This window comes from Pogoniulus pusillus, chromosome 22 (assembly GCF_015220805.1).
Source record: "Pogoniulus pusillus isolate bPogPus1 chromosome 22, bPogPus1.pri, whole genome shotgun sequence".
NCBI lineage: Eukaryota > Metazoa > Chordata > Aves > Piciformes > Lybiidae > Pogoniulus > Pogoniulus pusillus.
This window is the reverse complement of record NC_087285.1, coordinates 18,760,765-19,220,116: the sequence shown is the minus strand read 5'-3', so window position 1 is coordinate 19,220,116 and position 459,352 is coordinate 18,760,765. Positions and strand designations below refer to the sequence as shown.

Sequence of the window (459,352 nt, the reverse complement as noted above, 5' to 3'; positions counted from 1 at the left end):
AGAGCTTAGGGCCAGCTCCAACAACTTCTCCTCTCCTGCCTACCCACCTCACCCTGCCCACGATTGCTGAGCTTCCTCTTTGGCTGGCTCTGTCCTTCCTTTATTGTGCAGGACCACTGCCAGCTTTCTGCATCCTCTTTGCCATCCCCTCCCACGGCTGCAGCTGGCAGGGCCGATAGGGCTCCTCCAGCCCCAGACTCTGCCCTTCCTTTTCCCTGCAGGACCACCGCCAGCTTTCTGCATCCTCTTTGCCATCCCCTCGGGCGGCTGCAGCCCACAGGATCGATAGGACTCCCTCAGCCTCTCAGGCTCTGCCCTTCCTTTTCCCTGCAGGACCACCGCCAGCTTTCTGCATCCTCTTTGCCATCCCCTCGGGCGGCTGCAGCCCACAGGATCGATAGGACTCTCTCAGCCTCTCAGGCTCTGCCCTTCCTTTTCCCTGCAGGACCACCGCCAGCTTTCTGCATCCTCTTTGCCATCCCCTTCGGGCGGCTGCAGCCGGCAGGGCTCCCCCAGCCTCTCAGGCTGTGCGGGGCTCTGCAGCACGGCTGTGCCGAAGGCACCTTGGTCCGCTAGCCCCCAGGTTAATCATTAGAGGCCAACCGTAAAAGGGTGGCTGATGGAAAGTTCAGGCCGTGGCGGCTGGGGAGCGGGGAGGGCCTGCCATAAACATTTATGGCCCCAATGAATCCCTCGCTCTAACCTTGACACTATTTACCAAGCAGGAGGCCTCGGGAGGTCACGGTGCTGCCCAGTCATCGCTGTGGGTGCTGGCCAAGGAGCCCAGCAGAGGGGCACACCCAGGGGTCTGCGTGGCATGAAGGGGCAGGTGATGGACTTGGGCATTTCATTAGGGCACTGCCAGCCACAAGGTGCAGCCAGGAAAGCCAGGGCATGGAGATGGACATCATAGAATCACAGAACCAACCAGGTTGGAAGAGACCTCCAAGATCATCCAGGCCAACCTAGCACCCAGCCCTGTCCAGTCAACCAGACCATGGCACTAAGTGCCTCAGCCAGGCTTTGCTTCAACACCTCCAGGGTTGGTGACTCCACCACCTCCCTGGGCAACCCATTCCAATGGCAATCACTCTCTCTGACAACAACTTCCTCCTCACATCCAGCCTAGACCTCCCCTGGCACAACTTGAGACTGTGTCCCCTTCTTCTGTTGCTGGTTGCCTGGCAGAGGAGACCAACCCCACCTGGCTACAGCCTCCCTGCAGGGAGTTGTAGACAGAAATGAGCTCTGCCCTGAGCCTTCTCTGCTGCAGGCTGCACACCCCCAGCTCAGCCTCTCCTCACAGGGCTGTGCTCCAGGCCCCTCACCACCTTTGTTGCCCTTCTCTGAACACATTACCTTGGGCTGGGTTCTGCACAGCTGTGAGCTCTTCCTACCTTTCAGGGGCCCTGTTGCATTCCCTGAATCTCTCCTGTAATCCCAGGATCCTCGAGGCCATCCCTTGGCAGCTGCCATCACTGTTGCATTGCAGAGGATGGAGCTGAGGTGGTGGGCATCAAAGCTGGTAGTGGCAAGGGGAAAACAAGGGCAAAAGGTGCCAGGGCAGTGACACAGCCAAAGGACATGACACCTAGGCCCTGATGGCAGCCAGGGACCAGCAGTGCATCGCTGCCTGCACCACAGCCTGGCCGGAGGAGCAGTGCCAACCTTCCCATGTCCCTGGAGCCAGGTACCCCTTCCCTTCCTGCTGCTCTGCCCACCCGGACTGCCCTGCTCCCCTCCTGCAGAGCCCAGCGCCTTCTTCCAGGCTGTTCCAGGTCCCCTGGGCACGGCGGTGGTGGGCAGGGATGAGTAGCCGGGGACGGGGCAGGAGGTGACAGCAGCGGTCCGGTGGTGACACCTGCTGGGGCTGCGGCACATGGCAGGGCAGGGGGGTGCGGAGCGCCCCAACCAGAGCAGCAGCCGCCAACAGCAGGGCCAGGGTGTGCGGGGCGCGGACAGCGACTGCCGCAGCCCGTCTCCAGCCCCCTCCCCGGAGTACCAGCCTGCAGCCCCGGGAGCCCCCCGCATCCACCCTAGGCTCGGCTGGGGGGGGTTCTGTGCCTCAAAAGTAACCCCTCTTGTTGCCACTCAGTGGTGGGGTTACAGCTCGGTGCCCACCGCCCAGCCAGCGCCAGGGGGTGCCTCCCTGACACCTACAAGGCCTCCTGGGGAAAGGGCTGCCCTGGGGCGAACCAGGTCTGGGGGGGTGGGGGTGACATCAAACCCTCTTCAAAGCCCTGGAGATGCCGGCGGCATGCGGGGCAGTGCCCGGGGGTAGCCAGCATCCCGCAGACGAGAGATGGCTGCTCTGGAGGACAGGAGCGCGGCGAGAGCAGGACAAAGCGGTGGCAGGCGGTCTGGGACACGGCAGGGACGGAGCATCACTCGTTTCCATGCTCAGAAGTTGGTAGCTATTTATTGCACTTGAACACCAAGAATAAAACTCGACACTCGCCCTCCCTCCCGCACCCACCCCGTGACCGCTTTCCCCCACACACTCCCACCCCACCCCCCACCGCCCTCCCCAGACAGAGCATCCGATTTGAGCAGTGATCATTCTGTTCACAGCCACAGGTTCCCAAAGAGAGAAACAAAACCGAACCCAACAAAGGAAAAGGAAACAAACCCAAATCCATCCATCCCCACCCCCACCTCCCCTCCTCCAGCAAAGCTCCCGCTGAGTCCAGCACGGTCCCCACTGCTCCACAGCTCCAAAAGAGAAGAGAAAGGCTCCAGCTGCAACCCTACGGCTGGACAGACAACAGCTGGACCTCCCTGGGGCCTGGCTTAGTTCTATTATTCATTATAATATATAATTATTAATTTTAAACATATCTTTTTTTTTTTTTTTGCAATCATCTTAAATAAATATTCCCTGTAATAATGTTTTTAATATATAATATATAAGAGAGAGGTCTCTTTCTTTCTTTGTTTCCTTAAATCACTGCTAACATCTTTTCCCTGCTTGTCCAAAAAGAAAAAAAAAAGAACAGAAAAAAAAGATACAAAAGCCCTAAAATTGTGCAACAGTTAGGAAAAAAATAAAGGGACAATAACCCAAAGAAGGAAGGAGCAGCTCCATACCTTTCCACAACCACCTCTCATACTCCCTGTCAACCTTCAGGCCAAGGGGCCAGCAGCCAGCTGGTGGCATTTGGCAGATGGATGACAGAAGGGACACCAGCCCCTCTTCTGATGTTCCCACAGCCTGTTCACGTCTGGGCTCCCCTGGCTGGTGCAGATAGGCTGGGACCTGCTCCTTTGGAAGTGAGGAAGGACCAGATCTCTGCCCTGCTGGCAGGAGGATGGTTGGTGCATCAAGAGAGTGGCCAGATCTCTGCCCTGCTAGCAGGAGGATGGTTGGTACATCAAGAGAGTGGCCAGATCTCTGTCCTGCTGGCAGGAGGATGGTTGGTGCATCAAGAGTGGCCAGATCTCTGCCCTGCTAGCAGGAGGATGGTTGGTGCATCAAGAGTGGCCAGATCTCTGCCCTGCTAGCAGGAGGATGGTTGGTACATCAAGAGTAGCCAGATCTCTGCCCTGCTGGCAGGAGGATGGTTGGTACATCAAGAGTGGCCAGATCTCTGCCCTGCTGGCAGGAGGATGGTTGGTGCATCAAGAGAGTGGCCAGATCTCTGCCCTGCTAGCAGGAGGATGGTTGGTGCATCAAGAGTGGCCAGATCTCTGCCCTGCTAGCAGGAGGATGGTTGGTACATCAAGAGTGGCCAGATCTCTGCCCTGCTAGCAGGAGGATGGTTGGTACATCAAGAGTGGCCAGATCTCTGCCCTGCTAGCAGGAGGATGGTTGGTACATCAAGAGTGGCCAGATCTCTGCCCTGCTAGCAGGAGGATGGCTGGTGCATCAAGAGTGGCCAGATCTCTGCCCTACTAGCAGGAGGATGGTTGGTGCATCAAGAGTGGCCAGATCTCTGCCCTACTAGCAGGAGGATGGCTGGTGCATCAAGAGTGGCCAGATCTCTGCCCTACTAGCAGGAGGATGGCTGGTGCATCAAGAGTGGCCAGATCTCTGCCCTGCTGGCAGGAGGATGGTTGGTACATCAAGAGTGGCCAGATCTCTGCCCTGCTAGCAGGAGGATGGTTGGTACATCAAGAGTGGCCAGATCTCTGCCCTGCTGGCAGGAGGATGGTTGGTGCATCAAGAGTGGCCAGATCTCTGCCCTGCTAGCAGGAGGATGGCTGGTGCATCAAGAGTGGCCAGATCTCTGCCCTGCTAGCAGGAGGATGGTTGGTGCATCAAGAGTGGCCAGATCTCTGCCCTGCTGGCAGGAGGATGGTTGGTGCATCAAGAGAGTGGCCAGATCTCTGCCCTGCTGGCAGGAGGATGGTTGGTGCATCAAGAGAGTGGCCAGATCTCTGCCCTGCTGGCAGGAGGATGGTTGGTGCATCAAGAGAGTGGTGCACACCACAAGATGTGCCCTGTGGTGGGGAAGAAGCTCATGTGACGATCAGGGAAGAGGGTTATGGAATCTTCTGCTGATAGACATCTCTTGGTCCACATGGCTGCGTGGCTGCCTCCTCAAACACGATGCTACTGTCTTCTGGTTCCCCCCGCAGTGGGTCCTGCCACAGGATGGAGCAGATGGCTTCTGCTGCCTGCTCCAACCTTCAGGGCTCCATGAGAGCACAAACACATGCAGGGCAAAGGGAGGGGAGGCAGATTTGGGGTCAGGTGGGGGGTTGGTGCCTGGCAGAGGAGGCATTTACTCAGGGTAAGGGGAAAGACAGCAGTCCCAGATGTGCCTGGCTGGGATAAGGAATGGAGTGCCCACTCCTCCAGCAAACAGTAGAGGACCAGGAGTGGCCTCTTCTTCCAGAGCAGACACACCAGCAAGACCTGAGACACGATGATGTTGCAGCTGGACTCTGATGGCCAGGAAAAGAGGGGACTCCCTTCCTGAGAGTGGAGCTGGGAGCCTGAGATCATCACAGCAAGATCTTCTACTCAGATACCTCTGTGGGCTGTGAGAGGTGGAAGAGATGCTCAGTTCAGATGATTTCTGAGTTTGAGCTGACCCAGATGGCCAGGTGAGTCAGGCTCTACACTAGCAAATGAAGTGTGCCACAGCCTGATCTCCAGCCTTGAGGCCAATGGCCAGTGGTCCATGGTGATAAACTCCATCCCGACAAGGTAGCCTTGTCCATATTGCATATTGGGAATGTGTCCTGGACCTTGTAATATCCAGAACCACGGTGGAATTGTTGGGGCAATGCCAGCTAGTACATGCCAGGGCTGCTGCCAACAGCTTTAAAAGTGCAGGTGTACTGCAGCACCTCTGGCTCTGTGAGAAGGGTGGTGACAGTTGATGGTTACTTTTCCCATTTTCCTGCAAGTTTAGGAAGAATTAGGAAATGTGAAGGAAGACAGAGACAGAAGCTGTTCACCATGGCTAGCAGAAGAAAGGGTAGTGGTACATCAGTGTTTGCTCAGAGACGTTCTGGGGATACAGGAACCTGCTCTAGGAGAGCAGAGCAAAGTGGGGAAGAGAAACCAGGCAGGACAGACCCCTAAAGTGCAGGTGCTTAACGCTGCCAGCATGGGCAGCTTGGGAAGTTGGGTCTTCCTTGGTCAGGCTTCAGCTTGACTGGAAGACTAGAAGAAGGTGAGACCCCAGACTCTGCTTCCCTTAGAAAGGATTTGGAGCATTTGAGGTGTTGCAAGGACACCCAGTTACTGCCAGAGGAACCTGTCCCTGGAGAGACAACCATAGGGAAACCTCAAGGAAGAAAAGCCACCCCTAAGAAGACACCTCAGAGCCTTTCTGGAAACCAAGACATTCTTACCTAGCAGAGACTTCCCAAAGTGGGCTCTCAGTGAAATGAGGTTGCATCCTACTCCCAGCATCTTATCCATCACCCCTGACAAACCCCACTGTACTCCCTGTCCCAGTCCTTTCTCCAGTAGAGGCTGCTGCAGCAGCTTCACCCTCACAGCCCAGCTGAAGTCCGCAGCTATCAGCAGCTCCAAAAGCAGGATGAAATGATGTCTGCCACACAGCCCCCGTGCAGAGCCCTGCCATGACCTTCTCCTTCCTCATCCGTCTCATACCATTACCCAGAAGCACTCCTGACACCCAGAGTGCCTGGGTGGGTGAGACACTCGCTGTGGCTGGCTTCAGAGCCAGCTCTGGAGAGGGAGAGAGAGAAAACTGTGAAAAAGCTGAGTCCTTCCTTCAAAAAACAAAAAACACTTCAGCACACTATGTGACTACAGCAATTAAAAGAGATCTGTAAAAACACCCAAACTCTACCTTAAAAAGCTAATCCTGTCCTTGCACAGATTTCCCTGCTTTGGGGGCATCTCCTGCAAGTCAGAGCAGCCCCACAACCAAACAGCACAGGCGCACCAAGGCCGTGAGGATGTGTGCTCTTGCACCTGTGGAACCCCTGCGTGATCTGCCCTCAATAAAAAAGGCACCTCCTACCCACACCCCCAGCAACCACCGCACCGCCAGCGCAGCGGGACGCACCCAAAGACCTCTTAGGGGCCGTTCCTGCCCCAGCAGTTTGGATTTCTTCCCCTCCATCCAGTGGGAAAATATTTTTGCAGTCTGCAAGGACGGGGCTGTGTTTCACACAGCAGCCATCCCTGCCTCAACAGAGAGAGAGAGAGAGAGCAAAGCATCAAAAACCACAGGAAAGGCAAAATACACGCTCAGAATTTACATGGAGAAAACATTCCCCACCCCCCACTCCCACCTCCCCATCCCCCCCTTTTTTTTTTCTCCCTTCTTTTTTCTATTTTTTTTTTCCCTTTTTCAATGTCCAAAACAAGCGAGTCGTAGGGGTGGGGTTGGGTTTTTTTCCTGTTGTTCATTCCTTTGTTTTTCAGCACACGCACCAGTCTAGAAAGTTAAACGCCATGCAGATGAAGAGAGTGCAGCTAGAAAGTCCCCCGGGGGCAGCAGCGTTGCAGGAGTCTCACATCAACGAGCAAAGAGGCTCCAGGTAGAAAAAAAAGAAGAGAACAAGAAACACGAGAATTGCCAGAAAAGTACCCACCCTCGGACCAGCAAAAAGTCACCTTCCTGGCTATGTTTTACATCCCGAGAGCCACCACTCGGGCTTGCCCTGCAGGAAGACCCGTGGGGTGCAAGAAGGTGCCCTGGGGAGATGGGTGCCCCTGGGAGGTAAGAGCCCCAGGGAGCCGGATGCCTTCGCCCATGCAGTGCCGCGGGTCGGGCCGGGACGAGCTGCTGCAGCTTGGAGCGAGGAGCTGGCAGCCGCAGGACCCCTGCTCGTAGCATGGTGGCTGTGCAACCCCTTTCCGAATGTAAACGCGGTGAAGAACGGCAAGCCCTGAAAGTCCCCCTCCTTTCCCCTCCCTACACAGCTGGATGTTCCTAGTTATGACATAAAGATCCATTTCAGCAAATGCTCAAAACGAAGTTACAAAATACACGGAGGAGGCGGGCGGGAGGCGGCGGTGGTTTTTTTTTCCCCTTAGAAAAAGGCATGCGCTCGGAGTGGAAGCCAGCCAGGGGCTCGTTTGCTGCCTTCGAAGCACGACCAAGATTCTGCAGTTTGGTTACTTTGTAAAGCTTGCATTCCTTGTCGTCGCTGGAAGGATGGAGCTTTGCACCCCAACTCGGTGGCCAGTTCGTTTGCCCCTATCTCAGCCTTGGCGAAGGAGGTGGGGGTGGGGGAGCGCCGGGTGATGCATGCGAAGGGTGGTTTGGTGGTGGCAAGGTGCTGGGGGGAAAGGATCCTGGGTGGGGAGGAGCACGTGGGAGTGATGCTACCGACATGGCAAGGCTGGGAGAGCCCCAGCTCCCGGCTGTGCCGATGTGGTACTGGGAAGCAGTCGCCTTTCTTCTCCTCTCTTCTCTCTTGTCCCAGCTTCACCAGTCCCTGCTCCGAGGGGAGAAGGGAGGGAGAGCACCCTGTCCCAAGGCCAACCCTGGGAAGGAGCCAGCCTACACTTTTGGGAAGGGAAAATAAACAGAGAGCCTTTACTTACCCCTCCGAACACTGCCCTCCTTGCTTGGGGGTGGGGGTGGGAAATGGACTTTGCAAAGATTTTAAATTGTAGTTCCCTGGCTGAGGCTGCTGAGAAATGGGAGCTTAGGTCAGGTGCAGGAGGGAGCCACGGCAGCAGATGGGGACCTCGATAGCAGCAAAGCAAAATCCACTGGCACGTAGAGAGAATGTGGCACAGAGCAGCAACAAACTGCCCCCCTGCCCTCCTCTTCCTTGGAGGGGGGGCTCCCAGCAGAGGTGGCGATGAAGGCAGATGATGAGTCTGAGCTCAATTCAGAAGATGTGCCAGGTAGTGGGGGGGTCCCATCAAAGCCATGCAGTCGAGAAGGGGGCCTTTACCCTGGCACATGTCATCTCACCAGCCAAATGCTTGGGTTTAGGTTCACAGGTTCTTTTCTTGGTTCATGCAGAGGAATAGGGCCCAGCACCATGGCCCCAGCGGGGTAGGGGTGCTTGATGGGATGCTTGCAGGGCGCTGGTGGGGCTGTTGCGTGTGTGCGGTGAGAAGCGAGGGGTTATTCCAGCGGGATCCAAGCAGCAGAGCCAGCAGCCAAAGTCCCGTAGGTGAAGATGTCGGAGGGGGTCTCCCCTTGGTAGTTACTCAGTGACAAACTCGGCACGGGCGGGACCGCGCTTCAGCTGCGGAACACAGGCAGAGAGAGAGTTTGCTTCACCCATCCCTCCAGCAGAGCACCTAACAGCGATGGGGCTGCCTCCTCCTCGCTGCGGATGCTCGGGGCAGGATCCCAGACTCTTTGGAGCCAGCAGCGTGCCCTCCCTGCCCGCCCTGCCCCATTCCCGGAGCCTCACAGGGCTTACTGCGGTAGGACAGAGGGCGCGCCGGATCTGTGGAAGTGGACGATTTGCCATTTGCCATCCCGGCGGTGCCAGATGCGAGTCTCCTCCGACTGGGCGGTGCGGGGGATGCCTCCCGCGTCCACGTACTGCGTGATGCGGATGTAGGCGATGCAGGCGGACTCGTCCCCCATCAGGTGGATGTGGGGGTTCAGGATCGTCGTGTGCACGGGCTTGCTGTTCCGGGACCACACTGGAGAGAGGACAAGTGCAAGGGAAGGAGTTTGAGTGGCTCTTGCCCACAGCAGCAGCAGCAGCGATGTGAGGTGCTTGGGTTAGGGGTAAAGAAAGTGCTTCTTGGCTTGGGTTCGGGATGGGTCCACCTAGAAAGCAGCTAACCAAACAACTCCTCTGCACACTGCCCAGCTCCAGCTGACCTAACAAGCTCGACTGACGTCCTGCTGGGATCTCACAGACCAGTCAGACATGCTGCCAAAGCCACCTTTACTACCCTCCTCTCTCCAGCAAGCTGATAGAGGACAAGAGACAGCCTAGTGCATGGGAGATGGGAAGGGTCCCTCAGGAACCAAGGGAGTTACTTACAGTTTTCAAAGTAGAATCGGTGGAAATCCAGCCCTTCCACGAGGTTGCCCAGAGCCTCAGGCTCGAAGGCAGTCATCCCAGGGTCACACATCTTCCTGGGGAGGCAGGGGGAGAAAAGGGAGAGGTTATCTCACTGCTTCTGGCACAAAAGCCTGCAAAACCCAAACAGCTTATGCCTGGGACAAATCTCTCACCTTGAGACAGCTCCCTCACCCTGAGACTGAGGAGCCTCCACACCAGCAAGTAATTCAAGCAGAAATGGGACCTCATTCCTGCACTGTGTGTGAAGCCCACCCCACCTCACTTCCAGCCCACCGACTGCAGCCCAGTGAGTCAGGGTGAATTCTCCATCAGTCACCATCTCCAATTAAACCTCCCAGAACACTGCCACTTTCTTTGTAAGGGAGAAAACCAGCAGGGGAAAACTCACATCATCTGCTCTGTGTCAAAACATCTCTGCTGCGACTCTCTGAGGCAGAGATGAAGACCTGCACTTGCTCAGACAGCTCTAATTAAATAAGCCTTGGACTCAGAAGGAGTGTGCCCTGAGGAGCATCAGCTCTGCAAGTAGAAAGCAGCTGAGCTTCCAAGGAGCCTGCAGCAATCTGGATATAACGGATACTATGGATGCAGTGCTCCACCATAAATCACATCTACAGTTATTCATCTTCCTGCAAACCAGAAATTTGGCTCACCCATGAGAATGGCACTGGAGAAATGTGGTCAGATTAGTGTCAGAGAAACACCAGGTTCGGAAACTGACAGTGTAGAATCATAGAGTGGTAGGAGTTGGAAGAGCTCTCCAGATGTCATGGAGTCCAAACCCCCTGCCAGAGCAGGATCAGCTAGGGCAGGTCACACAGGAACAAATCCAGGTGGGTCTTGAAAGTCTCCAGAGAAGGAGACTCCAGCACCTCTCTGGGCAGCCTGTTCCAGCACTCCATCACCCTTACAGTCAAGAAGATTTTCCTCATCTTGAGGTGGATCTTCCTGTGTTCCAGTTTGCATCTATTGCTCCATGTCCTATCACAGGACACCACTGAAAAGAGCCTGGCCCCTTTTCTTGACACCTACCCTTCAGATGTTTATAAACAGTAAAATCTCCTCTCAGTCTTCTCTTTTCCAGGCTAAACAGGCCCAAGGATCTCAGTCTTTTGTCTTCAGACAGACGGTCCAGTCCCTTAATTATCCTCATAGCCCTCTGTTGAACACTCTCCAGTATATCCCTGTCCTTCCTGAACTGGGGACCCCAGAACTGGACACAATACTCCACGTGTGGTCTCATCAAGGCAGGCTGGAGAAGGAGGAGAACCTGCACCTGCTTCTCTTGGGTGGTCTCCATGCCACACCAGCACATCAACCTGGTTACCCTGCCCTGGGCAGCAGGTAAACCTCCTGGGATGTGTTGTTACAGTGAGGGGACCTGCTCCAAGAGGCTGAACCCCCACCCTAGCCCAAATTCATGCTGGGCACACTCACGTGTAGGACTCAAAGTCGCCATTGCTGATTGCTTCGATCAGCTGCTCTGTGACTTTGATGATTTCCTGCTTCCGTACTGTTGGTTTAAAGAGAAACAGGAAACAAAAGGAGAAAGCAAACCAGAAGTGCTGATGTTGTAATATCAGTGAGATATTTTCTCATTAGAAACAGCCCACAGGACACTGTGGGACAGTGGAAACTGCCCAGGGAAAAAGCAGGAGAGCGACTTGGAAGAGCTTTGAGAAAGGGCTCTTCACACCAGAGATGAAAGACCTCCATAGTCAGGGCAAAACTGAAACCCCTGCTTTTCCCTAAAGAGCCAAAGGGTGAGCTCTCAAGTGGTGAGCTGCTCCCAGCCCAGTTGGCATAGACTGGTCTCAGCTGCAAAGCCTTGCCAAGCTTCTGTCCCATGAACTCACAGCAGGAGCCAGCCAGGGCAGGCTGGACCAAGGGTGTTCTCACCCCACTCTGAGACGGAAGGAGAGGGTCTAAGGTGGGATGAGGACAGGTGAGTGGTGTGGGGAGCCATGGTGAGGAACACAAAGTATACAGCAGCATGTGGCTGCTGCTGGCTCAGCCAGAATGAGCTCGGGCTGTAAGAATGGGCTCAGCCCCCAGGATGCAGGAGGAGCTGTCAGAGGTAACCCCGCGTTATTAACTAGGCTCTGCTTCTAATGCAAACAGACGTCATGCCGGGCTTCATTATCTTTGGGGAAGGAGAGAGGGCACGTTCCTGTCAGGAAGGAGGACAGGGACCTCCAGCACTGCCTGCACCTCCCCCTGCCGCCGCGGCTGCTCCCGGGGAGCCCAGCCCCAGGGGCACAAGTGTGCCATGAGCTTTCAGGTCAGGCCAAAGTCCATTTCGCTTCGTGCCGAGGTGGCTTCGGCGAGAGACTTTGCAAATTAGCGCCGAGGAACGACTGCTGGGGTTATTCTTAGCCAGCCGGCTGCGGCAGGCGGGTGGGCGGCAGGCAGCCCGGGATTTCCCCTGCAGGCTTTCCCCCAAGGGACACTGAAGTCGGAGGAGCGGGCAGCCGGGCTGCTACCCCTGCACATTTCTGCCATTGCCGTGCCTGCTTTCAGAGAGCAACCTTGGTTTTCAGCAGTGCCCCCTCCTTGCCAGCCATGTCCTGGCTGCTCGTGGCAGCCAAAGCATCTAAGGAGATAAAGCAGCTTCTGAAGGCCCCCAAGGCAGCTCAGTGGTTGTGGACTTCCAGTATCTCCTTAGGGATAGCCAGACTTAAGACCCCAGGGCAGCCCTCCAAAACAGCCTTCTCCCGCCAGTACCTTTGGTGTCTTCATCCTCGATAGTGGTGTTGGTGCTCTCCGACGATTCCTGAGCAAAGAACAGAGAGGAGAAAGGCGGTGGTGAGAAGGGTCTTCACCCCACACCAGATGGAGCTAGTGTGTTCGACAGCCCCCCGAGTCCGACCCCGCAGCGCTCGACCGTGCCAACAGACAGCAACCAAGGAAAACACCAGCAGGTCCAACCCGTCCTCAACCACAGCTCTAGGGCAGCGCTGGCTGAGCCCTCCCTGACCTCCGCTGCTTGTAGCCAAGGGCACAAGAGCTGAGCTGCGGAGGGTCTCGTAGGAACGGCGCTGCCTTTTCCTACCGACGCCTGTGGGGACAGAGACGGGGGCAGGTGCAGGGGGTCTGGTGGGATCCTAGGAGCGTTGCCGGAGGGGCAGGGAGAGGGGCTGTGCAGAGGTGGAAGACACCATGTTGACTGTACAATAAAGAGAGAGATGTACAAATTAAACAGCGAGGAGGAGCTGGGATGAGAAAGAGGGGACTGTGCAGGAGTGAGAGACCACACTGACCGCAGAGTAGGGAGAGAAATGTACAAGAAAACAGAGTGCTTCCAAGACCCACAAGGACCACCGAAGGCTGAGACACAGCTCTCTCAAGAAACAGCTGAGCACTAACACAGGTTTTTTTTGGGGGGGAGGGGGGTACTGACCCCCCATCTCTCTGCAGGAGCCCCATCAAGGCAACTCTGCTAGCGGAGCTAGAGCAATGGCTCTGCTAGCTCTTCCCAGCAGAGCCTTGCTTGTGTATTACCCATAATACCCCGATGTAGGTTGGCAAGGTGTCCCATGACCATACAGTCCCCGCAGAGGCATGGAAGGTGTTTCTCCAAGGCTCCTTGCACCGATGCAGCCTGCAGACCTGAGTCAGGAGAACTGGGAGAAACGGCATGAGAACCCATCAGCAAGAACCAGGGCTGGCTTCCCACCAGCTGGTGGCCAGCAAATGCCTGCACCAACCCTGTTAATGGGGTTTGTGGGTGATACGGCTTCGAGGACGCTCCCTCCAACCCCAGTGTCCCTTCTTCCCTACCCCGAGGTAACTTCCAAAAACGGGGGAAGCTGGAACATGTGGAGAAGCCCAGCAACATCGGCATTGAGGAAGACGAAGGACACTCACCATTAACTGAACGCTGGAACTGGACTTTCTTTTCTGGAAAAACAAGGAGAAGAGATGGAACAGGAAGAGACACAGAGTGAGAAAGGCAGAGAGCGGCACGTGAGAGACAGCAGCTCCTGAGCCACCCTTCATGGTCCTCACGGCGGGGCAGCCTGGTGCTCCTGCAGGGGCATGCCGCTGGCTGCGGTGCTGCTGGTGCCATGCCAGCTCCCTCCCCGCTTTCCTGCCGGCGCCTTTCTCTCCTGACCTGCCACAGCCTCTGCTGTTGCTTATCCCGAGGACCTGGCTCGTGCAAAAGGGAGTCCTCTAGGAGTCAGTGGCCACTCTGGTGGCTTTTTGATGAGGCAAAGAAGCTCACAGGGACAGGAGTGGGACACTGAAAAACTAAGGCAGTTCTACCATCTGCCCAGCCCTGTGCCCGCTGCATGTCTGACTGACATTTACGGACTCTGGAGCTGCCCATGCTGCTGACTGCTGTGGAGATGCCCAGTCAGCTTTGGACCCAGACCAGCACTAAGCTGCCTGGTTTAAATCCAGCCTGGCTGTTGCTACTTGACCGCTCGAGGCAGGCACACCGTGTGGGAAGCTGTCCTGAGCTCAGCTGCAGTACTTTAAGATCAGGGCAAGTCTCCTCCAAAGAGAAGACATTTCACATGCATGTATTGATCTCCATCCTTCACCACTCCCACCGGCTGTTAAGGCTTTGGGGTTGCATGACTCCAGAGCCACATTCCTGCTTGCAATCCCAAACGACTTCTGGACTTTCCTTCCTTGCTGTGCTCTGCTCCCAGTCTCCATCTTTGATCTAGACACGGGGACGTGCATGCTGGCCTCATGCCCTTTCTCTACCTCCAGCTGCCAGGGGATGAAGACAGTGGGTGACAGGGAACACCCATGTGCAGCAATCAGGGGCTGCAGTGCCAAATAACGAAGTGTTTTGCCAGCAGCATTAACGAGGCACCAACTCTGCCTGCCCTGATGAGAGAAAAGCAGCACATACAGGGCAAATCTCTTGGAGAAGTCCATGGATTCACCTCCAAGGGAGGGCAGATGGACTGCAGGGTAAAGTCTGCCCTTATCTATTGTCTCTCACTGCTCTTTCACATCCTGACAGTTCCCTCCAGCATCATCCCTGAGTTCTCTCCAGTGCTGGTGCAGCTCAACCCTTCCTTCTGTAGGTCCTACATTAACCCTCACCCCTCCTTTGCTGAAACCACAGAAGCCCTACGGGCAGGGTGAGCTGCAGCCTTTCGGAAGGAACCTCGTGGGAAATGGAGCTGTTGGAGCTGGGCTGTCTGCAGGAAGGGCTGACAGCTTCTGCTAGCCAAGGACAAGAGACGGGGCAGTAAACTGCAGAAGTTTCAGACGCAACAGAATGCAACACAAAGCAGTGACCGCGTCGAGTCTGGACATACAGTAACAGGATGCGACAGGGGGCAGCGAGCTCACTAATTTAGGACGGGACAGGATGTGACATGGGGCAGCGACTTCATCAGTTTACAACGTGACGAGATGTGACACTACACAGGGCAGTGAAGGTACCATAGCTGCCGGGACCTCAGAGCAGTGCTCGAGGGGGATTTTGGGTCCGTGAATGTTTTCAGTAGGGGAGAAGCCTCCTCTAGAGGGTGAGCTGTGAGGCCTCTGAGCCTGGGCTAGCACCTGCCCAGTGCTGAAGGGCCGTGAAGGCAGGCTGGAGGGCAGCATCAGCTACCTGTGTGGCTTTGGGCAGGATGGCATTGCGTGAGGGAAGGAGATGTGTATATGTGTGTGTGCCTGGGATGTACCTGCTCCCCCTCTAAACGGGGACCCAGGTCTTCTGACAACAAACCACACCATGTGGCTTGACTTACAGCCCTTCTCTGAGCAGGTAGGACCATTTCCTTCCCATTTTCCCATCCACCCAAGGCAGGTTTCCAGGTTCCTGCCTCACTTGTCCAGCAAGTGGAAAGAGATGAATGCTGTCCAGCAATGCCCTGGCACCTGCCAGATGCCCACAGTGGCCACTGAATCTTCTCCTGGAGCACACAGCCCCCTCGTGCTCCCATGAGGGGCTTATGCTGCAAATCTCTCTGGGCTGAGCAGTGGAATGAGAGGTGGGAACAGTAATGCTGATGGTGGCCAACACAAGCAACCCGTTGGGAATGAGCCTTCCTTCACTTTGTTTTCTCCTCCTCTACCTTCCTGGCCATCAAGCCAGGCTGTTTTACCTCCACTTGTTGGAAAGAGGGTAACAGAGAAGCTCATTTTTCAGAGCCTGTACACCACTTCATGAGCTGAGTGTTGGCTGTTAGACTGCAGTCAGGATGAAGCCTCACTTGCTGCTCCACAGTCACCAGAAATGGGCTGAGAACTGGAGACACAAACCAGCCTCTGATCCCATTTTGAAACCAAACCCTCTTTGCTGAGTTTCAGGGATGGGCCAGAAGGCTCTTTACCCAAATTAGGCAATTGACCACCACAGCAAGTGCCTCTCTTCCCAGAATAATGCCTGCACTTCAAGTTCAAAGAGCATAGCCAGCAAGTTGGGATGACAAATGTTTCTCTACCACCACACCATCCCTGCAGTGCTAGAGATGGAATTCAAGGCCATCCCCTTCCATTGGAACATCATCTGTGGAACATCAGAACTGTGCCTGATGAAGCTTCTCCATCCTCCAATCTCTCCTTCTACAGCTCAAAAATGCAGCTTCTAACTGTTCTTACATGTGCTCCACCAGGTCAGACCAAGTCACCTCTACCTGGGGTGTCACTTTTCAGGTGACTCCCAGAAGCATCTGGGACCTCAGAGCAGCAGAGGACAGGCCAGCAGTAGCTGGCCAATGGGTTGCTGTGACTCTCATGGGACCTGTGCCTTCTGTGCCAGCACTGTTGTCCCAAACTAGCAATCCTGTCCTAGAAGCCACATGACACCATGGCCCAAAGTGATGCCCTCTCACAGCAACATAGGCCATCAGCTTCCCATTGCAGAGGAACACTGCATGGCCAGAATGGTCTTCTGGGGAGCTGAGCCCAGATCTGGAGGGTAGTGCATGGTCTCAAACCTGGCAGGCTTGGCATGTCCCACTTGCTGGGTCTGAAAGCAGTGGGAAAAAGACAAGCCATCCCCAGACCTCTGGCTCTGCTGACCATTTGGGCTGAGGAGGGAAGAAGCCAGCTGAGGGCTCTGCTCCTCCAAAACCCTCACTCACAGCGCAGCAGCTGGGTCCGTACAAAGGACCAGAGGAAGAGGAGAGGGCATGCTGCAGTCAGACTCCCAAAGCTCTGCCTGCCGCCTTGCATCTTGCCCTGTGATGGGGGATGGGACGACATCAGCTCTCCCCTGCTGAGAGATCGCTGGTACTCATGACAGGAAACAGGTAAGGAGAGAAAGACACTCACATGGGCCACTCCTTCCTGCAGAAGGAGTTCGACAGAGCTCACTAACCAGATCTCCACATCACCAGAAGAAGCTCCTTGCCAGCAAGATTTTGCTTCCTCCAGGAGGCACTTTGCCCTGGAGAAGAGCTGTAGCCCTACCTCAGAGAGGCAGGTGAACCTGAGGGCTCTGAAGCCTGAGAAACAAGCTCCTCCAAGCACTGGCTTGATTTCAGAGCATCATCAAACCATTTGCTCTGATAAACATCGCCAAGTTTGCTTGCTCTGTCTGCACTAGGCACAGAGGGTCAGCAGTGCTGTCAATAGGGTTAAAGACACCCATGTGCCACCCAGAAGCACACCAGCCCTTGGGGATGAGGTGGAACAGGAGTTGGGGGATGAGCCCAGCTCCACCAGCTGCAGAGGGGAGGGTGCTGTGGTGAGCGGGAGATCATAGAATCATAGAATCAGCCAGGTTGGAAGAGACCTCCAAGATCAGCCAGTCCAACCTAGCACCCAGCCCTGGCCAAGCAACCAGACCATGGCACTAAGTGCCTCAGCCAGGCTTGTCTTGAAGACCTCCAGGGATGGTGACTCCACCACCTCCCTGGGCAGCCCATTCCAATGGGAAATCACCCTCTCTGGGAAGAACTTCCTCCTAACATCCAGCCTATACCTACCCCGGCACAATGCAGCCATCCACCTCACCAGTCGTCTGCTGCCAGGCTGAACCTGTGGTTTTGAGCTGCAAAGTTGCCATCTCCTGTCCCTTGTCCCCTTCTCCCGGTCCAGCCTCTCCCCCTCGCCGGCGGCGAGCACATTTTGCAGGCAACGAAACAACAGCAAATTCCCTCTGCACGCCCCTCCAGCGCCACCCTGCAAAGCCTCCTGGGCATTGCCTGTGCTGGCAGGAACAGAACCAGTGGCACGGGAACACACCAGGACAGCCATGCCAACATCTGCCCTTTAAAGCTCAGGGTGTCACAGAGACTGCCAGCATGGCACGGAGATCCTCACTGCCAGCTCCAGCAGTGGAGGAGCAGGTGGGAGAGGGCGGCAGGAGGGGACTTACCTTCACGCCGTCATTCTTCTTGTTGCCACCACTTTTGCCTCCTGGAGAGAGGAGGAAGGAGATTAGGAGAGCCAGGCAGGGCATCAAGACCAGGAGGCCGAGGATCAGCAGCATGGTGCCAGGTGGTGGAGCGGCAGGACCCCGCGGGACCAGCCGGTGGGTTTTGTCCTCTCTTCGGCAACCCCTGGTGCAATCCCCCGGAGCTCAGAGGTGATCTCGACGGCACCGTCCCGCCCTGCCCCAGAGGCTCTCGGCCAGGGGCGTGACCGTCTCCCACAGTCACGCCAAGTCCTCCGGGCGCTCGGCGGGGGCCGGCGGGGCTGGCCGGCGGCAGGCGGGCTGCAGCCCGGGGGTGTCGGCGAGCGAGCGCGGCGCAGGACGCTGGAATGGGCTGCCCGCCTGCCGCCCTCTAATTTTAGCCCCATGCTGCCGGGATCATGTGCTGCCTGCCCCGCCGGCCCAACAGCTGCAGCCCGCATTCTGACAATGATGAAAAGCAGCCTTCCCCCCCTGCCCACCTACCGCTGCCGGCCCTGCTCCGGCCCCGCCGGCTGCCCCGGGCTCCCCCCGCGCCCTCCGAGCTAGCTGGGTGGCATCTGCGGTGCGCAGCCACATGTTGCGCACTGGCCACGGCGTGCTGCCGGGCTTGGGGCGACTGGGGAGCCCCTGGGCTGTGCGTGGGACGCTTTCGAGTGGTGCTTGAGAATTTCCTGCTCTTTGATGCTTCGTGTCCCGGCGCGGGGCCGACACCGGATCCCCCCCAGCTGTTGGACTCCTCCAGCCCCGCCGCACGCTGCCCACAAGTGCTAAATGTGGCAGCGCGTCCCCACCCCGCCACGACAAATGCAGATGCCAGCCATGAACAAAGCCCTCTCCCCCAGCACTCAGCTGGGCCAGCAGCCTCATCTCCTCCCTGCCCACTGGCTGCACCTGGTTCCTGGTGCCTCTGTAAAGCACTCCACACCACCCATCTAACAGCAAACACCTGCCACCAGCCCTCTCAGACGGCACACCAGGCTTGTCTGGCTTGTCCCAACACTGTAGCATCTCCGCCAGGGCTGTCCCCAGCGCTGTGGAGGGCTGGAGGTGACAGTGAGCAGATGAGCTCTGCAGTCACCTGTTCCTTTTTGGTTCCATGCCTGGGAATCACCAGGAACCTCCTGATCCCTGCCTGTGAAATGCCAGCTGCAGTGCTTGCCCTCGGGCAGGACCCGAGGGAGATCCTGCTGCCATCTGGCTGCAGTGGCACCCAGGGACTTTTCCTGTACTTTCCCAGTGCAGAGGATGCTCTCTCTGAGCCACAGATATCTCCAAGAGGACCTAAACCCAGCTGCCTTGAGACCTGGCTGCCCCCAGCACCCACTCCAGCTCCTTACTCCAGCTCAATCCAAATGCTTGGGCACATACAACCCCCCAAAACCTAAACCTCTGGCAGCGGCTGTGCCTCAGCCAAACAACCTTTTGTCTTGCATCCCAAGTCAGCAGCCAGCCTGGAAGGCGCCAGGTGACCTGACCTGGACCACCATCAAATGCCATGCATCCCGAGGCTGCAACCTCAGCCCTGCTGTGACACCCAAGACAAAGCCACTTCTCCAGGGACCCTTTGGCTTTGCCCTGGGCACTCTGTAAGGCAAGGTGATGAACCCTGAAGATGGCACCTACCGGAGAAGTTCCTGGTGGCCAGCATGGTGGTGAGGATGGCTCCCTGAAAGACAGAGAAGGCAGAAGGAAAGGGTGTTCTGGGCCCAGCCCCCACACCCCTGCTGCTCCCCTCACCTGGGGGGAGGGAAGCCCTGCTCATCACCTGTCCCTTGGCCACCTCACTGGAAGGAAGCTGGCCCACGGGCTGATATTCTCCTCCCGCCATCAAAAGCAGCCCTCTGTACCTGACTCCACATCCCCAGCACCAGGGCATTGGGTTGCCTTCTCCAAAACTGCCTCCCCTCCAAGATTAAAGAGATTAAATATCCCCCGGGGTGCATTTGGGTCTTATTCTACCCTGCCCTGGTTGTGGCAGGACTCCACTGACCTGGGCCAGCAGCTGGCAGCCAGGGGAGGCACCAGGAGCGGAACTGGGTTTAACTGCAATTAAAGCTATGCCAGCTCAGAGCAGCAGGGCAGGGATTGTTGATGGCAACCACTCAAAGACCATCACCACAACACAACCCTGCTCAAAACGCTTCCCCTTCTCCAGCTGACTCTGCTAACTAGTTGCTTAGCGTATAATGAGATTGCTTTGGACTATTTGCTTACAGTAATGGATTACTGTTTTGAAGTGCCTGCCTGAACTAATTTGATTACTTGTCTAGCTGAAAAGTAATAATAGTTCACAGCCAGCTTCTTTTCTTGGTAATCTTGTTAGCAGCCTGCAGCTGCACTGCTCTGTGCCACATCGGCTCCAGGCCTGGAGTGCTGATGGCACTGCCCGTGGCACAGATTGGCCCTGTCTCACCCTGTGTCTCCAGCTCTGGAAGAGACATGGTGATTTCCAGAGCCCCTTCGCAGCGCCGTGCTGCTGCCTGAGGCTGAGCAGCTGCCGGGAGGGGAATGCTTCAGGGAGATGCTGCAGATCCATAGGGAAGCCTGGGGAGATGGTGATTTCAGGGGCGGGCCAGGCTGCAGTGTACAGCAGCATTTGAGAAGGGAAAGCTCCTTGGGGCTGCTGGTGTGGGTGTGCCAGAGCTTTTTGCCTGACTCTGGATCCTTTGTTCCTTAGCTGCACAGTGGCTAGGTCACTACGCAAAGGGGTCTCCTCTGTGCTGCTCGGATCCACGTCTTGTCCCTCAGAGGAGCTTCCATGACACTGGCTTTAGTGGGAAAGTCCTCACCTCAGTGACCAGAGCAGCTTTGTGACTCAGTGCTTTCCTTCACTGTGGCTTTCCTCTCAGCTTTTGTGAACCCCAGCTAGATGCAGCCACCAACCCACTCCATCTCTTCTCCCTTTTTCACACCAAGGACCCCCACACATCCATCACCCTCATAGCGCTGGCCCAGAGACACTACCCTGTCCATTCCCCCATGGGGCACAAAGCCACCGAGGACCTGATCATGTATTTTGCAGCCAGCTTGGAGAACATGAAGGTTACCTTCAGCTTCCTCCGGGCGTTGAACTTCTTCAGACAGTCCACAGTCTCCTGCCTGTGCATGCATGATGCCACGGTGGCACGGTGCTGGGAGGGGAGAGACCTGGTTCAGAGCAAGCACCGAGCTGGAAGGGGCTCTCACTCTCACATGCACACACACGTGTGCAACTTCCTATGGACAAGGTGTGGCCAGAGCTGCTCACTGCAGCAGATAAAACTTTCATAGGCAGTAGGAGATCAAAGCTCTGGAGTCAGCAGGAGCTGTTCTGGCAGTGGGGGAGTTTGCAGGGAGAACTGTCTGCCCCCCGGCCATGTTAACCCCTCTACTGATCAGCCATGTTTAGCAGCAAGCTCAGGGCTTGGACACGGTGTGGGGTCCCAGGGCTGACTTCTCTTGCTTTTAGGAGCTGAGTCAGAGTGAGAAACAGTAGCCAGAGCAGTGGGGTGCAGTGAGGAGGGAGGGGATGTCTGCTGGGGTGCATGGATGGATAAACATGAGCCTATTCCCACCAGCCCTGCAGAAAGTTCCCCTCCAGCACAGTGTGACAGCAAGAAACCAGATGTGTGTCCCTCCCATCACCAGCTCCCCCGGGACAGGCTGTTTGCATTCACACTCCAGACTTTTCTCTGCTGTGAAGCCTCAGGGAAAAGGCTGCTCTGAGAGCACTGAGAGGAACCATGCCAGGAAACCATCTTCCCAGGATGGAGAAAAGAGCCAGACAGCATGTCTGATAGTGCATGCTCCCCAGTGAGATGTTCCTGCCTAGGAAACCTCCACGTCTCTAGGCCTTTGACCCCAACTGATGAGAGCCACCAAACTCACTGATATCCAGGGGTGCTTCAGAGCCTCTGCTGCTGTGATGCGCTTGGATGGGTTTATGGTCAGCATCTTGTTGATGAGGTCTTTTGCTTCAGGAGTGACTGTGTCCCACTCTGGGGAGGGGAACTGCCAAAGCAAAGGGATTGGGGTGAGAGATGCTAGGGAGCAATAGCAGGAGCAGAAGCCTCTTTGCACTTGAGGTGGTTCTCCTGTAACATTGTGCTTCTGCTCATGGAGAGACAGCAGCAGCTGGGAAGAGCTGCCAGCTGGAAAACTGGAGAGCAGAGGTGGAGTTGGAAAGGTGGAAGGCCCAGGACAAGAGCTGTCTGTCTTGGAGGCATGCTAGTGTGTGTGCAGCTGGGCACAGTAGCTTGGGCAGCACTCTGTGACCACAGCAGAGGAAAGAAACTTGCTCCTGTCTGTCTGAATTTGTCATGGTTGCTCTTCTGCAATAGACTGCAATGTGGGGACAGCAGAAGAGAGGAGAAAACAGAGAGCAAGACAAACACACTCACATCATAAGCTCCAGCTTTGATCTGCTGGTAGAGTCGGTGCTGGTCTTCATCCCAAAAGGGTGGGTACCCCACCAGCAGGATGTAGAGGATGACACCTGCCCGGGAGAGGAGATGTAGGATCAGTGGGAGAGAGTTCACTGCTGGAGGTATGGGCAGATCCAGCTTGGGCACTGGCCCAACTCAAGCAGAGAAACCGAGAGATTAGGGCAACAAGAAGATCTGCTCCTAAAACCCAGGAGGCTCATTGGTGGGTCCAGCTTTGTGCTGACACATTCAGCAGCTGGAGAGATATGTGCCACTGGCAGCCACCATGAACAGCCTCAAGACAGGCATCCTAGCAGGGCTGAGTGATGCCTCCCCTGCCACCACGAGCGGGAGAAGTGTCCTCTGTGACTGCAGCTGCATGGAAATATTGCCTGACTCCACTAGCTCTGCAGGGCAGAAGAGGCAGCATCTCCTCTGCCTAGGAGCTTTGAGTGCATACCAAGGAGGCTGATCCTTCAGAGGATGTTGCTGGGTTGGGAAAGAGGATGTTGCTGTGGAAACAACCCAGGGCAATGTGCCACCTCTTGGGTAAATCCTCCACCTTGACCCCCCCCAAGATGTGCCTAACAACTGCAGCTCGGGACACAGAATCATGGAATGGTTTGTGTTGGAAGGGATCTTCATGATCCTTAGAGGACCATGGACTGCAAGGACTTCCCTCTGTTCTTGCCCTTGTGTTGCTGATCTTGGCTCTGGGGCTTTCTAGCAGCTCTGCATCATGCTCCTCCCTGATGTTTCAGTTGCCCTGGAAGATCATCTGGTTTCAACCTCCTCGTCATGGCCAGGGACACTTTCCACTAAACCAGGTCACCCAAAGGCCCATCCAACCTGGCCTTGAACACTTATGGGGGGGGGGGGGGTTGCATGCTGGATGGACAGCCTGCCTCATCCCACACAGCCCCCTCACAGCAGGTCAGCCCCAGCCTGACTTACCACAAGCCCACAGGTCCACGGCTTTGCCATAGGGATCCTTCCGGAGCACCTCAGGGGAGAGGTATCCTGGGGTGCCAGCGAAACCTGGGACAGACAGCCCATCACACCACCAGCTAGGAGCCCCCAGCCCCACACAGCTCACTGCCAGCTGCTGCTTGCCTGGCACCATGAGAGCTGAGAGCTCTGGCACCCTCCCTCCAGAAAGCTCCTGAGAGCTGAGCAGTGCCCAGCTTTCTACAGGGTGCTTGTACAAGGCTGAAGGGCCCTGACATGCATCTCCATCACTGGGGAGAAGCTTTCCTCACCCAGGGTCTGCCCCTGTTGCCAGCTTGTCCATCTCACCAGGGCATCTCGCTGACTCACCCAACCCCTGAGGAGCTGTTCTCCTGTGCCCTGGATCAATACTGGCCTGTTTCCAGAGGCACAGATGGAGTCATCGACTTCCTCATCCACTGTGCCTCCTAAGCTGGTGCTGCCAGGGTGCTCTCAGAATGCAGGGTTCAGGTTCTGGGGATGTGTGCCCCTCTTTGACACCCCTCCCCCCCCATAGCCAAACACGAGAGATGGAGGCCAGTCCTACTCACCAAACCACGCTTGCTGGTCCCCCTCCACCTCGATGGCAAGGCCAAAGTCAGCCAGCTTGACAGCAGCACCCTTCAGCTTGGATGCCAGCAGCAGGTTCTCTGGCTGTGGGAGGAAACAGGGGTTGGAGAGAAGCAGAAGTCCCTGGGGGTTCTGCTGTGTGTATGTGAGGCTTCCCAGCACAGCACAGAGCAAGGGCAGGGCTCTGGATGTGCTCCCCAGCTGCTCTGCACTGCTGTGTGTCCTGGTGTCTTCAGATTCTCAGAGGACCATCGCCTGCAAGGACCTCCCTATCCTCCTGCCCTTCTGTTGTTTCACTCTTGAGCTGATCTCTGCTCTGTGGCTTTCCAGAAGCGCTACACAGTGTTCCTCCCTGCTGTTTCAGTTTCCCTGGAGAAGGCTGAGCATTGCTCTGCAGGGTTTTGCATAACAGATGGGGTCCCCATATCCTCCCACAGGCCATTTCCCTGCAGCTCCTACCTTCAGATCCCGGTGGACCACTCCCATCTGGTGGCAGTGCAGGACGGCCTCCAGGATCTGCTGGATGCAGTGGCTGTGGGAGGGAGCAGAAAGCTCACAAAAGTGCCTGGCAAGGCAGAATTTCCTTAGACACTTCTGCTCGGCTGCACTTCACCCTCCTGCCCATCTCCACGTCCTGCTTCCCACCAGCAGCCCTGCAGCAGCAGCACTGCTCAGCATTCCTCTTCACCCAAACCCAGATGCTCATGGAGAGCAGCTGTGACCCAGTGAGATGCCACCAGAGCTGCACTGAACTTGTGATGAGCAGAAGCACAAAGACTATGGCTGACCCCACGGGGTGCCCACAGAAACAACGCCAGGGACCCGGAGACTGGCAGTGGAAATGCAATGCCAGCAGAGATTTGTCTTCCAGCAGATATGCTCCTGTGGGATGCAGAGCCAACCTTTGCTTCAGCCCCGTGTCCCAGGCCTCCTGGAACGTGGGTGGCCCCTGCTGGGTCTGTTCTCTTTAGATCTGGTTCATTAAGCCCCAGCTCTGCCGTGTGCATGAGAAAGGAAGGGAAAAAGACTGAGGCGATGATCACTTCTGCTCCAGACCAGCTGTGTGCAGGGCAGAAGGGCTCTATTTACATCTATTTTGTTGTATTTGTATGACACTAATAAGTGGATGGGTTGCAAGTGGCCTCAGTCCAGACAGTCCATTAAAGGGGATTGTTTTCTGCTAGAAATAAGGGCTATTTCCACACAGACAGAGGTAGCTCAGAGCTCACCACCCCCTTGGACATTTTCATGGGCAAAGCCAGAAGCACAGGGATATCTGGAAGCTTAAGAGGCCCAAATCATGTCCTCTCAATAAAAAAAGAGCTGCAAGAACCAAAAAAGAGGCTTGAATGGTTCCCCAGCCCCCTGCCTCTGCTGCAGGCTACCTGGAAAGTGCCAGCGGGAGCGTGGGAAGGGGCAGAGCTCCAGCACATCCTCCCACCCAGCCTGTCTTGAGTGCTCCTCCTTAGAGCTTTCAAGTGGTAAATGCCAGAGGAATGCTTGCAAATGACTCTAATGCAGCTTTGAGGGGAAAGGGTGAGGACTGTGGGGTGCCTGTGCCATCAAACTCCTGGCTGGGGCACCACTCTGAGGCTGTACCAACCTCAGGACTGCTGATGCCCACAGCCTGGGGAAGCCTGATGTCCTCAGGCCAGGGAGCTGTTTCCCTCAGCCCAGCAAGCCCTTGCTCCCTTCCAGGGAGGTGGGATACTGACTGTGCCATCGGCCTGGGGAAGGAGGATGTTGCAGGTGAGGGGTGGCAGCTGCCTGGTTGGATACACTTGTTGGCTCAGGAGCTGAGTGTATTGAAAAGAGCTTTTTGCTTTTCCTCCTGCAGCACACCTCTGGTTTATGGTTACGTGCTGCAGAGAGGATGTGAAACACTTCCCAGCATGGAAGCAGCTCAGGCTGCAGAAAGCCAGACGTGTAGGAGCCAAGGAGGGAGCAACTCACAGGAGAAAGGTACAATTGCTGTCCCCTCCGTGCCCTGGTGTTTGTCTGTGCTCACCTAGCATCCGCTTCGCTGTAGTACTCCCTGGCCACAATGTCCTCAAACAGCTCCCCACCGGTGACCCTGCAAAAAACCCGGAGGGAATCAGGCCTGGCCACGTCAGCACAGAGCTGGGCTGATTTACAGCATGCTCAGCCTCAGCAAACCCCTCCCAAAACGCCACTGCATCATGCACAGGGGGAGCGTTGAGGGTGCAAGGCAGGGACCTGTCCTCTGCCAGCCTTGAGGGACCCAAGTTTGGTTCAAACCCAGCCTGCAGGAGGGGCTTGGAGGTGAGGGAAGGCTTGGGGGGAGCTGTGGGAATGCAGGGTGCACCACGCTGGGGTGGAGGCAGACAGCTGCTGGAGGATTAGGAGATGGATTTAAGCATTACTCACAGGTCAAATATCAGGTAGTGGTGGCCCTCTTCAGAGATGCTGTCATGCAGCCTCACTGCGGCAGAGACAGAAGGGTTATGGAGTATGCCTGACTCCCACTCTGCTTCCCCCTGGAGCTGGGAAGGACTGCTCCTTCTCCCTCCATCTCTTGCTATTGCCACTGCTTGTCTGGGGGTTCTCCACTCAGCAGGAGACCCCAGTCATGGCCTCAGCCTCAGGCAGTGGCTCAAGGCTCAAAGGTCACATCCAAAACAGGGACTGCCTGCAGCTGGTGCCTGGCTGAGGTCCCACGCAGCTGCTGGGCTATCTTGGGCACCGGGCAGGCTGCAGGCAGGGGTGCCCCCAGGCCTCCATCCCATCAGGAAAGGTGCCCAGGCAAAAAGAGAGCTCAGCCAGGGCACTGGGCTGCCAGCCCTGGCACCAGCCAGGATTGTTTTACTTTCTGCCAGTGACCTTCCTTTTCTCCTTGGGACGGCTCAGGTTGGGGATATTTGGGAATCACCATGGGATGAGCCTCCTTCAGAGGAAGTGTTCTCCCCATCTCCTCCCATGGGGCTGGCAGCTCATCCTGTTCATCATGCCGAGGGGCACCCTCTCCCCTTGGGCATCTCTTGCCAGGTACAGACCTGCCACCCTTGCAGCTGGGTTCTGGACATTCAGGCTTAGAGTCCTGCTGACAGCTCAGGTACATAAACAGGTAGGTTATACAAATAAAGGCTGGTCTAGCACCCTCTGGCTCCCACATCACCTTTTGCTGGGACTGTAAACATTTAACCCTTCCTCTCTGCTCATCTGGTTTCAGCCCAACCAAAGTTTCAACGTCATTGAGATCTTTGAGAGCCAGGGAGGAAAAGGAAACGTTCAGGTAAAGGTTTTTATCAGCATTTTCACTCCTAGCCCTTTTTGCTGCAGCTAAATCAGCTGAGAAACATCCTCCAGACTTCAGTCTAAGCCAGAGGAGATAACAAGCCCCAACACTGAGTGCAGACACTGCTTTGCATGGCTCTTATCTGCCAGGCCAGCAAAAGCCACATTGCTGGTCCTAACCCTCCATCCAGGCCCCATGGACAGACTCAGCCTCTGCTAAGAGCAAGCTGCCAGCAGCATCACCTCATCACCTCACGCCAGCCAGACTGGGGGCAGGAGGTCCACTGAGCTAGATGGCATCTTTCCTCTTGATCTCCCTTGTGGTCTTGTCTCTCAACATCTTGTCAACTTACTCCCTGGTTATCCTTCCTTGCTAGAGGTCTCCATAGATATCCCCTGCATTCCAGCACTGGTGAAACTCCTTGTTTTTCTCTGACACATAATCCCAGTTGTTCTGCCTTCCTCTGCTGGAAGAAACACATTTCCTCCCATTTCATCTCACACGAGAGGGATTAAGGCACAGTTGTACCTGGGATCCTGCAGAAACCAAATGTTCAAAGGGGGATTAGGTGAGCTGGGTGAGGATAGGGCCAGCCTAACTGTAAGCAGATGGTCTGGATACATCCTCAGCTTGGGGAAGTCCCAGTGTCTGTGGCTGCCAGGAGCTGAGAAGGTGTAAGAAGGAGCAGCCTAAATATAGCCTGGTCCTGTGAGTATGTGTTACTGACCACAGTCAGAAAAGAGCCACGACAGCCAAACCAGTGCTGAGAGCCAAGGCAGGAGTGGGACACAGCTTTGGGACTCAGGGTCAGAAGGCAGTGGGCGCCTGGAGTTAAAACTCCATGTGTGGAGGTAGCCAAAGTTTCACCAGTGAAGGAAGATTTCCCTGCATAGGCAGGCAGCTATGGGAAGCAGCAGCTCTCCTTAATATATCACCTAGTGCCTTGGATCTGCTGTTGGGTCCTGGGGGCCTGAACTTGCCCTCAACCACCTGTGCATGGCTTTCTTTGCAAGGTACCATGCGAAGCACAGGTTGGCTCCTTCAGGACCATGGCTGCAGCATGGCACTTCCATGGAATATGGAGGGAATGAGTGAGAAGACAGCAAAGTCCCTCAGCAGCTGAGCTGCTTCTCCCAGAAATGGGCAGAGAGGCTTATTCTGCCTCTTCTTCTCCATGGCCCTGGCAGCCATGGGGCCTCTTCCTCTCCTTAGGGCTGATCTGCAGCAGCTCAGCTCCATCCAGCTCCCGGCTGGGTAATTATCCGGATGGTGCTGCAGGAAGGGAAGCTGCGAGCCCAAGTTTCCAGGCAGCAGTAGCAGTTGGGGGGGGTGGGTGAGGGTGTGAGGTGTGGGGTGTGGAGAGAGCCTCCTGGGTATAAATAGCAGCGAGGTTGGGCTCGTTAGCATCTCATGGCGTTAACCCTTTCCCAGCCCTCACAGCAGGGTAGCTCTGAGCAGCCACCTCTGCAGGTCATGGCCAAACAGTGAGGCACAAGAAGGCTGAGGTGTTTCTGTAGTTGGAGACCCTGCCAGCCCCACAGGCAGGTGAGGGGGAGGGAAGGGAAGAAGACACGGGCAGGGAAAAGCTGGGAGCTCCAGCAATGTGGCCCAGCTGCTCTCCTGCAAGTCCTCCCTGGGGGGGGGGATTCCCCCCACGTTTAGCATTTCTTGCTATTCACACCTTGTACAGGGCACTTCCTTCTGGTCTTAGCTATCCTCACACCTCTGTGATGCAGAGGGAGTGCCCTGGCTGATGCTCTGACCAGGGGAGGTTGAACACCCGCCCAGGATCCCAACAGGGCAGCTGCCATGTAGGGCATTGGTCCTGCCGGAGCAGAGGCAGAAGGAAGGACAGTGCCCAGATCCTGCTGGGTCCAGCACCCCGGCAATGCAGGGCAGACCTGCCACACCTCTGCGAGCCTGAGACGGATGGAAGCTGACAGGCTTCTTCCAAAATTAAATATTTATGGGTTGGGACTGCGTGGCTGGTCCCAGTGGCCAGGTCTGGCTCCCCGGATCTGCTGCAGCGGTTCCCGGGGAAGGACAGATCCAGACCCTGGGAGCAGTGAGGGGGCCAGGGAGGAGCTCTGCCAAAGGAGAAACCTCTCAGCTGCGGGATGCGAGAGTTGCAGAGCTGCTGTCCTAACCCCAGAAGCTGCAGGATGCCACTGGAACTGGCACACCTCGGGGAGCAGCAGAGGGGAGGGAGAGTTCAAGCCCTCTGCCGCAGCTGGATCATCCCGGGGGCTCTACAGCCAGCACCAGAATCGCTTTCCAGGCTGGGGTTTGGGTTTGTTCGGGTTTTTTTTTACCGCAGTTTTTTCCCCTCCCCTCTCCTCTCTCTCTCCTCCTGGCCTATTTTTGTCTTTTGCAGGGGCTCAGGAGTTTTCCTGAAACAGCTTTTCCGAAGGAGGCTACTTTCAGATGGACGCTCGGTGGGAAAGTCTTCGCTTCCCCCCCGCCATCGCTCCTCCTACACGCCCTGCGCTGCTGCTGCTGCTGCTCCGAGCTGCAGCCACTTTTTGGAGCATGCAGAGGAACACAGCACCCGGAGAGGGGGGGAGGTGGGGGGGAGAGGAGTAAAAATAGCCCTTGCAGTCTACTGGGGCCCGGCTTTTCCCTCAGGGAGCTACGGCCAACCGGGTTAAGCAGGACCTACTTCAACCCCACCCCTTGCTGGATGGAGACCTTTCTTCGTATGACCCCGTTTCAAGATGCTGCCTCCTGGGAGGAAGAGGAGGGGTGGCTGTGCTGAGCTGCACTGAGCCCCCTCCTCTATCTAAGAGGTGGTGACGGACGTGTGAGGGAAGGACAAACAGCTCATGCTGCCGCGGAGAGGGCTGAATCGGTGAGGGGGCACCCCCAGCCCCAGCGGACAGCTGAAACAGAGCATGTGGCACCAGCAGATCTGCCCAGTTGCTCTCCTGGCATGCGAATGGGGAGCAGGGGAAGCTTACCAATGTTGGGGTGCTTCAGGAGGCGGCAGATACGGGCTTCTCGTTCCAGCTTCTGGTGATCTGAAAGAGCCAACAGCTCTAAATTAGGGTCTGGGGACAGGCATAAATCACTCTCGGCTCCTGCTGTGCTCTCTCAGAGGAGCTGCCAGCAAGGGAAACCTGAGGGCATGGAGCAGCTGGCAAGGAGCAAACCTGTCTTTTCTTTTTTTCTGCTGAATAATAACAGGGCTGGGGCCAGATGGATGGGATCCTAGCGTGGATGCAGCCCCCAGGCACCGATGTCATGAGCAGTCCCGGGCTTTGAGTGATCCCTCATCCTCCTCTCTCCTTTCTGTTTGGTGAATGAATCTCCATCACTGCCCACAAAAAAAAAAAAAAGCCCGGAGCTGCCAGCAGCACCCTGCTCCGTTTTCTGCTATTCAGCCAAGCACAGGCAATTAGCAAGGACATTTCTGGCCCCACATGGTGTAATCTGAACAGTCAAAGATAGAACTAACCAGCAAGAGGTGTCAAGATGAAAAGGGGCTATCTGCTGCGCCCCCAGGCCCCCACCCCCTCACCCCCAGCCGTTCCACACCGGGACTTTGCACTCCTACATCACAAAATCCTGGCTCTGAACATTTGCTTTGCTCCAGTGCCCATCCCCAAACAGGAAGCACAGGTCCCTCTGCCCGGCTTTTGCCAGGCGATGTGAGACAACGTAGCTCTGGGCAAAGCCAGCTGAGCTGAGCCAAAAAAACCTCCGCCCCGGGGGAGCCTGGAATAAATTTTCAGATCGTTTTGTTTCTTTTTCCCTGCCTCTGCACTTTTCTGCCTCTTTATATACCTGACCCAGCCACCTCACATGGAGGTGCCTTGTCTGGAGGCACCTCGTGCTAGCAGGAGCCCAGCAGCCGGGAGAAGCCAGGATATAATCAGGGCTGCTTGTCTCTCAGCACCGTGGCTGTTACCTTGCAGGTTCACACCCCGGAGTCTCGCTCTGCATCAAAGCAAACCTGAGTGTCTCCGACCGCTGAGACGTGAAGGTGACGCAGCCTCTTTTCTGTGGGGGTTGGAACCTTCACCAGGGCTCAGTAATCTTCCAGCCACTGACTGTGGGGCTCAGCTCAGGGTGCCTGTGCTGGGATCTGGGACAGCCTAAGTGGCCTCATTCAGCTCCCCATGGTGTTTTCTCCCATGGGGGACAACCTCACCAGGCTGGGACGAGGCAAGAAGGAGAGGTTTGGGTTTAGGCTGTTGCTTTTCACTACCAAAATCCATTGTGAAGTGAAGGACAGGGATGGGACGGGATGACAATATGACCAGTGGGGCAAACACTTCTCTGTGGAACAGAGGAGCTGCTTTCTGTCCCCTCTTTTTCCCCTGCCTGACAGTCATCTTGGGTGAGTCACTAATAGTCACCCTCCTCCTCCTCAGTTTCCCTGTCTACAGTCTGAAGGCTGAGGCCAAAGATCCCATGGGAAGCCCAGCATTGTTGGTGTCCAGTAAAGCTCCTTTACTTGCTTAGAAGAGGCCAGAGACCACAGGGAAGGGCAGTGAATGCAACCGCAGGCATGGAGAACACCTCAGCACTTCGTGCTGCTAACCAGCCAAGCCTTTGGCTGCACAGGGGCGAGTGTGGCCACTGGTGGTGGGCAGGAGGCTACCCCATCTCTTCTGCACCACAAGTCACCTGGCTTGACTCCATCTTGATGGCTGAGCTGTGGCAACAGCAGCACCGTGCAGACCCCCAAACCTCTGCCCCCCTCTTTGTGCCCTCACAATCTGTCGCCACCAAAATGACTGTCAAGGCAAATCCCAGCACAGGTGGCTCGGCGAGGAGCACTGACTGGGAAGTTGGTGGGATTGATAGCTGCAAACAGCACAAGGAGGGGGTGGGAGAGCAGCACAAAACAGGCAAAATGGGAAAATGTATCAAAGGGACAGCAGGATGTCCTCCAGGCAGCAGCACCCTGCTGAGCTTGGGGAAGCAGATGCCTCTGGTCAGAGTATACTCCCACTCCCGTGGCATGTCCAACACTGTGAAGTGGTGCTGGGGACAACAGCCATGTCCACAGCCCCTCTTCTATTCCACTAATCCAGCTGCTGCCTGGACCCAACCCCCTTTTCTCCTCCAAAAGAATTCCAGTTTCTCTCCTATTAGCTCCTTGTGTTGGTAGCCAATAGGATGTCTGAAGGGCTCTTCTCACCTTCCTCCCAACCACCCTCTTCTCTGCACCTTCACCTGTGACACAGCCTGTGGTACACATTCCCATGGAATAGTGTCTCCTTGTGCCCCCTTTGGGATTATTCCCAGCCTGGGCCAGCATCATCCTCCCCTCCAGAAATGGGACTTTCAAGCCCCTTAGCAAAAGCAGTTGGTGATTTCAGCTGGCAGAGCAGGGAAACAACCCCCAGTTCTCTTCAGGGGACAGACAGACAGAGAGATGCTACACGGATAGCACAAACCCTGGAAGAGGATGGAGAGAGGCAAACTGCAGGAGCAGGTGAGCAGAGGCAGGAGGGAGCAGAGGGAAAGCAGCTCGGTCTGCTCCTCCAAGCAGCCCTGCAAACTGGGAGGCGTTTGCTGCCCACCCCGCTGCCAGCTGGGGAGCGCGGGTGGGATCCCAGTGCCAAGGCCAGCACCACATATCCTGCCCACAGCCCGGCCAGTTGCCCAGAGCTTGGAGCAGCTTCTGGCCTCAAAGGAAGGGAATAGTCTGCACCCCCAAACAGGAGCAGGGGATGGTGATGGGGGAGTTGGGAGGCTCAGCATCTGTGCTGTGCTGCTTTGGCAGCTCGGCAGGAAGGAGATTGCAAAGCACAGTTTAATTTGAGGTCAAAAAGGAGTTTGTCACCTTTTCCTTCATTACAGCTTTGCCTTTGGATGTGAGCAACGGCATCGGGGAGAAGAACCAAGGGAAGGAGTTATTTAAACCCTCCCAGCAGGGTGCTCACTTCTAGCACTCATCCTGCACTCCTGAATGCACCCAGCCAGGAAACAGCTGGTGGCATGGCAACTACTGTCCCATCCTCTCCATCCTCCTCATCGAAGCTCCTCTGCCAGATGCCTGAGGGCAAAAGTGTCCTTGCCTCAGGGCAAGAGCTAGTTGAAGCTTTTCTGTGCTGGCTCAGCTCAGTCTTGCCTGCAGGAGCAGCCTGGACAGACCTGCCAGTGCCTCTTCCAGCAGCAAAGTAGCCAACATGCTCCAGCAGAGCAATTAATTAGATAGCAGCGAGGGCTGAGAGCCTATCTCCAGGTAGAAATGAAATCAAAACCCCACTTGAAGGACCTTCCCCTTTCACTGATGTAGGTGCAAGGGTAAAGAAACCTGCAACCTCTGAAAGCAGGGATGGGGAGGTCAGTGGGAACCCTCTCAGGGAAGGTGGTTCTCCCAAATTAACTGTGCTACCCAGAGCCTGAGGCTGGCAGCAGGGCTGTAACCATCATTTTGCTGCACGAGGGTGGCTGAGGAGTCTCAGGGAGATAAATGGGTGCTATGGCTCCCCAGACAGGAGGAGAATGGGTGCAATGAGCATCCATCTCTCCTCCACACATTCACCCCTTCCAGCGAGGAGCTCAGCACGTACCACAGCAGAAACATGGTGGAATAAGAGGGGTCCCTCATCACGCATTAAACATCCCCACCTCACTGCACAGCAAAGGCATCATCCAGAGGAGGTAAAAGAATCCTCCCTGCTCCACAAACTCTGTTTGCCTCTTGCCTACCACAAAATAATCCCAGCACCTACCTCGAGCAGAGAGCTTCTTGGTGTTGATGATCTTGGCTGCATACTCTTGTCCTGCCAACACCTTCACGCATCTCCGAACGATGGAGAAAGCACCCCTGGAGAGACAAGAAGCCAGAGGGATGGGTATGGGCAAGGTCACAAGCTCAGCCCTGATGTGCTGGTGGGGCAAGGGAAAGCACGGGGATGGGGGTGGGTGCTGGCTGAGGAAGGAGCTTGGAGAAACACCGAGGCCTCTTATTTAGCTTCCCTGCCCTGTTGTCCTTGGGGAATGAATGCAAGATTCTCTCCCCAGTGCTACCCTGAGACACCCATGTGCCTCCTCCCCTCCCACTCCTCTACCCCACAAGAGAAGGAGCAGTGATTTCCTAGGGGTATGGGCTCCCAAAGGACACCAGGATGCCACACAGTGCTTGACCACTTCTCTTGAGTCCCTGTGTGTGGTTTTGCATGCTCTAGACCTTGCAATCACAGCAGTGCTTTGCAGAGGTGGGTATAAGCAGCACCCATGGGTGCAGGTGAGTGGTGCAAGGTCTCCCCAGCTGCAAAACTGTCACACAGACAGGGACAGCCCAGAGGACCTAAACAGCAAGGTGATGAGGGGACAGGAACACCTACCTGATGAGGAATGGCTGAGAGAGCTGAGGTCATTTAGCCTGGAGAAGAGCAGGCTAAGGGGGACCTCGCTAATGCTTATCACTATCTAAAGGGTAAATGCCAAGAGGATGGAGCCAGACTCTTCTCAGTGGTGCCCAGTGACCAGACAAGGGGCAATGGACACAAAGTGGAACAGAGGAGGTTCCATGTAAATGTAAGATAAGCATTCTCCACTTTGAGGGTGGCAGAGGAGAACAGGCTGCTCATAGAGGTTGTGGAGTCTCCATCTCTGGAGGCATTCAAAACCCACTTGGACATGTTCCTGTGTGATTTGCTCTGGGTTATTCAGCTCTGGCAGGAGAGGCTGGATTACATGACCCTCAGAGGTCTCTTCTACCCCCTGCCATGCTGGGATCCCATATGATTCTGTGCCCCTGCAGGCAAGGACCGCTGGAGCCGAGCTGGACAGCAACTGCTGCTGCTGCAGCTTGCACACGTGTGAGTCAATGTGCAAGGGTCTCCTGGGGCCTGGCAGGCAAACGAGCACGAGTGCTTGGAATGCTCCAAAGAAACAAATCTCTTTGCCCTCATAGCCCACACCCCCAGCCCTGCCAGCTCACGGCACCGAGAGCTTGCCGGTGTGACACCAGAAGCTGCGGCGCTGCACGCAACGCACACGCACACTCCAGCCCCTGCTGAGCACAACCTTTGTCCCAGGTTCCTTTGCCTGCCAAACCCCTCCACCGCCGCAATAGCAACTATCAAAAGCAAACCCACCTCCCACCCCACCTTCCCCTCGCTCCCCATCGCCCAGCTCCTGCTCCCTGCCGAGGAGTGAAAGGCCGCAGGCTGGCGAGCGGCGGCGGATAATTGATTCTAGCGGAGGGGGCGGGTGGAGACGGGCAATTTGGGTGTGCATGTGATCTTTAGGAGAACAGGAGAGCGGCGGGGTGCAGAAGGCTGGGGCTGGAGCCCCAGCAGAGCCGGCAGCCCACGCACCCAGCCGAGCATCGCTGGTGGCACGTGCCAGGCAGGAGCCGAGGCAGCAGCGTCCCGGAGCGTCCCTGGCTCCCTGTCCTGCCGCTTGAACCCTGCCTGCTGGGAGAGCTGAGCTGTTAGCTGTGCTCTAGAGAAGGATGCGTTGAAAAGGGAGTAGGAGCAAAAACGCTGTCAAGTGGGAGAAGCCTGAGCCATCACCAACCCCAGAGCGCAGCCCTCCCCATCCTGCTGCCCTCCCCATAGAGTCAATCATAGAATCATAGAATCAGCCAGGTTGGAAGAGACCTCCAAGCTCATCCAGTCCAACCTAGCACCCAGCTCTATCCAGTCAACCAGACCATGGCACTAAGTGCCTCATCATAGAATCATAGAATCAACCAAGTTGGAAGAGACCTCCAAGATCATCCAGTCCAACCTAGCACCCAGCCCTAGCCAGTCAACCAGACCATGACACCAAGTGCCTCATCCACTCTTTTCTTGAACACCTCCAGGGACAGTGACTCCACCACCTCCCTGGGCAGCCCATTCCAATGGCAAATACTTGTGGGAATCCAATGGAAGAGAAAATAATAATAACCAGTGCATAAGCATTTGACCTTCATTCCCACAGCTTCAGGATGCCTCCCATGGGAGAGGAAAGATTGTGGGACACCTGGCCCAGGGGCAAAACAAGACATGGTGTATGTCAAAGACTGGGCTGCACTCGCCTAGATTATGCTAATGTGTTGTTTGTATGATGGGATAAAAGCAGTCATCACGAGGGTGACAGGGGCCTTTTTGGTCCTCTGTCCTGCATGGGTCCTACACTTGCACCAGCCTGGGATAAAGAGTACCTGCTGCCATCCAAAGTGTGTGGTTGCATCTGTCAGATTCCTGGCAGCAACACACACTATCCAAGATGTGGGGGTTCCTGGGAGTCCCCAGGAGCCTCCTTTTCCTGTTGTTTACCCCAAGACAGGTGTGTTGCTTTCGCAGTGCCAGGAGAGCCTGCAGCAGCAAGCATGGCAAGCAGCAAAGCCTCTGCACCCACTGCCCAAGCCACAGGCTTTCACTGCAGGACGTAGGTATCCCAGACTGCCTGCAGCCTGGGGGCTCCTAGCCACTCCTAGTCTCAGTGCCCACAGCCACTTGTCATCTGAATGGCAGGGAAGGGCTGAGATGTGGAAAGCAGGATGCAGTGGCTGGAGATGGGTTGTGCCCCACTGGCAGAGCTCAGGGTTTCACACCCCTGGGGCCTTTGGCTCCTCTGGCCCTCTTTAACAGAACTGAAATGTCTGTTTGTGAAGCACAAGCGAGGCTCCAGGAGCTTGCAGTTTGGGGAGACAACACTTTAGGTATTGGGTGTGAATGCAGGACACCCCTGGGTACCGCACACCTGCCAAAGCACCGTCCCAGTCCCAGAGAGGGGATCTTTGCTGGCTGAGACACCTACCACAACCACCACCACGTTGGGTGTTTCACAGCAGCTGGGCTCTTCTCCCTGTGCCAGACTGCTCCCGTGCTTCCCAACCCCAAGTGGGATCTTCCCAGCCTGGGTGAAAAAAATCCTCTCTTGGTTCCATCTAAACCCCCATCTCCTTCCCTGCAAACCAGAGGCTCATGGGGCACTGTGGGTAGTGCAGGGGTGCCAGGCAGAGAGCCCCTTCCCTCTAGGTGTAAGAGACCAAGGGAAAAAGATATGTCCTGTTCCCTGGCCATGGGCAGTGGTGTGGGTCCCTGCCCTCCCAGGGCATTGGCTCTTTGGATGGGACCAAACCCAAAGCCACCTCTGCCTGGCCATTCATCCTAGACAAGCCAGCAAGTCCCATATTTAGCTGCAGATGGATGCATCACCTGCAGGGCCATAGGGGAGGACACGTCCATGTCCCTCTCAACAACTGCCATCTCGGGGTAATGCTGGCCCAGCAGAGATACCTCCATCTCCAACCAGCTGTTGGGTCCTAGACCTTCATCCCCTCTCCTTTGGTCCCTCAGGCCAGGTGTGACCCCCAAGCCCTGTCCCCACGGCCTTCCCCCACCAGCCCAAGCCACGGCTTTGCAACCAGGATGTTCTGCTTCTCCTTTTTTCACACCTTCCCTGCCAGCACCCGGCTGTGCTGCTGCCACCCTCCCTCTCTTCAACACCTCCTCCTCCTCCGAGGCTTTTTATCTCCTTTCTAGAGAGAGGAGTGTGGGCTGGGGATTTTTTGTTCCTCCATATCTTCCCCCCCTCCCCCTTTTAATAAAGCCCTCTCTCTCCTGCAGCTCCGGGTGTGGAGGGGCTGCTCCTACCGCTCCGCACGGCTAATTGCCTCCAGCCTCTCCCTCAACCTGCCGCGGGGGTGGATTCAGAGCCACCAATGGAGCTGCATTTCATGTTTGTCCTACTCGGGGGGCCGTGGGCAGGATCCTCTCCCCGTCCCCCACGACGCTGCCCCCCACCTTCACCCCGTGTTGGATCTGGGGGGGGATCAGAACAGCCCTTCACTTGCTCAGCTTTGGCAGGGCTGCCACGGGAGCAGGTTTTTCCCAGTGCTGTGTCCCCTGCACAGAACAGATGCCCTCTCCATGTGTGGGAGGTGCAGGGCTGCACCAAAAGCCTATCTCCCTCTGGGCAGGCTCTGTAGACCTCCCTCCTCATCTCTGTCCCCTCGCAAAGCCCCATCGTGGTGCTAGCATGAAGTGTGTGGTGTTGTAAATCCCCAGCTTGCCTTGGCATCAGGGTGGGTGACAGCCAAGGAGACAGCAAAGGAGCCTAGTGACTGCAGCAGCTTGGCACCCAGCAACCCCCCCCTCCTGCCAGCTAGGCTCAGGGCCACCCCATGGTCCCCCAGCAGTCTGTCTCAGTCACCTGGGGACAGCAAACTCAAGACGGACCCTTTCTGCTCTGAGCCCCTGCAGGATGCTGCTCCCCTTTGGTGTCTGGGTGGAGGAGAGCCATGCATCCCACCCTGCCTCAACTCCATCCCAGCCAGCACTGGGAGCACCTCACCAGAGGAGGAATTCCAGCTGCCTCCCGCTGCAAGCAGCTGCTGCAGCAGAGCAGACATGCAGCACTTTGCCCTGATTTCCCTCACTGAGCCCAAGAAGCAAAAATTTCCCCATGGGAAACCGCTGATTTTTGAATGTGCCAGGATTAGCTGAAAAACATCCTGGTGGAAAATCCCCAACCAGCTCCACGGTGCCTTGATAGCCTGGAGAAGCCTCTAACTGGGAAACACACCTCAGTGCAGTGGTGGTCCCCGTGCCCTGGAGGGGAAAGCCGTGGGACGCTCTGAGCTGGGCATGCTGCCCTATGTCACCCCAGGAGGTCTGGTGGGGCAGGGTGCAATGCTCACAAGGGGCTGGCAAACACTGCACCAGCTTTGCTCCTTTGCTTGTGACCATGTTAAAATGCATCTGTCAGGCAGATTTTCCTCCATGCTGCCAGGCAGTGTGGGCAGCCCCTACATCTGCAGGCTCAAACCCTCCGTGTCAGCACCCACCTAGTAAAGTGTGGCACACCAAATGCCTCCTGCAGTCCTCCTGCTCCTCCCCCACCACACCTGGCTTGCAAGGTCCCTTCCAGAGCCCTGCAGCCATGTCTGCCCAGCCAGGGCCCAGCAGCCGCCCCATAGGGGCACAGCAGTCGCTGCCCTCTCTGCCCATCCCCTGCCCACCTCCTGCCATGACCACCAAGCCTCAGAGCCCAGAAAAGCCAGGAAACCTCTGGAAAAAGCAGGTCCTGGATCCCACCTTGCTACTAGCACCCTCGGGGGTTGCCCATCCTTCTGCCCACAGTACCAGCTGAGACTGTCCCACCTGCAGGGACCTGCTCCACTGCCACCTGCCATCCCAGCTTCAAAGGGGCTGGGTGCCCGCTCACCTCCAAGGAGCTACACTTTATAGCAGCACCGCGGCCCCCTCGTTTAGCTGGGGACTGTGAACAGCGCTCAGCCTGGCACCAAGTCCTTTTCTCTTTCAGCCTCTCGGTTTCTCCATCTTTGTCCTCTCCCTTCTCCCTCGCCCCCGTTTCAAACGCCCACACGCGTGCGGGAGCACATTCAGGTGTAGGCTGCCCTGCGATGCGGGGATGCACCAAGCACCCATGGCCAGGAACGGACCCAGCCGAAGGATAGGCACCAGCCCCCTGGCACAGGCACCCCGAGCCCATCAGCACACCGCTGAGCTGCTGTGAGGGGAACGCACGCCCCACATTTACACACCAGCGCCGAAAAGAGGCACAGAACCCAAAACACAGGCACACGCCTGCTCACTTCGGCGTCTGCTTTCAGCCACACGCTCGGCGAGACACAGAGCATCCCTCCACTCTGCCTGGAGAACCTGGAATCTCCTGCTCCACCCTAGGGTGCTAAGTGCCCCCGGGGTCGCCCCGCTGCACGCAGGCAGTTCTGTTTGCACACGCACACACAGCCCGACCCAGGCACACGCCGTGGCACTCGCACCCGCGGAGCTGAGCCCTGCTTGGGAGGAGAGCCAAGTCAAGCAGGGCTGCGACCCACCCGAGGGGCGCAGGGGTGGGAGATATCCCGACTCTGTCCAAGAGCTGCCAGGATCCTCCGGGGGCTGCCGTGCAGGGTAGCTCTCCTGCAGGAGCAGCCAAATCCCGGTGAATCCACACGGAGAATTTCCCCAAGGGAATGTGAGGGGTGCCCCCTGCTTTGGCTTTCCTCCTCGGCTATCCCATCCCTCCTCCCGGCTGGAGAAGTTCCCGGGGAGCTGACAGCATCCTCTTTCGGGAGCTGCTTTGCCATCAGAGGGGAGGCTGCCCCCTCCCTAGGCAGCTCCAGCAGCTCCCTGGAGAGACCCAAGTCCCTGCGTGAGCGCCCACCAGCAGCCGCTCGAACTCTGGATGGGAGGGAGCGTGCGGAGATGGGGCTGGCAGCCTCCATTCTAACCCAAGTCCCCGCCACTGCTTCCTGTGCATCTCCGGCGGTTCCCAGCTCCAATGAGGCTCCTTCCCAGTCAGAGCATAACCCCGCTTCGAGCAGCCCAGCCCCGTCTCCAACCCCATCCCCGTCTCCAACTTACTTGCCCAGTTCCTCAAAGAGCTGGTACTCCTCGGTGAAGCGATTGCAGGTGATGGTGGCCATTCTGAGGGGCTAGAAATGCTCCCTCCCCAGTGCAGAGTTTGGGACAAGCAGCTCTCCTCTCGCTCCCTCCCTCTCCGTGTGCTCCCGGGGCTCTCTCCTCGCCGAGGTAAATAAGGGAATATGTTTGATTGACAAGCCTGGAGATAATGATGAGGGCAATTTGTCTTCTCAGCTTCACAAGCCTTCGTCAGCATCCCCGTCCCCATGGCGACCACCGCTGCCAGGAACGCCCTGTTTCTGTTGCCGGGGCAACTGCTTCCCAAACCTATCGCCTGCCCATGGGGACCAGGGACCTGCTGGGGACCTGGCCCCAGGGCTGCCTGGGGGTCAGCCGATTGCTGCAGGAAGGGGGCAACTCTAAAATACAAATCTTAATGGCAAATTGAAGGAGGTGGCAGGAGTACAATAATTGGGGCAAAAAGGGTTTCCATGGAAACCGTGGTTTCCATGTTGCAGGAGGATGCTGTCACCCTGGCAACTGCTTCCCACCCCCCCCCCCCCCCAAAAAAATACAGTCCCTGACAGTGTCCACAGTAGCACCCCTATGGAGCCGGGGGGGGGGGGGGGGGGGGGGGCTGGGATGGGGAAACAGACTGGGCCAGGTTGGAGCAGATGGAGCAGAAGTGTGTCAAGAGAAACTGGAAAGAGAGAAGAGAAGCAGGTCCCCAGACGGGCCTGTCATCAGCTGAGCTCCCCCGGGGTGGGGCTGGTCCCATCACTCTGCAGAGGATGGGAGGGTTGGCCACTCCCCACGCACACTTTGCCTGCTGGCTCTCCCCACAGGCTGTGGGTCTCTCGGAGAAGCAGGTCCCGAAAGTCCCTCCACCATGAAGTGCCCAGCTTGGCCTGAAGCCCAGCTAGAGGGGAAGCAGAAAGGCTGTGTCCTGGGCTGCTGTTCCCCTGTGGTGCCCAAGCTGGGACAGAAAGGGGGTGCATTTCAGAGTAGGGTTAAGAGGAAGTTCTGCTCCCCTGCTCCTTGGGCTTTTGGCTGCTGAGTTGCCTCTCCACTGCGTTTAACTCAAAAAGGCACAAGAAAGGGCAATTAAAGTGGAGTAATGAAGTCCAAGACCTTAGTGGTTTCCTTATAAGCCCACCTTGCTGCCAGGACCCCTAGGGCACCAATCACCTTCTTCTCCACCTTCCCACCTTCTGACCTCCCCAGCAGATCTTTCTTCCAAGCTTTTGCCCCATGACTGGATGATTTTGCAGCAGGAGCCCTCACTGCACCAGCAGAATGAGTTCCCACCTCCAGCTGAGGAAGCATTGCCTTTGGCAGCTGATATGGATTGAGCTCCCTTACAGGCTGCCATGGAAGGGTTAAAAGGAAAAGAAAAGGCTCTAACTAGACAAAAATAGGGAGAAATCTTTGAGAAGAGAAAGAGAAGGAGGAGCGGAGAGAGGGAGAGAAGAAAGGAGGTGGAAGTGGAGGAGGACAGCAAGTGGCGGAGTGAGGAAGAAGAGGGGGAGGAGAAAGGTCTAATGGCTTTTACATTAATTGCACCATTACCCACCTGCATCCCCACCTTGCAGCCAGCCTCCTGCTCCCATGTGGCCCAGCTGGAGGGAGCCTTGTGGCCCTGGGACTAGATTCCCACCCTTTACCACGGGGATGGGCCACGGTCCCCAGGGGCTGGTGACTTCTACAACCACCCTGGCCACGACACCATGCCAGCAGAGCACACCAGGCACCCTCACTTGGGGCGAGAGAGATGCACATGTGTGACCTGTGCCCTGGGGATATGAAGGTCCCCATCCCACTCCCACGTGAAGTTGGGCTTCATTTGTCACTCCCAGGGCCATACTGGAGGTGGGGGCTGCTGCGGGGGCCAATGCAGCCAGATGCTGGGAGGGAGCACTCCAGGTTTTTGCTGCCAGCCTGCAGCAGCCCATCGGAGCCTAAGGGTGAGAGAGGAAGAGCCCCCCCAAGCCGGAGCCCCACGGCTGCATGCCCCTGCCTCGCCCCTGCCTCGCTCCTGCTTGCACTAACGTGTCCCTGTGGGCGCCGCAATGTGACCTGCCCACCCCTCCCGCACCCACCCCCACGCTGGCACACGTGCTCAGCCCCACACGCGTGACTCGATGTGCTCCCAGAGCTAGGAGGAGGGATCCGTTTGTTACTTCCACCTAGGGTTCCCAGTGCACTCCTGACCCCATGCCCCAGACACCTCACCTGGGGCAGAGGGTGATGGCAAAGCCCCCTACAGGGACCCTGCATCTCTCCCCAGGTTTCCCGTGCTTGGCAGAGACTCAGCTCTCCAGGAAGGGTTTCTCCCTTCCTGCTCTCTTCTCTGTTCAGTCTTTCCCTCGCTGAGGATGAGGGGGTGTCAGGCTTCTGGGCGCTGAACACACTCTGCTTTGCCGATGGTGTTCTCCCAAGTGGGAACTGCTGGATGGTTCCACTTCCCTGTGCCCAGGGACAACCCAAGGGGACCAGCAGCTTTGAGTAGGACCTTCCCCCGTCGGGCTGGGGACTCTGCCGGGAAAAGGAGCCATCCCAGCCTTCTCCCAGGGGGCTGAGGATCCTCTTTGGTTGTTCCCAGCCACCCCGAGGTTTGCTCCTGCAGGGCTTCGGAGAGCCAAGCTTCTATGGCGCTGCCGTGCTCAGCTCTGGCCACCTGATGGAGACCTTCAGCCCCAGCAGCTCCTCTCCATCAGCCGCCTGCCTCTCCAGAAATGCCTCCCGCTCTGCCTACAGAGATTTCATTTCTACATCCCACTTTGGGACTGCCCCAGGATGGCACTCCAGGTCCTGTACCAAACCCAAACGGTACCGGACAGGCAGCCTGCCCCACGGGGCTCGGGGAGGATCAGTGTGCTCCTGAGTGGGCTACAGCAGGTCCACCTTCTCCCAGGGTACATGGGCTTCAGGGAGTCTGCAGCACACAGAGCCATCAGGCTGTGAATTACATATTGCAGAGATCCCAAAATTACTGGGACAGTTTCACACACAAGCTGGGGTCTGGGGGCTGCTCAGTTGCTGTCCACTGGGGAGCTGAATTCGGGGTTATTTTTAGCTGAAGTTTATAAATACCACAGTGAGGGAAGCTGATTTACATTGTGGGTTGTGTTTGCAAACGTGTCCTGGCCCTGCAGGCCCCAGAGCATGCTCCTGCAACCACATGCAGCTGCTTCTGGCTGCAACAGAGTGTCCCCAGGTCCACCTGACATCACAGTGTCCCCAGAGCCACCCTCGCTCCGACACCAGGGTCCGTGGGCAAGACTTCTCCTGTGGATGTGGCCATGGGTACTTGGGAGCCCATAGAAAGTGCCATGTGGCTCCCTGGGACCATCATGTATGGGTGGGGAGAAACCACTGCAAAATCACATGTCCTTGAACTTCTGGAAGGGAGAAGTTGACTGCTTGGCATGAGTTACATCCCCTGGTGCAGAGCACCCTCTCCCCAGTAACCAGGGTGAACTGTCACACTCCCACCACGGTAGTTTGCTGAGATGTCCTTCACCTTTCCTGCTGCTGGGCTTCTTCTCTTTCCTTTCTCAGGTGGAAGACACCTGTGGGGCTGGAGAGGCTCCAAAGTACCTGAATCCTGCCCAACCACTCCCATCCCCATCGCCATCCCATCTCTGTCATGACCTCATTGCTGTCTACAACTACCTGAAGGGAGGCTGGAGCCAGGTGTGGTTGGGCTCTTCTGCCAGGCAACCAGCAACAGAACCAGGGGACACAGTCCCAAGTTGTGCCACGGGAGGTCTAGGCTGGATGTTAGGAGGAAGTTGTTGACAGAGAGAGTGATTGGCATTGGAATGGGCTGCTCAGGGAGGTGGTGGAATCACTGTCCCTGGAGGTGTTGAAGCAAAGCCTGGATGAGGCACTTAGTGCCATGGTCTGGTTGATTGGCCAGGGCTGGGTGATAGGTTGGACTGGGTGAGCTTGGAGGTCTCTTCCAACCTGGTTGATTCTATGACTCTATGATCCCTGTCTCCATCTGTATCCTATTCCAGCTCCATCCCCATGCCTATAATCATCCTCCTCCCCAGCCTCATCTCTCTCTTTGTCTCCATCACATCCCAACTCTCTCCATCCCTATCCCATCCCCATTCTGACTGCAGCCATCAGGGTGGAGGCAGCTAGCCTATGCCAGCAGAGCAGAGGCAGACACTACTCCTCCACCCCACCCTGCTCTCTCCTCCCAGTCCAAAGCCTCAATGGCCTCAGACATATCCCCCTGCTCCGCCCCAATCTTGCACTCAGCTCCCGCCCAGGGTCTGGAGTAGCTTTGAGCTTGCCCAGCTCTTTGAAGGGTTATTGGGAAGGAGGGGAGCACTTGGCTTGTCGATGCAAATGCATCTCCTGGTGCAGCATCTGGGCTGGACAGGGAGCTGCAGGGCCTGAGCATCTCCCCAGCTGCTTTAACCCCTCAGCAGCCAGGGCGCACAGGCACTTCCAAGTGTGAAAACAGGATTCTGGCACATTGCTGTGTTTTATCCCCACAGAGACCACGAATGAACAATGGTGAGATGGGGACTTGCATGGCAGCCACCACTTGCCCCTTCCCAACCCAGTATTCAGACAGAGCAGGACCAGAAACCGTGGTGATGGATAACTGCTGTCCTCAGGCTTGGAGGCCATGAGCTCTCCAAGCACCCAGAGGTGCTCCTACCTACATTTCCTCTTTGTTATCAGGGCCTAAAACTTTTCCTCAACCATTCAGTGTTGTAAAAATTCAGAATGCATCATTTTTAATTACAAACCCCAGAAGGACATGGACCCAGCACCATGGCTGGGCTGAACTGCATTGCCCAGCCACTGGAAATGAAGCAAGAACCAGGTGAAGGCTTCTCATTAGGAAAAGCAAAGGGAGAAAAACTGAACATCTTTGCATGGAAATTTCCATTTTTGAAAGGGGGGGGGAGGGGGGAAATACAAGAAAGACTAAAGTTGGATGTGTTTATATAAATATGGTGAGCTTTGCCACCGCCCCAAGGCTGGCCCCACTCTCCCACTTCCTCTGGCACTGGTTCTCCCTTTTGCCATGGCTTGTGCCAGAGCCCCCCACAGCCATCATAGAACCACAGAATCAGTCAGGGTTGGAAGGGACCACAAGGATCATCTAGCCCCAACCTCCCTGCAATACCCAGGGACACCCTATCCTAGATCAGGTTGGCCAGAGTCTCATCCAGCCTGGCCTTAAACACCTCCAGGGATGGGGTCTCAACCACCTCCCTGGGCAACCCATTCCAGGCTCTCATGGTGAGGAACATACTCCTCACCCTCTACCCCTCTTCCCTGGCTCAGCCTCCAGGAGCCCCTTTCAGCAAAGTGTTGCTTTATATTGAGCAACCAGTTGGCTTTATCAAATGGCAGCTGATGCCACTGCTGACAGACACACATGTGGCACAGGTGCCAGAGGACTGGGCTGGCCTGCTTTATTGAATGGCAGCTGATGCCACTGCTGACAGGCACGCAGGTGGCACAGGTGCCAGAGGACTGGGCTGGCCTGCTTTATTGAATGGCAGCTGATGCCACTGCTGACAGGCACGCAGGTGGCACAGGTGCCAGAGGACTGGGCTGGCCTGCTTTATTGAATGGCAGCTGATGCCACTGCTGACAGGCACTCAGGTGGCACAGGTGCCAGAGTACCACCGTTTTATCAAATGGCAGCTGATGCCACTGCTGACAGGCACGCAGCTGGCAGAGGTGCCAGAGGAGCAGACTGGCCCATTGAGGTAGCTCAAGGATGGTCAGCATTCTCCCAGGGCTCACCTTGACCGGGATGATGCCTGGGGACTGCCCCCTATGGAGCGATGCGCTAAGGAAGCTTGGGAGAGAGATGAGGCTGCAGGAGGAGCTGAGCCCTCCTCGATGTCACCACAGGGGATGTGCCTGTAGGGATGTGGGGAGCCGGTGGGATGGGGCTGCAACGTGAGTGCAACGAGGAGCTAGGACCAGCACACAGGCTGCCACGCTCAGGCTTTGCAAAACTCCTTCCCAGCTCTGCGAGAGGAGGCCTCCTCTCTGCTGCTTCGCTGTCAGCTTCTGTGTTGCTTTTGGCTTGCTGGTTTTTTTTTTTTTCCCTCTTTTTGCTTTGTTTCTGTAGAAAATCCCAATTCCCCCAAATAATCCATCTCAGAGTAAAGGGGAAGGAAGAAAAAAAAAAAAGACAAACGTGTCACTGCATTCTTTTCCCATCCCTCTCACACACACACACACAGAGAGGGCTTGAAAGCACAGCGCAAGGTATGCGGCGTGCACGCTGCCAATTGTCACATCTTTCAATGACAGGTTTTAAATGAATGCTGTTTTGCAAGGGAGAGTAGGGGGAGAAAAGAAAGGGGAAGGGGGGGGGAAGGAAGGGGGAAAAAAAAGAGAGAAGAAAAAAAAAAAAAAAGGAGAAGGGAAAAAAAAAGGAAAAAAAAAAGCAAGCCCACACTGCTCATCCAAGAGCTGTCAAGTCCTAACGGGCCTCATTTTCCAGAGACAAAAATAACTATTTTCAAAATTCACAGCAGGGCCTTCGCCTACACACGCTGCACCAAGAGAAACCTGTGGGGAGAGCTGTAAAACACATTGTGTCAGTGGAAATGCACCCTGCATCCAAAACGCTCCGGCGGCTCTTCGCCCCTCCTTCCCGCTCGCCAGCTCTCCCCTCCCGCCGCACGGACGCTCTCGCTTCGCACCCCGCCGAAGGCTCGGCGCTGCCAGGCCGCCCCCCAGCCATCACCCGAGGATGTGGTGGGCAGGTGTTTCCCTTCCTACGTGTACCCATCTGCAGCGAGAGGCAGGTGGGAGATGGCCCTGTCCCGTCCCCGCCGTGGCTTTGAAGTCCTGCAGCTACAGAGGGGCACATCAGTCTGCAGTGATCTTCTTGAGATCGTCCAGGGTCAGCAGCAGAGGATGTTAGGAACCTGAAGGGAGGCTGTAGCCAGGTGGGGTTGGGCTCTTCTCTCAGGCAACCAGCAACAGAACAAGGGGACACAGTCCCAAGTTGTGCCAGGGGAGGTTTGTGCTGGATGTTAGGAGGAAGTTCTGAGAGAGTGATTGGCATTGGAATGGGCTGCCCAGGGAGGTGGTGGAGTCACCATCCCTGGAGGTGTTGAAACCAAGCCTGGATGAGGCACTTAGTGCCATGGTCTGGTTGACTGGTTAGGGCTGGGTGTTAGGTTGGGCTGGGTGATCTTGGAGGTCTCCTCCAACCTACTTGATTCTATGATTCTATGATAAGTTCTTTACCATGAGGGTAGTAGAACACTGGAACAGGTTGGGCCCCGTTCCTGGAGGTATTCAAGGAGAGGCTTAACAGGGCTCTTCATAACCTGATCTAGTTGAGGATGCCCCTGATGACTGCAGACAGGATTGGACTGGATGACCTTCGGAGGTCCCTTCCAACCCAGACCATTCTGTGTGGGGACAGGAACAGGTCCAGCACTGGGAAGGGGCAGCAGCAGGTGTTTGGTTGGATGTGTAGGACATCTATGCCCACAGCCATGCACATGTCAGGTCTAGACAGGGAGAACTGTGGATGAAAGAGTCTTTGGAGTGGCTGACCCACATGAAGTCCATTAGAGTATGGGGCAAGCCTGCATCCCAAATGTGGAGCCATGGAGAACCACCTGTTACAGAGTGACAGAAGCACAGAGTGGTAGAGGTTGGAAGAGACCTCTGGAGATCATCTAATCCAACCTCCCTGCTAAAGCAGCTTCACCTACAGTAGGTTGCACAGGATTGTGCCCAGGCAGGTTTTGAACACTCCCAGGGAAGGAGACTCCACAACCTCTCTGGGCAGCCAGTTCCAAGTGCTCTGTCACCCTCAAAGTACAGAAGCTTTTCCTTATGTTTTCCCTTATGTTTTTCCTTATGTTCTCTGAATGCATCCAACCACGCCTCCATAGGCCATAGATCCTCACTGGGGCTGCTTCCAGCCCTGGCAAGCCAGTAAGAGAGGAAAAGCCACCACCCCACGTGAGTTCCCTGTAGCAGCAAGGCTGGGTCCAACCTTGGTGATCTCATGTTTGCCACCCATGCCCAGGAATCCATCCTTCCACAAAGAAATGTAACAGGGAAGAGCTGTGGTCTTGGGTTTGGGGGAGGTCCTCAAGTTCCCAGAGCAGCAACAAAGAAGGAGCAGCAGGCAGAAAGTCAGGAGCATTAATGTGGAATGGAACAGCAAGGAACAACCTGCAGACAGAGCTGCCAAGGCTGTCCCTCTGCATCCCTACCCTGGGGTCCTGTGCTTCCTCCTGCCATTTAATGGGCAACACTTAGAGCTTGTGATTGCCTGCAGAGTCCTTGAGAAAAGGGTCCCTTTCTTTGGAAGGAGCTGTGAACAGGTCAGCTGAGCTCAGCAGACTTCTACACCACTGCCGAGCCACATAGCTGAACCTGCATCATCCTTCCTCACCCATTGAGACCACCTCCCTGTGGCCACCGGTCCAGGCAGAGCGGAGAGGTGGTTTTGGGTGAACCCTGGAGCAAGTTCAAAGCAAAAGGTTGCTGGCCACCTTCCTGTCTGCCCCTTTTCCCTAGGCCCCACACCACGGCACTGCTGTCTGGAGCTCCACCCTGGTCAAGCTGGGTCAGTGCTGGGAGAGTCCCATCAGATGCGGTTGGACATGAGCCTGGTGTTCAGCTTGCGGAAGAAGGAGCGCAGCTTGCAGATCTTACACTTCTTCTTCTTGTTCCTGCTCTTCAGGGGTTCCTCAATGCCTTCCCACTCCTCCACATCATCCTCACTGGCCCAGGGTCCCCAGGCACCACCGTTGAAGTCCGGGTGAGCCCGGGGGTTCTCTGCAGGGTACCTCACGGGGATGGCCGTGCGGTTGTAGTGCACCAACCTCATCAAGAGGGTTCTGACCACATCTGGCCGCTGGTCCGAGAGGTCATAGCGCTCATAGGGATCGGCAGTGATGTTGAAAAGCCACACAGACTTCTTCAGGCCGTCAGTGAGACGTTCCAGGTTCCACCAGCTCCCCGGGAAGTTGGTCAGGGTCTGTGGAGGGATCCAGTCACTGTACCCTGGGTCACCAGTGAGGAGCTTCCACTCCCCAACCCTGATAGAGGCTTGCACGGCTGTGTTCCAGATGCCAAAGCCATCCTCCAAGGAGCCATACTTGGCATGGTTGTACAGGGGGTCGATGTTGTGCAGGATTTCTCTTCGTGGTGACTCCTTGCCCTCGCTGATGGCAGGCCACACATTGTAGCCATCCAAGCCAGGGACGCTGCTCAGGTTGCCCCTGGCCAGGCTGACAAGAGTTGGGTACCAGTCCGTGATGTGAACCAGTGCCCAGCTGGTCCGGCGCTTGCGCTTGATCAGGGGACTGTGAACAAACCCGATGCCACGGACTCCCCCTTCCCAGTATGTCCCTTTGCGGCCCCGCAGCGGCCAGTTGCTTCCCCCAGAGAAGGTCTGGCCCCCATTGTCAGTGGAGAACACGATGACACTGTTGTCATAATAACCATACTTCTTGAGGGCCCAGGTGATGTTCTTCACTGCCTCGTCCATGCAGGTCACCATGGCGGCGTACTTGCGGCGAGCGACGTTGCCCATGGAGCGGTAGCGGTAGATGTACTCCTTGGGCGACTGCAGAGGCGTGTGAACAGCTTGGAAGGCCACATAGATGAAGATGGGCTCCTTGGGGCTGTGGGATGCCAGGATCTTGCTGACACGCTGGGCGTAGAGGACCGTGGAGTACTTCCCACTCTGATCCCAGGCCACGTCCTCCCCTTCGTGCAGGTCGTAGCCACAGACGCCCGGCCCGTCGCAGTTGTCGTAGGTGTAGTAGTCCACGTTGCCTGTCAAGGAGCCCAGGAAGGTGTCGAAGCCCCGGCGGGTGGGCAGGCATTCCTTCTTGTAGAAGCCAAGGTGCCACTTGCCCACCATGTGTGTGGAGTAGCCAGCTTCCTGCAGCTTCTGGGGCAAGGTGACCTGGTCGAGGGGCAGGCAGTTGGGCTGCCGAGGACGGATGATGGAGTGCTGCAGACCCGTGTGGATCTGGTACCTGCCAAGAAAGAGCCAGGAGGAATCAGTGGTGATGGGGAGCAGCACTGGGTGGGGATGTGACAGCTCTTTATGTGCTGGAAGCCACAAATGCATGCAGATCTCTGTCACTCAAGCCTGTGGAGCAAGCTCCATGCCAGAGACAGACAGTTTCTCATCCATCCAAAAGTACCAAAAGCAGATGCAAAAGAAAGAAAAAGAGGGAGCTCAGCAGACATCCCAAAAGCACACTGGGCTGCTCTCCCAGAATGCCAGCAGCAGCTGACCCTGCTGCTGCCAATCCAAGGCAGCTGTCTGGGGTCTGCCAGGGCTGGGCAGCAGGAGCAAAGATTTCATCCTGATCCCCAGGAGTTTGCAGTGTCCCACCTGGGTGCCTTCTGCTGATTTGCAAACCCTGCAGATGCTTGGGATCCATCTAGACCACCAGGTGAGAAAAGAGGCCCCTGCCCAGATACCAATGGGCTCCACCACCCCTAGACACTAGGTGACCAGATCCACAGAAATACCCATGGGTTTCACTCCCCAGCAGATGATCTGATGTGATCAACCTCTTTCCATGAGTGCTGACCTCCCAGTCCTGCTCCAGGGAAAGCCACATCTGGCCCAGCAGGCAAAAGGGTCCAAGGTCAGGGGTGGTCTGGATGTACCTCCATGACCCAGCACCCACCATGCCCAGGCTAGCACAGCACTGAACACACAAGTGGGAAAAGCATTGTCCAAGGGTCCAAAGCACTTGCAGGTGCAGCAGAGAATGATCCTTCAACCCTACAGCCCAGCAGCAATACTTCAGGGCCCAATGTGATGGGATGTGACCCCCAGCATGGGGTGGACACAGCTGCTTTCTGGTGCTCAGTGACCTCTTGGCCCACAGACCAACCTCTCCCAAAGGGACATCTGTTACCCAATAGCATCTACGTTTTTGGCCTTACCATGTGCTGATATTTAGCTGATGTGAAAGTCAACCATTTACTTGGGAACCCTTCTAGAGAAAGCCAGCAAGATGCCTTTCTCTGGAGGATCTCCATCACAGAATCATAGAATCAACCAGGTTGGAAGAGACCTCCAAGCTCATCCAGTCCAACCTAGCACCCAGCCCTAGCCAATCAACTAGACCATGGCACTAAGTGTCCCATCCAGTCTTTTCTTGAACACCTCATCTGTCTAGCAGCCACCTGAGCTAAAGAAGGGATGTGAAGGGGGACATGAGTGGGGTGTGGGCAGGTGCTGGCTTACCTGCCAGTTATCAGCTGGCTGCGGGATGGAGTGCAGATGGGCTGGATGTAGTAGTTCTCCAGCTTAACGCCCTCGGCTGCCAGCCTGTCCAGCGTTGGCGTCTGGATATCTGAGCCGTGATAGCCGACGTCGTGGTAGCCCTGGTCGTCGGTCAGAATGAAGATGATGTGGGGTGGCCTGGAGAAGGTGGGAGGCAGCGATTTCTCCATGGGGTCTGTGGCCACATCAGCCACCAAACTGGGCTTCATCCAGTCCCAGGATAAGTAACCAAAGCTGAGCAGGCTGACGAGCGAGAAGCCGGTGAGGGCATAGACAGCCATCCCGGAGCACGCCGCGCTGCCCGCCGACACACAGCTACCGCCCCGGCATCACCTGGCGGCCACCCAGACACGTCTCTCCCTCCTCCGAGCCGGTCCCTCAGCCTAGGGAATGGTCCCCGGCAGCCCTGCAGCCGGACCTGTGGGAGCAGCTCCCATGAAGGCACCACTCGAGCACACAAAGAGCTCAATCCGCCGGGGCTGGGTTGTCTTCAGTCAAAAGAAAATAACCCCCGCGCCGCTCCAATCAAACCCATCTGCGGGGCAGGACGAGTCGACGGCAGCCCCAGAAAGCGTCCCCAGCTCTGCAAACACTCCCTGGCTTCTCGGCGTGTCCTCGATGTTCTTTCTTTATGCAGAACCCCGCGAAAGCCTCGCTGGAGAAAGCAGCTGCCTCCTCCTCCCCTTCCAGCCGGGAGCCCTGTCCCAGCGGCTCGCTCGGGACACGAGGATCTTTTCCTCCAACTCCTGCAGAAGAGGGTGCTCAAGTTCAAGCCCAGGGGTGCTGATCTCTCTTCCTTGCTCTTCGGAGAGGAGCAGTCCGTTTTCTCTTCCCACCCTTTGCTCCAAGGCAGAGAAGTCCAAACATCTGCCCGGGACGTGGGCTAAGCCGCCAGGTTTATGGGGAGCCGCAGGCTCAGCCCCTCCCAGCTCGGCAGCGCCAGGAAAAAGGGGAAAAAAAAACAGAAAGAAAAGAAACAAACCGGGAAGCCTCCACAGGGTCCTAAGCGTGGTGTTCCCTGAGCTGCCAAAGCTGCCCCCTCCCCAGCTTGCCCCGAGATGTGGCACACGTGGGCCGAGGCCCTGCTGGGATGTTTGGCTGTAGCCTCTGCAGCATCCAACTGGGGGGAGGGCATTCGGGAGAGCTGGGTGGCCAGGAGGGATTGCTTGGGCCAGCTGCTGGGCTGCCAGAATCTCTTCCCTCAAAATCCAGGACAAGGGGAAACTGCAAAAGTTTGTTGCGACACCTCCAGAGCTGAATAAAATCGGCCCAGGGGCACCCAGAGAGGCACAGAGCTGGGGCTGGGCACTGGACACGTTTTCCAGGTAGGGAAACTGAGGCAGGGAGGGGCCATTTGTACTGGCCATGGCCACTGCCAGCCAGGGGCAAGGTCTAGGAACCTCTGCCAGTGGGGGTCACTGGTCTGAGTTTGGGGTACTGAGACAAGGGCAGCTTTTGGAAGAGAAGCCAAATGCTCCTTACCTAGGGCCAGCACTGGTCAGACATCAGGAAACCACCACACCTGGCATGCACCTCAGCCCCCGCGCTTTCCCAGGGGCAAGACTTGGCACAGGAGGGGGGATTTTTGGTAGCACAGACCCATGCAGGCTCACCCGCCCCTGGCAGCAGCAGGAGCTGCGCTGTGTGACAGTTTGGGCACGGGGCCATCCCTTGCAGCCTACCTGAGGGGTCTCCTGGCTGGTCTCCTCGGCTTGCTTGCACACCCTGCCTGCCTTTAGGACCGCGGGGCCGCAGCAGCAGGGGCTCACTGAGGGGGGGGCTCTGGGAGGGCTCAGGCAGGGGCTGGCTTAGAAGAGCAGCTGAGCCAGATGGCTCCTGGCCCCCCGCTCTGGGCCCCCCGCCTTGTCCCCAACTCCAGGCTTCCTTCTGCCAGGTCCCTCCAAGTGCCCTCTCCTGGATTCCCCCACACTGTCTAACCCAGGCGCTGCCTGGACGGGTGAGCTTCTCCCTCCTGGCTTCAGACACAGGCAGAGGGGACAAGGACGGGAGCAGGCAGAGACCTCGTTTAGCTGAGGCTCAGGGGGTTTGCAGCGCGCAGGGAGGGGTGTGGGGGGGACAGGAGTAGGAGGCAGGGATGGATTAGCTGTTTTCTGCCCCTTTCCTTGCTGGCAGAACCCCCCTGGCTCGCTGGAAGGAGCTCAGCAGGGCTGGGTCGAGCCCTTCAGCGAGGTTTGATTAATCCCTGGGGTTCCATCACTCATTTTTTCCACTGGCTTTTCTGCTCTCTTCCCCTTCCCACCACCCCCCTGGCCTCCTGCACGGCTGCCTCTTCTCCTCAGCACCTTTAGTTGAACACTTCCCTCCTCTTTGAAATATCTGGACCCAACTGAAGGGAAATAGAGGTAGGAGTGGTTTGGGACACCTAACTCTCAGGTCCTGTCTGCTCCTCCACTGTTCCTGCTGGACTCTTGCATCCTGGGGAGACTTCTTTAGATCATCCCTTGAGCAGCCTGAGTCTGTGGGACTCCCTGAGCATCCCAACCTGAGGACCTGTACACACAGCTCCATGCACACCTTAGACTGGAGACAGAGCTGTCACCTGGGGTTAAAATCACAGCTCTATGTTTTGGATGAATATTAGAGACTAGAGAGGAAACTGGAGATGTCAGGACTGAGAAGCACCAGAGAAAGTGTGTTTAAGGCAGCACAGACCACTGATAAACTGCATCTTGGTTGGGGCTGCAGGATTAAACAGGGAGAACAGTAGTGGAAGAGGGCAGAAGGGCTGGAGCAGGGCTGGAACCTCCCTTCGAGGAGCAAGAGTAGAGCCCAGCACTTCCAGGCTATGTGGATTTGCTGCTGCAACAGCTTCTGCAGCCACACGGAGGGTCACATCCTGCTCACACCTTTGGCAAAGGTGGAACAGACTGAGAGAGTTGCCCTGACTTTTCATTTGCTGTCAATGCCAGAGATTAGAGGGCTGAAAGGAGGGAAAGAGCCAACAGCAGAGACATGGGCACATGGAAAGGGGACCTTCTGTGGCCAGCCAGGGCAGCTAGCTCAGGAAAAATGAGTGGTAGGTCCAAGCTAGTCCCTGATCTGAGGAGGAAATAGCAGGGTTAACTCTGCTCAGGGAGCTTTCCCAAGAGCCAAAGGGTGAATAAATAGTGAATTTGTTGGAAGTGACCCTGCTCAAAAGGTTCAGGGACAGCTGGCTGGGTCCCAGCAGCACATGGACACCTCCCAGGCACAGTCTGGGCTCTCCAAGAAATGGTAAAAAGGTGAAGAGCAGTGAAGGATGCAAGGAAGCTGCTCTAGATTGCTTGAGAAATGAAGTGCAGCAGGACCCTCAAATGAGCCTCGTTGAAATGGTCTGATGGGGAGGCAGGAGAGGGAAGCAGTGGGACAGGAGGAGGAGAGAGAGGAAGAAATGACAGCTCTGGAATTTGGAGGTCAGGACGATTTCAGCTGGCTGCAGGGCTGTGCTGAGGGTGATTAATGCATCACAAGGTCTAGGGATGGAAAAAGTGCTCAGGGCCTGCTGCCCCCACCACCAACCGCTCTTAATTCAAGGCAGTCACTCGTCCAGCCTCACTCAAAGATGCCTGAAGAGCCAGGAACTTCCTTGGAGAGCTCCAGAGCATTGCACAATGGGGAGGTTTCCCCTGGCAGCTAGCCTGGCTGTGGATGCTGAGCCAGCCAGCAGACCCTGCCTGCTTCACTCCTGCCTCTGCCCAAGCCATGGAAGACAGCCCTGCTCCTCCCCATCGCACCAGCTGCTGCAACAAAAGATACTGAACCTCCCTCCCACCATGACCTGTGGTGATAGGAAGCCCCACCAAGTGAGCTGGGTGCTGGTCGTGGGGCCAGCAGTGGCTCCATGGGCAGAGTTAAGACTCACCCCATTCCACCTCACCTTCCCCAACCCACAGCATCACCCACTCACACCTTAAACAACCCTCCCCAACCCACAGCATCACCCACTCACACCTTAAACAACCTTTCCCAACCCACAGCATCACTCACTCACACCTTAACCAACCCTCCCCAACCCACACATCACCCACTCACACCTTAGCCAAACTTTCCCAACCCACAGCATCACCCATTCACACCTTAACCAACCCTCCCCAACCCACAGCATCACCCACTCACACCTTAAACAACCTTTCCCAACCCACACATCACCCACTCACACCTTAAACAACCTTTCCCAACCCACAGCATCACCCACTCACACCTTAACCAACCCTCCCCAACCCACAGCATCACCCACTCACACCTTAACCAACCCTCCCCAACCCACACATCACCCACTCACACTTTAACTGACCTTTCCCAAACCACACATCACCCACTCACACCTCAACCAACCCTCCCCAACCCACAGCATCACCCACTCACACCTTAAACAACCTTTCCCAACCCACAGCATCACCCACTCACACCTTAACCAACCCTCCCCAACCCACACATCACCCACTCACACTTTAACTGACCTTTCCCAATCCACAGCATCACCCACTCACACCTCAACCAACCCTCCCCAACTCACAGCATCACCCACTCACACCTTAACCAACCCTCCCCAACCCACAGCATCACCCACTCACACTTTAACTGACCTTCCCCAACCCACAGCATCACCCACCCACTCCCCAACCCAGCAGTTCCACGCACCTGCAGACCCTTTCCAGCTGAGACCGAGCCCCCCACGCTGATAAATCCCACAGCAGCTGGCATAAAGCCACCAGCCAAAGCCTGATACCTTCCTTTTTGGTGCTTGCCATGACCTGCAAGGCAGCAAACCCTGTCCAGTGCCCAGGCCAGGTCCTTCCATGTCCCCACAGCTGGCACAACTCCTCGCATTTGCACAGCTGGTTCTCTAACCAAATATTTCAATATTGCCTCCTTTTTTTCCCCCTCTTTGTCTATTAATTTTATGTGGCCTGGGGCAAGAATGAAAATAATCACAGCCCTTCCTGCTTGCTTCTCTCCCCCCTCCCCAGCTCCGTCCGCACTTGCGTTTTGGCTCCGAAAGCGCTTGCTGCAAGCGAGGTTATGCAAACAGGCTCCACGTATTTCTCAGTGCCTGGGATCTGCCATGAGGGCCACACAGCAAAGTTTAAAACTTAAAGCCTCAAATCTTTGGGTTTTTTTCCCCATTTTTTTATTTTTCCCCCCTCTTCTCCCCCCCTCCCCCTCTCCCCCTCTCTCCCCCTAACCTTTAATACCTTTTTCTTTATTTTTTAACCCTTCCTGGGGCTGCAGCCCCCTCAGCCCTCAATACTGCCTTTCTCTCCCCATCAATGGGGCATTATGGAATGAGGAATTATTGAAAGCAGAACTCCCAGGCTTTACAATGGGAGCTCTGTGCAAGGCAAATATTGCACAATCTGTTTGCACGCCGCCGCCGGCAGCTTCGCTGCCCTTCCCCCTTCGGCAGCCCCCGCTCACGCCTCGGCCTCCGGCCTGCTGAAACAGGACCTTACAAATAAGAAATATGAAAGCTTTTTAATAAGTCCCCTCTCTCCTTCTTCAGAGCAAGACAGTCGACCTAACAGGGCATCAGGGAGCTGAGCAAGGCCTCGAAAAAACACAGCTCGTTGCTCTCGCCTCTTAGATGTTTAAGGGTTTCCGCTCTCCCCGGCCAGCTTGTGATGCAGTTACTTTTTTATTGGCACGATGAAAGAGCCCAGGCAAGTCTGGAAAAGAAGGGAGCAGCCCAGGGAATGCAGAGAGCTTGTTATTTTGTCTAGAAGAGGAGGGGGGAAAGGGCTAAGACGAAAGGGTTGGCCAGGCAACCCACAGGGAAGGAAGGAGCTGGAGGCATCGCCAGTTCCAAGCCTGGCAGAATGGATGAATTGTTTGGGTTGGAAAAGACCTTTAAGGTCATCAAGGCCAAGTGTGAACTCAGCACTGCTAAATCGTGTTGCTGAGCATCACATCTACACATCCTCTAAGTATCTCCAGGGAGGATGGGGCTGGAGGTTAAAGTCTCTCCATTGATGTTGGGTGCCTCCAGTCAAACACTGGCACAGGTTGCCCAGGGAGGTTGTGGATGCTCCCTCCCTGGAGGTGTTCAAGGTCAGGTTGGATGAGTCCTTGAGCAACCTGTTCTAATGGGAGGTGTCCCTGCCTATTGTGGGGGGGTTGGAACTGGGTGAGCTTTGAAGTCCCAACTTAAACCATAGTATGATTCTGTGATCCTGGCCACTATGGCCTTGGCTCCTATCCTGGTCTTGCCCTTGCCATGAGTGCTTTTTGCCTACCTGGTGTCTTATCCTGCAGGGATATTCCCAGGGACTGTCTTTCCTCCCCAGTGCACATACTTTTAGCCAGCAACACCAGGACCCACCTCCTCTCCACCAAGCCCTAAAATCACATTTTCCCACTCCAGCACCTCATTTTTGCCACTCTTGACCTCTGCATCTCTCTGCCTCTGGCTGTATGGACCCTGTGGATAGAAACCAATTTTCCAGCAGCAACCACTGCAGGGAAACCTCAACCAGATCACAGGGATGGGCCTTGCTTTGGGAAAGCTCAGAGGTTTTTGAATACACTACAATTTTCTCTTAGGAAACTGGTGCCAGGGAGGAGAAAACAGTAACTCTGCACTGGTTTCTGCTTATGCAACTCTCATCATTGCTAGAGGAACACGAAGCATTGCAGCAGCAGCCATGACATGGGATGCCAAAGCCATGGTGGGCAGCATGTTCTGGGGACAGAGAAGGCAGCATCAGCTGTCCCTCCCTCTGACAAGGGCTCAGCAGCACTGGTGGATGCTGTTCTTGGAACCAAATGGTCTTTTCTTTTCAATGAGCTGCCTGCATTCAATGCAGTTTGCACAGTTGAAGATCATCATTGTCATCAAAATGCACTCAGAAGCCGTAGCACAGTATCAGAGCCTTTCCTAATATAAACCATCACCTCTAGCAACACATGTTGGGCTTGGCCAGGCTTCACTCCCCACCAAAACACTGCTGCTCCCCTGCCTGCTCTCCTGGTGGCCCAGCAATCACAAAGAACCAGAATAAAAGCCCTAAGCAGGAACACTTCATCCCTTGGGCTAAGGAGTTTTTCTTCTGGGTTTGGTCACTGATGATACCTCTCAGTGATTCTTCATATCCTGCCTTGAAACAACTTTTACACCTTGCTGCTCACGTTTGTTTTCTTCCTTCCCCTTCATTCAGGAGACTTCAGTCCATCATCTCCTCTTCCTTCATACAATATTCCTCCCCTTGCCTTTCCCCACCTCCCGGGAAACTGCAGCTCGACGCCTTCTCCTCTCTCTAACGACTGGCGTGCTTGCTTTGAAGAGCTGGAGAAGAGCCCATGGGTTTGGCACTGCTCCTTTCTTCCCATGCCTTATGGCAAGCTTTCCACATCGCCTGGGTGCTCTCCCTCCTCGTCCTGCCCTCCTTTCCCGAGCCCAATATCCAGCCCCCCTCTGGAATGGAGGCTTCCCAGCAGAGTCCTGGGGCTCGCGTGGTGGCTGGAGAGTTCTCAGTTGATGTGAACCAGGGATGTGCTGGGACACGGTTTCAGGGTGCAGAGAGGACAGTAGGGGAAACAACTCGAGGCTGACTTGTAGGCAGGATGGGCTGGAGGCGAGGAACTTATCTGCATGTGGTAGGTAGAGCTTGACAGAAAGCTAGAGAGCATGCCGGGTGGGTGGGTGCATTTCTGTCTGCTTCCATCAGGCTCTCATGGCTCAAGCTCCTGGGATGGACACTACTCTGCCCCCAACACACAGAGACACCTCCCAGGAGGACAGCTCTCTGCTAAAAAAACAACATATACACGAAAAAAGCAGCAGTCCCCTGGCCTCCAAAGGCTCTCTTTGAAGCAGAGAAGGTCCCAAGGTGGAGGAAGGAAGGATTTAAGCTGTTTTCTGGCAGCGCTGCCCTGTGACCCTGACATTGGCTTCTTCAGCCTATTGATTTTGGACAACCCCACCTTCATTCCTGACACCATTTATCACCAGATACACAGAAACTCCCTGAACCTCGAATTATGCAAGATGCTGGCATCACCTCCAGCCTCATCCAGGCTTGAGAAGAAAGAATAATTCTTCCTAGCTCTCCTATGGCAAAGCCCCTCCAGCCCACAGCCACACCGGGCTGCACCCAGCCCTTGGTAGAGCCCCTGGGCAGGCAAGGGCTGTTCCAGGGAAGGACACTCTTTTCCTGGGAACTACTACAGCAGATAGGTACCCAGGGACTGGGCACACTCCTGGGTCCAGGGAAGCAGCTCTAGGCCCTCCACCTCCTCCTAACACCCTAGCAGGGTCCTGGCTCCCCTCCACAGCCACAGCGCAGCTGGAGACCAGCTCCCCAGGGCTGGGCAGCCTCCCGGCTCCTGTCTGCCCTTAGCTTCCACCTCCCCTTTCAGGTGCAACCTCTTCAAAGGCAGCCAGTGGGTTTTGGCTGGCAGGAGATGCGAGGGCTGGGGTGCGGGATGTCTGCCCAGAGCTCTACCCATCACCCCGAGCCAAGGTATGGAGAAGGAGGAGGATGAAGCCCAGCACTCCCCAGCTTGGCTCAGCTGCCTGCCCCAGACAAGGAGCCCTTTCTCATCAAGGGAGTTTGCATCAGGGTACAGCAGGATGGCCTGGGCACCCACTCCTGCTCCTGGCCTGAGCTCCTGAATGTTTTAGAGTCCCACTTCAGTGCAAGGCAAACACACCTGCCCATGCCAGCCATGCTCACACCTGCAAACAGCCTCCTGTGTACCCAGGATGTGTTTCCCCAGCACCCCGGGGGCTGGCATGGAGGGGCTGCTTCTCTCTCAGCATCAAGGCTTGTTTTCCACCCTGCCAGGAGAGGAAAGCAGGAAGTTCAAGAGGGGCAGTTCAAAGGGTTTTGCATCAAGGCTGACCATAATTGAGCTGCTGGAGCAGGAAGAGGGCAGGGAGTGCAGAACCGGGTGCCTGTGGCTGTCCACTGCCCACCCCTTGCCCACAGGCAGTGGCAAGTCCTGGGCATGGGTGCTGGCAGCACCCTCTCCAGCCATCTCAAAAGGTTTCTGTTCTGTTGAGTGCTGGATGGAGAGCAGCTCAGAACAGGAAAAGAGCCCCATTAGGCATTGCATTACTTAAAACAAAAGGGATCAATAATCCAGCAGGAGAAATGGGAGCTCTGCCTCGCCGAGGATGCCAGGAGCACAAATTGCCTTCTTGTAAGAGAAAGGCTTCATTTCCATAGAACATGACAGATTAAAGCACAAGTGGGTGGGTCCACTCTATTATTCATCAGCTTTCTCCGCTGGCAGCAGAGGCTGTGCTGCCTCCTTTCACATTTCTTCGAAGGCTCAGGGTGCCCACAGACAGGATGGAAAGCAGGATATGAAGGGATGGAGCTCTGAACACTCAGCACTCAAGGTCTCCCCTGCCCTGGGCTTGTAACTCACCATCCTTGTTGCTGCTATTGCTTCCCAAGATGAGTCAAGCCAGAGAGTCCTTGTTTAAACCCAGAGACTTGTTTGATTTCTGGACTGAAAACAGAAGAGATGTCAAGGATGACCATGCTGCTGCATCAGTGGTGCCCAAAGCCTACCAGGTGGTTTTCCTTTCCTAGCTGTGCAATGAGCTCACTCAGCACAAAAATCGAGGATTAAAACTCTGGGGCTTGGCTCCTTCCCTCCCAGATGGGAAACAAACCAAAACAATAATAACAAAACCCAGTTTCTGTCAGCTGAATTTACTGGGGAAATGGAAAACTCCAGGAACAATTCTTTGAGGGCAGCAGCATGCTGCATCTGCAGCTAAACTCTGCAGGGTGAGATCAATCTGTGGAAATAACTTCATTTCAAAACAGAGGGATCTGGAGCAGCCTTATCCCAGAGCTGTGGGTCAGGGTGAGCTGTGGGTCAGGGTGAGCTGTGTTTACTGCAGTGCAGGCAGCTGCCCACCAGCCACCAGCAAACCCACCCAGACTGAGCAAAGAAATTCACTTAACCCCAACAGAAAGCACCAAACCCAGTGCTGGGGAGTGAGGTGTATGTGTGTCTGTGTGTTTCCCTGCAAGGAAAGACAGACACCAAGCAGGAAAAATGTGGGGAAAGGGTCAGAAGGGGCTGAAAGGAAAGTCCTGGGTGGTGCTGGGAGCTGGAGCTGAGCCATGGCACCTGTGCCATGCTCTGTAGGTGCTGGGTCTGGAGCGCCAGCCCCGGATTTCAAACCCATCCCTTAGCATGGAGGGTTTTGTGTTCTCAGTTGCAGGCATAACTTACAGGGTGGTTGTTGGGAGGTTGTTGGAGTACCTATATCAATACTGCAGAGGGTGATTCATGATTATCTGCAGTAATCCAGAAGCTATACAAAATTGCTAATAATAGGGCTTGGAAACCGACATTTTAGTCAAGATAAAACCCGAGTGGAACAAAATCCAACACTGCTTTGCTTGCACTATAAATGGAAAGGTGTAACCCATATTCAGCTCCCCTAAACACCCAGCTGAACAAAAGCAGGGGATACAGCTCAGCCCCAGCATCCAAGTCAAAGCAGGGCTGGGATCCCACTTCGGGAGAGGCTGATGCTTTAGCAGCCTGAAAGCGACTGCCAGTGCCCCAGGGTGCCACGGGACTGAGTTAAATCCGGGATGCCGGGGGGGAATTTGGGAAGGGGGAAGCATGAACGGGGATTATGCAGCTACCCTGGCAATATGTGATGGGCTGCTGGCTGGCAATTGCAGAGCTGCCAGGGCCGAGCCTGCAGCTGCAGGGATGTGGGGCCCGGCAGGGTTAATGGTCCTAGCTAGTGCTGCTGTGCAATCCAGTGCACAGTTACTAGGGAACCAGAGCCCAGGGCTGCAATGATAACATGGGAATGGCTGCAGAGGTTAATGCTGGTCCAGCTCTTCAGCATCGCGTCTCTGAGATGCATCAGGTCATGGCTCTACACACAGGCAAACAGCATGAGGAAGAGGGGCGGGAGGATGCCAGGCAGAGCTGAAGAGCCTGGTCAGGTCTATGCAGTCGTGCCCTGCAGCCCAGGATCAATGTGTGGGCAGGGAGGGCACAGAGCCTTCCCCAGCCTCAGGTCCCCAAAACTTCCTCTGCTTTTGCAGTTCCCACACTCCTCCTGCCTCCAAATGCCTGCTTACCCTGTTGGGAAATCTCTTCTCACCCCGCCTGACTTGTACTGTTTCATCTGCCTACGGCTCGGATAAGCTGATGAAATGTGCTGAAGGCACCAAACGGAGCCTGTTCCCTCCAGCCGCTCCCCGCCGCCGGCTCATCCCGCCCGGCCCCGCCGCATCCCAGCCCTCCAGAATCTCTGCTGCCATTAACGCTGCAGCAGAGCAGGGCATTCAGACAGCCAAAGTCAACAGGAAATTCGCAGGGATTTTTGTGGTACTGAGGGCAACTCACCGACTGGAGCCCCAGGCAGATTTACTGTCACAGTTTTCACCCAGGGCTGTAAAATTCAGCTCGTTGCAAGCTGGTCGTTAACATCAGCTTGAGGCTTTTCACGGGGCTGGCCTGGGAAGCAGCAGCAAACGCTTCTGTGTGTTGCTGTGGGACTGCAGGTAAGCGTGGGGTCTGCTGCTCCCCACCAAACCCCACCGACCCCCTCTGCTTTGGTGTAACCAGCTAACCAGCCCCCCTGCCATCTTCGCTGCCCTGACTGTGGGAGGAGATATTTTCTCCCTCGGTCCTTCAGGAGCTCTTCAGAGGGGAGGGAAGATGAGGTTTAACCCCACGGCAGCTCCAGGGAGTCTGGGGGAGAAGGAATCTTTCTTAATTCTTTCCCTACCAAAACATGAGGCATTTCATACTGACCACTTAAATGAAACCAGACTGTTTGGTACAAGCAATTACTCATAGGCAGCATCTAATTACTTCTAGTATTTAAAGAGAAAATAGAAGAATTCCTTGGAGGATAAATTCAGTCAAGAAGCTGCAGCAGCAAGAACAGCCCAGCATCCTCCTTCACATCACAGCTGGAGCCCAGCACCTCATGGTGCACCCATGGAATCATTCCTTTGTCCCTTCATCCTTCTATCAATCTCAGGGAGCAAGGGGATAAACACAGATCCCAATATGCCACTGCCATACATGCACTGGTACAGGCAGGCACTCCTGTGATAGGATGAGAGGGAAACCAAAGCCATGCTCCGTGGGAAACCAGCACCCAGCTCTGCTGCCAGGCAGCCTATCCTTCCCAGGGAGTCCTGGCCAGCTCCCACCCAACAGCCTGCTCTCAGCAGCAGATAAGATCAGAGGCTGGCAGAGCCACCCTCCTGTCTGCTGCACTGCAAGGCTCTTCCCATCCCAGCCACAGATGAAGTTTCAAGGGGGCTGGCTGGAGCTCACGTCCGGAGATGCCGTCAAGCCCACACCCACTGCTGCAGCCTCCTGGGACATGTGGAGGATGAGAGTCCGCTTTGGAAACCTCCCAGAGCACTTTAATCTTCTGTCTTGGACAGTGCCTCAAGCGGCTGCTCAGAAACGTCCCCCTAGAAGCAGAGCTGCAAAGATCATCCTGCAAGAAGCCCTCTGCTCCATGCCTATGTGGCACCATAGTGGGGGTGCTGCAGCCTGAGAGGCAGGCAGGAGAAGGAAGGGAAAGCAGAGACCACTGCTTTTCCCCAGGGAAGGACATAGGGCTTGGGATCTGCAATAGGTTCCCCATGGGGCCCAAAGACACTTGTCTGAGTCCATGGGCATGGAGGAGACTGCAGCCCGTGTGGTGTGATGTATCCAGGCCCACCACCTGCCTGTTCTTTGGAGACACCCTGGGCAGCTGCAGCGTAGAGCAGGAGCATCTTCCCTGCATCCCAGGTAGCAGAGATGCTCCTGGAGCAGCACTGGCAGCAGCACTGAGCTGCCTCCATCCCAGCCTTGTCTGAGTTTAGGGGCTCCTCCACCAACCCCTGGCCCTAAGCTCTGGCACCTTTGGAGGAGCAGGAGGTGCAAGGCCAGCTGGCCATGCAGCTCCCCAGCAAGCACAAAGGGCAGTTATGGAGCAGCTTTCCATTCTTCCCAACATCCTGGCAAGTGTGGGTTTCACATCAGACCACCCTCAAGGAGCAAAGGCAAGGTTTCTTTCCCTGCCTGCTACAGCAGTTTTGGGGAGTTCCCTTCTCCTTTGGCAACAGGAATGGTTTGCTGATGCCAACACTGATGCTAGCAAAAGCCAAGTCCCCATCTCAGCAGCAAGATCACATTTCCAGCCAGTGCTCTCTCTCCCATCTAGGACTTCAGCAACAGCTTTCCAGACGCTTCTGGTTGCCCAGCCCAGCTTAGTGTCCAAAGGGTGACTGCTCTCCTCTGCAGGCCAGGGACATCTCTGGGTTTGTCCAGGACCACCACAGCACAGGATGGGACTTTATCACCCTCTTGTGGCTTACAAGGGCTGGCAGGCTTGATGTGGCTTTGAGATGGCCACATCCAGGACACTCATGAGCCAGGGAACACAAGGGAGTGGTTTTCATCCTATTTCTTGCCCCAGCATCCCTACCTTGGCCTTTTGCTCCCAGGGGTTTCAGGGACACTGTTCATCTGCTGGAGGATTGTGTCTCCCAGTTCTCCTGCCCTGAGTCATGCATTTCGAGTGCAGTTTCTTGCCCACCTTGTGCAACACCAGCCAAGGAAGAGCTTCCCTCACGTGGGACACCCCTGCTCAATCCACGCTCACAACAAGCCACAGGAAAGCATCTGTGAGTCACTCAGGTTGGGTTGCTTCAAGGCACTCCCTCCTCCCCCGTTTAGGTGGCTGGAAATCTCCTACCCAGTTCCCAGCCTGCCCAAAGCTCAGCTAGGAAATGAAGCCACCCCAGCCTCAGAGACAGAGGGAGATTCAATCAGATTTATCTGAAAGCCATTTCAAGTATGTCCAGGATTCCTAATGAACCCTGGACAAGCCCCAGAGGCTAAAACCAGTGCAAGGCTTTTTTGGATGATGGTTTGGGAGGATTTTTTTTCTGTTTCCAAGAGAAACATGTATCTGTGCTGGAATGGCTCTGTACATTTTTTTTTTGGCAGAAAAGCCAAATTAAATCCCTTCACTGCAATCACCCTCGAGCAAGATAAGACAAAAATCTGTTTGCAATTCCTGTGCAGTGTTGTCATCCGCAGATGAACGGACATCTTTGGCCATGCTGGGCCAAAGCAGGGAGGACAGGGGCTAGCACTGCTCCAGGAGTTCACTTCTGCTGCCCATATTTCACAGAATCATCCAGGTTGGAACAGCCCCCTTGGATCACCAAGTCCAATCTATACCCTTACTCTACAAGATTCACTTTAAACCATAGCCCCAAGCACCACATTCAAATGACCCTTAAACACATCCAGGGTGGGTGACTCCACCACCTCCCTGGGCAGCTCATTCCAGTCCCTGACCACTCTCTCCAGGAAAAACTTTTCCCTAATGTCCAATTCCAGCAGTGTGCCCAGGTGGCTAAGAGAGCCAATGGCATCCTGGCCTGGATCAGGAGCAGTGTGGCCAGAAGGACAAGGGAGGTTATTCTGCTCCTGTACTCAGCACTGGTCAGACCACACCTTGAGTGCTGTGTCCAGTTCTGGGCTCCTCAATTCAAGAGAGATGCTGAGGTGCTGGAGGGTGTCCAGAGAAGGGCAACAAAGCTGGTGAGGGGCCTGGAGCACAGCCCTGTGAGGAGAGGCTGAGGCAGCTGGGGGTGTGCAGCCTGCAGAAGAGGAGGCTCAGGGAGACCTCATTGCTGTCTACAGCTCCCTGAAGGGAGGCTGTAGCCAGGTGGGGTTGGGCTCTTCTCTCAGGCAACCAGCAATAGAATAAGGGGACACAGTCTCAAGCTGTGCCAGGGGAGGTCTAGGCTGGATGTTAGGAGGAAGTTGTTGTCAGAGAGAGTGATTGGCATTGGAATGGGCTGCCCAGGGAGGTGGTGGAGTTGCTGTCCCTGGAGGTCTTCAAGCAAAGCCTGGATGAGGCACTTAGTGCCATGGTCTGGTTGATTGGCTAGGGCTGGGTGCTAGGTTGGCCTGGATGAGCTTGGAGGTCTCTTCCAACCTGGTTGATTCTATGATTCTACAATCTAAACCTCCCCAGCCTCAGCTTGAGGCCATTCCTCCTTGTTCTGTCTCCAGTTACCTGTGAGAAGAGACCAGCAGCAGCCTCTCCACAATGTCCTTCAAGGTAGTTGAATTCAGAATTTGTGCAGGTCCAAGCCTGGTCTTCTCTAATGTGAATTCTACAAGTGTATGGGGGTGTGTATGGTTCCTGAGTGCAAACTGAGCTTTTCTGGTACAGCAAAGTCACACTGATCTCAAGAATGTGGCTGGAACCAGCATGGGGCTGCAACCCACCCAATCAGAGGTAGAGAGCTCCACAGTTCACCTGGGAGGCCCAGGAGGTGGCAGGTTTGGATGTCAGAAGCACAAGCTTTCCACCCTGCCTTCTTTCTTGTCTGGGAGGGAGCAGGAAAAGTGGTCAGATAAGGGCTCAAGGGTGGTTCACCAAACGCCCACTCAGAGAAGAACCTCCTCATGCTGGGAGGAGTAAGGCATCAGCCACTGCTCTGCCTGAGCTGGCTCCCACACCAGGCATGTGTTGCTATCACCTGACAGCAAAATCCCCCATCATGTTATGGAAAGCCACCTCGAAATGGACCTAGAGAGAGGGATGTCACCATAGGAACCAGCAGGCATCTGCCTGCACTGGGTGAACCACCTCCCCTGCTGCGGCTGTTGGGGCTGCAGCCAGCCAGGCTAGCTTGGTAGTCACACTCTGGGAGGATGAGTGTGCTGTAAGCAGCACCATCGCCCTGGTCTTGGCTGCTCCTGCCAAAAGCATCAAGAAGGGTTGGCACCACCATGGCACAAGGCAAGGCTTGTGCTGGATGTCCTCTCGTGAGTCTCCCCTGCCTTCCAACAGATCCCTGCCAAACAAGGGCAGACATTTGCAGGGCCTCATGTCCCTTGTGGGCTCTACCCTCAACCTGCAGCAGCTCGGGCAGGGGGTGCAGGTGATGAGAAAGCCATGCTCTGCATGAGCCTCCCCTCTCTGAGGCCAAGGCACCTCAGCAAGAGGCTCTCCATGCCTGCCCAGAGCACTAATGCATCTGGCATCTGGCCACCCCCTCCCCTAACCACTGTGGCTTTTTCCATCTTCATGAGCAAGGGAAGCAATCACCGTAATGAACGTCTCTGAAGCTCTCACCACGCACTCAGGATGTGCTAAATGAAATAAACACACATCAAGAGCCCATTAATGCTGCTCTCCTCGTGCCCAGCAGCCACGCTGAGGTGTGAGGGGGGCAAGGAAGGGATGCTAATGTACAAAGCAGGAGCTCTCTTTTTCTTCCCCTGCTTTCAGACTGCTGCATCTTAACTGGCAGAGTGGTAGAAGGCAGGAGAGGGCAGTGGGATATGGTTCTGCACAATGATGCTCCTCACAGGGTACCCTGCCCTGGGTGATCCATTCTGCCAACCATCCTGTCTCAAGTGAGGCTTCCTCTCTTTCCCAGGCACCACAATGCACAGAGGGAGCAAACTGGTGGGTTGTGGCTAGTGGTCACAGTCAGGGACTCTGAGGCAGAGTTGCCCAGGCCAGGGGCAAACATTGGGGTCTGGTGGGAGTACAAGCAGGAGTCAGATCACCCAGGGCCAAGATAAAGGATACAGCCATACTAGCTGAAAAAGAAAAGGCTGTTCCTCCAGTTCTGGACCCCTCAATTCAAGAGAGATGCTGAGGTACTGGAAGGTGTCCACAGGAGGGCGCCAAAGCTGGTGAGGGGCCTGGAGCACAGCCCTGTGAGGAGAGGCTGAGGGAGCTGGGGGTGTGCAGCCTGCAGAAGAGGAGGCTCAGGGCAGAGCTCATTGCTGTCTGCAGCTACCTGAAGGGAGGTTGTAGCCAGGTGGGGTTGGTCTCTTCTGCCAGGCAACCAGCAACAGAACAAGGGGACACAGTCTCAAGTTGTGCCAGGGGAGGTCTGGGCTGGATGTTAGGAGGAAGTTGTTGGCAGAGAGAGTGATTGGCATTGGAATGGGCTGCCCAGGGAGGTGGTGGAGTCACCATCCCTGGAGGTGTTGAAGCAAAGCCTGGCTGAGGCACTTAGTGCCATGGTCTGGTTGATTGGCTAGGGCTGGGTGCTAGGTTGGACTGGCTGAGCTTGGAGGTCTCTTCCAACCTGGTTGGTTCTATGATTCCTCTCTGAGGCTCACGTTGGGCCATTTACCTGGGAGAAAGAGTTTTGCTCTGGTCAGAACTGAGATGACAAAGCCGAGGATGCTGGAAAAGCACAAACCACGGCGTAGGTCCACATCACTCCCTGCCTCTGCCTGCTCCTCCTCCCCCTCCTTTTCCCTGTCACACAGCTTTTGACTCAAGTTAAAGCAGCAAAGGACGCCTGATGGGGGGAAAATAATAGCCTGGACCTCTGGCTTCGGGAAGGCAAACGCAGCCCCTTCCCCTCTCCTCCCAGGTAGAGCTGCTGCGATCTGGATAAACAGAGCCGAGCTGTTGTGACTGTTGGTGTTGGCCGTGCTGTGCCGGGAGGCTGCCAGGGCTTTTGATGGGGATAGGCTTACAAACCAGAGCAAGAGCCTGGGGGAAAGCTGGGGGCTGATTAATAATAACAGCCCTTCTGCTCTCTACATCCATGTGTGTTAGATCTGCTCCTTAAAAAAAAATAAAAACTAAGAATACTAATAAAAAGATAAATAAAATGGCTTCATGCTGCTAGCTTGGCAGTGCCAGAGCTGAAGAGCTGCCATGCCAGCAGACACACAAGCAGTCTGAGGTACACTTCCAATCTAGACTGTTAAAATTAAGCATATTGCAACCAAATTTTAATGTCACGTCTTCTGCTCGCTGGAGCTCTCAAATCTGTTCTTTCAGCTACTGCAATGACAAGGCTGCTTTATATTCTCCAGGCTTAGAGAGGACTATTTTCCCCTCAATTAATTAGCTGGAAGCTAGCAGGGCTGGGTCACTCCAAGTGTTGGTGATGGAGCTGTTTGATTCTGTGTGTATATATATATTTGTTAATCTTTCTTACTTTTTCATGTCTGAGCTGCTCCTTCTCATCTGGCAGCAGGCTGCCAGTGAGTGACTCACTGTTAATCGATGGCTGCCTGATTAGTTTAGGTGAGATGATCTGATCACCCCAAGCAAAGCCCCAGCAGCAAATGGCCACACCACAGGGAGCTCTCTCGGCTTTGTCTCCATGGATCCATCCCGGCTGTGAAGCAAAGGAAGAGGCAAGCACAGGGACACACCCTGGCTTTGCAGAATCATAGAATCATAGAATCAACCAGGTTGGAAGAGACCTCCAACATCATCCAGGCCAACCTAGCATCCAGTCCTAGACAATCAACCAGACCATGGCACTAAGTGCCTCAGCCAGGCTTGGCTTCAACACCTCCAGGGACGGTGACTCCACCACCTCCCTGGGCAGCCCATTCCAATGTCAATCACTCTCTCTGACAACAACTTCCTCCTAACATCCAGCCTAGACCTGCCCTGGCACAGCTTGAGACTGTGTCCCCTTGTTCTGTTGCTGGGTGCCTGGCAGCAGAGCCCAACCCCAGCTGGCTACAGCCTCCCTTCAGGTAGTTGCAGACAGCAATGAGCTCTGCCCTGAGCCTCCTCTTCTGCAGGCTGCACACCCCCAGCTCCCTCAGCCTCTCCTCACAGGGCTGTGCTCCAGGCCCCTCACCAGCTTTGGCGCCCTCCTGTGGACACCTTCCAGTACCTCAACATCTCTCTTGAATTGAGGAGCCCAGAAGGGCCAGGGGCTAAGCTGGAGGTGGCAAGGAGGGCTCTGCTGCAGAAGGTTCTTTCAATCCTGTTCCCCCACCTCGTGTGGAAACCCTAGAAACAATGCATTGGAGCTGAGTTTAGTTTCTAACCCCCATGTCCCCACGGGCAGTGCAGGCCAGATGTTTCAGAGCTGCCTGCTGAGTTTACCCCTGGTAAAGCACCGTGGGCTCCGTTTTGCCTCATCAAATGGGACTTGTTAATCATTTAACAGGACTTGAACACCCAGGTCCTGGAGGGCACCTGCCACCAGGCTAGCAGGGACACCGAGATGATCCAGAATTGCAAGCTGAAAGCTGCCCGAGCCAGGCCAAGCCTAAGTGGGGTCGGGTACATAAAACAATGCCATGATTCAGCTGAGATTGCCATAACCCATCTTGTTTCATCAGGATGCTGTGGCATTTAAAATGGCATTTCCTCCCATCTGCTGTGCATTAGCAGACAAAGAAAAAAGGAGGAGGGGGAGAGAGAACAGTGAAACAAAAGAGGGGAGGGAAAAAAATATCGGGATTCCTGAGTCAGTCTGTTCCCAAAGGAGCTCCATGTCCTTGCAGAGCCTGAGCCCAACCGTGGGGCAGAGGGCAGAGCCTGGCTATGGCAAATTCTGCCCCAGTGCTGCTCAGGATGTGTTCGGTTCCCCAGGAGAGTGCTGAGAGATACTGATACCAGAGGGGACTCAAAGCCTGCAGAGCAGCACCTGGCAAGCCTCCTTTCTGCACACTCAGACCTGCCAAACCAGGGCCACCACTCAACAAATGCCCCCAAGCCAACCACTGTAGTGGCTTGCTTTTTCCTTGGTCATTTCCTCTTCTTCATCTCTCCTCATGTTTCCCCTTCCACCCTCCCTCTCTCCCTTCCTCTTTTCCTTCCTCCCTTCCTTTCACACTCCATTCTTTTCTACCTCTATTCCTTCCTTCCTTCCTTCCTTCCTTCCTTCCTTCCTTCCTTCCTTCCTTCCTTCCTTCCTTCCTTCCTTCCTTCCTTCCTTCCTTCCTTCCTTCCTTCCTTTCCTTCCTTCCTTCCTTCCTTTTACCCTCCCTACCTCCTTCCCCCCCTCATCTTCCCTTGGAAATGAGAACCCCTTCCCTTCACTGCTCCACATCTCCTCTTTCTGTTTCTCCTCCCTGTACCTCAATACTTTTCTCTCCATCTATCTCCTGTACTCCCCTTGCCCTGACCCATCCCCGCCTGCTCCCTGCTCCACTCAGCTCAGGTGGCATCCCTGAGGAGCTTTCCAGGAGGCAGAGAGCTCAAAAGCCTCTTGGCAGGGCATTCAGAGCTCAGCTCAGCTTCTGAACTGGACCATGAAGATGATCTCCCTAAACACGGTTTGCACTTTCAGTCTATGGTCTCACTCATGAGACACACTGGAGTTACTAGCTGGGGGCAACAAGGGTCCTGTCCCTATCCACCCCTCCCACCCCTTGGCTGGGGTGGAAGGAGCCAAGTGCCTGCAGTTCACACTCTGGCTGGTACAGGTGGCCACGAAATGGGTCAGGTCAGGAGCTGCACCAGCTGAGGAACAGGCAGAATGCTTTTTTCTGTTGTCTCTGCTCCACCACCACAGTGCAAAGACCAACAGTCAGAGGCAGCAAATTCCTTGGGCAAACCACCCTGGGATCTTCCTGTATCTACACCCCACAGGTGCTGTGTACCACTCTGCCATCCCTATGGATCACAAAGTTCATCCTACAACCCCAAACAGGCACCAAACAAGAGGGTCAGACCACAACGGGAGGTGTGTCTCCTGCTGCCACACTGCACTACATGCCAGAAGCTTATAGGTGGACAAGACTCGATGATCCTAGAGGTCTTTTCCAACCTGGTTAATTCTGTGCTTGTGTGACACGTACATCAAAGTGAAGTGTGCAGGGCAGCAGAGCGTCCCTGCAAGCCCAAGGGTCCAGCAGATACGCCTTGAGTCTGTCAGCTCCCATCGGCCAGGATGGAGGCAGGACAGTGCTCTCCAACCTCAAGCACGCTCCCTGAACCCGGGCTTGGCCCAGACACAAGCAGTCATTCAGCACGGAATAGGTGTGGACAAGTCTAACCCCAAGCCACAAGCAAAGCAGATGTGAGAGCGGCGGCGAGCAAAGCTCTGGGCTCGGAGGGCTGCGGGCAGGGCCGGGGCTCTGCGGCTGTCAGCAGCGCAGGCTGAGCTGTCCACTCAATTACAGCTGCTCCATCCCGGCTGGATCTGAAACAGCTTCCTCCAATCTTTCCCTGACTCAGTATCTTGGCCAGGAGGTCACATACCCGAGAGGTTAGCTTTTGAAATCCACCAGGGACGTTTCACCTTCCTAAAATAACGAGAGTGGGCGAAACGCTGTTCAGCCTCCCTGCAGGGAACATGTACACAGACACACACACACAAACCCCTCCTTAACAAGTGCGTGCTGTTGGGTCTCATCTGGCTTCGGGCTGGGAGAGATTTTCCTAGCTATAATCACGCAGCTGTTTGCTGACTGAAAAGCTCTATTTATTCTTTGGCATGTTTGCTAACTGCCTCGGATGCCTCCACTACCTGTAATTGTGGTGCAGCACAGGCAGGATGGTGGGTTTTTTTTGACTCAGAAGTCTTCATTCAAGTGGGTTGTGTCATTCCCAGGCCCCGTGCTGTGGTGTGCTACAGGTATTCATGGTGCGAGGGAATGAAGCTTTGGACTCAAATGAACCTGAACTGTAGCAGATCTCTGAAGAGACACTTGGAGAGAGGGGGTGGGGGGGGAATTGAAGTAATTTTTTCAAACCACCTTGTCCCTGGGCACTCAGGACTTGAACATTCTCTGTTTCTCTTAAGAGCAGTCTCTACTGACTGTGTTTCTTCCCATCTATGTTCTTCCCTTCCATGTTTCATTGAAATTGGTCAAACTCGGAGAGGAGAAGAGAGGGGAGAGGAGGGGCGAGGAGGAGAGGAGGGGATGGGAAGGGAGGGGAAGGGAGGGAAGGGAAGAAGAGGGGAGGGGAAGGGAGGGAAAGGGAGAGGAGGGGAGTTCAGAAAGGAGAGGAAAGGAGAGGTTCGGAGAGGTTCGGAGAGGAGAGGAGAGGAGAGGAGAGGAGAGGAGAGGAGAGGAGAGGAAAGGAGAGGTTCAGAGAGGAGAGGAAAGGAGAGGAAATGAGAGGTTCAGAGAGGAAAGGAGAGGTTCAGAGAGGAGAGGAAAGGAGAGGAAATGAGAGGTTCAGAGAGGAGAGGTTTGGAGAGGAAAGAAGTTCGAAGAGGAGACTTTGGAGAGGTTCAGAGAGGAGAGGTTTGGAGAGAAGAGATTCAGAGAGGTTCAGAGAGGAGAGGGATCTTTTCTTCTCCAGGCTGAACAACCCCAACTCTCAGCCTTTCCTCACAGCAGAGGTGTTCCAACCCCCTGATCATTTCTGTGCCCAGCCCTCGCACCTCAGGTCGTCTCCAAGCAGCAGCAGCAGCCGTGCTGGGACAGGATCCCAGGCCAGCCACCCCGGTACGGCGTGTGCCGTGGACACGTTTACACCAAGCATCAATAATGGTTTGTGCAGGGGGGGGAGGTCAGTCCCAGAAAAGGCCTGGCCAGGTCTGCATTTCATTTATTGGAGCTGTAAAACTGCCACCTGGCCGCTGGCTTTACAGCTTTGGATGATGCTGGTGTCAAAGAGATTTGGTGCAAGAGCCAGCTGGAGCGGGGCCAGTTTTATATTTAATCCTGCCTCTAAACACAAATAAAGGTTCTGTATTTGGAGTGAGCGACAGGCACAGCATGGACATTACTAAACCTTCCAAAAATAGACCTCTGCCAAAACGAAGCAAGCCAGATTTTCCTGGAAAGTGTCAGCACAGGGCTGGGGAACAGAACCAGGGCAGACCCTCTCCTGCTTGGCCCCCTGCCAACAGCTGCTCTGTGTCAGGAGCTCCTTCTTCCCTCTCACTGTTTGCTTGTTTTAGGCCCAAAATATCTTCCTTATACCTAGACTAGATCCTCCCTCTCCTAGTTTAAACCCATCAGCCCTTATCCTGCCAGAGCAGGCCATGCTAAAATCCATCCCCAGCTTTCTTACAGGCCCCCTACTGAAAGCCTGCAGTGAAGTCTCCTCCGAGGCAGGCTGAACACCCCCCAGTCTCTCCTCCTGCCTTCACAGCAGAGGTGTTGCAGCTCTCAGATCATCTTCATGGCCTCCCCCAGCCCCACTCCAACTGGTCTATGTCTTTCCTCTGCTGAGGACCCAGCACCGCAGGTAGGGGTCTCAGTAGAGAGGAGCAAAGGGGCAGGATCCCCTCTCGACCTGCTGCTCAGGCTGCTGGGGGTGCAGCTTAGGGCACAGTGGACTCCTGGGCTGTAAGTGCACATTTTCAGCTCGTCTCCAGCTTTTCACCCACCAGCATCCCCAAGCCCTCCCCAGCAGGGCCACCCCAGCCTGAGCAGCCGGTGAAGGAATGGCTGAGGGGACTGGGCTTGCTCAGGCCGAGGGGTGGGGGTCGGTGTCTTCTCCCAGGCAGCCAGCAACAGAACAAGGGGACACCAGGGAGGTAGTGGAGTCGCCGTCCCTGGAGGTGTTGAAGCAAAGCCTGGCTGGGGCACTTAGTGCCATGGTCTGGTTGACTGGATAGAGCTGGGTGCTAGGTTGGGCTGGCTGAGCTTGGAGCTCTCTTCCGACCTGGCTGATGCTGTGCCTCTATGACACCAGTCCCGAGGACTCAGCTCCGCAGTGCTGCTGGAGCACACAGCCGGAAACGAGAGTGGATGTCCCTGCGGCAGTCTCGCTGCCGCCTGCTGCCGCCGGTCCGCCGACTGGCTCCCGCTGCCCAGCCCCGCTGCCACCGGTCCGCGGCCTGGCTCCCGCTGCCCAGCCCCGCTGCCACCGGTCCGCGGCCTGGCTCCCGCTGCCCAGCCCCGCTGCCGCCCGCTGCCGCCATCCGCGGCCTGGCTCCCGCTGCCCAGCCCCGCTGCCGCCCGCTGCCGCCATCCGCGGGCTGGCTCCCGCTGCCCAGCCCCGCTGCCGCCTGCTGCCACCGGTCCGCGGCCTGGCTCCCGCTGCCCAGCCCCGCTGCCGCCCGCTGCCGCCATCCGCGGGCTGGCTCCCGCTGCCCAGCCCCGCTGCCGCCCGCTGCCGCCGTTCGCGGGCTGGCTCCGGGTCCCGCTGCCGCCGTTCGCGGGCTGGCTCCGGGTCCCGCTGCCGCCGTTCGCGGGCTGGCTCCGGGTCCCGCTGCCGCCGTTCGCGGGCTGGCTCCGGGTCCCGCCGCCGCCAGCGCAGCCCCGGCCCTGCCCCGCGGCGCGCACCACAGTTCCCGGCGGGCCGTGCGGCGGAAGCGGACGTGAGGCGCGGCGCGCAGCACGCGGAGGTGCGCGGAGCGGGGCCGCGCCATGGCGGCGGACGGCCGCGGGGGCCGGGAGCTGCTCGCCCTCATCCACCAGCACCTGCTCCGCGGCGGCTTCGCCCGGGCGGCCCGAGAGCTGCAGGCGCAGACCGGGCAGGTAACGGGCAGCATGGCCCGGGCAGGGGGGAGGCAGCGAGGCCGCGGGAGGGGGGGCCGGGGGCCGGACGCGGAGTCTGGGCCCTCTGAGTCCCGCACCGGGCCCGCCTTGGCCTCACGGATCCGCGCCTGGTGCCCGCGGGCAGGCGCGGCCACGAGCCGGCTGGGAAGAAGGGCTGAAACCGGCATGCCACCGGCTAAAGCCGCCCCGCAGCGTGGTGCTCCCGCGGCGTGTGCTGCTGCGGGTGAGGTGCTGGCGGGCAGGGGGGGCCTGGGTGCGGCGGGGAGGGGACCGCGACCCCTTTTTCTTGGGAGCTGCCGGAGGGGTCTCTGTGATCTCTGCTTTTGGCAGGTGGTCGCAGCCTGACCTGTGTTCCCTCTGCTTTGACAGAAATTGCTCCCTTCCCTCTCGGCCTCTCTCGAGGACATCTTTACTCACTGGGAAAAGTAAGTGGAAGGAGGACGTGACCGTCCGGTAGATTCCCGGCGGTGTTAGCATCCCGGCGGCACGGCACGGGCGATTTTGCTTGCTGGGATTTCCCGTCGTCAGAGCGTTTCCGATGATAACTGGTGCTCGGCAGACTTTACTCCTTGCCCCTGGTTGCTGTTCCTTCCAGCTGTTCAAGAGTACTTTGGTTTAAAGTTTCCTGAGCTTGGAGCTAAGCTGTGACTTTGAGCAGCTAACGCTGCTCTTGCCGGTTGGGGTTTCAAATCTGGGGTGTTGAGGGGCTCAGAGTCAGGCTTTGCTGGCAGTGAGCTTCTCCCCACCTCCTGTTTCACTTTCCTTTTAAAGCCACGTGCTTCCCCAGAGTATTGACCCAGGCACAGAGGAGCTGAGTCGCTGCTGTAATGCCAAGGCTCTTCCAGGGGCCTAAACCTTGGCACAGATCATGTTTCTTCTGACTCGGAGGAAGTCTTGGATTCAGCCTGTTCTTTCAAGCCTCGACGTGTTCCCACGTGGCAGTTCCACTGAGTACCCCAGGTGGAGGTCTGCAGTGTGGAGCCTTCCCCCTGTGTGGGGTGTGGTGACCTCGGCAGCCACCCTCTGCACCACGCACTCTGGTTTGCTGCTGGAGCGCTGCGCTGCGGAGAGGCCTGGTGTTGGGTAGTCAATGCTGGGCTTCTCCACCTGTGCTGAGGAGTGCTGGAGTGGAGATGCTCCTCAGCGTGGCAGTGCCAGCAGCCTCGGAAAGGAGGCGTTTGCTTCAGAAATGTCTTCTGCTAGAGCCCCTCCTGCCTTGGTGCTGCTCTGGTTCTTGCTGTTGTGCGAAGAGCATTTTCTTTCTTCAGTGGCAGAGAGACTGGGTCTTGCTGAGGATGCAGCAGTGCAGAAGCAGGCTTGCACTTCTTCCCTCTAACCATTTATTGCTCTCTCGAGTATTGATGGTGACCTTTCCCTCTGCAGGTTGTCCCAGATGCTACAGCAAACCCTTCCAGACGCTAGCTTCTAGAGCTTGGCAGGCAACAGGGCACTCTCATACCCATTTAATTCCTTTTCCTCTGGTGTCACACTCGTGTTGTGGTCCCACCTCACCAGTATGCCTTTTATTCTTGGTGCCCCTGATTTGGGATCCCAGTGAGCAGTAATTTAGATTGTCCTGCCTGGCTGAAGTGCTGTCCCTGGGTGAGCTGTGGTTCTTGCATCTGGTCACTTCACTGCCTGTCAGCCTGAAAATGTCTGTCTCTTGACTGCACTGTGGCTGTTGCTCATCAAACTGAGGCCATCCTTGGTGCTCTCCTTCAGAAACTCTTACAAGGTGAACCTAGCAGTTAAGATTTCCAGTTAATTATCCATATCCTCTCTCCAGGGCTATATTTAACCTCTGGTAGGGATGGAAGTGTGCCTGGAGGCAGGGGGAAGCTCAGCCAGCTCAGCCTCAGGAGCGGGCAGAGCCCTTCAATGCCGGCAGGTGTGGGCACCACCCAGGCAGTAACTCTGAGCCCCTGGTCACTCCTGACAGATTCTTTCAGCGATCTCTGTTGTGCTGTCAGCTGCTGCTGAATCAGGAAGGCGTTGGAGTGTCACTGCTGCCTGTGTGACTTGCCCTTTTATTTCCCTGAAGGAATTCTTACAGTAGTTAACAGCACTTGGTAACAGCAGATGTGCCTTCTGCTTAGCCTTCCCTTAGGGCTGCACTTCCACTCACAAGAAGCATGCTTTCTGCTGGTCAAATCATTAAACCTCGTTTCTGATTTAAGTGAACAAATGCAAGAAGCTGAACTGTCAGAAAAACAAGGATTTCTTTTTCTTTTGCTCTGACAATTGTGGGTGTCTCAGGGCTTTTACCAACTTAGCACTGCATTTGTGAATCACACAGGCATGTGCCCAGCCACTGTTAGCATCGTAAGAAAGCAAATCCATTGCCTGTGTTTTCATTTCAAAGTTAAAGATAACTTTCAGCCACCTCATCTCTTCTGTTACAAATAGGATTCAGAGCCTGGAGACATTTTTCTCCAGCTTCGTGTTTTAACTCTGCTAAAGAGCAGTGTTTAATGCTCATCTGATTTGTGGCTTCTTCCTCCTCTTCATTAAACACATCTGTAAAGTCCAGCCCCTTCCTTTCCTAAACCTCTCTTCGCCCTGCTTTCTCTATCCTTTTGGCCTCTAAGCCCACACTCAAGTGGCTTTAGCAGCCTTTAGACTCATTTTTCCTGGCCCTTGTGGAATAACAAAACCTGTCAGGATCACTGACCTAACCCTGAGACTGCATTTATTGTCTGCCTGTCTGTGTGTAGCTGTCCTCTCGAGCAAGTCTGTTCTGTAGGATGTCTTTGCCCTATTGTGAGTGTCAGCCTGGTTGTGTTATGTGTTTATTTCTCTGCTAAAGTGAGAAAGAGCCTGCCTAGGACACAAAAACTGTTTGGTATCTTCTCTGAGTATTGCAGGGATATGTTTTTTGCCTTGAGGGTGGTGGAACACAGGAACAGGTTGCCCAGGGAGGTAGCTGAAGCCTCATCCCTGGAGATATTCAAGATGAGGCTCCACAGGGCTCTGGGCAGCCTGATCTAGCTGTGGATATCCCTGCTGCCTGCAGAGGGGGTTAGACTGGCTGACCTTTGGAGGTCCCTTCCAACCCAGACCATTCTACGTTGCTCTGTGCAATTGCATGAGGGACTGGACATACCCCTTGCAGGTCAGAGAAATATTTCTCCCACCTCCTTAGGAGCTGTAGAGGAATGACTGTGCCTGAAGGCTGGAGCTTGACCTGAGAGCAGATGGCTAATTCCTGTACAAGTTATTTAATATCTACTGTGTTTCCCCCCCCATTTTGATGCAAATTCTGTTCCCTCAGAACGCCCTCAAATACCAGGAGAAGAAAGGTGAGTGAGGAGGAGGAGGCAACCATCCCAGAAAAGATCAGAGTTCCTGATCCCGTGAGCAGCTCTGAGAGCTCTGAGAAGGAAGATGATGAGAAAGAGAAGGCGAAAGCTGCCAAGGGTAGGAGCCTTTCATCTCCCTGGTGTTGACAGAGTAGGACTGGAGGTTGTGTAGGAACAGCCCAACTTGTTTGGCTAGAGAAGCTGCCTGTACAATGCTGGCTATTCCCTTGTGCTCTTACAAAAAATAGGACAACTAATTTAGCACCCTCTTCTCATGTGGAGCTTCAGAGGAGCACAGATGTCTGCTAGAGCTAGAAAAAGCCTGTTATGATTCACTGGGAAGGGATGGGTGCTGTCACTTGGATGAAGACTTGGGAACCCAGCACTGCCCACTCTTGAGCAGCTTCTAGTTGGTCACAGGTGTCTGTTGGACCAGCAAGGACAGGTCTGGTTCATGTATGAAGGAAGGACTTGGTAGTTGGTCTGGAGAGCCAGTGGCCTCTGTCCAAGGCAGGGGTAGATCCCTGGTGCAGCCCATGTGGGAGGCATTGGCTTGCACAGTCTAACAAAAAATTGTGTGTCTGATGAATTTGGGCTCGGTCTCACCTGCTTTAGACCTTGGAAACATGCAGATCTTGGCAGGTTCCTTGTCTTGGTGGTAGGGAGAAGGATAGAGTGGAGGAGCAGAGCACTGGCTTGTGGCAAGGACAGCAGTGGTGCTGTTGGAGCAGGTGTGGGAATGTGCCTTGCCTGCTGTGGCCTTGCTGCAGACCAGAGGCCGTGTGCTGACATGATTTCTCCATGGTTCTCCTGTGTAGCCACCAGCCTGCCCCTGGCCACAAACTCAGGAGTGAACGCAGCAAGCAGTGAAGATGAGGACTCCTCATCCGAGGAGGAGACAGCTGCCGGGAAAGGGGCAGTAACGGTAAGGTGATTCCTCCTTTGGCTTTGAAGGCTGACAGTCCTTGGAGGCCAGGACTGTCCCAGGCTCCTTGGCATGGGTAGCATTGTGGGCATTGACCCTCTCATGCTGGCATAAGCTTTCCCTTTGATATCTGTCCCCCAGGTGCTTCCCTAAAGAGGTGTATGGCTTGCCCAGCTGCCAGATAGCCGTTTCAGATACACTGTGTTGAATTTAGCCCCTCATCTCTCTATAAGCTTCTAATTTCTTTTGTTTCCTGTAGGTGACGCCAGCTGTGGTGAGTGGCAAGGCTGCCAACTCCCTGCATTCTCCTAGCAAAGCTGCTGCCCCAGCAGGCAGAGCGGTAGGGCCCTCTGCTGCAAACAGAACTGTGCTCTTGCAGAAGCAGCAGCCCAATGCATCAGCTGCATCTGTAGCTCCAGCCGAGGCTGGGCAGAAGCTGCCTGGTCCTGGGAAGTCCAACCATGCCACAATAGCTACAGCCAAAGTAGATCAAAGCAAAGCACCAGTAACTACCAAAGCATCAGGAAGCTCCAGCAGTAGCAGCAGCTCCTCTTCGTCAGAGAGTGAGGAGGAAAAAGAGACTCCAACGGCAAAAGCCCCAGCCCCCAAAGTGGGTAAGGAGCTTGTGGGGTGTGATGAATGCATGTGTACCCCAGCTTTGCTGCAGATCAGGTCTGAGCCGTGCCTTCAGCGTGTTCCTGTCGGCTCCCTTGCTGGAGAGCTCAGAGCCACGCTTGTTCCTTGGGGAGGCTGTGAGAACACTGTGAAGCAGCCAGCTCCGGAGCTCTGTGGGATGAATCCAGTCTGCTTGCTCCCGTTTCCAGCAGCAGATTCTGTGCTGAGATGTGTGTCTGGCAGCACCCAGCACTCCAGGGTTGGAGATCACAGCGTAGCTGATCTGGAGGAGATGCAGCACTGATACTGCAGATGCTTTCAGCCCTTTGGAAAGGCACTGCAGCATCTTCTCTTTATTCCCAATTGCAGAGTGATTTGGTTTGGATTTTTAAGTCTGTAGGGAAATCTTGTACTGCTTTGAAGTGTGTGTGTTGGAAGGGGTGAGAGGGTGAGGAATAAATCATAGAAGCTCTCCTGGCTCATTTCCAGAGGAGGTCCAGCCAGGCTGCATTCCCCTGCAGAGAGGTGTGTGAGGCAGTTCCCGTGAGGGGCAGAGAGTTGCCAGAAAGGATTTCTAATATCTGCCTCTTCTCATGAGAGTGCTGTCTGTAGGCCAAAGTTTGTCTGCACAAGTTATTCCCAGCAGGCTTCTGATGCTTTCAGCAGGACTAGGTCCTCTTTCTGTAAATCCCTGTAGCCATCTCTGCAGCTTGTTTTGTTTTCTTGACTTCAAAAGCTGCATTAGCATCATGTTCTGGGAGCCCAGAGCAGGCAGCAGCTGTGACGTCTCCTCTCGTGTTTCAGAGCTGAAGCAAGCAGCTGGGACTGCAAAGAGCAGCAGTGAGGAATCAAGTGATGAAACGTCCTCTGAAGAGGAGCTTGCAGCTCCATTAGTCCAGGTAAAGTCCTTGTCTCTAGGAAATCCCTTCCTTTGAAAGAGGAGAAATGCTCCAGTGCTGTGTTCTGATACCACCTTCTTGGGTGCATGAGATCCCTGAACTCAGAGAAACACTCTGCATGCCCTTGCTGCATCAAAAATTCCATCCCAATTCTTCCTACTACCTGAAGTTTAAGGAGATCCTTTGATCTATAGGAAGTAACTGGTGTGCAGCTCCAGGGGCTGTAGTCAGGCAGTCCACAGAGAAAGTGGACTTCAGATGCTACATAGCCCATGGGCCAGAACAAGCCTGTCCTGGCCACAGCTGGCAAGGTAGCTTTTTTTAGAATAGATTCGGTGCAGTCACAGCCCTCAGCTGGTTTCTGAGATGTTGCCTGATTCTCCTATTCCCTTTTGTTTCCCCTGTCCCCAGGCAAAACCAGCTGTGAAAACAGCACAGGTTAATGCATCACCTGTGAAAAGTGACCCTGCAGCTGCAGGACCCCTCAAGAAGAATGCAGTGAGACAAACAGTGCTGGCACCAAACCAAGCCAAACCCACACCCACCACGGTTCCTGGGCCTGCAAAGCCTGATGACACCTCAGAGAGCAGCGACTCATCTGACAGTGAAGATGAGGCACCTCCATCCTTACCCCAAGTACGTCTGTCCAAGACTCCATCTCTCCTTGCAAACCTCTCCAGGGCCCAAAATTGCAGTGGAGAGGGAATTTTGTGCGTGCATGGAGTGTAGAGCAAAGCCATGCTGGGATAGGGGAGGAAAGAGGCATTGGGAGTGTTTTTAAGGCACCTCAGTGTCTTTGCTCTGAGCTTCAATCAAACCATGCTGGTTTTCTTGTAAAAATAATACCCATCAGTACTTCTAAGTCCAAAAAAAAACCCAAACCCAGCAGTTCTTTTCCCACCTGAAGAGGCAAATAGTTGTGGCTGACTTTGCCTCTCAGCTCTAATTTGCAATCAGTAGTGTCTAATTTGTCAAACCAGTGCAGTTTGGCTTCCCTGCTGTGGAGAGTGCAGAGTGCTGCGAGGTACCTCGCAGGAGAGTACTGGTGGTGTCAGCAGGCTGATGAAGGACATCTGGTCTTGCTCTCTCACCTTGGGAGACCAGCCCCACAGCTAAATGAAAGGGTTCCTTGTGTCCTGCCAGCTGCTGATCTTCTTTCAGTGTTTGCCTTTCCCAGGAGACTCTGGAATCTCTTTACAGCACTGCTGTAGGATTTGCCTTGTTTCATGCTGTTCTTGTCTCACCCAGATAAAGCCCTCCCAGGCCATCCCCTCCCCGGTGAAACCTGCACCAGCAGCAGCGCTCTCCAGTAAAGCAGCCCCAGCTAAAACACTTCCACCCTCCGAAGGGAAGCCAGCACCAAAAGCAGCAGTGCCAAAGCAGGCCAAGACCACAATGGGAAGGGCTGCTGGTGCCACAAAGGCTGCTGAAAGTACGAAGCCAGCAGAGAGCTCCAGCTCCTCGAGCAGCGAAGAGGAGAATCCCCCTGTGCCCATCAGCCAGAAGGTAGGAGATGCCTCACTCAACTCAGTGCCGAGGGCTGGGTTAAGCAGGATGATTGCTCAGCCCTTCGGTGCTACTGCTTATCTCCTTGAAACACTAGCAGCCTGTAGTGTCTCGTAGCTTGGTCCCTCAGGGAGATCAATCTCTCCTTGGAAAGAAGTGCAGCCTAACTCTTCTCACCCACCCAAACCAGATGAGGTGGGGAGGAAGCTATTTGATACCAGCTCCTTCACTCCGCTTGTGTCTTGCCCCTCTGATGTGGGCTTTGTGTGCAGGATCACAGATAGCTTAGTCTTGGTCTGCTGTCTACAACTACCTGAAGGGAGGCTGTAGCCAGGTGGGGTTGGTCTCTTCTGCCAGGCAACCAGCAACAGAACAAGGGGACACAGTCTCAAGTTGTGCCAGGGCAAGTCTAGGCTGGATGTTGTTAGGAAGTTGTTGTCAGAGAGAGTGATTGGCATTGGAATGGGCTGCCCAGGGAGGTGGTGGAGTCGCCGTCCCTGGAGGTGTTGAAGCAAAGCCTGGCTGAGGCACTTAGTACCATGGTGTAGTTGATTGTCTAGGAGTGGTTGCTAGGTTGGCCTGGATGATCTTGGAGGTCTCTTCCAACCTGGTTGATTCTTGGCTTTCCTCTCTTGAAGATTTGTGTAGACCTCTTTTGAGAGAAGGACAATGAACTCACACTGGACTCATATTTAGGTGGCTGATATTGCAGGGAAGCAAATCCCTTCTTAAGAGTGTCCCAGACACCCTCTGCATTGATTCTGAGCTACAGGTCCCTTTGGAAGGAGCCCTGAAAGCAGCATTTTGGAGATGGCAACTATTTTCTGCAAGGGAGGAAGGGAAGCTGGGGGTAGAGACTCACGTGTCCTTGCAAGGAGACTTTGTCAACACGTCCTTTCTCTATTGACAGGCAGAAGCTAGAGAGACTCTGCATTTTTGTCTTTATAGCCTTGGTCTGCTAAGGTGGGTGGAGGGGGACGCATCTCCAACAGTTGTCTCTGTGCTGCTCTCTTCCTGCGTGATTATATGTGGAGATTCAGCTCTTCTGAGAGCTGTGCCATGGGGTCCCACTCTAAAAGCATCGAGACTGTTCTAGCCGAGTTGGAGGTGAAGGACATGCTGGGCTGAGTTTGTTTCCTGCCAGTGTTCATCGGCAGCTGGCAGCAACAGGTCTCCAGCTATTTAACTACTTCAGCATCCTCCCTGTTGCAAGCTAGCAGTTACCCCTCAGCAGCCACAGTCAGCAAGGAAGAGCTTGTCAGCCAGGGAGCTCTATTTTTGCCAGACAGGCTGTTTCTTCCCCTGTTAGTAGCCTACAGGCAGAGACCACGAGCAAAGTCTGAAGATAAACCATGAGGCTTAGCTGTGTCCACAGTCCTGTCCTCCCAGTCAAACTCTTCTTAGCTCATCCTCACCATCTGCTGCTTGGGCATATGCTAACCACTGACTTACTGTATCCTGCAACTTCCTCTGGCTTCTGTGCAAGATCCAAACAGATAAGAGAGCGTTGGAAGCTGCTTCATCTTTCCCTGTGGGGGTGGATCAGCACAATTAAAATGAACATCATGCCTAAATTGAACTGCTTAATTGGTATGTTTACCCCTGAAGACTTGGGAATATTTAGTCAAAGAAGCTGACAAGGTGTTTGCATGGTTTTGGTGAGAAGGATGGTGATCAGGGTCAGCCTGACTTGACCTTAAAGATGCTGCGAGCTGCTTTTCTTCTGGAAGTGCTAATTCTGTTCTGTTTCCTCTTTCCCTGGACATTTTTGGGATAAAGATGGCACTTGTGCCCACTATGGACAGCCTTTGGCTTCTCCTTCCCAGGACTAGGTGTTAAATGTATGTGTCTGGTGGGAGCCTGCATCTTCCTTGGGCATACCAGGAGCAGCCATGCAGGCTGAACTGTCAGAAGTTGTGCCTACAAGTTCTCGTCTTGGACAGCAGTTCCTGTGGGGAAAGGCCACGTCTCCCAAAAGAGGGAGGGTCTCTTTCCCTGCCTGCTTCCCTGCTGTGTCATGATGCAGCTGAGAGACTGATCTCAGCCCTGGTACATTGGCAGTGCCACCACCGAGCAGAGGCAGCCATGGAGTATGCTGGGCAATGGTTCCAACGTGCTGGGCACACGTGGCTCAGCTTCCCCTCCTGTCGTGCAGCGCTGCATGATGCCAAGGGACCCAGCAAGGTGGCAGATGGATGGCAGGAGCTGAGTCACCACTTTGCTGAGCTGCAGGCAGCTCCTGCCTCGGGGGCTGGAGAGGAGCAGGAAAAATTATTTCCCTCCTCTCGTGAGTTACTTTAGTACCTGCTACTCTTCAGGTTGGCAGGAGCTCTCTGCCTTGCCTGCCCTGCTTCCTGAATGTCACTCAGCTATGCTGCTGGCCCTTGCATTGCCCTGCTCCCTGGCTGTCACTTGGCTGTGCTGCTGGCCCTTGCATTGCTCTGCTCCCTGGCTGTCACTTGGCCATACTGCTGGCCCTTGCATTGCCCTGCTCCCTGGCTGTCACTTGGCCGTGCTGCTGGCCCTTGCATTGCCCTGCTCCCTGGCTGTCACTTGGCCGTGCTGCTGGCCCTTGCATTGCCCTGCTCCCTGGCTGTCACTTGGCCGTGCTGCTGGCCCTTGCATTGCCCTGCTCCCTGGCTGTCACTTGGCCGTGCTGCTGGCCCTTGCATTGCCCTGCTCCCTGGCTGTCACTTGGCCGTGCTGCTGGCCCTTGCATTGCCCTGCTCCCTGGCTGTCACTTGACCGTGCTGCTGGCCCTTGCATTGCCCTGCTCCCTGGCTGTCACTTGGCCGTGCTGCTGGCCCTTGCATTGCCCTGCTCCCTGGCTGTCACTTGGCCGTGCTGCTGGCCCTTGCATTGCCCTGCTCCCTGGCTGTCACTTGGCCGTGCTGCTGGCCCTTGCATTGCCCTGCTCCCTGGCTGTCACTTGGCTGTGCTGCTGGCCCTTGCATTGCTCTGCTCCCTGGCTGTCACTTGGCCGTGCTGCTGGCCCTTGCATTGCCCTGCTCCCTGGCTGTCACTTGGCCGTGCTGCTGCCCCTTGCTTTGCCCCCACTTAGCCATGCTGCTGGCCCTTGCATTGCCCTGCTCCCTGGCTATCCCTCAGCCATGCTGCTGGCCTGATCCCACCTGGGGCCATGCTGCAAGAGGCAATGTCTGTCAGCCATATGGCAGTTGCTGAGGTGAGGTGGATGGAAGGACCTTGGCCTCCTCCCAGGAAGATTTGAAGAGTCCTGATGCTGTGTTTTGCTTATGGTGGTTTCTTCATGGAAGCTGTTAGGTTCTTTGTGTCAGGATGCTTCTTTATGGCAGCTCTTTGTCATCTTGCAAAGTTAGGAAATGAAGTACCTTTGTACCATGCATCTGAGCAAGGGAAGAAGCCAGTCCCATTGCTGTGAAAGTCTTAAAAGTGAGTGAGTGGAGTCTGATCTTGGTGGGCTCCTCCCTTGCACAGCTGTGCTTGGGGCCAGAGTGAGAGGAGCTAGCACGTTCCAGTAGAGAATGTGTGAGTTCCTGTGTCTACTTCCAGTAGTTCTTTCTGTTCAGCACTGCAAATCTGGCCTCTCTCCTGGAGATTGTGACTCACTGGTATCAGAACAAAACAGAGAAGTGAGGTTTGCAGTCCCCCCCTCCTTGAGAGCTTGTGGAGGTTTCTGTTTCTCTAAGCAGAGTCAAAATGTGCTTGGCTTGTTCAGAGAGCTGCTCTGTAATGGGGTAAACATGCAGATGCTGTTGTCTGTTTAGTGTTTGGCTTCGAGATGACAAACACTGCCCCAGTGGCAGCCCTCGGTGGGGCTGTGCCAGGAAGCACAGTAAGATCCCTCCTCCCGAGAGGCTGTGCTCTCAGCTGCTGCCCAGGAGCAGCCCCTGGGTCACCTGGCACTGATGAAGTTCTCCTGCTCGTCTGGCATGGGCTGAAGAGGGTATCACCAAGTTAACAGCAGGGCAGGGTTGGCAGAAGAGGGCTGGCAGGGGCTGTGCAGCCACACAAGAGTCCCTCTCACCTTCCTGTGGGAGGAGACAGAGCTCTGCAGTCAGCTGCCATCCCGTGCGGGCTGGATGGGGTCTGCCTGCCCTGGCAGGCATGGTGTACTCTGGCAGAGCAGCCCGGAGATGAGCCATGAGTGGAGTAAACTGAGTGGGTGCAGAGCCTGGAGAACGTCTGCGGGTGGTGGAGTTAGCAGATCCCTGGGCAGGCTCTCCCTCTGCTGCCATTAGCCTTCAGCAGCCTGCAGGAGGGCTGTCTGCAGCCCTCGGGCCTGGCAGGAGGGAGAGCCTCTCACCTGGCAGCTGTGCATCTGCTGCTGTCATACCTGTGGCTTCCCAGTGCTGACAGTAGCTGCCCGGGGCCTGTCCTGAGACATCAGAGCATCGGTGGGTGCTGTAAAAAGGCAGCCAAGTGAGCAGCAGGGGTTTTGTTACCTAGAGATTCCTAAATTCTTAGAGCTGTTTGTGGGTCAGTTTCCACAGTGGGTCCTGCTCTGGCTCTACCTACTCTCTGTGTTCCCCAGTGCTTGTGAGCAGAGAGCAGAGCTTTTCTGCAGCTCTAGGATGCAGCTACTCTGATACTGTCTGACTCTTGCAGGTGTTTTGGCACAAAGCTTCCCAGCTGGGAGGAGGTCACACTTTAGTGAGAGGCTTCCTCGACAAGGGGGTCTGGGAGCTGCAGTGTTTCTCCTGCTCAGCCAGTGTCTTGGCCTCAGTAAGGAGCTGCTGCTGAGTGCTGTTAGCCCTGTGTGCTCAGGCTTCCTGCCAAAGGCACATAGCTAAATGCAGTGGTTTGTGCTCAGCAGCTCCATCCAGGCAGCAACTGAAGCCCCTTCCAAGGATGGAGTGTTGGTAACAGCTGTGTTAGGGGAAAACAAAACCCAGCCTGAGCTGAAACTGCACTTCAACTCCTAAACAACACCTGTACTGATACCACCTTCCTGGGCCTGTGTTTCTTTCTTATTAAGAGATTAACAGAACAGCCTGGGCCTCTTTCCAGCCCGAGCCAGGCTGCTAAAACTGGGCCACCTGAAAAAGCAGTGGGAAGCACCTTGAAAACCCAGGCCTCAGAAAGTGAGAGCAGTGACTCTTCTGACAGTGAGGAGGAAACTTTGGTGGCACAAACACAGCCTCCACAACCTGGTAAGTCTTCTGGCAATGCCCACATCCCTCACCTGCAGTCTCATGGGTTTGCTTCTCTCCCCTGCACACAGAGCAGTTCAAGCCTGTAGTAACAGCTCCTGCTCTGGACAGCCGAGGAGAGCAACTTTCTCATGGTGCAAAATCTCTGATGCTTTTCCTGCAGTAAAAGCCAATTCTGTGCCCCAGCCAGCAAATGTGAAGAAGGCTCTGGCTCCAACACCAGCTCCAACACCAGCTCCAGCCCCTCCAGCTGTGGCCAGCAGTGATGATTCCAGTGAGGAGTCAGATTCAGAGGAGGAAATAGTTCCCCCTTCTCAGGTAAGGATCTGCCGACCTGCTGGCTGTGATCCTGTTCATCCTGCGTGCTCAGGAGGTCTCAAGGCTTGCAAGGTGGTAGTTGGGCAGGTGAAGGGTGCAGGGAGAAGCCCTTCCCTTGGCTGGATCAGGTTTTCGTGGCAGAGCCCCTGGCTCTTTCTGAGCCCAGCTCTTGTGCACGTCTCAGCTACAGCAAGCTTGCAGCATGAGAGAGCTGTGGAAGGTGTGAATGTTTTGGTAGATGCATGAACCCAGAGCTCCTCTGGGTCTCTGCCCTTTTTGCCCTGCTCCGGGGAGTTAGACTAGCAAAGCAGCCAGGTCCTTGCAGGCAGGGTCTTTCCCTCAGCTGAGCGACTCCAAGACAGTCCTCCTTAGTTCTTCCCAAAACCCTTGGGCATGGAATGCAGCTGGAGCAATCTGGACTCACCCTCTCAAGCCTTGGAAGGCTGAAAGGCTCTGCCCTTAAGGGTAGCACAGTGGTCCTGCTGTTTTTCAGCTGGAAGAGCCAAACTCCTGTGCAAGGAAAGTGACCTTACCTCTCTGACCTGAGGCTCTTCATGTCACAGCTCTTCATGTCTCCATGCCAGTTCCATGGGCCTGTGGCTGAGCTCCCTAGGACCTGAGCTGTCCTGGCATGAAGCTGCCTTGAACATCTTTGCATGTCTGTTGCAGTTTGAGCCTGAAAAAGAAATGAAGCATTGACCAAGGAACATGGCTACTGTTCCACTCCTACATGGTGGGGGCTTGGCTGGTGCTCCTAGCCTGGGGCTTCTTGTCCCACACACGTCCCCTGCCTGGCCAGCACCTTTGCTGGCAGGTTCTGTGCACTCAAGGAAACCCTTGCCTGTGTTGGCCTGGTGCTGTGGGCAGTGTGAGGGCTGTCTCCCTGCAGCTGTGGGCAGGCAGGCAGCCCCTTGTAGCCCTTGTTGGAGCGTGTTTATAGCCCCAGGGCTGTAAAACAACCCAGCTGCTGTAACCTGAGCTGCGTGCAAGGCGGCCGAGAGCTCACGTTGGATCGGCAGCTCTCTGCACGATGGAGCTTTGCCTTCCTTTCTGAAGGCCAGATGTTGTGCAAGGGAAATGTCAGCTCACAAAGGCCCAGCTTGTCAGGAGAACTGGAGAGGGGAGGCTGCTCACGTAGTCTTGTTTGTAACACAAACCAGGAGGCTGAGCACTCCTTCATCGCCTCTGCTCCCTCTTCTGCTGGCATTTGTGTTCAGGACCTGATGTCAGTGTCAAGCTCTTCTATTTTTAACCTCTCTTACCTTTAGTTTCAAATGTGAACCAACAGAATTGCTTCTTGTAAATTTGCTTCCAAGTCTGTGGCTTGCTTGTGGGCCCAAAGGCAGATTTGCCCTCTGGTTGCCTTTCCCTTTCTCTCTGTCACCAGTTAACCCTCCAGGTGTGATTGTTTTGGGGTGTAGGAGACATCCTGGAAGCCAAGAGCCAGCTTTGCAAAGTAGGGTAATCAGCTGTAGCCTTGCCAGTGCTGCCATGGATAAGGATCTCACAGCCTGCAGGCACATCACATCTTGCCTGCCTGCCCTCAGGATGGGTGCCTTTGGGGCTTTAGACACTCCCATGGTGCTGGCCCTCACTTCTTTGCTCACTCTTTGCCAAAGGCTCTGCCCAGAGCCTCACAGGAGATACATCTGGCCTGTAAAGGTGAAAAAAGGTAATAAATAGGAGGCTTGGTGCTGTGCTGCAAAGGATGAAAGGGCTCAGGAGTTAGTGGTGGCTTGATTTGTGCTCCTGTTTTTTTTTTCCTTCCAAGTTGTGTTCTGTCCTGATTTTCTTTCTCATCTCTGTTAGAGTCAGTCCCAGCAGAACGTCAAAACAAACAAGGTTTTGAGCACAGTGGCTGCCAAGGATAATGCCACACTGCCCCTAGGGAAGGGGCCAAAAGCTCCTGCTGTGCCCACAGTCAGCAGAGGCTCTGAGAGCTCGAGCAGCAATGCCTTGGAGCAGCATGTGCTGGCCAAAGAGGTAATGATGGTTGAGGCTGAAGTGAGGAACTTTCCCCCCTGGGGAGAGTCTGCTTGAGGCTGGGGCTGTGTCCCCAGCTGAGGGACTGTGTTCATTGAGGGGGACTGTTCTATTTTACTGTGCTTTTGGCTTTTTCCCACTGTTAAGCAACCATGAGGCAGAGTTGCCCTGGTGCTTTTGTTGTCCCTGCCTCCCAGCTGGCTGAGTAATTTCTCCCTCCTTTTATGAAAGCAATGCCCTGTGCAGTCAGGACTTTGCTGCTTTCTCTGTGGGCTGGGGCAGATGGGCTCTATGTACCCTGCTTGAGAGGATTTAGGGCTACCTTTGAGACAGCTGAAGGAGGCTGAGGTGCTCCAAGCCCATCTGCTCTGGGCTGCTGTTTATAGTTCATGGGCACGGCCAGTTACTGCAGGTGCTTTTGTCTTTCTCTCCTAGGCCTCCACTGCTCCTTGTCTAAAGCAAACGGTTCCTGTGGGAAAAGCTTCTCCAGCCAGCACTGCCACCCCGCAGGCTGCTTCACTCCTGGGAGCTGCCACTGCCAAGTCAAGGAAGCCAGGCCTGCAGCCAGTGCAGGCTGCCCAGCTGAGCCAGGCCGTGCCACTCACCCAGGCAGCAGGCACCTCAGACAGCAGCAGTTCCTCAGACAGCGATGAGGAGACACCCAAACAGCCTCCCAAACCTGGTCAGTGTCCTAGGAGATATTCTCAATCCTGCTGGCCAGGCCACGGTGGGGACAGTGTTTTGTTACCCCGTGGGAGGTGCCACCTTCACATAGTGGTTGAAGTGGGGGCCCCTCCTCTTCAGCTTGGCACAGCACTCCCCCTTCTTTGGAGGCAAAGGCTTTTTGGTGGCAGTAACTTGTGCGGGGACTGTGAGCTCAGCTGCAGGCAGCAGCGGTGGCTTTAATGGGATGAACTCTGCTCCTCCAGCAGGCACACCGCAGAAACCAGGAGGGATCCAGCCAGCCCAGAGCACCTCCTCAGAGTCCAGTGAAGATGAGGAGCAGGCAGCATCACAGGTAATGTTCCTGAGCAGGGCTGAGATCTCCTGGGATCTTGCAGCTGGCTCCTCATTAGGACAGAGAGAGGACTGAGAATTCTCAGACACAGTGAACAGGATGCTGAAGGGTTCTGGCAGCACAGGAGTTGGGGTTCTCCGGTGCAGTGCTGTGAGCAGGGCCTTTTGATGGGGACAGGGAGGGGACTCTGAATCTGGAATTCTTTCCTAGGCAACCTGACCTTGGGTCAAAGGCTCTCAGTGCCTTCCCCAGAGGAAGGGGTGAGAGGAGGTGGTGCCCAGCAAGGGTTAAACCAGGGAAATAGTTGTGCAGTACCAACAGCAGCAGGATTTTGTTTCCCCCCTTTTATTTGTAACTTAACCCGTGTCCAAGCCATTAAATTCCCTTTGTCAGTAACGTGCAGGGCGTGCAGCACATCTGCAATGCATTAGCTGTTCGTGGGTGCCTGCTAATGGCCAGGAGCCTCCCCCAAGCCTGCTTTACTGGGCGAGAACAAAGAGGAGAGAACCTCTTGCCATCATCTCTTGTTGCTGTCAGCTCAGCCCGTGGCTGTCAGTGCTGCCCCAGTCGCCCGGCAGCTCTGGCCTCGCTGTGCGGATCACTGCGTGGGTGGCCAAAGGTGGGCTCTGAACTCAGAGTATGGGGGCAAGAGCAGCACAGACAGATCTGCATGTCTGGTGTGTGGGAGGCTGCCCTGCTGTGACTCCTCACTGTGTCTGTGCCGTTTCAGTCCCTCCTCACAGGCTATGTGGGCCTCTGCAAGCCTCCAGCAGCACCCCAGGCACCAAAGACGGTTCCCCCCAAGCCGGCAGGCAAAGTGAGGCAAGGGAAAGCATCAGGCACTGCTGCCAACTCCCTCACCAAACCCTCCCTGAAGGCAGCCCCAGCCGACAGCTCCAGCAGTGACAGCAGCGACTCCGATGTGGATGTCGACCAGGTGGCTGCAAACCACAAAGCAGGTGGGTCTGCTTTGGCAAAGTGGAGAAGCTGCTTGGCCCAGGGGCTGAGCGGTGCTGGCACGGGAGGGTGGCACCGGCTGGGTCCCCGTTCCCGATGTGCCTCCGCTGCGTAGCCCTGCGGCGCGGCGCGCTGCTGCCGCCTGCTGGCTTCCTCTGGCCATGACCTGGCTCCTCCAGCGCCCTTCTTGTGCTGCCTGGCTTGTGAGCTTCTGTGCCTCTTCCGAGTTCTGCTTTAACTGCAGTAATTAACGCAGCTAATGGGAGCAGGAAGGGCTCTGCCTGAAGCTGGTGCACGCTGTGCTGTGGTAGCAATGGCTTCTACAGAAGGTTTAAGCTCTAGCTGTAGAATGTCTGCCACACAGTTGTTGGTATTCCAGCCTTCACTTGGTCTTTTCTGGGCTCTCTAAGTGTGTGTGGAGGGGAGATGAGGGGAAGCAAGTGGGGAGACTTGTGGAGAAAGAAATTTCCTCCCATTTGCTTCTCACCCTGGTTTGTTGGTGAATTGTAAAACTTGGAACTGGAAGCTGCTTCTGCTCTGGTGTGACTCTGGCGTCTTCAGATGAGTCGTGGTGTGCTCTGGAGATTCAGATGGGTCTTCTGGCCTCTTGGGCACATCATTGAGTTGTGCATCATGAAACTGAAGAGGTCAGAAACATATATAGGCTCAGGAAGGCTGAGAGGCTGAGGGATAGGCTCAGGAAGGCCCAGGTGCTGAGGGATAGGCTATCCATGATGGTGTGGGTGTTTCTTGGGGAGTCCCTGAGTTGCTGGGTGATGTCCTGGGGAAGAACTACTCTAGCTACTCTCGCCCTGCTTGTGTTCCATTTCACTCTAGCCAAACAGCAAAGCTGTTGTGACTGAGGCATCTTTGTCTGCTCTGCTGTAGCTGGCTGGCCAGCAGGTGTTCCTTCTAGGGGAAGAACTGGATGCCTCCTCTCCAAATAGGTTTTTCCATCTTCCAGTAACTGTGGTTTATGTAATGCATGCTCCCTGAGTTGTCTTCTCTCTCTTGTCCTGTTTGTGCAGAAAACAACCCTTCTCTAGGGCAAGAAACCACAGGAACCTCCAAAAAAGGGAAAGTGGCAGGAAAAACAGAGCCAGGTCCTACCAGCCTCAAACCTTCCCAACTCAAGAAAGCTCTGGCTGTGAAAGAGAATGATGTTGGGGCAAAGGGGGTGCAAGTGACCCCAGCATCACACACACCACTGCCCATCCCACGGACAGAGTCCTACTCTGGGACTGAAACTGAGCTCAGCACTGCTGCCAAAGTTCCTGCAGTGCAAACACTGGAAGGGTTGGAAGGGAAGAAGAAGAAGAAAAAGGAGAAAAAAGAAAAGAAGGAAAAGAAGAAACCTCCCTCCACAGCAGACAAGGCTGTGAAAACGTCTAAGAGCAAAGACAAAGAGAACAAGAAGCAGAAGACATCTCGGAAGAGGAAGCTGGCAGGGGAGGATGGGGCTGCAGTGCAGCCCAAGGAGAAGAAGCGGAAAGGACAAGCTGATGAAGTACCAAAAAAGAAAAAGAAGAAAGCAGCTGGTAACCTGGAGAAGCTGCCAGACAGCAAGGAAAAGAAAAAAGCAGCTAAAAGTAAGTGTGGCTGATCTGGGGCTGCGTTTGCAGCGGGCTCCTGCAGCTGGTGCACAGGCAGCCTCTGCTGTGGGGACTTGTAAGGAGTACCCACGTCCCTGGTAGCTTCTTGCTTGGCTGTTTCCTTCTTGGCCCACCCAGAGCCTCTATCAGTTTTTTAACAGCCTCACTTGAGTGTCTTCTGCAGTCTCAGTGCCAGGCCCTGTTGCAAGCTGGGCTTTCTAGCCCCTCTGTCCTGCATTAATGCATTGCTCCTTGCTGCTTGCAGAGCAAGCTGGTGTCTCCCTCTGCATCTTCTGTGGCATAATGTGCCTCTCCAGAGCTTTGTCCTTTCCTGGCCTTTTTCCTGGCTGGAAGCAGCTGTCTAGCTGAGGGCTGGCAAAGGGTTGAGGTGAGTTTGCATGGAACCTCCTGAGGCCTCTTTGCTCCCTTGGCTTGGTCTGCCTGCCTGTGCTGGGTTTGGCAGAGCTCTCGCTAGTTGTGAGCCGTAAGGCTGTGGGCTGCCCGCAGCAGAGCAGTGCAAAGCAGCTCTGCCAACCCAGCCAGCTTCCCTGGCTCCTCTGTGGCAAACACAACCCATGCTGGCAGAGAGCTGAGGTGAAATGTGGCTGAGGATGGCAGGCAGAAGGTCCCTGACGTGCTGTGGGCATGGCAGAGGAAGCCCAGCATCCACATATGCACACCTTCGAGTTAGAGCATCCTGAGCATTGCCTCTTGCTGCCAGCCTCTCTGAACGAGGTCAGCCTTGAAATCTGTGCTGTCATCTGCTCTGGCAGCCACTGCCATCCCCGTGGGGCAGCGGTGCCCTGGCCTGACCCTGTCTGTGCTGCAGTATACTGAGCAGCTCATTCCAATGGTGCAACCCAGGGTTGTTACTGCTGCTTTCAAACCTCTGGAGAAAGAGGAGGATGGTAGCAGCCTCCTGCTTCTTACCCCTGCCCCTTGTATCTGCCTGCCTCTGCAATGCTTTGTTGGCTGCCCTCGTGCCGAGGCAGCTTTTGCTCTCTGCAGTGCAAGCTGCACTTGCAGACTGGAGCTGTTCTGTGCTTTCTTGCTTTGCAAAAGAAGAAGGGAGTTGGAATGTCTGGGCCAGATCTGCTGGGGGTTCTGTTCTGCAGAGATGCAGCCCTTCATTTTGGAGGAGACAGGCTTGTCTGCCAGCCCTTGTGTGGGCTGCTGCACAGGGATGATGCTGAGCTGAGCCTTGTGTCCATCCTGCGTTGGTAGCTCCCCTTGCTCTGTTTTCTGGCATGTGCCTGGCTGCTTCAGTGCTGAAGCAGTTCCTCAGTGGGTGGGCAGCAGGATGTGGAAAGAAGGGGATCCTGTGTAATTCTGCCCACATGTGTGATGGGATCAAACCACTCTTGCACAGAGGTACTGGAGAAGCAGCCCTGGGTGCAGCTGTCTTATATTAGGGCTCTCTCTCTCTTGCTGATCTGGAAAGCCTGCTCAGCTTTGGATGTGGTGAAAAGCTTACTGGAGATGCCTCTGCCCCTCAACACTCCCATCTCAGAATCCCTCTCTTAGTTGACTTTCCTTTTCCCTCTCCCAGAAAAAAAGGCTGAAAAGGAAAAGAAGAAGAGCAAAAAGATGTCTTCAGAAAGGGAGCCTGCAGCTGATGGCTCTGCTGATGTTCCCAAGAAGAAGAAGGTATGTGGGATCCCTTGGGATGGGGCACCATGGGGAGGGCTGTTCTGAGCTCTGGTTGTGGTACTCATCCCTGCAGCATGCCAGACTGGAGAGGAACTGGCCTTGCTGGCACTACAGAGGAGGCTGTGGTTAGTTGTGGCTGGTTTTGAGACGCCCCTGACCATTGCTTGGTTGGGGTTGGGCTGACTTGAGGATGACTTTGTTCCTTTATCGCTCTCTGGAGAGATCCTTTTCCCTACAAGGGTCAAACCCAAGGTCTCTTGTGGCAGCAGAGAACTTGTCTGAGGAGCAAATACTCTCTTCTTCAGCTGTGTCTTCAAGTTGTTTTCACCAGAAACAAGCTCCTGAGGGTTTGGTAGGCTGCTGCATCCCATCCCATGCGCCAGAATGGGGGACAGAGGGAAGGCTACAGGGACATGAACATCCTATAGAGATGACAGCCAAGAAACTTGTGGCTTTAGTGGGTCCCTCGTGTTTGTGGGGCAGATGATACTGATTTATTTTTCACCCTTTTGTTTTCAGAAGAAGAAAACAGCTGAGCCTGAAGGATTGTGAGAAGGTACATGGCCTGTGGGGACTGTCAGTTGGTACCTCTGAGCGGCGGTAACCTTGGCCAAATTCCATCCTCCTGGGTCCACCTCGGGAAGACAGTGAACCTTCTGAGTGCCCACTGAGTCAGCCTGGCCTTAGTTTAGAGGTCCAGGGAGTGGAGTGGTGTAAGGACAGTCATGCAGCAGTGTCTTGGCTCCTCTGGATGTGTTTGACCTCAACTCTTTAGCTGCTGAGAACTGGATGTCCAGCCTGGATGTTGCTGTCCTCTTGTCATCAGCAGAGATAAGCGGCCTCTGGCAGTGTCTCTCTGTCCCTGCTGACCACAGGGAGCTTGGTGTGGATTAGGTGGTGATGTTGTAGTCACCTGGAAGTGGACCAGATGCTCCTGCCCTGGCTCTGCTGGGCTGTAAGGCTGTTCTCCTCCTCCCCACCCCTAACTCTTTTAACTCCTCTCCCCAAAGGTACCGCGTCCCTGTGATTAAGGATTTATGGGTGAAGATCAAACAGAAGAGAGGAAAGGAAAGCTTGGCAGGAGGATTTCAACTCTCAGTTTTGTTTTTAATTCATAGTTCTAACTGTGACTTTCAGAGCAGAGCAGTGTAACTTCCTGCCTCCTCCTGCCCTGCTGTGGTCCAGAGACGGTTTCTTTGTTGCCCCTCCTGACAGCTCGCTTGTTGCACAAGTACTCAGCTGAACTGAAGGAGGCAGGCTGACCAGAGAATAGCCAGCTTGTATAAACTACTTTCCTCCTAGTCAACACCCACCCATCTCTTTTCTCCTCACAGAGCTATATTTTTCAGAGATACATTGACCTTTCCTGTTGTATTTTCCTCCCCCCTCCTGTGATTCGTGGTGTCAGTCTTTTTTGCTACTACAGAAGAGAGCTCTCTGGGTTTCCTTTTTATTCTAACACTGATAGCAGTGATTTTTTCATGTTCCTGGAGTTGCACTGAACAGCTGTGTCCAGTAGCTGTTCCCAGCCAGGGTGGCATCATGTCTTGTGGGTTTGGGTTTTTTTTTATGAAATACAGAATAAATAAAGGAAGGGTTAAATTGGCCTTCAGCTGCTTCCAAGGGAAGGGAGGTGACCCAGGGCAGGGAGGCAGAGCAGACCTCAGCCATCTCAGGAAAGTGTTGCAGGTGGGAGAGCAGTGTCCAGCCTCTACCTACCTTCACAGGCACTGCTTCAAGCCCTGGAGAAGAATGAACTGCTTCTGTCTGCTCCCTGAGGACAAGCAGATGCTGCTGCTTTGAACTGCATGTTTCAGTGGGAGGTTGTGTTTTCTTCTCCTTACTGCAGTGTTGTGTAGGGGCAGGTGCTGAGAGCAGATCTGTGCATTGTAGAATCAGCCAGGTTGGAAGAGACCTTCAAGCTCAGCCAGTCCAACCTAGCACCCAGCCCTGTCCAGTCAACCAGACCATGGCACTAAGTGCCTCAGCCAGGCTTGGCTTCAACACCTCCAGGGATGGAAACTCCACCACCTCCCTGGGCAGCCCATTCCAATGCCAATCACTCTCTCTGTGAAGAACTTCCTCCTAACATCCAGCCTAGACCTCCCCAGGCACAACTTGAGACTGTGTCCCCTTGTTCTGTTGCTGGCTGCCTGGCAGGAGACCAACCCCACCTGGCTACAGCCTCCCTGCAGGGAGTTGTAGACAGCAATGAGCTCTGCCCTGAGCTTCCTCTTCTGCAGGCTGCACACCCCCAGCTCCCTCAGCCTCTCCTCACAGGGCTGGGCTCCAGGCCCCTCCCCAGCCTTGCTGCCCTTCTCTAGACACCTTCCAGCACCTCAACATCTCTCTTGAATTGAGGAGCCCAGAACTGGACACAGCACTCAAGGTGTGGCCTGACCAGTGCTGAGTCCAGGGGCAGAATAACCTCCCTTGCCTACTGGCCACACTGTTCCTGATACAGGCCAGGATGCCATTTGCAGTCCTGAGCACACTACTGGCTCATGTCCAGCTATTATCTACCAGCACCCCCAGGTCTCTCTCTGCCTGGCTGCTCTCAGCCACTCTGTCCTCAGCCTGTAGCACTTCTTGTGGTTGTTGTGACCAAAGTGCAGAACCCTGCACTTGGCCTTGTTCAATCTCATCCCATTGGCCTCTGTCCACCCATCCAGCCTGTCCAGGTCCCTCTGCAACGCTCTCCTACCCTCCAACAGAGCAACACCTGCTCCTAGCTTGATGTCATCTGCAAACTTACTGATGCTGGACTCAATCCACTGGTCCAGATCATCAATAAAGATATTTAACTTGATCAGGCCCAGCACTGATCCCTGGGGGACACCACTGGTGACAGCTGCCAGCTGGATGTGGCACCGTTCACCACCTCTCTCTGGGCCCAGCCCTCCAGCCAGTTCATGAATCTGTCCAAGCCATGAGCTGCCAGCTGTGCCAGGAGCTTGTGGCAGGCAGTGTCAAAGGCCTTGTTGAAGTCCAGCAGACTTCATCCTGGTCAGACCACTCTGCATCTTGTCCTGGATTTCTGCCTGGTCTTCTCAGTGTATTCCCAGGATTTAGGAGGTGAGGGAAAAGGGATGGGATCCCCTCACACTCTATTCCACACTGTGCAGCATGGCTCTGCTGCAGATTGTAGAGCTCTCTCACAGCTGTTCTTGTAGCCCAGAGATGGCTCTTGGCACCCACAACTCACTTAAAAGTTGACTTAGCCTCTCAGGCTATGCTGGGGTGAAGGGAGACCCCCAAGGTGCAGGGGAGATTGGGCAAGTGATGGGCAAAGAATATGGATGGACCTGAAGAGGGGACACAGGCATCCAAGTGCCCTTCAGAAATTTCTTTTTCCCACTGATTTATTTTTAACCTCCAACAGCTGCAGCCTCTTTGCCAGTACTGCCCTGCTGGAGTTGCTTACAAGGCTTTATTCAGAAGTTTATTTGAGATCAGTAGCTTGTGAGGTCGTTTATAAAGGAACTACTAGATAGATTCAGAACTAGAACCCTTCTGCCCACTGCTTTCCACTACTGCAGTTGCTCTCCAGCCTAAAGGCAGAAGCTGAAGGTGAATGTCCCATCGTCAAAACTCAGCACTCCACAATAAACCACTCAACTCCACTCATCTAATGGAGCTTCTACCTGTGTCAATTAAGAAGGTGGTGGAGGTTGTTTTGCTGCTTTTAATGTTGATTGAGCATAAGAAAGCACAAGCAGCTCATTCTTCAGCCTGGGGGCTGCCGAGGGGCAAAAGGGACAGGAGCTGTGGGACTGACGCTGATTCAATCACTTCCCAACCTGCCTTACCCACCCTCTGAGGAAACACTTCTTCTCTAGCACTGGTCCTGGTGGCAGGTCAGCCCTGTCTGGTGCCCTGCAGCAGGGTTGCAGGTGATGCCTGGAGGGGCAGGGGTTCACAGGGGTGCCTGCTGTTAGTTGCCTCGGGAAAGCAGTGTGAGAGCGGAAATGAAAGAGCAATTGGAATAAACCAGGTGAGCTGGGATGCTGGAGGAGAAGCCTTGGCTGGCATCTTCTACTCAACTGTGGAGGAAAGAGAGGAAGGAGTCAGTAAGGCAGCTCAGCATTTCCCAAAGCCCAGGCTGCTTGTGGTATGTTTACACCACAACCTCTGATCAGCAGCGCTTTGGTGCTGCCCTGGCCTTTAGGAGTGGATTTCTACATACCCTGGCCCCACCACTTCCTCTGCCCTAGTCCCCAGGGCTTTCCTCTTCCCTATCCCGTTTGAAATCTCACCTTTTTCTGCCCCCAGCTTGAGCATGTCCACTCCAGAGAACATCAACTCATCTGGCTCCGTGGTAGCAGCAGGAACATCTGCAGAGGGAGAGCAGGATGTGGGTGATGGATGCTTGAGGCTGCCCTGTTGTTTCCCCACCCCTCTAAGGACAGCAGGGGAGAGCCTGCACCCACCCATAGGTTTAGGGGCAAGAGGAGCTTGGTGAAAACCTTGACTGCAGGTACCCAAGGGCAGGGCTGTGTTTTTTATGGTCCTCCAGCCTTAATATGATGACACCAGAGAGGTGTGAGGATGCTCTCTACAGCTTGGTCACCCTCCTCCCTCTGGCATCTCTCCTTCACCCTACTGGCAAACAAAACAAGGAGGGGCAGGATTCTCTCCTCAGCCCCCTGTTTGGTGACATACCAGGGCAGTCCAGCTTTTCCCGAGTGGCAGTGCCCTCAACCTTGGTGCCATTTTTGTAGCAGCACCAGCAGTAGCCCGTGGCACCGTGGCACTGCTTGGGCAGGTAGTCGCCGTTCTCATCGCACTGTGGGCGGAAGCGGCCCGGCTGGGTGCCCCCAAAACTGGCCTCTGCCTGGCACTTAGTTTGCACTAGGGCAATAAAAACAAAGGGGAGACACCGTGAGCCCTCTGCCCAGGCAGCCTCGGCAGGAGCTTTTCATCCACAAGCAGTTCAACTTAAAAGGCGACCGAGCCCCACCCCACAGGGCCCTTCCTAAATCGCTCAGGCCAGCCAAGGACGGAAGATGCAGCATGGGGCTCCAGCTTGTCAGACCTGGGCTCATCCCAAATGCCCTGCAGGCAGTGGGGTAGTGACTCTGATGGCCTAAAGGCCACCAAAGAGATTCGTGACCTGGCAGGGGATGGAGGGTTCAAAATCCCCGTGCTGGCACCTCCTGAAGGGCCAGTCCCAACCCTCCCCAGCTTGGCAGCCCTGTCCTCTTGATACCTTTTGCTGCTGGGACTGCCTTGGGCTCCTCTGGCTTAGGGTTCTTGGCCATTTCAAACAGCAGCCACTTGTGCATCCAGGATTCAAAGGACTGCAACCAAAGGAACCAGCATGTTAACTGGCATGTAAGGGTGTGTGTACCACAAGGAAGTGGTGATGCAGGCTCCAATTCAGGCCAAGGAAGCTTGTGAGAACCACCACCTTCCCTGGAGTGGGAGTAACCCAAGCCTGACTCACACAGGACTTTGGTTTTCCAGGTGAGGACACCCTAGTCCCTTCCTGGAAGAGGAAAAGCAGGACCAGAGCAGGCACTGACCTTCCAGTCTGCATCCTTCATGGTGGTTTTCAGGCTGTTCAGGTTGTCTAGCAGGCTGTCCTTCAGCACCGGGAACATCTTTGTGGGGTCTGCTTGCTGGAGAGTGACAACCATGGTGAGACAGCATAAAAGGAGGGGTGGGGGGCATTAAGCTCTGCTTTTATCAGCCAGATGGACATTGAAGGAGGCCAACACCCCAAGAGGCCCCCCAGAACCAGCCAAGAGACAGCAAGCTGGAAGCAGAGGGTCCCTTCAGCTCCTGCAGGGTAGGTGTAGGTCAGTGGGGGTGCAGGGAACCTTACCAGCAGCAGGTGCTTCACTTGGTCCTCGGTTTTGTTGCTGGGGGGACCCATGTACTTGGGAGAAAGGCAAAGGGGCAGTGTGAGTACGAGGGCTGGCACCAAGCCCCAGTGGCAGCAGCCAGTGGCAAGCAGTGGTGGGCATTCTTACCAGTCTGTCTGCCATGGGGGCGACAGGCAGGACCTTCATGGCCAGAGGTGTGTTCATCACAGCCATTTTCATCTTTGCTGGCTTGGTACCTGCCAAGGAGAGAATGGCATGAATCACAGAATTAACCAGAGACCTCTAGGACCGAGTCCAAATGCCACCTAACCCTTCTCATTAAATAAACCCTGGCACTAAGTGCCTCATCCAGCCTCCTTTTAAACATCTCAGGGATGAGGACTCCACCACCTCCCCAGGCAGCCCATTCCAATGCCAATCACTCTTTCCATGAAGAATTTCTTCCTAATGTCCAGCCTAAACCTGCCCTGGTACAGTTTGAGGCTGTGTCCTCTTGTTCTGTCAGTGGGTGCCTGGCAGAAGAGCCCAACCCCACCTGGCTACAGCCTCCCTGCAGGCAGCTGCAGACAGCAATGAGCTCTGCCCTGAGCCTCCTCTTCTGCAGGCTGCACACCCCCAGCTCCCTCAGCCTCTCCTCACAGGGCTGTGCTCCTGCTCCCTCCCCAGCCTTTCTGCCCTTCTCTGGACACGTCTTTCTTAAATGTACGAGTCCAGAACTGGGCACAGTACTCAAGGCGTGGCCTGACCAGCGCTGAAGCACCAGGTTGGGTGGTGCAGACGGGACCCACCCCCTCTGCCCGCCCCCCTCCATCACTCTGGTGCCCGCGGGGGCACTGACCGACAGGCAGTTTCCTCTGCAGCGCCTCCAGCTGCAGCGCCTGGGAGGCCTTGGTCAGCTTGCTGATCTCCCCATTCTGCTGGTAGACGAAGTAGACGGTGACAGCTTGGCCGACGATCAGCAGGGCCACCAGGACGGAGAGCGCGGAGAGGGCAGCTTTGCGGCCAACCGCAGACCTGCACGACACGCAGGAGGAGCTCAGCCTCCAGCAGCAGCTGATGTCCTTGCAGCCTGTCCTTTCCGCCCCAAAAAACCCCTCCTGCAGACCACGGCACTCCCTCCTGTGCCACCCTCACACACCCCCTGCCTCTCCCGGGGGAGTTCGCAGCCAGACGAATGCAAATTCCAGCCCCCACCCCCCCGCCCAGCCTGGAGAAGTGAAACCCTCAGCGTGAAGGTCCCTCCTCAGCACTGGGGAACTGAAACCCTCTGGGTGGGCAAAGAGGTGGGGGCGATGCATGGGAGAAGCACCCGAGGAGCCTGTGGGCACACGGGTGCTGTAGGCTGGGTGCTGCCAAGGGATTTTCGGGGCATGATGGACGATGAATCCGTTGGAGGCGCTGCTGGTCCTGGGTGGGGCAGAGGGCACATGCCAGGGGATGCTGGATGGTGCTGAATTGTTCGAGGGTCGTGCAAAAAGCAGAGGTGCACAGGCAGCGCACGGGCAGGCTGGCGGCGTGTCACAGTGCCACCGTCGCCTTCAGGTGCCAAGAGAAGGCAAAACCAAGCACCGTGCGGTCACCCTCCGTGCTGCTGAGGCCTCCCCGGGCCACATCCTGCCTTGTCGGGGTGCAGCAGTGCCCTAGAGTGGCACCGCCTGCCTCCGCTGCCCGCCAAGGTGGGGAACCCACGGGCGCAGCCCTGCGGCGGCTGCAGCCGGCACAGCGCGGAGCGGGCGCCCGCTGCCCGCAGTCTGCCCGGCGACTGATGATGTCACAGCTGCAGCGCTTGCGATTGGCTGGGCGGCGCTGGCAGGGGGCACAAGGGGCCGGGACACGGGCGCGGGCTGGCACATGGTGGGTGGTGGCTCCACAAAGGTGGTCCCTGCCTGCCCCACCACCATACCCTGAGCCTGCCAGCGCCGTGGCCATGCAGTTCCCTGCCTGCCCCACAGACCTGCTGTGACCCAGCTGCGCCTCAGCCATACTGCGAACCTGCCCACACCACCACCACATGTCCCCACCCGACCAAGAGGTAGAGTGACACCCTCGGCCACAAAGCCACCCTGTAAGCCCCCATCTCACAGCCACCCCCCCTGTCCCTGCCTGCCCCACAGCCACGTCCCCAGCCCCTTCCACCCCACAGCCCCCGCGGCTCCACGGTGTGACCTCCTGTCTCCTGCTCCAGAGCCACTCCATGCCACTTTGGCCCAACTGTATCCTCTTCCACCTCATGGCCATACGGTGTCCCCTGTTGCCCTTTGCATCCCCTTCCACCCTCCTGGCCACGCAATGCCCCCTCTTGCCTCACGTCCTCATCGCTCCCACTTTGCCCTCTGCATGCCCCCTTGGCCCCAGCCCCAGCAGCAGCACCTCTGGGTGTCTCTGACACTGGCAGCGTCGGAGATGAGGTCTCTCTGCTCATCGGCCATGGCTCCGCTCTCAGCACCCCGCTCAGCAGTGAGCCTCCCGAGTCCCACCGCTGGAAATACCCACCCCAGCTCCCCACCCTGCCCTGCCGCCCCGGGGCGGAGAGGGGCCACAAACGGAATATCCCCGTTGGCTGCTGGCACTGCATCAGCTGTTGCCAGGCAGAGCTCTGCTGAGCAGGTCTCCAGACATAACACAGGCTCTGGCCATGAGCACCGTGGGCGCTTCCTGGGGTATCATTTCTAACCCCCCCACCCACGGGCAGGTCATGACTCCAAGCCCAGGGACACCCAGTGCCTGGGGGCTTTAGTGCCCCCGGGAGGACGGGAGGTGGGATATGGGGTACAGGGAGGGAAAAGTGGGAGGTAGAAGTGTGATTGGGAATGGTGGGAGGCAATGTGAGGAAGGTGGGATGCAGAGGTGGGATTCCACGGGAAGGGCTTCTCACACCAAAGGCTGGGCAGGACCCACTGTGAGGTCGTGTCCTCAGGGTGCACCCTCACCTCATTCACCTTCACTGCCAGGAAAAAGCAAAGTCCCCCTTGAGGCTCACTTCGGACTCCCCGTGGGTGGGGGTCCTTGGCCAGCACCTCTCAGACTGAGGGCATAAGGACTACAGGACCACCAAGTGTTTTCAAGCCCCCTTGCAGCATCTCCCTGGCCCTGCCTGCAGTGCACTGGGGAGAGGGGGCAGGACCTGAACCTCTAAAGCCAAGAGAGGAGAAGCAGTCCCTCAAGGTTGGCAGCCCCCAAAGCACCCGTGGGAGTGGGGCAGTGTGGACCCTCAGCCCACTCCATGGCCCCACTAGCAATGGGTGGGTGAGAGCAGACCCCCACAGTGCTGATTCTAGGTGATGTTTCCCAAGGACAAGACAGGGCTAATACATCCCCAGTGCCAGCTCTGTGCCATGGGGCTTGTCATGCCCAGCACTAAGACATGTCCAAGAGCAGGCCCAGCTGTGACCATTGTCCATCCAAAAGTGAAACTCGAGTGAGATTACAAGCAACCCGCCCAGGCATCACCTCACCAAGCACAGCCCAAGGGACAGAAAGTGGCAAGGCTGGGGCAAGCATGGACAGGTTTCTTCTTCAGCAGCTTCATCTCTTGTCCCAGGTCAGTCTCAGAGTCATCCCACCAGCAGGGAGGGATACTCCAGCAATGATCCTGAAGCACCTCCGAGGAGCAGGCAGGAGCCCCTGGCAGATGCTGCTCCTGAAGAAGCAGCAGGTGCTGGTGGGATGCTGCTCCAGCTTCTCAGGTGGGAAATCAGAGGCCCTGGCACAGGGGAAGGGCATTGGTACTCAGAGTCCAGTCCTGTCCCCAGCCTGCTGCCACCCAGCCCTGGGGACCCAGGGTTGCAGAGATCCCTCTCCAAGGGCGTCCCTCAGCCTTGCCCCAGGCCACTTGCATCCCCAGCTCCTGTCTCTGCCTCTACTCCACCCCAGAGGCTGTTCTCAGGACAGAACTAAGCTGCTGCTTTGTAGGTGATGTTGCGTTAAAAACCCATCCAGGATGCTAAAAAAAACAGAAAATAAGGGGGAAAAAAGAGCATAAAAGCCTTCCAAAAAATATTCAGCTCTCATTCACTCTCAGACCATGGCAGGCACTTGGAGGGCTTGGGTGGACCCTGGTGCCACAAGCCCCCTGCCCTGGGATCAGGCTCTAGGCACATTCTGTGATCATCCCCAGCCCTAAGGGGAACTAAGTCTGAATAGAAACTCAGGGAGTGAAGTCTGCAGTGTCTTCACTGAGCCCAGCTCTGCAAGCCACAAACTCAAACAATGAACTTGGGGGGGGGTAGGGGGATGGAGAGCCCCACTCGACCCTCAGGTGCAGGCTGAGCTCCTTGAGCCTCCAAACCCAGCTGGCAGCTACCAGCATCAGCAGAGCCTTTGCTCTACACACAGACATTTCCACTGACTTACAATCAGAGAAGCATCTGGGATGGAAAAGACATTTAAGATCATCAAATCCTTCTGTTCTTCACACACTCAGCCCCTCCATACCTCCTCTGCACAGGGCTGTGGCATCTGGGCAGTTTTAAGTCTGGAAATGGATGGTCCTGGGGAGATGCAGAGCTTTTTTTACAGAGCACCTTTCAGCCTGCCTTATCCCTTTCCTATCTTCTACAGCCTGAGGCTGGCCCCTGGACACAGCACAGGCTCAGCACCACCCTGTCACCCCCAAGGCTCTGTATTTTGTGCTGCCCATGAAAAGCCTGACAAGCACCATTACCAGAGGCTGGGAAACCATCTGTCTGCTGGGGGGGAAAGAAACCATCTGGAACAAGGAGCAGCCTCAAGACTCAGCTCAGACCTGCCCATTCCCGGGGGGACTTCAACCTAAGGCAGCAGATCAATTATCTGAGGCAGGGAGATGGAAATCAACCTGTGGGCATTCACGTGAAGCCCTTCATCACCAGCCCAGCCTCTGCCTCACAGTCCCAGCACAGCCTGACATCTGGTGAACAAACGCCCGTGAGGCGATGCCCTTGGCTGCACAGAATCAGACCTGGACAGACCCAAGAGCTCACCAGCAAACACAGACTCATCTCTGGGGACTTTATAGGTCTGGAGATGTGCTGCAGCCCCAAGAGGAGCCCCATGCCCACAGTGGAATGAACACCCCGGCCAGGGAAACACAAGGTAGGAGTCATACATGTCACCCACCCGACCATCACTCAGCTGCAGGAGGGTTGCAGGTCATGCCGTTAATTGCTGTATCTCCTAGGACAAGCCAGCTGGGCAAGGTCAGGAATTGGCAAGAGCCAAGGAAGCCATCCATGTCACTTAGCCAGGACAGCCTTTCCCTCCAGCCACCCCTGGGATGTGTGTGGGCAGCCTGCTCTGTGCATGGACTTGCCTGCCTCTCGTTTCAATTCCTGCTTCAGCATTTCCCCCCTTGGGGGCCATCCTACTGACGCAGGGAACAGCCTCAATGATATCACAGCAGGCCCTGCTAAAAAGTCTGGCCCCACCTTCCTTATTAGGTCCCTTTTAAGTACTGAAAGGCCACAGTAAAGTCTCCCTGAAGCCTTCTCTTCTCCAGGATGAACAACCTCGACTCTCTCAGCCTGTCCACATGGCAGAGGGCTCGCAGCCCTCCCTTATTTTTGTGGTCTCCTCTGGACCCATTCCATTAGGATTCTGCCTCTCCTGTGCTGTGGACTCCAGAGCTGGATACAGTTCCAGCACTTGGTTTTATGTTCCTCTAGAGCTTTCCCCACTCTGTGAAGCAGCCAAATGAATGTCACTCAGGACACAGTAACACACACCAGAGCAGCAACAGGTGTGAAGAGGATATAGAATACTGACCAAGGCTGCTGGTCACATACACCTTCACCTCCCACTCCTATGCCCTCTTCCCTCCCCAGCTCAGCCTTGGGCCACTTCTGGTTTCACATTTTCAGTTCCTTCTCAACAGAGAACACTGTAGATACAGCAGAACAGTGATTTGAGCTGCAAATAATACAATAAGGGAAGGTTATGCTCCAGCTTTTCATGGCCACCTGTGAAGTTACAAACAAACAGTGGACCATGGCTGCATGGAGTGAAATCCTGGCTTAGGAATACATCCAGGCAGATCTTTCCACAGAAAGGGGAAGTCATGCATGAAACAAAAGTTTGCAGGAAGCCCAGCAGCACTTTGCTTGCTTGCAGCCCAGCTTTCTTCTCCACAGCAAGGACACATCCAACAGATGGTGACTCACTTTGAAACCACAAGTGTCCAAGTAGCTTTCACTTGAAGACCAAGACACACCATAGCTTCAGATAACAGCTTGGTCTCATCTACAGTGGAGCTAATCCCATTTTAATATGCTCAGTGACTTAAAATACAGGAGCAACACACCCTGGATCCAAGCTAGGCTGAATAACTGCGCAACTGAGGCTGTGTTGAGAGCAGAGTGCCTCCTGCACCATCAGCAGCCAAAGCAGCCTTCGCCATGAGGGCAGGGTGGCTTGGGAGTGGTGCAGGTGAAAAGGATCTCCCATGAAGCACTTTCAGATGCAAGGGTGTGGGGAAAAGCCTATGTAAAAGCCATGAGGTTCTCAAACCTCAGGCTCCTTGTCCAAGAGCCCAGGACAAACAGACCACCACCTTCCAGCTCCACTTTACAGTTCATCACACCCAGGACTATGCCTATTTGCCATGCAAAGAATACAGCTTTCTCACCCAGTCCTGGCAAATAATCATCCCTTACACCTGCCCACAAGCACTCCTGGACAAACACTTCACCAGCTCCAAACGAGCTCACTCAACTGCAACTGACAAGGCAATGCACAATCTATAGCAGGAGCTCCCACCCACCACACTGCTTGGGAGATCACAGCAGAGACCCATGACAAAAGAGGCACCACTGCATGAGGGCTGGCATCACCACTGCACAGGAAGAACAGTGACATCATCTCTCTCTCATGGTAGAAGTCACAGTTGTTTCAACCACCAGTGTGTAGAACCCCAACACCATGTGCATGCTGAATTTCCATCTCTTAAACCACACTTCTCAGCTATTGTACTGCTCACAGATCTTCTGATCTAAAGAACTTAAGATGAAGGTGGTAAAACACAGGCACAAGCTGCCCAGAGCAGGCAGATCCCATCAGGTTGGACAGAGCTCTGAGAAACCTGATCTAGTTGAAGATGTTCTTGCTCACTGCCAAGGGGGGTTGGACCAGATGGCCTTTGAAGGTCCCTTCCAACCCCAAACCAGTCTGTAATTCTAAAACTCTGCTGCAGTAGGTTCCTATGTATATTCAAATCCCTTCTGCTGCAGCAGGACTCACAACCACCCCAACCCAAAGCCATTCATGGACGTGACTAAATGGAAGCTGCTCAGCTCCTGAGCACACCTGTGCAAGAAAAGAGGCAGCTGGGAAGGGGTTTAAAAGACAGCTTTAATAACAACAGGTGCAGCCTTCTTCACAGACGACGGCCACGGCGGCCACCCTTCCTGCGAGTGCTGTCAGAGGGTATGGGGGTGACATCCTCTGCAGGGAGAACACAAAACACACCATTACCTTCCAGAGGTACCCCAAGAAACCAACTGGGCACAGCCACCAACCCCAGTAGTCACTCCAGCGTCCAGCAGCCACCCCTTCTCACTCAGTCATGCACAGGCAGGGAGAGACACCCCAAGGGAGTGCAGACACTTGCAAACCACTCACCACAGGTTGGGCACCCAGGGATTTCCTGCTTAGGAAGCCAAAATCCCCATCTCCCACTCCCCTGAAACTCAGCAGTCACAGCACTTCCACAGAAATGGGGTGCTGGCAGTAACTTCCAGAGCAGCCAGCACTGCTGCTCCTCCTGACTCAGCAGGGTTTGAGCTGTCCCTCGAGCAGCTGGAGGAGCTCCATTAGCACGGAGCTACAGGAGCCCACCACAGCACTTTGTCAGTGACCCAACAGCTCTACACAAAGGCTGTTAAGTCAGAGAAGCATCAGCACCCTGCCGTGCAGCTGGGTTTGTCCTGCAGACACACTTGGTGTCTCCAGCCTGCTCACACCACCACCTCCTGCTGAATCCTCACTTTGAGGATCTGCTTAATTAAATCCTACCTTCAGTGCCATCTGGCAGAGGCCAAGGATAACACTCCAGAGGTAAATCATCACACCATAAGGCACATGTCTACAGAGCTCCTCTTATTAAATAATCTCTCAAAACAAGTTTTTGGTTGGTGTTTTGTTTTTTTAAGCAGCTAAGGTCTGCACTGACAGCACATCACAGAGGCCCAGCCATGGCTTTCCCCAGCACTCACCAATGCGGCCAATCTTCATTCCAGATCGGGCCAGAGCCCTCAGGGCTGACTGGGCACCAGGTCCAGGAGTCTTGGTCCTGAGGAGAAAAGTCAGAACCAACAATCCCATAAGTGAAGATGTACACAGATCACAAACAATTGACAACACTAAAAAAAAAATTCAGCTCCCCCACCTCAAAACATCCAGATACCAGAATTTAGCCTCCTCCTGTCCTCAGCCTCCCCTTCCTTCTGTGACCAGACCCAACCCACCCATCATCAGCCATCAGCCAGGCACTGTACAAATTCCACAACACCTCCCCATCCACCACTTTGTTAGGGAGAGCACAGCCCAATTCCAGTCAACAGATGACATCCTTGCAGAATGAGCTCTAGGGGCTCAGTTGAGATGACATCAGCTGGTAACCACACTGAGTGGCACCCTGCAGGTCAAGCCTACAGCAAAGCCCACAGGGCGTATCCACCTTCCCAACAGAGGCAGTGGTGCAATATGGCAGGGTTCTGAGACCACCCACACCCCCTCTGGGAACACTACCCCTCCAACCTACCGATTTCCACCGGTGGCACGCAGCTTGATGTGCAGGGCAGTGATGCCCAGCTCCTTGCACCTCTGGGCAACATCCTGGGCTGCCAGCATAGCCGCATAGGGAGAAGACTCATCTCTGTCTGCCTTCACCTTCATGCCACCAGTCACACGGCAGATGGTTTCCCTACACAAGAAGGCACTCAAAGTCTTTCCTCCCCACAAATCAGCTTTTGGATTCAGACTGAACCCACTATTTTGAACGTTACAGACTAAGCTGCAACCCAGCACCTTGAGGACAACACTTGCCAGAGCAGCACACCAAGCCATCCAGGCTGCACTCACACACACACAGCATCAGCAGGAACTCGAGGACATCACAGAATCAACAAGGTTGGAAGAGACCTCCAAGATCATCCAGGCCAACCTAGCACCCAGCCCTGTCCAGTCAACCAGACCATGGCACTAAGTGCCTCAGCCAGGCTTTGCTTGAACTCCTCCAGGGACAGAAACTCCACCACCTCCCTGGGCAGCCCATTCCAATGCCAATCACTCTCTCTGACAACAGCTTCCTCCTAATATCCACCCTAGACCTCTCCTGGTACAGCTTGAGACTGTGTCCTTTGTTCTGTTGCTGCTTGCCTGGCAGAAGAGACCGGCCCCACCTGGCTACCTCCCTTCAGGTACTTGCAGACAGCAATGAGCTCTGCCCTGAGCCTCCTCTTCTGCAGGCTGCACACCCCCAGCTCCCTCAGCCTCTCCTCACAGGGCTGGGCTCCAGGCCTCTCCCCAGCCTTGCTGCCCTTCTCTGGACACCTTCCAGCACCTCAATACTTCTCTTGAGTTGAGGAGCCCAGAACTGGACACAGCACTCAAGGTGTGGCCTGACCAGTGCTGAGCACAGGGGCAGAAGAACCTCCCGTGTCCTGCTGGCCACACTGTTCCTGAGCCAGGCCAGGATGCCATTGGCTCTGCTGCCCACCTGGGCACACTGCTGCCTCATGTTCAGCTACTATCTACTAGTACCACCAGGTCCCTTTCTTCCTGGCTGCTCTCCAGCCACTCTGTCCCCAGCCCGTAGCCCACTTGGGTGGAACCTTTGTTCTGGAAGCCAAAGGAGCACTGCAGGGAGGTGGCTGCTGTTCCATACTTACTTGCCAGAAAGATCAGTCACATGGACAAAAGTGTCATTGAAGGAAGCGAAGATATGGCAAACGCCAAACACATTTTCTCCTTCAGCAACCTGAGGTCCCAAGCTGATGACCTGCTCTTCCTTCTTCTCCTTGCCCTTACGAGGTGCCATTTCTAAGCAGCAAAAAGAAAGAAGTGATGCTGGCTTTCTCAGCCTCCTCTTGTTATGCTTTATGCAACCTTTTTCCAAGCAAGACATCATAGGATCAGCCAGGTTGGAAGAGACCTCCAGGATCATCCAGCCCAAGCAATCACCCAGACTTGCCCAATCAACTGGATCATGGCATTAAGTGCCTCATCAGGTCTTTGTTTGAAATTAGCAACATTGATGATGACCTCTTTTTTTGGTTGCCCTTTTTAGGTCAAATTTTGGTGCCACATGATGCATTTCAGAATGTTTATCCGTTATACCTGCACAGTTCTTCAGCCAGATCTCCTTCTCACTAAAGTATTTTTCTTATACTGAAGATCAATAATAGAATGAACCCTGCTTAATAATAACTGTTGTAATATTGGAGACTGGATGAGGTACTTGGTACCACGGTTTAGTTGATTGGAAGGGTTGGGTGATAGGTTGGACTCGATGATCCTGGAGGTCTTTTCCAACCTCGTTGATTGTGTGTGTGTGACCCTTAGAACTTACAGCTGTAAAAATGCAGATGGTAATGTCAGGACACGAGGGGACTTGTCATAAGCCCCAGCAGAGCATGAGGAAATCTCTTCCCTTAGCAATCAGCAATGGCAAGAGCTTCCCACTGCTCATTTACATGGCTTTATGGAAAGAAAATCTCCAACCAAACAGTTAATAATGATCCAGATGCTGTCATGAAGCTCTGACTCTGCACCTTTCATGTTAGCAGCTTGGGCTCCTCCATGTTACTGGTTTCTTACCCACGTCCCTGGAATCAGCCTAGGGTTATCTGCTGCCTCTGAAGCCTGCACCCCGAGTTCTGGAAGGAAGCAGCGGCCACACCGCTTGGTTCAGTGGCTGGGAAACCTGCGCCTACCCCTGAGCACGGGAGGATGGTTCCCCATTGCCCTCCCCTGTCAACTACCAGCTACAACGGGCGTCCGACGCCAGAGAAAAGTCTCATGACTTCACTAAAGAGATCAGCCCAAGCACGACCTACTTTCACCCACAGCAAACAGCTCCGAGCACCGACTGCCCTCTGACAAGAGACACATCGGACACAGGCAGCTAAGGGCTCCACAGCCATTTCTGCTCCCAGCTAGAGCCCATAAAGCCCTGCAATAGAAACACGAGCGAGCGACCGCTGAGCCCTGGGAGCCGTAACGACGACACTGACCGCAGAAAACCGATTCCGGCTGTTCTTAAATGGCACCGGACACAGGCCCGAGCGTCCAGGGGCCAGCGAGCAGGAGCAGGCTCGCACCGCCGCCGGGCCCTAAGCCCGAGCACGGAGCCGCGGCCCTACCCCCGGCCCGGCCTCTCCGCTCCTCCAGGTCGGGCCACCCTTCACCCTCTACGAAACCCGCTGGGCCTTCCTCGGGCGTTCGGCTACGCCAGTGCCCGGCTCGCCCGCGGCCTAGCGCCCCGCTCCGCCGGGCGCGCCTCTCCCGGGCCGGGAGCGCTGCCCCGCGAAGCCCCGGGCCCGAAAGGGTGGGAGACAAGCGGGAAGGCCGGGGGAAGCGGCGGGCGGGCGGATGGCGACGGATGGCACCGGGGTCCCACGCTCACCTATGCGTCTGCTCCGGCGGCTGCTGCTGGAAAGGAAGTGGCAGGGTCAAGGGGCGGAGGTCGCCGCCGCTCACCCGGAAGAGATGCTCAGCAGCGGCCGCGGGGCAGGCGGTGTCTTCCCGGCCGCAGCCGCGGGGCTTTGCCCCAGTCCTGCTTTCGGCTTCGATCCCGCCGCGCCGGGCGCCGCCCTGAAACCGTGAGCGGCGCTGCCGGGGGCAAACCCAGCTGACCTCCCCAAGATGGCAGGTCCCGGCCTCCCGGCTCCCTCCTCGAGATGGCGGCGGCCGCCGCTTGCCGCGGGTCCCGCCCCAGGGCGGTGCCGGGGCGGCGGGGCCGGGGCGGTCCTGACAGCGCCGTGCTAGGAGAGCTTTGCGACGCGGGCTGGGCACGGTGTAAAAAGCAGCTGGAGGACAGTCAGTGCAATGGCAGCACACGGCCTGCCTCCTCCCGCCGCGCACCCGCGGTCAGCGCCGCTGGGGCTCAGCTGGAGCCCGGTCAGGGCGCAGGCCTTTCCCCCTCCCTCTGCCGTCGGGTGTCAGATCGGCTGAGCACGGCGAGCGCCTGTGGGCGTCCGGGCAGCTGCTTCTTCCTGCCGTGAGCTCAGGCAGGAGACCTAACGGTGAGGAGATGTGTGTGAATTGACGTATAAGGGGATGCATAGAGTGGTTTGAACACGGAGGTGTTCAAGGAAAGACTGGATGAGGCACTTAGTGCCATGGTCTAGTCGATTGGATAGGTTGGACTGGATGATCTTGGAGGTCTCTTCCAAGCTGGTTGCTTCTGTGTGGAATTCTGGATTATTTTCTCTAGAATTGGCTGAGGGAGCTGGGGTTGTTTGGTGTAGAGACTCAGGAGAGACCTTGTCCTTTGAAAGGAGGTTTGAGTGAGATGAGGATTGGTCTCTTCCAGGTAACAAGCAATAGGACATGAGGAAATGGCCTCAGGTTGTGCCAAAGGTGGTTTAAGTTGGATACTAGGAAAAATTTCTTCACTGAAAGGGTTGCCAAGCCCTGGACCAGGAGGCACAGAGAAGTGGTGGAGTCACCACCCCTGAAGGAATTGTAAAGATCTGCAGATACGGTGCTTAGAGACATGGCTTAGTGGTAAACTTGGCTATGCTGGGTTAACAGTTGGACGTGGTGATGCTAACCCAAACAAGTCTGTGATTCTCTTTAGGAGCTAATGGGAGAGCTTTCAGTGCAGGCAAATGTCTGCTGGGAACTCGGGCAGCTGATGTGAATGGTGTAGACTTTGCAGCTGTGAGCAATGGTGCAGGGCCTGCCTCCCAGCACAACTGCTGGGGGAGGTCTGTTCCTCCCCTACAGCAGACAGAATGCAGATTTGTAACGTTTCACATTTAGATGGTCCAGCAAGCAAATATTTTCTGCTTCCAAGTGACTTCAGAAGTGTTCAGAAGGGGAGAGATGGCAAACATCAAAGACCTTTGGGAAAAAAGGCAGGTAGAACTTGATTTTATAGCACTTGTGATATGCTTCCTGGGCCAGATCCTGCCCTCCTTGCCAATGCCTAGCCGCCTGGCTTGGCTCTCCAGGGAAGCAGAGAGCACTGAGCCATGTGGGACTGGGTCATGAGTGACAGAGCAGGAGCCCACCCGTGGGTGCCTGCATGGGGGAGGTTGATTTGCCTTCAGATTTGCACCCAGGAGCTGCATTAAGAGAAGGAGAAGGGGATGTAGCAGGGAGGTTCCTTGTATTGGTCCCACCAGTGAGGCTGCACAGACCAAAGGCCTGAAGACCTATCTGCAGGGAGGGTCCAGCAGCTCTGCTTGACTGACGCTACCTGCTGCTGGCCATGGAGAACTTCTGACCCCCTTCTTGTGCACATCAGCTCTGCAACTCTGGAGTGCTGCCTCTTGTTTGGGGAAGTATCCACATGCCCAGCAAGACTGACATCTTTGAGGATACCTTTTTCCTTTCTCTGGTCGAGCGTCCCAGGTCCTTCCAAGATGCAAATCTCTCAGCCGCCACCAGGGAGAAGAGATTTGCTCTGTAAGGCTCCCTGCTCCCTCCTCTGCTGGGCTCGCCTCCCAGGAAAGCTCTCTGTGCTCACGGGTGCCTCTGTAGCGCCTGGCTCGACCTTGTGGGCCACTGCGTCAGGGATCCTCCTGCTTGAATACTGAGATGCTTTTAACATACACGTTGGCGAGACTACTGTAATTCCAGCCGGGGGCTCCGGTGGCACCAGCCATGGCCTGATTTGATGGAAGGGGAGCAGGAATGGGCTAACAGCAGGTGAGTGCTGCAGAGGTCAGCCTGTGGCATGCCACATATGCCATGCTGGCTGTGGGTCACCCACCTGAGAAGGAGCTGTGGGAACAGTGAAGGGTGTGTGGGCAGCCTCAGCCAGGCAGGGTGGGTTTCTCCCCAAGGAGCCACGAATGTAGAGCAGACTGTGACAGTCCTCCTTGAGGCTTGCCTAGGGATGTTTGCCTGGAACAGACGCAAGCCACAAGCAAGGCAAAGGGCAAACCTCCACTTAAGGGGTAACAGGCTAAAATAACAACCCAGCAGTTCAAAATTCAGTGTTCCTTCAGCCCCAAAGCAGCCAGGAGGCAGGCTGCTCCCAGCCCCTCTAGGCTGTCTGTGGGATGGGGCTTTTTCCACTTGCCAAGATTAATTATTTCATTTTGCCTTGCACCAGTCCTGGTGTGTCTACAAGGAAACTGCCTGCCCTGCATAATGTTCCTGGAGCTCAGATGCCAGCTCCAGCCAGGCTGTCCAAGCTGCTGAGTATAGTGCTGAGGATGTTTCCAGGCTGGAATGGAGGAGAGGTACTCAGTGGGGCCGAAAGGATTGTGTCCACCAGCCTGTCTGGGAAGGATGCTTAGGCCGTGGTGGGGTCAGTGCCAGAGATGATGTGTATTTGCTTTGAGAAATCCCCCAGATTTAGTTCCTTAATGGGTAATTAACATTCCAGCTGCTCCTCGGTAATAGCCTCTCCAGCCCATGGGAAACCCACAGACACGGTGACGCTGCAGACGGATTTCATAACTCAGGCAGTGACTAAACAGAAAGGGAGCTGGAGAGCCAAGGCAAATGGAAACGCTGCTCTTGACCTCTCCTCCTGCCCGGACTTTGGCCCTGCTGTAAACTGGTCCTGGCTGAGAGGAGTCAGGGGAAGAGAGTGGCCTGACCTGTGAAAGCCCTGGCTCCAGACTTCCCGCAGGCAGGAATTTTTGGCGCTCAAGTGTCACTGTTTCCATGGTTGCATCTCGTTCCCACGAGCCACCGGACCAGTGGCCTTACTGGTGGCCTTGAAACAGAGACTGGAGCTGGAAGAGGCCAAAGCTCTTCCCAGGAAGCTGAACCCCTGCTGTCTGCAGAGCTGAGGCTCTGGTTGGGCACCTCAAACAGCTCCAGGCCCCTCAAAGTGGGTTCTTTAATAGTCCTGTCAAAAAGACGTTCAGGACCTCAAATGCAGCCATTCACAGGTGTGGGGAGGGGGGAGGCAAGCTTTTCCATTCACTTTTCAGGTCATTTGTCGTTTCAGAAAGGCAGTTTGTGCACACACAGACATATAAAATGATGTGTCAGAAACAGGGCTAAGAAGATAAAAAAAGAAATCTCCGACGCTGAAGTTAAAGCACTTAAGGATTTGGCAGAGACTTCAAGAGGCAGTTTCTGGTCGTAATGAAGTCGGTGGAAGTGCTTCCATGGACTTCAAGGGGACTATAATTTGGCTGTAACTCAGTAGGGAGCTGGAAGTGTTGATTAATAAATTGGAGACAATGCAGAGGAAAGCCACTGAACTTCTTTCCAGCAGATGTGCTGAAGAGGAGCCTGTAAGCTAAAGCAGGAAAGGAACTGGTTTCCTTTGTGTTTGCAAACAGAAGACAGGCCAAGAAACCCAAAAAGCTACCTGATCCTCATGTAAAATGGCAGGGCTGGTGTTAATAAACAGCACTTCCTTTCCCAGCAGCCTTCTGTTTCCAGTGAGTAGGTCATTCTGCTAAAAAAAACCAGAATGTATTCGCAAATGCCAGACCCAGCATTCAACAAATTCCTTCTTTCTCAGAAGTAATTATGCAGTGGAAAACTACTGCTGGAGATTGCCGATTCTGCACATTGTCCCCTCAGAGTTTGGTTCGTGGGCCTTTGATTACTCATTGTTGGCTTTTAGCTCAATGCTTGTGTGCATGAATCTCCTCTGCTAGAACTCTGACAGAGGTTAGCCCAAGCCTCGGAAAGTTGTTCCCGCTGGAGAGTGGTTTTCAGGCTGAGTTTGCAAATCGTTTAAGGCTGAAAAAAAAAAAATATGTATCCCTTTAATACCTTTTACAGGAGTGCACAGTTGAAAATAAACGAACAAAACTTGCTATGTTGTGCCTTTTTGTTTTCTGAGCTTTCAGGTAACCTTGGTGTGTGTAAGCAATGTCTTCAGAGAAAAGGCTTGCGAGGGAAGTGGAATGTTTTAAGATTAAGAAGTCTTTGACCTCAGTGGATGCTTCAGCCTGTTAGGAAATCATAGAATCAGAATCAACCAGGTTGGAAGAGACCTCCAACATCATCCAGTCCAACCTATCACCCAGCCCTATCCAGTCAACCAGACCATGGCACTAAGTGCCTTATCCAGGCTTTTCTTGAAGACCTCCAGGGACAGCAACTCCACCACCTCCCTGGGCAGCCCATTCCAATGCCAGTCACTCTCTCTGTGAAGAACTTCCTCCTAACATCCAGCCTATACCTACCCCGGCACAACTTGAGACTGTGTCCCCTTGTTCTATTGCTGGTTGCCTGGGAGAAGAGGCCACCCCGCACCTGGCTACAATGTCCCTTCAGGTAGTTGTAGACAGTAGTAAGATCACCCCTGAGCCTCCTCTTCTCCAGGCTAAGCAACCCCAGCTCCCTCAGCCTCTCCTCAATTTGCAGCCATAATCGTCTGCGATTCTTTGTGTCTCCATCCCTACGATTTCCTTTCCTTTTGGTTTATCTGCCTATTTCCGTTGACTGAAATTGCTTCCTTGCCTCCCGTTATGTCAGGAGCCCTCCCAGAGCAATACTTCCTAAACCAAGCCCTCCAGACAGACCTTCAGCCACATCTCATCCCCGCAGGCTGGACATGAGAAGTGTTAGGGTCGTTTTCGTGCGCCGCATCCCTTCTGGCGCAGGCAGTGGGGTGGTGGGATTACCGTGGGCATCCTCCTGCTGGCCCGCAGCGTGTCCGCGCACGCCGGCGAGCCCGCGGCAGCCTCCGCGGGGAGGAGCGGGGCAGCTGAGCCGTGCTAAGCTCGTTTATCCCCTCTCTGAGGAATGAAAGGAATTTTGTGTATGTGTGCATGCAGGTCGGGGGTGGGGGCAGCCAGCCCGTGACTCAGATCTGTACCTTGAGCTTGTTTTGGAGTCAAGAATGGAAAAGCTGAAACAACGCGATGTCCCAGCGCTCCGGAATCACAGCCGGGGGCTGCAGCTGGGGTAGAGGATGGGGACAGTCTCAGGCTTAAGTGGCTTCGCGATCTGCCACGGAACACACACACACGCACTGGGAGAGACAGAAGGGCTCTTTGTAGGAGATAGCAGCCTGACACCCAGTTATACCAACATCGCTGCCTGGGCTGTGTCCTGAGGGACCTGGGCTGTATCGTGCGACCCCGGGGAGCAGCCGTGGGAGCTGCGACCGGCTGAGAGCATGGCCGGTACCGTCACACGCGGTCCAGGCCCGGGAGATGGAAAGAGCCCTCCCGTTAGAGCTCAACGCGGGGCTCACCATCATTCCCGGTGCCTCGACACGTAGGGGCTGGACGCAGCTCTCGGAGCTGCGGAGCGGAGGAAAGGCGGCCGCGGTCGGGGGCAGGTCCTCTGTGTGCAGCCGGGGCAGCCCTCCCAGCCCGGAGCCCGGTGTGTCCGCCACCCAGGCGGGGAGCCCGGCGGGGCCGGCCCGGGCGGGGGGCGGTGCCTGGCGGGGCGGCGGGCGGGACGCGCCGAGCGGGGCCGGGCCCAGCGGAGCCGAGCGGAGCCCAGCCGAGCCGGGCGGAGCGGGCGGCGGCGGCCTGGCGGAGCGGCGCGGTGCGGACCCAGCCGGGCAGGCAGGCAGGTAGGTAGGTAGGGATCGAGCGGAGCGAGGCAGCGGCAGCGCAGACAAAGGGCGGCCGGTAGCGCGGGCCGGGACCCGTCGGGCCTTGCCCCGCTGCCGGGCCGGGCTGGGGCGGGGGGAGCCGGGCCCCGCCGCCCTTCTCCCCGCGGCAGCGCCGGGCACAGCGGCTCCCTTCGCAGTGCACTCGGTGCCCCTTGGGCGGAGCTGGCCGGGCCTGCCCGTGGGTCCGGCGGGGCCTGCCCGGGACCGGCCGAGTCAGGGGTCCGGCGCAGAGCCCACCGAGCCCTGAGTAGCTCCTTCGGGCCTCAGGTTCCTCCCCCGCCCCTCTGTCCTGCTGCCCGTCCCCACTCCGGTGCTCAGCGTGCGGAGAAGAAGCCGTGCGGGGTACCTGGGGGCGCCTGCACCCCAGGGGTGCCGTTCTGCCCTCGGTGTCCGTGCAGCAGGCCAGGACCGTGGCTGAAAGAGTCGAGGCCGAGCTGCGGTGCAGGCACCGGGATGTGGGGTGCGAGGCTTTAAGCAGCCCCACTCCGGAGGAATGTGAGCAGCGTTAGTCAGAAATAATAAAGGACCGGGACAGACGAAGGCTAGAGCAGGTCTGGTGATGCATGTGTTTTGGGCAGCATGGCTTGGTCAGCCGGGCTGCAGGCTCTGTAAACATCAGCCCCTCTGGAAGGAGCCCTGGCGTTGACCTAGCCGCTGGTGAGCTCCTGGCCCTCTCCTGCATCGCTGTATTTAGGATTTCCTCCAGGTCTTTTGTTTCTGGCCTCCACTGCTGTCCGCTGCAGCCGGGGACAGCCTGTGATGCCCAGTGGTGCAGAAGCCGCACCAGCTTGGCCACCTTTCAGCGTCTCCTGCAAGGCTTTGCTTCCCAGCACTGCTGTTGCATCCCAGCCTGGGGCTCTCCCTTCCCGCAGTCCCGTCCAGCTGCAGCTGCAGCACAGTGTGCAGCCGGTGGTCTTCCTGCTACTGGTGCTTGCAGGGCTGGGAAGCTGGTGCCTTGCAATGCCCCTTTGTCACCGACAGCCTTGAAGCAGCGGCTCTTCCTGCAGCAAAGCAGCATCTGTATTACTTTAACCTCAGGAGTGTTCCTTCCTGGGGCTGGGCTGGTGCAGATGGGGAGGTGAGCAGCCCTGTGCCTGCTCCGCTCATCTGGGCACGGGGACCTGGGCTGAGGAAGTTGTCATTTTCCAAATAAAACAACCAGGACGAATTCCATAGGAAATAAGTTTCTTGTTTCTAAGTGAACTTGCCATGGGTGGAGAAGAAGGAAATTAAACAATAGAAGAAACGTGCAAGGTTTTATACAGCAGGGGGGAGAAAAAACAACCTTGGTGGCCTGTGGTGGGATGGCTGAGCATCTTCCCTTTGCCCATGTCAGTGCTCCGCTTCAGCAGGGAGGTGAAGGTGAAGGTATGTTCCTGTTGCCTGACAGTCCTCCATGCCCGAGGCAGCTGAGCATGGGTGCAGGGAAGCCAAGACCATCCTGCTGGTCTCCAGGCCACTCAGCAGTGTCACTTCACTCAGCAAGGTGTGTGCCATGCCACTGCTGGCTCCAGCCCCCACATTTCTTCTTCCTGCCTGGAGCCACTGGCACGGGGCATGGGTTCTAACAGCAGAGCTCATCCATGTGAAGCCTTTCCTGCTTCCTGTACCTTTGGGAAGCTGATAGGTCCAGTCTGATTGTTTGGATGGGAATGGAAAACCCATCCTGGCCAAACAGACCTTTTTTTACAGGTTGTTTTGGGCTTTTTCCCCCTTCCCTTCCTGCACGGCGCTGTCAGTAGTGGAACAGGACCTATCTGGTGCTCTGTTGGTGGTAATTTAAACAAAAGAAAAAAGATGCCTCACAAGTCAAACCCTAGGCTGGAACGAAGCAGGAATGATTAATATCTTCTCAGTAATATGTCATGGTGAGGTATGGCACAGCTGAGTGTGTCCCTGCTGCAGAGTGTCACAGCACTGCCTGCCTCTCTCCATCTGCAGGCTTTTTGAACCACGTTTGATTTTTAGGGACATCTCTGTGTGCCTGGGTTGGGGAGGCAGAGCCTTGTTCCTGCTGAGCATCCCACCTTGGGGACTTCTGGTTGAGTGCTGGAGATGGAGCTGCTCTCTTGGCTGTTCATGCTTTGGGGCTTTGCTTAAAAGAGGTTTTGTGGGATTTTACCTCCCAGGTATATCTTACTGAGTTGATGTTTCAGTGTTCAGCTGTCGAGGCAGAGCCTGCTGCACTGAGGTTAGGGCGCAAGGCAGAGAGAGAAGCAAGATAATAAGCTCTTATGCCTTGTGATTGCTTCATGGCCATGGTGGGCTGGGATTCCCAATCCATCTTGTTGACACTTCCAGCTCTGCTCCTGAAAGCACTTCAGGTCTGCCCTTGGCTTCCTTCCATGTTTTCGGTCGAGATGGTGACATTGCTTTGTTCATTTGTACAACGTGCCATCATCTGTGTGCTGCTGGCTTTGGAACCTGAGGCAAGGGAAGGAGGGCCCAAGTGGAGGGAAAGTGTGATGCCTCTTTTCTCAGACACCACTTGACAAACCTCAAGGGCTGAGGTCACTCAGTCCTCAAGTATCTATGGGAGGTGGTGCCCCCACACCCGCCCTCTGTGCTTGTCCCCAGGTGCTGAGGAGCAAGGCAGCCTTCGTGCAGGGATCCCCAGCAGGACTCCAAGAGTGACACAGCAGGGATGTGGCAGAGGGTGGCCTGTAGTTTATGATTCATGTTGTTTTCCTGCAAAAGCCACCAGCTGGAATGGCAGAGCCTGCAGAAGATGAATCAGTACTGAGCTGCACATCCCGCAGGTGCCTGCTGGCCGGGCAGTGAAGGGGCTGGCGTTGGCTTGGTTGTGCTGTCCTCTCCAAAAGCAGCAGGACCTTCCTCTAGCCCTCTGCCTGGGAAGGGGCTGAGATCCTTGGTGCTACCTTCAAGTGCCACAGGCTGTCTCGGTGGGGTTTAGGAAGGTCAGCAGATTGCTAAATGTGGGGTATCCCAGGAGGAGCTGCAGAACTGCCTTGATGTTTTTGTGAGGGGCTTGCCCACGTTCAGGGCTTCTGCTGGGGGAGGTGCAGGTTTTCTTGGAGAGAACAAAAGTCTCTCCCGGGGGCTCTGCCTTGTTGTCCTCCTGCTGCCAGGGAGTCCAAAACATCTTGGAATTCTCATTGCTGACGCAAAGCAGGGAAGACAAAGTGTTTTCTGTCTCTGGGCTTGGGCATGCTGAGGATTCAGAGTACAGTGGGGGATGTCCCTCCCGGCTCCCTCTGCCACACAGGCGGATGTGTCTCGCCTGATGTTCCCAGGGGATGCCAGCCCCAGTGTGTCCCTGCTCCTTGGGGTAGCCTGCTTCTCTCTTGGCTCTGCCTCTCATGTCTTGGCCTCGGGAAAATCCAGCCATTTGTCAGCATCTCCTCGAGTATCTCCCTTCCTTCCTGACCACTCTGCTTCTTCGCAGCCATGTACAGCCCTGCAGCCCCAGGGCTAGAGCCTGAAGCAGTGTTACCGGCTTGAAAACAAAGGATGTGTCAAAAAGTGTCATTGGCAGGACCCTGAAATACAGCTGTAGAATGCTACCAATGCCTGAAGTTTACACATACAGCTCAGGTCAGTCTGTATCTCCTGCAGCAGCAGCCCAGATTCAGCCCTTGGCTGTCCTTGGTGCTCCTGGCCTCCTGGATTTATGTTGGAGAGTGGGGCTGAGGCCAGGAGGGAGGGAGGTTGTGCGTGGTACCCATCCTGAGTATTCATTGCCTGATGGTTGGATGGGGACGTGGAGCCTACAGGGGTGGGGGATGTCCCCAGGTGCTGAAGCTAGGAGAGGTGTGGTCCCCGGAGCCAGCTTGCTGGTGGGATGGGAGGCAGCACATTACTGGTGGGTTGTTAGATCTTACCAACTGGTGGTGGGGGGGGGCAGGCAACACAGCATTGGCATGGAGCTGCTGATGTGGCATCAGAGTTTAGTTTCTCAAGTATGCTTTGGAGCCCCTGCAGAGGAGGAGAGGACAGGGCTGATGCTGCAGCATGGAAGCAGGTATGCTACAAGCAACAGGCTTCCTGTGGCCATGCTGCTGGGTTTGTGCAACCTCAGGCACTGATCTTGGTTAGGCTTGGGTTAACCTCAGACACGAAGAGAGCTCTGGTACCAGCAGCCTCAACGCTGCACTTGGCAGGGGCCTCGCTGGGCTTTACCAGCTTGGAGGGTGGAAACCAAACACATCTTGCCAGTGTCTCCTGACCTCTGTGCCTGTTCCTGCTGTGTTTCACCAGAGCACTGCAGCCTCTGGTACTTTTTAAGGGTGGCAAAGTTTGCCTGCCGAGGTAATGTCTTTTATTAGCCTAAGTAAGACCTTTAGGAAAAAACAGATGTGCTCTTGGGCCCAAGGAATGCCTGCGTGCCCGGAATGTGTCAGTTTCTCCAACTGTGGCCATTGGTCTAATAAAAGATCTGACCTCCACCTGGCCTGGCTGTGACCTTGGAGCAGGCTGGCCCCAGGAGCACCCTGCCTGCGTGTCAGTGTGCGCTGCCCAGCCTTTCCCGAAGGAGCTGCCAGCCCCAGAGCTGTCACCAGGGCACGCCTGTGCCCGCAGCAGGCACATACCTGGCTTCTAATCCATACTGTCTGCCATCATGGGTGCTGTGTGCTCCTGGCAAGGGCTGTCCTGGCAGACAGTGGGGGTTGACTGTGCCTCAGCAAAGTATGAAGGCATCAGGGAGGATGGATGCAGTCCAGTGGAAGCACCCTCAGGAGCTCGTGGAAGGGAGGGAGCAGCTCGTGAATGGAATTCTCCTGAGCGTGGGTGCCAGGGGTTGATTCTTCTCCACGAGCTGTGATTTTATGGATGCTGCTTTGCAGAAGTGCTGGTCTGGTTCCTGGTTAGCACTTGGCAGGGCAGCCTGCACTCCTCAGAACAGCTGGTGGTTTTTCTGTGGTGGGATGGTGCTGCTCTCCTACCCACTTCAAATTCCCTGTAATGGGAAGCTGTCAAGAAGCTGGAGCAGCTGGCCAGTCCCGGGGGGGGTCACAGTGCAGCTGTGGCCAAGGCCCATGGGGCAGAATTGCTGCTGCCTCGCAGCTCTCTGTGATCCAGCATCACCCTGATGCTCGTGGCAGGGCCAGCATCTCTGCAGGGAAAATCTGGCCAGGCAAAGTGTTGGAAGGAGCAAAAAGTGGCACCCCAGGGGCTTTCAGGCAGGATTTTGGTTTTGGTAGGAGTCCTGGGACGACCTGCTGGTGACAGCAGAGGCTGCTGCTCCAGTGAAATACAAACGAATCACGTGAGATTGTTTTCCCTTTGTCCTTTTTAGGTTTAAAATACTTGGAATTCAGGCCTCAGCTTATCCAGAAAGGCTCTCTGCTGCTTGGAGAGCCACAGGAATGGCCACGGCACATTTCAAAGCAGGAAAACCCAATTCATTTGAGTGGATTTCCCTCCCCCCCCGCCCCCTGCGAACCCACTTAAAATTCATGGAGAGTTTTTGTCAGTAAGAACCTGTTTCAATTAACAGACAAAAGAAACTCTCCTCGTTAAGTGCCTCTTTCAATTAAGGTTTGGGAGAATTCCCCCAGCTCTGCTTCCGAGGCTGTTCCCAAGGATTCAAGGGCAAAAAAATACCCGGGAAGAGGAGCAACCCTCGAAGGGCTCCAGCTGGTGTTTTTTTGGGGGGGAGTGGGGAGTAGCCTGAACCATAACCTTTGGTGTTGAGGTGTTTGGTTGGGACAGAGGCAGGGAGCATCGGTGCCAAAGGGTGGGCTACCCAGCTTGGCATCCCTGGAGCACAGGAAAGCTAATGACTGCTGCTAATTACTGGCCTAGTTTATAGAGGAGGCCGATTTCATGTGGGTGTTGGGAGGTGAGGCTGAGCTCAGAGGAGCTCTTTTCCACAGCAGGGTGCTGAGGCTGAGGTGGATGGCAGCCATCAGTGCCAAAGGATCAGAAATGGAGTGACCTCCTCGGTGGGTTCCTCCACTAGCAGGGGAGCTGTGGCATCTTGGGGCTGGGAGTTGGTGGAGGCAGAGCTTGGGGGAGTAGAGTTAAACCATGCTGGTCTTAACAACCCCCAGCAACAAAGCTGGTGAGAGGCTTGGAACACAAGGCCTATGAGGAGAGGCTGGGGTTATTTAGCCTGCAGAAGAGGAGGCTCAGGGCAGAGCTCATTGCTGTCTATAACTACCTGAAGGGAGGCTGTAGCCAGGTGGGGTTGGGCTCTTCTGCCAGGCAACCAGCAACAGAACAAGGGGACACAGTCTCAAGTTGTGCCAGGGGAGGTCTAGGCTGGATGTTGTTAGGAAGTTGTTGTCAGAGAGAGTGATTGGCATTGGAATAGGCTGCCCAGGGAGGTGGTGGAGTCACCATCCCTGGAGGTGTTGAAGCAAAGCCTGGCTGAGGCACTTAGTGCCATGGTCTGGTTGACTGGACAGAGCTGGGTGCTAGGTTGGACTGGCTGAGCTTGGAGGTCTCTTCCAACCTGCTTAATTCTGTGATTCTAGGGTTCACTGGACAGGCTTGCCAACTACTCTGCCATGGGAAAAAAGTTTTCATCCTAGGTTTCCAGAAACCTCATTCAGTTCTTTGAGGGGGTTTGTGTTTTGTTTTAAAATCTGTTTGGGTTTTTTTTCTCCCCTAAAAATTCAACAAATATTTGCTGTTGTCCTTTAATTTTGCACCTTCTGGCAGCAAGGAAAGACGAGTGTCCTGAGGAGGGTGGTGCTGGGACTGTCCCCCAGCCAGCAGCAGGGTTTTGTTCTCCCTGGCATGTTGTAACTACTGTTTGCAAAGCGCTTAAGCAGCCTGTGTAATCTACCGCTAAGACGCTCCTGAGCTGGCTTTATGAACCCTCCGTGCGCTGCGGGACGAGCTCCCTTCTGCTCCTCTTGCATCCCTCTCCCATGGCCAGGCACCCCTGTTTTGGCAGCCTGGCAGCTGGATGTCTGTAAAGCTCCTCCCTCCATCCATGTCTCTTTGGGCCCATCCTAAAGGCTGGGAGTCCGTGGGGACCACTTGGAAAATCCCCCAGTCCACAGAACTGTATCATAGAATCATAGAATCAACCAGGTTGGAAGAGACCTCCAAGATCATCCAGCCCAACCTACCCCCCAGCCCTATCCAGTCAACCAGACCATGGCACTAAGTGCCCCATCCAGGCTTTTCTTGAAGACCTCCAGGGACAGCAACTCCACCACCTCCCTGGGCAGCCCATTCCAATGCCAATCACTCTCTCTGGGAAGAACTTCCTCCTAACATCCAGCCTACACCTACCCCAGCACAACTTGAGACTGTGTCCTCTTGTTCTATTGCTGGTTTCCTGGCAGAAGAGGCCACCCCCCACCTGGCTACAATGTCCCTTCAGGTAGTTGTAGACAGCAAATGTAGAATGATGTTGAGTGGGACAGTGATGCCTTCCATGTTGCTCAAGGCCCTGTCCAGCCTGGCCTTGGACACTTTCAGACATCCACAGCTTCATGGGCAACCTGTGTCAGTCTCTCACCACCCTCACTGTAAAGAATTTGTTCCTAATCTCCAGTCTAAATTTCTCCTCTTTCAGCCCAAAGCCATTGCTCCTCTTGCCATCACAACAAGCCCTTGCAAAAAGTCCTTCCCCAGCTTGCTTGCAGCTTCCTTTCAGGTACTGGGAGGCTTCTCTAAGGTCTCCCTTCTCCAGGCTAAACAGCCCCAACTTTTACAGCCTGTCCCTGAAGGTGTTCCAGCCCTCTGATCATCTTTGTGGCTCTCCCCTGGACCTGTGCCAACAGTTTGATGTCTTTTGACATAAAAGCAGTTGAAGCTTCTATGCTGTGTTTTGGCTTTGTCCTGTCTGGTGCATGGCTTTGATCCCTGCTGGAGGAGCACCTCAGAGGTGAGATGTGCCAGGAGCTGTGCACCATCACACCACAGAACCACAGAATGTTAGGGGCTAGAAGTGACCTTGAAAGATCATCTAGTCCAACTCCCATGCCAGAGCAGGGTCATTTTTTCTTTTTTCCTTTTATTTTAACAGTCCTTTAAAAAAAAATTATCCCTGTTCTCCCCCATCTCCCTCCTTTCCTCTCCATCTTGTGTTTTCCCCCATCTTCCTCCTTTTCGTTCCATTGCCTTCATAGAGTCATAGGTTGGTTAAGGTTGGAAGAGACCTCAAAGCTCATTCAGTTCCAACCCCCCACCATAGGCAGGGACACCTCTAGAACAGACCACTAGAACAGGTTGCTCAAGGCCTCATCCAGCCTGGCCTTGAACACCTCCAGGGAGAGAGCATCCACAACCTCCCTGGGCAATCTGTTCCTTTCCATCTCTTTCCTTTCCTCTCCATATTTCTCTTTTTCCCCATCTCCCTCCTTTCCTCTCTATCTTCTTCCTTTCAGCACCACCTCCTCTTTCCCACCCCACACTGCATTTTCCCCCAAACCAGGAGCACCTGGGTGCTGTTGGAGTCTCCTCCTACCCCAGGTGTGGCCACTTTGCCCTCCCTGCCCACTCCCTTATTTAATGAGCCCCAGGGAAAGCAGAAGCCCCAAGCTTGCCCAACTGGGCAGAGGGATCCTCCTCTCATCACCACTGGTGAGTGCCCATGGTGCACACTGGGTGAATGGTGGAGGGGATCTAAGGGCCGGGGGGCCTGGTGGCCCCCCGGTTAGGCAGGATGGACAGTTGATAGTCACTCCAACATCACCCATGGGTGCTGGTTGGGCCTCCTTACTTAGTCTGAGCTCCTCTATGTTTAGCTGCTTCTTTCTGCTCCCTCATGATGAGCTGAAGTACTTGGTGGAACTGGAAGCTTGTGGAGGAGTGGTATTGTGTTGTCATAGAATTGTTTTGGTTGTACCACCATGCACTGAAGCAAAAGAGTTCATCTCCTTCTGATGGTGCCTTCTTTTGGCTAGTGAATCCAGCCCTGGCCAGAGAGGCAGGTGATGGGGACAGGGACAGGTGGTGGTCCTTTGCACATTGAGATGGTGCTTCCCCTACACCAGTACTTCCATCTCTTTGCTGGTATTTCCAGCAGCAGTTGCAGTGGCTGCCATTTGGAGCTGATAAAGGCAGCAGTGCAGAGGCAGCTGTTTAAAGGCAGGCTTTTCACCCAGTTACCTTTCTGCTTTCAGAGCAAGCTCCTCTGCCCTAAGCTCACAGTTGTATCTTGAATAATATGGTGGCATTAATCTCCTCTCTAAGGACGTGCTTAGCTCAGTGGTTTTAGATCTGCAGCCCTCTTAAATATTACCAACAGAGTGAAAAGGATTCCCTCTAGAGGGAACTTAAACCTATTAATAATATTTTGGCTGCTTTTTGTGCATTTCTTACAGGAATTCAGGGTTCCTGGGGCTGCAGGGCACCACGCTGAGGATGCTGGTGCAGGTGCATGAGGTGTGAGAGAGATAGCAGTCACGGTGAGCACTGCCACCCTGCTAGGGACCAGCCTGCCTGAATTTAGACCTTCCAAGTAGCCTTTTGCCATCAAACAACTGAGTGGCAAAGCAGATTCATCAGTGTGGTCAGGCAGTGATTGGATGTGTTGGGAAGGAAGTGTTGAAGCAAGCAGAACCAACTGCAAATTGCTGGGCACTACAGTTTAGCATCCTGCCCCTAAATCCTCCTCTATCCAGGCTTAACCTCCAGGGCTGGCTTAGGTGGAGGTGACACGGTGGTAAGAAGGTGAAAACTCAGCAGCCAGCATGGTAGAGCTCTCTCCAGAGCCATGAGGAGCAGGGGTGCCCACCTGAAAGATGCTGCCAGGAGAGGAGTGGGAAGATCCATCAGGATGACCCATGTGGCCCTGCCTCTGTGGGCCAAACACTAGGGGTCTGTGAGATACTAAAATCAGGGGCTGGGGTCCTTGCACATGTGAGGTCTTGAAGTCTGTTCTCTCTGAAGGTGGATACTTGGTCCCTGCCTTGCAGCCCCTTCCAAAGCAAAGCAAGGGAGGTGCATGAGCAATTTCTTGCTGTCACACCCATGGTTTCGAGCTTACCTCCCATCCCTGGGCTGCAGGGTTGGGGCAATTGATTTACCTGACAGCCAGGACTTATGAACTGCCTCAGCTTGCACCTGCAGCTAGACCTGTTGGGCCCCCCCCCCCCAACAAATCCAACCCTGCTGTGGTGGTCTGCTGAGACAGCCCACCCTTCCCTCTACTCTGGCTCTGCTTGCATTTCCTTGCTTACGTTTAATCCTCCCATTGTATCCCTGCAAAACCCCACCAGAGGTTAAGGGAAGAGTGCTGCAAGCCACTGAGAGATGTTTTCATGCCCTCCAGTGCCCCTCTTCTTTTCCAGGGTAAGGTGGTGCTGCAAGGAGCATTTGTGAGCCAGCAACTCTGATCAAGGGGAAATCGCTGTCCCCTGACCACACTGAAGGGGGGGGTTGAGAAAAGCTTTTCATTTTTCCCTTCCTCCTGCAGCTGTCTTAGGTTTGAAGTGCTGATGGTGAAGGGCCCCTCTTAGGCTCCCTGCTTGCCCGAGGCTTGAATCAGCTCCACAGGGTGCTCCGGGGCTCCCAGCTGTGCTGGGGAAGCCGCTTGGATGCTGATTGTGTTTGTCAGGTCGGATGGATTAAGAGTGCTGTGGCTAAGCTTCCTCACCCAGCCTCCTCTCCAGCAGAGCCTGGGCCACTGCTTTGCTCGGAAAGTTCCCAGAAAAGAGCATTTTCTGAGGCTCTTTCTTCTGTGGTCCTTGACGTGTGGCAGTGGCTGAGCACCCGACTGTGCGATGGGAGCCTGCCAGCACTGTACAGCGTTCCTGGAACCCTGAGGGCTGCCTGTGGGACTTGGGTTGACATTTCCAGCTGGTGCCTTTTAAATAACCACCACAGTTTTAAAAGGCACCTGAGCAGCTTCTAAAAATCAGGTTAAAAGGAAGTTTGACTTTGGTTGTCACCTTGCCAGCTCCTGTGGTTGGGTTTTTTTTTTTTACCATCCAGTTTCCCTTTTTGCTTTACAAAAGCTCTCAAGAACTTGTTTTGTGCTTTCTGGACCTAAACCTGCTTCCTTCTGCACCCTGAAGCTTTTGGCTCTCCCACTGCTGCCAGGGATGATAGAATCATTAAATATTTCAGTTGCAAAAGACCTCTAAGATCATTGAGTCCAACTGTTAACCTGAGACCACCATGTCCATTAAATCATGTCCTGCAGTGCTGTGTTCATGTGTTATTTGAACACCTCCAGGGATAGTAACTCTATCACTTCCCTGGGCAGCCTGTTCCAGTGTCTGACCACTCTTTCCATAAGGAATTTTTTCCTAATGTCCAATCTAAACGTCCCCTGGCATGCTTTTTAGGCCATTTCCTCTCACTGTGTCACCTGATGTTAGGGAGAAGAGGCCAACCCCCTCCTCACTGCAACCTTTCAGGGAGCTGTAGAGAGCAGTGAGGTCTCCTCCCCTCCAGCTGCTGTTTCTCCAAACTAAACCACCCCAGCTCTCTCAGCTGCTCCTCACCAGACCTGTTCTCCAGTCCCTTCACCAGCTTTGCTGCCCTTCTTTGGGCCTGCTCCAGCAACTTTAAAGTCCCTCCTGCAGTGAGTGGCCCAAAACTGAACACAGTATTCAAGGTGCTGAGTACAGCTGCACAACCACTCCCCTGCTCTTGCTGGCCACACCATTGCTGAGAGAGGCCAGGATGCTGCTGGCCTGCTTGGCCACCTGAGCACGCTGCTGGCTCCCGTGTGCAGCTCAGCAGCCACTCATGTGGGGAAAACCCTGAGCTGGAGCATCCCCACCCCACGGCATCGCTCCGAGCTCCCCAGCATCCTCCCTGCGAAGCATTGCTCTGGCAGCGAACCTGCAGAGCAAGATTCCTGCCTGCTTCCTGCCTCGCTGGCGGGTTCCCGGGGCGGGACACTGCCTGTCCCGGCTCCTGGCTCACACCTGGCTGCTCCAGGCGTCCAGTCCTGGCCTCCTCCTCGGGCAGGTGTTGTCTTTGTGCTCCAACGTGGCAGCCTCCCGGGGAGAGTCAGCCAGTGTCTGCCTGGAGATGCTGTCTGCGAAGCCTGGTGGTTAAGTACTGTAATTAAAAGCTTGTAGGAGAGAGTGGGACTAAGAAAGCCCCCTTGGAAATGGCAGCGATGTAGGTGTGGGGCTCTGTTCCCACCCGATCTGAGGATGGACACGATCCTGGCACTTGGCATCAAACCCCCTGGCTGTCGCCTGCCTGCCCATCTCCATGGGATTGAGGCTGCCAGCGCCCACTGCTCCCAAAAGATGAACAGAGCAGGAGTGGGATGGCATGGCCAGGGTGCTTGGTAATGTGGTCCTGGCTCTCTACATCCCTAGGGATCATACCCAGGCAGGAGGACATTCCTCTACATGGGGGCACATCCCTAAAATCCCCATCCCCATGTGCTTTTCACAGAAACATCCAGGCTGGCAAAGCCCCTCAGGATCACCAAGTCCAACCCAGAACCCTACTCAAGAAGGTTCACCTTAAACCATATCCCTGGGCACCACATCCAAACAACCCTTAAGCACATCCAGGGTGGGTGACTCCACCACCTCCCTGGGCAGCTCATTCCAGTACCTGACCACTCTCTCTGTGAAAAGCTTTTCCCTAAGGTCCAAATTTCCTTTCAGACCTGCCCCAAAACCCCAGTGGGGGTCTTCTCTTGGGGATGCTGAAGGTTTAGCCCAGCTGGAGGGGAGGAGGGAGAGAAGTGGGGCAGGGCACACCTCAGAGGCTGGAGAAGTGAAGGTGCCTGGAGCTCATCCCTGTACACAAAGCTAAATGACAAGCAAATAAACACAGGTGCCCTACCATGCCCACCACAGCCACGCTGGCAGGGCTGGGAAGCGGGGCCTGGAGCGGGGCTCAGTGCTGGGAAGGGCAGGGATGACAGGATTACCCTGTCAAGCCCCAGCCTGTAATCCACGGTGCTGCTCTGCCAGCCACCTCTAATCCCGTTATGTGCCCGGCTGGTGTCTGCAGGGTGGGTGCTTGGCTGCGGTGCCGGCAGGTGTCAGGGAGCTCTTCCCAGGCAGGAGCAAACTTGCTCTGGTGGCAAGTTTGAGGACAGTGTTTAGGACTGAGGACAGTAAGATCCACTGTGTCAGCACTTTTATTTTACCCTTAAACATCCTGCCCCCATGAGTGTCCCACCCCGGGCACCTTGACATCCCATCAAGCAGTGCCTACCCTTTGTTTTTGCTTTATTTTTGTAACGAGACCTTTCACAGGAAAGGGAAGACTCTTCCCAAGGTCTCTGCAGCTCCACATGGGAGCCCCCACGTGTGTGTCTTGCTGACCTTGGCTGGCAGCTCCTGGCTCTGCTTCGTGCTGGCTGTCTGCCCACCTTCCTCCCTGCCAGCTGGGACAGGCAATGGGGAACTCAGCCCCCCCCCACTGTGTCCCTGTTCTCCTCTCCACAGCCTGGCTTCCGCTGGGCAAACAGGAGAAACAGGACTGCTTCTCCACCTACTTGATGCAACAGGAGCTCGTGGCAGGGTTGGGAGCTCCCTGTTGCTGCTGCCATGCCCTGGGCACACACAGCAGCTGGGATCCCATGGTATGTGCGCTGCACTCCCACCCCATCGCCAGCACTGTTGGGAGCTTGTGGCACTCTCCTGGCGAGCCCTGGCATGCTGACAGCCTCTCCGAGGGATCTGGCAGGAATAAAAGCTTTGCTGTTGGTACCGATGCCAACCGTCCCTACTCATGCCACCTCTCTCTTGCAGGGCACCGAGCGGAGCTGGGGGACTGGGGCGCCCTGGGGAGCTGCCATGCCCGTGTGCCCGCTGCGAGCCGTGCCGAGGCCGCCTGCCGCCCCCTCGCCCTGCTGAGGCCATGGGGCTGTTGCTGCCACTGCTGCCACCACCACGGGGACTTGGGCTCGGCAAGGAGACTCTCGGTGCGTCTGCCATGGTGACATGAAGTGGACAACGAGGGACGCCGGACTGCTGGAGGGGAGACAGCCTGCAGAGGCAGCCTGGCTAGACTTTTAATTTATTAGTAGTATTCAACTTGATTTGACCTATTCTTGCTTGGTTGCTTGCTTGCTTCTTCCCCTCCCCGGGTCTCTCGAGGGGAGGGGGCGGGCAGGGGAGAAGGGGCCCCACCTCGCCCCACGGATGCAAGGATGACTGTGCTGGCCAGGGCCCGGCGAGGTATCCGGCAGCTCTCCCCACAGGTGGTGTTGCTTCTGCTCTTTGCCTTCTGCCTGCTCAGTGTTTTCATCTCTGCATATTATTTATATGGGTGGAAAAGAGGCTTGGAGCCCTCCGGAGACGTGGTGGGGCCGGACTGCGACGAGCCCAAGGTCTCCCCTTCCCGCTTGCTGCCGCTGAAGACTCTGAAGGTGGCCGACTCCTCTCGCACGGACCCCTTGGTGCTGGTCTTTGTGGAGAGTCTCTACTCCCAGCTGGGCCAGGAGATTGTGGCCATTCTGGAGTCGAGCCGCTTCAAATACAGGACAGAGATCGCCCCGGGGAAGGGGGACATGCCCACGCTGACCGACAAGGATCGAGGCCGCTTCGCGCTCATCATCTACGAGAACATCCTCAAGTACGTCAACCTGGACGCCTGGAACCGGGAGCTGCTGGACAAGTACTGCGTGGAGTACGGCGTGGGCATCATCGGCTTCTTCAAGGTAAGCCGAGACCCCCTGGGCAGGCTGGGTGTGAGGAGAGGGCTCCAAGGTCCTGCTGCCCTGCGGAGATTCTGCCCTCTGCTGGCTTTCTACCGACTGCCTGAGTTTCTGTGGAGCTGGTCCATAGCCTGGTGTGGGGCACAGGCTGCTAGCAGAGGGCACCATCTTAGCTTTGCCTGTGTGCAGCTCTGGGAGCATTTGGGGGTAAAAACACCTCTGGGAGGCCATCCACTTGCTTTTAGTATCCAGTTTCCCAGCAGTGACCCTTGCTAGGGTTCACCAAATTGTGATCAGGTGTTTTACTTGGCAGCCTCCTCCCCTTCTCCTGCACAGGGCTTGCAGCTCCAGTGCTCTTTGTGTGTTGAATGAGAACGTTCAAGGGGCCAAGGGCACCCCATGCTTGGGAGAGGAAGGAGGGAGACCTAGATCTCTGGGGGTGGTGAGCCACCTCCCCTCTTGCCATGGTGCCCCTGGAGAGCCTCCATGTGCACAGCCAGCGTGGGTGCTGGTCCCCAGTGTCCTGTCTCCTCCAGCCTCCCTCTCTCCCGCGCAGGCCAACGAGAACAGCCTGCTGAGCGCCCAGCTGAAGGGCTTCCCCCTCTTTCTGCACTCCAACCTGGCGCTGAAGGACTGCAGCATCAACCCCAAGTCCCCCCTGCTGTACATCACACGCCCCAGCGAGGTGGAGAAGGGTGTGCTGCCTGGCGAGGACTGGACTGTCTTCCAGTCCAACCACTCCACCTACGAGCCAGTCCTCCTGGCCAAGACCAAGTCAGCCGAGTCCATCCCGCACATGAGCGTGGACGCGGCGCTGCACACCACTGTGATGCAGGACCTGGGCCTCCACGATGGCATCCAGAGAGTGCTTTTTGGCAACAACCTCAACTTCTGGCTGCACAAGCTTGTCTTCGTGGACTCTGTCTCCTTCCTGACGGGCAAGAGGCTCTCCCTGCCCCTCGACCGCTACATCTTGGTGGACATCGATGACATCTTTGTGGGCAAAGAGGGCACACGCATGAAGGTGGAAGATGTCAAGGTGAGGCTGTGACCTGCTGGCTGAGTGGACAGGGGATGTGTAGGGCTGGGCCTGCTCTGGAATGCTCCAGCGATGAACTTTCCTGTCCCGGAGCATCCTCTGGCCAGCTGGGAGCTCCTCAGTGAAGTTCTCAGGGCCACAGGTCCTTGGCCTGGTGTGGCAGCTGTCCCTGTGGCTGCGTGCTGACAATACCTTGCTTTGTCTCCTCCTCTCCCAGGCGCTGTTTGACACGCAGAAGGAGCTGCGCACCCACATCCCCAACTTCACCTTCAACCTGGGATACTCAGGGAAATTCTTCCACACGGGTGAGGAGGGAGAGGGAATTGCTTTACGTGTCAGTGCCATGTGGCTGGGGCACAAAACAGTGCTCAAAGACACTGAATTTGGGGCTGCAGAGGGTCCTTGGGCACTCTACTCTGCTGTCCCCATCAACTGGTCACCAAGAGGGACCCTTCCTCCCTCTGTCCCAGCTAGTCAGGCACGGCTCTGCGTGCCTGGTGGTGACAGTGAGCATCACACCCATAGGTACCGATGCTGAGGATGAAGGTGATGACCTGCTGCTGTCCTACGTGAAGGAGTTCTGGTGGTTCCCCCACATGTGGAGCCACATGCAGCCTCATCTCTTTCACAACCAGTCGGTTCTCGCTGAGCAGATGACCTTAAACAAGAAATTTGCCGTTGTGAGTAAGATGCTGCCTGTGGGGGTGCTTATGGTGGGGGAAGAGAGGGGAAACGAGATGAAGGCACTTCCCAGGGACCTGGGTGATGGTCTCTGCTAGCTGGGATGCAGAGGTCCCACCGTGGATTGCGTGCTCAGCCTGATGTGGTTTGATGCTGTGGTGGGGACAGTGATGCTGGATCCTGGAGTGGTGTCCATGTGCTGCCACGCTCTGGCTGTTGAAAGCTCCCTCTGCAGGCCTGGTTTGTAGAGGCAGGCTCTGACCTTAAGCTGGGTGATAGCATTTACGTGTCCCTGATAAAACCAGCACTGAGGCCAGACCACTGCTGCCCGGGATGGGCAGCTGTCCAGCTCGCAGTTCCCAGCCTGGTTTGCAGCTACTGATACAAAGCAATTTACAGTTCTGCACAGATAGTTCTCCTTCTTCTCCACAGAAGAGCTTTGCTGCTGTTCTCTTGGTGACAGCAGAAGTGGCAGGGGTGAGGATGGTCCATGTGAAGCAGAGCACCCAGCACATCTGCCTCTGGGCTCCCTCATATGGAGATCTCCCTGATTAGAGGGGGATATGTGGGCACTGGCCCACACTGGCCTGGTTGCTCTCCAGAGGCATGAATGGACAAACTGTGGTTAGGAATGGGCAGTCCCTTGGAGAGAGCTTGGATTTACCTGGAATGTTGTGGGTCGCTCACTGCCCACCCTCTCTGCAGGAGCATGGCATCCCCACTGACATGGGCTACGCTGTGGCCCCTCACCACTCGGGTGTCTACCCTGTGCATGTGCAGCTGTACGAGGCTTGGAAGCAGGTCTGGTCAATCAAAGTGACGAGCACAGAGGAGTATCCCCACCTGAAACCTGCTCGCTATCGCCGTGGCTTCATCCACAATGGCATCATGGTAGGTGGCCAGGTTTGATCTCAGGGGCTTCTTTGCTCTTGCCTCCTCCAGTGGCATCCTGGCCTGGATCAGGAACAGTGTGGCCAGCAGGACAAGGGAGGTTATTCTGCCCCTGTACTCAGCACTGGTCAGGCTACACCTTGAGTGCTGTGCCCAGTTCTGGGCCACTCAATTCAAGAGAGATGCTGAGGTACTAGAGTGTGTCCAGAGAAGGGTGACGAAGCTGGTGAGGGGCCTGGAGCACAACCCTGTGAGGAGGGACTGAGGGAGCCGGGGGTGTGCAGCCTGCAGAAGAGGAGGCTCAGGGCAGAGCTCATTGCTGTCTTCAACTACCTGAAGGGAGGTTGTAGCCAGGTGGGGTTGGACTCTTCTGCCAGGCAACCAGCAACAGAACAAGAGGACACAGTCTCAAGTTGTGCCAGGGGAGGTCTAGGCTGGCTGTTAGGAGGAAGTTGTTGGCAGAGAGAGTGATTGGCATTGGAATGGGCTGCCCAGGGTGGTGGTGGAGTCACCGTCCCTGGAGGTGTTGAAGCAAAGCCTGGATGGGGCACTCAGCACCATGGTCTAGTTAACTGGCTAGGGCTGGGTGCTAGGTTGGCCTGGATGATCTTGGAGATCTCTTCCAACCTGGTTGATTCTATGATTCCACCAAACCCCAGAGCCTCAATGAGTGGTTGTGGGCAGCAGTGCCCTCAGCTCATCCTGCCCAGAGGAAGCTTGTGTAAGGACAGTTTTTGCCTTCTCCATCTGTCTACCTGCATCCCTTGTGGGTAGCGGGATTCAAGCAAAGGGTGATGAGGGGCAGTGAAGCTGGTCCTGACCACTGAGGGGTTGAGGACTCCCTTTTAGTTTGAGAGAAGGGGGCATAGACTGAGGGAGTTGGGGCTGCTCAGTCTGGAGAGGAGAAGGCTCCCAGATGACCTTATTGTGACCTTTTGTTATCTTAAGGGGCCCTACAAGAAAGCTGGGGAGGGACTCTTTAGGATCTCAGGTAGGACTGAGGGGCATGGAACAAAGCTGGAAATGGGTCGATTCAGACTGGATGTTAGGAAGAAGTTCTTCAGCACTGGAATGGGTTGCCCGGGGAGGTGGTAGAATCCCCATCCCTGGAGGTGTTTAAGGCCAGGCTGGATGGGGTTCTGAGCAACCTGATCTGGTGTGAGGTGTCCCTGTCCATGGCAGGGGGGTTGGAACTAGATGATCCTGGTGGTCACTTCCAACCCTGCCCCTATGATAGCCGTGGGTGCTCCATCCATGCCTGTCTCCTGGTGCAGGTACTCCCCCGGCAAACCTGTGGCCTCTTCACACACACCATTTTCTACAACGAGTACCCAGGTGGCTCCAGTGAGCTGGACAAGATCATCAACGGGGGTGAACTGTTCCTGACCGTGCTCCTCAACCCCGTGAGTACAGCTGACTGGCTGCCCAGGCACGAATGGGCATCTCTTACAGAGCTGTCCCCCAGCACTGCTGTGGGAGATGGCTTTGATCTCCTCAGCCAAGCTGGGAGCCCTTTAGATGGTACAGGTGCTGGGTGAGGCTCTGCTAACCCCTGCTCTGCCCTCTCCTCTCCAGATCAGCATCTTCATGACCCATCTGTCCAATTACGGCAACGACCGCCTGGGCTTGTACACCTTCAAGCACCTGGTCCGATTCCTCAACTCCTGGACCAACTTGAAGCTCCAGACATTGCCACCCATGCAGCTGGCACAGAAGTACTTCCAGATCTTCTCTGAGGAGAAGGACCCGCTGTGGCAGGTACCCTTTGAGCATGCAGTGGAGGGGACAGAGGGTGTTTCACCTCTTTGTGGTTCTGTGAGTGGTGCCCCACAGACCTGCAGATAAGCCTGGTCTTTGCCGAGCAGCGTGGCCTCCCTGCGTGTCTGCTTTGGCTGGAGGGGGCTGAGCGGTGCTGCATGGTCCCAGCCAGGCTGTCCTGTCTGTTCCAGGATCCCTGTGAAGACAAACGGCACAAGGACATTTGGTCCAAAGAGAAGACCTGTGATCGATTCCCGAAGCTTCTCATCATCGGGCCTCAGAAAACAGGTGCTTTCCTTCACCCTTGTGCCATGTACCTCTCACAAAGCTTGCCAGGTCCACCTGACACCCACAAAAGGGCCTTCCTGCCCTGAAGCAGAGCTTAGAGGGAGGTTTGGCCTGAGTCACCTCTTGCTCTCTGTCTGTCTGAAGGAACGACTGCCCTTTACCTCTTCCTGGGGATGCACCCAGACCTGAGCAGCAACTACCCCAGCTCAGAGACCTTTGAGGAGATACAGTTCTTCAATGGACACAACTATCACAAGGGCATCGACTGGTAGGTCTCCCCGTCCTGGGAACTTAGCTGGGAGCACCAATTCCTCTGGGAACAGAAGCAGCAGTGCCGTGGGCTTTCCCATCAGCCTTGCAGTCACCAGGCACTTGGCAGAGGGCATCTGGGTGCTGCAAGGTGGGACGAGATCCCACACAGGCCTTCAGGCCATCACAGCACTGTGGTTTATTCCTGAGATGTTGCACTGCCCTTGGGAGAAGCCAGGCTTGTGTGCATCTGCCACCCTCTGTTTCTGGGGTCTGCTTGGGGAATCTGGTGTGGCCTGGTGCTCTGCAGTGGCTGGAGGGGATTGTGGAGCCCCAGGCAGCATGTCAGACCTGCAGGGATCCTGCAGGCTTAGTGCTTGGTACAGAAGGATGTGCCACTTGTGGGGAGGGGTGCTGGGGACACCTTGTGCTGCCTGCTGCCTGCCTCACACTGTGCCTCTGCCAGGTACATGGAGTTCTTCCCCATCCCCTCCAACACCACCTCAGACTTCTACTTTGAGAAAAGTGCCAACTACTTTGACTCCGAGGTGGCTCCCCGGCGAGCTGCAGCCCTGCTCTCCAAGGCCAAAGTCATCACCATCCTCATCAACCCTGCAGATCGAGCCTACTCCTGGTACCAGGTGAGCTGCCCACCTCTGCCTCTCCCCTGGCTTGAGCAGCCCCATGGTGTGGTGAGTGGAGGGCTTCCCCCTGTCAGCCTAGCCTGGGAGGTGGGCTGGCTGTGGACGGCAGGAGGACATAGTGCGAGGGCCTGGGAGCCAGCAAGCCTTGTGGGCAGCCCAGGGTTTGAGTTGCCTCAGGACCAAACCTGCCTTGCTCCTGCCTGACAGCACCAGCGAGCTCACGACGACCCAGTGGCCCTGAAATACACCTTCCACGAGGTGATCACCGCGGGAGCCGAGGCTGCGCCCAAGCTCCGCGCCCTGCAGAACCGCTGCCTGGTGCCAGGCTGGTATGCCACCCACATCGAGCGCTGGCTCAACAGCTACCATGCCAACCAGGTAGGTCCCTGCACTCCAGCAAGCCCTCACCTGGACAAGGGTGTGAGGGGAATGGAGCTTGGGTTCAGCTGTGTTTGGGAGCTGCTTTTCTTAACACCTTGAAAACCATGGAGGGAAGAGTGAAAAGGACTTGGAGAAGGGGTGAAGGGGAGATACTGTGCAAGAAGGAAACCTTTGTAGTGTGAAGTTGGTGATGGGACAAGGGGCAGTGGTTTCAAAGTAGAGAGGAGGAGATTTGGATTGGATGTTAGCAACAAGTTCTTTACCAGGAGGGTGATGGAACATTGGAACAGATTGCCCAGGGAGGTAGTTGAGGCTTCATCCCTGAAGGTATTCAAGGTGAGGCTCGACAGGGTTCTGGGCACCCTGATCTAGCTGAGGGTGCCCCTGATGACTGCAGAAGGGGTTGGATTGGATGACCTTTGGAGGTGTCTTCCAACCCAGACCATTCTGTGGATGATACATGAAGATGTCCTTGTGCCAGTCCTCTGACAAAGCAGGGTTGAAAGGGAGCTGTGGGGTGGAGGACTGGGGGTGGCTCTGCAGGGTCACTCACTGCTCACCAGCCACTCTTGACCACAGACTCCAGCAGGGCTGCCCTGTCTGGTGTCACTGTGGCATTGAAGACAGACGTAGTAGGCAAAGCTGCCCATGGTTTGAGCTGCCTGCAGAGGAATGGGGGTTGGATACCAGCCCTGACCTGCCCAGCAGAGTGCTGCTGTGGTGCCTGGGTTCAGTCCCTGAATGATTCTTCTACCGCTGTTTAACCTCACACAGTCTGTTGGTTGTCTGCTGCTGGGGTGGTTGCTGTCATGTGCAGTCCTGGCTGGCTGTGGGTTGGATGGCCATGAGCTGCAGCTCTGATGTTGTCCTGGATGGATCCTGGTCCTGGCTTTTAACTTTCTTACTCCTAGTGTAAATAAACCCTGGAGCACATTGGCTTTCAAAAAGGGGACCCTGTGTGGGGTAGTGGCAGATTCGTCTCCAAGATGGCCAAAATTTCTGTGGAGGTGACATTGTTCCCCAGGAGAGCAATTCTGGGAGCCAGCAGCACCTCACTGCCCTGCCTTGCTCCTTGCAGATCCTGGTGCTGGATGGCAAGCTGCTCCGAACAGAGCCTGCCAAAGTGATGGAGACGGTCCAGAAGTTCCTCGGCGTGACCAACTTCATTGATTATCACAAGACCCTGGCGTGAGTCTTTCCCTCAGCTTCTCCTTCCTGCAACCTGCTGCTGCCCACAGAGACACCCAGTGCTGTCCCGGGGCAGTCCCCAGCCCTGAGGCTGACCACAGAGCTGGTCTGAATGAGTGTTTTTGCCCTGAGGCCAGAAAAGCAGCTCCTCATTGCTGTGACCTGCACTGGGGTAGCTCCAACCACCACCCTGCTTTGCTGTGCTTGTCCAGACACCATGGTGGGTACAGTGGTGTCACTCAGACAGCCCAGGAGCAGCTCTGAGCTCCTGGAGTGGAGTTCAGGGCTGTGCTCATGTTGCATGTGACAATGTGTTCAAGGCCAGGCTGGATGAGGCCTTGAGCAACCTGTTCTAGTGGGAAGTGTCCCTGTCTATGGTGGGGGGTTGGAACTTGATGAGCTTTGAGGTCCCTTCCAACCTAAACCATTCTGTGGTGTTGAGCCCTGGCATCCCAGCTCCTCACACTGCAGAGCAGCTCTTGCTCCTGGCCACGTGGCACCTCTGTGAGTGTCACCTTCCTCTGGGCCTTCCAGAGATCAAAGCCCACTGTGGGCAGCAGGAAGCTCCAGAGCTCCTACAAAAATAACAGTTTACCTCTGTGGCAGGGCTTGCCCACAAACCTGGCTTCTCTGAGTCTGCAGCTGGGTGCCACAGGGCTCAAGAGGGTATCCAAGACTGAAGGTGCCACAGAAAATAATAATTAAACCCAGACTGGGTCTCTTGCCCCTTCAGCAGGGCTGCTGGCTGGGCAGCTGAACCTGTTGTACCAGGGGGGTCGATTATGAGGTGCTAGCTGGGATGTGGGTTAACAAGAGGTGGAAAAGTGCCCCTGTGCAGGGCTGGGCAGCAGTGGGCCCCGTTGGGCAGGGTGGAGGGATGAAAGAGGTGAAGCAGAGCTCTCGCTTCACAGGTTTGATCCAAAGAAAGGATTCTGGTGTCAGCTTCTGGATGGAGGGAAAACGAAATGCTTGGGAAAGAGCAAAGGGAGGAAGTACCCTGAGATGGACTCAGATGTGAGTATGCAGGAAGCCTGCTGGGGGGGTGGTGGGCTGGGGGTCGGTGCCCCTGACCCTGCTGTCTGTTCTCTCCGCCAGTCACGCGCCTTCCTGCGGGACTACTACAGGGACCACAACATCGACCTCTCCAAGCTGCTCTACAAAATGGGCCAGACGCTGCCCACCTGGCTGCGGGAGGAGCTGCAGAGCACCAGGTAGCTGCTGCCTGCTGCCCACCCAGCAATACCTGAGCGAGGGGGCACCCCTGCACCCGGCAGGACCTTCCTCAGCAATACCTTGGCCGTGGCCTTGGAGGAGGACCCCCAGGAGCGGTGCTGGAGGCTGCCTGGAGTGGCAGCCTGACTGCGGTCCCTGCGCTGCCGCCTCCTGCCTGCCCTTCCTCTTTTGGTTTACTCTTTCCTTTTGTGTTTCTGGGGTGAGGAGTTAAAAAGGCAAGGTCCCTTCCTGTCCTGCCCCAGTGTGGGGAAGTGGCACAAATTCCCCTTCTCTCTGCCCAAAATGGGCTCCAACTACCCTAGACCTGAAGGCAGCGTCAGAGCTGTCCTTCACCTCCTGGTCTGAGGGTGGAGGAGCCGCTCTGGGAACGCTGGGGGTGACTTTGCTGAGCTGGAGCAGAGGAATGGAGGCTGATGGAGACCAAAAGCACGGAGGGACTCTGACCTACTCCTGCCATCACCCCCATGGCAGGAAGCCAGAAAGTTTTTCACTTGGAAAAGCTACAGACGAGATGGATTGTTCTTTCGGAGGCTTGGGCACTATTTCTTTTGTCACCTCCATTCATCTCCAAACTCCTCGGCCTCTTCCTCCCCCTCCACTGGCAGCTTGGTGGGACTGCAGCCGAGCAGGAGAAGGGGCCGGTGTGCTGGCCCCAGCGTGCTGGCCGCAGCATGCTCCTGTCCCCCCGAAGCCACCCTGCAATCTTGTACACACGTGGTGTTTCCTGTGGTAAAGCCAAGTGGTGCCCCGTGTCCCCTGGCACAGAGGAGAGCCGGCCCTTGGGGACAGGGTGAAGATTGGGATAATGGCAGTCAGAAGGATGCTGAGAACTTCAAACCTCTTGACTATTAAAAACAAAAGTATTTTAATACCGTTGGGGTGTGGGAGGTGGGGAGGGTTCATTTGGTTCCCATTTTGCAGGGGGTTGTGTTTTTTTTCTTCAGTGCCAGAATTTGTACCTAAACTCCAAGGGTGTTGCCTGGTCCCTTTGGTGATATGGACGCAGGTCAGTGGGGAGCTGGGGGACAGTTGCCCAGCTGGAGCTGTGTCTTTACACCAGTGGTGCTGTGTGGAGAGCCCCAGCTCTGCCTCTCCCACCCTGTTTTGCTGCTGGGGCTGGCAGGTGGGATGGTGCATCCACCACAGGTTTACAGGGATAAGGGCCCAAATTTCCTCTTGGCTGGAGCTGCTCCACAAGGTGTGGGGTGGCAGCAGTGGCTGCTGGGGTGGACATGGCACTCGGGGTGCTGCCCTCTCTTCCAGAGCTGTCTGGGCAGCAGGGCAGGGCAAGGCAACATGGCTTTTGCTGTGGATGGTGGAGGGGAGCCTCCCCTGCTTCTCGCCTGGTTATTTTTGAGGAACCTCTCTGGCCATGTGTGGGGTCGGGGGGCCTGTAGCTCCCCTCTGCCCCTCCATGGAATTTGTTAGGAGGCTCCCAGGTGCTGCTGTAGGGTCCTGTTGAGCCAACTGCTAATAAACTGGGGGGCTCTGGTTTTACTTGATGATTCTTGGCTGTTTCCTCTCCTGACTGGTACAATCCAGTCACAGAATCACAGGGGCTTAGGGGTTGGAAGGGACCTCTAGAGATTATCAAGTTCAACCCCCCCGTGGAAAAGCAGGGTCATCTACAGCAGGTCCCACAGAAGTGCATCCAGGTGGGTTTGGAAAGTCTCCAGAGGAGGAGACTCCACAACCTTTCTGGGCTGCCTGTTCCAGTGCCCTGTCACTCTCACCCTAAAGAAGTGTCTCCTCATGGTGAGGTGCTCTAGCTTGTACCTGCTGTTCCTTGTCCTAGCACTGGGCACTGAAAAGAGCCTGGTACCTTCACCCACGCCTCAGATACTGATAGATGTTGATAAGTTCCTCTCTCAGCCTTCTCTTCTCCAGACTAAACAGCCCCAGGTCTCTCAGTCCTCCCCCCTGGGGGATGCTATATGCCTTTGACGGATTTGGGGTCCGATTTGGGAGGGGGGGTGAGGGGAGGAGGGTGGGGAGGGGATGTGTGGGAGCAGCCTTCCATTCGCGAGGTGGCAGCAGTTGTCTAGCGCTGGCTGCAGCGGCGCTGCGCACAGCCTGGCGCTCCCAGCACGGGGCCCGCAGCCGTCTGGGACCGCGTCCAGCCGCGGGGCAGGGATTTGGAGGGGCCAGGGGGATCCCCACTTACTTTGTCCCCCCTGCTCCATGAGCCAGTGGCTGCCTGCCAGAGCCTGCCCGTCTGTCTGCTGCCTCCCCACCGCCGTCCGCAGCCTGGCCCCTGCGAAGCGCTGGAGGAAACGAAGCCGGAGCCTAATGAATCCCAGCCGGGGCTGTTTGAAGCTGTCCGAGTGACAAACGATGTGCGGTGCTGCGGCGCTGCCGTGGCCGCCAGCCCGGGGGCGGGGGCTGCCTGCCCGCACCCCTGCAGCTGCCTGCCCGCACCCCTGCAGCTGCCTGCCTGGACAAGGAGGCTTTTAATCTCGGCCCACGGCGAAGCAAAGCCAGGCCGTGCACCTTATGCTGTTATGCCTTGGTTCCCTTCCCGCTGTCTCCCAGCCCAGGAGAGAGCCGTGGGGCTCTGTGCGGAGCTGCCCCCCTCAGGCTGCACCATCCCCGTCCAGCCCCGCTGAAGTGCCACCCTCCCAGCGTGGCCCTGGGGCTGCCCTAAGTGGGACCGGCTGCTGCCCAGCTTGGCAGTGAGTTAATTGCTTGTTAATAAATGAGCCCAGGAGCACAGCTCAGCCCTGTATGGTGACCCCAGAGTGACCAGGAGGATGAGGAGGGCTCTGCCCTCTCCCAGCTGCAGAAGAGCCGCGGGGGAGGGAGGCTCCATCCCCCTGACACATGACCTGCCTTGGCACCGATGCTGTTTTCTAGCTTCTGTGTCTGCTGAAAATGTGCAAACTGGGCACAATCCATGCTGACCTGGGCAAGGGCCAGGGGCTGGGTGGCCCACAAAGCCCCAGAGGCAGTGGAGTCCTGGCCAGCATACCTGCCTTGGGGCTCAAATCCTCCATGCTGGGGCCCCTCTGTGGCCTGGGGCTGCCAGGGCTTGTCCCAATTGCAGCTTCATTCTGCAGTCTGCTACCAAAGACTTTAAGGCAGTCCTTGCCCAGCTCTGAACTGGGGGCTGCCTGGGGTAGAAGGTTTGGGGTAACCTCTTGCAGGTCCTGGATATCACAGGGCTGAGTCCAAGCTCCTTGGCTGCTCCAGGGTCTTTGCAGCCCCTGCCCATGAATAGGATCATGGTGACCATGGTGAGAGCTGTCTTCCTGCCCACATGGGGCACTCCATCATCTGGTGAGCAGTGGGGGAGGTAGGATAAGGAAAGAAACTTCTTGAGTGACTTGAAAGCCATAGAATCAACCAGGCTGGAAGAGCCCTCCAAGATCATCTAGTCCAACCTATGACCCATCTCCTGTTGGCTTTCCCAAATGGGCAGAGGTGAGGGTGCCTGGCAGCTTTCCAGTGGGATTGGTTCCTTTTCTAAGCATTTCATGCTGTGTCCAGTCATTTCAATCAAAAAAATGCCTAGACCACGGTTTTATGCTGGAGGAATCTGACTGTGACCCTCTCCACCAGCTAACCACCACCTACTGCTGCTCCTTCAAAGAGGTACATGCAAAGGGCCAAGGCCAGCAAACAGTAACCTGCCCAAGAGCTGGGCTCTGGAAACCTAGAGTCAGGAAGAAACTGCTCTTCAGAAGGAGAAGCAAGGGTGGATTTGCACCCTATAAATAACAGAGATGGCGGAGAAGCCCCTCACCCCACCCCTGCCCCCCCAAGAAAAGCATCTCCAGACCAGATGGCTGGAGGTTAAAACCAGATGACGCAAATATTTCACACCACAGCAGGACTGTGAAAGCAATGATGCCTTTGCCTTCTTTTGTAGCCTTTTCTGCCAGGCTGGGGACCCCCTCCCGGGGGAATTTGTCCTGGAGGTGGTGTGCGGCCAGGGCGGTGGCAGAGTGGCTGCTGTGGTCAGGCTTCTGCTGTTGATGGTGGGACCCTCGTGGAGGATCTGCCAGGGGGCAGCCAAAAGCCTCCTTAGCCCCTGTGCTATGTCACCCAGCAGTCCTCTGTGCTGGGAGGGGACAGCAGCTTTGACAGCCCCACTGGAGAGCTATGCCCCTCTGCATGACCCGTGCAGCTGCCGGACATGGCCTCGGCACCTTTCCAGCCCTAGAGATGACTTCATCCTCATCGTGGGACCTGGGACTGGAGTGGGGACGGTGCCTGGGTGGGGAGGCAACAGCACAAGTCACCAAGTCCTTGAATGAGAGCCATGACAAACATTTCTGCCAGTGCCCCTCCTGATCTTGAAGCGATGTACTTGCACTTTGTGATGCAATGATCTGATGTTCTGGTGCCTGTATCTGGGCTACCTGTCCATCTGCCCCTGGCTTAGTGATCTTGAAGTGATGTACTTGCACTTTGTGATACAATGATGTGATGTTCTGGTGCCTGTATCTGGGCTACCTGTCCATCTGCCCCTGGCTTAGTGATCTTGAAGTGATGTACTTTGTGATACAATGACATGATATCCTGGTGCCTGTATCTGGGCTACCTGTCCATCTGCCCCTGGATTACAGAGCCCATAGACATCTTCTGGTAGGAGTTGTACTTTTCCCTGTAAAGATTTACAGGTCATGTTTTGGAAGACCCAAATGCAGAGACCACCACCTAAACACCAGAGAACATTTATGTGTAAGGCTATTTACAACGCCCAGGACTGTAAATACGAATGGCTCATTTAAATGTCAAAGCCTAAATCAGAAAACGCTGGAGACGTAAGAGAGACTCCAAATGCCAAAGGACAGATGACAAAAAGATGTTCCTAGCATCCGGGGAAATTGTTTTATAACCAATTTCCTTTAATCTCAGCTTTCCGGTGGCTGCACTTAACCCGGTTCTGTCAGGGGCTTTTGTTTTAAAGAGGAGATGTGGGGATGGGCAGCTCAGGGCTGTAACCCCATGGGGAGCTCTCCTGGGAGCTGGACCCCCCTCATCCCCATGAAGCTGCTCGGCTGATGCCCCCCTTAGCATCCCCCTCATCCCAGACCCATGTCTTGTGCTGTTTGTTATCAAAACCAGGTGTTGGATTGGCTCCAAGTCTGGGGTGGGGGGAGCTGGAGCCACTTCCCGGGGGTCTTGGGGAGGGAAGCAGCAGGGCTGTCCCACTCAGAGGGGCTATGGGGCAATGAACTAGGGGGGGCAGCTCCAGCTTCCCTGGGAATGGGACTGAGAGGGGAGTGATGGCTTTCTTGCTGCTGGGGTCAGCACTGAAGGGGTGTCCCAGTGTCTCCTGGCTCCCGATGTGAGGGCTGCCGGCTGGCAAAGCCAGAACCAGGAGGGTTTGGCATGAGTGGGAAAATACAGGGGCTGGCAAGTCTGGTTTCATAATGCAGGGGACAGCTGGGAGGCAGGTGGAGCGAGGCCAGGGCAGGAGGCTCAGGGCAGCTTTCAGATGAGGAAGGGCTGCAAGGTGATGCTGAGTGCTGGAGAAAAGCAGAAGCAGACATTAAGGCAAGGAGGGTGGGGGCTGAGGGAGGCTCTCCCCTGGCAAGGGAGGAAGATGTCTTCAAATATTCTCTCCTGTCTGCCTCAGTGCTGGGACCCACAGGACGGTTCTCCAAGCCCCAATGTCTTCAGCAGCAGTGGCTGTCCTTGGGGATCACTTTGGTGCTGGTAGGGGATCCCATCAGCCAGGGTGGGCTGGGAGCAAGCCTGGCAACACGAAGGTGAGTGCAGTTCATAGAATCACAGAACATTAGAGGTTGGAAGGGACCTCCAGGGATCACGGAGTCCAACTCCCCTGTCCAAACAGGATACCCTAGGTTAGTCTGCACAGGAATGCATCCAAGAGGGCTTTGAAAGCCTTCAGAGAAGGAGACTGCACAACCTGTCTGGGCAGCCTGTGGCAGTGCTCTGTCACCCTGACTGTGAAGAAGTTTCTCCTCATGTTGAGGTGAAACCTTCTCTGTTCAGGTTTGTCCATGGGTGGGTGCATGGAGGCATTCATGACAGGGGTTGTGGTGGGAAGAGGCTGAGAGGGGAGCACAGCGATCTGGACTTCAGGCTGCCACTGGGGTCTCTTCCCTGGGCCACCCACATCCAGATGGATATTTACACAGGGTGGGAGAGGAGCATCCAGCCCCACACAGCCGTGTCTCCCCCTGCACACCCCCCAGGAGCCATGCAGACCTGGCACGAATCGAACGCCTCGGAGGGAGCCAGAGTAAATATTTTATGGTAAATTACTAAAGGCTAATAATTATAAAAATCTGTATTTGTGACCCAGAGCCAGGGGAAGATTTCCAAGCAGCTGGTGACCACATGGGTCCTGGTCCCTCCCTCGCTCCCCGCCTGGGCTGCTGGAACCTCCCCGCTCACAGGGAGCAGCCTGATGGTAGGGAGTGGGGGGGTGGGGGGTGGTGGTGTTGGGGGTTGGTGTCCTTCCCTGGCTCCAGAGTTTGGCTTGCCTGGAGGGGGGGAGGGTGGTCTGTGAAGCCTCTGAAAGGGCTAGAGGCAAGAGCTCCCACAGCAGCATGGGAGGGGATGACGGGAAGGGGCTCGGCTTCCCACCCACACAGCCCTCCTCTGCGAGAACTTGGGGTTCTCTTATTGCTGAGGGACTAGGAGACAGTGCTGAAGCTGGGAGGAGGTGAAGAAGGGAGGAAGAGAAGGGATGGCTCTGGCTGGCTGTGGAGTGTGCTGCTTTTACCCATGTGATGACTTAGAGGTCATTTCTGGGGTGCTGCCAGCCCTCCTCAGCCAGCGGGAACCAGCTCTGCCCATTGTCAGGGCTGGTGGGATGGGGTGGTCCCCAGAGAGATGCCTCAGATCTGGCCACATGCCCGGGGCGGGACGAGGCGTGTGCCAGGCGAGTGTCCCCATCCCTGCCTCAACGGGGACTGCAGCACAGGGAGGGGACCTGGCAGAGGATGTGAGAAGCTCTTGCTCTTTCTTTTTCTTCTTTCTCCTCCTGCGAGCAATAGCAGGGATGAGTGCAAAGAGAGCTTGGGCACGCACCCCTCTGGCATCTGGTGTGACCTGCCCCCATCATGGGTCTCCACAGCCCCTCTCCATCACCCTGCCCACTGCCTTGGCCCTGTCTCCCTTCAGAGCAGTTGGAAAGAGGGGAGATTTGAGTGACCTGACCACATTCACTGCTTCTCTCCTCCTCCCCCAGCCTTTTTTCCACCCTCCCTGGCCTGATTCAGGGGAAAAAAATCGGCTGGATTTCAGATCAGCACCAGGGCTCGGCTTCTCCGGGATGATGACTCAGTCAGCCGATGGCAGCAGCATCCAGGGCTCTGGCCCCGCTTGGCCCCGCTCCCGCCCGGCAGGGCTTCAGCAACAATGGTGCTGGCCTTGAGTGAGCTGGCGCAGAGCGATGAACTCCCCCCACACCGGTGAGGCTGGGCTCAAGCAGAAAGTGGGGTCAAGCAGGGAGGGAGAAGGTGGGAGGAAGCAAAGTGGAGGACTCTTCACTTGTCCCCAGCTAGGGGGCTTGGAAGGGTTTGAGGAACCCCTTCCTGCGCCAGGGGTGAAGGGGTGGGTGGTTGCCGCGACTGGGTGGATGTCACCAGCCCTGGATCTCCACAGGTGGGTGTGGGCATCCTGCCTTCATCCTCTCCGTGCCGAGCGGGGAGAGCACTCAACCCCTCCCTACCGACGGCTCCGAGAGGTGCCAGGGATGTCTTGTCTCACCCAAAAAATGCGGGCAGGATATGGCTCGGAGTCCCCTGGGACCATTAACCCCCAGCTCAGCCCTTCCTCCGTGTCAGCGAGCAGCGCGCAGGCAGCGGCAGCCCTTGGCTGAGCACGGCGCTTGGCTGCCGCCGACCAACAGGAAACGGGAGATGGATTTCTCGGCGAACTGGGCTTTCCATAAACAGTCTGAGGGGCCGACCCGCGACGGCGGGAGCAGAGCAGAGCCGGGGCTGGGCTTTACAGCTGTTGATCGCATTCTTCTGCTCTCCTTTCCCCGCCGGCGCCGCAGCTCAGGGTTCCTCTTCTCCCGCGTGAAAACCGGGGCTGAGCCCAGCACCACCGGGCAGGCTGCTGCCATTCCCAACTTGATGCGCCCGGGATGCTCCCGATGGAGCAGGATCGGGGCAGGCAGCATTCCATGAGTCCTATGACCCCTCAGCCTGGGTGTGCGGTGCAAGAGTCCCTCCAAATCCTTTTCAAACCCTGAACCCAGTTGCTGCTGGGCTGCCTTTGCTTCGGAGCACATAACCGAGCTCCTAAGTGCTGCCCAGGCCAGCTGTCAGCTGCCCAGACCTCATCAGCACACAACCCTCCAATTTCTTGGCAATCAGGGCTTAAGAAAATACAAGTTGACCCTGAGAGGTGAGAGAGGACTGGGGGGGAAGGCAACGCTGGGCTCTCCGCCTGCTTCTCATTAGCAGCAGCTTGTTCAGCACCATCCCTGCTCCCCCGTCCCGCCCTGGCGAGCTCAGTGGCTCCAGTGCTTCCCATGATGGTTTGCCCCTCTCAAACAGCCATGAGAAGAGAGATTCAGCCGTAGAGAATCCCTCCATCCTTCTGTCCATCCCTCTGTATAGGTGCTCTATACCCATGCACCCTCTGTGACCCATTCCAGCAGCGCTGGGCACTGCTCCCGACTCAAGTGGCAGTGCTGGGGGGCGACCCCATCCCTGTCCTCGTGCATGTCCTGCCCCCTGGGACAGCGGGGAGGGTGTTTTAGGGTGGTGGAGGTCAGTGTGGAGCCGATGGCGTGGGCCCCCGTTTGTGGAGGCAAACAAAGGGGCTTTCTTTTGGTGTGGGCTCGGGGCAGTGCAGCCCGTCTGGAAGCAAAGCTGTCTGCGTCAGAGGCAGACGGCGGCAGGACGGGGGAGTTCTTCCAGAGGGCAGGAAAAGCAGTGGAGGCAGGGCTATGCCGGAGCCCCGGGGAGCTGCTGCTGCTGGGAGCTTTGCAGGGGGAGGCTCCAGGACCCTCCTGTCTCCAGCTCCATGTGGCACAAATCATAGAATCGTAGAATGGTTTAGGTAGGAAGAGACCTCAAAGCTCAGCCAGTTCCATCTCCTGCCATAGGCAGGGACACCTCCCATTAGAACAGGTCACTCAAGGACTCATCCAACCTGGCCTTGAACACCTCCAGGGAGGTTGTGGAGCACAGAATCACCCAATGTGATCTTTGATGACATTGGGTGATTCTGTGCTCCACAACCTCCCTGGGCAACCTGTGCCAGTGTCTCACCACTCTCACTGGAAAGAATATCTTCCTAACACCCAGTTTGAACCTCCCCTCTCCCAATTTAAACCCATTCCTCCTCATCCTGTCATTACAAGACCTTACCCATAGCCCTTCCCCAGCCTTCCTGTAGGCTCCCTTCCAATCCACTGGCAGAAGGATGGTGGCTGCCTGAGGCCCATGCATGTGGCCACTGTTCTCATGCCATGATGCCACTGTGATGCCAGTAGTGCTGCCACTCAACCCCACAAGCCAAGCAACTCCTAATTTGCAAAATGCTCTTTTTTTTCACACCCTGTTTTTGCTCTGAAAGGCACGAAAATGCCCCACAGAAAAGTGAGAGCAGGCACACGGACTGATGTTAAAGCAAAGAGTGAGAGAGACCTGGCGTCAAACCAATTTTGACAGGTCAGTGCCGATGGCAAGTGCCAGCTCCTGACTCCTCCCTCCCATGTCAGGTAGAGCCAGAACCTGCCCACAGGAGCCAGCGCTGTGCCCCTCCAAAACACAAGCAGCTCTGTGCAGCCCTGCAGGCGCTGCTGGCGCGGCCACCGCGCGTGTTCTGGCACCGAACTGCACATCCTACTTCCACGTGATGGATGTGCCAGAGAAACGCCTGCAGAGAGGGGCTGGGGTCGGCAGCTCGGCTGGCAGGGAAGGGAGGTGGGATGCTCGGCTCTGGGGCTGGCCAGGGAGAAAACGCTGCCTGGAAACGGGCTCCGCTGGGCTGGGGCTGGGTTTGGAAGCAAAGCTGGTATGTGGGTGTGTTAGTGCATGAGGATGTTGGGCCAGGGAGTGTGTTGAAACAGAAGGGTTTGATTTTTTTTCCTTCGTTTGAAATGGTATTTCTGATCTCTTGGAATATGAAATGAAAGCAAATGTTACCTAAGGGGGGGATGGGGGGAGGGAAGAGAAAAAAAAAAACCCCACTGATAACCATTTCTTCCCACCCTGAAACCCCCACCCTTTTTATTTTTTTGCAGTCACATTCTGTGCTTGCTTGTTTATTTTTCAGCCTGAGTATGAAGATGTGCCTCAGAGGCTCACACGTCCCTGTGCTGTGGCTCTGCTGGCCCCAGGCTGGGGGATGTCCTTTGGGAAGCTATGCTGCAGGGATGCTCCCAGCCAGAGATGTGCCAGCGTGTGAGGTGACAGCTGTCACATCACCCAGTGCTTGAAGGAATGAAGAAATCTCATGCATGTAGCTCAGGGACCAGGTGTTACACGAGTGCAACCGAACCTGATCCTGCAGCTCAAGCATGGGGACTGCAAGCTGGTGTTCCCAGCCCTCCATCCCAGTCCTCAGAAGGAGCAAGGATGGATAGCACAGGAGCAGGTGGGATGCTCCAAGGGGGATTCTTGCCAACCTGGCATGAAAACAGGGGGTTGAGTTGGGAAGCTCCTTCAGGATTCACTTTTGCATCAGAAGAGCAGCTTGTCCACGGGCCGGCTCTCCTGGGGAAGGGTGGGGAGGATGCTTCCAGCCCTGCTGGACTTTTGGGACTCCATGCTCACTTCTGCATGGGTATGAGTGTTGGAGCTGCTAAGCCATCTGTGGATCTCTGGGCTCTGCCTGGTCCTTAAGCAGTAACCAAGATAGATTTGGATCCACATCCCTATTCCCACAAAATTTGTGCCCGAGATTCCCACTTTCTGGTAGTATATGGTTTCATTTGTTTACTGTGAGGTGTCAGAGCCTGCTGGGTGGCATGACTGGAGCTGTCCCAGCTGTATCTGCTGCTGCCCCACACCAGCCACCACATTCCCTTCCTTCCAGCCATCCAGTCTCATGATGCAAAGGGCACCCAGGGGCACAGATAATGACCCCACCCCCCCACCCTACGTGGGCACTGGGCCAGTCTGCTCCAGGCATTGCCTCATCTCCACAACTTCCCAGCTCCTTGCCAGCCCCGGGAGCGCCCCGAGGCTCAGACCCCGCTGATTAGAGACGTTTAACATTCCTCCCAACGCCAAAGGGATATTTTATCAGGGCTTTTTTTTTCCTGCAGACTATTTTCTTTTCATGAAAACATTAAATGGCCTGAGAGATAAGGAGCAAATTTATAGCAGTTCACACCGAAGCAGCCAAGACACTGGCAAGGAAAAAATGCCTTCCCTCCTGCTACCCGCCTTCCCTCGCACGCTCCCCGCCCCGGCCGCTTCCTCTCATTCTCTCCAAATTCTCCTGGCTCCCACGACAAGCTCAGCCTCCTCATCCTGGCTCTTCCTGCCCCCACGGCAGAGTTTGCCACAAGGTCACCCCCAGAGCCAGAAGCTGCACGAGGAAGTGCCAGCACAGCCTGGCTCACCATGCCCCCGAGGGATGCTGGTGAGGATTGAATCATAGAATCAACCAGGTTGGAAGAGACCTCCAAGATCATTCAGCCCAACCAATCACCCAGCCCTAGCCAATCATGCAGACCATGGCACTAAGTGCCTCAGCCAGGCTTTGCTTGAACACCTCCAGGGATGGTGACTCCACCACCTCCCTGGGCAGCCCATTCCAATGCCAATCACTCTCTCTGCCAAGAATTCCTCCTAACATTCAGCCTAGACCTCCCCTGGCACAATCTGAGACTGTGTCCCCTTGTTCTGTTGCTGGTTGCCTGGCAGAAGAGACCAACCCCACCTGGCTACAGCCTCCCTTCAGGTAGTTGTAGACAGCAATGAGGTCTGCCCTGAGCCTCCTCTTCTCCAGGCTAAGCAACCCCAGCTCCCTCAGCCTCTCCTCACAGGGCAATGCCTGCATCCTGGGGCAATGCAGCCTTGTGCCTAGAGGAGATGCAGCCTGCATCCATCCTCACACCAGGGCTGCTGGATCCCGAATGTCTGAAGCATGCCTCACCTTCAGGTCTAAAACTGGGTTGATGGGTCTGGGTGAGACCTGCAAACCCTCCCTCTCCCTCCCCCAATAAAGCATCCCTTGTTCTGTCTCTGCTGCTGGGATCTGCTCCACAACCCAGTCCCGGGGCTCACAGAGCTGCAATGTTTCACTTACCAAAATCTGCAATAAATTTCCCCCGGTGGCCCCCAATCAGCTGGCCTCTGGTGCTGCAGGTTTATGAGCTCTGAAGAGCCATAAAGGCCTTTCACTGGCTGTGGTTTTTATTTCACATCAGAGCAGGACTGGATAAATGCTGCACAAAGCACCCATTTACCCTGCACCCCGCGCAGCATGGGCCAGGATGGTCAAGGACAGGCTGAGCTGCAGCCCCACTGGATGCACAACATCTCCCTTCACCTTGGCCAAGCTGGACTGATGCTTGCCTCCACTGGTTGGCCAAGAATATGAAGGCTGAGGAAGAGGAACACACTTCAGGAGCCTTAGTGGGTGCCCAGGTAGAGGGTGAGCTCGTCTGACGAGCCCTGGTGCTGAGAGGTCCACACTGTTTCTGGGAGATTGAACATGGTCAGTCTGAAACCCCACCTGGAGGTTTGCCACCAGCTGTTATCCTCTCTTTGGTCAGGACACACCTTGAGTGCTGTGTCCAGTTCTGGGCTTCTCAATGCAAGAGAGATGTTGAGATACTGGAATGTGTCCAGAGAAGGGTGATGAAGCTGGTGAGGGGCCTGGAGCACAGCCCTGTGAGGAGAGGCTGAGGGAGCTGGGGGTGTGCAGCCTGCAGAAGAGGAGGCTCAGGGCAGAGCTCATTGCTGTCTACAACTACCTGAAGGGAGGCTGTAGCCAGGTGGGGTTGGTCTCTTCTGCCAGGCAACCAGCAACAGAACAAGTGGACACAGTCTCAAGTTGTGCCAGGGTAGGTCTAGGCTGGATGTTGTTGGCAGAGAGAGTGATTGGCATTGGAATGGGCTGCCCAGGGAGGTGGTGGAGTTGCCATCCCTGGAGGCATTCAAGCAAAGCCTGTCTGGGGCACTTAGTGCCATGGTCTCTTCCAACCTTGGTGATACTGTGATACTGTGATACTGTGATGGTCTGGTTGATAGGCGAGGGCTGGGTGCTAGGTTGGGCTGAATGATCTTGGAGGTCTCTTTCAACGTGGTTGTGTCTATGGTTCCTGACCAGAAAGTCAAAGTTAATACCTGTTCTATGGGCATAAAGGAGGGGTGCAATGCCAGGGACCTCAGCTGGCTGGGATGTGAAGGTGCCTCCTTGCTGCTTGCACAAGTGGTACCACCACATTCTGCAGGCACCACGGTCTGTCCTCAGGTGCCTTGAAGGGGAAGTAATAAACATCATGAGGGCATCCAACATGGATATTTTCCAGCCCTTCCTTCCCCACACCTTGCCTGCTTGCTGCTCTCAGAGATGCAGACAGGGAGAGGACACTGCCAGCCCTCTCTAGCTCCTCTCTGTCAGTGATATTCACAGCTCTGGGGGGTCATGGGGTTCTGACACATCTCTGGGATGGGAAGGCTGTCTGGGATCTCAAATCCTCAGGGATGGCAGGTCCAGTTTCACTTCATGGGCAAAGTCCCCAGAACTGGGACACCCCTTTCTTGGCCTTGGGCTGGGGCTGGGGGTTTGGCTGCGCTTTTGAGGGGGACAGAATCCTGCAGAGGGGTGACCCTGGTGCAACCAAGCAGTTTTCCAGGCTGCAACGTAGGGTTCTCCCCAGCTGGAGAGGGGTGTCAGGGCAGAGGGGCCGCTTGCTGCCAGCTCCAGCCCCCCAGGGCAGACACCATGCCCCCGAGCCGAGCACGGGGCCGTGCTCCCAGCCGCTGGAGTGCTTGAAGAATATAGGTGGTTAATGCCTTCAGCATGTATGAAATATCCCATATGCTGGGAAACAAAAGGGGCTCTGTGCTATTAAAGTTTCATTTCCCCACTCCCCTCCTCCCGCCCCTCTCCCCCCCGTTCACCCTGCGCTGCGCCGTGCGGCTGGAGGAGAGCAGAGGAGGAGACCGGGGCGCTGCTGGCCCCCAGCTCCCGGCCGGGACCCCGGCGCCTGGGCACTGCAGGAGGACCATGGACTTGACCCCCCTGGAGCACAGGGAGAGCAGAGAGCTTTGCTTCCTTAAAGGGAGAAAGAGAAGGGGATAGAGGTGAGTACGAGCATCTCTGGGCTTACTGGTGTTATCTGGGCTCTGTGACTGTCCCAGTGGGATGCCAGACGGGGACAGCTCTCCGTGCCTGCAGGGACAGAGCAGTGCCACAGGACATGAGCCTCTGGCATGGGTATTGGCAGACTCCAGGTCCGAGGGACCTCCTCTGGTAAAGTGCAGGGTAGAGGTGGGCTTCCCGGGACTCCTGGCATGTTTTTATCGTGTTTTCCTCTCTTGGCTCCTTGGTCCCGCCAGGGATGTGGTGCCTCTCTGCCAGCATACAGCCTGCCCATGGCTGGCATGGGCTGGGATTTGGAGTGGGGAACAGCCCTTTTCCTCAGGAGCCCCCGGGAGCTTCTGGGAATAGGATGAGCTGCCATGGGGCTGTGCTGGAGAGTGGGGGAAAAAGGAGAGCAGTGCTGGGCAGGGGGCCCTCGGGGCAGCAGAGCCAGCCCTATGTCCTGGTGTGGGACCCAAACACCCCACTGTGTTCCCTTGAAGGGACAAACCTTCCTCCTGGATCTGCAGGGGCTGGGTCCAGCAGCTCCCAAGTGCTCCGAAGGCTTCCAGTGCTGGTCCCGTGGGCTCCCGAAGGGGTTAAGAAAGGAGAGGAAAAGCGAAGAAAGAAAACAGAGGGTTGAGAGAGAGCGACTCGGTCAGGGGCTGTTTGCACTGGCTTGGATGTGTCCTCGGCGTGTTTATTCCTACCGCACAAGCGCTTTTGCCAGAGGGAGAGGCAGGCTGCTGAGCACACACGCAGACACACAGACACACACGCAGAGGCACAGACACGGGCACACGGACGCACACACACACGCTTGCTTCTGTCGCTCATGCATGCACAGCCCCATCCTAAAATGCTGCTCAGATGCATCCTTCCCCCTTCCACCTCCTGCCCCATTCCCTCTGCGCTGCAAATCACTCAGGGACTCCTCCGAGTAGGGATGGTTGATGGCTGCGTCCTGCCCTTGAGGACCCTGCGCTCCTGCCTTGCCTGCCTGCACCCTGCAGCCTTGGGTGAGCCGGATGGGAGCAAACTTTGTGTCCCAAGGCCACCAGCCTGCTGTGCTGCTGGAGCCAAGGCCTGGGAATGGGCATGTGCTGAGGTTTGGCTGCTTTCCTGGGCTGGAAAGAAAACAGACCCCTCCCCGGGATGCTCTTTGTTTCCCATGGACGGATCCGAGTGCTGCCCGTGGGGCTCGGTCAGGCCAGACCCTGCACTTGGATGCACTCACTCCCTGTCTTCTCTTTGCACTACTGAAAGGTCCCTTACCCTGGTCCTGCTGGTCCCCGGGCTTTGAGCATCCATCTCTCCTCTAAGGTCCCTTCCTATCTCTTTGGAATCAGAGCTGGGGAGCAAGGGACTGCCCAGACTGGCCAGGGCTGCGGGTGTGGGAGCTGGCAAGCAGCTGCTCCCTCTCTTTTAGTAGCCCAGTCCCGTTCTCAATCTGCCTCCTCGAGGCTTTAGGGCTTCAGGAATGGTCACAGCAGGAGGGTGGAGGCAGAGGACAGGGCTGCTGGGGCTTGGCAAACCTCTACAGAGCCACCGACCTTGCATATATGCGTGGGCAGGTTGTGTACACCGATCCCTGCAGCCCCAGGTCGTGGCCCCTCTTTTGTCGGTCTTGGTGGGGGGGAGTTGGGGAAGCTGCCACAGCAGCAAACTTGGCTATGAAGTCAGGCAGTGGCTCACACTGCCCCGGGAAGCTCAGCAGCCCCTGGACCCCGGGAGGGCTGAGATGTTCTGGCTGTCAGTCTTGGCCAGCCCTGAATAGGCAGAGGTTGCTCAAACTGGCTTTTCGAGCCCCTGGGGGTTTTTGTGCTCAGCTAATGGGTCGTGGTTTCTGTTTGCTGAGGCTGTGATCCCCAGGGCTGATGTGGATGAGGGATGAGCCCCAACGCCACTACAGGGTCAGCCCCAGCCCCTTTGTGGGAGGCTTCTCTGCCCTCCCCACCCAGGAAGGTTTTTGGCACAGCCAACAGCAAGCAGCTTGACAGCCGTGGGGTGACCATGCTCACCTCCAGGAGCGGGGGTTTGTTTGGCATCACCCCTCAGCAAATGCTCCGTGGTATCACTCGGGAAAGGCACGAAAGCACAGGGGTGCCAGCCCTCCCTCTGCATCTGCTGTTGGAGCTCCGTGGGGACATGTGGGTGTGGGATCTGCTGTGCCAGTGAGCCTGTGGCTGCGCAGCCGGGGCCGTGCCCGTGGGGTGGATAACAAAGGTGAGGTGCCCAGGGCAGGCAGGGATGTGTGGAGAAGGGGAGCCAGGAGCTGCCAGCACCCAGCTCGCCAAGCCAGCTCACTGTGGTGTGACTTGGGTCTGCTTTGCAGCCCGGAGCTTGGTTGCCTTTTCCCTTGAGCCTCTCTGATTTTGCATTTCGTTTGAGCTTTGGAAAGGCTGAGCTGCATTTTCTTCCCTGCCTTCATGCAGCAATCTGTCACGGCTCCAGCTGACTGCCTGTGTCTCCAAGCAGCAGTGGCCAGGGGCCCTGGGCACAGCCCCCCCGCCTTGGTGGCACCTTCGACTTGTACTGGTCTGCACCTGGTGAGACCTGAGGTCTGCAGCACTCAGCAAATCTGGTGCTGTGCTCCCCAGAACTCCACTGAGAAGGGCTGGAGGCAGCTGTGACAGCCAGGCAGGGGCTGTCTGCAGGCTCAGGGAGGCAACGGCCGAAGCCGATGGGAAAGTCCAAGATAAACAAAAGGCTGGGACCTGCCCCGTGCAGGGCTGTACCATGCAGCCAGGGTGTGGGCAGCTTCTGGGATGGTCCATATGGGACCCTCAGGCCAGCTGGCCCCGTTAGGGATGACGGTGTGGGATAGACTGACATCTGAATCTATCTAGGAGGGCTGAGCAAGGTCAATTTCGAATCATAGAATCATAGAATCAACCAGGTTGGAAGAGACCTCCAAGATCATCGAGTCCAACCTATCACCCAGCCCTAGCCAGTCAACTAGACCATGGCACTGAGTGCTTCATCCAGTCTTTTCTTGAAGACCCCCAGGCACGGTGCCTCCACCACCTCCCTGGGCAGCCCATTCCAATGCCAATCACTCTCTCTGTGAAGAACTTCTTCCTAACATCCAGCCTATACCTACCCTGGCACAACTTGAGACTGTGTCCCCTTGTCCTATTGCTGGTTACCTGGGAGAAGAGGCCAACCCCCACCTGGCTACAATGCCCCTTCAGGTAGTTGTAGACAGTAATGAGATCACCCCTGAGCCTCCTCTTCTCCAGGCTAAACAGGCCCAGTTCCCTCAACCTCTCCTCATAGGATTTGTGTTCCAGGCCCCTCACCAGCTTCGTTGCAATTTCACTCAGCTGAAGTGCTCAGGCTGCTGTTCGATGGATGGAACATCAGAGTTTGCTGGAGCTCACCCCAGCCTGAGGCTTGGAGGTCGTTTGAATGGTGGGAGGAAGGGAGAGAGTTTGCTGAGTGCTGCAACCAAACAAAAAGCGCCGCTGGGGAGCCAGGGCAGCGGAGGGGGTGCGAACACCCGCTGGGGCTTGATATGTGACACTGCACGCAGCAGTGGAAAGGGATGCAGAGCAGCCCCTGCAGCCGCGTCCAGACCTCGCTTTCAGCGTGGGGAGGAGCAGAGAGCGGATGTGGCCCAGCTGTCTGAGATGCCACTGTCCGCTCCTCACTGCTTAGTCAGGACAACTCCTCCGGTGTCCCCCCAGCCCCCACGCTGTCTCCGGGTGTTTCTGCTGCTGTTTCTCCCCGCCAGTGATTGGCGGGGCATGGGGGTAGCTGACTGTGGGCACCTGCATGCCAGGACCAGCAGCTCCATGTCCCCACAGGCAGGCTGGGGCACTGGGGATCGTGGGGGGTGCACGGGAGCAGGCGCTCAGGAATGTTGTTTTTTCCATCCCAGTTTCCATCCAGGTACTAAATCAGTGCTGCAAAAGGCTTTTGTTTTCCCCAGCATGCTGCCGGCTGCGCTGCCTGCCAGCCTCTGCTTTGCTTGCCTGAGCTCTGGTGCAGCCACCCCTGCCCACACACCCAGAGCTCGCTCTGCAGACAGTCTGGCCTGGCCTGGTGAGACTGGGGACCTCTGATGCCGAAGGAGATGACCTGCCACCTCTTCTTTCATCCTGGCAGCGATTTCCAGGGAAGCAATCACATCCCATCCTGGTTTTCTTGCACCCCTTCCCTGGATATTGGACCCCTGCAAAGACCCCTGCTCCTTTGGTGAGGGTCTTTCTCCACCCATCCCTCACTGCCCAGCCACATCCCTGCTGCTGCCATTCCCTCTCTGCTAGGAGTGGTCCCCATCTGCCATGAAAGGATGTCAAGGTGGCACGGGGTGACACCCAGCTGGCCCCAGCCCTGCAAGGTTTTGGGGTGTAGCAGCAGGGTCCTCATGCAGAGAGGGTCACTGCAGGCAGCTCTGCCATGCCTCACCCCAGCACGTGGCTCAGCAGCACATCCTGATCAGGTGTACCCTGGGAGCCAGGGAGGGATATTGGATTGCAGCAGATGGGAGAGTGTCCGAGCACAGGGTGGTCCAGGCACAGCTCCAAGTGCCTGGGTGACAGCTACACCGCAAAGACATCTCCTGTATCAGCTGTGAAGGCAGCAGTCCATTAAAGAAACACAGAGCCCTCCAGGGACGTGGGGCTGCCCCTTGGAGATGCAGCCGAGCCAGGCTCCTTGCCCCATGTGATGCCACGGGGTGGAAAGTGCCATGTTGAGAAGGTGCTACGGAGGAAAGGTGCCACTGAATGCCCCCAAGGGGACATTCAGCTGCTGGCATGGCAAAGGTGTGAAGATCCCCAGATTTATACATTGTGGCTGGGCTATTTTGGAAAGGGATGGAGCTGGTCTTGTGACTGGAGCTGGGGACTGCAAGTCTGGACAGCAGGGTCCTGCCTGAGTGACAGCGACCTGCTGCCCGACCTCGGGAAACCGGAGAGCTCCTACTGTGCTGGGGACAGTTTCCAGGCCCCTTCCCGGCCCCGGCCCGGCTTGCTTAACGACGATGAAAACCGAGCGTGGGGCAGTGATGCGTCTGGGGGCAACACGGGAAACCAGGGATGGAACCCCGGCTTGGGTACCAATCCCACCCTTGGTTTGTGGCATCCCGGTGGCCAGGCCACCTGCAATCCCCACTGCTGTCCTGGAGGTCCACCCCTGCAGGTGCCACCTCCTGCCCCTGCACTGTGGCTGGGATAGAAGCAGTCCAGGCCACCATTGTCTGCTGGGCATGCAGCAGGAGCAGAGAGAGATGAAGACTCTCTTCAGGTCCTGACTCCCCTGGCCTAGGCAGCCTGAATGCCAGCAACGCCTGCCAAAAATATTTGTGTGGGAGGTGGAAAGTTAACTTTAGTTTTCTTTTCCTCAACGGTGGGGGGGTGGCAGGGTGTGAGAAAGGCAAGGCAGTGGGGGAGGGCTGTGCATTACCCGCCAGCGAGTGGGCAGGCAAAGACAGCTGAGCAAAAGGTCTCCCTGCTGCCAGATTTCAGCACTTTTGCATTTAATTAGTTTTGTATTTGTACTATTATTATTTGTTATTATTCTTCCCTCCTCTGACATGATTTTGCAGCTTCTTGTTGAGACTTGCTGCTGCTGTGGAGCACAAGGTACTGCCCCGAGGTGACCGTGGCCAGGCAATGGTTTGCTGGGGTTGTGTAAGCTGGGCACTGGTACCTGACTCGAGCATCTCTTACTCCCCCAGTTTAGTGCTGCACTTCTGGACTCATCCCAAAAAACGGCTCTCAGGCCTCACTCTTCCTGCAGGGGTCTGCATGGGCAGGGTGTTTACCTCAGCCTGTTTGTGTGGAGGTGGCTGGCAGCGCTGCCTCTCCCAGCTGGAAAGATGCACCCGGGGCACATACACCCGTCCTACCCAGGCAGGCTTCGAGCAGGCAGGATCAGCCCTGCAGCTGTCGCCGGAGCTGCTCGTTACCCAGGAGCATTCCTTCCCTGAGCTGTTGCAGAGCCCCAGAGCCTTGTCCCAGGGGGAAGGCGGCTTCTCCACCGGCTCCTCCACCGGCAGCTCTGCCGCCGCGGTGCCGGGCTCAGGCGGGCCTCCCGGGAGGCAGCAGAGGCGTGACTCGGTGTTTCGGCGGCGGGGGCGGCCCCGTGTCCTCGGGGAACGCCGCTGCTTGGGTCTCGCCGAGGAGGGGTTTGCCTGGGGAACGCCGGGATCGTGGGCGCCCATCCTCAGGAGATGCCCATCTGCAGAAAGCGCTCCCGAAGGGGAAGGAGCGGGCTCTGGGAGACGGCTTTCAGGGCGGTGCAGGCTCACCCAGCCGAGGCAGATAGGATGCAGGACGGGTGAGAGTCGTGCTGCCTGAGAAACTTTCTCCCCGCTGACGGGGCCGGGCGTTGGGAGCAGGGAGAGGACAGAATCGCTCTGAGAGGATCTCTGCCGACCCGCGCCGGGCTTGAGGCTATTTTCAGCAACTTTCTCTTCATCCTCATTTGAGATAAGCCAGCACCTTCCCCCTGCCAGCGCTTGCCAGGTTTCTAAGGCAAGATGTGGGTGGCTTCCTGCAAGCACTGGGGCTCTGAATTACGTAAAGAGCAGGGGGAGATTCCATTTTCAGAGGGAAACGTTGAATTTTTTTCCCCCCAGGATCTCTTTGTAAATCCCTGTTGAATAACTGCAGCAGAGCAAGGCAGGAGGAAGGATTTCAGAAAGGACAGAAGAGTTCCTTTGAGCACTCTCAAAAAACAAATGCATTTTGTTTGGCAGCAAGGCTTTCTCTGATTGTTCTCAAACCTGCCTTCACTTCCAAAATAACCTTGCTAAGGACAGGGGAAGCTTTGCAGCAAAGCTGTGCAAGCCCCAGATGAAGCTGCAGAGTCTGTCACTGCCTGAGCTCAACCTGGAACATTGCCTCATTTCACTGAAAAGCCTTTGCAATAACTCAGGAAGAGTTTTGGGTCGAGCAGGAACTTCTTTTCCTCCTTGGCCAGCTGTTGGGTTGGGGAATCCATCACAGTTCCTGTGTCATGAGCTCCTTTTCTCCCAGCAGCAGGGTTGCCCAGTGGGGTCCAGCCTTGCAACAAGCAGGGCTGGGTGACACTGAATGGGACTGAGTGACAGTGGGACTGTGTGACACCGAATGGAACTGGGTGACAGCAGAGTTGGGCGATGCTGAGTGGGGTTGGGTGATGGTGAATGGGGTTGGGTGGCACTGAGCAGAGCTGATTGACACTGAATGGGACTGAGTGACAGTGGGACTGGGTGACACTGAATGGAACTGGGTCACAGCAGAGTTGGGTGATGCTGAGTGGAGTTGGGTGATGGTGAATGGGGTTGGGTGGCACTGAGCAGAGCTGATTGACACTGAATGGGACTGAGTGACAGTGGGACTGGGTGACACTGAATGGAACTGGGTCACAGCAGAGTTGGGTGATGCTGAGCGGAGTTGGGTGATGGTGAATGGGGTTGGGTGGCACTGAGCAGAGCTGATTGACACTGAATGGGACTGAGTGACAGTGGGACTGGGTGACACTGAATGGAACTGGGTCACAGCAGAGTTGGGTGATGCTGAGTGAGGGTGGGTGATGCTGAGCAGCTGCAGAGGATTCATGGCACAGGAACTCCCCTGTGTGCTCTACGCCATGTCCTGCCCCGGAGGCACTGACATAACCTGTCCTGGTTGACATCTCACCCTTGCTGTGGCCCTGTGCTGTCACCTGGCAGGATTTGTGCTCAGCAGAGGGGAGCAAGTCTGTCTGTGCTTGTCCTGGTGCCCTGTGATTCACTCAGTGGTTAAGCACAGCCTTGTTAGCTGGATTCTGGGAATCTTGGATGGAGAAGGGAGCCTGTGATCCTGCTAAGCCTGAGCAAACCCTGGCCAAGTGGAACAGGCTTCCACCTCCTGAGCAGCAGCTGCTGCAAACTGGGGTGTCTATAGTAAAAGGATCTGGGCACTGGGATCTGGGCCACAGTCCCTAATGTGGAGGCGGATGGGTGAGGGTACCTGGGATGGTGAGTCTGGGTTGGGGGTGGCTGATAAAGGTGAGGAACTTCCAAATTAGCAATTAGGGATGTTTTGCATTTCAGGGAGTTCAACCCTCATGGAGCCAGCCTGTGGCTGGAGCCTGGGCTGAGAATACAATACTGGGAGCCACTCTACTGGCTTGTCCAGAAGGACTCAGAGCATGCACAAGCATCCTCATGCACAAGCATTCTCATGCATAAGTATCCTCAGAGTTCCCTTTCCCTTTCCACAGCTCTGCAGGCATCGCTTCTCTGCCCACCTGGGCAAGACGAATTCCTGCAAGATCCTCTTCAGTGACTTGTGTCCTCCAAGCAAATCCCTCCAGCTGAGGCTCTGGAACCTGCCTGCTACTGTAGCATCAAGCCTGGTCCTGCCTGCAAGAAGAGTGAAGCTGGGCTGCTGGCCTGTGACCACCTTCCTTCTAAGACACCGGCTGTGCTTCCAGGGATGCTGCTGGGGAGGAGCCAGATGCTCAGCCACACAAACTGGGTTTGAAAGGCTGTGGAGTGCCAGTGTAGGCAAGTGGCAAAGATGATGAAGGCAAGGCTTCAGCAACCTTGTCTGCAAACCCAGCCCAGCTACCCCATGCCTGGTGACTCTGCACAAACCCCCTGTGTCTGTGGGATGGATCAAAGGGACACTGAGGGGGACACCAGCTGTTGGCAGGAGATAGGGAGCAGAGGAGGGCAGAGGTGCCATCAGCTCCCAGATGCTCCTGCCTCTGAGACAGTCAAGCAGGAGGGACAGATGGGGCCACCAGAAGGGAAAGAAAATGGGAGCTGCCAGCAGCCTGAGGGGCTCAATGGGGACACAAGAGGACCCTCCCTGGATGATGATGGCAGCCTGGCCTTGGTGTCTGAGCCTGCAGCCCCCCAGAAAAGCCCCAAGCCTGCCCTAGAGCCACCCCCCACAGCATTCAGTCTCATGGCTAACCCCAGCCAGGAGTGGAAAGTGGTGAAGATCCAACGGGTCCTCATTGACCCCACCAGCGAGCCTAGGAAAGCAGGTAAGAGAAAATCCCTTTGGCCACTGTCCCCCACCCCAAAAAGTGCTGCTCTGCTTCTGGGGCTGGGACTGCTGCTGCCCTGCTCGGTGGTGGGAAAGCCTGGCTCTTCCCAGGGTAGAACCTCAGCTGGGTTAGAGGTCCCAGGCTCCCGGCCGAGCTGCTGGGACTTTTTTAGCTTGAGATGATCTCTCTGGCCCTAAAAATAAGGAGGAATCTGTGGCTTCTCTCAGGAAGGGAGTGGGAAGGCAGAGAGTGCATTCTCACAGTGTTCCAAGTGCTGAGCTGAACCCCAAGTGTGGCACAAGTGAGATAGCTTCCTGGCCCTCATCCTAGCCTTGGGGCTCCGTGGGACCCTGCTAAAAAGGGGGCGTGGGGAGCATGATCTGGGCCAGTTTCTGGGGTGCCACCTGTGACAGGGGCCACTGCTCCCAAGTTGGCCAGAGCAGGGATGAGCAAGCTCCTGTTGTGTGGCTCGGGGCCATCTTTCTTATAGCCCCTGCTTTAAAACCTCAGCGCTTTGTTTCAGGCTGGTTGGTTCCCGCAGCGCTCTCTGCCATCGCCTCACTCCCCAGCCCTCTGCTGCCGTGACACTAACACAGGCACATAGCTGGGGTCGCCACAGACCTCCCCACCCAGGGGAGATGCTCCCGCAGGATCAGACCCATCCTCTTACAGGCATCAGATGCATTCTCAAACTCTGCTTCCACCCTTTCTATTTTGCTCCTGCCCAGCTGTTAGCTCAGCTGCCATGTGCCGCGGAGGCAAGAGGGTCACTGTCCCCCGCGGGAGGGCATCATCGGAGGCTGCCACTCTGCTCAGAGCCTGCTTTGTCCAAAGCAGCCCTCAGGGTGGGGAGGGAAGGGACCGGCTAAGGATGCTCAGAACGAACCTGGTATCAGGAGTCTGTCCCCCTCCCTCCCCTCCTTTTTGAAGTGTCTTGTGTCTTCGAAGCCAGCGGCTCCCGGGAAGGGATGAGGGCTGGGAAGATCAGCCAAGCTCCTTGGCTCACTGCTGCCCCAGCAGCTTTCCCGGCCACACGGGAGTCATGTTTCAGAGCTCAGCACACAAACCAGATGGATCCAAATAGTCTTCCCATTCCTCACTCTGCTCCGGGATGGCAGATCTGCGACGGAGAAAGGTCAGGCCTGATTCTGTCCAGGCTCAGCATTTTCCTAGCCCGTGCAGCCATCCAGCACTTTTGCTGCCAGCCTGGAATTTTAAAGTAACTCAACAGGTTTGCTGGAAACACTTTGTCTGTCCCGTTTCCTCCCCCTCCAAGTGAGATCACCACCAGCCACTGCCTGTGGGACCAGTCAGACTTTCCAGAGCCTCCAGGCAGGATGCCACTGAGGGTCCTGAGCGCTGGAAGCATGGCCAGGACCTTGCGAAAACCCTTTAGAGATGGTTCAGAGCAGAGACAGTGGGAGAGGAGGGAGGGGAGGGCAGGTCCCCGTTCAGATCGCATCAGCAACGGCAGGCTGTTTGTAGGAGCATCCCCAGGAGGTGTCAGGGATTTGCTCCTCTTCTCCTTGTAGCTGACATGGGATAATACCCCCCCTCTTCCACACAGCTCTTGTGAATGAAGAGGGTGCATCCATCTGCACCAAAAAGCACGCCTTAGGAGCTGGGAGCAAAGCAAATGCACTCCCCCACCTCCCAAGCAGTGCAAACCTACCCAGGCAGGTCCCGGGTGCCCCTTTGGTCCCCGTCCAGCAGCCCAAGGCCAGGCTGGCTGCTCTCAAATATCCTGCACAGCGGCCCCGGCTGGTTGGCACCACTCAGGGCAGGCTGGGGAGTGAGCCCCGGGTAGAGGCTGGGAGCTGCAGGAGGCAGGACTGGTTTCTCTGTCTGGTGTGCAAATAAACGGAAGGTTTCGCTCCCTGGGGGCTGCGGAGCCAGTGCAAGCCTCCCTCAAAAACCAGAAAAGCACCAAAACAGAAAGTAAAGGGCAGGAAGAAAGGAAATTAGAAAGGCAAAAAAAATAAGGCCAAGAGCTCATCTGCGGTGTGGACAGGCATGGGAAGAGGCTGAGGCTGGTCCTGCTCACAGCCGTGCCCGGGAGCTTGGCAGCCCCAGCTGAAGCAGCATGGTGGAGGTGGGAGGTGATGCTGGCTCCTGCAGGAATCCTCTCACCCAGCGCTGTGGTCCCCTTGTCACTAGGAGCAGGTGCCCGTGTCAGGGGGCTTTTAGTGCTCTCCCTAGGGAATGCTGCCCCATCCCAAGCATCCCAGCTCTTTAGGCACTGAGGAAACTGGCAGCGAGGGGAGGCTCTGCTCTCTCAGGGGTGTCTGAAAGCTGAGGTGCTGCAGGTCCCTAGCTGCACTGGGAGGATAAAAAGGGGGAAAGGACTGGGGTAAGAGGAGTGGCCAGGGCTGGGGCTAGGGGATGTGCAGAGCTAGACAAGGCATATGGAGAAGGGGGATACCCCAAGCTGGAGTAAAGGGATGGAGCTGGGCTGAGTAAGGGGATAAAGAGATGTGCAGGGCTGGAGAAGGGGGATACTCCCAGGCTGGAATAAAGGGATGGAGCTGGGCTGAGTAAGGGGATAAAGAGATGCACAGAGTTGTGCAGGGAAATACCCAAGATGGGACAGTGGGATGTCACAGGCTAGGAAAGGAAGATGAGATAAGAGGATGTGAAGGGCTGGGCAAGCGGATGTCCAGGACTAGGAAAAGGGGATGCCCCGGCATGGGATAATGGGGGCGTCGTGGGCAGGAGTAAGAGGGTCACTCAGCATCAGATCAGGAGATGCACAAGATTGGGCAAGGGGATGCACCGGGCTGGGCAAAAGGATGTCTCGACTGCTCTCATCTCGGCAGCCGCAGCCGGGTTGGGAACCGGCAGGGCAGGGCCACCGTGGCCAGCCGGGACGCCGGGGCGGCTGCCGGTGCCGCCGGGGAAGGGTGACCCGACCCGTCCGGTAGGGCAGGCGGTACTGGCAGGGGCAGGGCCAGCGGGACCCATCACACCCCCCCCAGCCCCGGCCTCTTCCCGCTGCTCCCCCCCACTCCCCCTCCCTCCGGGCCCGTTCCGAGGGCGGAGCTGCAGCAACTTTCCTGCCCGCTGCCTCCTCCCCGGTGCAGTCGGGCTGCGAGGGGCGGCGGCGGCACCGGCACCGGCACCGCGGGTAGGGCCGGGGCTGGGGAGGCGGCGGCTGCCCCTGGGCTGGGCTGGGGGTGCCGGGGCAGGGACCGGGAGACCGTGGGGTGCCAGCGCAAAAGCGGGAGTGGGTGGGAACGCAGAATGGGGGTGCCGGGGGTGGTGGGATTGAGGGATGTCCAGGGGTGCCAGAGGGCTGGCAGAGCGGGGGAGGCAGCAAGAGGGTGCACAGCGGGCAAGGGGATGCATGGCTGTCAGGAGGTGCTCGCCCAGCAGCCCCCGTGAGGTGCTGATGGGGGGTGAAGGGCAGGAGAGTGGAGTCGCAGACAGCCTTTGGGGAGAGGAGAGCTGAGTGGGGTTTCAGTTTATAAATGAGAGGAGTGGGTGTCGGTTCCCTCTGCCCACACCCAGGGGTCCGGCATGGCGTATGGGGGGGGACCTGAGATTCCCCCGTAGGTCTCTGCTCCCAGCTCTGCAAAGCGTCTTCCCAGGCAATGTCCCCTGTTCCCCTCTGACGAGGACTTGATCTCTCCTGGCTGTGCCACCCCGTGCAAGGGACACGAGGTCTGTCCCTCCGGCTTGGCAGGCAGCGGGATGGATCCCTTACGGGTTGTGCAAGTGACAGGCAAAGGCCTCGTTTCATCCCACTCCCCTCCCCGCTCCGTCCATCCGACAGGGACGAGCCGAGCCAGGTGACCTTCTCTGGCCAGACCAGCACTTCTGGCTTGTGGCACCAGCCTGGCAGGGCTGCTACTGGGTCCTGACAGCACAGGATGTATCCTGGCAAGTCCAAGCATGAGCAGGCATAGGGAAACCGGGACTCACCTGCGAGGCAGGATGTGGTCCCCGTGGTTCCTGGCCAGGGGATGGGCTGGCTTAGCTGTGGTCGGGGTGGAAGGGTGTCAGGAGAGCTGCCTAACTCCTGCCTCCTTTTGCAACGCTCAAAGTTTAATTTTATCCAGCTAGATAAAGGTGCTGCCTCTGTATCTGCAGTAGCAGCAGCCTCTTCTTCCTCAGTGTACACGCCTGCAGGGCTGGGGCTGCTCTTTGCATCCCCTCAGCTCCCCACTCAGGGAAGCAGGGCTGGGCAGGGGCATCCACCCTCCATTACAATTTAACAACCCCCCCAGCCTCTTCTGCTCCCACTGGGTGGGAGATGAGTGCCCCAGGGCTTGCTGCTCAGAGACCGCGGGGCCATCTGGGGCAGGATTTGGGTGCTGAGCACCGGGCAAAGCAGGGGCACAGCTGTGAGCCAGGAGGAGGCAAACATCTCCAAATCCAGCAAAGCCCTTGCAAACAGAGCCCAGGGGAAACTTGCAAGCGCATCGAATTTTCTCGCTCTGCCACATTTTGTCACTGGCAAAGGCGCCAGTGAGGAGAGGCCCAGCATGGTGTGCCCTGCCAGGCAGCAGAGCTTGCTCCCACCACAAGCCCACCACTTCAGCCAGAGTGTTTTGGGCCAGCATGGGTAAAAACTTCCTGGAGGTTTTATATCTGGGGCATAGGAGGGTTGAGAACTGGGAATGAGGCAGAAAAGAATCCCTGCATTTGAATCATATCTGTTTCTAGCCTGCCCCACTGCCTGTCTGTGCCACCTTCCTTGTTTTCCTAGCAGCAGATTATTTGGGATAACTCTGGGAGCAGGAGGGGAGCACAGGCTTTAAATGTGTGCAAGTTAGCAGGCACTGCACAGAGAAAAAACCCTGCACAGCTGTAGCTGAGGCAGAAGGCCAGCTGGGTTCTCTGCCAAAAAACCTGCTTGCATGTCCTTGGTGTCCAAAGCCCTCAGTGTTTGGGTGAAAACGTTGGATTCCCCTTCCCCAGCACTGCCAGCCTGGAGCTCTGCACTCAGGTGTGTGGCAGGGAGGTGACACGGTGGCGTGTGTCCCTCTGGAGAGATGGGAGTTGTTCTTGGTTTAAGGCTGGGTTTTCCCAGTGGGATTTTGTCAGCAGAGGCACCGTGTGGGGGTTGACTCTCTGCAGCCCACGAAATGATCAGGAAGGGCGAGAGCTGCCTGTGGGTTATGGATGGCAGCTGCTGTGTTGTGTGAAGGTGGATTTGGGGGTTCTGATCCATACTCTGCCTGATGCTGGGCAGCCCTGGGAGCAGAGGGTAGCCCAGTGGGACATTCTGTGCACCCTGAGCTGCAGCATTGGGCTGGTTGATTATCCAAAGCAGAGGCAGTTTAGGGATAGAGCCCCAGCTGAAGATTTTGGAGCCACCTGTGAGCCTTCAATCCAAGATTTCACATGGCCTGTTGCATCCCTCTGGCCCCACCTGCCCCCTGGTACCTCTTAGCTCCTCCATACAAGGGCTTGCCACCACACCCAGTGCTCGCAGCCAGCCACACCTGCAAGGTGACCACTTCCAAGTCGCTGGCTTCCTCTTCTGACACTGCAGCCACGTCGAGTCCAGCAACTTCCACACAGAGCTGCTCAGCTTGGAGAGCCCTGGGGTGCCATCCCTCTCTGCAATATGGGGCCAAATTCTCATCTCATTCCAGCCCTTGGAGTCCATATCAGGGCAAGCAGGGTCTGATACATCCTTCATCATCATTTGGGGCTGGATGGTGACTCCAGCCTTTGCTGGCTGCACTTCAGACACTCTGCAGTAGCACTGGTGGTGGTGGTGGAGGAACTCATCCTTTGCACGGAAAGCTGAGCTGGAAGGAATTTCTTTTTTCCCCATCTGGCCAGGAGGGGAGAACAAGAAAAATGTCTTTCATCACCCTTGTCATCCTCACTCTGAAGGAAAGAGTGCAGTACGTGCTGCAGGAAGGATGACTGATGGCTTAGTAAGAAGCTGTTAAGCCCTGCACTTGGGGGAGGTGGTTGGAAGTCACCCCTGGAGCCGTGGGAGACTTAGGGAGCAAATGCCTACATAAAGATGCAGATAGAGGTCTGTAGGTCCCTCTGGCTGGAGCTGAAGTGCTTTGCATCGAAACAGCACTCAGAGGCTGTTGGCAGTTTCAGTAGGTCCACCACTGAGAGGCATGAGGAGCATCTCCCTGGACCACAGGGCCGGGGGCTGCGGAGGAACCCCTGGTGCGGGGGTATAGCAGTGGAGAGAGTTGGCAGAGCTGTATTCATTGTTCTTGGAAGAAGCTGGGACGTTTGGAGAGGAGAGACGTTTCCTTCCCGAAGGGCAGTGTGTGGTGTGGGGAGGGAGGAAGGAAGAGTGGAAGAGCAGGAGGAGAGCTGACTACCCTCCAGCCTTTGGACCGCACTCCCGCTAATGGGCGGAAGCTGGTGGCCAGTGCAGGGTGAGCCTCCGGCGCCTTCAGCCAGGCAGAGGTTTTCTTTCACCTCCTGTGATGCTTAGGCTGCCTTCAGCCCTGCACCCCTCCTCTTCCTCCCTGGCACCTGGACATCTGCAGCGCAACCAGCTCCCTCCCATCTGCCTGGGACTGTGGGGAAGCACACAGTTAGACCCTACCCCAGGCTTCCAGGCTGGTGAGGCATGGCAGACAAGGAGGAAGGGATGTTTCCTGAGGTGAAGAGGAATGAGGGGTGCAGAGGGCATCTCAGATGACAGGGTCCTTCCAGTCAGCACAGCAGGTGGCTAAAGGCTCATCCTGTGGCTCAGGCAGGAGGGGAGAGGGGAAGAAGATGGTCCAAACTCTTCATCTGGGGATGGGATAGTACCCTGGGGTTGAACAATGAGCCACATTTGGAATGGTGCCTGCAGAGCCAGGTTGCAGGGCTGCAGTGTCCATCTGTCCATTCGTCTGTCAGCTGGGCTGGGTGTGGCCATGCAAGCAGGGCAGTGCACAGAGCTGTTCTCTGCAGTTTCCTCTGGCCTGCCAGAGGCTTTGGTGTGCTTCATCCATGCATAAACACTGGATTTGAGGAGCAATTCTTACCCCCAGCATCCCTGTTAACATCCTGAGGGATTCATTTCCAGCAGGCTCAGGTGGGCTGGTAGAGGAGTGTAGAGGATGGGAGGCTGCAAGGTGCTGCTGGGAGTAGATGCCAAGTTGGGCATTCCAGGTGGGGAATTCACACCCAGCAGCATGCTCTGTCCTGGAGCGATGTCTGTGCCTGGAGCAGCATCAAGGGATGGAGATGCCTGGGGCAAAACCCCGGTGCTGGTCCCAGCTACGCAGGAGCACATCCGGTGGCTAGTCCAAGCAGGAATGAGCTGGCCAAGAGCTGAGTCATCCCTTCAGCGCGGAGATCTCCCAGGGCCCCTCAGCTGCTGTTAAAAGGCAGTAGCAAGAGCGAGAGGCTGCGAAATGGCTCCATCGAGAGCTTGGCTTCTTAGGCGGCCTCAGCCTCCGAGGCAGCGGCGACGCTGGGCTCGGAGCACGAAACTCGCAGACATCTGGAGCCTGTGGCTTGTTTCTCAACAGCTCCTGGGACGTATTTCTCCTCCGCTTCGGAGATAAAGGCGGCGGGGGTGACCCGGTGGAGCGGGAGCAGCGGTGCTGGCTGCCCTCCAGCCAGCCCGGCCAGAGGAAACCGCGGCCCCGCTCTGTGCCCCCGCCAAGGCAAATAGGAATGGGCGTCGAACAATGCCGGGCGCGAACCGCGGGAGGTGCTGGCCGCCCGCATCGCCACTGCGGACGGGGTCCTGGCTTCCAGGAGAGGCTGTCCACTGGCATCTCTGCCACCTTTCCCCCTGACCATCCCAAACTCTCCTATCGGTCAGCCCAAAGGTTGACCTCTTACTTCTTCCTCCTCCTTCTCCTCTCCAGCTCTTGCAAGGACATGGTGGTCCTTGGTGGTGCTAGGACCCGGACGGGGACTTGTGTGCTGAGGGAGGTGGGAGGGATGAAGGGCGAGGAAGAGAAGATGCCCAACTTGCAACAGCTCTCCTGCTTTGCCGTGGGCTCACTGGAAGGCTGTGGCTTAGTCATTCATCCCTTCCTTTGCTGGTAGGCTGAGCCACTGCTGAAAATATCCTGGAAGGCTCCCAAGCGGCACAGAAGGCAAGAAAATGAGAAACACATGAAGGAAGGGAAGAAGGGAAGGGAAGGGGAGCGGGTGCCAGCGACACCCGGGGGAGCAGAGCTTGGAGTAGGCAGACCTGGCCACCCACCTCCCTGCTGGAGCTGCAGCAGGGACACCCCACCACAGCCATCCCAGCAGCACCTTTGGGGAACTGATGGTACCCTTGCTGGGTGCTGGGGTGATGCTGATGCTCTGCAGCAGTCTGTCCCTGAGAAGTGGCCTCGGTGGGGTGCAGGACGTTGGCTTTCCTGCAGGCACTTCCAGGTGAGCTGGTAGGAAATGTCTCACCCTTGAGAAAACCCCTTCCCGGCAGCTCCACACCCTCCCGGCCCTGCCCTGCCCTGACCTTTTTGGGCAGCACACGAGAAGCTCAGCAAGACTCCAGCTGCTCGCCACGGGACTTTCACTGGACTTGTAGCATTTTGCTTTTAGCACTTGAGTGGTCTCCGAAGGCATGAGCTTGGCTGCTTGCTGTGGGCTGTGTCTGTGTCAGGCAGGTCAGGATCTGCACAGCTTCTGTCGGCTGCTGCCATCTCGTGTTGCTCCATAAATCAGTCTCCAGATGGGGCCAGCCACCGGCCTTGCCAGGAGGTTTCCTGCCCGCTTGGAGCTGAGTGTGTTGGGATCTGGGGCGAGGGGCAAGTGGTGACCCCTTCCCTACTCACTACCTCTTCAAGATGGGGGCAAACCTTTGTGAGCTACAACCAGAGACCCTTGGAGAAATTCCTTTCCCACATGGTCACCTTGGTGGGTGCAAAGATCCCAGCTGAAATACAGGGCAGAGTGGGAAAAAAAGTCCTGGGTGTTTGCTGGGCTTTGTCATCTGCCTCCCTGGGGCGCAGAGCTGCAGTTTAGCATCTCGGTGGAGGCTCTGCTCATCTCCCTTGGACTGCAACATCCCCTGTGCAGCCCAGTCCTGGAGCATCTCTCTTGTCTTCCCCCAGCAGCCAGAGAAGGGGATGGACGGTTGGGGGACACCTGGTGGAATGCTGGCAGTCCCACATCCCCTCTGAGCCCTCCTGACCGCACTTTCCCCTCTGCCCAGGTCTCTCCCGCAGTGCCAGCCTCTCAGAGAAGGAGCTGAAGGAGGCAAAGGCACGGAGCCAGAGGATCGCAGCGCAGCTCACCACGGCACCCGGCCCCAGCTCCAAGGGCGTCCTGCTCTTCAACCGCCGCAAGCAGCGTGTGGATGGCCTCACGGGGGCTGGGCGTGGCGGGGGGCAGCCGCTGAGCCCCGCACCGAGGCCTCCGCCCGCAGCCATGGAGGAGAGTGAGAGGCAGGGCATGAAGCCAGAGCCTGGCCAGCCCAGCACCCCAGGAGAGGGACTACGGGTGGGCACCTCCCCTTGCCAGGAGCTGCCCGCAGAAGCCCAACAAGTCCCATTGAGCGTCTACCTGAAGGAGAACATGGCATTGGCTGCCACCAATGGTGTGCAGGAGCAGGCAGCCAGCAGGATGGAGAGTGGGGTGGGGAGGCCTGAGGATGCAGCAGCCCCTACTGGGTCGAGCATGACAACTCTTGTCCTGACACAGAGCCCCAAGGAGGGAAAGGCCAGTGAAGTGCCTGGAGATGTGCCCAGTGAGGTGCCCAATGCACCAGCAGGGACGGTCACAGGGGCAGCTTCGCCAGCCAGCCAGCAACAGAACGGGGCACAGAACCGGCAGTACTATGAGGTCCATCTCACCCTGGCCAAGCCCAAGCCCGTGAAGAACCGAACAGCCAGACCCTTTGGAACCCAGACATCCCCTGCCAGCAGCCAGCCTGCAGAGGGACCCCCTGCCACTGAGATGCCCCCACCACCCACCTATGCGGAGACCCTGAGCAGCCCCCCACCACTCACCCGTGTCCGCTCACCCCCTGCCTACTCAGCCTTGTACCCTCCCTGGGAACAGAAGGTGCTGCCAGGTGCCCCCCTGGGCTATGGAGTGAGTGGGCCAAACCCTCTGCCCAAAACAGGGATCCTGGAAGAGTCAGCTGCTCGGAGAGCCAGCAAGAAGCCCATGTTCACCTTCGTTGAGAAGCCGAAGCTGGGCCCCAACCCCGATCTGCTGGACCTGGTACAGAGTGCAGACAGCAGGAAGAAGCAGAAGGAGCAGGGGGAGCCCAGTGTTGAGGATGAGCCCTTTGCCCTCGGGGCTGAAGCTGCCAACTTTGTCCCCAACAGCATGGCCAGGAGTGGGCAGCATCTTCCAGTGGCTGATGACGCTCCAGCTTGGTCCTCTTGCCTCAAGTCCCCCACCATCAAGCCCAAACCAAAGCCACAGCCCAGCCACAACCTCACTGAAGCCAGAGGGAAGGGAGCTGAGCTCTTCGCCCGGCGGCAGTCCAGGATGGAGAAGTTTGTTATCGAAGCTCCCTCTCAGCCCGAGCTGCTGCGGTCCCCATCACCCACAATGTCCCTGCCTCCCTCCTGGAAGTATGATGTCAACGCTTGCCTTTCACCCATGGTCTCCAGACACCCCTCTAAGAGTCCCTCTAGGCCCTCCAAAACCCCCCCAGCATCTCTGTATGGTGGCAATCTGATGGAGAATGAAGTCTCACAGAAGGAGCTGGAGATCTCCAAGCACCAGCCTTACCAGCTCCAGTCTTCGCTCTTCATCCTCTCCCCATCCAAGAGGCCAGCTAGGTCCATGCCCCAGGAGGTGCCTCCACCCAGACCCTCTCTTACTGATGCCTACACCTGCACCCAGCAAACCTCCTGTCCGACCTCTCCGTTACCTCCTTCCCCAGTCTGGCATCCCTCCACCATGCCCAGTGCTGGCCAGACCACCTCCAACCCCTTTCCCGGAGCGGATGGGGCCCTGCCCCTGAATCACAGCAGCCCTGCCAACCCAGGAGCCCCGGCCGAGGTGCTGCTGGCCTCCCCGTGCCGCCTGCTGCCCCCCCCGAGCCAAGGCAGGCTTCCAGGCACCTCGGCCCTCCTACTCCACCAGGAACGCCGGCATCGAGCCACAGGTGTGGAAACCTTCCTTTTACTACAAGTAGTGATGGCAGGGAGAAAACCACGGAGGCTTCAGGCTTCCCTCTACTGGCCGAGTCCTCCCTACCTGCTCGTGGGTGTGCCGATGGGCCAACCAACCAGAAAAAAGGGGGGAAAACTAAAGGAAACAGGACAAAAGAAGTAGCTGGGAGACTGCAGTGCTGGGACAGTGGGTGAGATGGGCACTGCCGAGCCCCTGGTACAGTGGGAGCCAGGGGGTGCCAGGGAGGTGGCAGGAGTTGTGCAGATCCCGTGGGATCCCAAAAATCTGCTGTGAGCCTGTCCCATGGGATCATCGGTGCTCTCTCTCTTCTCTCACCTGAAAGCTCTATGGAACATCGCCTCTCTGGCTCCATCCTTTCCTTGCCTCCTGCTTTTCCAGCTCTCATAGCCAGCAGCTACCAGCTCTGCCTGCTCACCTGCAGCCCCTCTGTCCTGCTGGCTCCTACTGGTCTCCTACCAAAGCAAACCCAGAGGGAATCCCCCATTCTGCCTCACTGTGCCTGCTCCTGACTCCTTTGCTGCTTCCTTGGGATCCATCTTTACCTGCTTCCACGCTACAGAGGAAGAACCACAACCCTGGGGGACAGCAGAGCCCCACAGTGCAGGGACTGAGGACACCACAGGGCCCTCCCTCTTGCCACACTCGGTGCCAGAGCTGGAGACACGCAGCACTGCTCGGCATGGCCGGGAGCAAGGGATGTGCCGGGCAGAGGGGGGCTGGCACTAGCAGGGTTGCTGGGTGGTGCTCAGCCTGATGCTCGTGGTCCAGCCATGCCTCAGCCCAGCCCTCGCTCCCCACAGTAGCAAACTGCCTTTCAACTGTGCTTTCATTTCTCCTGCCTCTGTCTGGTTTCCCCCTCTCTTTCTGAATACACTCTCTGCACCGCCAGACCTGACTTTTCTCTTTCCTGCTGGCTGCTGGGCGACGGCCCCCCGGGGGGCGGGGGAGTGGTGCAGGTGGATCTCTGTGCATCACCCACAGCAAGGCTTTAGGAAGCTGTAGGCCATGAGAACTCCCGGGTCATTTTTTTGGGCACAGATGACTAACGGGAGGATGAGTCTTCCCCTGTCCCTCCGCTTTGTCCCCTGCATCCCCGGCACTAACCGGCTCTCTGTCCTCCTCCAGGAAAGGCGGCCGTCCCTTCCCGCCTCGCCCACCTGGACCCCTCGGCTGGCACACCGCCCGGGCAGCCTGGATGGCTGGGCCAGCCCAGCCTCCGTGCCCGAGCTGGACGAGGGACCCCCCATGTCACCTCCGTGGAGCGAGAGGTCCCTGTCCCCGCTGCGGCAGGACACGGACCCCCGGGCCAGCCGGCAGCTGCAGGCTCGGCTCGCCAGGAACATCATCAACGCTGCCCGCAGGAAGAGCTCCGAGCCCGGCGCCGCGGGGCCGGAGGGCTCCCGGCCCTTCATCCCCATCCTCACCGGCCCCCCAAGCCTGCCCCAGTCCCCCCGGCCAACAAGGCTGGAGGGCTCCAGAGCCTTGGCACTGCAGGCTGCCAGCAGCATGCCCGGGGGCCTGGGCACCCCCTCAGCCATACACAAAAGCCCCCTGCGATCGCCCCGGGCAGACGCCCCCCAGTTTTGTACCTCCCCTGGGATGCCTCGAGCTGCCTGGGCAGAGGGTCGCCGCCTCCTGGTGCAACCCGGCGTGTCCTCCTGCCCCGTGCCCAGGCTGTCCCCCAGCCCCAAGAGTCCCCTGCCATCCCCCGTGGTGGGCGGGCGGTCCCCGGCCAAGCGCTGCACCTCCCGGTCCCCGACGGACTCGGACGTCTCCCTCGACTCCGAAGACTCGGGGACCAAGAGCCCCGGAATCCACAGCTTCAACCTCTGCCCCCGGGGCTGGACCGGCAGCCTGCACCTGAAGCCGGGGGGGCTGCCCTCGGGGGCCTCCTGCACCTCCTAGACCGGCCAGCCCCAGCCAGGTCACCCTCTTCCCGGTGATGCCACCTGCTGATCCCACACCGGGAACACCCCAACCCTGGAGGCTGAGGTCCCCACAAAAAACTGGCGTCCACACTCCTCAGCGGAGCTGCCGCAGCTCCTCGGCGTGCCAAGCGGTGTCAGGTGCCTCCTGCCCGCCCTCCATCCCATGGCCCAATCTATTTTTACCACCCTAACCTTTTGGGGCAGGACTGCCTGGTCAGCAGGTAGGGCGGGCAGTGGGCTGTGCCCAGCCCCCATCATGACTCTCCCTCTGCAGCTCTCGCCCACCAGCTGGCCCCACGCCCTGTGCCTCACAGCCAGGATGGGGCTGGGCTCCGGGGTGCCCTGTGATGGTCCTGTCCCCAGTGGCAAGCTGTAAGCCCAGGATGCCACTGCAGTTCTGCTTTCCTGGAGTGGCACAGGCAGCACCGCTGCCCACGGGGGTCACACGATGGGCAGCACGGCAGACACTCTCTCCCAGCCTCCGAGTCTGCCTGGTTTCAATTTAAACCAGACCGGGGGGAGGGGGGAAGGTTTTTTTTTCACTCCTGCCCCTCCCCCAGTTCTTCATTGCTTGCTTTTTTTTTTTTTTTCTTTAAAACTTGTGACCCTTTCTCAAAGGAGTTGCCCCAAATCCTTCCCTGGTGACCAAGAAGAGTTATTTATTGCCACGTTAAGGGGACTGTTCAAGGGTGTCCTCCCACCCTGGCCCAGGCAGAGTGACAGCCTCATTATGTACCCTGCCGCTGTCCCCATCCCTGACCCAGTCCTGCGGGATGGAAGGTGCTGTGGCAGCCAGGGCAGGGGAGCCGAAGGGAATGCCACAGGTTGCAGAGGGTCTGAAGGATGTGTTGGTGTAGAAGACAATGCTGAGAGTCTTGGGGACGAGCTGGTGTCCCCACAGGAAGCCCTGCAAGAGGGTAGAGGGACGGGCAGAGGCCACTTGAGGGCAGCAATACCAGAGAGAGGTTTGGCAGCGGTGATAGGAAGAGGAAGGGGTCAGGATGGAAACAGCTACGTGGCAGAGCCTGGGAGAGCAAAGAGAGCCAAGGATCCCCAGAGCACTGGGTCCCCTCACCCGTGGGTGAGCAGAAGCCAGCTGGGGTGCCAGGAGATGGTGCAGCAGTGATTGCAGCCACCCACCCAGGGGACACCTCTTTAGTACCAGCGAGACCAGGACTGAGAAAAGAGGATGTGTTCGGGCTGCCAGGGCTCTGGCACGTTTCCCCTTCAAGGAACCCTTGCCACCCCATTCCTTTCCCCAGGACACGTTGTCGTAGCCAGCCCATCCCTGTTCCCACCCTGCAGCTGCTCTTCCCAGGGCACAGACCCCCACCCCTGCCCCACCTGCCACCACAACCCTGCACCACACAGATGTACATCAGAAATAAACTGCCGTTATCCCACCTGCCTGGCTCCGACCCATCCCCGAGGTGGCACACAGTGACCTCCTGCCAGTGCTGCACAGTCCCCAAGTGGCAGCCCTGCTCTGTGCCAGAGTGCAGCATCCCAGACGCCAAGTGTTAGCCCTGCTCCGTGTTGGGATGATGACATCCTGGACCCCAGGGATCATGCCTGTTAGATGCTGGGGTGACAGCATCTCAGTCCCCAGGGGTCAGCCCTGCTCCGTGCCGGGCGATAATATTCCGATCGCCGAGGGCCAGCCCTGCTCCGCGCTGAGGTGACAGCATCCCAGTCCCCAAGTGCCAGTCCCGCTCCGTGCCGGGGTGACGACAGCTCGGTCCCCAAGGGTCAGCCCTGCTCCACCCCCTTTCTCAGACAGAAATAACTGCTGTCCCTCACCAGGGCTTTGACATCTGGGCTGGAGCTCAGCACGGGTCAGGGCGAGCAGCAGGGAGCCCGGGGGTGCCGCGGAGGGCCAGCTGGAGCCACGAAGCACTGGTGGCCGCAGCTTGGCTTCAGCCTTATGCCTGGCACAGCAGGAGAGCATCCTTAGTCCCCAGCATCTGGGGCGTCCACTGGCCAGGTAGGGTAGATGGGATCTCACACTGGGTCAGAGGGTGGGTGGGTGCATGGGGCTTAAAAACATCACCACTGTGGGGGCCAAGGTCTGGTCTCCTCAGAGGGGGGGGTCAAAGGGAGGACAGGGCATGGACTTACTGTGTGGATGAGCTCAGAGCTGCCAGAGCTGCATGCCAGGGCACCACGGCCCTGAGGGACCTTCTGCTCTCCAGAGCTCTGAGGGGAAGGTGCACAGCACTAGCCCAAGCTGAGGGATGTGAGATGTGCCAAACCTTGCACTTGCTGAACTGAACGGGAGTGTGCTGCTGCGGGTGGCAGCTCAAGGGGCTTAGACCAGGGCTGGTCCCCAGCCGCCTCTTCATGATGAAGCTGAAAGCTAAGGAGCAACCCAGCCTGACAAGTGGGGACGGGGACCCCACATCCCACCTCACTGCTGGCTGAGCTTGCAGGGCTCCTCAGCAGGGTCAGGGTTGCAGTCCCTGCACCCTTGGGGCCAGCAGCTGAAAATAGCTCTGTTGAGGCGGAGGTGCTGGCTGGGGGGGGCAGCAGAGCCTTGGCTTGCCTGGCAGCCTGTGGGCAGCGGGTGCTGCTGTGAGGGGCCTGTGGACACGAGGACCTTGGCTCACTACAGGCAAGGACAGAACTGGGGGCATTTTCTACCCTACAGAAAGTCAGAGGAAAGACAATGAGCAGGGGCTGAGGGGTAGCATGCGTTGGGCCTTTCCCTACTCCTGTTGAAGGGAATGGAAAGTGGCTCTGGGGGTGATGCTGACCAGAGAAGGTGTTCAGAGGTGATGCTGTCTGGAGGAGATGCCCAGGGTTGCTGCTGGCGAGTGGAGGCCTTCAGGGATAATGCTGTTTGGAGGAGATGCTCAGTCAAAGCCTGGCCTCTGCTCATGGCACACCTAGGATTGACAAGTCCTCATGCTTGGCCTTACCCCAGGGCTACCTCTCTCTTCCAGCTGGGCAGGATCTGTTCCTCTCCCCCAGAGCTGCCCCAGGAGCACAGCAGCAAGTGATGGCCATCATGAAACCGGGCCCTGAAGATGGTAAGGGGGTCTGGGATGCCACTGGTCCCGGGGCAGTGCTGTCCACCCTGCCTAAGGGCCAGACTGCTTTGGTTGAAGCCACTGGGCTGACTCCCCAGAGCCTCTGTGTCAGTGTTTTTGGTCCCCTTTTGCACTACAGCCCCAAGAGGCAGCATTTGCATGTTGAAGGCTGTAGTGGGCCATGCCTGGGGGGCAGGAGAGGCTGCTTGAGCCTCCAGAGCTGAGATTCTTCTCCAACCACAGCTCACACCAAGGTCCTTAGTGCAGCTCCTGGTGTGGGCACATGGCCCACCCACACGACAAAGACCCTGTCAGGGGGACACGATGTCCTTGTGCTGGGCATGGGCATCTCCAGCACTGCAGCAGCCTCAGGTATGGCTGTGTTCTCCCCTGGCCTCCCCAGTGCCCCACTTGGACCTGGGCAAGAAGATGAGCGTCCCACAGGACCTGATGATCGAGGAGCTCTCCCTGCACGACAACCGCGGCTCCCAGCTCTTCCAGCAGCGCCAGAGGCGGATGCAGCGCTTCATCTTTGAGCACCCCAGAGGGTACAAGCAGGTGGGTCTGTGGCACAGCCCTGCCTCTCCGAGCAGGACAGCCCTTCCCTGGCTCTCCGAGCCTATGCAAGGAAGCGATTCTTGGCATAGCTCCAGGTCTCTGGGCACAGTGGTCACATTCAGCTGCTCATCGTGGCAAGATGAAGGGACAGGAGAGGTGGTTTGGTGGGATGGGCATAGAGATGGGGCAAGCATCAGCTTCAGCAACCATTGAAGAGCAAAGAGATGGCACCAGCCTCCCTCTGCACCCACTAACCCCTCTCCTCACTTCCTGCAGCTGCCAGGAGCAAGTGGCTCACAACACAGTGGGAAAGGTGACCCAACAGCAAATGAGTGGCCGGTGAGTAGGTGAAGGAAGCTGTGAGGTGCTCTGAACAGCCTCCCAGCTCACAGGAGCTGCCAGTGCCCACTGACTCTCCCCTCCACAGGCAGGGGAGGACCAGCCAAGTTTCCACTCTGAGCTCCATGTGGCAGCATCACCCCAGGGCGGCCCCCCTGAAGTGCCCAAGAAGACAGAGAAAGTCTTGCAAATGAGCAAAATCCTCAACCCTGATGCTCTGGCACCAGGTAAAAGCCTCCTACACCCCAGAGCCGGCAACCTCTGTGATGTGGGGCTGGGGGCAGCAAGCTGCTGCCTGCTGAGGTGTCCTCCCCACCCCCCCACCCCCCCTGGTTCCCACATACATAAATACCTACCACATATTTATGCTATACACTCAGAGTCCTGCCTCAGCAGCAGGGCCTCCGTGGCCACACAAAGCTGGGCTGCTCCCGACCATGTTGTCCCTGCCCAGCTGAGGCCGCAGCAGCCCATGCCATCTCTCCACCCCCTCCTCCCCCAGGCTACTCGAGCCCACTCAGAGAAATCCCCCCGGAGAAGTTCAACGTCACTGCCATCCCCAAGGGCTACCGCTCCCCGTGGCAGGGGCTCCTCGGGGGCATGGCCAACGCTGTGCACTTCGAGAACCAGACACCCGTGAGACCCTATCCGTGGGACTTCAGGAGCTTCAACAGGTAATGCTGCCCACGGAGCAGGCACTGTCCACCTTGGCCAAGCCCTACTTGTACTCTCCAGGAGCTCCTCTGCAAAGGTCCCTTCCTCCAGCAGCAAACCAGAGTTCCTCTCAGCTCCAGCACCCAGGCTGGGCATCCTTAAGCAGCTTGATCTTACTGGGTAGCCCGAGAGATGACATTTGGGAGGACTAATTCTCATGCCCATGGTCCAAAGAAGGACTCGCTGGTGTTACCAGCTGGGCTTAGCTCTGGGCTGGGTGAAGGAATGCCACAGGCACTGCCAAGTCTCTCTCCTACATTTCTTTAAGGTATCTGCTGGAAGTGGAGGGAGTGCAAGGTTAATCTTCCCACAAGGTGCTAAGAGGTCACCAGATTCCTTCCAAACACCTGTTTGAGATTGACGTCTCCAGGCCAGGGAGTTTCTGGTGGCTCAGCCTGGCAAGTTCTAAGCCCTGTGGCAGCTTCTAGTAAGGCACAGCTGCTGTGCCTCCTCACACCTTCGGATTATGTTGGGGTCAAGGTTGGCAGCAGAGACCACTGAGGAAATTTGCCTTTCTGGAAAGGTGGGGATCCAGAAGATGAAGAGCTGGTAGCAGTAAAGCAGCAGCAGCCCAAGGTAGAATTAACAACTGCCCACCACCTGCAGACCAGGGTCCTAGCTCTTCTCACTGAAAGCCTCTTTCATGAAGGCACAACACCCTTGGTGGCCCAGGTCCAGTTCAGTAAGCAAGCTCCTACCAGAACTCCCTGCCTGGACAAGCACTGCTCCCCATCAGCCCATTTGCCATGGTGCTGAGCCTCTGCAGACAGCAGCTTCCCCAAGCCTGTGCCAGGGTTGGATTTGCACAGGACTACAACCCCTCCACATGAGAATGGCATCCAGAAGGGCAGAGGGCAGCCTGACCACCAGCAGAGCTGAGAGGTTACTATCACCATCTCCTTGCTGCTCTTCTTCTCTTAGCCCTGGAGCTTTGCCACGGGGCCTGGCAAGGTGCACAGCAAAAGGCTGCTGCATTCTGAGCTCCCCACTCTTGTGTTACCCCTCCCACACCGGTGAAAGTGTAAGAGCACTCTGGTCTGCACTGGAGTGGGGCTGGGAGAGTGAGAGGAAGCACTAGAGTGAACAGAAGGGACAAGAACCCACAGGCTATTCCCTCAAGGTCTCCTTCCCCGTTACTCAGCCATCGTGAGCTGTCCTGGAGCAGTAAGAGTTGAGGAGGTGCCACAGCAGGAGAACAAGGAGCTGCTGCAGACACTTGGCTCTTTTCTTCCACCATTTAGCCATGTTCCTGCCTCAGTTTTTATTTATGGCCAGGGACTGAAGCAAGGGCATGTTTCTGAATAATGCTCTACCCTGTACCACTTCTCCCCTCTCACAGGCTGCCTTTCTATTTAAAGTCCTGAACTGTTATTTAATACAGATGGATGCTAATTTAGCACCAAGCCTCTTGCCACCTCCTCTAATTCTTCACTGAGGCATGAAGATTCAGAGACTCAATCTGCTTTTCACTGGGCTTTCTGTGTTCTTCCAAGCTGCTGGCTTTTAAATTGCTTCTCAGTTCATGTAGTACTGCAGAAAAAGAAGCTTTTGGGAACAAACTGGTTAGCAAACAGCCAGTGGTCTTGCCTAAAGCCAGGTGAACCCCAACACAGCTCACATGCAGCACAGGGCAAGTTCACCATCCCAATAGCAGCTGTGTTAAAGCTGGGGACAAATCAATGTGCAGGCTGCTGTACAAAGCCTTGACCACCATGTTCAAGTGAGCTGCCTTAAGAGAGTCAAATCCCAGCTTTGGAAAGGATTCTTTTCCCAGAAAGGAGACAGCTTCTGGAACAAGAAGCCTCTGTCCTTCACCTTTCCCCCCCATATTTCTCCCTGTTGCAAAACTGTGCCACGTCTCTCGTGTTTGAGCAGCGCTTCCCAACGCGAACATTCCCAGCTACGCCTCATTGAGAGCTCGGCCCCCACACGCTGCTCCAAACCCAACATTCTTGGCTTTTCAGGGGCTGGCACTCTTCTTTTCCAGTCCCTTTCCACATTTCCCCAGGAAGAGATGACAGCTCTTGCCCCTACACTGCTCCTCTTGTTAGTAATAGTTCCAGAGAAGCTGTCCCAAAAGGCTGACTGGAGCCAGAGCTGAAAGACTTTTGCCTGCACATGTGCTGGAGCCATCAGCAGGCAGCACCATCAGCTCCAGCCCTCTGCAGAACACATTAGCCATGGGCAAGTCACTTTCTAAAGACCAGGAAGTTTGTCACCACCACCTGCTCTCTCAGTCTAACCCTCTTCATGCCCAGCACATCCGTGCTGCTGTGGGCAAAGCCCATCAGAACAGGTTATGAGAAGGGGAACACTCCCTGTCTCCCCTGCACAGCCACTGACGCTCAGGCACTGAACCCAAACTCTGCAGGCTTGCCAGAGCTTCAGTCAAGAGCTGCTCTGTTCAAGAACCTCACTGGGCTTGCCGAGGCCCTGATGGCATCCTGGTGAGGACAAAGAGGGTTGTAATTTCCTACAGGCATTGCTAGGTGGCTGCTGGGCTCAGAGTTAGTAAACCCAGGGCTTTTTCCCATCACCTTCACACAAACACACACACACATAACTTCTCCTTGTGCTAAACCTGCCTCTCCTGCTGCAGGACTGCTGCCCCCTTCGACAGCGCACTGGTCAGTGACCTGTTCTCCATGCCTGCCCTGGAGCTGGATAACCTGAGTGCTCTGGAGGTGATTTCCCACAGACCCAACTTCAACAGAGTGGCACAGGGCTGGGTGCGGATCCTGCCGGAGAGCGAGGAGCTGTAGCGCTCAGGCTCCCTGCCCCGGCAGCTGCTTCTCTTGCTAGACTCCAACACGCTGTGCATGGGAGGGGAGAGGGGAGGAAGTGTTCTTCATGAAAGCTAAGCTGGTGGTCTCAAGTCATCATTCTCTTCAATGGGATTTGAACAAGCTCAAGTCTGGGACCATTTTGAACTCCCCTCATACCAGCAGTTGTCCCAAGGGCACTTAGTGCTAAGCTGTCCAGCCAGGTTCTCGCTGTTAACACGAGCAGATCCCTGTAAGCTCCACCCAGCCTGTTCTCTTCTCTGTCTCATGGAAAATGGCAGCACCACCAGCTGCAACACACCGAGGTCTCCTGCTGCTTCTTTGCTGACACATAAGCCCTGCTCCGACAGCTGGTGTCTCTGCAGAGAAATTCCATCTTCAGGACAACTCTGCATCTGTCATTCCGGTCCGGGCAGCGGGAGGAGGTGATAATTGAAGAGCAGCCACAAAACAAGTACTGAGGGCACTGGCATGTTCAAAGCAGTTAACTTGAGCTTGGCTGGACAACAAAACCAGAGAAGGAACTGGGAACCTGCCTGTTTACCAGTGTAGCACAACCAGGATACAGAGGAATGCTGGGAGTTGGAAACTTGTGTCTCGTTTTCCATAAGCTACAGGCAGTTGGCAGCTGCCACATCTCTTTCCTGCTGCTCCTGCATGCCTTGCTAAAGCACCTCAGCCCTGGGACTGACTTATGTTAGGCTGCTTCAGCCAGCTGGTCAGCAAGGACCAGGCCCTGCTCAGACCTGCTGCAGTCTGGGAACTCTGGTAGCCTCAGCATCAGCAGAAAGGAGCAGCAGTGCAGCCATGACTCCAGAGCAAGCCCAGGCTGCTCCTCCGCTAGTGAGGATTCAACTGCACCAACGCTGCCAGCAGTGACACAGAGGGACACAGCTAACAGCAGGCTGTAGGACAGGCACCAGAACATCTGCTAACTGCTAGCAAAACTCCAGCTTCACCCAGGCTTTCTGCAAAGGCTTTTGTCAGATTCTTAACATCACCCTCATTTAATCTTGCAAAAGCAGGAGTGTTAGGAGAAAAGTTTGTTTTTCCAGTGCTGTGCTTAAACTGGGGAAGTAAATTGTGTGGTAAAAAGGCAGTTAAGGGTAGCCTGGCTTGTGAAGTGACTTTGTGATGGTGTGCAGGCATGCACAGAGCAAAGCTCACACCGAGATTCTGCTGTCACACCACTGAGGCAGGGACCTTCCATTGCTCTCTTCCCACTGACTTAAGAGAAAAGGAAATGGAAACAAATCTGTTCCTCCTTAAATGTTAGAACTTTATGAGTGCTGCCCTGTTCCAAACCCATCTCTCCCCTCTTTGTCTGTCAGAACTTGTGCACTCCTGTGGCCTGGCTGGAAACAATAAATTGCAACCATGCAAAGTCTGTGTTCATTTGAGATTGGTCTGCACAACACTCTCAGGCTCCAAGGGGGAGCCAGAACAGTGGCAAATGCTGCAGCCCTCCCTCCATGCACCAGTAGGCTTCTGCCCACCCTCCAGCATGGCTCTTACCCAACAAAAGCTAAACCAACAGCAGCTCTTTCTCCAAAGACAGCCTGTCAGGCATACCCTGGTGCTATGGGTGCTGTGCTACCTCCAGTAGTCTGGCAGGGCCAGCAGTGCCTGTGGCATGGCACAGGTTAGCACATAAAAGTGAACTTGCTGTCTTTGCCTAAAGTCACCTTGGCTTTGGCAGCAGCCCAATAAAATCCAAGTCCTTGGTTGCTGTGCTCCAGGAAGTAGCAGGGTCTAAGCAAAGTGTTGAAAAAGTCAAGACATTTTAATGTGGTTTGTTTTTTTTAACACAAGCAAAAGAAGCTTCAGAACAGGTCCCCATCATGTTTTGCTTTACAGAATGATATTCACAGATCCACTGCATGAAAGGAGCTGACACAGATAAAGTTAAAGTCCTCCAGCCACATGAACACACCACCTTGCCCAACAGCAGGTGCCAGGGCAAACACTACAGATGGAGCACAGAGTTTCATGTCTTACCCAGGTTTCATGTCTTACCTAAGCAGGATGAAATGGGATCCACCCCTGTATGCACAGGCCTCTGAAGTCCTAGTCATGGTCCAAATACACCCTAGACAAGCTGGCAGCTGTCCCATGTCCTCCCCCCTGCATCCTCATGGGCACTGCTACAACAGGCAACTGCTGACCTGTCTCTCAATGCCACACCTGCACTACCTCTCCTAACACTTATCTTGCTCAGGACATGCAGGATTACAAGTGAAAGCATCCAAAAAGCTTCTGTAGGTTTCTTTTAAAGGAAGAAGTGAGGAAAAAAAGAGGAAAGACAATTCTGTGGCTAGAGTAAGGCAAAGCCATGGGATTGGCACATCTGCCGAGGTGTTTTTCTAGCTCTGATTCAGTCTTGATTTAGAACTTCACGAGAATAAAAAGCCAGCAGTTACCTGACAGTCTCTGGAAACATTTAAGCAATCACAGAACCACAGAATGGTTTGGGTTGGAAGAGACCTCTAAGGGTCATTTATCCAACCCCCTCTGCAGTAAGCAGGGACACCCTCAACTAGATCAGGTTGCCCAGAGCCCTGTCAGTGGTGTTCAGACTGAGGGTATGAAATGGGCTTGAAAAGGGCTTTTGGGTTTGTTTGTTTTTTTCTCCAATAGTTTATTTCAAAAGTGTGCAAACAGGATACAGGGACAGCTCTGTAATCCTGGTACACAATCCACAATTCCCCCCCTGCCCCAGCCCTTCTATCTGCCCCCTACCCCCCAAACCCAACTCTAAACAAAAGATCTGGGATGTATCCACTACTACAGGATCAGCCAGTGGAGACACAGAGCTGGGCTGGCCCAGCCTCTGCAAGCAGGGAGGAGTAAGGCTTCTCTAGCTCAACATATGCTGCTACCGTGGCAACTAGAAAATAACATTTACTTTCAGGAGGAGGAGGAGGAGGAGACAGGAGGTGCTAGGGGCTGCTGTGCTTCCCTGCGTGGGCACCCATCCGCTGGGGATCTTGAGAGGGGTAGTGGATGGGCCCTGGGGCTCTCATGAAGGGAGGAGGGGGCCCCATGGCGTGGAACATGTGCGGCCCGAAACCTGCAGGAGCAAAGGTGGCAGCTTCAGACAGTGCAACACAACCATCAGTGCAGCTCAAACCTTATCCACAGAGAAGAGCTGGCTCACAACTGTGTACAGCTCCTGGGGTTCTTCAAGTGCCCCAAACTCCTTCCCTGCTTTCCAGCACAGCTGGAAGCAACCCTTACCCAACACACAACCACAGAATGGGTTGGGTTGGAAGGGACCTTACAGACCACCTAGTTCCAACCCCCCTGCAGACCATCCAGCTCCTTAAAGACCACCTAGTTCCAACCCCCCTTGCAAACCATCTAGCTCCTTACAGACCACCTAGTTCCAACCCCCCTGCAGACCATCCAGTTCCTTACAGACCACCTAGTTCCAACCCCCTTGCAGACCATCCAGTTCCTTACAGACCACCTAGTTCCAACCCCATTGCAGGGACACCTCCCACTGGACCAGCTTGCTCAAGGACTCATCTATCCTTGCCTTGAACACCTTCAGGTTAGAAACATCCACAACCTCCTTGGGCAACCTGTTCCAGTGTCTCACCACCCACACTTAGTAACATCCAGTCTAAATCTGCCTTCCTTGCTTCACTCCATTCCCTCTCATCCTGTCACAACAAGCCCTCATGAAGTAATTTCCCAGCTTTCTCCTAGGCCCCCTTCAGGTACTGGAAGGCTTCTACAAGATCTCCCTGGAGCCCTCTTTTCTCCAGACTAAGGAGCTGGTGTGGAGGCTGGATAGTTGTCTGTAAGGCCAATCTAACTGCTTTCTGCCCAATGGGGGAGAGAAGCTAAACACCCACAAGATGTCTGTCATCCTCTAAGAAAAAAGTCTCTGGGTGGATATAATAGACACAGCCAAAGGCTCAACCAGCAGCACTTCCATAGCCAGCAAAAGCACCAAGTGAATCTCAGTATCAGGGACCTCTGACACGCCTGAGGATTTGCAAGTGAACACACAGCACAACAGACAGCCCTGCAGAACTGTGCTGACAGCTCAGCTTGGATCTGTACCATCAGGGATGAGAAAAATCAACTCAGGGCATTTGTCAGCCCTACAGGACAGTCAAGGGAGGACTACATCATCCTAAGACACCCCCAGCTGAAGGGGAACCACAAATACCTGGAGGTGGTGGTGGAGCAATGCCAGGAGGAGGTGGCAAGGCAATGTTAACCACGGCAGGAGGGCCATTCGGAGGTAGATTGAAGTAATTTGCAGAAGCCTCCTCTTCTGCAGCAGGAGGAGGTGGGAGAGCTGCAGGAAAAGCACACGGTGGTTATGGAAAATCTCTCCATCAAGGTATGCAGAGGTATTTGCCCTCCTTCCACAAAGACAAAGTGCTGCCACTACTGCACAAATGAACCAAAAGTGAGAAGCAGGACTGCAATGAAACTCCAGAACTGTCAGATTTTAATTCATCCAAACCCAGTTTTGCTCTGTCCATCACACAACACTCATCAACCAAGCTTTGCAAAGCGTGAGGTGCCAGTAATCTCAGACCTAAGTAGCTAACTCAGCCTTCACTCATCACATAAAGAGCTTTCTTCTCATCAAGAGTCTGCTTCTAGACACAGCCTGCCTCCCATTCCAGCTGGCTTTGCTGCAAACCTTCTGGAAGTGACTGCTCTGCCTCCACCCTCCTGACAGCTGTCACTGCTCTGAGGTTTAACACCAGCCTTTCTCCTGGAAGCTGGTCAGCATGAAGTATGTGACAGGTGAAAACAACTCCCTTACCTCCAGGAAGTCCTGGAACTGGCTCCAGCTTTATCCCTGATTCTGTAGTCCCTTCCTTGTCCTTTTCTTTTCCTCTTGCTGCTTGGGACCTGAAAACCAGACAGATGCTTGAGAATCAGACGAGATAATGCAGGCTATGTAGACATTCACAGCACAACAATTTCACTTTATCTAGTCCAGAGCCACTGCTTCAGGTCAAAGAGAAAAAAGCCTCACAGAACATCAGACACAGCTGGCATAAAGTGTGCAAAAGGGGATTACAGAAGATGGGTTAGAAATGAAAATTCATGACTCTTTACACAGTCTGTGTCATATCCAACTCAGATCACAGAATGGTTTAAGTTGGAAGGGAGCTCAGAGATCATCCAGTTCCAACTCCCTGCCATAGGCAGGGGCACTTCCCACTAGAACAGGTCGCTCAAGGCTTCATCCAACCTGGCCTTGCCTTGAACACCTCCAGGGAGGTTGTGGAGCACAGAATCTTTGAACACATTCAGTGATTCTGTGCTCCACAACCTCCCTGGGCAACCTGTGCCAGTGTCTCACCACCCTCACTGCAAAGAACTTCTTCCTAACACCCAGTTCAAATCTCCCCTCTGCCAGTTTAAACCCATTACTCCTCATCCTGTCATTACAAGACTTTGTCAATAGTCCCTCCCCAGCCTTCCTATAGCCCCCTTCAGATACTGGAAGGCCACTCCAAGGTCTCCTTGAAGCCTTCTTTTCTCCAGGCTCGGTGTCGGCAGGTCCAGCTACAGAGGGGATGTGTTCATAGAATCATGGAATGGTTTAGGTTGGAAGGGACCTCAAAGCTCATCCAATTCCAACTCCCTGCCATAGGCAGGGACACCTCCCACTAGAACAGGTTGCTTGAGGCCTCATCCAACCTGACCTTGAACACCTCCAGGGAGGTTGTGGAGCACAGAATCACCAAATGCCATCTTTGGTGACATTCAGTGATTCTGTAATCCACAACCTCCCTGGGCAACCTGTGCCAGTGTCTCACCACCCTCACTTGTAAAGAACTTCTTCCTAACATCTAGCTTAAACCTCCCCTCTGCCAGTTTAAACTCCTCATCCAGTCATTACAAGATCCCACTGCTCAAAGCAAACCAGCGTGTAAAACCACCCTAAACACTTTACCACATCAGTACCTACTCCTGCCTAACACCCAACCCTGCGCACCGAGGCTGCATGAACTGAGAGGAGAACCTCAGGAGAGCAGCCTCAAGGCATCCTCTTCCTGCACTCACCTTCCCCACTTGACGTTGAGCCTGCGGCCGTTGACAATGAGCTTGTTGAAGGACTTCTCAGCAGCCACCTCCGCCGCCTGCCGCGTGGCGAACTGGATGAAGGCACACTGCTGCCTCTGCACCACCGTGATGGTCCGGATCTCCCCAAACTGGTAGAAGTGATTTCTGGGCAGGGGGAATACAAACATTACGCTGAAAACATCTGGGCACACTGCTGGCTCGTGTTCAGCTATTATCTGTCAGTACCCCCAGGTCCCTTTCTTTCTGGCTGCTCTCCAGTCACTCTGGCCCCAGCCTGTAGTGCTGCTTGGGGTTGTTGCAGTCAAAGTGTAGAACACTGCACTTGGCCATGTTAAATCTCATCCCATTGGGCTCTGTCCAGCCATCCAGCCTGTCCAGGTCCCTCTGCAGGGCTCTACCCTCCAACAGATCAACACCTGCTCCTAGCTTGGTGTCATCTGCAAACTCACTGCTGCTGGACTCAGTCCCCTCATCCAGATCATCAGTAAAGATACTGAACAGGACTGGGCCCAGCACTGATCCCTGGGGCACGCCACTAGTGGCAGCTGCCAACTGGATGTGGCACCATTCACCACCACCCTCTGGGCCCAGCCCTCCAGCCAGTTCTTGATCCAGCACAGAGTGAATCTGTCCAAGCCACGAGCTGCCAGCTGTGCCAGGAGCTTGTTGTGGCAGATGGTGTCAAAGGCTTCGCTGAAGTCCAGGTAGACTACATCCACAGCCTGCCCTAAGTTCAGCAGGCAGGTAACCTGATCTTAAAAGGAGCTCACGTTGGTCAGGCAGGACCTGCCCTTCCTAAACCCATGCTGGCTGGGCCTGAACCCTTGGCCATCCTGTAGGTGCTTTGTGAGGGCACTCAAGATGACCTGTTCCATACACTCATAGAAGGGTCTGGGTTGGAAGGCACCACCAAAGCTCATCCAGTCCAACCCCCTCTGCAGTCAGCACGGACATCCTCAGCTAGATCAGGCTGCTCAGAGTCCTGATGAGCCTCACCTTGGGTATTTCCAGTGGGAGAAGTCCCTGCCTATGGCAGGAGGTTGGAACTGGATGACCTTTGAAGTCTCTTCCAACCTAAACCATTCTCTGATTCTGTCTCCAGGGATGGGGCCTCAAACACCTCCCTGAGCAATCTGTTTCAGTGTTCCACCACCCTCCTGGTAAAGAACTTGTTCCTAACATCCAATTTAAATCTGCTCTTCTGTAGTTTGAAGTCACTGCCCCTTGTCCTGTCACTGCAGGCCCTTGTAAACAGTCCCTCTGCAGCCTTCTTGCTGGCTCCCTTCAAGTACTGGAAGATTGTTACTAAGCTTCCCTGGAGGCCCCTCTTTTCCAGACTGAACAACCCAACTCCCTCAGCCTGTCTTGGCAGCAGAGGTGTTCCAACCCCCTGATCATTTTCGTGGCCCTAACAGTATCCTGAACAGCTCAGGAAGATAGCTCATCTTTAAAAAGAGGCATTTTAATCAAAGCCTTTGAAATGTGCCTGTTTATCTGTTCTCTAACAAGCTGGCACTCCTCTGCACTTGCCCACCAACCTGTTCCCCATTAAGAAAACCAAAAGGCAGATTTACATCTTTCTTCCCTTGCAAGAGAGATTTCCTCACTTGAAGATGAGCAGAGATCACAGAGTGAAAGACAAAAGCAGGGCCAACACAAATTCACCAACCCACCTGAGATCTGACTCAGTGATGGTATCCCCCAGCCCTCCAACGTAGAGTGTGGTGATAGTCTTGTCATCAGGGGGGTCTAGGCGAGGCATGGTTGATGCTCTTTTCAGAAGCTTATCAGCCACAGGATCATTGATGCCATAGTAACGATCTTTGATGTTCTGATCAGCCAGAGGATCATCAGGGTCCGTAGGTTTCTCGTGTCTGAAGTGCAGCAAACAAAGTGTTTCATGCCATCAGTCACAACTGCAGATGGTTAAGTGACACTGTCTTCTGCCTCTGGTCACTTATGTGCCTAATCCTGCTCACACAAACATGCCAAAATGGGACAAAAAGCCTGGAGAATTTAAATTGCAGCCAGGACTGCCTCAAGTCTGAATGAATGGCACTTCTGACAGCTCAGCACTCGGCACTACAAATTACAAGAGCTGGATTTCAAAGGCCTCTTGTTCAAACACAAAGATCTCTGACTGAGAGAACTGAGGCCACAAAGGGTAAAAATGAACTATGCAAGAGAAGAGCTGCAGCCACTGCTTCAGCAAAACAACTCCAGAACCACACAGTGGATCCATCACAGAAGAATCTGCCCCAACAAAGATGCATTCATCAGCACTGCCACACTGACCTCTGCCACAGGGCTGTGTCCCCTGTACACTGCAGCATTTTCTGCCTCTCAAACCCCGAGGGAAGCTGTCTCTGAGTGTGGTGAGCAGATGAACTAAGCTATGTCTGTACCTGTAGGGACACTCTTCTCCTCTCTTGCACTCTCCTTTCACCCAGAAGGAACAGATGTGAGGACGGTTACGTTTATAGTAAGGAGTGGTCCGAGCCAGCTTCAGCAGCATGTCACTGGTAGAAGTAGCTTTTCCTAGTGCCCCAACTGGTCTGGTGCCATCAGAGTTGGATATCTAAGCAGTAGTTGAAACATAAAGAATGATGTAAGCATCACCACTGAAAACTAGTGCACAGAACCAAAGCTAGCAGAAGATTTTACACAGAATCACAGAATGTCAGGGGCTGGAAGGGACCTCAAAAGCTCATCCAGTCCAACCCTCTGCCAGAGCACGGTCACCTATATGAGCTCACACAGGAACACATCCAGGAAGGTTTTGAGTATCTCCAAGAGGAAGACTTCACAACCCCCCTGGGCAGCCTGTTCCAGGGCTGTGTCACCCTTATAGGGAAAAAAATCCTCCACATATTTCTATGAAACTTCCTATGCCTCAGCTTCCACCACTGTCCCTTGTCCTGTCGCTGGGCATCACCCAGCAGAGCCTGGCTCCAGCCTCCTGGCACTCACCCTGCACATGTTTACAAACATGAATGAGGTCACCTCTCAGTTTCCTCCTCTCCAAGCTAAAGAGTCCCAGTCCCTCAGCCTTTGCTCATAAAGATGCTCCTCCACTTCCTTCAGCATCTTTGTGGCTCTGTGCTGGATTCTTTCAAGCAGTTCCCTGAAGCCCTTCTTGAACTGAGGAGCCTAAAAATGGACACAATATTCCAGATGCAGCCTCACCAGGGCAGAATAGAGGGGGAGGTTAACCTCTCTTGACCTATTAACCACAGATCTTCTGATACACTCCAGAATGGCTTTGGCCTTCTTGCCTCTTAAGATAAGCTGGGTCATTCCTCCCCACTCTGCAGCCACACCTGGACAACAAGACTGTTCTCACCTCTCGTTCCATGTTCTGGGTGTAGTACTCTTTATTGACATCAGACTTAGGCATCTCATCCTTAAGGGAGAGTCCTGCATCCCGGACTTGAATAGGCAAACCTAAAATGAATCAAAAAGGAGACAAAAAACTAACAAACCTGTAGGAAGCCCAAGCTGAAAGAGCAGAAACAGTTATTGCATTAGCCAGAGTTAACTACTCTACTGCTCTGCTACACCACACTGTCCTGAACCTGAAGCTCAGGAGAAGTGTGACCATCAAGATCTGTTCTTCTAAAAGACAGCCCAGAGACAACCATGCCAAGCACATCCACGCAGGAAAAGACATTCCACCAACTTCCACTGCAGAGGCAAGCAGATCAGCTTCTTTACTGAATTCCCATCTTTTGGTACACACCATATTCCAGGTCAAGCAGACAGGTCTGACAGACATTCTTCAGCTTGCTGCAGGTCTGGCACACTTCTGTCTTCTTGAAGCGCATGCGGACCCCGGGGCACCAGCGGAACACGGTGAAAGGCCTGGCACAGATCTGGAAAACACCACCCTGACACTGGTACCACTGCCACACACTAGTGGAGCTACCATTCTGGTTCTTGCAAGGAAACTTGAAGTCCAAACAGGTCTAACCTCTTCAAATCATAGAACGGTTTAAGTTGGATGGGACCTCAAAGATCATCCAGTTCCACCCTCCCGACATAGGCAGGGACACCTCCCACTAGAATGGGTTGCTCAAGGCCTCATCCAACCTGGCCTTGGACACCTCCAGGGAGGTTGTGGATCACAGAATTACTGAATGTGATCAAAGTGATCAGTGATTCTGTGATCCACAACCTCCCTGGGCAACCTGTGCCAGTGTCTCACCACCCTCAATGGAAAAGACTTCTTCCTAACATCCAGTTTGAATCTCCCCTCTGCCAGTTCAAACCCACTCCTCCTCATCCTGTCATTACAAGACCTCATCAATAGTCCTTCCCCAGCCCTCCTACAGTCCCCTTCAGATCCTGGAAGGCCACTCCAAGATCTCCTCGAAGCCTTCTCTTCTCCAGGCTGCACAGCCCCAACTCTCTCAGCCTGTCCTCACAGCAGAGCTGCTGCAGCCCTCTGAGAATCTTTGTGACCTCCTGTGGACTCATATAATAAACACAACTATAAGGTGATAAACACAACTATAAGGTGAAGACCACCTTAGTGCTTAGTGATCTCAAAGATCTTTTCCAACCCAGTTAATTCTGTGATACTACATTTCCAAGCTCAAGGGTGACCTAAAAATCTATGTAGCTGCATAAACATTTGTTAACCCAGATACATACTTTCCTGGAGCTGACAGGCTTTTCAACATTAAAGGGCATTTTTTCCTAGATGCATGCCAATGTAGACCTTTTTTTCTTCAAAAGACAGCAACCTACCTTGCATTCTTTCCCATATTTCTCTTTGGTCTGAAACACAAATGAAAAACAGTCAAAGAAAATTGGAAATATCATCATCAGTTCAACGTAGAATACTCAGCAAATCACAGTGGGATTTACCTAATTGTGCTGCATTTAGACTCACCCAGCCCTGGGTTTTGGGCTTAGGTACTGGCAAGGTCAGGGGGACCAAAAGAATCCTTAAACTTTTGGTTTTGGTTTAGAAGCACTCCTTAATAATAGACTATTTAAAGTCCTACCCCATGCATGGTGCATGGTGAGAATTAAATGGAATGCTGTGAGTTACTTTAAAGCAAAACTGATGTTAAATGAGTGCCTGAAAAGAAGTTATCATCATTTTGTTCTCCTTTTGGACTGATCTGTTCTCAAAACACACACCTAACACCACAGTATCACCTACCAATGATGGCTGGAATCAAATCCTGTTGTGCAGAACCAAGTAATTTAAGAGTTCATGTCCACCTCAGCATCCCCTCCTGCAGTCAGGTTTATTTTAACCCCTGAAACCAAACAGTTCTAGGGCCAGCCCTGAGAAAGGTCTGACGGTCCAACAGGCACATACCATTCGAATATATGGGTTCTCTCCAAGGCATGTCTGGCACAGAATAGGGAAGTCCTGAATTGAGTCAAAAAGAGAGAACATCAGCAATCTGAAGCATCTGAATCACACTCTGAACTGACATTACTGAGCTAAACTAATGTTCGAAGGACACAAAAAGACTCATTCAAAAAGAGACCAGGAGAGATGCAAACCAGGACCCAAAGCTCACCCTATGAAAGTGCCATGAGCTATTCCAGTCTGAAGTGACACATGGAACAAACAAACACAACGCCTATTCTGCAGATCTCAACTCTTCGGCAATCGGACTGCAGCAGATGACATCCCTCAGTACATTCTCTCTCGCCATCTACTGTTTGCACTGGGCCCACCGAGGAAAGGCCTCAGCTCCAAGCAAGGCGCTCACAGGCAGGAGCTGGGCCCAGCTACCAGGAGACCTCTCTAGTTGCCGGGAGCCCTTCCCAGCTACCAGACACTCTAAGGCCAGGCAGGGAGACGACGCGGCGGGGGGCTACTCAGCGCAGCATCCTCTCTTTTCCAGCCACACGGAGGGCCCGGGTAGCCGCGGCAGGCCCTTCCCTGCCCTAAGGACTGCAGGGGCGCAGCTTCCCAGGAGGTCCCGACGCTGCCGCCAGGGCCACCTCCCCGCGCACCCTCCGCCCTGCGAGCTTGCTCCCCGCTCCGCCATGCGCAGCACAGGGCCCGCCCGGCCCGAGCTCACCGCGTCCTCCCAGTTCTGCCGGTTGTACGTGTTGGAGCCCAGCGACGTCGACATGGCGGCAGAGGCCTCCGCTCCGCTGCCCGCGGCCGCCGCGCAGGGCCGCTCCGCCTCGGGCCGGAAGTGACGACGCTCCCGCTAGCGACGCGCGCGGTGACAGCGGCAGCGGCGCCATGACGTCACAGCTCGCCGCGAGGCCACACGAACCATAGAGAGCGACCATAGAGAGCGGCCATGGAGAGCGGGGCGGGGGAGAGCGAGGGGAGCAGGGGGCTGCGGCGGGGGAAAGGGCACTGTGCACAACGGGAGGTGCTGAGGGGTTTGGGCTTTCATATAATCAATTCAAGAGAGATGCTGGGGTGCTGGAAGGTGTCAAGGGCGATGAAGCTGGGGAGGGGCCTGGAACCCAGCCCTGTGAGGAGAGGTTGAGGGAGCTGGGGGTGTGCAGCCTGCAGAAGAGGAGGCTCAGGGCAGAGCTCATTGCTGTCTACAACTACCTGAAGGGAGGCTGTAGCCAGGTGGGGGTTGGGCTCTTCTGCCAGGCAACCAGCAGCAGAACAAGGGGACACAGTCTCAAGCTGTGCCAGGGCAGGTCTAGGCTGGATGTTAGGAGGAAGTTGTTGGCAGAGAGAGTGATTGGCATTGGAATGGGCTGCCCAGGGAGGTGGAGGAGTCACCATCCCTGGAGGTGTTCAAGCAAAGCCTGGATGAGGCACTCAGTGCCATGGTCTGGTTGATTGGACAGGGATGGGGGCTAGATTGGACTGGATGAGCTTGGAGATCTCTTCCAATCTGGCTGATTCTATGATTGTATGGATAGCAGCATAAAAACATGGAGCAGAGATGCTGAGAGCCACGTTTGCTTTATTGAAGGTCACTACACAACGCCAAGCAGTAAGGCAACAGTCAGGGGCAAGCACCCCAGGGAGCAGGGAGAGAGGACAGAGCAGGGACACGCCGACACCTTTCCTATCACCTACAAGCACCTAGGGGAGGGAAAGAACAACTCACCATGCTAGAGAGATGGCTCAGAACACCATAAATGTCACTGGCTGCCTTGTTTTCAGTGAGAGACAGCAGGCTCAGCACAGGGGACAGCCACCAGTGCCTCCCTGGAAGGCTGCCATCTCAGTGTGCTGCCTATTTTGGCTACCGAAGAGAAGTCACGACCAGAGGTTATGTGCTGTGTTATCTGGACAGGTGAAGCTGCAGCAGGCACTAGCACTAGACATTAACTATGAACTACAAGTCTCAAACTCATGCTGTACATCTGTGTGTAACCTACGTGAGGTTGTAAACGTGATGCCTCACCGCTTGGAGACCTGCTGCTGGACTGGGCTTAAGGCGCGTGCTCCCTGGGGCACGCCACAGCAGGTTTCTCATGGTTTTGAGTGCTGCACTATCACCTACCCCCAAGAACAGAGCAGGCAGCCCTATGTCATCTGCTCCTGCAGAAGATTTGCAACTCCAGGCTAGCAGAACCATGGCACAAGTGTCTTTGAGCAGCACAGCCATGGCTGACTGGGGTTCAAACCTCCCCCAGCACAGCAAAGCCCATCAGAAACGTTTAATAAATGTCAGTGTCTGAACTAGGAATGCTCTGCAGGAAGAGTGATCTCACCTGCTTGCACTCAGCTATGTGGTAATTCAGTATCCTAGATACACTGCTTTTAATCACTGATTTCAGCTTGGACTACAGGTGAATTACACCCTGGACAGACCACCATATGGTACACTGCATGCCAGTCACCATGTAGCTGTCCTTCCACCTTTACAGCCCCACCCTACCTAGAAAAAGAGTATGAACTCAAAACAGCCTCTACAGCTCAATGTATACCAGATCTAACTTTAACTTTCCAGGTTTCACATGCTGATCACTACCCCTAATAGCACAGATTGAGCTGGAGACCGCAAGGCAGCCTCTCCAGAGCATCCCTGCCCCAGGCGAGAGCTGTAGCAGAGCCTGAATTCCCAGCTCACAGCGCATCAAGCAGCCACCTTCTCCTGAAACACGGTGGGCTCTGCTGCCAGTCCAACCCAGGAAGGCTACAGTACACTATGTTTGGAGTTTAAAGGCAAACTGACCGTTTCCTGTGTGAGAACAGACCTGTCACCTTCGCTAAGCAAGCTGCATCTGCCAGTGTGGCAGGGCTGTACATCCCGACCACCTGCAGCTGACATATCCTATGAGGAAGCAAAAGACCAAGAGGAAGCATCGTGCTGCTGCCAGCAGCCTGCCCACAACGCAGCAGCCGTGGCTACCTCCCAGAATGCTTGTTCTGGAAGGGCACAGCTCTGTGCGAAAAGGAAGCTGTTCGTTGCTGAGTGTGTCACATCAGGTTTGTGGGTTGGCAGGAAGCAAAACCAGTCTGGACTCTTTTCTGGCAGCAAACCCAAATTCAGGCATGTGTGGTACAGATCTGGAGAAAGGGAGCCCTTTCTGCGTGCCAGAAGGCGTGCTGCAAGTTAAACTAGCCTGTGGCGGGGTGGGGAAGCAGAGCAGTAGTTAGTGGGCACTAGGACAAAGAGAGAGAACAAACCATCCTAAAGCAGGGCACCCTCAGCCGCCTCTGGCAGCCCGTGGCACACACCCACACATCACAAAGGAGCTCTGGCAGGACGTTCCAGCAGGTGCTCTCTTCACTGTGCCAGTCCATCCCGCAGCCAGCCCTGGGAGGGCGCAAGCGTCGGCAGCGTTTACGGGAGCACCGGACCAAGGCTGAGCTCCACGTGATGGGTGAGCCAGATGACCTCAGAGGTGTGGTCGCTTTCCTCGCTGGGCCGGATCGGGGCAGCCAGGTTTTTAAACTCGTGCTTCATCTTGAAGCTCACGGTCACTTCACCCTCTTCTTTCTGGGGGGTGACCTTGATGAACACTCCTACCTTGTTGGCTTTTCGGAAGGCAATAACACTGCAAAGCACCAAAGAAAGGAAGGTTGGGTCAGCCAAGTTCTCAAACAATTGTTCTGAGAGGTTTAGAATCACAGAATTGTTTTGATTGGGCAAAGGACCTCCAAGATCATCAAGTCCAACAATTGAGCTATTTGTTCCAACACCACATAACAGGGATGCTCGGTTTATGGCTGAATACGCCCTGCTAGAACAAGCTGCCCTGGTTTGTAGCTCACTCTCTGCTGCCCTTTTTGTGAGGGATTCATAGCCCCTCCTGCCTCACCACCAGAACATGGACACCACCCTTTCTCTATGTTGACAGCTGCTGGCACATCCCTCTAACAGAACATGCCTGCTTTGGCCACAGGCATTATGTATCCAGCAGTGCAGCAGAGAAGGGCCACATTTTACAGCTGCGGTTGCTCTCTAAAAGGCTGCAGAACATACTTAATTTTGAAGGATGGAGGTAACTCTGTCACACATCTACTGTGTAGTTCTCACCACTACTGGGAGCCTCTTGCATGCAAAAGAAAGGATTGCACAGAGTATTCCTGGACAGAATGAGTGCCACCACCTATAACTCAGCTACTCTAACAGCACACTTGCCTCAGGGGGAACAAGCATCTCCTGAATAGTCCAAACCACAAACAGCAAAGAGATTTGCTTTGTTGATCTCTGACTACCCCCAAAAACACCTCACACACCCTCCCAATAAAACCTGAAAAAAACCTCCACAACATGGTGAAGGAGAGAGAAGAGTAAGTTACTTGGTTGAAGTGCCAAGATTTTAAAGGGTAAGATCCCCACAGGACAGACAAAACTCACTCAGGGTCATCCTGGAAGTCTTGAGGCTCTGCCAGCTCATCGTATTCTGCTGCAGCATCTTTGCCAGCCAGAATAAGCTCCTTGGGAGGAACTGCCACCTGAAGCAGAGCATGAAGAGGAGAAGCCTTTCAGCAGTGATTGTCACCTACACTGGGAGTGCCCTCCTAATGAAGGGCTGCTTTACTATGGTTGAACAGAGAACTGATTACTCCTGGGCTTTCCTCCACTCTGGTAGCAGTTGGTGGAAGTGAGTACTTAACCCTTGGCTTCTGGCTCTCAATCAATTCTGAATTTCAAGACCCTTTCTGTCCTGATGCTGATGTTGGTGACAGTTATTTAAGCTCCAAGGAGGAACACTCAACAAAGCCAGCAGGGAATGAAGGACATATGAGAAGTGTGACATGTGGAAGGATAAAGGGGAGTGGGAAGCCTTGGAAAAGGCCTGGGCTCACATCACAGGAGGGTACAGCACCTTGGCAGTGCTGTTGATGTTGTCTGGGTCTCCTTCCTCGCACTCCAGCAGCGTGACATGTGTGACGTTCTCCACTGGGTTGGTCAGAGTCAGAAGGACTTGGCTCTCCTGGGGAGATTCAAGACTCACAGTTCAAGAAGCAGTTAATCTAAAATTCATCATTACTGTTAGCAACTTCATCTTCTGTCACCGTTCATCACCTTCAAAAAGTGCAGTGCATCCCCTCAAGGGATGAAGAGCAAACAGCCCAAGTCCCTAGCGAAGGTGCCAATGCCACACAGCACTTCTTCCTTAACACAGGAAATACAAATCTTTGGAATCTAGCCAAGATCTCAACTCCACACCTTTTATTGCTCAGATCCTGGCATCTGCTTGTGATGCCAGATGTCACACTGTGTGGTAATCTCCTCCTACATGCAGTGTTATTCCAACCACACCCTCAAACCCTGCACCCTCTCCAAAGGGAATAAGTGAAGCCCTTGGGGAACAACCTAGGTCACCTTACAAAAAAGGGTCCCACATGCACACCTCCCAGCTGTGTCTCACCCCAAGACATGTCTGAAGGAGACTACTGACCTTCATGTAGCGCAGGTTGGGAATAGACATGATTCTCACTTCAGGGATATAGTTACTACAACAAAAAAGAAAGCAAATGACCACAATAGATTGTGTTGCTGTGTGACCTGCCTCCTGAAGTAGAGGGATCTTTTCACAGACGTCCAGCTAACTTGTTCAATGCTATTGAACTTGTTCAGCTTACAGGAAACAGAACAATGAAATGCCCTTTTTCCACAGAAGCCACTTCTGTGGGCCTGGCACAGCATGCAGAGTCTTTTCAAACTGCTGAAATCTTCAGCAAGCTTCCTAGATGATGAGGAAGCAAATCCAGTACAGATAAGGTGAATGTATTAGAAGGGTGATTACACCATCCTTAGAGAGGACAAGAGGTCATATCAAGAGCACAGAAGAAATGAAAACAAAAGGCATTAACTAAGCACCAGCCAAGTCCTCCCCAACCCCACCTCTTACTTACACAGCAACCAGCTGGATCTTGAATTTGATAGATGTTGGATTGAATTCTGGTTTGCTCAGGTTATGCTCACATTTCTAAGGACAAAAGATGTTCTAGTCAGCACCCAAAGACAGTGTGCAGTCACACACACCAATGAATCAGAGCTGCAGGCACCCTGCCACTAACCACAGCACTACTGGCCTCTAACACTGCAGACAAAAGTGCCACATCCAGCACCAGGAATCTAGTAAAAGCCCTGAGCTATGCCAGCTTACTGGGGAGGAACATCACTGGGGACATCTCAGAATGGAGGCAACAGCCCAGGACATCTCTCCCCCAGCCCCTGACCAAAGAAGGGCCATGGGGTGGTAAACTATCTCTCCTGCTCTCTTTCTCCATTCTCTGTCTGTCTGTCTTTCTTTCTTTCTCTGTTTTGTTTACTCCATCCTCCCTCTCCTTAATAAATAGTCCCATGTTGATATATGACCTAATTTGTTCTTAATTTCACCCACAGGAGCATTTAAAAAGAACTGCCCCTCCTTCCCAACTTCCAGACCCAGTCACTCATGCTGAAGCAGAACATCCTCCGTTCCAGTTTGTATCCATTGCTCCTTGTCCTATCACTGGGCATCAGTGAAAACAGACTGCCAGTCTCCTAACTGGTAGATGGACTGATGGATGGACTGACTGCCCATCTTCAAGACACCCACACTTAAGGTATATGTCAACACTGATCAGATCCCCTCTCAGCTTTCTCTTCTCCAGGTTGAACAACCCCTAGGTCTCCCACCTTTCCCTCCTAAGTGAGCTGTGCTATTCCCTTCATCATCCTCGTAGCCCCCTGCTGGATTCTCTCCAGTGGCTCTCTGTCTCTCTGGAACTGGGGAGCCCAGAGGTGGACACAACACTGCAGCTCTCCTGCCTTTGATTACCTACCCGGCAGCGCAGGGAGCGTTTGATCAGGAGGTGCTTGTGACGTGGGTAGAGCTGGGAGGCGCAGATGGGCTGGAAGTCAGGCTGCAGCAGGCGCTGGCGCAGCGTCGTCACTGCCCACACAACAGAAAGCAAGACAAAGGGATGTCTCTGGCACTGAAACTCCAGCTAGACTGGAATATGTGCTGGCCTAAGTACAGTGCCCACAATCTCTGAGAAACTCTGTTCATCTGCATGCAATAATTCAGAAGCCACTGGCAAGTATGATTGCTTCTGGCAGCGAAGGAACGGAAGGTAGGAGCTGTATAAAGGGCTGCCCTGACTGGGCACTGTAACAGGAGAGCAACACCAGTGCCAGCCCTGGAGAAATAAGGGACCCTGATCTCTGTTCAAAGCTCAGCTGGGGTGGAAACAGAATTTTGCAATCATCTACAAAATAAGTTCTGTTCCCTCCAAGGGCAAATCTGTTTTCACAGCTTTGTTACCCTCTCAGCTGGGTGCTGCACAAGTACAATGTGCAGCTTCTCAGCAAGCAGCCTGCAGAACTGAATTAGTGCATACATAGTTCCCGAGGCAAGGAACTCCAGCAGCCAACTTCCCATGGGCTTCTCCCAAAAAAATGGCTCCTCACTGCTCCCAGTGTCTAAGAGGCAGTGAGCCACCTGGCAGCTTTCGCCTCACTGTGGGGAACCAAGAAAGATGTCGTCTTTACCAGCATCACTCTCACACAATGCTGCCAGTCTCCTGAGGAAAGGAAACCATGATGATCTAAGCCTTTCCATAAACCACTCATGAATTAATTAGTATCAGCAGGATATCAGCCTGCAGGACTACCAAGAACATCTGCCCTACATAGAGTCACCTCAGCAGCAAACCCACATCACTTCCTGTGCCTGCTGGTTTATCCCATTTGCTCCCAAGCTTCTCTGACCAATTTACAGCATTGGCTGATTAAATCATGAGCCAGCTAAGTAACTGGCAAGTGTATGTAAGCTGTTCCAAACTGATGTCAAAGGAATGCACAATCATTATTTAACAGGTCAGGTTTGGTTCAAATTCCCCAGCAGCTCAGCCACTTCCTTATTTCCTGCTATTATCTGATAAAGGGCTTCAGCTCTTTTCTCCCTTCAAAACCTGACATTTCACATGCAGAGAAATTGAGGTCATCAGGAAAATGAAACACATCTGGCTCTGAGCTTTCCATGTGCAACATGAAGCTGAGGTTGCATTCAAAAATCACCATTTAAAAGTCACAAAATTTCCATCATTTCTATCCCAGCCTAAAAATTACTCAACTCTCAGGTCATTAGGAACCCCACAGACAAGTTTCTGGGCACTGCTCAACTCTGTAAAATGTAAGGGCAAAAAGTGACAGAATATGAAGGAGTTACCTTCTGTCAGATTGATTGGTCTTGTGTAGTAATCCTCAGGAAGAGGTTCCACTTCTTCCACTGCATCAGCTGGCTCAATCTTGATCTCCTTCTGGTCCTCTCCTTCTTTCAGACTGAAACAATGTGAGGATCAACTTGGTTACAAAATACAGCACATGTGCTCTAACAGAGAGCAACAGCAGGAGCTGCATTACAACACAGAAGAGCTGAGCTCACAACAGTCACACTGCACAAGGATGTGGCAGTTTCTATTAGCAAAAAGCAAAACATCTGGAGCTGCTGCACGGAGATGCCCAAGGACCTGACAACTCTCTGAAACTCCAAAGAAGAAAGCTCCTTTCACTGCTATCTGCTACTATGTTCATCATCTTTTTGAAGCCGCTTTTTTCTCTCTTGCCTACATCTCCTACCCTTCCCACAAAGGTAATCCCAAGCCCAAGACTCACGAGAGTCCAGTGAGGGCACTGATGGGTGCTCCGGGTCTCTGCCGCTGAAGCCTGGTTCCAAGGCCGTATTTGTCCTACAAGGGAAAAAACAACTGTCAGCTTCAGGTCTGCTTCCTGCCAGGACAAAGAGACTTACTGTAAACTCATCCTTTGAGATGCATGACAAGCATAGGGAGACAAGCAAAAGAAAACAAAAAGGGAGAGGTCTTCAGTGCTTCCCAAGATTACTTTTTTCTGCTCAAACTGTTAGTAAGAAGCAAACAACTATCACTGCACTGCAGATGGGGAGAGACAGATGGATGTGGCTACCACTTGTAAAGCTTCTGCTCTTCCCTTAAATCACCAGCCTGCACTACTGACACATGACTTTGATCTTCTCTTCAGAGCAACTGAACGTCAAGTAGTGCAGAATGAGAGCACTCAGCTGCCAAAAGAAATGGGTCACCATGGGGATGAATCCACCTGAAATGCTCTGCAGCACTGCTCAAAGCAGCTGGAAGCTTCAGCATCCTACAAGCCTGGCTCCCCACAGGTCTGTCTCACCAGGCACCACCAACTGACAGGAAGAGGTGAACTATACACAGGGTGCTTGGAGGCTGAAATCTTCCTTCTGGTCTAGTTGATTGGATAGAGCTGGGTGATAGATTGGACTGGATGATCTTGCAGGGCTCTTCCAACCTGGTTGATTCAATGATTCTGTGACTCAATACCTGAATTCTCACCAAAGGAGAAATCTAAGCATCGTTCTTCCCTGGTGATGTTTCAAGTATAGGCAGAGTAATGTTAGTGCCATTTGCCTCAGGAAGACAGATGGCTGTGTCTCAGCTAAGCCTGGTGACAAAAGTGCTTTTCAAATGCCAAGGACATTGCCTTGATTGTAAACTAATAAAACCCAGGTCTTTTTTGTAACAAACAGTACCCTCTAACTAGTGAGCTTTCACCTGCGCTTGTTCTAGGCACGTCTGAGTCAGAGACCCTGAGGCAGGGCAGAGAGTAGCATCTCTTACTCCCTTTCAATCGGTACCATGAGAGCTTTAAACACCAGCAGAAACTGTGAAAATGACTTACCACTACGTGTATAGTGTGTTGCTGTGGAGAGCCCCCAAAATAGCAGCAGGTAGCAACGGAGACAAAAAATGCAGCCATAAGACACAAGCAAGGGCACAGAGCAAGCACAGTTAATCGAGAAGTAGCAAGCATGTGCAGGGTCATCCAGCTAAACAGAGTAAGCACTTCCCTGCCAGTGACAAGAAACAAGTCATTCAGGCCACAAACAAGTCCTAAGGTTTGTTTCAGTTGGGATTTCATGCAGGAGAAGTGCCAGACAATGCTGATCCAAGTGTTACCGAGCTGTGGGATGCAGCTGTGCTCAGAGACGGCTACCACTGGTATGGTGGTGTCATGGTTTGACACAGCTACCTTTAAGACATGTAAAAGCTGAGGACCTCCAGGAGGTCCAGAGTGTCCAGGAGTGGACAGGAAACAGTAATCTTTTGTTATTTCACCCCCATGCTGCCTGCATCTCCAATATAAACCTGGCTGCACAGCTAGTTTCTTCCCCTTCTCCTCTCCTTGCTCCCTTTTTGGCAAAACTCCCTTATCTCCAGTTTGGCATGGGGGAGGTTTCAGCCTTGAGCAGCCAGCTAGCAGCCTAGGCAAAGCAAAAGTTCAGTTGCATCATTTTGAGCCTGGTATGGGGGGCAAAGAGGCAGGCACGGGGTGAGCCATGTGAGGCCTGCATTTGTGGCCTGGTTTGGTGAAGCTTTGGCTTAATAGGCTCCTGTGTTAAACCCAGACTCTGGATTTTGTGTATTTGATATGCTTTGCACTGTAGCATGCAGCTTATGAACAGCACTTCCATGAAACTTTCCAGTTCTATCCAATCCTTCTGAGGAGTGTTTTTCTTGACCTACTTTGAGAAGGGTTAAGAAAAGCCTGTCTTCCTCCTTAAAATGAAGACAGCTGGCTGCAGCTGCAATGCATTTCACTGTGTGCTAGTTTGAGCCTAGCTGGAATATTTTGGTGAGAAGAATTAGATGCTAGGCTGTGAAAAGGAAACAATGGTGATGCCTGCTGCACTCATAGGCTTGCTGAGATGGATAAGAACAAGAACACAAACATAGATAACAGTTTGCTCTTTGGCTTTGGGCTGCACTTCTCTCTCTAACCTGCCACCTGTCTAATCCTTCTGCTCCCTAACCCCCCTGGCTGACTCTCTAAACTCACCTTGAATGTAAGGCAAAGTCTGGGATAAGGTAGAGGGGTGGAGAGGAGGTGGAAAGGTGGTTGAGAGCCCCTCCTGGGGATTCTGGTTTCTGGGAGGGGAGTTGTGTTTCTGTATTACCTTTTTAACTTGTCTATTCCTGTCTCTAGCTGTCTAGATTGCAAATATCTGCTTGGATATTGTGCTAAGCTGTAAATAGAAAGCTTCAATTCTTTAATTTGCAGCTGCTGAGTCTAGTCTGGGTGATTTTCTTAAGTTGGGGGGGGCAGGTAACACCCAAACCATGACACACTGCTGGGTAACACCCTCTTTTGCCTGGCAACTGCAAACCCTCCTGGCACTATCAGAGAGGCAATCCACAGTAATGGGTGTAAAGCTACTTGTCTCTAAAGCAACTCCTGTGCCCTAACACATCGTTTTCAATTAAAACAAAACCAGAGCCAAGCAGTCCTACTGTGCTACCAACTGTCTGACAGGAGGCTGTTGTGCACCACTGCTCCTGCTCTGAGAGCAGAGCACTCCCAGCTCACCGAGAAGGCCAGGGGCATGTAGTTGCGGCGTCGCACCAGCTTCTTCCGGTCCCGCTCGATCTTCTCCTTCTGAGCCAGCTGCTGGTAGTACTCAACCAGTTTGTTGATCTGGAGGGGTGACATGGGACAGTTACCCAGTGAGTGTGGAACAAATCACAGATATGCTCAGGTTGGGAAGGACCCTCAGGATCACCAAGTCCAGATGCTAACCCTACTCTACAAGGTTCACTCCTAAAGCATATCCCCAAGCACCACTTGCAAACACACCCAGGGTTAGTGACTCAACCACCTCCCTGGGCAGCTCATGCCAATGCCTGACCACTATTTCATGAAAAAAAATTCCCTGATGTCCAGTCTAAAACTACCCTGTGGCACTTTGAGGCTGTTCCCTCTTATTCTATCACTAATTACCTGTAAGAAGAGACCAGAACAAACCTCTCCACAATATCCTTCCAGGTAGCTGTAGAGAGTGATGAGGTCTCCCCTCAGCCTCCTCTTTTTCAAACGAAATGCCAGACCTGCTGCAGTGTTGGTCTGTGAACAAGCTGCAGCTCCTGCCACTTGTTTCCCTCTGTCCTAGCACTAGCTGTAGTTTGAAAGATATAAAGAATCCTACAGAGGAGGCTCAGGGGTGACCTGAAGGGAGGCTGTAGCCAGGTGGGGGTTGGTCTCTTCTCCCAGGCAACCACCAACAGAACAAGGAGACACAGTCTCAAGCTGTGCCAGGGGAGGTCTAGGTTGGATGTTAGGAGGAAGTTGTTGGCAGAGAGAGTGATTGGCATTGGAATGGGCTGCCCAGGGAGGTGGTGGAGGCACCATCCCTGGAGGTGTTGAAGCAAAGCCTGGATGGGGCACTTAGTGCCATGGTCTGGTTGACTGGATATGGCTGGGTGCTAGGTTGGACTGGATGAGCTTGGAGGTCTCTTCCAACCTGGCTGATTCTATGATTCTCTGGGTTTGACCTTGCCCTGTGGGTGACAAACCACTCCTCCTTTGGGAGTGATGTCTATCAGACAGCAAGGTCAAATTCTCACTTTGCAGTCAGACAACTGAGACCTTTTTTCATGCCCCTGCTGTGACTGGACAGACTACGTCATGTGGCCAAACCTGAGCAATTTGGATTAGTGGAGCAAACAGCATCCTTCCCCCAACTCTCAAGGCTTGGTCACATTTAGTGTAGAGCCCTAACTGGTGATGGGGAGGGGTAGTAAAGGTGCAGCTCTGTTTTCCAGATCCTAGACACATTCTTGGTTGGAAAACAGTTTCTGTTCACATACATACACAACATACTCATTGGTGTGGTTTTAAGAGCACCATTAGATATGTTGGCAAGTGAGTCTCTTCTGAAAAGGAGACTTTATACTGCCACATCCACGAGAGAGCCTCTAAGAAGCCTTCCTTCCACTGAGTTCAGTCAAGGTGCAGACTAGGAACTGGAACTGGTATCTGAAGGGTTATACAGACACAGAAAAAGTGACTGAAAGGGCCTAGTGCCTCTAACAGCTCTTTCTAGCTGACATATCTCAACACAGCTTCCCCTTTCACTCACCCTCTGCGTGTGAGGATTCTCTGGCTCCTGCCAGCCACCACTAGCTGCATGAGAAAGAGAAAAAACAGAAGTCCTCAGCAGAAGATTTCCAGATATGACACAGAAATCAAATCTGACACCCAGCTATCTGGGGTTTATTCATGAAACAGAACATTCTCTGGGTTTGCAATCCTGTAAGTTCACACATACACACCCCCTGGAAGCTTTTCAGTCAGATTTGGGCTGAAGGTTGCTTCAGCAGCTTTTAGGTTGTGTTTTTAAACAACTGCTGTTTGAGATACTCAGGATAGCACCTAGGAGTCACTTTAGCAGCTCTCAGTCTTCAGTCAGACCAACACTGGAAGTCAGAGGATGTGCTTGCTTTTCTTAGCCCCCATTTCTGGAGCTCAGCAGACATTTTCTTATGCACCAAGAAACAGAACAAAGCTTTGTTCCAGTGCTGTCACGAAGAGAAAAGCCAAGTACAAACACTGAGCAGCAACTCTGGAGTAAGCCCAAGGGAACAAAAGTGATGGAAAATAAATAAGGAGTTTTTGCTGTCAGACTCAGGGACTTCAAAGCTTCTAAAGGTACACAAACAAGATCTCAGCACACCAAGCCCCTTGCTTGGCAGCTTTCTCACCAGTCAGGTAATGTGAGCATGGAAGTGGGTCACACTTCCCACTAACTCAGCTCAGCGATTCAGAGGCTTCAGCAACAAACATTTAGGTGTGAATTTCCAAGCATGAGTCAAAACCTAGGCAGATATTACACAGACTGCGTGGCCAGGAGCTGATCTGCCACCTTCAAAACACAAACTGGGTTCCTGCTGCTCTTTGGTTTTCTCTCTTGGCCTGTCACTTACCAACAGACTTGTCTGCCATGCCCACATCCCGCGAAGTCCAGCGGCAAAATCCACAGGCCAAGTAATAAGCTTTCTTCATGGTAGTCTTGGCTGGGTCATCAGGGAGTGGAGCAGGAATGCTCGTGGCCCGGGTGGAAAGGGTGTGCATGCAGCAGGGGCAGTCAAAGCAGTTTGCACACCTGTAGAGAGGAAGGTCTGTGAGGCAGCACTCTGACAAGGGTCTCAGGACAAGGAAAAGGCTCCCAAACCAAGCAACCAGGATTAAACTTAACAGAGCTGCTTATCTTCTGCACCAGCACTAGGGAAAAGGGGCATTCAGTTTTGGGCTCCCCAGTTTAAGTGGGACAGGGATCTGCTCGAGAGAGTCCAGCAGAGGGCTATGAGGATGGTTATGGGCCTGGAACACTGTTTGATGAGGAGAGGCTGAGGGACATGGGACTGTTTAGTCTGGAGAAGACCGAGAGGGGATCTAATACATGTTTATAAATATCTGAGGGCTGGGGGTCAGGAGGGGGGGACAGGCTCTGCTCACTTGCTCCCTGGACAAGGAGCAATGGATGGAAGCTGCAGCACAGGAGGTTCCAGCTCAGCACAAGGCAGAACTTCTTTCCTGTAAAGGTCCCAGAGCACTGGCACAGGCTCCCCAGAGAGGCTGTGGAGTCTCCTTCTCTGGAGCCTTTCAAGGCCTGTCTGGATGCATTCCTGTGTGATCTGAGCTAGATTGTATGGTCCTGCTCTGGCAGGCAGGATTGGACTCAGTGATCTCTTTGCGTCCCTTCCAAACCCTGACATCCTGTGAGCCTGTGATCATGTAAAGAGGCATCAACAGGAACAGGAGGGGTTCAGAGTCAACATAAAAGTGGCAACAATGAGAAACTGGGTGATACTAAGCTCTTTGTATTATGAGAGCACTAAAGCATGAAGAGACATCATGGAGACACTCTCCAAACCAGACTAAAAGGTAACAAGAACTGAGGGAGTTGGAGCCGTTCAGTCTGGAGAGGAAGTGACCTTATTGTGGCCTTTCAGTATCTTAAAGGGGCCTACAAGAAAGCTGGGGAGGGACTTTTTAGGATGTCAAGTAGTGATAGGACTGGAGGGAATAGAAGAAAGTTAGAAATGGGTAGATTCAGACTGGATGTTAGGAAGAACCATGAGGGAATCCTGTGGGAGGTGGTGGAAGCGCCATCCCTGGAGGTGTTTAAGGCCAGGCTGGATGAGGCTGTAGACAGCCTGATCTAGTGTGAGGTGTCCCAGCCCATGGCAGGGGGATGGAATCAGGTCATCTTTGTGGTCCCTTCCAAGCCTGACTGATTCTCTGATTCTAAGAAGTGATGTCATTTTTTAAAGAGTTTCACAAGTGCATGGTCAGGTAACCACTGAGGAAGGAGCTCTTGATGAACAAAGCCAAAGCAACCTTACCTATTCTTCTTGAGCTTGGCTTCAGCTGAAGGCATGTTTTCCAAGCAGCTGGGGCAGTAGTGAGAGTCCACCTGATGAAGAAGACAGTCACATCACACTTCATGGCACGCCTTTGTGTAGACAGCATGCTGGCAGCAGCCTGAAACTCTGCTACACCATTTGACAAGGCTTTGTGTCAGCCAGCAGAGAGGTGAGGTCAGGGAAGATTTGAGACACCTCTGCGTATCTGAAATTTTAGCCTATTTCAACCAGATTTCAAGTTTTGATAACCTAGGTCAGAAGGTTTATTTAATCAGGACACATTAAACTACTCTGCCTAGTAAATCAGGGAAGGAGAGCTGAGTGTTGAGCTTTTCTAGCTACCAGAATGCAATTCTTCAGCTTGAACAGCAGGAAATGGTTCCAAGCTGCAGTAGCAGAGGTTTAGGCTGGATGTCAGGAAATACTTTGTCACTGAAAGGGTTCTCAAACATTGGAATGGTCTGCCCAAGGCACTGCTGGAGTCACCATCCCTGGAGGTATAGAATCATAGAATCAAGCAGGTTGGAAGAGACCTCCAAGATCATCCAGTCCAACCTAGCACCCAGCCCTATCCAGTCAACCAGACTATGGCACTAAGTGCCTCATCCAGGCTTTGCTTGAACATCTTCAGGGATGGTGACTCCACCACCTCCCTGAGCAGCCCATTCCAATGCCAATCACTCTCTCTGGCAAGAACTTCCTCCTATTTCAGTAGTGTGTGGACCTGGTGCCTAGGGACATGGTTGTGTTGATCCTTCAGTGCTGGCTGGATCTTCGAGGCCTCTTCCCACTGCATCTATTCTGTGATTTATGTTTATAGTTGTTCTGCCCCTGTAGCTATGCTGGTTAGATACATGTCTCAGAAAATGCTTTGCATCTGTCTGCTGTCACAAGCTGTTGCAGTCAGTTAAAACACCAGAACCAGCAGCAGCCCCAGGCCCAAGGCTTGTCCATGTTCCCCTCCGCACTGAAGCAGCGTCCCTGGAAAGCCCACACACGCCAGCAGACTGATGACAATCTACAGCTTAAGGCTCCAGCTCACCCATGGGCAAATAAACTCAAATGCTCCCAGCCCTCAAAAGAGCTACGTTCCCGAGCCTTGTCAGGACACGAGGGCTTCGTTACTTTGCTGCCACCACATCCAGCAAAGCTCGGCAAGCCCCGGGGGGCACCCAAGAGCTGCTCTTCCACAGTGAGACAGCACCAGCCCAAGCCTGGGAACGATGAAGGCGCTCCCGGCCCTGCTCAGTCTTATCCCGAGGTCAGACCCCACGGAGAGATGAGGGTCAGTGGGTGGCGGTCCCCCTCCCCGGCCGGGCCCGATCGGGAAGTGTGTGTGTCAGGGTGCTCTTGCTCGCCCCGGTCACGCCCACAGAGCAGCGAGACGGCCCTACAGCCTCGGCCGAGCCCCACGGAAAGCTGACACGGAGCTCGCCTCTTCTCGGGTGGGAGCCCTCCCGGGCCCCACGTACAGACGGCTCCCAGCCGGGCCCTAGGCAGGTGGGAAGGGCACCTCCCCCCGCGGAGAAGCCGCCCGCGGCAGTCCCCGCCCCAGTGCGGGAGCCTCAGCCAATGATGCGCGGCCTCCGCCGACGGACAGCCGTGTGCGGCCAATCTGACACAAGGCACCGCCCCTTTCCTCACGCACTGTCAATCACCGCCTCGTGGAAGCACCACTGTGCCCACCCCGTAGCCAGGACACCAGCCAATAGCAAGGCACACAGCGAGTAAGAGGCACAAGAACCACCCAATCGCTGCGCGCAGACAAGACCACGTCCCGCCCCATCCCCCCGGTCGGCGGGCGCGGCGCGGCCGGGCCGCCGTTACCTCGTGTGAGACGCACTCCAGGGAGCGGAGCTCGCTGCAGTAGCGGCAGAAGTACAGCTGCGACAGCGGGGCCCGCATCTCCTTCTCGCCGCGCACCAAGTACAGCACTCGCTCCGACTGCAGCAACGACGCCATCTTGGCAGGGGGACGGCCGCTACCGGGCCGTGACGTCAGACGTCACGGCCAAACGTCACCGCTCCGCCTCGCCCACGTGGCCGTGGAGGTCGGGGCGGGTGCCGCTGCGGGGCGATTGCCGCCCCCGGGGGAGCGCCGTGGTGGCGGCGGCGGCGCGGGGGAGTGTTCTGCCTGTGTGTGCAGCAGAGCTCCCTACCCGCACTGCTGCGGCATCCAGGCTGCTGCTGGCCGCGCTTCATCCGCTCCCCTCCCCGGGGCTTCCACTGGGCTGCTGCGAGACCATGCCGCGCTCGCTGCGGCGGGGAATCGGAGACTAGTTTGGGTAGGTCATCTGTGCCAGCTCCCCTCACTGAGCAGTGAGAAGGTTGCTCAGAGCCCCGTTCGGCCTGACCTGACAATGCTTGTAGGTATGGCGCACCTCTCTGGGCAGCCTCTGCCAGCATCTCGCCACCCTCAGTGTGGGTGAAGGAACGGCATTTAGTGTGCCAGCCTAGCCTACGGAACGGCATTTGTGTGCCAGCCTAGCCCACGGAACGGCATTTGTGTGCCAGCCTAGCCCACGGTGGGGTCTTGGCTGCATGCTCATCGCTGAGGGCTGGGAGGGGAAGCAGGGTTTGAGCTGCCAAGCCTGGCTGTTTCACACAGCTCAGAGCTGTTAGAGACTCCCGGCATGGTGGCAGTTGGGAACTGGAGATCCATCTAGTCCAAACCCCTGCAGCAGGTTGCCCAGGGTCATGTCCGTGCAGGTTTGGAATCTCCCAAGAGGGAAGCACATAATAAAGGTTGTTTTTAACTCGTGTTTGGGGCACCAGTGAAAGTAGTCTAACCTCATCCTCATGACACCTGCCCTTTAGATACTCCTAAGCGTTGAGAACATTCCCTCTCAGTCTGCTCCAGGCTGAAGAGCCCCAGGACTCAGCCTTGGAAGAGGGACGCTCTGGTCTCAGCATTTTCATACCCTCCAACGGACTCTCTCCAGTAGTTCCCTGTTTCTTTTAAGCTGGGAAGCCCAGAACCAGACCCAGTACTGCAGATGTGGCCTCACTAAGGCAGAGTAGAGGGGAAAGAAGAACCTGCTGGCCTCACACTCTTAATGTGCCCCAAGATAGCACTGGCTGTGGGCACAAGAGCACACTGCTGGCTCATACTCAACTTGCTGCCCACCAGGCCTGCCAGCTTCTCTACAGAGCAGCAGGTTAGGGTTAGGGTTAGGGTGCTTCTCATATTTTATTTTCCTCAGCCTCAGTTCACACTTGTTTTGCTGCCCATGTGGCCTTCTGAACCCCCAAGCTGTCAGACTTCTTCATACCCCACAGAAGGTTTCTTTTTAGTCTTAGCATCACTGAGGCACAACCAATCAAGCAGGTTGGAAGAGACCTCCAAGATCATCCAGGCCAACCTAGCACCCAGCCCTAGCCAACCAACTAAGTGCCCCATCCAGGCTTTGCTTCAACACCTCCAGGGATGGCAACTCCACCACCTCCCTGGGCAGCCCATTCCAATGCCAATCACTCTCTCTGCCAACAGCTTCCTCCTAACATCCAGCCTAGACCTCCCCTGGCACAACTTGAGACTGTGTCCCCTTGTTCTGCTGCTGGTTGCTGGGGGGAAGAGACCAACCCCCACCTGGCTACAGCCTCCCTGCAGGTGTAGACAGCAATGAGCTCTGCCCTGAGCCTCCTCTTCTGCAGGCTGCACACTCCCAGCTCCCTCAAGCCTCTCTTCACAGGGCTGTGCTCCAGCCCCTCATGACAAAAGCAAACTTCTCTGTCTCGTAGGATCAGCAGAAGAGGGTGAGGTCAGTGGATGTTGTGCTGCTGTGTGTGCCCAGAGGACAGAGATTGCATCAGCAAACCACCTCCGGTTTGCTTCTGGGCTCTTCACCCGTCATGGTCATGGCCTGGCCTGTGATGTCACTCCCCTGTCCTCATGCCTGTCCCTGAGCAACATCTGGTGTCAGCCCCTGGCTTCCACTCTGTGAGGCTGCAGTGGATACCTGTCCACAGAGATCTGCCACCGCTTAGGATAAAACCCCACGTGTGTTTTTTATCCAGGAGCAGCAGCTGGAGGGGAATGCACTGTTGGGATATCTGTGCAGGAGAGGGGAGCTGTGTGCCTGGGAAGTGCCTGGAAGCCAGGAAGGTCTGAGAGCAGATGGTAGTGGCTTCCACCACTGGGAACACAGTAGCTTTTCCCAGGAAAGGTGATGGCGAAGGGTGTAATGCATGGGTCCCAATACAGGTGACACTGGGCTTATGTCCCATCAGGAGCATCAGAGCATCTCACGTTGCTTCCCAGGGCCAGCCAGGAATTGTAGCTGCTGGCTTAGCCCTTCAGCATCACCAGCAGAGTGGAATATTCCACTGGGCAGCAAAAAGATTGTTCCCAGCCAGCAGGCTGAGGTCTGCCACCTCCTCAAGGACGATCTCTGCCCCTGGGTCTGTAAATCAGCCCTGCCAAAGACCCTGGGGAGTGCTGCCCAGTGCCTTGCTGCTGGGAGGCTCTGCCTGGGTTTGCTTTTCCCTTTTGCCCAGGGCCTCGGAGGCAAGTGGGTGCCTGTGAGGCAGGAGGCAAGCGGGGCAGAGGAACCACCCTTTATGAAGCTATTTTGCTGTGAAACAAAGTGGCACCTCCCTGGCTCTTCAGACCGTCGTGTTTGGCTCCAGGTGGTCTCCCGCGGTGAGATCCCATCGCGGGATGGGAGGGATGAGCCGGGGCATGCTTTCGATTTATGGTACAGAACAAAGGTCCTGCCCTGCCTTGCCTCCCTCTCGGCAGCCTCCCTCCCTTTCTTTCCCTGATCTCTCTTCCACTCCTCTCTTTTCCGTCCCCCCTCCCCTGCCGCCCCCCGCGGGACGGGACGGGGCGGGCGGAGCCGGGCGGAGGTTCCCTCCCCCGGCGGGGATCCTGCCGCTGCCTTTTGCCGAGCCGGAGCTGGAGCCGGACAGCAGCTCAGGTAGGAGGAGGGCATGGGAGGGCAGGGAGGGCGGGCAGGCAGGCTGGGCAGGCAGGTTGGCAGCCGCCGGCTGCTCTCCCCCGCAGCAGAGGCTTGTGTCACTCCTGCCCCGGGGCTGCAGGAGCCTGGGGCGGCTGCGGACGGCACAGGGAAGCTCAGTACGGTGCTCTCTCGTAACCCGGCTGCTCCAACCCGACGGAGGGCGGCTGAGGGACTATTGGGGTGGTGATGATAGCCCCGCAGCTCCGAGCCCAGCTGCTAATGAGGCCGTTAACACCGTGACTCAGCACCAGGGAGCGAGGGGTGTAGGAAGTACGAGGGTCCCCCGAAACGAAATGGGCTCCGGCTGCCCTGCTCCTGCGGTTTCTCCACCGAATGACTTGCTCGAGGGTGACCGGCAGGGCGGCTGGTTGTGACTTGGCTTTATCAGCCGCTTTAACGACGGTAGCAGTTACCGGGGAAGTTTTACCTTGGACTTTCATCCAGCCGCATCAAAGCTGTGCTATAAAACCTGGGCCGTCTCAGAGGAGCCTTTACCGAATCCCTTTGCCCTCACAGGTCAAGGTTGAACATGACTGCAGAGTTCTCCCTGGACAGGGCAGCTGAGTGCGTGGAGCATCAGGGGAGCTTCTGACTGTGGGAGGGATGGAGAGGGCTGCCCCATCATCTCTCTGCCTTCCCCTTGCAGGATGGACCTTCCGGACCCTGCAGGCCCTGCTGCCCTCCCCAAGCATATTCTAGATGTCTGGGTCATCGTCTTGATCATCCTGGCCACCATCCTTATTATGACAGCGCTGGTGCTGTGCCCAGCCACTGCTGTCATCATCTACCGGGTACGGACTCACCCCACACGCAATGGCATTGTGTGAGGCTTCGAGGGACGGCCAGCTTGCTGGGCAGGGTGCCACAGCCATGGGACCTACAGCCTGATGGGGCAGCCTGAGAGCTGGGAAGAGATGGGCAGGAGCCAGGGTGGGCCAGCACCCAGACATCTGCCCCCGTGCTCTGCTCTCACTGCGTGAACCTGCTGCCTCCTCTGTACCCACTGAGTTCATGGGGATGGCTGGGGGGATGGTGACCTGGGCACCAGCGGGCACATGTGTGACTTTGAGGATGTGCCCAACCAGGAGCAACTTGCTGATCTTGCCTTCTCTGGCGACCCTGCCTCCTACCTGGCAAGCAGCAAGGTGTGGAAATACCTGGCAGAGTTATTTCTTTGGAGCTGCAGCTATTGGGGTGGTTGGGAAGGAAGGGTCAGTGCAAGACTGGCACTGGCTGTGCATTTAGAGACTCAGCTGAAAACATTGGTGACAGAGCCTGTCCTGGCTGCATGGTAGCTGTGCAGCTGGCACTGGCTTCTCTACCAGATACCTGCTGAAACTGTAGAAAAACCTTACAGGGTGCTTGGTTCCTCTGGGTCCTGCAGGGCAGATGAGCATGGGCAGGCCCTGCCAATCTGCCTGCCCACGTGCTGGCTTCGCTCAGTGCTCCTGCTGATGGCCAGGGCTTCTGGCACACCTGCTCCCTTGTGGCAGGGGGATATGTGTACTCCTTGCCTGGGCAGGCAAAGCAGAAAGTTTTCTTGGGTTTCATGCCCAAGGAACCGTGTAAGCTCTTACTTTGCTCCTTGCTATGAAATAAATTGACTTTGATCTACACGTGGGTGTGTTGTACATCTCTGTTCACACTACAGATAACGTACAGGTGCCTGTGTGCAGGATCTGAGATACTTTGCAGCCTTTCCAGAAACCCTCCCCATGCTGACCTTCTGCACCACCTTGGTTCAGTGTCCCAAAGGTTGTTGCCTGGCCACTGAGCCTGGTTGCCACAGCCTCACAGGAGGCACACTGCCAGCCTGGCTCTGTGCTCCAAGGGTACAACCCCAAATCTGGCAGTGATAGCAGCAGTGCCCATCAGCAAGTGATCAGGAAGGCTCCCCAGGGACTTCCTGACAGCAGTGACTGCTGCTTTTCTCCTGCTTGGGCAACCTCTTTGCTCCCCTCCTGCCAGCTTTGTGCCGGGCTCTGGCATGTGGCAGGAGTCCTGTGGCCAAAACGGTGTCCCAGTGACTCACGGTGAGCAAGATCACGAATAATGAGGTGAATCAGGCTGGGATGTGGGGAAAGGCTACGGTGACGCTGGTGGGAATTGTTTAAATCCCATTTTCTCTGCTGGAAAGAGCAAACAGCTTCATGCTGTTGGAAAACTCGTGTGCCATCCTTGTGCAGCTCCATCCGCGACAGTTGGCAAGGAGTTTCCATCGAGGCTGGAGGGGCAGGCAATTCCCAGGGCAAGTGGGACCTTGGGAGAACGTTTTCGTCCCCGGGGAAGGAGCACAGCACGGGGCAGCAGCCCCGGAGAGCGGAAACGCCTGTGCCGGAGCTGCGGGCTGCGGTTGTGCCGGCGAGGGAGCAGACACGTATCCCTCGCCTGGCCCAGAAACACAGCTCTGCTTCGAGCTTCTCTCTCTCTCTCTCTCTCTCTCTCTCTCTCTCTCTCTCTCTCTCTCTCAGGTTTCAGAATTTGAGGCAAATAACGACGTGGCGGCAGCTGGAGGAGATTATGGCTTGTGCTGGGTGGGAGCAGCCCCAGCTCTGCTTCAACCCCCGTGCTCCACCCCAGTATCCCTTCCCTGGGGGACTCTGTTGGGTGTGGAGATGGTCAAAAAGGTTTTGGCACGGAGGAGTAGAGCTGAGCAACTTTGCTGTGAAAGGAATAGAGAAGAAACAACAAAATCTGGAGTCGTTCGAGTTCTCACCTCCCCGTGCCCCGGTCAAGAAGGCATGCGAGAGGTTTCCTTTCATGGTAGGAGTTTTCTGGGAAGTTTCAAGCCCATGGCAAACAATTCCCGGAAAGGCATTGCAAAGCCCTTGGAAAGCCAGGTTCGCTCATGGCAACAACGAGCTGCACGGAGCAACACGGCAGTGAGGGAAGAGCAGGGAGAAGCCAGGACATTTCTCAAACATGGAAACGGGGAGGGGGATTCATTCGGCCTGATGCGCACTGCTGGAGTCGGAAATTCCTTCTCCAGGACTGAGCAAGATAAGCAAATCCCTCCCCCCCCCACAACGGCTTCTGTGCTTAAACAGTGCTGGAGGTCGGAGGCAGTGTTTGCTGAGACAGAGCTGCCTTTTCCTGCCCGCCGGGGATGACGCTGCGGCAGGCAGGCGTGATGTGGGTGCCGAGGTGATTCAGCATCCTCCGGGAGCTTTCCCTGTCGGCACTGGTGGGTACTGGAGCACGGTGGGAGCCGGCTGCAGGGCTGCATGGAGCATGCTGGCTCTCAGCTTGCCTCCAGGCAGCGTTGAAAGTCCGTCGGGGCTGCAACCACCCAGCTTGGCTGCCTTGTCCCTGCTGGATGGAGCATCGCAGACCCCCGTAGCTCATCGGGTAGGCTGTGGGGAGCCCCAGCAGCAATCCTGCAGCCGGAGGTGACCCCCAGAATCTTGGGCACTCCAAGGAAAGCCAGCTTCACCTGCAGCAACTGCTGGTACAGGACCCGTGAACGAGCCCCATGGCCCCAAAGAGAAGTTTATGGGGTCCCAAACCCGGCTGCAGTGAAGTCTTCAGGTGCACATCACAAACACCATGGCTGGTGGGTTCAGTCTTCCCCAGCCTCGGGGGAAAGCAAATTCCTACAGGGTCAGAGCACTCAGGAAGCTCCTCCAGCCAGAGGGGAGCACTGGCAGCAGCCAGCAGTCACCTGTGACCCATCCCTTGCTCAGCAGCAGTGGGCACTGTGTGCTCCTGTCCCCTTCACACGGGAGGCAATGGCGGCACACCTTTGCCTGGGGCAAGAAGGGATGTGGATGCCAGAGGGGGCAGTGCTCACAGCTGTAGCCAGGGTGTCCAAGGGCGCTCAGGGAGGGGCTGTCCCCTTTCCAGAGAGCACTAGGCGCCATGCCCAGTGGGGAGGCTGCCAGGGCAGTGCCTGAAGGAGCACATGGCCTGAGGCAGGGCAGTGAGTGCTGGGACAGATGTGGAGGCAGGCATGGTGGCAAGCCTTGTGCTGGAGGAGCTGAGGCCTCTCGCCCAGCAGAGCGTTTTGCTTGTGCCTCCCATGGCACACCTAGTGCAAAAGCTCAGAGGCTGCCCCAGAATCGATGTGGTGCCAGGCTGCCAGAGGGAAAGCAGCAGAGGCAATGCTGCCTGTCGCTGCCCAAGCCCTTCACTGCTGCCCCTGGCACACCACTGCCACTGTCCCCAGCACTCTGCAGGGAAGAAGCTCCTCACTTGTCTCTGGGACAAGCCCAGCCAGCAGCATTAGGTAGTTCCCAAGACTGGTTTCACATCCCCTGTGTAAACCATAGCCCTGTGGTGTGGGTGAGGCCTCTGCAGCCCCTTGCCCATGGCTTGAGGACAGTTGAGGAGGCTGGTGGCAGTGGTAGTGTGGTGGCCAAGGATCTGGAAGTGCCTGGCCTTCTGCCTCCAAACTCTTGCCAAACATCTGCAGCAGGCAGGGGCCAGCTTCAGCCCAGCTCTGGTGGAAAAACAACATACAAGGTTCATGCAAGGGTCAGTGCATGCAGCGTGCCTGCCATTTGGGGTGGGGGACCCTGATCTGGCAGAGGGTGGAGCAACATTGCTTTGCTGCAGCCCCCAGCACCCTCAGCTGTCCCATGCAGCCTCTGGCATGGCACAGCATGGCACAGACACCAAGTGTCATGCCCAGGGTCCCCTGGAAGCTCAGTGGAAGATATGGAATTCATCAACTGTGGTTCAGTAAATCTTCCCCTGTTCCCTACTTCCACTGAGTCTGATTTGGCACCAAGGCCCAAGGAGGGAAACTTGGAGAAATAAGTCCCTCGTTTCTGTTTTGGTTCTAGGCAAACACAGTTCAGGAGTGGGTCAGCCTTTCCCTGGGTATAGCAGGGATCAGGGACATATGGAAGGATGGAAGGGACACAACAACTCTGTGCCATCACTACATGATGTACTGCTCCTCTTGGTCCCCAAGCTTCTGTTGACCACAAGAAACCCACCAAAGTTCCACAGAAGCAATTAGAAGATATAATTAGAAGTGGCTGGGAATTAGTGGGGCAGGGAGCACAGCCTGAAGCAGCTCCCAGGCTCTGTTCCAGGATGTGGCTCAAACCCTGGCTGGGGTCAGCAGCCTGAGCTGGGTAGAGGGCACAGCACTGTGCTGGGGGGCATGGTACTGTGCTGGGCATGCACCAGTCTCTTTCAGCTGCAGGATGCAATTAGGTGCAAGCAGTGTTGCGGGCCAGAAGCTGCAGCCTCGTGGTTCCAAATCTCTCCAGAGCCTGGGAAGCAGGTGGGAAGAGCTGAGTCCCTGGTTTTGACTCTGACAGGCTCCCTAGTTTTGTCAAAGAGCCTCCTTGTTCCACTTTGACCACATCGGTGAGGGGTGACAAGAGCATCCCTGCTGCCAGCACAGCTGCCTGGCACATTGTCTTGGACTCTGGGCAGTCCCCAAGCAGCAGCTGTCATCTCAGAGGGGCTTGCCTGGACCTGGAAGGGCACCCCACACTCTTTGGGGAGCCATGCCAGGGTAAGAGTAAGCCACTTTTCCAGTAGCAGTGCAGTTTGAAAGTTCTGGGAAGTGCTGCCTGGGGTGGAGAGCCCTACAGCTCCTCTGCTCCATAGGCTCTCCAGGTGCCTTTGGGGACACATCCGACCCCCAGCCCTCCCAGTCTAGCTGAGGCTGCACTGAGAGGCTGACATCAGCCTTTCCCAGGACACAGTGTTCCTGCTGCAAGGGACACGAAATGGAAGATTGCTCCCAGCCTCCCCCAAGCCCATGGCTACATTCCCTTCCCTTGGCAACATCTCCAGCAGCAGCTCGGTGACAGCTCCTGGCAGGGCTGGTCCTGCTTTCTAGCAAAGCCAAACCTCATGGTCCCCTTGGGGCTCACCTATTGGCACCCTGTCCTGCCCTCTGCCTTCAGCCAGCCCCCAGCCTAAACCACAGCCCCCTCCACCTCCCCTCCAGCCAGTGAATTCTCCTATCAAATAATTTTTTTGCAGGATTTCAGGGAATTTACACCTCAGCAGGGATATTTCCCTTGGAGCCAGCCCAGGGTAAATATTTGCATTCCCGGGGTATGCAAACAGGGCCCTGGAAACTCCTGCCCCTGGGGACACCGAGGGCTAAGGCTGTGCTCTGTTCTTGGCCACAGTAGGGTCACCAGGGGGCTAAAGCCTCCGGGCTGCTCCAGGGCTGCTTCTAGGAGCACCCTCATTTTTGGGGTTGCCAAGGGGAGAAGCTCGATCGACCTTTCCCCAGCCCCGAGCAGCGCAGCCCTGGGAGGGAGGACACCGGAGCCCGGGGATGCTGCGGGGGTGTGGATGTCGCTTCAGCTGAGTGCCCCGAGCAGGGAGGGGGACACTGCCTAGCTCCTCTCCTGCCCTGCGGGCTTCAATCCCCAGCTCCTGTAACACGTTGCATAAAGCCCCCGGCACATGCGGCTGCCCCGTGTGTTTGCGGGTGTCCCATGCCGCCATCGGGACAAGGTGTCAGGGTGGTCCTGCCAACCTCCTCCTCTCCCGGCCACCCCTCCCTCCCCCCGGGCTACCGGGTCCGCCCCAGGGCACAGACGGTTAACGCAGCCCTCGGCCCGTCCTCCCCCCGGCCATTGGCTCCCCCCAGCTCAGCCCAGCAGCTATTTCTCGGCTCTCGGGCTCGGAGGTGGCAGAAGGCGACAGGGAGAGGGGGGTGCGTGTCCGCCTCTGCTGTCCCCCGGGGGTGTGAGGAGGGTGCCCCGCACCCCACACTCCATCCCGACCATGGGGGGCTGGTCCGGCAGCGCCTGGATTTTGCCCCTTTTTTTGGCTGGGCTCGTCCAGCCCGGGCAGAGCGAGGAGAGGGAGAAGGTAAGAGCACGGGGGAGACACCCCAAGGGTGCTGCGGGGTGGGGAGAAGGGGCTGTGTGGCAGCCTGCTGACCCGCCTGTCCCCAAGGCTTCCTGCAGAGCGTTCAGGTGCAGGATCTGGGCACGGTGGCCTTGTGACCCCCCCCAACCCCCCCCTCCCCCGTCCCGGTGCCCGAATCGCGGGAGGATTTTGCTGAGGTAGTTTTTGCAAAGGGGGAATTGGATGTCCTGGGGTTGGGGACAAAGTCTTGTCCAACCCCCGGCCCGGGGCAGATCGCGGGGCTTGTGTTCTACGCGCGGTGTCCGGGGGGGTGCGCCCATGTTCGGAGGGTGCAGGGACCGCTGTGTACCCACGCACCGGCAGGCTGAGGGCAGGGGGCTGCTGTCCTCCTCTCGGTGGAGCCTTGTGTCAGGATTCGGCCAGCTGCACGGAGTCTGAGCTCCCCAGGCAGAGCCTCTGGGACTTTATCTCTTGCCAGCTCCCAAAAATAGTCCCTCAGTGGCACTTGGGTAAGCCTGGATCCCTCGACGCGGCTGGGAGATGGGCGCCCCAGATTTAACCCCTGCGCTACTGCAAGCAGAAGGTGCTCCACTTCAGCCCGGCCCTTCCCTGCTCGCTTTTGATCCAGCCCTCACCCTTGCCTTGCCCTGGCTTTGGCAGCTCCTGGGTACTCTCTGTGTCCCTGTCCCAGAAGGGTGCACGCAGGGCTGGTGGGGTCCCGCTCCCCCGTAGCCCCAGGGAGGCTGGGGCTGGTCTCCCCCCTGCACTGTCACCCCAGCTCAGGCTATTTTCCAACCTTTCCCTGCCTTCCCGCCTGACCCTGCCCGGGTAAACATCCCCGCAGTGGCCGCCAGCCTCGCTGCCCGGGCGTGCACACACCAGCCTGTCCCACCACTGCGACCTTGGCATGTTGGAGCCTGGATGCTGCCAGCAGCAATCAGCGCTGGCAGCTGCCACCTCAACCAGCGCCAGGCGTGGACCTGCCGCTCCAGCGGGCATGGGTGTCCGCAGGGTAGCTGGCAGCCCCAGCCCACTCCCATGGGATGCTCCTTGCCCCACAGGTGAAATGCTACGACTCGGTGGAGGGCACTATCTACGACTACGGGGCCCTGAGCCTCGACGGAGATGAGTATATCCCCTTCAGGAAGTATGAGGGGAAGATGGTGCTCTTTGTCAACGTGGCCACATACTGAGGCCTCACCCTGCAGTATGTTGGTAAGTGTTCCATGGGGCACGGGCACCCCAGTGACAGGACAGGCAGCTGAGGAGGAGGCAGCTCACCCAGGCATGCAGACCCTGGCAGGTGTCCACGGTACATCCTGTCCCAGGCAGCTGGAGGAAGGGGTGGCTATGCCTGCCCTGCAGGACCTGGTATGGTCAGAGATGCACTGAAAGGGTGGGTGCAGGAGTGAGGAGAATCTTGGCCCTCTGCTAATCTATCCCTGGCTCTGCTTGCCTGCAGAACTGAATGCACTACAAACTGAGCTGGGGCCCTATGGGCTCGTTGTCCTGGGCTTCCCCTCCAACCAATTCGGGAAGCAGGAACCCGGCCAGAACTCAGAGATCCTCCCTGCGCTCAAGTGAGTACTGTGGCAGGGCTGAAGGCACCTGTGGGCACCAGCCAGGCACTGTCTGCATAGGCTGCTGCTGCCTGTGACCCCTCTCTCAGCCTGAGGCTGTGGTCCCCATAAGCGGATAAGGTCCCCTCCCTCTGTGCAGCACAGAGAGCTGCCCGTTTTGTGACACCCTGCTCATGCTGCCCATTGTGACACTGCTCCTGCTGCCCGTTTTGTGACACCCTGCTCATGCTGCCCGATGTAAGACCCTGCTCATGCTGCCAGTTTTGTGACACCCTGCTCATGTTGCCCATTTTGTGACACTGCTCCCGCTGCCTGTTTTGTGACACCCTGCTCATGCTGGCTGTTTTGTGACACCCTGCTCACGCTGCCCGTTGTGACACTGCTCCTGCTGCCCGTTTTGTGACACCCTGCTCACACTGCCCTTACAGGTACGTCCGGCCAGGGGGTGGCTTCGTCCCCAACTTCCAGCTTTTCCAGAAAGGGGATGTGAACGGGGTCAAAGAACAGAAGGTCTTCACCTTCCTGAAGGTATGTGGCATGACGAGGAGGGAGGAGAGGGCAGCACCCAGCTTGTGTCTTTTGGGGGTGCAAGGCAGTGACGCATTCATTCCCCGCAGAACTCCTGTCCCCCAGTGGCGGAGAATTTTGGGCACCCTAAGAACCTCTTCTGGGAGCCTCTGCGGAACCATGACATCAAGTGGAACTTCGAGAAGTTCCTGGTGGGCCCTGACGGCGTGCCTGTCATGCGCTGGTACCACCGCGCCAACATCGCTGTCGTGAAGAACGACATCATCACCTACATGAGGCAGCAGCAGCACCACCTGCCGCCGCCACCGCCGCCGCAGCAGCAGGAGGAGGAGGAAGGCCAGTAGAGGCTGCTGGCATTCCCCCATCCTGTCCCCTCCCTGCCTTCTCCCCAGCCGGCACGCCGCTCCTCCATCACTTCCATCTCTGCCACACTTCAGCCAGGATGTTGGGCTGGGCAGCCTGGTGGCAGAGACCTCAGCGATGGCAGGAGGGTGTTTCCCAGTAACGCCATGTCCCACCTCCACCCCCTGGCAGTGACATCTCCTCCTGGCCCTCAGCTCACCTCCCCTGCTCTGCCACCCCATCTTGCCGGGCAGTGGGGGGATGCAGGGGCTGGCTGCCCCCGGAGCAGAAGCCCACGTCTTCATGAAGGCTTGGCCTGAAAGCCCCTGGCATAGGGCGGGCCTGGCCTGATCCCGCTGGGCACGGAGCAGCTCTTCAGTGCATTCAAGCTGCCCGTGGTACTGGCACAGAGACGTGCTCCTCTCCTGGCTGGGGGCAGCTGGTCCCTCACCCCCCCACCAGAGAAACACCAAATAAAGGCTCTGCAACTGTGCAGCCCTGCTTCTTGGCCAGGAGTGGGGGGAAAAGAGTGGGGCACAGCAGCCAGCCTGGGGGTACCAGCAGGAAGGGAGGGCTGGATCCCAGGTCAGGAAACTCCAACCTGTAAACATGTTTATCATCACAGCCCAGCGTTCGGGGAGAGGATAGGGAGCCAAAAGAGGCTGGGAATGGAGAGCAGGGACTAGCCCCCAGTGAGGAGCATGCTGGGCACTGTGCCTCTTGCTGCTGTCATGCATGTGACAGTCACACCCGCAGCAACAGAGCTCCTTTGTTGGTTGGGGTTGGGCCTTTTTTCTCTTCTGTTATTTTCCCTCTTCAGACTTGCTTTGCTGGAGCAAGATCTGCTCTGTGCAATCTGAAAGAACTGGCTCCAAGGCCACTGCTGCAGGGAAAGAAGGAGGAGGAATGGGGCAGCAGGGGTTTCCCTGCCCTGGCAAAGGTAAGGGGGGCAGAAGAGGGGAGGGAAGGGACTGGGACCAGCTCCCAAGGGGAGAGATGGGGGACATGCACTTGGGGCAATAGATCCTGGGCTCCCCCTGTGCTGGCTTCGACCTTGCAGCTAAAACTGAGCACATGGGGACTGGCAGCCCCCCGGATCCTCACACAGAAGCTGCCCCAGGGGAAGCAGCATTCGGGATGAAACCAGAGAGACTCAGCTACACTTCAGTCCTTAAATAAATACAAAGACACCAACCCCCCCAGCCCGGGCCATGGCTGTGGCAGGCACCTGCCTGTGAGCACAGGATCTCCCTCTGCTGGGAGAGTCCCCACTGTCACCTGCACCTCCAGGAGCTCAACTGAAGCCCCTGGACCGGGCAGCTCCTGGCATGCTCCTGGGAAGCACCAGCTTCTCTTCCCTGAAGACTGGGCTCAGCTCTACAGCAATGCCAGGCCTGATGCCTCATGGGGAAGAGGATGGCCACAAAGACTCATCCTGTGTTGGTTGCCACCACAATGGCACCTTCAGTCCTTCCTTCACACTTTCCTCATGGGGATGCACTGCTGAGCTGCTCCAGGCCATGGCTGTGGCCACATCCACCGCATGTCCATGGACAGGGCCAGGCAGCCAGAGGAAGCTCCTAGATACATACACGGGGGCACACACACACACCCTACTCCTCCTCTGCTGGGATCGCAGTGCAGCCGGTCCTTGGCGTTAGGGCAGTCCGGGACCTGCCTGTTCTGAGACACAAAAAGGGTAGCATGGGGTAAGCATGGCTCTGTGTGCCCAAACCCCACAGGAGAGAAGCCAGCCCTAGGATGGGCACTATCCTTGAGCACTGACTGTGGGCTCTTGGAACTCAGGCTCACGTCTGTCTTCAGACGCTGCATAGATAGTGGTGGAGGGACCAACCCCATGGCAGAATCATCCCCTTGGTTGGGCAGAGGTGGGGACTGAGGGGAAACGGTTGCTGCCTGGCAAGCTGTGCCCCCATCCTTCCCTGAAGTGGTTAGCCCAGGGTCTCAGGGTGAAGGACAGGGGCACTCCCTTCACCGAGGGTCTGATCCTTACCCAAGTCCTTGGGGACCGGCTTCACCCCGGGCACTGCCTGGGCATTCTGGCTGCGAGCCATGGCACAGGGCGGGCGCCAGGGATACTCAGGCTGCAGGAGACGGAACAGAAACGGCAAATTACCAGGGATGTGATTCACGAGGCTGCACTCCGCCTGTGACCGCCAAGGGAGGAGAGGGAGGAGAGGCAGGACATGGGCTGAGCACTCATGTGACGTCAGGACATGTGTGCTCAGCCACCCGCAGCGACTCGGTGGCTCAGCAGCAAGCCCCGGACCTGCTTGCATGGGATGCTTTGCTCCTGCTCGTTCTGGCCTAGGTAAGACACTCACCGGGGGAAAATGGTGGAAGTTCTGTCCGGGCTGGTGCTCGCCTGGCATCGCTGGCGGGTAGCGGATCTGCTGCCACTCCTCAAAGCCATGGTACATGGGGTGAGCGACAGGGGGACTGTACTGGTACTGGTACACGGGGCAGGCAGGGCCCAGCGGCCCTGGCAGCGGCTCGGGGTGCAGCCTCTCTCCAGAAGCCTGCGAGGAGCCAAGAGAGATGTTGGAGAGATGCCTAAGGGCAGCCCACCACCAGCATCGCTCACCACCTGGCCTGGAGCTGCCCCTCTAGTGGCATAAGAGACTGGGGCCAGGTCTGCAGCCCTCAGCCCCTTCACCCAAATAGGGTTTCTTCCCCATTCCCACCTGTTTGTGCTGTTTCAGCAGCTTCTTCAGCTTCTCCTTCTCTTCCTTCTCCCTCTGGCAGTCATCCTTAGAGGCTCGCAGCTGGGAGCAAGGGGGTTAGTGCAGAGCCCACCCTGCCACCCCCTTGCCTGTGAGAAAAGGGCTGCTGCAATGCTCTGCAGGAATGCCCGAGTCATCCCCCTCCATCAGAACCCCAGGAGAAGGACAGAAGGAAGAGACAAGTCGAAGTGGATGCCCTGGCAGGGACAAGCAGCAGTAAAACCACCTATCCTGTTCCCTCACAGCCCCTGCTCTGAGATGGGCATGGGGGCTGTGACACTGGGACAAACACCTTTGACACACTTGGAATGGACTTGGGGCTCCCAGAGGCACCTGGCACTGCTCACCTGGTTGTTGGAGAGGACCAACTGCTTCTGCAGCTTTTCCAGCTGCTGTTTCAGTTCTTCCTTCTCCTCATTCATCCTTTCCCTGTCACTCCGCTCCCGCTGGAAGTCCTCCTCAAAAATTTTCACCTGGCAGGAGGGAAGGATGTGGATGAGCCTGGCTCAGGACAGACACCTCCCCCAAGCACCTCACATCACTGTGTTGCCATCCTTGACCCTACTAGCCATACCAAGCCCCAGGACCATAGGTCTGCATGATATGCCCATGGCTTCAGCTTCCAGCTGAAGGCTGGGAGGATGCTGAGCCTCCACTCTCCACCACCACAGCACTAGCAACCCCCTGTCAAGGCTGCTGGGCTGCTCCTGGCCACAACGAGCTCTTTGCTCGAGAGGTTCAGGACATGTAGCTCCCTCTCTGCCTCCAGTGGTTCTGTGTCCTGTCTTACCTGCTGCTTGAGCAACTCATTCTGGGTTAGCAGCTCCTGCTGCGGCATCTTCCCCACTGGCTCCATGGCACTGGCAAAGATAGGTGGTGGAGAGGCCTGGACATTCAGGGCCTCCTCTAGTGCCTAGAGAGGAAAAGGAGGAACAGAGAAGAGGTCAGAGCAAGGTACTGTGCCCATGACATCTCTGAAGGATCGTGGGTGTGTGCCCAGCACAGGAATCCATTATAACTGGGCAAGGACAAGAGGGACTATAGGGCCCTTCTTCTCTTGGGAGCCTGGAGGTGTGTGGATGACACCACCAAGGCAGGGAGTTGGGTAAGTGGGGCTTGATCTGGGTTAGTTTTGGATTTAAGAGAGGAAAAGAGGCTGAACAGCAGGAAAGACATTTTCAGGGAGGAGCTGTGCCCTGGCCCTCACCTTGTTCAGCCTCTGGATCTCCTTTTCCTGGTATTCCCGTTGCCTGGTGACTGGAGCCAGCTGCTCCTGCAGGAACCGCATCCTCTGCTGCAGGTCCCTCACCTCCATGGCCAGCCTCTCCTTCTCTGCCTGCAGAACCCAGAGGGGAGATCAGGCAGGGCAGGGCAACAGGGCCAGCAGCTCTCCAGCAGCCTTCCCAAGGGACTCACCTCCTCTGTCTCGATCCGGGACTTGGCCAGGAGCAGCTTGCGGTCAAAGTCTCGCTGCTTCTGCTCCCGCTCCGCCTCCAGCTCGCTCAGTGCCCTGCGGGCCTCTGCCAGCTCCTGGTGCAGGTCTGTGAGCTGCAGGGGGGGAGCAGGGATGTTGGCTGCCCCGAAGGACACGCACTGGAGAGCAAGGAGGCACAGGCAGCCCCAAAGCCCTCCCCTGCAAGTCCACACAGCCAGCCCCCAGCAGAGATGTGTTTCCCAAGCCCCCAGCTGTAAGCACCCAGCCCTACCTTCTGCTCATACTTCTGCTTCATGGCTCGGAAGTGCTGATCCCACTGCTTATTCACCTCCAGCAGCTGTGAAGAGAGGGATGGCTGAATGGGAGCCCAAGCCTTGCCCCAAGCCAGCTGTGGCAGTCCCCAGCAGCCTCCCGTCATGAAAGCACCTTGAGAACCAGCTGGATGGAGATCCTGGCTCCAGCAGTGCTTCCCTGCAGCTCTGCAGCCCTGTCCCAGTCTCCCCGTACCCCTGCTGCCCACTCCCCACCTCCTTGGCAGAGCCTCCCTCCCAGCCTGGTCCTCACCTCCCTGCGCTGGTGCTCCAGGATCTTCACCTTCTTCTCCTTGGCCTCCAGCTCTCCTCTGCCCGGCGCCTTCTCCACCGTGGCCCCGCTCTGCTGGACGCGCACGGGGGGGACCCTCAGGGCTTTTGTGGAGGCTGTGCCCAAGGCTGGCTAAACTCGAGCCAGTGTCCCCTCCCACGGCCTCCCCCATCCCCTCAAAACCCTGAGACGTCCTGCTGGTCATACTGGGACAAACTGGGGGCTTGATTAAAACGAGGCCACCTTTGCTGATGTGTCAGCGGGCTCCCTGCCTCCTTCCCAGCCCTCTCCAAGGGTGATGCTGCCTCCTCACCTGCTGCTGCTCGGCAGCTTCCCTCTTCCCATTGTCCTGGTTGCTCAGTGTCACCATCCTCCGGAGCTCCTGGTTCTCACACCTGCAGGCAGGGAGGGACAGGTCAGTGGGAAGAAGCACTCAGGGCAGCCCCATCCCTATCCACAATGCCTACCCTCACCTGAGCTTCTCCAGTGCCTGGTTCCTCTGCTCCAGGTCTCGCTCCAGCTTAGTTCTCAGCTCCTTGTTCTCACTGTGCAGTGTCTCACATAGGGTCTGGGTAGCAAACACAGGCAGCATGAAGGCCATGGTCAGTCCCTGGAGCCTGCCTGGCCACCCATACCCCACCAAGCCCTGGCATGAAGGCAGGTGTTCACACTGGGTTAGAAAGGAGGGGCTTGAAGGTGAAAACCCTGACAAAGAGCCTGGGCAGCCTTTGCTCACCTGCAGGAACGATGTCCTCTGCTCGTTCCTGTGCACCTTGGAGGCCAGGCGCTTGAGCTCGGAGGCCATGTAGCCCATGCGCACGAAGACCTGGTCCTTGCTGGCCTCCTTGGCACAGCCACTCAGCGTATTCTCCAGCTGCTGCAGCTGGGGCAGCAAGTTGGCATCCTCGCTTGATGGCTGCTCCAAGTCCTGGGGAAGAGAGAGGGGATGAAGTGTGGTCAGAGCTCCATGGGTTGTCAGAGCCCTTCTCATCACTGTCATGTGGCATATGGAGGCACCAGCAACCCCGTCTGTCTGCAGCTGGTTTTTGGCCCTGTGCCCAGGCATGGCCAGGCCACCTGTACTTGGGAGCCCATGTCCTTGGAGGGCAGCCCACACATAGTCCCCTTTCCCCACCTTGGCCAGGCGACAACAGCAGTCCATGCTGGGACACTTGTGGCACCGCTCCAAGGCCTCCAGCCCCAGTGAGGCAAGCAGAGGAGCAGCCACGGAGCTGTGTGGCTCCCTCCTGCCTGCAGCCAGGCCAGATCAGGTCCCTTCACTGGCGGCAGGGGCTCTGCTGCATGAGCGCTGTCCTGGGGACCATAGGTGGGGCTGCCTGGGAACACCTGGGTGTGGTTTGTCCCCTGTACTGTCAGCTACCCTGACACAGATCCCCTGGCCCTGTCTCTGCTTGCCACCGGGCACACCACTGCCTGTCTACACACCCTTTCATGCCCCAGTCCCACCACCACCACACCAAGAGCTCGACTCTCCACCCACACCCCACGGGCACAGGGTCCACTCACCACTCTCCCACTCTCTTGCAGAAACCCCTGAGCTTCCACAGCCACAACCTCGAACTCCGAAGAGGACCCCTGCAAGGGAAGGCAGCCAGGTCAGTGATTCCCTAGGGGACTGGCAGCCCAGGATGCTCACCACATGGGACAAGGACCACCAGGACAGGAGCACAGCAGAGAAGCTGACTCCTCCTTTCAGATTTATCCCATTTCTAGAGGCTAAAGCCTTCCTCCTTTTGCTTTAATTAGACAGAGGGTCTCTCCCCCCAGCCACACCAGCACCAGCTCTCACGTTCACCAGACTCACACTTGGAGGTGATTTCCGTGCTTCTGTGTCTGGCTGGGCGCTGCCCGGGGCAGTTCGTGTGGAGCTGGGATCAGGGCCAACAGCTGCAGAGAGGGGAGAGGACACTGCCATGAGCCTTTTGCAGAGAGGGACCTCTTCCTGCCTGGCATGGGGGGTGCACAGCAGACCCTCGGCAAAGTTGGGGACTGATGGATCATTTCTATCCCAGCCATGGGGAGGGTTAGGGTTAGGGTTAGGGTTAGAACTTTCCTCCAGGAGACAGGAGGATGGCAGTGGTTTGATACACTTCAGAGATCACAGGGCTGCAAGAAACCCTCATCAAAGTCTCCTTCACATCTTCTCCTTTCCCCTGAGCTCGGGAATCTGAGCCATGAGGTTATCTCTCCCCGGTGAGCCTCACACCTCCTACCTCCAGTTTCCACTAGGTCTTCCAAAGATGATGCTATCAACATTTTGTTGTCCTTCACGAGGTCTTCCGCCTTCTGCCGCAGCTTGGATGCCTCCACTTGGGACTCCTCTAGCAACTCTCCTGTCGTGGGCAACAGAAAGATGCTCACTCTCCTTCCCAACTGCCTGCCCTGCAGCAGCCCTTCGCATCAACATCGAGCTCTCTTGCTTGAGTGATGTGCCCAGCACTGTCCTTCATGCAGAGACAACTTTTCTTGGCCAAATCCAACAGCAGAGCTGCACCAGCAGCTCACTGGCTGCAGAGTGCCCCAGGCTGACACACAGCTGACTGGTTTCAGGAGGCAGAAGGGCAGCTCTGCTTCTCTCAGAGTTCTCCTCTGCTCCCCAGAGGAGACAAATTCAAGCCTAGGTGGTGCACCTGGGGTCCAGCTTGCCTGCTCTGGGGTCTGGCACTGGCAACGCAATTGTCTCCCCAACCTGAGTGACTTCTGTCACACCAGTGGGTCTTGGTCATGGGCAGTGGCATGGAGACATGGGAATCACAAGGCAGGTGGAAATTTGGCTGCAGAAGCAGGACTCGAAAGTGGAAGCTGGGCCACGAGACCAAAAGCAAAACCAGGGGTGGGTGGGGAAGGCAGCCAAGGAGGAGAAAGGAGGTGACACGACTCGGCTGAGCATTTCAGGGCTGGCATGGCCCTGCTGCTGCAACGAGCACCCAACACTGAGGGCTTTGAGAAGCACCTGAGAAAAGCTCGTGATCTGACAGGGGTTGCAGGAGGGCTTTCATCTAAAGTAGGACAGATCCTCGCACCTGCAATGTGCCAGTGCAGGACTGCAAGGAGCTGATCTTGCTCAATCACTTTCTTTGTTTTGGCTCTTTTATCCTCTCTTCTGTGCAGCCATTTATCCCACATAAAGCACCCCAGAAGTTCAGCAAAAGCTTTGCTTCCTCTGCGAAAAAGCTCAGACATCCTGCCTGACCCTCCAGGACAAGGAGACCTTTGCCACCGCCCCAGTGCCAGGACCCCACAGCTTCTCCTATCTCCCCTTCTAAACAGAGCAAGAAACAGCCAAGCTCGGCTGGCACAGTCTGAGCCGTCCCACGGGCAGCCCTCGTCCTCCAGCCAGGCAGCAGTTACCGATAGACTTGATCCCCTGCATCTTCTCCTTCAGCCGGGTGTTCTCCTCCACCAGCCGCTCGAAGGCCGTGGGGCCGTTCTCCTCCGACCCCCCGCCGGGGTCGTAGATGCGGTAAGGTCCTCTCCCTTCCATGCCCGAGGTTCAGTCGCCTGCCTCACAGCCAGGCATCCCTGCAAGGCAACGGAGCACAGCGTCACCTTCCTCTGGCTGCTGTGGTCCCCTGGTGCCGGCCGTGTCGGGGTCCAGCACGGACAGCACTGCCTCGCTGCTCGGCAGCTGGCAAAGAAGTGTCCCAGGTGAAGGCACTTCCCCCTCCAGCCCTGCGTGGAGCGAACGTGCTGCCATGACTCACGGCCATGAGAAGTGTCATGCGAGGAAGCATCACCACTGCCCTCACTCGGGGCTGGCTCTTACCTCTGTGGGGTGTGGGAGGTCCCCCAGGCCACCTGCTGCTGCATCTCACTTGGGATGGAGACCCATCCTAGGAGCATCCACCCACACCAGCACAGACCTGGGCACTGGCACTGGGGGAACCTGGAGATTTTGGGGGACAGGTAGGGCTGTGGGGGGCTTTGGAGGAGGGCCTGTGTTTGCAGCTCTAAAAGCTTTAAGGTACAGCTGGTGAGTGCTCTGGACAGCACCAAGAGGAACAAGCCCCAGCAGCCAGCCACAGACCTGTTCTGCCCTTTGGTTCAGCCACAAACCCAGCTGCAACCAGCATGGCTTCCCAAAGCAGGGCACCAGGAACAGCCGAGCACATGCCAGGCCAGGAGCAAAGTACAAGAGGAGGAAGCACCTGCACACGGTGTGCCGCTGAGGTTTCAACTCCCTGCACATGTGGGTGGCTTGAAGCCTCCTCCTCCTCCACAAGGTCAGACCTGGGGAGGGCTGGGCAGGATCCTGACTCCAGGTCTCACCATCTCCTGGGGGTGACAAACCAGCTGCTGGCAATGACAGTACAGCTCATCAACAATGTCCTCCCCAGTGCCAGCGCTGTATAAAGTGGAACAGCACAGCAGCTGAAACAGCCTCAAGGGCTGATGCCAGCTGGAGCTGAGGTGATGCCTGAAGGCACCACAGGAGGAACCGTGGGCACCCTCCTGCGTTCTTCCACCCAGCTGAGGCAGATGGTGCGCAGGAGTGGGGGCTGAAGAAGGGCATTTCTGAAAGGGGAAAGGGGAGGGCCTGTACCCGAAACTGTCTCGACCTCAGACTAATGCTCAGGGCAGGAGCTGGGCTGATCACCCATTTAGATGACCTGCCCGGCAGGGAGCGGCAGGGACTTTCCAGATGACAACTGCCACCTGGCAGCATCCGCAACCCCGGCGGCAATTAACGCCTGCCGCGGCAGCAGGTAATTAGGCACGGCCTCGGCAGCAGTGTGCTTTCGGGAGATGGATCTGTTGGTAGGTCTCTCTGTCCTCCTGCTCTGCAGGTGCCCTCAAGCCTCTCGTTGCCTGTGGCAATCCTGTCCCTAGCAGTTGGGGATGGCGATGGCCAGAATCTGCCCAGCAGTGCTGTGGGGAGCAGCAGCTATTTCTGGAGCCATAGCAGCTGGCAGGAAGCTGCAGAAGAACCAGGACAGTTTCTGTGCCATGGGGCCCAGTGCCAGGAAGCATCATCACAGACAGTACAAAATCCATTCCAGCCACATGATGGAGAGAAGTTCAGAAGCAGATATGCTGGTGGGCAGGATGGAGCCCAGCATGGCCTGGGGACCCAGTGGCACCTTCACTGCAGGGAAGTGCATTGCCTATGGCCACATTACCTGCCTGGCTCAGGCTGGCAGATGGGGACAGTGTTATCAGCAGGCTGGGGACCCAAGCCTGTTCCTTACTGGTGTCCAGTCACCACATGCTGCTCCAAATCTGGAGCCGGAGGAGCTGGATGGCAGTGATCTTGCAGTGAGCACCCTGTGGGGTATCCACATCCTCCACTGACATAAACCCAGGTGTGGGTTGGGGAACGTTAGGGCAAGCTGCCCTTGCATGTGGCATCCTTTCCCCAGGTGTCTTTGCAGCAGCCTGAAGTACCAGCCCCCACTTTCCTGCCCTTCAGACCCCAAACTGGGGAGGTTTTCATGTTGACCCACAGCACACGGGGGAGGTCCCCTGCCCTTTGAACCCCAGTCAGCTGCACTGACCAGCTTAACGACCAGAAGAGCTCACTCAGAGATCACATATTCTTCCAGCTGGATGGAGCCACGGAAAGCCTCAGCTGTTCCTTGCTCTCAAGGTTTTGTCAAGCATTTTTCTACTCAAGGTCAGCACCCCCCAGGGAGATGGTTGCAGAGAGGCCACAGAAGCTTTCAAACAGCAGCAGGGGAGAGGAACTGAACTGTGTCAGATGATGGAAGCACAGACTAGCCATGAATTCATCAGCAAACAAGACCCAGCAACAAGGGAGGGTTTCCGCAGCATCCGAGCCCACCGCTGGGGCCAGGGTGGGTTTACCTGGGGTGAAGGAACAGCCCCATTTCTGCATGAAGCCATGGGACTCAGCTGTCACCTCGGTGACAAGACCCTGGACCAGCTTACTCTTTGGTCCTGCTTTAATATTTTTTTTCTTAAAGAGTTCTGAAAGGTGAAATTTGCAGTGGAAAAGAAAAGCCTCATGCTTCAATAAAAAACACTGAGGGAGAAGAGAGGACTACAGACCAGCACCTAACGATGCTTAGGAACACAACCCAAACCCAGCTACCACAAACTCCAGAAGAAACCACTGAACCACCAGAAAACACTTCTCCTTTTACCAGTCAAGAGCTCCTGAGCTAATCTGACAGTCTTTCACAGCCCTGGGGGTGGAGGAGCAGCCGTGGATTGTGGCTGCAGCTCACCAGCTCCGTGCCCAGTCACAGCAGCAGCCAGCCACTGTGGTTGTCCGTGGGTGTTGGGGGTTATCAAGACATTTAGGTGGTAAATTTTTATGACAACTCAGCAAAAGGAAAGAATGAGAGAGTGAGAGAATGCCAGGCAAAGACAATAGCAGGGTGATATTTGAACAGCTGTGCTGAGGCTTGGGAGACAGCTAGCACTGCGGAGCCATGGCCAAGCTGTTTCTTGCTGTCACCTAGGAAGGATCACAGCCACCAGCACCACAGCCAGGGCTGCACTGGCCACAGGAAACAAGTTCTGCTTTAAAAATCACCGAACAGCTGAAAACATAAAGGCAGGAGATATAAATCCTGCAGAGTGAGTGGGCTGGCACCGCTGGAGGTTTGCCTTGGGCAGCAAACCCCAGGGTGGAGACCAGCCTTTTGAAGCCACGGGCTTGGCAACCCAGCGATTCCCACCCTGCGATCCATGGAGGCCCAGCCCTTAGGAGAATGGGGTTTTCCTTACCCCTGCATGCAACATTCCCAGGAACTCTCCTCCCTGCCAGGATCACACAAGGCAAAAGCAAATCCCTGTGGACTGCCTGCATCACTTTCTCATGAGTGGGGCTGCCAGACCCAAGCATCCCTCAGAGGAACCACAAAAGCTACTCAGACAGAAACTATGGAGGGAATTCTTTTTTGTTTGACCATTTTCCTGGAAATCAGCAAAATGCCACAGCCCCCAGCCCTGTTCCTTTTCCTCTCCAAAGCTCCAGCAGCGCCTCAGACCAGGGTCAACCATTCCCAGGCTGCTGGACTGGTCTCATTTGCAATGAAGCAGAGGAGCTGGCTCTAGGAGGAAGCAACAGGGCTTCTGGGCACTGCAGTCTGCTGGGCTAGGAACAATAAAAGAAGGGGAAAGTAGGTATGGCAAGGCTTGGGTCTCAAAGGGTAAAGTCTGAACCTTCACTCAAAGCATTTTTCTTCCCAGTTGGCTAGCTGCAAAGAGAGAGCAGGGAAGGCAGGAGCCCAATCTGAAACACAACAGATGTTACAGATGCCCTCTGGCTAGAAAACCCACCCTTGCCTGAGAAACCCACCCTTTGCAGAGGCTTCACAAAGCAAGTTGCTTCCCAGGAGGTTGCTCACAAGGAAAACAAAGACTTCCCCATTCCTAACCTGGTTTACAAACACAGGTGACCGCCACATGCAGCTGCAGAGCTCCTCAGTACAGGTCCAAGCTCCAGTGCAGGCAGGATAGGCAGCTAGACTCGGTGCTGTTTTACACAAGACCCTGTCTTCAGCTGCAAAAACATCTTGCTTCATGCTGCCTGCTCTTTTTCTTCTCAGCAGCGTCATGGCTGCTCATCACAGCACTCAAAAGCAGAACAAGGCACAGCCACCCCTTCCTCTTCAGCTCCAACACAATCTGGGCTACTCCTGTCCAATCTGGTGCACCTCACCTGTGAAACAACCAAGCAGCAGAAGGCAGTGGCACTGCAGAGCTATAGCAGCAAAGCTACCTGACACCCAAAGCCTGACCCTCGTTTTAAAACAAAATCTGTGCTGCCACAAGAGTAGATGGTTCAGCTTCCTCCACCCACGGGTGTTTTGCACCGACTGCTGGCAAGCCCTGTGCTAAATACGCCTTGGCGTAGGTCAGGCCGAAAGGGCACCGTGGGATTTCTTGCAGAGCCAGGAATGATGCCAAAGGCTGCAAAAAGCTTCTCCTCTTCTTGTTTACTTCACCTCACCACAGTGACAGCTCTCAAGGGCACGCCTGGCTGGAGCCTGCCTCCAGAACTTGCCCCAGTGCCCAGAGTCCAGTCTCCTGGCTCCTGCACACATTGTTCCAGTGCTATCAATGAAGTCTGCACCCCAAAAGAGCTTGTGGCAGCAGAACAGCTCTTACTCATCCAAAGCTGATGGAGACAAGCTGAAAATGAAAGGCTGCATTCGATTCCCTCATCCAGGGATCAAGCAGTGCCCAGGGGAACAGGGCAGCTGGATCTCAGAAAGACTGCAGGTCCCCACCAAGTCCCTCCTGTAGCTCTTCTCACCCAACAGCAGGGCTGACAGGCAGCAACTTTCCCCCGCTCTGCTCTCAGTGGGGGGCCTTAGCCTGGAATTGAGAGGGGAGACAGGGGGACAAGCTGTGCACCACCTCCTCTAAAGCTGCCATCCCTGCTCTGGCTATCCCAGCCTCTGGATCCGCAGCAGATGCGGCCGCGCACCGCTGGACCGGCAGCGGAACGGGGAGGGAAAACTCAAAGGAGCGAATCAGGCATCGACTGGAAGCTCCTCGGAGCGCAGCCCTCAGGGTGGGATCCACAACCCACCACTGCCCGAGGGGATCCGCAAGCCCCGAAACCGTGCAAGGGCTGTTGCGTGGGCTCGGGGAAACGCCAGGGTTGTGTAAGGCTGAACAAGCGGAGGAGCAAGCCCGAGGGCTCGGCCCGGGCTATGGCAGCCGTACGGAGCTGCCCAAGGGACCCCCGCGGGCGAAGAGGAGACTCCCCCCACACGCACCTTCGTGCTCTTCTCCCTGAGCATCGCTCCCGGGCAGCACAGGCTCCCCTGCCACCGGCTGCCCCTGCGGGAGCGGCAAGGGGAAGCGGCAGCCTCTGCCTTGCCCCAAGAGAGGTGAACGGAGGCACCGCGACTATCGCGACCCGCCTGCGACGCACGGGCCGGCCACGGGGCAGATCCCCAGCAGGCAGCGCAGCTCCGACCCCTCAGCAGGTTTTCACTCCCTAAAGGCGGCCAGACACCGCCACGCAGCCCCGAGCCCCGCCAGCCCCTCCCCGCCACCAGCACCTCGCTCTGGGGCGGCGCGACGCGCTGCGAGCCCGGAGCCCCAGGCAGGGCCCTTCTCCTCAGGGCAGCAGAGCCCCCTACCGCTCCGAGCTCACCTGCACGCAGCCCCGGGCTGGGTCACACACCGATACCGTTCCCGGTACCGCTCCGCCGCCAGCACGGGAGGAAGCGGGGCGAGGGGTGGTTCCGCCCCCGGGAAATTCCCAGGCTGACAGACAGGCGCCGCAGCCAATCGGCGCGGGGCAGAGGATATAAAGCGAGAGGGCGCGTTGGGGGGCTGGTGTTTGTGATGGCGGAGTGGCGGCGGCCGTAGGCTGCCGTCCCCTGAGGGCTCCGTGGGGCAGCGATGCTGTCTCGATACAACGGAACCCTGTGGGGCGGCAGGAGCTGGCCTGCCGCCCGCCTTAGCGAGGGTTTCTGCTGGCTGCGGAGCTGCCGCGGCGGCTTCGGCTTATCGAGAGACAAAATGGCGGGGCCGAGGGCAGAGCAGGGCCTGGCCGCGGCGCCTCGCTGCCGTGGGGCGGAGGAGTCCCCGCAGCCCCGTGCTGGTGCGGCGCAGCCCGCTTGGGGTGTGCAGGAGTGGCTGAGGGGGAGCTCTGCTGAGATGAGCCTGCCTCCTGGGCTGCTGGTAGTGCCAGGCTCTCCCCTTGGCCCTGGGTGCCCAGGGAAGGAGGCTTGTGAACTGCCACGGGCCCGCTGAGCCTCACTGGGTCCTTCCTAAGCAGCTCGGCCAGGGAGGTTTCCCCACTCGAGTCTGTTTCTCCTGATGTTACGCAAGGAAATTTCCCTCCCTCCTCCCAGCGGAAGCATTTATTATCGGGGATCTTTCTCTCGGTGTTGCTGCTCTGGTCGTTGTGTGGTGCTGAGCAACAGAAACCAGCCAGAGCAGTGAGAAAGCAGTAAGCACCTGGTTTCGCTTAGCTCCATAGCTGCCTGCTTTTCCTTCTTGCCTTGGCTTTGCCACGAGGAGGTGGGTTTGTTGTATATACAGCCAAGAGGCCAGAAGCAAAGAGCCTGCTGTGAGCCGACCTGACGCTTGCTCTCTGCCTGTGCTCCAGACACTACAGGTGGCTGCTGCTGGGCTCTTGCAGGTGTCCTTCAGTGGCCACTGTGCTGTTTGCAGCTGTCCCAGTCCTGGCTTTCTGCTTATCTCTGGGCTGTTTCACAGCTCCTCAGAGGTTTGATGTTTTAGGGTCGTAAATATGAAACACCCCCCCCCAAGACTCCCCCACCAACTTCTTTCCCTGACTGCCCTTTGCTGCAACTAGGACCTGGCAACCCGGCTGGGGTATGAGAGCTCGGCAGCTGCTGGGCACCGAGTGTGCTCTTTGACTGTGCTCATGTCTGAGATCTCAGCTGGAGCCGGGGCAGCAAGACCCCAGCCATGCACGGGCAGCATCCTCCCTTCAGTTCCCCACCCTGGAGGCTCTTCTGTGAACCCTTGGCAAACCTGGCTTCAGAGCTGAGTGCAGTCCAGCCACGCACAGCATCCTCCCTTTAGTTCCCTACCCTGGAGGCTCTTCCGTGAACCCTTGGCAAACCTGGCTTCAGAGCTGAGTGCAGTCCAGCCACGCACAGCATCCTCCCTTTAGTTCCCCACCCTGGAGGCTCTTCTGTAACCCCTTGGCAAACCTGGCTTCAGAGCTGAGCGCAGTCCAGCCACGCACAGCATCCTCCCTTTAGTTCCCTACCCTGGAGGCTCTTCTGTAACCCCTTGGCAAACCTGGCTTCAGAGCTGAGTGCAGTCCAGCCACGCACAGCATCCTCCCTTTAGTTCCCTACCCTGGAGGCTCTTCTGTAACCCCTTGGCAAACCTGGCTTCAGAGCTGAGTGCAGTCCAGCCACGCACAGCATCCTCCCTTTAGTTCCCCACCCTGGAGGCTCTTCTGTAACCCCTTGGCAAACCTGGCTTCAGAGCTGAGTGCAGTCCAGCCACGCACAGCATCCTCCCTTTAGTTCCCCACCCTGGAGGCTCTTCTGTAACCCCTTGGCAAACCTGGCTTCAGAGCTGAGTGCAGTCCTGCAGAAGCAGAAAGTGCCCTGTGTCTCAGCCTGCAGAAGAACTAGCCAACCCCTGCTCTGTTTCCGTGAGGAGAGGAGGAGGGTGGCGAGGTCCTGCTTCGCAGAGCTCTGAGGAGCTGCCTGCCTTCCCCTCGCTCCATCTCGGGCACTGCAAGAAGCATTGCACTACTCACCTGGCTGGCTCCTGGAAGGGCTTGGGGAGGGAGTTGAGAGCTCTTTGAGCGGGGCGCTCTCCGGTTGTGATCCTCAAAGGCAGGAAGGGTGGCCCAGCTGAGCTTTTAGGCATGGAGAAGGGGAATTCCCCATGATGGAGGCCTCAGACAGCCTCTATGTGGTTTTGATAAAGAGCCAGGCACTGCTTAAAGGGCTCTCCTGTGCCGTTCCTTCCAGGGGCTGCCCTGTCAGGTATTAGTCAGCAGAGGAGGGTGGGCTGTCATAGAGGTAGTGACTCACTTTTGGACAACTGGAGAGCCTGGTTACATCATTCTCCTTGCCTGCCTTCTGAGCATCTTTCCTAGGTTTGCAAACATGTCGAGCTTCTCCCCAGGCAAGCTGCTGCACCTTGTGAGCGGTGTCGTTGTCCCCCAGGCGTTTCCACCCCATTCTCAGCTGCCTCTGGAGTCAGAACAGGTTGCACCTTCCTCAGATAGCAGGGGAGAGCTGTCTCTGCTGGTGGAGCTGGACAGGAGGTGGTATGCCAGGGTTGCAGGCAATCCTTGGAAACCATCCACCGAGGCAACTGATGTTCAGAACCACGGCTGGAGTAAACACTGAGGATCTCAGGGTTTCTGTTTTACAGAGGCTGACTCCAGCTGCCCAGTTCTTTGCCAGCAGCCTCAAAGAAGGGTTTGTGGACCTGGCAGGGCTGTTTGGTCTGCACTCACCATGTGTGAACTGTGCAGCCCAAAAAGCATCTTGCTGTAGTCCTGCTGATTTGGGTGATAGGAGCAGGGGTGCTTGGCAAGAGGGCTGAAGAGTCATGGGCCATGGAGCTTGTCTGCAGCTTAGGTACCCACGAAGGTGGTCAGTTGGTGATGTGCTCTCACCCAGTGCCTCCTCACCTCTCTAGCCATGTGCTCGTTGTGTTTCTACCTGAGATCACCAGCTTGAGCTGGCCCAAATGCCAATAAAAAAAGGCTATGAAAAGCAAAGACTTTTGTTCCTGTTGGTGCTTCTTCATTCCTTCAGTCCCACCGTGCTCCCAGGGGAGAAGGCTCTCCTGATGGCAGCTGTGATTCATGAGCCTGCGTGGCTGTGGGGGTGTAGTCATAGCTGACACCCTTACATCCCAGGGTTTTGGGGGTTTTGGCATGTTGGGTTGTGTTCAGCACCTTCAGCAGAGGCTTGTTCACGTGTAGGCAGCCTGACTGTTTCTGCGTTTGTGGCCATGCTGTGGGAAATGAGGTGAGAAGGAGCACAGGCCATGGGTGGGGGTGGCAGAACTCTCCTGCCCTCTGCTCCTGCCTTTTGGTTCAGGACTGGCTTCCTTTGGGTTGGCCCCACTCAGGGGGAAACAGGGTGGGCCTTGTGTGTGCCCAGCAGTGTGAATCCTGAGTGGAAGTGGCCCAGCATCCCAAAGCACCCAATAAATCCACCTACCCTCAGTGCTGCTTTTGGACCCTACCTGCGTGGTGATGGGGCTGTCACAGGTCACCACGCTGGGCACCTGGCAGCAGAGGGGCAACTGCGGAGCAGAAGGCAGGTGCAGTCTGTTTGGCACAGCACTCTGGTTTGGCACAGCACCCCAGTGCCACCTGTGGGCTCAGCTCCCCAGCTGGGTGCGAGGAGCTGCTGGTGGGTGCCTCTTGGCATCGGCAGTATTGCTGCATGTTGGTACTGCTGGGGGCTGCCGCTTGTGCCACGCTGGTTGGATGGGTCGTGGTGCTCCAACAGCCAAGGGAAGCTGAGGGCTGACAATGACGCTGTGAGAGTCGGGAGGAAGCTCTGGCCACAGGAGGGGATTTCCAGAACATTGTGATCTGCTGCCTATGCAAATCAGGAACTCGAATTAACCTGGCAGGGTGGGAGGGCTCTGGGATGGAGGGCAGGAAAGGATCCTGGAGAGTGGGCTGCTGAGAGAGGGAAGAAGGGAGTGTGGAAGGCATTGGGGCAGGAGAGGGGTCAGACTAAGGAGGGAGGGACTGGGGAGCAATTTTACTCCCCTAGCCCTCCAGCATCACCCTGCTTTTGCAGGTAGTTAGCCTCCCCGTGGCTTTCCAGGGATGCTGCATTTGCTTTGCTGGGTTTAGCCTCGCTGAAGGAGAGCTGCTTTCTCTCTCTGCTTGTGGCCTGAGGCAAGGTTCAGCATCAGCACTTAGCAGAATACCACCTCCTGCTTTCCTCCACGCCTCACCATCCTTCCTTTCCTTCACAGCCAGCAGTGGGTGGGTCATGGTGGGACCTGATGCAGAGGATATGCTAAGAGCTGGGAGCTGGGGCTGTGAGTGCTCAAAGAGTTTCCTTGTGCACTTTGAGTTATTCAGAGCCCAAATTTGCAAGATCCACAACAGGCACAGAGGGGATTTTCCCCTCTTCCTCTCTTGCCGAGCCATGTTTCATCCTGATGCAATGCCTACCATCAGCAGTCATCATATCCTGGAAAGCCAGCTCCAGGGATGAAAGTGTGGGATCAGCAGCCACACAAACTCAGCCATTTCCCTGGCCTCAGGTCACGATGGGGAAGAGGCTGCCCAGTGAATGCCACATGGATGTGGGGGCAAGGCTGCTTCTTCCTTCTTTGGCTTGAGAAGAGGAAGAGTTGAAGACTCACAGGATACATCTGTTTGGAAGAGACCTCAAAGATCAGCTCACTGCTAGCTCCCGAGGCTCAAGGCTGTGTGGTTCACCGTTCCCTGGAGAGCACGGGGGTTGGAACTGGCTCTGCGACACTGCAGCACTGGGGCAAGGACAGACCAAGGTCTTGTGTGTCCCTGTACGAGATGTGGCTTCTCCCAGTAGTAGTAAAGAGGATCTGCAGTGGCCGCCAGGGGTGACTCAGAGGGAGAGGTCTGACCCTCTGCACAACAACCGAGGGCTCCTGGGGTTTTCTGGATGTCGCAACCTGTGAAATCTGGCGGTGGCTTTGCCTGGAAGCCAGACCTTGCCTGCAGGACTGCTGTCAGTGTGCACAGCAGCCGTGTGCCAGGTGCTGCTCTGTAAATCCCAGATCCCAGCAGCAGCTCCAAAGGCTGAAGCACCAGTGGCTGGCACACACCTGCCTCCAACCCTTATCCTGCTCACAGCCTTGCTAATTATTTCCCTTTTGGTTTTAAATGCCCATTGTGTTATCCTCCCATTTCCTTTCCTAGCCTTGAACTGCTGGTTGAAGGCATGATTTGCCACCGATTGCCCTCGGAGTGAGCTGCCTGAAGCCAGCAGATGGAGAGGAGGTGTTCCTGGAGAGCAGAGCTACCAAGTGCATTTTCTCTGGAGACCAGGATGCTACAGGCATAAAGCTGCTTTGTCTGAAGGGGCTGCAGGCTGCCCACATAGAGAGGGTTTCATGAGCAAAACAAGTCCCCACTTGGGGAATTCTTATTTCATCTGTTGTCAGTTAGCACAAATTGCTACTCAGGGATTTGGGCTTTAAACAAAGCAAGTGTTCTTCCTTCCCCAGCCTTGGCTTGGGCCAAGCATATTCTTTCTCCTTCCTAGACTCAGTGTTCCTTGTTTCACTGCAGGTTGCACTCACTCTGTCCCAAATCCTTTGGCAGGGTGACAGGTCACGTGTGACCTTCTGGCTGCCACCTCTCTGTGCTTCGCACTGGGTTTCTCCCTCTCCTCTGTGCTTCTCCATGTCCTGGGGTCCAAAGCCTGCTTTAGTGCTGCTGATCCCAGGTTCTTCCCGGTTCACTTGGAGTCCACCTAAAGCAACAGCCCTGCCTTGCACTTCCTTCTTCTTCCTCCTGGCTGCTTTTAACCAGAGTATCTCATTTCTCTGGCTTGGTGCAGAGTGCTCAGGCTCTCCAACACAGAAAGGCAGCAGGAGTTCAATTCCCTTGGCAGTGGGAAATGCATTGCCTGTGATGCATGGCACCAGACAGGAGCAAGTCCCCAGACAGGAACTGGCTGCAAATTCATCAAGCTCTGCAAGAAAGCATCAAGATGAGAAGGGGGGGGGGAAGCAGGAAATCAGGCCACACCTGGAATACTGTGTTGAGTTTTGGTTCCTGCTCTGCAGAAAAGATTTGAACAAGCTGGAGAGAGTCCAGAGAAGGGCTAGAAAGATGATACAAGGGCTAGGAAGCTATTGTGTGAGGGAAGGCTGAGGGAGCTGAATTTATTCAGCCTTGAGAAAAGAAGGCTTAGGGGAGACTTTTTGCCATGTTCCAGTACGTAAAGGCTGGCTACAAAGAAGACAGTAACTCCCTTTTTGCAAGGACCCACATGGAAAAGATGAGGGGCACTGAGTACAAGTTACTCTTGAGAAGATTCTGGTTGGATACAACAGGAAAGGTTTTAGCTATGAGAACAATCAGCCATTGGAATAATGCCCTGAGTGTGCAGTGAGTCCCAGAGATTGTGCTTGTACTTCCCAAAATGCTGTCAGCCTCCTGACATTGCCTCCAGTATCTTTTCCTTATTGTAGGAGCAGCTGGCAGCAGGTGCTAGGGAAATTCCTGGCCTTGGGACTGATGTGCTGGGTTCATTTGGGCTTCCTGCCAGTGGCATTACCCTAGGCTGGGGTATGAGTGGTCTCACCTGCAATCCTGTGCTGCTCCAAGGCAGCCAGGCTGTGGGTGGTGGAGTCATGGGTCACAGATTATAGCAGTCGTGGTACAGCCAGAAAATTCCCTGGTGTATTTATGCCTGTGCCCAGGGAATTCACCCCTCTGCATACCCCAGGAGCATCTATTTTGGCAACAAGAGGAGGCAGGATGACGGCTCATGCACAGCCCTTGCTAAGCCCAAGCAGATTTGCCTGCTGTTCTGGAAGAGCAGAGCTCTGTGCCCCGAGTCTGTCTCTCCCTGGTGTGCCAGCTTGTCTCCTGAGCCCCAAAACTTCAGTGGACATCGCAGCCATGGCTCTGAGAGCTCCGTTTCCAGAGGCAGGGATGTGGCTAGCTCTGCTCCCCTCAGTCACTGTGCCGTGCCTGGCTCTCCAACAGCCTCACTGCAGCAAAGCTGAGAGCTGCAGGAAGGGATGGGCAGACGAAGGCTGGGGTTGCATCCTCTCTTCAAAACATCTGCATCTGCTCCAAGTCTTTGCAGCAGGTCCCTGATCAAGCAGGTGAGCCACTGGCTGCTGCCAGCTGGGGATCAGTTCAACCCTCCAGATGCTGCCTGCACAAGGATGCTCATTCCTCCACAGAGGAGCCATATCTCTATGGGAGAGGGTGAAAAAGCTTCAGCCAGGCTCTCTTCCCCCCAAGAAAGGTGATTTTATTAGAAGGGGATGTTTTACAGGAAGGCATCAAGGGAATTTTCAGTGGGATAACACCCAGCCGAGTTGTTTAAGCTTCCCTGGTTTGTCTCTACATGTTTCTGCTTCTCAGCCTCAGCTGAAGTGTTATGATAATATTGTGGTGTTACTCCTAAGGCTGCTTTGATATTTTGAAGGTGAAGCTTTCCTCACCCAGCTGTTCTGAGGAGCACTCAAGAGGCTCAGGACTTTTTGTTCTGACTTGGAAACAATTGAAAGTGCTGGAATTTCCCACTTTTGGAAATTCCAGTTCTTTTCTCCTGGGCGCTAGGGGAAAGAAGTGCAAGCATAAAGTGGTGTTTTTTTGGGGGGGTGGAGGTGGTGTAGCTTCGATGGCATCTGCCTTTTGTCTGCTCCTTCAGCAGCTTGAAAGCACAGGAAACCACGTGTGAAGACGGATGGGTGCCACTGAGTCTGATGTGTATCTCTGGTTTGTAAAAGCATCATCCAAGCACCATCCACACAAGGGCACAAACCCCGCTGGGGCTTTTTGGAGGCATGAAGTGAAGCTCCCTGTGAAATCCCTGCCCTGATGTCAGCCTCATAAACGTTTTCCACTCTTTTCTCTGGGATTCTGCAGTGTTGCTCACAAGGGCCTGAGGTCTCTCTGGAATGTGTCCAGAGAAGGGCCCCGTTTACTCTGCTCTCATCAGACCCCACCTGGAGTCCTGTGTGCAGTCCTGGAGCCCCCAGCACAAGAAGGACATGGAACTGTTAAGTGAGTCCAGAGGAGGACATGAAGATGCTCAGAGGGCTGCAGCAGCTCTGCTCTGAGGACAGGCTGAGAGAGTTGGGGCTCTGCAGCCTGGAGAAGAGAAGGCTTCCAGGAGACCTTCCAGTAGCCTTTCAGTGTCTGAAGGGGGCTACAGGAGGGCTGGGGAGGGACTACTGACAAGGTCTTGTCATGACAGGATGAGGAATGAGTTTAAACTGGAAGAAGAGAGATTCAAACTGGATGTTAGGAAGAAGTTCTTTGCAGTGAGGGTGGTGAGGCACTGGCACAGGTTGCCCAGGGAGGTGGTGGAAGCCCCAGCCCTGGAGGTTTTGAAAGGCCAGGCTGGATGTGGCTCTGAGCAACCTCATCTAGTGGAAAGTGTCCCTGCTCATGGCAGGGGGGGTTGGAACTGGATGATCCTTGAGGTCCCTTCCAACCCTGACAATTCTGTGATTCTGTCTCCAGGGTTCTCCCCAGGGCTGGGGCAGGGCTGCTGCCCACCTTGACAGGAGGGAGCAAGGAGACATTGAGACTCCCCAGCACAGGTTCAGTCCCACCCAGCTCTGCCCCAGCGAAGCGACCGCTCTGGTCCCAGGGTCAGCAACAGTAAGGCTTTATTGACGAGATTCAGAACTGCCTTTTCCATCTGGGTAACATCCTGGGCTAGTGGCTTGAGTAGGAATCACTTTGCACAGTCTCCCTACCCAGATCCCTCTGCTCCCCTCCCCGCTTGCAGTGGTGGTGCCGCAAAGTGAGCATCGTCCTCCGCAGGGGACCCAGCGGCCCCTGAAGCCCCCGAAGCTGCAGTGACATCAAGGCGGTGGCTGCGTGCGTGCTGGCTCAGACGCCAAGAAGAGGCTCCCGTGGCCACCTAGTCCTCACCCCCGCACAGCGCCAGCAGAGCCTTGCGGTAGTCGCCGGAGGTGTCCTTCTGCAAGAGAGAGACCCACGTCAGAGCAGCTGCCCTGGGAAAGCCCAGCTCAAAGCGCTGGGGACAGGGAACACCTAAATCCGTGCCCCAGCCACCCCACAGGGGTCTGTGCAGCAGGGGAGGGCCAACCTCAGGACATTCAACAAGGCCAAGTGTAAGGTCCTGCACTTGGGTCGGTGCAGTCCCAAGCACAACTCCAGGCTGGGTGGGGAATGGCTGAGAGCAGCCCTGAGGAAAAGGACCTGGGGGTCTGGGTTGATGAAAAGCTCAACAGGAGCCTGCAGTGTGAGTGCAGCCCAGACACAACCCTGTGCTGGGCTGCAGCAAGAGCAGTGTGGGCAGCAGGGTGAGGGAGGGGATTCTGCCCCTTGGCTCTGCTCTCCTCAGACCCACCTGGAGTCCTGTGGGCAGTTCTGGATTCCCCAACATAAAAAGGACATAGAATTGTTGGAGTGAGTCCAGAGGAGGCCATGAAGATGCTCAGAGGGCTGCAGCAGCTCTGCTCTGAGGACAGGCTATGAGAGCTGGGGCTCTGCAGCCTGAAGAGAAGACTTTGAGGAGACCTTATAGTAGCCTTCCAGTATCTGAAGGGGGCTACAGGAGGGCTGGGGAGTGACTATTGACAAGGTCTTGTAATGACAGGATGAGGAGGAATGGGTTTGAACTGGCAGAGGGGAGATATTAGGAAAAGGTTCTTGACAGTGAGGGTGGTGAGACACTGGCACAGGTTGCCCAGGGAGGTTGTGGAGCACAGAAGCACCCAATGTGATCTTTGATCACATTGGGTGCTTCTGTGCTCCACACCCTCCCTAGAGGTGTTCAAGGCCAGGTTGAATGAGGCCTCAAGCAACCTGTTCTAGTGGGAGGTGTCCCTGCCTGTGGCAGGGAGTTGGAACTGGATGAGCTCTGAGGGTCCCTTCCAACCTAAACCATTGTGTGATTCTATGAACACATCCCCTCTGTGGCTGGACCTGCCAGCACCGAGCCCCAGGTGATGCTCAGCCTGTGTCACTCGTGACTGAAGCTCCCAGAGGGCTCCCAGAGGGCTCAGGGGCAGGGCTCAGTCAGGTGAGGTGACAAGGACGTGGCTGCCCTGTGTCCCCTCACCTCAATCATGTGGTGCAGTGACTTGTCAAAGAGGTCCACGAACTCGCCCCGGATGTTCCACAGGTCGATTTCGCTCCGGGAGATCATGATCCGGGTGAGAGTCCTCTCATCTGTGCCGGCACCCTGCAAAGGGGAGCTTGAACAAATAACCCTGGGGGAACCTGGGGCTCAGGGACCTTCCTGGCGACTTCAGCAGAGACTAAGCTGAGGATCAGATCTACAGAAGTGACCTGAGAAGTGGAACACTCCTGCTATGAGGAAAGCCTGAGAGGGTTGGGGTTGTTCAGCCTGGCTCCAAGGAGAACCTTATTGCAGCCTTACAGCACCTAAAGAGGCTTGTAAGAAAGATAAGGATGGTCTTTTTATTAGGGCCCTTTGTAAAAGCTAATGGCTTTAAACTAAAATAGGGGAAATTTAGGCTAGCTATAAGGAGAAGTATTTTATGGTGAGGGTGATGAAATACTGGCACAAGTTGCCTAATTACACAGATTGGTGGTAGATGCCCCAAGCCTGAAAACATTCATGGTCAGGCTGGATGGGACTCTGAGGAACCTGATCTAATTGAAGATCTTCTTGTTCACTGCAGGGGATCGCATTAGATGATCTTTAAATATCCCTTCCAACACAAACCAGTCTATGACCTGTCCTTGGAGATGTGCTGGGCTTGCTGCTGGCGAGACACAAGCCTGCCATGTCTCCTGCTAACAGCACACAGCTGCCATGCTATTGCTCTGAGCTCTGCCCTGGCCCTGGGGAGAGCCAGAGGACAAAGCCCATCACTGCTGTGAGGCTGAATCAGGGCATCCCAAAGGGTGTCTGCCTGGCATAGCCCCCTCCCACAGCTCAGCCCCAGGAGAACACATCTGTACCTTCATGGACTTGTAGAGCTTGTCAGCAAAAAAGGCTGGCTTGTTCTTCACACTCCGCACTGCAACACACAGAGGGGAGAGAAAGTGGGCACCTGCTTGGTGGCACCCGTGGGACACATGGCAGCAAGGGGTTGTGCCACCTGCCAGATCGACTGCCAACCCTCCTTGGTACAAGTGTGCAGGCTTGTCCCCATTGATTGCCCTATAAATGCTCTGACCCCATGCCACACTGGGAGCCTCTGTGGCCCAAAGGCAGCAGGAGTTTGCCATCACAGTGCATTGGCAGAGGGAGGCAGAGTGTCTGCTTGCCCTCGGGGGAGCCCTGCCCCAAGGGAGCGCCCTCTGGGCACCGACCGATGGCCAGGAAGGCATCCTTCTCATCCCCTGACATCCGCTTCCTAATGGCGTGCTCCACGTCGTGGTTGGTCATTCTGATGAACTCCTGAAACACTGCGGGTGGAGGAGAGGAAAAGGTCACCACTGAGATCCCCCACCCCAGCCCCAGGAGACTCAAGCCTCAACCACAGAATCACAGGACCACAGAATGGTCCAGGCCAGAAGGGACCTCTAGAGGTCATCTAGATCAGCCGCTCTGCAGTCAGCAGGGACATCCCCACTAGACCACATCACTCAGGGCCAAATCAAGCCTCACCTTGAATATCTCCAGGGAAGGGGACACAACCACCTCCCTGGGCAACCTGTTCCAGTGCTCCACCACCCTCACAGTAAAGAACTTGTTCCTAACATCCAAGGATGGAGTCTCCAACCATGGAGATTTCTGGACCAGATAGGACCAGAGCTAGCTTGGGCAACCTCAACAAGCCACCCCAAATGGAAGACCAAGCCATCTCCTCCCACTGCGCCCCTGAGGGGTCAGCCTCAGCCCTGGAGAGACCCTAATCTCCTGGTGTCCAGGAGTCCCCCCCAGGCACAGTCAGAGCACTCGGTGTGGCCCAGCAGCGATGGAGGAGTGGCCCTACCTCTGCGCAGGTGTGAGTAGCTGCGGGTGCAGAGGATGCTGAGGAAGCGAGTCTCCAGGGAGTCACTGGAGTCGTTGCTGGAGACATCAGCAAGTTTCTGGAAGAGCAACCACGAGTGAAGAGGGAGGCAGGGGCATAGCAGAGAGGGACAAAAGAAGCAATTCTTCCTGGGACAGCCAGCCTTGAGCACCTTCTTACAGAGACAGTGGCCTCTGATGAGCAAGAAAATAGGTTTGGGGGCATTTATTTCCATTCCCCCCCCAAAAAAAACCCCAAACATCTTCTGTGCATGGAGGGAAGGTTATAGAATCATAGAATCATAGAATCAGCCAGGTTGGAAGAGACCTCCAAGCTCATCCAGGCCAGCCTAGCACCCAGCCCTGTCCAATCAACCAGACCATGGCACTTAGTGCCTCATCCAGGCTTTGCTTGAACACCTCCAGGGACAGCGACTCCACCACTTCCCTGGGCAGCCCATTCCAATGCCAATCACTCTCTCTGTCAACAACTTCCTCCTTACATCCAGCCAAGATAGAATCATAGAATGGTCTAGGTTGGGATGGACTTTAAGGATCATCCAGCTCCAACCCCCTGCCATAGGCAGGGACACCTCCCACTAGAGTAAGTTGCTCAAGGCCTCATCCAACATGGCCTTGAACACCTCTAGGGAGGAAGCAGCCACAGCCTCCCTGGACAACCTGTTCCAGTGTCTCACCACCCTCACTGTAAAGAACTTCCTCCTAACATCTAGTCTAAACCTCCCCTCTGCCAGTTTAAACCCATTAGCCCTCGTCCTGTCATTACAAGACAGATGCACAGCTGCAGGCTCACACATCACCTCTGAGAAAAGAGGTTCTCCAGCTTGTGTGAAATGTTGCTTTGCAATGCTCATGCTTCAGTTTTATGCTATCCTTTGGGAAGAAGGTTTTGGGGGTGACCACTATTGAACAGGGAGCTCAGAGCTGCCAGACACAGGAGCCACTCACTCTCCACCTTGGCCCACAGCAGTGGTGCTCACGGGTGAGATGTCTGCCACCTCTGCTGTGGGGCTTGGTGGGAAGGCTGTGCTCATCCCAGCCATTAGGTTATGGCAGCCAAGTTACTCCTTCCCCAGTTCCCACTTTGGAAGCCAGCCCTAAGTCCCATGCTGCCAGGAACACAAGATGTGCATGCAGGCAGCAGGCAGGACTGGGTCCCAACCCTCCTCAAAGCAGGCAGGTGGCTCTCTGCTGCCCAGCACTGTAGGGAGGTGCTGTCTTGCAGCTTCCACCAGTCCCCTTGCCACCCACCCTGATGCAAGGAGCTGGGAGCCCTGAGCAAGCAGGGCCCATGTGGCCTCATTTTAGGGCTGCTATAGCCAGCCCCAGCACTGCACTCAAGGACCACAGCATCCCCTCAAAACATACAGAAGGCTGAGGAGTAAAAGGGCAGCCACTCACCAGGGTCTCTGCAACAACCTGGTAGAGAGAAAGAGAGAGACAGGAGACAACAGGGTCAGAAAGTGCTGACCTTTATCCTTCCCTGATGAAGTAAGGGAAGTCTAGCAAAAATCCCTTAAAATGACCTGTCCCCAGCTCCCCTGGGAGGGAGCCCCATCTTAGGACCTGTCTGCTTCTCCAGTTTGGCCTCTATGCCACTACTTGGGGTGGGGAGGTGGCCTTGGCCAAGCAAAGCGAGCCCCCCAACCCCTGGGGCTTGGGTACCAGCCTGTTGCTCCCTGGGGAGCATCCCTGCCTGGCCTCAGGCTGGCTCATGCCAAGCCTGCAGCAGGAGGAGGGGAAGGGCAGCTCTGCTGACAAAACGCAGCCAGGCCAGCTGCCACCTGGCTGGCTCGTCCCTGTGCTTGTCGCCCCTGGCTCTCTCTTTCTCTGCAGCAGGTGGAGGTGAGCAGCAGCGCAGGGGCAGGGTGCGGGCAGCGCAGCATCTGCTCCCTCTGCCGGCAGCTGCCCTGCGGCAGAGCTGCGCCGCTGCACCCATGCGCTGGAGCACCGCGGGACAGCCAAGGCAGAGCTGGGGCTTGGCTCTGCACCGAGCTCCGCAGCCCCTTTCAGGAAAGGCTGGGCCTGAAGGAGCGAGAAGCCCAAGTGTACAGCCTGAGGGTCACATATCTGCTGGGACCGGGAGCTGAGCCAAGCCATGGGGCCCCAGCAGCTCCCTGCACCATTTCTGGCTGCTCAGGCTTCCAGTCCTGGTTCACCACAGCCCAGGAAAGGTGAGGCAGTGGTTTGAGGGCTGGCATCCTGGCATGCTGAAAAGCAGCTTAGGCTTCAAGGCTGCCTCGTTCACAGCACAGAGAGGTGGGCAGCTCCTGCAGAGCAGCCCAAAGCAGCCTTTGAAGCTCAAGTGCCAGGCTTCAGCATTAGTGTGTTGCTACTGCACCCCAAAGCAGGAGCTCTGCACAACTGGTGCAGTTCCCTGTTGGAGCTCCCTGAGGATGGGCCTAGAGCTCCCCCATGCCCACGCAGAGCAGCAAGGCCCAGGACACTGGAAATCAGGCTGGGGAGCTCTACCTCCAAAGGTGTCACTTCTGGCATCACTCCCTGCAGCTTCCAGAGACCCTGCCCCAGCAGCATTTGCTTCCCTGAAGGTGGCTTTTCCAGGCCAGGGGACCCAACGTCCTCGTTTGTTTCTTTGCTGCAGAAGCTCCAGCAGCACTGCCAGCATGGTTCTTACCTTGGCATCCTCATGTGCCTGTGTGAGGTTCTCTGGTCCTTCGTCACGGTTGCCCTGTGGTTCAAGACAAAAAAACCCATGGAGCTGGGGAGGGGACATCTCCCAGGAGAGCCACAAGAGAAAGGGTGGCAGACAGAGTCCAGCAGTGCTGCCCAGCCAGGTGGTAGTGCTGTCTTCTCCATGGACACCATCCTGACATCCTGTGATCTGCTGGAGGGGATCCAGCAGAGGGCTACGAGGATTAGGGGACTGGAGCACTGCCTGATGAGGAGAGGCTAAGGGACCTGGGGCTGTCTAGGCTGGAGAAGAGAAGCCTGAGAGGGGATCTAATAAATGTTTATAAGTATCTGAGGGCTGGGGGTCGGGGGGGGGGACGGGACAGGCTCTGCTCACTGCTCCCTGGGATAGGGCAAGGAGCAATGGATGGAAGCTGCAGCACAGGAGGTTCCAGCTCAACACAAGGGGGAACTTCTTGACTGTAAGGGTCCCAGAGCACTGGCACAGGCTCCCCAGAGAGGTTGTGGAGTCTCCTTCTCTGGAGCCTTTCAAGGCCTGTCTGGATGTGTTCCTGTGTGACCTGAGCTAGATTGTCTGGTCCTGCTCTGGCAGGGAGGTTGGACTCAATGATCTCTTTGTGTCCTTTCCAATCCCTGACATCCTGTGAGCCTGTGATCCTCACAAGCCACCCCTGCAGCCTGTGGCAGAGAGGGGACAATCCCCATCAAGAAAGCCAACCTTACCAGAGCCAGGGAGACCAGAATCCTCTTGAAATGTCCTGATGTGTCAGAGGTGAGATCATCTTCCAGGCTCTTGTGGTAGGCTGTGGAGAGAGAGGATGGCTGAGCCCTGCTCCCTGCCTGCAGCTCTGCTTCCCACCCAGCAGTGCCTGTTCTGCCCATGATCCCCGTGGGGCCTGTGGATGATGCTGACTATCCTCCAGCATTTGCATGGCTGAAGTGGATGGCTCCATCTGTCATTTTGAGGCTTGGGGAGGATGGGACCACCCCAGCAGCTCTAATGCCCTGGGCACAAGCACAGCCTCTTGCTCCAGGTGCTCCTGAGGAAAGGGGATCATTGCAAAAGAGCTCTCAGGGAGGAGATGCTGGCAGAACTGGAGCATGTCACCGTGACAGGGAGAGAGGCAGGGGGTGACCAGCCACAGCCCCATCTGCTCAAAACCACAGTCTCTGTGGGGTAGAAGAGGCTAAGGATTTAACCTGGAGCTTGCACCTTGTTCCCTAGGCAGGAGGAGGCATGGATGGATGAGAAAGAGAAGTGATGGGTCTGGGAATGTAAGAAATCACAGGAGGTATTTGAGGACTCTTGCCAGCCTTATCCCAGGTTCCCACACCTCTTTAATCAGGGGTTGGACCTGAAGAAGAGCTGCTCTTGCCTAGAAGGGCTGATAGACCTTTGCAGCACCAAGCTATGGACCTAACTCTGAGACAGAAATGTACCCTGAGATCTGGAAAGGGCTTTATTCAGTGTGAAACACGGTCTGTGCCTGGGACCTGGGTGCTCCCCACCTCCCCCCGTGGCCATACCTTCCTGGTATGCCTCGTTGATAGCCTTGATCTCCTGGTTGTTCCGTGTGGCCAGGATTTCAATGAGCACTTTCTCGTCTGTGCCAGCCCCCTGGAAGAGAGTGGCATGGTGGGGTGCTGCAGGTGCCAGTGGCAGCATCACCCCTCCAGTGCCAGGCAAGCAGGGGCTACTCTAGCCACAGGGCTACCACATGTCAAAAGTCCATGTCTAGCAGTGCCCCCAGGGGCCGGTAGGAACCAGCATGAAAGAGTCCATATATGCTGCTAGCAAGGTTCCAGCTGGTGTGACTGGTGGATGGTGCTGCATGCCACAGGGCTGCCACTGCTGTGCCTCTCCCGTGGCTGCCTGGGCCTGGCAGGGCACTGCTTCCACTGGGAAGTAGGAGATGCTCTGCAAAGCAGTGGGAGGACTCCTTGAGAGGTTTCTTTTATGAGCTGGATAGAGTGTGCTGGGCTGCAAAGAGACCAAACTGGACTCCCAGCAGGTATTGAGTGCAAACCAGGTCTTTGTTCTGGTGCTTTCTGCTCTGCTTTCCTTCAGCACAGAAGAGGAGAGCCTGGGGGCACGTGAAGCTGGGGTGCACTCACAGACCCAGGCCACCAGTAGCATTGGTACAACCACAGTCAAAACCACCTTGTCCTCCCATGCTGAAGCCAGTGCCATCAGTGTGGCAATTACCTCCACAGCCTTCCTCAGCTGCTTGGCATCGTACTGCGCCGGGGTCAGCATCAGCCCGAGGATCAGCTTGGCCAGGCTGCCTGACAGCTCGGATTTCAGGTCTGCCAGCAGGTCCTGCAAAAGTGAGGCTTCAGTCCCCAGATCACAGAATCATAAACAAAAAAGAGACCTCCAAGCTCATCCAGTCCAACCTAGCACCCAGCCCTGTCCAATCAACCAGACCATGGCACTAAGTGCCCCAGCCAGGCTTTGCTTCAACACCTCCAGGGATGGTGACTCCACCACCTCCCTGGGCAGCCCATTCCAATGCCAATCACTCTCTCTGCCAACAACTTCCTCCTAACATCCAGCCAATGCCTCCCCTGGCACAACTTGAGACTGTGTCCCCTTATTCTGTTGCTGGGTGCCTGGGAGAAGAGCCCAACCCCACCTGGCTACAGCCTCCCTTCAGGTAGCTGTAGACAGCAATGAGCTCTGCCCTGAGCCTCCTCTTCTGCAGGCTGCACACCCCCAGCTCCCTCAGCCTCTCCTCACAGGGCTGTGCTCCAGGCCCCTCACCAGCCTTGCTGCCTTTCTCTGGACACCTTCCAGTGCCTCTTGAATTGAGGGACCCAGAACTGGACGCAGCACTCAAGGTGTGGCCTGGCCAGTACTGCAGTACTGAGCACAGGGGCAGAATGACCTCCCTGGTCCTGCTGGCCACACTGCTCCTGATACAGGCCTGATACAGTTCCTGATGCTCCTGCAGGGATGGACCAGCTGAGGCTACACCAGGGACAAGTCAAGGGAGGAGAGGGTGGAGGTGGAGGACACCTGGGAATACCTTTGGTGTGGCTTAAGGTCAGATTTTGTGAGGTGGCTCTGAGGAGATCCTCTGTGCAGGACACCCCCCCCCTTGAGATGGTGTCAACAGCAAGAGGCTGTTGGCAGCTTGGTCTTCCTTGGGGAAGCCATGCCAAAGCAAATTGGGGTGCCCTGGCTGCCCACTGCCCCCTGGGTAGGATTTCTTTCATCCAGGGGCAGATCTCTGTGCGGGAAGGGGAAGAAGGAGGGAGCAGGGTGGGAGGAGGGGGCTGGCAGTACCCGGCCATAGTGAGCCTTGTAAGCCTTTAGGATCTGCTGCCTCTGGGCGTTGCTCCTCTGTGTTAGCACCTCGATGATGGCTCCTTCGTCAGTGCCTGCAATGACAGCAGTGATACTGGGGGGAGCCAGGGGGACCAGCAGAGCCACGCTGGCTGACCACAGGCACATCGCCACTCCTGTGAACTGAGGAGGTGGGGAAGGCAGAGCTCAGACAGCCCCAAACCCACTTCTCTATTTCCTTCATGCAGCCCTGCATGGGCCAGGGTGAGTTTTCTCCCCCAGGAGCTGTTGAGGAGCAGCAGGAAGGGGTTGGGTGCATGGCCCCTGCTTACCCAGGCCCTTCATCGCCTTCCTCAGCACTTGTGCATCCCCATCATCATTGAAGCTTCCTGCAGGCTGCACAGTTCCTCGAAGCTGTGGATGCAGAGAGGTTTGGGTTCACCCTTGAGCTGGGTGGGATGGAGAGAGTGAGGGAGAGGATGGAGAGAGCGAAGGAGAGAGAGTGGAAGTGCCACCTGGCAAGCTGAGGCCAAAGCAGGTCGTGTATTAGTGCAAGCACCTGGGGCTGAGTGAGGATGTCACTGCCACTGTCTCCCCTTCCATCAAGGGCAAACCACAGCCAGGCCAACAGAGAGCAAGGAGAAGACAGCGACAGAGAAGAGCCCTTGGAGTCTGGGTGTCCTGCTGGGTGTTCCCCCTGCCTGCCTGTGCTCTGGGACAGCTCAGCCAGGGCTGGCTGCATCAGCTAGGAGCCAGAAGAGCAGAATCAGAATCACAGAATTAACCAGGTTGGAAAAGACCTCTGAGATCATCGAGTCCAACCTATCACCTAACACCTTCTAATTAACTGAACCATGGCACTAAGTGTCTCACTCAGTCACCTTTTAAACACTCCCAGAGATGGTGACTCCACCACCTCCCCGGGCAGCCCATTCCAATGCCTCTGTGAAGAACTCCTTCCTGATACCCAGCTTAGACCTGCCCTGCTTGCGGCTCTCTGATCTCATCTGAGAACTGCAGATGCTGGAAGGGTGCCCACTCCTACCCTGTAACTGCCCTCCTGCTCCTTACAGCTCCTTACACATCCTCATCCTCCCCAAGCACGTAAGGCTCAGGGTTTCTTTTCCACACACCTCAGAGCACCCTTTTGAGGGTGCCTCCAGCTGCATGCAGGGTGTCAGCTGCCCACACCACAGCTCTGCCCCTGCATTGGGGTGGGCTGTCCTGAGGAGCAGGAGGTCTCTGGTGGGCACTGGAGCCAGGGCTGCAGGTGATGCATTGCACAAACATGCAGGGTCTGCTGCCTCGAGGGAGGGAGGCTGAGACAGAGGGGGTTAGTGGAGCCCTTGGGATTACATCTGCCAACCTCATGCTCCAAAACCAGAGAAAGGCATCAAGAGAAGCTGCAGAGCAAGAGGCAGAGCGAAGGTGCAGGACTGGCTGTGCTCTGTGCTGGACCCCCCACAGCAGAAAGGAGCAGGTGGGGGGGTCCCAAGCTGTCAGGCAGCAGAAGGGGGCACACTGGGGGGTGCTGACCTCTACTTTGGCCACCGCACTAAGTTCCCACATCCGATAGGCCACCTGCGCCGCCTCGGGGAAGAACTCACCTGCAGCACTGCAACGGGAGGGCAAGGACAGGGGAGAGTGAGCTGGGGCAGCCCCATGCCCCACCAGCAGCCACCCCCCAACCCCACCCTGCCCTTCCATGAGAGGTTTTGTGTACCCTCCAGGTGCCAGGCACAGGGGTGGGTGGGCAGGAGCCAGGTACTAGCTGTGGGGCTGGTGGGGGGGTGATAAATCCCAACTGCCTTCACCAGAACATCCTCCCTCCAGGTGCTTGTCTCTGCTCTGTGTGGCTGCTACATGCCAAAAAGGTACCATGGCATCACAGTTGGCCATGCAGAGGGACCTGTACCAAACCACTGTCCCTGTGGGTGCTGCTGGTCCAGATGATCCCCCAGGCTCTGACCCAGAGGTTTGCACCCAGCACCAAGGGCAAAGGAACAAACAGGGTGCCAGCTGCTCTTACTCATCATCCCCTCCACACAGCTTCAACAAAGCCTTCTTGTACTCCCCAGAGGTGTCCTCCTGGAAAGACAGATGGAGACAGAGAACAGGGAAGGTCAAGGTAGTGCCATGTGGAGAGGTCTCTCCCTGAGCCTCATCCTCAGAGCTGGACACACTGCACAGGATGGCTGGGGAAGGGACTGAAGCCTCCCATGGGTGGCATCAGAAGGGAGGCAGCACGAGCAGCTGGGTGACTGGGGACTCCCAGTGCTCACCTTTATCATGTTGTAGAGAGACTTCTCATACTTGGTCCTGAACACCTCGCGGATGTCCAGCATGTCGATCTCGCTGCGGGACACCATGATGCGGATCAGGGTGTTGTCCCTTGTGCCCAGCCCCTGCAGTGGAGAAGCCCCCACATCAATCCTCGGGTGGCCAAGCAACAACCCTGCTCAGCACACCACATTTGGAAGCCTCTATCGAGTTTCTACCCAACCCTAAGTCTGAAGAAGTAACTCCTTTGGAGGGAAGAGCAGACCACCCAGGTCGCCTTGGTCCTATCTTCGTGGACATGCATCCCCATGCACCCCGTGGCAAGGGGACCCCTCCTCAGGAACCCTCTGGAGTAGGAGGAGTGATCTACTTACCTTCATGGCCTTGTAGAGTCTGTCAGCAAAATACTCTGCTGTGCTTCTGATGCACTTCACTGTGGGGAAATTGAAGCTTGGTGAGGGATGCTGGCACTCGGCTTCGCCAGTGCTTCCAGCCTCTGGGCACCCACACCCCTTGGCTACCACATTCAGCATCCCTACTCACCCTAAAGGAGCCTCCCTAAGCTCCCTGAAACTCAGCAGAGCCACAACCCCAACCCCACTGGCTCTTGCCTTGAGCCCTTCCACCCCAGCAAGGCCAGATGGGTGTTTGCACAGCACTCCCCATGCAGGGGCTGACTTACCCACAGCCAGCATCAGCTTCTCAAAGTCACCAGAGAGCTCTCCTCGGATGCTCCTCTCAATTGGCTTCCCAGAAATCTTCATGTACTCATCAAAGACTGTGGGACAAGAGTGAGATGATGCCTGGAGAAGCTGCCAAGATACTTTCAAGCCCAACTCTGAGCTTGCAGGAGATGCTCACCCAGGCGGAGGTGCTGCTTGCTTCGCCGGCCGAGGATGTAGATGAATTGGGCCTCGTCTGTACCCCATTTCAGCTCACCAGCTTCCAGCAGGTCCTTGTGGGATGAAGAAGACAGCAGAGCCAAAGTCAGGGTGCTGCTCATGTGGGGCTCTGCCCAAGCACAGGTGCCCAGGGCACCTGCCCTCATTTTACAAGCCTAAGTCTAGTTTGGATGGTTCCAGGGCCACCAACCTGTCCCTGCCTGGATGCCACCCATCCCAGCGACCTGCCAAGCCTCACCTTAGCATCCTGCTCCACCAGATCCTCGCTCACCACATCATCTTCCTCCCTGCTGCCCTGTGGGACAGAGAGTCACTCAGTCCTGCAGGGCACAGGCTCCCACCACCTAAGGATGCTGGAGAGATGGACATACCTGAAGCAGAACGACGAGCATCTTCTTGAAGTGGCCTGATGTGTCTCCAACGATGTCAGCCTCCAGGTCTCTCTCATAGGCTGGTGGAAGAAAGCAAAGTCAGGGCCCAGAGGCTGTGATCTCCTCAGCTCTGCCCTCTACCCTGTCCTAAGGGGGCACAGGGCAGCCCCTGCCCTTCCCTGACGCTCACCATCTTTGTAGGCAGCCACCAGGTCATGGATCTCCTGGTTGGTGCGAGAGGCGAGGATCTCGATGAGGCACTTCTCATCCGTGCCGATGCCCTGTGGGCAGAGACACAGCCCCGTGAGCAGCAGGGCCAGGTGTTCTCAGAAGGAGCCTATGGGGGGTGCCTACCCCTTACCGAGATGGCATCTTTGATCTCTTTGGCGTCACCATAAGGCGGAGGCCGCATCAGGCTGACGATCAGCCGCTCGAACTTCCCGGTCAGCTCGTACTTCAGGTCTGCAATCAGGTCCTGGCCCAGGAGGAGAGAGAGGCTGGGAACCCTCTGCTCCACAGCATCTCTGAGTGGGTCCAGGGAGCCACAGGTCCCTGCATGGACTGGTTGGTGGCAGCCACAACCACCTGCATCTGCAGTGGGGCTATGCACCAGGGAGTGTTTCTGCCATTACCTTTCCATAGAGGGATTTGTAGGCTTGGCAGATCTCCACTCGCTGCTTGTTGCTTCTGGATGTGATGAGGTCAAGGATGGCTTCCTTGTCACTGCCTGAAGGAACAGCCACATTTAGCCCCAGGGCTGGGTCTCACCCTCTATGGCAGGACTCATCGCAGCCATCCTGCCATGGCCAAAGTTGCTTCTGACTCACGGCTGGGAGGCCAAAGACAGCTCCAGGGAGGAAAGGGGGAGCCAGGAGAGGTCCTGGCATGCTGCTAAAGCATGAGAGGGGAGGGAATGCAAGATGCCCAGCCATGCAAGGGTCAACCAAAGGAACAGGGGACATCAGAGTGGCCCCGTGGTGACAGTCCAGAGGAGCATCCATACCAAATCCCTTCATGGCATTGTACAAAGCCTCTGCATCCTGGTTGGCATCAAAGTTTGGGTAATCCTTCACCGACCCCCTGTAGACCTAGAGAAAGGAGGGGAGAAGGTGAAAGGGGAAGGAGCAGTCCCCAGTGAGATGAGGGAAGGAGAAATCGAAATTGAGCGGGAGTGAGGCAAGATCTGCTCCTGGTTGGGCTGCCCAGAGGCAAAACTCAGTGTCAAACATAAACACCCTTGATTGTTTCCTTTCCTGTTTGCTGTCCTTGCCATGCAGACTGTGTTCCAGGGCACTGGAGTACACAGCATTCCCTCTTGGATCTCACTGGCAGTGCTCTGTTTGCAGCTTGTTTAAGCTGGATACAACTCTCCCTGCTGTACTAGCAAGAGCTGATGAAGAGAGGTTCCCAGCTTCATCTGGGGGTGTTGAGAAGGAAAAGCCCATGGGAGGACTGGAGGAAAAGCCCTTCCCTCCCATGGGGGGACTGGACACTGTGAACACAGGGGACAGCATGGGAAGGACCAGGATGATCCTCCTGCAATGCAGCCAGGCTGAAAATTGTGAGGAGTGGACTGGGAGCAAGGAAGGAAGCAATTTTCCTGCTGCCTGTTGTGAGCAGGGATACCCTCCGGATGCTGAGGATGTCCAAGCTCTGCATGGCTTCCAAGCAGGGAGACATTTACAGGCACACCATGGGCTGCTAGACAGAAAGCAAGGAGAAGTGCCAGAGCTGCCCACAGCTTGTTAGCCCCAGCCTGTGCTCCTGCAGGGCCTAGGCTGGTCCAAGGGGCTGGAGCAGAGATCCTGGATACAGGGGAAGACCTTCCTGAGAGCCCAAGAAATCTTGGAATTTGGTGTGATCCACTTCTGTCTGCTTCTTTGCACCTGTGAGCTGCACAACAGGGAGTGCAGGAGCAACGCCCCCAGCAGAGACCTCAGGAAAAAGCAGAGACCATTCTTCCCCTGCCCAGAGGAATTCACCCTGGGGCAGCCTGAGGCCGAACTGAGCACGGTCAGCACAAACCCGAGGTGGAAGCAGATGTGAAACCAGCCCGGCCCCACGGTAAGGAACGGGGCTGCATTCCTGCCAGAGGCACAGAGTGGGAAGGGCTGAAGGGCAGCAGGTCCTTAGCAGCCTCACTGGGGAGCCAGGCTGAGCTGGGGCTCTGGCTGTGTCAGCACCCTGGGCAACTCCGAGCTCCCTTGGCTCTGCTGGCACCATGTGCCAGGCGAGGGAGTGATCACTCAGGGGCTTGTTTAAGATCCCCAGGAAGCTGGACAAAGGTCTGGGGCTGTTGCCAACGTGGGCATCTAAAGGCAACACTTCACGAGGGATGATGGGCATCAGCAGCCCTGATCCAGCAAGTACCTCCAGGAATGAGCCCATGGGGATGGACACGAGGCAGCCCCATACCCACTGCTCCCCTGGGTCCTGCCCCAGTGCCACGGGGCACAACGGCTCTGCTGTGCATCTCAGGCAGCACCTCAAGAAGTCAGTACTCCTGTTCTCCAGAGACAAACCAGCCCAGCCTTGCCACAGCCCACAGGCCCTCTGAGGAGGAGCTGCTGGCACTGGCGTCCCACGTGGCGGGGACCAGGTCGGGCAAGAGGAGACTCTGCCCTTCGAGGGAGCCAGGCAGGCAGAGGGGCAGATCGTATTGCAGGTGATTCATCGGGAGCCCTGGATTTAGCCCTGCTTCCCGGCAGCTCCCAGACCCTCCTGGCTCAGGACAAGCTGCTGCCCACACACGTGCATTGCAGAGATGTAAACAAGAAGCTGCAAGGCAAAGGAGGTAACAGGAGGGGACACAGAGTGACAGGGGGGATGACCAGATGGGCCTGGTTAAATAGGGAGGGGGAGAGGGAAAGTGAGGCAGGAGCTTAGAGCTGTGCAATGCCCTACGCTCCCCGTGCTTTAGTGGGAATAAACCCCAGGGAGGTGCACAAACATCGCTCGAGAGGGAAACAGCATCCTGCCTGCTGCACCCTCCTCATAACCCTCACGTCCCTTTCCATCCCCCACTTCAGCTGCTGGGCCCTCTCCCTCCCCTCCTCCAGCCTCTGAGTCATCCCAGCCCGCCCGGGACCTCCCAGCTAAAAATAAGCCATGCTGGGGCCAGGAGGGTGGAAGCAGAATTCCTATCGTGGCTTTGCTGTCTCCCACCGCATGGCTGCTCAGGGGCCAGGACGGCTGCAGGGGTGATGCTCACCCGCGCTGTGTCTCAGTTTCCCCACCCGGAGGCAGCCGCCTCCTTGGCTGGGCAGGAAGCTGTGGGTAATGGGGCTTGAGGCAGCCACTGCTTGGTTTCTCTAGGGAATGGAAAGCAGAGCCTGGCTCCAGGCAGCGCAGAAGGGAGGTTTGGCCTTGGACTCCTCCCCCGCCTGGCACAGTGCAGGCAGGCTGTACCCAGCAGCCACAGCTGCCCTCCCAGGCAGGTTGTCCGCCCACGCCAGGATGTTTTCCTGGCTGCAGGGGAGCACCTGCTCACCCAGCTGCCACACCACACCAGCCCTGGCTCAGAGCCTGCAGAAATCCAGAGCAAAGTGGGGCTGCCTGCCTTGCAGCACGCTCAGGAGGGATTTCTCTTCAGCCAAGGCTCAAATCCCCACTGCAATGTCTTGTCTCTTTCTCTTCCCACAGCCCTGCTTCTCTCCTCCATCCCAGTGTGAGCCCAAAAGAGTTTTTGCTCCTGGGTGCCCCTGCTCTCACAGCTCCCCACTTGAGCACTTGCCCCATCCAGACAGCACTGGCTGGAGAGGCAGAATGTAAACAGGCTCCTATGAACATCACTTGCTGCATGATGCAGATGCTGCCCTGGCCCTGGGGTCTGTGCTGCAGCATCCCCAGTGCCCATGCACACCATGTGTGGGTCACCCTTACCTTTCCTTGGGGTGCCATGGCTTCCCAAGCTGCAAATCACCAGGGCGAGAGCAAGGTGGAGCTGCAGGAGGGAACAGAAAAGCCCTTGTGAGCCAAAACTACCTCACTGCAGGCTGCATTAGTAGAGGGTGGCTTTGTTCCCTCCCTTAGGTGCCACTGCCAGTCACCACTGCAGGGACAGGGCAGCTATGGGGGTACACAGGGAGAGGAGCTTTGCCAGCCACTCTGCTGTCACCAAATTTCTTTGGTGTCTGGCACCAGTGAAGATGAGCCCTTGCACAGCTTCCTGCCATTGCTGAGAGAAACCAGGAGGGGAAGAAAATGCTGAATACCTGGAAATGGGCTGAGCACCCCTCTGCAGACCTGACCCCCCTTCTGCACCCTGCAGTGCTCCCTGCAGCCCCCAAGCCCTGGCACCATCCCAGCTCCAGCTGCTGCTGGGGACGCTCAGTTGCTGCACGGTGCTGGGGCTGGGCAGTTCCGGTGAAGTTGCAGCAGTTTTGATCTGAGTTTCTGTACCACCACCAGCCCCGCGTAGCAGCAGAGCTCAGGAAGCCTAGCTGGGCTTCCAGGGTAACTGGCAGGTTGGTTTCTAACACCAGCACCACTTAGAGCTGCAGCCCTCTGCAGCCTGGGCTCTCCCTACCCACCCAGAGAAAGTCCCTAGTCACTGCTGTTAGGTCTGAGAAAGCTGAAGGGGGAGGGAGGGAGGGAGGGAGGGAGAGAGAACAGCTGGAAAATGGAGCCTGGCCATGAATGAAACCGCTGAGCGTCAGCTGAGCTCCAGCCCTGAGGCCTCCCCCTCGCCAGCTCTCGCCCTGCCTTGCAGACACGTTGCAGGAAAGCTCAGGACACAGTGGGGCCGTCCTGGGGGGATTTCTACCCCACGGTTTCACATCACGTGGAGCGAGTAGGAGAGCTCCCATGAACTTCCTTGGCTGTGCCCTGAACGCCTGTGAGAGCACCCACGGAGGGGAGACCCAGCCCCCACAGCCGAAGGTGTGGCTGGGTCACCCCGCTCGGGTGCAGGAAGCCTTCTGCAGTCGCAGGCAGCGGTGCTGTGGGGAGGAAGTTTTGCAGATCTGCCCTTGCCTCCTCTTCTCTTTTCAGCTGGGGAGGCTGCAAGCTTTGGCCACCCTTCCCTGTGGCTGGCAGAGAGTCCCTGCATGCCCTGTGTGCAGTGGGGCTGCACTGCGGCCGGGCGCTGGGTGGGTGCCAGGGGATCCCAGCCCCCAGCCCACACAGCCTCTGAATGCCACTCAGGAGCCCGTACACAAAGCTGTAAGAAGAAAGCCCTGCATGGCACAGCCATTCTGCCTCTCTCCATGCATGCAGCAGCTGGGCTGAGGCTGCTCAACTCATCTCAGCAGTGACCAGCCACACCCAGCTCCCAGCCTGTCGCTGCAATGCCCCATCCCTGTCCCTCGTTGCTGCTGACACCTCCAAGGAGGCTGGGGGAGCAGCCCTCTCTCTTGCCTTGTCAGCAGACGACCCAGGAAGGGTAACTGGACAGATACCACATCTGTGGGGCAAGAGATGAAACCTGGAGGCTGCATGGGAGTGTACCTGCCCCTCCCAGAATGATGGAGAGGTTTGGGTTGTGGAGGTCCCTGGACGAAAAGGGCCATTAGAAATCCTAAACGACGTTCACAGTCCATCCTCTCTGCAGAACAACCTGCCCTTGCCAAAAAGTCCCCGTCCCCTCAGCAGTGTGCACCCCAATAGCCTCTCCACATCCCCACCAGGGTTTTGGGCACTGAGCTTCACCCCAGGAGCCCAGCAGCTATTTTTGCAGCCTGCTGCCAAGGCTCCCGGAGACCAAGACACACCCAGTGCCCCACCACTGAATGGAAAGGGAGCTCTGCGGAGTTAAAAGAGAGGCACCCGTCCTCCCTACGGGCTCAGGCACTTCGGGGCCATCTCTTGCCCCGAAAGGGTACCCCAGCACCAAAAAGCCTCCCTGCTCTTCTAGAGCTCCATGCCTTGGGGGTGCCATACGCTGCCATTCGCCTGTGCCAAACTCCGCGGGTACCAAACCGCGGGGGGATTCTGTGCAGCACGCCCGGCTGGGATGCCTGCTCGGAGGGAAGGCTGCTCGGAGGGAAGGCTGCTCGCAGGGCGCCGCAGCGCAGGACAAAGCCGCATCCCGGCCGCGACACACCCATGAGCCCCGCGACGGCGCCAGCGCTCACCCCGAAAAAGCACCCCCGGGCGGTGCAGCTCTCGGTCAAAAGGGAGAGCTGTGCATAAGAGGGAATGGTTGTTGGGGGGGGAAGAAAACAGAGAAAAAGAAAGCAAGGATCCCCCCTGCAGCCACCCCTTGGAGGCAGCCTCTGCTCGCACAGCTCGCCGCCAGGCCAGGTTCGCAATGGCACCGCGGGGGCTTTGCCCACCGGCATCGTCCCCTCGCCCACCAGCACCGTCCCCTTGTTCCTCCTCCCCCCCGCCCAGCGCACACTCACGGCAGCAGCGAGGCCAGTGCGGGGCGCGGGGGCAGGCGGCCGGCGGCGCGCTCGGTGCGGTGCTTGTGGCCGAGCGCTCGTCCTTGGCGTGCAGCTGTTTCCTCCCGGCCAGACGTCACCGCTCCAGCCTCCAGTCCCCGCCCGCCCTGCCCGGGCCCCGCTCCCGCCCGAGCCGCCCTGCCGCTCGCCTCGGCCCCCCGCCTTTGGGTGCTCGTGGGGAAGGGGCACCCAGAGGCACCCACGGATGACTTTGGTCCCAGTCAGCAGAAACCTCCCCCCGGCGTGTGCCGCCAGCAGCGGTGACACGGTGCCAGGAGGTGACGGTGGTGACACTTTGGCTGGTGAAATGTCACCCTGGTTTCCTGTGTGAGCGCTGGGGTGCAGGGTACCCCCACTGGCTCCAGGGCTGGCCCTGCCACCTGCCCTGCGCCTCTGCCTGCACCAAAGCAGCCCCTGCCCTGCTCACAGTTAGGAAATGCCTGTCCTCGACGCTGCAAGAGCCAAGGAGGGGGTTCTCAGGATCTGCTGGAAGGAGAAGATGCTGACCTGGAGCTCTGCAAGGAGAAGCTGTGGGGCAGGAGTGGAGCTGGTACACGATGCTGGGGGGCAGCAGCTTTGTGCTTTGCTCTTTGCTCTCAGCCTTCCCTGTCATGCTGCAGACAGTGATGGGAAGGCCTTGCAGCACAACCGTGGTTGCAGATGCAGGCTGAATGTCTCCTGGCAGGCTGTACCTACCTGCAGTGTCCTGAGGCCATTTCCTTTCCTGCCTCACCTAGGTTAACCCTGCTGCTTCTTTACCACCACCACAGAAGCTGCAGAAGGGCTGGAGGAGCTGCCAAAGCTCACCAGGAGCCATGGGCAGATAAACCCCCTTGAGAATACTGAAGGCTGCTGGCATGTAATCTTTCAGGAGTCCAAGCCCTGATGGTATCCACCAGCAAGAGCATCCCTCTGGGGCTGCAAGACAGCTGAGTTGCTCAGCCTGGCCTCTCCTGGGAGATGGCAGTCCTGGACAGCAAGGACCCCAGGCTAGGTGTGACATGCCCAATGGCTGGCATGGAGCCATAAGGCTGTGCCCCCCTCCCCCTCTGTGCCAGTCCTTTCAGAGGGACTGGAGGCACTCCAGGAGGTGGTGACCCTCACGGCCAGCCAGCACTGGCTTCTCCTTTGTGCCCTGTTGTTCCCTTGGGCTGGCGTTGGTGTCTGGAGACCCTGTTCATGTGAGAGGGTGTGGGTGACAAGCACAGCTTTGTTCACCCTGTGCTGCAGGGCAGGACAACAGCCCTGCCTTCCTCCTGGTGTCTCTGCCTGTGGCATGGGGTGCTGAGCCCCCTGCCACAGAGCTGCCAGCACAGCAGCTCACAGAGGGCATGGAGGACCTGGAGCTGCCCCATAGAGCCAGGCCAGGGTTGTTCTCTGGTTAGAGCATACACCTGTGCTTCAGGTGCTGTGGATCTTCCCTTGGTTTGTTCCTGCAAGTCTGATATCCCCTTCCTCTGCTCCGTACAAGCTAGAAGCTGCACTGAACTACAGGGGACCCTGAGAGGTTTCTGTTCCCCACTACTCTAACCAGACTCAGCCTGAGCATTATCTATAACACCATCAGCTCTTAACCTCGGAACACCAGGTGCCAGCACCTCCTCAGAGCCCAGACTCGGCTACCACCTGCTCTGTAGCACTGAAACCAGCCGAGCCACACTGTAGCTTCCCCTGGGGGCACTCACATACCTTACTGGCCTCACCTGAGGCCCCAACCCATAGAGCCCTTGGCCTCTATTTAAGCCCAGCCCTGGACTCAGCCCAGCCCTTTCTTGCACTTTATGGGTTGCTCTCTGGGAGGGAGGCAGTGTCAGGTTGTTTCTGGTGACCATTTCATTCCCTGTGGAGGAACATCCAGATTTTGTTGTATTATTCTAACCTCCCAGACAAGATAGGAGCTGAGGAGCCTTGAGACTGAGAGCTACAGCCCCAGCTCTGTTCCCAGGTCAGTGGTTGATGGTGCTGCTCCCTGCTCTGTTACAAGCTGTGCTTGGAATGCTTCTCTTCATCTAGTGTTGCTGCCTCTGTAGTAAGGCTATGACAAGGTGTGAGCAGCAGCTGGGGTCGTGGTGTCCAAGTACTGGGGAAGTGCAGGCAGCCTCAGGCTTTGCCTCTTGGAGCTCTAGCTGGATGTGCTGATGCAAGCATCCCATGGAGCTGTGCCTGTGCTCCTTTGCTGCTGCACTCAGACCTTGGGCTTCCTCTCCTCCCTCTGTGGTGGAACAGAGATGATCCAGGACAACTCAGCCCGGCTGCATCCACAGCTGTAAGAACATGCATCTCTGCAGCTTGACTTGGCTGTGTTTCTGCTCCTCTCTACTTGGATTTCCTTCAAAACCTGCTCCACAGGTTGAGATGAGGGTCCTGATGTGAGGCTTCCCCCTTCCACCTGCATGGGCACCTTTGCAATGTGAATTAGACTCCCTCAGTAATGCCTCTGAGCTCATTAGCATGGCAGGCTCGTGTGTATGGCTTGGAAAGTGGTGTGGGAAAAATATTTCCACACAGATTTCCCATTGTGCAGCCCAGAGCAGTGGTCAGCAGGGGGAGGGCCAGGGTGCTCCCAAAGGGGATTTAAGGGGAGACTGTAACTGGGGCTGCCTGGTGCTTTCCCTCCCCTTTGCTCACAGCTGCAGCAGTTTGCCCAAAGGATGGCCCAAGTAAGTAGTTTATTTGCAGAAGGAGGGAAAACCATCAGGGTGAGGTGCCCTGCGTGGGGCTGGTGGGGTGCAGGTGTGTGGGTGGGTGTGGGAAGGCAGCCCCAGCTGGCTTGGCCTTGGCCAGCAGCTCCCCAGCCCCCAGAGGGCAGAGCAGTGGTCCCAAAGATTTGAGTGCCCTGTGTCACAAGGGCTTGCAGCATCCTGTCCTGTGGTTGGGATGCTGGGCGCTGCTCCGGGGTGGTCTCTCTCCCCTCTGGGCTCACCTGGTGGCCCTTGTGATCCACAGAACTGCTGGGACGTGCTGGTGGGCAGGGTTTCCTGCTGGGTTCCCGGCCCTGGAAGCAGCAGCAGATGGGATCTGAAGCATGCAGCAGGGACTTTGCTTTGCTGTGAGGTAGCCTGGAGGTTCTGGCAGCACCAGGCAGATGTGGAGGCATTGCAGCCCCCTGTCTTGCAGTCCTGTGGCAGGATGGCACAATGCGTACAACTCTCAGGCTTGCCATACCAAGCAGAAACACCACAGAATCTGGGGGTTCTCCTGGGCTGGCTTCCCCATCAGTGACCCAAGTCACAGCATTACCATGCATGGTGGTGGCCCAGGTGACCCAGCCTGAGTTGTGCCACTGACCCACAGTTTTAGGTGCCATGTGAGCATCTTCAGCTGAGCAGATTGGGTCCTTCTTGGTGCAGCTCAAAGCCATTGACTGCTCTAGGAGCAGGACACCTCCCCTGCCTCTTTCTCTGGCCCAGTTTCTGCATTTCAGTGGTGACCTTGGCTGTGCTGGGTTAATGATTGGATGAGATGACCTTAAAAGTCTATTCCAACCTGAACGTTGCAGTAGTGTCAGTGTCAAAGCTGGGACAGTGCTGGCTTTGTGTCCCTGCTGGGAAGCTGCTTCTGAGCTGGCAGAAGGAGGTGCAGGTGTCAATGTCTCCTCTCACCATAGCATGGATTAGAGCCCAGTAAGCTCCAGTCATGCATTGCTCCACTTCTTCCTGGGAATGAGGGTGCAGTGCAGTCCCTTTAGCCTTGTTTTGCTCCAAAGTGGGTGAGTTTAACAGGCAGCACCTGTGGAGTCCAGAAGGCACCCTGCAGGTGGCAGGAGCTGCAAGGGAAGGGGTCGAACTGGATTCGGGTCACAGCCCCACGGTGGTGTCCAGGGGGCAGCATCCTGCTCACAACTGCTGCTCTCCTCTCCCACAGGCACCGTGCTGGGGCTGCCTGCCGCCTGGGTTGAAGAAGCTTTCCCGCAGGAAGCAGCTCCCTGCTGGCTCACAGGGCTCCAGCCTCCGCCGCTGCCTCTCCACCGTGGACCTCATCGCTTTGGGAGTGGGCAGCACGCTGGGGGCTGGTGTCTACGTCCTGGCAGGAGAAGTGGCTAAGACCAGCTCTGGCCCAAGCATTGTCCTTTCTTTCCTGATTGCAGCCCTAGTGTCTGCTCTGGCAGGGCTGTGCTACGCCGAGCTCGGTGCCCGCGTTCCCCTGGCCGGGTCTGCCTATCTCTACAGCTACGTGGCAGTGGGCGAGCTGTGGGCCTTCACTGCTGGGTGGAACCTGCTGCTGTCCTATGTCATTGGTATAAGGCCCTCTTGATCCCTCCACCTGTGCTTGGTGGCTCTGCTGTTAGTCACAGACCCCACAGGGCCACCATTGCTGCCATCTCTCCGCAGGTACCGCCAGTGTCGCCCGAGCCTGGAGCGCTACCTTTGAGCAGCTCCTTGGCAAGAAGATGGGCATGTTTTTGGGTGCTCACCCAGCCATGAGCTCAGTGGGGCTGGCAGAACATATGGATGCCTTTGCTGCTGGCCTGGTGGTCCTGCTGGCAGGTAGGATGCCTCCTTCATGCCATCCACTATCATGTAGGATGAAGTCCTCAGCTCGCTGTGAGCCCTTTGGGACATGGTTTCATGGCCATGGTGTTCTTAGGCTGATGGTTGCACTTGATCATCTTAGAGGTCTTTCCCAACTGAAACAATTCTATGCTAACCCCTCTGAGGCTTTGCCATTTCCCTGAGCAAAGAATGGGGAATGGAAGGGGAAGCTATGGAAATCTGCAGACATTCCTGGCTGTGCCTCTTGCCTCCCTTTTCCACCTTCCCCAGTAATATCTACCCTGGGCCTAGTGTCAGGAAGAGGACTCGGCCAGTTTTGCTCTTTTCATCCCCAGGGCTTCTTGCCTTTGGAGTGAAGGAGTCCACCAGAGTCAACAAAGCCTTCACAGCTCTCAACATGCTTGTCCTGCTTTTTGTCACAGTGAGTGGCATCATCAAAGGCGACCTGAGCAACTGGAAGCTCAGAAAGGACGACCTGCCACGGGCAGCCACCCATGAGGCTGGGTATGAGGGGCTCTGCTCTTGGCTGTGCTGCCTTCAAAGGGGGATGGGGATGCTGGGTCCTTCCCCTGGTGCTTTATCCTATTTATCACTGCCCTGTGGGCAGTGTGTCAGAGCCAAAGTCGGAAGCCCTGCTGGGTTGATCCTGGAGGATTGTGCAGGTCAAATGGACTGTTCAGCCTGGGACCCCTTTGCACTGACCTCTGTGCACTGCCTGACTCTTCCTCCTTCTCTGTCTCCCCCCAGGAACCAGTCCACATCCAACAACATGACCAGTGCCTTTGGGGTGGGAGGCTTCATGCCCTATGGTTTCACAGGGACCTTGGCTGGAGCCTCTGCCTGCTTCTATGCCTTCGTTGGGTTTGACTGCATTGCTACCACAGGTAAGGAGGCTGATGGGACCCTTGTCTCCACACTGTGAGGCTGTGGCAGTGATTCTTCCCACAGGGAACTGGTGTAGGGCTGAACTGGGAATGGGCACAATACTGACCCCATAACCCTGGTGCCCAGGAGGCCTAGTGGTGCTTGGTAGAATGCCTCTGTGTCCCCTCTTGTGGGGGAATATGGAACACTAAATGGGCATCTATTTTTACAGCTCAGTTTGTCCTCCACAGGGGAAGAAGTGAAGGACCCACAGAGATCCATACCCATAGGCATTGTCCTCTCCCTCCTCATCTGCTTCCTGGTGTATTTTGGGGTGTCTGCAGCCCTCACTCTGATGATGCCCTACTACCTCCTGGACACCACAAGCCCACTCCCAGCAGCTTTTGAATACGTTGGCTGGACCAGTGCAAAGCATGCTGTGGTTGTGGGCTCACTGTGTGCCCTCACTACCAGGTGAGAGGAGTCCTTTGATGGCAGTTTTCTGGCTCAGAGCAAGGTTGCACCAGAACTTATCCCCAGCTGCTTCCTTCTGACTGCTCTGCTCAGTCAAAATACCTCAGCCCTTCCTTACAAACCCTGTTCCTCTCACCCTGTCCCTTCCTGGTCAGGGAGAGCCACCAACCCCCTTGGCATGCTGCTTTTAGCCCAAAGTGGGAGAAAGTGGTCAGGAGTTTGGTGGCAGGCTGGAGTGTCTTGGAGTACACAGGGCTCCTGGTGGCCTGTGGGCATCATTTTCCTACTGCTGTCCCTCCTCTGATGGTGAAGGAGGTGATGGCCTTCTCTGTGTGCTCGTGAGAAGGTCACAGACCATAAAGAGTGGGAGTTCCCTTAGCACCCAAGGAGGAGCAGAAGGCAGGATGGCACCTCCCGGATACTTGACTCCATCTTACCGCCTCTGCAGCCTCCTGGGCTCCATGTTCCCCATGCCCCGGATCCTGTATGCCATGGCTCGAGATGGGCTCCTCTTCAAACCTCTGGCCCAAGTCAGTCGCCGTCAGTGCCCCGTGGTGGCAACACTGGTGTCTGGAGGAGTGGCAGGTGGGTGAGCAGCTGGGTTACCCCTTAACTTTGAGCAGTTGGGTTACCCCTTAACCTTGAGCAGGGCTTGGTGGATGTCCCCTTTCAGCATGGATGTCCTCCTTCAGCAGGACAACACAGACCTCCTAGCTGGGGTTGTTTAGCCTGGAGAAGAGGCTCAGAGGTGATCTCATTGCTGTCTACAACTACCTGAAGGGAGGTTGTAGCCAGGTGGTGTTGGGCTCTTCTGCCAGGCAACCAGCAACAGAACAAGGGGGGACAGTCTCAAGTTGTGCCAGGGGAGGTCCAGGCTGGATGTTAGGAGGAAGTTGTTGTCAGAGAGAGTGATTGGCATTGGAATGGGCTGCCCAGGGAGGTGGTGGAGTCACTGTCCCTGGAGGTGTTGAAGCAAAGCCTGGATGAGGCACTTAGTGCCATGGTCCGGTTGACTGGCTAGGGCTGGGGGATAGGCTGGACTTGGATGATCTTGGAGGTCTCTTCCAGCCTGGCTGATTCTATGCTCAAGCAGTATCTCCCCATGCAAAGGGAGGTCTCCTTGCTGTGGCCTGTTCCCTTCTGGGCACCAGTTCAGCCTCTCTGAGGTGGCAGAAAGCTTTGCACCTATGGCTGAAGCATCACTGATCTGCTTGACCCCTGTTGTAACAGGCATCAGGGGACCTGAGTGGGAAGAGGTGGAGAGCATGGCTGAGATGGGCACAGCAGCAGTGCCACTCTGCTGGCAGGCTGTGAAAGGGCTTCTTGTCCCTGCAGCTCTGCTGGCCCTCCTCTTGGACCTGCAAGCCCTGGTTGAGACCATGTCCATCGGCACGCTGCTGGCCTATTCGCTGGTGGCTGCCTGTGTGCTGCTGCTCAGGTGAGGCTGCTGGGGGCAGGGGCTGGGGCTCACCCAGCTTCTGGTGCTGGCAGTGCCCAGGGCAAAGCTTTGGTGCATACTCACATGCCTTGGCACCCTATATCTGCCTCCAGGTACCGGCCTGCATCCAGCATTCAGGACACTCCTGCAGGGAAGGTCTCAGCTATGCAGCTCTGGTGGGACCTTCTCGTTCATCCACCCCAGCATCCCACCCTATGTTCCTCTGCTCTGGTGGGCTGGGCTCTGATAGCTGTGGGTACGCAGGGGAGTGGTGGATGGGCTTTGTGGAGAGCTGGTGGGGGGAAGCCATGAGGACATTCTTACCGCAGCCTGGGCTGGCAGGTTCCTGCTCGCTGAAACCACCCAGCAATGAGATGCAGCCAGGCACTGCCTGGCTCCCTCCTGCCCTCTCCCGACTGCTGCACGGCTGGCTGCCCAGCGGGACCTCGGCAAACATCCTGCTCTCTCCACTTCCCAAACTGGAGAGAAAAGTTAACCCCACCATGACCAGCCACCCAGCCCTGTCCCCTGTTTGTCCCTCCTGTTATGGCAGCTTTAGATGCTGCACCCCAGGAGAGGAACAGGCTCAGCACCACCCTGACAGGCTGCTGTGGTCCCCCCACAGCTGCTCTGCTCAGTGCCATGAGTTGGGTGAGTGCTGCTGGACTCTCCTGCCTCCAGGCCAGAGGTGCATGGTGCATCACTGCCCTGGCTCTGGCCCTCCTGGGGATCCTGGTGGCAGCTCTGCTCATCTGGAGGCAGCCTCAGAGCCGGGAGAGAGCATCCTTCATGGTGAGCACATGGCTTGGCTCTTGGGGAACATCCCCATGGGGAAAGGACCCGGGAGATGGAGAGACAGCAGGCACCACAGCCCCATGAAGACAGGTTTAGGTGGCACTGGGGGGGTGCTCCATCTTTGAGCCAGGCTGACCTCTTCTTCATCCACCTTCAGCAAAGCTCTGTTGGAGGCACTGAGCACCTCATGGGGTTTTCTGTAGGTACTGCCTGGTTCCCCCCACCCCATCTCACACCCAGAGAATTAAAGATTAAAAAGAGAGTGTATCACCTTTGGAAAAGAGGGGAGGTGTCCCAGGAGAAGTTCAAGGAGGTTGCTAGGTCTTGTAGAGGAAAAATTAGAGAGGCAAAAGCCCACTTGGAGCTCAGGCTGGCCACAGCTGCCAAGGAAAATAAAAAGTGTTTCTTTAAATATATGAATAGCAAGAGAAGGGCCAAGGACAACCTCCAGTCCTTGTTAGATAGAGAGGGGAATAGAGTGACAAAGGATGAGGAAAAGGCAGAGGTGCTTAACACCTTCTTTGCCTCTATCTTCACTAGTGGGACAGGTTGTCTCCAGGACAGCTGGACTCCTGAAGTGGTGGATGGAGTCAAGGACCAGTACAGTCCCCCTCTAATCCATGAGGAAGCAGTAAGGGATCTGCTAAGTCACTTGGATCCTCACAAGTCCATGGGACCGGATGGGATCCACCCTAGGGTGCTGAGAGAGCTGGCAGCTGAGCTGGCCAAGCCACTCTCCATCATTTATCAGCAGTCCTGGCTCACTGGAGAGGTCCCTGAAGACTGGAAGCTGGCCAATGTGATTCCCATACACAAGAAGGGTCGTAAGGAGGAGCCAGAAAACTACAGACCTGTGAGCCTGACCTCAGTGCCAGGCAAGGTGATGGAACAGGTCATCTTGGGTGCCATCACAAAGCACCTACAGGATAGCCAAGGGATCAGGCCCAGCCAGCATGGGTTTAGGAAGGGCAGGTCCTGCCTCACCAACCTGATCTCCTTTTATGATCAGGTTACCTGCCTGGTGAATGTGGGGAAGGCTGTGGATGTAGTCTACTTGGACTTCAGCAAAGCCTTTGACACTGTCTGCCACAAGAAGCTCCTAGCCAAGCTGGCAGCTCATGGTTTGGACAGATTCACTCTGTGCTGGATCAAGAACTGGCTGGATGGCAGAGCCCAGAGAGTGGTGGTGAATGGTGCCACGTCCAGTTGGCAGCCAGTCACAAGTGGTGTTCCCCAAGGATCAGTGCTGGGCCCAGTCCTGTTCAATATCTTTATTGATGATCTGGACGAGGGCATTGAGTCCAGCATCAGTAAGTTTGCAGATGACACCAAGCTAGGAGCAGGTGTTGATCTGTTGGAAGGTAGGAGAGCCCTGCAGAGGGACCTGGACAGGCTGGATGGGTGGGCAGAGGCCAATGGGATGAGATTTAACAAGGCCAAGTGCAGGGTTCTGCACTTCGGCCACAATAACCCCAAGCAGCGCTATAGGCTGGGGACTGAGTGGCTGGAGAGCAGCCAGGAGGAAAGGGACCTGGGGGTACTGATAGATAGTAAGCTGAAGATGAGCCAGCAGTGTGCCCAGGTGGCCAAGAGAGCCAATGGCATCCTGGCCTGCATCAGGAACAGTGTGGGCAGTAGGACAAGGGAGGTTATTCTTCCCCTGTACTCAGCACTGGTCAGGCCACACCTTGAGTACTGTGTCCAGTTCTGGGCCCCTCAATTCAAGAAAGATGTTGAGGTGCTGGAACATGTCCAGAGAAGGGCAACAAAGCTGGTGAGGGGCCTGGAACACAAATCCTATGAGGAGAGGTTGAGGGAACTGGGCCTGTTTAGCCTGGAGAAGAGGAGGCTCAGGGGTGATCTTATTACTGTCTACAACTACCTGAAGGGACATTGTAGCCAGGTGGGGGTTGGCCTCTTCTCCCAGGTAACCAGCAATAGAACAAGGGGACACAGTCTCAAGTTGTGCCAGGGTAGGTATAGGCTGGATGTTAGGAAGAAGTTTTTCACAGAGAGAGTGATTTCCCATTGGAATGGGCTGCCCAGGGAGGTGGTGGAGGCACCGTCCCTGGGGGTCTTCAAGAAAAGACTGGATGAGGCACTCAGTGCCATGGTCTAGTTGACTGGCTAGGGCTGGGTGATAGGTTGGACTCGATGATCTTGGAGGTCTCTTCCAACCTGGTTGATTCTATGATTCTATGAGCCTGGAATCTCCTGCACCATCCTGCACCAGAGCACCTTCTGCAGCCCTGGCTGAGCCCAGAGCCTGCTGCATGAATCACAGCTGCTTTTCAGTGAAAAGATACCTGATCCTGACACCCCAGCTTCTGCTAGTGGTTCCCTGCCTTCTCCTCAGACCCTACAGAACCTCCAGTCAGCCAAACCACCCTCCACAAGCATCCCCCTCCAGCACAGGCTCAGATCTCTGATTGTCAGCAGTCAGCCAGAGCAGCAGAGCACCGAATTAGATCCCCCTGTGATCCCCCTGCTTGTGGGCCACAGTGCCACCAGGCAAAGGCATGGCCTCATTCCCCTGTGCTTGGTCCCCGTAGGTTCCCTGCCTGCCCTTCCTGCCGCTCCTCAGCATCACCACCAACAGCATCCTGATGGCTCGGCTCAGTGCTGCTGCCTGGCTGTGGTACCTGCTCTGGATGGCCACCGGTAAGCCTGGCAACTCTCGAGGCCCCAGAGCTGGCAGCAACCTCTTGGGGTGAAGCAGAGGTGGTTTGAGAGCCTGTGGTGCTCATGCTGGCTGCAGAATGGTGGTGGGTGGATGGAGAAGGTGCTGAAATTTAGTGTCAGAAGGTGATGGAGCACCAAAGGAGAGGGAATCTTCTGGCTAGGAGGGGAGAGGAGCCCTCTTACCTGGTTCTGCCCATTCCCAGGCTTCCTCATTTACTTTGGCTATGGGATCCGGCACAGTGCTGAGAACCACCGCGAAGAGGCAGCCCCTCAGGAGCTGCTGGGAAGCCCAGCCAGGGAGGTGGCCCCACAGCCCCCCAGGGCTGTGAGGTGCCTACCTGCTCCGGGGCAATGAAAGGTGACACGCTGGCCCCTGAGTGCTGGGCTACCTCCACCCTGTGCCTGGCCAGCAAGAGGGCCTCTTGGGCTGAAGGTCCCATCTCATGGAAGAGCAGAGTCCTGCCATGAGCCCCGGGAGCTGTTTTGTCCTGAGCCTGGTGAAACCTTCCTGAGCCACCTCAGCCTGCGAGGCAGTCCTCTGCTGGAGGAGTTTTGTTCACGGAGGGTAAAGCAGACAACTGTTTTTACTGCTGTGAGGTTGGGTTTTTTTGCCTTTGAATCCTTCCCCTGCAGGCCCCCAACCTCCCTTTGTTTCCTTGCCCACCCTATCCCTCAGCCACTCATGGCAGAGTGGAGGCTTCTTGTGCTGTTCTGACCCTCCATGCTACCTCAGCACCCTGAGGCAGGCAGGGCTGAGCTGCCTGTGCCCCCATAAGTGCCAAGGCAGTGCCTGGGCTGGGGTTTTTCCTCCTTACCAGTGGCAAGTCCTTTCCTGGAGTAACTTATTCCTCTTCCTTGGTTCCCATCACTCCCCTTTCCAGGATGGGCACATTCCTATGGGTCCCATGCATGATGTGCCTGTAGGGGACTGAGATGCCTGACTTTGCCAGCCTCATCTCCCTTTGCCCAGCCATCCTGACACCTTCAGCCATAGGTAGGCAGGGTCTGCAGGAGCAGCCACTTGCCCCCTGCTGCAGATCCTGGCATATCACTGAAGGTTGCTGTACAAAGCTGGATGCTGCCACATCAGCTGTCCCCAGAGCTGCGAGGCTGCACATGGAGCAGTGGGTGCCTTAGAGGGACACTGGCCTAATCATCAGACACCCTCATTGCCCTCGCTGGCCACCCCATGCTGGTGCTTGGGTGAGGGCTGGACCCTGCCTCTGTGGTGCCTTCCTGGCTGCCTGCTTCAGCTGATAGGTTCCTGATTGATAAGGATCGGCACAAAGGACGGAAGTGGCTGCTGCTGTGGCCCTGCCAGCTTGGTGGGGCTGGGAGAGATGGGGATCTGCCCTGGGCTGGGAGCACATTGAAATGAATGAAAGAGGGGAAGGAGCAAAGGAAAAGGGAACCGGCAGCGGGGGCCTCCTCCGGGGCAGCCTTCTTGTGGCTTCGTGGAGCCTGCTCCCACCCTTCCCTGTCTCCCCACCTGCCCCTCGGTGCAAGGCACATGGCACTGCTGTGAGGTGTCCCCACACTGCTCCCCAGAGTCACTGAGATGAGACTGTTGCTGCTGCTCACCAACTTGTAATTGTTACAGCCAGTAGCACCTTGGCTTGGTGCACACACACACAGAGCCCCAGTCCTGGGGAGGGGACACGCTGGTGGCAGCCCCCAGAGCAGTGACCATGGCTCCATGCTCATGCACCCTGTGGAAAGTGCTTGTGTGCATCCAGCCCTGCCCTGCAGCTCTGCTGGTAGCATCTTCCCTGATGGGCTTGTGACCTGCTAGGAGCCACTGCTGAAGACTGGTTTTCCTCAGGGGGATGCTCTGCTTCCTGACTGTGCCCCTCTGCCCAGCTCTGGGGGTGGGGGGAATATGGGGCTGGTGGTAGTGCTGCTGAGGGGCAGCAGGCACAAGGAGGACTTGTGTGTCTGTGTGGCAGTGAGTGGGGACAGAGCTGGGCTGCAGGAGCAGTCCCTGGGAGCTGTTTGCTGAAGATGGAGGAAGCAGTGGAGAGAGGAAGGCATGGGTGGGGTCCCTGCTGTCCCCCTCCCCGGGAGGGGAGGCGAGTCCCTGCCTTCACTAGCAATGGCAGGAATGGGGGGGCATTGGCCTGAGCAGGAGGCTAGGCCCTGAAATGGGACAGGTTGATGTGGTCTGTAGCCAGGGTAGCACTGGAGGTGGCAGAGGTACCCAGTGGCACCCATCCCTCCTGCCCTTTGCTGCTGCTGCTGCCCTGTGAAAGCCTCAGGACTGGGCTTGGCCACTTGCTCCCCAGGGTTGGTCCCCAGGCAGTGAGGGACCTTACACCACCATGTCCCCAGTGTCCTTCCCCCGTTCCTGGTGCTCATCCCCCTCCCAGTGACCACCTTCTCTTCTCGCCTCACACCCCCAGGCAGCACTGCTGCTGGTCATGCTCCTAGCCAAGTGCTGAGTTGGATCCAGCCTAATGCACGTCTGAATGTCCTGGCCAACCCCTTTTACTCCTGGAAAGCCTCCCCACAACCTCCCACCAGAGGAGGGGGTGCAGGGATGGCACAGGAGTGTGCCCGGGGTGGTCCCCCTGCAGCCCGCACGGGCTGGGGAAGGGCAGGGGCAAGAGTCCTGTGAAATGCTCCATCACCCCGGGTTGGGTGGGGCAGCTCCGAGGGCTCATCCATCTCGGGGGCCTACCCCAGCCGCGGGGGCACTGGTGGGACCAGTGCCAGGCTCACACCCCCGGAGGAAAGCCTCGAGAGCCCCTGGCAGCAGCGGTGCCGTCGGCGCGGCGCTACGTGGCGATGAGGGGCACCTCGCCGGCAGCCACGGCGAAGGGAGCTCCGTCCCCGCCGTTGAGCACTCGGTACAGCAGCTCCTCCTTCTCCCGCTGAGCCTGCTCCCGCAGCTGGGCCTCCTTCTCCAGCGCCCCGCGGGCAGCCAGCAGCTCCTCCGACAGCTGCCTGCAGGAGAAGCGCTGCAGCTGCTGGGCAGAGCACCCCTTCAGCCCCTGCTGTGCCCCAAAAAGCACCCAGGGGCACCACAGGCTGTGAGGTATTCCCCACTGCCACCTCTCCCCCCCGTCAGAGATGCCACCTGCGGGACCAGCACTTACCTTGCCATAACCAAGTGGTTCTGGGTGCGAACGTGCAGGTCCTCGTTCTCCTGCTGGAGAGTCTTCACCTTCTCCTCCAGCAGAAGGTTCCTCTCTGCCTGGAAGAGGGGCATGAGGGTGAGGAGGAAGCTGGAAAGCAACTCTGAGCCACTCTACCACCCTATCCTGGAAGGAACCCTGGCTTGGTAGGAGCATGGTGGCAATGCATCCACGTCCTCCCTCTTCTTCAAGAGAGGAACAGGGCTCTGACCACCCCTGCTTCAGCTGCAGCTTCTGGACAGGACACAGGTGGGGAGAAGAGGCCTTAAGTTGCTCCAGAGGAGGTTTACGTTGGACATTCTCCACCAAAAGGTCTAGGCTGGATGTTAGGAGGAAGTTGTTGGCAGAGAGAGTGATTGGCATTGGAATGGGCTGCCCAGGGAGGTGGTAGAGGCACCATCCTTGGAGGTGTTGAAGCAAAGCCTGGCTGGGGCACTTAGTGCCATGGTCTGGTTGATTGGCTAGGGCTGGGTGCTAGGTTGGACTGGATGACCTTGGAGCTCTCTTCCAACCTGCTTGATTCTATGATTGTATGAACAGGGTTGTCAAGCAGTGGAACAGGCTGCCCAGGGAAGTGGTGGAGTCCCCATCCCTGGAGGGATTAAAAGATGTGTAGATGTGGTGCTGAGGGACATGGCTTGGTGGTGGACTTAGCAGTGTTAGGTTTTAACACTGGATGTGATGATCTTGAAAGTCTCTTCTAACCTAAATGATCCTGTGATGAGATGGAGAGAGGAAAGCCTACCTGTGACCTGCTTTCAACTCACCACAGCCTCCAGGTTCAGCAGCTTCTTGTCCAGGCCGTGGATGTGCTCATTCTTCATCTCAATGACAAAGTGCAGGCTCTCCAGCTCCTGCTCCCAGAAGGGGCTGGGGCTCCCATGCTCCTGTGGGCCACAGGGGAGGCAGCAGCTGCAGCAGGATGGGCACCTGGGGCACTTGCCGTGCTGTTTGCCCATTCCCTGTGTTCAAGGGACACCAATGGCCCATGCCCACCTCCCACCAGGGAAGGAGCTTTGCTCCCTGCTTCAGCTGGCCTGTGCCTATCCCCACCCCCTGGCTTCAGCCCCTCTTCAGCTCTCAGGGTCCCTCAGAGACCCTGGCTTTGGGACAGCACCCCAGGGGTAGGTCTCCTCCCTGACACCCATCTCTGCACCTTGATGTGCTTCTTGTAGTCTGTGCTCAAGAGCGACTCCTCCACCCGCTTCATCCTCTCCTGGAAGGCCTTCAGCTGCGATTTCAGTGCCTGGATCGTCTCCTAGGACAGCCAAAGAGGAAGCAGGAAGGGACATGTCTGGGACTCCTTCCTGAGCAGAGGCACTGCTGAGCTACAGCACCCCCAAAATGCCAGGGATGGAGGAGCCTGTCTGGCCCTCAGTAACAGCAGGGACTGAGATGTCCACTGAGGAGCTTGGGGCACGATGGTGGAACTGGCAGAGGCTCCTCAAGCTATCCACAAGCACCCATGGCCTAGGGAATTCTCTGCAGGTACCTGTAAGGCTGCCTGGGACCTGTGGTGGGACTCTGCCAACAGCAGCTTCTCCTCTTCATGTGCTCTCTGGAGCTCTGCAGCAAGGGACACGAGCTGAGCGTCGCTGGTGTGTGGACACCAGGGACAGCAAACCCCACCTGAGCGCCACAGTGCAGTGGAGCAGCGAGGCAGCACCCCCGTGGCTCCACAAGAAGCCAGAGGGCACCAGCAGGGAATGGGCAGAGGGGCTGCAGGAGCTCCTGTCCTGGCACGCACCTTGCAGGGTCTCTGTGTGCTCTCTCCTCAGGGCATCAAACTGCTCCTGCAGCTGCAGGTCTCTTCCCTTTTCCACCTGGGAAGCAGGCAGATAACAAATCCTACATGTCTGAACCAGTGAAAGGGATGCTCTGGCCCTCCCCACCCCCCATGACTCAGCGCCAGACCCACACCTCTTTGGGCTTCCTTAAACCCTTCTGCCTCCTGAGAACGGGAGAGCCCAGCCCAGCATGTGGCAGGTTCACTGCCTGGGAGATCCTGGCTGCAGCACACTCACTGCCCTCCCTGCTTCGTGACCCACCTGCGTGTTAACATCCTGAGCAACTCTCCTGGTGCCCGCTCGGCTGGCATCCCGCAGCTGCTCCTCCTGACCTTGAAGGAGTCTCCCAGCCTGTGCCAGCTCCTCTCCCTCCTTCCCATGCTCAGGCGTCAGGGTGGCATTGGCTGCAACGCAAACACAGCTGACACCAGGCGGACCGTGTCCTGCTCGGGTGTCCTCACAAGGGACCTACCAGTGTGGTGGCCTGGGTTCAGCCCCGGTCCTCCTCCTACTGGACACACACCTCCTTCTCCTCCCTCCTCCCCACGCCCCCATCTTGCTGATGTAAATTAACACTAATTGGGATGCTGCTGGCAGGCTCAGAGAGGACACAGCTCGTTAGGTCTCCTGCCCTGCGGACGACCTGTTTGCCTGAGAGGATGGGGTGCCATCATCTCTGGGGTGCCACCGTGCCTGCCTGCCTGCACCAGTGCCACGTGGAGGCTGCAGCCACCATCCTCATCCTCCCCAGCCCCAGCTGGTTACGCTGGGGTCTGTCCCGCTGCTTTCTGAACGCCACCCTGAGGAAGCAGAGCGCGGGGCAGACGTGCATGTTCTCACCCTTCTCTGTCTTCAAGGCCGTGAGCTCCTGGGAAGTTGGTCCCCTCTGCTGCTGGGATTTTAGCTGTCTCTGGCAGAGAGAAAGGGGGCTGGAGCGGGGGGACACAAAAGGGGGCAGATGGCTGCAGGCAGAGGGCACCCTGCAGCCAGGCACTCTGCACTGAGCACGCTTCAGTCCTGCTAAAAGCAGGCCCCCTGACCCCCCGCCCTGTGCCAGCACTGAGCACCCATGGCTGCACACACACTGTCTGGCAGGCAGCCCTGAGCTCGTTTCCCACTTTGCCACAGGACACTGCCAGCCCTGGAAGACCTGGAGAATGCTCACAAGCCCCCCAACAGGATACTGGTGCAAAAGAGGCACCAGTAGCAGAACCTTTGGTGGAGGAGAGCAGACAGCACTGAGCAGGGGTCTGGGTACGTCCCTTTCCTACCACCCTCCTCCTGCCCTGTCCATGGGAGGCTCAGGGTCAGCCTTGTCCCTGGCACCTTGCAGCACCCCAAACACACCTCTTGTCTGGTGCTTCGACCCAGCTTGTGCTGGGGCAGGAGGGGGAACACTAGAAATATCCACAGAGCAGAGGCAGTGCTGACCCCATGCCGGGCTGGCAGCAGGTGAGGGCTGGTGACAGGGCAAGCAATGACCACAGGAGAGCAGGAATGTGCTGCTCAGCCCCGCATGCTCCTGCTGCTGCAGGGCTGATATAACCCAGAGCCAGGAGCTGCCTCCAGCAACACAGCTCTGTGGGATGCCTTCCAGCCCTGCATGGGTTTAATTTAGCCACTTGGAGGGGAGGAAGGAAAAAAAACAACGCTAGGGATATATTTTTATCTGTTGCTGAAAGATAGAAGCAAATCTCAGCTGCTTTCACAGCTCAGCCTCCCTGGCACAGGGCAAATCTTGCCCCTGATGCCCACCATCCGATTGTGCTTTGGGCATGAGTATGGGTCCACTGAGGGCAGGGAATCCACCTGCTGACACGTTGCTGCTCTGCAGCCACCCATAAAAGTTTGGGTCCCTAACAAACCCATGCCCATGTCCTGCGGGGAGCCAGGGACCCTGCGGTGCCAGCTGCACCCCGGCCTGGCTCAGCTGCCTGGCCAAATGCAGAGCAGATTAGAGATCCTGGCTTGGGAAAAGAGTGAGGCAAAGCAAACAGGCCTCCCTGCCTCCACCTCCCCGACAGCCCCCCTCCTGGAGCTGGAGTGCAGCACAGTTGCCAGCGAGCAGAGAACTCGGAGCCTCTGGAAGCCACCAGGGCTTTATCTTCCCTTCTATGGCGCGAGCGGCCGCGATGCTCAGCCCGACCCAGGGCCAGCAGCCACCAGACAGTTGGGGCTTGCAGGGTTTGTTCTCCTCACCCACACGGCTCTCCCTGCAGAACTGGGGTGCTCTGGGATGTGGCCAAGCCCCAGCAGCCCTGCCTGCAAAGCGTCCCCGGGGGCTCCCCGGCCTGCCCCCTGCACCCATTTGGTGCTATTTAATGTACCCCGTGTCCCACGCTGGGTTTGGAGTCTGGGGTGGGATGGGTGGATGGAGGAGACAAGTTGCTGCTCTGCGAGCCAAGGGGCATCACAGGAGCCTCGGAAGTTCCTCCTGCTGTGGTTTTACTCCAATGAAGTGAAGGGCTGTGTGTGAGACCATTCTGACATCCAAGCCCCCGAGGGATTTGAATGAGCTGAACCATGCTGGGAGCAGGATGCTGCTATCTTCTCCAGGAGTGGCCCCCAAACCTCACTTGCTCAAACTGTTACATGTGTCACTCTGTCACTTAGGCAGTGCCTAAGGACAGAGAGCCCAGGGCTGGTCACCCCAACACCATGGGCAATGCCTCCAGCATGGATCCAGGGCACTTCCATTTCTTCTCCATGCTCCAAACCCAGGAGGATGGAGCCGACCAAGGAGAATGATTGGAGACAACTGTGCTGAACTCCAGAATGGCTGGAGGGAGGAAAGTTATGACAGCATCAGCAGACAAACCTAAATACCTGCCCTGAGGCAATGAACCAGGCACCTGTGCTACCTCTGCAGCAATTAAAATACTACCTGGAGTTCATTTTACTCCTAAGGACTCAATTGTCCTCTGGGATGAGAGCTCCACTGCCAAAGCCAGGGTGAAAGGCAGAGTGTGGCTGAAACCTAATTAAAATACAGAGGCATTTTCTGCTGCCCCTTCCAGAGGAGGATGTGGCACCCATGCCTCTGGTATCACCTAGAGCATTTTAGAGAGCTGAGACAGGAGCCTCTATCAGGAGCAGTGTTACCAGCAGGACAAGGGAGGTTATTCTGCCCCTGTGCTCAGCACTGCTCAGGCCACACCTTGAGTGCTGTGTCCAGTTCTGGGCTCCTCAATTCAAGAGAGATGTTGAGGTGCTGGAAGGTGTCCAGAGGAGGGCAGCAAGGCTGGGGAGGGGCCTGGAGCACAGCCCTGTGAGGAGAAGCTGAGGGAGCTGGGGGTGTGCAGCCTGCAGAAGAGAAGGCTCAGGGCAGAGCTCATTGCTGTCTACAACTACCTGAAGGGAGGTTGTAACCAGGTGGGGTTGGGCTCTTCTGCCAGGCAACCAGCAACAGAACAAAGGAACACAGACTCAAGTTGTGCCAGGGGAGGTCTGGGCTGGATGTTAGGAGGAAGTTGTTGTCAGAGAGAGTGATTGGCATTGGAATGGGCTGCCCAGAGAGGTGGTGGAGTCACCATGCTTGGAGGTGTTGAAGCAAAGCCTGGATTAGGCACTTAGTGCCATGGTCTGGTTGATTGGCCAGGGCTGGGTGCTAGGTTGGCCTGGATGATCTTGGAGGTCTCTTCCAACCTGCTTGATTCTGGTATCTGCTGTGTGTGGAAGGAGCACTCTGGGAGTGGTTCCAGCTGGAACAGCTTTGGCCCAGGAAAGAAGCAGATGAAACATCCTGCAGGTGCAGCCATCAGCAATGCTGCTTATGGAATGGTTTAGGTTGGGAAAGACCCTTTAAGATCATCCAGTTCAACCATTATCCTTTAAGGTCTTAGCGTGGAAACCTCTGGCTTCAGCTTTGGGGAAGCTCATGCCAAAAAAAACCCTCACCTTCTAGCTTAAAAAAAAAACCCTTAATGTATGCACATCCTCACAACGAAATGTTTCTAATGGTCTGGAGCAAAGCTGTTTATGGATGGATTAAGTAGGATTTCCAGCAGAACCCGAGGCATCCCAAAAGGTGCCAGCAGTGGGGAGTGCTTGCCGAGGCATTCAGCACGGTGCAGGCAGCTGCAGGCAGCTGTGGCAGCTGCAGCCTCTGCTTCAGCTTGCAGCATGAGGTGGGGGTTTGGCCATGAGGTGGGGCTTTGGACCGTATTTTTCTTCCTCTTTTCCTGTTTGACAAGTACGTTGAGCAACTAAACCGTGCAACCTTACCCTCCGCAAACCAAATCACAAAGAGGCAGGAAACGAGCAGTTAAATCCCCACTCCGCTCCTGGGGAAGAGGTTTTGCTTTGTGGCTGCGGAGATGGGGGGCCAGAATTGGACCCACGACCCTAAAACCTTCCCGGGACCTGCAGCAGATGCTCAGTGCTGCCAGAGCAATGCTGGCTCTGCTCTGTGGGACTTGTCTCCAGCTCTGCTGCCGGTTTTCCTCTGGCAATGGTTGTGCTGCAAGATGACTCTCACCTCTTGTACAGCCAGACCTGTGCCACAGAAACCTCAAACCCTTCATGCCCTTGGCAACCCTGAGTTTTGCAGCCTGCCCTTTCCCTTGCTCCTGCTGCTACATATAGTTTCTATAGCTCCAAAATAAACTCACCCCAGCCCTGGAGGGTGGCCAAGCCTCAGTCCTGATCTTTTGGGAAGGAGTCTTGGCCTCTCTCACGCTGACAACACAATTAAAGGGTGAGCAGTGACCACAAATGGCCAAGTGTGGGTGGATGGAGCTGGAGGGGAAGGGACCCCCAGGGACAATGCCTGCAGCATCGGGCCAGGCTCTGGCCATAGCACCTCTGCCCATGCCTCCTTATCACCCTGCTGCCTGCAAGCCACCTCCCCCAGGGCACGGAGCAGTGCCTGGTGTGCCATCTATACACCTCACTCAGCCTGGCACAGGCTCCCCAAGGTCACCTACAACTTCAGACTGGCCCCAGAAGCCTCCATAGCCCTTAGCTCTGTGACAGTCCCTGGCCCTATAATGTGGACCTGGGGTCTGTTTGGGCTTTCCTCTGAGATTTGAGGGCTCCCCCATCACCAGGGAACCCCAAAGGACCAGCCCTACAAGTCCACCCATCAGCAGCCAGGGCAGATGTCTCCCATCCCACCTTCTGGTACCCTGGACACAAGTCAGCAGGAGCAGCCCGATGCCCACCCTTACCCCTCTTTGCCATAAAGGGGACTTTCAGGGCTGCTTTTGGGATCGAGTTTAGTCACAGCAGCAGGGCTGGTTGGAGGGTGGGGGGGACACAAACCGTGGTGAGCAGCATGGTAGGGCTGAGAAGAGCTCAAGAGCGGGCAAGCAGAGGAAGGGAGGTGCCAGGGGGTAGATGACTGACTTCAGTTTCCGTGTTTCAGCTAACTGCCTCTGTCGGCACCTGAGGCCCGGGGGCTGCTCTGGCCCCCTGTCCCAGGTCCCTTCTTGCAAGCTCGCAGAGCCCTGAACCAGCCCAGAAATGTCAGATCCTAAGACACAGGGTAGGTTTTTTTCCTGTGGTACCGAGGAGCAGCCAAGCCTGCAAGGGCTGTAAATAAAGGCACTTGCTGGCTCCGGGGCTGAGCCTGCTCCCCCCACACATGCCAGCCCTGAGGCTGTGCTTCAGCCGCCTGGTGCTGGGCGGCCGAGCTCTCGCAGCTGCCTCCGCCAAGGGCCACCCGTGTAGGGGCACAAGCCAGCACCGTGGGGCCTCTCTGCCTTGCCTCCCTGCTACCCTCCAGCCACCACAACCCCCTTGACACCAGTGTGCCCAGCACACTCGACTCCACAAACAATTCCAGAGGCCACGGCAGGGTGATAAGGCGGCAGGAGCACGTCGGAAAATAACAGTAATCAGCAGCAGATAATTTCTAGCCCTCAAGCCGCGGAAGGGCTCTTCGGCGCGGAGCAGCGCGCCAGGATTTGCTGGGGACTCGCTGTTCCCCCGCGGAAGTGTCACCTTCTGCACTGGGGGGACCCAACTTCTAGGACAAGGGAGGATGCTGTGCGAGGATGGCAGAGGTCTAGCCGGGGGAACCCAGTCCTGTCCTACAAGGGAACGGCATTTGCAGCAGGCATTGTCACCCCAGATACTGCACCCCGTTTTGTATAGGGACCCCCCATGGTGTGCGGAGAGAACCTAGAGGGGTGCAGGAGGGTGGAGGAGGGCAGGTGGCTCCCAAATTCTACTTTGCCTGGTGCTATCTTCCCCACCGTACCAGCGGCGTCCCAGGCAGCGGGGAACAGCCACGCTTCCCAGCCTCACTGCTCTGGGGAGTGCGGGTGGCGAGGGAGACCCACAGCGGGTGCCCCCAGCACGCCTACTCCATGGCGTGAACCCCAACTCCAGGCAAACCCCGACCCCACACGAATCGCGACTCCCCCCCCACGCCAAGCCCAGCCCAAGCCCAGCCCAAACCCAGCCCAAGCCCAGCCCAGCAAGCCCCCGCAGCCGTTACCTTGCCGCCGGTGGGGCAGCAGCGCAGGGCGCTGCCGGTGCAGCCCATGGGAGCCCAGCCGGAGCCCGCTCAGCCGCGGGGCGCGGAGCGCTGCATCCTCCGGAGGGACGGGACGGGACGGGACGGGACGAGCTGCCTCAGCTGGCCGGCAGGGGAAAAAAATATTTGAAAAAAAATAATTAAAGAAAAAAAGTTCCCGCAGCTGCTCGCAGGCAGCGCCGGGAGAGGGTGCTCTGCACCCCCGCGCCGCGGGCAGGGCCCCCGGCCGCAGCCCGCCCGCCCCCGGGGCCGGCCCTCAGCCTCTGGAGGGGGTGCTCCGGAGCTGAGGCCCTTCCACCCCACGATATCCCCGCCCTGGGTGCAGGCTGCTTCCCCCCAAGCAGGGTAGCGGGACCCTAGGGTAGCTCAGTGCGTTCTAGGATTTTATGACGCCCCCCGCCCAGGGAATGTTCTTTCCCTGGGGGGGGACAGACAGAGGATGCTCCAGTCCTGGGTCGGGGGAAAGTGGAAGACGGACCCCTGCACTAAGGTTGGGGTACAGCTGGAGCAGAGCCTCGGTGGGGGGTGCTTCCAGTGGTGAACTCACCCTAGCCCCCCTGGGAGAAGAGATGTGAGGGCTGAGAGCAAGATCCATCCCAGCTTTTCCCATCATCCCATGAAGTCTCAGCTTGCGCTGGGGTAGCTGTGTACAGGCAGTGGCTGTGGAGTGTTTTCCTCCGGCAGCAGCTCTGCTCTGGGGGTAGCTACCCTTGCTGGAGGGGGCTTTCAGCGTGGTCCATACTGCCTGGGGGACTGCAACTCCCAGCAGCTCCCCTCTTAAGCATGCCAAACATCCAAACTGCTGAGCCTGGAGGCGGGGGAGCCTTTTTCCAAGACGAAAGCCTGCGCTTTACAAATGGGTCTCAAAGAGGCAGGGAAACACGTGTATTTGAGAGCGCCCCGTCTGAAAACCGTGGCGGAAAGGCAGGCTCCTCCCAGCAGTGCTCTGCCTTTAATGCTGTTTGCAAGCGCCGAGAGACAGCAAACTTCTCTAAATGAACGCGAATCCTGAGCTGACAAACCAGCCTCTGCCACCCAGCCCTGCCCAAAACACTGCTTCAACCCCATCACGAGGCTGTGCCCCGTATAGGACACACTGCCAGGTTTTGCCAACAGCTTTTCTATCCTGACAGCTTCCAAACATCCCCTGGGGGAAGTCCACGCAGCCCGCGGCTTGGGGGCTGCCAGCTCGCTGGTGTTTTGCCACCACTGGCACTGTCTGCCTGCTTGCTAAGGGAGCAGAGCTACATCGTCGCCCCATGGAGGTGTTTTTCTTTCCTGCCCTGCTAACCCTGGAACCAAAGGGGGATTGTGAAACACTACTCGGCTAGGAGGGTGGGGAGGAAAAGGGGCAGGCCCGTGGCTGCCCCAGGTCTCCCCGGAGACTGGCGGGACCAGTTGCCTGCATCTAGGTGCTGCTTAACTTGGGTTGACATTTTGTGAGTCACAGCAGCTTCCTGGCTGCTCAGGAGCCACTGAGAGCGTCTCTGTTCTTATCGTGCACTTCATACGCGAGGCAAATCTCCTTCCCAGCCTGAGAGTACTTATTTGGGCTGAGTAGATCGTTCGTAGGATAAAAAGCTCTGTTAGTGCAAGGTGCTGGTCTCCACCTTCGCCAGGGTTAATTCAAAATCCTGGTCCAGACCCTGGAGACTGAAGGGGCAAGCACAAAAGCACAATGCCTATTTCTAGACAGAATTTGCATCGTTGGGGCTGTGGTTATGAACAGAAACAACTGCGTGGGCAGCTGAGGAGGAGCCCGTCCAGCTGCCGTCACGTCTTGCTGGTGCACGGAGGTCCAGCAGTTCACGTCTGCTTGTGGCAGTTTCTGGGTTTAACTGTGGGGCACAGAGGGGGTGCATGAGGACGTCCCTGTGCCACAGAGCTGGCCCTGGGTAGAGTTTCTCTTGATAAGGTGGAGAAAAAGCAGGCTTCAGGCTGAAGCATCACGCCAGAAAGGCAGAGCTGGGACTGGGGGGCCAGGCTAGCCCCAGCAGCCTGCTCCCCAGCTCCACACTCTGTGCCGTGGCCGCTACAACTCTGCTCTTCTACAAATCACTGACTTGGAGCACTTTACTTCTTTCAGCCTGCCAGAAGGCCTGCCTGTGCTGCCCCCCAAAGCCTCTCCTTTTAGCTGGATTTTAGCAATTTCTCTGTTTCTGCAGTCTTCTTGTGTGGGCTGTGTGGGATGTGTCCCAGCTGGAGAGATCTGCCATCTCAAGCCTGGCTTCATCTTCCTCTGCCCCAATACACTAACAACTTGCTCTCTGTGCAGGGCAGCACTTCAACAGGCAGAAACTTCTCTGCCCAGCTGCTTTCAAGCAATGCAGGGACTTACATCATGGTATACGAGTGGGATTCATGGCTGCTGCAAGTCATCCTCCTCTCTATAACCGTGGAAGCCTGGAGAATATGCAGGGCTGTGCTGCCAGAAGCTGCTCTCAGAGAGCTGGTGAGAAAAGGAACCGTGGCAGTGAGGGGATTTTTGCCCGTGGAGAGACAGGAAGGCAGAGACACTGTGGGGCAGACCCACCTGGGACAGCTTCAGCACATGCTGACCTTTGCCCCTATGTCTTTTTTGGGGTTATCACAATCTCTCTCCAGGAATGAGAGTGCCTGGAGACATCTCAAAAAGTTTTGCCTAGCAAAGTGAGCCCGGGGAGGTTTATCTCAGGCTCAGCCTCGTTGCCCTAAATGGGATAACAGCTGGCTGAATGGTGAGTTAATTTGTACCGATGGTCATTTAAAGTGTTTGCCAAAGCTTGTGGATAAGAGAAGTATTTATGCAAGCTGTTAAAGTGTCTCAGCTCTGTCTCCAGTTCCAGCTGGTAAGGACTGGGCAGGACAAGGGTGGGTACAAGGCATGGGTTATCCATCTGGGATCCAGCCCTACATGTTCTATGTGCAGGGTGGTCCTGTGAGCACAGATGGGGTCATTCATAATATTTTTTCCCCTTTTGTTTTCAGAAATTCAGTCAAAAGGAGGGGGAGGGGAAATGTTGCCAGAAAGCTTTTGGACAGTGAGCTGGCCTGGTGGGTCTAGGCAGTGGGGAGAGTGAATGACTGACTTAATGAAGTCATTAATGCTGTCACCCGTTTGTGCTGGCAGCTCTGCTTCAATGCAAGTCGAAGACATTAGGCAGATCTGCTGAGATCTTGTTGACTTGGGCTTTGCATGGGTGAGGTAGCTCAGCAAACTTTGAACTGCAGAGGATCTTGCCTGTGTTGGAGCCCCAGAAAAACGGCTGCAGAGTCCTTTGGTGGTGACTCTTAGGTCACACATTGCTTCTGCCTTGAGGTAGAGCAGCAATTTCTCTTAAGTCCTGCCCCTGCTTGTGTATCACTAAGCAAAAAAAGATGTGGATTAACCTGTCCTCAGAGTCCTTTATTCTTTGTTTTTTCCCATGGCAAAATGGAATGGTGAAAGGATGGGAATGGGAGAATGAGAGAGTGAAACCTTCACCCGTGCTAGTGGTGAGAAGTAGCTGAGGGCTCAAGACAAGGGGCTCTGCTCCCAACATGATGATGCTCTGGCCATGTCTGTGACCCTCCCCACATATCCCTGTCCCCTGGCTGCCTCCAGGGCCGCAAAGTGGAAACTAATCCCTGGGGGGATAACTTTCTGCCCCACTCCTGGGTGGGGTGGGGGGAGCAGGACTATTTATTCCTCAGCATTAAGCCTTTGCGGTGGATCAGCAATGCAGTTGTCACTGCGGGCATGGGGTGGGCAGCAGCATCCGTCACGGCCTCTGCCTGCTCCTGTGCCCTGCACGCAGGCTCTGGCTGGCCTTGCTGCTAAATAAGGATGAAAGGCTAAAAATAGAGCTGAGGCAGGGGTTTGGACAGGCCAGGAAAGCCTTCCCAGGGCCAGCAGCAATATGGGAAGGCTGGCCAGCATGCAAGAAGAGCTGAGCTGCCTGTGGGGAAAGATCCTACAAGTGTCTCCTACTCATGCTGTGATTTCTTTTGCTCAGCTGGCTCTGTCCCTTCCAGCTTTCCAAAGGGAAAAATTCTCTTCACCAACGTGTATGGGAAAAGTCATGCTCCTGTGCTGTCTGTGGTGGTGGGGCCATTCCAGCACGATTTGGGGCTCAAGGCATCTCTGGCTGGAAAAGGAGCACCTGAAGGGGGAAGGGTGGAAGAAGGAGGTGTTAAATCAGAAATTTTGGGTAGGTAGATGGTGGCTAGTGGGGTGCTGTGGCAAACTGTCCACATTGCATGGCTACGCAATGCCAGGATGTCCCCCACCCCCTGCAGCACATCAGGTTTGGGGCTCAGATTCTTTCTGCTCCTTTTGTGAGGTTGAGGGATGGTCCTGGGTGCCAGACCGAGGTGGATACTGTGCAAAGGGGTGCAAGATGTCTCGGTCAATGGGTGAGGTGCAGCTGTGTGTGTGGGGGTGGGGGTCACTGGGGAGACAATCTGGTCTCACCCAGCGAATCTGGGTGGTGTGGCTGCCTCTCGCTGTCAGCAGAGAGTGAATTGCTGCGTGCCTGGGGAAGCGCCGCTTCCCGTCCCAGCATCCCTGCGATTCCAGTCCTGTGCTTGACGGCAAAACCGGGGAGGAGAGAAGGAATATTAAAAAGAGGCAGGGGAAGAAATCTGTGAGGGGAGGGAGGGGAATCGGGCCTGGGCCGGAGCTCGCAGGCTGCACTCGCACCCTCCCAGCCTCGCCGCCAGTCCCGGGGCTGCGTTCCGGACCAGCCCCGCTCCGCACCCGGCGCTGCCTCTCCGCCCGCCCCCGTCGGCCTCGTCTCTCGCTTTTCTCCTCCCCCTCGGTGCGCTTCCCCTCCGGCCGCCCCGGCGCTGTGCCTAGCTCCGGCTGCTCCGTCCGCAGCGATGGTGGGAGCGGGGCTGGCGCTGGCGCTCTGCGCGCTGCAGCTCTGCCCGGCCGTGCTCGCAGCCTCCGGCCCGCAGCTGCTGCTGGAGCGGAGCCGCTCCCGGAGCCTGCGCAAGGTGAGACCCTCTCCCCGAGCCCCTCCACCCTGCTCCGCCTTGGGCCTGGGGGGCGCTGCCTGAGGGGCTCTGGGAGCTCGGCGGAGGGAGGCTTTCAGGGTGGGAAAGCTGTCGCCATCCTGCTGGGTTCTGCAAGGGGCAGAAGTGTTTTCTGACGCAGAAGGGTCTGGGTGCGTGGCTGCGGCCGGGTGGGGGTCACTGGGGTCTCACAGACCCGGCTGCGGGTTGGAATTCAGCCTCGGAGCAGGAGGGAACCGCATTTTGGCAAACCTTGCTGAACCAGACAGCCTGGCGGCCTCCCCTCCTCTGGCTGAGCTTTCCCCGTAGGCTCCCAGCAGCCAGCCCTAGCCCTGCTCATCCCTCCTGCTCCTCAGCCCTTTCCAGCTCCGGCGGCTGCCTCCTGGTTCCCACGCAGCGCTGGGCTGGGCTGATGGGCACAGGCTGATGAAGATACGTGACTCTCACGGGGTGCGGGGGAAAGAGCTCGGTCACTATTTTCCGGGAAGGTTGATGCTCACGGAATGATCAAATCACAGAATTGTTTGGGTTGGGAGATACCTCTGAGATTGTCGAGGGCAGCTGTTAACCTAAGGACACCCTGGCCGGCGGTCTTATGCCCCGAAGTGCCACGTCCACATGCTTCCTCGACACCTACAGGGTCGGTGACTGGTACCTGCCTGGGCAACCTGTTCCAATGCCTGACCACTCTTTCAGTGCAGAAATCCTTCCTGATATCGAATCTAAACCTCCCTGCTAACAGTTCCACACCATTTGCTCTTGTTTGAGCACCTGGTACTGGGTGAGAAGAGTCTGACCCCCAGTCTCCTTTCAGGGAGCTGTAGAGAGCAATGAGGTCTTGCTTCAGCCTCCTCTTCTCCAGCCTAAATCCCAGTTCCCTCAGTTGCTCCTCATAAGGCTTCTCCAGGCCCCTCACCAGCTTTGCCCTTCTCTGGACATACTCCAGCAACTCAGGGTCCTTCATGTAGTGAGTGACCCAAAGCTGAAGGGGTGGGGAGGCAGGAGGGAGGCTCTGCAGGAAGCACAGGGGCTGTGGCACGGCCATGTGGACCCCCACGCTGGCGTGTAGCTGCCGTGGAGCCTCTTTGCCTGCAGACTCACTGGTGAGGAGCTCCCAGCTCTTGCTAAATGTCAGGGTGCAGCCCGCCCCTTGCCCTGGCTTGCCCTGAGCCCCACGTCCTGCCTCGGGCTGCTCGCAGCTGGTGAGTGGGATGGCAGGACAGGCTGCGGTGCCCCCTGGCACCAGGTAATACAGCTTCCACCGGTTCTGGGGCTGCTGAGCAGGCCAGGAGAGCCTGTGGCACGGGGACATGGGCTTCCTTGGCCAGACCTGTTCAGGGTGCACGGCCAAGGTGTCCTCCTGCCAGGAAGAGACTTGCAATTAGGCTGGAACCTGCTTGGGGAGGAAGCTGGGGCTTGGCGCTCACCGCTGCTTTGCAGCAGGTTCAGAGGTGGGTATTGCAGGCAAGTGCCCACATCCCCCTGCCTTTGCACTTGGGATGGGCTAGTCCATGGCTTTGCTGATGGTGGCTGGGGAAGCTGGTGGGACTCGGAATAGGCAGGGAAACTAAGCCAGTGTGGTTCTCAGCCCAGACGTGAATGCTGGCACCCCTTGTGTGTGGCTGTTAGGTACCCCACGAGACAGCACTGCTTCCCTGGCTCCTTTTTGCTGAACCAGCTCAGGACCAGGCCCCTGGGGATTTATCAGGTGGTGGGGAAGCTTGGCTCATGTGAAATGCAATGAGTGAGTGCAGTTCCTCCTCCTGCATGAGACCAGGTGGCTGGATGGTGAATGAGGCCTTGCAGCAGCCAGGCTGGTCCTGGCCAGTCTGGAAGACTGAGGCAGCCCCACAGCTGTGCCAGGACACAACATCCCTTGGGCTAGAGCAGCCACTGCCACCCTGCCCTAGTCCTTGCTTTGCTCTCATACACCTTGATGGGTGCCATTGGTGCTGGTGTGAAGGATCCTTCTTGCCTTGGTTCAGAGGCTGAGCTGAGGCAAGTTTGGAACTTGCAGCCTGGGAACCTTCTTTAGATGTAAAGTACTTGCATGGCAGGGCTGATGGAGAGTTTCTGTGGTGCCCTGAGGCTCAGAAAGCTGTCAGTGTTTGCAAGGAGGATGAAAGTCGTTTTCTGGCTGTGCTTGTGAGCAGATTTTGGGGTGAGAGTCCAACACTGGGGAAACCTGCAAACCCAGGGCAAGGCTTGCCCTGGCTCTCACTGCTCCCATCCCTTGATGCTGCAGGTTGGTGGCTTTGCCTGGGAGAACTGTGGTGACAAAAAGAACCCCGTGGTGCTGCAGAGCCTCTCTGTGGCACCTGACCCCATCAGCATTCCAGGGAGCCTGCGCATCAGTGCAGCTGTCAGCAGCAGCAAGACCATGGCCTCACCTCTGAAGGTATGAGCTGGAGGTGCCTCTGTGGGATAAGGGAGAGCAGCACCTCTCGAAACCACCAGCAGCTGGGAATTGCACAGCAGTGGGGATGGGAATGAGCAGCCTTTGGGGGAATGAGTCACAGAGCAGTGCAGGGCTCAGCACACTCACTTCTGTGAGCCACAATGGGGTTTTGGGCACAGGGAGACCTGTGGTGGGAGCAGACAGCCCAGTGGGAAGCTTCTAACGTCGACCCAGTGGGAGAAACCACCTGATGTGTGTCATGTCCTGTGGATGTAATGGCTTGGAGAAGGAACTGAAACCCCAAGTGTCCCGAGTGCTCCCAGCAGTCACTGCAGCACTCATTTTTCAGTGGCCAGACCCAGCTGGTCCCTCCAAGGACATGCCACAGCACTTCTGTGGGTGTCCTGGCTTGGCCTGGCTGCCCTGTGCCACTTTTTGGGGACATCTTGCAATGAGACAGATTGTGTCTCTCTGCCCAAGGTGCAGGGGCTGTCTTGAGCACTGCCATGGTTCCTGTTTGAGGCTGGGGCTTTGAGGATAGGGGAAGGAGCAGATGTGTGGGGTGCTGGGTGGTGTTTGCTCAAGGGGCCAAGCTGAGGTTGAAGGAAGAGAAAGCTGCAGACAGAGAGGAAGCAAGAGCAGGAGGGGGAGGTGGGATGGCATGTGGTGGCCCCATGGATACCCCAAGGAACTGCACAGGCAGAGGGAGATGGCTGGGAGGAGAAGCAGGACAGTGTGGAGGAGCTGTGGGTACCTGTGCTGGCCGTACTGGTGCCAACCACTTTCCTTCCAGGTGGTGCTGGTGGTGGAGAAAGCACTGGGTGACCTCTGGATCCAGCTGCCCTGCATCGACCAGCTGGGCAGCTGCACCTACAATGATGTCTGCACCATCCTCGACAACCTCATCCCACCTGGCACCACCTGCCCAGAGCCCCTGCTCACCTATGGCATCCCCTGCCACTGTCCTTTCAAAGCGGTATGCCTGGAACCCCCAGCGGGGCTGATGCCAGCAGCACTGCTGCGTGCCTCCATGCCCCTCAGTGTGAGGCTGGAGGCTTCTGCCTACAAGTTCCCTTTCTCCACAGGGCTCCTACTCCCTGCCAGCCAGCGACTTTGACCTGCCTGAGGTGGAGCTGCCCTCCTGGATGACCAACGGCAACTACCGTGTGCGGGCGGCTGTCAGCAATGGTGGGGAGGAGCTGGCCTGTGTCAAGCTGGCCTTCTCCTTGCAGTCCCAGTGAGAGGTGGGGGGACTCTCCCTCCTCTCCCCAACACCTTGGTCCCCTGTTCTATTCCCTCCAACTCTACCCCATCCCATTCCTGTGAGGTACATCCCTCCAGCCCCTCAACTCCAGCTTGGTGCTCCCCTTCCCCTGCTACACAGAGGAAGGCTGCTCTGCCTGCCCTGCTGCCACCAGATCCCATCAGCAGCCTTTCAGAGTGACCTGGGGGAAGTTAACTTTTACACAGTCTTTCTTGTTTTGTTTTGTTTTAGTTAACCCAATGAGGGAAATTTTAGATACAAACATTCCAGGGAAAAGCATGATTTCTTGGAGCAGTCCGTGGGGAGGAGGCAGCATTGGGGAGGTATGGGGCAGGCTGGAGGGATGCAGGATTAGGTGCTGAGAGTGTCACTGCTTACTCCTCACCACCTCTGGCCAGAACATGAGGCTGTTCCTGCAGAAATGTCCCCAAAATGGCCACAAGAGCCCTGTCTCAGCTACCAGCAGTTCTGGGTCTGTCTTTGGGACATCCCTGTACTGCACATGGGAGCAGCTTGGTCACTTGAGGCACTGGTGGGGACACTTCCCCGTGCCCTTCCCGTGACAAACATCACAGGTACAACAGGGCCATAACCACCCACACCTCTGTTGGACATTCCCATTTGTGAGGCACCAAGTGGCTGCTGCTGCTCCCAGCAGCAGTAGAGGTGCTGCTGGCTGTGCTGTCTCCAGGGGAACATGGCTGTGATGGGTATCTGGGGCACATCCTGACTGAGGACAAGTCCCACTCATCTCATTTTGGCACTGGGGCAGGATGCTGCACTGGGATTCACATTTCCCTGGGCGCAGGCAGCTGCAGCATCCTGGACCTGCGATGGACTGGGAGGTGACCATGAAGACCAGCAGCCTGGGTCCTGTTTAGGGGCCCTGCAGCCCATCTCCTGGTTGTGGCTGGGGGCTGAGGCATGGGCAGGCAGCAACTTTCCTGCCTGCTGCTCTGGGCTAGATCTGTGCCAGATCTCTGCAGAGCAGGTGGAGAAAACCCACCGTCCACCTGCCTCCCTCACTGTCCCTGCCTCCTGGCATTATTTAGCCCCTCCATAGGGCTGATCTTCCTCCAAGCACTTTTAAACGCCTTAACTACTGCTGGGCTGCCCCAGTGGGAGGTCCTCTGCCAGGCAGATGTGCTCCCACTGCTTTTCTGTGACTTTGCCTTGCTCTGTTCACCTTGCTGCTGGGTCTGGCGCGGGTTTGTTTAGCTTGGAGCAATTCTAACTCCGTCGCCTGGCTCCCTGCCGCTGTGCAGCGCCCGTGTGAGGGTGGCATCCCCCTCTCAGGCAGGGAGTGCAGGTTCTTAATAAATCTTTTTACCAGGAAGTGAGGCTGGTGCCTGTTGGGGCTGGGGAGTGAACTCAGGGTGGCTCTTGTTTCCCTTGAAATAAGAGAGATGTGGAATTTGATCCCGAGGGATGTGGTTGAGCTTGAGAAGCAGGTCTGTGTGAGGCTCGACAAGGTCAAGTGCAAGGTCCTGCACCTGGGTTGAGGTCAGTGCCCAGTTCTGATGCGGGCTGGGAGAGGAGGAGGTTGGAAGGAGCCCTCTGGAGAAGGACTCGGGGATACTGGTGGTTGGAAAGATGGGTGTGAGGCAGTAGTGTATGTTCACAGTCCCAGAAGCCAGCTGTATCCTGGCCTGCACCAGCAGGTTGAGGGAGGGAATTCTGCCTCCCTGGTGAGAGCCTGCCTGCGTTGTCTCCTCAGCACAGGGTGGGCATGGACCTGTTGGAGTGGATCCAGAGGAGACCACAGAAACGACCTGAGGGCTGGAGCACCTCTGCTGTGAAGAAAGGCTGAGGGCATTGGCATTGTTCAGCCTGGAGAAGAGGGCTCTGGGAAGGCTTCACTGAAGCCTTTCGTTGGTTAGAGTGGCCTATAGGAAGGATGGGGACAAGGTTTTTATCCGGGCCTGTTGAGACAGGCAAGGGGTGATGGTTTTAAACTAAAAGAGGGAGTTTGACTAGAGAGAAGGATGACACTTTCCATAGTGAGAGTGGGTATATGCTGTTCCAGGTTGCCCAGATTGGTGCTGGAGAGCCCATCCCTGGAAACATCGAAGATCGGGATGGGCAAGGCTCTGAGCAGCCTGATTTGGCCGAAGATGCCTCTGCCTAGTGCAGGGAGGTTGCACTAGAAGGGCTTCAAAGGTCCCTTCTCGCCCAAACCGCTCTGCCTCTCGTGGCAGCAGGACCGCCCAAGCGCTGTGCCGAGGCGCACTGCGCTGCACTGCCCTGTCCCGTCCGCCAGGCGGCGCCCCGCGGCTGGCCGTGCCGCTGCGTGTGCGCAGGCGCGGGCGCGGCGGTCAGCTGAGCGGGCGGTCACGTGAGGCGCGGCCGGCAGCAGCGGGCCCGGCGGGGGCCGAGCGCCGCGGGGCGAGGCGAGGTGCGGGGCCGGGCGGGGCCAGCGGGGCCGGCAGCGCCGGGCAGGGGCCGGGAGGGAGCTGTCAGCTGGCTGTCAGTGCGCGGAGCGGCGCAGGGATGCGCGGCGGTGCTGGCAGCCCGCACGGGGTGCCCGGGAAGGCGGCGGGAGGGACAGCGGTCTGCGTGGGCGCGGCGGAGTCCTCGGCAGCCCGCGGGGATGCTCCTCAGGCATGGGTGCTCAGGGGTGCAGGGGCGTGCTGATGTCCTCACGGGCATGGAGAGGAGCATGGGGTGCCCCTGTGTGTGTCCGTGTGTGGTGACGTGCTCAGTGCGTGGGCACAGCGGGTACTGGCAGCTCGGAGGGTGCTCGGGGGTTCCTGGGGACGCTGGCATCAGGCATAGCTGCTCAGGGGTATAGGAGCATGCTGGCAGCTCGCATGGGTGCTCAGGGAAGCTTGAGGGTGGCGGCAGGCCATGTGTGTGTGGACACTTGGAACCTGAGTGGGTGCGGTGAGTGCTGGCAGCTGGCAGGGGTGCCCGGAGATCCCTGCAGGGTGCTGGCAGCCTGTGGCAGGGCCTTAGGGTGGGTGCCCGGAGCCCTCACGAATGTATAGGTGTGCCTAGCCCAACATGGGTACCCAGGGGTGCGGGCTGGTGGTGCCCAGTAGGGATGCTGGCAGCCCATGGGGCTCCCCTCGGAGTGTCTGGGGGTGCTGTGCAGCGGCGAGGAGCACAGCCCCACGGTGTGGAGTGTTGGTAAGGGGGTGTGGGGCAGTGTGGCACTGTGAGCAGGGCGAGTTGGACGGTGCAAGGAGCCTCACACTCTGTGGGGTGCTGTGTGGGAGTACAGGGTGGGTGGGAAGTGGAGCAGCCCCGGTGGGGACTGAGGCAGGGCTGGGGAGGTTTGTGCCTCACAGCTTTGCTGCAGGGACCAGGCCATGCTGCGAAGTGCTGGAAAGGTGAGTCTGGGGCCAGGAGAGCCCTGAGGACCAGGGAGCAGAGGGCTGGTGCAGTGGGGGCACAGCTGGTGTGGCCATCGTGTCTGGGAGGTGTTGTGCTGGCATGAGCACTGCAGCCTGGGGAAGGGGCTTGCCCTTCGTGGGGCAGGGAAGCAGGGCAAGGCAGAAGTGGGATCTGGCAGTGCTGTCTCTCCCTTGCATCACTCCGAGCTGGGTTACAGGCAGCCCTTTGGAAGTAAGGGTCTGGCTGTGCAGGGCAGGAAGCAGCAGCAGAGAATTTTGCTGTGCAGCTCACTTTTTTGGAAGGTTTCCTGTTGCCTGCTGTGCACACAGCTGCTGCTCAGCTAGGGAGAGCTGCCAGGGTCAGCAGCAAGTTGTGTCTTGCTTTCTTGCTGCTGACATGTGGCGTGGGGCTGTCACTCCTCCCAGCTTCCCGAGGCTCGCCGCGATGAAACTGCTTCTGTGCATAGGGTGAAACAAAACCAAAAGGCACATGAAAGTGGCTGAGGAGTTGGGTTTGAAGTGGAAACCAAACGTGGCTGTCTCTGCTCTTTGTATTGACGAGGAAACGCTAGAGTGAGGCTTTGTTTCAGTTTGAAGTATTCATTATGTGGATGAGACAAGTTTTGCAGCCTCTTGCGGGTGCGGGGGAGCTGAGTGCTCGCTCCCTGCTGCTATGCAGCCTTTAATCTAGACACAAAGAAGGCAAGTCACGATGGATCCGTTTCCCTGGCTCTTCAAAGCAAAAAGCAGCCTGGCCTGCTTGGGGGAAAAAAAAACCAGTAAATCCCAGGGAGCAGTCAGGCAGAGTGATGTAATTGTGTTGTGCATCATCTGAAGGGTGTTGCTCTTGGCTACGACAGATAACACACAGGCTGGCCCTGGGGAGGGGTATCCGTGCCTGGCCCAACCCTGGCACCCCCTCTGCCCGCTGTCCTTGCCCCAGACCAGCCTTCCACGCTTCCCAAAGCCTCCCAAGGCTCCCCCATGCCCCTCAGGCCTGGCACTGATGACAAATGGCTTCTAACGCTTCCCTTGTGTAAACTCAGGCTGCTGCTTTGCCTCCTCCCTGCCTCACCGGATGGCTCTGGCCGTGGTGAAGCCGGTTCAGGGCATGATTATGTGGCCTGGCTTCGAGGGAGGGGAGGAGGCTGGGCAGGAGTGATGCTTGTGCTGCCTTCACCTCTGGCATGTTTGCCTTCCAGCTGGGCATGCTGCTGCTTTGGCAGCTGGGATTGCAGGAGCCAGAGCAGCCCTGTTCTGCTGCCGGTGTTGCGTGGTGCTGCAGGAACTAAAGCAGCGCTGTGGGCTGGGTAACTGCTCCCAGACAGTTGCCTATGGAGCAAGCATCCAGGGTTGAGCAAAGTCTTGCTTCTGTTCTGCTTGCAAGGCTGGGCCATCCTGGCCATGGCAGCTCTTGGCTTGTTTTGGCACATGGCAGCCAGGTTTGGAGAGAGTAGTGCTGGTGTTTGGAGGGAATGCCTGGGGGCTCTAGGGATGGACTGGGGCCTGAGTAGCCTGGGCTGAGCTTTCTCTGCTCAGCCAAATGTTTAGGTCTGTGCCAAACCCACATCCTGTGGGCACTTGTGTGACCTGTTGGGAGCCTTAGGAGCTGCCTGGCAGGAAATGAGCCCATTTGTGGTGGTGACATTTCTCTGCTGCTCAGCCTCAGCACAGCTCCTCACCGGCACTGTTGGCAACTGTGGCTGCTGGGGCAGGGGTGATGCTTGCAGCATGACACCCCAGAGGAGCCTTGGGACAGGGGTGATGATTGCAGCATGATGCCCCAGAGGAGCCTTAGGACAGGGGTGATGATTGCAGCATGACACCCCAGAGGAGCCTTGGGGCAGAGGCTGAGTCTCCAGGCTATATGGCAGGAACCTGATAGATAATTTTCCTGTCTCTCATGCTCCTTCCTGGTGGGAACTTGGGGTGCTGGGTGAGGCCAAGGGGATGGAGAAAGCAAAAGTGCTTTGGGAGCTGTGCCAAAGCAACAGGAGCTCTTCAGGGCACATGTGGGAATTGTTCAACATCTTTGTTGGTGACATGGACAGAGGCATTGGGTGCACCTTCAGCAAGTCTGCTGCCAACAGCAAGCTGAGTGGTGCAGCAGACAGGCTGGAGGGCAGGGATCCATCCAGAGAGACCTGGACAGGCTGGAGAGGTGGGCACAAGCCAACCTCATGAGGTTCAACAAGACCAAGTGCAAGGTCCTGCATCTGGGATGGGGCAATCCCAAGCACAAATCCAGGCTGGGCAGTGAGTGGCTGGAGAGCAGCCCTGAGGAGAGGGACTTGGGGGTGCTGGTGGAGGAGAAGCTCAACAGGAGCCAGCAGTGTGCACTTGCAGCCCAGAAAGCCAAGCAGAGCCTGGGCTGCAGCAGGAGAACTGTGGCCAGCAGGGCCAAGGAGGTGATTTTCCCCCTCTGCTCTGCTCTGCTGAGACCCTACCTGGAGTCCTGCATCCAGTTCTGGAGCTCCTGTGACAAGAGGGCTGTGGAGATGCTGGAGTGTGTCCAGAGCAGGGCCAGGAGGATGCTGAGAGGGCTGCAGCAGCTCTGCTGTGAGCACAGACTGAAAGAGTTGGGGCTGTGCAGGCTGGAGCAGAGGAGGCTCCCAGGTGACCTTCTTGTGGCCTTCCAGGATCTGAAGGGGACCTACAAAAAAGCTGGAGAGGGACTTTTAAGGCTCTCAGGGAGTGGCAGGACTGGGGGGAATGGAGCAAAGCTGGAGATGGGGAGGTTCAGGCTGGACATGAGGAGGAAGTTGTTGAGCATGAGAGTGGTGAGAGGCTGGAATGGGTTGCCCAGGGAGGTGGTTGAGGCCCCATGGCTGGAGGTGTTTAAGGCCAGGCTGGCTGAGGCTGTGGGCAGCCTGCTCTAGGGTAGGGTGTCCCTGGGCATGGCAGGGGGTTTGGAACTGTCTGATCCTTGCGGTCCCTTCCAACCCTGACTGATTCCATTCTATGAATGAAAGCATCTGGTGCCTTTCCAGACAAAGGCAGGAGGCTTGTGTCCTTGGTGAGGGCTTGTGCCAGTGCTGCTGGCTTGCAGGGCCCTGCTGGGCTTTTCAGTGGAGCAAAGAGCTCCAGGTTGTGCAGGTGCCTCAGCCTGGGAAGCTTTATAAGTCCTGTATGTGCTCCCACAGGTGGGAAAGCTTTGGGGTGGGTGGTTTGCTGTCAGCACTTGGGCTGTGCTGCTGCCTGGTGGAACATCATCAGTCAGGTTTTTTATTCTTTTAAAGAAAAAGTCTGCAGTTAAAGGTAGGAAAAAAAAAAAGAGGGAAAAAAGGGAAACTTTCCCTTTCCTGCAGCAAGAACAAGCTGTTCCTGTGCAGCAAACTCTGCAGTTGCTCTTTCTTGGCCTGCTTCTCTTGATAGCCCCAGAATGAGGACACACTGCCAGCATGTCCCTCCTCACCCCTCTGTATGTGCCATAGCTGCCATCCTTCACGCAGGGGTGCACAAGTCCCCTTCTTGACATGAAATGGGACACATCCAGGCTCTGCTGCAGGATTCTGAGCCCATCCTTGCCTGCAGGTTGTGCTTTTCAGCCCAGTTGGCAACTCAGCACCATGCAGCTGCTCACTCATTCCTCCCCCTCTGCTCCAGTGGGGTGGGGAGGAGAGTTGGGTAAAAAGTACAGACTTGTGGGTTGAGATAAGAACAGCTTAGTAATTGAAATAAAGCATAATAATCTCAAGGTCAGGTTGGATGAGGCATTGAGCAACCTGATGGAGTTGAAGATGTCCTTGCTCGCTGCAGGGGAGTTGGACTAGATGACCTTTAATGGTCGTTTCCAACCCAAACCATTCTGTACTTCAATAATAATAATAATAGTTATAATGAAATGAGAGATAAAGAGAGAGGGGAAATAGACTCCAAGAAAGACAAGGGGTGAGTAATGAACTTGCTCACCACCCGCTGGCCAATGCCCAGCCGCTCCAAAGCAGGGATTGGCCCCTCCCGGCCAACTCCCCCTCAGTTCGTTTGCCGAGCATGGTTCTGTGGTATGGAACATCCCTTTGGCTGCCTGGGGTCAGCTGTCCTGGCCGTGCTTCCTCCCAGCTTCTTGTGCACCTGCTTGCTGGCAGGGCATGGGGATCTGTAAAAGGCTTCACTCGGGATCAGCACAGTTGGCAACTGCTAAAGCATCCCTGTGTTATCAGCGCTGCTCTCACACTGAATCTGAAACACAGCACTGAAACAGCCACTGGGAAGAAAGTTAACTCTATCCTGGCTGAAACCAGGGTGTGCCTGAAACAGGGGCAGGAGCCTGCAGGGAGAGCCAGCGAGAGCTGCCATGCACCTTTGACCTTAGGACATGCCTGCTCCATGATTGCTTGGGCGGGAGCCTGCTGCTGTATAAAAGCTCCGGAGGAGACCTTGCTGTGGCACTGCAAGCTGCTCTGTCTGGCATGATGGCTGATCCCAAGGAGCCTGAGAAGGGGGCTGTGGAGCTGGGCACCCCTAATGCAGTTCCTCCCACAGGGACCATGTCCACTCGGCGCCTCCGCAGCGAGGACTACAATGACTACAGCTCCACCGACGTCACGCCGGAGGGCAGCCCGCCCGGGGGCATCAATGGTTTTGGCCATCCTGAGGCCTATCAGCGCTTTGGGGAGACCAATGGCACAACGTGAGTGCTGGCCCAGCACCTGGGGAGGGTGGAGAGGGTCGTGGTGGCTCCCTGCTGCCTGCCAGCTCTGCTGTCAGATGGTGGTTTTATGGGAGAATCCCTCTGGGGGCTCCTGAGGGCAGAGCTCTTGTCCTGCTGGCATCACAGCTGCCCCAGTGTTGCTGTTTGCCCTCCAGGAAAGCTGGGCTCACTGGCAGTGGGCAATGTTTGATGCTTTTCCCAGTGTTCCCCTGCTTCAGCCTGGGTTGATGAGGAGCTCTGGCGAGCAAAATATATGTCTGGCTGCAGAGGATACCTGGGCATGGTGCAGCTGTGACCTAGGGTTTGCTCCAGCCTTGCTCACCCAGAGGCCCAGAGCATTCTCTGTGTGCCCAAGGGAGACTGGTCTCTTTATCTCAGAGATCTTCTTGTGCAGCAGCCACTTGGTGCTGAGCTGTGCTGGTGCTGGGTTTTGTTTCAAAGCCAGCTTTGGCAAATGCTCACTCCAAATCTGCTTATGGAGTGTTTGCCTCCTCTTTACCTCCTTCCTTGGTCCCATTGGGCTGAGCTGAGTTCAGGAGACAGCATCCTGGATCAACACGTGCCACTCAGAGCTGCTGGACGCTGAGCAGGATAGGCCAAGGGTGCATGGTCTTGAGTGCAGGCATCTGCTGATGGTCATCTCTGTGTCTTCTCTCCTTCAGATGGTACCAGACCCTGATCCACCTCCTGAAAGGGAATATTGGCACAGGGCTGCTGGGGCTGCCTCTGGCCGTGAAGAACGCTGGCATCCTGGTAAGGCAAAGTGACCTCAGGGCACTGGGCAGCTTGCAGGGCCAGTGTTAGGGCTGGACTCCCCACCAGAACGCCTCTGGTGCTGAGCAGCTTGTGAGCTTTGCACCCTGGCCTCTCTGGCTTGCTTCGTTTGCTGCTCAGACCGTTCCTGCTGCTCCTGCACTGTGCTGCACGAGTTTCCTCTGCTGGGGTCGGGCAGGGTGCTGAGCCCACGGCTCTGCACCCAGCTGGCTATTACCTCCCTGGCCTCTGGGTGGCATCTCCTGTGAGGTTCAGCACGGGCTCGGCTTTGGTTTGTCCCAGCCTGTCTGTGCTGAGCATGGTGTGTGCCTCTTGAGCGTCCCGTGACCATGGCAGGTGTGGAGTGAGCCCCACTGGTTACTAGTTAAGGCTGATGGTGGGAGATGGTGGCCTGCCTCTTTCTGCAGAGTTTTGCCTGGGCTGGCCCAGCCTCCCAGCTCTGGCTGTGTGGGGATCAGTGAATGTGATGCAACCCATGGCCACTGTCACCTCCCTCCCTGCTTCCACCTCCTCTGTGCCGTGCCCCAGCAACTGCTGCCCCTGTGAGAAGTGGGGATGCTCTGCTCCACATTTCCTCACTCCCACAGCTCAGGGTGAAAAAGAACAATAACTCAAACAAAACTCCCTTCCTCTGGCCAGGCCACAGCAGCCTCTTTGTCACTGTCTTGGTTTAAAAGAGCTAGACAGGTATTTATTTTGCCCCTGAAGGGGAAAACTAAAATGCAGAGCTAAAATACAGAATTGTATTAAAAGAAAAAGTATACAGAAACCAGAACACATCAATCCATAATACAGAATACATAAATCCACACTTACCTACTACATAGCCACCAAAAAACCTACCTTTGCCCTCACCCATGGCTTCATGCTCAGGTCTTAGTGCTCTTTCCCCCTGTTTTAGGCCCCAGCTGGCCAAGATTGTTTATGAAGAAATTATTCAGGCCTCTCAAGGCCACAGTGAAACCTCAGATCTATGTCTTGACTGATAAGAACTCACACCTGCCCAGCAGGAGAGAGGAGAGGAAAGAGGCTGAGCTAGCAGTACAGTTTATTTAGAAAGGGATAGCAGGATTATGGGATGGAATAAACCATTGTCCTCTTTTGTCCATCCTTAGGCCCTGCTGGGCCTCCTGGAGGTCTTCCACTCAGTGGTAGGTGTTTTTTTTATGTTAAAGCACCCAGCCTCAACCTGTGGCAGTCACCTGGCTGATAGGGATGTGCAAGACAGTGTGAAAAATGATCCTGGAAGTGCTTTGCTACACCCAGACTGCTCCAGCTTGCTGCTTCTGCGCCATTCCTGCCAAGCTGGCATCTCTCTCTGAGGTTACTCTGTCCTGGGGGGCTGGTTCCTGGGAGCAGCACCCGACCTCTGCTTCAGCAGTGTTCCCATGAAGTTTTGTCTGGAGGTAGACCTCACAGTGCAGCTCAGCCTTTGGCCATCAGAGTGCATCCTTCCCCCTCTCTCTTCCCCTGCAGCTGGGTCCTCTGAGCCTGTTGGTGATGGGAGTCGTGGCCGTGCACTGCATGAGCATCCTGGTGAAGTGTGCCCATCACTTCTGCAACAGGTAAGGAGCAACTCCCCTCTTGGGCACTGCTGCTCCCATGGCTCTTCTGTCCCTCCCAACAAGCCCTGTGGTTTCTCTGGAGCCTCCTAGCAGCAGGTTGCCTGTGTGGAAGCTTCTGGGCTTTTTCACAGGGACTGTTTTCCCATCAAAGTCATCGTTTGCAGGCAGGGCTGATGTCATGTCACAGCATCACAGATCACAGGCTCACAGGATGTTAGGGGTTGGAAGGGACCCAAAGAGATCATCAAGTCCAACCCCCCTGCCAGAGCAAGACCAGACAACCTAGCTCATGTCACACGGGAACACATCCAGACAGGCCTTGAAAGTCTCAGGAGAAGGAGATTCCACAACTACTCTGGGGCAGCCTGTGCCAGTGCTCTGGGACCCTTATGGTCAATAAGTTCCCCCTTGTGTTGAGGTGGAACCTCCTGTGCTGCAGCTTCCACCCATTGCTCCTTGTCCTATCCCAGGGAGTAGTGAGCAGAGCCTTCCCCACCTCCTGACCCCCAGCCCTCAGATAGTTATAGACATTTATTAAATCCCCTCTCAGACTTCTCTTCTCCAGACCAAACAGCCCCAGGTCCCTCAGCCTCTCCTCATCAGGCAGTGCTCCAGTCCCCTGATCATCCTTGTAGCCTTCTGCTGGACTCTTTCGAGCAGATCCCTGTCTCTCTTAACCTGGGGAGCCCAAAACTGAACTATCTCTTCTTTCTTTCCTCTCTGGACAGGTTCCAGAAGCAGTTTCTGGACTATGGGAGTGCTGTGGTGTACGGGTTGGAGGCCACTCCTGTGTCGTGGCTGCGGACGCATGCCGCCTGGGGCAGGTACCTGCACCCTGCTCCCAGCAGGGCATCTGTCTTTAAGCCCTGCAGCCAGGACAGAAGAGCTGCCTGGTCTCTGAGCTGTGTCAGCAGATGAGCACAAGTGACATAAAGTGTTCTTTGGCTCGCTTGCCCCAAGTGCTCAGTGCTCCCCCGGGGGATAAATGTTGGTGTCTTTGACCCATTCCTGTCCCCAGTCAGATGTGGCTTATACTAAAGGAGTGGAAGAAGTAAGTTTTGGGTTAATAGCATGTACAGAAGTGCTGGCCCATCTCATTAGACACCAGGCATATCTAGTGGCTTCTCCCAAGGATGCTCCCAGCCCTGTGGATGGCCCACATCACACAGATCGTTGCACACCAGCTGCTGGGAGCATCCACCCATCCCTGTCTCCAGGGAGCATTGTTCTGGAGATGCTAAACTCAAGGAGGAGACTTTTCTCCCGAGGTTGGTCCTGACCTTAAGAAGGGGATGGGAGCAGGGGACACTGGGGACCCAAAGGTCTGTGAGGCTGGGTGGGAGATATGGTCCTCAAGCAGAAGTGTGCTGAGCTGCACACCTCAGCCCCCGGGGAGAGCAGCAGTGCTGCAGTGTTGGAGTGCAGCCCCAAGCAGCTCAGGCTCGCTCGTTTGTGTGGCCTGCCTAACAAAGAGGCTGTTCCCTTCCCTAGGCATGTGGTGGCACTTTTCCTGATCGTCACTCAGCTGGGCTTCTGCTGCGTCTACTTCGTCTTTCTGGCTGACAATCTGAGACAGGTGAGGCTGCACTCCCTCTTTGGCGAGCAGGGGGAAGGCAGGCTGGGCTGTAGAGGTGTTTGGGCTGTCCTTAGCTGCTGTGTCACAGTTAAAGGTCTGCTTTCCAGAGCTGGTGTTGTTCAGGAAGGAGCCACTCCTCTGCCTGGGTATTTTGGGGGTTTGGTTTTCCTGTTTTTGTCTGAGAGTCCCTGTGGGTTTGCTTCAGGTGAAGAGGTGCTGGAGCTCTCTATCACCCAGGAGGAGCAGGGGCTGTGCCTAGGGATGGAAGGCATGAGAAAAGTGCCAGCTGAGGGTCTCTGCCTTTGGTGTCATGCCCACCTTGGTTAGTAGGTTTGTTGATACTCTGTGTAGATGGTAATGTATGATGGGTACTGAGACCTGCCATGAACCTTCTTCCTTTCTTGGACCTGTTTACATTCCAGTTTCTTGCCTCATCTCATGGCTCTGGAGCTTAATTACATCTTTAGGGAAAGAGTTTCCTTCTGCCAGGTGTTGGGAGGAAATAAACAGAAACTCTGAACTGCTCATCTGGCTCCTGTGCTGTAAGAAACAGAATAACAAGTCCCTGCTCCCAGCCTCCACCTTGCAGGCACTGCTCAGTCTTGCTTCCCTGTGTGCTCCTGCCCTGCTCTTGCATCCAGTCTCAAACCCCTCCAGGGATGGTGACTCCACCACCTCCCCAGGCAGTCCATTCCATTGCCAATCACTCTTTCCATGAAGAACTTCTTCCTAATGTCCAGCCTAAACCTGCCCTGGCACAGCTTGAGGCTGTGTCCTCTTGTACTGTCACTGGGTGCCTAGGAGAAGCAAAGGAAGGCTTGAGGAACCCCAACAGACAGTTCTGGCAGCTACAGATCTTGGCAGCTCAGCCCAGGTGGCTCACAATATTACCCCCTCAGCTCATCTTCCAACACAGCTTAATCAACACAAAACAAAGCACCACAGGTTATCAGGCAGTTCTGAAGCTATCCCTTGCTAGGAACAAAGGTGGGAGAAGCTACAACACTTGAGCTGAGACAGCAAAACCTGCCTGAGCCCAGGCTTGCTGAGCACATGACCCTGGCAGCTGAGTGTGCCAAGGGCAGAGGTTGGTTTGTGCTGCCCACGTGGCCAGTGCAGAAGAAAGAGATATTAAATGTGACCTCCTCAGAGGGCTCTTGTCCCACCACCACACACTCAACATTACACCCAAAGACATCTGGTAGCTACTGCTGGCTCTCAGCTTTGCTTCCTTCATGGGCAATCAGCCTTTCCTTGAGGTCTTTCATCCCAAAAGCACTCTAGGCCTCATGCTCCCTTAGGAACCACCCCTGAAGCTGATGAGCCCCAGGGAAGAGCTGATGAAGGGCACAGCCATGGTGGTAGCAACCAGACCATTGCTGCAAGAGCAGGGCAGGAGCACACAGGGGAACAAGAGTGAGCAGTGCCTGCAAGGTGGAGGCTGGGAGCAGGGACTTGTTATTCTGTTTCTTACAGCACAGGAGCCAGCTGAGCAGTTCAGAGTTTCACTTAATTAGAAGGGTTAGGTGATAGGTTGGACTCTATGACCTCAGAGGTCATTTCCATCCTGGTCAATTGTGTGACTCTGTGGTTCTGCAGGTGGTAGCTGCAGCAAACGGGACCAACAACGACTGCAGCCCCAACAGGACAGTGGTCATGACCCCCACCATGGACTCTCGGCTGTACATGCTTTCCCTCCTGCCCTTTGTGGTGCTGCTGAGCTTCATCCAGAACCTCAAGGTCCTCTCCATCTTCTCCATGCTGGCCAATGTGGCCATGTTGGTCAGCCTCATTGTCGTCTACCAGTACATCGTCAGGGTACGGATCCCCTCTGCCCTTCCTGCGATGTCCCTGGTTTTGGGAGGCAGAGGGAGCTGAGCAGGGAGGTCTTTGCACATTGTGCTTGCCCTCTGCTCAGCTGGACTTGTCCTGCTGTGTTGGGCTGCAACAGGGAGCAGGCCAAGTCCTCCCCATCCTTCCTACAGCTGAGCTCTGTGTGGCCTTTGTTTTGCAGGACATTCCTGATCCCCGTGACCTCCCTCTAGCAGCAGCCTGGAAGACCTACCCACTGTTTTTTGGCACAGCCATCTTTGCTTTCGAAGGCATCGGGGTGGTAAGGCTCAGTGTGTGGCAGTGGGGAGGCTGCTCAGGGGGCCCAGCCCCTGCTGAGGCTTGCTGAGCACCTGCTCTGCTCTGCAGCTGTACTTGCAGAGCAGCAGGAGCCCGAGTTGTGGAGGATGCTGTTAGCTTTAGCCTTCAGGCTGTCTCCTGCTGCTTCCACCTGAGGCTCGAGGAGCACACTCTTCCAAACCTCAGGAGGTTGGCTGCTGCTTGGAAGGTGGCTGTATCTGGTAGTAGATTGGGCTCTGCTGAGAGTGCCACTGGCAGCTGCCTTGGGCTCTGCTGCCTTGGGCAGATGAGGAATCATGGAATCACAGAACATTGCGGGTTGGCATGGACCTCTGAAGATCATCCAGTCCAACCCCCCCTGCCAGAGTAGGGTCACCTAGAGTAGGTCACACAGGAAGACACCCAGGTGGGTTTTGAGTGTCTCCAGAGAAGGAGACTCCATAACCTCTCTGGGCAGCCTGCTCCAGTGTTTTGTCACCTTCACAGTGAAGAAGTTTTTCTCTACGTTCCTGTGCAACCTCCTCTGCTCCAGCTTGCACCCATTGCCCCCTGTCCTACCACTGGGCATCAATGAGAGGAGCCTATCTCTATCCTATCTCCTATAAGGAGAGACTGAGGGAGTTGGGGCTGTTCAGTCTGGAGAGGAGAAGGCTCCCAGGTGACCTTATTGTGGCCTTTCAGTATCTGAAGGGGGCTACAAGAAAGCTGGGGAGGGACTCTTTAGGATGTCAGGTAGTGATAGGGCTGGGGGGAATGGAACAAAGCTGGAAATGGGGAGATTCAGAGTGGGTGTTGGGAGGAAGTTGTTGAGCATGAGAGTGGTGAGAGGCTGGAATGGGTTGCCCAGGGAGGTGGTTGAGGCCCCATGTCTGGAGGTGTTTAAGGCCAGGCTGGATGGGACTCTGGCCAGGCTGATCTAGGATAGGGTGTCCCTGAGCATGGCAGGGGGGTTGGAACTGGACGATCCTTGCTGTCTCTTCCAGCCCTGACTGATTCTGTGGTTCTGTGATCCTCCTGACTTTGCCCTTCCCATCTTTATAAACATCATCCTGAGTCTCTTTACCAGGATGGATCTTGGAGCTGCTCAAATAGGAGGCCAAAAAGCATGACACCAAAAACTGTCATCCATCCCTTCCCACTCTGCTGTGGAGGCACTGAGATCTCCTTTTAGCCAGCCTACTGTGGGGCTGGATCTGCTTGTGCCTCTCACAGGAGATGCTATAAATAGACCCATCTGTGTCTGTGGAAAAAACCTGGGTGGGTGGGTGGAGACCTTAATGGCTCCTTAAAATGTGAATTGTTTCCTGGAGCTCCCTTCAAAGGAGGAAAAAATGTTTTTGTCTCTTAATATAAGCTGGCTGTGTAAACACCAAGCTGGAGAAGGCCAAATCCATGACAGGAGTGTTTACTGGGTGCTGTGCCCAGGGCAGAGGGCTCTTGCTGGCAGTTCTTTTCCTTGCATGACTTGGAGGCAGAGAAGCAAATAAAAAAGCATTTCTGGTCCTGCCTTCTCATCAGCTTTGCCACTCTGACTCTTCTTGAAACCTTTCTCACTCAATGACAGCCATAAAAATGTTTGCTGAAGCTCTATATCTGACAGCAAGTGTTAGTGGTGTAGAGGTGAAGGTCCTGCTCCTGTCCTTCCTCTTTTTTATTGCCCTGCCTGGTTGAAATTTGGCCAGATAAGTTTGGGAGGAGAGCAGAAAGCATCTTGGTCTTTGCAGGATCTGCTGGAGAAAGTGTAACAGGGCAGGCCTATCCTACTGGGCATGGCTGTGCTGTTTTGGGGTGCAGAGTGTAATGCAACCAAGGTATGGCATGGATGACATCACCCCAAGAGAGCAGGCACTGCTGAGCACAGCTGCTGCCAAGGGGAGGGAGTAGGTCCCTTCATTAGGGCAAGTGACTCTCCCACAGACTTGCTGTGCTGAGCTTTAGGGTCTCAAATGGGAGCAGAGAAATCAGATTGCAGTGCAGCAGCAGCTTTCTCAGCTGGGCTCTCTGGGCTCCATGTGTGACCATCCCACCCCCTGGCACAGAGAGCTGTGCTTGGCCATGGGGTTGCCTCTCCTGCCTTCTGGGGCTGAGGGTTATAGAGGAACGAGGGCAGCTTGCTGCTCTTGTCATCGTCCTCATCTTCCTCTTCTCCCAGGTGCTGCCACTGGAAAACAAGATGAAGAACCCTCGGCAGTTCCCTGCCATCCTCTACGTGGGCATGGCCATTGTCACCATCCTGTACATCACCCTGGGGGTCCTGGGGTACCTGCGCTTCGGGGAGGACATTCAGGCCAGCATAACACTCAACCTGCCCAACTGCTGGTGAGTCCCCATGGGGAGCACAGGGTCTAGGTGGGGAGGAAGGAGAGTCACAGCCAGGGAGGCAGGTGAGAAACAGAATGGTTCTGAAGAGCTCCAACTCTTGTAGCCTGTGCTCATAGCAGAGCTGCTATGTCATTACAAGGACTTGAGATAGTCACTCCCCAGCCTTCAGATACAGGAGAGGGGGCAATGGAGGACATTGCTTCTGAGGGGAACTTAACCTGGGTAAGCTTGGAGAGTGATCAACCATGCTTTAGCCAAATTGTCCAAAGGAGCTTGTCAGAGCCTGTCTCAGCTTGGTCTTGGCTGCTTTCTTGGAGTTTCTGGTGGTCCAGGCCTGGGTGGGTGCAGCTCCTGCCTTGTTCTTGGAGCCTTTCTGTGTCAGTCTCAGCTTTGTTTGGTCTGAAGGATGACAACATCCACTGAGAAGAGGGCAGTTGGATTTCTGGGCTGCAGAATTTCAAATGCATGTTTCTAGGAGTATCCTACAACACTGTCCAAGAGCTTTCTGAAGGATACTGCAGGATTCTACAGACAGGGAGAGGAGCCATAACCCTTTGGAAGCAGCACCTGAGGAAGCCCAGGCAGGCAGCAGGAGGTGGGCAGGGTGTGCTGTGCACACAAAGCGCTTGGGTGTTTGTGCATGTTCCTTCTGGCAGAGGGTTTGGTGGAGGCTGCAAATGTTGGGCTTGGAAAAGACTTACCTGAAGTAAGGGCTGAGATTCTTGAGCTGCAGCCTTGACTGCTGTATTTCCTGTGCACTAAGCTGCAGATGATGGGTGAAGACTTGCTCTCAAATTAGCGTTTGGCTCAGCTTGTTTTGCCTGGGGATTTTCTCCCCAGTGGTAAAAGGGATTGGGCTGTAGAAGCTGGTTGTAAAAGCTGTGGATGAGAAGTCATGGAGCTTGCCTGCAGCGTGGTAGACAAGGGGAGGATTCTAGCAGAGGTGCTGCATCCTTCCTTGGCTATAGCCAGTGCCTGGAGGTCACTGGAAGGTGTTGGGGAATCGTTGAGTTGCAGGATGAGTGAGGACTTCCCAGCCTCGTTGCTCCATAACCACAGCTTCCTCAGTGCCAGGAGCTAACCATGGCCTCTGAAATGCTGCAGTGCTCTGAAGAAATCCCTCCTCACATCCTCAGGAGGGTTGCTTCACCCCAGCATCTGCAGAGTGAAGAAATGCTATAGTGAGGGGCAGGATATTTGGTTGCCTGTTGCATCTGGCTGGGAGCAGATGGTGACAGTTTATGGTCAGAGGAGTGCAAGCCACTTCTTGCAGCTAGCTGGGATGACCTGGCCTGGCTCTTTGGGTTAAGCAGGTGGTTGCTTTATTTGGTAGAGCAGTTCCTCTTCAGGGTACTGTGTCCAGTTCTGGGCTCATCAATTCACAAGAGATGTTGAGGTACTGGAACATGTCCAGAGAAGGGTGATGAAGCTGGTGAGGGGCCTGGAGCACAGCCCTATGAGGAGAGGCTGATGGAGCTGGGGGTGTGCAGCCTGGAGAAGAGGAGGCTCAGGACAGAGCTCATTGCTGTCTACAACTACCTGAAGGGAGGCTGGAGCCAGGTGGGGTTGGGCTCTTCTGCCAGGCAACCAGCAACAGAACAAGGGGACACAGTCTCAAGTTGTGGCAGGGGAGGTTTAAGCTGGATGTTAGGAGGAAGTTGTTGGCAGAGAGAGTGATTGGCATTGGAATGGGCTGCCCAGGGAGGTGGTGGAGTCACCATCCCTGGAGGTGTTGAAGCAAAGCCTGGCTGAGGCACTTAGTGCCATGGTCTGGTTGACTGGATAGGACTGGGTGAGAGGTTGGCCTGGATGAGCTTGAAGGTCTCTCCCAACTTGGTTGATTCTATGACCAAGTTTGGACCTTCACCTGTTTGACTTCTTGGTGTTTGGAATGCCCTTTGAGAGCGTTGCCCTCATACCTGACCTGTGCAAGATTGGTAGCCAGCCTTCTTCTGTATCTTTTTTTAGTCATGGATTGCCCTGCTAGCACTTTATGGCTTTACAGCATCACTTAACTGAAAATACAGTGATAAGATGTGCAGGCCTTGGGCTAAGTGGCTCAAGGCTACCAGGTGCTCAACATGTAGAACTGCCTGGCTGCACTCTGGGCTCTGGCAGCTTTCTCTTCAGTTTGCCTGTGGAACCACAGGAGAAATTAGCTTGGAGAGCTCATCAGAAAATCACCCAAGCTGACCCCACTTGCTCAAAGCAGGACCAATGTATATTTTGAGTATCAATAAGGAGGGAGGTTCCACACCTCTTCAGCTTAACTGGAGCTTAACTATGCTTTTTGGGTACTTCTGTTGCTCCTGCTTCTCCTGCATTGAGCTCTTCCTCTTGCTCCTAGCCTGGCTGGCAAGAAGGACTTCCTGCACTCCTATGTTAGAAGGAAGTTGTTGGCAGAGAGAGTGATTTGCATTGGAATGGGCTGCCCAGGGAGGTGATGGAGGCACAATCCCTGGAGGTGTTCAAGAAAAGCCTGGATGAGGCACTTGGTGCCATGGTCTGGTTGACTGGATGGGGCTGGGGGATAGATTGGCCTGGATGATCTTGGAAGTCTCTTCCAACCTGGTTGATTCTATGATTCTATGATTCTGTGAACTCACTGACAAGTCAGCTGGAGTCCACACTGGGGTCCCAGCCAGCCCAGCACAGTGAGGATGCCCTGGCTATCTGCCAGCCCAGGAGCTCAGCTGTTGCTGTTATCAGAATGTCCCCAGGCACAGCAGGGTCAGGTGATAAGCAGCAGAGCAACACAGTGAGCAGAGTAAGCAAAAAGCAGCCTCTAGTGTAGGGTGAGAGGAGCAAGCCCCATGGCAAGCAGAGGAGCCTGCTCATTAACAGCTCAGCAGCAGTAACAGCCATAAATTCCATCTGCCACTTTCCCCTCCTTATCTTGACCCTCTTCTTGTGCCAAACAGGACTATCATGGCTGAACCTCAGCTGGCAGCCACTCACTCACTCCCCCCTGGAGGGATGGGGAAGAGAATTACAAGAGTAAAAGTGAGCAAACTCGTGGGTTGAGGTAAAGAGTTTAACAGGTAAAGCAGCATGGGCAGGCAGGTGCTCTGCCACTTCCAGTGGTGGTCTGGGAAGGCAAATGCTGTAACCCTTTCTTCCCCCAGCTTTATATCCCTTTGTCAGTTAGGGTCAGCTGTCCCAGCTGTGTCTCCTCTCAGCTTGTTCACCCTCAGCCTGCTCACTGGTGGGGAGAGGAGCAGAAAAAGCCTTGGTTTTGTGTACGCACTGCTCAGCAGTAGGGCAGAGTTAACTCCACACAACCAGCACGAGCTCATCAGCCTCTCTGAGGTATTCTTCATCTTCACTAGGGTGGAAAAAAGGAGAATTTATTTTCTTCCTTCAGCTCTGAGGCTGGATTTTGTTAGTAAGGATCAGGGTGAGGAGCCTCTGGGATGTCTCATTTGCAGGCTGTGGGCAGTAGCAGTGCTGCTGGGTGTGTAGGTGTTGGCTGGTGGAGGACAGTCATGAAGAAAGCCATGCTCTGTCACTGCAGAGCTGCATAGTCCAGCAGGGTCAGGTGAGAAGGTGGTACAGATCCCTGCATAGGGAGAAAGGTACCTGGAGGACTTGTTGCTTTGCACAGCCAAGGGCAGTGTGGCACACGTGGACAGATCTAGAAATGCAGGTAGTTGCTTTAACTTGTGAAGAAACAAGTGAGGCTCCTGGTCCTGTGGCCAAGGACACCTCACCTTTCCCTGTGCCTTTGAGTGGGTTAGCAGCAGGGCAGTGGTTTGTTGATCTGGGGTTTGGTCTTCATTGTTGGTTGGTTTCTCTTTCCCCATAGCTCTCAATCTGTCTGCTCACAACTTCTCCCAGGGGGAAGGAGCACTTGAGAGGCTGCTGGTCCAGCTCCTGGCCTGATCATTCCCAGTGCAAAGCCAGAATTAAAGCCCTTGATTAGGTAGGGGGGGAGCATGTGTTGCCATGGCTTGCAGGTTGCATTGTCTGCTTGCTCAGGGGGAGATCTCTGTGGGCTGAATGCATCACCTCTGATTTTGCAGGAGAGTGTTCAGGGGGGCAGACCATTGGCACATGAAGGTCCTTCTTAGAATCCTAGAATGGTCTGGGTTGGAAGGGACCTCCAAAGGTCATCTAGTCCACCCCCTGTGCAGTAAGCAAGGGCATCCTCAACTAGATCAGGTTACCCAGAGCCCAGCTGAGCCTCATGGGATCAAGGAGCTGCCCAGGGAGGTGGTGGAGTCACCCACCCTGGATGTGTTTAAAGGTCATTTGGATGTGGTGCTTAGGGATATGGTTTAAGGTGAATCTTGTAGAGCAGGGTTCTAGGTTGGACTTGGTGATCCTGAGGGGCTTTGCCAGCCTGCATGGTTCTGTAATTCTGTGATAGAATGGTAAGGGTTGAAAGGGACCTCCAAAGGTCACCAAATCCAACTTCAACCATAGAATCATCAAGGCTGGAAAAGATCTCCAGGGCCCTCAAGTCCAACCATCAGCCCACACCACCATGTCCCCAAGTGCCACATCCACATGCTTCTTGAACACCCTCAGGGATGGTGACTCCACCATGGCCATTAACCCATGTCCTGCAATGCTATGCCTACATGATATTTGAACACCTCCAGGGACAGTGACTCCACCACCTTGCTGGGCACCTTATAGCCATGCCTGACTCTCCCCCTTCCCAGGAAGCTCCTGTGCTGCACCCTAGGAAGAGAGTCTCTCGGTGCTCTTGGCAGAGTGTTCCCTTTCTGCGTTCTGCCCTGGATGTTGCAGGGCCATGGGTCACAGCATGTCTCACTGGATCCCTCCTTCTTGTTTGCAGGCTGTACCAAGCTGTTAAGCTGCTCTTCTCCTTTGGGATCTTCTTCACCTATGCTGTGCAGTTCTACGTGCCCGCTGAGATCATCATCCCTCCCCTTGTCGCCCGCGTCTCAGAGCGCTGGGGCTGGGTTGTCAACCTGCTCCTCAGGCTGGCCCTGGTCAGCATCACCTGTAAGTAGCATGCAGCTCATCTGAGTTCTACAAGGATGTGGCACCTCCTTCCTGCTGGGGGCTGGTGGTGCCTTCAGCCCTCGCCTTGCTGCCTCTGGCCATGCTGCAAAAGCTCTCACAGCAAGGAGTCTCCCAGACCTCGCTAATGCAAGCCTCTAAGCAGAAGCTGCAGTGGTCCTCTGCCTCCTCTTCTCACTGGAGGAGTAGTAAACTTCCCACAGCATCTGGAGGTGGCAGATCCCTGTGGAGCCTCATGTCTGGGATACTCCTGATGGCACTTCTAGGAGCCCATTGAGTCCTACATCAGGCTTTGCAAGGAACACTCTCAATACCTTGCCCAGCCCGGGGCAGCCCAGGCTGGAGCTGTTTCACACAGGCAGTTTGCAGCCAGGCTCCTTGTGCCTGTGTGATGGGGACATGGCTGCAGAGAGGTCTCTGACTGCAGGGGAAGCAATATGTTCAGTTTTGGGCTCCCCAGTTCAAGAGAGACAGAGATCTGCTCGAGAGAGTCCAGCAGAGGACTATGAGGATAGTTAGGGGACTGGAACACTGCCTGATGAGGAGAGGCTGAGGGGCCTAGGGCTGCTTAGTCTGGAGAATACTGAGAAGGGATCTAATAAATGTTTATCAATATCTGAGGGCTGGGGGTCAAGAAGGGGGGACAGGCTCTGTTCACTTGATGCCTGGGGTAGGACAAGGAGCAACGGATGGAAGCTGCAGCACAGGAGGTTCCAGCTCAACACAAGGGGGAACTTCTTGACTGTTAGGCTCCTAGAGCCCTGGCACAGGCTGCCCAGAGAGGTTGTGGAGTCTCCTTCTCTGGACCCTTTCAAGGCCTGTCTGGATGTGTTCCTGTGTGACCTGAACTAGGCTGTCTGGTCCTGCTCTGGTAGGGAGGTTGTACTCAATGATCTCTTTGGGCCCCTTCCAACCCCTAACATCCTGTGAGCCTGTGATCCTTGTACACATGCAGGGATTGCAGTGCGTGGCACAGCAGAAGCCAGCTGACAGTGCTGCAGGACCCATAACCAAAGGCTCAGTGTGCCTGTGGCAGTCTGCTGGGGTGTGAAGTGTACTGCAGGGCAGGTCTTGCTGGAAAGGTGTGGAGCAGATCATAGAATCATAGAATCAACCAGGTTGGAAGAGACCTCCAAGATCATCCAGTCCAACCTAGCACCCAGCCCTGTCCAGTCAACCAGACCATGGCACTAAGTGCCTCATCCAGTCTTTTCTTGAAGACCCCCAGGGACGGTGCCTCCACCACCTCCCTGGGCAGCCCATTCCAATGGGAAATCACTCTGTGAAGAACTTCTTCCTAACATCCAGCCTATACCTACCCTGGCACAACTTGAGACTGTGTCCCCTTGTTCTATTGATGGTTACCTGGGAGAAGAGGCCACCCCCCACCTGGCTACAGTGCCCCAGGTGCAGAAGTATCAGATTTTGGCTGGCTTTGAGTCCCAAACGTTAAATCTTTGCTGTTGTCAGCACAGCTGAGATGCTTGACTGAGTTCCTGGGTGTCAGCTGCTGCAAAAGAGCTTTGCTCCATGGCTTGATGCTGCTGATGCACCAGAGTTGAGTATCAGGGACCTGTGTCCCAGCTGGCTTTGGTTTGGACAGCAGTGTGTCACTAACTCGAGGGAGTGGAGCTGACAGAGCAGGGTGCTGCTGGTTTCTGGACCCTCACTTGTGCTGGGCCAGAAGTGCTGCATGAGCAGACATGCACCAAGCTCCATCTCCCCTGTGCAGAGTTCCTGAGGCACACTCTTCTCCGATGCCTGCAGCTGGAGGCACAGGGCAGGGATGACATGCTGTCATGCTCCACCTTGTGCTCTGACCACCCTGGTGCTGCGGCTGGGCTCAGAGCCTTCAGATGGGGTGGGAGCCTCTTCTGGAGGACATTGGGATGTGCTTGACCAGAGAAGTTAATGCTAGGAGTGATGGGAGGGTTTTAAGCACCATCTGTGGCTCTAGCTTCCCATCTGGGGGTTGGGAGGCAACAGTAAGTGTTGGTAGAAGGATGCAGGTTCCTTTGTGCCTCCTCCCCTTCCCTGTAAGAGATTGCTTTGGCTGTTGGCAAAGATAAAAGCAATTAGAGGGGGGGCTGTATGAATATTCATCAGGTGATTGTGTGGCCGCAGAACAAGCCCACATCATGGCTTCGACTGCCAAAGAGAGGATGCAGTTAAGTGGCTTTCAAGCTTAGACTTCAAAACCAGCACACTTGAGAGCCCTTTGGATCATGCCTGTGATTGTTGCCCTTCGAGGCTGAGGCCTGCAGCTGGTGCTTCACTTCTGCCTGGTTTGGAAGGAGGAGAGTTAATAACTGTGTTTACTTTGAGTCTGCAGAGTGGTGTGGGGGGGGCTGAGGATGCTGTCTGTGGTCGGCTGCTCTGCTACAGGCTTCTGCATCAGGGATGCTGCCTGAAGCAGAGATCTGACAGAGCACTCACTTGGCTCTGAGCAGGGCTGAGCACTGGGGGAAACTTCATCCAGGTCAGCTCAGCAGGCACCTTTGCTACCGTTCCCCGTGGTGGAGGGATGGTTTGTGTCTAGGTGAGAGCAGAGCTGGAGTGGTGGCAATGTGCAGGAGCATCTCTTGTTTGTGTCCTGGCCTGCTGTCAGTCTCTCCTGCAGTGCCGTGGGTGATCTTTGGCTCAGGGAGGCTCCCACAGTCTCTTTTTGCCTCTAGCTGATTGCCAGAGAGCAAACAAATCCCTCCAGGGAGGATCCTCGAGGTGTCCCTTCCCACTGAGGCTGTATCTGCCACAGTCCTTGGTGTCTCCTATTTCTAAGCAGAGCTTTCAAAGCAATGAACCAGTTTGTTTCTCTTGGTCACTCTGGTTAAGCACTGCATCTGCTATACTTGCAGAGGATGCTCTTCTGCTGTGCAAAGCTCTCCTTGCCTACTCCTCAGGCTTTCTTTGAGCAAACAGCAGCAGCCAGAGTCTTGAGTGCTGAGGGTGCCGTGGGTGGGGAGCTTGCTTGGTGTATGAGTGTTGCAAGGGGCACTGCTCCCACTTGTGAAACGGGACCTTAATGGTCCTTTGTTTCAGACCTCCTGACCAGATGGCAGCACTGTGGTGCCCTGAGAGGAGCCTAGAGGTGGTGATGGCTGTGGGCTGTTTGGAAGGTGAAGGCACCATCCCTTCATCCTCCCCTGGCTCCAAGCAGAAGTATGCTGGAGTTTGCTCTGCTGGGCACGAGTTGGCAGAAATCTCTCAGGGGATTTTTCTTGGCTGCAGTTTTTACCTAGCAAATGTTCTCCCCGGGGCTGTGCTGCAGGTGCTCAGCTGCTGGAGCAGCTCTAAAGGCAGGCAAACCACAGGGATTTCTTTGGGATGGGGGGAGTTGGCTTTCTCCTCCCATCTCCTGCTTTTATGGGGTTTCTGAGGCTTTAAGGCTGCCCAGGTGTGGGGGGCAGGGGTGCTGGCTCTCAGGAAGGGGGGCTGGGGATGCCAGCAGCTGCTTCTTTGCCAGCAGCAGCTGTTTCCTGAGGAACCCAACCTGCTTGGCTCTGGAGCTTGCTGTGGTGGTGCCCAGGGTGACAGAAAGGGTTTGGTCAATCACAGAATCACAGAATATTAGAGGTTGAAAGGGACCTCCAGAGACCATAGAGCCCAACTGCCTTGCCAAGGCAGGACCACCCAGGGCAGTTCACACAGGAATGCACTTGGGCAGGTTTTGAAAGCCTCCAGAGGTGGAGACTCCACAACTTCTTTGGGCAGCCTATGCCAGTGCTCCAGTGTGACAGAGGAGTTGCTTGTTTTGGGGGGAGCTGCTGGCAAAGCAAGGGGCCACTTCTTCAGAGTTCTCCATAGAATCATAGTGTGATAGAATGGTCTAGGTTGGAAGGCACTTCAAGGATCATCCAATTCGACCCCCTGCCGTAAGCAGGGACACCTCCCACTAGAACAGGTTGCTCAAGGCCTCATCCAACCTGGCCTTGAACACCTCCAGGGAGGGAGCTCTTGTGCCAGGGAAAAGGGCAGAGGTGTGCTTCAAGCAGGTGATGTGGCTGTGGTGGGGATGGCAGGAGGGACTGTGCTGTGTGTACTCTAGGTTGGACTTGATGATCTCAGAGGTCTTTTCCAACCTGGTTAATTCTGTGATTCTGTTGCTTGAAGGTGTCCAGAGAAGGGCAACAAGGCTGGTGAGGGGCCTGGAGCACAGCCCTGTGAGGAGAGGCTGAGAGGGCTGGGGGTGTGCAGCCTGCAGAAGAGGAGGCTCAGGGCAGACCTCATTGCTGTCTGCAGCTACCTGAAGAGGGAGGCTGTAGCCAGGTGGGGTTGGACTCTTTTCCCTGGCAACCAGCAGCAGATCAAGGGGACAAAGCCTCAAGCTGCACCAGGGCAGGTATAAGCTGGACGCTAGGAAGAAGTTCTTCACAGCAAGAATGATTGGCATTGGAATGGGCTGCCCAGGGAGGTGGTGGAGTCACTATCTCTGGAGGTGTTTCAGAGGAGACTGGGTGCAAGAGCAGGGCAGGAGCACACAGGGGAACAAGACTGAGCAGTGCCTGCAAGGTGGAGGCTGGGAGCAGGGACTTGTTATTCTGTTTCTTACAGCACAGGAGCCAGCTGAGCAGTTCACTTAATGCCATGGTTTAGTTAATTAGAAGGGTTAGGTGATAGGTTGGACTTGATCTTAGAGGTCTTTTCCAATCTGGTTAATTGTGTGCTGATGTGATTCTGTGTTTCTGTGACTGTGATTGTGTGGTTCTGTGATTGTGTGTTTTTGTGATATTGTGATTGTGTGACTCTGGAACACAAACCCTACGAGGAGAGGCTGAGGGAGCTGGAATTGTTTAGCCTGGAGAAGAGGAGGCTCAGGAGTGATCTCATTGCTGTCTATAACTACCTGAAGGGACATTGTAGCCAGTTGGGGGGTGGCCTCTTCTCCCAGGCAATCAACAACAGAACAAGGGGACACAGTCTCAAGTTGTGCCAGGGCAGGTCTAGGCTGGATGCTAGGAGGAAGTTGTTGTCAGAGAGAGTGATTGGCATTGGAATGGGCTGCCCAGGGAGGTGGTGGAGTTGCTGTCACTGGAGGTATTCAAGCCAAGCCTGGCTGAGGCACTTAGTGCCATGGTCTAGTGACTGGCTAGGGCTGGGGGATAGGTTGGACTGGATGATGTTGGAGGTCTCTTCCAACCTGGTTGATTCTATGATTCTGTGACTCACAGAACGTGAGTGTGTGGTTGTGTGCTGGTGCTTGTGTGTGTGAGCAGGCGGTGCTGAGGCTGTGTGTGCCCTCCCCAGGTGTGCTGGCCATCCTGATCCCACGCCTGGACCTCGTCATCTCGCTGGTGGGCTCCGTCAGCAGCAGTGCCCTGGCTCTCATCTTCCCCCCGCTGCTGGAGATCGCCACCTACTACGCAGAGGGGATGCACCCCCTGCTCATCGCCAAGGACGTCGCCATCAGCCTCTTCGGCTTCCTGGGCTTCGTGGTGGGCACCTACGAGGCGCTGGCAGAGCTGATAGCTCCTGCTGCCACCGTTGTGAACACCACCATGGTCATGGTGCAGTGATGGTCCCACTGCCCTGCCAGCCCCTCTGGATGCTGGGCTGGGGGCACGAGGAACCCAGGTGCTGCTGACCCCCTGGGAATGGTCCTTCCTCTCTTGGGAAATGTGGGTTTGGTCTGTGAGAAGATGGGGCTGCCACCATCACGGCTGCCAGTCTGCAGCAGGGTGCTGTACTAGGCTCCAGCTGGGAAGGTGGGGGGTCTGGGCTGGGGCAGTGCCTTCCCTAGGGGGCATTAGGGGCAGGTGATAGAGCAGAGCAGCCCCCTTGGCACCTCTGTAGATAGTCACTTGGAGAAGGGAGGAATCCTGGGGATGTAAACTTTGATTTTACTTGTTTTAAATCCCAACCTTTTTGTGTTTCCCCTGCCCCTTCAGTCAGGGTGGGGAGCAGGGACTGCTCTTTTTGTGCCAGTTTGTAATTTTTTTCTCCCCCTCAGCACTTTATTTTTACAGCAACGGAGAAACCTCAGCTCAGGTTGGAGAGTGTGGAGCTGCCTCCTCACCCCAGCCTTGCGGGGAGTGCTGGCAGAGCCCAAGGTGTGGAGCATCGTGGGGCCCAGCAGCTCTCCTGTGGTGGGATCCCCAACCATGAGCATTGTCTCCTGCCGTCCTCTGGCTCGGTTTCCAACCACCTGGGGGCTGAGCAGAGTCTGGAGCTAGGCACTTGCATGGTATCTCCCTGGCTTGGGGGGGGTTTGCTGAGCCCTGGCCCAGGCTTTTAGTGACACTTCACTTTCCCTTTCCAACGCACACAGCTGACCTGTGGCTTTTGGCAAGCATTAGAGAGCTGAGGCACTCGGGGAGCAGCTGGCCCCTGCTATAGCAAGGCTCTGAGCTGCTCTCCTTGGGCTGGCAGCCCTGTCTGCCAGGATGGGGTGTCCCTGGGGGTTCCTATGTGCTGCCCACCTGCCACAAACATGCATCACCTTGTTTACAGTGCCCGAGCTGGCCCCGGTGCACTCAGTCTGCTTCTGCAGGCCAGTACTGAATGTCAAACCACACACAAACCCCACAAGGTCTTTAGTTTTGTTTTTGCTTTTCTCTCTTCTGGTCCTGCTCCCTCTGCATCCTCTGCCTCTGCCCCAGCTTCTCTCCCCTGGTAGAGTGCAGCTCTCAGGCTCTTCTCTCTGTGCTCATGTTGCTGCTTGCATTGTGGCTGGTGCATGCCTGGGGAGGGGTTGGTCCCACTACACTGTTGCTTTCCTTTTTCTCAGTGAGCCCAGCTTCCTTCCCAGAGAGTTTCCCTGCCTTTCTGCTGCATTTCTTTATTTTTGAGACAAGGGAGCAAATGCATCCTTCATGGGATGCCTTTTCCTAGCTGTGTGAAAAGGTCTGGGCTGAGCCAGCACTCTATGACCCTGTGTCTGGGACAGACCCCTCCCTGCGAACGCAGCCTCTCGCAGATGCTGGCAGTGTGGTGGCTTCCTTCCTACAGCCTTTGCTGATACAGCTGTGTCTTTCTGGGCAAAGGCTGCTGCTGGTGGTGGGGAAGGAGTTTGAGCAAAGCACTGGTGGGCTACATTCCCATCTGTGGTGGAGGATGAGTGAGGCTTGGGGTTGTTTGGTGTCTGACCCACCTCTGAGAGAAGACTCTGCAGAGTGGTGTCCATGCACTGCCTCCTTAGTCTGTTGTGTTTCCTGTGTCCTGCTGTTTATCCTCTTTGCTGGCTCTGCTTTGGGTGCCCTATGCCAGTGTGTGGACCCCTGGTCAGGTACAGGATAGGTCTGTGGTACCTCACTGCTCCTTTCCAGCCCCTCACCTGCTTGCTGCATTTCTTGGGGCTCACTTGGTCTCCTCTAAGTCTGTGCTGTGCTCTGGCATCACTTGGTCATGAGCATAGCAAAGCTTTAAGTCAAATCCTCCTTCTGGAGGACATTGTAGGGAGGCAACCTTTTCACTCTCTACAAGAACCTGAAAGGAGGTTGTAGCAAGGTGGTGTTGGTCTCTTCTCCCTAGTTGTAAGTGATAGGGCCAGAGGAAATGGCTTCAAGTTGCACCAGAGGAGGTTTAGGTTGGATATTAGAAGACACTTCTTTACTGAAAAGGTTCTCAAACACTCAAATAAGCTCTTCAGGGAGGTGGTTGAGTCCCCATCCCTGGAGATGTTTAAAGGATACAGAGATGCAGTGCTGAGTGCCATGGTTTAGCACCAGCCTTGGAAGAGTTAGAGAATGGTTGGACTTGATGATCTTAAAGATCTTTTCCCACTGAAACGATTCTGTGGGTCTGTGACAGAGAGCAAGCACCCAGGGCTGGAAGAAAGCTCCAGGGCATGCTATGGGTGGGAGAAGTGCAATATTCATGTCCATTGCTGTGTACTCACCCTGGCTGGGCCCTGGGATTGGGTCTGAGTGCAGAAACCTCATGCTTGGCAGAGGAGGGCATGCTGCGAAGAGCAGGGGACATCTGAGGCTTGCCCTCAGCTCTGTGGGTTCTGGCTGGCCACGTTCTGGGGGACAGCTGTGTGCCAGGGCACGGCCCCAACCCAGCACTGGGCAGCTTCGGGTTCGCTGCTGGGGCTCTTAGCATCCCAACTCACTTTGCAGTCAGTGGTGAAGACCTCATTGCACAGAGAGAGACTGGGATGTCACGGCAGCATGCAGTGGTTCCTGCAGTTCACCTCTTTTGTTAGGGTGAGCAGGGGGTGTCTGGAGGTGGGGCCAGAGGTGCCGCTGGGGCAGGCAAGCAGGAAGGGCTCTGTCGAGGACCTGACCTAGGAGGTGATGGGTGTGGGAACTTGACACTTGTGTATCATAGGCTGCTGTGTGACCCAGGAAATTGTCCATGTAAATAGAGGAATGATTTTAACGTTCATGTCTTGTGCCTATGGCTATCGTCAGCGAACGGCGCGTGGGAAGAGCTGGCGCTGGCCCTCAGTCATGGATCTTACTGTAATCAATAAACAGCATCTATTTTTTACCTGAAAAGCCTCTAGGCTATGATGAGGCTGGGGGGTGTCTCTCCCACCAGGCAGGTGAAAAACTACCTGGCAAGGGCCTGGGCCAGGTGTGGAGCTGGTCTGTGGGGTCTCCAAGGGGGACTCTGCTGTGCTGTGCTGGGTGAGGCAGTGATGAGGCATTAATCAGTGGTCCTGCTACAGCTTTGGGGGCTCACCTGTCTTGGTTGGTTTTGCTCTTTTTGCAAGTGCCAGCCAAGGACAAGGGCTCAGGCAGGAGGGGGACATCTCTTGGGGAGATGGAGCCCAGTAGGTAGCTGGGGCCAAACGTGGTGCTTTTCTCACCCCTTCAGCAGCACAGGAGACCTCCCCTTCTGCTGAGGGTTTCAAATCAAGGAGTTTCAGCTTTGCTACTCTGAAGATTACCTTTTCTTCATCTGAATGCATTGTGCAAGTAAGTTTTGTGTCTTTCTGGGCTTGTCTCTCTCTGCCCCACCAAAGTTGTGCCTTGGCTTCTTAACTGCGTCCTGGGACCCAGCAGCTTGATTTATGCCTGGAGTGGAGCTACAGCTCAGACCGAAGTGCCTGGCATGTGCCAGTGGCAGCAGCGTGATGGATGCTGAGCTCTGCTGATCTGGGATCAAGGGAGCAAAAGCCAGCCCAAGCTGGAGCTGACTGGGCACCACGCCAACATCACTGCAGCTCTGCTTGTCACACTGCTGAATAATTCATGCCACTGCGGTGTGTCATGAGCAGGGCTGGCTGGGAAATCAGGGCTATCAAAAAGTGAAGCTCCTGAACTCTCTCAGAAAAACCTCTTTTTTGTATGCAGACTGCTGGAGAGTGTGGTCTATGGAGAGGGATCCGAGGCCACCTGCACCCCGAGGCAGGGGGAGCAGCTAAACACAGGCTGCATCTGCTGCTGCTTGAGGTGCTTCTGGCCAGAGAAAGTCACCATGGCTGTACCATCCTTTCTTCCAAGGCTGGGCACTGCAGCACTGTACCTGGTCTATGAGATGGATTTGCTGAGGATGCCCCTTTCTAGCTCTTACTTCACAAAGCACCATCTCATAGAATCATAGAACAGGCTGGGTCAGAAGTGACCTCCAAAGGTCATCCAGACCAACACTCTCTGCAGTCAGCAGGGTTCCTCAACTAGATCAGGTTGCCCAGAGCCCTGTGGAGCCTCACCTTTAATAGCTCCAGGGATGAGGCCTCCTTGGCACTCTGTTCCAGTGTTCCACTGCCCTCATGGTAAAGAACCTGTTCCTAACATCCATGTTTCTTTAAAACGTCTAGGGATGGTGACTCCAACACTTCCCTGGACATCCCACTCCGATGCCTTCACCCTTCTCTGCCCCGTGGCTGCCAGCTAAGGTAGCCCTAGGGAGTTAAAAGTCAACAAGTCTAAAGGAAAATGTCATCATCAGCTGTTAGTTACACCGCTTGGGACACGGGGAAGAACAATCTGGGTTCACCTTTACTGCAGGAAGCAGTGCACACTGCTGAGAAACTGAAGCACTTCTGCAGCGAGGGCCAGCAACAGCCTGGCCACCCCTGGGAAACCTGCCCTGAACCAGCTGCAGGCTGGCACACCACTTGTGCCAGGGCTCACGGCATCCCACGCTGCTAGGAGTGCCAGGGAGAGAGGGCACAAGCTGGAGCTTAGGAGCAGAAGGCAGTGACAGTGAACCTCATCTTCTCCTTTGGCCGTAAGGAAATGCTGCTCCTCCAGCAAGCCTGGGGATGGCGACCTGCCCCTCAGGGCGACCTGCCCCTGGGGATGGCGACCTGCCCCTCAGGGCGACCTGCCCCTGGGGATGGCGACCTGCTCCTCGCGGCCACCTCCCCCTCGCGGCCACCCGCTCCTCGCGGCCACCTGCCCCTCGCGGCCACCTGCTCCTCGCGGCCACCTGCCCCTCGCGGCCACCTGCCCCTCGCGGCCACCTGCCCCTCGCGGCCACCTGCCCCTCGCGGCCACCTGCCCCTCACAACGACCTGCCCCTCACGGCGACCTGCCCCTCACAACGACCTGCCCCTCACGGCGACCTGCCCCTCACGGCGACCTGCCCCTCACGGCGACCTGCCCCTCACGGCGACCTGCTCCTCACGGCGACCTGCCCCTCACGGCGACCTGCCCCTCACAACGACCTGCCCCTCACAACGACCTGCTCCTCACAACGACCTGCCCCTCACGGCGACCTGCCCCTCACGGCGACCTGCCCCTCACAACGACCTGCCCCTCACAGCGACCTGCCCCTCACAGCGACCTGCTCCTCACAACGACCTGCCCCTCACAACGACCTGCCCCTCACAGCGACCTGCCCCTCACAACGACCTGCTCCTCACAACGACCTGCCCCTCACAGCGACCTGCCCCTCACAACGACCTGCCCCTCACGGCGACCTGCCCCTCACGGCGACCTGCCCCTCACGGCGACTTGCCCCTCACGGCGACCTGCCCCTCACGGCGACCTGCCCCTCACGGCGACCTGCTCCTCACGGCGACTTGCCCCTCACGGCGACCTGCCCCTCACGGCGACTTGCCCCTCACGGCCACCTGCCCCTCACGGCCACCTGCCCCTCACAACTTCTGCCCCTCACAACTTCTGCCCCTCACGGCCACCTGCCCCTCACAATACCCTGTTAGCACGCAGAGGGGGTCAGCCTGCTGTGGGGACCTATCTATGCGTAGCTCCAGGGAACTGCAGAGCTCCCAGCAGATTGGTGGGGACAAGGGCAGCCAAACGCTCCCTCCCCGGCTTTAATTTGGGATGAGCCCCAGTTGGGGACAAGGGCAGCCAAACGCTCCCTCCTCGGCTTTAATTGGGGATGAGCTGCAGGTGTGGAGGATGTGGCTGCGCCAGGTGGTGCTCATCCCGCAGCATCACCTCTCCATGTTCAGGCAGGAGCGATCCTGCTCTACCTTTCTCAGCCCTTCTGCACGTCGAGCCCCCCTGGAGCCAGCAGGTAGGATGCTGGGGTGTCTCTGGGATGTTTTGGGGAGTGGGGTGGGTCTGTGGCTTGGGACACAGAGCTGGTGGCAGGATAAATGTTACACGGTTGGAGTGGGTGCTCGCAGCAGTATGCTGTGTGCTGCTCTGATGGGTTTTTCTTCTCCTGCTGCTCCTGCCCAGAGGCAATCCCTATCCTGGTGCCTGGCGGAGCTGCCACTGTGCTCTGTCTATAAAGTGGTTTAGGGTTGCAGGGTAACTGAGGCTAGCAGGGACCTTGGAGGTTTTATCCTCCAACGTTCTCCAGCCTGAAGCAACTCTTGGAATTACAAAAACCTCTTTTTACTCTCACACCTGCCTCAGGATCTCTCTTGTGTTCCTTTACACAACCATCTGATATCATAGAACCATAGATAACTCCTGAGCTTAGAAATGCTGTGCCAAAATTAGCAAGCGGGGATTGTGCTCTTTTAGGGTGAGAATGTTGAGAGGGATTTATGAGGAGAACCCAAAGAGGGACAATATTCAGTCCTAATCCAGGCAGGGGCTGGTTTCTGCTGAGCAGAGCTGGATCTCAAAGAAGGAAGTTGTTTTCTCTTGCAGACCTCAGGGTAATTCATCCAGCCATGGGGCTGGCTGCAGATTGTATCTGGGTTGTCTGATGAGAATGTCCCTGTGCATCCCAAATCCAATCCCCCTTCCCCAGTTTTGATGCCACAGAGGGTGTGGATAGCACCTTCCCTCTCGTCTGTTGGTGGTCTCAGGGCAATCCCTGGCTAGCCAATCTCTGCCACAGACAGCAGGAGCTCAGTGTTTGCCCAATTCTGAGCTGGGGAGTTACATCTGTTCAGAGAACATCTACTACAGGAGTGTCCTTCACCTGTCACGTGGGGCTGGCCCTGAGGGATCACAGAATCATGGAGTGGTCTGGAGGGGATCTTTAAAGGTCACCTAGTCCAACCCCCCTGCAGTGAACAAGAGCATCTTCAGCCAGACTGAAATTAACTCAGGATTCCCTTTGGGGGTGAAGGTTACAAAGCTGAGGGCTGCTGGAGCAGGCTGGGTCCAGTGAGGCACTGCCCATGACTAGGCTGGTCCTCTCTCCTTGGACACTGTTGGGGTCACTTGGTCTATGCAGCACTTTGCCCCCTGGTCCTCCCTTTGCCATCTCGGTGGTGACAGCTAGTGACATCAGGGCTCTCAGAGCATTGTGAGCTCAGGTGATGTCATTAGCTGTTGCTGTGGAAACTCTCAGATGAGTCCCAGAGAGCTCTCCAGTTGGCAGAAAGCCCTTCCAGAGGAGGCTGCCTGGCATGTAGGGGTGAGTGACAGTGGCACCAAGCCTGGGCTCTGGTGAAAAAGGGTCTGCCGAAGTGCAAGAGAGCTTTGGGGGGCAGCACAGGCAGCACTGTGGGGAGCTGGGGGCCTGCTGTGTGCTGGAGGAGCAGCAAACAACTCTGATGCCAGACTGATGCTTGGGCAGGGCCATGGGGCTGCAGGCAGTGTCTGTGGGTGCTGGAGCAGGCTGCTGTGTCCCAGAGAGCCTGTGCTGAGCATTTTGGGAACCTCTCTGCACATATGCTTAAGTCAAGTGTGCTTTCCAGGTTAACCAGGTGATAGTCATCTCCACAGGAGCTGTGGGTTTCCTTTCAGAGATGAGATGAGTTTCTGTGTTCCCAGGTGTGTTTGATTTGGGCTGGGAATCAAAGAAGGGCTTGGATTTGGGTCCTTTGCTTCCAAGCTGGCAGATATGAGAGGCTTGTGCCTTCTCAAAGCAAGGCAAGCCTCTGTGGGTCTGCTTCCTTCCTCTGGCCCTTAGAGGGTCCTCAAAGATGTGCTGAATTTGCTGTCTCTGTACTTATCTGGAGATTCAAGAGACTGTTGAGGTGCTGGAGGGTCCAAAATAAGCTGTTCCTCCCTGGGCTGCCCTTAGCTGGAGCTAGGCAGGGGTATCCTATCTACAAGGGGACCCTTGAGTTACTGAAAAATCATAATAGTAAAAAAATCCAAACTCTTTTAATAGTTTCCAAAAATCAATGACAAAAAAAAGTTACATCAGCCAACCAACCAAAGGAAACCTCTCAGGAAGGAACACTACACTTCTGAGCACAAGGTCACGCAGGCCAACCCACTCTCCCTAGCCTCAGTGCCCCGTCTCGGGTGCATGCCACGCAGTGCTGGCCAGTCTTTGTGGGACACTCTGGGGAGCCCCAGCTGGGTGGCAGGACCACGTTCCACTGTGCTCACCACGGGGCCATGTCAGCGACACGTCTGCACTCGCATTCTTGGCACAGGGCCTCCCTCAGAGCCACAAGCACAGCCCAGCTGGGCAGGGGTCCTGCTTTGCTGCTAGCTGTGCTGGTTTGAGTCTGTGGGTGGTTGTTGGTGTGCTGAAGCTTGTTGCTTTGTTGTTCCTTGGTTTTTTTTCTATAGAAATGAGCTTCTTTTTTTTTTTCCCCTTGGATTTCTGTCAGCCAAGTTAGGGACATGCTGGTGGGACCAGCTGCATTCCCTCATCTCCCTGCCTGCATGGGGAAGCAGACACGGAAGGGGGTTTGCACCAGCTGATCCATTCCACTGGGCAAACTGTTGGCTTGATGCAAGCCCTCAGAGCCAGAGCAGGGGCAGGGAGCCTCTGGAGCCCACCTGGGGCGCTCCCAGGCTGTGCATTGCTGGTCCTTTCACACTTTCACCAGCGTGCTTGCAGTGCTTGCCTTGCTTCTCCTCCTTTTCCTCCCTGTGACCAGAGAGCCCGGGGTGGGAGAAGGCAGCCTGCTGCAGTGCTGCACAGTCTCCGAGGAAGTCCCCTTGGCAAAGAGGCAGATGTGTCATTGGCATCCCACGAGCATCCTCTGTGTCCTGGCAGCGGCTGGAGCATTTCCCCTCCATCTGCAGCAAGAACACCATGGAGGGAAGTGGGGGGAAAGATCCAGCCGAATTACAACCCAGCTGTGCAGGAGGAGATGCTGGAAGCTGTGGCAGGGCGAACACATAAGCCTCCCTTCGATGGCACTGCCAGCCCCCTGCACACCCTTCTGGAGATGTGCTTCTCGTCTCGACAGCGAGTCCCCCCGTTAAAACATCACCTCCTCGCAGCTCCCATAGTCACTCTCCACCATGTCAGAGCCCTCGTAGTTGGGGGGTGGAAGGGGCTGGGCTCGGATGCTGGGCTGGTGGCCCAGCTCACAATCTGCATAGGAGGGCTGGGCCACGCTCAGACGCATGCTGACCCGCTTGTACCCGGGGTCAGGCTGGTAGGGGATACCCTCGCCCTGCACCAGCTGGGCTGGGTAGTAGCTGATGGCCGTGTATTCGTTCTGGCACTGGGAAGCTCCCATGTCCAGTGGCAAGAAGTCCTCCAGGTTCTGGTTGCTGTAGCGGGGGGGGATGGGCGCCCGCTTGTTGCTCTGGTCCAGGGGGAAGGGGAAGCCCCCGTAAAGGGCCACTGGCTCTGCGTCCGTCGGCGGAGGGGGCGGTGGGGGCAAAGGAGGGTGGGAGGAGGATGCAGGGGGGCTTTGGATGATCTCATAGTGGGAGTATTCCTGGACGTCTGATGACAGGTACCGGGGAGGCCAGTAGGTTGTTTCTGCTGGGTAGACTGGAATAAAACAGAGCTGTGTTAGGTGCAGTTCAGGCTGCTGCTTTTCCTCGCCCTCCCACCTATTGTTTCTCTGAGCCTGCAGCAGATGTAGCAGACCAGGGAAGGAAGGAGATGTGTGGACAGGGGAGTTGTCTTTGCCGCTTTGGGAACTGAGGAGAGCTGAGGGTACCCCTGGCTCTGCTGAGGCAGTGTTTCCACTGGCCTTCAGACATCCACTACTCTAGCACCCAAAGCACACGCTGCATCCCACTATTTGATTGCAAGTTTCTTTGTGATGAAGGAACAAGGGCAGAGCAAGCAAGCTGCTGAATCTCTCCCTTTCCCCGCATTTACTCTGCTGGAGTCCCTTCTGCCAGTGCACTTTGGTAACAAACTCATGCATGGAGAGAAAGCAGCAATCTTGCTCTCTGGAGCCATGCAAGACATTTCCCTGGGGGTGTGATCCCTCTGCCTGGGAGCATTGATGCAAAGGCCTCCACTAAAACTCACAGTGACTTTTAGGACCTTCATCTTTTCCCCCTTAGCCTCACTGTACTCTTCTACAAGGTCTTTTGACCCAGGATGTGTTGGACTCCAGGCTATGTATTAATGACTGGTCAGGTATAAGACTGAAAAGGTTAAAGCAGAAAACTGGGATGTACTGGTGAGCAGGGAGGGAGGAGCCAATAAAAGACCTGCAGCAGGGCTTGGGCACCATCTGCCCTTGCTTAGCTCGGCTTTGGGCAGCACTGTTGGCCCTTTGTGTCTGTAAACCCACAAGGGGAAGAGTGATGTGTAAGAGCAAGAAAAAGCTGTGACTACTGACCCATCTCCTCCCTGGCCCAAGTGCACTTGATGAAGGATTCGTTGTCAGAGTTGGAGGGGGGTGCAGCGGGGGGCAGGTTGGGTGCCACGCTGCACACGATGGTGCCCCTGTGCTTTGGGGCATTGGCTGAATTGAAGGTAACGAACTCGGGGGTGCTGGTGGGTTTGCGCTGCTCCGGCGTGGCCCGGTCCAGGTTGTTGTGTGCTGTGTCACTAAGGATGTTGAGCTCGATGGGTGGCACGGCTTGGGTGCCTACACCCACGCTCTTGGAGAACTCACTCTTGGAGAGCAGGTCGGGGTCCTCCCTGGCCACGGGCTTGTGAGCCTTGGCCCGGTGGCGGTAGCGCTTGCGGATGAGCACAAAGGCCACGACCAGGATGGCCACCCCCAGCACGCCGGCAACGATCTCCGCTATCTCCTCGGGGCCCAGCGCCCACTGCGTGGGCACGATGGCAGGGGTGATGATGGGCTGTGTGCAGTAGTGCCCCTGGTAGTCTGAAGGGCAGATGCAGCGGATGGAGCCCTGGCTGCTCACGCAGCGCCCGTCATTTCGGCAAGGGTTTTCTTGGCACTCCTCAGCCAGCTTCTCACACCTGTGAGGAGGGAAGGATGGGAACAACCACCATCAGCCTGGGGTTGCAGCTAAAGCTGCAGCATCCTAGTCAAGGCTCTGACTTAGAATCATAGAATGGTTTAGATTGGAAAGGACCTTAAAGATCATCTAGTTCAAACCCACCTGCCGTGGGCAGGGACAACTTCCACCAGACCAGGTTGCTCAAGACCCTGTTCAACCTGGCCCAGTATCTGCTGCTGGAGCAGGTTGCTCAAAGTTTCATCCAGCCACGGCCGAAAGCTTTGTGACACAATTTCAGGCCGTTTCCTGAATAGCTGATACCACCTGATATTAGGGAGAAGAGCCTGACCCCCACTTCACTGCAGCCTCCTTTCAGGTAGTTGTAGAGAGACAGAGTGTCTCAAAATCAGGTTGAGTTGGATGAATTGTGGCTGTGAGCTGGGACAGAAATTCCCCTGGGCAGAAACAGCCACTTTAGCACCCAGCTACTGAAGGAAGAGGCAGTTGACACAGTGTCCTCTCAGCCTTGGGGCATCCTCCTACCACCTAGGGCAGCGCTGCTCGAGTGCCTCCAGCACAGCCAAGCTCAGCTCTCACTGCGGGCTGGAGCAGCCTGTGGGAAGAAACTCTCACCTCGCAAGGAGAAGCTTTGAAGCTTCACCAAGCTCCTCCCTGGGAGGAGATGGGCACGGAGGAGCAGTGTCCACACGATGGCAGAGCTCTTTCTGTCCTAGTCTGCTCAGCTCTGCCTTCCCACGCTTCCCTGCCCCAGTGCTCAGGGATGTGCGACTTGCAACAAAGTCCAGAGCGCCTGGAACTGGTGAGCTCCGGGAATGTGCAGTGCCCGCTGGTAGAGAGCCTGTTTTCAGCCCACCTGAAGCCTTCCCGGACCTTACCTTTCGCCCAGATACCAGTCAGGGCAGTGGCAGGAGTAGCCGGCGGCAGAGAGGGTGCAGGTTCCCCCGTGGAGACAGGGCTTGGAGTCGCAGGGACTGTCCCCCAGCTCACAGTGCTCACCAGAAAATAGCCCGGGGCAGATACAGGTGTAGCCTGCAGAGGCGAGAGAGTGCCATGAAGAGACTGTATCCATATGGAAAAACCAGCAAGAACAGGCAGGAGCAGTGCCTGGTGCTGATGGCGCCTGAGACGGCTGAGTCTGGCCACCTAATCACAGGTACTTGCTGCTTCAGAGGTGCTGTGGAGCACTCATGGGAGGCAATGCAGTGGCAGTAGAGAGCTATTTAAGCAACAAATCAAGCCTGTCCTCTATTGATACGGACAGACCCTTCTCCTGCCAGGGATGCACTCAAGGCACAGCTTTATTGCAGGGAGAAGCTGGGGGACAAATTTGGGTTCAAGGAAGAGGAGCCTGGCTGGCTGATTCACAGTTTCTGACTCTGCTAAACGCAGTCGTCTGTAACTTACTGTTCTCTGAAGCCTTTGGTCCTGCAGGTTCTTGTGGTATGAGGCTCCTGTCTCAACACGTCGGGTTTCTCTTGCCTGGGGGATGTGTCTGCTCGCAGCCAGTGAGAAACCTGACCTGGCTGGGGACTCGGAGGGGCTGCAGCTGTTTGTGTTTGTGGCCACTGCTTAGCGTAGCCCTAAGCGTGGGAACGTCCCTGGCTGTACTGGGCTAGTCACACATCTGGTGGTGCCATGCGGGAAGTTCAGAGCTTCTACCTCGCAGCACGCCTGAGAAGTGTTTGCTGCTCATCCACAAGGGGAACGTCTCTGTTGCAGAGCAGAGGGGGAAGCAAGGCAGACCTGTTTCTACACGTGTGCCAGTGGCTGCGCTGCAGCCGTGTGCCGAGTCTCCTGCAGCAGGTGCCGGGCATTGCCTGCGGGGCTGAGTGTGCCCAGGCACAGTGTTCCTGGCTGTGGGAAGTTTACACGTGTGTGCAGCTGAGGTCCCTGGCGCGGTGGCTGGTCTGGCTCTGACCCTTTCTGTGCCGCACATATGGGTTCCCAGGCAGCCACGTCGCTTTCCTGGGCTCGCCGGCACAGACCTGCCTGTGCCTGTGCAGGTAATCCCATGCCTGAGAGCCCTGGGCAGAGCTTTGCATAAACTGACATTGCATGCCCGTGGTCTTCAGAGTGGAGCTGAAGGAAGCCCAGGACAGCCTCACAAACTAAAAGTCCCTTGAGCAGCCCTTTCCCTGCAGCAGTGTCTGGTGCGTTTCTGCTTGGGGCTATGTCCCAAAAGCTCTTTCTTGGGCAGCTGGGCCCTTTGCAGGAGAAGGTGATAATCATCTTGGAAGGAAACTGTGGGAAAGGCCCTGCATGATTAGTAGATTATTAATGAGGGAGTGATTTTTTTCCTCCTCCCCCTCCTGCTTTAAGCTCTCTGTAAAGCAAGCAGGTGATGCTTTGACTTAGAGCAGAGATGAGTTTTCACTCCATGGGCTTTGAGCCCCTTCCAGCCTAGCCAGAGGGTCTGAGGGGTAAGGCTGAAGCAGGAGTGCCAGCTAGGCTAACTGTAAGGGACAGATGTCAAACAAGTTCACCTGACTAGGCAGCTGCTGAGATGCTGGGCTGGGAATCTTGTTCCCAGAGGCTGCGGGCAGGGCAGGAGGAGGTGTGCTCTCTCCTCTGTCCTCGCTTGCTCGCCCAGGCAGGGTGTGAGTTTTGGCAATGGCCCCAAAGAGCAGAGCTGCAGGAGGAGCTTCAGTCCCACACAGCAGCCTGGAAAGCACCTCTCTGCCCCAGGGAAGGGTCAAAGTGCAGATAGGAACTGTTCGGATAGATGGGATGTTAGGCTGACCTGTGAGAGGATGGCTGTGGGGCAATGACACAAGAGTGGACGCCTCTGGGAGCAGTTCCTTCCTCAGGGTCACTGCAAAGCAGCCCTGTGCCTGTGAGACAGCTTGCTGTGGGAAGACCCTCTGAGGGGAGGAATGGGGCAGTGGTGAGTGTCTTGGGCAAAGCCTGGTGTCAAACCTCTTTTGAGCATGTGCACTTCATGTTAGCATGAGACTTTTGGATCTGAGCTTATGGTTTTCCCATATTCTTTCCCATAGCCCTGAGGAGTCACTGACTGCAGTGGGAATAGACCAGATTTTGGCATGTTTCTGCCCAGATACCATCACTACCTGATCCTCTCTTGCTTGATTCTAACCTTGATAATGGCTCCTTAAGCAAAGAGGATGTAGCAGGGTGGGTGGAATTTCTATTTGCATTTGAGTTTTTGGCAGTGCTGTGCTCTTCTAGGTCTTGCACACTCCTTAGAAAACACCCTCCTGCCCTCCAGGCCATGGTCTCCTAGTGAGAGCTAGGATGATGATCTCACACCCCTTAGCTGTTGCTGCACTGAGTCAGCTCTCAGTTGTGATCCCTCAAAATGGGGGACCCCTGAATCTCCTCTGGAGGAGCTCCTCAGTATAGGGATGAATGAAAAGGTTGCATCTTCCCCTCCCCTCCCTGCTTATTCCTCTCCCATTGCTCGGGGTGGGATGTTCACATACCTCCTCCATGAGTTTCGGAGCACATCCCATTGTTGAGGCAGGGGTTGCTGCTGCAGGCACCGGTGGGGGAGCAGCACTGCTTTATCCCCACCTCCTCCACGACTTCCTTTGATTGCCCTTTCCCGGGCAGGAGAATCACTTCTCTGCCGTTGATTGCAACCACATCCAGGCATCCTCTGAACCCCCAGGTGACTCTCTGGGACTGGAGTGGCTGTCGGAGGCCACCAAAAAGCAGGTCTCGTCTACCCTGGGAGACATTACAGGTCCGTGGCAGTTGCAGAGAGGCATTTCCGAGGCCGTCGACGAGCAGGCGGACAGAAGTGTTCTTCACCTCCAGGAAGATTGAGTGCCACTCACCATCACTCACAGAACGTGAGGAGGAGAGGTTCCCGGTGTAGCTACCCTTGCAGCTGTACCCAAGCTGAGGGACTCCATTAACCATCTGCAAAACATGGCCCAGAACTCATGGTTAGCTGTGACACAGGTGGCTGCTGTTCACAGAGGCTTTCAGCACTTCTGATGCTTGTTCCCCTCCTTGCCTAAGCACTGAGAGTTGATATAAGTCCCAGCTTTCAGACTGCAGAAGTTATCAGGTAGGCAAATGCAGCCCCTTTCACCCACGTTTAGCTATAAAGGGCTCAGTTAAAGCCTGTTGAAGTGACTGCAGCCCCCCTTAGTTTGCAGTGCACCTTCATACCTCTGGCACAGTTTCACCAGTGGTTATTCCCTGCAACCTTTGACTAGTGTATGGAGGGAAGTTCATCTTTCCATTAACAGGGTGCAGGGCTATACTCCTGATGTGATCATACTGCTAATGCTGCTCATATTCTCTCCTCCCTTCTTGAGCCTAATCAGAGCCCTGGTATTCAGACTATACACAACTCCATCACCAGTCACAGATGGACTCTTGCTCTGGGCAACATGGCCTTTATTCTGTTTTCACTGTCTCATTAGTGGTGGAGAAAGTGCTGGAGAAGTTGCCCCTTTGGCATGGGTGAGGGCGCTGAAAGGACCTTGTTGAGAAGGACTACTGGCAGCTTTCTCTGGAGGAGGCAAGGAGAAATTGGGAGGCAGAGAAAGGAGTTACTGTTGTACCCAGCTCCTAAGCAGCACACTGGAAAACCAGGCCAAAGATGCTGATAGGTGTTGCAATCTGATCCTTGGTCTCCAGTAGATGGGAGGGAGACAAGACAGTGAGCTGCTAAAAGTGAACCATACCAGTGTCTCCTGTGTTGAGCTGGGATGTCAGAAATTCCTATTTGTGACCCAGGATTCTTACTTAAAACTCACATGGAGGGAGGAGAAAGGATTAAATCCCTTTCACCTTTTCCTCCTCAGTGCTTTGTTTGTAAAACCTCACTCACAAAAGCCAAGAGCCTATGGAGAAGGAGAAAAGAGATGGAACAAAACATTCATGGGAAACCCGCAGAGCTTGCCATACAACATCAGGTTTAGGCTGGAGGTTGGGAAGAAGTTATTGCCAGAGAGAGTGATTGGCATTGGAATGGGCTGCCTGGGGAGGTGGTGGAGTCCCCATTCCTGTAGGTGTTTAAGAGGAGGATGATGAATGGGGCACTTAGTGCCATGGTTTAGGTAATGAGAAGAGTTAGGTGATAGGTTGGACTCGATGATCTCAGAGGTCTTTTTCAACCTGGTTCATTCTGTGATTCTGTGCTGGACTCTTGCTGAACCTCCCCAGAGCTGGGGCAGAAGGCTAGAGACCCTTCTCGAGCAGCTCAGTTTGTCCCATCAGCTCCTTACAATGCAGCTTCATGTCATTCTTGGAGATAGGTACAGGACATACGGATGATGTGTCTCTGCTCTTACTCATTTGGAGCTATGTCTGTGGCAGCAGGAGCTTGCAATATATACTATAAGCAGGTCCCTGGGCGTTGGCTGCTGTGCAGCTTTCTCTGTGTGGGTCTTTTCCAAAAGTGGAAAAAAAGTATTACAAAACAGGAAAATAGGGTGGTGAAAGGATGAGAGAATTCATGGGCAGGTTTCAGTGTGTAGACCTCAATGCCATTAGTCTGAGGGACAGATCTCTGTAAGCTGAGAAGTATGTCCTGTGATCTTGGTCTCCCCTTAGTCCAAATTTAATTGATGAAGAATATACAAGCCCCCTATTCTTTGGTAATCTGCTGCTTTCCTTCTGCTGGCAGTGTGAAAAAGGGAGATGATCTTTGAGTACTGTGTTGATTCAGTGTGTAACCAAGGGAAAGAGAGAGATCAGACAAATGATCCTGGCTCTGCAGGTGCCTGAAACACTGAAGCCACCCAAAGAAAGTGGTTGAAAAGAGGAAGAGGTTGAGAAATGCAGCATTTAAGACTGGTGCTTTGTCTGTTCTGTCCATGACTGTGAAGGACCTTTAGTTTGAGGTCTATTTGATGAGATGTGTGGCCTGACTGGCATATGTGGTGCAGGCTGCTGATATTCCACCTGTGCCCTCCTCATCTCCATATCCTGTTATCCCAATCATAATGTGGTCTGGCAAACAATTTGTGTGCTCAGTGGGAGCCTGACTCCACTCCTGAAGTCTGGGGGGGGAAGTCCTCCCTTTGCTACAGTGGAAGCAGCCTGGTCTGTGGAGAATTCCACCAGGGGAATTCTTCACCCTGAGAGGTGTGGTGAGAGAGATGGAGAAGCAGGCCATAAGGAAAGAAGTTGATGCAGACACATGATATAGGTGAAAGCTGCCTTCACACCAGAGACAAGCACATGCACCCACAGATGTAAAAACCAGCTTAGGAGGTGTGGCTGCAGCAGCTGCCAGGCTCTGCTTGGCTCTTGCTTTTGGTCTTCCCAAGACTGGATTTTAGCTCCATGAATTACTAAGGGTACACATTATTGCATCTTCTTTCTGCCCTTCCCTGAAAGACTGAGTTGTTTGGGTTGTCTCACACCAGAAAGCAATCCCTGTGCATCCCAACACATACCTCCAGCGTGGCATGGTCAGTCCCGTTGGCATGGAACACGACCGCATGCAGCTGGTGAGTCTTCAGGCGGAAGTGCATGTGCCAGGAGCCCGTCTGTGAGTGCTGGTACCAAATGTAGCTGTGGCCCCCGAACCTCACAGCTGTTCCTGGGAGGAAAGGGAGCAAAAGGTCTTTGTCACACGCTGAGACTATGACCTGTACCAAGCCTTGCCACTTTTCCCAGGCTGTCACCATGGCTGTCCAGTAACAGTTCTACCCGTGGCAACCCATGTAGTGCCACTCTACACCTCCCATAGCTGCCTGTGAGGAGCTCCCAGTGTTTCTTATTTGTACCCAGCTGTAAACCAACCCTTCAAAAGCAGCCTGGCTTGTTCTGTCCTTCAAGATCCCCTCAGTGTGGTCTACAAAATCCTTGCATTTGTTCATTCTTAATAAGTTTTTATATAAAACAGTGTTATTCTCCTACTATTCCTGCCGGAGTGATGCTAACCTGCACCCCTGCTCCTTCCATTCATTTCAAGTGTGCTGGAGTGAACAAATGTGGTTTATTTGGCCTTTGTCACATTTAGCAGTTGATCTGTTGAGTCTAAGATCAACTCGAGCTCAGAGACTGGAATTCTGTCCACTGAGTTTCATTACCTGCTAGGTAGAAGTGACTTTTCCCAAGGAGATGGATAGATGTTGCTGCTATTTACTGCTACAGGAGATTAATGAAAACAAAAAAGACTTTGTGAAGCTTCCAAGCTCTTCAGAATGTGGATTTGGCTTTGAAATCTCAAGCAGAGTTGGTTGGTTGTTGGGTAACCTAATTCTATGGAAATTCCAGGTGCTTTAGAGTGTGCTGAAGGCAAACACAATATGCCCAGGTTTGTAGGGTGGGACATGTACCTTAAGAGGAAAGGCTGAGAGCCCTGGGGCTGTTTAAGCTGGAGAGGAGAAGACTGAGAGGGCCTCTAATCAATGTCTATCAATATCTGAGGGCTGAGGGTCAGGAAGTAAGGGACAGGGACAGCCTCTGCTCACTTGTGCCCTAAGATAGGACAAGGGGCAATGGATGGAAACCACAGCACAGGAAGTTCCACCTCAACATGAGCAAGAACCTCATACTGTAAGAGTCACAGAGCACTGGAACAGGCTCCCCAGGAAGGCAGCCCCACCTGGATGTGTTCCTGAGTGACCTGCACTAGCTTCTCTGGTCCTGCTCTGGCAGGGGAGGTTGTACTCTTTGATCTCCAGAGGTCGCTTCCAACCCCTTGCATCCTGTGCTCCTGTGACACTACAAGGGAGGATTGCTCACCATTGCAAGAACAGATTTGCTCCAGGCTGTGCCGCGGGGTGAGGACGCTGAGCCGGGCAGTGCTGTAAGTAGACATCATGCCCGGATCCATCCGGATGGTCTCCTTGCAGACGCGGTGGGCACAGTCTGCCCCGTGGCAGGGCACGTGAATCGCTTTCTTCATCCGGAGGCCGACCAGCTGGTCCATCTCCCCGGCTGATACAGCGATCTTACTGGCGAGGACCCGAGGCTCATACAAGGAGCCGTGTGGCTCTCCCACAGCCAGGAGCAAATCCACTCCGTCAGAGGCGGCTGCAGGCTGCAGGCTGGCCATGTGGATGTTCTGGCGCCGGGTGACGAGGATGTTTCCCAGGAATCTCTGCAAGTTCCGCCAGTGATCTCCCACAAACTCCTCAGGAGAGAGGTGGCGGAAGTGTAGCACCACTGCCTTGTCCAAGGCCTCCTGCGTGAAGCACCACACGTGGACGTTGACGTTGGTGGTGGCTGTGAAGGTGCCGTCGCTGACTGTCACGTTCAGAAGGTAATGGCCATGGGGAAGCTTGTCCCCAGCAATGATCTTCCCATCTGCAGCTCCAATGGAAAAAAGCCCCTCCTGGGGCATTTCTGCCACCAAAGTGTACAACAGTGTGTCATGGGGGTCTCGGTCTGTGGCGTGGATCTTGCCCAGAACACCACCTCGGAAGGCTTCCTCGTTGGTGGTGATGAAGATTTCCAGGGGAAGGGCTGAGGGCGCATACTGGCTCTGCTCAGTCACTTGGATATTTATGAATGCAGAAGAGGACAGGGGAGGGATGCCACTGTCAGAGACCTGTCAAGGAAAACAGAAGGATCCATTATTGCCAAGTGCTAACTTACTGCCACCTCACCTGACTAGATGGGCTGAGGAGGTCTTGCAGAGGGGAGTGCCTCATGATAGAATCAACCAGGTTGGAAGAGACCTCCAAGATCATCCAGGCCAACCTAGCACCCAGCCCTGTCCAACCAACCAGACCATGGCACTAAATGCCTCAGACAGGTGTTTTTTGGGTGTTTTTGTTTTTTTTTAAACACCTCCTGGGATGACAACTCCACCACCTCCCTGGGCAGCCTATTCCAATGCCAATCACTCTCTCTGCCAGCAACTTCCTCCTAACATCCAGCCTAGACCTCCTCCGGCACAACTTGAGACTGTGTCCCCTTGTTCTGTTGCTGGTTACCTGGTAGAAGAGACCACCCCCACCTGGCTACAGCTTCCCTTCAGGTAGTTGCAGACAGCAATGAGGTCTGCCCTGAGCCTCCTCTTCTGCAGGCTGCACACTCCCAGCTCCCTCAGCCTCTCCTCACAGGGCTGTGTTCCAGGCCCCTCACCAGCTTTGTCACCCTTCTCTGGATACGTTCCAGTACTTCAGCATCTCTTGAATGGAGGAGCCCAGAACTTGTGTGTAGCAATGTGTGTAAGCTGTCAGGGAGTGGGTTAGGAATAAAGAAAGAATGGAGAAAGGGATGTCAGCCTTTGCCTGGAGATGGCTCCAGATGTGCTTTCTGGCATGCAGTTCACATCTACATAAACTACAGCACAGGAAGTTCCACCTCAAGATGAAGAAGAAATTTATGGCAAGAGTCATGGAGAACCAGAACAGGCTCCCCAGAGAGGTTGTGGAGTCTCCTTCTCTGCAGACTTTCAAGACCTGTCTGGATGCATTCCTGTGTGACCTGTGCTAGATTTTATGTTCCTGCTCTGGCAGGGGGGTTGGACTTGATCTCTTTGGGTCCCTTCCAACCCCTAACATGGACTGGATAGCCTTTTGAGGTCCTTTCCAACCCCAAACTTCCTGTGATGGAGACTGTTTGAAACCTTCTGTCAGCAATGGTGTTGTGCTCATCAGCAGCTGAGGCACACGTAGGTGGCTCTGGCTTCCTTGAGGTTTAAGCATTTCCAGAGATGGTGTCAGTCTTTGAGGTTCTATGTCTAACTGAGCCTACACAGTTCTAAAGCAGCTGCATGCATCAAACCATTTGCTCACCTTCCTGGCTGTTGGAGCCTGTGTCCCACCTCTGACAATGTCTATAAGTCGAGGAGCCTCAGAACAGCAAAATGTGAATAATCAGCTCACAGGATGAGTTTCTCCCTAATCTTAGGCAGTTAGTGGTTGTGGTTTTTAATTCAATAGTACCTGACTTTGAGAACAAGGAGCATTAACACAGCAGAAGGTGCTTTGTGTGGTATTATCCTGTTGTTTGTAAAGGACTATCCCTGCTGATAACGCTGAATATTAATGAATTCACTCTGCAACAACAGCAATCCTCTGTGAAGAGAACTTCAACCACTTCTTAAGTGACAAGGATGCTTGCAGAAAGCTTTTAGGACCAGGTCTCAGTTTAAACTGGAAGTCACCAGAATGATGCTGGGAAAAGCATCTGCCTGAGGAAAATGCTGATGGAATATTTCTGACTGTATTATCTGATTTTACCAGTGCAGAAGCTCATCCCCAGCTTCTTGTGGGCAGATTGTGTGGAGAAATGAGCTCTGGAGATGGCTCCAGGCTGCACAGTTTGTGCCTGAATTGGATTTCTCTGAAGGCAGGTGTGTTTCCATCCAGCTGCACCATCCTAATCTCTTTTTTGTTGCTACTTAACATCCCTGGGGAATTGCAGGGATAACAGGACAGTAAGGGAGGCTTTACCTGGACTTGTAATAGGTACTGTTCCTTCATTCTTCTATTCAGCACAGATGATGTCACCAACAGGCCCTTTTGAGTGACATCAAAAGCATTTCCATCGTTGCCCTGGGTGATCTGGAATGAATAGGGTGGTCCATTTTCTGGGGAGTCTCTGTCACTCATAATTAACTCCAGGACACTTGTACCCACGGGAGCATTCTCCTGAAACAGGGAAAAATGATAGTGGAGAAATGTGAGCAAAGAGGAACCACAGTGCCCCTAGAGCTGCTCGGTCAGGAACAGGGAAACAAACCCCACAGTCCTTGTGCATCTCCAGTGCACACAGACTGAGACCCCTGCCAGCAATGGCAGAGATCCAGCAGTGCAAGGGAGTCCCTGTCATGGCATTACATATAGGGCAGCTAAGTGCAGGTGGCTGAGCTGGTGCCTTTGCTCTCCCCTCGGGTCATACCATCAGATTGAAATGTGTTTTGTCTGTTTCTTTCTGAGGACACAGAAAGTTGATGTTTTGACTTGATGATCTTGAGGCCTTTTCCAGCCTTAAAGATTTGGGGATTCTGTGTTTTGAATCCAAGCAACAGGTGGGCTGCATCCAGTAGATACAGTGAGGCTTGTCCACGTGCATGGTCTGCCCTTTAACTGTGAGGGAGAAAGGGGCTGCAAGTAAGGCTTGGAGAATGTGAAAAGCTCTGTGTTCTCTGTGTGAAAGGACAGGCAGTGCCTGGAGCTGTTGGAAAGGGCAAATGACATCTGTTGGTACAACAAATGGTTCTTGGGCTGCATCAGGAGAAGTGTGGCCAGCAGGTCAAGAGAGGTGATTCTCCCCCTCTGCTGTGCTCTGGTGAGACTCCACCTGGAGTACTGCATCCAGTTCTGGAGCCCCCATTACAAAAGGGCCATGAGGATGCTCAGAGGGCTGCAGCATCTCTGGTGTGAGCACAGACTGAAAGAGTTGGGGCTGTGCAGGCTGGAGAAGAGGAGGCTCCCAGGTGACCTTCTTGTGGCCTTCCAGGATCTGAAGGGAGCCTCCAAAAAAAGCTGGGGAGGGACTTTCTGGACTATCAGGGAATGACAGGACTGGGGGGAATGGAGCAACCTGGAAGTGGGTAGGTTCAGGCAGGACATGAGGAGGAAGTTTTTGAGCATGAGAGTGGTGAGAGGCTGGAACGGGTTGCCCAGGGAGGTGGTTGAGGCCCCATGCCTGGAGGTGTTTAAGGCCAGGCTGGTTGAGGCTGTGGGCAGCCTGCTCTAGGGTAGGGTGTCCCTGGGCATGGCAGGGGAGTTGGAACTGGCTGCTCCTTGTGGTCCCTTCCAACCCTGACTGATTCTATGATTCTAGCATCTGTCCCTGCAGATGCTACCAGTTGTTTGTGGAAGTGAGCACAAAACAGCCACATGCTTCATCTCTGCCTCACCCCTCTGCTCCAGCAGCAGCCCATGCATGAGTACCTTAGTTCCCTGAGGTGGACTGGGAGAACAACCCAGCTACTGGCTTACCTGCACCACCACACTGTAGTTGAGCTGGAAGAAGCGAGGAGGGTTGTCATTGACATCAGACACACGGACACTCACAGCAACGTCACTGAACTGAGGAGGGTGGCCGTTGTCTGTGGCTCGGATGGTCAGGGAGTAGCTGGGGATCTGGAGGATTTAGAGTGCATGATTACTTGGAGGAATGGTGGCTTTTTCATATTGATGTGTGACTCAGATGCAGCCTGTTGAAGTGTCTGAGGCCATGCTGTGCACCTTACCAATAGCTTTGCCCTTGGCTAGGCCTCCATCCAGAAAGCACATTGCTAAAAATCCAACCTCTCAAAAGCTGTAGAGAAGGCAAACAACTTGGCAAAGATGGATGAGGCTAAGGTGGGCAGACATCTGCCAATAGTGCCTTGAGCTGCTACTGTCAAATTGTATGACCTTTCCATCTCCTCCCCATGCCTGTTTTCTATAATGCTCTGATACAGAGAAGCAGAAAATAGCTATTCCAGTTTAGGGCAGGCTCTCACCCAGCTTGAAGCACTAGTGGAGCAGACCAAAGCCCAGAGCTATGACCACTGAAGGTTCTATTGCCTTCTCTAAAGCTCAGCCTTCTTGCAGCATCACCTGCAAGTCTAGAAAATGAATGACTGAGCCTTGCCTTCTGCTTACAGTATTCTGAGTTGATCATTCAAAAACCAAGAGGTAGCTGAATCTACTGCACTCCCTCAGTCTTTTGGGGCACATCTTTCACCCTTCCTGATCCCATTTTCTTGAACTCACCTCCTCCCTGTCCAGATGCTTGGCAATGCTGATGTGCCCACTTCTGGGCTGAATGGCGAAGTGTCCCAGGGGGTTCCCTCCCACGATGGAATATGTGATCTGGTTGTTCATTGCTCCATCCAAGTCATCAGCTGACACCTGTTAGGAGGGGAAAAAGGCTAGGACCCTGGGCTCAAGAAGGCCTTGCCTTGGAGAAACAGGGGCATGATCTTTTTGTCATTTAAGGGCATTGGTTTGAGCTTGCCTCAAATGAGGAAGAGGAATGAAAGTGGTTTACCTAAGTGTCATTCATTAGTTTTTTCAAAGCTACAACAATGACTTTGTCCTTGATCCTTTCCTGATTCACCACTCCTGTAACAAGCTGAACAGGGAACTCCACATGGAAACACCTCAGGCTCTGCTATTCCACCCAGAGAAGCCTCTGTTCTTCCCAGGTTACAGGGATATGGTCTTCTGCAGGCATTTTAGCCCTCTTGAGAGGTCTCTAAAGCTCCTGAGCCCTCCTCAATTATCTCAGACTTTCACTTAGAGCTATCTTATCAGGCAAGGTGTTCTCCTTGTCTATGGAGTGCCAGGACTTCTGTTAATCATTGTCTTTTAGAGCCTTAAATCTTAGATGTTGAACATCAGAAATCCACTGGGGTAGTTGTGTCCCAGGAAAGGTGCAAAAGAAGAGTAAATAATGCACAGCACAAGTAAAAGAACAGATAAGTCCAAGCTGGCTTGTCCCACAATCATACCGTGAGGATGATTTCTCCAACTGCAGCATCCTCCCGGATATCGACGAAGTAAGGGTCTTGGATGAACTCTGGTGCGTGGTCGTTGATGTCAGTTATGTTGATCACAACCATGGTCACATCGCTGAGAGAAGCTGAGCCTTTCCTTGTGCCCTCAATGGATAAGTAATACTCATGGCTGGCTTCAAAGTCCAAGCTCCCGTTTATGTATAAGGCTCCTGCAGTGGCAGATGGACAGAGAAGAACAGGAGATGCTTTGAATAAATGGTGAGTGAGGTTTCTTGAAATACTGGAGATATACCGAGATGACTGCCAGCTGAAAGTCTGCTGTTGGCCTAACTTTGACCTTCTCTGGTTAAATCAGGACATCAAAGGTCATGGCATCACATAAACCAAACTATAACTGAACTGATTCTGCCATAACCTGCTCAATTTGGTATCAAGTCTTTGGAGAAGTGACAAACTTTCACTCTGGAAGGTCTCCAGGATTCTCAACTGGAAGAGATCTGAAACAATAGGATGAGAGTCTAACAGTGCTATTGAAAGCTGAGGCCAAGGGGGTTGGAACTAGATGATCTTTGAGGTCCCTTCCATCCTAAACCATTCTATGATTCTATCACTGAAGTGCATCATATGTAGTATGGAAAGGTGTAAGATGTAGACACAGAACTGTACAGGAGAAGAAGGTGCACGGCAAGATGCTGTGATTTGTACTTGAGGCTTGGCATGCAACACAGAAAGAAGAATGAGGTTGTTCATCTCAAAAAATGGGTGAGGAACAGAGACTGAAGACATAAATGAAAGTGGAAAGGTAAAAAAAAACAGGAGAGGGAGAGAATATGACTATGTACTTCAATGCTTTGCTGGGTTCAGCACTGAAACTGTCTCAGAATGATTCCCTGGAGATGATGTTGTTCTGTATCTTTTAAGATGTGCAAACTATTAAGAAGATTGGTATAGAAAAACTGGGAAGAGCCTTGGATCAGAGAAGCTGAGGAAGGCACCATGCATGAGGATGTTACAGCTAAGGGCAGAAGGCTATTGATGATGCAGCCAAGGGTTTATTTCAGGGAGTTAACGTTGGCCTTGGGATAAGAACTCTTATCAGATGGCTGAGCAAACAGAGCAGTGGCTCAACACCTTCAGGACTAACAAAGAAGTATTATCTGCACTCACTGAGTGCTACCTAAGAAAGGTGCCTGCTGCCCTGGGCTGCAGGTTCCTTGTGGGATCAGGATGGAGAGAGTTCTTAAATTAAACCTCCTCCTTCTCCTCCTGCATTTTGAGGTAAAAAAATATGCTCATCCTATTCTCCATGTATTCCTTATTCCCATGAAGCTGTTTCAGATCCCAGAACAGGAATCTTATAGCAGGAATCTTTCCATTAATTTGGATAACTCCTTAAGTGACTGGGTTGGCAATATTTAGGGTAGAAGAGGAGACTTTACTCCCTGTCCTTGTGCTGGCTAAGGAGAGTGGAGAGGAAGTGCAGGCCAAATGGAGACCCAGAGAAGATACATCCAAGGTCAGCCTTTGATGTTGGGTCATCCTAGAGGCATCTGGGCAGAGGTTGCCTTACCTGTGTTTGAGTTGAGCTGAAATTTCCCGTGGTCATTGCCGTTGACAATTTCATACTTGATCTCTGTGTTTTCTGCGTTGTCCCTTGTCAAGGCTGACAAGTTGAGGACCTCTGTGCCCACTGCCACGTCTTCTTTTACCATGGCCACGTATTCAGGGGCCAAGAAAACAGGCAGATACTCGTTCAGATCCACAACAGAGACAGTGACAGTGCCAAGAGTGGAGAGGGGCTGTGGGCTGCCTCGGTCGGTAGCGCAGACTGTCAGCTCAAAGGCTGAGTGCTGGGAGTCCTTCAGAGGCTTCTCCAGGCGGATCACTCCTGTGGTTTCTTCAATTGAAAAGTGTCCATTGGCAGAGTCAGGCAGAGAATAGACCACCTCAGCATTGAGACCTGGGAGGATAAAGAACAGCATTCATTCATGGCTAGGGATGCTGCTGGCTCCTGTGGGAGCTACCCGAAGTGATCCTGCCTTGGCGGGGAGGTTGGACTCGATAATCTCTGGAAGTGCCTTTCAACCTCTAAGGTTCTGTGATTCATTCTATGGTTGTGTTTATTGCTTTATTTATCATCTATTAGGCCTTTGTGTGCTTAATGACCTTAACTTCCTGGGGAAAATGGAGGCTATGTGAACACCAAATGTGCCCCTGCCCATCTGTAGCCTGACACCTAGCCACTCTCGCCATCATCCATCAGTATTACCACCTTCTTGGGTAACCCATTCCAAGCTCTCACCACTCTCACGCTCAACAACTTCCTCCTCATGGCCAGTTTGAATCTCCCCACCTCCAGCTTTGCTCCATTCCCCCCAGTCCTGTCACTCCTTGATAGCCTAAAAAGTCCCTCCCCAGCTTTTTTGTAGGCCTTGTCAGATTCTGGAAGGCCACAAGAAGGTCACCTGGGAGCCTCCTCTTCTGCAGACTGAACAGCCCCAACTCTTTCAGTCTGTCCTCACAGCAGAGCTGCTGCAGCCCTCTGAGCATCCTCATGGTCCTGCTCGAGACATGCTCCAGCATCTCCTTTTTTTTTTTTTAATTTGTTTTTTTGCCTTAGTATGCTCATTCTCAGTCTCCATCTTTGGTAAAGTTGCTGTCCAGTTTGCATCCCAGATGAGCTATGATGCACAACTCACACTGTGTGTCACAGTTACAGTTCCTGAGTATGTCCTCAAAGTCTAACTTTACATGTTCCTACAGATATTATATTTCCTACATGTGGTGGGTTGAGAACTTTCTCCTCCTCCCCACTATTGAAATTTACCAGACTAGCTCAGACAGCTTGGAAGTGAGATGAAGCTCTATTTACAGCAAAACAAAATTTACAAGCATGTGTACACAATATATTTGCAAGTATTTACAAAATAGAAAGTAATACAGAAATCCAAACTCCCTTCTGGACAAAGGAAACTGCCCAGAAGGGGCTCAAAGCTACCCTCTTTCTCTCCCTCTGCTTTCCCAGATGGACAAACAAAACAACCAGCAAGGCTTACCTTGTTTTCTGTTAGCCAAGATTAATGGAAAAGATAGAGCAGAGTGAGAAGTAAGCAAATAGCTCCGGTGTCCCAAACTGGAGTGGGACAATTGTTGACATTTTGACTTTTTGTTCCTCTCAGCAAACCAATGAATGATGTAGACTTCATCATTCTGGGCCCCTCAATTTAAGAAAGATGTTGAGGTGCTTGAATGTGTCCAGAGAAGGGCACTGAGGCTGGTGAGGGGCCTGAAGCACAGCCCTGTGTGGAGAGGCTGAGGGAGCTGGGGGTGTGCAGCCTGCAGAAGAGGAGGCTCAAGGCAGACCTCATTGCTGTCTGCAACTAACTGAAAGGAGACTGTAGCCAGGTGGGGTTGGTTTCTTCTGCCAGACATTCAGCAACAGCACAAGAGGGCACATCCTCAAACGGTGCCAGGATAAGTTTAGGCAGGAGGTTAGGAAGAAGTTCTTCACAGAAACAGGGATTGGCATTGGAATAGGCTGCCCAGGGAGTTGGTGGAGTCACCATCCCTGGAAGTGGCTGGATGAGGTACTTAGTGCCATGGTTTAGTTAATTAGAAGGGTGAGGTGATAGGTTGGACTCAATGATCTCAGAGATCTTTTTCAACCTGGTTAATTCTTTGATTCTGTGATTATTTTCTCTTTACAACCCCTGATCTGATTTCTCTCATTACTAGAATCATAGAATCAACCAGGTTGGAAGAGACCTCCAAGATCATCCAGTCCAACCTATCCCCCAGCCCTAGCCAGTCAACCAGACCATGGCACTAAGTGCTTCATCCAGTCTTTTCTTGAACACGTCCAGGGACAGTGCCTGCACCCTGGGCAGCCCATTCCAATGGGAAATCACTCTCTCTGTGAAGAACTTCCTCCTAACATCCAGCCTATACTTCCCCTGGCACAACTATATTCCAGTTAGCCTCAGACTAGCACACTACAGGATCTCCAAACTGCTAATGCTCGCTAGTCAAGAGCATGCCACGGACGAGATCCAGTCACATCTTTGCCAAGATGCAATCACCTATGCCCATAGCTGTAGCCCTTTCCTAGGTTTCAAAGGTTTCTGTTCAGGTGAAAGATGAACTCTGTGGAAAAGCAAATCCCATTCTGACTCACCTTCATCCAGGTCCCTGGCAGCAACCACGGCAATGGGTGTCTTTGTTGTGGTGTTGTCAAAAACAGCCACAGCACAGTGACTGGGGAAGAACCTTGGTGCATTGTCGTTGGTGTCCTCTACGATGAGTGTTATATCTGCCTGGCAGGAACGGCCTCCACCATCAGTTGCTTTGGCAACAAGGTGATACGTAGGTTTCTGCTCACGGTCCAGAGGTGCAGATGTGGTCAGTTCCCCTGTTGGGAAGAACAAGAGATGGTTTTGCGTCCTGTAACTGCGGCTGCAGCCCTGGAGAGCTCAGAAAGGTTCAAGTGTGAACCATCCTGGCAGAAACGTGGGAGGCAACAGGCAGAGTTTGAACAGTGTTTGTAATCCAGCTAATAGTGGTGGTGTGTCCAGACCACATTGCTGGGGACTACTCTTGGATTGCTGCCAGCCAATGCCCTGGCAGGGCTTGGCATGGGGAGTCCTGAAGTCGAGCTCCACTTCACACCAGGGTTGGTGTCTCAGAATAAATGTGCTTATAAATAAATTGTGCTTCTAAACACCTTTGCAAACCCTTCTGCACCAAGCTTTCTGCAGTGTAACAAACCCCAAGTGATCTCTGGAGTGACCACTATGGTCTTTGGCAAGGATACTGTTCAAGACCTGATGAGATGGTTTTTTAGGATTTGGAACTCTACTCTGGCTCAAGCCAAATACTTGCTGATCTGTCTCCTTGAGATCTGACTGTAGGCTATAGTGTCTGCCCTACCTTTGAGTGCTGTGAATGCCAGTGCCTGTGAAGGTAGCCAAAGGGAAGGTGCAGAGCTTGTTCTTCACTTGCACCACAGTGCAATAAACCTGTTTGCCATTCCCTCCTTGCTCAGGAGTGCTGGAATGAATCGCCCTGTTGTTTGCTCAGGAGGTGGCAGGTGTTGAACCATGCTGGGGCTGGCATTTCTCAGGAGAGGGTGAGGAAGAGTCTAGGAGCACCCCACTGCCCGGCTCTCACCTGTGTGTGGGCCCAGCCGGAACTCCTCTGCGCCAGGGCCGTGCAGGCTGTAGGTTATCTGCGCGTTGCTGCCAATGTCAGGGTCAGTTGCTGAGAGTTTCAAAATGAAAACACCTGGCACAGCATCTTCAGAGACTCTCCCAGTGTAGAATATCTGCCAAGGAGAGAAGGTGTCATTGAGAGAAGCTGTCTCTGAAATACCTTCATCCCTTGTGGGGAGGAAGGGACTAGCAGAAGCTTCTCAGAGGAGGATAAACTGTGTGGTTTATAGGGGAACACAATGTGCGTCACACTGCCGGCTGCTGGGGTGTGGACTGGGGCCAGTGAGCTCATTTCACACAAGCCTTTGAATCTTCTTTGGGAAGCAACCACCAGTGCTCTTTCTCACCATGGGTAATGTCCATACCAGCGATCAGTTCTCTATGGTAAAAAACCTCCCGATGGGAATCTCTCAGCTTAGCAGGATATAAAACTCAGTAATTTACATGCTCCTACCCAGGAGGCTTCCTGGCATTGTTTATCTCCAAAAATTATCCTTCATAATGCTTAGGCACTCACTTACTGGTGGCAAACATGCTTGGAGGCTAGATTTAATGTTCTTGCTTGACATGCAGCTTAATTAAAATTGCTAAGCATAATCAAAGCAAGAGGATCGTGTGAGAAGAATTACAGCAAACCAAGCCCTCTTAGCACGCTCTTTCTGTTCTTTTTGCCTTGCTGTTGTGTTCTCTCCTTCCTAGCTGCTCCCCTCATGCCCTCCATGTCCCAAGACAAATGTCTTACCTGACCACACTCAGGGCTGTTATCATTGATATCCAGAACGAAAATTTCCACTTCAGTGGTAGCCTGAAACTTCCCATCAGAAGCCATAACTTTGAGGAGATATTTCTCAGTTTCTTCTCTGTCCAGAGGCTTCTTGGAAGAAATTGTCCATTCACCCTCAATTTGGTCAACTGTGAACTGTCCCAGGACATCTCCTTCTGGAAGGGGTGAGGAGACAAGGAGAAAAAAGATATTTAGTGAGTACTGAAAATCAGAAGCTGTAAGGATAGAGGTGTGGCAACTGCTAGTCCCCTAGGAGAGCTGCAGGACGTGCAGTGGTGATGCTGAGAGGTCTTTGGTGTTGCATCAGGCAGGTGAGGAGCATTTGCTCTGCCTCACTGCACAGCTGAGAACTACCCTGCCTGCTTCTGCAGGTGCTATCTGCATATTCCACTGGAAGAAGGAAACAACTGACTGCAGAAACATCTTGGTAATGTTCTGCAGATATGCATATTCATTGCCTCAAAACCCACATTGTCTCACCTCTCAAGTGTGGCAGCCTTTCTTGGTTCTTGCTCCTAAAGGGATCTGAGTGCTGCAGATACCCTGCAGACATTGGTTGGATCTTACTGTCACAGTACTATGTGTAGCTTTAGTTCCTTTTAACCTTGTGCTAGTTTGAGCCTAGTTGGGATATTTTAGTGAGAGGAATTAGATTATAAGATGTGAAAAGGAAATGTGTTTAATACATAGGTGCACTTTCTGGGGGATGCTCTTTGGTTCTTTAAGAGCCAGGCGGTGAGACACAAGTAAATCCAGACTAGACAGGCACTCAGGTCCACCAAATTAATGCTGCTTTTGCTGATATTACACAAAATAGCTTTTAAATGAGGTGGATGCTGCCCCTGGACAATCCTTTTCTTCTGGCAAGGAGCTAGTGTCCTCTGTTGAACCTATGCCATTGGGAAGGAGGGAGCACATTAAGTAACATGAGGCTTGTTTGTGTTAGACTCTGAAAGGCTCCCCACACCTGAGTAAACTAAAATCAGTCTCTTTTTATTTCACTTGCACTACAATGAGACCTCTAGGAGCCCTTCTTCTAACTCTGGGAGTTTCCAGCTCGTGCTCAGATTTAGTTCCTGTGTGTCTGAAATCAAGGTGAACACTGTGAAACTCAGCTCTGTGTTCACCTCATTTCTTTGACTGCACTGCTGTGCTGCAATTGCCTGTTCCCGGGTTGGGTTTGTCCTGTGCTAATGCTCCTTGTTAACGCTCTGCAAGACAAGGTGTCGGGTCAGGAGCTGAGATGCCACTGCGTTCTTGCTCGCTGAAGATTGAAGGTCAGGGGAAAGCTCACCAGTTATGTAGCATGTGACCCGCCGGTTCTGCTCCGAGATGTCTGCATCGATGGTGCTCAGGGTGACCACAACCTGCCCTGGCTCTGCGTTCTCAATCACCGACCCTTTGTAGAAATCTGAGGTGAACTCGGGGGCGTTATCGTTCTCGTCAGAGACCGTGACCTCCACCAGGGTTCGGGATGAGAGCTGGACCTTCCTGCCGTGGTCGGTGGCCACCACGTAAAAGCGATAGGTCTCCTGAACCTCGCAGTCCAGCTCTTGCAGCGTGGTGATCCACCCGCTCTCGCCGTCGATGGTAAAGAGTCCTCGCAGGTTGCCAGATTCTGCTTCCAGGCTGTAGGTCACCTGTCCGTCGCTTCCCGTGTCCTGGTCGTTAGCTGTCACTTGAATGACTGTGGTTCCCGAGGGCATGTTCTCCATGACAAAAGCTTTGTAGGGATCTGCCTCGAAGACAGGCCTGTTGTCATTGACGTCCTGCACTTGAATGTTCACAGAGACCAGAGAGACCAGCTCAGTCTCCTGATGTGAGCAGAGAGCCATAACATCAATCTGGTACCACTTGGTGGTCTCATGATCCATGGCCTTTTTGATTTTCAAAGCCCCTGTTTGTTTGTCCAATGTGAACACCTCATCCTTGTTGCTTTCTGCAGTGGTTCCCTTCACTAGGCTGTATATGATGGGGTCCTCTGCAAAAGCCTTGACTGACCCAATTTCTGATCCCTCTGGAAGGTCCTCAGATGCAGAAAATGTATAGAGGGGCTCGGAAAACCTTGGCAGTGTCACCTCCCTGGGGACGATCTGTAGATTCACTGGGACAAGGGAGTTCCAGTGAGGGGGTCTGCCATCTTCAGCTTTCACCTTAAAGTTAAAGGCTCTGTTTTCTAAACCAATGAGGCTCTCCTTGACTTTTACAACCCCAGTGGCAGCATTAATCTCCACAAGGTCTTCTGCTGCATCTTCCACAGAGTCAACTGAGTAAATGACGTCTGCATTTGCACCTTCATCAGCATCATATGCCAGTACCTGAATGACAGGGGAGCCTTTGCTGACATTGGACTGGATGGACAGGGTGTATTCAGAGGCTTTGAAGAGAGGGGGGTTGTCATTCTCATCTGTGAGGATTATCTTGACGGTGCAGAATGCCACCTTCCCACCCCCATCCTTGGCCATGACTTTGATGGCAATGACCCTCTCTGTTGAATTTTCCCTGTCCAGTTTTTGCAGGGTGGCAATGCGACCGTTGCTGTCTATGGAGAACTTCTCATGGGCAAGTTTGTTTATGATGGTGTAGTCTATGGTGCCATATGGGCCACCGTCTGGGTCTATAGCCAACAGCTCAATCACTTTGGTGCCTATCTCAGCGTTTTCTGCCAGCTCTGCCTCGTACACATTCTGCTGAAAAGAGGGGCTGTATTTGTTGGCATTCGTGGTGTTGATGTACACAGGCACCGTGCTCTTGAAGACTCCATCTGAAGCGGAGACTCGGAGATTGTAAGATGGCTCCAGGTCCTTTTTGCAGCGGTTGAACATGGAAATGATCCCAGAAGTGCTGTTGATGGTGAAGTGCCTGTTGTCATTGCCCGAGAGGATCACGTATTCCAGGCGGGTGGTGTCTCCGCTGTCAGGGTCCAGGGCCTGCACTTTGATCACGATGTGCCCACACGTAGCCATTTCGCTCACCTTGGCTTCGTACTGAAGCTGGCTGAACTCGGGGGGGTTGTCGTTGATGTCTGTCACATCGACAATGACCAGGGCATCGCTGCTAAGGGGAGGCATCCCGTGATCTGCAGCTCTCACTTTCACGCGAAACTGCTGATTTCTTTCGTAGTCAAGTGCCTGAGCTGTTGTTATTTGCCCTGTGCTGGCATCGATGTTAAAGAACTTGGCAGCATCTGAACCATCATCCAGGATCTGATAGGAGACCACTTTGTTTCTGCCTGAATCCTTATCAGAAGCAAAGAGCTGGACAACAGGGGTTTGTGCTGGCAAGCTCTCTGAGACAGACGCTGTGTAGATCATCTCAGAAAACACAGGGGGGTTGTCATTAATGTCCTCTACCTCCACCTCTACTCTGGCTTCTGAAAAGGCTCCCAGTGCTGTGTCTGTGGCTCTGACAGTGAACATGTGCTTTGTCTCTAGCTCGTAGTCCAGCTGCCCTGTCACGGTCAGGACACCTGTTTTGAAGTCGGTGCTGAACAGTTTCAGGGAGTCTTCTTCCACAATGTTGTAGATGAGGCGCAAGCCTTCAGGGCTGCGGGCCTGTATGTGGAGGACAGATGTGTATGGGGGGATGTTTTCTGGCACCTTCACACGGTAGTACAAACTCTGGAACAGAGGGTTGGATTTGTTCCTCACACTGATCACAACCTCCTCCTCAGCGCGGAGGGGAGGGTCGCCTTTGTCCTTGGCAATGACTCGGAGGTTGTATTTGTTTGAAGCTTGGTAATCGAGAGGCATCTTCAGCGAGATGTCTCCTAGGTAGGGGTCAATCCAAAAGTATTTGTAGTCCTCTGCAAAGGAGTAGGTGATGGCTCCGTTGTCCCCTAAGTCTTTGTCTGTTGCTGATACCTGGAAGAGTACATCACCCGGCTCTGTGCCGTCCTGCACTGAGGTGTAATATGGCAGGTTCTCAAACTGGGGAGGATTGTCGTTGATATCTTCTACGAAGACCTTGACTGTGGCTTGGGACACTCTTGGTGGTTTCCTATTGTCCTTCACCTCCACAGCTACTTCGTGAGTGTCTTGTGCTTCCCGGTCAAATTTCACACCCTTGGTCTGGAGCACTCCAGAGGCCTGGATCATTTTGAACCTTTCCTTCCCATTCAGAAGTGAATAGAAAAGTGGTTCATTGAGCTGATATCCCTTGACCCCAAGAATGGCAAGAGTCTTCTCATCTGTGTTCTCCTCCATCACAGTTGCTGTGTATACATCTTGATCAAATTTTAAGCTAGTACCTTGTGCTTGAGTTAAAGTTAGCTTAACCAGAGCAGTAGTTTTGTACAAGCCATCACCAGCTCTGACTGTGAGCTCACGATGGCTTCCTAAGCCAGTGGTGTTAAGAATGGAGATGAGACCTGTCAGTGGGTGAATATAGAAAGCATTATCAACGTTCCCTTCCACAATGCTGTAGGTCACCTCTGAATCTGCATCTTTGGCCTGCACAGACAAAAGCTCCATTCCTGGGTGGGCAGGCAGCAAGACAGAAAGTTCATAAGTGTCTTTGACAAAGATTGGAGGTGAATCATTCACATCTTTAACACGGATTGTGACCTTGGCTGGCTTGGATGCAAACAAGCTAGGACTTCCACTGTCATGCACATGCACACTGAAGTGGAAAACCGGTGTGAGCTCATAGTCTATATCAGCACGACTGGTCAGCGTCCCTGTGCTGGCATCCACAGTGAAATATTTCAGTGCCTCTGGTTCCAAAATCTCATAGACCAACAGAGCATTGGAGTCCTGATCAGCATCTGTTGCATGGGTCACAAGGGGAGTGTTGCTTTCATCCAGAACCATGCTTTGTGGTGGAGCATTCTCCATGATCCAGCCAACGAAGGAAGGCTTAACGAAGATGGGCACATTGTCATTCTCATCTATGACATAGACAAGTACCACCGTGTCCGTAAATGCCCCAGCCATGGTGGTGCCACGGACTTTCAACTGGTAAAAAGATACCTGCTCAAAATCTAAGCTCTTCTGAGTGGAAATAAGGCCTGACTGGTAGTTCATGGAGAACACTCCATCTCCGTTTCCATCTTTGATTTCGTAGCTGACTGGTGACAAGCTTGTGGCTGAAACCCGAATCAAAGGAGAGCCTGCAGCTGTGGATTCACTGATCTCTGTGATGTACTCAGCCTCTGGAAATCTTGGAGGGGTTCGATCAGAGGCTCTAACACAGATGTGTACTGTAGCAGAGTCTTTAAGCTGGGGGAAGCCTTGATCTTCTGCCTTTACAATCAGAGTAAATCGCTCCTGCCTGGCTGGGTCCAGCTTCTGGGCAACTGTAATGATTCCAGAATATGGGTCGATGTTAAAGAAACCTTCCCCATTACCTGCAAGAAGAGAAATTACAAAGTGAAGAATGCAGACAACCCTGTTGGCTTTGGTTTTCTGAAGCTCTTTTCCATAGGTGTTCCTGATTTCAGGAACCTAATTAACATCTGTTTTGGTTTTTGTTTTGTTTAGTTGTGTTTTTTTTTCCACTGGGAGAAGACAATCTTCATTAATTTCTAAATGATTTTCACCCTAAGAACAATGAACCCATTGAGATCTAGGAGCTAACTTTGAAATCAATCAAAATGTAAATGAGAGATAAATGCCCTTCTAATTTGAGTGTATTTAGTGGTGGCAGAGCATGTGCTTGGAGCTTTTGCCTCGTGTGCAGAACAGGGTAACACAGACTGTACTAGTTCCTTCAAGCCCTGTCATGCTTATAATTACCAATACTTCAGAAGCAATTAAATTCCTCAGTCCTTGGTCTAAATTGCAGTAAGAAAGATGGAGCAAAGGATGGTTTGTCTCCTGCTAAGAATTTACCTGCTGAATAGGCAGTGTGGCAGAGCCATAAATATTTAACCTTTAGGGTGAATGATAGAACCTTTGCCCACTGAGCTTGTACAACCCAAATCTGCCATCAAACACTGCCAAGAGGGTGCTCACCATTCCTCAAGGATGTATTTCTTGGCAGAAATGGTGTAAAGGATGATGCCTGATGTGGAAATTTGGGTTCTTTAGCCTAACAACTGAACAGGGATCCCTCCCTCACTTCCCATGGACAAGAATCATAGAATCGATAGAAGAGAGATTCTAATTGCTGTCTACAACTACCTTAAGGGAGGTTGTAGACAGGTGGAGTTGGTCTTTTCTCTTAGGCAACCAGCAACAGAACAAGGGGACACAGTCTCAAGTTGTGCTAGGGGAGGTCTAGGCTGGATGTTAGGAGGAAGATATTGGCAGAGAGAGTGACAGGCATTGGAATGGGCTGCCCAGGGAGGTGGTGGAGTCACCATCCCTGGAGGCATTCAAGTGAAGCCTGGCTGGGGCACTTAGTGCCATGATCTAGTGATTGGACAGGGCTGGGTGCTAGGTTGGCCTGGATGATGTTGGAGGTCTCTTCCAACCTGGTTGATTCTATAATTCATCTAGGCACATTTTTTCTTAGACCAGTGATTCTGCATTGAACTGTCTTCCTAAGGAAGGATCCTAATATCCCATAGCATGGAAATGACCTGCTCATGCTGGATAGGAAGGAAATCACATTTTACAACCATGCAGTCACTGATCCATTGTCTGGCCACCAGCTAGAGCTTGGAAATGCAGGCATGTTCATGGCCTAAACTGTCTTCTTGCATGGTTCTCACCTGCCTGAAGAGAGTAGTGGATTGCAGCGTTGGCTCCTTGGTCCTGATCGAGAGCTCTGACTTGTATAACCTCTGTGCCTAGCGCTGCTGAGTCCAGCACTTCTGCCTCATAATGGATGCTGCTGAACTGTGGGGGGTGAAGGTTGCAGTTCTCCACATGAATGATGACTCGAACAAAGTTCCTCTTGATGGGGACCTCCTGGTCTCGTACCTGAATGGTGGAGGAAGAGCAGGTACAGTGGTACAGTCATGTCATACCAGCCTTAGTAGTAGCTCATGAGGAGCTCTTACAGCAGGTGTGTACACCTCTTACAACAGGTGTCATTTTCTAGGTGATACTGAACCCCTTGGTGGGAATGAGCCTGCAAGCTTCCACACTAAAGTTCAGCCTTGAACCCGAAAAGGAACACTACTAATCACTCACTGTTCTTTCTTGTATCAGAATCTAGTGGCCATCTCATGAAATTAACAGGAAGTGTGCTCAGCACATGGTTAGAGGAAAGCAGGCTGTAACCCAGCTTTATTCAGGGTGCTTATATAGGAAAGCTTAACACCCTGCTTTCCTCTTCCCTTTTGCTCTAGAAAAGTCCTTCCTCAAAGCCTGGAACCAGTTTTCATTTCTCCAGTGACCCATATATCCCAGTCAAGCTGATGGACTCAGCCTAGTTTGGTTAGGACTCACCATCACTGTGAGGGTGTGCAGAGGCATGGGCTGGGAACTGAATCCTTCAGCTGTTGTGAGGACCCCACTGCTTGGGTCCAGCTGGAAAAGTCTTGTGCTTTTGGGGTCCACGCTGCCATGGATGGTGTAGATGAGCCCCTTGCCTTTGTCCTTGTCTGTTGCACTGACTCGAAGGATTTCACTCCCCGAGGGGGTATCTTCAGGAATCCTCACATCGTAGTGGCTCTCCAGGAACTGGGGACGGTGTTGGTTGATGTCAATCACGTGAATGAACGCCTGCAGAGGAGACAGCAGAGACATGAGAGCAAGCTACCTAATGCAGCTCTGTACAATCTCAGCTCCCACTCCCTCCTGAGTGTAGCTGTGCCCCAAGCCTTGTAGCTGTCACAGCTTTCCAGCTCTCAGGGCTTTGCCATCCGTGGTGACTGTGAGCCCTTTTGTCCTCCTGCCCAAGGAATTCCTGCTGTGCCTTCCCTGAGTGATTTTCAGTTTGCTTCCTTTCATTTCTCTCATCCCTCCCGTCTGGCAAACCATTCAGAGTGAACGTGCCTGTGCCTGGCACACGAGGAAACTGTCACAGCCTGCCATGAAGAGCAGCATTTGCTCAGCCCTGGTGCCAACTTTGCTGGCTGTGCCTCCACACCAGCCCTCATTAATTACACACCAGAAGGCTGACAAAGGGGAGATGTTTGGTAAAGGAAGGGAGAGGTTGGTTGTGTCAAAAGCTGCATGTATGCAGAGAAGGTATGCAGAGGCAAAGCTAAAAACGCCCTTTTGAGGCGAATGTTCCCTTCTGCATTTAGCAGCAACCCCCTGTGAATGGCCTGACTGCAAAGCCACCAGGCTTCTTCTCTTTGGTCTTCTACCATGCTTGTCCTCACCATCCTACTGATGCGTTCACTGCATCCTAGGAAGTCCCAACCAAGTGTGATAATTTGCTTCCTTTAGCAGACTCGACCATGCCAGGGGTGCTTTGCACGAGCAGGTTTTCTGACATCTGCTAGGGGCCTCCAGTGCCAAGATAAACGTAGGGATGAGATGCAAGGTGGCAGGGAATGCACAGCAGGCAAGGTGGGGCTTTGTTTGTTTATTTGGAACTATACTTGAAGCTAGTTGACATAGTGTTTCACGGGAATGGTGGAGTTCCTCACTCATCAGCCCCTGCAAACCTCCGCTGTCAATTTCCCACGATAAGCGTCACCCATGGGTGACTCACATCCTATGTCTTGCTGTGCAGCAAGGGATGGATTCCTTGGCTGCTGCTGCTTATGTGTGGAGAAAATGGTTGGTGGAAGATTAAGCCCTGAATATCCCACTTGGGGGTAGATCAGCTGCTTTACCTGGGGCTTGGGTACATCGAAGTGCCTCCTGCCATCAGCACTTGCTTTCCTTGTGGCCTCCCAAGGACACAGCATCTCTGCATCTTCCCCACTCATCCTCTGGACCTCAGTGCTGATGTGTTAGCAATGCTCCACGCACCTGGAGCAGCACAGGGCAGGCCTCACTTCTTGCAGATGCATCTTTTGCTGGCTTTACATAAGTTAACGAGTCCAAGGCACATCCCTTGTCATAGTCCCATGAACCTCAGCCTGATCTGACTGCATTTTCACAGTGTGGTAGGGGTTGAAAGGGACCTTTGGAGATCATAAAGCCCAACCCCCCTGCCAAGGCAGTCACTTAAAGCAGGTCACACATCCAGGTGGGTTTTGAATGTCTCCAGAGATGGAGACTCCAGCACCTCTCAGGGCAGCCTGTTCCAGCGCTCTGTCACCCTTAAAGTTCCTTCTCATGTTTAGATGGAACTATTTCTGTTCAAGTTTGTGCCCAATGCTGGCAGCACCAGCTTAGGTCAATTAGTTTCCCTTATGTCCTAGCATACTGTCCCAACCACGCTGTAAATCAGCCCGAGGTCTGAGAGCGTGAGCTACCACTCCAGCTTGGCTGGTGGAATAATTGTGTCCTTCTGTGCTGGCTCTGGTCCACAGGAAAGGCCTTTGTAGGTTGGACTGGATGATCTTGGAGGCCTCTTTGAACCTGGTTGATCCTATGATTTCCTAGACCTTTGTGTTTCCAATAACATTAAAACAACCCCAAACCAACAACTTAGCTTGGTACTTAGGCAAGACTTGTGTCATTGTGTAAGGTGAGATCACAGTGAAAGCAGAATTCTGTGGCTGACAGCTGATCCAGAGCTCAGGGGAGTCAGAAGAAGGATTACCTTTGGCATAGGTGCTCACTCCAGGTGGGGTCTTCACTACAGATAAAAACCCTTACCTGGGTTTTGATGGTAGTGGACCCGTCAGTCACTTCTACTGTCAGGTTATAGCTTGATTTCTTCCTTGCATCAAGGGCTCTTGCAATGACCATGCTGCCTGTACTCTTCTCAATGTCAAAGTCCATGTCATCATCACCACCTGGGATGAGGGAGAGAGCAGAGAAGAAAATGAGAGGGCAGTTACAATTAGATTTCTGTCTGGTGCAAGCTATAGGTGGTGGCAACCTCTGCAGGAGAAGAGATTCTAGGAGTGGCCTGGAGATCTAAAGGAGGAGCATCTCTCTTCCAGACACCAAATATGAGCTGCACAAGATGCACATTCCTAGCCCCATATAAGTGACAAGGCAGGCAATGTGCTTTGAATGGGGTTGTGTAGACATTTGCTTTAGCTGTGCTTCTTTGGCTACATTTAGACTGGGGGCAATGGCATAAGTGAAGTTTCTCCAAATTTGGAAACTCCATGCAAAATGTGACAGATGGCTATAGGAGAGAGGGAGGATGTGGAGAAGCTGGACAAAGGTAGTCACAGATGGAGACAAAGGAGTGCAAAAGGGGAGGTGAGGGGAATTGGAGAAGATGAAAGGATGCACATATGTGTATGCTGGCCTGGCCAGATCTGCAACAGGCACATATGAACATTGATTTCTTTGCAGAAGGCCTCCAGCTATGCTGCATCACAGGCTTAGCATGGATCAGGGACCTGCAGGGTTGAGCAATGCTCTTGCTGGCTTCTAATCCAAGGTCATGCTGTGGGCACATCAGTGATGGTCTTCATTGCCATGGTTGACTGCCTGTGAGCTACCTGAAAGAGCCCAGCACTTGAACAGTTTGGGAGGCAGACGGTGCTTGCAGGGGGAGCAGAGCCTGTTGCCTCCAGCCCAGATGGCCAGGTAGTGCCAGGAACCCCAGGCCTGAGCAGCTCAGCAGCAGAAGAATGTCCCTCATGCTGGTGCTGCTCAGCCCTGGCATCACAACTGCTTCCTCATGCCTTACTTGGTGGTGCCCATTTAGTTCTCTGTTGCAGTGAAGCATTACTGTGCTGCTCTGACATATGGAGAGGAACAAGTTGTGTTCTGTGCTTTATCCCAGGCCTCAACTACTCCCTTCCTGGCTGCTGGTTGCTCTGGATTTTGTTTTGTTCTTTTACCAGTTGGAAAAGTCTTGGCTGGTTGATAGATTATACATACTCCCTTGTGGGAGAAATGCAGTGGTTGCCAGCAATAGGACTAGCATGTTCCCGCTGGGAAGCAATCAGAAAGAAGCAGATAAAGAGGAAAATGGAGACTCATGCATGCCTTTCCCTGAGAAAAGAGAGAAGAGTTCCCTTGGCAGGAGGGAGCACTGAAAAGAGATGAGGAAAGATGCTGCTTTGTCAGTGTTTTTGCAGGCACCATCATGTCCAGTGACAGAGCCTTGGTGGGCTGGGGAAAGTAAGGTTTTGAATAAGGTGCTGAAGACTTCTGGATCTCTGTATTGCTCACTTGGTTGCCAGTTATTGTGATGTTTTGCTTCCCTAGCAGTGATAATGAAATCCTCCTGCTCTCTTCCACCAAGAGAGCCCTGAGTACAGTAGGGACTGGCAAAGGTGAGGCTGAGCATGCAGACAAGCACTCAGGAGGCAAATGCTGGGAGTTACCAGAGGAATGCACCCTTGATTCTACAGACTGAAGAGACATTACTAGTGCCAGAATAGCCTTGCACTGGTATTGTCTGCTCCTGGCAGCTTTGATTCTCTTGTTCCTTAATTGTATTTATACACCATTGTCCTTGCCCTAACATCATGATGGGAAAAATGATTCTCTTGCCCTATTAAGGCTTTGTCTGATGAGAGCAAGCCCTGCAGGCAGTGTCAGGGAAAGGCTGCACAAGGCAGATTGGGGCACCACTCCAAAACACCAAATTACTTGGTCGCATTTGGCCCTGTTTGCAGGACCAGTTCTGCACACGCGCTGCCTGGCAAGTCCCCTGGAGTGACGTCCCACGTCCCCTCTGCCCTGGCACTGTGCATCTTAGAGGAGGCCCAAGAGCTTCTTTATGTCTAAGACACCGCTGGGATGCTGCGAGGTGCAACACGGAGCTCCATCACCTAGGTCAGGCCAACTCTTTGAGGAATCCTTCCCTATCAGCTCCCTGTTGAGACGATGGGCTCAGCAGGAAGGGAGAGGTGGGGTGTGTCTGCACGACTCCACCAGGCACCTGGATCTTTGCAGGCTGTTTTACCACAGCCAGCAGTGTCACTCACTTCCCAGGAGGAGCTGGGACTGGCATGCCCTGCCTTTCACGTGACGTTGGAGAACACCTCAGCCATTGGCAAGTCCCAGAATGTCATTAGAAAAGTGTTTTAGATAATTGCACTTGGCACCAGAGCCCTTGGATGTGGAGCTTTGTGTACAATTGTTTAAGCCTTTTGGTGTCTGTGAGAAAGCTGCCCCTGTAGCTCACCTCCACCTAAAGCAAACAACTTCATTAGCTCAGGCATGCGAGCGCTGAAAGCCAAGGGAGCTGGGGCAAACCCTGCCAGACACCACTGCCCGGCTTTAATTTCTGTGTCTCACCTGTGATATTAAACCACACTTGGCTGGGGCCCATTTCAATGCTGATCACTCCCACCATGTGGTTTACAGGATCGGTTTCCATCACAGCAAAGTTGAAGTGGGGTTCATCGAAAGCTAACGGCTCTGAGGAAGGACCGGGCCGGGAGACCCAGCTGATGTGGAGCCGCACGTGGGAGGACAGTGGGGGGCTGCCTCCATCTGTTGCCTTCACCTGCCAGGAAATGCACATGCAGTCAGGGTTTAGCCCGTGGGATCCTCATGGCCAGCTGCATCTCTCACCCACCAGGAGTTGCAGGTCTGAGCGTACCCAGAGTCTCTCAAAACAAATCTTGACCCATGGCTCTGTGCTCTGGCTGCTTCCGAGGTACAGCCACACAACCCGGATGCCTCTTGCCCATCAAGAAAATCTGACAGGCTCAACCCACAGCAGAGATTTGAATTGCAAGCCTTGTAGGACAGACCAGGGTGCAGGAGAGCTTTAAACACATATTCAAGCCCCATGGCCTGGCCAGGCTGTCAAATGGAGGCACCACTGAAACCCAAAGACTGTTCAGGTTCGAGTCCACATCCATATGTGTCTGTGGATCGGTGACTGCTGAGCATGGGCTGGCCAGTTCATTTGAAATCTGCCTTCCATTTTTAATAGCTTCTCTATTTATCAGCATTCCCTCCCAGTTTCTCTCTCTGCAACTCAAGTCTTACTCAAGCTCTCCTCCCACCACTGCATAATCTCCATCTTTTTCCTTCTACCTATTCTACTCCTGCAGATTTCCTCTCTTCCCTTCTCCATCCACCTCTTCCAATTGGCTCGCCCTGTTTCCTCCTCCTCTCACCGTCAGTATGTTGTATTCAGAAGCAGGAAAAGCTTTCCTGGAGAACACCATGCCAGTTGTGGGGTTGATGGTGAAAATGCCCTCCTCCTCCTCCTCGATGGTGTAGGTGATCTGGCTGTTCTGCCCTTGGTCACGGTCTGAAGCAATCAGCCTGTAGACCGGCAGTGGTGTCTCTGAGGCTTCTCTCTCGGGGAGCTGCACCATGAAGAGCTTGTGGGGGAAACTGGGAGGACTGTCATTGGCATCCAGGACTTGTATCACGACTCTGCTGGTGGACTTAAGGGCTGGCTCTCCATTGTCAGAAACAGCCACCTGCCAGTAAGCAAAGGGAGAAGGTGACATAACTTAGGCCACGACCATCCAACCTTTATCCTGGTGGGCAATGCCTAAACCAGGATTTTGCATGGATCTGCGTTTGCATCTCAGCATTTTCTGAGACATTGCTTCTCTCTGCAGGGTGAAGCCTGGTAGCTGCAGCTGGCACCATGCAAGACTTTTGCATCTGCAGAGAGACACAGCTACAGGGCTCCTGCTTACAGCTGCTCTGGGCAATGGGTCAGATAAAATCATAGAATCAACCAGGTTGGAAGAGACCTCCAAGCTCATCCAGTCCAACCTAGCACCCAGCCCTAGCCAATCAACCAGACCATGGCACCAAGTGCCTCATCCAGGCTTTTCTTGAACACCACCAGGGATGGTGCCTCCACCACCTCCCTGGGCAGCCCATTCCAATGCCAATCACTCTCTCTGTGAAGAACTTCCTCCTAACATCCAGCCTATACTTTCTCCAGCACAACTTGAGACTGTGTCCCCTTGTTCTGTTGCTGGTTGCCTGGCAGAAGAGCCCAACCCCACCTGGCTACATCCTCCCTTCAGGTAGTTGTAGACAGCAATGAGCTCTGCCCTGAGCCTCCTCTGCTGCAGGCTGCACACCCCCAGCTCCCTCAGCCTCTCCTCACAGGGCTGTGCTCCAGGCCTCTCACCAGCTTTGTTGCCCTTCTCTGGACACATTCCAGTATCTCAACATCTCTCTTGAATTGAGGAGCCCAGAATTGGACACAGTACTCAAGGTGTGGCCTGTCCAGTGCTGAGCACAAGGGAAGAATAACCTTCCTTGAGGTTACTAGGGACCCTATTGGTCATTAGGGACCGCACAACTGATCCCACACAACATTGGACTGCAGTGGTTCAGCAAGCAGTCACCCATCCTCACTGTGCTGTGCCTCTGCATGCTCCCAGCACATCACATTGCAGAGAGAAATGTGTCCCACTAACAGACAGAAGCACCTCAAGATTGCTCTGATGTAGACACTCATGGGCAGGGAGGATGTGGGCTGGTGATACAAAGCTGCCCAGCAATGTCTGATACAATGAGAGAAATGACAGTGCATTTCTCTGGCTTACTCTTTCCCCCCATAATTTATTATCCATTCTGCACAAGGACAGTTCCAGTCCTCTTTTTGCATTCCCACAGCTTCCAAACCAGGCCTTTTGCTCCAGTCTCCTGTGAGGAAACAATGAACCCCGCAGTACTGCTGCAGCTGTCTCTTAGGGCAACACACATCAGTTAATTAAGTTTCCCAGCAGTTGGGAGCTGATGGGATGAGATTCTTTCACTGTGCTCCAACTTGCAAGGAAAGCTCTTTGAGGACTTAATACACTTGTAGGTAAATAAAGCTAATTACAATCATCATTACCCACCTCTAGGATATGTTCAGCCTTGTATTCTCGATCCAGCTGCCGTGAAGTTGTAGAAATCAGGCCTGCCAAGAAAGAAACCCTTTGAGCTCCAAGACTCAGCATCCAAGTAAATGAAGGGCTGACCAAATCCCTGTGTGCCCCACATCAGCCTTCCTGGCCTGTGCCAGGTTCTCTTTGTGATCAGAGAAGACAGATACCCACAAAGGGCAAGTTGTCTACTTCCAGGGGGAATGCCTGTGCCAAGGAGCTGCTTTTTGCTCCTCTGGTTACAGAGACCACGAAGGAGGGGGAACACCAACCAGATACCTACCGACCAGATACCCACCTCAGTTAAGAGTTGTCAAGATATTTGGTGAGAAAGGCTCCAGGACAGTGCAAACAAAACTATTCTTATGCCTTGAAGTGAGAAACATTCTGCATGTGCTGACACAAGCCTGCTAACAAGTCTTGACTCCTATTTTCCCTGCACTCTTTGTAATTTACAGTGTTCTGACAAAAGTTTGTCTTCTGTCTTGGGAATTTTTTTTCTGTTCTGCTGCTAGAACAAATGCATTCAGGCTGCAAATAAGGTACACAGCTGAAAATAATGTTGGTATATTGTTTGAGGCTTGCTGGGAGAGAAGATGAGTCCTCTAACAATTGTAAGACTTGAGGGATTTCTTAAAGACTATCACTGGTTTAACCACAGGGAATAGGTTGGATGCAGGAGGGGTGAGTTGTGGCTATAATAGACTGGACTTTAAAGAAAATCATCATAATTGCCTCTTTTTAACCTGTCAGTGACTAAGCTGAGTAGATGTATGTGTGGAAAGAACAGATCTGAGGCTTGTATTTCCATGTCTGGTTTGATCATGGTCCTTTCCACCTCAAAATTAGGAGGAACTTCTTTATTGCAATGCTGATGGAACACTGGAACAGGCTGTCCAGAGAGGTTGTGGAGTCTCTTTCTTCAGAGACTTTCAAGTCTCATCTGGATGTGTTCCTTAGTGCCTGCCCTAGGCAATCCTGCTTGGGCAGGCAAGTTGGACTAGATGATCTCTGGAGGTCCTTTCCAACCCCTACCCCATTCTGTGATTCTTATTGAGCACCTTGGCTCTTCACCTCTGGGGAAATGCAGCTCTAGCCCATTTTCACAACTGCTTCCCAGATGGTGGGAATTGTATATATGATGTATGATTTTCTGTCAGTCATCACTTGGAACAGGCTGCCCAGGGAGGTGGTGGAGTCATCATCACTGGAGTTATTTAAAAGAATTCTGGATGTGGTGCTCAGGGACATGGCTTAGTGGCAGTGGTTTAGCAGCAGCTGTGGTATTCTGAGCTCTGGGTGAGAGGTTTGAGTTGATGACCTCAAAGATTTCTTCCAACCTCAACAGTTCTATGATTCCATAAGTCATAAAATCATAGAATCAACCAGGTTGGAAGAGACCTCCAAGATCATCCAGTCCAACCTAGCACCCAGCCCTATCCAATCAACCAGACCATGGCACACTGCTGGCTCATATTCCGCTACTATCTACCAGCACCCCCAGGTCCCTCTCTGCCTGGCTGCTCTGCAGCCACTCTGTCCCCAGCCTGTAGCATTGCTTGGGATTGTTGTGGCCAAAGTGTTGAACCCTGCACTTGGCCTTGTTAAATCTCATCCCATTGGCCTCTGCCCACCCATCCAGCCTGTCAGGGTCCCTCTGCAGGGCTCTCCTACCCTCCAACAGATCAGCACCTGCTCCTAGCTTGGTGTCATCTGCAGGCTTACTGATGCTGGACCCCAGGACCAGATGATCAATAAAGATACTGAGCACATGCCAGTGTCTGCCACACGCAAGTGTTTTTGTCCATTCCCTGCACCTCCTGCTTTCAGTGTTTGCCATCAATCACCATGTTTATTCCTCGTGAGGCTAAGTCCTGCTTCCTCACACAAAGCAAAAGCAGGGAGAATTTTCCTGAGCACTGCAGGCTGGGGAATGGTTTGCATGGGAGGCAGTGTGTGTGTTCACAGCCCTGTGTGCACGTGCACTCGTGCATCCTGAAAGACTTGTAAATCCGAGCTGCGTGAACCCATCTCAACTCTCGTTTCTGGTCAGAAGCCAGGGAGTTTTAATTACTAGCTTTGTTTTCAGTTGTATCATACTTTGGTGCATTGCTGTCTGAGCATGATAGGCAGGAGAAAATTAGAAATGGCTGCAGGAAAGGCTGGGCAGCTGGAGGAGGGGTGAGGAGCAGCTGCTTGGAACGGGGCTGCTGCAAACATTTCCACTTGTTCTCCTTGGATTATTCATTTTTGGCACCAGCTGCTGCACTAAACATTTATTTGATGCCTTTAAATCATAAATCAACACTCCTTAATGTGTTCTGACAAGATGATCTGAAAGACTCTGTTTGCATGTATGTCATGGATATTAATTTTTTTTCCCTCCCTAATCTTCCCTTTGACATCTTGGCAGGTGAATACGACTCAGCAGTGGCCTGAGAGGACACTGGCTGAGGAACTTTTGACCCTTCTCTAGGCTCACAAGAGGCTGTAGAGCTCCAAACCTCTTAATATGGATGGAGATGCTCTTTTAATGGCAACCTAAAGCAGGGAGAGTAAATTCAATGAGATCTCTGATGCTCCTGTCCATGCTGCAAACAGGCTGGAGAGGACAGAGGAGCAAAGCCTATGATCTCTGATTCTCCTGTCCATGCTGCAAACAGGCTGGAGAGGACAGAAGCAAAGCCTGTGATCTCTGATGCTCCTGTCCACATTGCAGACTGGCTGGAAAGGACAGAGGAGCAAAGCCTATGATCTCTGATTCTCCTGTCCATGCTGCAAACAGGCTGGAGAGGACAGAAGCAAAGCCTGTGATCTCTGATGCTCCTTTCCACATTGCAGACTGGCTGGAAAGGACAGAGGAGCAAAGCCTATGATCTCTGATTCTCCTGTCCATGCTGCAAACAGGCTGGAGAGGACAGAAGCAAAGCCTGTGATCTCTGATGCTCCTTTCCACATTGCAGACAGGCTGGAGAGGACAGAGGAGCAAAGCCTATGATCTCTGATGCTCCTGTCCATATTGCAGACAGGCTGGAGAGGACAGAGGAGCAAAACCTATGACTCCAGCTGCCTCAGGGGATGGTTCAGAATTTTGAGCTAACAAGCCCACAGGACACATAGTTAAACATTGACAAGGGAGCCACCCAGTACCTGTGTGCAGACTGGGGATGTTTCCAGTCTAGTGGGTTGCAAAATACAGTTGCAACAGACTGACATCTTGTTTGCACTTGGTGCATGCCAGCTAATGGAAAGTAACTTAAACCACTCTGAAGTGATTATTTGGATTTGCCTGGCCACACCTTGAAATTCTTTCATGATTTGATGATTTAAAAAAATGAAATAAACCAGGACTGTAGCTGAGCTTTCTAGAGCTGGAGAAGGCTTGTGGTGAAGGTAGATGAACTGGAACTTAATGGGAACTTAATGGCTATCTTGAATATCTGAACATGCTCTGGTCTCTTCTTAGAGGTAATTAGTGACAGAACAAGAGGAAATGGCCTCAAGCTGTGACTGGGTAGGTTTAAACTGGATATTAGGGAAGCTTATTCCACAGAAAGAGTGGTCAGGCATTGGAGTGGGCTGCCATCCAGCAGCAGGAGTGAGCCACCAGCCCCAGATGTGTTTAATTAAGAGTCATTTAGATGTGGTGCTTGGGGATATGGTTTAGGGTGAACCTTGTAGAGTATGGAAATCGGTTGGACTTGGTGATCCTGAGGGTCTGTTCCAGCCTGAATATTTCTCTGGTTCTACACTCAGATCTCCTGGGCAGTAAGGGCTGGCTCTGCTCTGTCACAGACCCACACTGAATCTCAGCTGGAAGTCTCAACAAGTAGCATGTTTGGGTTAGCTTCATAGCTGTTGAGCCACCAAAGGGTTGACTGCTCCACCTGACTCCAGGCAAAGTCCCTCAGAGCCCAGCTGGTGCTCCCAGTTCACCCCTCCAGAGCCAGCTAGCAGTCTGCCTTGAGATCAGCAGGCTGCTGTGGCTAATGGTTAATCAGCCTGGTCTCCTATGAGGACAGGCTACAAGAGTTGGGGCTCTCTAGCCTGGAGAAGAGAAGGCTTGGAGGAGACCTTGGAGTGGCCTTTCAGTATCTGAAGGGGGCTGCAGGAGGGCTGGGGAGGGACTATTGACAAGGTCCTGTAATGACAGGATGAGGAGTAATGGGTTTAAACCGGCAGAGGGGAGATTCAAAGTGGATATTAGGAAGAAGTTCTTTCTAGTGAGGGTGGTGGGACACTGGCACAGGTTGCCCAGGGAGGTTGTGGAGCACAGAATCACCCAAGGTGATCAAAGATCACCTTGGGTGATTCTGTGCTCCACAACCTCCCTGGAGGTGTTCAAGGCCAGCTTGGATGAGGCCTTGAGCAACCTGTTCTAGTCAGAGGTGTCCCTACCTATGGCAGGGGGTTGCAACTGGATGAGCTTTGAGGACCCTTCCAACCTAAACCATGCTATGGTTCCCGTGCGGAGCCACGGGGCTGTGTGGCTGCCAAGCTGCACAAAGTGCCAGCAGTGCTCACATGGCAGCTGAGCACCCAGATACAGGGAGCTGGGGATGGGACGTGGTGTTCCAGAGAAGCCAGCTGGAATTAATGCATAGTTTGATTTGTTGCTACTTGGTTCTACACTTGATGAAGCCAGAGGGCTAAAATGGAAGTGGAAACTGTTATTAAAGGGGAACTGCTGTCAGATTTTGTGGCCTGGAGGAACAGCTCCTGGGTTCATAGAATCATAGAATGGTTTAGACTGGAAGGGACCTCAAAGCTCATCTAGTTCCAGTCCCCTGCCATAGGTAAGGACACCTCCCACTAGAGCAGGTCACTCAAGGCCTCATCCAACCTGGCCTTGAATACCTCCAGAGAGGGAGCAGCTACAACCTCCTCCCTGGGCAACCTGTGCCAGTGTCTCAGCACCCTCACTGCAAAGAACCCTTTCCTAACATCTAGTTTCAATCTCCCCTCTGCCAGTTTAAACCCATTCCTCCTCGTCCTGTTATTACAAGACCTTGTCAATAGTCCCTCCCCATCCTTTCTGTAGGCTCCCTTCAGACACTGGAAGGCCACTCTAAAGTCTCCTTAAAGTCTTCTCTTCTGCAGGCTGCAGAGCCCCAACTCTTGTAGCCTGTCCTCGTAGCAGAGCTGCTGCAGCCCTCTGAGCATCTTTGTGGACTCCTCTGGACTTGCTCTAACAGTTATCAGGGAAGCCCCTGCCTCACTGGAAAATACCAGCCCATCCCATGGGATTTGTGATCCTGTGGGGTCCTTTATTTCTGTCCTTCTGTGTGGCCCTGAAGGTTTCTGCTGAGTTCTACAGAGACTGAGCAAAACAGTCAGAGGTCATAATTGCACTTGGCCAACTCACCAAGCTCTGCCTTCACCTGAAGGTCCAGAAACAATCCCTTCTGCTGCTCGTGTACAGGTAGGCACAAGCTCGGCTCTTGCAGCCTATCTACACACAGCAATGGGAAAGGATTGTCTGAAGTTCTCCTGCTTGGAAAGGGGAGAGAGGAGAGCTGGTCGTGTTGGAACAGGAGCAGTGAAATTAACAGTGCATTGTTGTCAGGGAACAAAAAAATACATAATAACCTCTGCTGGCAAGAGCAGGGCTGGGGTGGAGGCTGCTGGCCCCCTGCCCTCGCTGCAGGGCGGAAAATCTCAGGTAGTTAAAATAGCCAGAATCAGGTTTGCAGGCACGGGGACTTTCACAAGAGCATGAGAAGGGAAGAGACTGTTCTAAAATCCTCTTTCTCTTGACTCATTGTGGTTTCCATTTCGTCCTCTCTTCTCTGTTCTCCTTCTGCTGCCACTGCCCTCTTGTTCTGACCCTGCTTTGCACTACTCAGTGCTTGGCTGGCGCCTGTGGCGTGTTGGCTCGGGGAGCAGTAGCGCAACCATCCCTTAGATGTAAAGGGCTGTGTCTGGATTGTCCTTTCGTGCAGAGAGATGCAGGGAACCACAGGCAGCCTGGGGAAGCCCTTGGACACTGACACAGCAGAAGAAGCAGCAGCAAAAGGACAAGCCCTGTGTAAGAGTTGGAAATGAGTGCAGTCCAAGGTAAAAGGATTCTCCAAACAGCCTTTTACTGGGATGCATGGCTTCATCCTGACTCCTCCTGCCACAGCCTTCCAGTTCCTCCCAGACCTGCCTCGGCTGGAACCCCTTTCACATCTGGGGCTACAAATGCTGCACAAAACAAGCTGAAAACCTTCTCAGCAAAAGAATCCCTCAAACTCCACTATCTCCCCATCTCTTCATGTATCTATCTCTGTCTCCCACAAACACTGCTCTGCACCAGGTGCCAGGCTGGGCTGGAGAGATTCCATCGCCGATGGCAGAAAGCTTTCATCTCACTGCAGTTTTATTCCTTCTTCTCATTAGCCTTTCTTTTATTTTCCCTCTTTTCCTCCACCCTCTTCAGAGAACTGAGAGCTTAGAACTCTCCTGTGATAGTTCAGGGATGCTGGAGGAGCCAAGCCCCACTGGGGGACAGTTCCTGTCTCCCTGCAAGGCTTCAGCAGAAGTCAGGGGCCTTGCTGGTTATGCCTCCACTGGTCAACTCACCCTCATGTTGGGACACTGGATCAAATACCTTCTCCAGGATCAGAAATAGGTTTCTTGCAATGCAAATACAGGTGGCACTGTGCCCTGAATTATTATCAAGAGCTATTCCACAGGGCTATTCTGGGTGTAGATGATCCTCTTGAAACAGTAAATAAGGACCTTAATTCCTAGTAGTGCACAGGATGAGAACAAGCTTCCTTCTCCTCTCCCTCTGAGAGGCTCCTACCAGGAATGCCCTGCCTAGGACAGACCCAAACTGACCTCTGTCTTTCTTGTGCTCTGCCTTATTTCAGTGCCCAAGTGACTTAGTTGCCGTTTGGTGAATGTGGGACAGGAGAAGAAGTCTCAATCACAGTCTTCTCCATGTGTAGGAGCCTCCCTTCTCACCCAAGTGCTGGAGGAGCTCCTGACACATGCAGGTGATCCTGTCCTTTGCTCAAATGGTGTGACAGAGTAGCTGGCTCTGTGATTTCCTCTTGAAACTTCAGTGTTTATTATTGAATAATGGCAGAGGTTCAGCTTTGCCACAGACAGGGAACTCTGCCTACTCAAGCTGTTTAGATGTTCTAGGATTTGGGATGCTCCACGGATAGAGCATTAGAAACCTGGACTGTGTTTATCTCTGGTATTTCAAGAACTGAAGCATATCTGGGTCTTTTGGTGATCCTTTCCCTTAGTCAAAGAAGAGATGCATTTACTGCATTTGAAAAACAAAGGCTGTGTCTTAACTAAAGATGCAGAGTAAGTGTCAGTGGTCTAGTAGCACTACAGTGCTCAGATACCTGCAGTGCTTTCTCTCCTCTCCTGTTCAGATGTTTTGCACTGCACTGGGATTATCCTTTCTTGGAATACAGCCCTGCAGTGATGTGAATGGCCAGGACCTGAAAGACCAGCAGCTCACCTTCCAATGCTTATTGTGGCTTTTCAGTATCTTGAGAAAGCTGGGGAGGGACTCTTTAGGATGTCAGGTAGTGATAGGACTGAGGGGAATGGAACAAAGCTAGAAATGGGGAGATTCAGACTGGATGTTAGGAAGAAGTTCTTCACCATGAGGGTGGTGACACCCTGGAAGGGGTTGCCCAGGGAAGTGATGGAAGCCCCATCCCTGGAGGTGTTTAAGGCCAGGCTGGATGAGGCTCTGGACAGCTTGATGTAGTGTGAGATGTCCCTGCCCATGGCAGAGGGTTCGAAACTAGGTGATCCTTGTGGTCCCTTCCAGTCCTGACTGATTCTCTGATTCTGTGCTTCACCACCAGGCTGAGACCAAAGACTGTATTCTCATCCTGCTTGATGGAGCAACTAGCATGTCCTTGTCTGTGGAATAGAAGTCTTCCCAGGGTGTCCAGTAAGCAGCCTACAGCCCTGAAATTAAGCCAGGCTGTGATATTCTTTCTGGCAGTAGCAGCAGGTGACTTCTCCTCAGATGCTGTACGCATGAGGATGTGAACTGCTCGCTTTATGCCAGTGTTTGCAGGTGATTCTTTATCCTTTTGGGCATCATGCAAGTAAAACAATGGATAACTGAATTCTCACCAAGCTTAGAAGCAGGTCCTTAACCTCCAAGCTCAGGGTTTAAAGAAGAGACCTCCAGCAACTGTCCAACAGACAAGATGAGCTCATGGGTTCCTTACAGGACTGGCAAACATATCACTCTTCACATGCAATGCAAATTACCTGACTGTAGAGGGAGATGGATGGGAGATGACTCACACCTAAGAGCTTTTTTGGTCTAAGTTTGGAATGAAAGGGTTGGCTTAGAGGTGAGGTGTCTCATTAGCATTAGATTTTGCCAGTGTCTCTTATTTTGCCATAAAATGCAACAGCCTTGGACCATGGATTTGCAGGCCTGCACTGGCACTGGGGTGGCAGCTTTGCCTGCAGCATAGTGAGTCTGGATTTCCTGCAGGGTGGAGCTCAGTAGGTGAGGAGAGCTAGCTGGATGTCTTGAGAGCCCTTTCTGGTCCAGATCCCATGGCAAAGGCGAGGTGGTCTGCTAAAACAAAGCCTCTGAAGTCACCTCTCTGTGGAACCAACTATTTGTGCATGGTGTCCATGGAGCTGAGTTGTGCATAGTTGTTTGGACTGTGTAGGAAAGTTGGAAGCAGAGCAGTGCCCTGACCTGGCTAATAAGCTTCTGACAGCGGAGGCAGCTACAGCTGGGGGTAGCAGTGAACACTTAACTGATATATCCAAGTGTGTCTACATGATGATGTGTAGACACCCTATGAATCTCTTGCACCCAGAATGGTGTCAGTGTTTCAGCAGAACAATTTCTTTCTCAAGTCCCCCTCCTTGGCAGCTGTAGAGGACTTCCAGAGAGCCATTACACTGCAGATAACACCTAGCTGGGAGCTGCACTACTCTTTTTCACTACATCCAGCTTCTCATCTGAAATCAAGCTTCTGTCCTGCTGCAGTAGGTGAACTGCTTTTATCATCCATGGGAGATCAAAGTCATGCAATTAATCCTGTCTCATACTGAGGCTCTGTGCCCTCCTTTCTCTTTTCTCCTGGGAGCTGATGGAGTGAAGGGCTCGGCACAGCTTTCCTTGCCAGCCTGGCCCAATGTCAGCTCTGCTGGGATGGTTTGAGGAAGCTGTTTACACAAAACAGCAGCGGGTTTTTGATGGCTCTGAAAGATCTGGTAATTAATGCTCAGATGAAAGATAGGGTCTAGGAAGATGGCAGAAGAGGCTTTACTACACTTAGCACATGAATAGTGCCGGGGAATGGGTGGAGCCTTTAAGTGCAGTGGGATTCAGTTTTATTAATCCTGCCTTGGTCTGTCTCAAGAGCAGATAGTCGCCTTCAGAAGGGTGTTTCTTGGCTCAGGCTCTGCAGCAGGGCAGTTGTTTACAAGAAGGAAGATTAAAAGCAACTCCTCGGTTCTGTTTAGGGCTTTGAAAGTAGCACATTTGTGTCACTCTAAGATCCATCTGGATGCAGATAGCAGCCCTCAGGTTGAGGGTTTCAACCCTTAGCCTCCTCACATGGCATGTCTGGGGGCTGGGACTTTTGCTACAGAAGAAAGCTGTGACAAAGGCAACTGTGTGGGCCGTTTCTGTTGAGTATGTAACATTCTCTGGGCATTTGGAAACCTCAAAAACAGAGGCTGAGTTGGGTCAGTCTTACCTGTAATGAGGTTAATGGTGAAGAGTCCTTGAGGATTTCCAGATAGGATGTGAAAAGTCAGTTTTCCCTCTGAGCTAGAGTCCGGGTCTAGGGCATCAAGCTGAAGGACAGATGTGTTTGGTGGGGAATTCTCCATCACAGAGGCATAGAAGACAGGTCTGGACATCAGAGGTGGGTTGTCATTGGTGTCAGTGACTTCAATATAGATTTCAGTCACAGAGGACAGAGGAATTGTTCCCAGATCAAGAGCCAGCACTGTCAGCCAGTAGTGAGACGTTCTTTCTCTGTCGAGGGGTCCTATGGTCCTGATGGTGCCTAGAATGACAGAAATTACTTGAGAGGGATTTTATGACCTCAGACCACTTTATCCTGAATGACAGACCAGCCTGTGTCCCTAGTCTGCTTCCTGGTAATTGCTGCAGGTGCAAACTCTGGCATCAACCTTGTGTGGCTGCCGGACCATGTGGAAGAGGAGGGCTTGCAAGAAGGAGGCACTATCCCTGGAGGTGTTCAAGAAAAGACTGGATGAGGCACTTAGTGCCATGGTCTAGTTGACTGGATAGGGCTGGGGGATAGATTGGACTGGATGAGCTTGGAGGTCTCTTCCAACCTGCTTGATTCTATTCTATTCTAAGCCAAACCTTGCTTGCTCCTCCCCAGGTACAGGAACACACACTGTACATCCCTGCACAATCAGCAAAGACTTGAATGCTGTGTAAATAGAGAGAACATAGAAATGTCCTATTGGGTCACAGCTTCAGGCCAGACACAGGACATGGCTGAAGCCTTCAGGTGCACCATTTAAAGTGAACTGGCCTTACCTGTGTCCTTTTCAATGCTGAAGACGGACAGGCCGGTGCCCTCCCGCAGGAAATACTGAACCTCTCCATCTTTCCCCTTATCGATATCTTTTGCTGTGACCATCATCACTGATGTGCCCTCAGGGCTATTCTCCTGCACCCAGCCTTTGAAGACAAAGGAGGCAAAGCGTGGCGGGTGCAAGTTCTCGTTGACATCAAGGATGTTCACTTGCAGGTGGCAGAGGGAAGAGCGAGAGAAGGGCTTCCCGGCATCACTGACCTGCACGGTTAGATTGAAAGAGTTCTTCTTCTCATAGTCCAGCTCCTTCTCCAACCGGAGTGCTCCAGTTAGCTTATCCACGTGAAACATCAGCTCCTCATCATTAACAAGGCTGTACCTCACCTCACCCCCAGAGCCAGCATCTGGGTCAAAAGCCTCCAGAAAGAGGAGAATGGTTCCCACGGGTAGGTCCTCTGGGACCTTCACACTGTTGAGGGCTGGTAGGCATTGTGGGGTGTTGTCATTTACATCCTCCAAGGTCACAATGAGATCTGTAACAGAGAACAGCTGGTAGCCTGTTTTGGGCTGGTCCCTTGCTTCTATTTTCAGTGCATAGCAAGGCCACAACTCTCTGTTCAGGGCTCTTTTAACTGTCACTTCCCCAGTGACGCTGTTAATGTCAAACTTATCAGTGGGAGTCAGGAGAGAATATTTCACTCTCCCGTTGTCATCTGTATCAGCATCTTCTGCTTTCAGCTGAGCTATTGTTGTCCCTGTTGCTACATCTTCTGGTATTGCCACCCAGTAGGCACCTTGTGAGAATTTAGGAGTGTTATCATTAGTATCCAACACGTTCACAGCCAAGAGTTTCCAAGATGATTTTTGTGGTGTGCCAAGATCATATACTGTAATATTGAGAATGTAAAAGCTGGTTCGTTCATGATCTAGAGGAGAAAGGATTTGAAGGAGACCCAGTTCTAGGTCAATGGTAAAGCAACTGTCATCATTCCCATCTGAGATGACATAGACCAATTTCCCATTAAACCCAGTATCAGGATCAATAGCTGAGAGGTCAGCAATAGTTGAGTTGATGGGAACTGTCTCTATGATATCAATAGATCGTGGAAAGCTGTCATCAAACTTGGGAGCATTATGGTTTACGAGGTGCAAGTTCAGGGATGTTTCATCATCCTGTCCCTGGCCTTGAGACTGCGACTCAATGGAGTGTATGATAGTTTCTGTCAGCTGTTTCAAGACTCCTGTTTCCTCACATTGCATCTTGACAGGGAGGCCTTGGCCAACCACAGTGATGTTTACAGATGTTGGCAAGGCGTAGTTCTCTCCATCTGTTGCAGTTATTTTCAAAGAGTAGAAAAGTGGCTGCTCAGAAGGAAGATCTCGCAGAGATACCCTAAGAGATATTACTCCAGAGATGGGATTCAGTTCGAAATGCCGTAGCTCGTTGCCAGACTTGATTTTGTATTTGATATGCTGCAGCTCATCGCTGTCGATTGCAGAGACCGTGGCCACAGGGTTCCCAACGGGAAAGTCCCGTGGGATGGTGCCACTGCAGCTTGCCTTCTCAAACACAGGAGCGTTGTCGTTGACGTTGCTCAGCACGAGGGAAACATACACCTCCGTTTCATGGCGGAAGGGTGAGCCCCAATCCGATGCCCACACTCGCAGATGATACCATCTCTGCATCAACTCATAGTCCATTGACTTGGAGGTGGAAATGAGGCCAGAGTAGGGGTCGATGACAAAGGGAACTGATTTATGGTTGGCTATGGTGTAGGTGACAAAGCCATTGTCTCCTTCATCTTCATCTGTAGCACTTACTGTTAAGACACTGGTACCAGGAGGAACATTTTCATCAAAGGCCCCGTGGTATGAAGACTGACTAAAACTTGGAGCATGATTGTTGCAGTCGATGATGTCAATGACAACAGTTGTGGACGTGTGAGCATTCATGGTTGTAACGTCAAGCTCAAAACGAGGCTGCTCATGGAAGTCCATTGCTCTGACTGTCGTTATCAGCCCGGTGTGAGGATTGATTTTAAAGCTTGCACTGTCAGGAGTAGGTTTCAAAACATATTTAAGATTTGGGAAGACTGGTGTGACCTTCACCATAACAACTTGGCTTCCAGCTGGGGAAAACTCACTGAGCTGGACCTGGTACACGTTCTTCTCAAACCTGGCAGAGACATATTTGGAGGGAGGTATATGGACAACTCTAATAGGAGAGAACAGTGGTGGCTTGCTCTTGTCCTTGGCTTGCAGGCTGAGGTTAAAACCAAATGGGTAAAGTAACCAGTTGATCTCTTTGGTTGACACGATCATGAACTCACTGCTCCCAAAGTAGGATTTGATGGCTTTGAAATGTCTTCCTGGATCTCCATCCACAAAGTCAACCGAATCTACCCCTGCTTCTGAGTCGCCGCTTTCTACAGACAGGGTTGCATAGAGAAAGTCTTCAGCTGAGTCAGGTGGGGTCACCTTCACTGAGGAGATAGAGGGGGGTTTCCTGGCAGATGGCTCCACCTGGATCATGAGGCTAGCCAAGTTGCCAAAGCTGTTCCCCTCCATGATCTTTCTCATTCTGTCCACAGCCAAAACCTGCAGGTGGTGCCTGCCCCGATGGGTGCTGTTCAGCCTGCCTGTGGTGATGACTGCCCCGGTGGTGGGGTGGACAGTGAAGAGGTCAGACTTGGTGCTGAGGGCATAGTAGAACTCAGCATTCTGACCGGCATCAGCATCGGTGGCACTGAGTGTGCTGATCACTGTTTTCAGAGGAGTGTCTTCTCTGATGGACACTTTGTAGGACGGGGGAGAAAAGAGAGGTTTCAAGTCATTCCTGTCCAGAATGTGGATCAAGACTTTGGCCCAGGTTTCGTTGGCAGAGGTGCTCTCCGTGGCTTTGATTATTAACAGATAACTGTCTTTGACCTCCCGGTTTAAAAGTGCTGTGTTGCTGCTCCTGGTTCTTATTCTCAGGAAGCAGAAATCCCCAATCACGTGCTCCTCTGTTTTAAAAACTCCAGTAATGTCTCCAGAGGCTATTCTGTATCTGATGTCCCACTCGGGCTTTGTCTTGTAAATGCCCATTTTGACGTAGCTCTCCACATAGGTTTTGGGAGCTGAGTTCTCGTAGATAGTGGCATTATAGAAGAAGTGGGTGAAGTGCAGAGGGGAAGTGCTGCGTTTCTCACAGCTTGCCTTTTGGACCACACAGTGCACCAGGAAAACAGCAAAACTCAGGAGGTGCCTTCTGAGAGTGACTTCCATGGTGTGCTGTCTCCTTGGGTCCTGTGAAAGGAAGAACATTGGTGGGTTTTATTAACTTTAAGACAAAAGTCCCCATGGGTTTGGGGCTCAGCCTCACATCTCTCCTCTCTCTACCCTGACAGTTAGCTCAACTCCTCCCTTCTGTCCTTCTTCCACATCCCCATGCTGGCTCAGACCCATTCACTTTCTCTCCTTCAGGTTTTCACCTTGTAGACAGCAAAACGTGACAAGCCATGCTTTGATCAGGCTGACTTCCTATTGTGTGAATGGTCTCTCCCTCCCTCCTTTCTGCCTTCTCCCTTGTCAGACAGCATATTTGAACTCTCCACACCCAATCAAAGCTTGCTTCTATTTTGTTTCTCCATCCTCTCTTCTCCATCTTAACTCTCTCTCCACACAAGTTCTTGCAAAGCATTTTCAAGAGTCAGTATCCAGACTGTGGTTTGATGTCTCTCGCCCATGGTCTGTCTTCCCTTTCCTCTCCCCCGTTTCCCCCCCTCAGCAGAGATGCCCTGCTACATCCTGCAGATTCCTTCTGAATGGTCAGCTCAGCAATGTGACTTTTTTGACAGGTTCAGCTCCGATCCTAGGCAAGTTGTAGCTCAGTTACCACAAAGTTGTGGTTCACAGGGGCTGATCCTGGCTGCCTCCTCTGTGTTGCAGGACACTTTGACCATGCCACCCTCAACCATTGAGTCATTTCTCTGGTTCCTCCCTTCTCACAAAGGGAGCCCTGGGGTCCAATTTCCTGTGGAGGATCTGCCATCCATGACCACTCACCATCAGCTTCCTTCTCCTACGACTCCTGCACATCTACAGCTCCCTGAACAAAGTGTATCAGAGAAAGAGCTGGGGAGCACGGAGGTGATTAACAAGGTTGTAACTTTACTAGTGAGCTTTGTGGAGCTTTATAAAGGATCAAGCTTTGTTCCTTTCAAAACCCAAGTGTGTGCTGCTCTGTGTGCATTTAAGGGTTGAACCCAGGGATAAGCTAAATATAGGTGCATATATTTCCCCTAGATATCCCAGGAGATCTTTATCTGGGACTGTTTCTTCCTCTTTTAAATTTAAATTATATATCAAGTACCTGCCAGTCATTTGGCACATTCCTAATTTAAACAGGGAAGACTTGTTTTTCCAGACACTTTTTCAAGACTCATCTCTTTAAAAGGCAGAACTAGTTCAATTTATAAGTCAGGTCGAACGGTAGGAACAAATTATTTGAGCCTGACGAACAATGTGTGTCATATTCTCTGCCTGAGATATCTAATTACCGATAAATACAAGGCTGTCATGTTGAGACTTCCTTCAGACCTCTTTTCCCTTGGTAAACAGATGCCAGGCATCCAGCAGCCTCCCTGCAGTGGTCATTCGTGGTCTGAAGCCAAAGTACAGCCTCCAGCATTTGTGGAGAATCGACAGAATTTGATCTGACAAAATTCAGGCTCTTTTTTTTTTGTTTGTAAATGCCATCATTTCACTCTTAGGAAATACAACAAAGTCTCAGATGCAGACCAAATGAAAGAGAATCTTGGAGGACAGGGCTAGATGATCCACACAGGCATGTGGTTCCTTCTGAGAAGCTGAAAACCGTGTTCTTAAAAGCTCTGCTCGTTACTTAACAACGCTTAAGAGTTCTGCAGCGTGCAGGGACTTGCCTAGAGCTGCTCCCTTCCAACATTTTCAACTGCTGAACCTGGAAAGAAGATTCATGCATGCTTGTGAGCGTGCGTCTGCTGGGACTGTGGAGCAGGAAAAGTCACCTACAGTCCAGAGCAGAGTAAAACAGCAGAATAAAACAGCAACAAAACAGTGTTGTTCCACGAACAGCAGAGTTAATGAAGATGATGGCTTTGTATCTGGGCTAATTGACTTTTTAATTGAATTGTACTGCAATGGCAATGTGAACTCATCTCTTATAAGACATCAGAGAACCCGCAAGGCAGAGACGGTTATGAACTCCACAACCACAAGAAAAGCTGGAGCTAGAGCACATGCCTTCTTGAACACCAGCAGTTCAACATGGCAGGGTAACCTTGAGCAAGGAGTGGGGCTTCTGGCATTTAACAAGATGCAAACTTTCTCCTGAGTCTCTCCTGGAATGTCTTTAACCTCACTCTTACCTGTAGATTTCCTGACATCTAAGAAGAGCTTCACTTACATTGCTGTTTCTTCCTCTCTGGGGGAGATGGGGGGGAGGCATTAGCAGGGTTTTTAATCCTCTGTCCAGCTAACTACTTTGCAAAACCTGTCGTGACCTCATATTTGCGAGAGCTTTGGGCTCAATTACAAGCTGGGTTGACATCAAGCAATGGCTTCAGCAGTTATTATGAGGGCTGAAGAGTAACTACACATGGGGCATGCATGAGGGAGAAGCCTCATTTCCTCTGGACATGATCTGAAACTTTGAAAAGTGCAGACAGAACTTTGGGAGTTTTAGGAGGCATCACTACCAGCTCTTGAACTGCTGCTTCTCTTTGTGGTGGGTCTCATACCCAAAGCCCCAACAGTAGCACAGACAGACCATTATGTCCCCTGGCAGCAACTGCCCATGCTGTGAGATGTGCTCTTTCTTCACCCTTGTGCATCTGCTTGGACACTTTCTATCCCAATACTGCTTGGGAAATCCTCTCACTGTTGGAGCAGTTGCACACAGGTCCTTGTTTGGCTTTTAGAATCATAGAATCAAGCAGGTTGGAAGAGACCTCCAACATCATCCAGTCCAACCTAGCACCCAGCCCGATCCAGTCAACCAGACCATGTCATTAAGTGCCTCATCCAGTCTTTGATTGAACACCTCTAGGGATGGCAACTCCACCACCTCCCTGGGCAGCCCATTCCAATGCCAATCACTCTCTCTGCCAACAACTTCCTCCTAACATCCAGCCTAGACTTCTCCTGGCACAACTTGAGGCTGTGTCCCCTTTTCTGTTGCTGGTTGACTGGCAGAAGAGACCAACCCCCACCTCCTACAACCTCCCTTCAGGTAGTTGTAGACAGCAATGAGATCACCCCTGCTCCTTCTCTTCTCCAGGCAGCACACCCCCAGCTCCCTCAGCCTCTCCTCTTATTTTATTCTTTGATGAAAGAATGAGTTGAAGAGGGTTGGTGACACTATTGTACTTCAAAAGTTGGTTTATTCATGCTTGAGTGTCCTAGGGTTCCCAGCAGAGCTTGCAACTTTCCACTGTGGAATGGGAAGCCATCACCTACTGATTCTAGAATGGGCTTTCCTCTTATTAGGTTGTACTGGGAAAAAATGCCGCACTGGATGCTTTGTTTGAAGCAATGCCACACTGGATGCCTTGGATCTCTTTCTCCAGCATGGTTTGAATGTATTTTGTAGAGTAATAGATCTCCCAAGAGACAGCTGTGTGACTCCTTCTCTACCTTCTGCTTCTTGGAGTATTTACACCTCATTCACAATGCAAAGCCATCCAGAAGTGGAACCAGGACATTTCCAGAGGCCATGGTGAATGTTAACAGAACAATGGGGCATGGTGCTCTGAAGACAGGGTGAATGTGGTTGACTACTGACTTAGCTCAGGGGTGGCCTCATTACTGTCTACAACTACCTGAAAGGAGGATGTAGCCAGCTGGGGGTTGGCAACCAGGCAACCAGCAATAGAACAAGGGGATACAGTCTCAAGTTGTGGCAGGGCAGGTCTAGGCTGGATGTTAGGAGGAAGTTGTTGGCAGAGAGAGTGATTGGCATTGGAATGGGCTGCCCAGGGAGGTGGTGGAGTCACCATCCCTGGAGGTGTTCAAGTAAAGACTGGATGAGGCACTTAATGACATGGTCTGGTTGACTGGATAGGGCTGGGTGCTAGGTTGGACTGGATGATGTTGGAGGTCTCTTCCAACCTGCTTGATTCTGTGATTCTATGGTTATAAGCTCTTCTTCAGGGAAAGCTCTGCTGGAACAACCCCTGTAAAATGTCATTAATGAAGCAGTAGAAATGAAGTGAGCTTCTATGGCTTGTACTGTGGGTGGGACAGCTGTGACAACAGCAGGAAATCAATTTACTTGGCCCTTAAAACCCCAGATACAGGTGGCTACCAAAGAAAAGCAGCCCTGCCCAGCTCAAGGTTCCTTGCAGAGGAGCTTAAGGATCTCCACATTGTCTCTGTGTTATTTCTAGTCTCTGCTATCTCTTTCCACAGCTTCCCTGGGCACAGATGCTTTCCTGGAGCTGGCTGCATGCAAGGAGGTGAATGTGTTGGAGAAAGCCCATGGGTGGGATAGAGTGAGGAAGGTAAGACAGGTTCCCGACTGGGGGAAATACCAGGGCATCATTATGTGGTGATTCAACCTCCTCTCCTAATCATCAGGCGAGGATCGGAGAGCCTGGAGGGGCTTTACCCTCAGCCCTGTAGATGCAAACTCCCCACAGAGCACATAAACATTTGGTGTATCTCTAATCAGAGCCTAAGCGCGCGTCTAAATTTAACATCCAAATTGTGATCCTCTGTCAAAGACATGCCCAAATCTGTCGGTCTGAAAGGAAGGAGCAAACACAGCACTCGGGTTCAAAGTGTGTGCGTGGGGAGGCTGTGGAGATGGGTGCCGTGGAGGGGGATTGGTGCAGGGCACGGCTACTCCAGTCAGCTGGGGCGCGCAGCTGGGGCATGGGCTTGGGGGCTGGTGGTGATGGCAGTCTTCTGCGAGAGGGGTCCTCCCTAGGGTCTCCTGCGATGTGTGGGTTGCTGTGTTTGTTGGCCATACTGCAGAAAAGTGCTGCAGCCTGCCAGCAAGCAGGTGTGGCCCCGGCCCCACCCTTCAATTCTCTTCAAGAGAGGCATTTAAAAGCAACAAAAACCCAAAACACAAAACAAGGCGAGTGCTGAATACACCGAGAGCAGGATTCCCCTCGCTAGCTGTGGCAGGAGGTTGGCCCAAAGTTTGTACAACAGAAAGTTAGAGAGAAATCATCATTTTCTTGGGAAAATAGAGACAGTTATTCCCTTATTGCTCTTTTGCCAGCACACATCCCAAAATCTCTTCCTCTTTCTTTGTCTCTCATTCTTTTCCCCTCTCTGCCCCCCGTTCTTGCTCTTATTTTTTCTTCACTACAAGAAACAGTTTTCCTCCCCAGGACAGGCACTGATCATGACCATCCCCAAACAACATCAACATCTTTGTTGGTGTTTACAAGCATAGGAGCTGAGGTGAAGAAGGGAGATGTGCTTGTCTGTCTGAATAATCAGTGATGGGACAGTTTAACTTCAGGTCTGAATGTCAGTGGTCACTGGACAATAGAGGCAGAGAGCAAAAGAAGTAAATCATAGAAGATGGTGGGGACAAGGCTTTGGGAAAATGAACAGGAATTGGGACACTGCCTCCTGGCTTACATGGTGGGTGAGCAGGAGTTCAGGCATAGTTGGGTCAACATCCTCACAGCTGCCTGCCAAATAGGATCAACCGGAAAGCAGTCCCTGGGGTTTTAAGGTTGGAAAGTCACAGATGGAAAAGAATGCTCCTTGTACAGGTCTTGAGCTCTGCTTCTGAGATGTTTGGATTCCCAGCACTGAAGTAAACCCTGTGCATGCAATGTGGGGGCTGGGCTGTTTGCTTCATGTTTGCCTTCACCACCACCACAGCAAAGCTGATGGGAATTGGATCCTTTTCCATTTGGTGTCTTGCTCAGCTTTGGTAAGTTTCCTGCCAGTCACTCACCAGCCAGGCCTGTGGGGTTTGAACTCTGTAGGGAGATGGATGGGTTTTGTTGTTTTCTTGGACTTGGAAAAACAAACCAACCCATTCTTTCCCAAGCCATGGCATGGAGCTGTTCCCATGATCTCAGTAGCACTTCTCAGAAGGGGCTGCTTAGCACAGGCTAGCAACTGCTGCTGTTCTTGGAGGTCTCGCTTCTGTGATCAGTCATGGAGTCTCTGCTTGGTTTTGCAGTGAAGCAAAAGAAATATATCCTGGAGGTACTACATAAAGCCAGAAAACTAATGAAAAGAGCCCCTGAAGTTACAGTGTTTTCTTGCACTGTGGATTTTGGGGTTTTCCAGGGCCTGTGGATGGTTTTCTTAGAGCTGTGCTTGCAGAGCTGTGTTTTGCACCAGCCTGCTCAGGGGCTGTGTTCCTGTGGCTACAGCTTTTTGCTGGACTTGCAAGATTCCACCTGAGCATGGTTGGGCTGTACCTTCCCCATCTCAGCTTTCCAATCTCCAAAATGACTTGGATAGACCTTTGGAAACTGTTTCCAGATTGCTAGGCAGCCCGGAGTGAGGCGGCCGGTGGCTTGAAACTGCTACACGTGCCTTTTGCAGCTGAGGTCTACCCTTGCTCCAAGCCACCCGTGAAACACTGCTCCTGTCACAGCCAGTGGCCTGTGGGCAGTGCCCAGGCCCTGTGCTGAAACTGTTTCATGGTTCAGCTCCTTTCCTGGTGATAAAGTGGCTGTGTGCTGATGGGGTGGGCTGTACTGGAGACTGCTCAGCCGTAAAGCCGTGGGATTAATGAATGTCATGCTACTGTGTGGAGCAGCAACTCTTGCTTGGGCTGCTCAGCATGGGGTTGGGAGAGTCAGAAATAGGTCCTTGAGCAGAACGAGTACAGTCCTATAAAGACCACAGAGATGCTCATCTTGTCATTGTCAGCTGGGTCAGGCAGGCATTGTAACCCTGGGAAGCTTGGATCAGCAGCTGATCCAAGCATCTAAGGGGAGTTGGAGAAGCAGAGACCCTCTTGAAGGATTTTAGGGGAAGCCTGTGGGTTGTTGGCTTGTGTGGGGCAATCTGGGCCCCATGCTGGTGTATCTGGTGCTGTGCTGGGACTAGCAGGCTGCTGCCTTCCCAGGGTCTAGTCTGCCACAGGACCTGTGAGGAGTCCTGCTAGGACCACTGTTCAGGGCTGAGAGCAGGAGCATGGTGGAACACTGTCCCCGGAGCAGTGAAGGCAGATGTGCAGGACATGGGTTAGTTGCACAGGAGAGGAGAGACCAGGGCGGTCTTCCACATTGAAGGGGTGTCTGGGAAGTGTTACTTTGATGTCAGCTGCTCCTTTACCCATGCAGCTGAATGCTTTTGCCACCTTTGTCACCATGCAGTTCACGGGAAGATGCTTAGATTGAGACAGGGTCCAAAGCCACCTTCCTATGACTTCTCACTGTGGCTGCCTCCAACCAGCTGCTCACTCCCTTTCCCCTTGGACATACTGCCCACTGCTCTGGTGTCTGCTGCTCCATCCTTATGGCTTTGCCTGTGCCCTTCTGCTCTACCTGCTGCTCTGGTTTGCTCCTTCACCAGAGCAAGCAGGTGCCATGTGTCTTTGGTTCCAAGCCATCCCTTGTCCATGAGCAAGGCATCGTCTTTTATGCAAAGCCAAAGGCTTTCTCTTGTCACCTTCCCATGCACCATGTGTATTTCTGTCCAGTGCTCTGTGAGGAGCCCAGAGAGAGAGAGATTTTGTACTGCTGCCAACACCTAAGCCTGGCTCAGATATGTGTCACATAGCTGAGGTTTCTCTGTCATTGTTGCAAGCCTCCGGGAGCTTGTCTGTTAGGCACAGGAGAACTTGAACAGGCTTGAACTCCCCATAGAGTTATAAGGGTCAGTGATCTTTATCTGTCTTGGCATTGCAACATCATTGTAGAGCAGGAGTTAATCACAGCTCCAGAGCTGTGGAGTGGTCTAGGATTGCTGGAGGGGGGCTAGAGGATGAGCAAACCTCTCAGTGCCAACTGCCTTGCTGCTGGCTCCTGTCTTAGAGAAAGTGTGACATCAGGGCAGTTGACTTGCTTGTGCCAAGGGCAGGTGGAAGCATCCTTATGGATTATCCTAATCATAGAATTCACAGAATGCTCTGGGTTGGAAAGGACCTTCAAAGATCATCATACCCAAGCCCCCTGCAGTGAGCAGAGACATCTTTACTTAGACCAGGATGCTCAGTCATGTTTGACTTTGAAAGTATCCAGGGATGGAGCCTCCACCACATCTCTGGGCAGCCAGATCCCTTTCCTCCACTGTCCCCTGAATGGATGAGCTGCTTTTCCATCCTCACTGATTGCCTTCTGCCCTTCTCATTTAAAGGCAGCATGAGGATAAATCATACAATCATAGAATGGTTTAAGTTGGAAGGGACCTCAAAGCTCATGCAGTTCCAACACCCCCACGATAGGGACACCTCCCACTAGAATAGGTTGCTCAAGGCCTCATCCAACCTGGCCTTGAACACCTCCAGGGAGGGAGCAGCCACAACCTCCTCCCTGGGCAACCTGTGCCAGTGTCTCACCACTCTCACTGGAAAGAACCCTTTCCTAACATCTAGTTTCAATCTCCCCTCTGCCAGTTCAAACCCATTCCTCCTTTTCCTGTCATTACAAGAGCTTGTCAGTAGTCCCTCCCCAGCCTTCCTGCAGGCCCCCTTCAGATACTGAAAGGCCACTAGAAGGTCTCCTTAAAGCTTTCTCCAGACTGTAGAGCCCCAACTCTTGTAGCCTGTCCTCGTAGCAGAGCTGCTGCAGCCCTCTGAGCATCTTTGTGGACTCCTCTGGACTCGTTCCAACAGTTCCATGTCCTTCTTGTGATGGGGGATCCAGAACTGTACACAGTGATCCTGCCTGTGATTCAGAATCTGCACTGCACAGATAACTGGGGAGATGTTGAGGAGTGCTGGCTATCTCTTTGGCTGAGGGACTGCAAGCAAGACAACCAGAAGACAGAGAAAACTACTTTGCACTCATGACTCTGATAGGAACTGGGTACTTGTTGCCTGAGAACAGAAACAGCCCTCGAGGGCTGGATAAAGGTAGTGCTAGTGGGAAGAGGCCTTGGTGGGAGCTGCTCCCTAAGCATGGTGTTAGGGGCCCAGGGGTTGGGCACTGTTGTGCAGCAGCCCAAACGTGTTGGCACAAGAGCTACCTGCATTGTGCCAGGTTCTCACATGAGTGTGCCCCAGCTCTTCTGTTGCTAGAACTGTGCACCTCTTTACCTGGGATTCAGCTCCCATGGAAGCTGCTAACACCAAGGGCCACATTCCTCAGTCACTACAAGCTAACTCTCCCAGTAGGCACGCTGTGACCATCAGCACAGGCTGCAAGAGCCCACAAGGGATCATAGAATCACAGAATCAACCAGGTTGGAAGAGACCAACCCAAGCCTATCCAATCAACCAGACCATGGCACTAAGTGCCCCATCCAGTCTTTGCTTGGACACCTCCAGGGATGGCAACTCCACCACCTCCCTGGGCAGCCCATTCCAATGCCAATCACTCTCTCTGCCAACAACTTCCTCCTAACATCCAGCCTAGACCTGCCCTGCCACAACTTGAGACTGTGTCCCCTTGTTCTGTTGCTGGTTGCCTGGGAGAGGAGACCAACTCCACCTGGCTACAACCTCCCTTCAGGTAGTTGTAGGATCCTGGGCTCACACTTGATTGCTTTCTCCTGCCAAAATCCGTACTGAACCTTTCACATTTGCCTCATGCTTGAGATGATCTTGCACTGCTCATCATTGCTCTGTCTGCAGACTGCTGAAGGAAGCTGGTGTGGACCACCACATCGTCAGCCCTCCCTGCTACCTGCTGGATCCACTGGCTGGCTTCAGTTGAATTTAACCAGATAGGGAAAGACTTGGAAGTTGTTTGGTTTGCACAAGCTTGTGAAAAGCAGCAGAAGAGAGGAGAGAAATCCAAATTAGGACTCCCAGCTGGAAGAAAAGGCTCTAATGTGAGCCCAACCCGATTATTAGACATCAGAGGATCCACACAAGAGAGCGAGCGAGTGCCTCGGGCAAGCAAGCTTCATGAATCCTGCTGCTCACACAACAGCTGTTTATTTAGGTGCCACAAAGCCTGCGAGAGCCTTCCCGGGATCCCACCTGACCCACCAGAGCTGTGAATCCAGACTGGACTCAGCTCCCACCCCAGCCTGGAAAGAGGAGCAGCTCTGCCCAGCCTTCGGAAGGGCTCTAACGCTGAGCTGATCGACCCTGCGAGTCCTCATGTGCACCTCAGCTCAGCCTGCCTGTTAGCAACGAGGACATTGGCTGCAGCACCTAAGTGCCAGCAGTCCTCCCATTCCCTTCTGTGGTTCCATGTGGGGAACATACATGTTATGCTATGATCCAGAAAATTTGTTGGGAAGGAGTCCAAGAGCATCTTGGCATGAAGAGCTGGGCGAGGGACCACATGCCCTGCTGGATCCAGGCGGGCAGCCCAGTGCTCAGCAGGATGTGGACCACTTGACTTTGCTCTGCCCTGGCCCCTCTGCTTACTCTCTCATTTCTTTCTCTCCTTCCAGGCAGCTTTCATTCATCCACAGACCTGTTCTTGTACTGGTACTAAGATCTCATTCCTTTGCCCAGCTCCCTGCTGGTCTTTCCCTTCTGGTGCCTGAAGGTGAGCATGAAAAGCAGCTTTCTGCTCTGACTGCAGCCTCCTTCACTCTGTTGCCATCTGCCTGCTTTGGGCTGTTCCTTCTTGTCCCTCTCCTGTGTTCTGAGGCAGCTTAAGGACACAGAGGACAGAGGAAGAATGAGATGATCAGGTCATGATCCTCCTTTGTAAAAGGATGACCATCCAGGATGACAATGGCTGTGCTGCAGAAATTTCCTGCAGCAGACATTTTTTGAATGCAAATAGAAAATCTTCAGCTTCCAGTCCTGCCTACCCTTGGGAAACCTGCCTACAGCAGCCCACCTCCTCTGCTACACTCACAGCGATGATGCAAACTTAGCCCCTGCCCCGGGGAGCTCAAGGTTTCACTGGAGGGAAGATTAACCCCTGAGACAGGCATGTTTGCCCAGGCTGGTCCCATTGCCACAGCACATCCTTGTCAGCTCCAGTTCTGCTCCCAGCACAAGGCACTGCCTCCTGGTCCGGGCTATCTGCTGCACGCACATTTCTGAAAGCTTTTGCCACTACAACACCTCTGAGGAGCAGGCAGCTGTATGTGGACACTGCTTGCAGCACCTGTGACAAACAGCTACCAGGCTGGGCACACAGTGTCCCTGTCAACCTAAGCCATATGGGATATCTATTCATGGCATAACCGACCTATCCTGGGCTATCTATCCAAGGTACAACCTGTCCAAAACAGTCCCACAATGTCAGAACATCAAAATAACCTCACTTGGCCATCTCTCTGTAATCTTTCTTCCAAAATGCCCAGTTTGGGGCAGTTTTGGTTGCTTAGTGGAGGGGCACATGTAACATCCTCCTTCTCTCACTCTCCAGCAGCAATGCAAACATGCAGTTGTTCTGGGGCTGGTTTGTTTAACAACCTCCACTGGAGCTCTCCATCCTAAATGGGTCGAAACCATATTTGAAGCCAAATGCAGCTTTGGCCTCTGCAATATCCTCTGGCAACGTGTTGCAGACTTTAATTATGCCTTCCATGTGAAAAGTAAAAAAAAGAATGCTTCCTTTGGTTTGTTTCAAACCTGCTGCTTGTCTGCTTCTGAGCTACAAACCTTCCTAACAGCCCTTGCAGCCTTGCCCCTCCCTCGAGTTCCTTCTTCCAAGAATTAGGAAAGAAATTTTCTTTGCTAATAAACCAGTACCTGCTCCATTACCGAGGAAAAGTGCCAGCTCAGCAGATCAGCCCCGCTAATAGACAAAGGAGCATCCGTGTTGCCAACCCGGTCTTGAAAAAGAATTGAAGGGCTGAGGGCATTTAATCCTCTTTGCTTGAGCATGAGAGAGAAGAAGCCCACTGCTGCCCGAGGTGCAGCTGCACTCTCGTACTCCACACGTGGCAAAAAACAAAGCGAGGTGCACACGGAGCAGGGAATGGCATTGCTGCAGCACGGAGGTAGCTGGAATGATCCTGCAGGACTTGCCTTGGAGCAGTTGGCAGCAGCGTAGGATGCAAAATGCATGAGTTTCTAACAGATGTTTGATTCCAGGTGTTACGCCTGCTTTGAACTCTCCCCTCGTACATGAATGATGTTTGTTTGGAGGGCTGCGAGACGCACTCGTTTGTGAGAGCGTTGGGGTTTGAAACACATTCCTGGTGCAAGCTGCAGCTAAGGGAAAGGCTGGGCAGAGGAGCAGATCCTGCTGTGCTCTCCCCTCTGCGGGCAGGACGCTTGGGCTCACTCTCGCGGCGTTACGGAGCGTGTTAGAGCGCGGCGAGCAGATGGGGAGAAGCAGAGACTGAAGCCCCCGGGTGGGTTAGAAACCTCTTGCCTGCTCAGACCCTCGGGAACCTCAACCATTTATCAGACAGGCGGATGTCCCTGAACTGCTGCCGATAAGGTGAGGTGCACTGCACATTAGGAGATGATAAGGGTGCACAATGCCAAGCTGCCCGAACACCGAGACAGCCCAGCCTTAGCAGCCTGATACAGACTGTTTGCTTTCCATCCCAAGCCTCCGATAACCTCCCAGGGCTCTCTGCCTGACAGCCCGGAGAGCTGTGGCACCTCTCTACACGTCTCATGCCAGCTCTTTGCTGAAGCAGAGGATGTGGTGGACTCTCTGCCCTCCTGCCTGCACCCAGGCCATGTCGGGTGAAGCAGGAGCCCAGCAGCTGCAGGTCTGCCTCAGCCACCACACAGCCCAGGTTAACGCATGTCCTGGGAACTCTCAGCCCTTCATAGCAGCAAACTCCAATGAGCACCAGCGTTTTTTTCAGGGTTTAGTCTCAGACAACCCCTGTGATGTGACAGCTGATCTTTGCCCCTCTGGAGGCTGCACTGGGTACCAAGTCTGCCTTGAGTCCTCCTGGGAGGCTGATGAGCTGATAGCTGCTGTTTGGAAGGGCTTCCTTAGCTCCAAGCGCTTCACCTCTTTTCTCAGCACTGCACATGCACAGGGGACATAATTCCTGCACACCCTGAGCTGGGGCTGGATTTTCTCTGGGATTTAATCTCATTTTGCTATCAGTCACTGGAGGGTGAGCAGAGCCACGGTGATGCAAACTCGCACAAGCTTAAACACGCGCTCCCCAGCAGAGCGGGCATGGTGGCTCTCGCTGCAGCTCGCTGCCTCTGCTACCTGTCATATGGAGGGGGACCAGGGCAGGTGGTTTGCTTAGAGATCCCCAAGGCACAGCCAAGTTTTGGGGTGACAGTTGGGGTGTTGGGACAGAGTTTGGAGTGGTACTGCCTCACCCCAGTACGTGGGGGTTGTATCGAGCCAACAGCTGAGCCCACAGCCGGACGCCATCGCTGCTCCTCAGCAGCAAATCCATTTACTCCAGCACAGACATGCTCCCTGCAGAAATCCTGCCCGTGCAGACACCTGGAGAGCTTCTCTGTTCACTCTCCCCTCACCTGCCTGATCTCAGCAGTGAGGCTTTCACATTGGCTACCTGGAAGCTACCTGCTTGCACTGGCTGCAATGTGCTAAAGTTTCCCACCTAAGACCAGAAGAAAACTCCTTGCAAACACAGCTGAAGCTTTTCCTGCCCCCTTCTACAACCCCTCACACTGGGGCTGCCAGAAGGGAAGAAAAGGTTAAAGGATCTCCCTTTGCATCACAAATATATTTAGGGTAAGTCTGCTTCCAGCAGAAGTTACTCACATGCAAAAGCAGTTTTGTGACTAAATCTCTGCATCCTCCATGCCTTCCTCCATCCGTGCAGCACAGACGGCTCCCTGAGTCACCGCAATTCCCACAGCAGCGAGCAGCGTGCCTTACCTGTTGCGACAGGAGAGAGCTCTCCCGAGTTCACTCCCTCTCTGCTCTCCCTGCTGAAAATCCTCTCCCACAGCAGCTCCTCGCTGGCTGCTGGGGGTCCATGGTGTTCACAAATCAGAGGAGAGGGCTCGGAAAACTTCTTGCAGGAAGGGATTTTGATGGCTGAAACTCCAGTAGCACAGGTTGGGAGCAAGGAGGGAGAAAGTTGCAGGAGGTGGAACTGCCTCGCTGAAGAGCCAGCCCTTCCGTGACGGGCTGAAGGAGGAGGAAGAGGAGAGGCATCACCCACTCCCTTGCAGGAGACGTGAACCTGTGTGTGTGTGTGTGTGTGTGTGTGTGTGTGTGTGTATGTCAGAGCTGGGCAAGGACCCAAGCCTTAGAGCCAAATAATTGCAGAGCTTTTTACTGTTAGTTTAACCAGATTTGCCATGAAATCCAGGACCTCAGCTACAAGGGGCGGGGGGGGGGGGGGGGTGGTGGGTGCAGAATATATCAGGTAAACCCCTCCAACACATTTGAAAAAGCCAAAGGTTGTTTTTAACCAGCTGCAAGGTGGGTGTTGCAAGAAGGGATGGGGAGAAGGAGGTGGGGGAAACCTGAATCTGCCCTCAGAGCAGCTGCATGTGGAGAGGCACTTTGAAGCTTGTTGTTGTTTGTGTTGGGGGAGCCCCCAGAAACCCCAGCTGCTGCCAAGAAGCCCCAGGGTGCTCAGAGCTGTACAGGCAGGAGATGCAAAGGTGGTCCCTGGCCTGAAAAGGCAGGAAGCTGAGAAAAGAGAGGGAAGCAGCAAGGGGAGACAGCAGCACAGGAAGACTAAGCCTTCTACCAGAGCTTAGGGGACATTATTTTGGCAAATGGCATCCTGCCCCTGAAAGTATTGTTTGGGGCTGGATGGAGGGGAAGAGATGTGGAGCCTGCTGTGACTCTTCCTGTCACACTGGCTAGAGCATGGGCAGCCTGCGGGTAGCTTCTGTCCTCTTTGTCTCAGTTCTCCTCCCCTCCTTTGCTCCACACCCTGCAGTTAATACTAACATAGCCCCTTTAGACTACAGTGGGGTTTGGACAGATACAGGGGTAGATGTCAACGTGGCAAATCAAGGCCCAGGTTCAGGTGAAGCTTTTTCTCCCTGTGGTGTGTTTTTGCAAAAGAAATCACCAGAAAGCTTTTTAGGAAAACAAACCCAAACAAAGAACATGAAAACTGGACACTTTTAACTTTAAACAGTCTGAATAGGTGACTGGATCCTATCAGGAGAGGCCGAGGGAGCTGGGGTTGTTTAGCCTAGAGAAGAGGAGGCTCAGGGCAGACCTCATGGCTGTCTACAACTACCTGAAGGGAGGCTGTAGCCAGGTGGGGTTGGCCTCTTCTCCCAGGCAACCAGCAACAGAACAAGGGGACACAGTCTCAAGTTGTGCTGGGGAAAAGGCTGGGTGTTAGGAGGAAGCTCTTCACAGAGAGAGTGATTGGCATTGGAATGGGCTGCCCAGGGAGGTGGTGGAGGCACCATCCCTGGAGGTGTTCAAGCAAAGACTGGATGAGGCACTTAGTGCCATGGTCTGGTTGACTGGATAAGGCTGGATGCTAGGTTGGACTGGATGGGCTTGGAGGTCTCTTCCAACCTGCTTGATTCTATGATTCTATGATTCAAGGCTCTGTGCTGGGGACAATGATGGAAGTGAGCACAGAAGCAGGTAGAGGACAGAAGCAGACCCCCATTAGCAGCCTCTTTGAGGAGTAGTGGTCAGTGCAAATTTGCTCCTCACCAGTCAGCAGCAAACCCCTCAGGACAGCAGGTTATGAATCCTCAGGCCTCAGCTTGAAACTGTCTCAAACCAATCCATGGGAATATATCTGTGATTTCATGGTGCAAATCCAAAGAGATGTGAAGAGGTTGAGCTATGATATGATTTGCACATTGAGCCATGATATGTTGCACTTTTGGGGTTGTCAGTGGGGATGAGTAGGAACAATTGGGTAAAATCAACAGAAAACAGTTTTAATGGGATCAAAATGGTTCTGCTTTTTAGATTAGATCTAGTGACCATTTTGTACCAACAGTGAGAGGGGGAAGTGGTGTGGCATGGTGGATCATCTCCCTGGGGTCACCCTGGGACAGATCTGCTTGATTTTGTGCTGCAGATATTTGTGTTGGACGCTCTCTTCATAGCATCTTAGCTCCATGTGGAAAATTACTTGGATTTCAAGCTTTTCATGGTCTTTCAGAAATAGGTTGAACTGAATGAGTAGAAAGGATAAATCCAGTTGGATATGTGTGCAGCTTGTCCATTTCCCCAGCTGTTTAGTCGTATGACTTGTAATGGGACAGCAGAGAAGTACAAGGAATAAGCAAGTGGCAGTAAAAGTAATAGCAGCTTGAAACTGCAAGTCAGGTCCTCTTCTTTGAGATGTCTCATGAGAGGAGGCCAGGTGATCAGTCAGCAGTGGCAATGGGAGGTGCCTTCAGAAGGAGTGAAAGGAGAAGTTCCTTCACACAGTTGTGTCTCTTGCAGCTGTGGAAGGCGAGAAAATCAGGTATTGGTGGCTGATTTCACTGGGGCTGAGGCAGGGCTCAGAACAATACTTGTATTATATTTAGACATACCACGGTACAAGTGAGCAAACCTCTGGCCTCAGGGCATCAGCTGATTGCTACAAGAACCAGCATTTCCCTGTGTTTGCAGCCTTTCCCAAGTGGCCAGGTGCCTGCATCTGGGACAGCAGGTAACCCTGGAGACACTGGGCTTGGGGACTTGGACTCATCTAGGGTAGCAAGTTGTGAACTCTCAGCTAGCAAGGCTAGAAGTGCTGATCTTCAGCAAGGCAAGAGACTGTGGCACTCAAGAGGCAGCTCTCCTTTTTTATGTTGCCTCACTGCCATCCCAGGTGGTCTCAGAGTCTCTTTTCTCTGCTGTGCTTTGCTGAAGAAATGTTGCTGGAGGAAGTTGGTGCTCACTGAAGAGCCATGTGTCAGGCAGGCCCTGCAGAAAGGCTGGGCATAAGCTCAGGGTGGTTCCAACCTCATCCCCTTACAAAATATGTACAAATGCCCAGTGGGCATGAGAGCTGCTGACAACTCCACCTCATTGTCAGCAGGCTCGTGACACTGAGTTGTCCTTTCTGCAGAGCATGCTACCAGTCTTGGTGGCTGCAGAGAGATGTAGGAGATTTAGCTTCAGTTGTCAGAGAAGACTTTGCTGCCTGTCTATGGAGCAGAAAATCATAGAATCAGCCAGCTTGGAAGAGACCTCCAAGCTCAACCAGTCCAACCTAGCACCCAGCCCTGGCCAATCAACCAGACCATGGCACTAAGTGCCCTATTCAGTCTTTTCTTGAACACCTCCAGGGACAGTGACTCCACCACCTCCCTGGGCAGCCCACTCCAATGGCAAATCACTCTCTCATTGGAGAGAGGATTGACCTGGCTGGGGAAGCTGCACCAGGAGGAAAGGAAGAAGGAAGGTGAAGCAGAGCCGTGCATGATGAGTGCCAATCAGAAGCTCCATGAGCTGCTGTCAACATCTCATGCTGCCACATCCTGCAGCTGAGATCTTACCCAGCCAGATGCAATGGGCTCTTTCCCAGGGCGCTGGGGAAGTCAGAGCTCCATCCCTTGGCTGGCAAGGAGGCACCTTTCTCCCTAATCATGGGGAGAGATTTCATTTCCTGGTTCCACCCAAGATCTCCATTTGATAAAGCCAAGGCTTTCTGCTGTGTCTTAGCTGCACACAGAGTTTTATAGAGAAGCAGCATGTTCAGGCTAGGGAAGGGAAATCACTGTGGGCCTCACCACTTATGGGGGCCTCAGCCAATGGCTGTACCTACTCACTGCCCTGGGGACCAGACCTGCTGCCTTCAGAACACATGCCTGCAGGCCCATCTTCCAGCTCATCCTTCTAAACACATGCCCTTCCTGGCCAGCAGTTGCAACTGGCCCTGCTGGATCATTGTCTCCATGATTCTGGAATAGTCAGGGCAGTGCTGTTGAGATGTGACACTGGGGTGTTCCTCCAAGCTCTCCTGTCCTCCTAGTCAGACATGAGGGTGTAACCCCCTTCACCATCCCTGGCAAGGGTGTGGCACTCTGTAGGTGAGCTGCACCAGCTAGGGACGGGAATGCTCCAGCTGTTGCAGTGAGGATGGGCACACAGCCTCCTGGAGGGCACTTCGTAGAACAGAATCATAGAATCAATTTGCTTGAAAAAGACCTCTAAGATCACTGAGTCCAACTGTTAACCCAACACCACCATGACCATTAAACCACGTCCCAGAGTGCCATGTCCACATGTTTCTTGAACACCTCCAGGGATGGGGACTCCACCACCTCCCTGGGTAGCTGGTGCCAGACCCTGACCACTCTTTCAATAAAGAGATTTTTTTCCTAATATCCAACCTAAACCTCCCCTAGTGCAATTTCAGCCATTTCCTCTTGTTCTATCACTTGGTACTAGGGGGAAGAGACTGACCCCCACCTTGCTGCAACCTTCTGTCAGGGAGTTGTAGAGAACAATGAGGTCTCTCCTCAACCCTCTCTTCTCCAGACTAATAAATCTCAGTTTATTCAGCTGCTTCTCATAAGACTTCTGCTCTAGACCCTTCTGGACCCTCATCATAGTACCAGTGAGGTTGTAAGAGAGCTCTGAGATCATCAAGCTCATCTAGAGCTCACAACTACTAAATGATCCCTCCAAAGTTATCCCAGCTTCTATTGCTCTCCCATGGTGCCTGACCTGATTTATCAAACCGCCTTCAAATCTACGACAAGAGCCTGCTGAGTGCTGTGCTGGGGGGTGAGGGGCCCTGAGGCAGAGCCCGGGCAGATGGAGAGTTGCCTTTCTCAGGGACAGACAACTTCGTTTCCCCTTTGCAAGAAGGAGAAGTGGGTTTGTGGGCCTGGCCTGCGAGCCTCAGCATCTGCTGTGCTGAAATGCTCTGTGGGGCTGTTTGCAGGGCAGCGTGCAGGGACTTGCACGGGAAGGGGAGATTATCCTCCTGGAGCAGCAGCGCTGCGCTCCCCGGCAAGCGGCAGCGTGTGTGCAGGGGGAGGGGAGGATCCAGCCCTGCACGGCAACCAGCTCGCTGGGCTTGTGTGTGCACTGCAGCCTCCTCGTCCAGAGCTGATGATAACCCTCCATGAAGCTGCTCGGATGAGTCAGGAACGCTCCTCTGCAGCTGCAAACCACCGCGCAGCAAGCAGCCAGGCAGAAGGTGTGTGGGAGAGAGGTGGGTGCCGGCTCAGAGAGGGACAGGTGCCTTGCATCTCTCTCATCATCTTGAAACCTCTCAAGGGGCACAGGCTGGATCCATTCTCCCTTTGCAGGTGATACCAAAGGCCCCAAACCACACTCCTGTGTGCAAACCTGGTTCTCACTCCTTTTTACCCAATGGGAATTTGAACTGAGGTTCCCTTAGAGCAGCTCCAGGTTATCCTGACCCAAGGTCTAAGAGGAGTGCACTGATCATAGAATTGTTTTGCTTGGAAGAGACTTCCAAGATGATCAAGTCCTACCATCAGCATAAGACCACCACAGCTATTGAGACGTGTCTCAGGGTGACTCAGGCCACACATCACACTTCATTTTGGGGGCAGAGGCTGGTGCAGTGCAAACCACTCCAGGTCTCCTCAGCATCCAGTGCAGCATCTACTAAGACATCCTTGGATTCTGAATGCTGCATAATCCCTGAAATTACATGCACAGGAGGGCATCACAACAGAGCTCATGCTGGAATCAGGCTCCTCACTCTGGTGTAGTACAAGGCTATTGTGTAGGACTGCTCAACCACAATGGATTGCTAACTATGAGGCACAGGAGGCTGTCGGCTCTGATGGACTGGAATCCACATCTCTTTGGGTCCTTGGTGGGGTCACAAGTGGTGCAGTGCTACGCTCCTCTCACTGGCTTCCTCACCAAAGATGATGTACACCGATTCCTACAGGGCACTGCTGACAAATCCCTTGCCCCTTTAAAAGAGATGAAGTCATCTGCCTCCTAAGCCATCTGGCAGCAGGACAGAGTCAAGCTCAGTGTAACAGAAGGCTGGGATGCCAGCCCACAGAGGGGATGTCATTGCTTTACAGACAGATGGGACCCTGGTGAGATGGGGTGAGATGCTGTGCAAGACCCCAGGAGAAGGTTTGGTGGTGCAGGGGAGGCAATGAAGACCTGCTGGCAGAGAGTCCCAGAGTGTGCCGCGGCTCCGTTTCTATTGCCTGTGCTGAGAGCAGCCCCGCTAGGAGGCAGGTGTGGCACACTGTCCTCCTGGGAGGCCACAGGCTGGACCATGGGGCTCCATCATGGCATGAGTTAGTGAGTCAGAGTGTCTTCTCCTCCCCCTCTGTGCAGACGGAGCAGGCATTAGCTCATCCCAGCCGATGGGTCTGCAGCAGGTGGCTGAGCTCATCGCTGGCTGCGGCGGCGGTGACTGAATCCGGAGCGCCGTGTGACTGCGGGCTCGGCGGGGTGGCCCTTGGGACAGCGTGGGGAGAAGGGCCACCGTGTCCCTCTGAGGTATGGGGAAGTGAGCTCAAGCAAAGCTGCCCACCAGACCTGAGTGGGTGACTCATCAGAGCGTGCTGGTGGATGAGGTGTGCCCAGGCAACAGCCGCTCGCTTCCAGGCCAGTCGCGTTTCGCTCCGGTTTCTGACCTTGCATTCCCAGGTCCCCTTGTATCACAGACTCTGTAACCCTCCTGGTTTCATCTGTTAAGGAGCTGGATTCATGCTGTGGAAAGTCCCTGTCTTGGGTTCAAATGCAAGTTCCCAGAGACTCTTATAAATTTGGTAGACCCAATGACAATTTATAGAATTTATAGAGTGCCCTCCCCTCCTCCCCCTCCTTTCCCCAAAAGACAGGGAGAGAGATAAAAGGTAGGGACACCCCAATAAATCAATCTCACTCGATTTGGAAGTTAAAAAGGAAAAGTTTAACAATAACTTAGAAAAAGGGATTGGAGGTAGGGGAGTTTACAAAGGATAAGGAAGGGAAAACAGCAAAATACAAAACAGGGATGGATACAACCCGAGTAGTGTGATGGTGTCTCTGCCTCGTGGCTGGTATGCAGTATCAGTGTGTGTGTGTGTAATCATGAACGCAGGTAAGAGGAGAAACGAACAAGAGAAAAAGAGAGCGAGGAGCAGGAAGTGCTCCTCTTTTATACCGCAGGAAGTGGGGGGGAGTGGGCTAACCATCACCTGGAGTGTGGCCCACCCCTGAGGAGGGGCCCAGACCCCTAGGGTCAGGTTCAGGGTCACTCCCCCAGGAGTGTTAACCCTATACAGTCCCAGGCCACCATAATTTGCTCTGAGATTAGTGCAATGCTGCCCCTTCTCCCTAGCATTCACTGCAAGGCATGGAGGCTTCCAGCCAAGGCAGAGCCCCAGCAAGTCACAGAAGCACAGAACCATGGAAACATCCAGGCTGGCAAAGCCCCTCAGGATCACCAAGGCCAACCTAGAACCCTACTCTACAAGATTCACCTTAAACCATAGCCCTAAGCACCACATCCAAACCACCCTGAAACACAGCCAGGGTGGGTGACTCCACCACCTCCCTGGGCAGCTCATTCCAGTGCCTGACCACTCTCTCCATGAAAAACTTTTTCCTAATATCCAATCTAAACTTCCCCAGCCTCAGCTTGAGGCCATTCCCCCTCGTTCTGTCTCCAATTACCTGTAAGCAGAGCCCAGCAGCAACCTCTCCACAATGTCCCTTCAGGTAGTTGCAACAGCAATGAGGTCTTCCCTCAGCCTCCTCTTTTCCAATCTAACCATCCCAGCTCCCTCAGTCACTCCTCACAAGTCTCTCCTCATGGCCCTGTTGCTCAGGAAGGAGCTGGGGCTGTGGTGAAAGGATTCACACAGACATGCCTTTCCACCATACTGGCTGAGAAAGCAAGCTTCAGCTTGGTGTTTGTGCAGAAGGACATTGGGGAGGGGGAGTCAGTGCAGGAGGGTGGAGAGGAGAACATGGGAAATGATTGGGTCTTTACTAGAGGGTGGGAAATGGTAGCTTAATTTGTCTGAGGGGTAGAGCAGAGGTGAGAGGTTAAGTTACAACCTCTTCTGCTGAGGTGTCTGTCCAGGGATGATGAGCTGTTCCCAGGAGATGACTCTCTGCCCTCACTGGCCCCACACAACTAGCTTAGGCTGGATGTTTAACTTTTAGTCCAGTGCACTGGATTGCATGGTGGGGGTTGCACAGGTACCAGGAGATCAAGCACAGGCAGGGCAGGGCACTGCCCACTCTCTTGCTTCACTCAGAGGTCTCTGGTTTGCCCAGCTCAAGCAGGAACTCTTTTGGGTGGAGGTTAATTTTCAAGTAGGGAGCTAACTTGGTCTGGGCTGAAAATTCCTGGACCAGTAATTGCTTTCCTTAGGAGAGATGACTCCTCTCCTGCTTTCTCTTCCTTTGGGAAAATCTCTTCTGCTCCAGCCCAGCTCCTTTGCACCCTCTTATCCTTTGCACAGAAGGCTGTAAATGTTTCTTCATCACCTGCCTCAGCCCCAGATTTTCCTGTTCCCCTGTCAGATCCTCACTGTCTACCACCTCTCCTTCAGCTTGATGCTGAGACCTGACTCCCAGTCATGGCTGGCAGAGAAGCCAGCATGGAACTTCTCGCTCCAAGGGCATTCTGAAGAGGTTCCATTGTGCAATGGAGCCTTGCACCAGGAACACAATCCACACGATGATTATCTCCAGACCATCCTCACTGAGCCAGGGCAGCCTGAGCCAAAAGAGGAATTTGGAGCTAAACAGATCTTGTTTACAGGAAGCCAGAGCACAGTGTCTGGGCTTGTACCAGTGTAGCAGGAGATGTTGCTATTGTCTCAGACTGCAAAATATTGATGGATGGCACATCCATGAGATTTCCCAGGGAGGTTGTAGGGGCAGTTTCCCTCATTTCTGAAGCATGTTGCACAGCAGCCCAAGGGGTAAGTGTTTGCTTTGGCTGAACTGGACAATCAAGCATCTTTAGTGACTGTTATGTTTGGCCACAGGCACTGCAGGCTTTACAACCTATGCAGCAGAATTTGTGTGTTAGTATGGAGAAAAGCAAGGTCTCAGACTGGAGGCAATCAACAGCTGCAGTACAGGCAGCCCACATTGGTGCAGATTTGTACCACTGAACAAATCCACTGATTTCTCACAGGGTATCAAAGGAGAGGAGACAAACTTCTCTCCCAGCAGTGAAGCTACTTTTTAGGTGGTGTTATTATCTTCCTTCTGGGTTTCCAAAGATGTGGTCCTAAGAAGGTGGTAGACCTCTCTGCAGAAATGGCTGAATCATCTCCAAAGCTTATCCTGCTCTGGCACAGGGCAACAAACAACTGAGAGAGAGAATCAAAATGGTTGACTGCTGTCCAGATGTGAAGGAGGGCTTGCCCACATCTGGCAGAGAGTGTTTCACAATGGGAGCAGCTTTCCCCAGCCCTGGGCACACAGTGGGGAGGTGGGGGGTGGTTGTTGCACCCACAAACAGGATGGTCCAGTTCCTGCAGAGCCTGAAGATCTGTTTGGCCACTTCAATGAGTCAGAGAGCATTAACCAAGGCTGTTTTATGTCAGGAAATGTGTTTTGATGAAAACAGGAAGAAGTGGGGAAAAGAAAGCAAGAAAGCAAGAAAAGCAAGAAAAGCAAGAAAGGAAGGAAGGAAGGAAGGAAGGAAGGAAGGAAGGAAGGAAGGAAGGAAGGAAGGAAGGAAGGAAGGAAGGAAGGAAGGAAGGAAGGAAGGAAGGAAGGAAGGAAGTGAAAAGTGAGAGAAATGAGGACTGCAGAGGCAGTCCAAAGGGCAATCTTAGTGCTGTGAGATTCCATCCATCCCATTTGGAATTCACCAGTTATCTGTTGCCTGCTTTCTAGTGAGCCACATTTTCTAACTGCCTGTGTAGTTACAGGTGACACTTTGCCCATCTTGGAAACACTCTGCCTGAGCACTTGGTCTCAAAGATTTCCCCTTGGGCTTATGCTGCTGGTTTGTATCAGTCCCAAGCTCCTTCCCATTGTTACTGAGTGGGGATAAGGACATCTGTAGGGTTGATGGTCCTCTTGCTAAAACACTTGTGATGAGAGCAGGAGGGGCAGGGCACCTTTGGGTGTTGACTTGGGCTCGTTAAGTGGGTGAGGGAAAGCAAAGGAATGGAAAAGGGGCTTGAGGATTCAGAGGTTTGGTGAGGCCAGAAGATAGAGGCTACCAAAGGGCTGCCTTGGGAAGGTGAGCCTGCCCAGCCTCCTTTGAAGAGCCAAACCCTCAAGGCTGAGAAATGTGCCTACTTTGTTATCATATCCAATAGATCCTTGCCCAGTGTGCTGGGCACGAGGAATCAAGTCAGCCGCCTGAGATGAAGGCATGACATGTTACTGGGTAGCAAATGCAGTGTCTCCATGCCCTCTAAACACAGCTTTCCTGGTTTGTCTGGAGGCTGTGAAAGGTGCCTGGCCAGTGGACAAAGGCAGCAGGCACCTCTGCTTTGTCTGTACCAGCAGACAACAAGATCTGAGAGGGCTGCAGAGCCCCACGGTGCCAGGGCTTTGCTGCCAGTGCTGACTCTGCCGTGAGGCCATGGTGCCCTCTGATTTCCCTTACAAGAAGCTTCCTCAATTTTCTTCTACAGGAGGACTCTCCATCATTGATGTTGGGTTGGGGCTTTTGCTTTGAGGCAGCTTTGAGCCTCCACCCTTCCCTCCTCCTCTTGTCCTGTGCTGTTTGGGCATAGTGTGAGCAAGAGGAAGGGTCGACCTTCCTTTGGATAGATCTGAGAGGCAGGCTGCCAGAAAGATAAAGAGAAAAAGGGCTGGGTGAGAGGTGTGGAGAATCCCTAAAGCTGAGGGGCTTTGCACTAATTATCCTGTGAAGTGTCTGAGTGCCACAACTACCCAGCTCCATTTTCATCCATGTTCACTTAAGAAAAAGAAAAACCCTGCTTAATTGCTCCACTTAATTCATTAAAGGATTATAGCACAGAAAAGAAGTGAGGTATGATGGGTGGTTCTGGCATCCTGCTCCAAACCATCCCTGAGCGTTTTGGAGGTAGTGTGAAGGTGACTCCTCTGCCTGGCCCTCCTGCTCTATTCCCAGCAGAGCAGGGTGACCTCTGATGCCCCGGAGCTTGAGCAGCCTCGACCATTGGGAGTCGTGGGTATAAGGAGGGCAGTCTTAGGCACTCTTACTTGCTCATTGGATGCAAATCCTCTCTAGCTCGTTGACAGCACCAAGTCCTTTGCAGGAGGCTTTGCTGACACCTCAGCACACTCTCCAGCCTCTTTGCTTGGCTCCACATTTGACAGGCGCTTCTGACCCTTTGGCAGTACCCAGTACCAAGCCATCACATAAACCAGGGTTTTCTTTGTTCTTGTTGTTGTAACAGAGCTGAAATGCTCTGGCAGGAGACAGTGCCCATTTTTGCACAATGGCCTATGTACTAGACAGAACCTTAGGCAGCCTGGTCTAGGGGAAGGTCCTTCTGCCCACACCATTCTGTGATTCTTCAAGTCTATGATTTTATGGTTCTGTGATTCTGAGTCTATGATTTTGTGATTCTGTGATTCTATGATTCTGTGAGTCTGTGATTCTATGAGTCTGTGATTTTGGTTGTGACTCTGAGTTTGTGATTCTATGAGTCTGTGATTTTGGTTGGGATTCTATGAGTCTATGGTTCTGTGAGTCTGATTCTGTGATTCTATGATTCTGTGATTCTATGATTCTGTGAGTCTATGATTCTATGAGCCTATGATTCTGTGAGTCTGTGATTCTGTGAGTCTATGAGTCTGTGATTTGATTCTATGATTCTGTGAGTCTATGATTCTATGAGTCTATGATACTATGATTCTGTGAGTCTATGATTCTATGAGTCTCTGAGTCTGTGATTCTGTGAGTCTATGATTCTATGAGTCTATGATTCTCTATTCACTTGCATCGAGCATTAAAAGTATACCTTGGAGGCTGGTTTAGCTCTCAGGCCCCTTTTGATTTGAGTTCCCCAGGTTCAGAGATCAGGTTGATGTGTGCCCTGCTGATGTGGGTCTGCCCACAACACCTCTAGGCAGAGACTGTGCTGTCACACAGAGTTAGGAAAGGGTTAAAGGAAATGCTGCTGGTGAACGGGGCAGGTGGGGAGTTTGGTGCCTGTTAAAGGGCAGGAGGTGAGAGTTGAGTGTGGAAGGGGGGGTTGCTTGTTATGCTTTTGGGAGTGCTTTGGTGTGGCTAAAGTCAGGTTGGAGTGATGGCAGCTTTGGAACAGAAGAAGGATGAGGGTAAGTCCACTTCAGTAGGACTAGCTGTGGGGTAGAGGAGAGTGCCACAGGAGCAAGGGGGGTCTCACAGGGTGAAGAGAATGAGGAGTGGAGCTCTGCAGAAGGAGCATGTGTGAGCAACCAGCTTTAAACTATTAGCCTGTGCTGAAGGAGGCTGGTGGCTATTTGCCCTGAGGGGCTGTGCTTGGGGATGAGGCATTGGGGATGCTGTTGTAGGGCCCTTGAAGTCAGATCACACCTCACTGAGCAGTTTATTTGCTGGAAAGAAGTGGAGGTTGCCTTTTGCCTTGCTCCTCCTGGAGCACGTGGCTTGGTTGTGGGAAGTGAGCCTGTGCATGAGGAGACCAAGACCATGTGGCAGCCCTTAGTGTGGGCTTCCCAAGTTGCCTGGAGTCTATTGCCTTCCCAAAACAAGCTCCTGCAGAGCCTGAGGTCACCATTTCCACATTGCCTCTTCCCAGCTGCCTGTGTGCCCGAAGCCAAGATGGACTGGGGCTGGAGTGTGAGGTACTGCAACCTGTTCCCTCTGGCAATGACTCTGCACATGCGGCTCCAGCAGGGTTTCTGAGCTTGATTGTATGGCCCTGCTCTGGCAGGGGGGGTGGACTCGATGTCCTCTTTGGGTCCCTTCCAACCCCTAACATCCTGTGATCCTATTTGGCCTGAAAGGGAAGCAGAGCATCTGCTGCTGTGGGTTGTCCTCAAACCACTGTGCAACATCTGGAGCAGCTGGCTGGGCACAGGCGAGGCTGAGCAGCCAGGCAGGGCACTGCCCCTCTTCAGAGCATCCCAGGTTCATCCAAGCAGTCCAGCTCTCACTCCCTTCTTCCCTTGATTGTCCCTCTCTGATCTTATCGCTGACTGCAGGTGCTAGCAGGCGCCTCACAAAAAAGCCAGATTGGAGCTACAGACACGTGTGTGTGAGGGGGGGAAGAGCAAATCGTCCTTGAAACAATGTCCCTTTTCAGAGCCTTGGCTCCTGGCAGGAGCAATCAGTCCTCCCTGGGTGGCTCAGCCTGGCAGCAGCCCTGCCTAATCCTGCCCAAGTTGGGGCAAATCCGTGGGTTGCTCAGTTGTGATGTGACAGGAGATGCTTCTGCAGCCTGTTGGGGAGCTCCTATGCTTGTTGTGGCTCTGGAAGAGGCTAGGAGGGAAGGGCAGGCGATGTGTTTGCATGGGCAGGCAGGAGTGCTTGGGAGGGGTGGCTCATGCTCCTAGGGTAGTTCCCATCAAGGATGCTGAGGGGTGATCTGTGGTAGGGATCAGGGTGCAATAAGGACTCAGTGGCCATTGCTGGGTGGCAAAAGGACTGGCTACTGGTTTGTGGCATGGACCCTGGAGCTGGAATCAAGGCAGAGGCCCTAACCGTAGCAAGCTCATTGCGAGCAGCCCTGCATGCTGGCATGCAGCACAGCTGCCCTCACCCAAGTGTGGAAAATAAGGGCTTTTCAAAGATCCTCAGGGTCTGAACAGCCCTGTTCCCTCTGGGAGGGGAAGAACCAGCATGCTCCAGCTCTCTGGAGCTAGTTGCAGTAGCGCTGCTCACATTACGAGGTAGGGGGTGTGTGTGTGTGTCCGTGCAGAGATTTGATTTCAGGAGTTGTCAGCAATGCATGCTCACAGGGGACTTCTTTTTGTAAGTGGATCTTGTGCTGGTTTGGGCATAAGATCCACTGTTTGAAATGCCCTGCTGAAGTTTTTTTTCCCCTACCAACTCTTATCTCTCTCTGCCATCGTACATATCAGCTCATTTTCCCCTTCACATGGGCCCTGGAATGAAGCTGAGGGCCCTGCTGAACCCCAGACTGGGGAATTCAGGGTTTATTTGCAGCATGCCAGGGAATTTTTGTTTTCCAGTAACGACTTGTGCTGTAATTGTGAACTTCCTCTTACAACACAGCTCTGCCTCTCTGCTTCCCTGGAGAATGCTCATCTTGGAAATGGAGGTTGGAGCAGTGTTGGTGTTTTTCAGCAGGTTTTCTGTTGTCCCTTTTGAAACTGGCAGAGTTTTAGCAAAGGTGCTGTAGGAGGATAGGGACTTGGGCACCTTTTGCTGTGCAACAGCTGGAGGGGTGATGTTGAAGGTCAGCTGGAGAATGGGGGGGAAGAAGAGTTGCCTCTTATGCCCTTTGCCTTGTGCCTTTGCTCCCCAGCTCCTGTTTACCACTTCCTTTGGAAACTCGGCAAGCTCAGACCCATAGCCTGGCCCTGGGTCACCTCCTAACTGGGGATCAAAGTTAAGCTCACACCTACAGCACTGGCAGGAAGGGCAGTGCTGTCCCGTCCCTGCCCAGCTTGTGCCTGCCAGTGTCATCTGACAGCTACAATTGGGCTGGGAGAGAAGAGTTTACTTAGCCTGCTCTTGCCAGACCCTTGGGTGATGAAAGTTGGAGGCAGTAAGATAGGGCTGGGGAGGGGATCAAAGGCATCCTGCCTGCCTACAGAAGCAGTTGGTGTTGCAAAGAGCTGGGCTGTGCTCTGTGGGGTGATGCTTAACCCTGTGCACTGGGCACACCTCACCCTCCCAACCCTGCCTGAGGTGCCCCCATGACTGCAGCACTGGCTCCTTACCTGCTGCTTCCCATCAGCACAGACTTCTCTTTGCCACCATCCCCTGTCGCATTGGAGCCCGCAGAGAGGTGACTGTGGTCCTTGGCACTGAGGAGGTCCTGGGGGCACACATAGCACTTCAGGGTGCCACTTGCAGGGGCAGAACTGCAGAGATGGCATTGCCATTAAAATGCAGCTTGTGCAGCCTGGCAAGCGCGGAGCAGCCTCCATTCCCACGGACTCATTTACCTGCTTGGAAGTGGAAAGTGTTCAGTAGCTGGCGGGCTCTGCTGAGCTAATTAATTTATTTAATAACAATGCCTAGCTGCTCTCCAGGCCTAGCTGCTTTGCATCCCAAAGGGGGATGAGTTTTTAGAAATTCCCAGTGCAGTTGCACCTGGTTTATTTATAGAGATTCATTGTTTTGTTGTTCTCCCTTCTGTCCGGGATCTTGCACAACAGGGCTCCGTCGCCCTGCTCTGAGATGCCACTGTCACACACATGGCTGGGGACGCTCCTGGTTTTGCCCTCTGGGAGAGCAAGCCCTAGGGCCCCAGGCAGCAGAGGAGCTGTAGGTGCAGCTGGTGTGCCAGGCTGATGGAGCTGCAGCCTTGCAGACTGTCACCGCTAGGGGGAGACAGCGAGTCCCCGCTGCCAGCCCGGGCGTGAGTGACTCACGGGCACCCTGGGTCCCTTCCTCTGCAGTCCCTGGGCAGCAATCCAGCTGGCTGGGAGGGCTGTGGGGGGACATCCTGGTAGCTTTCTGTCGTGACTGCTGCCATCTCAGCGCTGATGCTCCCAGCTGACACCTTCTCTTCAGCTGCAAGGAGGGACCAGGCTGTGCCCAAGACTAGGGATATGCATTTTCTAGTGAGGGTTAGGAAAGCCTTGTTACCTTACTGGGAAGCTTTGCCCATTTTTCCTGCTGCCCCCGGCGAAGCTGCTGGGACAGTTGGCTTCAAGGAGTTTGTGTCTTGTTGCAACACAAAATGGAAATGCTGATTGAGGCTGCCTTGCCTTCAGGGACTAGCAAGAAAACATGGGTGTGGGAAGCAGTCTGTTACCCTGTAGGGCAGGCACAGGGCATGCAACTGGAATTACCCAAAGTGGTGCCCATGGAGGCAACTGGCTGCTGGGAACATTGGCTCATTGCTGGGGCATGGGTGCAGGTCTTGCTGCCCCAGGGACCAAGGACAGCAGAGGAAGAATATGCCATAGGTTGGTTGGCTCAGAGCCCAGCCAGTGCTGCTGCCTCTGGGTGCATCTCTGCCGGAGCCTAGCTCTGCATCAGAGTTCAGCAGGAGGCACCTTGGCATCATCCAACCCAAACCTTACATGACCATCCTATGGGGATTTCTGTGGGTAGATTCTGTCCTGAAAGAGGAGAAGAAGCTCCCAGCATTGTGGCTGGATGAGGATCTTTTCCACTTACAGCTCAACTGGGGCTGGAATACACCAGCCTCAGCAGCGTAGCCAGGTGCCCATCGTTCCCCCACGATGAGCTTGCTCACCTGATGCCATTCCCCACACTTCCTCACCACTCTGCATAACTTTGCACTCCTCTTTGCCCCGGTGGGCTGTTCTCTTCCTCACATTCCTGATTCCTACCCTGAACTGCCTTTTTCTCTGCTGGTGAGTCACGTCGTGCTGTTGCAATACTCACCTTGCTGCGACCTCTGTGCGAGCCATGTCCCTGCATGCAGGAGCTCATTCAGGGTGCAGTGATTCAGCCTGGATCAGAGGCCTTGCTCCTCTTCCCTGTGCCCAGCTGTGTGTATCCAGGAAAGCATTTCTGCCTGGTGGGGAGTGAATCACCCAGGAGTGGCTTACCCAGCCCTGCCTGCTGTGAGTAGGAAGGGAATGGGATGAGAAGAGAAGAGAAGGGGAGCGCTGCTGGGAACTTGGTGGCAGGGAAACCTTCCTCCTGCACTTGAGAATGAGCCACTTCACATTGTGTGAAGTTGTATTCTCTACAACTATCTGAGAGGACATTGTAGCTAGGCAGGGGTTGGTGTCTTCTGCCAGGCACCCAATGACAGAACAAGAGGACATGGTCTCAAACTGCACCAGGGCTGGTTTAAGCTGAATGTTAGGAAGAAGTCCTTCACAGAAAGAGTGACTGGCATTGGAATGGGCTGCCTGGGGAGATGGTGGAGTCACCGTCCCTGGAGGTGCTCAAGAGGAGGCTGGATGAGGCACTTGGTGCCACGGTTCAGTTAATGAGAAGGGTTAGGTGATAGGTTGGACTCGATGGTCCTAGAGGTCGTTTCCAACCTGGTTAATTCTGTGATGCTTGAGTGTTGAGTTGTTCAGGAAGAGGAGCCAAGTGGAGATGTAGAATTTGGTTGCTGTTGTGTAGTCTTGCAGGTCACCATGCTGTCTGTCCTCCTGGTGCAGAGAGCAGCCAGTGCCTGCTCTGCTCTGACTACATGTGCTGCAGCTTGTCTCCAGCCCAGTGCCTTGTTCTTTGCTGATGCTTCAGGCAAGTTGGGACATGGCCACCATGGAGAGGATGTCCGCTTTGGCATGCTCTGAGTTGGTGCTGGGCTGGTCCCTCTGCTGATTCCCACAGTTCTCTGGAGCTGGAGGCTGGGGACCTTTGCAAGCAGGGAGCTGATAAGGGGCTGTGCCACCTGTTCAGCTGTTATCTACAACAGGCAATTGGTGGCATTTTGGGTGAAGGGACCATGCCTTCATTGTGTTCTTTCTGTTGTATTTAATTTGCTGTATGCTGCCCCAGAGCAGTTAGAGACATCTAATTTAAGAGCTGCTGGGATAAATATGAGTTGTGGCAATGACATCAGTTTTAGAAGAAAGCCACTTGGTGAGGCTTTGCCTTTGGCATGGCTGCTTTGGTGCATCCTGCTGAGCATTACTCACTTGGAGAAAAGTCATTTTTACACCACTGGGGCTTGGCAGAAGGGAGCTTTGGGCTCCCCCAAAAAGCTGGTGTGATGGATGAGCCTGGTGAGCATCTGTTCAGGTGTCCCTGTCAGGTCAGAGCAGTCATTGAACAACCTCCCACCCTGGGAAGCTGTGAGTGAAGCCTGGCAGCACCTGGAGAAAGGATAGGACTGGTGCATGAAGCCAGGTGTTGGCAATGACAATCTGCCCACCTGTGGGTCACTCTGAGGTGTCTCCCTGGCTCCATGCTTGGTTGTGGGTCTGACTTCAGCTTTCCAGTGGGAATATTGGTTGAGATTTCTGGGCTGTGCTGCTAGCTCCATTCGACCTGCCTGAGGAGTGATCAGGACATAGGTGAAGCTGTCTCTGCTCTTGAAATGGGTCCCTAAAGGAGTGTGGTGTTGTGCTTGCCTGCCTGTCCCCACCCCGTGTCACATCAAACTCCAGCTTGTTGCTTTCATTCTCAAGATGCACTGAAGTCACCATCCCACCCTACTCAGGGCTTGTCAGGTCACACTTGGAATACTGTGTTCTGTTTGGGTCCCCACTCCACAAAAGAGATGTGGACAGGCTGAAGAGGGTTCAGAGGAGGACCACAAAGATGATTGAAGGACTTGTGGAGCTGTCATGTGAGGAAAGGCTGAGAGACCTGGGGTTGTTCAGCCTTGAGGAAAAGAAGGCTTAAGGGAGACTTCATCACCACATTCCAGTATTTGAAGGCTGGCTCCAAAGGAGATAGTGACTCCCCTTTTACAAGGAGTCACCTGGAAAAGACAGGGAGTAATGGGTACCAGTTACTCCTGGGGAGATTCTAATGGGGCATGAGGTAGAGTTTTTACTCTGAGAACAATCAGCCACTGGAATAATCTCCCCAGGGAATCACAGATTCAACCAGGCTGGAAAAGACCTCCAAGATCATTGAGACCAACCTGTCAACTAACCCTTCTAATTCACTAAACCATGGCACCAAGTGCCTCACCCAGCCTCCTCTTCAACACCTCCAGGGATGGTGACTCCACCACCTCCCCAGGCAGCCCATTCCAATGCCAATCACTCTCTCTGTGAAGGACTTCTTCCTAATGTCCAGGCTGAACCTGCCCTGGTGCAGGTTGAGGCTGTGTCCTCTTGTTGTGTGCAAAGGTGAAGTCCCCAGCATTGGACAGTTCTAAGATTTGGTCAAACAGGCTGCTGGGCCTTTGTGTCAAGACCATGCTCTTGACCAAGAAAGGCTGGACCAGACGATCCAACCTGTGACATCCATGTGGGGCCCTTCCAACCTGGTGTTCTAGGATTCTAAGCATCATGGCTTACCTCACTTGGTCAACCAGCTCTTATTTGATACCAAGTGATGGGCTGTTGCCTTCTGCCTTGGTAAGAAGACACCCAACCTCCTCCCAAGTGGTGTCACCATGCTTCAGGCACCTTCTTCATTCTGTTACTGCTGCTAGATGTGTTCTGAGGTGTGCCAGGACGAAGGCTGTGTGGTGCATGTGCAATGCTCACAGTCAATAACTCCAGGGGATGAATCTCAGATACCCATCTCTGGGGCAAGGGACCTGTAGCTCCTGTGTTTCTGTCACAGGAATCAAATGTCCTAATAAAATCACAGCCCCTGAAAGCTAAATTGTAACTCTGGCACTGATAGGTGTGGGAAGGGAATTTCCTGCACACTGCTGACTATAAACAAGGCCATTAATACTATGCTGAGAGGCTCTTTCTCATGATTTATTGGACCTGTGTAGGCACAGATTAATAGAAGGCACATTTATTAATCTGAACCTGATTTATTATTCAAGTGAAACCCTGAAATGCCCTTGGGGGGGTTCAACAAGGCCTATGAGGAGAGGCTGAGGGAGCTGGGGGTGTGCAGCCTGCAGAAGAGGAGGCTCAGGGCAGACCTCATTGCTGTCTACAACTACCTGAAGGGAGGCTGTAGCCAGGTGGGGTTGGGCTCTTCTGCCAGGCAACCAGCAATAGAACAAGGGGACACAGTCTCAAGTTGTGGCAGGGGAGGTCTAGGCTGGATGTTAGGAGGAAGTTGTTGTCAGAGAGAGTGATTGGCTTTGGAATGGGCTGCCCAGGGAGGTGGTGGAGTCACCATCCCTGGAGCTGTGAAGCCAAGCCTGGCTGAGGCACTTAGTGCCATGGTCTGGTTGATTGGCTAGGGCTGGGTGCTAGGTTGGAGTGGATGATCTTGGAGGTCTCTTCCAACCTGGTTGATTCTACAAACCCCTGCTACTGCAGTGAGGGTGGTGAGAGCAGGGCAGCCTGTGGATAGGCTTCGCATGGGCGCTGCTGGCCAGGATGAGGTCTGTGGTCCTGGGATTAAGAGAGGATTCCAGGGAGTGAATTGTGAGGAGCTTGGTCCTTCCTAGCACCCAAAAGGGCTGGGCGGCAGCAGGCTGCAGCTCTGCGCCGCCGGTGGGGGGTGGGAGGCAGGCATGTTGCTGCAGTTCTGCCCTTACCACATCCAAAATGATCGCTGCTGTAAACAAGGCGAGCAAGCAAACCTCAGGACAAACCGGGACTCGTCTGGGGGAAGCGGGAAAAGGCAGGAGCCACCAGGAGAGGGGAGTGGGGCTGTAGCTGGGGCTGCTCCTCGGGGCAGGCAGCTCCCCTGGCTGGCACTGCGGCTCAGCCCATCTCAGCGGACCACAGGCTCCGAGGCTGCTGGGTGCCCCTGCAACCATGGCCTGATGTGCCTGAACTTCCCCCGGTGCAGTTTGGAAGGGGAAGATGTGGGTGTAATGGAGCTGGGGGTACCTGAGGAGCAGCTCTGTTGTGCTGATGTAGGAACTTCTCCTTAGCTCCAGGCAGTTATCCAGCAGCAATTATCTCCTGTGGGTGCCACCCAGAGCGAAGCTCTCGCTGGGGTTTGTTTCCCGGACATCTAACAACTTGCCTGAAGAAAGCTCTGCTGAAAAGCCTCCATCACCCTGCTCTGTGCCTTAGATGGAGGGTTTGTGCCTGGCTGTCCTGCACTCAGATGGGTGCCAGCACATGGGCTCCGTGGTGGGCACTGAAGCAGCAAACGCACCATCTGCCTGCACTCCAGAGCACCCTGGGCTGAGGTTTGCTGCTTAGGCTGGTATGTTGGCATAAGTCATCTTCTTACTGAGTATCCCTACCTCCTCCAGGCTCTGGTGGACCTCTTTTTCTCCACAGCTGTGTAGGGAGGGTCTAGCTCTAAGAGGCCCAGTGCTTCACCAAAAAAAAGAGGAGAGTTCTGTACCATCTTTGTCCTAGCTGAGCTGTGGATGAACGTCTGCCACTGAGCTTTAGGAGAGCTCATCACATATTAAATGGCTTTTAATGGGGAACCAGCCTAGAGGTGTTCAAGAAAAGCCTGCATGAGGCACTTAGTGCCATGGTCTGGTTGATTGGACAAGGCTGGGTGCTAGGTTGGACTGGCTGAGCTTGGAGGTCTCTTCCAATCTGGTTGATTCTATGATTCCATGACTTCTCCTCCATAACCCTGGTGAGTTTATCTGTGCTTCAGGTGGCTGAGCTGACCACTGGGGGTCATTCTGCCCTCTCAGGGGCTTTTTCCAGGAGACCAGGTCTTGAGAAATAGCCATCTCCTTGATTTCCTGAGCATGGGAACCTCAGCCTTCTGGTTAGCTTCTGCACAAGCTTTGCTGCCATGCAGGCAGGCAGATGGATGGTTGAGATCTTCTCATGCATACAGGCCCATACGGACAAGGTTTGGCATCTGTGTGCATGGGGTGATTGTGAGTAGCACAAATATGCTTGTTGGGCAATAGTTTGCTGCTATACAAATCACACACGAGTTGCACAACCAAGGAGCTGAGGAATTGCCCCTCCCTCATGTCCCAGGGCCTCAGCTGTGGCTCTGCTCAGCAAAGAGCCCTGCTTGGGCAATGTTATGGCAGCACAAAGCAGGGCACACAGTGCTCCTTAATGCCAGGCCTTCTGGGTGCAGGGCAGAGGTCCTGGCCCCTAGTGCTTTTGTGCTGCTGCCTCTGAGTGACACTCTGGTGGAGGTGCCTGTCCCTCTGTCTGTCAGCCACCCCTTGTCCCTTCATTTGTGATTGCTCAGAATTTGGGGTAAAGGCACCAGGAGCTGTGGCTTTTGCTCTGAAACACCATCAGCAGACACAGGACTGCTCTCAGATAAGCTTCTCATCCAGTTTTAAGTCTGGAGAACCTCACACTCACAGCCCCAGGGTGCAAGGAGCCCAGCCTGGCTGCAGCTGGGAACACACCCCATCCTGTCGATGCACTTTTGCTCTGCTGCTTGCTACTGCTGGGTAGTCTGGCAGCATGAGGTGTTCAGATGTGGATCAGCACTGGCTGATCCTCAAAGAGGCCCAGATTGCTATTATTGTCCTCTTAATGCTCTCTAAGCTGGTTATAGAGGGAATTCTACTTCAGACACTACGGTGAGCTCCCTGCCAGTCCTTAGCACGGCTCCTCGTGGTGCCAGTTCAAAGAGCTTGCAGGTTTCCCAAATGCACAGAAAATTATGGGGCACAGCTTGGTTAGGCACTTAGAAAGGATTTCCCCTGTGAGAGCAGACTGCTGTGTTAATGGCAGAAATGATGAAGGGATTGGGAGTGAAGGCAGCTCTGCAGCAGGAGAGGTACGTGGCAGTGCAGCGGAGCTGGACTCTGTGTCTGTGCAAGCTCCCTGGGCCAGGGTATAGACATGCTAGGGGGTTCCAGAGCTGGAAGGGGGAAAGCTGACTTTGGGAGCTCATCTCAGGGTACATCAGTCTTTGCAGCTCCTGGGACTGAGGGAAGCTGGGACCTGTGAGACATTGCTGACTGTGTCTAGACCCTCAGGTAAGGGAAAGAGCCATCAGCCCATTGCTTGTTTTGGCTGAGCCTCTGAGGGGCCAGATTTGGGCTTGCATAACCACTAAATCCAAGGGATTTAAGGTGGACAAATTATCTGCCAGTCCCCTCAGGGTGTGTAGATGAGGTTTCAGGAGTAGACAAGGAGCTTGGTGACTATGCTGGGCATGCATTGTGGATCTGGTTGTGTGTCTTGGGAAGTGAGGCATCCATCAGCATAAAAGCCTTGGCCCAAGGCTGGTATAAAGTGAGGTAGAAGGCCAGAGTTCCCCAAAAGAGAGGCACCAAGCTGCAGCTCATGGTGCTGCTGGAGAGCAGGGCAGACCTGGAGGCTTTCTGCAGCAGTTGGTACACTTTGCTGGTCAGCTCTGAAGCTCTGGCCAGCTGTGGTCCAAGCATCTAGCACAGTATGTGGGCATGGACATGAGCCCCAGAGCACACCGTGGAGATGTTTGCTTCTTGGCTGCAGGATTTGAAGTTCTTCTGCTCTTTGTTGCTTGGTTTTTCTTTTCAGCAGAACAGGAGAGCTGATGCATCCTCATGAGCTCTGATATCTCCTTCCTCTAAATGCCTGAGATCACTAAGGACAGGGAAAAAGAAAGCCTCTTATCTGCCTGCCAGCAGCACTGAAAGGGCTCTCTATGTTACTCTGTGGTTTATAATTTCCAAAGCATTTCTGTCCAGAACTAGCAGATGACAGAGTGGCTGTAGGGAGCATGGAAACAACAACAGCATGGGCACAGCTTGCTCCTGCTTCTGCTGGAATGGGGCAGGATCCACAAGGCAATTAGAGCATGGGTTTTCTGTGGGCACCAGATGGACAAACACCCTGCAAACTCTCAACGTGGATGAACCTGGTCAAAGTCTTTTCTAGCTGTGGGTTTAGGCATGTATGGGCTACATAAACAGAGCACAGAGGCAAAGTGGCAGCAGGTGATGGTGTTACACAGAAGAGCTGACTTTTCTGAGTGTGCTTTTCTTCTTAGGGAGATGTGGACCTGGGTGAGGCTCAGGAGACAGTAAACTGAAGGTGGGGGAAAAGTCATCTTCTGCCAGGGCCTTTGATGAGAGCCATTTCTGAAGACAGAATTAATTCCAAGGGAAAGATGTTTGGGTGGTTTCAGGATCAAGGAATTGCCCTTCAAAGCTGGTTGGGCATCTTGTGCTAACCCAGGGTAGGTGGTGGGAAGAAAACAAGCAACCTGGAAAAATACAGCAAGTCTTCACACCTCTGTTTTCCCTTCTGCTGGGCAGCTGGCAGGCAGAGGCTCAGGCATCTGCTGCTGCTTGGCCCTGGAACAGAGCTGCTGCAAGCAGATGACACCAGTAACAGGGAAAACACCACCAGCCAGGTTGTGCATGTGCAGAAGTGAGTGAATTTTAGGCACATGGCATAAGGAGATGAGCACACACATGTCAGGACACCTTTGCAAGGCACTGGAGCAGGAGATTATGCAGAGTATATTTATGTGGAAATAGATCTGGAGCTGGTAAACAGCAGCCAGTGCTCTTCTCCATGTATGTGCAGAGATGCCTTTCATGGCATGGTATGAACATGACTAAGGGGGAGGGCTCCTGCTAATCGAGATGAGAAAAGATATGGAAGCACTTAAAAGAGGGAGATTACACATTCTTGTAAAGCCTTCAAAGGTAAATTCGTGCCCTGGTATACAAATATGTGGGGTGGGGGAGAGGAGGTGTACCCAAACACATCAACAGGGAATTATACCTATGGAGGGATGAGCAGGTCCCCTTCTCTTTTGTTTGGTTTTTTTTGGGGGGGATGTAGGTTTAATACCTTTGTGGTGCTCATTAAAGCCCCACTTGGGTGTTGTGTCTTGAGATTTTACTGCAGGCTTATAAATCTTGCAGCCATTCTAAATCTGCAGTGAACAAAGGTATTGCAAAGCTTTGGAACAGAAACAAAGAGAAGGAGCTGCACCACCTCCAGCAGAGGGTACCCTGGGCTCTCTGGAAAGAGGGGCTGCTAGCCAGGGGGAGTAGAAGGTCCCACGGGGCTTTCCAGCACAGGAGACAAACCCTGTTCCCTGTGGACCCCAATTCCTCCCATCAAAGAGAGGCAACCATCTTGAGTACCTCTTGCCTCTGTCTGGCTCTGCAGTCATGAAGGGGAATCTTGAGCAGGCTGATCTCTCTCCAAAGGGGTAGACATTTCTGATGGCTCCACACCTTCCTGGAGTGCTTGGAGATGGGAGGGATGAAGGTAGGCTTGGGAAGACACCTCTGAGCATAGGCAGTACCCTGGGAAGCTGTGGGTGGAGGTGAGCAGAGAATGCAGCTGGGAGCAGACAGAAGGTCAGCACAGGTAGTTTTGGGGTTGTAACTGGGAAGGGAAATGGAGCTGGTGAGGTGTGTGCCTGTAAGCACAAACAACTGGATGTGAGAAATGGGTTGCTGTGGCAAGAGGCACTGGGCTGGAGGATTAAAACAGCTAATGTGGGGCAGAGTCTAGAAGGAGGAACCATAGACTAGAATCATAGAATCAACCAGGTTGGAAGAGACCTCCAAGCTCATCCAATCCAACCTGTCACCCAGCCCTAGCCAGTCAACCAGACCATGGCACTAAGTGCCCCAGCCAGGCTTTGCTCGAGCACCTCCAGGGACAGGGACTCCACCACCTCCCTGGGCAGCCCATTCCAATGCCAATCACTCTGTGAATAACTTCCTTCTAACATCCAGCCTATGCTTCCCCCAGCCAGAGGCCTGGAGGTCTGCATACAGCCAAAGAGAAGAAGGGGGGGGGGGGGGGGGAGAAAGAGATCCTGAGAACTCATAACAAAAAGGAGCTCTCTCTAGGAGGATGAAACAGTGTGAGAGGCAGGTGGGCCAGGGCCAGGAAAGCTCTATTCCCCCACGGAACAGGAGCTGCCACCTCACATGTGCCACTCCAGCCCTTGTCAGTTAGGTGCTGGCTGAGTTTGCTTGAGATGTGTTTGCTCCCCAACACTGCGTTGGTTGTCTTCTGCTCTTTGGCCAGCCTGCCTGATGTCCAGCTGGCACTTGGTGGTTTGAGTGCTCTGGGAGTAGTCACAGTGGGGACAGCAGTCCTGGCTACTGCTGCCAGGAAATCAAAGGTGAAGAGCCTGGAGGCGTTGGTGGCACTGCGGGGAGGAGAGGTGCCACAGCCCATCTGCAGAGAGCACAGGGCTGGCAGTGCAGCCAGCAGCCGACACCCTGACCTGCCCGGCGGAGGTGGTGATTTCTGCCTTCCTTTCTAGGATGAGCTCATTCGCTGAATTCCCTCCAGGAGATCAGCACTCCCTCCTCAAGCAGCTCAACCCCGCTGAGGGCATCTGTGCTGGTTAGCGCTGCAAACGAGTCTCCAAGAACGCCCAGGGGCTGAGTGCTCAGAGAATCGCAGCTTGGCCACTTGTAGGTGGGTGAGAGAGTAAACAGAAGGATGAAGAACTTGGTCAGTCGATGCCTCCCCGTGCTGGAGCTGCTCTTGTCTTCCCCAGAGTCAGGAGAAATGGGAGACACTGGAAATGAGCGACAGGAGCAAAGCTGGAAATGAATTTTGCGCTCTCCAGCTCAGGAAAGACAGGGATCTGCTGGAAATAGTCCATCAGAGAGCCACGGGGATGACTGGGAGACCTGAGCATGTCCCCTGTGAAGAGAGAATGAGAAACCTGAGGCTGTTTAGAGAAGACTGAGAGCAGATCTCATCAATGTGTACAGATGTCTGAGGGGTGGTAGCAAACTGATAGGGCCAATCTCTTTCTGGTGGTGTGCAGCAGCAAGACAAGGAGCAACAGCTGCAAACTGGGGCACAGAAGGTTTCACCTCGACATGAGAAGAAACTTCTTTACAATGAGGGTGATGGAGCACTGGAACAGGCTGCCCAGAGAGGTTGTGGAGTCTCCTTCTCTGGAGACTTTCAGAACACTCCTGGATGCATTCTTGTGTGGACTACCCTAGGGGATCCTGCTTTGGCAAGGGGCTTGGACTGGATGATCCCCAGAGGTCCCTTCCAACCTCTGAGGTTGTGTGATTCTGTGAAAAGCCAGCAGGAGGTTTTGAATGTTATTTTTGTTTTAAAGTGTTGCTTGCTTTCTTTTTTCCTATGTGAGCATTGCTTCACCAGTTCCAAAGCAGCACATGGCTTATTAGGTCTCACTTCTGCAAGGAAGCAAAATGTTGGTTGCCAGGCTAGTTCTGATCCCCTGAATTGACAAGAAATCCACTGAGGCAACCTGGAATCAAACTAAAAGTACTTGGGTAAGAGCTCTGATCCCACAACTAATCCCACTCCTGGGGTGCCAGTACATAAATTGACTCAGGTGGGCAGCTGAGGCCCTTCAGTTTGTGCTTGTTCTTCATCCTTACTCTTCTGCAGGTCTCTAGAGAGGCAGAGAGAGGTCACAGGCAGGTTCCTGATAGGAGAAAGCCCCAAAAGATCAGTGCCTGGTCCTTCCCAGTACCTGTGGCTGAGAGAGGAAGGAGAGACTGAGCGAGCTAGGAGAATGAAAACTCATAATAGCCTGTGGGTGAGCAATGGGATTGCCAAAGAGGTGGGAAGTTGAGCCTCCTGTTTAGCTCTGGGGTAAGGTTGACTTCACTCCAGAGAGATGGAGGTAGAGCTGGGGTGGCTGCTGGCTGTGGCACATCTGTGGTGATTTAAACCTGGAGATATGGGGGAGGTTGCTCTGGCTTCTGGAAACGCCAGCAGAGAGAGGCAGAAAAGTCCCTTCCAGTGTTTCCTGAGAAGCCCTGTGGGACATGACACACTAGGAAGTGGGCAGGAGAAGTGCATGTCCAACCCCACAGAGCCTGGGGCACTCAGGGAAGCCCTGAGCAGAGAGCAGTTTGGACTCCCTGAGACCCCTGCAGCTCAGTGGGATGCAAGGGAGGTGGGGAGCAGAAGTGCAGAAGTTGGCATGGCTTTGCTTGGTAGCAGGGGTTGAGCAGGTGACTCCTGTACAGAGGCATCCTCAGCTGTGGCTTGGCTTAACAAGCTCAGCTTCTGCTCCCCGTGGGGCTGGTGGGGAAGTGCCCATGGGGCTGGTGTAGAACCAGGAAGGGCCACAACCTCCTGGGCACAGCATCACTGCTGAAACAGCAGCTGGGCTGGAAGGGGCTCTGCAAGCATGAACTGAGCCTAGTGAGAGGCCAAAGAAGGCACAAAATGGGGGAGAAGAGGGAACTTGTCAGATAACCCAAGAAACCACACGTGTGTGTGTGTGTGCTCAGCGTGGCTCTGCCATGCAGTCTGTTCTGCCTGCACAGAAGGGGAAGATGTTTGCTCTCTCACCTGGAGGGAAAGGGGAGACATTTACAAAGAAGCAGCTGCAGAGATGCCAAGATGAATCCACTCACTCTTGTTGCAGATCCTTTGGCAGAGGAACCTTCTGTAGCAGGGGTCTTATCTCACCCCCACCTTGTTCCTTCTGTCTGCCAGGCAGAGTCAAGCCCTCACTAGCTCCTCGCTGGGTCTGCTCACAAGTCTCCCCAGACAGGGACTGGGAAGCCTCTCCCAGCTTTGGCAGCCCAAGGCTGGCCTTTCCCCAGCAATTCAACCATTCCTCCTCTCCCAAACGGAACGTGCCCTGACACCTTTGTCTTGAGCTGAACTGTGTTCAAGAGCCTGGGTTTGCCCACACATGTTAAAGGTACAGCTGGAGGCAAGAAGCAGAGAAAGCCAGCCAGAGCTCCAGCACAGAGAAAATGGGGAGCCATCAGCAGAGCCCAGAGCTTGGCACTTGCACCCGGAGATGGCTGCAGAATGGGGGCTGGCTGCTGGCACAGCTGAAGCAGCAACATGCACCCCAGATTTCCATCACAGCTTCTTTCCAGAGGAGCTCCTCTTCATCTAACAGTTGGCTTTTCAAGCCGGGACTGAGCATCCTTGGTGAAATGCTCAGTCTCCATCCAGAGGAGGAGGGGTTGAACTGCCAGGGGTTTGCTGTTGCAGCACTGCAGCTCTACGGTGGAGATGGGGGTCTGGAGGCAGGGGTGGAGGGAGTGGGGAAAGGGGATGGGCACAGTGGTGTGGGTTGAGCCCCACAGCACTGGGGTGTGTGGAGGCTGTTTGGCACTCACTAATGTGCTCCTTCCCAGAGGGCTTGCCCCTGTGGGCAGCAGCACAGGCAGGGGATTGCAGGTGTGAGCTGCCTGTGAAGCATTTTCACCTTTGCCAGCTCTTAGGTAGAGGCAGCCAAGCAGAGGAGTACAGTCTTCCCTTTTGCTCTTTGCATATGGAGGGGGAATATTACCTTCATGCTCCTTCCAGTCTGTCCAAGCATGCCAGGATCTCTGTAGGAAGTAAGCTTCCATGTCTGGGGATTGAAGTTTGCCAGCAGTGGCTTGAAAACATCTGTATGTGCAGGCCCTGTGTTATGGTTAACATGCAAGGGATATGGGCATCTGCCTCTGAGGAGTGAGACAGAACCCTACAGGTTTCCCCTCTGATTATTACAGCATGTTCCTTCCTGCCACAGGTAGTTCATCAGATGCCAGCTGCCAGTCTAAGGAGAAGGATGCAAACAAGACATATTAAGTAAAATAGTCCAACATTCAACCTGGATGAGCAAGCTGTAGAGGAAAAGGAAATGATTCTTATGGATCAGGATAAAGGCTCACCAAAGAGACTGCATGTGGGCAGCTCCCAGAATAGGGAACGGCTCTTTGAAGGGCATGAAAATCTGCTCCAGAGCTGAGACCTGGAACTGACTCTCAAGTGCTGGGGGAAGCATCTGATGGTAGATAAGGTAAGAATTTTATTGAGAATACCATGACCAGGAGGAAACAACAGGAATCCTGCAGGATGCATCCTGTTGCTCAAGCCCGAGCAGACAGAGCGTGATCGCAGATGTGGTTAGGGCAGAAGAAGATCAGGGCTGGGTCAGACCAAAGGTCTGCCTTGACTCATCTCTGCACCCCACAGCAGATGCTTCAGCAAGAGGGAGCATAGCAAGTGTGTAGTGATACTTGCTGGAGATGTTAACTCAGCTTCCAGGCAATGTCCAGCTCAGGTACTCCTGAGCCAAAGCAGCTCTTCTGGGGACATTAGTGCTGGGGAGAAAGAGCTTTCAGTTTCCAGGAGCCTCCCTCATTTCACAGGAGGAAAATGTACCATGTGGCTGGTCAGCACTGGATGCTCATTCTAGGAGTCCTGGGTTGCTTTTAAACCCCTCCTGGCTGTGGATCTTAAAAGGGCCTACAAACAAGATGGGGAGGGACATTTTAAGCTGTCAGGTAGTGATAGGACTGGGAGGAATGGAATAAAGCTACAAATGGGGAGATTCAGACTGGATGTTAGGAAGAAGTTCTTCAGCGTGAGGGCGGTGAGAGCCTGGAATGGGTTGCCCAGGGAGGTGGAAGCCCCATCCCTGGAGGTGTTTAAGTCCAGGCTGGATGAGGCTCTGGCCAGCCTGATCTAGCGTGAGGTGTCTCTGGCCATGGCAGGGGGATTGGAACTAGATGATCCTTGTGGTCCCTTCCAACTCTCACTGTTTCTATGGTTCCATGAAGTGTACTAGGAGTGGCCAACAGGAATTATCCTGCTGGGCATGGCTGGGGTGCTGTGGCTGCCCTGGGCAGGCCACAGATAGCTCCCATCATGCTGTGGTCAAGGTTGGCCTTGTGCACAGGGAATTTCAGCTCTGTAACTTGCAGCAGCAAAGTCTCCAAAACCCAAGCAGTGAAGGTGACCAGCGAGGTGTTTGGACAAGAAATAACAAGAGAGGTGTAGAGTCTCTCAGGTCAAACCAAAGTGGTGATCAAAAGGAATATGAAACTGAGAAAAACATAGGGAATGCACATAAAAAATGTGTCCTGGGGCCAGCTGTTTCCCAGGGGCTACAGAGTCAGAGGTTCTATGATTCTTTGGAGCACAAAGAGGCTGGCAAAAAGTGGGATTAATTGGGAAATGGCCATGGTTTATGTGATGGGCCATGAAATGAAGTAGCACCAGTGCAGGAACTGAATTGCCCCTGGCAGAAAGAACTGCCTCCTTGCTGCCAGAGCCTCTGGGAGGCAGACCTAGCCCAGCTCCTGATAGACTTCAGCAGCACTGTGCAGTGAAGTATTTCTCTATATGCCTGTGTCCTGGCACCATCTGTCTTAATGCTACTCGGAGGAATGTGATGCCTTTGCAGTTTTAGGCTCCATTAAATCAAGCTCAAAGTAGCCAGCAGGTTGACAATTTAGAGGGGATGGTGCTGTGGCAAACCAGTCAGCAAAAGGGTTGGACTTGATGATCTGTGAGGTCTCTTCCAACCCTGATGATACTGTGATACTGTGAAAAGGGCTACGAAGGTGATGAGGGGCTGGGACACCTCTGCTATGAGGAAAGGCTGAGAGAGTTGGGGTTGTTCAGCCTGGAGAAGAGAAGGATCCAGGGAGACCTTATAGCAGCCCACCAGTACGAAAGGGCCTGCAGGAAAGATGGGGAGGGGCTCTCCATCGGTGAGTGTAGCCACAGGGGGAGGGGTAATGGTTTTTAACTGGAAGAGGGTAGACTTCGATTGAGTGTGAGGAGGAGATTCTTTACTGTGAGGGTGGTGAGGCGCTGGAAGAGGTTCCCAGAGAAGCTATGCATGTCTCATCCCTGGAAGTGCTCAGGGTCGCGTTGGATGGGGCTCTGAGCAGCCTGGTTTCGTGGAAGGTGTCTGCGTTGGCGGCAGGGGAGCGCAAGGAGATGGTTTTTAAGGTCGCCTCCCATCTGCAGCAGCGGGGAGCTGCGAGCGCGGCCGTCCCTGGTGCCGATGCTCCCCCTGCCGGCCGCGCCGGGCTTCTGCCGCCGGGATGCGGGCAGAGGAGCCGGGGACAGGAGCGGACACCTCTCGCAGCTAGCGGGGGACAGCTGGCAGTCTCACTCCCTCCTGCTCTCCCTCCAGGCTAGCTGTGCCTCCTGACGTGTTTTCCCCAGGCCTTTTCCCGTCACTGGGTCTTTTCCACTGAGCGTGTCTGTCCTTGAGACCCGCAGGCTGCTCCAAGCCAGAAGGTGGCTCCCTGGTGGGCAGGAGCAGCTCAGCAGCTGCTCGACAAGCCAGAGCAGGGCGAGAGGTGGAGGTGGTCCTGGTATTGTGCCCACCAGGCACAGCTGTGCCCACCCTGTGCCACAGTAGTGGCTCATGGTAAGGTTCCCTGTCAGCAGTAAGCTTGGGTGTGCTTAAATTGCTGTAACTCCAAAACTCTGCTGGGTAACCAATGACTCCCTCAACCCCACCATCGTGGGGCATCTGAGTATGGGTCAGAGTCCTCGATTAGAATAGAGTCATTAAGGTTGGAAAAGACCTCTAAGCTCAACAAGTCCAACCGTGTCCTGAAGTGACACATCTGCATGTTTTTGAACACCTCCAGGGATGGAGACTCTACTGCTTCCCTGGGCAGCCTCTTCCAATGCTTGGCTCTTTCAGTCAAGAAAATTATGTGGGTCAATCTTCCCTTGCAGAACTGATTGCACCTAAAGAGGCTTGAGCCTGTGTGCAATATCAGCCTTCACACATGTTACAGCCCACATGTATCCAGAGGCACAATTAACTAGAGCAGAAGCACCTCAGGGTGTAGCTGCACCTTGCAGACAGTGATGCTTGCAGCCCAGGCTGTATCCAGGTGTGTACCTGGCACAGACACATTGATCCTGGCTGGTGTCCTTTTTGCATCACCTGCATGTTGAATATGTAAGCCACGAGCCTTAGTGCAGTTTATGCCACAGTTTGTTTCTTTTGTAAAAGCAAGGGTCAGGAAAAACAGACAGAAAGGTACTGCAGGAAGCTTTGTCCTTCCTATCTTTTCTCCATCAAATGCAGCTGCTCTGTGGTCCTCTTCTGAGGAACTACAGCAAAATCAACCACCTCTGCCTGTAGGTGTGTGCTAGTTTGAGCCTAGCTGGGATGTTTTGGTGAGAAGAATTAGATTATAGGCTGTGAAAGGGAAACAATGGTGATTTCTGCTGCACTCATAGGCTTGCTGAGATGCATAAGAGCAAGAACACAAATACAGATAACAGAGTTGCTTTCTGGGGCTGCATGAACTTCTCTCTAACTTAACCTGCTGTCTGTGTGACTAATCCACCTGCTTCCTAACCTCCCTGGCCAATCCTCCAAACTCACTTTGAATGTAAGGCAATGTCTGGGGTAAGGTAGAGGGGTGGGAAGAAGGTGGAAGGGTAGTTGAGAGCCCCTCCTGGGGACTCAGGTTTCTGGAGGGGCTGCTGTGTTTCTGTATTACTTTTAAACTTGTCTATTTCTGTCTCTAGTTATATTGTAAATAACTGCTTGGATATTGTGCTAAGCTGTAAACATAGCTTCATTTTTCCAGATTGAGTCTAGTCTGGGTGATTTTCTTAAGTGTGTGGGGGCAGGTAACACCCAAACCATCACAAGGCGTGCTGCAGCTGGGTCAGGTTGAGCTTGAGTCAGGCTGGTTTGGTATCCAGATCTCTCTGTTATTTTCCTGAGTTTTGCTTTTCAAGCTTGCAAACTGTGTCCTCAGTCAGCACTAACCACAGGGAGAATTGCCACTTGGAAAGTACGGGCGGGTTCCTTTCCTGCTCTGCAGGCACGGGGAGGCTGGATTGCAGCTCTAACAGGGAAAGGGCTGTTCTCTCCCACCCTTGCTGACCATCTAGCTCTGAAAGCTCAGAAAGGCCAGCTTATTCCTCAAGTCCTCATGTAACCCCACGGATGGCATTTGCCCCAAAGCAGTGAAATTCCAGCAGCTTAATACTTCAGGCTGTGAAATTTGAAGGGTTAAAGGAGTCCCGACAGCTTCCTCTGCTGCTCAGTTAAAGCCACAACAGCTGGGTTGTGTCTTTTGAGATCTGCTGATCAGCTGGACACAAGTATCACCCCCTGGGATGGATCATGGCCTTAGAGATGCATTCCTTTGCCTTCCTGAGCCCTGATAACCTGCTGTCCTGGTGGAGATTGCTGGCTTTCTGAGCTTGCTGTGATTTAGAGATGAGTCCTGCACAGGGGTGGAAGGCAGAGGAGAGCAGGGCTGGAAAGCCTTCCCTTGCAGAGGAGTGAAGCTGCCATGGAGCTGGTGGGGAGAGCTGAAGTTGGGAGGATTGCAGCTGTGTCTTGTTGGAAGAGCTGAGCTGGAGTTTCTGGCTCAGAGGGAGCAGCTGGAAAGTGGTTTTGCACAAGGTAGTCAATCTTTCCATCCTCCCTCCTGCCCAAATTCTCTCTCACCAATTCTCCTGTACCTGAGGTGGTTTAACAGCCAACCAACCAGCTGGATCTTGCAGGTCATGCCCCTCACTGTGCCAAGGCTGTCAGGTTGCAGTGGCAGCCCCCGAGGTGGGGAGGCATTTGGCATAGTTCCATCAAGAAACCACACTCTGGCTAATGGCTTGTGGAAGCAGCATGGTCAGTGGAATGAGTCCTGGGGTTCAGAGCAGGGGTGAAAAGCCTTTGCCGGGTCCCTCTGGACGCCAGCTTCAAACAACTTGGCAAAGTGACTGCCCCGATGGGACCCACCCGTGGCTCTGCAGCTGTGAGCAGCTCTGTGCAGGATCTGTGACAGCACAGCCCACAGGAGCTGTTAGCAAGGAACCTCACAGCTTAAGCAGAGCTCTGGCAGCACGGATATTTTTAGCCCCTGCAAATGGTGGTGTTTATTTTTCTGCTGCTGTGCCTTTTCACCTTTCCCAGGGATTTCACTGCTTATGAACATGAGTGCCTTAGAGCTGTGCAAATGTCTGTGGAGGCTGCTGCAGTGACCCTGTCTGCCTCCATCCCTGCCCATGCTTTGCCAGGATCCCCCAACAGGCCCATTTACAGAGTGGTGTCAGGCTGTGATAGGTAGAAGTACCTCAACTTACCCCAAAGAAGACTTTTCTTTGGGGCTGGGGTGTTTGTGTCGCAGCCCTGCATGGGATTTGCAATGAATGTGCATCCCCTCGTTGGGGTGGGATGAAACAGGAACATTGTGAGCTTGTTTATTGTCAGTGTTTCAAATCAGTGTTTTTTATTACAGAGACTCATCAGGTTGCTCACACTGTGGCAGGGATTTAATAATATAAGGCACAGGGAACATCCAGAGGTTAAAAAAACAACCCAGAAGACAGAGAATTCTCAGCCTGTGAAACTAAACCATTCTTTTGCTGCTGTCAGGACCCTCTCTATAAAGCAAAATCCAATTAGAATCATCATAGAATCAACCGAGTTGGAAGAGACCTCTAAGCTCAGCCCAGTCCAACCTAGCACCCAGCCCTGGCCAATCAACCAGACCACGGCACTCATCTAGGCTTTGCTTGAACACCTCCAGGCATGGTGACTCCACCACCTCCCTGGGCAGCCCATTCCAATGCCAATCACTCTCTCTGCCAACAACTTCCTCCTCACATCCAGCCTAGACCTCCCCTGGCACAACTTGAGACTGTGTCCCCTTGTTCTGTTGCTGCTTGCCTGGCAGAAGAGACCAACCCCACCTGGCTACAGTCTCCCTGCAGGTGGTTGTAGGATCCTGGTCTCTCTCTTGATTGCTTTCCTCAGCAATGAATACTTTGTCCCATCCTTTAAATACCCAAATCCACTACGTGAAAGAAAAAATCTTACAGCCTTTCCCTCGAGCGTGCAGCAAGCACAGCTCTTTGTGACAGAAACCTCCCTTCCAGGCCTGTCACCTCTTCCCTATGAGGGGGGAAGCACTCCTGGGCATGGTGGTTGGGGAAGAGCCAAGAGCTTTATCTCAACAGAACGAACAGCAAAGTCAGCTGTGGGTGCCCCGGGGGCGGGGTGAGAGGAGGGTAGGCAGCTGCACTCCGTCTGCCTTTGCAGCACAGAAAAGACAACAGCAGTAGGGTCACGGAGTCGTGGCAAAGCACATAGCACTTCCAAACCTTTATTCTGGGGGGGGGAGGGTTACAAGATAAGATGCAGTTCGGTTTACTTGCGTCAATCTTTGTGCACTTCCCTATCTGTTCTCTTGACGAACCCTTTTGCAGTTCTTTTGTTAGTTAGTTAATTTATTCATCTGTTGGTTTTGGTACCCAATAGTTGTTGAATTCGAGCCCTGGGAATGAAAACGAAGGCAAACGAAACCCTGCCAGTCTGTGTCTTTCTCGGCTTCCTGTGTCCCCGCTACCGCAAGCTGGGTGAGCGCAGCCTCGCTCCCAGCTGCCCTGCTCGGGTAGCCCAATCCTCCTACACCCTTCTGGCTCCGCCGTCCCTCCTCGCCGGCGGTCTGTGGGTTGGATCAGCTGAGAGAGGGCTTTGCGTCTGCGCTGCTATGTCCCAGAACGTGCTGTTAGTCAGAAGATAAGAGAAGATCCGAGAGCGGATGCTGAGAGCTGATATTAAGGACAGGAACAGGGTCAGCCAATGGTGAAGGCAGGTGGAGAGAGAAGGGGGCTGGTGAGGCTGTGTGGAAACAGCTGAGTGAGTAATCTAGTGGTAATAGGTCAGGCTATGAAGGAGGACTGTTACTTCTCTTAGCACCGTTGCTACATAGGTTTATGTCTATATTAGCACCTTGTTCCCAGGGGAAAAAAACAAAACAAACCAGACAAAAGCGGCTTAAAACCCAAAGGAAGTGGAAAGGGTGAAACAAGACAAGGTTGGCAGCAGAGAAGGAAGCTGAGGGTTTAGATGACCAGATCCTTGTCTATGTCCTCTGTAGAAGGAAAAGAGAGAGACAACGTTAGGAGGAGAATGCTGCCAGGGTCCTGCAATCCCTCCTCCCTGCTCCCCGCTGCTTTTCCCGCCGCTGGACCAGCTGCATCCCGAGCAGGGGCTCTGCTCGTCAGTGTCCCCTCCAGCCCTGTCCTCTCCCTCGTCAGCACTTACGTTCTTTAATGCCGAAGCAGCTGGCCCACTCCTCCAGGGCGATGTACTTGTCGTTGTCCAGGTCACAAGCCTCGAAGAAACGAGTGGTGCAGTGCTCCATGGGGATGAGAGGGGCACGGAGCGGGGCCAGCTCGGTGTGGGACAGGTACCTGCCAAGGTGACCGCATGGTCAATGTGCTGCCCGCCAGCCACCCTCCCACGGGAGGAGAGAGGTTCTGCTGGCTGGGGGGGGGGGGGGGGGGGGGGGGCAGCACAGGGTAGGATGCTGGCCCCAGCTCTCTGTCTGGCTTGACTGCTGTCCCAGTACCCTTCCAGTGACCGCCACTCAGTGTCATGAAGGTCACAGACTGGTGACTGCTTTGGCAGCCTGCTGTGCTAGTCACAGAATAGCTGTCAGCTATGGGTCCAGCTCACAGCTAAGCCAGCAGCTGCTCTTGCAGCTGCTGAAGTTATCCTGGAGCACTTGGGCCAAGATATTTTAGGGAACTAAATCTGAGAAGACAGAAACTTCACCTTCACACCTAAGGGAGATGGGAGCAGCTGGGGCAGGGGGAGGGCCTTTCTTTTTGTTTGTGGAAGGCAAATCTGCCTCTAACCCAGCCTGGCTTGCCCCATCCCTGACGGATGTGTGCAGGGGTTGTCCCTCTCCAGGCCTTTGTCTGCATCTCTGCCATCAGCCACACGATTGTATCACATCTCAACAAAATGAAGAAGAGGACACAGTCTCAAGCTGTGTCAGGGCAGGTTTAGGCTGGATGATAGGAAGAAGTTCCTCACAGAGTGAATGGGCTGCCTAGGGGGTGGTGGAGTCACCCTCCCTGGAGGCGTTTAATAGGACACTGGATGAGGCACTTAGTGCCAAGGGTTAGTTAATTAGGTGTTAGGTGATAGGTTGGTCTCGGTGATCTCAGAGGTCTTTTCCAACCTGGTAAGTTCTGTGATTCTGTGATCTCCAACCTTGATACCTACTGCCACCACATCACTCTGGTCCTCAGGGAGGAAAGGGTCCTGGCAGGGACCCCCATCCTGCTCTGCTGACACTCACCCATCAATGGGGTGCTGGTCCAGCTGCCCAAACTGCCAGTGGACGGGGAAGATGTACATGTTGTAGTTCTTCTCAAAGTCACGGGCCAGCAGCTCCACGGTGTGGTCACCAGCCTCCAGGCGCTTCTCGTTCTCATGGATCTTCTTCACCTGTGGTGGGAGAATGTCTTGAATCCTGTGCTCAGTTTTGGGCACCCCAGTTGAAGAGGGACAGGGATCCGCTGGAGAGGGTTCAGCGGAGGGCTATGAGGATGATTAGGGGACAGGAGGGCATGGCTGATGAGGAGAGGCTGAGGGACCTGGGGCTGTCTAGGCTGGAAAAGAGAAGACTGAGAGGGGATTTGATAAATGTTTATAAATGTCTGAGGGCTGGCCAGGGGGAGGGGTGGGACAGGCTCTGCTCACTTGCTGCTGGGATAGGACAAGGAGCACTGGGTGTAAGTTGCAGCAAAAGAGGTTCCACCTCAACACACGGGGGAACTTCTTTACTGTAAGGGTCACAGAGCACTGGAACAGGCTCCCCAGAGAGGTTGTGGAGTCTCCTTCTGTGGAGCCTTTCAAGGCCTATCTGGATGTGTTCCTCTGTGATCTGTGTTAGGTAGTATTGTCCTGCTCTGGCAGGGGGTTGGACTCAATGATCCCCTTGGGTCCCTTCCGACCCCTAACATCCTGTAAGCCTGTGGGAGGCCAGGGAGACCTTGGCAGAAGGGAAGTAGGATGATCCCAGGAGGAATGGGGTGCCCACAGGCCACTCTGGATGGGCTCCCTGTATGTGCTGGGTTCTGTTGTTGGAGTGAGTTCTCAGGCTCCCTTCCCAACCCCTCACCTTGAGCTTCTGCTTCTCGGTCAGCAGGTTGTTGTCCTCGTCACGCTCGTACAGGGTGATCAGCACATTCTTCAGCCAGTCCCGCATGCGCAGGGGGAACTCGGTCAGTTCTGTGTCCAGGCAGGCAGGGATGACTGGAAGCCACACATGGCAGTCAGTGCAGCATCTGATGTGTACCTCCAGACTCTAGACACAGCCCTCCCACCTCAGCCCTGAGCCTGCCTGGCCCTTTGCTCTCTCTCAGCCCATGGGCAAGGGCACTGTGCTCAGCTCAGGTGTCTGTTTGTCCACTTACATTTGCAAGGCCCAATGTAGTCCAGGTGCAGCTTGTGTCCCTTCTTGGTTCCCTCCAAGGTGCACTTGGTGGCAAAGAAATGGCAGGAGGAGTCGTAGGTCTTGTTATCAGTGCCACAGACCTGCACAGGACAGGGAGATGCTGCATGAGGGGCAGTGAAGCCTTGGGGGGAGTCAGCAGGGAGACCCTCCAAATGAGATGGTTAACTTGTTTCAAGGGTGAACAATGGCTCCCTGGTCACTACTGGCCAAGGCCAGATGGGGACCTGCCACCTTGCCTCTGACTCATCTCTGGTGACATCCCATGTGGGGTCCCTCCCTGCTCCAGTCCATGAAGCAGCTTCTGCCCTCACCTTCTCAAAGACGCCGGCGGTGGCTGGGCAGCTGGAGGGGTCCTGGCACACACACATGGGTGAGTTGTTGTCATCCACCTCACACACCTTGCCGTGTTTGCAGTGGTGGTTCTGGCAGGGATCTGGCAGAAGGCAGGGAGCAAAGTCAGATCTTGCCTCATCCTCACCTCTCACAAGATGCCTGGGGCATTTCAGTGCAGAGGGAAGACAGAGACTTCAGCAGGGACAGCCTCAAGCATCTCTCCCTGCACTGGGAAGATACGAGGGTTTCCAGAAACCCACATCTGGCTCCTTTCTGTGGCCACACAGCACAATAGTTTGTTTGGCTTTCTGTAAACAAAGGTGTTAGAGAGACTCCAGTGCTGGAAAGAGGCCATGCCCCTCTTCTGCATTAAGTGTTCAGCCAGGTTGGCACCATCCTTGTGCTACAGCCTTTCCTAAAGAAGTCCCTCACCGCTTGGGGTGGCTAAAGCTCCCCCACCCAGGTAAGGGATGATGTCTCTCTGCTGTAAGCCAGGGTAGGAGGGACTTACTCTCTGCAACAATCTCCTCTGCATCCTCTGCAGGTTCCTCGAACTCTCCTACCTCCACCTGGACAGGGTTAGCCCCCACAGGCTCCTGCAAAAGAGACCAAGAGATCTGTATTTCCAGTGGGGTGCACAAAGAGCTTGGTCCCAGCTCCTGGGCAGGGACAGAGACCACCACATTGCCTGGGCTCTCCCATGCTTCAGAGATGCTCTTCCCAGGGCAGTGGGAACTGCAAGGGATGGTTGACAAGGAGGAGCAGAATAACCTACCTCTGTTGTGGGATCTTCAATGACTTCTGTCTCATCAGGCAGAGCCTCCTGCTGCAGGGGAAAAGGATCTGTGGTGAGGACTATCCCAAGGGAGGTGACCCACTGGGACAGATAGGGAGGGTCACTCTCTGGTTTCCTCCTCCCCATTGCCCCTCATCCCTCAGGGCTTTATTTGTTAGGAAAGAAGATCCCTATCAGATACATTAGTTGGACAAACTCAACAGCAGAGAGGCTCCCTTCTTTCCCCCACTTACCGGAGCTGCCAGGGCTTTGCCTGCCAGGCAGAGAAGGAAAAAAATCCAGGCCCTCATCTTTCAGCAAGTCCTGAATAAAGGAAAGGAGAAAGAGGATGAGGAAGGAGGCTAGTTTTGGCTGCTGAGCTCACTGCTGGCAGTCAGACACCCAGAAATGGGTGTTCTCTTTGCCTCCTGCCTCATCTGTTTGATATTACAGCCTCACATGGTAGCTTTTCCAGCCAAAATCTGAAACCAAATCCTGTGCCCAAGACAAATACTTTTAATTTTGCAAAATGGGGCAGCAGGGGTTTAGATCTCTGCTGCTTCCCTGAACGCCTTAGAAAAGCTGCAGTGAAAATGGCAGTTTCCCTTTTCCTTCACTGGAGATCTTTTGGACCAAGCCCTGAGATTTTTCACGCTCAAAGCCCCTGATAGGAACCCCAGGTACAAGCAGTGATACTCTACAACTTTGTCTCCATCAGAGGCAAAATGAAAGTGGAGGAAGAAGAGAGAGAGCAGGGACAGGCTGAAATGGGGTGTTTGAGATTTAAATGCTTCAGAAAATGCTTTCCCACGTGGACACAGACATCTCTATGGGTATTACGGACCAGCCTCCCAGCACCCCTAAATATTGGGGTCTCTACTATAGCTTTTCCCTTTCCTGCTCAGCCCTGAAAGTTCCCAAAACTATGTCTGAGGGATCAAAGGTGCTCTGGGGCTGTGTGCTGCTAGGAGATGAGGTCCAGGAGGATGAGCCCTTTGCATCCTCCCAATTTTGGCTGTTGCAGGGACAGCGTAGCACGAGCAAGCCTGGCAGTCCAGCTAACACCAGCCATGGTGTGAGCCAGGAGAGTGCAGCTGGTGAAATTGTCTTGTCCTTGTCCTATGTGTGTCCCCCCCAGTTCCTGTTTGGCAGGATTGAGCCCCTCTGTGTGAGAGGAGCTCAGCTGGCCACTTGATATGCTGGTGGCATCTCCTGCCAGCGAGGGCTGCCTTCTCCCTTCCGCCTGCTGGAGAGGTTTGTCTCCTGCCAGCGAGGGGACTTGTCCCTGTGCCAAGGCTTCCGCTGCCTCCCTCCTGCCTGCCCTCCTCTGCTCCACCTGCATGCCTGGGGCACCACAGCCCAGTGGCTCCCTGCAGCTGGGTGGGTGGATGGCTTTGCTGGGATGGAAGGTGTTGGGCAAGGTGTCTTCCTCTAAACGGGTGGGTGAAGGGATGGATGAATATCTAATTCCCCAGTGCATCCTCGCCCTTCATGCCCACAGACAGCAGCTCTCTGGGTACAGACCCACACTCATCCACACTCATGCTGTGCTGCTGGGCTGTGCTTCTGAGTTTAGCAAGGGTTGACCATGCAGAGGCTGAAATCCTCCTTCTCAGCACCTTGCCCAGTGCCAGCAGGCTGCCTGTACAAAATAGAGGTCAGGGCATGGAGGTAAGCTTCCCAGGGAGCACAGGGTGCTAGAGATGGCTGCCACGGTGGGACTGAAGGCCTATGGGGAGAGGGGCTGTGGATGGGGGTGGATGAGCCCATTGGCTGTGGTGAGGCTGCAGCTGAGCAGCTCCCCTCTCTCCTGCTCTGTACATGCCGTCCCTTCCCCTCGCCTTTGTTTGCTCTGGAGGCTGCTGAGAGCTCTCCTGGCGTTTGCCAGGCGAGATCACTGCTTCTTCACTTCTGGAGGGGTGCTGTGGGGGAGGGAACTGGAAAAATACTGGTGAGTCTGGCCATCTCCTCCCTTGCTGCCATCCCCATGGCTCCTCTTGGGCTCCTCCCAAGGGGCTTGTTTGCTTTGGAAGATGCTCTGAGGGTCAGTGATGCTCACTGGGCACTGCTGTGGAAAAGAGAGCAGTGCCTGTACATGTGGAATCTGGCATTGAGCAGAACCCAACCCCAGACCAAGGCCATCTCAGATCATTTCCCCAAGTCCCCAAACCCCCTGAATTTCAAAGTCTGGGCACACAGCAAGCTGAGGTCAGGGAATTACATTCTTGCTAGGAGCCAGCAGACAGTCAGAGCTGCCAGTGTTGTGTTTGGAGGCAGAAGGAGCACGAAAGAGCAAACAAGCTCTGTGGAGCTGTCTTGGGCTGGACATGGGAAAACAAATTTATTTGAGAAACAACATCCTCCTGGAGGCAGAGCCCATGCACAGAGGACATTGCAGTGCCTGTTTTGCAAACACATGGTCCTTCTGGGATGCCTGGTGGCTGAAAGTCCTGAAATAATGGCTCAGGAAGCCTGCACAGAGGTGCTCTGGCAGAAGAGCCTGGCCCACGGTGCAAGTCTCCCTCCTTGTGGATCTACCGTGGTCCTGCTGTCCAGGAGGATGGTCTTTGGAGCTGGCAGCTGGGCCATACCATGAGCTCAGCATCTATCCCCCAGCCACAGGGACTTGGAGCCATCCCTGTGAGGGGAGTTCCCAGCACTGGGGGTGTTTGGCACAACTCTGCAAGAGCCACCTGGAGGGCAGTGGGCAACATGAGTGGCATAGAGGGGTCATTTAGGACAGGGAAAGAGATTTCAGCAAGCATGTGCTGACAGCCTGAAAGAATCAACAGCGGTCAGTACTCTGCAAGATGCTGGAAACCATGGGCAGGCAGCAGCTAAATGTAAAATGAGAGAGGCCTCCATGGTCACCAACCCTTCCCATGATGATAGAGAAAACAGCCTGGTACTGTGGCACCCAGCTGCAGGGCTCAGGGCCTGCACAGCCTTTCTAATGCTTGGCCCTACTTGCATCCTAACTGGAGGCTTCAGCTCTCAGGTGTGCAGTCAAAGTTTTGCTGCTCCCATAAGCTCCCTCAGTCACCTTCCAGCCTGGCCCAGGCTGTCCCTGGCTGCTGCTTGCATTTTGCAGGTGTGTCCTTAATAAGAGAGCTGTGAGGTGCAGAGAGGTCTGACCCTCAGTACCTCCATGAAATGAAGCAGGCTGCTCTGGCAAAGTCTTTAGCACCCTCTCCCCAGTCCTGTAGCAGCATCAGAAGTTTCTGCTGCTGGGGAAAATACCCTGCAGTGATGCATGGAGCAGAGGCTGTGCCTTTGGCTTCTCTTGGTCTCTTGTCTCTTCCTGTGCAGTCAGGGGTCTATTGTGGGCTGGGAGAGGACAAGGACCAGGTGGGTGCAGCCTCCAGAGGAGGCTCCGTGGATGGTGGAACATGGTCCATGTGGCATTGACCATGGCCAGGGTTGCATAAGCCCTTTGGGATGCCACGTTAGCGTGGGAGGAGTCTGCCTGGCCACTTTAACAGCTCCTCCCTGAGGCCACTGGGACAACCCCAGCTGCCTTTATCACTAACCCAGGCCCCATCACCAGCAGTGGAGAGCAGGACTGGGTGATTTTGGGGCAAAACCCTTCCCATGTCTCAGCTCCTCACCTGCACCCCAGCCCAGCCATGCAAGAGACAGCCAGTCCAAGCAGCAGCAGTTCCTGCAGCCACCCTCCTTTTGCTCCTTGCTCTTCCAGGGCTTTGCAGGGTCTGACATGCCCCAGCACCTCAGAATGAATAAGGGCAGGACCAGCCCAGAAGAAGCTTCTGCCTACAAACCCCTCCACAGGCTTTAGTTTTCAAGAATCAGGTGAGTGATCAACTGTGGCTACCACAGAGACACAATGTCAGGGCTGTGACCCTGCTGTCTGGCCCTGCCCTCTCTGTGCAACAAGACCCTCTGAGTGCTTCTCAGTCAGCCACTCCCGGGACAAAATTCGATTTGAAGTCAGCTGCTTGCATGAGTCCCTGTAAAGCTTCCTGCCGAGCAGGTCCCTGCACGTCCAGGCCATGCTGCTAGTGCTGCTGGCTTACCCAGATGTGCCACAGCTACTAGTGCTGCTGGCTTACCCAGATGTGCCACAGCTACACTGGGTGGCAGGGGAGCAGGGCAGGAGCCAGCCTGCCTCCTGTCACCTCAGCAGACTTCTCACACACAGTGTGCTGGTCAGAAAGCTAAGCTAGGTTTAGATGGAAGTGAAATTCCCCTCAGCTCATGCACACTTGTAGACTCCTAGTGGAAAACACAGGGAGAACAATCTGCCTACCACACCTGAGCATGCAGAGCCACTAAAGGCACATGGACACCACGATGCTTCATTAACCCTTCCACCTTCCAGGGAGCTGAGCAGCTCTGCACTTAGAAATCTTCCAGATCTTACTGACACAAGGGCAGGAGCCTATACACTACAGCTGGGTGCTGGCTTCAAGCTCTCCTGCTTTGGTCAAGTTGCTAACTGCATCCATAATGGCCAACAATTAAATCAGTACTGAGAAAAGTGTCCGGATGAGACCTGGGCTGCCAGCAGCAGTTCAGACCCCAGCTGGAAGGATAGGCCATAGAGCATCCTGCTGTCCTGCCTGAGCTTTGGCTGTTTGTTGAATCATAGAATGGTAGGGGTTGGACTGGACTCGACACGGGGCAGTGCCAAAAGCAGCCTAAAAAAAGCTGGAGCTGGGTAGGTTCAGACTAGATGGGCAGAGGAAGTTATTCATCAGGAGAGTGGTGAGAGCCTGGAATAGGTTGCCCAAGGAGGAGGTGGTTGAGGCCCCATCCCTGGAGGTGTTTAAGGCCAGGCTGGCTGAGGCTGTGGGCAGCCTGATCTAGGGTAGGGTGTCCCTGGGCATGGCAGGGGGGTTGGAACTGGCTGATCCTTGCGGTCCCTTCCAACCCTGCCTGATTCACTGATTCTCTGATTCTAAACACTTCTGCGCCGGTTGCAAGCGGTCCCTCTGGCTCCTGGGGTGATGCAGTGAGCTGATCTTGCCCAGCCCCACGAAAGACAAGCAGAGGAAACTCTCTGCTAATTATTCTGCAAAAATGCAAACCATCTTCAAAGCATTCCCTGGACTCGCCCTGCCACAGCTGCTCCAGCGATAACAGCCCCAACATCCCTCCGACCAGAGGACCCAGAAAAGGTTTCCATGGGAGCCGACATTCCTCTGGGGCTGAGTCATGGAAGAGCAAAGAGCTGTGGTAGGAGGAGCTTGGGGGGAAAAAAAAGAGCTCGAAAAGTTTATTTTTCCTCTCCCCCTCCCAGCGCTGCCTGCATCCCTGCTCCTGCCGATGTGGCAGACAATAGCTTGGCTTAGACTGCTGTGCAGAACGCAGCAGCCTTGGGTTTTATCCGCTTAAAACTCTCCTGATCGACCCTACCAAATGGCTGCAGTTTGGTTTTGTCCTTCTAGAGGGGTGCTGAGTTCTGAGGCTGTTTCAGGGGAGGTGGTAACTGAGGGCTCAGAGTTTCCGCTGCCTCCAGTTGCACTCCAAGTTGAAAACAGAGCTTTTTGGTTTGGGTAGGAATTCGGCCCCCATCCTCTTAAGTTTCCTTTTCTTGGCTGCATCCAACAGAGTGGAGTTTTCTTAGAGGAGGGACACAAAGAGCAGAGTTAGGCTGCCAGGCACGTCACCATCACCGGGACGAGAAGGACAGCAGAGCTGCCTTTAAAGGAAACCAGCCCTCATGGACCTAAAAATGTGCCTGACTGAGCCGAAGAACTTCCAAAGTTTCAAAGTACCCCAAAAAGAGCTTTTGTTCCTCCTCTCTATCCTACGACTTCCATCAGCTGGAGTTCAGCAAAGCGGGGCAGCAGGGCTTGAAAGGGTTCCAAAGTCTGCTGGAACAAAAAGCCAAGTGTCTTTCCCCCCCTTTTCTTTTTTTTTAGGAGAAACAGGAGCAGCTGTGCTGAAAAAGACCTAAACAAAAGCGCTGAGATGAAGTCTTTTGTTCTTCCTCGAGGTACTCCGGTGAGTAAAACTTCACCTGCCAGTGTACCTCAGGCTGGCTGTAATTGGGGCTGCTTTGTAACTCGCTCTGTTTCGCTCTGCCTGTTGGTTTGATGCACCCAGACATTGGTGTCATGCATCTCGCTAAAGGCGAGACCCCCACGACTGCAAATCCAGAGGGGGGAAAAAAAGGAAGGAGAAAGACGAATCTGAGCTTGACTTAAACCTCTACAGCCAGGTGCTACCAAAGCGTTAAAGCTAGTACAGTAAAACACAGGAACAGCTTAGAGGAGGAGATGCTGCAAAGAGGGAAAAAAGAGAAGTCAGGAGGGGGTCTGTAAATGGGGCAGCACTGGGAGTGGGGCTGCTGGGACCCCCACCCTCGGAGCCATAAACTAGCACATCAAAGGCAAACGCGAAGCCCCCGAGCATACCTCGCAGTCCCGGCAGCAGGGCTGAGGAAACTTCAGGCACTTGGACGGGCTGGAGGAATCTGCAGGTTTTAGAGGCAGGCAGGAGGAAGCCAAAGGGTGGGCTGGGTTTCCCACTGCCTCTCCTCCTCCTCTTCGCTGTCATGATCTTTCCAAATCGGTCTCTTCCTCTCCCTCTCTCCCCAGTGGGCTGTCCCAGGGGCTGGGACACAGCCTGGGTCCGAGGGATAGACCTGAGAAATCAAGCAGGGTTGAAGATGCAAGGGGCATTTGGCAGGCACAGATCAGCTCCCAGAGCACCCTTTCCAGCACAGCAGCTGCCTGCACTGATGCAAGGAGTTTGGCAGTTCTCTGGCTCTCTTGGACTAACAGCAGGGGAGGAGCAGGGAGGTGGTATCCCTTGGTTTGTGCACCTCCTAGCACTGTGCCTTACTGTGAATGAAAACTTCAATCCTATTGTTTCACAGTGGAGTAGTTCGGTCCCTCTGCTGGTGTTTCACACTCTCAGGGGGACGTGGAGGAAGGCAGAGGAGTCCTCTCTCCTATATCTGCTGTCCCAACACTGTAGCCATTCTAGGACTGCCTCGTGGGGAGGGAGAGAAAAGAATGATCCAGAGAATGCGGAGAGCTATGGATATGTCTGAAACAGGCTCTAAATAGGCAGAAAAATGCTGGGCTGGAGCTGTGACATGTCTGAAACAGGCTCCAAAGAGGTAGAAAAGTGCTGGGCTGGGAGCACATTGATCTCTCTGCTGTGGTTATTGTCCAGCAGATCTGGACTGCCTGAGCTAAACCCACAGTCACAGTTGTTGGTTATTGGGATCCACTGGTCTCTTCAGACGTCACTAAGTGTTGTGACCTTACAGATCATAACTCAGCTGGAGAAGCTGCCCAGCCAGAGGCAGCCAAACTGTTTGGAGTGGGCTGTTATAATATGTTCCTGTCTCTGATAAGAGTGAAAACCCAGCTCCCCTCTCCTTGCATCTCACCATGACCAAGAGGATTTACAGTCCATCTGCTCCCCTGGCAGAACCAGACTTTATGCACCAGAATGGCTGTGAAGCTGCACTGATAGGTAAAGGCAGCAGCCAAAAAGTGAGGCTGTCAAACTGCTGTGATTTGAGCATTCCTGAAGAGTGTCTCTGTGGCATGCAGGGCTGTCCTGAGCACTGCAGATAATCCAGCTCTGCAGAATGTGACTCACCTCAGGCCCCAAACCTCACTCCATCCAGGGTGATGCAAGGGACTAGTGGAAAAACAGTGACTGGTATACACAGCGGGGCTGAGGGTAAGTCCAGCAACAGAACAAGGGGACACAGGCTCAAGCTGTGCCAGGGCAGGTCTAGGCTGGATGTTAGGAGGAAGTTGTTGGCAGAGAGAGTGATTGGCATTGGAATGGGCTGCCCAGGGAGGTGGTGGAGTCACTGTGTCTGGAGGTGTTCAAGAAAAGCCTGGATGAGGCACTTAGTGCCATGGTCTGGTTGATTGGTGAGGGCTGGGTGCTAGGTTGGACTGGCTGAGCTTGGAGGTCTCTTCCAACCTGGTTGATTCCATGATTCTATGACTCTCTGATTCTCTGGGCACCAGCAGTCTGAGTGCAGCTGGTCTGTGAAGGACACCCAAGATGGTAACAGAATGGGCCACGGTGTTTTGTCTTGGCTGCCTGGGGTCTGGGTTTGTTCCTCGGGATCACATCCTGTCTCTCACCAGGGCTGACACACCAATCTGCATGCTCAGCTCTCCCTGCTGGTGTTGCTGAGGAGTTAGATGCCAACAGAGGAAGTGGCCTGACGTGATCTGCTGGGCTGTGCTGGCTCCTTGCTCTGTAGGATGTCTGCTACTTCATGGTCTGTGTGATTCTTTATCAGCTGGCTCCTCCTCTGGCCTTGTGACACTTGTGCTGCCTGTGAAGGAGCCAGATGTAAGCCTAAACATCCAGATGGCCATCAAGAAACAAAAAGTAAACCAAACAGAAAGGGAAAGGGCAGGGAAGCAGAGATGGGTGTGTGAGAAACCACTGTCACTTCCCAGGGAGACGCTTCCTCTCTGCAGCCAGGCAGCTCAAGAAGCTGGTAGCAAAGAACAAAAGAAGGAAGCCTTCCTCACCCATTTCTTTACAAGGCTACACACACTCAAAAGCCTCAGTGGGATGTGTCCCTGCCTGTGGCAGGGGGTTGGAACCTGATGATCTTTGAGGGCCCTTCCAACCTAAACCATTCTATGATTCTGTTCTATGATATTGGGTGCTGATATGTAGATGTTGCTATAGCTCACAGAGACATTCATAAACACTCCATGCAAGCCTCTCAGGTCCACATGAGGGCCAGCTTTGTGATGGTGTGCAAGGCATTGTGAGTCCTTCTTATGCAGCCAACCACCTGTGGCATCTGGACCACCTTCTTCTCCCATCACAAGCATCCATAGCTCCCACAGGCAGCTCACTGCTGCTCACAGGTCCCACTTGGCTCCAGAGGCCACAGATGCCCTAAGCCCAGGTGTCACTGCCTTATAGAATCATGAAATGGTTTAGGTTGGAAGTGGCCTCAAAGCTCATCCACTTCCAACCTCCCTGCCATAGGCAGGGACACCTCCCACTAGAACAGGTTGCTCAAGGCCTCATCCGACCTGACCTTGAGCATCTCCCTGGGCAACCTGTGCCAGTGTCTCACCACCCTCACTGTGAAGAACTTCTTCCTAACATCCAGTTTAAATCTCCCCTCTGCCAGTTCAAACCCATTCCTCCTCATCCTGTCACTACAAGGCCTTGTCAATAGTCCCTCCCCAGCCCTCCTGTAGCCCACTTCAGATATTGGAAGGCCACTCCAAGGTCTCCTCAAAGCCTTCTCTTCTTCAGGCTGCAACTCCCCAACTCTTGTAGCCTGTCCTCCTAGCAGAGCTGCTGCAGCCCTCTGAGCATCTTGGTGGCTTGCTCCCACATCCCCAGGCTGCTGAATGCTCTGGTTGAATGCTCTCTGTGCTGGATTAGTCATGGCTCACATAGAAATTGTACAGCTGCTGGACTTCTCCTGAGTTTCCAAGAGAGAGAGAGAGAAAGAGAGAGAGAGACATCTGGAAACAATTTTAGGGAGTTAAAAAAAACCTGAGGAAAAAAAAAAGACAAGAAACCACATCTTTTCTAGCTGACAACGTGGCAATTGCTTAGTGCTCTTCACTGCAGCCTGAAGCTAAGCCCTCTTCTACGGGCTCAGACAAATGATAGTGCCAGGAGGATAATTATAACAGCCACTTCTTTACATACGTGGCGGCTTAAACCCTGCTTTTGAGCACACCCTTAAAGGAGCCTGCCACAGTGCTGCAGGCACAGCTGGGCATGGCTCCTGAGCTTGTGGTAGTGAGCTGTGGGTGGGTGGGAGTGAGGGGTCCTCATGTCCTCCATGAGCGTGGGGAGGACAGCTGGCTGCTGTGTCTTGTGAGGGGCACGCTGCCAGGACCCGGGGTGTGTGTCGTCAGAAGTGGGATGGAGTGGGATAACATGGAGAGGGAAACATGAGCCTGAAGCGAAGCAACTGGTTGACTTTAACCTCAGCAGCTTTAAGAAGCTCCAGAAAGGACTGAGAGAATCATAGCATTCTCCATCTGGAATTCTCTCCAGCTCTCAGAAATGACTGGGAGCTTGCAAAGGAAGCCCTGAAAAGTCCTCTCTGCACTTAGAAGACTTAGTGGGGTCATCAAAGAGGTTTTGGTGTCAAGCTGCCAGGAGGGAAACTGGACCTCACACATGTTTATAAAGTCATCTTCTGCCATCTGCACGGCAGGAGATTGCCCAAGGGGCCTCATCATGTCCGGGAGTCCTTGCAGTGCTGCTTGTCTCCCAGATCCAGCTCGGGCTTTCAGCCACATGCCAGCAGGGTGGATTGGGCACAGCTGATGCAGCCCAGGGCTCCCAGCAGCGGCTCCCAGCTCAAGTGACTACACAAACCCATGCAATAGGACAAGACCCCTCAAGGTTTAAGCTCAGTTTGCAGCAAAGAGAAGAGGTTGACAGGGCTGAGGTTTGAACTCCAGCTAACCCCAGCACAGAATCCAGATTTCTTCATCCCATTTTAAGCCAGGTCAGGCACATCTGGGCCGGTGGAGAGGACAAAACCCCTGTGCTCTCCAAGAGAGGCACAATTCTGCTGCATGAAAAGGAGAGAAATGGGAGTGAGCAGCTCAGTAGAAGCAATGCAAGTGTGGGTTAATAACCCTGCTGTCTCCTGCTCACCACTCTGTCAGCCTAAGGAGCCTTCCCTTCTCTCTGCTCTGGGAGGGATTCTCTTAATGAGTTTTTCTGCAGAGGATGTTTCTGCATTAATTGCTGGTGGATGCTGCTGCAAAACAATGAACCCAAAGTGCACACAAATAAACAGGATGCTCTGGGACCTCAGTGGGAATGCCATTTACTAAGCCTTCCTTACCGGGCTGAGGGCTGAGTTCCTCACAGGGAGTGAACAGTGTGGGGGAAGGCAACAGCCCTGGGGTGAGAACACAACACTCAGCTGAGGAAAAACTGAGTGGGACAAGTAAGTGCATAGCAGACAGGAATCTGCTTATCCCAGGAATGTCCCAGCTCTCCTGCTACTGGGGAGTGTGTCAGCAGGTCCTGCAGGAGAGTTTCTGGTTTTTTCCATCTCAGAAGCAGATCAGAAAGGCTGTGCTCTCCGGACTCACACCCACACGTGGCCACTGGAAACACCAACTGCACAGGGAGGGAGGAAGCCACACTGTCCTGGGAACTTGTCTTGGTCCTTCTTGAGGCAGGGACTTCTCCACGGTGGGACAGGATTGTCCCTCCATCCTCAGTAGTAGGACCAATGCCTGGTTCAGCTGGGGCAGACTGACACCCAGCAAAGGTCTCTTCCAGTGCCTGGGCTGGGAGCCTCTGTGCTCTGCAGATGAACTGGGGGTGAGCTGGCTCAATGGAGCAATGAAGGCAGATGGCTGCTGGCTCTGTCAGAAGCAAATGGAGAAGCAGCAGTGGACTTTCAGCTGTAAACCAGAAGCCTGCAGGGCAAGGGGGGAAAATCCAGCCACTCATGGTTGTGCAGTGCCTCACAACCTAGGAGCAGGCTGCAAAGCCAGGAGGCAGGACATGCCTACTGTGCAATGTCTTGCTCCTTTCATGGTGTGTATGGGCCCTCACAGCTGTTCCCTGGGGTCTGTAATGGAAGGAATTTCCCGTGGGAAGTCTCTTTCTTCCATCTCTTTCAAACTACCCCTGCAATGATGAGCTCACTTGCTTGGAAATGCATGGGGCTGCAGGCTTGGGAGAAGCTTATCTGTCCTCCCTGAAAGCAAACTGAGCCCAAAGAAACAAGGGAGACAGCAATATCCATTGCTCTCCTCAGCCATGGTGCAAGCAGGGAGCTCTGCGTGCTGCAGCTGCCCTCCTGGATGCCTCTCATGGCCACCAGCTCTGCACATGGCAGCTGTGCCTGCCCCCAGCTACGCCCAGAGAGGGTGGTCAATATAGAATCATAGAACGGTTCAGGTTGGGAGAGACCTCAAGGATCATCCAGTTCCAACCCCCTGCCATAGGCAGGGACACCTCTTGCTAGAACAGGTTGCTCAAGGCCTCATCCAACCTCTAGCCCTCCACCCCTCCATCCACAGCCCCATCCCTGTGCCAGAGTCCCCACAACACTGCTGGCACCAGCAGATGTGACAGGTCTTCAGCTGCTTTGCAGCTCCCATGCATGGTCTGGGCACATCCAGCTTGGCTGAGCCTGGTCTCAGTCCAATGCCTCCAACACTCAGAGGACCTCACTGCCTTCCCTAAAAGGACTTCTGCCCCACTGCAGGGAATTTTTTGCTACCTATTGTGAGCATGAATTGAAGTCTGCAGCCCAGCTTTGCTTTTGCTCAAGATCTTGTGTTGGAGGTGTGCCTGTGGCTTGCAGAAGGTGGAATAGAGCTTCCAAGAGAAAAGTTGCTCTTAGTATTTACCTAAGATGCACCTTCGAGTCCTTTTGGGCTTGATGATGTGGCTTGGCAGCTTTTGAAGGCTATGAATAGAGCTGCTTAAGGAAATAAACAGGAATCCACTTTCAAGCCTCTGGGACATGCAGAGAGAGGGCAGCTCCTGGGCTGCTGTGGCAGCTGTTTTGCATAGATAAACACAGCCTGAAAATCTCTCCTAAAAGGCAGCCTTGATGGGAGTACCCAGGTGAAGCTGTGCCAGCTCCAGGACATCCAAATGCCATCTGAAAAGCAGTGGCAGTAACTACAGATGAGGAAAAGGCCCAAAAGCCAAATGTCAAGGGTTCAGAAGGCTCTCTGGGGCCAGCTGCATTTGCTGGTTTGGGTCAGGAACATGAGGTCCTCTTAGAAAAACTCAAATTTCAGATGAGTTGGTTACAAACTCCAAAATCACTGGAGCCAGACTCCTCTTAATTTCATCAGCTCCATGGCCTAACATCTTGGGAGTGAAAGAAATGGTTTTCCTGAGTCCTCTCTCCGCTGGGAGCCCTCTGGTGATCTGCTGGGAGCCCATTTAGATAGCCACATGATGCTGTGGGCTGACTGGTGTCCAGTGAGGCTGCGTGTGGAAGGAGCAGAGCTGCCGTGAATCAGGATGACAGCTGAGCCAAAGCAGGCAGCAGGTCTTGGTGTTGTTCCCAGCACAAATTGCTGGCTGCAGGGGTGTGGCAACGGAGAACACCAGCTTTAAATGAGGATTGCCTTCATTCCAGGCTTGTGCACTGCTGGAGGTGAAGAGGAGCAGGGAAATAGAGTCCCGAGGAGGGCAAGGCACACTGGCGGCCAGGAGGCTGAGCTGCCTCTTAGAGTTTGGAAAGTTTAGCAGCTCCCTGTGGAGGCTGAAGAGAACAGGACCTTATTGTCCTCCTGCTAACCATCAGTGCTGGCAAAACTATCAAAATGCCCCCTCTCTTGGCTAGCTCTGCCCTGCGTGAAGCCAGCCTGTGTTAGGCTCCGTGCTCCCAGCACCATCGCCGTGTCCTGCCAGCTGCACAGCCCTGGGCATCCTGCTGCTGCACGAAGCAGGAGAGGCAGCTTCGAGCTGTGCAGAGAGATCCCAAGAAGCCTCATCCTCTCCTCTGTTGCTACTCATGGATGAGCTCTTACAGCATCTCTGAGTGAGAATCATCACTCTGTGGCTGCATCTTAGCAGTGTGGGGATGCTGGGGGTGCCTGGCATGCCAGGACCGCCCCCCCCTAAACCAGTAAGTATCCACCCTAAGAACCTGCATTTTTCAATCTATTGCTCTGGCACTTTCTGCTTGAGCTGGACTTGCTTCAGAACAAGTCCCAGCTTGAGAGGTAGCAGATGAACAAGCTCTGCTGCTGGAGGCGTCCCTTAAAGGAGACCAAATGGGTTGATTCTGGCAACAAGCATTTGGGAGGATCCTGCACAGGGGCAAAAGCCCTGCCCAGGTAGGCTCAGAAATCAGTAAAGAAGATGTAAGAGAGACAGTAGGATTTTTTGTTTTGACAGCAAGGTTTTGGAGTGGGATATCTTGGGAGACTGAGCAGTGAAGCAGCAGTGTGGAGGGCTGCTGGGACAGGGTGGGCAGGGCTGGTAGGGGCAGTGCTGACAACCACTTGAGGATTTCAGCATTTCTTAAAGCTGTGATTTACAAACACAGCTGCCCCAGGCCAACAACAACAGTGAAAGCACTGACTTCCCTGCCATCTCTGCTTGCTGGCTTCCCCCAGAGCATCTCCAAGTGCACTTCTGAGCCCCTGTAAACTCCTTCTGCCCAGCCTGGATTTTACTCTGGAGAGTTCAAGTTCCTTAACGTGTTCCTACTTTGAGCAATTCAAATCTTCATGGCCACACACAAATGTTCTGCCCTTTGCAAGGGCCAGTCAGTGGAGCAATCATTTGCTTCATCTGTCTGGAGTTCAATGGGATTTCACTGATCAGAGGGCAAAAGAAAGCAAGAGAACACAGCTCCCTCAGCTGCGTGAGAACACAGCTGCCATGTGCAGAAAACACCTCACCCGTGACTGCTTCAGTGTGATGAGTTCTGGGCATCTCAGTTCATCCCTGAGACTTGTTTACTTCCCTTCAAAACCCACCATCCAGTTTGGGCAGGCTTTGGCAGAGCTGGTGCTGTGGGCAGGAAGAGCTGGGCTGTGGGAAGGCTTGGGGCTGATGCTGCACCACGTCTGTGGGCTTGGGGCAAGGTGGGACGTGGTCAGCCCCAGAATAGCAAGGTCATGCAGGGCCCTGAGCGAGTGCTGGGACTTTCCATCCTGTGCCTGGCCCACAGCTGGGGCCCTCCCTGGAGGTTTTCTACTAAATTAGCAGTATTTCCCTGTGCTGTGTGCCCTGTGTCCGCTGTCAGCAGAAGGACCAGAACCAAAGCTTAAAAAACAAACCCATCTGATTTGGTGAACTCTCTTTTAAGCTTTTCTTTTATGGGGAAAAAAAAAATAGATGGAAAATATTCTTCCATGAAGGGAGAGCCCTGGGGAGAGGCCTCTGGACTCTTTCTGTGTGATGCTGAGGGTTGGTGAATGTGAATTGTAGCAGGGGATCTGCAGAGAATAACCAGAACATTGCAGAGGTGAGCATTGGTGGTGCCACCTGCCCCAGCACCTTCAGACCAGCCCAAAGATACCCTCTGCATCCTTTCTCCTGTGCTAACCTGCCTGCCCATGCCACTCTGGTGAGCACCCAGGGTTTGGTACCAGGATTAGTGGAATGGATTATTAATGGCACCAATGTTCCAAAACATTCTGGTGGTGACCATAGGGGCAAAGGTGGGAACTGGGAAATGAGGGAAACACCATCTCTATGGATGGCTGGGATGGTCCATGGAATTGTCTGGGGCTCTCCAGAGGTATTCAACTGCAAAATAGGAGGGAGACCACACTGTGCTTTGGGATTGTGGATAAACACCCAGCTGGATCCAGGCAGCTCTCACCTGTTTCCTCCTTTAATGCACACTGAGTCCAACAAAGCTGTGCATAACAAGGGCACCTCTGCAGTGGGCAAAGGAGCTTGGGTCCTGCTGTGCCCAAGTGCTCCTTTCCTGCTCCTCTTCTCCTGAGCAACTCTGAAGAATCATTAAATCATAGAACCATAAAGCAGTTTGGGTTGAAAGGGACCCTGAAAGGTCCTGGTTGCCTTAGGTGTGTCCGCACTGACACTGGTGTCATCTCACTCAAAGGTTGCTGGATTTCCTCCCACGGAATTAAAAGTAATGGTGCTGAGGGAATGTGGAAGGAAAGAGGGGATGGAAAGGCTAGATGAGAAGGGATATCTCTTCCCAAATTCATGTACAACCTTTCCCAGTGGAATTAAGAGGTGTGTCCCTGCCCCTAACTTTGCTGGAGCTCTGTGGAAGAAAGGAAGGGAATGACAATCTCGGGGAGAGATTTCCTATCCCAGACCCTATTATTTTTGCACCCATTGGTGGATGCATCTGGAGCATAGTTCCAGCCTGATGTGTCAGGGAGTGGGGTCCAGGCACTAACCCATGGCCTGGGAGCAAACTCTGCTCTGCCAGCCTGGGAGGGCCCATTCAGTGTGGGACAAGGACATTATCCCTCCCCACATTCTGAGCTGCTGCCCAGTCAGGGGCCACAGAGACAATGCCAGACGTGGGGAGCAACAGTCTGGCTTCCATTTTTATGCAGACACAAAGGAGTTTTCTGCTCTGGCAGCTGCTGGCAGCTCCTCTGCCGGGTTCGGAAATAACAGCTGGTGGGTTTCTCTGTTATCTCTCCCCAGGGATGCATTTTAAACCCCTCCCACGTTGGGTTGGGCCCATTGTTTCCCATGGCAGGGAGAGGTGCTGGTGCATTCCTAGCTCCCTTTGTCTCAAAGTGGCTCTTCCACATTATCCTGCTGTTTGTTGGAGCTCTGGGCAGCTCATGGGGAAGGTTTGCTGGCTTCTTCCTAACGCAGCCTCTCTGCTGAGCTGTCTGGCATGCAGCTGGGCATTTCACTGGCACACTGAGAGCCTGTTTAGAGGATCTTCGGACAGACTGGCTCTGCCAGGGAGGAGGGAAGCAAGTGAATAGCAGGACGGACTTGGAAACACTTAGCTGAGAGGGCTGGTGGGGCACAAGGACCCCGCACTTGTGTTCTTCCTCCGGACACACCAGGAGCTGTAGCTTCAGCTGCCACCAGCAGGTTCATAGTGAAGGTAGCCCTGGGTGGCCAGTGCTGGTGGCAAAGGATGGTGATCCTTACCTGGGAATACATGTGCCTGGCTCCCAGCACATGGGCCCTTGGTGAGAAGCCAAGATCTCAGCACAGAGCCTCTCGGCTTCTTGTGCTCTCGCTCTGATCGCACTTTGACATGTTTTGACCTCAGGGTGGGGCAAGCTTGGAGGGCTGCTTCTGAAACTGGAAAGCTAAAACACCCCCCCAGCAGTTGTAAAGCCAGCAGGGAGGACTCTGGATGTGCCACATCTCTGCTTTTTTGGCTTCTCCCCTGGCAAAGTGCAGCCTGAATTGAGACAGCAAATGGAGAGGAAGCTGGAAGAATAAGAGCGGCACTGTGAGTCGAGGACTCTGGACTCAGTCCCATCCAGTTGTCCTGGAAATTGGATCATTCCCATCAAGCTGCCTGCATTGCTGCTGCTCCTGGGAGGGCACAGGCATTTAGCACTGGTCAGAGGCAGGGGAAGTGGGGAGGGGAAAAAATACAAGTAAGTATTGATGCAAACCCTGGTTCCAGGCTTTTCCCCATCAAAGGGACTCTTCACTCCGTAGTGTTGCAGGGATGATGTGAAGAACTGACCCCCACCAGCTCAGCTGAAGCATCAGGCAAGCTAAAAGGCAAAGGACCATAGGCTCTCCCTGTGGGTCTGCAACCTGGTCCTGCTGGCAGTACACCCTAGGCTGGCCATGGTCTGCAGGCCATTAGCAGCTTTGGCTCAGCCAGAGCATAATCTGGGAGGCAAGAAGTGAGGGCAGCTGCCCCAAGCTAGCTACAGGTGTGCCCCAGACCATAAATGCCATGCTCACTATAAAGGGAGAGGTTTGCTAAGAGCTTCTCCTGCTCCTCCTTCATCACTGGAGGGGTTTGCATGGACCTCCTGCTCCTGAGGACTGTTACCCTGTCCTGACTGCTGAGCACCCACTAGGCTGAGTATGGCTTTGTCTACTTTATGTTGGCACTAGCAGAACTATTAGTTTTGCTCTTTTATTTAATCAATTTTCCTTTCAACCCAAGGGTCTCCTCTCATTTGCCTCCTCCCAGCAGGGGGAGGGGTCACTGGGTGATGTTTAGCCCCAGATATGAGCTAAGTCAGCAGTGCAGCACGAATCTGATTGTGTCTTCTTTGCCAAGCCCAGGACAGCCAGCCCCAGGGACACCAGGGCTGCTCCTTGCAATGCTGTCCTGAGCAGGCAGCAGCCCAGGCACCCCCACACTGACCCTGTCTGCCCTTGTGAGAGTCCCGTGTCCCACACAGACTTGTGATGCTATCAAGGGGATCACCCTGACAATAGCTGTGTGGGTTGGCTTTTGCTGAAGCTGTGCACAGCAGATGAAGGCAGTGGTCCTGTTGTCATTCCCGAGCTTTGTGCTCTGTGCTGACTCTGGCTTCTGTGGGCCAAGCTCTGCCCACAGCCAAGCAACCTTTAGAGCAGGGGAATTTGAATCATCTGAAATGAGGCAAGAAGGTGTTTGAACAGTGTGAATCCCTGCTCTGTTCAAGTAGTTCTTGACACCCACCCCTTGGACATTCACAGATGTTGATAAGATCCTCTCTGAGCCTTCTCTTCTCCAGATTAAGCAGCCCCAGTTCTCTCAGTCTTTCTTCACAGCAGAGATGTTCAAGTCTCTTCATCATCCCCAAAGCTCTCCATTGGACTCTCTCCAAGAGATTCCTGTTTCTCTTGAATTGAGGAGCCCAAAACTGGACACAGTATTCCAGGTGTGGTCTGACAGGGCAGAGTAGAGGGGAAGGAGAACCTCCCTAGGCCTGCTGGATACACTTTTCTTTATGCACCCCAGGATGCCGTTGGCCCTCTTGGCCAGAAGGACACATTGCTGTCCTGTGCAGACCTTCCTGCCCACTAGGCCTCCATGGAGATGGTCCTGCCCTGAGAGCTTCAGACCAACTTGGAACTATGGGGACATCCAAGGTGCTACAGCATCTCTCTCTGCAACCCACTGGCCTGAACTGATGAAGAGGAAATCTGAAGCCATTTAGGTAGCACCCAGAAGTCTTTTGGGAGGTGCTCAGGAAAAGGCATGATGAAGAGAAGGACAATAGCAGGAAGGGCAGACTGAAGGCTCCTGTCTACACAGATGAGTTTCCCTTGTCCCTTCCAGGTGATCTGGGACAAGGGCACGTAGCAGAACAGTTGCAGAGTGGATCTGCTGTCCCCAGACCTTGCACCCTTCCCCATGTGTCCCACAGCCTCACTGGGGGAGGCTCACTCATCAGAGCTGGCTCTGTACCTGCTCCCTATTGCTGCCCCCAAATGCCAGTGCCTGCAGCAGCTGTGGGGTTGTGAATCTCAGCTCTCCAGGGCCCAGTAAATCAAACCTTACTCTGAAAGGGGCTTGGGCTGTCTCTTGCAAACAGAAGCAGCACAAAAGCTTCCTTTCTCCCTCTCATTTGACTTTGTTTTACCTCTCTCCCCATCTGCTTTTAGCCAAATGGTTGAATAGCTTCAGTATATACCACAGGAGGTGAAAGTCAAGGGCTGGAGCACCAGGGAAGGAGGCAGAACAGCAGTGCCCTGTGCCCGCTGCCTTCCGGAGGGTTGGAAGCTGTTTGCTCCCCTCTCTCTGTAACCCAGCCTCGATCACCTTGCTGAACCCTTGGAGAAAGCAGCTCAGAAAGAAAATATTTGTGCTCTGGCTAGCACACATGTGCAAATTTCCTGCTCTTGAAGTCCTTAATTGAGCCTGGGGTTTGCTGATTTCTTTCTTTATTTTCTATTTATGCTGCCCCAGTCTTGGAGTGGGAGCCTGTCAGGTCCTTGTGTGTTTTGCTGCTTTGGAAATGTGGGAAGTTGTGTGTTTTGCTGCTTTGGAAATGTGGGAAGTAGCCTGTGATGGTCAGGCAGGGAATCTGTGTGTGTGTGTGTGTGCACAGGGCAGTGGGAAGCAGTGAGGGCCCCCAGCTCTGCTCTGTGTGTCAGCGCAGCAAGCATCAGCACAGCTCGGTGCACCTCCCAGTAGAGAGTGGCCTCAGCCCACCTGTGGCCTCGCTACAAGGAAGACTGGATCTTTGCAGGCCTTATTGAAAAGATGCAAGACCAGCACATCTAGTTCAGATAGACCTCTCCATGCTTTTCCCAGCTTGAGTTCATCCAAGGGACCACATCATCTGCCTCTTCCAGCGTGCTTGGCCTCCATCCTCACAGATGTGTGAGTACTTAGGGTGATGCTTGTGGCTGCAGACACCCAGCACAGTGCAACAGGGACCTCCAGGTCCAGCTGCATGGCTCTAGCTCAAATTGCACCTGGTCAGGGCAACATTGAGCCCAAAAGTACAGGGCTATGGTCCTGCCTGAAAGTAAAGCATCGATCTTGGTGCTCATCCAGATCCCAGTTCAGCTACTGCCATGCCTGAGTTGGGAGCAGGCAGCTCAGTGAGTGAAGGCAGAAACCCAAGGGGGGTTGTTTCTTACAGCAAACATTTAAAAGCAGAATTAGAGCAGAAGACCCAAGATAGAGATCTTTTGGTAATGAAATCCCTGGGTAGCAATCTTTAACACTCAGACACCACAGAGAGGGGTTCCTGAGATTGTTGCAAACTGAACCCTTCTTTCCCACCCTGAAATGTCACAGCAATTTACCTCTCCAAGCCATCAGGGATCGTTGTTTGCAAGCACCAAGGGGGGAATCCTCCATCCCTTGCCTGCTTTCTGCAGCCTGTGGTGCTATTTTGGAAATTCTCTCTTATTGGGTGGTTCAGCTGAGTGCCTTTGGCTAAGATCATTCCCTGCCTGCTGACTGCCAATTAGAAAGCACCAAAAAGCCAGCGGTGCTTAAGGCAGCTCTGGGATATCCAAAGCAGCTTCTTCTTTTGTGGCTGAAGGATTGGGCTTTGTTGGCTGTAGATTTTTTTTTCACTGAAGTCAGATTTTGGCTTAAAAAGGTGAGGAAGGTAACACTGGGTGGAAAATGACACCCAGCACTATAGAAATGGCAATGCTGCCAACACAACAAAGTGGGTGAGAAAAGCAAACACCTCCTGTTGGAAACACCGTGGAGAGGGGGAGCAAAGGGAGGCAAGGGAAAGAAAAGACTTTTTGAAGCCTGTTCCTCTGGGTTTGCCCATTTCTTCCTGCTCTAGCAGCTAGAGGCAATTCATGGACTGTCACTGTTCAGTTGGAGTTGGGCTGAGAACCTCGTGAAGAAACCAGAGGCAAACTGCTGCTGCTGGCAGGACATCTCCATGGACAGCAGGCAGCTGAACTGCGCCTCACCAGCTGCCTGTGCTGCAGCTGGCAGGGCTGCCACTTTCCTCTCCCAGCAGGTCACTGGGCTGCCCTGCAGAGCCAGGGTGTCTGTGGTACAGGAAAGCTCCTTTTCCAAGGGCCACCCTTTCCTGTTTGCATTGCAAACTGAGCATTTCCTCGTCTGGAAGCAGCCTCACAGCCTCGGTGTCTGGCATATTGTTTCCTGTGGAAACGACTGTGGCCGTGTTACCTGTGCAGCCTGCTGGGGTCCCTCTCCAGGACATGCATCCTGGGAAGACAACTTCAGGCCAATCTGATGAATGAAGATTTCTGCAGACTGAAGCTGGGCAGTGGTGAAGAGACTGCTTAGGTACCAGCTGGCTTATCCTTTTATGCTCTATGAAGGAGCTGTTTTTCCCCCCATAGCTTTTCCATAAGTCCCTTGGACAGTTGCTCTGCAGGTCTACTCCTCTGTTCAGGCTTGACCATCCTGCCTTAGCTTTCCTACTGCAGCTGTGAGCAGCCCAAGTGCAGCCCACACACCAAAGCAAGGACTGTCACAGGGTGTCATTACTGAGCTCTGGCTGCGTGTTTGAGGGAGAAGTGGCCTTTTGGGAGGCACCCTGGGCTTCTGTCTGCTACTGCTTCAGCACTGGTGCAGAGCCTCCTGTGCTCACTGTCCTGGAGGCAGGACCAAACACCCTATCTTATCCAGAGCAGAGGAAAGCAGGCAGAGTGTCATGTAGATTGCCTGGTCTGGTTGAGACACTGTTTGCCTGATAAGCCTGCAAGGTTGATAGAGGAGAGAAGACACCAGGGTCCTGTTGGGCTTTTGATGGAGAAAACAAGGAGCAGCTTGGGCATCTAACAGGACTTAGCCTGATTCTTTGGTGGTTTCCATGGTGCTTAGTGACCATCACAGCACTTCCCTCT

General features: G+C 54.8%; 20 protein-coding genes and 3 long non-coding RNA genes across 42 annotated transcripts; 12 read left to right on the top strand and 11 right to left on the bottom strand.

Moving 5' to 3' along the window:
* Positions 1–6,775: 6,775 nt before the first annotated feature.
* On the bottom strand, positions 6,776–40,535 carry CAMK2A (calcium/calmodulin dependent protein kinase II alpha). 3 transcript variants are annotated; one of them, XM_064162070.1, is made up of 19 exons: positions 40,285–40,535; positions 33,682–33,776; positions 29,950–30,009; positions 26,125–26,179; positions 25,745–25,810; positions 24,196–24,268; positions 23,718–23,820; positions 23,134–23,217; positions 22,156–22,250; positions 21,644–21,766; positions 20,824–20,907; positions 19,400–19,442; positions 17,738–17,778; positions 13,309–13,341; positions 12,166–12,214; positions 10,879–10,954; positions 9,400–9,494; positions 8,812–9,049; positions 6,776–8,640 (listed from the first exon to the last, which is right to left on the bottom strand). In XM_064162070.1, the coding sequence occupies exons 1-18, from the start codon at positions 40,344–40,346 to the stop codon at positions 8,817–8,819; spliced, it is 1,470 nt and encodes a 489-aa protein (XP_064018140.1). In that variant the 5' UTR covers positions 40,347–40,535; the 3' UTR covers positions 6,776–8,640; positions 8,812–8,816. The 3 variants fall into 3 exon arrangements, with proteins under 3 accessions (XP_064018140.1, XP_064018139.1, XP_064018136.1); XM_064162069.1 differs by lacking the exon at positions 13,309–13,341 and having other exon boundaries at positions 8,821–9,049; positions 40,285–40,533; XM_064162066.1 differs by lacking the exon at positions 13,309–13,341 and having other exon boundaries at positions 40,285–40,532.
* Positions 40,536–48,749: 8,214 nt separating this feature from the next.
* On the bottom strand, positions 48,750–51,852 carry ARSI (arylsulfatase family member I). The gene is made up of 2 exons (XM_064161320.1): positions 51,533–51,852; positions 48,750–50,300 (listed from the first exon to the last, which is right to left on the bottom strand). The coding sequence occupies exons 1-2, from the start codon at positions 51,850–51,852 to the stop codon at positions 48,899–48,901; spliced, it is 1,722 nt and encodes a 573-aa protein (XP_064017390.1). The 3' UTR covers positions 48,750–48,898.
* Positions 51,853–75,585: 23,733 nt separating this feature from the next.
* TCOF1 (treacle ribosome biogenesis factor 1) lies at positions 75,586–97,234 on the top strand. Its single transcript, XM_064162065.1, has 16 exons — positions 75,586–75,712; positions 76,103–76,158; positions 79,005–79,150; positions 79,851–79,957; positions 80,217–80,571; positions 81,377–81,471; positions 81,883–82,107; positions 82,720–82,977; positions 87,935–88,109; positions 88,273–88,427; positions 90,846–91,092; positions 91,343–91,428; positions 92,159–92,387; positions 93,414–93,974; positions 95,527–95,624; positions 96,147–97,234. The coding sequence occupies exons 1-16, from the start codon at positions 75,602–75,604 to the stop codon at positions 96,177–96,179; spliced, it is 2,937 nt and encodes a 978-aa protein (XP_064018135.1). The 5' UTR covers positions 75,586–75,601; the 3' UTR covers positions 96,180–97,234.
* Positions 97,235–98,971: 1,737 nt separating this feature from the next.
* On the bottom strand, positions 98,972–103,926 carry CD74 (CD74 molecule). Of its 2 annotated transcripts, XM_064162063.1 has the most exons (9): positions 103,826–103,926; positions 102,294–102,469; positions 101,603–101,691; positions 101,455–101,508; positions 101,153–101,248; positions 100,837–100,927; positions 100,290–100,478; positions 99,884–99,961; positions 98,972–99,670 (listed from the first exon to the last, which is right to left on the bottom strand). In XM_064162063.1, exons 1-9 carry the CDS (start codon positions 103,882–103,884, stop codon positions 99,663–99,665), a joined length of 840 nt encoding a protein of 279 aa, XP_064018133.1. In that variant the 5' UTR covers positions 103,885–103,926; the 3' UTR covers positions 98,972–99,662. The 2 variants fall into 2 exon arrangements, with proteins under 2 accessions (XP_064018133.1, XP_064018134.1); XM_064162064.1 differs by lacking the exon at positions 100,290–100,478.
* A 4,831-nt stretch (positions 103,927–108,757) lies between these two features.
* Positions 108,758–113,147, bottom strand: RPS14 (ribosomal protein S14). 2 transcript variants are annotated; one of them, XM_064162061.1, is made up of 5 exons: positions 113,055–113,147; positions 111,319–111,469; positions 110,190–110,351; positions 109,642–109,718; positions 108,758–108,871 (listed from the first exon to the last, which is right to left on the bottom strand). In XM_064162061.1, the coding sequence occupies exons 2-5, from the start codon at positions 111,465–111,467 to the stop codon at positions 108,804–108,806; spliced, it is 456 nt and encodes a 151-aa protein (XP_064018131.1). In that variant the 5' UTR covers positions 111,468–111,469; positions 113,055–113,147; the 3' UTR covers positions 108,758–108,803. The 2 variants fall into 2 exon arrangements, with proteins under 2 accessions (XP_064018131.1, XP_064018132.1); XM_064162062.1 differs by lacking the exon at positions 113,055–113,147 and adding an exon at positions 112,663–112,757.
* A 162-nt stretch (positions 113,148–113,309) lies between these two features.
* On the top strand, positions 113,310–117,389 carry LOC135185368 (uncharacterized). The gene is made up of 2 exons (XR_010306465.1): positions 113,310–115,306; positions 115,992–117,389. It is a non-coding gene; the product is annotated as an uncharacterized LOC135185368 (long non-coding RNA).
* Positions 117,390–119,011: 1,622 nt separating this feature from the next.
* NDST1 (N-deacetylase and N-sulfotransferase 1) lies at positions 119,012–143,508 on the top strand. Of its 4 annotated transcripts, none has more exons than XM_064162057.1 (15): positions 119,012–119,101; positions 132,752–133,662; positions 134,216–134,698; positions 134,916–135,003; positions 135,224–135,378; positions 136,085–136,270; positions 137,545–137,673; positions 137,846–138,028; positions 138,220–138,316; positions 138,461–138,584; positions 139,032–139,206; positions 139,417–139,587; positions 140,669–140,778; positions 141,690–141,792; positions 141,874–143,508. In XM_064162057.1, the coding sequence occupies exons 2-15, from the start codon at positions 133,153–133,155 to the stop codon at positions 141,991–141,993; spliced, it is 2,634 nt and encodes an 877-aa protein (XP_064018127.1). In that variant the 5' UTR covers positions 119,012–119,101; positions 132,752–133,152; the 3' UTR covers positions 141,994–143,508. The 4 variants fall into 4 exon arrangements, with proteins under 4 accessions (XP_064018127.1, XP_064018126.1, XP_064018128.1 ...); XM_064162056.1 differs by having other exon boundaries at positions 119,012–119,105; XM_064162058.1 differs by lacking the exon at positions 119,012–119,101 and adding an exon at positions 127,615–127,652.
* A 21,138-nt stretch (positions 143,509–164,646) lies between these two features.
* Positions 164,647–179,556, top strand: SYNPO (synaptopodin). The gene is given in 4 exon segments (XM_064162049.1): positions 164,647–165,186; positions 174,284–176,112; positions 176,114–176,194; positions 177,349–179,556. Coding segments are annotated over 4 exon segments (3,165 nt in total). The 5' UTR covers positions 164,647–164,711; the 3' UTR covers positions 178,129–179,556.
* Positions 179,557–181,149: 1,593 nt separating this feature from the next.
* MYOZ3 (myozenin 3) lies at positions 181,150–185,896 on the top strand. Its single transcript, XM_064162051.1, has 6 exons — positions 181,150–181,179; positions 181,574–181,738; positions 182,015–182,077; positions 182,166–182,304; positions 182,580–182,751; positions 185,391–185,896. The coding sequence occupies exons 1-6, from the start codon at positions 181,150–181,152 to the stop codon at positions 185,551–185,553; spliced, it is 732 nt and encodes a 243-aa protein (XP_064018121.1). The 3' UTR covers positions 185,554–185,896.
* A 1,442-nt stretch (positions 185,897–187,338) lies between these two features.
* On the bottom strand, positions 187,339–197,811 carry RBM22 (RNA binding motif protein 22). The gene is made up of 11 exons (XM_064162048.1): positions 197,691–197,811; positions 196,973–197,026; positions 196,390–196,419; positions 195,380–195,512; positions 194,984–195,084; positions 194,046–194,218; positions 193,314–193,514; positions 191,620–191,784; positions 190,367–190,455; positions 189,755–189,886; positions 187,339–188,644 (listed from the first exon to the last, which is right to left on the bottom strand). Exons 1-11 carry the CDS (start codon positions 197,742–197,744, stop codon positions 188,514–188,516), a joined length of 1,263 nt encoding a protein of 420 aa, XP_064018118.1. The 5' UTR covers positions 197,745–197,811; the 3' UTR covers positions 187,339–188,513.
* Positions 197,812–198,531: 720 nt separating this feature from the next.
* On the bottom strand, positions 198,532–214,246 carry DCTN4 (dynactin subunit 4). Of its 2 annotated transcripts, XM_064162046.1 has the most exons (14): positions 214,076–214,246; positions 212,228–212,298; positions 210,806–210,984; positions 209,962–210,005; positions 208,413–208,520; positions 206,727–206,747; positions 205,659–205,732; positions 205,213–205,325; positions 203,825–203,934; positions 202,910–202,983; positions 202,453–202,507; positions 201,877–201,984; positions 201,405–201,502; positions 198,532–200,598 (listed from the first exon to the last, which is right to left on the bottom strand). In XM_064162046.1, the coding sequence occupies exons 1-14, from the start codon at positions 214,208–214,210 to the stop codon at positions 200,385–200,387; spliced, it is 1,404 nt and encodes a 467-aa protein (XP_064018116.1). In that variant the 5' UTR covers positions 214,211–214,246; the 3' UTR covers positions 198,532–200,384. The 2 variants fall into 2 exon arrangements, with proteins under 2 accessions (XP_064018116.1, XP_064018117.1); XM_064162047.1 differs by lacking the exon at positions 206,727–206,747.
* An 82-nt stretch (positions 214,247–214,328) lies between these two features.
* LOC135185025 (uncharacterized) lies at positions 214,329–216,305 on the top strand. Its single transcript, XR_010306331.1, has 2 exons — positions 214,329–214,532; positions 215,989–216,305. It is a non-coding gene; the product is annotated as an uncharacterized LOC135185025 (long non-coding RNA).
* Positions 216,306–216,705: 400 nt separating this feature from the next.
* Positions 216,706–218,824, top strand: SMIM3 (small integral membrane protein 3). Of its 2 annotated transcripts, none has more exons than XM_064161318.1 (2): positions 216,706–217,166; positions 217,855–218,824. In XM_064161318.1, exon 2 carries the CDS (start codon positions 217,856–217,858, stop codon positions 218,033–218,035), a length of 180 nt encoding a protein of 59 aa, XP_064017388.1. In that variant the 5' UTR covers positions 216,706–217,166; position 217,855; the 3' UTR covers positions 218,036–218,824. The 2 variants fall into 2 exon arrangements, with proteins under 2 accessions (XP_064017388.1, XP_064017387.1); XM_064161317.1 differs by lacking the exon at positions 216,706–217,166 and adding an exon at positions 217,218–217,772.
* Positions 218,825–223,789: 4,965 nt separating this feature from the next.
* On the top strand, positions 223,790–226,945 carry GPX3 (glutathione peroxidase 3). Its single transcript, XM_064162055.1, has 5 exons — positions 223,790–224,000; positions 225,062–225,215; positions 225,463–225,580; positions 226,009–226,108; positions 226,198–226,945. Exons 1-5 carry the CDS (start codon positions 223,914–223,916, stop codon positions 226,450–226,452), a joined length of 714 nt encoding a protein of 237 aa, XP_064018125.1. The 5' UTR covers positions 223,790–223,913; the 3' UTR covers positions 226,453–226,945.
* Positions 226,946–227,608: 663 nt separating this feature from the next.
* On the bottom strand, positions 227,609–240,420 carry TNIP1 (TNFAIP3 interacting protein 1). 3 transcript variants are annotated; one of them, XM_064162052.1, is made up of 18 exons: positions 240,312–240,420; positions 234,584–234,754; positions 233,446–233,565; positions 233,037–233,119; positions 232,739–232,807; positions 231,948–232,139; positions 231,685–231,779; positions 231,525–231,606; positions 231,194–231,286; positions 230,901–230,966; positions 230,611–230,742; positions 230,402–230,530; positions 229,985–230,107; positions 229,542–229,667; positions 229,156–229,236; positions 228,796–228,990; positions 228,465–228,555; positions 227,609–228,133 (listed from the first exon to the last, which is right to left on the bottom strand). In XM_064162052.1, the coding sequence occupies exons 2-18, from the start codon at positions 234,714–234,716 to the stop codon at positions 228,108–228,110; spliced, it is 1,836 nt and encodes a 611-aa protein (XP_064018122.1). In that variant the 5' UTR covers positions 234,717–234,754; positions 240,312–240,420; the 3' UTR covers positions 227,609–228,107. The 3 variants fall into 3 exon arrangements, with proteins under 3 accessions (XP_064018122.1, XP_064018123.1, XP_064018124.1); XM_064162053.1 differs by having other exon boundaries at positions 231,194–231,283; XM_064162054.1 differs by lacking the exon at positions 231,194–231,286.
* An 8,552-nt stretch (positions 240,421–248,972) lies between these two features.
* Positions 248,973–268,243, bottom strand: ANXA6 (annexin A6). 2 transcript variants are annotated; one of them, XM_064162035.1, is made up of 26 exons: positions 268,139–268,243; positions 265,677–265,737; positions 262,798–262,882; positions 262,427–262,521; positions 262,156–262,269; positions 261,985–262,075; positions 261,795–261,874; positions 261,662–261,718; positions 261,383–261,476; positions 261,204–261,299; positions 260,896–260,954; positions 260,524–260,646; positions 260,271–260,329; positions 259,778–259,856; positions 258,574–258,655; positions 258,242–258,336; positions 257,159–257,272; positions 256,480–256,570; positions 255,676–255,755; positions 254,936–254,989; positions 253,702–253,719; positions 252,263–252,359; positions 251,637–251,732; positions 251,283–251,341; positions 250,414–250,536; positions 248,973–249,306 (listed from the first exon to the last, which is right to left on the bottom strand). In XM_064162035.1, exons 2-26 carry the CDS (start codon positions 265,692–265,694, stop codon positions 249,247–249,249), a joined length of 2,019 nt encoding a protein of 672 aa, XP_064018105.1. In that variant the 5' UTR covers positions 265,695–265,737; positions 268,139–268,243; the 3' UTR covers positions 248,973–249,246. The 2 variants fall into 2 exon arrangements, with proteins under 2 accessions (XP_064018105.1, XP_064018106.1); XM_064162036.1 differs by lacking the exon at positions 253,702–253,719.
* Positions 268,244–269,939: 1,696 nt separating this feature from the next.
* On the top strand, positions 269,940–279,510 carry LOC135185357 (cationic amino acid transporter 2-like). 4 transcript variants are annotated; one of them, XM_064162039.1, is made up of 13 exons: positions 269,941–270,122; positions 270,808–270,837; positions 272,042–272,414; positions 272,509–272,664; positions 273,006–273,174; positions 273,418–273,554; positions 273,786–274,008; positions 274,457–274,593; positions 275,344–275,446; positions 275,560–275,622; positions 276,072–276,238; positions 278,794–278,902; positions 279,127–279,307. In XM_064162039.1, exons 2-13 carry the CDS (start codon positions 270,829–270,831, stop codon positions 279,167–279,169), a joined length of 1,689 nt encoding a protein of 562 aa, XP_064018109.1. In that variant the 5' UTR covers positions 269,941–270,122; positions 270,808–270,828; the 3' UTR covers positions 279,170–279,307. The 4 variants fall into 4 exon arrangements, with proteins under 4 accessions (XP_064018110.1, XP_064018109.1, XP_064018108.1 ...); XM_064162038.1 differs by having other exon boundaries at positions 269,943–270,122; positions 273,093–273,174; positions 275,560–275,702; positions 279,127–279,510; XM_064162040.1 differs by lacking the exon at positions 276,072–276,238 and having other exon boundaries at positions 269,940–270,122; positions 275,560–275,702.
* A 984-nt stretch (positions 279,511–280,494) lies between these two features.
* On the bottom strand, positions 280,495–290,471 carry CCDC69 (coiled-coil domain containing 69). 2 transcript variants are annotated; one of them, XM_064162044.1, is made up of 9 exons: positions 290,287–290,471; positions 284,685–284,754; positions 284,106–284,248; positions 283,805–283,880; positions 283,550–283,623; positions 283,214–283,315; positions 282,825–282,944; positions 282,019–282,116; positions 280,495–281,886 (listed from the first exon to the last, which is right to left on the bottom strand). In XM_064162044.1, the coding sequence occupies exons 1-9, from the start codon at positions 290,332–290,334 to the stop codon at positions 281,580–281,582; spliced, it is 1,038 nt and encodes a 345-aa protein (XP_064018114.1). In that variant the 5' UTR covers positions 290,335–290,471; the 3' UTR covers positions 280,495–281,579. The 2 variants fall into 2 exon arrangements, with proteins under 2 accessions (XP_064018114.1, XP_064018115.1); XM_064162045.1 differs by having other exon boundaries at positions 281,603–281,866; positions 290,287–290,467.
* Positions 290,472–294,913: 4,442 nt separating this feature from the next.
* On the top strand, positions 294,914–300,297 carry GM2A (ganglioside GM2 activator). The gene is made up of 4 exons (XM_064162034.1): positions 294,914–295,281; positions 297,545–297,697; positions 298,491–298,673; positions 298,783–300,297. The coding sequence occupies exons 1-4, from the start codon at positions 295,165–295,167 to the stop codon at positions 298,936–298,938; spliced, it is 609 nt and encodes a 202-aa protein (XP_064018104.1). The 5' UTR covers positions 294,914–295,164; the 3' UTR covers positions 298,939–300,297.
* A 982-nt stretch (positions 300,298–301,279) lies between these two features.
* On the top strand, positions 301,280–328,747 carry LOC135185358 (proton-coupled amino acid transporter 1-like). 2 transcript variants are annotated; one of them, XM_064162042.1, is made up of 11 exons: positions 301,280–301,356; positions 306,782–306,929; positions 307,613–307,703; positions 309,201–309,289; positions 310,018–310,113; positions 310,781–310,865; positions 312,465–312,683; positions 312,880–312,978; positions 315,148–315,314; positions 320,122–320,291; positions 325,554–328,747. In XM_064162042.1, exons 2-11 carry the CDS (start codon positions 306,787–306,789, stop codon positions 325,820–325,822), a joined length of 1,428 nt encoding a protein of 475 aa, XP_064018112.1. In that variant the 5' UTR covers positions 301,280–301,356; positions 306,782–306,786; the 3' UTR covers positions 325,823–328,747. The 2 variants fall into 2 exon arrangements, with proteins under 2 accessions (XP_064018112.1, XP_064018113.1); XM_064162043.1 differs by lacking the exon at positions 301,280–301,356 and adding an exon at positions 302,276–302,293.
* A 4,915-nt stretch (positions 328,748–333,662) lies between these two features.
* Positions 333,663–398,339, bottom strand: FAT2 (FAT atypical cadherin 2). Of its 3 annotated transcripts, none has more exons than XM_064162030.1 (24): positions 398,105–398,339; positions 381,245–384,530; positions 380,424–380,738; positions 370,702–370,763; positions 369,001–369,312; positions 368,168–368,378; positions 365,612–365,751; positions 363,338–363,613; positions 362,656–362,866; positions 357,295–361,347; positions 355,959–356,155; positions 355,176–355,329; positions 354,184–354,417; positions 351,580–351,969; positions 350,004–350,218; positions 349,264–349,401; positions 348,502–348,645; positions 347,008–347,205; positions 344,345–345,152; positions 343,048–343,193; positions 340,111–340,552; positions 337,546–337,699; positions 336,076–336,668; positions 333,663–335,267 (listed from the first exon to the last, which is right to left on the bottom strand). In XM_064162030.1, the coding sequence occupies exons 2-24, from the start codon at positions 384,507–384,509 to the stop codon at positions 334,744–334,746; spliced, it is 13,182 nt and encodes a 4,393-aa protein (XP_064018100.1). In that variant the 5' UTR covers positions 384,510–384,530; positions 398,105–398,339; the 3' UTR covers positions 333,663–334,743. The 3 variants fall into 3 exon arrangements, with proteins under 3 accessions (XP_064018100.1, XP_064018102.1, XP_064018101.1); XM_064162032.1 differs by having other exon boundaries at positions 336,355–336,668; XM_064162031.1 differs by lacking the exon at positions 398,105–398,339 and adding an exon at positions 397,988–398,086.
* A 28,752-nt stretch (positions 398,340–427,091) lies between these two features.
* Positions 427,092–443,657, top strand: LOC135185353 (uncharacterized). The gene is made up of 3 exons (XR_010306464.1): positions 427,092–427,352; positions 441,393–441,505; positions 443,581–443,657. It is a non-coding gene; the product is annotated as an uncharacterized LOC135185353 (long non-coding RNA).
* Positions 433,407–444,208, bottom strand: SPARC (secreted protein acidic and cysteine rich). The gene is made up of 10 exons (XM_064162033.1): positions 444,076–444,208; positions 437,950–438,019; positions 437,696–437,746; positions 437,432–437,516; positions 436,899–437,020; positions 436,547–436,667; positions 436,252–436,385; positions 435,427–435,575; positions 434,382–434,530; positions 433,407–434,208 (listed from the first exon to the last, which is right to left on the bottom strand). Exons 2-10 carry the CDS (start codon positions 438,004–438,006, stop codon positions 434,180–434,182), a joined length of 897 nt encoding a protein of 298 aa, XP_064018103.1. The 5' UTR covers positions 438,007–438,019; positions 444,076–444,208; the 3' UTR covers positions 433,407–434,179.
* Between the last annotated feature and the right edge of the window lie 15,144 nt (positions 444,209–459,352).

Excerpts from the sequence above, each read along its gene's own strand:
- CAMK2A (XM_064162070.1), bottom strand. The coding sequence starts at position 40,346 with ATGGCCACCATCACCTGCAATCGCTTCACCGAGGAGTACCAGCTCTTT. Across the intron at positions 30,010-33,681 it reads CAAGAAGCTCTCTGCTCGAG|ATCACCAGAAGCTGGAACGA; the intron begins GTAGGTGCTGGG and ends TGGCTCTTTCAG. Across the intron at positions 9,050-9,399 it reads CCGATTCTACTTTGAAAACT|TGTGGTCCCGGAACAGCAAG; the intron begins GTAAGTAACTCC and ends TCCTCTCTCCAG.
- ARSI (XM_064161320.1), bottom strand. The coding sequence starts at position 51,852 with ATGGCTGTCTATGCCCTCACCGGCTTCTCGCTCGTCAGCCTGCTCAGC. Across the intron at positions 50,301-51,532 it reads AGCCAGCTGATAACTGGCAG|GTACCAGATCCACACGGGTC; the intron begins GTAAGCCAGCAC and ends CTTTCTTGGCAG.
- TCOF1 (XM_064162065.1), top strand. The coding sequence starts at position 75,602 with ATGGCGGCGGACGGCCGCGGGGGCCGGGAGCTGCTCGCCCTCATCCAC. Across the intron at positions 79,958-80,216 it reads CCGGGAAAGGGGCAGTAACG|GTGACGCCAGCTGTGGTGAG; the intron begins GTAAGGTGATTC and ends TGTTTCCTGTAG. Across the intron at positions 82,108-82,719 it reads CACCTCCATCCTTACCCCAA|ATAAAGCCCTCCCAGGCCAT; the intron begins GTACGTCTGTCC and ends TGTCTCACCCAG.
- CD74 (XM_064162063.1), bottom strand. The coding sequence starts at position 103,884 with ATGGCCGATGAGCAGAGAGACCTCATCTCCGACGCTGCCAGTGTCAGA. Across the intron at positions 101,509-101,602 it reads CCCCCATGGCAGACAGACTG|TACATGGGTCCCCCCAGCAA; the intron begins GTAAGAATGCCC and ends CTTTCTCCCAAG. Across the intron at positions 99,962-100,289 it reads GGAAAAGCTGGACTGCCCTG|ATGTTCCTGCTGCTACCACG; the intron begins GTATGTCACCAA and ends CTCCCTCTGCAG.
- RPS14 (XM_064162061.1), bottom strand. The coding sequence starts at position 111,467 with ATGGCACCTCGTAAGGGCAAGGAGAAGAAGGAAGAGCAGGTCATCAGC. Across the intron at positions 110,352-111,318 it reads GTGACTGATCTTTCTGGCAA|GGAAACCATCTGCCGTGTGA; the intron begins GTAAGTATGGAA and ends CTTCTTGTGTAG. Across the intron at positions 109,719-110,189 it reads CGTGCCACCGGTGGAAATCG|GACCAAGACTCCTGGACCTG; the intron begins GTAGGTTGGAGG and ends TTTTCTCCTCAG.
- NDST1 (XM_064162057.1), top strand. The coding sequence starts at position 133,153 with ATGACTGTGCTGGCCAGGGCCCGGCGAGGTATCCGGCAGCTCTCCCCA. Across the intron at positions 135,379-136,084 it reads TAAACAAGAAATTTGCCGTT|GAGCATGGCATCCCCACTGA; the intron begins GTGAGTAAGATG and ends CCCTCTCTGCAG. Across the intron at positions 136,271-137,544 it reads TCATCCACAATGGCATCATG|GTACTCCCCCGGCAAACCTG; the intron begins GTAGGTGGCCAG and ends CTCCTGGTGCAG.
- MYOZ3 (XM_064162051.1), top strand. The coding sequence starts at position 181,150 with ATGGCCATCATGAAACCGGGCCCTGAAGAT. Across the intron at positions 181,739-182,014 it reads ACCCCAGAGGGTACAAGCAG|CTGCCAGGAGCAAGTGGCTC; the intron begins GTGGGTCTGTGG and ends CACTTCCTGCAG. Across the intron at positions 182,305-182,579 it reads CCCTGATGCTCTGGCACCAG|GCTACTCGAGCCCACTCAGA; the intron begins GTAAAAGCCTCC and ends CTCCTCCCCCAG.
- RBM22 (XM_064162048.1), bottom strand. The coding sequence starts at position 197,744 with ATGTCGACGTCGCTGGGCTCCAACACGTACAACCGGCAGAACTGGGAG. Across the intron at positions 194,219-194,983 it reads CCCAGAACATGGAACGAGAG|ATATCCAACTCTGATGGCAC; the intron begins GTGAGAACAGTC and ends ACTACTGCTTAG. Across the intron at positions 189,887-190,366 it reads AGTTCCAGGACTTCCTGGAG|CTCTCCCACCTCCTCCTGCT; the intron begins GTAAGGGAGTTG and ends CTTTTCCTGCAG.
- DCTN4 (XM_064162046.1), bottom strand. The coding sequence starts at position 214,210 with ATGGCGTCGTTGCTGCAGTCGGAGCGAGTGCTGTACTTGGTGCGCGGC. Across the intron at positions 208,521-209,961 it reads AGAATCCTCACACGCAGAGG|ATCAACAAACTGGTTGAGTA; the intron begins GTGAGTGAAAGG and ends TCACCCCTCCAG. Across the intron at positions 205,733-206,726 it reads AACACACTATACACGTAGTG|GACAAATACGGCCTTGGAAC; the intron begins GTAAGTCATTTT and ends TTTCCCTTGTAG.
- SMIM3 (XM_064161317.1), top strand. The coding sequence starts at position 217,738 with ATGACTGCAGAGTTCTCCCTGGACAGGGCAGCTGA. Across the intron at positions 217,773-217,854 it reads TCCCTGGACAGGGCAGCTGA|GATGGACCTTCCGGACCCTG; the intron begins GTGCGTGGAGCA and ends TTCCCCTTGCAG.
- TNIP1 (XM_064162052.1), bottom strand. The coding sequence starts at position 234,716 with ATGGAAGGGAGAGGACCTTACCGCATCTACGACCCCGGCGGGGGGTCG. Across the intron at positions 231,780-231,947 it reads AGAGGACATCGTTCCTGCAG|ACCCTATGTGAGACACTGCA; the intron begins GTGAGCAAAGGC and ends TTTGCTACCCAG. Across the intron at positions 228,134-228,464 it reads GCCGGTCCCCAAGGACTTGG|AACAGGCAGGTCCCGGACTG; the intron begins GTAAGGATCAGA and ends TTTGTGTCTCAG.
- ANXA6 (XM_064162035.1), bottom strand. Across the intron at positions 262,270-262,426 it reads ACAAATCCCTCTATGGAAAG|GACCTGATTGCAGACCTGAA; the intron begins GTAATGGCAGAA and ends CTCCTGGGCCAG. Across the intron at positions 262,076-262,155 it reads AGATCAAAGATGCCATCTCG|GGCATCGGCACGGATGAGAA; the intron begins GTAAGGGGTAGG and ends CTCTGCCCACAG.
- LOC135185357 (XM_064162037.1), top strand. Across the intron at positions 273,175-273,417 it reads GCAGCCACCCATGAGGCTGG|GAACCAGTCCACATCCAACA; the intron begins GTATGAGGGGCT and ends GTCTCCCCCCAG. Across the intron at positions 275,447-275,559 it reads GCCTGTGTGCTGCTGCTCAG|GTACCGGCCTGCATCCAGCA; the intron begins GTGAGGCTGCTG and ends ATCTGCCTCCAG.
- CCDC69 (XM_064162044.1), bottom strand. The coding sequence starts at position 290,334 with ATGGGCTGCACCGGCAGCGCCCTGCGCTGCTGCCCCACCGGCGGCAAG. Across the intron at positions 284,755-290,286 it reads GCTGCCCCACCGGCGGCAAG|AGACAGCTAAAATCCCAGCA; the intron begins GTAACGGCTGCG and ends TCTCTCTGCCAG. Across the intron at positions 284,249-284,684 it reads GGCCTTGAAGACAGAGAAGG|CCAATGCCACCCTGACGCCT; the intron begins GTGAGAACATGC and ends TTTGCGTTGCAG.
- GM2A (XM_064162034.1), top strand. The coding sequence starts at position 295,165 with ATGGTGGGAGCGGGGCTGGCGCTGGCGCTCTGCGCGCTGCAGCTCTGC. Across the intron at positions 295,282-297,544 it reads GCTCCCGGAGCCTGCGCAAG|GTTGGTGGCTTTGCCTGGGA; the intron begins GTGAGACCCTCT and ends TTGATGCTGCAG. Across the intron at positions 298,674-298,782 it reads GCCACTGTCCTTTCAAAGCG|GGCTCCTACTCCCTGCCAGC; the intron begins GTATGCCTGGAA and ends CTTTCTCCACAG.
- LOC135185358 (XM_064162042.1), top strand. The coding sequence starts at position 306,787 with ATGTCCACTCGGCGCCTCCGCAGCGAGGACTACAATGACTACAGCTCC. Across the intron at positions 306,930-307,612 it reads GGGGAGACCAATGGCACAAC|ATGGTACCAGACCCTGATCC; the intron begins GTGAGTGCTGGC and ends TCTCTCCTTCAG. Across the intron at positions 307,704-309,200 it reads TGAAGAACGCTGGCATCCTG|CTGGGTCCTCTGAGCCTGTT; the intron begins GTAAGGCAAAGT and ends CTTCCCCTGCAG.
- FAT2 (XM_064162030.1), bottom strand. The coding sequence starts at position 384,509 with ATGGAAGTCACTCTCAGAAGGCACCTCCTGAGTTTTGCTGTTTTCCTG. Across the intron at positions 363,614-365,611 it reads CCACTACCATCAAAACCCAG|GCGTTCATTCACGTGATTGA; the intron begins GTAAGGGTTTTT and ends TCTCCTCTGCAG. Across the intron at positions 362,867-363,337 it reads TGCACACCCTCACAGTGATG|GTACGAGACCAGGAGGTCCC; the intron begins GTGAGTCCTAAC and ends TCCACCATTCAG.
- SPARC (XM_064162033.1), bottom strand. The coding sequence starts at position 438,006 with ATGAGGGCCTGGATTTTTTTCCTTCTCTGCCTGGCAGGCAAAGCCCTG. Across the intron at positions 436,668-436,898 it reads CCGCCGGCGTCTTTGAGAAG|GTCTGTGGCACTGATAACAA; the intron begins GTGAGGGCAGAA and ends TGTCCTGTGCAG. Across the intron at positions 435,576-436,251 it reads CCGAGAAGCAGAAGCTCAAG|GTGAAGAAGATCCATGAGAA; the intron begins GTGAGGGGTTGG and ends CTCCCACCACAG.